Source organism: Tyto alba, unplaced genomic scaffold (assembly GCF_018691265.1).
Source record: "Tyto alba isolate M040663 unplaced genomic scaffold, T.alba_DEE_v4.0 Super-Scaffold_1000006, whole genome shotgun sequence".
Taxonomy (NCBI): Eukaryota; Metazoa; Chordata; class Aves; order Strigiformes; family Tytonidae; genus Tyto; species Tyto alba.
Genome location: NW_024881272.1, coordinates 16,331,944 through 16,871,746, shown reverse-complemented (window position 1 = coordinate 16,871,746; position 539,803 = coordinate 16,331,944). Strand labels below are relative to the sequence as shown.

Below are 539,803 nucleotides of genomic sequence, written 5' to 3'. Positions count from 1 at the left end.
CGATATCAACGAGTGTTTTTACTCTAGTGATGCCAAGATTGTGTATAAGATAGAAATCAGCTGCTGATTATATAAGAGCAGTGTTTGTCACTCACACTGTCAAAAGGTAAATGTGGCTTTATAATACCTTCTTACCTTCACCTTCACTTCTATGACAACTTGGAGCTTATTACATTCTAAGAATAACTCAGAAAAAGCTAAGACTGGTTACATGTGCTGAAGTGCCCAGGAATTCTGGACATACAATGAATGAAAATATGAGACTAATGAGGAGAATTAAAAACTACAGAGAAGAATAGGACTTCATCAAGATATTCAGTATAATGTATAGTAATTTATAAATAATTTCTTATTGATTATAATGTATAATAATTATACATTTTTATAGTTGAATATATAATAATTTATAAAAATACAATAAAGAATTTTATCCAATTTCTTTTCAAGGAAAGTCTGTGTTACTTGAGCAAATAATACAGCTTTTAACATTAAACAAAAGCTAAACATTAACTTATTGCAATGGTGCTGGACTTGCTTCTTAAGCAGCTGCACCCATGTTTTAACTTGAATGCTATCATAAGAGACTCTGTGGGAAATCCTCAGGGTTCACACACTCTCCTCACCACCATATTATATGCAGGGAGCCTCTGGCTAATGTTAATAATCACAAGACTTCTCTTTCCCACAGCAGCCTTACCAACTTCCAGTCTGCCTAGCATGGCTTCCTGGAATAGCGCTCTTATTCTTTGGATATGCCTAAGAAATATTCTATGATCCTGGACAGTACCATAGTTTTAATTTATTACAACACCAGTTGGAATGGAATGCCTTAGTATTTGTCAGTTGCCTTGGTTTTAAATTACTTTTAATAAGTGTATTTATACAATATACATTACAATGATTTAAAATAAAACCAACTACAGTTTCTAAAATAAAGTCTACAAAAATTTAGAGGTTTATCTGTCTTCATATTACCCAGCTATCAAGGTGCTTGCTCAGAGACCTGTCTGGGAGTCTGTTTTTATACAGAACCTACTTCCTTAAGCCTGTCTTTGTGGAAGAGAATGGAGATCTGAGGACACATCCAACCTTTAGACCTAAACTTTCCCTTGTGTTCCCTTCAGAGTGAGATTCTGTTTCCTTCTCCTGTAAATTTCTGTGAACTCTGATTTAGTCAGTGTGTTAACTTTAATTTTATCCTAATAGATTATTTCCTATCACATTCAAATTCTTAGAAATGCTAATGCTTCTAGTACATGAATAGGTGGATCCTTCTCTTACCCAGAAAGCAGACAAAGCCTGTTAAGGATTCCCTTGTGGCTTAACTTGTTATAAACAAATCATTAATCTATTTGAGGAAACAGACTCTTCCAGCCAGCAGGTTTCATTTCTAAGGCTGTATTTACATGGACACTTTAATCTTGCATAAATCCACTCTGCTGCAGAGGCAGATGGTGTCACCCTCTCTTGCTGTTGGTTCTTACCTTCTCCCTTGGGTTGGCATAATCATTTCTGTTGTTATATAAAGAACTAGATCAGTGATCTGAACTAAAAACTGACCTTAATTCTTTTTTCGTCTGAGTTAGGTTAGAGGCAGTCCAATTCCTTTCGTCAGTAGCTGGGATTTATGCCACAGTAAAGTGACTGTAACCACTGAAACTTTTGTCTTATTAAACATATTTCTATCAAAAATTTATCTGACTGTATAAAATAAATCAGATAAATTATACAAATGTATGTGACTGTTTTGTAGCTCTTGACTGAGATTAGATCCAACTATTATTAAACATTTAAAGATGCTGATTAATTCTGGGTACAGGTCTTTGCTTTGAGAGACACAATGTCTACTATTTTTTCTGGTGTATTGTTTAAAATTTAAAAATGTGCTAGAAAACATTACAGTTAATAGGTCTTAATAACGTAATATGTTTAGAGTAAATAGGTCTTCATAAATTCAGAATAGAAAGATTTATATATTACTGTCCTTTATATGTTACAGGACTGAGGAAACTCAAAAAATACTCTGCTCAGAATAAAAGATTTGAAGGTAGTCATTACGTCAGTAATGGTAAATTGTAAGGAAATGCTAAACAACAGCTCACATTTCTGTTCTCATTGTTTCAAAGTCTACAAAGATAACACAGTTCAGATTCAATCAACCAATAAAATTAAGTTTAATTTTTACATATTTGTCCTTTCAAGTCTATTTCCTCTATTAATTGCCTGGAGTTACAAGGTTCAGGAATTTTACTCAGGATTAATTGAGGTTGTATGTTAGAATGCATGGTCAGAGTACACTTGCTAGCATTAGTCTATTTCTGGCTTGGAAGTAATGTTATCATTTTCAGACAACTTATTTTTGCCTAATGATTTTTACAATGTACCCAGCTTTCAACATAGTTATTTTGCTCAATTATCCAGGCCATTTCCTTCTTCTAATTAGTGGCAAAATAAAGTTATAAACTATTATAAACTTCTGTTGACACTACTTGAAGTAGAATACTTGTTTGTTCTGTTTATCTTCTGCTCATGGTAGTCATCTGTTAAAAAACCCAAACATTTTTATAATCATGGACTTTCCCATAAAGAAAAGTAGTCTAGCTGGCATTTTCTTAATGTCCTACTGCCATTTTCCAAAACTTCTTACCCTGAATTAGCACTTCCACCTTTCTCCTTACTTTATAAGGTAGCTCACAGAGCTAGAAAACATTCAAGTTCCAGCCCACACTCTACCAGAAATCCTACTTAGGTCCTAAATACTGGATTCCTGTACTGAAGCTTGTAGATGCTGACATAAGAAGGTCAATGATGATAATGAGATGTCAGCAGAATTCAATTCAGAAAGAAGATGTTAATTTTTAACTCCTAAGGAAGTTTAGTTTTGGAACAAATTACCTAGCAGGGTAGTACATTTTGCAACACGTGGTGTACTTAATTAAGAGCTCTGACTTAAATGCAATGCAGAAAACAGCTGCAATGGTTTAATGCATTGCTACCCCCAGCTGTCCTGCCATCCCCTCTGCCGGAGGACATTTCCACAACAGAACTGTTTCAGTTCACAGTCTAGCATATTTGCTTTAATTGCCTGTGAATGTCAGTTCACACTAAAATGCTAGACGGTGAACCTCAGGCAGTGAGGTACAGATATGACCTGCCTTCTGCCAGCTATGGTATGGAGGAGTAAAATGGACAGAAGAGCAACTACAGATAACAGAGCTGTGATATGAAGCCCTTTCCTCTCTTGTCCTCTACTACTTATACCTACTCCCGTGCTGTTCTCTCTCTTCTGCCATGCAACTGTTTGTGTAGCTGAATGTTGAACTGTTTGCTGAACCCAAATTAAAAATAACCCAGAAAAAGAAAAAAGCCACATCAGTTCTCTGGCTCGATTCTGCAAGCCACTGTGGGCTGTCACATTCAGAAGTGCAGGAATAGATTGGCATTTGGAAGAAGCAGCAGAAACAGGAACTGATTAAAATGAGGTAAGAAGAAAAGCTCTTCAGATCTGTCCTAAAACTGATGTCTCCTTACAATATATACTCCAGCCCAGCGATATGTTGGGCAGAGTGAACGAATCACTGTGTTATGTAGGAATTTGAATGGAACTAATGATTCCTGCAGGCCTTAAATCATACATAAGTAAATCTGCTTCAGTTCACACGTTTTAATGAAGCTGAGAATCTGGCCCTGTATGAAGGAATTAGTAGGATGTACTGGTGTGCCTTATCAAACAGTCTTCATGATACTGGCAAAAATTAATCAAAACATAGTATTTTGTCTTACTTCTTTTGCTACATTCAAAACCTCTATATGTGAAATGCAGAAATTTTGTACTGAATTGTTAGAGGATTCTGACAGTACCCTGGAATAGCAGTAACAATTAGCAGAAAACTTTAGAAAATCATTAATTCCTTTTAGGAAACCTCAAATTGTAAGGATTATAAAGTTGTTAGGTCTAAATACTTTTTTTGTTCTTTTTGGTATTATCTTATTAAAGTTGGTAATTCTGAGGTAATTTGTAATATGTGAACTTTCTTAAAAAATTTATCACCCCTTAGGAAGGAAGCAGCAATGTATTGCTTAAATTCCAAGCTGTTAACCAGCTATATGTACAGTTGATCTACTTAAGTATTCACCATTGTTTTTTCTAGATAAAACAGTTTTCACTTTCCTTTAAATAACAAAGCACACAGCCAGACAGTCAAGTATATTCCTGGCACAGAGCAGATGCCTTTTTTGATCCCTAGAGTAGGCAGTCTATTGATTGTATATTAATTAATTCCTGTAGCCTACTTTATAGAAAGTACTGTGGGATTGTTGACAGAAAATATCCCAGTAGACGTAATGTATTAACTGAATTATTTTAAATTTGTCAACATCTAGATTTCTATAGTACTTAGTAGCAATTCCCACTGTAAACATAATTACTAGAATAAAGTAACAGTATTTTATGCCTAGAATGATTTTTTTTTTAAAAGAAGCAAAAATACTGGTTTAAGCGAAGTATGGAACTGCATTCACACACAACTTTTCTTATATTAAAAATACTCAAGCAGAATAAATTCAGTAGTCTAAAATATATTCTTTGAGTTCTCCATATATTAGTACACATTTCTGAACAACATGTTTTTGATCCATCTATACAAAATAATAAATGAATGACAACAGCTACTAGGATATGGCATTTCTAAAGGTGTTCTTTTCCCTAATTGTATGACAATAGGCAATTTGGAGCAGTAACAGTTTAAAACTCTTTAATTAAAAGATCAAGCTTATGTTAATATAGTATACAGTATTGTATATATCTATATGCTTCATTTAATTTTGGGGAGGTAGTCATAGATTGACTATATCATAGCAATATACTGTAAAAGTATCTTGTCAAATGAGGTTTATGCCTGGATCCTGCAAGGCTCTGCAAGCCTGGTTCTGTGCAGTGCTGCAGCTCTCCCTGACCAGTTCTGCCATATGCTTTTTCAGCAACACTGCAGTTCACAACAGAAGTTATTTTTCCCCTGCCCCCTCCCAGCTCATCTAATTTTTGCATCACAGTCATCTCTGCTCCCCTGGCCCCCCATCTAGATAAACTGTTTTGAGACAGTCTTATAACCTAGACCATCAATATTTTTCAATTATTTTTAATTAAAGGTTATTTTTAACCCAGATTGCTTCTGTGATGAAATTCACAGCATAGCAGAACAAAGTTTTTGCCTGCACTAAGGGTGTGTGGAAAGGAGGTTGTGGTGGGAACTTCTTAATCAAGCCCAACTGCTAAAGCAAATGCATTGTGGAACTGCAACTAAAGTAACTTTGTTATTTGACAAAGTGACATCTGTAATAATGTAGGCCTCAAAGACGTATTTTACAATTGCTCCATACAAATATACATCAGAAATCATGCTATCTGATTCCTTGTCTTTAATTTAAAAGAAACGAAGGCTGTATTTTATATAAAATTAAGTCTATTAAAAATAGCTATAATTTGTCTAAATATATAAAGAATAAACTATTGCAGTTAAAGCATTTATTAGCTCAAAAGAAACACACTGAAAATATATATTTTGTGATAAACTGATTATATTCAGTGCTGTTATGGTGAACAGTGCAACTGTTGTGCATGCCCCGAGTTCTCATTGTACGTAAGCTCAGAATCTTCTTTCCAGACCGAGCATTCAAATGACAACACCATCACACCCAGACACAAGCTGTAGCAGATAAAGCATTTTCTTTTGACCAAGCAGGCAATCAGAGCCTTACTGGATCGTTTATATTACAAAGTAGGTGCACAAAAGGAGATTTAATCCACAAACCCAGATTTCCAACCCACAAAACCAATCTGGGTTTGGGATTTGAGAGTATAGCTGCAAAAAATTTAGTAGTGGGTGAGGTAAACTGAACAGTTCTCTGAAGACAGAGAGTCTTTGTTAGACTTTTACACCTCTAGTAAGGGTTAACTGGTAGCTGGTCAATGCAGTCATTGTGTTTGACACAGGTAGTGTGATTTCTTTGAAAAGATTTCAGATGACTACAGATACTTATTTTCTATTTTGCCTAGATATCTACTAAATAACTTGTTATAATTTAGGTCAACTTTGATGTGATATTTGCAGAGTTTTCAGTCAAATTATTTTGTGACTGCATCTATATACACAAATAAACAGACTGTGTGCTGACATCCAATCTGACCTCCTTTTGCCTATGTTTTATCCCAGCTTCTTGTTTGCATCCTACAGCTGTCCACGTAAAAACTCTTCTGCGCAGTACTGTGTGAAGCTGGACTCATTTACACAACTGAGGATATAGGTTTATGTCCAGTTTTACTTCAAGTCAAACTCTAACCACAACTATTGTTCCCCATCAGAAACTGATGATTACAGTTTGTTTCACTTTAAAATCAGAACAAAGTGGAAACCACACAACTTTTCCATCTTTTTTTTTTCATCCTTTTTTTCCAGCCATCATGTATGACTCAAAGTGCATTCTAAACAAAAGAAAATTACATATTCAACTAGTGATCAATTAACACTAATTCACTGTTTCTGATTAAAAATGTTTTAAAATAAGACCTGGATTTACAGGTCTAACAAGTAAGAATGCCCTTTTCACCACAGGCTATCCACTGGTAATTAAATCACACCTGTAATCTGAAACAGCATTTTATCTTTACTAGTATGATTGCACTGTCACAGACGTTTTACATCCTAGAAGCTGCAGTAAATTAAAAAGTCCTTGGAGGCCATCGCTGCTTGACCTCTTGGTCTGCTGAATTCCAGGCAGGGCAAAAGAAAATCAGTTCTACTTTTAGCAGTCACCTGCATGCTAGTACAGTGCCTTGTTAATGCCTGCCTGCATTTCTTCCTATCCTTGGCAAGTACGGCTCTAGAATTGTTCCTACCTGAGAAATCTGAGACAGTGGTAAAGGTCCTGGGAGAGGCAAACTGACAAGAGACTGTTGTAATTTGAAGGAGAATTAAACTATAGCAGGGTGACTTCTGAATTATATAATCCTCTCACATACTTAGTATGCTTTCCCTTTTGTGCATTGTCTTCATAAATTGAATCCATTTTAGCTTTTTAGGGTGTTTTCATATAGGCAAACCCTTTGAATGTTCTCATCCTGAAGTTGTCTTTGCGTCTCCTTATGGCAGGTCTGGGTATTCCCCTTTGTGTTCCTCATGTGCAGGAAGATGGACTTTGATTTGCTCTTATGGAGCACAGTTGAGCCATCGGGACCCCTGTACTGCTGTCAGTGCCACCCAGGTTAGGAAAGCATGTGGTCAGGCTGAGGCCATCACAGGATGCTTTTCAGTATCAGTGAATTCGCAGGGCCAGCATGCCTACTCGGCAAACTTCTGCTTTTCTGACTCAGGAAGCAGCTCATTTGTCCTATAATCAGAAATATTTCAGTTGTCACTTCATGAGCTGCCCACAACCATGGAACATGCATTTGGCCATCTGAAAGAGAGATGGCAGTCCATGGGGTCAAACTGAATGTCAGTTTATGTTTCCCTGTTGGCATGTTGTAGATATTTTATTCCATAAAGGGAACAGAGGAGAATTAAGCCTTTTATCTTTGCATTTCCATTTGCTAAAATTAGTATTTTAATTGCCTCTTCTGCTACCTTGGTTATGTACCCCCTCCTCAATGTAAACGCACTGTCAGCTCCCAGGCTCATTAAGTTACTGCAAGCTGATCTGGCTGAAAATGAACCCATTTTTAAACATATATGTGTTATATACACATATATGCATTAAAGTAATGTTTTTCAGCTGGAGCAGTTCACTGATCTGCCACACCTGCGTGGCTCCTGGCATAGGGGACGGACAGCCACCACGGCAGATGATGTCAGCAGCCCCCCGAGCAGAAGTGAGAGCAACCTTAGATGGCAGCAGCTGTGGACAAGTTTGGCTGGGCCAGGGAATTGTACCCTCAGCTACAATTGCAGAGATGAGCCAGCCTCGCAGCCCCTCGCTGGGGCTCGCCTCCCCACCCTTACTGCTGCCCAGGCCTCCCCTGCCTATGTGAGGAGTAGTCTTAGGGGACTGAACCAGCAGAAAACGACTTACCACTGCTGAAGGTTTACTTAGTGCTGTGAAGCAGGTCACTGTAACTTTGGAGGAGCACCCAAGTGGGCTCACGGGGAGCCTGGAAGCATGTCGGGAGGGATGTAGTGAGTGGAACTGCCAGACCTCAGCTCACATGAGCTGCTTGGCAAAATTCACCCTTCCACCTGGCTGCAAAATCTAGGGCAGGGGACCACTCGGCCAGCTGTGCGCATGTGCCACACTCCCCTATTTCTCCCAAACCCATCTTTAAGTTTAGCTATCTGGTAACTACACCCATGTTACAACTTCAGATTGTACTACCTTAACTACATTAATCTAGTAGCAATATAACTCTTCTGTGTTGATAAGACCGATTTTTCCTACTGTTTTATTGACATAAGAATTTCACTAGTTTACTGAGGCACAATCTGGCTTACAGTATGCTTTTACAGCCTGATGATGTTGCAAGTGAATGTACTGTTGCTTTGGTTTTACATTGGTGTTTAACTAATGTTTTTAACTCATCACAAAAGCACATAACATGCAAAAAGAAAAAATATTGTCTGTTCTGTAAGCCCCAGAATTTAGGGATAGAGTCAGGACTGTATAGTGGGGATGTCAGTGCTGGTGTGAAGGATGTCAAAATAGAAAATGAATGACTGATGTAACAAGAATTTATTTTGATCCTGTTTCTGTATATTTTTTTTTAGCTGAATGCAGATAGCAACACTGTGTTAGAACAGAATCTGGTCTTTCAGGCTGAGATAACATGACATCATTGTTAAAAGATCCCAATATATGTTGGACAATAGCTATTACATTTGGATTAGCCAAAATAATTATACTTAGATTACACCTTTTACTTAAGCATATAAAAGTTCAGGGATGGTATCGCTACTTTGTAAGCAGAGGAAAAATGAAGTATGGAATTGATGACTTGGCTAGCGTGTTGGCCTGGGACCACTTATGATTCTTTCTGCACAGGCCTCTTGGACTGGCAGCAGCTACAGAAAGGGCTACTGCCTTATCTTCAGGCCCTGCAGCTGAATTTCCTGGACTGCAAACAGCTGTAGGTGTTAGCAGAATGCTGTCCTGCTGTACTGTTCAAAAGTATTTTGTCTTCATCTTTCTCAGATAAAGAGATGCTATTAGAAAAAAAAAAAAAAAAAAAAGAAAGAAAGAAAATAAGAGAAGTGAGGGACTTTCCATCTGAATGGGACTTGGCAAGTCTGCTGAAAGCTTGTGAGAAGGCCCATACTGCATTCCAGGTGGTGGGAGAGCAGAAGGAATGCTGTACTAATTCTCCCTCCGGCCAGAGTCAAGTCCAGAACAGATTTTTCACTGCAGATGAAACGGCAATATTCTGCCATGTAACTGTGTCCTGAGGGGCTGTTAAACATTTTTTTTTACTTCAGTTTAGCGTTAAGAGGTAAGTCTGGTCTGTACCGCTACAAAATTTAACCACACAAAAGCTGGAAATTCTGCTCTAGCAGACATTTTTACAGTCCACAAAGGAGCATAGATGCTGACAGACAAAACCTTGCCATAAAACCATATGATACCACAGTCTTCAAGAAGTTATGTTACAACCCATCATGATGTAAAATATTTGTGACTGTAATTAGTTTTGCAAATCTGCAGAACAGAGCTAAAGTGAATTAATAAAATACTTGCTTAGGCTTTAACTCTGAAATGCTGACTATGCATTTTAACTTTAGTCACCAGAGCTTCAGTAAATGCATTCAGATCTGTGCTTAGAGAGTAGGGGAAGGAATGCATCACACCTGTGCATGACTGAATTATCAGGGAGTTTGGGAACTGAAATCTCTTTCTGATCCAGGCAATTAACCAAAATTTCAAGTCTTGGCAGCTGTTTGTTTTCTGAAAGAAGATGATTATATGACCACAGCAGCAGAATGACAGTGCAGAGAGAGTAGTAAACCTCTCTTAAATTCCAGCCCTGAGCAATGAGCTCATATTTTTATGCACTGGTCTCACAAGAAAAAGACAGGAAGAAAGATTATTTGGGACTACACTTGCATACCATTCACAAAATTCCTACTAGCTAGAATAGTAATAAGCTGCAGTTCTCTCTCAGCTATTTTCTGGAGCTAAAATAATGCTACATATGGTCATAAGTCTTCAATACAGAAAACACAGTGTTACCAGTAAGAACAGAGTAACCCATACATAAGCACCCTCAGCAAGGCCAAACCTAGTCAAGCATTTACTTTTGCTCCTTTGGACCTCACTCACTCTCTGTCTTCAGGTACAAAAAAAGCATTGGTATAACTAAAATTGATGCGAGACACACACTCACAATAAAAGCCTTTCCCACTCTAGCTAGCATACTCAAAGATGTTGTAAATAATGTAGAAACACTATGTCTCAAGCTCTTACTATTTCAGTCCTTGAATATCTGCCTACTAGTTTTATTTTTTCCACTGTTACACATATGTGAACTGAGGGACTTCTTGTTTAGCCACTTCCAGCAAACAGAGAGATTTCAGACATGGCAGGGTATGAACTGCAAATTAGGAATAACTAAGGGCTTATTTTAGAATTATGTGAACATGTAATTGCTTGTAAGTTTTTGAATTGTGAACTATAGAGCACCTGAAGGACCATCTATCCACCTACCATAGACCACTCAGTCATATAAAATCCTGACTTATGGCTTGTAAGAAATTTAAGAAAGGTTAGACACCTGGAATAAAATTCTAAGTGAATCAAATATTAAGGACTTCTTAAGTTGCAGCTTGCTTGACATTTTTTTGAGCATCTGAAGTGTCTGTTATTAGATGCAGAGCTAATACTCATGGTTGTTTTGTTTTGGTTTTTTTTTTTTTTTTTTTTAAGGGTCTTTGGTGCTTTGAATAATAGTGCCAGGAAAGCATTTAAAGAACAGTTAGATTGCTAAATGTTACTTTTTAGAAAGTAAACAACCTTCTAATGGTTTTCAAGATTAAATGTGGCTTAGTTCAAAGGCTAATGAAGATTGTTATACAAACAGATCACATAGTAACCCACACAGTAACTGATGTTTAAGGCACATGTTGCAGAAGCACTTTAGAGACTTACAGTCAAAAATAGGACTGAAATACTTTCATAATATTCTACCTTCAAAAGTTACAAGCAGTGGATTGTTAAATATTAAGGAGGTAAGAATAAAGAAATAATTGCTTAGGATTAGTGGGGCAAGTATGTTGTTTTTCTATACACTGAATTAACAGAAAAAATAGTATTTGACTGGCTAAATTGGATCAACAATGACTACAATAGTGAACACATTTAAAAGGATATTTATGGTTCAAGATTCATCAAGCAAGATCCTGACATTTACAAGAAAATGGTGGAGTACAGGACAGTTTTTTTTCAGGATTTCCTGATCTCTGAGAAGGTAAAAAAGATGGGAATGGCAGTGCTTGTACTAGAAAAAAAAGTGTTTCTGTGTGAACACCAATATCTGGGTACCCTACAGCCAGTAATATTAATTTATTTTCCTCTGTATTGTTGATCTATGAGGATGAAAAATTATTCATATTTTTGTCTACCTAGAAAAATAAAGATGTCTTTTTAATTTTTTCAGTGCTATTTTTATATCTTTAGTATAAAGATAGAATAATTACTGTAATTTTATGATAACAATTGTTAGATAGTTATAAGACCATTAATACAAAAATATTTATATCTTTTAACATCACTTGCCTATTTTTTAAATTTTGAAATGAAAGATTATTTTCTGAGTTGAGTCATAATAAATGCAGCATATGTGCATTGCTTCATTAATTATTATGTTTATGTAAAAATAGATGCACCATATTTGTCTTGATTTAAGATAGGAAGACCTCAGGTGAGCTTCCTTGCTGTTCCCATGCTTAAACAATGCAGAGAAAATGGCCTGGGATCTAATTTTTCCTCCTTACTGAATTGTGGTCATGACAACCATCTGTACAAGGATAAGCTTTACAGTATTGTCTTGTTCAAGGGTATAATTTTGGCATTATGTTGTGTGATACAATAAGGTAATGGAAAATAATACTGCACAGCAGCTGGTGCTCTCATCTACATATATTGCTGACTTATACTTTTGTTTTTTGTGTGTTTTAGTTTGCTTGTTTAATATTTATGTGGCTATCATGGCAAGGAAAATATATAAATGTAACACCAGCCTTTTAAAAGTATGTTAACATTTGAGAGAAGGGCCATTGGCTAAGGGAAATGCCACTGTTTCTGACTCTTTAAATTTATCCATCTCTACTGGGTACCAGGGAATCTACATTTTGAATATGCAATTTGATTTTTCTCTGCTGTGCCAGCAAGGCAAGATACAGTTGTAAATACCCGAGATTTTGCTTTTGCATGTCTTTATAGCAAAAGCTTGCCTAACCATATGTGGACAAATCTAAACAGAAGTAAAGACAGTGCCGGGCTGTTATTTCTTAGCTCCTTTCTGAAATACATCTATTTATGAGATGACATGGAATAAAGCTGAACATATCTATTATTAAGCAGAATCTGACAGATAATCAAAGACTGTCTTTTTCCCTGAAACTTCTACATAAAAAAGCCCTTGCTGACATTGGAAGGAAAGTAATTTAATTTGACTTTGGCCACTGTGTGCTGCAAAGTACATATATAATATACCTGGAATTGAAAACACAACAGGAGAGATTTCTTATACTGTATGTTCGAATGCTTTTGAGGTACTAGTGGAAAAGAAACTAAGGCAGGAAAGTTCATTCTAATGTCATGACATACCATCTTGCCATATGTTAACAGAAGAAATATCTAGTTGGTTTACTACTAGCACTGAATAGAAAGCAGACAAAAATTCTAGCTTGCTCCAAATCAAATTAATCATATGTGCCTCATAGTATAGTAATGGCAACTGCTGAAAGAGTGTTTAAACCAGGTTTTTTACTACTGATTTTTTACTATTTACTATTGCTTTTTTAGTATTTACTATTTCTTTGCCCCATATATGTCAGCAATAAACAAGGATCTTCCTTCTGCTGCAAATATGGGTTTGCTGATTTGAGCATTTTAACTGAAAACTATTTGTAAAGGATCATGTGCATATTTCCAGTAAGATCCCCAACACAGTAATGATCTGGTCAGGTTGGGAAAAGGAACATTGAAAGTGACTTTTCTAGTACAAATTTCTCCTCCTAGAGTACACGTTGCTGAACTTAAGCTACCTGTGCCTACGTATACCTCAGCCATTTGATTTACTTGGTATAGCATATGGATCGGATGGGTCTGTCACTGCTCTAGAAAGGTGCTTCCTGTCAGATGGAGATTCAGTGACCTGCTAAACTGATTGAAAAAGAAGTTATAGTATGAGTTATTAGATTAAGGGGTGGGGGTGGGGGGGCAAGGTGTGTATGTAGGAGGTTTGGAATTTTTCTAGCTATCAGTAACAGCTAGCCTTAAAGGATACAGAGTTTAAAATGGTTTTATTTGGTGTTTGGCTATGGGCTCATGTTGTGCTTCTTGGATATTATGGGAGAAAGCTATTATGTGGAATCTAGCTTGTGGGAAAATACTGATACAGTCTGCTGTTTGTAGTAACAAAGCTAATGGTAGCAAGCTTTGGCAGGTACATTCCAGCGTAACTAGGGCAATCCCTGTGATAGCAAACTAATCAGTTTATCAAACCCTTATTTATCCTATATAATGTAGATATTCCCAGTTTCTTTTCATGCTGCCCTCAGGTAATGCTATTCTAGCAGCAACTCCTAGCTTTGTGACAAGTGGTGCTTTATGGATAGGATGGGGCCATGCAGCTCTGCAATTCTGCAGTGTGGTTATACAAACTGCTTTTGGGAACAATATTCTAAGGACAAGGAGGGTGGAGCTAGCATGTGTCTTGCTGGTCAGGAGCTTTTGTGTCAGGTTAGTAGCCTTTTTTTGGTGCTGGTGGTGAAACAAATGATTTGCGTTATAGGGGAGTGATTCTACTTTGACAGGTTTTGATTTAAGTAATTTCCAGCAGGACAAGGCTGAAAAGACCCACCAAGTATGACACTAGAAAGGTAAGTTGTGAGGGAGCAAATTATTGATGTGTAATCATGTTTTTTCTGTTGCTGATTAGAAAGTTTACGGCTTCTCACACTGTTATGATTAAAAAATAAAAACATGTGTGCAGGTGTACCTCAGATTGAGTGCATTTTTTTTTTCTCCTGCTGCTAACCCTTTGCCATTAGCACTAGCAGTACCTGACTGCTGTTCACAGTATGTGAAAATCTGTGAGGAGTGGCCAGCGGCCTTTGTCGTACAAGTTTGGTTTTTAGCAGCAGACCATCATGATTGATGAACATGGTCTAGTTAGTGCTTCCAGGGGAGAACTATCCCCTAAAACTTGTGTTTAAAACAACTGTGAGCAAGTGATTTTGATCAATACTGCTTTATTCTGATGTAACTAGGAGTTGCCCAGACTAAACTGCACTTGGGTGCTCTGCCCAGGCTTCCCTCCTTGTGCCCCTGCCAGGGGTGGCAACCTGATCCAGTGTCGGCGACTTACCCTGGGAGGGAAGGCGGCTTTGAGAACTTGGGCAGCATGAGCAGGACTGAGCCGGGAATCAGGAATTCACCCTCCAATCCACTGTTCCCCAAGCACCTTACACCAGTTGGTGAGATCTGATACAGTATTTGCATTTCACTATTTCCCAGAGGCCTGAACAGTGCTGAGTAATCGCTGGCACGGGGTTAGAGCAAGCTTTGTAATGCAGAAAAGCACCGTACAGAGGAATTGCTGCATTTAATGACAGGGACTACAGAGCATGGCCCAATGCTAGCCTAAGAAACTTTACACAGCACCAAGCTGGTCTCAGTGACATAAAGTGCAAAGCCTATTTCACTTCGCTAATACAGCTAATGATAAAAACAAAAACGGAGGTTTAGCTGGCCTCCTAAGATGCCAACACCCCATGCCTATCACTGCAGAGGCCCGCGGGGTGCAGCCCCCAGCCCCGTGCCCGCGGTCCCAACGCACTGGCCGCCGCAGCCTCCAGGACCCGGGCCGGGGGTGGCCCCGGCCTCGCCTCGCCGGCCACCCGGGCACGAAGCCGGGGTCCCCTCCTGCCCTCTCCGATCGTTCTAGATGCCGGGGCTGACCCCCGGCGAGGCAGGGAGCTACGCCGCGGCCCCGAGGCCGGGCGGGGGGACCCCCGGACGACGCCGGCCGGGCCCGAGCCGCCTCCCGCAGGTGCCGCGGCGGCGGGGAACAATGGGCGTCGGCGGCTGCGGCGGCGGCAGGCAGCCTCCAGCACTGCCGCAACGAGTCCCGGCCAGCGAGCAGGGATCGCTCCTCCGTCAAGCACGCCTAAAGTAGTCCCTCTTTGTTCACCAGCGGCGAAGTTTCGCCTTCACCTGTGTCCTTCCGCCACGGCGCTCGCCCTCCCCGCCCCCTGGCCCGGGAGCTGCCTGTCGGCGCGGGCGGGGCCGGCCGGGGCGGGGCCGAGGCCCTTTGTGCTCCCAGAATGCACCAGCTTCTCCTCCGCGGGAAACAAAAATGGCGAGGGGCTATGGTGGAGCCGGGCTGGCTGTGAAGCGGGTCTGACCCCACCCCCGCCGCTTTTCCTCCGCTGCGCCGCGGGGTCCGTGCTCGGGGGGGGTCCCACTGCGCACCCAGCGCCCGGCCGCGCTGGGGGGAGGCTCCTGAGTTCGCTGATTTCCCTGTATGAGGCGGTTGGCACCACTGGAGAGACCGAATGAGGTGAGGGGTGGGGGGGTGGGGGGGCGGGCCGGGGCGGGGGGGGGGGGAGGGGCGGCCGGGCCCCGCGCAGGGCGGGGAGGGGGTGGGGGGGCGGGCGCACCCCGCAGCTCGGGCCGCCGGTGCCGCATCCCACCCCCCCCGCCGCGGCCGCGCCACCCGCCGGGGAGGGGGTGCGAGGGGCCCCGCTCCGGCGCGGGGGGCCCCGGAGGCCTAGGGGGGAGGGGGAGGAAGCTCCCTCCGAGGCGGACGCTGGTAGGCGGAGAAGGGGTCAGCGGTGCTCGCCGGTGACCAAAACAAAGGGAGCGGAGGCGGTGGGCCGTCTGACGGGGTCCGCGGAGGTGCCGCAGCGGTGAGGTGGCGGTGAGGCTTGCGCCGGATGTATTTTTTATTTTTTCTTTCAAGGATATTGTCCGAGCAGGTTGTATTCGCTCGGGTGCGAAGAGAACAGCACAAAAGAGGTGGTGGTGTTCGCTGGTAACTTTGTTTTTGCTTTCTTTTTTTGTTTGTAACGCCTCAGCTCTTAGTTTCTGTCAAGCTAGATAATTTGTGTTTAGAAGGCTGTGTTTTTCTGAGTCCGCTCAAATATGGTAACTGTTGTTGGCTGAAAGGATGTGCAATAACGCGCTTTCTTTTCTTTTGGTATTTGAATTGTGTAGGAAAAAGAGGTTGATACTTTTGTTAGTCAAAGAGAACAATATGGCACTGTGTTGGATGCTCTGGACACTGCTATTAGTGTTGAACTACTAAGGGCTATCATCTGTCCATGAAGTATCTGCCTGCAATTTAAAGGAGAGGGCCTGCCTAATTAAATGAAAAGGCCTGCCAGGGAAGCAGCATAGTACTGTTTATTGAATTTCTGATAGTTAGGCCCTGCTTGTGACTTTAAAAGGCCAAACATAGTAATGGATAGTAGCATGACTTTCTCCCGACTTAGTGTAAGGGCAAGTGACCAGTGCTTTACATCTGAACTGTCAAAAGCATGGGATAACAAGAAAAGTTTCCCCTGTTTTCCTTTTAGTCTGTAATCAGGTTGCTGAAAGTTAACAAGTTAATGTTTGTCTCTTTTTTGAGAGCTTAAATTACAAGTAATTGGAAAGCAGTTGGGGTTAAAAGAAGAAAAAAAGCTTAGTTTCTATTGTATTAGAGAACAGGATAATTTCATAGTTTTTTAGTGGAAGGAAAATAAGGGAAAACAAAGACTGAAAATATGAAAGAAGGTGTGTGATGAAGTAGTGAAAGGGAGAAGAATCTCTGAAAGGAGCTGGTGAAATGTGGATCTGTATTGAAAGTATAATGTATTAATGTTTTTCCATGGTTAACTGTGATTTTTGTCAAATACAGATGTGTGGCTTCTCAACAAGTTGTCTTTTTTGCTCTGGGAGGAATTTTAAATCAGGTGTAGATGCTTCTGAAAAGTTGGCTTAATATGGCTGGTACATATTTTTTAAATAGGTGCAAGACACATGCATTGGTGGTTAGTATCAAGGCTGACCTTGGAGAGAGTTGTTTGTCCTTCTCTGCTTTATGAGATCAGCTAAAGTTTTAGAAGAGCGGCTGTAACAACTAAGTTGCAATTTATATCCCAGTAGAGTGAACTTCTATATTCCCTGGAGATAGATGTGAATGAATATAGTGTTAGAGGCACCTAAATTGCTTTAAAGCATATTTTGTGCTCCTCATGCTAGTTGAGGAGGAGAAAGCTTGGAGGGAAGAAACACATGTGACTAGAAGCCAATATGAATCTTTTCTTAGTTTGTGAATTGTTGGCACTTTTTGTGTGACCGATCTCTGAGTTTGCTGCAGAGTTGGTTTCACCTTCTTTACATGCCTTCCTTGCAGGAAATGGAGGCGAAGTGTGTCTTTGAGTAAAACACACCAGGAGAAGAATTATAAAACCACAGGTATTCCTGGAGGGTCCTTGGGCAGGGTAATACCTGTTACTGAAAGCACTAAAACTAGTTTAATTTATTCTTTGAATAATTTAGATTTCAAGCTGATGGTCTCTTTGTAAAAGGTATAATCTCTATGTATGAGTGAAATCAAGGGGCTTAGTTTTCTTTCAGAGAGCTAGTGATGAGAGCATACCTGATGAGCCTGGACATATTCCATTGACTAAATATCTTGGAGGATAATAATTTATTTATGTTTTAGATGGACTTATTTTTAATTACCTTCTGTGGAGTGCTTATGAAGGTTGCTGTTCTTGTAGACCAGCCTTAAAGAAGAAAGTTTTTATCTTTATAGGGTTTTGGTCATCTCTTCTTCCTCCCCTTCCCTCAGTGCATGTCAGCATGTTGTCTGTTATCGCTTCACTGCATGTTCCTACTATGCTCTTTTAGGTACATTGCTGGGCATCCTGTATTTGGATACTGTAGAAACAGAAAAGGCAGTTGCTGTGCTTAAGGAGGTGCTAAGTACACAATTAAGGGAAGTTGTGATCTGAAAAGGTGTGTTGTAACCTGATACCATTGTTCTCTCCCCGATATAACTTTCTGCCTCTTTTGTACAAACCCGTGATCAATCCCAAACAAATGGAGAGCCCTATCCTATTTCCTTACATACTAAATAAGTTATTGTGTTATGATCTTCTAAAGACTAATACTTTCACTTTGCGTATCAAATAGAATCAAAACATTTCTAGTTACTTATAATTTCTTGGGCGAGAATGTGAGCAATTAAAACCAAAACCACAAATTATTGTAGTATTCTGGACATGAGAATGTGCTTACCCTGGTGACTACCTCCTTTTAATAATGTGAATCAATCTTATTAAGGACGGTCATACTTCACAGGGTCAAAAGATGGCTTGGGTTAGAAGGGATCTTGGGAGTTCTCTAGTCCCACCCAGTGTAGCACCAGCCATGAGGCCAGATCAGGTGGCTTTAGCCACTCAGCCCTTGAAAGCCTCCGGTGATGGAGAGCACACAACCACCCTGGGCCCCTGTTCTACTGCTGAACTGTCCTCAAGGGAAGAAAAACACTTCCCCCCTGTACCCATTAGAATCTCTCTTATTTCAGCATATGCATGTCATCTCTTGTCCTCCTGTCATGTGCTACTGTGAAGAGACTAATTGCATCTCACTAATCTTCACATTGGACCTGGAAGGCTGCTGTTAGCCCTCCCTGAAGCCTTTTATTCTCCAGGCTGAACGAGCCTGGTTCCTGCAGCGTCCTCTCATGGGGCAAGTGCTCCAATCTTGCTGACAGGGAACAGCTAATATAGAGTGATTGCCCTGAAATCATTGATAGGACAGAGTTTTTCGGCCTTAGAAGATACTTGAACTTCCATCTATGATGGATTTATTAGGCATTGCTCTCTTGAGTGGCCTGTGAATTGGCTTCCTGCACATGTTTAAACAAACATGTGAACTTGACTTGCAGGCCCATGGGACTAGACAGGCTGCTTTTAAGAGCACCAGGGTAGCTGTGTGATGTTCTCATGGGGCTGTTCTTTACCATTATAGGTTGTGGAGAACAGGGGTAATCTATAATGATTAGAGAATGGCAAATGTTACACCTATCTTCAGAATGGGCCAAAAGTTCAGCCCAGGAAACTGCAGGCTGTTTAGCGTCACTTTGGTCTCTAGGAAAGTCATAGAGTAAGTCTTCCTGGAAGACATTTCTGGACATATGGGAAGGTGGTGACTAGGAACAGTCAGCATATACTTACCAAGGATACATCATGTCCTGACCAACCTGACCACCTTCTGTGTTAAAAATGGTAGGATATGTGGATGATGGGAGAGGAGTGGATGTCACTTATCTCGGCTTCAGCAAGGCTGAAGAAAGTGGCCGACGGCAACCTTATGAAATTCAGCAGAGGCAAAAGCCAAGACCTGCATCTGAAGAAAGAACCACAGGCTAAGACTGGCTGGGGATTACATTTGCAAGATGGGCTTGGGGGTCTGACAGACGGAAAGGAGAACATGAGCCAGCAGTGTGTCCTGTAAGGAAAGGCAAGTGGTATCCTGGGCTGAATTAACAGCAACGGAACCAGAAGATTGAGGGGAAGTGATTATTTCCTTCCACTCAGAACTCTTTAGACAGCATCTAGAATACTGTTTTGGTTCTCCCAGTGCAAGGAAGACATCAAACTAGACAAATTTGGTAGAAGGCCACCAAGACAGGGACTGGAGCACTTGCCCCATGAGAGGATGCTGCAGGAACCAGGCTCGTTCAGCCTGGAGAATAAAAGGCTTCAGGGAGGGCTAACAGCAGCCTTCCAGGTCCAATGTGAAGATTAGTGAGATGCAATTAGTCTCTTCACAGTAGCACATGACAGGAGGACAAGAGATGACATGCATATGCTGAAATAAGAGAGATTCTAATGGGTACGGGGGGAAGTGTTTTTCTTCCCCTTGAGGACAGTTCAGCAGTAGAACAGGGGCCCAGGGTGGTTGTGTGCTCTCCATCACCGGAGGCTTTCAAGGGCTGAGTGGCTAAAGCCACCTGATCTGGCCTCATGGCTGGTGCTACACTGGGTGGGACTAGAGAACTCCCAAGATCCCTTCTAACCTGAGTTATTCTATTATCCTGAATGGCTGTAAAATTGAAAATAGTTTTGGGAATGTATTTTTTATCCCCAACCAGTACTCTTCACTTTTCTAGGCTGAGGGATGCCTAGGTTAGAGTCCCTTTTTCCTTCTGTACAGTTGGTGATGTGGCTTAGGCTTTTGATTACACCAGAATACAAAATAGTGTAAAGATAAGGATCCCAAAGTGTATCTGGTAGTTCCTCTGTGACACAGCACGTTGGAAGCTCAAAATGCATTTGCCTACATGAAGTAGCATAAAAGGATAAGCTATAATCTATATTTGTGTTAGATCCTGTGCTTGAAAGAAATTCTTCGCAATTTACAAATAGTCTGCTTGTGTATAATTGGTACTGTTGCAACAAAGTTGTCATTATAAAAAGCAAAGTGAACTTTATGTTTTTGAATCAGATTGAGCCTAAGTTTGGGCCTGGCACGGGGCAGAGTAAGTATCCTGTTAAGTCTGTCTGTCGTCTTGGCCCCGCAGAATCTTTTTATTTGGTAGCAGCGGGAAGGGATGGTTGACAAAGTGAACAGATAATGTTTGCCAATGAGATCTCATAAATGGCAGACAAGCTGCAAGGAAGATGGGAAGAAATCTGCAGCTGGGATGCAACATCACTCCAGCTGCTAGCAGAGGTACTGGATCCCCTTGCAGGATAGCAGCTATGTTGAGAGCATGGCATGGGCTTGGTTATGCAGTGCTGGGTAAACCAGCTGAGACTGTCATGCTCAGAAAAGATTAATTTCCCTTTTCTCCTGCCTTCTGGCTGTGTTTGCTGCTTGCCTGGTTTGTCTAGTCACCAGACCTTTGTGAGGTGCTTTAATTTGTTCAAAATATCAGAAAATCAGTCCATATTAAGGCAAAGAAAACTGAATGGAAAGCTTATGGAGAAGTGAGCTTGTCATTCCAGGGCTGGTGGGAGGGGAGCAAGCTGCTGTATTGGATAAGCCATGTGAGAAACTGCCTTCAGTTTTGTGTGTTCTGAGCCTTTGCTAGACCTCCCCTCCTGTGCCCCATTCCCTGTGAGATGTTGACAGTCCTGTTATAAGGAGAACAGAACAGACGACTGTTTTACAGCCTTTCTTCATAGTTGAGTTTTCTTTAAAGTTTAATTGAAGTGTAGTTTGTCTGTAGCTTCAGACACAACAGTTGCGATTAATCAGCAGTACTGTCACACTTTCAGAATTTATAACTAGAGATAATCAGTTTAGTAAGTTCTCTCACTAGATCTTCCTCTCCTATGTGATACCGCATTTTGCAGTTTTGAAAGAGATCCTAAACCTATGTCCATTGACTTAATAGCATGCGCTGTCTGTGAGTTCTAGTCTGAATTCTCTTCTAAATCTGCTGGGCTCTCTAAACTCATCTTCCCTTCAGTGTGATTTGTATTTACTGGGAATAAATGAATTTTCTATAGGTCTCACTGGAGATTGTTTCAGTGGATGGAAATCTTGTTATGCTTTGGGCACTTAGTTGTTGAAATATAGTAACATTAAATTGGCTTCCAAAAACTCTCTGTATTCATAGGGTGGCTATCATCTGTTACTGTTGCAGTATTTGTGAATCACACAGCCTTTCTGGAAGAAATCTCCCGAAATTGCATGGATTGTCAATGAAACTGTCTGTAGTTCAGTCATGCTGTCTGGCATTGCCATTTGAAGGAGCTGGTGCCCCAAGTTGCTTGTTTGCATTTGTTCTGTTGTGCTGACAAACCATTCTGTGAACCATATCAGTGAACTGAGATGGCTGAAAAAGTAATTCTGTCAATGGAGTTTTTCTTAATAGGAGTTGTTTCACAGCAGTTGTTGCAACTGAAGGAGTACAGGAGTATGAATGACCTTAACCTGGCAGTTGAGGAAAAAGACATTTGGGAACAAGTGTTTGTTTTAATGCTCCAGCCTCTTCTGGATAAGGATTAGGCCTTCCAGGCTCTTTTTCCGTAACTTCTCCGCTGCTTCGTTCTATGGGATTGCTGTGGAGATACAGGAGTCAGAGGCACCACATGAACATTAAAATTTTCTAACCTCTAATAAAGAGGTTAGAAAGAGTTTCAAACAAGTCAAAACTAACATATATCTGATTTTGATTATTACAATGCTGTGCATAATAACTTGTCATGGTTCACAAATGGGACTGATTTAGGTAGTTTACCTTCAGAGGGAGTTTTCCATTTCTGTTGACAAAGAATGACAGCTATCTTCTGCTGCTGCTGCATATTATAAACTAATTCATTAAGTAGATGAATAGAAGGTCTTCTGTCAGTCTTGCCTGAGAATATCAATGCTTATGATCTAGAACCAAGGTGAAAAATTAATGAGCATTTTCAGTACTTTGGGATCAACTTCTCAATGAATGGTGAAAGTACACATCTACTTTGGAAGCATATTTTAACATGCAGACACATTTTACTGACTTCCCCCAGTAATTTCTGAAAGATTGTATAGGTGTGTGAGGACTTTGTATTTTATGTGCTTGAGTAAGAATACAGCCACAGCATAATCAGTATTGAGTAAAGGATGTAAAACCAGGGTGCGTTAGACATTTTGTATGACATGCAGTGTAGCTTAGTTGTGCAAGTTAAAGGAGATAATTTTTTTTTTTTTTTTTTTCTGAAAAACAAGACATTTGTTGGATATTTTGCAATGAGAAGTTCTTGGAAAGAAGTTTTTCAGATGATGGGGAAATTGTTACTTAAAGGTTACTAACTAATTTTGTTGGTGTGGTAGGGAGGTGCTATGGAGCTAACTTTAGAGAAGACTTGAAAGCAAGTTTCTAGAAAATGTGGAGCCTTTAAAGCAAAGCTGGCAAGCAATAAGTTAACTTCAGATAGCATTTTCACTTAATTTCCAACATAAATTTTACTGTAATGGTAGGTGTGACTTTTTGGTACTCCAGTGAAGAGAGTGCTGTGGCAGGACAGTTGAGAAAGTTGTTAACATTTTAGGCATGTAGTTTTTATGCTGGTCTGCACTGAATGTCTTGTGATTTCTTGTGCAGCGTTTCCAGAAGGCACTTCAGACACCTACTTCAAGTAACTTATGGCTCGGTAATTAAAGTCAGTTGGTTAAAGGAGCAGTTTTTCCCACTTAATCTCCATCAAAAACATTGAGGGAATGTCTCCCTGAAGAGGAACTTCTGATCTATGTGGAAAGTAACTGTTAAGCTAGTGTCAGCCTATTGTGATAGCTAACCTTATTTTCAGTCTATGTTAGATAAACCATAAACTGCCACAGCAGGAGCTACTTCATGAGCTGTGTAGTCATCACTACAGCGGTGATATCTCCCACAAAGAGAGCAATGTGGACAATGCAGGAATATCTGCACTATTGGCTCAGACCTTTACTTGTGTGTCAAGATCCTTCAGTCTAAAGTGGCTATTGTGAGTTCAGGCTCTTGTATAAGTCAATGTATACACTCATTTAAGTGCTTTGTGCAAGAAAATGATGCATGACACATTTTTGTTATAATTTGAATGGAGTTATGGGATGAACTTCTGTGCTTAAAAGAATGTTATATGCTTTTAAAGACTTTTTTTAGTATAAAACTCAGAAGTAGCTGTTGATTTTTTTTTTTTTTTTTTTTTAATGGGAATGTGTACTAGATGATGTATAAGAAACAAATTGTGTATTTTTGAGAATTCTATACAAGATCTTACACAGCTCTTCTTTTCAAGTACTGGAAAAGAAGAGCCAACATTCCTGTCTTCCAGCAGCTTTCTCTAGTCTCTTAAAATGGATGAAAATCTGGAAAGAAAATCTTTGGACCTTTAGAAGATAGTAGTCCTGTCAAAACACTTGTAAAACAGTTTAAAGGTACACTAGTGAATTTGGTTTAGGTGCTTCAAACTGCACACGACAACTTATTGACCTGTTTAATACGCTAAATCAAGTTCACAGATGTAATTTGAAGTATGTGAATAATTTAATACTTTGTAATGATGAGCCCTTTCCAAGAAAATAATTAGTGGCTGAGACCAGGTAATAGTTTCAGAATGATTTCTAGCCCATTTTGATCAAGCCTTGCCTAGTCTTGGAACATTGCTTGCTTTTTGCTAAGTTGGAAATGTGTGTAGTCAGAAAGGCTTGGGAAACTGATGAAGGTAAAACCGTTTTTTCTTCTTTTGACTGGCTGACTTCAGACATTTTTTTCTGAGCCTGTTTGGTACTTGAATCTGTAAATAGTTCTACAGATGCAAAGGAGAGAGTAGAAAGTGGTTGCAACAAGTGTTAAGGGCTGGGGGGCTGCTTCAGAGGCCCATGCAAACATTTAAGATACTGTACAAGGTATGGGACAAAATCTTGCAGTGATGTACAAAAGATGGTAAGTTTAAATAAGCAAATAATCTAAGGGTATGAGGTTATTCAGAATAATGTAGGAACTTTAGGACATCAAGCTACTGAGTGACTGGGTAATGAAGTCACAAATTCAATCTGGTGCAAACAGAAGTGGTACACAGGGGGAAGAGAAACAACAGTCGGGGAGTGGTTATAATGAGAATCTGCAGTTCCTAGTACTACTTTGAAATTTTTAACTCAATGCCTTATTGCAGTGTGGTGAGGGGTAGGGAGAGGAGTCTACAAACATTATTAGTTGGAAAGGAGCAAAGAATAAAAAAAATGTCCTGGCAGCCATGCTATTGGCCTGTTAGTGTAAACTGATTTTGAATGCTGTGTGCATCCTGTCCCGTTCATCAGAGGTTAGAGTAGAACTGGGGAAAAGCAGTGGTAACTTCAAACAGCTTTCATGTGAGAGGCAGCAGAAGTGGTAGGATACTTTATCTAGGAAGTATGCCTGGGTGGGTCTAAACATTGTTACTGGGGCATGAAGGGAGAAGATGGAAAATGACAGTTTAGTTTCCTGATGCAATGATGAAGGATGTCAAATGAAGTGACAAGGTACTAGTTGTGAAACAAGCCAAAAGTGCTGTTTTACAGATTCAACGAAACAGGTAGGAAAACTTGCAGAAGAAAATTCCATTAAGGACTTGAAGGAAAAAAAACCCCAAAAAACAACAACAAAACCCCCAAACAAACAACCAACACCCCCCCCAAAAAGCAAAAAAAACAACCAACCAACCAACCAACCAAAAAAAAAAAAAACAAACCAGAAAACGTTACTGCTTGAGATCTTTGGATCCACAGCCTGTAAGAGACCTAGAGAATATTCGGGAGAGGAGTGCTCTTTTATTTTTATTTTTTTTTTTTCCTGTTTCTATAGTCTTCCTTAGTCACTTGTCTGAATATTTTTGTATTTAGGGTCAGGCAGGACTTAAACTGGTGACCCAGTTGTGCGTGAGGATGCCAATTACTGGACTAGGTGGAACACTTGTCTGGCCCATTATAGCTGCTCTTACTGTCACGTCATTGTTTAGACTTATACCCATTATAAATATGCTTAAAACAGCTGTCTCATTTTCTTGTGTCTAACCTTCTTGGTTTCAACTGTTCAGTACAAAAAAATTACTTACTCTGTAGCCCGTTAACTTCTGTATTTCTGATGTTTTGAGCCATCAGAATTCCAGTTTTATTTTTGTATTGAATGTTAATAGTACACTTTTAGGGAGAAGGGATTCCCTTCTCTTTGAAACTTTAACTCTTTAAACATCTGAATAGTAATTTTCATCAAACTGTATAGGACACTGATTACTTTACTGGTTTTGTTGGTGCTTTGTAATTTAAAAACTTCTGATGCTGATAATGTACCTGAGCTATCTTGAATGAGGTGAAAATTTGTTCTTTCAATTGAGTCTATCTTATTTAACAATCTGATCTGTCCTTGTGTTTGCATCATTGTTAGGCGTACTTTTAGTTTCTAACAGGAAAATACATTGGGTTATGCAAGTGGTAACTTTGTTTTACAGTCTCAAATTCTGCCTGTTACTTAGGAAGATTATTCCTTGTGCATTATTTGATCCTAGTTTGTAATTTTCTGGTTTTTACTCCTTTACTTTGAGTGTAGTGTTTTATAGCTAGTCTGACATAAAAGCATATTCATACTTATATACACATATATAATTAGGCTACATATTGTGGAATTGTATGAGGACAAAATGATTATTGATTCAAATAATTTGTAATTTCGAGTTCCTTGTATAAAGAAAGGTGGCAAGATACTTCTGTTTTACTTTCCCTCATTCTTTTCCTGTCTCATTCTCGGAGAGAGGAAAACTTACTTTACGTTAGTAACTTAACATATAGAAATACTTCCTGTGCTGCAAACCTCTACAGCTATGCTTAGTGGCAAAGCATGATGCTGTGTTGGATGGTACCCGAGTTAGCACTATGTTAACTCAAGGTCTATACCCAACCTGGTTGGTTTCTATTTTTCCCTTCTATGTGGTATGGTTTTTTTACTGTTTTCATTCATTCTGAGTAATTAACTACTGCGTACCATGTTGACTACCACTCTTCCTACCAAGGCAATGTAGTTAGAATTGGCCTAGGACCATTTTAGCTTCCTTGGAAATTTAGAAAGCTGACAGTGACTAGAGTAACTAATGTTTTGCAGAAGTAATCCTGTATTTCTTGGTTTTGATGCACTCTTTGATGCTTCTTGTGACTTCATGAAGAGTCTCTGAGCTGGAAAGTTTGTGTTTCCTGATCCTCATTTACATTAGTTGATCTCGTAGAATATTTTTATTTATATAAATTTATCTCTTCCAAATTTTGTAGACTCTTACAGTATCAGAGGCACTGCTACTAAAGGTGCGTAAAGTCAGAAAACATGACCAGGTTTTTAGTTACCTGACGTTCTGGAGTTAGCTAAGTGACTTTTAGCTGTGAATAATATGAATATTTAAAATATATATTTTTTTAATTTAACGTAATTCTGGTTACCTTTTCTCTTGCTTCCATTTCTTTAGAGACTCTACAGCGGTGGGTAATTCACTGGTCCATAAGCGGTCTCCTTTACGTCGAAGCCATAAGACCTCAGCATCTCTGACCAAGCTGTCGTTACGTGATGGACAGAAAGCCAAAAAGCCACTGTGTAAATTTGAAGAAGGTCAGGATGTCCTAGCTAGATGGTCAGATGGCTTGTTTTATCTTGGAACTATCAAAAAGGTAAACAATTTTTTAACTTTACTGGAATCTTACAGTATCATGTGTTGGTCAAATATTACAGTATTGTTGTCTCATTTACTTAGTAGTAAATACATTGTTCTGTTCAGTCCTTTTACTCATGGTTTCCACTGTATTTTTGTTTTTCAGATAAACAAACTGAAACAGAACTGCTTCATTATATTTGAAGACAGTTCCAAATCCTGGGTTCTCTGGAAGGACATACAAACAGGCAAGAACTTCAGTGAAGTAGTAACTGTTTGGTATTTTATTTGTTTAGGTTACTCTATCTATTGAAATAAATAATTACGTTATATTCTTGTATCCTGAAGAGCAATATAGTTTAATGTGACACAGGATCATGAATTAGGCAAAATAAAACAACAAAAAAAAATCAAACAATTCTTTATCATTACAGTTATTTTTGTTTTTTTTTTTTTCCCCACATAACCATGTGCAGGGAGGGGAGAACACTTCTAAAAACAATCACATTTGAGTTTATTTGGATGGGTATAGAGTATAACACACTGTCTTAATAGAAATTTCCAGGCCCTAATTTACACCGAGTTTACGTCCTCCTATTGTTTACAGTTGAAACTTGATGTGGAAAGAAACCAAAGACTAGAAAATTCTAGGTTTCAATGGAGTTTTCACATTTAAAAGTAACACTATAGCTGTTGCACATGAGAAACAATTACAGATTTTTGAAATGTCATGTGATACAAAGCAATGTGGAATTATTAAGTGAGACATCTATTGTATATTAGCTTTGATTTTTCAGATACTTGGGGAGTAGCTAGTATCTTGATAATCTAATGCTAATGAAGCATGGATGACAATTTCTGTGACAGCTTCCTCATCATATAAAGTCAATGGAAATCTGATCTTGCTGGTTCTTGATGTTTAAGTTAAACATTTTATCTGATAATGGGAGAAGTTTTGTATTCATAATAGCAAAAAAGTAACTGATTTATTGCTGAGAAACTTGTAAAATACTGCTGTTGTGCTTCTGTATAATACTAGATTGTGATCTTTAATTTATTGTAACTATCAAACTGTAGTGTATGAGTGTGGTAACATGTAGATTAAGAAATTTGTACTTCAATCCAGATGATTACATGGATAATGTGGTATGATTTGAGATGTCGTTTTATTTCCAGTTCACAAGCTAACATTTTTTTTCCTTACCTCTACTGTTATTATGTGCTTTTGTATGCTTGCTGATAAGTATAAGAAGTGATAACATACTTCCTAGGAGTGTTAGAACTGAATATGAAAGCACCTTGGGCAGATTGGTCAAAAAAATATCCACCAAATTGTGCATATGTTAACATGAGAAGCAGCACAAACTGCTGTAAACACAAAGCATATCTATTAGTTGTCCAGTTATGATTTCTTTATACATATTTTTTAGCCTGCATTTACATTCTTTAGTTAATTAATTTTTATTGTTAATATTGAAGAGTCTATGGGCTGCGTAGTAAATAGGCAATATATAGCTTATAAATATCCGATATTCTATGATAAGCGATATAAATATTTGTAAGACATAGAGTCTGTACAAAATGTCTGAATTTATTTTCGTTAGGAAGTCAAGCTCTGTAACAGTATGTTTCTACAATACATGGATCTGTAACTGCAATGATGAAGAAAGCCATATGCATCATAACTGTTCCAACTGCAGATGTAATCAGGGAAAAAAAAAAAAATCACACTTTCATCTTTGTCTAGGAGCCACTGAAAGTGGGGAAATGGTCTGTACAATATGTCAGGAAGAGTATTCAGAAGCACCGAATGAAATGGTTATATGTGATAAATGTGGGCAAGGTAACTAATCTTTTTTTTTCCATTTACTGCATTTTAAAAGATGTTTTGATTTGTTTTATGAAACAGGATATTTGCCTGGCTATGACTGACTGCTCAGCTGATCTTAAATTTTATAGACCTTAGTGGCTATTAAAAGCTCAGTGAACAATGACAATCCATGTTAGTGGCTAACACGTGTTCTGTAAATAAAGTTTATTTTTTCTACTAAGAAAGTTTAAAATATAATTTAGAATGTTACCAATCTTTTTGATTAGATTTTTGGCACTTAATGACAGATAATGGTTCATAGTTGCATTAAGATTATATAAAGTTAATTATGTGTAAGCTTCTTTTGCCATTTTCATAACACTTTGGCTGATCACTTTTTATACAGGTTATCATCAGCTGTGTCACACACCAAATATTGATTCCAGCGTGATTGATTCTGATGATAAATGGCTCTGTCGACAGTGCGTTTTTGCAACAACAACAAAGGTATGTTTCCAGAAAAATATTTTGTAATACGTCCCATATTGCATGCGTAATCTGCTTTTGAAGTTGAAACAGAAAATAAAAGAAATAGTAATTTTTTCAGTTGTTCCTTTTTTAACTCTGTTCTGAATGTAAGTTTTATATGTTGGGAATGAATATTTATTTTAGAAATAGGTGACACCTGGCTTTCAATTTACTTTTAAATAAATATGCTATTAATAAAACACAAATATAAGTGAAAGTATTTTACCTGATTATAGACATATTTCTGTAACTTTAAAATTATTTCTGAAACTTTCAAATCCTTTACACTATTGTTTTTGTTAATCAATATATTTCTTATGGCCCAGAGAGGTGGTGCGCTTAAGAAAGGACCAAATGCCAAAGCACTGCAGGTCATGAAACAAACATTACCGTATAATGCAACAGATCTTGAGTGGGATGCAGGTCATAAAACCAACGTCCAGCAGTGTTACTGCTATTGTGGAGGACCTGGAGAGTAAGTAAACAGATAACATAAGAACTTTTCTCTGTAATGTAGCTGCAAAATTTGGCCCTGATGGTGTAGATGTTTATTTCTGAACTTGTTAGTTTCTACTTCTGTTGTGTGTAGGTATTAAACTTGGTGTGAAGTCGAATTTTGAATTGTATATATATTTTTGAAATGTCTCATGGGAAATACTTTTACTAATGGTTTTCCTTCTATCAGATATTTTGGTTTGTTTTAATTTTGTCATGTGACCATCAAAATCCGTTCTACAACAAACAAGAATATATTTTTTTTGCATTGCTACTGTTAATGTGTTGAGATGGGATGGAGTTGTTTGATCATTTCGCAATTCTAGGCAGTGTTTTTCTGATGTTAGTTCAGCTCTGTCAATCACAAACGTAAACATATCTAGAGATTAGTTTATTAAATTTTGTTGGAATAGACAGCTGTCTGATTCTACCATAACATCATAGCCTGGATTGCAATTATTGTCAGGGGAAAGACTTTTTTTCCTTTTATGGCATTACAGAGTCCTCTGCTGGTTCTTTCTTACAAGAAAGGCAAGAAGAGGACTTCTTAAGCAGGTAGAGATAAATACTCTGGTGTCTGCATGGATGAGTGAAAGAATAAAATAGCATTGAAGATTTGAAGTCAAGACAAGTCAAGATTCCCACGAAGAAGCGAAGCTTTTGAATTTATACTCACAGGACAGAGCTCTGGTTTGAGAATTTTGCAGACTTGGACAAACATCGCCTTCAATTTTGCATAGTTCCTTTTCTCAAGGGAGGAGCTGAAAAAGGAAAAGAAAAAAAGTTTAAACTATGAGGCTCATTTTGAGGATTCAGGTAGTTGAATCCTCAGAACAAATGTGACAATGTGGCTGTGTCATGCTTTGGAAAAAAACCAAGGAAGCTAACCTGGTATGTGAGAAGGAGCTTATGTGGAGTTACTGAGTTCTTATTATTGAGAATTAAAAGATGGTTGTCAGAGGAAACTAAATTTTTATTTTTTTCATTTAATAAGTTAACTCATTATTTTACTAGACTATCTTTTATTATTCTTAGTCACTCTTTTCTAGTAATGATTTATTATGGCACTACATGTTAGTGAAATACCTCTACAGCTGACTTTGTTTTATAAACTGAAAATCAGCTTGGTCAGAAGATGCTTGCTATTTAATTTAAATGTAATGAAGAACAACTTTCTGTAACTTTAACACATCTTGTTTTTCTTTCTGTTGGTGAAGCTGGTATCTAAAGATGTTGCAGTGCTGCAAATGTAAGCAGTGGTTTCATGAGGCTTGCGTGCAGTGCCTCCAAAAGCCAATGCTTTTTGGTGATAGGTAAGAAACTTAAGCTGTACTTTATGGTTGTCTTTATTTAAGATGGGGAGGGAATCTCATATGTGACTGAAAGCATCTGTAATACAAAAGTATTTTCCAAAACCAGGGTGAGTTTTATGTAGAAGATTATACAGAATAAAGCATCTGTTCAGGTGCCAGGAAAATACAGTTCTTGATCTCAGTTAATGAAGAGGAGAGCAGGGGTGGGAGGTGGTGGAGAGGTAACCAATGGATAGTTGAATTAAAACTGTTACTGGCTTCACTTTGTGTACCTATAGTGTACTCTAGTATACTATAAGGGCTGGCTGCTGGGAGTCTGAGAGCTTTAAAGCAGACCACTTCAGTGGGCCTGTGAGTTAGGAAGGGGCTCTCAAGTTCACGTTGTATATGTGACTAATTTATTGTATGCAACAGGCACCATGCTTCAAGGTAGGCTGTCAGTGTGTGTGCAGTAGTAGTTCCCTGTACTAACAAGTATAGGGAACTGGAGGAAGCTGGAAGAATACTGAGACTGAGGGGAACTCTGTACATCCTCTGTTCATGTGTGATGGGTCAGGACAAAAGGAAATGAAAAAGAGTACTTGTCTGTGCTTTCATTTTAAGAGGAATATGGAGCAGCTGGTGCAGATGAGAGAAAAAACTGGAGAGGGGGAATCAGAGTGTCTTATCTTACTGTAGTTTCTTTTGGCTGTTGGTTGTGCTGGAATGTTTATATGAAGGAATTGCGTTAGGACCCAGAAATGCATGGGTCCTTTAAATTCATGCTTACACTAGTTGTACAGGTTTCTGCGTTTGGGAGGACAGAGTGGGGACATTACAGAGCACCCTCACTGATGCAGTCACAGGTTAAGGGACTTGCTCAGGGAGTATGAAACAGTGGTACCAGGATAAAATTGAGGAGGTACCTTGTATCTGGCCTGGTAGGTAACAGCACAAATTGTGGAAGTTGATAAAAGGAGATGGAGGATGAAGGGACTCTGAAATATCGTATGGCTGGGTTACTAGACTGCTTAACTTCAATTTTTTCATAACTAGGGTGTTAAAACATTAAGAGAGTATGTGTACAGACACCCACCACCCAGACACATGTACATATACATATGTGTATATTTTTAGGTTTTATACGTTCATTTGCTCAGTTTGCAGTTCTGGACCGGAATACCTCAAACGTTTACCCTTGAGATGGTAAGTATGATTTTTTTTTTTTTTCTTTTTTTTTTTAAAAGGTGAGTTGAATACATGCTTTGCTTCTCTTTCTGGTATTTCGATTCTCCTTGCAAAAAAGGAAATTCACTTGCTGTCTTGTTGTTCCTGAGTTGTTCTTACTGCTTGTATTAATAAGGAGATTTTTTTTCTTCAATGATTATTCTTAAATGTAGAGATATATTGCAGCTGCGTGCTTGTGTGATTTATTCCTGGGATTGTTCAGTAAAGTAGCAAACAGCTACTCTCTGTACATGTGAAGATATCTGAGCAAAGTCTTTTTGGCAGGTTTAGAATCCTGCCATTAGATAAGCCAAATGTACTGAGTACTCGTGCATACCTCTTGACACGTTTTATAGTAGCTTCCTTGGTGAGAGTTAATGGTTAGTTGTAGCTTGAGATCTTTGAACTAATCCATATTAGAAATTATATCCACTTTAGTGGATATGTCTGTTAACAAACATATGGTGGAAATTACCTTGTTAAATGTTAATTTGTTAAAATACTTATATGATTTCAGAATTGAAACATTCAAGTATGAGTTCAGATTTATTTAAATGTTCCAAAGTTTAGACCAGTTTTGGAGTTTAAAAGAGCATCGTGACAATGACATGAGGCAGAGATGAGAGCAAGGTTCAAAGCAAGAGTCACTTGAGAAAGAGAAGTAGAGGGAGACTTCATAATGCTCCTTGGATTGAGTGTTTTAAGTTGTGCTTTGTGTTCCTCTAACTATATCATGCTAATACCTTTTACACTAAATAATTTCAAAGAAGAGCAATTGGATGAAAAATACTTTTTGCCCCCTCTATTTTTATTCATATATTTCTCAATTCTAGGGTAGATATAGCACATCTATGCCTTTACAACCTAAGTGTTATTCATAAGAAGAAATACTTTGATTCAGAGCTTGAACTCATGGCCTACATTAATGAAAACTGGGATAGATTGCATCCTGGTGAGGTAAGTAATTGAAATACTCTTTCCTGGTTTTCCTCACATTGCATACATATGTCCTGGAAGTTAGCAACCTATAAATGGGTTTATTCTGGATTTTAAATCCTTTATTACCTTAAAACCTGGTAATCCCAAATAATGTGGGATAATCTTTAATTTCATTGCAGAAATAGAATGCTTTTTAAATGATGTGTTTTTCTGAGCTGTAAAATTTCTCAAGTGATCCATGTAACTATTAGTTTATTTTTTGCATGGTAACTTTAATTATTTATTCTCTTGATTATGTTGCATATATGTATTCTATTTGTTTCATTTTGTAATTCTCATAGTTTGATGTTTTTACATGCACAGACCATAAAAACTAAATGTAGAATGGAATTTAGTGTGTATGGCATGTGAAGACATCTTCAAAGTCTCTAAGGTGTAACATGTAGCAAATAATGGTACACAAACATTTTCTCATTCTTCTTTCTTTCAAGCATGAGGGTGGTCAGTTCATGTCCAGATCTAAAGATTGTGTTGATACTTCTCCAGTCTGATTCTGCTACTTGTCAAGGCGTCTTGTTTTTAGTTCACTACTATATACTATATAGAGTATACTATAGCTGTTTGATTTACTAGGTGGTTATCTTAGCATTAAAGGAAATTGATTTCCCCAAGCAGACTGACCTCATGTTTAACTAGGAGGAGCAGTATAGATTTTTTGCATCCAACCTTACATGCAGAAACAAATTTTATGTGTAAATTCAAATTGGCATACTGCTAGTATTGAATGCACTTCTCTTTGTGCATGAAAATTGTTTAGGGTTTTGAAATTTTTTTTAATACAGGTGATATGTAACTGTTTTGAAATTTCCTTACCAAGAATACATCTTCTTTTATAGTTCTTTTCAGTAAATTCATACGTCTGTAATCCCATTTTTACTAGCGGACAAAATTTGAGCATCAAATTGGTATTCTTTGTTTAAATGAGTCACTTTTCATAAATAATGGAGAATAGTTTAACATTCATATGTTTAGACTATGAGTGTGAATAGTTCATTAGAAAGACAGGCAAACATTCAAACATTACTAAAAAATTAGTGTCATTATGAATAGACATCTTATTTACTTTGGGATGTATGGCATCTCTTTCTAAATCATATCAAGTCAGTAATTGTCATACTAGGTCTCAAGCTTTAATAAAAAAAGGCTGCACAAAACAATTCTCACACGATGTTTTCAATAGAATGAAATGTTATGTCTGTCTTACTGTGCAGTTAACAAATATGTAAGTGGTGTTTAATTTTGACTTTTGTTTCTCAGTATTGAGGGAAATGTAGAAGTTGATATTTGTTTATTTCACATAATACAATTTTCTTTAGATTTAACAATTTCATGTCAGAATGGCTGGTCAGAGCAGCTGTGGTGTGGATGAGGAGAGTGGAGCTATCTAGCTGCCATTGACTTGGAGCACATATGCTGTTTTGAAGAAGTTGAAAGGCTACAGTCTTCATTGTACTCTTCTTCCCCCCTTTCTGCTTTCAATCTACCTATGCTCAATCTATGTGAAAAACACAAAACTAAGGGGGAAGAAGGAGAGAGGAGATCCAAAATAAGGAAAGCCACCTCTTCAAGTAGTACTTTCAAGTACTTAATCAATATTTTTATACCTTTAAGGAAACTATTTTTCTTAATTTTGAAGACTACATCTTTGAAAGGGTAGACTTCGAATAAATGCATAAAAACTGTGTTGAGGAAATCTTCAACACTTTATTCTGAAAGGATTCTGAATGTCTCTCACTAAGTTGGGAGAAACCGTGTTTTGAAAAATTAGAGGCAAATGTATTTTACTGCTTTGATTAATCTGTTTTCCTTCTTAAACAGAATTTAGTCACAGAAAGAATAACATCTACAGTATAATGGGGTTAGGGTTTTTGTAATATTCTTAGCTTGCCACTGTTACAAATGACGCTTTGGTTTCTTTCTTTCGCTGCTTATAATTGAATAAGAGGAAGGTTTTTTAGCCAAAGGTAAGATAGTAAATGGTGGAAAAATCAGAACTCCTAGGCCAGTAATTTTTAGAATGTTATTTAGGATGTAATAAATATATGGCAGTTTTATATAGTGAAGTGCTGCAGAGTTGCAAGACGGCTGGATAGCAATGGATTGTACTGAATGCGTATGTTACAGATGTGTAAAAATAGTTGTTACTTTATTTGACTAAAATCGGTTCAATACCTCCCTTCACTTTAGTAGTCAGATAGACTTACTGTGTATCTTGCCCAAAATTATGTTAAAATGTTGTTTTTCATGAGTATATTTACTGATTTGTTTAGTTATTAGCTCACTTAAACTTTTCAGCAATTCTATCTGTCCTGTTTGGTCAGAATTGTATTCTTTAGAAAGTCTTTGAAGGTTGGCTGTTTTATTGAGCTGCAAATGTTGTACAGTTTGCTCTGTAGTATTCTTACTAATAGTTAAACTTATAAACTGTTTGTCAACTCTATAATTAAAGATACATTTACTGCAGAGCCAATTGCATATAAGTTCTGGAACATTTTGGCACGGCAACTGGAAATATGGTAGCTTCACTGGAATTTCAAAATAGCTGTCTAAATATAAAAATAAATAATCTTATTTTAAATTCTGTTATGTAAATGTTGTGTCCACTTCTTTATAGTCACCACCATACTTACTCTGCTTTGTCTCTAATTCATAAGTACGTAGTTCTTCAGAGAGAAGATTCCATGTTTTGGTAGCTTGATAGGAAATAGCTACTTCAGGCTTTGGTGCGAGAAGGGAGGTTAGACTGGGTCTTAGAAAAAGGGGCATGAAAATGGATGTACTTTTTTTTTTTTTTTTATTTAAACTCTAACTTCTCTGGGCCTCTTCCATTTTTCATATCATGTTGAGTAATGTTGGCAAAAATGGGAATTGGGTCCTGTGGCAGGATTTTGGTTAAAACGATCACCAATAAAATAACTAAGTTCTTGTATCAATACAGTGACCTTGTGCTTGCAATCTCAGTTAATTTGAGAGTATGTAATGCCACAGAAGAATTCCTGTTAGCAGTTTTGGGAGGGCAAGCTAGTATTATGTTGTTGAAGTGTACTAAATTTCTTTGAGATACTTTTCTTGCCCTTCTTGCAAATGAAACTCAAATATCTTGGCCTGAGCTTGATCTCGGCTTGAATTCTGTGAATGTAAATCACAGAATATATGGTATAATGATTAATATCCTTTGGGATTAGGTAATTTCCACAGCTAATACTTCATGAATGTACTTCACATCCAAATCTGTAGTTAGTGACTCAAAGTAACTGGAATATTTCTATTACTGAAGAATTTGACAGGTTAAATGATTTCTTAATACTTCACAGCTGGCAGATACACCAAAATCTGAAAGATACGAGCATGTACTGGAGGCATTAAATGATTACAAGACCATGTAAGTTATTGGTACTTTTTGTTTTAAATGTTGTTTGCCTATTTAATCTGATGTAGATTACAGCCTTCAGTCTAGTTGCTCAGTCTATCTGATAATCACTTTGGCTGCAGATAACATTTAAATTTTAAATACTATTTCTATTTCAAACTATAACGTTACATAACTATTTGAGTGGAACCTAGATTGTGAGAGAAAATTTATTTTAACTTCAATCCTCTTTCTACTTCACGTTCTGTATTTGAGAGTGAGGATTGTGTTAGGGGAAAGAGGGGAATAAAATAGCACTAGAATGAATATTGTGGTTTGCGTAGTTTTGTTTTGCATGTACAATTTTATTTTAAAAGTTGCTTTCCCTGGAGTCAGAATTTTAACAACTAAATTAAAATCATCTAGGTTTATGTCTGGAAAAGAAATAAAGAAAAAGAAGCATTTGTTTGGCTTGAGAATTCGTGTTCCTCCTGTGCCACCAAATGCTGCTTTAAAGGCTGAGAAAGAACCAGAAGGAACTTCCCATGAGTTTAAAATTAAAGGCAGAAAATCATCTAAACCAATCCCTGATGTGAGGTAAAACCACTGGGTTATTCAAGCAATGTTGTGGTAAATTGGGGCTACTTTGGGTGTGGTTTTGGTGCCTACAGAAAAGGCCTTTTTGTTGTAGAGTGTATTCTGTTAAAAAACTGTAAAGGTGGACTATTTGGGAGAATAAGGTGTTTGGATGAATGTAACTAGCATTCTGTCAGGATCTTTCTTAAAAAAAGGGCAAAACAAAACAAAAAAGCAATGGAAATCCCCCCCAAAAAAACAACAAACAACCCAACATGAAATTTAACAGTAAGAACAATAGAAAATATCCCAACTTTAGTGCCATTTGGGAGCTTTTATGCAATAATCTAACTAGAACGCTAAATAGGAAGTATGATGTGAAGTAAAACTTGTATTACTAAGTGTGCCATCTTTTTTGCCAAGTGGGATCATATAAATAAACATTTAACACTTGTTCATCTTTCTTCAACATTAGGGTATCCGTACTGTCACTAGAAAGACCTTGTATCTGTTTATATTATTCTAGAGGCAACAATATGTAGTTTTGTACATGACATTTTTGATTTACCAGAATGACCTCATTTAGCTCATTGTTTTAGCAATAGATATCTAATTGTGTATCCATTGCCAAAGGAAAAAATGTATTCAATTAAAATTATCTTCAGTAATACAGAACAAAATATAAATTTTCTTCTAGGGAATTAAGTAATGGTATAGAAAGAAAGGGGAAAAAAAAATCGGTAGGTCGTCCACCTGGTCCCTATACAAGAAAAATGATTCACAAAACTCCAGAGTCATCTCCTCTGGTAAGGTTTTGGATATTCTTCCTCCCCATTTTCTCCTCCCTTATTCCCTATAACTGGATTATAATTTTTAAGGAAAAATAACTAGTTAATCTCAATCATGATATTCCCCCACACACCCTCAAACAAAATTAATACAGCAATTAAAACCTAATTTGAAGTTTTTGCTTTTCTTTCTTTCTTTCCCCCGCTCCCTTAGGATAATGAACCAGTTCCAGTGATAGAGAACCCAGCCTTGGAATTACCTTGCACTGTTGGGTAAATGAAAAAAAATAAAGAACTCCACCTCTGTAAAACATTATAATACCATGTCATTTATCTGTTTGCTTCTGAAATGTCAGATCAGTTTATAATATAAGATTATTTTCATTACATGGCAACCCTGTTACCTTGCATATCAGGAAATCTGATGGAACTGCACATTCATCCAATACCTCAGATGTGGAATCCACAGGTGCTGCCAGTATGAAAGAAACTACCTCATCTAGCATTTCCAGACATTATAGGTAATTGCTCACTCATTCTATTTGCTACAAAGATTAAGATTTGCAATATATTTCTTTTAATAAAGTTTTCTGGAGGGGGGGCAGGAAACTATTGGTTCATCAGTACTTCACCTTCAGTAAATAGAAGCTGCAGGGATCCTACAAGAGATATCTTGCCAAAGCATGACATGTAATGTTCTAAATTAGGTTTCTTAAAACCTGAGGTTCTCTTATAGTTCCAGTTACTTCTGCAACTTTTGGCTAACTTGCATGAAATCTGATCCAGGTAGTTCCAAAGAAATTAGTCTAACAAGGTTCATGAAGATAGGTGCTTGGATGAAAGACCCAAACCTGCAACCCACATGTAGATTAAGGCACACGATTTTCTAATCACCTGTGGCCTAGTCATTGCCAGTGCTGTTTTGTTGAGATTTCTTTTTTTTAGATCACACTTTGGCAAAACAAAAGTAAAAGATAAGGTAGAAGGTTGACTTAAGTTATGAGGCAGCTGGAGTAGATGTGAAAGGAACGTAAGGATATTGTGGAACTAGTGAGAGAATAAACAGAGAAGAACTGAGGATGTTGTAATTCACTGGGATTTGGAGTAATGAGCAACTGAGACTCAGAGTAGAACTACAAATTGCATGGGGAAATATAAAGAAATAGGACAAAATAAAACTAGTCTTTATTAGTTCTGCTTACAAGGCACAGGGTGAGAGTTTTTTTGTGCTTGCTAACTACTGTTCTTTGTTGATCTAGAATACTTAGTTAAATTACATTTACTGAAAATAATTAAACTCCATAAACACTACCAGAGTTTAGCTTTCTACTAAAGGCCAGAAAAGAACTGATGTCTACCCTGAATTATTTTAGCAACATTTGTTTTTGTAGGTTTGTATATTCATGTTAAAGAATAGTAAGTATGCTGTGATTTTCTACAGCCAATAGAACATGAAAAATTTTTGTCACAGTGTCTTCATAAATAAATTATTAACTACAATCAACTTTTCTGCAAATAAGTTGTTATTTGAACTTTTCCCTTTCTCAAGTCCAGCAAACAGAAATTAGTTTCTTATTTAGGTACACAAATCCTCAATCTACTTACTTTGTCTCCTATCTTTCTGGTTCAATCTGTCAAGTGCTTTCATGAATCATTTTTGCATGCATTACTGCTACAAATAGCATGTCTTCAAAAACTCATGTTTAACTTCTGAAATTGATATACCTCAGGATTTAAGACACTGTTCTGTATTTCTGCCCTTTATTACGTTCTTTTTTTAATGTTGAAAAGATGCACTTTTTTCCTCAGTATGTTACCTAGAGTCTTAACATCAAAGTTTGCATATCATTTAATTTAGGACGTTATCAAACATGTTTTAGTATGTGCAAATTATAGATGTAGGTATTTACGTAAGGATTTATATCTTGAATGCTTTTAATTTTGGGATGATAGTTTATTCTTGGATAATGTCAGAAGCTTTTTTCATTACCAGACATAAACCTGTGTAAGTTCTGAATATACATATTTTTCTGGACACATATATCCTTTAGAAAATCATGTGTACTATAGACAGTGATGTGGAATAGATTTTGCAATATCTTGTTTCATAAATTAGAGTTTTAATTTATTGAGAAATTCAGTGAGAAAAAAAAAAAAACCTGCATAAATTAGTTTTTAATCTACAATCTTAACTAACATCAAGTCTCAAACTCTTTTATATTATAGCTTTTGTAATTGAGGCCTACCTGTGTGATAAAGCTGTATTTTTAATTTGCAAATTTAAGCACATTTAGTGCAGACTTCTGAAGACAGATTTTTTTTTTTTTTTAAAATGTTGAAGAATGAGATTAACCTGTATCAAAACAGTACTCTTATGCCTAGATTTGTTAATATCATTTATCTAATTTTCTGACATCTTGTTACACTAGTACAATTTTCCTTATGAAAATAGTCTGTGTTTTGCAAGTACCATATTTATAGCCATCTATCTGTAGGCAACAGTTATTTTCATCAGGGAAAAATAAAATAAAAGTTATAATACGAGTTGCATAGAAACAGTTGATGATAAAGCATAAATTTTGAATGAGTTTCTTGGAGTTAATGCTGGTTTTTCTTTTTTAATAGTTTATCTGACTCGAGAAAAAGGACTCGTACAGGAAGAACTTGGCCTGCTGCAATACCACATTTGAGAAGAAGAGGTCGCTTTCCACGAAAAGCACTCCAGACTCAAAATTCAGAAATTGTAAAAGATGATGAGAGCAAGGAAGATTACCAATATGATGAACTCAATACAGAGATACTTAACAACTTAGCAGATCAGGAGTTACAGCTCAATCATCTAAAGAACTCGATAACTAGCTATTTTGGCGCAGCAGGTAGAATAGCTTGTGGGGAGAAATACCGTGTTTTGGCTCGTCGGGTGACACTTGATGGAAAGGTGCAGTATCTTGTGGAGTGGGAAGGAGCAACTGCATCCTGACTGTAGGACTGAACATTATGTTCACTGCACTGTCATCTGTTAAATACAGTTCATAATGCAGAGCCACGAAAGAAACGTCTTTAAATGTGTTTCTAAAAACAAAACAAAACCAGTTTAGCCTTAATGTGTAATTGTTATCATTACAGCTCTTGTGATAAAGACTTATCTTTTTAAAATCTGATCTGAAACTTAAATTTTTTTAATCTGAACATTGTTAGATTGTTTTAGGTTGGGATATTTTGGGTTACAATTGCTTAAAAATGTGCATGGTGTTTAAAAAAAAAGACACTTTCTAGAGAACATTCCATGGATACAGTTATTGTGATTTAGAGAAAATACTATGTAGATAGCACAAATCTTTGAAAAATTTTGGTTTGTTTTCTTACCCAAATGTTTGCAGAAATGTATTTCTATTTCAATACTTTCTAGATTTCATAAGTGCAGTGTATATAATGCCTACTGAAGACTGTAAAATACTGAAGTTTTCTTGCAAAGTGTAAAAAAAAAAAAAAAAAAAAAAAAAAAAAAAGTAAAAAAGAAAAAAAAAAAAAAGAAAAAATATATTGAGCCTGTAAATTGCTCTGTGACCAGACTTCATTGTTGTCTTAATATATTCTTTGTGTGTGTGCGTGTGCGCGTGTGTGTGTATATATACATATGTGTATATTCACACACATACTTGTGCGTGTATATATATGTGTGATTGTGACCTATGCAATACAAATTATGGGATTGGGCAGCTTCTGAGAATACATCCCATAATTCTTTTTTCAGGAATAGTTGCCAGTATTTACACAGCAGCATTTCTTCTCAGGCTTATTGGGTGCTGTTGCTTTCTATGTACTAAGGAAAAGTGTCAAACCAGTGCGGTGTGTTCTGGCAATGGGTGCAGTCATAGACATTCATATGCTCTAGGTAATATATTCCATTATTTTCCATGTGAATTAACTGTTAAAAAGTCATACAGGATCTGAACATTTTGAAATTAACTCTACTAGAAATACCAATTTGAAAGTTATTGTGGCACACTGATTGTAAATTTTGTGTCCCAGTTATAAACTAAGTTGACAGAAGTCACACACAAGTCTCCTACATACCTGTAGAAACAGTCATATTTTGATAAATGTAGTATGAACGAAGTGTATTATTGCACAGGGTCAACAAACAGTTTGTTGCCATTTGAAGTATCATTACTGATTTTTATTACAACATTACCTCTTTTGTTTTTATAAAATGTACCAAGTTTTAAATTGATAAGTTTATTTTACTTGTTTAAAAAAAAAAAAAAAATCTCTTGCCAGTATTAGGTGATTTTTCTTTGTCTGCTACTTTTGAGGGGTTTTTAGCCAAAGAGTAAACAGAAGAACATTTTTTACTTTGGTGGTTATTTACTGTACTGTATAAGTTTAGTTTTCTTATATGCTTACAGTTTACCACCAAAATAAAATTATGTAACACTTAAAAATGACAGAGTGGTTTAAAGTGTACTGCCTGGGTTAATACTTATTTATTCCATTACTTGATTATTTGACTTTTTCTGCCTCATGTTTGAACATCCTGAAAAGGTGAATTCTTTATTTTTTTTTAATTATTATTCTTTTGTCACCTTATAGCCAAAGGAAGCAGAGAAAGCTTTTTATCTTGTGCTTGGTTTATGGCTGGCCGGGTAATACTAGCTTTATAAAAATGCTAATTAAATACTGCCACTTCTGTTTACCTTCACTAAAATGTGTGTGTTTTTCTCACACCCTCAGCTATTAATTTAATGTTGCCTTGCCTATAGCTGCAATATTTTGATAACACAGCAACTTCATGTTAATTTTTGAATGTTTATATCTTGGGATAATGCAAAATGTAAAGCCTTTGTAACCTTACTCACACCATCTGTATCTGTCTTTATTGTTTCAGTTTATTCAAGTCCTTTAATTCTAACTGAACACCAGCAGTATTTTTCATAAAGTTTCATTTAAAGATAAATATTGGAATGTACTTGGGGACTTCAGTAGGGGGAGGGAGAGAAAATATTTGTCAAACTTAAGCTGTCCATAAACTCAACTGTTGTGAATGTCGTCTCATTTTATTATGGTGGTTGACTTGACTCTGATGTTCAGTTTGTATTTTTGGAATTGCTTTTTTCTTAGAATTAAAAGACCAATATTAAATGTGTGTATTTTTTGAGAGAGAAGAATGAGTTTTGATTCTGTATTCTTGTGAAGTATATAGTTGGTGGCATTCTCCCATCCATTGTTTCTCTATAGCTTCCCTGTTACTGTCCTGGAGACACTTGCCCTGCACGTAGACACTAACTAGTGTTCCACCTATGCTTGAGGGATGCTTTGTTACAAGGTGTCATGTACTGGAAAAATGCTGCAATAGTGCTGCTGAAGATACAGCTAAAGTAGTAATTAAAGCACACCTACAAATGCCTTTTTCTCATTTTATGTGAATTTCATTGTATGTAGTGTAATGGAGTGTCTAAAAGAAAAATACAAATGTTGCTTGTACCTAACGATTTAATTTTGGTATGACTTGATTATTGTATGTATGCATGTGTGTAAATATATGTAATTCAACTTTGTTGTGGTCACTGGTTTAGAACAATTTATATGTGTATCAGATCTAATATTTTTCCATTATATATTGTATTACAGTAGTATTTAGGTAGATGAAGTATCTCTTGAGGCCATTCTAAAATTGCAGGCATCACATGAATAAGACAGCAAAGAAATAGCTGGTCAGAATTGTAAAATAATTGTCATAGCAAACTACTTGTCAAATCATTGTTCTCAACAAAAACTTCAAGAGCAATTTTGAATAAAAACAATGCTTTTCTATGCATAACAGGCATTTTGAGTGAGAGTACAAAGGAATTTTGAAAAATCTCTCAGCATGATATGTGAAGTTAAGGTCAATAGTTTGATTTAACATGAAGACAGAAATAAATCAAAAAAGGCCTTGAAGGTGAAGACAAGCAGTTTGTTGTCTAGGGAGTGGGGGGAAGATAAGTGGATAAATACAAGAATGGTCATGTGCTTGGAGCATCCTACTAAATTGATCTTTAGTGTTATATTTTGAAAGGAAATCTGTGAATTCAGATGGAACAAGGCTGGAGATGGAGCCATAGTCAGAACACAGTGGTAAGGATCAACCGGACAAGAGCATCACTTGTGTGCACAGAGGGAAGAGGAGGTATCTTGCAAATGCTATGCAGGTAACAGTTTCAGGCTTTTAAATTGTTACTTCTCTAGTTCCCCTACATCTGCCAGAATGAAAAGTAACACTGCAGCTAAGTTATGATGGAGGAAAATGATATTTTTTAGAACTGGAGAAAAGGGTTTAGGGTGGTGAGTTGCGTTCGGTTGATGCTGAACTTAAGTTGATGGCTGTATACGTGTGGAGGTGTCAGATCTACTGAGATCCTAGTTTGGTCAGAAAAACATAGTAATGCGTGAGGAAAAAAATCGAGTTGTCAACGTTTGTAGAAAAGTAGTTTGTTTTTTTTTTTTTTTTTTAATTTTAAGTTGGATTATGTATAGGTGAGGTATAAGGAAGAGACAGATGGAGGCAAAGAGGTAGTGAGCCTAAGAAGGGGAAGAATATAAGGTAGAACTAATAATTGATCAAGATGAAAACACGGAGTTCCTTGATTAGGCAAAGTGATGCTTTTTGTACAAAATCCATACTCAGAACTGTCCTTTCTGACAAACTGACTAGGGGGGCTAACTGGCTTGTTGCAGAAAAGTATGGATACGTAAATATGCATGTACTTACGTGTAGAAATACACAGGTTTGGGGAATACAATGAGAAACCACTTTAATGTATTGAATTACAAGATTAATTTATTATTTTTATGGAAGTCTTTTAGTAAGCATTTCTCATCCCACTTAGAAGTCTTTGGACTGAAAAAAAAAAAAAATCGCTAATTCAGTCCTTGCCTTCTTTCCTTCTATGCTTTTTCTTCTTTGCTTGTGGTAATGAGTCCAGGTACTGTAGGTGCTCCCCTGACCCATAGTCATTCAGGGGTAAGTGCTGAAGCTTTAGAATGGGAACTCCTATTTGTCTGGCCACTTGCTGCCTGAGCTTGCTTCCTTCCTCGCAGTCTTGTGGTGTCATCCTGTGGAAGAGAAGTGACTGGGAAGAATCATTTTTGGAGAGGCAGCTTAAGTGAGTAATGGCTGAAGCATGCTCAGGGCTTTGGAGGCAGGCTGGTGCGGTCTGGTTCTGCCCTTTTCCCTGCTCTGCAGAGAATGTAATCAGGAGTATTTAGCTGTTTTTGGAACTGTGATTGATTGAACAGTCAGAAGCTCTTTGTATGGACAGTCATGAGTATTTTTGACTCAACTTAATTGATTTTTACTACTCCCTGAAATCCTCCAGCATAATAGCAAAATTACCTTCATTAAATGGTTCATGCCAGGTCCTTTAATGTCTTGAAATAAAGATAGACTATAGATACATGCTTTTAGAACTTCTCTCTTGGCAACTCTGTGCCTTCCTTCCACACCTGTATTCCAGTTTGGCAGGCAGCAGATGGAGAGTTGAAGGATATCCTGTTGCCAGAAGCATGGTACACACTGAGGGAACAAAGGGACTTTGGAGCTTTTAGGGGTTCCAACTCTCATTAACTGTCCTCAATTATAGCAATTAATAGCATGAGAGAAGATCATGTTATTCAGATGCTTCTGTTAAAACATCAGCAGTGTAGGTGTTTACTACTTTTTTTTTTTTTTTTTCTGTACGTTGCTTATTTTACTACTATTTTATTGTCTTTATTTGTGATTAAAAATCAACAGTTACCTTAAGTAAATTCTTGGTTTTGAAAACAAAATCATACAGTAAGGCATGTAACTTTATTTGCTCTGCAATAATTTATGAATATGGTGCTTACTCATCTCTGTATGAGCATTTCTCGTGTATAAATACTGACTTTCTGTCATAGGGCACTACTGGAGCAGGGGGAAATCATGAAAAAGGAAGGGCTTAACGTAAGCCATTTCTCATCAGTAACTAAGAGTTGTGTGTCTTCTGTCTGCAGCAAAAGTTGGCAAGTTTTAAAATGAAACATTGTCAAAGAGAATGGTTCTTTGAAACAGGGGAAGGCATGGGAACTGTTACTTTTTAAATTGTATCAGATATAGCTCAATCTACTTAGTTCTATGCTGTCTTAATTACCTGTTGGGGATAATGAGTATTTAGGACAGATTGCTGTGTAAATATTTACTTTAAAAATACTCAGGGGAAAAAAGAAAAGTAATTGCTGTGGCTGGCTGAATAAAAATGAACAAGGTTGTGTTAGCACCATACCACATGGTCGTGGGCTTGGAGGGTAGTGCTGCAACCTGACAAATGAGCAAAGTTCAACAAGGAAGTTTACACTGTTGAGTATGTGAGATGCAGTGGACCTGTCCCAGTCTGAGGTAAGTGTTGTGCTGTACATAAGAGGAAATGAAGGCAGAAGGTATCAGAAGGTGTCATCTCTCATGGTGTGCAAGAGACCAGGAAAGGGAACTTCTCTGTGTATTTCTGACGTCTTTGTCCAAAATGGCTTTTGATAGTTTTTACTGTGCATGTACCTTTTCAAGGAACCACTGTTCCTACTATTAATTGCCCAATCTGGAAACATAATATTGTACCTTAGTATTTTATGATATCTATTTAATCGATTCAAAACACAGTACGCAAAGGAAGTTCCTGTTTCATTATTTGAACAATGTGGTTAGCAGGCTTCCGGACAGGCCAAGGTTTCTCAGTCTTATGAAGTGGTAAACAAGCTTGGGTTTGTCATGTGTATTACTCGATTAAGCTGAAAAAAATGCTTCAAAATTTTGACCTTTTAGTCATGGGATCTTGCATATTCTCTTCAGAAGAATGTAAAATTATTGCATAACTACTGATTTATATTATGGGATTCTTAATTGCTACACTTTGCTATTCTGCATATTCTCTTCAGAAGAATGTAAAATTATTGCATAACTACTGATTTATATTATGGGATTCTTAATTGCTACACTTTGCTATTCTGTGACACTATTTTCCTGTTTCTTTTTTCCCTAGGTGTTTAATATGTTGAATCTACCTAATCAGAAATGAAAATACTTACATTGTCAAATAAATTGTTTCTTTAGAGGAAGAAAATAGAAGAATTAATGGAAGCACTCAACAGATCATCAGATGATGTCAGTTGGTTTGCTGCTGAAAAATTCATTTACTCTTGTTAATTCTTCTCATAGTTTCATGTGACTTACTGTTGTTAATTGGACCTGCACAAACAGGCATGCAAGTTAGAACAATGTATCAAGACATTCTGTAAACCCTTTTTTGAAGAGTCAGTGAGGACAAATGGCCATTGGGTTACAGCAGTAAGGTGCTTTTTTTGAGTTCAAGTGTCAATTTGTTGCTCTTTCTGTGGTATCACAAGCTTACAAAATCCCATCATCACTTCCTTGGGATATTTCCTCTCACTTATTGAGGTGACAAACCTGGGACTTTAGTTACTAACAAGTAATACCTAGACAAATAGTTTTCCAGGCACAAGTGCTGATTTAATATCAAGCGATCTTGACTTAGGCTGGCCTGAGGGTCTGTCTCTTGCTTTGAACACAGAACTTTACTAGTCTCAGTAGTGTTACTGACCTCCACTACAATTTTGCACAAGACAGTACCTACTATTGTTACTGGAATTGCTCCTTACCTTATTGCCTGCATAACTGGAAGCTATCCTGTTCCGTGCATGTGTGGAATACAAGAATTAAAGTACAAATATTGAAGAAATAAAAAATGAAAAAATTAACTTGTACCTGACATGCATTGGATAACAGAAAATACATTTAATTTTGAAGTTCCAAAGATCAGAGGTTAGTATCATTCTGATCTGACACCTATCTAAATCTTAGGTAATTTGCATTGATAAAGTTGATTTTGGGTTACAGTGAATAACAACAACAGAATTTGAACACTGCATGAGGAAGAAATTAAAAAGCTACATTACTAAAAACAAGGTTCTTGTTAGCTTAGCACCCTTGATATTTTGCAGCATTCACAGGTAAAGCATTATTCCTTCATTACAAAATGAAGAACACACATGTTTGAAGTTCATTTATTGCAAATCAGTTTTGCATAATTTTATTCAACATCTTGAAGTCTTAAAACATGTAATTCTGAATAAAAAAATCCATTAAGAAAAAAATTTAGTTATATTCTCCTTCGTAAATTTTATACAATCAAAAGCAATCTACTTGTCAAAATCCCAATGAAACGTTATTTAGCTGCAAGTTTAAATGCCAGATCCTTCACCTATGATAAATATATTCCAGCTGCCACAGTCAAAGCACAGTTAAGTTCACAATTATTCCCTGTATTGTTTTCTGTAATGAACCTTGAATGGGGAGAAAGTAGTCAGAGCTCTTCGTTGCAAAATAGTAATTTCTTCCACATGAACTCTGCTGACAATTGTTGCATTATTTTTCTTCTAACAGAGACTGCTATTTGTAATCGGAGAAACTGCTGCAGTTCAGTCTTCTGTCTTGATCAGAGAACTCTGCATTCATTAGAGGCTTAAACTAATACACCATATTGTTTTGCCACTGGATGTATAACCACTGTCAGAGAGGCACAGCAGAGCAGCTGGGGAATGTAATCCCCCAAGGTGCCCTTGGAAAAATTGACTGAATTCGTGTTGGTCTGAGCTGAAATCTAGAATCTAGTAGCTTTGATTTAAGAGGTAGATGTCATGGTCACAGCTTCACAGAGCTGGTTCAGCGTTTTGAATATGGTTTGTAGCATCACACTCATAGTAATGTAAGGGAAGATGATTCTGCTCTTCTAGCAAAAGGGGCAGAGCCCTAAATCTTATCTGCCTGTCCTGAAGGGACCTGATCAAAACCTTGGAAGTTGACTTCAATGAGCTTTGGCTTATGCCCTCATGGAGATATTTAGTATATTGGTACTGGGAGATGTACAGGGAAATGGCATAAAGATATTTGCTATGCCAGCAGAAAGAGTTAATTTTTTCTAGGCATTGTCCTGATCATGGAAATAAACTTTCTAATTCCAGTCAGTTTAGAATAGAAAGCATCAGGTGGAAAAATATGCAGAACCCTCAAGGGAAGCAACCTTATTCTTGGCACAGCTTTGCAGAAAGAAACAGTAGGTCAACAGCCTTTGGAGCCCTCTTATAAGAAGTTCTGTAAGGAATAATACCTTTGCTTATAAAAACTATTTAGAAATATTATTGCTAGGTCCCATTGTTAAAGTTGAAGCTGAAGTACTGTTTCAATGTACTGTAGCCCTTGCTAGCATCTGCTTCATTTGAACAAAGTGTTTCTTCATGAATTTGTTGACCCTGTTTTATCTCCATAAAATACTTTTTGAACACAGAAAGTCTCACAATTGCAATTTTGCTTTTCATAGCCAAATGAGCCAACAGGCACAACCCTTTTTTTTTTAAGTAATTTTTAAGAAAGTGTTTTTTAAAACCACTTCTGACAAAATGTAGTTTAACACATTTATATAGGAAACTTCAGTGACTTGGCACATAGTAAAAGTGACTAACTTTGAACTATTTAAAAAAAGGTAATTGTCACATAGAAGAGGTTTTGGCAAAAATTCTCCAAACCCTCACTCCACTGTTAAAAGTCACTTCATGTAGAAATTACAAATTACTGATTTAAGGATAGCTTTGCCTTAGTTAAGTGATATTACAGATTCAGTTGATGCTAAAATTTGAAGCCTGAACTTACGGCTCATGTAATTCATGCCTTGTATAAATACCTATATATAGAAACACTGCTCATATGAACTGAGCGTACTTATACATCTAAAAGACGTGTGAGGGTAAGCAAGAAGGGAAAGTTTAGGTTAACAGCTTTGGTTTTTCATGCCTATGTAAGTCACCCTGTTTACAGCTACACTATTCCTAGATGTTGACAAAAACTAAATGGGCAAGTAAGAAATAAATGGACAAATGAGGGATTGTGAGACAACAAAAATTAATGTAACATTTTCACATACTGTGACAGACCCCCCTTTATTAGAGGGGAAAGAATGAGAGAAATGACTTACTGAAAATTATCTATTACATGAGGTTACAATAACCAAGAGTTTGCAAACCATATTTCAAGGGGTGCGTGCATTTGTTTGTATACCATATAGTCACTCGTCTCTTGAATCTCATGTAACAGCCAAAAAGGAAAAGGGGGTTGTACAACTACAGGACAAAGATATACAAACAGGAATTGCACTTATTTCTCCAATTCTTTTCAACACTGACTCAATTTCATATTGATGGTATCTTTTTAAAGTGTTGATGTTAGTCATCTGTATATAAAGAGTTCTCATTTTGTTCTTACAATGTTAGCTCAGTGTTTCTCTGTGATGCTATGCAACAAAAACTGAGGATTTTTAAAAACATGTAACTTTGAAAATAAGTGACAGTAACTACAAACTACCCCAGTGGGCCTCAATCCTGTAAACACTTAGGCACATGTAAATTCACTCAATGTTTAACAGGAACTAAACCAATGTTGAAGTTACCACTTAAATTTTATATGAATATGAAAAATATTACACTATCAACATTACTTTGCATATGCACCAAGCATCCCGTGCCCTATGCATGTTAGTCATTAACAAATGCTACAAGTACAAAAAAAAAAAAAATATTGTTAGTAGCATTTGCAAAAATGGAAGACCTTGGGGCAAGCCATTCTGTTTGTGTTAAAAAAACAAATAGACAAGACAACCACCACAAAACAATCAAAAAGCCCAACATGAATTGAAAGCCTGATGTCTACTGCCTGTTCAAAATAATCTATAAGGTCGTGTTTTCCTTTTTTTAATCTTTACTGTAGAAGTTTATTGCTCCTTCTCTCCCCTCATATCTGTTATGTTGGTATGATCATACTGAGTATTAAGTTCTACTTTTCCTCTTATCTTCAAAGAGACTTTTCAGCATGTAAACCTGAACAGCGGATACCACCACCATTACTCCCAAGTTGACCATGGACCAGAAGTTCACTCTGTCGAAGTTGCTTTCTTGTATATTGCGGTCACGAGCCTCAAATGCTCTCAGCAGGGTCTGAATCTGGACACTTTTGCTTAATCTGGATTTGACACTGTTGATGGATTCCTGGTATGTAACAAAAGAGTATTTTTAGAAGAACAGAGAACATCTGAATGTTTGCAACACATACAAAATATTAATACTGTATTACTACCTATAATTTAATTTCTTGCCAAGTATAAAATTAATTTCACTTTAAAATATATACCTCACTACAGAGTTTTCATTAATTTGTCTAGTATGTTTATTGTGTACCACCTAAAAAGGCTTAATTAACATAGCATTAACTTCCTATAATTATTTTTTTTGCCTTTTACAGGCTAGGGAGGTGAAAGAAATCAAACATAAAATCAGTTTTTCAATATTCAGTGTATCTTTGGGATCTGTTATTTCAGGTATTCAGACAAGTAAAAAGCAGTGATCTGTACAGAACTAGTCTCAAAACAAGTTACGTAGTAGCAGACAAATGTAGGGGGTTTTCTGCTGGATAATCAAGTTAAGGCATTTTTTAATGCAAACTATCATCAGGACTATAACTGTAGCAAAAGAAAATTTAGTACAGTAACATTAGATTCCCATCTTCTTATGCTTTCACTGTAGTGGCTATAAACTGCTCCTTCAGCTTTGATACTAAAGCAGAATTTTTACATGAAATCATGAGTAGGACAACTGGAGATCCTACAGAGGATACACAGTATGTCTCAGGGAACCAGATGTTGTTACATGAACATTCTGGCCATAACAGCGGCTGCAGATCCACTCCTTATTCTGTATTTACTAAGTACACACTTGGTCCTGTAATCTGTTAAAATTGTATCCACAACTTAATAGAAAGTCACAACCTAAAAGCTGATTTCTTTAAGTGTTTATTTATGTTCTTAATATAATTATGGAACCCTGAAGTAACTTCTAGTGAGAAAAGTAATGTGTACAGCAACAGGAGGCTATAAATTAAACAAAGTAAAAGTTAAACCTAGAAGTAACATCTTCTCTATGGACATTTTCTCTGTTGCATATTTAACAAATATTTCAAAAGAGCTATTTTATGATACGAAAGTTCATGTGTTACACAATAAAGAACATGAACACTGTAAGAGCTTTAAAAATAAGACAATTCCCCATTTTCCCCACCAAATATGTTGTTTATCTTTAAAAGTTAAACTACTTAAGTGTTTATGGAAGTCCTCACACAACTTGCAAGTAAAGTAACAACTTGACTAAGTAAACAATGGCCTCCAATACTGATGTTACCTTTACAAAAATCATCTACTTTGTAAGATCTGCAAGGCTCTCAAAGACAAGTTCTGCATTTCTTTTCCTTTTGGAAGAGGTGCCAGTATATACAGAAGTAGCTATCAAATCCATTCAAGTATTGCTTGTGATCAGTGAGGGAGGGATTTTCTTCACATTTTCTCCTATGAATTTTGTTTTTTTTCTAATTGTCTTGACTGCCAGTTTTAAAGATTTAGCCAGCTTTTCCATGTTTGGTTTTAACTATTTAAAAGTGTATTGTATACCTATAAAACATCTTAAACATTAAGTTTGTTTTTTTGTTTAAAATTATGGATTTTGTTTATTGCACTAAATGAAATACATACAGTTTAATTCTCTATATCAGTTCAGTGTTTGTGGATGTTGGTTTGGTTTTCTGGTGGTGTTTTTTTTTTTTTAAGACACCTACTGGCTGTGAGCAAACAAACCCTGGCTTACTGCATCCTACCAAGCACCAAGAACCAGTGGTACAGGAACACCAAACAATCCTCTGCTTCTAGAGTAATCTCAAGATTTAATGATCATGAAAGGAAATAAAAGGTTTGACTCAGCAGTAGTCTTCATCCTACATCAAAAAGGGTCAGCATAGAGCTCAAGGAAACATTACCCTTCATAGAACATCTGCAAAGGTGAACCTGCAGTGTAGTACAGATTAACTTCTATCCTGTTTATTAGTTTGAAAAGAGGAAATGATTTTTTGGGGGAGAAAAAACCTAATGGTATATAAATTATTGAAGACAGAAATATTGATCCCTATACTGCTTTAGGCATTTCTGCAAGGATGGAAGAAGAGGCTAACATGATACTTTGTTTTCAAACCTTGATAAACTGTTTTCAAACCTTGATACACTGATTCCAGCTACATCATTAGTATTAAGTAATACTTTAATACTATAAATAGTCATTTAATTGCTGCAGGTGAAAAATGTCCCATTTTGGCAGTAGGAAGAAAGGAAGCTGTATGGGGAAGACTGACTTTGAGAGCTAGGCTGATTAAGGGTCTGTTCTGAAAATATTCTTGAGCTTCTGTGTGGAAGCCAGAGATCCATAGCGTTAGGTTTCATGTATCAGCAAAAGCAATATAGGGAACTGAATTAGTTTCCAGGAGGATGCACCAGACCAAAGCAGAATGGCTAAATGACACTGAGGTTTTTTACAAATGTTCGTACACAGAAGAAAATTAAAAATCAAATACTAACCAGAATGTCTTCCAATTTCATATCTAGGAGATCTGTGCCTGTAATATATTTCTTCCAGTCTTCCTGATCTTGTCCATCTTCTCCCATATTATCCAGGATCAGTTCAAAGAAAATCACCTTTTCCGAAATGGTACTGAATGTGTTGTCGAAACAGAACATGTAATCCCCATCTTCTGTTTCTACCCTGTGAATATAAGCAAAATGTCATTGAATTAACTACAGTTTTTGTGCTGGTTCCCAAAAAGAGATTTTTCTGTAAGCAAACTTTCCTCTTTAAGACTGACAATCACTTAAAATGCTTTGTTGCTTTTTATACAAACATGAGAACGCTAAACACACATTAGATTGCACAGTCATAGTAAAACAATCCCACTGACTCTAAAGGTTCCAAATGATGAAAACAGCAGCTTGCTTTTATTTTCTGTTATTGGAATTTTGAGTCATTGTTAGTCATTACAAAAAAGCCATAATATGAGTGGAATTATTATAGTAAAATTACAATAATTACTACATATTTTGATAAATAGACTGAAATAATAGGGGACTTCTCAGGTTATTTATACAGCTGATAGGATCTTTTGATAGTAGATGTGAAGGCCTTTTTCAAATTCACAATAAATATTTTTTTTCACTGACCATTAACAGCTATCATTAAAACAAAAATATCCTTCACTTTCTGCTAAGATCCATGTAAAAAGCATTCAGTATTTATATATAAACAGGTAGTTAGTATTCTCAAACTGTCCTATTCAAAAGTCTTTTGTAATACTAAGGAACAAAAAGTACTCAACCTTTATTTTAGTTATATGTACTGAATGAAACCAAAACAGTACTTTATGTAACACTTCCAAGTTTGAAGACTTAAAACTTACGTGTGTACTCCATCTGATTTTCTTTCATCAAAAACTAGAGTTTCACCTTTTGGAGACAGTAGATGAAAATCAACATCTAGTCCTGCTCCATCTAGAACCTGTAAACAAACAAACAAAACAGTCCAACCAGAGGAATTCCTGTTTGCATTGCTGATGGCAACATTTTTAGATAAGGGAACTAACACACAAAGAATCTGGAAGTTGAATCTGTCCCTATGGTTTCACACCAACGTAATAGGAAACAGATTAAAAACCAGTGCAACACAAGGATTATTTTAGCCATTTCAAATTTTAAACTAAACATGATCTAATCATGCTAGGCTAGGCTTATACTCAACCTTTCCCTACTTGTTTTTAAGAATGCAAACAATTTTGTCAATAGGCAGGGTTAGACAACCTGTAAGAAAACCAACAGGTGGCTGAATGTAGCATTTCTATGCCAGACTTCATTGATGGGTAAGTACCAGTGCTAGTTTAGTGGTAGAAATTTTATAACAAAGGTCTGTCATTTTTATGTAAATACACATATATATTTGTGCAAGAATACAACCTATTCAGTGTCTGTCCTCTTCGCTGGGTGAAATAACGGTGTAGAAGGCAGGACTAGATTTCTTACGCAAATCAAAGCTGTACCACAGACCTTCTCACCTTTTCATGCAGATTTAAGGTCTGAATTCTCCCAGGGGACTCTCATTTCCCAAAGGTAGAAGGAATTGAAGGCATTTAGCTTCCTAAGCTCATAAGAAGTGCATACAGTATTACAAAGCTGTGCTCCTTTAACTTTATAACATGGTTACAGTTGTATCACCACATCTGTTGCATGGTATAAATTCTCTGTAGGGAAGGTATAAGGGGGCAGAGGGGGATCACTTTTTATGACATTAGTGAGGTCCATGCTAGGGGATTTTTTTGTTGCTTGTTTGCCAGTGAGCTATTTGAGTACAGCAGTCTGCTCCTGCTGAAATTGAGGGCAAAGTTTACACTGACTTAGTGACACTGGACACTTACCAAAAGGAGAAAAAGGCCAAGAAAAATAAGTCGCTAACAGCTGATCAAATTAAAAAACTTATGTAGTGATATATCTTAGGGTTGTGATACAATCTAAACACCTGGAACAAAACTTTGTATCAGCATGCTGTTTATTGCATTATGTCTTTGGAGAATGACTAGCATCCTACATTGAATATTCCTATGCTTTAACTACTAACAATTCAGGATAATTCAGTACAAAATAAATCTATTTCCAATGACAGATGGAGCTCCTTTTCTACACATTCAAGTATAAAGATGAATTGTTACTGGTAGCAGTAGTGCTGAGAAATTTATGCCTGAGTAAAAATAAATTTATTGCTATACACCTTTGTTCTCTCTAAAGTAATTTTTTTGTTTATGAGTAAAATAAAATCCTACTTTGTCAGTGCAAAATAAACTAATGTTTTGCTTAGGGCTCTGAACAAAGCTTAAACATCTCAATCTTTAATTCTTGTTCTGTTCTGCATCTAAAAATAATTATAAAATAATCAGGAATTTCAGCTTTGTATTTTTAGTTGGGAAAAAAGGGGGGCGGAAGTAAAGAGGGAGATCCCAGCCAATTCTGAGGCACAGTCGTAGGATGGGAAAATATTCACTGTAGCTTCCCTTACTGTGCCTGTTCTACCGAAAAAAGTCTTCATTTTCAGGAAAAAAAAAAGGCAGAGATCTTTCCCAGAGATATCTGGGGAACTCAACTCTTCTCAAGAAGGACATCAAGACCTTAATGTTAGTTTAGTTAAATAAGACTGGGTTTGAAAAACGTTCATAATTGAGATAAAAGGTGTTTCATATCAACACAAAGATAGACAAGGGTTTTATACATCAGCAACAATTTGGTTTACGCTTTAGAGCTGCTCTAGAAACTCACAGCCGTTAACTTTCTACATTTTTGCCGGTTTAAAAGATGGCAACTTGAAATCTTCTAAAATATATATATATATACTAGAACAATTCAAAAAAAGACATTAAACGGTGTCCAAAGATACAGCTTTTAACAGCGTGTAGCTGCAGCGTGTGGCAGTGCGGGCGCTGGGCAGGGCCGGCAGAGCCCAGCACCGCGCCGGGCCGCGGGCAGGGCGCGCACCACCGGCACCGGGACCGGCACCGGGATGCTGCTGGCTGCCCCGCCCCGCCCCGCCCTGCCCGCTCGCAGGGCCGCGGTGGCGGAGGGCGGCGAGGCGGCTCCAGCCGTGGCCCTGGGCGAGGCGGCGGGGAGGCAGCTCCGGGCAGCGGGGGCAGGCGGAGCCTCGCCCGGGTAAAAGGGAACCGTCAGCCCAAGCGCCCAACGACGGTAGCCGGATCCCCTCAAGGCTAACCCCGCGGGGAGGCCCCTCGCGGAGCGACCCCGCCGCCGCCCCGCCCGACCTGGTACTCCAGCTCCAGCGAGGCCTCTTTGCGCATGGGCTGGTAGAAGCACTCCTTGCGGCCGGCGGGAAGCGTGAAGGTGAAGTCGCTGTCCAGGGAGGGGCTGAAGGCGGCGGCGGCGGGCGGCGGTGACAGGAGCAGCGCGAAGCACCCGAGCGGCAGCAGCACCAACCGGCGCCACGGCGGCGGCGCCATCCCGGCAGCGCGCGGCGAGCCAGGGGGCGGGCCCGGCCCGGCCGCCGGGGAGGGGGCGTGACCGCCGTCAGCCCCGCCCCCTTTCCCATCCGCCCGCGCCGCTCCCCCAATCGCAGCCCGCGCAGCGCAGCTTTCCGCCCGCCCACAGTGCACTGCGGCGGGCCCGTGGTTAGCTCTGCCGGTCGGGCGCTCCCCGCTGGAGCGGCGGCGGCTGCGGGCGGTGCGCATGCGCCCTAGAGGCTACGCGAAGGCCGGGCCTCACGGCCCGCGGTGTTTGAAGCGGGGTGAGGGCCGCGGATCGCGCGGAGTGGGATTCCCCGAGGGGGCTCCGGGGTGTTGGGGTTAGTGTTACCAGCGCGCATCTTCTCGGGGCTGAGGGGCGTCCCCTTTTCGTCTCTCCTGTCCTCGCGGGGCGGGTGGCCCCGAAGGCGCTGAGGCAGGTGAGCGCCCGGTACCGCCGGCTCTCGGCCGGCCTGGGCGCTGGCGCGCCGGGGCCTTGGGACGCGGCCCCTCTGACGCCGGGCTCCCCGCGGGAGCCGTGGCCGGCGTTACGCAGCCGCGCTGGCGCTGGTCCCCGCGGCCTGGCCGCGTCGCCCCGGGTAGCCGCGGCTGCAGGCGGGCGGAGCGGCGCGAAGGCGGAGGAGTGTTCGCAGCCGGGCTGCTGCTGGCCAGCCCCGGCCTGCAAAGCCGGGCGGCGGAGGGACCCCTGTGTTGCCGGGGAAGGGCGGGCGGCGGCGGCGCCTTGCCCGGGAGCGTTGGTTTCTGCGACCTTTGTCTTTCAAAACGTCTCCAGCCCCGATATGCTAAGTCTTACTTGCTCTGGTGAGGCTTGCCCGCGGCCCTGCTCCCCACAGCTTCTGTCCTCTGTGCTGTCAGGTCCTCGCTGCTCTGATTTTTTTAATTTCGCTGGTCACTGGATAGCGAGGCAAGTTTAGTGTATTCCTTGTATATACACTGTTACTTTTGTAGACATTCTGCTAGTTGCATGGAACTTCTGAAGTAACTGAGATATGTCGTGTAAGAGGTTTTAGGCAACTAATGTATAGCAGGTTTTCCCAGTTTTCATAAGTGGCAGTTAATGAAGTTTCTCATACTTCATGAATACATACATAATTATTCTTCTCAAAAAAAAGAAATTATTTGTACAGAGTAATTTTTATCTAGGGAACATGGGAAGTTGTAGTGTGCAAAACATACATTTACATTTGAAAATTCAGTATTTCTTTTATTTTTTTTTTTCTATTTGCCTTATTTTGGTGACTTTAAAAGTATTTTGGCAAATAGTATTTTCATGCATTTACCAGTATTTTAATATTAAATATTATTTTAGCCATATGTGTGGTACCGGTGAAATACAGTATGTGGACTTGCCCTGAGAGTGCTGCTGCTGAAGACCTGTTTGCAAATTTACAGTCATTACAGAATCAGCTGAGGAGAACAGAAAAGCACCTACAAACTGTAGAGGAAGAGCTTTCCAGGTATGAGTGGGTTTGGGAATGAGAATAGCCTGTCTTTTCTAGTGTAAATCTGTTTTATTCAGTGTAATGGATTATTGCAAGTAGCTCCTTTTGTGCTTCTCTTTTGCTGTTTTTTATGAGCAACTTATAATAAAGATGGTGTATCAATTTTTTACTCTCCCTCCTAGCACTAATATAAGTGAACATTATGGCCGCTGCTTCGATGAGGCTATAGACTTCACCCTGGAACACCTTGTTCAGCCTAATTGCAACTCTCAAGGCTTTTCTAACTGTGAGAAGAATGCTGGTAAAACATCTTGCCAGGATTCTCAAAGAAAATCTCAAGTAAATATTGCACTTCATTACTTTCATTGTTGTCGTTTTTCTGTTCTTCATTATGTTTATGAGTATATTTTTTCCTTTTACGGCTTGGAGTTGATACACTCTAGCATAGGGCAATTACATCAGTGGAGCACTCTTAAATGTAATATTACTTAAATACATTTGTTCTGCAGAATTTCCACTGTGTATATATTGCTTACTTATGCATATATAAGTGTGTGTGTGTATATGTATATATATATAAAACTTTTTAAAATGTCTAGTCTTACTCAGTATCCACAACTTCTGATAAAACTGCGGAAGAAAATGGACGTCTTCAGGAGAAGGTGGATGCCCTTCATGAGCAAAATGCATCTTTGATTTCTCAGAACTACTACCTCAAGAGCAGAGTGGAAACAATGAACTTTGAATTGATGCAGTCAAAAACGAGAGTATGTATCCTTAGTATTTTCATCAAAAAGAAAATCAAAGCCCACACCCAAAGTCACCCCAGTGACTGGGACTTTTGAGTCTAATTCCAAGCACAATATGCTATTTTTTTGTCTTTAAAGTTTAAACATTAAATTTAGACAAAGTCTATCATTCTATCTTTTCATAATATTCAGCATTAATCTGGGAACAGAATGGTCTGGAATCTATTTCTCCATGAGCAAAACAACTGTAATTATGAGTTCTATCCATTTTCAGAAGTTTAGTCTAAAGCCATTAAGTTACAGAATGAGGAATACATTATGTAAGGAAATAGTTCAATCATGTATTTAGTACTGTACATTCATGTGTCTGAGCCACATTAAATTTCACGTGACTAATAATGGCACAGTAGTCATTTGTCTAAGAGAAGAAAAATGTTGCCCTTTCAGGTTGGATTAATATTGCTATTTTGAAAAAATGAAAGTGAGTTAGAAGGAAATTTTGTATCTAATAAATCATTCCTGCTTTAATATACACTTGTATGTACATTTTTTCAGGATGACTGTATTGTCATCTTTGGTTTATATGTAGCAGTAATAAAATAGCTATGCTTAATGCTTCTTGTTTGAGAAATGTTATCTCAAAGACAGTACAAATAAGTAGATAAACAAAATATTTGACTATCTGGCATGGAAAGAACAAATAGGGGAGTATCAAGTTTGGGGGAAGAGGAAGAGACAGGATCAACATATAAAGAAATCACTCTGCTAGACAGCATATCACACTGGAATGGTGCTAGGGAACTGAAAGGATGTTGAATCAGCAGAAAGGTAGAGGTCACTTTGTGTAGATGAACAAACATCTTCTGCAGTAAGGTTAAGAGCACTATGTCATTCAGTAAGCAGATTGTTCTTATGTGTGTCACCCAAAGGTATATATGCAAGTGTTAATGAAACCCCAAACATGTTTTTATTTCAGATTTCTTACCTTGAATCTACTTTAGGTACGCATTTAGTCTGTATTCCTAAGTTGAAAGAACAGATTGTAAACTTGGAGGCAGAAGTTTCAGCTCAAGATAAAATTGTGAGGTAATCAGTGTACTTTAAAATCAACATTTTATTGTGGTCTGCTTGCTAGTCTATTCTCTTTTTTGGGATGACGTTATTACTGGTATTGTGTGGGTCATGTCATCTGGGGCTTGAAACTTCCATTTTGGAGCCATATATAGGAGGGAGGTGTTTAGTTTTGAATGTACTTCCAGAAATGGAGAAAAAATAATAAAGGCTGGTAAAAGAAACTGGTTTATAATGTACACTAAACGTGAATGTGCTCTTATAACTGACTAGAGTGGTTGTATGCCACATGACTGCGTATCTTCTGTAGTAAATAAGCATATGTATTTTCAAACATGACTGTGCAGCATGTAGCATAAAGGATTTTCTTCATTAATATATTAATCAAGGCAAACGGCCAAATAAAGCTAATGTAAACAGTGTCCAGAGGCTGTCAGGAAAACATGCCTGGTTGTCAGTTTATCTTACAGCCTTATGCTATATAATGATCATTTAATATCGCAATAGTCTGTCTTCACAAAAGAGGTAAAAATACTTATATTCAGTTTAGGTTTTAATGTTGTTTCCCATGTCATATCTATTGCCAGAAAAAGTGATTTCTATGTTCAGATACCATGACCCTTGGCACTTGTGATGCCTACTGATGAGATGCCTACTGATGAGATGTAGACACCACTGCAGACATGTGTCTGGGGAGTCTGGAGGCTCTGGGTGTTCCAAAGCTCATTTTGAGAGCTGCAGCATGTTTGACTAGCGCTTCTCAAACATTGTGCAGAAAAGAACAACAAGAATCTCCTTTCTTTACAAAGAAGTTCCTATTTTTTAATTATGCTTTGTTTATTTCCTAGAGATACAGAAGATAAACTAGATCAAAGCCGGAAAACAGAAATGGAAAGAGAAAACATGTTGCAAAGATATAAAAAGGACTATAAAAATCTGAAAACAGAGTTAATTGAAAGAAGCAAGCAAGGAAAGAGGTGGCTAAGTAATTTTAATAAATTGAATACAGAATAGTAGTGCATAAGTGTTTTTTTCCATTGGCAGATGTTTATTTTGTGGAATCAAATTATTTCTCTTATTTAAAGATGTTATATTTTTTAAAAAATAGGGAAATTCTATGTCAAGATACTTATTATTTAAATGGGCACTTCTTAAATCTTGAAATTTGCTGATAGTTGCAGGCTGATACTGTATACTAGTAAGTATTTTATCACCTGCTTTTTCCCTTCAGAATAGATGTACTTTAGTGGAGAGCTGAAATGTGTCCATAACATACTTTTCCTGAGTTATTTTTGACTTTATCTTGCAAGAACCTCCAGCATATGCTCGGTGCGCAGTACTTAACAGTACTGAGTGCTGTATTTTTGGGGCTGGTGTGAGGAAAGTGATAGAAGCACAACTTAAACGAGAGAACATTTTTATGTTATCCTTAATCTTACCTGTCTATATGGTACTGTTGAAAAGGGTGCTGTATTTCCATCCCAAACCCCATTTCCTTTTCTTATTGACTCTTCTAGCCTAGTGGTTGTGTGGCTAGTGGTCAGGTTAGGTAATTTCTTTCAACTGTTGGAAGTTGCTATATACAATCCTGTCACCTCCAAGATGTAATTTTAAAGACATTAGAAGAATAAGTAAAAAGATTCCTACCTGTCCAATTCATTTAACTGCATTACTAGGGAGAAGAATTGACTGACCTAATGACTTAGAAAAGCATTTCTTGAGCCTTTGGAGTGCAAAATGCTTGTTTGGCTTGTCTGTCTACACATGAAGTTACCTCTAACCTTGCTACAGCTACACAGATGTGAATGCTGTGGGGCTTGCACTACTGGTGAAGAAGTGTGTTGATTTATGTTCACTGTCCATTCACAGCATGTGGGGTTGGAACTAGCTGTACTAAGTTACTAGTTGCAAATGTAAATGTTTTTGTGCTTTAGAAAAACTGAGCTTCTGCCATGTATTAAAGGCAACATGTGGTATTATGGTTAGTATTAACAACTATTACCATTTGCTGTTAATCAGTAATTACAACCACTTACTATTCTTCAGCCATGCAAATGGAAGTGCTTTAGACTAACACTACTTTGTTTGTTATTTTGAAATCCCTTTATCCACTTCTCTGAATATTTTTGCCATCTCCAAATGGGCAGTGGTCCTCAGATGGAGCAACAGAGATCTGAGGGTAGGCTATACCTTGATGAGGCACTTACCATGTTCCCACAGTTCCCTTCGTGGAAGAGAAACAAATGTTATTGAGCAGCAGTAATTCTTCTGTGCCTGTGTTGGGTGTCCTGAACAGACTGCATACCTGAGTTGTCCCGAGATTACTGTTCCAAATTCTTCCTTAGTGAGTGTAATGATAGGGGAGGGTAAGAGAGGGGCATGGCTGCAAAATAATAGAGCAAGATAGTAAGCAGTCTGGCTTGCTGCTGTGAACAGTTGCTCACCTGATATCCTCCCAGTCTCAGCTTCCTTTACTGTTATTGATGCCATCTCTCCAGTATCTTCCAGATAATTTATCCTTTGATCAATCCCTGTCAGTCTCATCCCAATTTCATCACAAGGGTTCCCTTCAGTATCAAAATCTTTTTGAGTTCCCCTTAAGTAGTTTGAATTTTAAAAAGTGCTGCTATCTTCTGATTCCTTATCATGCATGCTATCCCAGTCCCTGAAATTGGCTTTTACTGATAGGGACAGGAGGATGATTTGAATCAAACTCTTTTTGAAGGGGAATCAAAAGTGTTGATTTTTACATTTTTAGTCTTGGGATTTTGTTTATGTTAAACTGCAAACATGATGTTTAAAAATTAATTTATTCCTCAAGTGAAACTTTTTTCATCAAGGGCTTGGAAAGTTGGAAGAACAAAGGAAGTTACCTGGAACAATTAATTTAGTAGTTGTTTTTAGTAACTGGAGGAGATAATTACATAATGACTGAAATCTATGATTTTTTAAAATTGGTATGCTTTTTGCAGAGCAGAACAGCAAAGAGATGAAGCTTTGTTGAACGTGGAGGACCTGACAAGAGCTTTCAAAAAGTATAAAGAGAAAATAACTGAAAAATTAGAAAAGGTAAGAGCTTTTTTTTTTACTAGGTTTTGCGATGCTTTTTCCAGTAAGCTAGGCAGCAAACAGCAGAGGGTTCACCAGTGGGTCAGTTGTTTCTGCTTGTTGCTGGCAAAGTCCTAAGAGAGGTGGTAAAGGGTAAGTAACTACTTGTGGTGTTAACTTCCGTTATCCAGCTTTAAACTGTTTCCGCACAGTCTGGACAGTCTGCATCTTTGAGGTGTCCTAATACTGCTGCTGTTTTTTCTGTTGCTTGTCATCTGGGAATTTTACATTTTAAAAGTATACAATCCTTTTAAAAGAACTCTTTGACTTCATCTGTGTAACCTGTTCAATGAAACATAAGCTAGAGAGGAGCTAAGATGAAAATGAAGTTGTGTCCCAAAGTTCCAGTGGTCAAAATAGTTAATGCTTCTTGCCCTGTGGGATGAGGAAATATATGCCTGAGGCAGCTAGCTCTTGCAGAGAATTTTTATTTGATTAGATTTCCTTCCTTGTGGAAGGAGATTGCCAGCCACAAATATACCCTAAAATATTAAACCCAAAGAACATTACTTTTTTTCCCAAATGACAGAAAAATACCCCAAACTTCTTTGCTCCTCTCCTTTTCTTAGTAACAGTAAGCAATACAGTTATTTACAGGCTTACCAGAAAGAAAAAAAGGAACAAGATAGCCTTTATAGTATTTTTTTTAAAAAAGACTGTTGGCTGTGGAAATCAAGATTATTGCTGTACAATAACAAAAAAAAAATTGCTTTTTAAGGTGAAAGCTGAAGTAGTAGTCTTGGGAAAATGCTTAATTAATTGTGAAAAAGAAAAAAAGAAGTTGAATCAAGAATGTGTCAGCTACAGAAAGGATCTAGACATCCTAGAAGAGCAATTAAGGTAACTCAAAGGCTTTTAAAAATCACTGTAGTTATTTGAGAAGAAAGTTCATATTTCAACTGTAATGATGAATGTGCTGTTCAGTTCGCTTAGTTCAAACCAAATCAGGACCAGTGTCAGTGAACGCATAGGATCAGTATCAGCAACACAACAGGCAAAGCATAATACTAAACAGATAAAAAATGTTAGCATATACTTAAAAATTTCAAAAATCTTTTCTGTAACTAATCCTTAAAAACTCTAATCCCACACACTGCCACATATTCACAGTAACAAGCAACGTTCCACCAAGCCTTCTGGGAGCGTTGGTTCCCTTGGTCACACACTGCTTCTGTGGGAGATGTGGGTACTTGGGTTTTATGCATGCCTGTTCTGCTGCCTGCAGACTGCTAATGTACATGCCAATGAGAAAGCTCACTATGAGTTCACTTACACCACCAGGTAGGAGTCCCTCCTTGTGGCACACTGTATTGTCACTCCCTAGCTAGGATGAAGGATACTCTTGGCATCTGATAGCGAGGCTGCACTCAAGCCTGAACAGAGGTTGTGGTGCTGGCTGCAACTTCTGGAAGTGTCAAACCAGGTTTTGACTGCTACTTTCTTCCCACTCCAAGGTCTCTTCCTGCTGTTAGAAATTTTCATGCTCTGTGCATGTTTCTTTTCAAGCTGAGCCCCCCTTTGTTTCAGCAGTCTTTTGGTAATTCCCTTACCGCTTCAGTGAGGGAGGACAACCGTCAGCTGGTTGTCTTTAGTGTTATTAGGTTTGCACAAACACCTCAGTCAGTTTTGGATGTTCCATTCACATGTGCTGTCCATGCTTACATTCCTGTCTAACAATTGTTCTTTGGCCATTTAGGCAAGGATGGTCAGTGTGTGAGCACCCTTAAACTCGTTTGAGCCTCTTTAATACCTCTCTGATGATGATGGGGGTCTTTCCTCTAGACTGCCCCCCTTCGCTGCTACCTTGTACTGGGTTTGGTACTCCTCAGGACTTTGATGAGCTAATTTAGTTTGTTAAATAACAGGTACCTTAAAATAATCTGTGATGAGCTAAAAATGCAATTGTCTCACTGTACAGTCAGATATGAGGGGAGAGAATAAATATGACACTTCCCTCTGTTGTTAGTAACAGAATGCTAGACTAGCTCAGTCTTAAATTATCTTCATCCATTGTGATTTTTGGGTATCGTTATATAGTTATTTTCTCCTGTTCTTAAATTTCCTTGGCTTCAGCACAGTTAAGGCCACCTTGATCTATTTCCCACCAATGACTCTCCAGATAGTGTTTAAAACTTTACTAAGTTGTTTAAGGATGAGAAGTAGTTTATTCTGTTTCCTTGTTTGCCGATAATAGTTTGTGTATTGGTCTGTAGGAACAGTGAAAGCTTAGTAAAACAGTGAAAACTTTTCTGTCCTTTGTATAGAGCTAATCCCAGATTTTAAAAGGGAGGAAACTAGTAAAACAGTGTATTTATGGTGTTTTCTTCCAGTACTTGGGATACTGAAATTCCTCTTATGTTGAGCTATTCCTTTTAAATGGAGATACTTTTTTTAGGCAATTAAAGGAAGAGAATCATTGCACAAAAGGAGAAATTAAGGCTCTAGAGGCAAAGAATACTGAAATGTTATCAAGGCTGACTCAGTCTGATCAGAAGATCATTGAGCTTGAGAGTGAACTTTGTGAAAAAGAAATAATGCTTAAAGAGAAAAATGCTCTAATAAGTGAAAATGCAGAGCTGAGAGCACTTACTGTACAGCAACATAACAGCTTGAAATTATGCCATCAAAAAATTGAAGACTCAAGGGAAGAGCTTAACATACTAGAAACCATTATTTCCCAGTTGTCTCCAAGTACATCTGAAGAGGTACAGTAACTGATAAATCTAATACATTTAAAAATTCTATTATGTGTCTTAAGTCTAACTGACATTTCATGGAAATCCTGTGATGTTCCTGAGAAATCATCCTGAGTAAAATACCTTTTGTATAAAAACAATGTTTTGGTCAGTTGTGACCATAGATATTTGTTTGGAAGAGCCTTATAAATTGTTTTAGGGCCCTTTTTGGAAAATACTTCTATATTTTCTGAAAAAACTTGGGATTATTCTAGTAATTCAATGAAATATTCAGAACCCCTATGTAACTTGAGGGGAAGAAATGATCATAAATGCAGTTACCAAAATCTAAAAGGAAGCATGATGTGAGAAGTTCAAAACGTGGAATTACTGATGGTATCTCCTTTTATTTATTCACAGCAAAAATGTTCATGCTTTAGTATTTGTATGAAGATATCTAAAGGAATGGTCTCGGTTTCAGAGGGCCTTAATGACTATAATGTCTACTAATGTGAGACAAACCTGCAGTGCTCTGCAAGCACTTAAAATAATTTTAATAATCAAGTTATTCGCACTTTTAACTTTCTGTCATACCTTTCTTAAAATTTATATGCTATACCACATGAATTAATCATGCTATCAAACAATAAAAAAATCGATTTGGCATTGATCTTGATTTTCCCTTAACTTTTAGTTTAAATGGCACCACTTGAAACACCAGATATCCAGTTCCTCAACAAAAGAAGCTCTCCGTGAATCTTGTTGTGAATTGAATAAACCTTTGATTGCAGACCTAAGGTATAACTTTCCAGTTACTGAATTATGGCAAGAATAGGCAGGTAATAAGGTGGTATTAGAACCAGCATGTAGAAGGAATGTTAAATAATTGTCTCCTCCTTTGTAATAGCATTAAACTGGGAATGAAAGAAGCAGAAATTAACAAACCTCATGCAAACTTAACTATCTGTATTGGAGCTGAGCATCTTTCTAATAACAGTGAACAAGAAAATAGCAGGTTACATGGCCTGGAAACAGAGCCTGTCAAATTGATCAGAAGTCACGGAGGTAAGCTTACCAAAATAGTTGTGCAGTTCTGTCTGATTAATCCACAGAATAGGAATTTTTTTGTGGGTTATAAATTGTTTTTATAGTAATTTAAGATGTATCTCTGAGCTAACAGGTATGGTTTGGTTGAACAGGGAGCATCTTACCACCTTGGAATTCTGGAAATTGTTATGTCCTCCAGGCGCAATATTCTTCTTCCCTTTGCTAGTTATATTAATTTTTCAGCAATATGCAAGTTACAGCTTGTGTTGAAATAGAACCATGTATTTTTTTCTTTATGCAGGTTATGCTAAGGTCTCCATATCTTTGAATCTTTTCTCTGTATCCTGCTATTGAAGAGTTTCTGCAGTCGCTCCTGTGATTACTATTAGGACTGCTCCATGAAAGTACTTCAGGGCACCTATATAATGATGCTGTCTTCAGTGTCTTTTTTTGTTTGTTTGGGAAGGGGCTGGGTTTTTTTTCTTCAGTCACAGCTTTCACTTAGATTATGGGGGGAAAAAAAAAAAAAAAAAAAAAAAAAAACCAAACAAAACACAGTCTTGTTTCCGGATACTATGTGTGTTAGTTCGATATGCTGTCATTAAGTTACATTTCTCCTCTCTTTGTATGATTTCCTCTCTTTGTATGATTATTTGCTTGAGTGCTGATTTGTATGTTCTTTTATAAATTAATCTTATATTTATTTTTTCTACTTTGAGAGAGGGAAAAATGTCAACAGCTAGAACTTATCAGCAAACAATTTGAAAAGGAGAGGCAAAGATTCCAGAAACAGATAGAAGAGTTACACACTAAACTGACAGAAGCAGATGATGAGAATTCTTCTTTGAAGACCAGCATGGCTCAGAGAGCCAGTCAGTTCCAAATCATACAGGAAGACCTATTGAAGAAGGTTTCAAAAACTACTGGTTTAAAGAGAGAAGTAAGTTTTTGGCAGCCTTAAAAAAATGTCACTTTTTGTTTAGTTCAGTGATCAAAGATAGTTAGGACAATACTTATGGAAAAACTGCAATTGCCATAATAATATTAAAATCTGGCTTATTTAGGAAAAATTCGAAATAAACTTTTGAGCAAGCAGGAGAACTTGAAGGTAGCAGTCTTAATTTGTTTGTTGTAAGAAATCTCATTTTAAAGCTGATATAATTAGTGGGTGATACTACTACTATTTTTATTTGTTATGTGGAAAATAATCAGTCTTGTTATTTTGGAATGGTTGAATTAACGTGTGATCATAAACAATAGATGCTGAAGGAAGAGTTGTATTTTTTCCTCATTAAATGCTAGCACAGTTACCATACCAGAGATTAGCATCATCACCATAGAGTCACAAAAAAAAAAAAAAATAAAAAAAAAAAATTAAGCTTCATCTAGCTTTTCTTTGGTTGAATAAGTTGAAATGTTAATGTTCTGGTGCTGTGCCTGTAGAATTCCAGCATGATGGGATTTGCAGTATTTCCTAATAATGGCCATAAATGTTATAAAACTGTAATACCTAATTCACTCATATGGCACAGATAATTATAATGATCTGGATAAATTTGAGGTAAATTGTCCTGAATTCTTCACTACAAGTACTAAAGTTTAATAGAACATAAAAAAATAAGCAAATAATTAATTTTAAACTCTAGAAAATAGTAGTAGCTAAAATGGAATTGGTGTTAAGAAAGTGTACTCAAATACTTGAATAAACCCAAAACAGTTGTCTTCATGCTGTTTTGTGCCATATTTAATTTCAGATAACAAAGAAATCTTCTCAACTTTCTGCACTTGAGAAACAGTTGGAAGAAAAGACTATTGCTTATTCTGCTGCTGCAGCAAGAAACACTGAGTTGGAACAGGAACTCATGGTAAAATGTTCTTAGTGAGAAATTATATGTAAAAAGACATAAATGGAGATTAAAGTTTAATATAGAACAGAATTATTCCACATATTCAAAATGGATAGCCTTTCAGATCTGCTAAACAATCTGTGCAGTCTTTAGACAGTGCAGTTTCTAAAATCTGAATCTTACTTAAAATAAAACATCCTTTTTTTCCTGTTTTTGAACATGATAAGTTAGTAATGGGCATGTTACTTTTTCCTTGTGATATGTGCAGTGAAAAGCTGGTCCTATTGAAATCAATTGTAGCATTGCCATTTGTTCAGTGAAATACTTGTAGACCTGTGGAAAAAAAAGTCTTCTAAAGAGTAATAAGTGAAGATGATGATCTAACACTTGAAGCACTGTAGATTCTGGTCTGGGTATTGTTATACAAACTTGGTTTTGGGAAGAAGTCTAAGGTTGCTAGAAAATAAAACTACTTATGTGGTCCCTTTCAAATGGAAACCTGTATTTTAAGGACTACATCTATCCATGTGAACATAGGATTTTTTTTGTCTTTGTCAAAAGTTCTTTGCGCCAGTTGCTGTAATCTGTGCCAGTAGCTCACCTTGGCAGACACTTTGTCTCTGTGTAGTGGCTGTATTTAGTGGCATTCTATACCTATGCTGGAGGAGTGACATCCTTTGAGATGAAAAATGTTGTGCATAACTTCAGCATTTTCTGTGTTCTTTTATGAAATCTAGAACTTGATCATCAAACCAAACATGATTTAATGTCACAGCTAAATATTTTTACTAAGTCCTTTTTGTTGCTGCTTTTCCCAGGGGAAAAACAGACGCATTCATGAGTTGGAAACAACTAACAGTGAAGAACATAAGCAGATAATTTCTGCGTTTGAAAAATCAAAGTTGGTTCACCTTGAGCAGCACAAAGAGATGGAGAAACAGATTGAACTAGTAAGCCCTTCCTTGTGCTAGTATGTGTGAGTGATATACTCAGTAACTTTTTTCCTACGTTAAATTTCTTTATCTTTTTAGTACTTCTGAGGCAGATACCCAATTTAAAAGTTATATTAAAAAGTTGTATTTTCTCCCTGCATTTCCTGGTTTTAGTTCATTTTCCATATAACACTACACAATTTCACGATTGCTCTCTGAGATACGTATATGCTCTTTTCTGCTCAACTGAAGAGAAATAGGAATTTAGAAAGAATACTGTTGTTCTTTGCTCCAAACACCTAGCACAAAAACCAAACCAAAACAAGAACCAAACCCACCTTTTTTGCCTGCTGGGATTAAACCATGACAGCTTCTAACAATATTCTTTAGTTTGCTGAACCTCTGCCAGCCTGAGCCTTATGAGCATCTGTGTTCAGAGGGAGAACTGTGGGTAGGTTTTTCAGTATTTAGAGAAGAATTCTGTTGCATTGTGTGGTTAGAAATAGTCGTGGCTATTTCTAGCTGTTCAAGAAGCTTGTCATCTTTTACTAAAGGACGTATGCATGTCTAGCTGTCTTGGCTGATGACAGACAATTATGCTCTGCTATTTTTAAGACTGCAATACTGCTGATGGCAGGAATGTATTTACTTTTAATTCTTAAAGTGATGGGTGAATAGAACTGAAGGAAATATTTTGATGCACAAATTTTCTGGAAAAGCTTGTTAAAATAATAAACCATGGATTACTTATGGACAGCTTCAGACACAACTGGAGAAGAAACAGCAACAATTAATCAAACAAGAGAAAATCATATCTATTTTGCAACAAGATGTTATACATAAACAGCACCACATTGAATCATTGGATGGGCTGCTGATAGAAAGCAGAGAGGTAAGGTTTGCTCTTGACTTTGTTTAAATATAAACCAAATGAGTGACTAATAATGATGAAAAGCATATCCTTAAACATGGAAAAATGGGGGAAAATGAAAGATACTTATATTTTTGCTTTTTAATTGTTGTTTAAGTAATTGACTGAAACTAGTGTAGTTCCCAGCTACATATATTGTACAAATTTAATGATGTTTATTTTCTGTCTCAGCATTCTGTTTATGCCTCTGGTTTGCCCCTTGGGCTTCTTGCTCTAATTGAAGGAAAGAGATCTGGATAAATAACAACTGCATATATTCTGCACTAGGTGGAGAACCACTAATGTTATATTATGGCAAAGTTTTTTTCCTTCGAATAATTCCTGCTGTTGCAGAATATGAAGGAACACCTATCAGGAACTAAATTCACTGCAGAGTATGATGTACATAAATACAGTATAGAAGCAATTGTATTTTAAATACAGATATCTTTTTTTTTTTTCTGCCAATTCTTAGTATGAGTAATTAGTTAAATTACTGTTACTATATTTACATTTTGTTCTCATGAAAAAAAATATGTGTACAAACAGGAAATGGAAAATGAAAATGTCAAGAAAGATCAAGGATTGAAGATGCTGAAAAGTCAGTTAACAGAAGAAACATTCAAAGTTAGTAAACTCCTTGCAATTTTCAATTAATAGTTTTAAAGTTTGCAGTAATGGTGGATTTCCTTTTATCTTCTAGAAAAACTATATTGAGGCTGCTTTATAGAAATTTATCTCCCATAAATATTTCAGAAGTCATGAACCTGAAGTTTTTCATCTAAAAAAGAATAAATTAGAAGCATAGTGAAACCTGCACTAAGAGATTATGCAATGCATAGTTGTTTTGTAAAATTACTGTAGTTATAAATAGGGCAGATCTGTGCTTGTTTTACTTGTTTAGTAAAACATTGTTAAACAGAGATAATGTTACGTATTTTTTTCTCTGAATATGACATATAACATCATAGGTGTCTGAAATAGAATATTGGTTATGTTTTTAGCCATCTATACCTCTTCCTACTGTTTGCCTGATAAATATTTTTCTTGCAGCACTTGAAACAGTATTTTAATAAACCATTGCTATGAGGTGATTTACTGCAGTCAGGTTTCAAACTGTATTAAATCTTTAGGATATCACTAGGCGAATACACTGGGGACTAAAATGGTAGCATGCTCTTTATGAACTTGTGTTGGACCACTTTTCTAAGTGGCTTTGTGGTATTTGGGATGTTTTCCAGGGATTTAAAATTAAAAACCATTACCATTTCTCTTCACAAGTCTTTTGATCTGGGTAGGGAGAGGAGTATACAATCCAATATGGTTTAGAAAACTGGTAGCATTGAAATGATTAGCCACCCTGCAGCTAAATTCAGCACAGTGCTCATTGATGAGAAAAATCTTCTTAGCATTGAAACCAAACAGTTAAGAAAAGTTTAATTATTATGGTTTAAGACCTCTGGGGGTTTGTTCATTATAATTTTTATCTGTTTGATGTTATAAGACATTTACTAGAGATTACTCAAATCGAAATTAATAGTAAAAGAGTAAAATAGATTAGTAGTGTTGACATTGCCAAAATCTAGCTTTTCCTTTACCTTTTGGTAGAGCTCAGGCACTCTCTCAGTGCAGAAAGGAAAAAAAAACCAATGCTGTTTAATAGCATTCTGAGAGGAATTGTATTAGGATCTGAATGTTATTTTTGAAAAAGACTTGTCAGAATTCATATATGATTACTCCATATTTACTTACACAGTTCTGTATGTAATAAAACATGGTGGATTAATGGTTTGGGATTGGGCATACATTTGCTTTTAAATTCTAGCTACTGACAAATAGTAGAATATATTCTCATAACTGATAGTCTCATCTGATTTAAACACAGTCTAAAGTATTGTAATTTAATTTCACAAAAAATTTTAATTTCTGAATACTGTTTCAGTTTAAAAGTTTACCATAATCTTCCACACCTGTTTTAATACTCTTTAGATTAAAAATGTAGGTTTTCAGACACTTTGCACAAAGATGCTTTTTAACACTATTTTTTTAGACTAATTGAAACCATGTCATGCAATTTTAAGTAACCTGTTACATTCAACTAGGTGAGACAACTTGAGTCAGCACTAGATGTATGTAAGGAAGAAGTTGCACTATATTTGAGTCAATCACAAGAAAATAAGGAGATATTTGAAAATCAGCTTAAAAAAAGGTCTGAAGAGGTAATGTCTTGTTTTAACAACTTCTGTATTGCAGAGAATGCTTGTTTTGAATTATTTAATCTAAAAGTTTGTTTGAAATAAGAGACAAAACGTTTGCAGCAGGAATTGTGACTCGGATGTAATCTGTGACAAGACTATACATTATGTGAGGGTAAAGGGATAAATCATAACTAAGAAACACTCGATAAGCTTAGGGAAAAGAAGTACCAAGAGAAATGAGATGTTGAAAGAAGTAACAAAATCAGAATTAAGTGAAAGCATTATCTTGGAAAAAAATGGAGAGAGCACCATTGCAATATAAATTTAGGTACACATAATTGATTTTTGTTTCAAGTATCTTAATGGGAAAGAAGTCCTGGGCATCAGAAAATCGTTACTTCAGGCCCCTGAGTTTTATCGTACTTTCCACAAATACATGAAAGCAAGAAAGAATTAAGTTTAAATATTATTAGTATTAGCTTTTATTTGTGGGGATACCTAGCCACATGAATTAATTATTGTAGTAGGCTGTTCATGGCAGTGCTGCCCTACCTGCCAAGAGACAGGCTTTAGTCAGCTGGAGATGACTACATCCTGTACAGGAGTAACTGGATGGAAATCTATAGTCTGTGTTACACATAAACCTGTGATACTTATTGTTGCTTTCAAAGCCCTAAAATCTGTTTTTCTTATACTGCATAAGAGACTGGATGCTGTGTGAAACTCAACGGTAGCAAGTGGGTCTTTCCAACTGTGACCAGTGTTTTCATAAGTGGCAGAGTCACTACTTCCACTTTGGAGTGTGCAGTTAGTGATTTTTTTTTTTTTTTTTTTTTAAAAAACGTTTCTTTTTTTTTCCCCCAGAAGATTCTTGGCAGTCATCTCTGAGAAATCAGACCATTCAACGTGTGACAAGTTAGGCACTCAGAACTCCTGGTTTTTATTGTAATGACTACTGCCATAGAGGGAGGAAGAAATAAAGGGGAGGACTGAACAAAATCAGAAGGGGAAAACAGGGATTTTCTGAGAAATAGAGTGACAGAAAGAGAAGTGGTTCAGTAATTTCTAAAGTAAAATCTTTGTTATATATTTTATAATATTGGCCAGTTGAGGTATATTTTGAAAGCAATAAGTCAAAAATTGGGGCTGATAAGTTACTTATTTCTTTACTTTATAAAGCACAACTTGTTGATGAATTATGAGGTGTGTTATGTTGTGTCAAAACTGCAATGCAACGAAGTTCACAGCCAGAAGTTTTACTGAATCATAGGTGTGATTCTGTACTCATTAAGAGAATAGCTGATACAAGTGCAAATAAAAATGTTCTATTGTAATGGAAAATAAATATGTTTTCAGGTTCGTTACTTACAGAAAGAAATAAAAGTAAAAGATCAGAATATTCAGGACACAAGTGAACAAAATATTCTCCTACAACAAACTTTGCATCATCATCAGCAAATGTTACAGCAAGAAACTATTAGAAATGGGGAGCTGGAAGATAATCAAAATCAACTTGAGAAACAGGTACAGCGTGGTGAGAATTGTCTACATAAAAACAGATAATTGAATGCTTTTATATATGCTTTTGTAATACCTTTAACATCTGAATGCTTTGTTGATAACTGCGTTGATACTTGTTATTGCAGATGATAGTTGTTATTTTAGATATATCTAAATAAAACACTATATTTTAGATATATCTAAAAAAGTGTTGTTTTGTCTTAAATCAGGTTTGGTGCTATCAGAAACTCTAGCTAGCATCTAGAGTGGCAAAGTACTTGAAAAATCAAACTCTACACTGCAGTTAAGGAGAGGTGTATTGAAATTCAATCAGTTGAATCTTTTTATATTTACTAGAAACTATTTGTCTTTCAAATGTAACTGCAAAGTTCTAGTCTTAAATTGGATACAATTTTAGACTAAAGAAATCTGTTTTGTTAAAACTCTGTATGTGAGTTGCAAGACAAGGATGTGTGTTTCTTCGGTATGTAACTTAAAAATAGCAACAGTTTTTAAATACCATTATAAATAGGTATCAAATTTGGAACAAGAGCTTCAGAAGCGGAAAGCATATGCAGAAGATGAATTGAGAAAAGTAGAGGAGAAACTTTGCCTCACTGCTCAGGAAGCAGATTTAAACAGACAGAAGGTGGATGAACTTAATAGTACAATCAGGTAGGTTTAGAATAACTGAGGTATATTCTGCAGATAGACATATCAATAAGAAAGATTGCTGCCTGAAACAGTGTTCAGCCACATAGTCATACCGTTCAGTCTCTGTACGAGCACAGGCTGGAAATCCGAAGGGAAGCTTCTGTCTAGCAGAAGCAGGGGTTTGTGGAACAGTCTTCCAATGGAATTAATGTCTGTCCCAGCAACCTATTTAGCCTTGAGATGGTGTTTCATAATCCAGTTCAATTCATAAATACATAAAGTTGCTTGTGATTCCAGATAGTAGATTTTAGGAGAGCTTGGTAGTTATAAAGAATATGGTTATGACTGAGAAAAAAACCTGCTTAATGTGACTTTTTTTATTCCTAATTTATTCACAAATACCTGTTGTCTTAGGGCATGTAAGGACATACATATGTTGCTTTTGTTAGTACAAGGTTAATTTTGTTCTGGTTGCTTCTTCTATTTAGCCAAATGAAATTGGAGATGGATCAATACAAGAATGAACTTACTGGTATGGAAAAAGAAGTAGTGCAATTAAAACAAGATGATGAAAGCAAAGCAATGCGGATAAGTCGGTTGGATATTACTTTGGAAGAAGTACGATCAGAGCTCATTGAAAAGTCAAATAAGGGTAATTTTGCTATTTTGTTTCTTGAAGCTATTTTGCTTCCTTTTGTCATGCTGCTTCTCTATATGTATTAGACTACACATTTTTCCTTTTCCCCCTGTTTCATAATCAAGTACTTGAGAGTCAAAATATGATTTTTTTTTTAATGTGTTGGTTAATTCATAGTTCTAAAAAAAACCCCAAAAGCTAAAAAAACACAACCACCCTAACCAAACATTCCTCCATAACACCTAAAAATGCATATAATTTTTTTTAATGTCCCTTTGCAAATTCTCACTTCTGTGGGATGTACCTTTAGCCCAGGTGAAATGAATAAGTAGCTTTCCCTGTAAATCGTTAATGCAGATTCTTAACGTGGTAATCAAACAAGACATAACAGATTTAATAAAGGCATATGCTGTTCACACAAATTCAGTTCTCTAAAACGAACAGAAAACCCCACAAGAGAGTTGATAGAAATAAACTTTTCAACTCGTCCATTTAATTTTATTTTACCATTCTTTTAAATGGGAGGCTTACTAACAATTCTGCTTGCATTTTTCATAGCACTATTTATTCAGATACTATGTTGTCCCTGTACTTTTTCCTTGGCCAAATGTTTTTAGATATATCTGCATATTCCAAGTCAATTAGTCACTGTTTTTCTAGATTTTCCTAAAAATAGTGGTGCTGAAAATGGATTATGAGAACATGTGCTAGAAGGCAGTGGTGTTGCATTAAGATCCTGACTTAGTGATGATTAAATATTTTGTGTTTTGTGTTGTGTATGTAAATAGTGTATGATTTAGAAGATAAGCTGCTTCAGAGTGAGACCTACCACAGGGAAGCCTTACAGAAAATAGTAGAATTAGAATCTTCATTACAGAATGCCCATGGAGAATTAAAACTCACTTTAACACAGCTTCAAGAATTGCAAGATGCATTAGAGAATGCACAGTCTTCTCTGGAGGAGAAGCACGTTGTTATCATGGATCTAACAACTGAGCTCAGGTAAGCTGATATCTTTTCCATCACAAAAACTTACTTGTGCTAGTTTTTCCTTAGTAATAGCAAGTAGTTTGGATGGTGGTTTTTTATATTCTTAACAGCACTCTGTAATTTTTAGGTGGCTTGTGGCTGTAAGATGACTTGATACAGTAGGTCCTCAGCTCACTTTTACTTTCTGAAAATGCTGCTGCATTTTTGATTAGGGAATCGTGTTTTAAAATCTGCTAAAATTGTTTTCTGAAGCCCAAAGCCATGAAGTAACTTCAAGAGGAATTAATTTCTGTTACGGTAAAATTGTTCAGTATCCTTTCTGACCATAAATTAATGATACTTTCTTCTGCACTACTCTTTCTAAGAACACGTTGTCCTGATAACCAATTTAACTCAAATAATGGAGTTACTGGGAAATCTCCACCTGGAATATAGTTAACAGAATTATTCCATTTGGATTTGTTCCTTTGCAGTCACTTAATTGATTCATCTTTTAGAGTAATTTGGTTTTAAGTAATAGATCTCATGATTTGCAAGCTGACTACTTGAAGCTAAGCAACTGAATGTGCATTAAGCAATTAAACGTATGAGAATTCCAGGTACTGCAAGGGTGAAATTGAAGACAAAAACCAAGAACTCCTTGACATGAACCAAGCACTGAAAGAAAGGAATTGGGAACTGAAACAAAGAGCAGCTCAGGTCAGACGATTTTAATTATGTTACTGACAATTATCCCTGTTGTGTAGTAGATAAGTTATAAAAAGCCTGCTGGTTTTAATTGCCTTTAGATATTGTTCCAAACTGTACTGTTAATATAGCCACAGTGTCAACCTCAAAACCAGCTGTAGGCTACTGAAGCCTTATGGTACCAGGAAAATCAGCTTGTGCTCCCTGAAGAGACCGCAGATTACTGTTTTGATAGAACAGAAGCCTTGTGCAAACCTGTGCCATAATTATTCCTTAGTGATAAAGTTATAGGACAACTGTTGTCAGCCTGACGTTTGATAAAACAAAGGAAATACCTGCGCTGAAGTATGCTTGAAGATGATAGGTTCCTTCCTTGTTTGCACTGGAGCATATTTTATTAGCTCTAAAGTAGCCTCTGAACATTGAAACAGTATCTTCATTGCAAATAAATTTCTGTAGCTCATTTTAAATATGATAAATATTTTCAGTGTTTCGGTCTGGCTTCAGGATTTGATACCCATAATGGAAAAACTATTCTTCTGTCATTAATAATTAGCCTTCTAATAGCTACTTCCTACAGGAGTTACCAGCCTTTGTATCCAAGAGTATTTGAGGTTCAGAGAGAAGGAGGGGTGAAGATCAGGGGAAAAAAATCATCTGTTCAAGGAACTGATACTGTAAGGAGGCCAGACCTTCCACTATATTCGTGCTACAGTACCCTGCCAGCTGCTCTGGAAATTCATCAAAGCAATAAGATAGTTTTTTGCTTTGGCAAAATTTGACACTTCCTAACAAGATGGATTAGTATAATAAGCTACTCATTACATTCCGTTTAAAATGAGAACTAAGTTTGTATTCTGTGTATCTGAGGACCAAACATATTCAGTTAGGGACTTTTTCCCAACTTTCCCCTTCTCTCTGTTTGGCCCCTATTTTTTAAATGAGATAGCTAGGGTGCATTTTCATATTGACTAATTGAGGGACTGTTCATGAGGCTCCAAAGGATTAGTTGCATCCATTTTGCTGTCATATTTTGTAATACTGCTACTTAAAATTGGCATACTAGTTCAAAATAAAAAAATCTCCTTTTCTTCCTTTTTTACCTGTAGATTACACAGTTGGATATGACAGTTCGTGAACACAGGGGAGAAATGGAACAACAAATAATTCGATTGGAGTGCAATTTAGAGAAGTCAGAGTTAGAAATTAACGAATACAATAAACAGGTAATTCTTGTTTAAACTAAAAACCTAGTTTTCCTAACAAAGGGCAGCTAATGGTTTGAGAGAGTCTGATCCTAGCATGCAATAGCTGGCCAGGTTTAATCTAGAAGAGTAAAATTGGTAGCTTATTGTAGGGAGGGGGAAGGGAGTACTGGAATAATGTGCCAGCAAAAATATTGTGTTTGTCAATTAAAACTAAAAATTTTGCAGGGATATGCTAGTTTAAAAATGGAAATGTATTTTTTTGTTACTTGATATGATATAGTTCCCAAACTGTACTTTTAATGAAGGAAAATGTTGACAAAATACAAATAAAAAAAATATAAGGGAATCTGAAGTCAGAGGTAATACTGATGGTATTTGTGAGATGTTTTGGTTTTTTTAAAAATTGCAGTGATATCAGCAAAATATCAGTTCTGATACAATTGCATTTTCTGTTCAGATTGAGAGTTTAGAGAAGAAACTCCAGCATTCTAAAGATGAGCTTCGTGAAAAAGAGTTTGAATTACTCCAGAGAGATCAAGAAATAAATCAGTTGAAGAAAAAAATTGAAAGAAAATAACGCAGCCTAGAGCTCTTGAAAAGGTAAAGTGTACCTTGGATATACAACAAATCTTCAGTTTTTAATGCCATTACTGTAACTGCCTAGAAGGAACAATATGGTGTCTCTAGAATAAGTGTCATTACTTCTCTCCAGGTAATGGTATTTTATATCCTGGTGTTTCTGAGTCTTAATCCCCTAAAATTAATCCAGTTTAATGATTTACAAATTTAATGGCACTCAGAATTGTCTGCATTGTGGAGAAATTTGAATATTGATTAGTAATCTGATGTTCTGGCTATGGACATGATCTTCCTTGAAATGAAATGAAACAATATTTTGTATGATGAGAGCTTCTTATGACTTAGGTATCTATCTCCTGAAAATAATTCCATCAAAAGAGCACTGAGATCTAGCACGCTTGTAGGAATGAGAAGAGAGAATTTTTTTGGCAAAGTAAATAAGAGCATACAGATAGAATAGAGAAAATGACTAATTTTACTTTGAATTATACCAATCTTTGGTTTGGGGCACGAATCAGTCACTACAAGAACAAATACAATCTGAGATAAACAGTCTTTCTGCAGAAATAAATTAATTCAAAGATGCTTGCCAGCTAGAGGTAAACACCAAAACTGAAATGGTTTCTGCCATTTTGGTTATGCTGCATTTGTGTGTTATTTCTTTCCCTTGGTTAAGATATTGAAGAAGTCTGCTTTCTGTGTACTCACCAAAAGGATTTGATTGGTATTCTAGTTCATGGGGCCATCGCTGTGTCGCAGCTGAACATGAAGGTTCTTTGACTGCAAATTAATGCGATGGCAGCTCTTCTATCTTGATTTCTGTTAAAGGTTATTTATGACAGTTGAGAAGACGGTGCCTGCTGCTACCCTTCACACATCATTAATACATTTCCGACTTGTCCTAGGACTTTGGGAATGATTCTGAAGGAAAGGATTTATTAGCTAGCCCCTGTGCAAATGCCAACTGGACCCTTCCTTTTCAGAAAAATTGCCTTGTTATTACTTCTGCTAAGGAATACCAGGTAGGGGAAGGCCCAAGAATGATATAAGAAAGGCTTTGAATATAGACCTACTCCAGTCATTTAAAAAATGTGTATATTAACATGACGTAAGAAAATAATTTCTTCATTAATAAAACATTGCAGACTGACAGACCAATCTCCCACAGCAACTTTCTGTCCTAGTTCTAGAAACACAGAAACCTTATCAATCTGGGGAAAAGGAGTTCAGGGCGGGTGTGTGTGTTTTGCCCAGGGGTATAGTCTGTCTCATTGTTTTTCCCCTTAATACACTACCTTCCCTGCTTGCTTATTACAGGAAATATATTAGTTCAGGGAAGGAATTGTTAGATAGGATTGATTTCTGTCCTGGTCCACTCTGCCCTTTTGAGACTCATGAAATAACCAGGTCACAGATTTTTCAGTTGAATCGTTCTTTGTTCTTACTCTGTTTTAATCTGCAGTGAATATCTTGTAACAATACAACACTCTGCTACTCTTAGAATTTGTAAGTATTCCAAATAAAGAAACTGGAAATATCTTACTGAACAGTCAGAATAGCTTTTTAATTTTTCTGTGAAATTAATTACTTTTTAAAAAAAAAAAAGGCAGATTTGATTTACAGCAGATTAATCTTTTGTGGCCACAGTTCCTTACTAAAATGAGAAATAAAATTGTTTTAAATTAGGGAAGTGAATAAAAAATTTAATGCTTACGAAGATTGATTTATTTAAAAAAAAAAGTTTCATTTTTACAATGTTTTTGTAAAAGTATACATAGTATAATAATTAGAAGTTACTGTAATAATCTTTCAGTAGCTGTAAGCTTGTTATGTGCTACTTAGATGTCTGTGTACTCTATTTATAGCATTCTTCATAAAGAATAAGCATCTAGCTAAACATGATTAGATACAGCATAATCTCTTTTATGTTTATAAGTAACAGGAGCCATAATATAATGTGATGTTATGAAATATTAGTGGCTCTATGGCCTCTGTTGTGCCACAGTACTGGGTAACATAAACATAGCTGCTGTGTATCATATACTAGAGAGACCATTTTGTTGATCACCTGATACTCCTGTTTGTTTTTTTTCTATAAATGAACAGTCAAATTATTAGGTCCAACCCATAAGCCTGTATTTTAAAGCTAAAACTCTAGAAATTGTCAAAAAAATCCCCAAACAACCCCAAACATATACTGTGTTCAGCTGCATTTATTTCTGTATACTATAGAAAATTCAGAATACTTTACATTAATGTTGGTAAGATTTTCCTCACTTTGTATTGGTAGGAAACATAGGCTTTTTTCCTCTTGATACTTGATACCTTGATACTGTTGTTAGGGTTTTTACAAACACTAGCTTAATTGTTAGAAACTTAAGTTGTTAGGATCTTAAATACAATAATGTGGTTCAATGTGAAACCTTAAGCCTTACACAGAGGAGTTATTTCAAAAGGCAGTGCTCCTTTAAACTGTACACAATTCTTACATGGATTTATATGTGAAGATTTCTTCTCAACATATTCTGCATAATATTCTCTTACCTAACTGCTAGAACTTAACATATGTTGAAAAAATTGTAAATTATGCTCATTTTAAAAGCAAATGCACTTCAATTACAAGAACAGTGAACAAAAATGCATTAATAACTTCAGTCTCGGGGGCAAAATTTGAGAAAGATAACATGGCCTTGAGGCCTGCAGTTAGTTTTCTTGAATTTTTAAGATAAGACTTTATAACAAAAAGTAACAACTTGATATGGTAAATTGGTATGTCATGGTAAATGTGGTAAATATGGTATCTCATCACAGATACTTTGTTTCAGGGGCAGGAGCTGTGAAGAGTGGCATGTTGACCATTGGACAAGCAGCAACCCAGGAATGCTGTTGCTGGCATCATATTCGTGCATGCAAAGACAAAATTTTACCCTTGTATTTGTAAATAAGGAATGTGGTTATTTGTACTGACACAAATTACAACCTTTTTATTTTTCCAACTGTTTTTGAGATTATTGCCTTGATATAAAAACATCTTGATATATTTTTGAGAAATAAATCCCATTTTTTAAGTATCTTGAGTTACAGGAATTACTGCTGTTATTTTTTTTCCAAGGATTTGAAACAGTTTACTTGTGTTTCACATCTAACTTAACAATTTTTGTTTGGGAATACTTTATTTCCTTTTTTTTTGCTACATGTACAGTGTTGCAGACACAATGTCTTACTAAAATCGACCTGTTTATAAGATGTTTTTGGACACTGATTTGATCATAGACACTGGGAAAACCTGCTTGCTTTATTTGAAGCAGTGTCTTTCAGATGCAAAGGGGTGTGGGACAGGGCCATAAAGCTTAATTGTTTTTTCCTCCAAACCAAAATGCACACAAAAATTACCATTGATTAAAATGGCATCATAATTATGCCTTCTAAAACATACTTATTTGCAATTTTCAAAAATATTAAGCAATTTAGCTAGTACAAATGACTAGTGGCATCAGTTTCTAACACTTCTGTATTTACATAAGTGTCGGAAGCTGCCAATATGGTTATGAGGCCTAAATCTTAGTCTGATGAATGCAAAAATGATTTATGTGCATTAAGACGTGTGATTAGTGCTTCAGAAAATTAAGTAAAATGATTTGATATAAAGTAGAGAAACAGAATTGAATGTATTGCGATTTAAAGGGTAGGTCTAAGTTAATTGTTTTGTGTATTAAAAGTGTATCTTGGCCAGGAAATGTGTTTGCTGTGTTTCAGCCACTCTGCAGGTGGAAGTGCTAAACAACTTGGGTTGTAGGTCTTTCACTGTTTATGCAAACATGTTATAGAAATGCAACCGTTGTACTTTAAGTGGTTATACAAAACCAGGCATACATTTTTCTACTATTGTCAAGGTCAAGATACAGTCATCTAAAGTACTTCTGCACGTTCAGATTCTTTATTTTGTTATTATCAAAATAATGATGTGGCAAAAAAATACCGTTTACTTATGGAAATAAATGTATTGTGTGTGTTAAATCAAGCTATTTGTTTTCTACATAACAGTAAATGAAAAACATTGTATTTAGATTGACCAGTGTAATAATTGAAAAATATTAAACTACTTTAATTTTTTTTTTCCTCTCCTTAGGCAGATCAGTTTGCCTTCAGGATAGAAATCTGTGCATCAGATTTCAGACAGAATCTTTTAAAGCCAAGGTCCTTCAAACAAGGATTTCAAGTGGAAAATCTAACCAATCTGTAATTACAGTTGCATCACAACACTAGTGGAATTCCACTGATGTAGTGTTGCATAAAGCCTCGCTTGCTCCTCCTACATGCACTAAATATAAATGTGCATGAGCAGCAAAAGCAATTTGCCTAGTTTCTGAATCAGCTAAATAGCATTTGCACTAAAACTGTGTATCTGGATACTAAGTTCTCTAGTAAAACTGTGGGTCAAACTTGCTAAATAGGTAGAATCATAATTATGTTTTCTCTAACTTTAGATGCTGTCTTGCTATTTTGTTGCTTGCCACAGAAGTTAATGATTCCACTTGCTATACTGTTCAAGTGAATTTATTTGTTTTGGAAAGGAGGGACGTATTTTTTCCCTAACAATCTCAGTTAAATGTTTTTGTAGAGTCATACTTGTCTTGAGTTACTAACCAATTTATATCTATGCAAATCCTGAAACAGTGAGTCCATTCTTCTGACCTGCATTGCATTAACATGGGCTTATTGAATCTTGGAAAACATTTTTCTGTGTATAACGACATTGCAATTAGCTGAATGCTGGTAAGAAGGTTAATTGCTTATTAAGGTGATTCTTTTTCTGTCACTCAGGATGGGTTATAAATTTCACAGGAGACTGATTTCCTTTCTATATGTAGTATGCCTACAGTTACTGTATGTTAAACATGAATTGCATCAAATTGCTGGTCTAAATGTCCCTCTTTTAAATTTGGAGTTCATATGCAGAGTTGGTAGAGTATTTTCTCCAAAACTAAAACTGAGTCACACGTCCTGCTAGTTCTGATACTTTTTTTTCCTCAAAATTGTCAATTTTAGAATAGAAAGTGTTCAAAGAGATTTCAATGTTAGCAGGGATATAGTGAAGCTGATCTGTTCAATGTCTTCCTGGCTGTATTCCACTGCCAGTGTACTTGCTTTCTCTATTCTTGTTTGGGAACAGTGCCAAAAATAAATGTGAGGAATCTTGTCTAAACAACTTGTTTCTTTCCAAATCCACATCCCATTTTTCAATTTACTTTTTTCTGTAAAGCTTATTAAGTCTCACAAAAAGACATCAGGGAAGAAATCTGTTTTTCATTTGTTGCAAAAGAATGAGGAGGGTCCTGCAAGTGTAGGAAGTCTGAAGGATTTAGTAGGGGGATCCCATTTTGGGTGCAGTTGACTTTCCATAGATGTGAGTGGAGGACTTGATGCTACAGACTGATTGTAATTGTAGCAAAAAATGTAGTTTACAAATGTCTCATTTTAAAGATTAATCAAAATTTGTTTTAAATATAGTCCATGTTGATTATGCAGATTATAAACTCATGCAGGAGCATGTGCTTCTGTTTTTGTCTAGTTGGAGATTATCCCTTAATCATGCAGGGTCCAGGTATGCATTTTCAGATTTGTTGACTCAGGAAAGCTGGAGATAATATTAAAGGCCAGTGACATTATACTCTAGCTACATTTCAGTTGTTGCTCCTCTCAACAAGAACTTCTTGCTTGAACCACCCAGGGAAAAGAATGGCGAGAAGAAATGTCCTCATTACAGGTTGCTCCTCAGGAATTGGACTGGCATTAGCTGTAAAAATGGCAAATGATGAACAGAAAAGATTTAAAGGTAACAATGTATCTGTTCTTTATATTTAGAAAAATATTTTCTTCGAGGCAGTACTATTTTTTTTCACTGTGCTTTAAGAGGGGTTTGTATTTGGTTTGGTGACTTGTTTCTTCTTAGCTTCCCCCCTCCTACTGTCAAGAAAATACAATACAGTGAGAATACACTGCTTTCTGTAACTAGATGGTATTTCTGTACTTGTATTGAAGTGGAACAGCTACTTGAACTGTAAAGTTTACAAAAAAAAAGACAATAGTATAAAAACAAATAGGTGAAAATGTCTGTAGTATGCTATCTTGGATATACGCTCACAGTTGTAGTTAGCTTTGCTTCTGGCTCCTAAAACCTTTGTTGAATGAAACATACATGCCCGTTTCAGAACTGAATAAATTAATTTAGGAAAACAATTCTTAAATTTGCTATTTTTTCCTTAAAGCATGTTCCATTATTCCAACCCTGTGTAGGCATAAGAGGGTGAACAAGGGGGCTGGGATTTGTCTTTCTGCTGCAAAATGGAATATTTGCTATGATTGAAAATGTATGGGAAGGCAAATAGAGCAATCTCTGGTATTTCCATTTCTCACACTTATTTTCACAGTATTTTACTGCTAACTGACTGGCTGCAGAATCAGTTTTCTGGGTAATTAAGCCACAATAATGATAAAACTAATTTCTAATTTGAGAAGTAGCTTGCTAGAATAGACATTTTTGCAACCTAAGGAAGCATCTGTCTTCCAATTTCATTTAAAACTACGGTTGTTCTGCTAAATGTGCTGATGGTGATTTAAAAAAAAAAAAAAAAAAAGTATCTGGAATCCAAACTTAGGTTTTAGGTACCTAAATATTAAAGTTTTGGTGATAATATTATCTTCATGTACTGCATGCTCTTCATTGTGCATAGCAGTTTAATTATCCTTTTCAATTTCTTGAAGATTTCAGAACCAGACTCTGGGAAACCAGTGAGAGTATATAGTGAAAACAGATTCTTTCTACTTCAAGTATTTATCTGGGTTCTATCACTGATATTTAAGATACGAATGTAAAAGCAATATTGTTTAGTACATCTCACTAAGACTGTCACAAAAAAGGTTTTGTTTCTGATAACTGTTGCTTCTGGTGTGTTGCAGTATATGCCACAATGCGGAATCTGGCCAAGAAAGAGCCACTCGAGGAAGCTGTAGGTCGCAGGCTGGGCAAAACCCTTGAAATTAAACAACTGGATGTCTGTGATGAACAGTCTATTAAAACTTGTGTGAATAGTATCCCTGACAGAAGGATTGATGTCCTAGGCAAGTACAGGATGTGTATGCTATGAACAGACAACATTTTTCTATTTAACATAATCTCAGATACCCTGGAGAAGTTTTATTAGTGTATTTTTTTAAATGATCAAAGTAATAATAATTATATAGTGTATTCTGCTTAAGATTCTTAAGGCTTCATGCAGACATGAGTGGATGAAATCTCACCATGCTTTTTTGGAGTAGGGAAGCTCGTTTTCCCTGTTTACAAAGGAGAAACTTGATCACAGAAAAGTGTTTTGGATAAGATGTTACAGTTTTCAGTAAATGTGAAGAGAGAACTTTTGCCTCAGTTGGCATCTTAACATATAAACTTTTCTGCCCTATCGATGGAACTTAACCCTATTTACAATGAAGGCAACACCATTTGGTAATTAGCAAGTAAAAGAAAAAACACCTAGAAAGTAAGGGTACTTTCATTTTGGATTGAGAATTGTAATTGTACTTTACAGATTGTTCAATAAGTGTTTTCACACTATTTTGCTAAAAATAAATACTGACATCTTAGTAAGATGGAAATTGCTTACACCATCAACTATTAAATCTTCTCTAGTAGAAAATTATGGAGTTGCCTTCGTTTTGATTAATTATTAAAGCACTGCTTAACAACCACCTTCTGCAAAATGTATAATACTCTAATTAGACATACTACTTGTAGTGTAGAATGCCAGTTCTATCAATCGTTCCTCACTTGTAAATATCCAAGTGGCAAATAAAAATCAGTGGAAGTGTGTGTGGGTCTATTTGTTGTTGTTTGTTTGCATTTCATTGTTGTTGTTTTGGGGTTTTCTTGTTTGATTTTTCTTTAAGTGAATGTTAACAAAACAAAAAGCAGACCAAAATATGGCTTGGTCTATCACTTTTTAGAATTAATTGAAGCCTTCTGTTCATTTCTATGGGTACTGACTGGAGCCTCCAATTCTTAATATTGAATAATAAACAAATACAGGTAATTCTTGGCTCATTTTCCTGTAATCCTTTTATAGTTTAAAGAAAAAGGACTAATAAATTGGTTAAAACACAAAATATCAGTTAATTTACATTAGATAAAAAGCATAATATAACATATGGAAACATCAAGTGTATTTGCAAAGCTTTAGGAACAGAGTAATAATGTCTTTTAATCCTTCCTTTAAGGATTACTTAAGGATCATTTAATCCTTAATCCTCATTTTACTTTCAAGTGCTTTCCAGTAAAGATTACAAGTTAATGTTTATGGAGATTATTGCTCACTATTGTCTTCCATTTTATACAGTTAGCAATGCTGGAATGGGGCTCATTGGACCTATTGAGTGTCAGACCATAGATGAAATGAAAACCGTGATGGATACCAACTTCTTTGGACTGGTTCGACTCCTGAAGGAGATTTTGCCTGACATGAAGAGGAGAAAGAGCGGGCATATAGTTATAATAAGCAGTGTTATGGGAATACAAGGCAAAGTTGTTTGGCTTTGTTTGTTTGTTGTTTGTTTAAACTAAGAGTTCAGTAGTCAAAATCTAAAGCTTACCTTGTTTTATCTGAGGAAAGAAAACAAAGTAGGAGCTAGCATATATAACTGTTGCTCTTTGTAATGCTGAAGTTCCAACTATAAAAGTGCAGCACTAAGACTTGATGGGTTTTATGCATTTAGGTAGTATGTTACTACACAGCCACTCTCAAGACATTTTAACAACAAAACCTGCCGAGGTAATTTTTTTTAGAGTTTTAACCCAAACTCTAATTCTTTTTATTTTTCTTAAATTTTATTACTATATTTTTATTATTTGGAAAATGGGCCTTAGCATTCTTTTTCTCTTTCCTATCGGAAAAGATTATGCAGACAGGCAAACATGCTTACTACACTCTGCACAGTAACAGTGGAATAAAATCCAATCATGTCCTGGACAATTGTACCACCATTTCGTAAAGTTTCTCCTGTTATAAAACTCCACAGTATCTAATTTTAGCGATAGATAATGATGCTCCTGATCTTGTGTTCCATCTGGTCTAGCTGTATTTGTTTATATTATGGCAACAGTGGTATTGATCTTACCTGGATTATTCTGGTGAGCAAGGGTCCTAATTCAAACTGCAAAAGTTGTTATCGTTTAATATAATATTTACCATCCACCTAAATGGATTGATACCGTGCTTCTTCTAAATCCCTCAGATCCAAGCTGGATCTCATATCTCCTGCATTGCATTCAGCTTCTGTGTTCATCTACAGCCTATTAAAGTCTTGTTGATAAATAATGCAGATGGTATTGCAGACACTTTTTTATGTTAGACTACAAAATATTTAGTACCATCCAAAGAAATCACAGCATCAGCTAGGAGGAGGAAAAGCATTAGTCAAGCATCCTTTCCTAGAATGATCAATTTAGAGAACATACCAAGAAAAAACAGTGTTTAGATTCAGTATACACAAGGATTTTTCTAATATTTTCCCAGCAAGACTGTAGAAATTTTGGGGAAATACAAGAGTTTTAAAAACTAAACTATCAGTATGTTGAATACAATCACATTCTCATGATGGTTTGTTTGTACCACCAGGTATCTTATTTAATGATGTTTATGCTGCATCTAAGTTTGCTGTGGAAGGATTTTGTGAAAGTTTAGCTATACAAGCACTGAAGTTCAAACTGCAGTAAGTATTGATCCATTGATGTAAATTGTATTTTAGATAGCTCTGAATATATTCAGAGCTAGCAAACCAAATTTTAAAGCTTGCTGCTATCTAGGAGAAACAGACTGTGAGGTACCCATGGAAATTGTACATCACAAAAGGCATAGAAATGTCCACATTCTTCACACTACATAAGCAAGTAAGAAGACCCAGATGCTAAAATAAGCATGTTTTCTTGAACAGTTAAAGGCTGTTCAGCTTTGGATAAAATAGAGTTTATGTAACACTTCTGAAAACAGATTCTTGCACACAATATCATAGGAATAAAATAATAATATCAACCTGTAATATTTTCCTTCAGAAAGGATAACAGACTTAAGGAATTCACAGATAAAAGAAGTTTAGTGGCTCATCATAAAGAGAGAGCAAGTAAAAATCGATCAGAATGGGCAAGATACCTATAATAACAGGAGGTGGGAAGAAAGTGAGAAGGATGAGGTGTACTATTTCTTGACATTTATGGCTGTATTTAAGAGAATGGTCCTCTTCATTGTCTGTGGGACTTCGAGGTTTGATTTGTCACATGTATATTCACACTCATGTAATTCTGCTACTATTCTTTGTGTGAAGTCCAACAGTTGTTAAATATCCCCTGTATCTGTGTGTACCTAAGCATTTAGCCCTTGTGTTGTAGGAGAAGAGACGGCTGCTATCACGAATTTTCAGAGATAAAGTACCATCCAAACTGTGATTTTTGCATACTGCTCTGAAAAGTTTGGAGGGATTTAAAAAAAAATATTGTAGTGATACACAGGATATACCAGAATTCATAAGGTTTTAAGAGTGTAAGATACAGCAAAAAGGAGCTTAAAAAGAAGGAAGTAGAATGGGAAAAGTTCAAGGTCCAGTGTGAAGAGGGATGCAAGAGAAAAGGCTTTAATTCCAGCAGCAGCTGGAATTCTGTTGTTGAGGTCAGTAGCTTGATTTAGTTTGGAAGAAGAACCTGATCAGAACTCAAGTCAATCAAAGAGGTTGTATCCCAAAGAGTGTTTTGATAAGCGTAGTGGCTGGGAGTAATTACTGCCTGAGAAAAGAACTGGGAAAGTAACTTGCTATACTATGCTACTCTGCAGAATAAAATTTTCCAGATTTGGCAGCAGCCAAAATCCGTCCACCCACGGCAAAATACTCTATATTGTATTTTATTATTATAGTGTGGAGGGATCTTGAATTATGTAACACTGACAGCTTGACAAGGAAAATCCATGTTTGGGCAATTCCCTTATCTTTCAGCTACTTCTAGTATTATCATGGGAAAGCTATAAGGAAGAAATCTATGTGGAATTTTATCCAGAAAGTAATGAATTTTGTTATCATCTTTTAATGATCCTTTTAAATATTTGATAAATTCTTGTGGATAAATCATCCTTCGATTACACAGATATGAGACAGCAGGTAGTAACTGCACTAATTTCTACCATGAATTTCAGTTACCGCACTTCCCTGAAATTTAAGCTATGCAGATTTCTACACGTGGATGGGTAGGAACATAAGAGCAATAATGTGGTATGGATTGCCTTTACAAAATGTACTGTTTAATACTGCTTGCTAATATGTACTCACAGCGCAAGTCCTCAATATTTTTTGAGAAGGATAGAGGGGTGTATTTCCCATGGAGGATGGTCAATAACAAGTATATCTTTGCTTTTTGAACAGGTTAACTTTGATTGAACCAGGCCCAGTGATTACAGAGTTTGAAAGAAAAGTGTTTGAAGATGGAATGAAAATGGATCTTTCAGCCGCAGATAAAGAAACAGCTGACATGTTTACTAATATTTACCTTAAAAACTACAAACAAATTTTCCAGAGCCTGGGACAAAGTGCTGATGATGTTGCAGAGGTAATTCATCAACACTTCTCCATCTTATTTTTTCTCAAATTTTCTTTTCTTTGTAGTTTATGAATGCGCTGGTTGGTTGGTGGGATTTTTTGGTAGAAGCATTACATTTAATTAAGTGTAACTTATGCAATTTTAAATTATTTTGAAAAACTCAAGGATCTCAAGAGTTTTAAACAAAACCCTTTAGAATATTAAAAGAAAATTAATTTTTAAGTGTTGAAGACAACTTTGAATTATAATTTAAATACCACTGAGGTATTAGATGCACTTATACATTATCTGGTGAAGTCTGGACGTTCTGCAGTGTTACTATATGTCTACACAGGGTTCCCACCATCAGTTAAAGCCACTCTTCTCTGCATCTCACTAGGAATACCTCTGCTAGTGTGACAATTATTTCAGATGCTTGCTGCTAAGGAATCGCTTCAGTGTCAACTGAACATTCCCAGATCTTGCTACCAAGTGCACTGTTCTAATCCTATCCCAGTGAACTGTAAAAGAAAGGATCTACCTATTGTGGGCATATAGGCATAATTTTGGAGGACTATTCAGGAAACTTAAGTGTAAGGTGCTATCACCATGGTATAGATAAACAGAAGACTAAGAATAAATAAGTACTTGTTACAGACTTAAAAATATTTTAAGTAGTATTTCTGATGAAATACTAATAAAACAACATACAGGGTTTTACATAATTCTAGCGCTTTATTCTTCTACTTTTCTTCAGTTTAACTGAAAACTATGTTTTTACTTTATTTTGGTAAAGGTTCTTTAACAGTTCTGTTTCTCATTCTTGATAGCATACAGTAAAGATAATTCTTGCAGAAAATCCACCTTTTCGCCATCAGACCAATACCTTGTATACACCGATGACAACTCTGAAATATGCAGATCCAAATGGAGATCTACCCATTGATATATTCTACAAAATGGTTTTTCATCATGACAAAATCTTCAGTGCAAGTCTTAACTTTATCAAATTGCTAAGGTGGAGAAGTAGAAAGAGCTTTGACCTGGGAAAACCCTCACAATAAGTATGAGATGATATAGTGCAAACTGAAATTACTTGTAGCTACTGGTAACACAGTATGTTGTTGTTCTAATGCCTTTTTACAACTACAGAACAAAAGCATTCAGGATGTTTATTTGAGCTTAGCCAAGATATTCAGCTCAAAATGTTTATCTTCAACTTTACAGTTTGCAGAACATTGAAATTAACATTCTCTAATTACAGGTTTATTTTGTCTAGTGTTCATTTTTGAGACACCTGTTTTCATGGTAATGTGAACATTGACTAATACTTGCATATTCAGTATTAACTTGATTCTCTTCACTTATTAGAATACAGAGGTGTGTACTGTATGTAAATTATTTAGATTCTTAATATAATAAAAATATCGTATTTTAGTAGAATAGAATTAGTATAATAGTTCCTCCCAGTAGCATTCTCGGATCTGTTTACCACTAACCTAATAGAAAGTCTCATCAACCTTAAAATGTTGCAACTGGAATATTTTTCTCATATATCTGTTATAATATCCTGAATGGTTCCTTTATAGGCAGTGGTTGCTGGCATATCACATATAGTGGACAATAAAATACTTTTTAAAAGCATCTTCGACTACCTTCTTAGTTTTTGCAAAAATAACAAAATCTTATCAGTAAGAAGTAATTTAAATCCATTAAGTACCCTCAGTGCCTTGAGTGGTTTGAAGCTAAGCCCCAGGCTCTCCTTTTCCAAGTTTTTCTAATAAGTATGCGTTAAACCAGAATTCTAGCATGAGAAGATTTTTCCCTCTCTTTCTCTAAAAGTAGTCTTGCAAGACAGGTGGGACAAAGCTAGGGCCCTGGGTTTAAGTGCTGTTTCTGCATGGCTGCCTTGTTCTTCGATTTCCATCCTTGCCTCCGAGCTGCCCTGGGCTGAGATGAAGGCCCTGGGGCCTCCACACTGCAGGTTCTCAGCATGTTCCAGCAGCAGTCCTTTCACTCAGAAGAGCCCAGCTGGGTACACTGGGGATACAGGAATGGGCTTTCTCTTTCCCTCATTACTTTCTAAGCCTAAATCTAACTTCATGTTGGGAGTTGGAGTGGTCCAGTCCTGCCCTTCCCCGCGTCTCCTCAGAGGAGCCAAGCACCAGCCCCAGCAGAGGCAGCTCCTGCAGATACCAAGGGCTTCAGGTAATGCTGGGCTTGCTTTGCAGTCATGACTCATTGGGGGGTGCCCAAGGGCTGTGGCAGTGCAGGGACCTTCCTAGGACTGCAGGCAGGGGCGTGCTTGTAGGCCAGGGCCTGCTGGAGCCCTCATCTATGTTCCACATGTAACTCACACCTCCACAATCAAAAGCTGGTGCCTTGTCCCCTCCTGCTTCCCATCAGTGTGTGTATGGGGAAGAGGTGGGAATAGCAGGGAGGTTGCAAGAGGGAGGTCAGGGATTAAATGACAGGTTCTTGCTGGAGCTGGAAGGACCGTGGCCCCTTGCCCCTCTACACCCCGAAGTGCAGGAGAGAGCCTCAGTCACCCGCTGTTGAGGGCAAGGGTTCAGCCAAAGCGTAGGGCCTGCCAGCTGTAAGGGCTGCAGCAGGAGCCCCTCAGGGTCGCTCAGGTGTGGTTGTCCCTGGCCGGCAGCTGGGGGCTGGGCTGCTTTCCTGCGTGTTTTCCCTTCGCAGCACAAAGGAGCCAAGGGCAGGTCGGGCAGAGGCGCCAGCCCAGGGGCGGGAGGGCGGCAGGTACCTCGCCCCTGCCGCCCGCACGTGCACCGCCTCACGGGCCGCGCGCTGCCCGCGCTTCCGGCACTCCCCGGGTAGGCGTGATCGGGCGGCGGAAGCGTGTCCCGTCTTCCGGCGGAAGCAACGTCCCTCGCAGGTCGAGCCCATAGTCAGGCGGTTTCCGCCTCGCGGCCGCCCTCACCGCCGGGCCAGACGCCGCCGCCGCTGGGGAGGGAGGGAGCGGAGCCGTGCCGTGCCGCGCCGCGCCGCGCCGCGTGCGGGTGATTCAGCGGCTCGCCTTCTCTCAGGCTGTTCATAAGGCGGCGGCGCCGGCGCCCGGAGGATGTGGTGGAGGCGGCAGCGGCAGGCGCCGCGGCCGAGGGAGCCCTGAGCCCGAGCGGTGCGCCCCGTTGTCCCGGCAGCGGCCCCCGGCCCGCTCGTCCCCCGGCGGCGGCGCCGCCCCCTCCGCCGCGTCGCCTCCCGCGGCACCGCCCGCCTCTCGCCGGCGCCCCGCGCGCTGGAGCCCCGCGCGGGAGCGGAGGGGGAGCCCGTGAGCGCGGGAGCTGAGCGCCCCTCGGGGAGCGAGCGGCAGCCAGGATGGCCTCGTCGTCCGGCAACGACGACGACCTCACCATCCCCAGGGCTGCTATCAACAAGATGATCAAAGAAACGCTGCCCAACGTCCGCGTGGCGAACGATGCCCGGGAGCTGGTGGTCAACTGCTGCACTGAATTCATCCACCTCATCTCCTCCGAGGCCAACGAGATCTGCAACAAATCGGAGAAGAAAACCATCTCCCCAGAGCATGTCATACAAGGTAAGCTTCCGGAGGCCCTGTGCCTCTGCCTGCTATGCCACGGATCACGCAGGCTTTGAACCCCTCCTGTCCTCTTGCGACTTTTTTTCTCTGGGGTTTTGGGTAGCTATATGGAAGACAGAAGGTAAGGTTCTTTTAATGGTCTGGAGGAAAAGTATGTGCTGTCAGTGGCATCGCAACGGAAGGTTGTCTTTGTGTGCTCAGGGTGACTGTTGAGTGTGCTCAGGACCAGTTCTCATTTTGTGATTTAGAGAAGTCTGTGATGCTCTGAGTGAAGTCACCAAATCCATTCGTCATCTTCATACCTGTTAAACGAGATCTGCTTTTTCGAGTGGTTATGGAGATTTCTTTTACAGCATGTTTTAAGATCCTGAATTTATCAACTGTCATTCGAATTGGAGACTGACAAAAGATGTATGATTGAGTATGTGGGGCCCAGGCCTTAATCCAGAGTTGTCCTGTCAGGTTCCTGTAAGAAGTAAAATGTTTCTTTACAGTTATCTTTAGAGTCTGATTGTTTAACATTAAACATTTGTATCTGTTGTAGAAAGCACTTGAACATGACCTATGCCCTTGCATCTTTTTCTGCTGTTGACTTCCCCTTGCTTGACTAAAATGAGAATTTTTTCTCTTGGTCTCACTTGTTTTTCTTTAAATTCAACCACAATCAGGGAGTTTCCTTGCCTCATCTGTAAGTCTCCAACAGGCGTCTTTTGTCAGGAATCATTCACTTTGCTGCTTAAGCAGAGGTTGTTGATACCAGTGTCTGATGCAAACAAATTTGTAGTGGTAACAGTGAAAGAGTACTTTGCTGCCTATCAGCAATATTAACACTAACATTTGTAGTAGAGCTGCTTTCAGGACTGTGATGGTATCAAGTTCAAAAAACGTTGTGTTTTTTTTGGTAATGATTCTCTGTTTGAAAGAAAAAAAAATCTGATTCCTTTGGATTGTATCAGCTTGCTCACCAAAAGAGTTTCAAGTATTTGAGTGGATTATGAACAGCAAAAGAAAATATGTAGTGTATATGAGCTGTAATATTAAATAAAATACATGTAAATCTGGAAGGTTAGCAAAGCTACTCAATCACAGAAACTCAGGATGTTGAGAATAAAACTTGTGCTTGCATGTGGAAACATACTTTGGGTATGATGCTTATTAATACATGGTTAGTTTCTTCAAGTGACCACTAAAACGTTTGAGCTCAGTTCTTAACATAGGAATAGACATGATCTTTAAGGTTGAAGACAATAAAGAATTAATGTATGAAAGTTACTTTTTCGCCCAGTATTGATGGTCCTTAGAAAAAATTTCACCTATCGCTGCCCTAGGGTTAGTCTGGATTTTTTGGAAAACAAGTAGAAACTAAAATTTGTGTGTGTGTGTGTGTGTGTATCATCAGCAGGTGGTCCCAAACCAGGTATTTCCATGGGTTCTGTGTCTTTGTGTTACCATATGTTACAGTTAGGAAAAATTATTTTCAAATTTGATCTGTACTTTTTAGTCAAATATTGCTAAGGAAGACTTTGGAGATGCATCTGTTTTTATAATGCTCCAGAGATGGAAGGAGTTGTTCTTGGATTTTCTGCTGTTCTTATCGTTACAGAGGTGTATGTGTTACTAGCTTCTTCAGTCTGGTCAGGTGGCAGATGATCCCTCTGTGATGTATGAGGATATAGAGTGCTAGTTTTGATGTATCTATGCATGCTATTTCAGTGTTTTTATCCATCTCCATACATCCTAGGTATATGCTATTTTGCCTGCCTCTTAATGTAGCTCCATGACAACAATGGTAACAAATAAAGTAATTGAGATGCGTTTGTTATGGTCATCCAGATACCTTGTTCCTTTTGAATGCTTAAACCAGTTGGTTTAGAAGTAAAATGAGGCTACTGGCCATCGCATCACACGTGGTCCAGTCTAAACACAGGGTGCTGCCAAGAGGAATCTCTTTGCATCCTCCCTAGAGCTGGATCTAGCAATTGCTGATACAACTGACCCAGTGGCTTTTTGAGAATCTAGGGGGGGAGCAGAGTTTTCCTCAGGTGTATTTGCTGATTAGACTGTTCCTGTAGACAAGAAGTGACTAGGTTGGAGGCAAGGAGCAGAAAGGGTATTTCACTGGGAAGGAGGAAAGGGAAAGAGATACTCTGCAGTTGGTGACACCCTGTCATTGGACTGTATTAGAGGTAATGTGAAACAGCACCTTGTCACTGTACTTACATGTTTGGCAGCAGTGGTGCTCAAGACACTCCTTCTTTGCATTATTAAAACGATTGTGTGGCCATGTGCTGAGCTAGAACTCTTTTCTCTGTCACTGGGTTATGCATCAGATAGATGAAGTCTCTGCCATGTTTCATTGTGTGGTAGCACAAATGCTTGACTGGCACAGTGCTGTCAACAGCTTAGGGAAAGCTTCTTTCATCCCATGAGAGATCTGATTTGGTAGATGCACTCAGACTATGCCAAGCACTCACTACGAGCGATAAAACACAAAGCAGCTTCCCTGGAGAGTACCCAAAGACATCAAGGCTATGTAATAGTCATAAGTGGAGATAGTCTCTGTGTTTATTGGCGAATCCCACCATCAGGAACCCAGCTGTGAGTCTGAGACTCTAATAAGCAAATGAATATCCTTCCATCCTGAAACAGAAAATAGCCTCACTTGATAGCTATGTGAATTGTGACGAAGCAGGCTTTTTATGAGAAATTAAACTTCCCTTGAATTCTGAAAATGGTGACATGTTAAATCACTATTTTTATGAAGCTGATTACTTGGTCTACATTGAACTCTTGTGCAGTAAGGTTCGATGTGGATTGATGGCAAATCCTGGAGTTTCTTTTCATGGGCTGTTAGGATACTGAGAGTGTTTATGTTAGCATTTAATGTTAATAGACCCCAAACAACTGTTAATGTTTGAGATTTTACTTTGGAAGTTATTATTCTTTGAAAGGAGAATAAAAAGTTAAAAATCTCAGATATGAATGACCTGATTGTATAAAAACAAGTGTAGAACTAATTCTGCTTAACTGGTTAATCGGAGATCTGCACCTTCATGCAGCCTTTAGGAGTGGGAGGAAACTAGGGAAAAGACAGCTGTGATTTGGTGTCTGTAAATGAGAAGTTCCCTTCTCCCCACCCTTCATCCCCACTCCCCGACCTCCCCCCACCCCCCCCCAAAAAAAAAAAAGGGGGGGGGGGAGCAAAAAAAGAAGTTATGTGTATTTTGGCGAGATCACTCTAATTTCGGTAAGATACCGAATTTTCAGCAGTCTGGGTAGGCACGTAGATTTCACACTCAAGAAATAGAAAGACTGAGTTTTGGTGGGACAGTATCTCTACTAAAGTAGCAATCACTTGTCCCACATTTTAACATGGTGCTGGTCTAAAGGGATTCGTATTCCTTCTATGCATGTGTTCTGTAAAGCCTTGATGTATTTCAAGAAGATAGTAAATTTCTTCAGTTGTTTCACAGCCAGCAGAATTTTGATGCACTAGACCTACGATGCGTATATGTTTTTTCATAGCTTTATTGTGTTGAACAGTTGTACCAATTTGTCTTGGTTATATCACACATTTCTCTCTTTTTTTTTTTTTTTTTTTTTTCAGTGTACTGTATTCAATACGTAACGGTTAAGTTCTTTCCATTCATTTATTGTATTTTAAGGGCCATTTGAAGTTTCTGTAAAAACACATCTTGCTGTTGACTTCAGATTGGTCAGTTCATACTCTGATGCAGGAGATTGCCAACCCTGTCTCCTTGAGTACAATTTGGAAACTGAAAACTTACGGAATGACTTTGAGTTACTGTTTAGGTGTATGATACGATGCCATGCTGCTGTAATTATGGGTAGGAAAATGTTGCTTACAAAATCAGTGTTAGAATACAGTCTGAGTTAGTGTAACTAAGAGCTTGTTTATAACAAGTTGTTGATAGCAGTTGTGCTGTTTATTTTAGTGCCATTTTTTGAATCACTTGTGACGTGAGGTTGAAATAAAATGAAATAAAGGTTAAAACAACTATCCTTCCATAAAGAAAATTCTGATTTGTGTAAATACTGGAAGTGAACCAGGTGTTTTATTAAACTTGACTCATTTCTAGTATAGTTGCTATTTACGTAATATTTCTAGCATATTCTGTAACAGGTTCCACTTTGGGGTGTATGTATGTGTAGAGGCATATTGTAGTAAATGGTGAATCAGGAAACAGTGTGCCTTTTATCATGTTCTACCTGCGTTTTTATAATCCTTCCTGTTAATTTTGCATTCTTTAAAACGTTGCTATTGCAGAATATAGCTGTTTTCCAGATTGCTTTGGGTAGATAAAAGTGCAGGATTTTAGTTTCTGAGTAAGTTTTCATGTGGAGATAAATAAAAGGGTTTCTGTTGAGACACAAAACAATAAAAGAGCTCATATATAAATTTATATAAATCTTTATATGTGAATTATGCCTTTTTAGCTTCTTGGCACTTGAAATATGAATTTAGATATTAAAAGACAAAAGCTAAAATTTGTAAGTGTAAGGTAATAGTATTTCTACCTTAATAAAGGATCTGTGATCATTTTACATTGATTGCTTTTCCTCTGTTACAGATTGCTCATTTACCTTCTACTGAAGACTTGCAATAAAACTGGAAAGAGAATCCCTAGGAGATTAAAGGTTAACATTTCAGATAGGAAGGGCTTCTTAGTTGTATAAATTCTTCTTGATTCTGATATGCAGAATATGGGAGAAAGATGTCTTTTGAAGAATAATGACTGTCTCTAGCAAAATGTATCTGAAAGCCCTGAATCCTCTGCAAGTGCAGACTTCTCTGATTCTACTTGTCTAACCTTAATTTTTCTAGCCTGGAAATATGCACTCTTAAATGGCATAGGAGAATAGACAGGAAAAATAGCTGTCAGATCTTCTTATAAGCACAGATTTTCATCACCAGATGATAGAAAAGCAATAATACTTTTTACTTTTTTTTTTAATCTTTTCAATTAACAAATCAATACCTGTTATCAAAAGCTTTGTAGAAAATAAATGATGTTTTATTTCTTTCTTTCTAGCACTAGAAAGTTTGGGGTTTGGCTCCTATATCAGTGAAGTAAAAGAAGTCTTACAAGAATGCAAAACAGTAGCACTAAAGAGAAGAAAGGCCAGTTCACGCTTGGAGAACCTCGGCATTCCGGAAGAAGAGCTTCTAAGGCAGCAACAGGAATTATTTGCAAAAGTAAGTGAAGCAGTACTTGTACTGGTGAGGTTGGAATAATTAATGCTGCAGATCTAGTGCCACAAAAGCGTGTGCATACCTCAAGATAGTATCCCTTTCCTTATGAATTGCTGTGGCTTCTCAGATGCTATTGACCTTGGCCTGTTTGAATTGGGGAAAGTAAAGTCAACAGATAAGATGCTGCTACTTGTTACTTCTGTGATTTGACATATAGGACTTTGTATACAAGCAAATAGTGTACTCTTAAGTTTAAAAAGCATGGCTTTTTGCTTCTACTTAGGTATTTCCATTCTACTGTAGAGAATAGATTAAGAATTACTTGGCTGAGGAAATAAAGGAATGACAGCTGATGTTCTAGGAAATTACCAGTTTCGATGCATTAAAAAGTGAAAATATCTTTTCTGGTTTTGGCCATTCGTGCACAAATGTTATTTCTTAGGCTCTGAAAGAAACTTTTAATCGTTCCAGATTTCTAATTTGTCCTTTCTCAACTTCCTTTACTCTTGGCAAGACTCTGAGTGAATTAATGCATAAATTTTTAAAGAGGCAATTCAGTCATAGGAAAGTGTTTGCCTGCAAATACTGTGTGTGGGCACGCACATGTACACACATTCTCCATCATCCCAGCCTTTCCCCTCCCAGCTTTCCCAGATAATTTGTGAACATCTCCAAGTTTAAATGACTAAAAGCCATTTTTATTTATTTATTTTTCTACAACATCTTTCTCTCTACTAGTCTCTTATTTTGACAAGACCGCTGTTTTCTAAACTAAGTGGTGTGAAAATTATCTTGCATTTCTCTTTCCTCTTACCCAAGGGATGAATCTTATTTTCACAATTTGCTTACTTTAATTTCTTCTGGTGAACATGCTTATTCGGTTATATTGTTATCATGTCTGATTACTGTGACCTTCTCTGCCTTTCACTATACTTGTGTCTTGCTGAAACAAAAGTGTTGATTTTCATATTACAATATGCCAACTATTTTAATCTTAATTGGGTGATGAATTTTAAGGTATTTACAATTTCAGCATACCATGTAGCTATTGTCAGCATGCAGTGAACTAGTTCAGATAAATTCATGTGGGCCTAACTTTTCTTTGACTATACAAACATTAGAAATACCAATATGACTGCTTCTGGATTAAGGGTAAGATTTACAAATAATAGTCAGTTTAATACCTGTTTTTTATTTACTGTTTTGTTCAAATAGCTTAGCATGGTATACAAAACAAAAAAAGCAGCAAAAATAAGGTGTGTTAAGGGAGTACTAGCTCCTGAGTAACATTTAAAAAAAAAAAAAAAAAAACCAAAAAAAAAAAAACAAACCAAACTGCTGTAACCATGGCCACCTTATGTAAGCCACACTTCATCAAAAGAACGACCCTGTGAGGTATGTTCTTTTAAAATTCTATGATACTGTCTAAATTAAGGCAGTGCATGCACATTTGACAATATAGTATGAATGATTTTTTAAAATATTCTCTGGTAACATGGAAGAGCTTTGCTTAGATTCAAAGATGGCAGTCTCATTTTTCAAAAATACTTACTGTGATATGCTCTTGGAGGTACTGTAATTATTCTTATAAATAGTCGCACAAATGCATGTTTGTTTATTTGTGCTAATCATGTTAATATTCTGGAGCATGACACGCTGACTTCCTGCTCTAGCTTTAAAATACTTGCCTGTTAACGTTATGCATGTGTGACGTCTGTGGCTTGGATATTTGAAGTCAGAGGAATGGCTTATCCTGATGTTTGTGCATGTCTATTAAGTTTCTGTTCAAGACAAGGGCCTTAACAGGATTGGGATTTTTTTGAGGTTTCCTCACTGAAGTTTATCTGTGCAATAAAAGAGTTAAATTTACCAGATGCTTATAAGGCTTCTTAGTCAACACAACTCAGTAGAATTTTTCTGGTTTTCACTTTTTTTGAAATGGCTAAGTGATATCATTATAAATATGGCATTGAGGGTAGGCACTAACAAAATGATCCATCCAGTGTGAAGTGGTGAGCTTCTGGTTCCTGGTGTGTGCATGTGTATTACCTCATTGAGTGCACAGTAAACTTAATTGTAGGAGGGTCAGTGGAGAGCCCCGTTGTTATCTTGTGTGTGATAATTATTTATGCCTCTCTTATGTGTACAGATGCTGCTGTCTTTGTTTAAAACTTTACAATGTCTTAAATTGTTTTCCAACCCTTGTAACTTCACTACCACTCGAAGCTTGAAATACTGAAAAGTTTTCATTGAGAAGAGACTTATACTTCTGTAAAAGAGTTCTATTTCAATGCTAGAACAGACTGAGGAGTTGGGACACTTGTAATAAGGAAAAACTCCTATTTTTTCACTTTGCTAAGTAGATAAAGTGGTTTTGATCATTTTCCGAAGCATCATCTTTTGACATCATGAAGTCTGAAAAACTGTAGAATTTGTTGATGCTTTAGAAAAAAATAGGAGAATTCAGTGAGTGCAGTAGTGTTAGAAGGGAAGTCATTACAGTCTTAGTGATGTAAAAGTAGAAGAGTAAAGAAGACTGGAAATTTTTAATTTTAAGAACTTTTCCCTATTGTTCACACAAAATATAAATTGAAGATTTAACTACCACATTTAACTAACTTGACTGGTATACTTTTGAAATCAACAGCAGCTGCTGAAAAAACAAGTGAAAACCCTGAATAGAAAAATGAGAGGTCACCAGTTGAATTGCTTGAAATGTTTTGTTAGAAAGGACTGTAGCAAAGCCATCCTCAACCTGTGTAGCCAAATTTGAGAAGACCCTACATTGGTCTGTTTTCCAAAGATCGCTTATCAAAGTAAGATAATGGCTTTCTTTATGTTTTTGTAATAATATGTGCCTTTGTGGTACAATTGGATGATTTAATAATTGCAAGTTTTATTATTTGTAATCAACAAAGTAGGGCTGTTCTCATCTCTGAACTGTGATTAAATGTTAAGATCCCTTGAAATTGAAGCCAAACATTTCCATTGCTTTGCCTCACTTAATTTTTCGATTAGGACGTGGCTCAGCACAATCCTTACAATGGAAATTAAGTACAGTAGCTCCTGCTTCTTGTTTTTGTAACTGTAAATCCTCCAAAGGGTGACCTTTTCAGGGGAAGAGAGAATATAACTAAACGTCTTGGTACAAATAATTAAGGCAATTCTAGATGTGATTTTGTATGTACAATTAATAAAAATTATATAAAAGGAATCTGCAGGTGCAGGTAAAACTGTTTCTAAAGATAAGGTGCTCTAGAGATTATTCACAAGCTTTGTGGATATCCTTAACAATTAAATTCATGTCTTTAGGCTAGACAACAGCAAGCAGAACTGGCGCAGCAAGAATGGCTACAGATGCAACAAGCAGCTCAACAAGCACAGCTTGCTGCTGCCTCAGCCAGTGCATCCAATCAGGCAGGATCCTCTCAGGATGAAGATGATGAAGATGATATCTGAAATTCACCAGCTGAGTTTGTCTTTATTAAGAAATATTTTTTCCTGCACAATGAAAACAGTGAAATGAATGCTTACCTGTAAGTTTGTATGCATCATGGACTGGCAATTGGTATTCTAGGGGTGTCTGCTGTTGTGTGCTGTACATGTATAAACTGTCTTTTTTTGAACTCTTGAAGATTTAAGGTTCAGTATCATATCAACTTTGGATTTTTAATGGTGTATATGGAAATTTTAGATAGTGCGTCATTTATTTGATCAATAAACAGTGTTACAATAAACGAGTTTATAAAATATAGTGAGATTTATACAAAAAGCTCTAAATCCACATTTGCATTTCTTCCCTTTTAACTAAACTATAAAATCTTACTTAGAATTTTTAATTGTTTTTTGGGGGAGTGGTACAGTAGACATAATCTGTTAATGGGAAAAAAGCAGAGTTCAGCATAGTAGAGTCTGAATTCTTAGTTCTTTTTAAAATGAGGATGTATATGGCAATAAATATTATATATGCTCAAATACCACACTTGTTAAAATTTGAAAATGATACATTTTCACCAAGTTAGGAAAGGGTATGTTTAATAGGAGTTGTACAAATTCAGTCACTTTTTTGTATAGGGGTGAAAAAAAATAAACACATGGTTTTATTATGACATCCTTTGACAGTCTTAACTGAATATTTCACTTCGAAGACTGCCTGCTTTGAAGAACTAATTCTTATATTATTTCACTCCAGTTTAATGTTAACTGTTGTTGATGGTATTTCGTAGTCCAGATCTATTCATATTGTTGAAATATAAAGCTGGAAATTGATGAAACAAAATTGTTTTAGTTCCAATGACGTAACTGGGAATGATTAAGTATTCGAGCCTAAGAAGGCAAAAGCTGAAGCTAAGAGCATGCTTACCATGAAAGAGGGAATTTATTTAACCTTGATTAGTCATTGTTGTCAGCATAGTGCTAACATTCTCCAGACTAGATTGCCACTGGATTACTAAAATGCTTTGTTGAAAGATAGCATTTTCTTTGTTCAGATTGGTTCATAAGAAAGTCCAAGTTTTTGATAAACTATTCCCCAGGAGTAATCAGGAATACATGGAACAGAAATGACATAGTAGTCCTTTTGATAGTTGATTTGACAATTCTGTTGATTAATGGATGAGCAGCTGTTCTTTGTGTTGAAATAAAGCACAGTAGTGTCCATTGCTGAGTTTTAATGTGTTACTTGAAGTAATACTGGCATATCTTCTGGTACACTAATCTGAGCAGACTAGAAAAGCCACTTGCATGCTGCTGTAGGTGATCCCATAGCTCTCTAACATCGTGGATTGTTTTAGATCTTCAGCAAGTTGCTCTAGTTCAAATTCTTAAGGAGGGCTGCAGCAGTCTGTCTACATAAGGATACAAACAGAAAATTGTGTGCCTATTTTTGCATAAAGATCTGAACCAAGGTACAATTGACATATATTCAGATCTCGGTCACATAGTGACTTTTGATTTAAATTTGAGATACATTGTTGCATATTGAATAAATGTGAACACTTAAATGCATTAATGTTTAAGTTTAAAAAATAAAAACAAAACTAAAAACCTTTCACGGATACTATGTGAAAAATGTTAGGCAGGGTTTGACTGAGGAAGTGGTTTTCTGTAAAGGTTTAAGTACCAAAGGTAGAAAAATCTAGTCTAGTGATACAATGTTAATGTGCAGTGTTGGCTTTTCTAATTTGTACTGTAACACCTTCACACTTTCGATTTTAAATGAGTCTTTTCCTTTTAAATAATATTAGGTATATTTCCACACCTTTCTTTTCTGATGCAGAATTCAGGTTAACATTTTACTGCATCTGGTATGTATGGTGTAATATGTTTGGATCCTTGTGACCTTTCTTTTGGACATTCTTGTGCTTTTTCATATGCTGTATTCTTCAAGCAATAAAATTCTGATGTGTTTTTATAAAATTGCTTTTATATTTAATGAATAGTCTGTCGTCTTCTTTGCATTTATAAAGAAAAAAGTTAAGACTACTTAAAATCTGCTGTTATTTTAACCCACTGAATACTTCTTGTGACCAAAGTCTTTACAACTTGAGTGCTGTTGGATCCATTGCTGTTGACTGGGGTTGTTAATGCTTGCAAGCAATGTGTCTGGGCTTGACCTGCTCTCTTTTCTCTTAGCAATTGCATTTTGTGTATATGCATTTTTATAACCTGACCTTCTTAGCCTGAAAAATTGGACAAAACCCCTGTAGATCAGATATAACCTATTGAATACTTTCAGTTTAACAAAGTGAAAGACAATAGACAGAGGCAGGGGGCATAATGTATGTTAGTCTCCTGTTGAATTAATTTAATGTAGATAGTTTTGTTTAGAGACTAATTTACTTACTCAGCCATTCCACCTCAAGTATGAAAAGTAAACTCTGGTAGATGCAGGGGGGAATCTTCACTGATCTTTCAACAAACGTAAGAATTTATTACTTTCCTATTGTGCTTCCATGTGCTAGCTGTTCAGTGAAGACATGGGATTTCTGAATGTGTGGTACCACTGATTTTTTTGGTACACCAGATACATATAGTGTAAAGTTTGGTTAGTGAACTGTATTGTTACTTTGTCTCAGAAGAAACATGTATAAGGATATGTCTGTTTCTTAAATATTGAGTTGGTGAGATTATCTGTGGGTTTTACATAATTATTCTGACAGTCTGTTTCAGAGTGCTTTCACGAAGTGACTTTCTTGCAAAATCTTTTTTTTATGTTACTTTAATAAAATGTATGTGTGCATGACATTATGGATAATGAATATAGTTGTATTTACTACATTGATGTACTTACAAAGGAAGTGTCTTAAGGATTCTAAACATCCAGTACTTAAAATGGTATTTGAATTCCACTACTTACATGTGGCTAGTTGAGTTTGGTATTGAAACACTAGAAAGGAATTTCTGCAAGAATGGAAAAAGCCTCCGAAAACCACAATTCTAAATGGTGCTCTTCAGATTTTGTAAAAGTATCTCCATTAAGGAGGACTTTGTAATAATCGCTGTGTTGATCTTTTCTTAATTTTGAAACAATGCCAAATCAAGGGCATGAAGTGACTTAATGATTATTGTGGAACGGCAAAACCCTTACTCTGAAATGTATACCTCACTTTAGTCTCCCGGTGTTGAATTGCAATTTTGTGTAATCCATGCACAAAACAGTGTGGGAGGAGGAGTGTAATAGGAAAGGTTAAGCATGCTGTGGTTAAATTTACTTTTGTTATTACATTATTAATCTGTCTAAGGTGGAAAAGTTTTACTTTGCAGCTTATACAGTGGGATACTGGCCAGTGTGAAGATGGATTTTGCTTACAGATAAATTAGATAGTCCAGCTCTTTGATCCCTTGGACTTGGTAAAAGTCTATTTAATGAATGTGCCATCTGTGACTGGAATATGACAGGTATAATTTGGTGATGAAAAAGAGTGTCAGTGAGGTTTAATGTAGGCCAGTTAAGGTTTGCTGGCAATCGGGAATGATAGGTCCTTCTCAAAAGATGCTTGTGCTTAGTTTGAATATTTTACTTTTTCCTGATTGAAATGAGTGGGTTTCTTTTTGATTCCATGCAAAAGTAACTACAGAAATGAGTAATTTTGAGAACTTAATAATGGCACTGAAAGTAGTTACCCCAGTTCTTGGGTATGTGGTGCAACAAGTATGCTGGAGCTGTGCATTTCTAGAAAGAAACAGATCCAGTGAATGCTTAAATTGGAGCCTGTTCTTTTCTGTGCTACTGTGCCAGAATGCAACTGAGCCACTACGGGGCAGTGAAGGTTTTGCAGTAAAATGATTAGACAGTGAATCCAATTGGATATGCCAGAACCCATACATCAATCATTCATAAATCCAATAAGCGTGGCTTTTGCTGTGTGGATGAGTCTAGCACAAACTTGAATAACAGGGTAGAAATATGTATCTGATGATGCTCCTGCATATGTTGGGGAAGAGGACATTTAATTTTAATTATTCATGGCCTTGATTTATTGTCACATCAACTACAGGAATACAACATGAAAACTTTTATCGCTCAGCCTGAACCAAATGTTCAAGTAAGGATTGACAGTACTTGGTACAACCTGTTACCTTTTTCTTGAGTTTTAAATGTGAAGACCAGCTATAGTACAACCTGTTACCTTTTTCTTGAGTTTTAAATGTGAAGACCAGCTACGTATCTGGGATGAAGATTTGTAAGAGGTATATTAAATTATATAAAGATTATCTTTAATTTCAAGGCTGAATGTTCATGTGGTTAATTTTTGTATGCTTTAGAGATTTTTTTTTTTTTCTTGTTTCAAAGAAATTGATTTCTCCCCTTCCCCCTTAGCCCCCACCTAGGATAACTAATGTTGTTGGAGTAGTAGTATTGCATGGTATAACTTTGAATGATTTTCACACTAATTTCAGTAGGAATTAGCACAGTTTTGGTATTAGTTTAATACTGTTACTAGTCAGTAATCATAAACCTTTATATCTTCAAAGCATTGTACAACCATTAATTAGGCATAGGCAGTATTGCACTGTGCAGTGTAATAATGTCAGTATTTGAACAGTCCATGCTGTGGTTTGAAGTTAACACTTTCACATGCTACAGAACTAAAAGGTGGTGCACTCTGCAGAGGAAAAGATGTTACCTTTACGTCAGACTTCATGGAAGGGTGACTCATCTAGAGAGCAAGTAATTGGTAAAACAAACAGACTTGTTATAAAAGTCATTGTCAGAGATTAAAGCATTTATTTGTAATAGCACAGTGCTTGGGATTGCTGGTTATGGGCCAGGACTTGGTTTCATTAATGTTGTGTTCAAGTTTCATTCTGTCACCTACAGAGTGAAAACCACAGCTGAATTAGAACTCAGATTCATTGTCCTTTTTGATTCAGGTGTGAATTCGTTTTCTCACTTAAGCAGCAGTGTAACCCATGGAAGAGAACTAAATTTATCAGGGCAGTGTCAGTGTTAGTAATGAAAAAAAAATTGAAGTCTCCACCATCCCATCCTGCAGTAAAAGACACTTCACTTATAAAAATGTTAGAAAATCTGTATGATGAACAAATGTGAGCAACAAAGATTTTTTTCCTACTATAATGCAAACAGCTAACTGGTACAACTTCTCATGCATAGATAATTATTTTTCAGGCAGGTAAAATTAAAAGCTTAGTAGCTTCTTAAATATGCATTGACATACATATTCTCTGGTGTTATATATTCTATACCTGTGGTAATTTAATTGTCTGGGATTGCTGGGTAAGTTGAATGTAGCCAAACTCATTACTCTTATATTATGAGTAACTCGTTATTTTTTGTTTTCAGTATGTTCTAATGTTTTGACACTTGAACTAATTGTTTTAATTTTTACCAAAATTTTACAGTTTTTGAGATGCTTACAAAGCTGTTTTAGAAAATAGACTTCTAAATAAAATTTAAACAAAACTAAAGCTTTATAAACAATTGAAATTAATTTATCTTAATGTATCATTCAAATGACAGGGGCAATTTTTGACTGAATGTGAAAAAGGTATTTATTCTGTCTGCAGGATGTGAAAACATGGGACTAAACGGTCTGTCCCTTCTGTTAGTTATCTTTTCCAAAACGAGGACAAAAATGTTATTTTACGTATTTTAAAAGTGTTAGTTGATGTTCTGAGACAAAAATCACCACTCAAACTTTCAGGAAAATGAACTGATTTCCCCTCATAGTTTAAAAGGATCTAGGGCATGAATCACATAGTCCTGTGGGAAGGACTGTAGTAGCAGACAAGCCTGGAGGGAGAGGGCGTTTCATTGATGGCTTTAACTGTGGTTTTGCTTTAATCGTGAGAAAGAGATTGAAAATTGCCCTAAACTGAAATCTTTGGTGTTGACTGTGTTACAATAGCATATTTTAAAAGTTTCTCCTTCATGAATACAGAATAAAGCTTCTCTATGCTGAAATAAGTTTTTCATCTGTATATGTGTTCAGATATATTTTTGTAACCTGCCTCAGTGGTATACATATTTTAACTCAGAGAGGCAGTTTAATTCTCAGATTCAGTCAAATTTTTTACTTGGTGCTGAAAATAGTGCTTTTTTTTTTTTTTTTTTTAGTGTGGAAAAAAAGGTTGTAGGAAATAGTGACATAACTTATTTTTGTGAAATAGCTATTAAAGACACAAAGATGGTAGCAACACAACTGAACCCTCATGTTCTGTGTATTTCATTTTCAAAAATGTATCAGCTGAGGAGATCTGGACATAAGAATACCAAAGGTAGAGATAAATCTAAAGGGAAGAACCCTGGCTATTAGATGAGTGTGTGAGGAAGGGAAAAGAATAGTCTTAAGAAATTGTGTATATTCCCTTTGCATTTCACCTTGTCTCAAAGGGAAGAACATGCGAAGACAAAGGGGTGTGGGGGGAAAGACTCTCACGAGGATTCAGTTGGCTACTGGTTAGATTTGATCTGCCTTTTAAGTCCAAAGAGCAGGCAATGGTCTTCAAATTTAGTTAGAATTCCAAAAATGTTATTTCACAAAAATGAAATTCCTTCCTAAACAAGTGATTGTGGATTACTTTAAAATTTCTGCAATTAGTCTCTGATCAGAATCTCACTTGGAACAAATAAGAATGATAAATGGAATTGTAGCGATCATTATTCCTGTGAGAGGGAGATACAGAAAGGTAACTGATTTTCTTAGTGGGATATCTATTCTATGCACAGCACACTATGTTCTCATTCCCATTGTTGATTTATTTACTAGGTCCTATTCTTTTAAAGTGATTAATAGTGGGAGGGTCAGAGTTTTCTTTAATATGTGAATTGCTCTTGAGTTTCCTTCCAGACAGGTCTTTTGACAGGATTTTCATGGACCAATTAAATGTGGTATTATGTAATGTGGACATCAACTTCCTCATGAGAAAAGGAAGAACCACCACAGATGTAAAATAAGGCAAGGACACCGGAAATTAAACCACTGACCACTGAAATTAAGTCCCTCAAAGAGAAGTCAAGACCTGTAGTTTTATGGAAGGTACAGTAGTCAAAGGATCGTTGGCCTTCTCAGTTTCAAATTAATGTAACTCATACCTTATTCAATGAAATAGAATCACTGATCGCAGGAAAAACGCGTTGGTATTGTTACACTGCTTGTTCTTTCTCTTGCCAGCAGGCGGCTGTCAAGTTCAGAAAATGGGTTTCAGAAAATGGATGTGTTGAAACTACTGTTAACTGAACCTTACAGACTATGGTGATAACTGATGAACCAGTTTTAATTTAAAACTTCTTTAAGAGATTAACCAGTAACCTAGGATACTGATTATGTTCAAATGTTAAGGCAGATTTTGCACAACTGCATATTTATTTGTGCTTCGGATATAATTCAGTCAGATGACTGTAAACTATTTTAGCAAATCTGAAAATGGGTGGTGCTGATCCTTACCTACACATTCATACACTATCAATTTTTCTACAGGTTGAATTATTGACAGACTTCCTATCTTTCAATATTGATACAGTATGTCAGTCCTTACATTCTGCTTGGGAGATGCTAGTTAATTGATGCAGATAGTAGTTACTATTCAAGTCTTTGGTTATTATCTCAAAACTAATAGTCTTTATGCCTGTAGATAATGTGGTAATGAAAAATTTTACTATCAGAATTCACCATAGCTATACCTCACTGCATATTAGATACAGCTCAATGTTCTTTTAGTGTAAGGAAATGTGCATGGATGGGTTTGGTGGGAGAAGGGAGAAGACATGGGTTAGGTGATCTGGAGATAACAGAAATTAAGGTAGCAAAGCCCTGGCATTTATGGTTATGTTCTGATATAATTGTGATGGTACGTGCCATGAAACCAAATGTATTTATAGTATTCAGGCAGGTAATGCAAGCATTAAAGAGTTGAAAATCATATTTTGAGATCATGATTTATGGGCATTCCGTGATATTTTGTAATTGTCCAGCTTGGGATACAGTTGTATGTTGTCCAAAAGAAATGCTGAGTTATTATGTGATAGTTCTGCTTCACTGGAAAAAAGCAAATTCCTGTGAAAGAAGGGGCTGTTTGTACTTTGAATATTGCTAGTTGATGCTGATTGACACCACATTTCCTCTGCTACAATATGGCATGGAAAGATGTGCTCTTGGCTATAGTGCAGGCATAAGAGTGAATAGAGGATATTTCGTAAGAGCAGATGCAAGTTCTTATTTTCTTCCCATTTATAGCTGGTGTAAGTAGTGTCCTTGCAGTTATGTTATCCGATCACTGGTAGTGTCTGTTTTGCTTTCTGAGATGAGAGAAAAAGAAACACATTTCTTCTGCTTTCTTCTGCTATATAAAAAAGGGGGGGACAGTAAGTGCAGTTCTTCCCACAAAAATTCAGTCATGGGAGAAAAATTAGAATTAGGTCACTCTAAGCAGTGAGTGAGGCTGCACCAAGTGCAGTTTTCCTTTTTTCTTGAAGCAGGGGTGGTGTGGTCTAGCTAATATAGTTTCCTGCTAATTTTCTGCTTTTTTTTAAAAAAAAAAAAAAATCAGTACTCAGAGTAAAACTGTAAGTTTATTTTGCCTAATAGTTAGAATGGGAACCCAGTGTTAGTAAGCCTCTAGTCAGATGCACAGCTAGAAACTTTTTACATACTGCTGGTTACGGTTAAATAATCAGCCTCTGGGAGACAGTCTCTCGAGAACTCATCAGAAGTTGAAGTGTCAAGACACCTATTCTTTTGTCTTAAAGTATTTCCTGAGCTGTAAAGTAACGATTACCTACTCAGCACATGGAGGCATTATGAACATCAATATTTTTAAATATTAGTGCACTTAGAGTGCTGGTGATTTGGGAAAGACGTGTAAAGGGGGAGAGGGAGCTAAATTCTTTTGGCTTTGAAGCAGAAAGAGATAACACAGTTTTTTACAAGACTTCATTTTCTTTGTGGAGAAAAAATCCAATTTGAATATGACAAAGACACTTCTGGCTAGCAGAGAAAAAGATTAATGGCACCTCACACTGAGAGAGAGATATTTGGAAGTAATTTGTTTGGTCCTGCTGATTTTTGTGGCAATAGAAAGCTAAGCTGGTTCTCTCTTTAGAAAGTGTGCCCACAGGGAGTGCCAGACAGCTTTTCTGCCACTCCAAATTAATCATGCAAATTGTTGTTCTGCCAAGATAATATCCTTAGATACACTTGTAAACTCAAGTAGATTCTGTTGAGAAGTGAATGGAATTAACAAAATATGTAACTATTGCAATAATTGGAATGATGTGGATTCAGCCTAAAAATAAAACCAGGCAATTTTCTTTCAGAGCCTGCAATAATTAGTCAGTGATGGGGAAAAACAGCTAAATATGACAGTAAATTTTCTGAGCTAAAAATAAGTTGTCATCTTCCAGAAAATGCTAATGATTAACAAGGATACTAGAACAATGCAATTTATCATGAAGACTTTGCTGCATGTAAAATTTATTTAAATAAGTCTTTAATGTATTCTTGAGTGCCTTTAGTGAGACTTTTTTTTTTTCCCCCAAGACTGATGTTTTTAATGATGTGACTAGAAGAATAAAAATCTGTAGGGTATTATTTGTTTAATTACTTCTAGGCGTAGGGCCAGCTGCAATCTCTAATAACGGAAATACTGTCAAAATTCTAAATGATTAATTATAACATTTCCGGCAATATCCTGCAGAGATGCAGTAGACTCTTCCCCTCATCTTACAGCTACGTCACTTCACATCCTAAACTGCGAAACTGGAGGAGAGCATAGCTGAGTGTATATATATATATATATATATATATATATATAGGAATCTCCTAAAGTAAAAGTGTACTCGAGCAGGAAAAGGGGCTAATGATGACTGATAGCAGACTTCCGCGAAGCTGAAATGGTAAGTGTTACTGCTGCTAAGACTTCTGTTTTTAGTGAGTTAAAATTTGATTTGATCACATGGTCTTAATTAATATATTGTTTACAAATTCCAGGCTCTGTGATACCTTAAGTGCTTTTTGACTTTTAACTAACTTACAATCAATTACCTTTGTAGTTTACTGTTATAATGAACTATGTTCTCTTGACTGAAGAGGTGGCTCTTAGTTTAAGTAAAGGTGAAATGCGCATCTCCGAATACATACCTGATACATATATTTGCTTCTCTTTTTGGAAGAAGTACAAGTTGAAAGCAAACTAAAAATTAGAAACCAATCTTGAATCAGTTGTGCCCATATTTCAATTCGAACACTAATTAAGCCACTGAAGTCTGTTTCATAAGAAATAGGTTTCGCACTTGGACTTTTTGGAATCCTGTAAAATGAAAGCCGTATAAAAGGCATTATGATGGTTTTTATCCCATATCACACAGACTGTAAAAGCTTACACTGTTTTTTGTTTGTTTGTTTTCTTTTATGTTTTAAAATAATCTAATCTGGACATATTAAGAAATACTGCATTTCCAGGAATATCGTAAGCAATCATTCTTCCATTTCCCTGTAGTGTATATACATTGTCCAACTCTCCCCAGTCTGTTTCATTTACTTTACCTGAAGAAGCAATGGCTATCAGCAGGATCTCAAATAATTGTGAACTGTATTCTTTTGAGTCATATTTTGTGCTAATTCTCTAGGACTTTTTCTGTGTTGCACAATGAAGATCCAACGTCCGAGCTAGTTGTGAATGAACTGATACAGCTAAAGGGCTCGTCATGCTTCCGTGCAGAAACACTAGGTTGGGTCCCAGAACCAGTATGTTAATGTGTACAGCTTCTGGCCTAACCAGCCTTACTTCCCAAGTTTAATTGTTAACCTCTGAACATGAATAATTAGCCATACTACTGCACCAATGCTCTAATGCAACAATACAGTTTCCTATTCCGGTGCTAGCTTGATCAAAGCTTGTTCAGTAATATCTTTTGATTGTTCCTCATTATAGTGTACATGAGCTCTTAAAAGGTAGGTCTAGCCCACAGGCTGCTGTGATGACACCTAACTTATTTTACATAGTATTTCAGAGCAGTCTCTCAACCTGTTCTGGAGGTTGTGAAGTTACCCAGAATCTCTGCAAAGTTGTCCGGCTCCTGATGATTGCTTTACCCTAGGGCTTGTTAAGGTGTTTTCTGAAGAGAGCTGCGTGGAAAGAAGGAATCCTGTTTGTCCTGGGAAAACCTCTCATTAGCTAGAAGTAGGCTTTTTAAGCATTACTGAGAAGCTAAGTATTGTATTTATGTACCTATGATACAGGCTGCAGTTTCCTTCTAAAATGGCTAGAGATCACCAGAAAACATTCAATTTTGGTATGTTGCTCTGAACTGAAAACAAATCCTGACGTGTTGAGAATGTTGGCCTTGCACATTTTGCAGAAATGGGAGTAATCAGTTAATTCTTAAATTATAGGTAAGTAAAAGAACCTGAGGGTTCAGGTAGCAATCAACCAACCACAAATATAAATACATATATATATAAATATATATATATTACATATTGAAATTCTCTTGATGCACGTTTCATGCAGTGAAAGGCCAGTATTTCAGATTTGAGTGCCAAGTGCGTGTCTGACATCCAAAGCTTCTGGATCCATAGATCTAGAATTTAGGATCCATTTTCTAGTAGATTCGTTTTCAGTATTCCATCGGGGCTTCTGAGGTTGAAAATTTTAACTCAGAATTTTTTTTTTAGGGTTCATTTTTTAGATTTCTAAGCTGAAACAACTGGAAAAATTAGTTTTCCTGACATGATCAGAAAGTGAAAAATCTTGGCTCTCCTGAAGCCAGCAGCAAACCTCCAATCCACTTAAGGACTCTTAATTCAGGACTCTCACCTCCAGTGTTTAAAGGGTCAGCGTGCAATTGTTTCTCAAAATTAGGCTTTTTTTTTTTTTTTTTTAAGTGCCAGATCTGGCATCTAAAACCAAAGGTGCCCAGATTGTTGGGTGCACTTAAACTGTGGTTAGGATACAGAAGGATATGGATTAATGCATGATCAAAGATTTTGAAATCCTTCTTTCTAAAATTATTACATATGCAGCAAGTTATAGCATAGATATTCATCTATATGAGATATATTAAAAAGCATATAAAAGGAGCAAATTATTTTAATTTTTACTTAATTATGTTTTGAACGAGGTCATCCCATTATATCATCTAATTTTGGAGAATTGTGTAAAGGTGTGTGAGGAACTGGTAGCTAAGCAAAATGTTAATTGAAGTTTACAGCATTTAATGGAAATTATTTTTTTCCTAATCTTTAAAGGCATGTATGAAGAGTGAATTCAAATATATATTTATTTCTGCTTCAGTACTAGAATCCTCAATGTGTGTTCTGCTTGGTGAGTATTTTCCGTAATGCATGCCATCAGCAGACTGAGTTAATGTGCCAGAGTTCAACTGCAGTGGGCCCAGGTGTGGAATTTAATCTTCAGTCTGAAATTTGGGGGTTTGATGACCATTAGCTTGCTAAAACATACATGTAGGCCACCACAGCATGTAGCACACTCATTTTGTGGATCCCCACAGACCCAAATGCATTTCTTGTGTAATGTGACTAGTTTAAATATTTCACTCCAGAAATTACATTATTGAGCTGTGATCTCATCTTATTTTGATAAATTTTGATGTTAATATTATTCTAATAATTTAATATCCACCTAGAAGAACTTGTGTTTTCCTTTCATATGGAACAAGACAAAGTACAGATCAAGCACAATGCGAAGGAACATTACTTGAAAGGTGACTTGGAAATGAAAAAAATGATTAGTCATGTTTGTTTCATGATATAGAGTTAGGACAGCAGTATTTTCACTGAGGTTTTGTTGCAGCCTGCAAAAATTAGAGGAAAATGTAGAAATTGATGCTTTGAGACGGGAATTTGGTTGGCCTATGAAGCCTTTGCTATTAGTGGCTTCAACACAAATTTTGGTGGAAAAAACCAAAAATCATCTTTAGAAAAAGAGGGGTGTTAACTCCTTGTCAAATTGTTGAGGGAACTCCCTATGTTACAGTAATTCAATGATATGATTCATGGAACTATTCCATCAAAAATTAGTTTATTTTTCCTCAGACGTCAGCCTTGCCTTTCCTATCTTCTCAATTTATGATTTACTTACACACCTGTGGTGTTTAAAAAATCACCCCAGACACCCAGCTTTCCTTGATGATTTCTGCCTCTCGCCGCCGTGCCAGGTGCAGCGGGTGCGCTGCGGGCGGGGCCGCCGCCTCTCCCGGGCGTGACTCAGCGCTTCCCGGGGGAGGCGAGGAGGCCGCGCAGCCGGGCAGGATACAAAGACCCGCGGCCTCGTTGGCGCCTCCTGCCAAGAGCCCCTTCCTCCTCCTCCTCCTCCCCCTCCTCCTCGCGGAGTAACGACGCAACCGGCACCGGGAACCGCTTCGCAGCGTTACCCCCCTCCGTCCCACGCCCGTGGGGGGGGAGTCGCGGGGAGAGGCGGCCTCCCCGCCTCCCGTCCCCCCGCCGCCGCCTCAGCTGGGCCCGCCCTTCTCCCAGTCTCCTCCGCGGCTCCCCCCCTCCCTGCGCCAGGCGGAGCTGGAGCTGGGAGCGACGTCGTTCCTTGCCGCCGCCTCTCCCCGGTGACCGAGGGCACGGGCGCTCCCCGGTGGGACCCCTTCTCCAGCCGCTGCCCGACGCCTGGTCCCCGTCGCCGCCTCTGCCGGAGCCGGCCCTGCCTGGGAAGCAGCCATGAGCTGGGGCACGGAGCTGTGGGTGAGTCCCGGCTCGCCTCTCATTGTGTCTGGGATTCGCCGCCTTCCCTTGTCTGCACAGGCGGCGTCGCCGGGGAAAATGCGGAGGGGCTGGAGCGGAGGCCGCCGCCGAGGCGCTTTGTTCGGCGGGCACCGGGGCAGGGTGGTCGGGGAGGGGGGGGTTGGGGGGGGGGGGGTCACAGAGCGACGCTGGAAGCGGCGGGGGGAGGCGGTGTGAGCGCTGGGAAGGGGGCGGGGCGGCGGGTCGGGGAGCGCCTCGCCCGCGGTGCGGGAGCGCGCGCCGCCTCGCGCGGCTATGGCTCCTCTCACGGGGGTGGGGGTGGCACGCGCTGCCTCGCCCTCCGCCCCTTGCCCGGTAACGGTCACGGCAGGTCGGGCGCCTTTGTGTGCGCCCCCCGCCCGCCTGCGGGGTGCGAGGAGGCGGCGGCGGCGGCTGGCCTGGGGCGGAGTCCCGGCGCGGCTCGGGCAGCGGCCGCGGCCCGCAGCGGGCACCCTGTGGGCGGCGGGGCCGGGCGGTCGCGGGGCTGCTGCTCGCCCGAACCCCCCCGGTCTGCGCTGACGGGTAGCGCGGTTTGAGCTGTCGCCTCTGGTGGAAAGCAGTTATTGCATAGCTTTGTTTCGAAAGGCAATCCAGAACACTGGCTAATGCTGTTTTGTGTTTTATTTTTTTTTTTAAATATGAAAAATTTGCAGCAAGGAGACAAACAATGTCTGTGGGCCTGTGTGTTGCGTTTTATCGTTTCTTCAATCTCCGCGCTTCCTTCGAAGATTTTTTTTGTTTTGGTTTGGTTTTTTTTTGCTGTGCCGAGGGCAATAAAGAAGGGGCTCCTCCCGGGGAAATCTGCCGGAGTGAAGCACGGAGATGTCTGCTCGCAAGCACTTGTGGGATGTTTTATTTTCTCTTGTCGGGTTTCTTAGGTTGCTGCTATAACTGGAGTTGACGCTGATCGTGGGAAAGCTTAAGCGAAAAAAAAAAATTGTAGTAACAAGGAAGGTTCAACGTCCCCGTTTTAAATGCGGACTGCCCTTCGTTTATTTGTTTTTAAAGTCTGAAGCACAGACAATTGACGCTCAGTAAAAAAAAAAAAATTACAGAAAGCTAAACGTTACAGCTTGAAGTCTATTCAGGAACTCGTAGCTTGGACCAAGTGTTACACCTTTTTTTTTTTTTTTTTTTTTTTTTTTTTTTTTAATTTGAGTTAAATTCCTTTATCAGTAGTTTCTTGCACAAGGCTATTAGTCTCTAGAGGAGCAAATATCTGCTCGGCACTGAGACAACTGGCTGCCCGAGTGAGCTGGCCAGCCAAAGGCAGACTGTGGCATTGCAGTCAGAGGGTGTGGGTGGAGTATAGGAGTTGGGGCAGTGAAGCTCCTGCAAGCCACCTGAATGTCGTGTCTGGCTATGCAAAATGAAGATGTAGTAGCATTGTATCAAGTGTACTACGTGGAGAAGCCTGATTTAAAGATATTTAGGGGTTACTTTAGTGTTTTGTACAGTACTTTGTACTTAGATAGGATTTATAGTCATGATGAAATTCAGATAAAATACACTTGTGAAGTACTGACAACACTGCTGTAACAACTGAAATATAAAGCTGTTGTAATATTAACAGTAAAGAGTAAGTAGAAACCATGGTTTATATTTGCAGCACAAGTGTGTCTCTAGTTAATGCTTGTATATAGTTCAGAGGTTGTAGGTCAGTGTTTTGGAAGAGTGGGGTTTTGCGTTTCGGGAGAGCACTGAATTTTCTTCTGTAAGCACTGAAGTATGTATCACTTTAGAAAACAAAGTTTTAGCTTAGTCATCTCTGTTCATTTTGGCAGCCTCAATTTTATTTTCTTTGTTCAGCTTGTTAAGGTCTTATAGTCTATCCTGTATTCAGTTTTGTAAGAAAGTGTTTATCTTCCTTATGTGCTTAAGAAATGGATACAAAAAGGTGAATTTTGACCTCAGGCTTCCCTTTAATGCCAGGCATTTCATTCAGTGTCATGAAATTAGCTGAATTTTATCTAGACTTCCTGTATGTGTTTTTTTTTTTCCCCAAGTTACCAATTCTTATGTGTTAGTTTGAAGAAATAATGCCAGGGTTTTAAGCTAAATTTTTTACTGCACCGTACTTATTTCAGCAGAAATTAATACATTTTTTTGCTTGATATCAGGAGATACCTGTAACTCTACACTAATGAGGTAACTTTAGGCATAAAATGGTCTGTTTGTAACTATACAACTGGACTCTGACAATACAAGTTTTTAAATTAAAATGTACCTTTTAAATGGGTTATTTTTTTATGTTGAATCTAAGCGTACTTCAAAAAAATCTATTAGGGCTCTAAAGCAAACAGTTTTCTTAGTTGGAAAAATGCTCAGTGCTTCTCTTAGTGATTGAAAATATTGAATGTTTAATTGTTTTAAGAACTTCTGTTGGTCAAATAAAAATGATTTTTTTCAAGTCTGGCACAAAATTTAAGTTTACTATAGTTAGCTTAAATCTAGTTTAAAAACATAAGGAAGAACTGTATTTGTGGACCTTCAAAGACAGGGTTGTGAACAAGGAGTAAATAAACTATTAGATGTGTTCGTGTTCTCCTGTAGCTTTTCTTTCATCATCCCTGTTGCTAGCATCAGTGCAGCTCCAGAAGGCAGCCCAAGCCATGCTGTGTTTGTGTATGGCAGCAGGGCACTGCCAGCTCACGGTGTGAACAGCCTCCAGCTGCACAGCTGTTCTGCACAGGTTTTCTGGAGACCTAGTTGAGCCTAAAGCTCTGCCTCATTAGTGCTCGCACCTGTGGTCATAAAGGAGAATTTTTCAGGATTAAGACTGGTATCTAGATGATAGTTTTTCAGACCATTTCCAAATCTGTATGTAGGCTTTGCTGATTCATTGAGGCGAGCTTGATTATTTTTTGTATCAGGTGTTTTAATATCTTCTTAACCCTGCCATCTCGAATTGGATCTCTTGCTGATTATTGGTATTTTATGCTGATTCATGGTTCTGTTTTTTTTTTTTTTTTCCTGGAGTCTTATGCTTTATGCTATTTCTGATAAAGTAAAAAGTGTGCATGGATGAATTTAGAGACAAATAAAGAGCCAAAAGAAAAATCCGGAGATTAAGAAGGCAACTCATGTCTGGTATTTATGTGGTACTTATTTAATATGGCTGTTCTGGTATTGAAATGATGCATATGCTAATTAAATGGTTGTATCAGAAATATGACAAGGGAAAGGTTTTCTTTAATGGGCCAGTATTTTCTAATTCTTTACATTCTGTAGCTGCTATTTTTGTTTCTGGATTATGAGGTTTTTTCTTTTTTAAGCAGCTATTTTCATAAGTAGACTGACATTCTCTGAAGTGTGTGTGCATTGGCCAAGACATGTATGTCTTGAGTAGGCTGACGTAATTAGAGGCACTTTGTTTTTTTTTCAGTATGTCTTGGCTAAGCATGCTCCCTGTTGTTTCCTTTGATAGTGTTGTATGAAATAATGTGAATTAATAATTGTAAAATAAATGTTGATTCATCTAAGTTATTGTGTCATTAGAACTGTTTCATTCTGCATTTTCTACGATGTGTGAAATATGTTCCCCTTTTATGTTTTCCTTTTATCAGAACAGTTTTGATCAATTTTGAAAGTTTTATTCTCATCAGTGCATTTGTCTTTGTGGTCACACTGCAGCATATTCCTTATCATATGCCCACACAAAAACTGAGATACTTCAGTGAACTGCCTTGCATGCTAATACTCTCTTAATGGTTAGAATAGAGTAGTGAGAACTGGGAAGTCTAGTCTTCTGTAATCCAGTTGAAATTATATTTTCTGAGAACTTGACTGTTGTGTGCTGTATTTTCCTGTCTGTAATATGTAACTTTTTCCTAGATAGTATTTCTAAAGCAATAATCAACTGAGGAAAGGGGCTGCATAATTACAAAGTAGCCTTGCTGCACTTCATTAGTAATAGAAAATGGTTGCTGTTTATTTAGATAGATTTTTCAGAGTTTTACATTTTTTTAACACTTCTTTTTTCAAATGTAGCATGTTTATGTTCACCTCATGAGCAGTAAGAGCATTTACACATTGAAGTACTGGGCAGATTTGCATACTTGCTTTATAAACCTGACTTCTGTCCAACTGCACTGGAATATCCAAGGCAAGAATAGATGAATGGAACTAAAATTGTTTTTTTTTAGTAACTTTAAATATTTGGAAATAAAAATGATGGAATCTGGTATGCTAAAGAATCTACTCAGCACGAGCATCTGTTCAGCATTTATGTTTCTATACATCTGGAGTTCTTTTTGTGATGGGCATAAAATGTACAAGTAACATTAACATGGAATATTTAACAAAATGTACCTGGTTATTGTTGTCTTGTTTTTTTTGCAGGTGAATATGTAGTGCATTTGCTTTGATGCTAAAGACTTACTGAGCTTTGGAAACTGGAGGGTGGTTGATAATGAAGTTCTTGGCTTAATGAGTGGAAACAAGTGAAACTGTGATTGACACTCTGAAGTGGCTTCTTTGGAAATTAATTAAAGAGTTCTTGCTGTCTCTTTAAAAAAAAATCAGGGAGGATGTTTTTCAGCTTTTGATGCACGTTCTGCCTTTCCAACCTCTCTGAACCCCTTAATAGCAGTTGGCAGAAAAAGAGTTTGAATACCATGTCAGAACAGTTTCAGTCTGTAAAACCAGTCTAGCCATCTGTTTCTCACCTCTTGATAAATATTTAAAGCAGAAATTTTGCTGAGGGCTTTTGTGCTATGATTTCATGATTTAAAAAAAAAAAGGCTATAGAAGATTTAATGATACTATTGTTGTGAGCTCCTTAGGGCCAGAAGCACACCATCTTTTATAATTAAGAAACCACTGGCACTGTATTTTAGAAATGAGTTGTGTTGGACCAAAGAAAGATCAAAGTATATTTGGTGATGTGCTCTTTTTAATCTTTCCTTAAACAAAATTTATTCTGTGCGTGAATCCAAGTTGTGTTTACAAAAACATTAATTTTCAGTTGTATCAGGAGTTTTTCAAAAGCTGTTAAAATTTTTCTTATGCTCTTGATGCCTGTTTCAGACATCAGTCTTATTTTAAAATCATGTCTTCTCTTTTTGTAGATGGTGATAAATTATGTGGTGATGTTGTCTAATCTTAAAAGTTGCCAAGTTTAATTATGTGGAAAACATTCACAGAATGTAAATATGAAAAAGTCTTTTCCAAAGCAGTTTGAAACTGAGAAACCCTTCTCTACAATTAATATGACTGTGTGGTTATGTGGTCACTAGCATCATTAATACAACTAAATTGTTTTTTTTAAACAGTTACAGAAACACTGAAAGTAATTCTAAACATCAAGCTATATCCCATGTGGAAGATCTTCTGTTCTTTTGAATCTTAGTCTTTCATAAACTTATTTTCTGGTGTGCTAACATACACTGTGTTAAAGGCAGTGTTCTATTAAATACATAGATGTTTGTGAGATGAGATCTGGATGTTTTTTTCCCAGATGTCTCCTTCACCTTAATCCAGACTGCAAGCAGTACTCCGTATGGATTTTCTTTTTATTCAGTGTTCTTGTTGTTGTGGTCTGCAAAAGTGTGCAAGGAATGTGTCTTGTGGCTGAAGTATGAAATTGCAGAGTTTTCAGATGCATAGGATGGCCATATGTTTCCTCTGTCATACCGCATAAAATGCTTAACCTATACGAGGTTGTAGTCCTTCACAAGGAGTATTGTGCAGCTTGTCTCATCCTTGTGAAGACCTGTGAGATTTCCAAATAGAAAGTTATGTAAGGATCAATTACTTGATTATTGAATGTGTAGTTACTTCAGGCTTCAGATTGAAAACAATTTTATTGAGTTTTAGTTAGAAATAACATTTGTCTGTATTTTTCCAGCAGTTGTCTGGTTCATAAACATCTGACCTCTTTACTCGTTTTTCCAGGAAGAGGTGAGCCATTGTCTTGAGACTTTTAACAGTTTGGTTATGATGTTGAACATAATTTGAGAATGCATATGTGTTTGTGCCCTTGAGTATCTGTTGAGAAAGTGTTTTTTCAGTTTTGAAAACTGTTTTTCACCTGATATCTATTAAAATGACATCTGTTTTTATTTATTGCCCCATTTGTATATATACTTTGGAAATGTATATGCTCTTCAAGGAAGTTTGTACAAACATACATGACACTTTACTAATCTGGAAATGCTAAAAGCCGGAAAAGTATTTCTGTCCTTCTAGAAATGTATGTAGTATCCTTGTTCGTAGTACAAAATCTGCGAGTTGCCTATATCAAGATTCTAAATGCTGCAGCTGGCAGTTTGATTTTTGGAGTGAGAATAGCAGGAGCTTGTTTGAGATTGCAAGATCTTTTATTTCAATCAAGCAGGAGATTTATTTAAAGAGTCTATCTGTCAAAATAATGATCCTTTGGAACAGCAAATCCATCAAAACTTGGGATAGACAAAAGCACGAGTAGAGAAAAGTCTGTTGTCAATGTGTTCAGATTTCTGTTCTTGGTGAGGGTTGTCCAAGTAGATATGATTCATGCTTTCAACAGTTTGCAAGTAAATACTGGAAGACAGAAGGTTTGTGTTAATGGTTGTGTAGAGTTGTCACTAATTCTATAGACCCGCTGAAAGAAGTCTAAAATGTCTAAAAGTTAATTTGTTGTATTTAAATTAGTTTTTACACTGGATTGAGCTAGGTGAGACCCTCTACTATTAATACAGTAGTTAAATACTTTAGTCCTTACATGTGCAGAGCAATTTTTTAGCATGCTTGGTAAAGCTACTAATAGAGTAACACAGGTTTTTTTGGTGTTAAGTTTGGGTTTGGTTTTTTTTTTTTTGGTTTGGTTGGTTTGTGTTTTGTTGTTTGTTTTATGGAGGGAAAGTTCTTTAACACAATTCAGATTAAATTTTAATTGTTCATAGCACAGATGTGCATATTTTTTCAGCAGCATTCCCCAAAGTCCAGATATGTTCAGTTTTTTCCTTGTGTTGGTGAACAGGCTGTTCAGTGAAAGCTGAAATTCCAATCAGCTTGTTTCATTTTGTCTCTAGTGAGTTTATGTACCCCAGTCCCAGTGCTCTCTTGGCAGAAAACTTAGAGGTTTGTCTTCAGATGCATGTCACTGCTTCAGCTGGATGAGAGGAGAGAGGAAAAAAACCCTCACAGCTATACTAATGAAAACCTTCTGGTTTTCATTAAAATGTGGACCCTCTACGCTGAGTTTGTTTATGGAATTATCTGCAATAAATTTTTTAGTCTGAGTTGCTGGTTCTTCTCAACTGCAGGTTCTACTCTCTTAAGAGGAGAGTGGCAGCAGTATTGTGTTTCCTGCTAAGTGACAAGAACAAGAAAGGGCTTAATTTCAGGTGTACTTATTTTTTGTTACTTTCAGTCATTCTGAAATTTGAAATAGTTACATGTGAGATTCATGAATAACTTCTTGATTTTTTTTTTTTTCTTTAGTCAGAAGTGTGCTTCTGCTTTGTCATTTACAATAAAAAGGTCATTAGACTGCTAAAACTGCTTTCTGGTGTTGTGGTTTGTATGTTTGTATATAGTTTTGTTACTTTTTACATCTTTCAGGGAAGTTCAGTCTTACAGCAAGCTAAAAAGCTAATATTTCAAGACTTGAATTTTTCCTGGGTTTTACTGTGGAACTCTTGTGTGGTCTTGGGCAAGGAAACTTACTTTTAATCTGTTTTGGTTGTGTTGTAAAATTGGAATAAAGTTGTTTCGTTTTTGTTTTTTTTGTTTAATCAAATTAATATTGTAACAACACCTTCATTTGTAGAATAATTCAGCATTCTTTAATGCATAAGTGCAAAGCAATACAGTGTTTTAAAATGTTAAAAGCAAAATACAAAAAGCAACAAATTCTAATAACTTGTCCTGATTCTCTTTGATCAGACTACCTGAAGTACCTATGTAAAATTCTTCACTTGAATGGGTAGAAACTGCTGTGTACTAACAAGAAAGTTCACCATTCTATCATGTTATTTATTCATGTAACACTTACACTTAGAAAATGTTTGTTCAGGAGGCGGGTAACATGCAAATCACTTCTCATCGGCTGGTACATAAGAAATAGTACAACATGCTTTTTTATAGTTGCATGTTAAGTAAACTGTTTTTCAGCATTACGCAATGACATGACATCCACTTGATTTGAGTTCAGAGTGTTATTTAAGCACTGAAGAACTTATGAAATATTACAGCAATTGCACTGGATTGCTGAGAGGCAGTCTTACTTTTGGTACACATGGGGGAACCAGATGTTAGTGAAGGTGATGGAAAATGAGTGTGCCTTTTGGATCCTTACCTGCTTTGTAAATCCTCTGGAAAGACAGTACTTAATTGCTGGATTCTTTCTCATGATGGGTGCCCAACTCAAGTGGATGTGAAAAACGTCACTTTGCAAATTCTGGTTGGCAGAGTAGTCGAGGGGGGTTTTCTTTGAACGTGGGTATGCTTCTTGTACACTTTGTTCTTTTCCCAGATGCTTCATTTCTTTCGAAGAAGTTGAATAATGTTTTACTTTTCTAATAATACTTTCAAGGAACCATTTGCTCTAGTAGGCATAGGGTTTTCTTGTGGTTGTGAGTAGGAAAATAATTGATATGTATTGAACCCAAAACAATAACTGTGCTGCAATGTAGTTGGATTTCTCTGCAGCAGAGGAGTATTCTGGTGAAGGAAATTGTGATATTTCTAATGCCCAACACTGGTTTTCCATTTAGTAAGCGGCTAAATTGTTCCTGTTTTAGCTATCTATTGACATCTAATTGCCCTGCAATGTTCCCCCCTATTTATATGAAGTTAGTCATTATTAGAGACATGTTTAGGATGTTTGACTTCTGTAATCAATATATGGAGTGTATTTTATGCTTATACTTACTTAGTGCCTAGAATTGTTGGTCACCCAGTGGGCTTGTGTTGTGCTGCATTCTACACAAACATAAAGACCATCCCCTAATTCAGTTAACTTTCAGTTCCAGCAGAAGATTTACTGATCATGCCAAATTTACAGCTACACAAATTCCAATATTTATTCAGCATGATGGGCAATGATCTCAGCTGCAGTAGATTAACTGTTTCTTTTGGTAAGCCTTGCAAGCAAAGGGTAGCGGTGGGATGGACCTTTGCTGTGTTTGCAGGGGATTAGCGCATAAACAACCTAAGGGAACGCAGGAAATACTTTGTGAAATGTACAAGGGACTGTTGCAGTCTTATGAAAAGCAAACTGTAATCTTTTGGTATAATGAGGTAGTAGAGCTGAAATGAGCCAGCAGTGCCCTTGAAAGTGATGTTAAGCTAATGTTTGATGCAGTAGAGGAGGATGCAAAGAGACAGGGAGAGATATCACTCAAGAAACATATGTGGGTGAAATTATAGTCTCAATATCAGAGAATAAGATTTGCTGTAATTGGTAAATGAGATGGATGGAGAATGGATAAAGATTGCAGCTATTGGAATGGTTAGAAAGAGCCTGATTTAAAAAAAAAAAATATATATAAATTTTTAACAGGTCTTAGGATAGAACATAGATTTGACATTCAGGAAAGAACTCAAATGCTCAGGTGAAAGAAGAGTTAAAAGTTAAGACCGTAGTTTATGAAAAGTACAAAGTAGTAAAGTGCAGCAGCTGATAAGAGATGATATACATTATCTGCATTTCATTGAAACATGTTTTATCTTAGTTTTCTCTGAAAAGAAGTTCCAATTCATGATTAGTAAATGGAAAAGTGCATGAAAGTCCATCAATGAGGACTGATAAAACAATTCTGTTATGATGAGTCAAGTACAGGTTCCCTCATCCCCCTTAGATTTACCTTTATTTAGACCCTAATAGTGCAGATACTTGTCTATATATTTAATTTTACCAATATTTGTTTATTTTATGATCAAAAGTCTCACGGGATCAGTGAAACTCATTAATGTGCTTGAGAGTAAGTGTTGTATACCAGGAACTTTTAAGAGGTGGGTAATTGCAAAGCCGATTAAGTCTGCAGATACTCTAGTGATGCTGCAGTACTAATGCATTCTTCAGGATAATGTTACAGGACAGTCTTCTATTCTTCATTGTGCCTGGTCCCTCCACTGTGTTTCTGTGGTAAAGTGTGCAATATGTCCTGAGTTACCACTTCGCACCTAAGCTTCCTGGCTCTGCTTGTAGATTGTAGTTGCTGTGCTGCATTATTTAAGTCAGGAAAAATAACTGTTTTGTTATTTTCTTTAATTATTTAATAGGATCTCTTTTCAGGCTTATAAGCTTTGCTGTAAACTGGGATTTAGTAGAACAAGGATAAGAGGTTAGTACTTGGATTTATGAAAGGTAAAAGTTTTGCTCTTGTTATTTAGAAATAATCCAATTAATTAAAAGTTTTAATAATGATGGATTTCATTATCTGGGAAATTTGCTGGACAGTTGATGATGACATTTGAGACCTGTGCAATATGGTCGAGAAGGTGTTACAAATTCATTTGGAGGAGGGGAAGAAAAGGATGAACTTCCATTGAAAAGTTCTTTGGCATATTACAATAAAATGACAAAAAACAGACTGGAATATCTGGTTAGGTCATCTCTAAGAAGGCATGTTTAAATAGGAAAAATTAGTTTCTTGAAAATAAGTAGTAACTTATCAGGAAAATCCAAATGCCTGGGATTTTTCTCCTTCATAAGTGATGCGAGGGGAATGTAGACTGTACAGTGCCTTGCAATTTAAATAGGAATGTCACCATGTGAGGCAAGCCAAGCAATTTTGTGAAGTATCCTGACTCTTTGTCATGATACTCAAATATTTACTCCTGTAGCAAGAGGTGTGGTGCTCTGATTAAGTCTTTAGCTTGAGACTGAGGAAATAGGGACTGTATGTTATTTGTTTTGATTTATCTTGATTGCTTCTTTGTTTTGTTGCTGCAAGGCCTTTTGTGTTTCTTGTCACATTCTCATTTGTGCTGAAGTATTGCGTTCATATAACCTATATTTTTTAACTTATCTCCCTGAGTTTGAGGCTCTGTTAATGTTAAGTCGTTTTCTCCTGACTAATCCCTCTCTAATAACAAGAGTAAATTCTTTCCAAAATGGCTTTTTAAGAAACATTTTCACTTTGGTACTGGTGCCAGGGAGCGTAATGATTACCTTTTCAGGACTACTGTTGCAGTTCCTCAGTTGCTAGCCTAGCACTTGAGAGATCCAAGTGTGATACCCCATTTCAGCTTCATCTTCTGCATTCCTGAGAGGGAAGTAGTGAGGTAGAGTAGTTGTTTGTAACCAAGACGTTTCTACTGGAAGAAACATCCCATCAGTGGATTGGAATTGGAGTCTTGTAAAACCAAGAAGGTGCAAACAAAAACAGTGGCAGGCTGAGTGTACTAGCTGCTCATTGTGCTTGGATGGCTTGGCATCTGGAGACTTTCAGTTACTTTGGTTCTGAGGGGATGTCATTTAGTTTGGCTGAAATTTCAGTAGTTGAACTGAAGTAATTTTTTAGAGGTTTAAAATAAAGTCTTAAAGATTAAAGATGAGATGCCAGTGGTAGTTACACTTAGTGATTCTTGGAGAAAACATTTTTCCATGTTCTGTCTGGTTTGTACTGCAAGGCTGTAATTGTGGGCTCTGTAACGAATACATCTTGACATCATTTATGTAAAATGCATTGCAAATTTTGAGCAACTATGTAATCAACTGAAGGTGATAGTATGGAATGGCCAGCATTCATGCTTTTTTCAGTAATGAGATACAATGGAATATCAGTGCTTCAAACACAAGTTTCAACCTTGAGTTTTAATTCTGAAAGGAGAGCTATTGTTTCATCTTTATACAGACCTTAGGTGGGAGTACTGGTATTAATTTATCTATGCTGGATGCTGGGAAACTGAGAACAGTGAATTTCTAATACAAACCTTATACATAAATGTTTCTTGTGATCTTGATAGACTATTTGTAGTACTTTGTACTTAGCATTTGAAACTTTTATTATGCAGACATAATCAGACTGTAAGTCAAACCTGAATCTTTCAGGTTTCATGACTGTTTTTCTTAGGTTGCTGGAAAAGAGGCTTAATTTTTTGCTGAGTTCTGTTCATTTATGGGAAGAGGATCATGCTCCTCTGTCTCCAAGTTAATCTGACAGTTGAATGTTGCTTGTGATACTTTTAGGACTGGTTCCAGTTACTCTGTTAGGAAGACAGCATAGCTTTTCATAATGTCATTTCTTCCTATCCTTTCTTAGGTTGTTAATTCCTCTTAATACAATGTACTGTAGAACTTGTTAATAATTTCAGTGGATTTGTAGGCAACGTTTCAGAAATTAATTTCACCATATGTCTGTTGTGGAATACTTTCTCTACAGTTCTGGTTATATATTTTGTTTGTTAAACACTGAGAAATGATTGATGCATATTTTTAAACTTCTGTAAATTTTTGTCTTGTTATTGGTCACTATAATGAAATACAAAGGAAAGACAGAACATGTGCAGCCTTCATTTGTGCTAAAGCAATTAATGTAAAACAGTATTTCATATGGTGTAAAGAGGTTTTTGTTCTTTAAGCAAGATCGTGAGTTTTAAAGCATTTCTTCAAGAGCACTTTGCAGGTTTTTCATTTATTTCCAGTTGATTTAGGTTATTTCAAAGTAGTATAGTATGCAGTTTAACCTCACTGCAAGAAATATTTTTTTTTTGAGATGTTAGTATATTTTGTAGAGAGCTGATGAGGACACTTGACAAATCTAAATAAAAATCTGTATATTCCTGTCAGAATTAGAGGGTTTGAGGCTTTGTTTGAAGTTGGATCCTTTGTCTTTCAATACTCTCTCCTACTAAAGAAGCTAGTGCAATAGTAAGTTTATGCCAGGAAATGGCACCCTAATGTATCAAGCAATTTTTTGCCTTGAGATTCTGCTTTCCTTTTTCATGAAAGCAATTTCTTTTTATCTTCATTTGCTAGAAGTTTCTAACATTTTTCTTGCTTCATTTTTAGTTTGTTTAGACTATCTTCTTATGTTATTTTTATTCATAATCTTTTATCTCTTTAGAGTTACTCATTCAGTTGCTTCAACAGCATTAGTTTGTCTTCTGCTTAGTATTAACTTCTATGTTACGAGGAAAGTAGAATAAAGAGCTGGCATGGCAAGTTAGCAGTGGAGAAGTACCTGTTATGTAAAGTTATTTGCAAGGTCTTCTTTTGGGCTACAGCATACTTTGTGATGTGTGCAGTTTTCTTCTGGGCTTTGTGTGAGCTATGATTTATCATCTAATATGGTATAAAACATCTGCAACATTTTAAAAAGGTGTTACCAAAGACCTTCACATTAATATTTCAGCAGGCTTTCACGATCACTATTGCCATAGGAAGAACACTTTTCAGTAGGTGTCATTGCTTTTAACTTTTTTGAGTGGAAACTGGTAGATATGTTTTATATAGTGCTCAAATGTTCAGCTTACCGGTTTATCTTTTGGGTTTAAACCTTAAGGACAGTATATGAAAAAACATTTCCAGTAAAGCTGTATTTAATACTAGCTGACACAGAAGGTAGTATGGCTCATCCAATTACATTCATCTGGCTGGAAAAAGTTTACTGTTTCAGCTGCAAGTAGTTTATTTGAATTACATTTTGTATGCTGTTACCCTTCCTTAGTACTAGGAATCTTAACTTACATCTTCAGAAAAATATCTTCATTCGATATTTTCTGCATTATTTTATATACTTTATTTCACCTCAGTATTTGTGTATTAGTTGTGCACTTACACATATTGTGACTGAGTTTTATTGCTGTTCAATATTCTGGTGTAGTTACTGGGAATCTACTTGTTTCCATTTGAGTTCTTTACTTATTACATCCGGTTTATTGCAAAAAAGCTATTAGTAGTTTACTCATTACAGGTGTTGAAATGAATAGAGTTGTTTCTAAGATACACAGATTCAGAAGTCAGAGATGACTATGCAGGTGTGTTAAGTGTATTGTGTAATCTCTCCATTTGTTTATTGAAATGGAGAGAACTATTTTGCAGCGTGGTAAAAAAAAAATTAATTAAAATGTCAGTTTATTATTGAGTTTGGAATCCTTGATGTGAGATGTTTACAATACTCATGCGCAACAAAGTTCGGTATCGATCAAAACACTTCATATAGGCTTAGTTAAAAGTATGATTATTAAGATATCACTATATTGTATCTCAGCATGGTTTTAAAATGCAAGTAGAACAAATGAGACTAATGATGGTGACAACCACAAAGATGGATGCTGAGAAGCATGGCAGTTTAGAGAGCGTTAAATTATTTTTAAATTGCTTTCTTGTTACTAGTGACTGCTTCTATCAGCTGGATGATACATTTAATTGTTGTATGAATGATCTGGTTTGTGGAATGCTAGAGATTCGAGTACTTACTATGGATTTGTGGCACTATGTGGCATAAAAATTTTGGATTGTTTGTATGTAACAAAAACAAACCCAACAAACCCCCTCAACTTTAATTTTACTATTAGGAGTGCATTTTTAATTTTAACAGGTTGATATCAGATGAGTATTTCCAGCGTAATGAACTAACGAAAAATTGTAAGTATTAATGCCGGGGTCATCTCATATGAGTTGGTTCCTGCATAGATAATCTAATTTGTAATCGGTAAAACCTCAGTTTTCAATAAAACTCAGTTCAATATTACTTTCAGAGCTGAAAATAAATTTTATTACAGTATAGGCTTTATTTTTGCATTTTAAGAAATGCCAAGAACCTGTGTTTTATGCTGTTGTCATCAGAGTCACATCCATTTAAATTACTTTGGCTAAAATCTAGTTCTCTGCATGACTCCTTCAGATAGAAAGATCAAATTATAAGCAGTATTCTTTCTCTTCTGTTTTTCTCTCTGTATATAAATCTTTCTAGACTGTACAAGGTTATTTTCAATTCATAGAGAACTGAAGATGCTTCAGAGTAAAGAAACAGAAGAAATATATCATTCTGAAGTTAAAACTTTGCATTGAGGATTTAATTGCTAAAGAGATGTTTCAGGATATGGCTGACAGGTTAAGATAAAAATGTTCTTGACTGTTACTTGATGCAGTGTTGCTATCTTTGTTTCAGTTTATTAATTGTCTTTGAAGCTGGAAAATGGAGATACTTAATCTTGGTACAAAATACTAATTAATGTATCATAATCAGTTAAATATTTTGTTTATGCATTTTTATGATATGAAAACAAATTCTGCTGTCACAATAAACCTTAGGATTTTTTTTTTATGTGAGTTACCTTTTCTGTTCTTGTAGAAGTATAGTAATTTTGCTTATTCTTACCAAACATTTTAAAGCATCTGGGAAATAAATCCTTCATGTGACTGTTTTGTCATATAATATGTGATACAGAAGAACATTCAAAATTTAATCAATTTATTTTGATAAATGATCTTTGAGCATTTTAAATATTATTTAGTAGAGACTCATGGGGACTATAGGTACAAATAAAAAACATTTATGACAGTGTTCCCCTCCTTTGCGGTAATGCTATGGCACTGTCTTTGAATTATTTGCTTGCTTCCTCCTCAAATCACTCTTTACAGAAAAAAAGGGTGGCTGGGAGTGTCTTTAATTTCACATTATATGCTAAAGATGCATTGAATTCAGATACTGACACAGATAAGAAAATGACTAATTAAATTTTATGTATGTTATTTCTAAAAGATAAGCATGGTTTTACACATTGATATGTAATGATTTATGAAATTAAAAGAGAAATATTTATTAAAAAAGCACTTGCTTTTGCATTTTTTCTACCACAAAATCCTGATGTCGTTTGGCATGCTTTAATCACCGATTTGAAAATGTTTTTGCTAGGATGGAACTGTTAAGGCTTCCCAGGTATGAAACAGCAATTTTCAGTGAGTTTTTAATCAAGTTTATAATGTTAAAAAGTTGGAACTCCCGTATACTATCAGATGGTTTCAGTTTTATAGTCAATGTAGTAAGACAAGACAACAGTTTTATTCAGTGTAAAAGAAACACTTTTGTGGTTTTGTCATTGTTTCATGTTTTATCCAATACTTGAGGTGGTTTCTCAAAATTTATGTAGCGTTTTATGACAGTTCCTAGAGCATTGATTGTTTACTGAGATTTATTTCTTACTGTTTAATATTTTGCTATTTTAATTACCCGAGGACTTGGTGAAATGAGTACTTCATAAAGACGTGAATAGCATTTCATGTTGAGGAATGAAGTTACAAATAGTTGGGTTTTCCATATAGGACATTAAAAATGTGATGTAGCAATGACATAAAATACAGGAGGCGTTCTGTATCTTTAGGTGAGAAAAAGACCATTCCGCTTTCTTGTACCTGCAGGTGGATGTGTGGTAAGGAGTGTTTGTTCTATAGGGTTCTTTGGTTAGAACTGGATTTTGAAAGGGAAGTGATGTGGCTCATAGTGAGTTACTGTGCTGATCAGCAACTGAATTTTGAACTACATCGCCAGTATACTGTTGAGCACTTTTTTACTGTTTTGCTCTTTATTATTTCTGATTTGGTAACACTGAAAAGTCATTAGGAGAGAAACCTAATTATTGACTACAGTAGTGCTTTTTCTGTGGCTGTCATTAATAGAACAAGCTGTGTTGCATGGAGTACAGAATTAATGTAGTGCTTAAGATGTTGCTGTTAAATTGTTTTCCCAAAATATTTCTTGATTGGGCAGAGGGAACGTTCTCAGTATCTTCCTAATGAGTAAACAGTGAAGTTATGTCAGTAGGTTAAGTTGTGCAAAAGAGGTTTAAAGAAGGAATTAAAAGGAAAGTATTGGATACACAGGAAATGAAAAAAATTAGATTAGAAGATGATTAAAAAATGATCTTGAGAAATTGAGAGGGGAAAAAGTGGCGAAGATGCTTCTGTTTGTCACAGATGAAGTACCTAGAATTGATGTTTATCTATACCTTTCTGATCTCCACTGTATTTCAGTGTGAATGCCCTTGTATTTTTATTAGTTTAGCCAGGAAGGAAATAATTGCAGAAGGTAGTCTCCTGTTGACATAGCTTTTAATTTCTATATTGGCTGTTTGATTTGCTCTTCAAAACTGAATGGATGCAGTCTGGTGTCAGTATTGCCAGATGTGACCCAGTTATTCCATGTTTACTTCTGTGCTGAATGTCAGTACTATTTGTCTTCAGAAATATTTGCACTGATTATGCTATAGATTTGCTTGCTTTCAGTATTAAACTCCTACAGTGGTGTGGAATTTATTTATGGAGCCCATTGTCTTTTTAATACTGATGTAATTGCTATGCTGGATTACAGAAACAGTATGAAATTGAGCTGTTTTGAGTTTGGGCTTTGTATATGTTTTGGAGAGAATGAGAAACGTGGCTATGACAGTTTAAAAATGTGGTTTTTTTTTCTCAGTACACTGATGTTTATACTTGGCTTTTGTATATGCAACTTCAGTGTCCAAATATAGTGTAATAGGGTTTTTTACTGTTTTTAAAAATGTGACTTTTCTAATGGAAGTGCATATGCTTATGGTTAAATTATATCACTCTGTTTTCCTTGTAATTTAAGATATCTGGGAAGGAAAAAATACCTTGTTAACCTGGAAGGGGAATAGTATGTTTTTGTATTTGATCTTGCAAAGGAATAACATTTCTGCTAGGAAACAAAAAGTTTTATTAATAATTTTAATACTATTCTTACAATACCAGTTATGATTCTCAAGTCTGTGGTGAAATATGAGTCAGAAATATTAAGTCCTCATATATCTTAAAAAACTCTGAGATAAACTGTTACACAGCAGAATTGTGTTACATTTTAATGTTGAGTTATCTGAATCACACAACCTTGAAAAATTCTATTGTTTAGAAGAAGCCAGCAGTAACATCTGGTTTTAGTTTAAATTCTTTTTCACTTAATGTTACTATGAATTTTGCTTTAAAAGCAATGAGGGCAGTGGATTCCATTGTGAATAGAGGATGATTTTTGTGGATTTGGGTTTTGTCTGTATGTTGTTTTTTTGTTGTTGTTGTGTTTTGTTTGTTTGTTCTCACAGAGTGTTATCTTTATCTGAACTAATGTTTCAAAGAAGATGGTAAGGCTCCAATTTATTGCAATGTTGATTTCCTGTTAAGTATATGGATCTGGTTTTATAATCAAGTTTGAAAATTATTTACTCTTGTTTGCAAGATATTCATGAAGGGGAAAAGGTGTGTCTTGTATATTCTTCCTCTTGAACACTAAAATATTCACAGGTGATACTGAAAATGGAAGTTCACGTTAGAGTAGAAATTTTACAGAAAAATCCCCTAGTCGAGTGAGTTGACAAAACCAAACAGCATATGATTAATCACTTAACAAACAAGCCTTCCAGTTCCATAACTGTTTACATAACCAGTCCACAGTGATCTCTGATCTTCTGAAGTATTGAACAGTGTCTCCTCCCATATAAGGGCATGTGAGTGTGCTCACAACAGTGTGGTGATTAATTCTATCAATATTTGCAGCCTATCCTAAGCAACAGAAGGCTAATGATTCAGTTCAATAAATTTGCAGAGCTGGTCAGAATACCTGTGTATGTGTATCTTACTCCGAATGATTTGGAAGAGCAGGTATTTGTTGACAATCTATACTACAGCTGTACCTTTTGAGTACCAACAGCAACAAATGTAAGGTGTATGCCTTCACCTTAAATCAGTTTGATGGGAGATGATAATAGCTTTAGGAAATACCTGCTTATATTCCAGTTGCATTCACTTCATAGGAATAGAGAGAGTAGTTGAAAGTGCTTATCAGAACTATGCTAAGGAAGGAGATTGTGTCTGGATCTCTGTCAGTGTTTAAAGGTAAATGATTCGTGTTTACTGGAAGATCCAATATGTATTATTTCAGTACCAAGTTCATGTAGGTTTACTGGGTATTCTAATTAAATCCTGTTGTGAAGTGATCTAAAAGTTAACACCAGGATATGTTTGTTTTATTCCTGTGCTATAAGTTTTATTTTATGAGATAATAGTTTACTCCAATTACTGTTTAGAAATAGTGTCATGAAATATATTTTGTTTAAGGAACTGTTGACTGGAGTTTAATATTCTAAACAACTTGCACCTTTATTAAATACATATGAGGAAAGTTACAAGCGATGTACCTTGCTCTCCGTGTGTTGCAATGATGAAGTTCTGCTGCTGATACTCAGTGCTTGGATTCTGTATAGATGTTTTTATATTACATTTGTCCTAATTGTCAGAACGATAAACAATATGATTCAAACCGTAACAAACAGGGTTTTTTTGTCCTACTTATTCCACTGAGATAAGGCTTAAATGTGCGTCTTTAAGTGTGAAACAGATCAAATTGACTTGTTTGCATGGGATTTGTGCACCCTACTTGTTGAACACTTCATGGTTTTTAAGTCAGTTAAAATTAGTATCTTCATAATGGTCTGCTGAACAGATAAATAACAAGGAAGTGATATTTGGATGACAGGGAAGTTGATACTCTCCCCTCTTTTTTGCCTCCCCCAGCTGGAATAAAGTACTTCCTTGTTTTAAATTTGTATTGTTTACTATCACAGTTATTTTGGCTTTTTGGCAAATTCAGAGCTATGACTGTTATGACTGTGAACTGTAGTATAGTCTATAGTATAGACTCTAAGTTACATTCAAGCTAATAGTTGTTTTACTTATGTCACATTTCAATTCAGTAAAACTCACTGAACAGTGCAGTGTAAGCTCAGTTTCATGGTAGTGCAGCTGAACAAACTGTAATACAGCTTGCATAGAATTGTGCATGTACATGTAAGGGATGGAGATGTAATTTGATAACCAATGACTGTGTCCTGGAAAGCAGTGGATGCAGGCTTCTTGCAACAGAATGAGCAGCAAACATGGTGGAACTTGTTTTCTTCTGAATTTGTGATGTAGGTCATATAGATGATCTGTAATAATATTCCATTTTCAAAACCGTTAGCTTTCCCCTGTTGTTTCCTCTGTACCTCACCTTGTCATGATATCTTCAGGATAATATCCTTCCACTCTCAGGGGACCAGTTCACTTTGTAACATCAGTATCACTCCCTTCTTTTCTTGAGAGTACTGTTCTAAGTTCACTCTCATAGTGTATGGAGAGGAAAAAAAGCAGTTCATAATTTGCATGTTAGATGCTATGTCAGACTGGCCAGAGCAGAAACTTAACCCATATCTGAAGAAGTTGGCAGTAGGTAAGATCTCCTGTTTCTACAAGTTTTTAGAAAACACATCCTTTAGAATGCAAAAATAGGTTATCACACATACAAGAACTGGAGAGTTGTCAGGACTGCTTGCTTATTCAGTCTCCTGTGGATGCCTCTTTAATAATATTGTGGAAGTATCTATAATTTGTGGAGAGGCATTTAAAAGTTTTTGATAGTTCCACCAATGGATTGTTCAGCCATATAGTAAAATATTCACCTTGTACCTTGAGTGTCAGGCCATGTAATAATATTTTCCAACTGAATAATTGAATGATTTATGCAATTTTTTAAAAAATAAAAACCTTGCAGTATTGTTTTCCAAGCCAGATATTTTGTTCTTGCAGATTTTCTGCAGGCTAATGTTAGTCCTACAGTAAATGCGCTGATTTTCTACAGAACTTTTGCTTCACATGAGGCCTTTCATGGCTGTTGGTCATACAGCAAATTCAGTAATCTGCTGCTTCATGGATGTATAGCCCCTGCTGCTTTATATTCTGTGTTATTCCAATGTTGCTGTAAAGATGGGATTTTCTCCAGTTGTTTCTTACAATGAGCAACAGCATCTCTAAGCATTGTACAAACAGTAATATTTTTTTACTGTGATGTATTATATCACACTTACTTTATGGTTAAAGTCTTCCTGGCTCCTAGGACTAAAATCTGCTTGAGCTTCTGTCTGTTTACTAGCAGCATTCAACCACTCCCAGAAGACTCAGGAAGTGCCTGCTTTCTGGGTTGGCTATTAAGATTTGGTGTTTAGGGGAATGGACGTAATTATGTCCTTTGTATATACAAAGCAAGTGTAATGCTGACCCTGTGTTAACGTGGCAACTACTTTAATCCAATAATGCTTGAGAATGTATTTATATGATTTGTGATCTGCTGTTGTCTTGGACAGAGCTGTTTGAAAATGGTTTCATGTGTGTTAAAGTAGGAATTAAGCTTAAAGTAGAAAAAAGTGGGGAATTACTGTTTCAGAATTAAGCTTTAGTTCAAATGCAGATAGGACTCAAGTATTTTAAAGATCTCTATAAAAGCCATATGTGAAAAAAGTCTGTTTTTTTTTTTTTTTTCTTTTAAACAAATTTCCTCCCAATTAGAAGTTTAATGAGATTAAGGGGCTATCTGAAAGCAAAGTGAGTGGATTCTGATGCAGTTTTCAAAGTAGAATTTCCTGGTGTATATTTTATGTATGCTTGTATTCTACAAGCAGGGGTGTGTGGGTAGTGATACCTGTTTCACATACATGTGTGTGTGTGTTTATATTTTTCTCAAGTGGTGGTGGTAAGGAATTCCATTATGTTTGCTTGAGAAAGAGTATTTTACTTCCTTACTAACTTGTAGGTAAAGATATTAAAATAAAGCTGATACGTACCCACAGTCACCGATGAACCCTGTTTGTTGACAAGTGCAATGTGAAGAGGCTGTGATGGGTAGCAGAAAGAAAGGATGCCTCTAACGATGTTCTGTCTCTTACGCATTGTGTTGGTAGAACTTCCTGAGGAGGAGTAAGAGATGGTGCATTTAGGAAATCGCCTTCCCTGTGGAGTGAGGCAGGCAGTGAGCCTGCCGTGGGAAGGCAGAGTGGGAGTCCCCCAAGAGAAACAGAAGGCAGACCCACGGGTAAACTTGTGAAGAATTTAATTTTTCTGTACTTAAGTTTGCATCCTGATACAGTGAGGTAAATATACTGTTTTAGTTCATATGGATGTGCCCATCCATTAAATGTGTCTGTCACAGCTGTGGAGTTGTCAGCTGCCAAGTAAGATACCCCCACCTGCCAGACCTGACTTTTCATCAAAAGTTTCCGAAGCAGTTCCTTTGCTGCTGATCTGAGGAGTTCTTGAAAGAGAAAAGCAGATTTTGTATTTATTTCTCTTCCTCAATTGTGGCGCTCCATTTTTAGGTTCACTTTAGAAACCTGACTTGATGTTTATGTTACCTTACAGCATACCTAGTTTTCTTGCTGGTCAGTACTACTTTTGAGTTGTTTGCTCACTTTATCATGTGAACATCTCCCTAACGATGGAAACTGACTTAAAATCAAAGTTGACAGTGGTATTGCTTTTTAAGAACGTATAGAAGTTTAACAGGCAAGTGCAGTTTTGATACTGTGTTCATGCTATGAATTTATTAATTCTTTCTTCCTAGAGCATTTAAATTCCCCTTGTTTTCCTTTTGTGTATTAAGCACTTCAAGTCTGCATTTCTAGCAGTTTCTCACTTAAATATTTTCAAGCTGTGACATACAATTTACTGTTAACACCACTGTCTTTAACTTTTGCAAGCAAAATAGCTCCATATTCTGAAGGTCAGCCTACTAATTATTTTCAGAAGTTCTTTTTAGGAATTATTTTTCCTTTTCATGTCTCCAAAAAAACAGTAGATTTTCTTCATACTATCCTGCCTGTACACTCTATACTGAACATTTGTTTTAATGAAATTAAAATGTGAAGTACTGTTTAGTTTATGTATATGCACCTGTAAGGTTTTTTTTTTTCCCCATCTTGATCTCTAAGTGTCTCTGCTTTATTTTCAGTGTAGCTATGGCTTTTGATGTTGCAGCTCTGAACCTTCTAATTGATATTTGTCTTTTGGTCTGTAAAATTTTGCTCACAGCCACATTTTTTCCACTGTCTTAAACTTTAATACATAGATTGTTTTCAGAGATACAATTTGCAGGTTAGTCTGGAAGCTACAATCCAGAATTTGTAGAAAGCAGAAAAGCAAGCCACTTTCTATTTTGTTCTTGATACAGAAACAGCTCTTTGTTAGTTTTCAGATGTAAAACTTAACAGGATGTTTTAAAAAAAAATAAACTACTGTTTAGCTGGAAGTAGTTCTTGTCTGGTTGTTAGGAAGAAGCACATTGCAGTTGCAAGGAAAAAAAGAAACACCAGAAGACCGAAGTGATAGTTATAAAAGCCAGCAGGCAGAGAGAGAAGTGATAACCAGTTCAGTCAGTAAAATAGAAGAGATAATATCCTAGCATAGAAAATGAGGCAGGAATGCATGAAGATAAAAGTAAGAAACAAGAACAATTAGGTACTGAAGAGGTTTCAAAGATCAGAAAAACTGAAATATACTGTCAGAAGTAGATTAGTGTAGCATACTCTAATTACAGTACTATTTTATAATCTAATTTGTCCTGCAAACAAATAGGGATAGCTATACTGTACTGATAAATCCTCATTAATATATTTACGTCTGATTATGGTGCCTGTAATTTTTAATGTAGCACATCAAGTAGTTCTTTGCACAAACACTTTAAGATGTTTTGTTTGTTTGTTTTTGTTTTTGTGTTTTAAACAAACAAACAAAAACCCCCCAAACATACAAACAAAGTTTGTAGTCATCTCATTCATGTAAAATGTTGAATCATTTGAACTTAATTCAAGGCCTTGATCTTTATTAAAAAAAAAGAAAAAAACTGCAAAGCAAGCTGCATAATGTTTCATAGAAACACTTCAGATATTTCAGGAGAAGAGTTTGATAAAATCTTAATATGTGAAGTAGTCATTTTGTAATGTTTTGTAACTTAAAATATTTTTTGAATAGAGTCGGGTCTTTTTGTCTTCTACAGTACTGCTGATGCAGGAAGGAAGGACATTATGCAGAATTTACCCTATCATTTAAATTTATCCATAATTCCTGTTAATTTAAGAAACCCTCATGGGCTTTAATTGAGTAAACAAGAACTGCTGTGATCAACATTGAGTTATATAATCAGCCACATTTTCTCAGTTGGATTACTGTGAACTTGTAGTTGTGTGGTTAAGTGATGTGTTACTTTTCCCAAAGTGATGGTAAAATACAACATTTCTGTGCACAAATGCACCAGGGCTTTTCTGATGCCAAATGCTTTGCATTTTTTCCCTGAACAAGACCTGATTTCTGCTTTTCTGTGCCCTGAACACTTTCTCTGTCAAATCTCATTAGGGCATTGTATACATTTCCTTATACCAGACTGCATAAGTATTAAGAATTTAGAGAGCAAAATCTGGAATTAAGTTTTTAATCTCCCATTCACTGAATTGGAATTTTAGACTGACAAAGCTGTACAGCCTAGAGAACAAAGAGTTGGAGGAAAAAACCCAAAACTAATCTTGTGCCAGTGCTTCAGAAGGGCAAATAAGATAACTTGGGTAACTGCAGATTAAAATGGTGGTGAGATAAAAGTATGGAAATAATGATGTACAACTGAGTCAAAAGAGTAAAATGATGGTAGTATAATTAATGAGAAGAGTCCTGATTTCAAATAAAATGTTTTAGTTAATAAGGTGTTTTAAAGATATTGCAAATTTAATTAATTACAGTAATTAATTGAGATAGGTTGCTTAAACTTTTAAGTTTACATAGCTCTATGTTTAATATGATTCTTAAGGCTTTCAACTGTGTGGTCTGGAGATCAGCGAAATGGAGACTAATCAGCAATTCAATGCTCATGCAGTAAGCTACAGCTTATTGTAAAGGAATCATTTGATAAAATTGAAATTTTTTTAACAGAATTTGATACCACAATTCTAGCTTTTAATGCAAGCAGAAATGCTTTCCAAAGTTGATGAAAGATGGGAAATGAACCGTTTAAAAATCTCAGTGTGGTTTTAATGCTTTTTCTTTGAAACTCCCATAGAAAACAGTGTGTGGCCCAGCTATTGATAGCTTTAGGAAGGCTAAGGGTTTGGTATTTATGCTGTAGCATTCCCTCCATGCTCATCCCCCTGGATATGTCCTCCATGTTTTTATTGGTTCTTGAGGCGCGTTTGGAGGAAAAAACAGGTGTCCCTGAGAAGGGAGAGAGCAAATCTTGAATTTAACTCAGAAAAGGCTGTTTTGTCTTTGCAGATTTGATTCAGCTTGGCTCCATACTTTGATGCTTCAGCTGCTATTATCGTAAAGCTTCCTGGTAGCTGCAAAAACATGATAAGTTTAGAATGCTATACCTGAATATTTGTAACATTGATTTGTGGTTCCAGTAAATAATCTGGAAGTAGAATTTAGGGAGTTAACATTTATTTTGGAATAGTGTGTACTGACTTATTACAAACTTTTAGTGAAGTGTGAGATTTGTTTGTTTATAATGTAGAAACTTTGAACTACATTCCAGCTTTTGAGTGGGCGGTTTCTACTTAGGGCCACCATCCCTCAGCTGAGATTAATCAGTTTAATAATAGTCAGCTGCAGTTTTAATGAATTTTTTTTCAGAAATTGCCTGCTCAGCTGCTAAGAGGTATGGGGAGTTACTAGACAAACAGTAATATATATTTGCCTTGGAACATTGTTGATAACATACTTTGCTATCAAGGTAGTAGACAGCCAGATATTGTAGGATGTGCTCTTTTTTTTTTAATTGCTTTTTGATGATCTTTAATTAATGCAGTTTTCACATTTCTTCTAAAGGAACTAGCCAAATTAATACAATGATATATTTATTTTGAAATTTCAGGCTTAAATTTTATTCCAATTACTTGGTCCATTTTCTCCTCTGTACAGTATTGCCTGGGTTTTGGGAACTATTTTTTTTTTCCCAGTCAAGATATTGCTTGTCTTGGCTTATATCTCAGTGCATTAATTTGATTTCCTTTGTAGCAGTGGGGAAGACTTTCTGCTTGTGTTGCTGGATGAAAAGGGAACTTTTTGCTTAATCAAGGCCCAGAGCTCAAACATGGATGCTTCTGGGGAGAAGTTGAAAGGACCAGGAGTAAATTTGTGACTCGCTTCTAGAAGCCTTTCTGAAAGACCATTCCTTTTATTGATGTTGCCTTTATCTCTTGTTCATTTATCTCGGTGTCATTATTGATCAGACTGAGGTGATTGTTGTGACTGCAGGCTTCCATTCACTGGTTTATTATTTATAGGGAATTTGACATACTGTGGAGCTGGTGTGTTTGCTTAATATATTTTCTTTATTTGTTAATGGAGAGCTCTGTTCTACAGTGCATACGTGACTACAGAGAAATTAAGAGACAACAGTAGGTTCCAGTATAATCCAAGGAATCAGTGCTTATGTGAATGTCTATTATGGTGGTTTTATTTTTAATACAAAACTACAAATTATCTGTAGATTTTTTTTTTTTTTTAGGCATCCAACTTTGGTTATACATAAGCCAGTTTTCAAAAAATGCTTTGGTAATTCTTGAAAGTGTTGGGGTTTTTTATCCTCCATACTGTATGCTTCACTCTAAGATAGTACATAATATAATTGCTGACCAAAAAATGGCAGTGAACAGTCTTGACATGAAGCTGTCTTGCTCTTCAAAAATGTGGAAACATACTACTACTGGTTTTTCTTAATTCCAGTAAGTGTGGACTAATGGCCCACTAATTTAGGATTGCTGTTCCTTATCTAGGAGGTTGTTAATATATCCATGAATACTTTCATAGATGTCAGTAATGGTGGAGGAGCTGGACTAATGTAAAGATTTGCAGAGTGGTGAGGATAGCTAATGAGTTTTAATTTTTTTATTGTATGGGATTTACTCCATTGAGGTTGTTCTATGCATGTTCCTCATACAGGGAGGGAATGAATTTTTTCATCCCTTGAGGGGCTATGGGATAATCCTACAAAGCTTTGCACAGAGCATACTGTGTGTCAATGTATCAATGGATCAAATTGAAGGAGTTGAGGAAGGGAAGAGTTTTTGGCACTTACTTGATCAGTGATGAAATACTTTGAGTAAAGCATGAGGGGAGAATAGCATGTCAAATGTACTCACTTTTTTCCATTGCAGTTTCATGTTAGTAGCAGAGAAATAATTTTGAGCCGTAGAGTCCTTTTTTGTTTGAACAAAATATTTGGAAAGTCATCCTCTCTGGTTACATGTTTGGAAACATAAGTGATGTGGTGTTCCGTAATGCTAATGAAACTTTAGCAGCAAATGAGAGCTTTGTGGACTAGAGCCTAAGTAGGACAGCAAAGGCTTTGTTCTGCTGTGTGCTTAAGGAAGTCAGTTCTTCTTAATGGTATTGGATGTTGGCTCCATGCCAGAAGCACCTTTTGGAAACTTATTTTGGATGCCAGGTTGATGTTACCAGAGTAATTACAAAAATGAGTGGAATATAGAAAGGAAAGGCTTCTTGAGATTGATGACGTATTTTATGCAGATATGCAACAGTGGCTTGACCACTGCAACAGCATGATAATCATCTCCCTCTTTCCACACTCAAACAATGCATATGCAACTTTTCTAAAAACAATAGCAGGAAGGTCACTTTATTTGACAAGAGGTACTTAGTGTGGAAATGTCCAGTGGGTGTAAAGTGGGTGCATCAGAACAATATGCAATACAGGCCATGGTTTCCCAAATATATTAAAATCTTGTCTTTAGTCCCTTTTCTGTCTCTTGGCTGTTCTTACAGTTCTCTGGTGAAACAGATCAGGGAAAGTGGTTGTTTTCTTGGTGGAGGGAGTGATGCAGAGGCAGAAGCATGTGGCTGATAATGGAACAGGATGGGTACTTTTGGCTGGCAGGACTTGCATGCCATTGGATTGAAGTGTTCAAGGCACTAGCGGCCATGGTTGTTAGTCCATGGTGTAGGATATACTGAGACCTGCAAGGTAAGATTTGAGAGCAGCCTTAATCCCTCTATGTTCTTTTTCAGTATTCTTATTGGTTGTATATAGTTGTGTTGTCTTGGTATCTCTTTTAGTGAATACCTTCTCCTTGAGTCTTAAGTCCTGCAGCATTTTATGACATTTTTACATTTAACTTCCAAACATCCTAGTGCATGTTGAAATTGAACTTAAATTGCTAATACTAAAGTTGACATAATTAGGTCCAGGCAAGTTACTGAATCTGCAAGACACAGCTTCTGATAAATACCTGTCACAGTTTTTTGTGTAAGTTAAATAAACTTTGCCTTTAAATTCTTCCTTTAGCTTTTTTTCTTTTTCTACTTGTTGTTTTTTAAATTTACCGTGAAGTATAGTTTAATTCAGCATATACAGGACACAGACTTTGATGTTGCAGTTGCTTGTCGTTTTGGTTTACTGTTAAGTAACTGTTAAGAAAAATTTACTGTAAATGCTGCCATAAGCTGAAAATCCTTGATTTTTCCACTCTAGCAGATTTTCAGCATAGAATACAAATATGTTCTAGACTAAAAATATATATTATATATATTATTTGCTAGGCTGTATTTTGTACTTTTATTCATTCCTGTCTAACTCTGAACCCCATACTTATCCTTGTTTTTTGACTTTTCAATTTGTCCTAATTAGTGTATCCTCCACTTAGTGATCAGTACGGTATACAGTGAAAGATTGCTTTTGAAGTTGATTTAATGTATTAAAAAACCCCAACTTGTTTTGGAAGCTTGGTTTATTTTTGGCTGTTTCTCATCTTTGTTTTGTGCTTTTGCTTTGCTATAACTTTCTTAATGGCTAAGGACAGGTTTGATGTCTTTGGAATCCCTTGCTAGAGCTGATCATGAACTGTGTATATAGATTTGCTTCAATAAATGTATTTTCTCTGCAGGGTACACCCAACTTAGTTATGCAGCTGTAATTTATATTCTTTCAGTGCATAATCATAAGAGTGTAAGTAATTTTTTGTATCTAATGAAATTTCAGCTTCTTGTGTTTTGAAACTGCCAAACAGATACCTTCTGTGGAATGGTCTCTTATTTCAGTAGCACTGATCTTTGGTTATGTCTTCGTTATCTTGGTGGAAAAGATCCACTTTGAATTAAAGGATTGTCAGGGGGAAAAAAAAAAGACATTTGCATTGTGAAAGTGATTAAAGAATACGTACAACTTAAAATGCAAGTATTTACAGGTGTTTTTACAAAAAAAGACAGGCCTGTGCCTGTACTTACAGCTTACTGTCCTGATATATGACTGGTGTGTGTGTGTATATATATACACACACACACACACACAACTGATTTATGATGTGAATGGCTTCTATCCAAGTAGCTAGCATTTCCTCACAGCACAACTCATAAATAATGTGTCGTTTTTGGTGCTGCTGTGATTCTTAACTAATTCTGTGTATTTTTGTTTCCTTTTGTTTTTAAAGGATCAGTTTGATAACTTGGACAAGCATACGCAGTGGGGCATAGACTTCTTGGAAAAATATGCAAAATTTGTAAAAGAAAGGATAGAAATTGAGCAGAACTATGCAAAGCAACTGAGGTAAGGATTTTTTTCTTTTTCAAAGAATACTAACAGTTACTTAAAATCACTGTATCAGATGGTGGGCAGGTATGTAATGTTGTTATTAATGACCATTTTTAATTTACAGAGTAAGTTAGATCACTAGTTCTTTTCACGAGACAAGTTGTTCTTTATCAGTCCAAACCAGAAAATTATCTTTGGGTTTTCACTTGCTTGTTTTTATCTTCTTCCCTCCCTCTCCTACCATCCACCCTTCAAATGTTTGAACTAAAAAGGTGTAAGACTTAAATGTTAAGGTTCAAAACAAAACCACAGTAATATTTTTCCACTATCAGCATATTAGTTGCAAAGTACATTATCCATACCTACATTTTCATGTGTCTGTTCATCCAGCTTTGAGCCTCTGCTACTAATTAATTTCTCATGTTGAATTGTCAAGAGCTACACTACGTTGTGTTAAGAAATCTGATTGAAATCATTGAGTAGAACTTGAGAAAGCAGCAGATCTTCCTGTCCTTAAAGCACGCCCTTTCCGTAGCTGGTCTTGTCCCTTTGGGTGAGACTGTAACCCAACCGCCCTTTGTCTTACTTCTCGTTTACTTTCTGTTGGTGCCAAATGAAACATCTTTTAGGTCCAATAGGAATTTCCTCTCTGGGATCATATAAGAAGAGTAGCAGCAATGATATGACAGAGAAGCACATTCTTCAGAATAAAGTAGGATTGATTTTTATCAAAACGTACACACTGTGCTTGAGGAACAACAGGATTTAAAATTAATACATTCCTGTGAACTTGACCTTCACCATAATCTTTGCTGTCTTGAATTCCTGTGGGAATTTAGCTGAAACTGCTGCTGCCTCGCCCTTGTCAGACTGAAACCGATAGCAACTTCTCTGCTGTGGTGTCTTCCATCATCTCATCCTTGGCAAACTAGAGTGTCACCAGATACAGAGTTGAGGAATCCTTCCTCATAAATGCAGTAACGAGGCTACACCTGAGGGTATGGACTTTCTCTGTCAGGCCTGCTCACTTTCTTTTTGATTTATCAGTTTATTTTGATCTAGTTTTGTATATTCACCTAACATAATACTCCCTTACTTTACTGAAGGAATTTTTTTCTTAAAAGGAAGGAAATAAATCCCACTTTTCCAAAGCTGGCGTAGAAGAACTTCAGGAGGTAAAGGAAAGTTTGAAGCATGCACGGCACCAGTTCACAGCCCAGTTGTGATTTGTTTTCAGTTCTCTGTTTAAAAATGGAAATGTGTTTTATTTGCACGGGTCTATTCAGATTTTTTCCTTAAATAGTATGAACAAATTATATTTAAAGGTTCATTCCACAGCTAGCAAGATGAGAGACCACATTATTATTTCAGGATTTGACTAAAAATAGGAAATCTTCTATGTTCAATGTTTTACTCTTTTGAGTAGAACTATTGATTTTCCTAAAAGTGTTTTTCAAAAATGAAAGTTATGTTGAGTACCCTTTCTGTCAGATGACTGGACAGACTGTCCACCTGCAAGTAAATATGACAGTTTTGGGAAGCACAGGCCTTGCTGCACACAGATTGTACAGTGCATGGGTGCACTTCCTGCCTGCTGCCAATGAGGGTCTGGACAGCACACACATGAGAGAGTGATTTTCTGCCAGTAGACCAGTTCATGAAGCTACTCTTTGATATTCTTGCCTGTGTATTTCTTGGGGGAGAATTATTAGTAGTAAACTGTTGTGTGATAAAAAATTGATTTCAGCCATCATTGTTCTTGAGGACACTCACTGTTTTTTGCCATGTAAAACTGTCATGAGGCCCCAAGGGAGATGGAGATCAAACAAGATTTTTACCTCCAGAAGAGTTAGCTGTTCTTCAGCTTGCTTCTGAGAAGTTCTGAGAGAGAAGATCTTGGGGATGGACTATGGTTCTGGTGAATTTTAATGTTGGCAGCAGGTGGCTTGTGAGATAGATAGTAATATCTCTCATAGAAATTTCTAGTTTATCATTGTTTTTCCCGTTTGTAATAAAATACAGTCTGAAAAAGTGTTGAGTGTTCTCTTCATAATGAACTTCATAACTGAGGTTTATTATATGCCCCTGTTTAGTAGATGTATAAAAAGTATGGTGAGTGGTCACCTCTTGGTAGTTCTGTGACTCTCAGTACTTGGATGGGAGACCACGAAAAAATTTCATTGAGGGAGATAATGCTAGTGATGTATGGTGGTGGGTTTTTTCTGTCTTGGTTTCAGTGTGGACCGTGAACATTCTGTTGATTGATGTATCTTACTCTCATAGACTTAATCCCAAGGATGAAAATTTGAATGAATTTTTATAACAGATTTCACAAATTAGAGTCTGTGTCCTGGCAGAAATTCACATTCACTTTGTGTGTATCTTTGCATTGTGATTTTTTTTTTTTTTTTTTAATATACTGTCACAACTTAGTGATGAGACTTTCTCAGGTACAACAACTGTTTGGAGTCTTCTAGGAGTCAAGTGATGCATGTACAGCATACGAGGAACTGTTTGAACTCACTATATTCCTAACGTGTGCAGTTATTGCAGTTTATGGTTGCTGAGTAATTCCAGAAATTATAACTTGTGACAATGTTGTCCAAATGCTGGTTTTAGGTTGCAAGTCATTCCTTGATATTCTTACTTGTTAGGCAGTTCTCAACACTGAGAAAAAGTATAAGAAAAATTGAAACTATTGAGGAATCCTCAAGTGCCTGTGGACGAAAAAAAAAAAACTATCTAGAGAACTTGTCTTTGTCTGCAGTATACTTTGTTCTGAAAAAAAAAGCAACTATAATTTAATTTTTTTGAGATAGCTTAAATTAAAATGCTGGAGTTTGTGTAGCTTAGGTCTCAACTAATGTATTGTGGCACCCCAAGGATTGTGAAGGTTATTATAGGCTGTTACTGAATTACAGGGATGTGAATCAGGACAAACGTATTGCAATATACATTGTAGATTAACATATTTCATTTTAATTATATGACTACTTAGTTTGTTCTTATTTTATAATTGGAAAAAAATATACTTAGTATGTGTCAAATTACTGTGCTGTGATTGCAGTTGAATTCTCAGGTGCTGTTTTTGGTCAGCATTGTTGCTTAAAAGGTGAGGTTTAGGTCTGTTTTGTTTACTTCCACATCATTGCACACAAAATAATTCTGGAGGTTCACTCCCTTTTGTTCTGTCTGAAGCATTATGACACTTGAGAAGACAGGAGGAGTTCCTCTTCTTGTGATGTTAGGCAGTAATACAAGTTATACCTGCAGTTATAGATGAGACTACCATGCGGAATAAGATTTCTGAATTTTGTCAGCGTCTCTATTGTCAGTTTAAAGAAAACAATGATGATTGTTCTTGAACTACTTTACTTGTATGTTGTGATTTCTGGAGATGTCTTAATCTGAGCAAATGTATTTTTCATGTTTATTCTGCGTACTATTGTGTGTAAGTGGGGTTTTTTCAAAATATGATATGAATAGATGGCTATGTCTAGTTAAATTGAGTTACCACATTTTTATATGCAGAATCTTGGAAACATTATTTAAAATGGGTGTAAGCTCAAATGTCAAGTTGGGGACACAAGTTATCATCATAGGTGTTCATTTCTCAAATCTCCCCTCCTTTGCTTGGAGATGAGGATTTAGACTATTGATTATTATCCAAATATAGATGCGGCAGGTTTTTTTCATAGTGGTGTTTCTGCAAGCCAATGCATATAAGTTCTTAGTGGTTCCAAGGATATTCAGCTTGGTAAACTCAAATTTCGTGGTACAATTTCTTAAGATGCATTTCTTCACTTAAATTTTTTCTAATGACATCTTACTAAATACAGTTCATTGTCATTGTTCTCACCCAGTCCATAATATTGTTATGCAGTCACTGAAGCCGTTGGAATCCTATTGAAACTGTTACTTAGGGTATAAATATGAAATACCTTGAAGTACTTACTGCATTATTTTTTTAATTCACTTATGAAAGCAGACTGCAAAGTTTGTTCGCTGGCTTGTTTGTAATATGATGTAGAGGCCGTAGAAGTTTAGTGTAAGCAGATGCCACAGTACCTGAGCTGCTACCTTAATATGAATTTTACCATATTGATGCTGCTGCTCCCGTTCTTTTTGTTCTATATTAATTGACTGAAGAAAACTTAGTTTTGAGTTGATAAACACAATTTTTACCCAAATGTTTATAAAATTTTATGTAGATGCTTTATGTATATGACTATAAATAATTTTATTTTAACAACTGGTGTGCTTTTTGAAACTTCTGGCTAGGTGACTGAGGTGGTACTTCTCTTAAAAACTGGTAGTATAGTCCAAGCTGCTATCTCACCGATGTTGACCTGAAACCAATTTACATTGAGAAGAGAGTTTGGTAGAATTACAGGAGCAGCACAGTTGGATGTGGTTAGTCCTGTATGAAATCTGTTTCCTGATATCGGTAAGAACGAGTGTGGTAGAAGTAGTCTAAATTATATTTCCAGAGAGGATTAAAATGTCATCGATCTATACTGTTCTAAGGAAGTATAGAGCAAACCTCTCGCATATATTCATGGTTCCGTTCTGATGGTTTGCAATTACTTCTGCAGTTTTGTTTTAAACTAGTCCAGATCCATATTTGGAACCTGAGGATTAGACACACTTTTAGATAAAAATGCTAAAGAATGTTATGCCCCCTTAAAGTGTCAACTGGTTACTCTTTGAAGTAATGCTTCGCTCTTCGAATCCGCACTCATATTAGCTGCTTGTCAACATGCATTTTTTCAAAAATATACTTTCTCTGTTTTTTTGAAGTGTTGATGTTCACTTCTTGGAAAAGCCATTTATGCTTCATTGTTCACATGAACGTTGGCTTTTTCTTTCTACTTTAAATTATGCATTTGCTTGTCATTTCATTTTTATTGACTTTGATGATTGTATCTTGTACTGTTATTGAACCTTAAATCCTGATCACACTGTGTTTCAAGACTGCGTGTTCCTGTGATCCTAAGGTAGACAAGATTGACTAATGAAACTGACTTTTATTAGGAGAAAGGATTACATATTAATTTTGTCTTCCTAGAAATGGTAAACAGTTGTACTAAAAAATTGAAACAGAAATCAGCATGCTAGCAAATTATCTATATTTGTGGCCCTTTTTTCCTGCCACTTCAAAGTGTATGTATTTTAGTAAGTGGTTTCTTTTCTCATTTTTAACACCTTTGAAAATCTTCCCCTGAAAAGGCTCGTGTGTGGTTGCTTAGCTACAGCATTGTATGCTTGTTATGCATTTCACCTTCTGAAAAATAATAAGGTGAGTTTTAGGAGTTTCTCATTTGTTAATAAGCACTGGGGAGCAAAGCAGAAATGTAAAGGAGAATGAAATGTGGGAAGGTTATTTAGTAAAGAAGATTATTCTTTTTTTCCTTGGGTTTATGCGTTTTCCAATCAAAATGTCTGCATTTAATTCCTACCAAGTAGAATGTTACAACAGGCAGTGGATTCTAGTGATGGTGAAAAGAGATTCTTGTTTTAACTTCAGTGAGAAAGTTCTTGTAAAATTTGTGGATACTTTTTAATAAGTCAGTGGTTATTCTGTTTCTTAGTACATATTGGTGTAAAAAGGACTTGACTGTCTTCTCATGCTTATTCTTTCTGGTTGTAGTCTCTGCGGTATGGAAAGAGACAAAGGATCTAAGATTGCTATTTCCACGCCGACACCCTGCTCATATTTTGGTATATAATTCATGACTGAACATAGTCTCACTACTTGTACCCTTGTACCACAGAGATAATAGGACTTCCATATAAATTGATTTGAGAAATTGCACAAGTTTATTTTAAGTGAAAGCAGGATTAGCACCCTTGTTTTAATGATAATGTAGTTCATAGTTTGTACCAACCAAAGTTACACAGGAACAGAGTAGGAATAAGATACAAAGCATGCATGACAGTTTTTGTTTCATAGCATCTTCTCTTACTCCTCCTCTTGTTTTTTCTGTAGCATTGTGGGTGTAGATTGCTTTATATAGTCCACTTTGCTGCTTTGGGGGAAACTGTTTTGGGCTATATTAATAATTAGTTTAAGAAGTCAACGGCCAATTGTCTCAATTACTACTGGACAGACAAATGGAAGACTTCTATCCACAGGCCAATTAAACAAATATTAAAGCAGCTCTAAGTTTGCCTTACTATGTACTTAATTTCTTCTTTGGGTGGATTTGTAAAACAGTTTCGTTACAAAATATCATCCCTTTACACAATACAGAAGTTTGAATTAAGTCTATTTCATACCAGTTAAAGAGTAGAAGCATTCTCTGCATAATCCAGGTCCACTTGAACACACTTCAAGAAGTCTTCGCTGTCTCTTGAAGAAAATGATTCAGTTGTGTGCACTTGTTTTGTTGTACATTTTTTTTGTTCTTAAATGGAAGGTATGATTATTTAGAGATTTGCAGGGAATAAAATGCCAGTGTTGTGTTGCTTCTATTTGTGGGTGGTAAAGCAAATAACTGACATGCATTATTTTCTGCTAAGACGTTAATTCACATTTAAAAATATTACTTTGATAGTTGAGATGAGATACCCTAACAGACAGTCTGGTCCATGGTTTAAACATTACTAACAACATTTTGATGAAGTGGTTCTAATGTTTGGGAAATATGGGAATTTTTGTGAGGGTGGTATTGGTATTTAAATACTGGTCTATTTAATTTAAGTAGTAGATATCACTTTATATACTGTTTGCTGCTTTTACAAATACACAGCAACTGAGGTGTTTCAGTTCTTTTACCTCAAAAAGCACAAAGGTTAAAGGTAAGCAATTTGAGAAAAATCCTATGTTTTACCTATTTTTCTTTTGCATAAAAAAGGATTCTTCATTTCCTGTAAAATGACAGACTCTCACAGATAAAGGAAAAGAACTGTAATTTCAATTTTTCTTTTTCATGGAAAAAACTGACAATTTTGAAAACTGCTAGAATAAAAAAATGCAACCAATTGAAGATTTGAACACCCGGCTGCTAAAAATGAGAAGGAAATTATGGAATTTTATTTTTGCTTAAGACTGGCAACATGTATCCTTTAGAATGTCAAGAATTTTAAAATACCTCATTGCTGTCAGAAAAACAGCATTGTAAGTCAAGGCAGAATGCTTTGCTGGAAAAAATGTGTACTCAGAAGTTTAAAGCAAGGATTGACATACAGGAAGATAAGAATTTGAAAAAATCACTGGACATTTTCTCCTCTTATCTCTCCTGTCTGTAAAATTGTGTGGCTTCATTTCATGTTCATCACCGGCTTTGGGATGTTTGTAGCGATACATGTACCTGCAAATATTTTGCAGTTGTGTAAGCAGTGTATGCCTGTGGCATTTATGCTCTAGTGTAGAATATGTGATGTGGTTGGTTTGTTTCTTCAAGTGCTATTTCTGCATTGTATGGTAAGCAAATCAGTTCATATCACTGTTCTTGAAAATTGGACTGTGGAACTGTGTAAAGTGCTGGTCCCATGGATTGTCCTTTAGATACTTTCTTGGTTTCTAAAATCCTGATATTTACAACACTAGTGGTAGGGCAAAGTGTTAACATCTTTTCTGAAAAAAAGAGATGTTGCCTCTTCTCTTCTGGAAATATCCTTTCTGAAGATTTGGAGATGCTGTGGTTAAAACCTTTGACCAGAATGTACACTCAGAGCTTAATTCAGGCACGGAGCTTTGTGCTTATGGCTACAGCATACAGTCTGTGCTATCTGTATGTTACACAGTGATCATACATGTGCTTTTTTCTTGTCTGAAAGATTGTTTTGCATGTGTGAAAAGGATGTTAAATAGAGCACTCATTATTTTATGTCTAGTCATTGTGCAGTAGAGGTTTTAAAATACTTAAAATACATTGTTCTGGGTCAAAGTGACTTAAAACTTTGAAAATGCCATAGATTTCTGCCTTGTGTTATCTAAACAACCCTTAGAAGATGACAGGGAATAGATTTGTTTCTTGAAGTCATTTAAATAAATAGTTTGTTCTTGCAGTTTTCTATATGTATGTCTTCTCAAAAGAGACTCTAAAATGGCTTTTTTTTTTTGTTCTTCCTTAATAGAAATCTGGTTAAGAAGTACTGTCCTAAACGTTCACCCAAAGATGAGGAACCCAGGTAAAAATGTGCATTTCAAGTTCTGTGTATAAGAAACAAGGACTATGGTATGCTCTGTCCTTTTACAGATTTTTTTTTTTTTTTTTTTTTAATTTAAGATAAATTATTTAATATCCTAACACAACAAAAGAATTGTGCTTGGCTCGTATGGTTCTGCTGTAATTCTTAAGCATGAAACCCGAGTTTACTTCTGTTAGTATTTTAAAGTAGTGAACATGGCAGGTTTTACTTGCTCTGTGCCAAATCGACCTTTAGCTAGGTGAAAGTTTGAAAGCAGAAGTTTAGAATGCTATGTACAGTCTAGTATTATTTTTTTATAGAAAAGCAATTATGTGTCTTCAGGCTGGTTTTTTTTGCTTACTTTAGTAGAGTTTTTCAGTGTATATATATGGCACTGTAACTATACCTTTGTATACTGAGACTTGAGTGTATGCAAAACTGCCATATTTTTTGGCAGAAGAGCTCTTAAACTGCAGGCTTGCATTGACTCCGGAGACAAAATAAGTGAATGTCTATCTGTGGAGGAGCAATTTATGCTAAGCAACTTTATGATTATTTATCAGAGAGGTGCTTGCTTTGCTGTCCATGTCCGTAGTAATTTTAAAATTTATTTAGAAAAATACCATTCTTTTTTTCTTTAAGGATAACACTTACGAAGGAAAGAAAATGGGGAAGTTTCAGGTGGCAGCCAGAGCACATGCTGTGCAGAGTGCCTGAGAACTCACACTAGGGTTTCCTCTAGCTCTTTCAACTATGTAAAGATCCTGGACCACAGGGGATGGGATTTCTAGTGCTAGGGTGGCATGTGAACCTTTCTGGAATTCTCCAGAGCCAAGCCTATGGAGATGGCAGTATTCCACAGTTAAAAGAGAGAAAGATGTACATTTTAATGTGGTGCCTGTTTGTTTTGTTTTTCTTTCTTCCCTTCCACACACACTTTCTACCCTTTGCCCCTCCTCTTCCCCCCTTTTTAGTGCCAGCCATAGTGGCACCTTACTTCCAGCCAAGAGGTGGGCAGGCAAACAGGCAGCTGTCTCCAGAGCTGATAGCAAACTTGTATGATCTGTAGATCATCCATCGGGATGCATATGAGTGGTATGATTGGCATGTTCCACCCTCAAGACTACCAAGCACATCATCTCTGCAGCAAGTTCAGCCTCCGGGCCTAGGGACGTATGTATCCGTTCTAAAGCTCAGGCCTCTCAGTTGGCAGCTTAGGAGATACCACTATACTACAGGGCTTTCCAGGTAGTATTACTCTTCTTTCTTTTCCGTCCACAAAAATCCATATTCTTATAAAATGTATTTGAAGAGACATTGCAACATATAGTACATGCTAGGCTTAATGTAGGCTTTCCCAACTTGCATTTCTACTGTAATTCAGTTAGCATTAAGATAAGGTTTATTGTAAAATATGTGTGAATTATTTTTTTTATTTAATCAGGAGTACAGACTATACTAGAAGTCCATTTAAAAAAACTGTCTCACTTTTTGTGTATATATGTTTGTGCGTGTGTGCTTTCTGTCAGGTTTACTTCGTGTGTTGCCTTTTTTAACATCCTTAATGAGTTGAATGACTATGCAGGACAACGAGAAGTAGTTGCAGAAGAAATGGGACACAGAGTGTATGGAGAATTGATGAGATACTCTCATGATCTAAAAACTGAGAGAAAAATGGTAATTTCTATATTTTGATTTGACAGTAGGATATCAAAACAGATATGTCTTTTTAACAAATTGGTACATTTGTTTACCCAATTTATTGAATTTGGCAATAAGTAGGTTTTGTAAGACGTATTTATAAAGCGTACTTAAAGTTATTCTGTATTTTTATGTACTGATTTACTAGAGTTGTTAAACCTAAAAATTAAGATCTTGGGAGATAGTGCTCACTAGTAACTTTTTTGCTAGTGTAATTCTCATCCGTGGTACTGTTCTTACATGGTTAGTGATGTTTTCCAAAGAGAACTGGTAACTTGTGGGAGATACTGCACATCACAGTGTGTCTTCTAGAGCAGGGACTAACTAATGGTAGTGGTACTAAAAAGATATGTAAATTAAACTTTTTTGTGGTATTTTTAGCATCTTCAGGAAGGGCGAAAGGCTCAACAGTATCTGGACATGTGCTGGAAACAGATGGATAATGTGAGTTTGTGTTTTGTTTTGGTTTTTTTCCTGTCAAATTTATAATAATACAGTCTGTAAATGGAACTGTTGTCATCTGTCTTGCTTAGACTTTAATGTTTAGCTTTATTACTGAATGTCCAAATCAGACTTAGTAATGTTCAAAATACAGTTCAATGTATTTGTAGTACCTGGTTTAAAAACCATCTCCTGTAAACAGCTTCTGTGTATATGTTTGACTGAAGCCTTGGCTTTTGTCCAGCATAAAGGAATCTGGTTTTAACATGGGTACAGATTTCTTTGGTTGCTTCTCTGTGGGCTACTTTTTCTTTAGAGAGTAATTAATGACAGTTTATTTATATGAAGATGACATCTTAAGTCACTGTATTTGACTTGAATTTGAGGGCTTGTTAAAAGACATCTATTCAAGACTACCACTATAGACTATTATACTTTCAGGAGGTAGAATTACTTTTTAACAGAGAAATGCAGGAAGCTCATGTCTCTAGAACATATTATAAGATCCTTTTTCTTGAGAGACATGCTCTTAAAGATGAGAAAATATAAAATTCAACCAAGTGTGTTCAAGATGCATTCTGATATTCTGCTTGTTTTGTGTCTTAGAAATTTATTGTATCTTTGATCCAGATTATTGTGAAGAATACAAGAGAGGTGAATTTCTATTTTGTTGTTGTGGACCCAGATAAGCAATGTCTTACTTCAGTGTCACGTCAAAGAGTTTAAGTCATGGTCAGAGTATCAGAGTAGAAGTGGATGTGGTAGTTTTAGATGGTGTCACCCTTCACCAAGATAGTTCCCAGAGTTCACCTCAATCAAGTAAATGCCCTGTATTTACTTGAGTGCAAAGTCAGTCTTTTAAAGGCATACAGCCTTCAAGGGACACATCAACCTCAGTTGCTTGACTTTGCACTGAAGCAGGAGAGCAGTGCTCGCATAATCTCTGTTGTCAGTTTGTCTCTAGAGATACTCCATTCTTGAGCTGCAGCGGCTTTTCCTACAGCAGTTGTCTTGACAACAGCCAGATATATTGAATGTCAAGTACATTGAATGCTTCTGTCTGCTGCTTACGGCTACGCCAGTTGACGTAAATACTGATGATAATGGATGGATATGTTAGGATCTTGTAATGTAGATAAATTCTTCAGACTACCTTCAAAATAATTTAGTTGAATTTAATCAATTAAAATTGATCACTGAAGAAGGGAACTTGAAATTCATATTCATACAAGCCCAGGTTTAAGCTTTCTGACCCTTAACTTGTATTTAGGTTATTGAAGTCAGGCTAGAAAGTGGACTTGTCTGTTTATAATTAACTGTGGATCTTTGCAATAGGTTATTTTGTGTTTTGATTATCTGATATTTTATACCATAATTACAGTTGCTTCCTTGCTGGTACTTCAAGGAAATAAGTTTTAAATAGAAAAGTTGAAAATTTTTGGAGACTTGGTTGCTGTGAGAACAGTGTATTTACTTACAGGTACTTAGTGAATTTGAGATATTTAAATGGAAGCTGTCCTATTTAGAATTCAAAATTACTATACAAAACCAAAAGGAGATAGTAACTGTTGAAGCAGTAAGTTTGTGGCTTTTGTAGAGCAAAAAGAAATTTGAGAGAGAATGCAGAGAGGCAGAGAAGGCACAGCAAAGCTACGAAAGACTGGACAACGACACTAATGCGACAAAGGCTGATGTTGAGAAGGTAAGAGCAGTGCCATTTCTTTCTTCACTCTCTCTTTATTACAAAAAGTATTTTATTTGCATGTTTATCATCAGTACTGGAACAACATTATTTGAGTGTATAAAATATGCTTGTTTATTTTGTACAAAATCGAAGTTACAGCAAAATATAAGACAGCACAGAGAGGGAGTGTGCTTCATTAGCCTCAAGACAATGCTGTTGAGATGATGACAATCTTCCTTAAAGAGGCAGACTTACAGGTATTTGGTATCTTGCGGTACACGCGTTGTCACCTCTGTGCTTTTTAGGATGTGCATTTTAGTGCTGTGGCTAAGGGAGATGTAGTGATCATTGCTCTGTATATAACCAGTTAGGTCTGTAGACTGTCAGTATACATGAAGTCTCACATTCTATTTAGTTCAATTATAAGGATGTCAGTTTTGATGACTTGTGATTAGTATTTTTTGCATAGCTGATAAAATAAATTAAAATAATGCTGTATGTCATTGAAAAGCCCAAGACATGTTTGATCTGGTAATACTTTCCTACTAGGCCAAGCAACAGTTAAACCTGCGCACACATATGGCTGATGAAAACAAAAATGAATACGCTGCACAACTACAGAATTTTAATGGGGAACAGCACAAACACTACTACATTGTAATTCCTCAGATTTATAAGGTAAATTATTTAACACAGAAAGCATGTCTGATAATCTAAGGGAGAATTAGATTTTAAAATGTAAAACTTTATTTTGGGGATTTTAGTGGATAATTTTATCAAGGAATTAGCATAATCTTGATACAACCTGTGTTTTAGCATGAGACTTACAGTAATCGTGCTTAGAATTGTAATGAAAATATTCTGTTGCATCTTCTGTCAAGATTTTATATTTTATAGACTCTTTGTTTAAATATTGCTGAAGAGGTATGGCAAAATGAACACTTGAGACATTGGTGAGAGCAAACATTTAAAACAATCATCCTAATAAGGTTTGATTGCTAGTTCTTGGTATTTGTGCGTGTGAATGCTTTGCAGAGATGAAGGGAATCATATAGTTAATGGTGACTAGGTAGTTCAGTGTGTATCGTGTGCGGGTGTAAAATGGGTGGATCGGAGGCAGAAGTACTTCCCCCCACCCCAATTAGTCATTGCTTCATCAATATTGCATCTACATTTTGCATCTAAAAAGGGGATTTTTTGAGGTGCTTCATGTAATTATTAAGTTGTGGGGTTTTTTAAGATTCTTTCAAAAACAAAGAGACTTTGCAAAACTAGTGTAAAGTAAAGCAATTGGGGGATGTCAAGTGAGGGAGAGTTCAGAAATGTATTGGCACGTACTTTCAGCTGTTTGGGAGAATACTGTGACTGTAGAAACTGATTCAGAGACATGGAGTGAGGAAATGGAATATAAAAATACTGGCTTTATTTGAAAGCATGCCAACTTTAAGAATGCTTGGTATTTTCCAGAAGCACAAAGGAGTTCATATTTTAAAAAAAAATACTTCTTAGAAGGTGTAGGATTCACAGGACAAAATCACTTTGGCTTATTAAAGAATTTTCAACTTTTGTAATGGTTAAGCCGCACTACAGTATGTCTGACATTAGCACACTGATGGGGGAATTGCAGTCAAATCCCAGGGGGAACATTTCAGTCATCTCTGTTTGTAGCTTGGACCAGAGTTTTGGTTTATTGCTTTTATTTCTCTAGGGTTAAAATCCATTATCATTGTAAGATATTACTTCTGGTTTTTGAAATATCCAGTAAGAGCGGAAAGCGCTAGTCCTACTTTCTCTAGGGACCAACATTTTTATTTCCTTGCAGATATTTGGTTACTTGCTATGGGAAAACCTTGGGAGAGGGATTTAGCATGACTAGATTGTTGCTTTGAAATTGGATGCTGTTTGAGACAGCTGCCTTTGATAGAGTAGATACAGGAAAGATCCAACTTCTTATCCTGTTTTTGATAACCTGTTGATGTATGTACTACTGTTGTTTGTTTTCTTTGGGGTTTTTTTTTGGTTGGTTGGTTGCTTTTTTCCACCTCCAATTAGTGAAGGATCCAGAGCTATTATCTTAATAGTATTTCTCTTTAATTTGTTCTTTTTGTTGTGTTCCAGTAGACTTTTACTACAAATTTTATGTAATGGTATTCTTTTCTTTATTTTCTTGCACACTTCTAAAGGAAATGGTTTGTATTTCAAATCAGAGAGCATGTCTAAACAGCATATAATTTTAATATCACTATTTTTTCCTAGTTTTTAAAGAATTGGTATTTATTGAAAAGTATAAAAATAAAAGCAGGATGGAGATATTTATCACTAGAGAGAAATTATTTTGGAACTAGGAGAGAGTGAAGAGTGTAGAATTTCTTTATTGTTTTCATTTTTGCATGAAACAAATATTTTAAACTAAATAGGTGGCTGTAGACACTGTACACATGATTTAAAAAAAGAGTAAGGAAAAGAAAGTCTGGTCATTTACATCATTTTTAAAAATCAAAGAGTATCAACTCATCATAATTACTGTTCTGGGCATCTTAAGTTTATGTCTGAAAGGACTTGATTTTTTAACTTAATTAAGTTCTGTTTTGTTAAGCAAATAAAAGTACTGGGAAAGCACAGAAATTCTGTACCACACTGGTGACCACAGTAACTGCATATATCAGGATTGAGGGAAAAATACCTGCAAATAAAAGCCTTATTTTATCTTTGTTTTTACAGCAACTTCAAGAAATGGATGAAAGGAGGACTATTAAACTTAGTGAATGTTACAAAGGCTTTGCTGACTCTGAGCGCAAGGTTATTCCAATTATCTCTAAATGTTTAGAAGGGATGATCCTTGCAGCAAAATCAGTTGATGAACATAGAGTAAGTAGAATTGAGCAAATTTTTAAATGTGCACGACCAAGTGAACCGATAGGGAAGCTGTGGAGAGGGGAAGGATGAACTTACCCCATACACTTGTCTTTGTCGTCAGATATTTGTCTGCTTGAAAAGTGTTGTGACTTCGGTTTTAGTCTAAATGGTCATTTCCACTTTTGTTGTCTGTTCTCTTCCTGCTTTATTGCTTGCTTGTGATCTGAAGATCTTGGACACTTTCTCACTGTGTGGGGTTTTGGTTATCCTGAAACATCCTACAATACCAATGTGGTTGGTATTTTCTCCAGTATGTAGCATTAAAAGGTACAAAGGGTGTTCAGTTAACAAAGTATGATTCCATGTCCTGTTTGGTTGCAGCTGTTGGCACTCCTTTCTTATTCCTTCTAATACGAGTTCTTCCCTAATATATCTTACTACATCTAGTTTCTTAGTGTTATGTTCATTTCACTGCTAAGGTTGAAGGATTAGAAGGTGGAGTAGTAGTTTGGCCCTAAAGTAAGTCCTGTTTTAAATTTGTGATAACCCTTGGGGAGTATGTGCTGGATTCTGAATAGCAAGGTATGCTTTGATTTACACTGCTGAGAAAAAAGCCGTTAACTTGATCTATCCAAAAGTATGCATTTTGAGCTTCTCATCACTTTCCTATCTGTGTATCTCTGCAATTAAAGGGAAAATTTATGTACCAGTGTTTTTTTTTCTCTGGTTCTTGATGGGTTTGCTTGTTTTGCTTTTTAAACTCCTTAATGTCCTGTGTTTAGGACTCTCAACTAGTGATAGACTGCTTCAAATCCGGTTTTGAACCTCCTGGAGATTTTCCATTTGAAGATTACAGTCAGAATATTTACAGAACTATCTCTGACGGAACCATCAGTACACCAAAGCAGGAAGGAATGAGAATTGATTCAAAAACTACAGTGGGCAAGGCTAAAGGAAAGCTGTGGCTATTTGGAAAGAAGCCAAAGGTAACAAATAAGAAATTACTATTTGGAAAATTAAAATGTGAAGAACTAGAGTGCATGGAAGCAGCAATTTATTTATTTTAAAATAACCTTCTCCTTGCCTGCTATTGTCTTCTAAAATACGTGTAAGGAGATCTGAAGGTTTGAGTAGGGTTGGATACTTACGTATTAGAAATCAGGTTCTCACCGGGGGAAGTTTTACATTTTTTCTTCTAGTGATTTGTGTCTGGGAAGTTTTTCATAGTTACTCGATAAAAGTAGCTTCTCATTTCTGTAATGTTTCTAACTTTCCATAAAGACATTCTGCATTTGCATAGAAAAGGTGTTAATTGTGAATGTAAAAATAAGGGGAGGGGGAGTATGCTTTGGAATTGGGCAGACTTCAGATATCTCTTTTATACTACAATAAGCAACCCCCTTTTAAATGTCACTTTTTGTAGATGTTTATGTATAGGAGTGTTACATGGATTTCTATTATACCTGCTGCTAGTTTTGAAAACTTCTGAGGTCTGTCTGAAAACATTTAAATTTATAATACCTCATTGATAAAACATACTGTTGAAGCTCCTTACAGGTAAATGTTCCAAAAGAAAATATTACTATGAAATAGGTAAAAATACTCCTCTGCTCGAGAAAAAATTGAAAGTAGAGAAATCACTCCTTTCTTGTATTGTTGTATGAGTTTCAATTAACGCTTTCTGTGCAAGATGCCTTCATGGATCAACAAAAAAGGTTATCGATACATGTATTGGCTATATACATGAATAATGAAGCATATACATATGTAAATTTTACGGTAGGTCTTTTTTTAGTACTGGAGCATATCAGTGAGTCATTTCAGTGATTCCCACAAGTTTCTATGAGGTTATCGTAATGTTCCAAGTCAGTTTCTGCCATTTATTATAGGAAACTATTCTTAGAGCTTGTTAGTGGTAGGATTTATTTTCCACTTGAGAGTATTCCAAGAAGGGAGATCTTTACAGAAAGGAAAGATACAGCTGATTCTTTATTCCCTCCTCAGTATATTATGTCACTGCAGCCATGTGTTAAAATGAAAACTGATCTACTTTTTATGCAATATAATTAATGAGCAATAATAGTTTAAAGGCATTAATACATTATCGTATTTATTGCATTTGGCTGCAGAGATGGGTGAGATTCAGCCTGTCCTGAAATCAGATCATGATGAGAGGTTTGATGAGAAGACATCTTTCTGAGAATTTTGGGGAGGGAAACCATGAAATACGCATTGGTTTTCAGTCTGGACCTTGGCATTTCTTGTAGTAATAAGAAATTCCTTAACACGATGGCAGCTGAAGAAAGCTGACATGACCTTCCGTACACCTCCTGCTCCCCAGTTGCTTCACTTTGTATGCAGCACTCAAAGAGTCAGCCTTACTGTGTCCTGTGTGGGATCACAGATACACGTGTGTGTATATGTACTACACGCATGTCTTCCTTAAGGATCTGGAGGAAATGGAAGATTATGCCCCTTCTTTTCACCTATTTCCGGGGAGGATGGAAGGGTGTTCCACAAAACAGTAGCGGGGAGCAAAATACTTACCAGGAGATACTCCAAATACTATTTACAGGTTTTAAAATACATTCTTAAATTAGCTGATATAAAAATATGCTGATTTTTTGTAGCTGGAGTATTCATGGTGGCCTTTGGGCCTTCATTTAGCTGAAACTATGACTGGTCTTGACTTCTAGATACGCATTTACCTAATTTTGATGTTGTCAAAAGTATAAAAGTCTTTTGGAAAAGGAATGAGTTGTGCTGCAGAGTAAATGGTACAGAAAAATCAAACTGGGAAAAAGCAGCAGAGGTATGAGAGACAAAATGTGAGAGAAGCAATCTGAAAAAGGGGGAGGAAGAAAGTGGAGAAAGTTCTTGTGGTGGTATTGATGAAGATGCCACACAGCCGTTGTCAGTGCAGCTTGACTAGAGACTGAGTAGGCTTTTTGGTTTAGTCATTCTCCATACATATACTGAGTATTTCTATTTTAGCTTACCTGGTAGAGCACATCAAAATGTAGGAAGAAACAGTGAGCAGGAATGCACAAGCTTCCAGAATGGCTGGAACTAAAGGTGGGAAAAGCAGAACTTCCTGCTTTAAGAAAAGAGACAGGCAACTTCAGTATCTTGTTAGGATCTTGTGGAAGTGTTGAGTCTAAAGCTTTTTTGAATATTCCTTCGTTCTCTGCACCAACCTGTAACTCTGAAGTTTAATTCATTGCAGAAACCTTTTAAAACCAATACCGTTAGAGTGTAAATGCCTGGAACATTACAAGCTGTTTCTGTGTTGGATGGAAATTTTATTTTTGTAAGACAAAATTTTCATTTTAAAATCACTTTGAACATTTGGCTTATTTATTGCTTTCTTTATTTCCACATTAGCCACAATCCCCACCCCTAACCCCTACTAGTTTATACACATCCAGTACTCCTAATGGGTCCCAGTACCCCATATTCTCCATTGAACCAGTGCATTATTGCATGAGTGACATAAAAACAGGGAAGCCCAGAATTCCTTCTTTCAGAAGCCTCAAAAGAGGGGTAAGTTTGATAATGAGTTGAAATGCATGATGGGCTATGAACAGTGTGGTTGTGATGTGGCTTTTCTAATGCTCTTCACCCTCATTATAAGGCTTACTTTGTTAAAAGTAACAGTTCAGCGATAAGGTCACTTTTAGGATGCTTTGTCTCATACAAAACAGAAGTTACCAACAGGTTCTTTAAAAAAAAATAAAATACTCTTTATCATATTTCAAATACTTGTGCCTAAAAGAAAGGTGTTATAAAGAGGGTGCTCAGCATGTGTTTGATACCTTTCTTCATTGTTGTTCACATTCACAAATGTTTTCCTACCATCATGTGACATATTTTTGCAGTAATTTATCATTGGGTATAAAGTCACCACAAAAAACATCTGACAGATCAGACGTTGTCTCTGCTGACTTTTAATTGAATTAGTAGTAGTTGATTATGAGACGTTGAACTAAGAAGGGAGAAATTTCATTTCTTTTGTATGTCAAATGCTACAGCACATGGTGCTTGCAGATTTTGAAATCCTGATTTTTGAAACATTACAATTTTAATTAATTCTCTGATTAATAAATTGTTCTTGTTTGTCCAAGGTTCTTTTGGGTAAAATCATTGAAAAAAATACTACCAAATGCTACCTTCTGAGCTTTATTAATTCAGTTACTAATTTATAGTGGCATATTCTGCAAATAGAATTTGCTTGGAAGACAATGAAAGGGAAATGTTAAGTGGTTTCCTAGCAACATTTATAGTACTAGTGATAAATATACTGGCACTTTCCTGTTACGTCAGGGAAGCATAAGCTGCCCTGTTTATGTACGTTTTATGATATTTATTGATCCAAATAATGAGATAATTGGATGCATTTGATTATATATAATTCATGATTTTCTGATATTTGAAAACAGTACTGTCTTGCTGTCTCATGTACATCAAGAATGGTTCGCTACTGTTGACATAATGTGGAAATCAATTACAATAATGTTACGTTGCAGTAAAGTTATAATTTAGAGGCTCCCTTGCTGTCATTATGAAATACAGTGAGTTATACTTAAAACTCACTTTGCTTATCTTTAAGTCATGTTGTGGCATTTTATTTCAGGCCCCCAGATATCTTGGAAATACCCTTCCTACCACCACCCTTTTTTAGGAAATCCTTGTGGTCCTCTGAGTATTTATGGAGGACAGTTTATCCTTTCCCCTTCTGAGTCACTTATATCGTATTTCTTCTGGTCATGAAGGTAATGTTCCTTCTTTAGTACTCGGTGAGGAACTAACTGGATTAGATAGTTGTTGAAATGGCACAGGTCTTGACTACACCTCCTTTTTGTTGATCTTTAGAGATATTGACTCCTGACTTATAAATCAACACCTTGTAATGTTGGTAGTTCTAGAACCTCTTACTGAAGCAAAATATCATCTCCTAGCAACTACAGAATGCTAATGAAAAATGAAACCATATATTTATTTTGTTTATTCTTACAATTAATTGTTCGTGTTGTAAAATGGAATTAATATAGAATAGTATTCCATAAAAGTAGCAAGGATCTGTATAATATATCTTGACTCAGTGCTTAATAGTTGCTAGTACACGATGCTGTTTTCTAGTTTTGTTGTTGGAAAAGGATGTCCAAGTGGTATTGACATGCAGAACTACCACATGGTAATTCGCTTCTGCTCTACCGATGTTTATCCGTGAGTTGGCATATATGAGACAGTAAGCATACTGGCTGTTCTGTTTAATGTACCCTGAACAAGATTTCATTCAAGGCACTGGAGATCATAGAACGAGACTGCCCTCAATCTGTGCTTTTTCCGTTAGTTTTCCTGTTGTGATGTACAGCGAAAGCAAGCAAACAGTAGCTGTAGAATAGGTTGTTGGAAAAGGTCTCTAAGTGTAAACAAGTGTAACTTGCTTTATTAGTACTGCTGTTAGTGCTTATGCTAGTCTTGGCTCAATACCACTTGATATGTAAACAGCTGCATCATTAACAGCGATACGTAAACCTTACTTGTGTTTTCTTGGAAGACTTTTTCTAAAGGGAAGAAGTAGTTTAATCTGTAGCCATTTTAGGTCTTTGGACTTTATTGAGGGTTCTACCAAAGTATCCTTTGTGAAGGTGCTTTACTTTCCTCATTGCTTGAAGCTCCAATTTTGTGTGTGCCCCACTCAATAAATAGCCTTAACGCTTGCTGAGGGTCATAAATGATGTCAGAAATACACATCTTTTAAGTTGCTCGGCCTTTCTCTGGAAAGGGTTCTCCAAAGTCATTGACAGCATCGTAGCTCCTCAGAATCCTGTGAATGTTAAACCCAAGATACGACACCTGGCATCCCATGTTTCATTTGCTTCCTCTAAGGATAAAGTCTTTACTCTGCAAATACTTTTATTTGGACTATAACTCTTTCTAGGATATGACCCAAGTGCTGTTTTCAGAAAGTAAAATTACTGACTTCTAAGCTTCAGAAAAATTTTTGTTTATTGTAGTTGTACTGTGATAATAAAGTAAATGCATTGTAAAAATTACGTCTGTAAAAGTGATGGTAGTGGATTGTTAGCTATAACTAACAAGTTATTTTGCATATGGCTGACCAGTCCTTCATCATCATCCAATTCTGCTATTTTGTGCAATGTTGGCTGTGTGTTTGTTTCTTCTCCTACGATAGTTCTTTAGCATATTATTCAAAACACTAAAAATCAGAAGTAGCTAATGAAGTTGTGTGTTAGAATTTAATGAATTAAACTATCCGTTATCACCACGTAATTTTGTAATGCAGAAGTGATTTTCTGCCGATTGTATTTTTTTTTTCTTCTGCTCATAGTAAAATGTCTTTTTTTTGTAAATTAAAATTTTAATCCTTACGTAATATTTTAAAGATACGTTTCTAGGCATTAATCATTTTTTGTAACTGGTCGTTGCATGTGAGTAATTTCCCGTTTCTTTCTGTTTTCGAATGAACTGTGCAGTGGTCGGTGAAGATGGTAAGCCCGTGTGCTGATCTGTCTGCTGTACTTCTGCTAAGATAGCATGAAAGTAATCTTTTGAAAGTGTTTCCATATCATAACTGCTTTGAGTCAGGTGCTCAAATACATCTTCAGATTTTCCACTCATATACACAGTCTTAATCATCCATGCTTAATGTCAGATAATTAGACTTGTGATCTGGCTGCAACTAAATCAGTGACTTTGGAATTTTAGGGTTGACCAGTATTTCTGATGGAAATACTTGGTGGTTTCATTTTGTCAGGAAAATTGTTAAAGCAGCATAAAATAGGTATATTAAGAGATTACAAAACTTGTGTAAAGGAAAAATATTGAATACTGCAAAATTAACTCCTTTGAATTTAGCAAAAAAATTGCAGGGGAATGATCCTTTATGTCTAGGAATATTAGAAAGCTGTTACATTAAACGAAAACCACGTCTTGTATTGTTGTTTTGCAGTGTAAATCAGTAAAGATCCACAAAAAGACCTCTGTTCTTCTGATTATTGCTGTAGGATGCTCTGTTTTAACTGACTTGTAAGGAAAAATGATGTGGAAGAAGTGTTCGTCCTTTTGTTTCTTTGTAGTGTGTAAAAGCACCTGAAGGGATTTTAATTATTTTTTTCCTCCAGAAAGAAACACTTCTGCTTTTATTTTGGAAACATTGTATCTTGATTTCCATCCTTTTATGATGTTTTGCATTCCCTTCTTAGAAAGCATTGAGATTATGTTTTTACAAGTGCAAAAAAACCAATAATTTGAGGGGCAGGATCATCCTAAGAGATTGTATTAGAAGCTTGGCACCTGAGCCTAAGGCTGCTTGTGTCAAAATCTCAACAGTCAAGTTTATTCTTGACAAAAGAAATGCTGTCCAGTTCGGTTTGCCTCCATGGAGGTTTACTGTAATGCCACGAGGGTTTCTTGTGCTAAAACCAACTTTCTTAGGAAACTAGGACACAAATAATGGAACTTAACTTTCTGAAGCTGAGAGATGTACCATATTTCCTTCTTAACGAGGGGGGTAGAGTTTTAACAAACAACAAACTCTTAAGATATGTAAAAATTTTTTCCCATGCTCTTCACACCCAAGTCCTTCTGTCCTGTTCATAATCTTGGCACAAGTTTGCAAACGAACCTTTGCAGGTTTGGGCTCGTAACAATAGGTGGTCTTAGGTTATTATAGATTTTTTTTTTAATAATAATAATTTAAATAAAAAAGTTTGGAAAGTAAGAGACTTTTTCCCTCCCCAAAACAGTATTTTTTATAATGAAAAAGGTAACCTGGAGTATTTGAGCAAGTTTTAATTCAGATTAACAAATTTAAGTCAAAAGTTTGATGTTGCAAAGGCTTTTTCTGTGCTCCATGAACTAGTTTTACTCGAGGTAAAAATGCATCAGAACTTTGTAAGTTTTAATATATTTTCTAGCAAGATCACTGAATGTCCAGAAGGGAACTATAACAGTACTTTGGAGTGAAGATCCAAAACAGAGTATTTTTCTTCTGATAGCATCCAAATTGCCATAGAACACACAGTTCAGAGAAAGAATCAATTACATACATGTTATTACTATATAAACACCTGGGATTTTTGTTCTGACTGAAATTACTCTGTAGTAATTCATTTTGTCCTTTCTAAATTTGCTTTAAGTGCAGTGGATATAATAGGAGATATATGGCTCAGCTTTTCAGAGAAATAGTGAAGTCTACAAATTTTGCATTACATCTGTGAGCCAACTGTTACAGAAGGCAGAAAGAACCTTGAACGAATGACTACGATCTGGCAGCAAGAACGTGCATTTATTCTGTTGCGGTCCTCTGTAGAGCTGTGTGTCAAATAGAGTTTTTAAGGAGGTCCATCCTGCTTCCAGTGAACACTGTCCGTGTGTGGGTATGTCAGTTCAGCTGTCCTGATCCGTGTGTGCTACTTGTGTAATGGTATTTCTACTTGCAGGGCCCTGCACTGGAAGACTTCAGCCATCTGCCTCCAGAACAGAGACGCAAGAAACTGCAACAGAGAATCGATGAACTTAACAGAGAGCTACAGAAGGAAACAGACCAAAAGTGAATGCGCTTTTTGGAGTTTTGTCATCGTTCTCTCTGTTTCTTTTGAAGTCCTGTACCTAAGCCAGCGGTGCTCAGAAGCTAGGAGACAATATACTAGTCCAGGCTATTGCAAAGCATTTTTTTGTTCATGGTTTATTGTATGTAGGTTCTGTTAGCGTTGCTCCTTGGGCTTTACTGTAATACTTGTTTTCATCCTAACGTTTCACAGGAAACACTGGATCTGAAAGCGTGCACTAAAAAAAAAAGCAATCAGTGCATAGGTCTGTTGAGCAAGAGAGCTACAACTTAGTGCATTAAGAAAATAATATTATTCGTATATAGGAAAATATGTGTAACAAACAATACAGCATTGATACTAGATAGAGAACAGGCCACAGCTGGAGTCCTTGTGTGCCGGTGCACGACACGGGAAAGGAAGGCCAAGGGTTAAGATGACAGAATGGGAAAAGGATTTAGGCGTGGTGTGGGGAGCAGCAGTTCCTCATGTCTGTGCTTAGTATCTAATCATGGGTCAGGATCTCATAAACTATTACTTTAGCTTTGATCAGTCTTTACTGATGTATGCAGTTTTTGTAATTATTGTCGGGTTTTGTATGTTTTTAGAGATGCCCTCATCAAGATGAAGGATGTTTATGAAAAAAATCCCCAGATGGGTGATCCAGGCAGTTTGCAACCAAAATTAACTGAGACTATGAGCAACATGGACCGTCTTCGGATGGATATACACAAGAATGAGGTTGGAATCTAAAACAATTTCTTGGAAAATGTAAACGGGTGGTTAGTTGGTCTTATGGGTTATAAATATAGCACCCAGAAAAACTATTTGAAAGCACTCCTGATAGAGTTTTCTTGTGGGGTGCTATATTTTCAAGTATGTTCATCTACCTAGAATAAGGATGGTACATTATTAAAGATCTAAACTGTTTAGAAGAATTCCTTATTAATCACTTATTTGAAAATACATGTGATTAAGGCTTGCTTTCCTCCTTAAGACTAGTATGAGGAATAGGTTCATGCAAAATAATTGAGCCTTCACCCGTGAATGCAGTCTCTGGGTGGCTGTGTACTGACTGACAGGCCAGATGCAGTTAAGTGCATTTGTTAAATGGTAGTTGCTGGTTTAGAATCAAGTTTTCCTTGACACCAATATCTGTCTTTTTTCCCCCTAAGGCTTGGCTCTCTGAAGTTGAAGGTAAAGTAGCAGCCAGAAGCGACAGGCGGCACAGCAGTGATATCAACCACCTCGTAACACAGGGCAGAGAGAGGTCACTATATTCTGTCTCTACTGCTTTTATATCTTACGTGAGAATCTGTGCATCTCTTTGATAGTTAACGATAGGTGATGATTGTTACTTACCCTCTGAAAGTTGATGTCTTTCTAAAGGAAAATCTTGCTGGTTCTGAATCCTAAAGGTCACCTTGTGTTATTATAGTAATACTAAAAAGTAGTCTAATCGAAACACCCACCCATTAAATAGCAGTGCCTTTTAAAGCTATCTTATTCCATTGCATACAGCTCACCAGTTTTCCATGTTCTGTAGAGACAGGTGTGTCAAATTTATGTTTGTTTTAGTAGCAGAATTCAGTCCAAACCTTAGATGAGTATTTTCAGAAAATCACCCCCAGCAGTAACTACAAAAACTGCTAACAGGCATTCCCAGGGTCTGCCTCTGCCCTTTCTGTGATGCACCTGCGATGTTCTGAGGTGTAGAGCCAAGAGCTCTGAGAGTCCTCACGCTCAATCCTTGCGTTGTAGCCCTGAGGGGAGTTACACGGATGATGCCAACCAGGAAGTTCGCGGCCCACCCCAACAGCATGCACATCCCAGTGAGTTTGATGATGAGTTTGAAGATGACGATCCATTACCAGCTATAGGACATTGCAAGGCAATATATCCGTTCGATGGTAAGGTTAACATTGTGCACTATTATTCCTTGACTGTAGGGCATGGATGATGTTACAGAGAAGACAGGTAAAATGATTTAAAGTAAATTAACTGTATGAGCAACTAGTTGCTTATAAGATCTGTGGAAATATTTTATAAATCACTTTAATTCATGAGCAGTATTTCTGTGCTGTTTTAAGATAAATATTAGCACAGCTATTGGCAAATATTCATCTTTACAAATTGGATTAGGTTTTTGTCTGTAAGCCTGTTTGACCGTATGTTCTCTTGCACAGATTTTTGGTTCTTCCTGTTTATATATAATCTGGAAACTATGCCCTGGGAAAAAGATGATTTGAAATTCTGTCTGAACATTGAAACTTCTTTGCCTCTTGTACTTGCCAGGTCATAACGAAGGCACTCTAGCAATGAAAGAAGGGGAAATTCTGTACATTATTGAGGAGGACAAAGGAGATGGGTGGACCAGAGCTCGAAGACATAATGGAGAGGAAGGATATGTGCCAACATCATATATAGATGTAACGCTAGAGAAAAACAGCAAAGGTGCAGTAACCTATATCTAACAGTAAACTGGCAGCTTTCAGTTGTACATTCCAGGGAAAATAGTGGAAAAATAGTAAGTCACACAATTTCATGGAAAGCATTAGAATATCAGAAGCCAGCAATGGTTTGCAATGGGAGTTTGTTGTATTTTTTTTTTCAGAGATGACCACAATAAATTATGCATCTTACAGTGGTCTGCAATTTTCACCAATGTCTTCTGCTTTGTTTAGCTGATCTAGTGCTCCTGCTTTACAAAGTACTAAATCCAAATCAGCTATTAAACTGAAGACGACCAGGATTCTTGCTTGTCCTATAGAATACTTTTTTTTATAGAGAACTGAAAAATTACTTAAAGATCTCTTAATATTTACTGTTCCCACTTTTATGACTTAAAACTATATGCTTAAAAGAGGGTTTTTCCCTCTAATAACTAACTGAACTCAGTTACTGAAAATGATGAATTTCCTTCCTTAGCATATACTTGGCAGCTTTCACTTCTTAAACAGGAAAATGTTGTCTGATGCTGAAAGCTCAACAAAAATACTCAGGAAAAAACATTTTGACTAAGAAGGACAGAAAGTCCAGTGACCTGACTCCTTCCTTTTCAGTACTTGTGATGTAGAATGCTGTGTATTAGACACAACTTCATTGTTTTAACTCTAGTTAGAGTTAAAAAGAGACCCCATGTAATCTTGATGTCCTACTGAACTCTCTTTCTCCTCCTGAAAAGGGAATGATTTTATATTCTTAATCTGTGCCTGTAAGCGAAGTCTTTGAATTGCATTATGTTTAGTTTGAAATCAAGGTCTTAAATGTACAGTAATTGCCCTCACTGTTAAATCACTGAGGACTGGAAACTGCATTGCAATACTTGATTACTAGGAAAAAAACCCAAACAACCCCAAAATGCTGTGGCTCATATTTCTAATGAGAGTTTGTGGAATTAAGTACAAGGCTAGTACGAAGCCACTGAGAACGGCCTGTTAGAACTGAGCACGCTTCTCTGTCTGCTAAAGGCCTTCAGTAACTTTGTTCTTTTCTTTTTCCTCTTGGACTGCAGGTTCCTGAAGCGGGTTTCTGAGAAAATGGGCGAGATCTTGAAGGAGGTTACATGCAGCTGCTGGTGGGAGGGGGGTGGGGTGGGTGTACTAGACTGGGAGGCCCAAGGGGAAAAGCTAGTTGCATGAATGCATGCAGACATACATTTAGTCACTAACATCTTAGCATCTCCATACCTAGGTAAGGATGTATTACAAATTCTTCAATTTGTGCAGGAAAATAGACTTCCATTACCAGAGCAAAAAGGCTACTGCTCCTAAAACTGCTTTGTTTTCATTGTCCTTGGTTGTCTCAGATGCACAAACTATATTTTAGTTTGTGCTGTTTTGGTTATCTCAATTATACTCTTTTCCATCTCATTTTAGTGGTGGTAATTTAGAGCCATCTGTAGGTTATCAGTCCGCCTGTGCCACCTCCATGCTCACAGTTAACCTCCTCCTGCATGCCTAGGACAGTCAGGCATGTCTGCGTAACACTTTGCCATCATTGCTTGTCTTATTTTGTAACAAATCGTTTTCTTTAAAGATCTTCAGCACTAGAGTTTCATCCCAGTATCCATGTATGCTGCTATAACTATACCACTGCAACCATCATTACATTCCAGTTTTTGGCATAACTGATAAGAGACCATAATGTATTTGTGTTGATTTGGGGAAATAATACATCTCGGCTCTAGCGTACAATGCAGTCAAGATAAACTCCTAGAACTGTGGTCCATCTTCAGCACTTCAGTAACCTCCTGTGCACACTGAAAACCTGGAACACCACCAGAGAGATTCACCACTGCAAGATAACGACTGTTGTCAGAAGTCAACCACTTGCCATTCAAATGCTGCCTTAAACTAGAGTGCCTAAATCTGTTGTTTGCCAACACTACCACTTACAGTATCCCACAAAGGGCTTTGTGTCTCAGCTCTTTTCGCAGTGCTGCAGCCGCTGAGGTAGCCACGGTAGGTGTTTTCTAGAGCTCTACTTTACTGGATACATGGTGCACCATGAATTTTATACATTGAAACGTGTATCTCCTCATTTGACTTCAATATTTTTTTAGAATATTTTTATGGAAACTTATCTTTTAGTTTTTCACTATGAAGTTCCAATTTTAATTACTGCAGTGCTAGTCCATTTCCAGGTTATGCTTCATTGTATGGACCAGTTGAAATTTGAGTGATACTTCGTAATGATCTATGTGCACTTTTACTTGTAAACAATTGAAATTTGGATATGTTTATACGTGTAAATATAGTTGTCTGCAGTGCCCCTATTGCTTATGTTGTCTTGCCTCCCATTTGTGGTTCTATTAATAAATACGTCATATCTGATTTTACTAGGGTGATAAGAATTAGACTAGAGCTGTTGGGGGGAGGGATACTTGTATCAAAGCAAGCTTGTCAACCCAGCCACCTGCTGTTTGGGGAAATGAAATAATAATCAAAACATCCTGTTTTTCTGGGGTCTGAAGCAATATCTGGATGCAGCAGTGCTGGCTTCTTTTTAATTTCAGTGTTATTAGGAACTGTACTACCAGTAAAACTGAACCTGAGTGATTGGTGTAGAGGTTTTTTCCTTTTGTTATGTATACCACTATTACACAGCTTGACCTAGTGTATTATGGGGGCTATTAAACTCTAAAGTTTAGATTTTTGGAGCTTGTATACAGGGTTATTTATATAATAATGTGACATTACTCAATACTGACAAAACTACTTAGGTAGTTTTTTGGGTTTGGAGTTTTGGGGGGGTTTGTTGGGGGGTTTTTGGTTGGTTTTTCATTTTGTTTTGTTTTTTTAAAACTAGTGGGTTTTTTATTTTGAAGTTAGAGAAAAGGAGGAAATGTGATCTGTGTATTTTCTGCTAAAGGGCCTGTAGTTTGCCTGGCTTAACAGCCTTGCAGGTCAGTAATAACACTTCCTGGTAAAGGACTAAATGTTCCTTCCATGCTACTGTTTGTTTTTTAAAACCAGGATTTGCTTCCTTCGGAGGCAGGTTGCTTTCATGAGGGATAGTGCAACTTGTATGAGTGTTATTAAACATAGGAAAAACACATTTGTACTTGCACAGCTAGTTATAAATCACTTAATTCTAAAATTCTGAACGTGACTTGTCTTAAAGAATCTTACATTTTCCAGTAATTTTTAATCCTTTTTTGTGCACATGTTGATTTCCTAAATGTTAAATGCTTTGTTTAAAAATAGTGTTCTCTGTTGAGAATATTTTCATGGAATAAAAAAAAAATCTTTTCATGGTCTAAATCGCTAGCTTCCCCCTTTGTCTTCTGTTAAGATTGACAGGGAGATTTTCCAGCATGAGGTGTCTCACCACCTCTCCTTAGGGTGCTAGAACCTCTGCTCTCAGCGTAGATGGGGAGAACAGAAAATGCCCTTTGGGTGGGGGTTGTGTTGTTAGACTAGTCAAGTACTTTCAGATGCTGTAACTAACATCTCACGCCAGAACTAGGCTCAGTGACAACAAGCATATGCAGCTCTAACCATCGTTCTTGTCTCAGTATTTATACAACTCCTGAGGATAATGCTTATACACAAATTCTGTATGTGACAAAGTAGAATTTGCTGCTAAAGCACTCTTCATATAAAAACCATGCACACTGATTTCCTACGGAAAGTGCTAACAACTTATGCTTTGCCCCCTCATCCAAGGAAAAAAAAATACTACTTACCCAAGTGATTCACCTCAGTAAATGAAGCAAGCTCGATACATACGTACACCCACATTTACTCCTAGCTGAAAGCATTTTAATTATCTGCATTGTTTTTTCTTGCCATTTCATTATTCATTCCTGGCAGCATAGCTGTTTTTCATGCTTCAGCATAAGCCAAAGTACTACAGATGCTGTCTTGAAAAAAAGAAGTTGTCCCAACACACGTACAACTATTTCCTACTTTCATAGGTGCAGTGATATTTGAGCCTTCTGTTGTGGTCACAGGTACGAAATCATTTCTGCAACCTGCAGTTTCTGCAATTTGCAACTATGCAGATTATTTTGCATAAAGATACATTTTAATTCACACTTCTATGTACAGTGTTTTATATTCATTAAAGAAATACTATACAACAAATTATCTACCATGTCACATACTTAATCTATTGTTTTATTTACACTATTTGCTTCATTTTAGTATTAAGATGCCAATGCCTGCACTTCTAGGCATTATCAAAACATTGCGACTCTGTGGAAATAGAGGAAGCTGAAAAACTATCTTACAGAGATAACCTAAATTTAAAGGGATTATTAAATGACTCGGTGACATAGTAAATAAATAATTGGTGTAGAAATCAGTAGTTTTAAAACAAGTGTGCATTGTGCAGCTAAAAGTTCTAAACAAGAACTAAGCAAGACGTTTGCAGTATCCAACTGCCAAAAGAAAGCTAAGGTTATTTCAAGTATATCATTAAAACAGTGTTTACAGCGTCTTATATACTTAATTGTTCCACGTGTTTCACAGGAGGAGGTTCCAGTTTTCGGGAAAGTGCAGTTAAAATCTGGCTGAATTTCTCATATCTTTCATTTTGATTAACTTGTGCTCCTTTGCTGCCCCAAAGCAATCTCATTTGAAATTCTGTCTTGAAGATTTCACTCATCTCTTCATCTGGCTGGAAACCTAGTAAGAAGAATTCCACAGTATCACCATCAGGCAAATTTTTATTCAGAAGAAAGGGCTTTTAAATTGTATTCCCTCCAAACAAGATAAGCTTTAGTGTGCTGGGTTCCTTTGGCACAGTGATTTTAACAAGCTAGTAAAACAGTGAAAATCCTTTCCATCTGTGACATTCTAGTGGCACACAAAAGGCTCTAGGGCCACTGGGACAGACTACCCTTTGCTCAGTTACAATGGTCTAGAATTGTCATTATAGCCTGACCTTAAATACAATTACTGATGTACACATGCTGCCTGCAAAAATACTTTTCTCTCCCTTCCTTTAACTATGTAGCTTTCTGGCTGCAAGCAGTGAAGTGTTGCATCTCGCACTGCTGTAAAGGATCATCTTACCTTATGATGGGTGGTGTTTTATTCAAAAAAACATCAGAGTAGGAATTCTAAACTGTACAGAAGACCAGAAGTTATCCTTGGTCCTTACTGCACTTCTATTTAGTTGTTAGAAGGGTCAGCATATTAAATCACGAGAACTTTTGAGTGTGTTTAGCAAAAATGTATGCTCTGTTGCTTACTGGAGAACTAGAGTAATGAATAATTTACTGTCTACTTTTAAATAACAGTGATGATGTCCTTAGACTGATGTTCCTGCAGGACATTTGCTACTGTCTCAGCTCTCATGAAAGAAGGAAAGAATTCCTTGCACTGACTTTTAGTGACACTTGGGCAGAAACCACCTTCTTCAGACATGAGCCACAAATTCTGTTATTTCACAGCAGTTTGTGCTCCCTACCTTCCAGCATCCGTTCTGCAGTCAAGCTGTACATTTCTGCATTCTGCGCTATCTGACGAGCTGTGGCCAAGTGCTTCAGCATTATTTCGCAGCTTTGGTCACTGCTTTCCCACAGGTCCACGCCTTCAAAAACAACAGCCTGTCGTTCCATCAAGGTAATGAGAGGCATCAGCAGTGGCACTGTCACGTTGTTCTGTGGAGCACTGAGAGTCTCTGGGATAGAGAATAACAAACATCACATTGTCAGACATTACAAAACCTGCTAATTGAAGGAGGTATTGTAAATGCAGTATTTTTTTCAAAGTTGGAAACTACTGTTTGTCTTCCATCTTTCAAATTAACACCTTACCTCAAAACACCTGTCCTACCAGTTTCCAGTGAACTGGTTGGGGGAGAAGGCCAAGACAAATTAGTGTGGGAAAACTGTATTTGCTACAGGAGAAGGCTCTGGTGACTTACTAGACGGTGGCACAGAGATTTTAAACAGATTTAAAATCTGGGTCATTCCAATAAATTCTGTGGGGCTAGAGGCAAAGCAAATAAAAAGCAAAATCTGCCAGAAGTGAAGAGATCTTTTCCTGTCCTTGAGGCAAGATGATGCAGTGTTTCAGTTTCTGCTCCACACCGAGGGAGTGTGCGTTTGGGCAGAATGTTACGTTCAGCATGGCTACACGCATGCACGTACTGATGTTTGGCTGGCAGACTGTTTCTTCTATTTCAATGTCTTCTACTGCGTCACACAAGTTCGCATACAGTGCACAGCTATCAGAACCAGCAGCTGCCTCATCCCCTGCCACCAGTAGTGAGAGAGTTAAAAGGCTAAATAGAAACCAGTGTCACTCATACTCACTATTCCACTCTTCTTGTCCTTCATGCAGAGCTTTGCTAAATGGCTTCAGCTGTTTTTCATACATAATGGCAGTCTGGGTATAATGATGTCTTAGAGAGGTCCAGGTTTGTTCTAACCTAGTGACCTGTTCATACAAAATAGAGAATACTCATTATTGACTCTATAGCAATTCACAGGAAAAATGCCCTGCTAGTGACAAAGTTTCTGTTCTGATGATACCTCTAGTCTTGAAGAAATTGCATAACTTAAATAAACCAGCGAACAACTCCATGTTTTGGAACATAAAGGGAAGCAGATCTGTACCTGTGGCATTTCAAGTGCTTTCATAATGGCAGAAAATGCATACAAATCTCCCAGTGAGTCTTTCAGCTCCACTGCGACTTGGATGATCCTGTTTAATGTTGCTGCTCTATCTTCTAGATTTCCTGTACAACCCAGGATATCCACAGCTATTCCAATTGCCATGGTATTGTGCCTATAAGTGAAACAATTTACACTACTGGTTACAAATTATTAAATTAATAATACATTATGCTGTACATATGTTCAGAGAAGATCAATTCAAAGCTACATTTCAATATCTTGGTGTGTCCAGCAAACTTACCAACATTTTTGCTGGTAAGCAAGAGCAGTAATGCCATTATAGGTAATATATATACATTGGCTTTGAATTTTTGTTGTAATAAATATAAGCTATTACTATTATACAAAATTTTGCTCAAGCAATGAATGAATGAACGAACACTTTCAGGAAAATTGCCCCAATTCCCCTTGTCTTCCACACTCAAATCCTGGGACCTTCCCCCTAAATTTCAGCAGCCAAACTACTGAAATCTGAATTGGGGAGGCAGAAAAGCTACATCAGGGATAGAAGACCCTAATTGTTCTCCCCTTGTGCAGAGGTTTTACAGAAAGCTTTGCTGGTCATTTTTTACTCCTTTTCCCAGTTGCAGGAGACTACCACCACCTTCCATGTCTTTCACAAACACTTACAAGCTCAGCTAGAGTATACGTCCGCTGGACTTTAGTTTACCAGAGCTCTTGAAGGAGAGCTCAGGGTGTTCAGCAGCTCTCAGGACCCTGCTCTCAGTACAATTCCTCTTTCCCTGTATTACATGCATGGTGTTGCCCTATGACCTTAAGGAACTTCTCCCTCTGCAAAAAGAAGTTACATGCCATCTCATTAAAATACCTTCTGTACACAAGAATTCAGAAAATGTGCAGGAGAGCATTCTTTGAGGAAACATAGAGTACAATGTAGCAATGATCTGATCTTCTGGCCCCCTGCCCTGGAAATGAGTAACAGGAACATTTACCTTTCAATTAGGTCAAGGCGCAGTTGATGTCCGTAAGGCAAAGTAATCAGTTCAAGACCAGAGTTCACACCCATAATCCTCCTCATCTCTTCAGAAACATCTAGTATCCTCACCACCTGTCAAGTGCAAAAATTTGTGCATGAGTTTTGAAACTAACTTACTTCAAAAAATCCTTAGCCACGTAGAAGTCCTCCAGGTTACTGCAGGGCATACAGAGCTAAATCCACAGCATGCAACATTAGAATACAGTAATCCAAGAAAAACTTAACTTATGCACATTTAGTGCATTGCACAAGAAGACCAATAAAATCTTATTTTTTCATGATTCAGCCATCAGAAAACATGAGAGGTGTGACCAAAATACTTCACATGTCTGTTGCCCATTTCCAGAAGGAGATTCATACACAAACTCCTGGAAATAGGCTGCTCTCTTGGCCTGATCCTTGTCAGGGTGGCACTGCTCTTTGGCCTTGAAGATGTACACATTCGCTTCACCGCCTTCATTTCTAAAAAGATCACTGCTCAGAATGTTTTTGGGTTACACCACAGGCTCCTCATAAGGATTAATGAGTAAGAGGACTTTATGGAGGACACTGAGTGTTGAGTGCCTAATGAAGTCAGTGTGTGAAAGCTGACACCCCAAACAATTTGTCTCTGCCTTTTAAACATACAGTATTAGCTACCAGTTATATCAATAACAATTATATATGCTAATTACAAGCAAAACCACATTAATATGATAATGTGAGATTATCTGCTGTTTTAAGGCCTGTATGTTGACACATTTACAAACCAATCTGCCTGCTACTTCTGATACACCCATCAGCAGGCTCTCTTGGTTATGAAAAGATGAAAGCAATCTGGGCCACACAGCAAGCCTCACTGGTACACGATCTAGCACTGCAGAGAAACCTGTTTCACTTCTAGAGACGCAGAGTGATATGAAGCCCTGGGAGACACACTGATTGCTACTCCTTCACAAAAAGCCCTCTCAGGCATGCAAGTGTCAGATACTCACTCCCATCACTTACCATGTGGGCACTGCTTTCATTATTAGAAATGTCATTATTTAAAAGGCAAACTGAGCTACTGATGGCACGAGACCTACGAACTTCAGCCTTATCACAGATCTCAGTACAAAGCATTTATTCTGGCCCTGTTCACGTGCCAATCTCATTGTTTCATGTAGTTCTTACCAGCGCAGTAGTATGCGACAAGTTACCAATGAATGACAGTCAGTGCCTCTCAGCACTGTGAGATGAAGATAACATAGACTTCTTTGCGTGTCCCAGCTAGTTATTGTTCCTTCTCCAAAATCCAAAAAATTTCTCTCTCTAAAACACTCCAGTGACTCTTAATTAACTGTACAGGGTCCCGCACCTCCAAGCAGGCCAGTTTCCTTGGCCCCATTCCAAAGTTTATAGGATTTAAAATAAGGAGATGACTAATGAGCTAATTTAATACTATATATATATATATATATATATATATATTAAAACCCCCTTACTACTTCACTAAGGCATGCATATCCTATGTCTTCAAGCAACATACTCTTTAACAATATATTAAAAGACATTCTGGTTACTGTTCCTAGGTTGAAGGAGGAAAAGGTGATTTTTGAAACTAAAATGTTAGAGAATGCTGTTGCTGCTCTTGGAACTATAGTAAAGAAGCCACAATCTATCACTTCTGAAAAGACCAAGCAGTTGTGGAGCCAAGTTTTTCTGAGTCACTGTGTCTGCATGAAGCCTCACTTAGCAGCAGCCAACACTGCTACCGAGGAGAGGAACTGTGTTTGCTGTTGGCACGGTCCCAGCAGCTGGCAGGCACTCACACCCTCACCCCACTGCTGCTCTCCAGTGAACTGCCCCCTTCCCAGACCCACGGTGTGAATCAGTGCAGCAGCACTAGCAGAGTGCTACGGACACGCTGCTTCTGGAGCACCACCCCTCCCACTTCCTTCCTTGTCTGCAGTGGAGTTGCTCTCCACGTAGCTATGTGTGTTGCTTCTCAAGCTGCTCTTACAGCAACCAACCAACTAAAACCCAGCAAAGTCCATGACACTTGGTTCCTGCAGCTGCTCTGTGGCAGGTACAGCACTCAGTCACCCCAGAAAAGTGCAGATTCAACTGCAGTTGCATTTCTTTCATTACACAAAGTCATCAGCTCATAAGGACATGACCTGTATTTCCATCTTTCTGATCCAACAGCTGATCTCCAAGCCCTGTCAGCTGAACAAAGTCTACATTGTGAAAAATAGTTGTGTTTTTGCATCATTCTAAACAATTCCACTAGCAATACAGTTCTCTCATAGGAGAGAAACGCAAAAATCCTGATAGCTATCTTCCCACACCACCTACCCAGCTGCACGACAGAGACTCAGACAAAGATCAGAAGAGCAGCTAGTTGTAGAAGTTTAAATGAATTTTGTTCCACTGAACGTCTTCTGTTATGGCCAGCAGTATGACAACCAGGTAATGCCTGTCTACTGTTTGCCCTTGCAAGCTAACTAGCCATTTCCTGTCACGAGTAGTTCTTTCCACAATGGTTTACAGCATAGATAGCTGAAAGGCTGAATCACAGATATACAGCAACTGATAGGAGATTAAAAAGATGTATGGAGCACTGAGAATCTGAGTCTACAGTCAAGGATGGTGGGAGACCATTAGTCCAAAGAGCTTATAAACATTCTTGTTCTTCAACTGGGAAAAAAAAAAACCACAAACCAATACCCTAAAAATGCCTGCAAGCAAGTCAATACATTTATAAAATTATCTGCAAATCTACCCATTGATCTTTTCAAATCAGCTCCTTAAAAAGTCTGTACTTGCACAATATAAAATAAAATATTAAAAAATTATTTTACTTTTTTTTTTTTTTTCTTTTTACCTTGCAGTCCATTCTAAGAATATGCTGTGCAATAATCTTTGGCTGGTTGTTGGTGAAAAGCTCCTTAACTCTTCTTAACATTGACATTTCCAATGGCTTATTTTCAGGAGGAAGTAGTCTGGATTCAAAATCATTTGGTTTAAAACTAGACACCGTCTCAAGAACAGGTGCAGAGAAGATACTGTCTTCTTCAGCCATCTCAGTTGAAGCTTCTAAAGAATTTGCAGTGTTCATTGTAGGGTCATCTTCCAGGATCAAATAGTTTGTTTCGGAATTCCTGAAAGAGTGGGTTCCCCTCTCCTTTTGTGACAGATGTTCCACATAGCTGCTTTTCTGACACAAATGTTGTTTTGTTGCAGCAGGATCTCTGGCAGGGCTTAGTTCACAGTAGTGTCCTTCTGACCTATGGGAAACCGAAGGAGAATCTGGGGGCTTCATGAGGGGTGCTTTGCTGGGTTTTGGTGGGGGCTTTGGACAGAGCTGGCTGTCTGATCCTCTAAGAGCTTCCCCTACTTGTGACTCAGAGATGACTTTCTGAACAACTGTGGGGCTTAGAGAAGGTTCACTTCCTGTTCTAAACGCAGGAGAGCTTGGGCAGGAGTCTGCATCTCCTTCAGGTAATCGAGATGGGTGTCTTGAACCTGCAGGGGAAAATGGTACTTTAGAAGGCCAAAACATACACAGTTCCTGATGCCTGTCCCCGGGTTCATCTCTTAATGCCGTTTCCTAAGGAAAAATATTGTCAACTCATGTCAATTATTCGCTGACAAAAATGTATATGAAATCATATTTTGAGGAATGAGCTAGCCAACAAATTCCATTCACTTGCTGATCCTCCCAAAATCCCAAATACACAAAACAGCTGCACCATAATATTATTCTGTGGTAATGCTGACAGTAATTCCAGCCCCTGCTGTATACATAGGCTATACCGTCAGAGCTGGATAGTCTCTATGGCTTGGAATAGGAGGTTTCTTTGTAACCTGATCTAGGCTATAAAAACAGAAACTTCCAGCCACACCACATAAAAGATGAGTCATTTCTGAGAATGTCAAGTTTGAGATGAAAGAAAAGCTTCCCAAAGTCAAGCCTGAACCTGCAATAAGGTATGGAAGGAATGAATTTCAGGGATGCTAATCATTTTCCTAATCAGTAGCTGATTTGAAGAGTTGGAGAAACACACTCATGTACTTTGTATTTATGCCTCATCCTGTACTCACTGCATATGCAAATCTCAGCATCTACTGTAGGGCTGAACCCTGTATCAGATATTCCCGATCTGCAGTTCTCAGTGCATTTGCTGGTATCTACAGCAACTTGTCCAGTTGCATCATGTGGACTTTACTGCTGCTTTCAAGTTGGCTCTCAATTTATGCAGACAACAAAATCTGCAAATCACAGCCTATCACCACTCATAAGCAGCGTGATACCAGAACCTGCTCAGAGGGCCCTATGACAAAATGCACATCAGCACTCTTCAGGTTAACTGTTACAGTACCAACAGAAAAGTTTTTGCAGTCATGGAATAGAATAAGATAATCAGTTCAACTACAGATGGACAGAAACTTGTTTTATGAATGTCTGTCCATCCCACTGTTAAACACAGGAGCACACCCTTTCTATAAGAATACATCATACTATACAAATACTTAACATTATCTTTGTCTCAAGAAGTCTTTCCACAATAGGCACTATACATTTTAACAGCTACTGTATTCAAAATGACTAGCAGCCTTGGAAGTCAAATACTAGAATTTGTCCACATGGGAACAGATGCATCATTGCAAGCTTCCTCACACACTGTGTTAGCATGGAAACAATTGCTTAAACCTCTGAAGAATCTGAGAAAGAAAATGCCACAATTAACAACTGATCAAGTGTTGGTACACCTTGTAGCACAATGACAACAGATGTGGAACCAGACAGCAGCAAAAGGAATGAGGTGGGAAGAGAGAGACGGAAGTACAGAACTGAGCACAGAAGCCGTGATAGTCTTTTTCTCCTGGTGAGGAACACTACATCTGTACTCTTTACCCTGAGAAAAAGCACCAGGATTTCTGTGAAACACCACTTCTACTTAATAGACTTCTGTCAGAATTACACGAGTGAAACAAGTCAGTTCTTGTAAAGCACAAGTGAGGAAGGTAACAGTGTCAAAAAGGGTATCAATGCCAACTGTAGCTGCCATTTTTTTTGGTGTGGCACACATCTTTTGTGTGCCAAGGTACTCCAGTAGCTGGTGCACTGTAAATAAAAAACCTGTTCCAATGACTTAAAGAGCAAGTAGCATGCTAACACAGCTTATATTGGCCATTAGATATAACTGTATATACAGTACTCAGAACACTCAACAGCCTCACTTCGGTCTGGAGTGTGGCAGGCAACCTGGACACACACACAGTCTAAGTATGAAACATTTTACAAAACATACCTATTAGCAGATAGCTCTCTGACTGGTGAGCCTTTAAGGGGAACCTTTTCTCCAGAACATGATCCAAACTAGCTGGCTGGCTACCACTTTTTTCTTTGTTTCTAGGGTAAACAAAAATGCAAACACCACCATATCAATATATCCAACAGTCTTAACATACATACCTAATTGCCAGAATATATCATAACCAGTGCAAGGATCATTAGCTTTCCACTTGGTTGGTTTATAAGAATAAAAGGTACTTCATGCTGTTGTGGTAGCAATTACATGGGCTATAATATGTGTGACCCTGCAGCATTTGTGAGGGTATTTCTTCGAATGTTGAGACTTTTTAATGGAACATTTTATTTGGATGCTGAAATTAGGATCCATTATCCCACACTCGGTATTTTTATTGCAGAAGTCAAATACGGAAAGAAAGACTTCTCTGGAACAGCAGCATGATTTTATTTTAATCCTTTGTCTTACACTAGTCAAGATTGGCCAAGTCACTGAAGAACAAGTTGCACCACTGTTGTGTTTCCAGGGTCTACATTTGCCCTTGCTCTTTGGATTTTCCAATTTTTAGCAAAAAAAAAAAAAAAAAAAAAATCGTTTCTTAAAAACCAGCAAACCCTCATGCTTAGTCTTCCATCTAAAATCAGAGTGGTAAGTCACATCACCTACAGCAAGAGCTGGTAGAGTTACTTCATCTCCCTACATAAGGACAGCAAAATTAAAGTACCTCAGAAGATTTCCTCTGGGTATACTCTGCTCCAGGGATTGCATGCTGGATATACCAAGACTCAGCCTTTTTGCAGTTTCTGGTTTTCCTTCAGGAATACTTATCTCTTTTTGTCGGACTGGAGTTACACCATACTTTTCTTCTAGACACCTGAGAGGCACAGTCCTGTTGATAGGCTGAAAAATGATTGCTCCGCTCTGCTTTGATATTGGTGTGCGATTCCCAACATAGTATCTAACTAAGCCGGGGATACTGTCGAAACTTTCAAGTTCAAACTGATACTGAACACGGCAGTAAGCTTCATTGAGTCTTAGAACTGTTCTGTTGATTTTAAAATGCTGAGAAGTGTTTTTCCACTGACAGGTAAGAACAAAGTTCCCAGGACTGGAGAGAGAATCCCTAATCAGAAAATCTCCATCTCTCTGAACTAGGCCTTCAGCCACCTTTGAGGACAAAGAATTATACAAAAAATTACCGTCAGAATCAGAAAACAAATAGTCAAACAACACATTGCAACAAAATATTCTTAAACATATGACTTAATTTGGCTGCTCTGGGAGGACAGAAAAAGCCAGAAATGCAAAGCAAAGCATGAGGTGTGGTAGAAGAATGATGTCTCCAATTCTAAAATTAAGAGCTCATCCCACAGCTGAAATCTGGAGGGGCTTCTTTGAAAATGTCCAGCAGCCGGAAGCATGACCCACTTTTGCATATATATTTCTTCTAGTTTGCTAATAGAAAATAAGGCATGAAGGGAAAACAATGAAGCCATTACTACCTTTCATTATTACCTTAAGTGACAGAAGCTTTAATTTTTTGATTCTTTACGAGCGCTGTATAGTGCTAAGAATAGTCAGAGAAATCCAGCATTTCTGCTTTGAGTTAGTCCTTTCACGTGACAAACTACACCTCTAACAGTTGATCTTCAGTGCAGTGTATATGGCTGCTGAGCCTGCTCTGCTTTCTGAGGTGAAGGGCAGCCTGCAGCTCTGGCGAGAGCCGGTACTACTGCAAAGGAGGGAGGCCCGCAGGGGGAGCTCCCAGTGCTCTGGGAACATAAACTCCAATCCAACCACAACTTTAACATACTTTTTATTACATTTGTAATGATCAAAATTAAGTTATTGCATAGATTTTCCTGTCTGTTTGTTTTGGTTTTGTTTCTTCTTTTTCCCCTTCCCCAAAATTCCAAGTGCAAGAAAGAAAATAAACAAGAACATTTTAACTTTGGTTAAGAATACTGAAACAAATTAATGCCAGTGTGTGTGAACTAGATATGAGAACAGTATTCTCAGACAGAGCTTAAATTCAATTTCTGCCTTTATCCAAGGCACACAGATCCTGAAATATCTATATTTTCCACCAGTGTCTGCACTGAATCCTTCCTCAGCCTCCTTTTATGCCAGGCTATGATAAATACCATAGCTTGCACACAAATAAGATTGCTTCTACTAAATTAATGCAGATATCAGAGATGTGTTTAGTACTTTAGTGCAATTCTGCTTGTCTATAAAAAGCTCAAAACACATTTGGCAATGCAAAGACCACGTACCTGCCGAGGAATACGTCCATGGTACCAGGCATGGCTACGCAAATCTTCACTACTTAGCTGCAGTTCTTCCTCTAACTCCTTCTTCAGCTTTTCTGGGCTGTTGTCCATAACTTGCCTCTCCCTAGAGAACTGCAATAAAAGATTAAAAGCTTCAGCTGTGCCAAGTTTAGTGATTAACATTTTACCTGGGTTATAACTTCCATCACATGCTCTGCACTAGCCACTGGAATGCAGGTACTGCTTTTAGCAGGCTGGCTTGGCTTTGCTCTCTAGATTGTATTTGCAAAATCCAGCATTCACTGAGATAACGTGATTGTTATACACTGCATGGAACAAAGTGTTCTGTTTGTACACCAAGCTAATAATGACACACCTACAAAGTCACTTCTCTTACTTCCTCTTCCCAGTAAGAATTCTAATTATACCCCCCCCCCAAAATGGAGCTGGACCCAAATGCCCTGCTTCAATATTCTTCCTCCTGTTTAAACTTCCATTTTAAACTCAGATTCTTTTCCCCCCATCCCCTCGGAACCCATCTAATTAAGAACATTCCAAATGCATCAGGACAGGCTAACCTGGATATATGTAGCTGTTCAACATTTCTGTCGCACTAAAAGTTTGCCAACATAAATGTTCAACCTTAAAGGCCTTACTTCTAATGGTCATTAAATCTGCATGTCAAAGATGTTCCCTTCTTAAGGGAAAAAAACAGTGCTGCTAACAAAGTAAGGTGCAGTATCTCCTCTAGGGACTTGGCATGTAATCTTTCATAAGCACTCAGTGGAGGAAAGTTCTGTGGCCTTCCTTACATTCTACAAGGGCTGGGGACCCCAGCCCATCTTTACTGTTGCTGAAGAGTTTCAAAAGCCTAATGTACCCTCAAGAGAATCCGGTTCATCAGAGGGAACATGTTCTACATTCATCAAAAAATTAGAGTATACCTTCTCTTAAAAGAAAGTACATTTTAAAAAATAAAGAGGAAGAGAGGGGGAGAGAGGGTATATTCTCAGCTGGAGAGCAGACTAAAACGCAATATTTTGCTCCAGTGCATTATGAGGTTTTTTTCTTAGCTCTGGATATGAGCCAAAGCTCACAGGTTCCCTTCACTGACACACTGATGTAAATATTCAACACATGCATTATTTAAAAAAGAACGGGGGGAATGCTTGCCTACCAATCCTAGTCTTTCTGTGAACACTGCTCTCCATAGCATTTTCTTCCTCATATTGAACACTCACAGCACCTAACCATGGGAGCAGGTGGCACACATTTAGCACTTCTTTCAACAATCCTCCCTGCAATTTCAAGCAGACTGAATTACAACAGATTACTAGACAGCAGATTTTTGGTGGAACAATGCCAGAAGAGGCATCCTGCTGCCAAGAGTATTTAAACATGCTGGGAGCCCAGAGAAATTCTGGGCTAAATTTTCCTCTCTGCTTTCCTCAGAGAAAACTAAGACTTCTCTTAGACAAACACAAATGTGTGTAGTAGCTTATACAAGAAGGCAACAGAAAAAAACAATAAAGAACCACTTTTCACCTCAGTTTTGTTTCTGTGAACCATAACAGGGTGGTATTTATCCATACAAATGTGGTTCATAACAGACAATAATTTTCAAGAAAGAGCAAATCCTTTGTGCTTTTGTACAGTCAAGGTCTTTCACCAGCTCCACCCAAGGTTTAAAAGAAGAAAAGTCTGTGCAGGAACAAACCATGCCACAAAAAAAGGCCTTCACTGCAAGGGCTCTTTCATGAAGCCATGTACAGCATGAAGATACTAAGTTACTGGGTGTAGAAAGAGTCACAGAAGAACCTTGGTTCCCACCTCAAGTCCAAAAGCACATCAAAGTATCAAAACATAGTCAAGTAAGGCCAAAAATCCCCCCTCCACTTCAGACCTCTGAGACCTATCAGACTAACATAGCTAAAGAACTAGTGGCACATGCCGGCCACCCAACCCATTTCCCAACTCAAACAGCTGGGTGCCCACTTAAAGCTGACTGGTACTGATTCCAGAATTAAGTTAGCCATTTCACTGCCACATCTTACAGAATGATAGCAAGTATTATAGCATTTACATAAACAGAAGGTAGAGTGAAGAACACACAGAGAGCAGACTTTTCAAGAGCACCTTTACCCTGACTGCACAGAGAAGTGCTGGATAACTGTTAAAGTACCTGCTCCAATCTAAACAACAGCATTCAGTTTAATGGTATACAAATCTCTTACATTCATAGCTGTGTATTTGGCTAATCTGCTGAAAGGAACTACTGCATTAATGTGAATTCTACTTAAGTTTTTGAAAGATCCTTTTGACTGTACCGTACAAATTTTTACCATCATTCCAAAAGCATCTCACTATCTCAGTGGTAGGGCAAAGCTATTGTGTAAATGGAACAAACTATAGCATGCAAATGCAATAACTGAATTTGCTTAGGAGAGCTATATTCTTAGCCAACAAAAAGAGCTATAGATCTTTGCATATGGACTAATTTGTGTCAGTACAATGGATTAAATTATTTTAAAAAACAGAATGATCAAGCTGTAGATACAAACGAATTACAACTACAGCAGAGAAACCTAGAATTACTTCTGGTGGTTAAATGGATTTTTCACTACTAGAGAGAATGTAATGAGGCACCTATTGAACTTGAATTACATCTAACAACACAAGAAGCAAAACATTTAAGGAATCCAAACCAACTAAACTGTTAACATTTGTGATTATTGGTTTATTAAAAAATCCTCTCCACCATGGTCTACCACACTGAGCGTACTCTGATTGCCAGAGGTCAAATATCTCCTGAGATGAAGCAAACATGCTTAAATAACCCTTATGCAACTCTGAATTTAGTGGAAGAACTCCTGTGGCTAGCACAAATCTCAAAACACACAGCGGGGAAACTGCCTAGGTAAGCAATTTTCATAATGGCATGTCTTCCTAGACAGCTTTTTGTTGGCTGAGACTTACTTCTTATACTGCCTACATCCATTAAAGGAGAATTGTGTCCAATTAACTGTCTATAATTATACCAGCCTATGTCTTTCTATGATGAACACTATACTCAAGGCCTCTGTCCTGCAAGAATCTCTGCATTCACCGAACTTCACATCATACAAGTAAGGGCTCAAAAATCACTCCAGACACAGCCTGCACAAGCATGTTAGTCTGTAAATAAGGAAAAGTGTAAATTTAGAACAGAGTAATTAGCTATGTCAATGGGCTTTCTTTTAAAAGAAGAGGTGATCTATTCTACCCAACTAGATGCACCCTCATTTCCCAGTAGAACCCAAAGGTTAATTAACAGGCAGTAACGATATGCTGTAAATTTGCACTAACTTCATAGTGACAAACTCTCATCTAGTACTATGTCCTCAGTTTATGCCTTTGTCTAAGACACTTTGTTAGCTCATATCCAGTGACAGAAAGAAACCTGAATTTACATTTACAGCTTGATAGTGAAGTGGGTGGTAAAAAGAAATTTTAAAAAATCTAGTGCAAAAAGAAAAGACTTCCATATATTCTGCAATAAAACACAGTTGAAGTGACACAGGGAGGCTTCCAGTTTAAATTCTTTTAAGATTTCCAAACAGTAACAACCCTGTCAGAGATCCCTGGAATATAAAAGCAAATCAAGTCAGCAGAACTCTTTTCAAATACAGATGGTTTTCCTGGCGTACAAAGAACTCCCCATAAGTATGTGCTATCCAGAACTGTTTGTTCACAATTTAGTCACATTGTTTCCACTCCTGGTGCTATTTTAAGATATTCCTGCCATGCTGATGCTTTGTGAAGAGGTCTCTAGAAGAAAAATGCAAAACTATCTAGCAATACAGTACTATCAACCTCCAGCAAAACCCATCAATCCTACTTACAAACCCAGTGGAAAACCTAGAGAGCCAAGAGTTTAGAAGGGGGAAAAAGAATTCCAGTCAGTACAGTTATTTTAGTATTTTTAATAAAGGCCACACAAGTTTATTATATTTCACAAAGCATTTCTACTTCAGGGCCATTAAACTAAGAGCATAAACAATATTAATCCAGTGTTTCAAAAGCTGGAAGCTATCAAAGTTTAAGGAAGTAAAACCTCAAAATATGATCTTATGTAAGGTAAATTTTAAAAGGACTTGATCTACCACAATATGCTACACCTATGAAATCTGTGAACACATTTTAATGGGAATTTCTCACTTTAGATTAGAATAATTTTTAATTGTGCTGAATAGTCTACTATATTAGTTTGGTGGTAAACCAAATAGAAGTCACACAGTTATTTCTGTTGCCTACTGGCAGTGGATTCTTTTCCCAGTTCACATCTGCAATAACTCCAGTGAAGTGCACGTACCAATGAAACACCAAAATAGCCGAGAAGAGAATCGTACAGGTTTCTATATATATATACACCCACAGTCACATCTTAGGTTTTCTAGCTTTCATGGCTTACCTCAATTGTTATTAAATCCCCTCTAAGGTCATCAAGTAGGGATTTTTTGCTTGTTGCTTGTTTTTTCAAACTGCCCAAATTATGAGGGAAAAACTTTTTAGACATAGTTTATAAGTGGTCCAGAATCTGTCATTCTAGATCATCTCCTTCCATTCTGATAATGCAGAATTTTATACCACCTCTCTTTGTATCCTCCTGGCAAAGTATTATTTACTTAAAGCACAGCCAAGGACTGTTACAGGTACAGGACTAAAGGTGGCCACATTTCCATCCAATCTCAATTATTTCCTGGTGCTTTGCACAGCTCTGACAGCTGATATTTAAATTAGTCCAACAGGCAGCCTTGGAACCACCTGATTTCCTGCTGCTTTGAAGATTTCAAAAAAAAAAAAAAAAAAAAAAAAGAGAGAGATAATTATTAGGGATAAATGAGAACAGCTCTGTGTAAACTGAAGTGTGATCTGACTGAGGAAATAAGTCAGTACTTTCCCTAAACTTTTAATAAATGTATTGTACCTATCTAAACCAAATCTATTACTGCTTTCTCCCAAATCCATCTTTTCTCTACCACTGGAGGCCTGCTATGTTTGCTTAAGTGCACCATGAACTTTGAACTACAACTTTCTGACCCTGTAAAATCAGTAGGTCCTACAGAATCTCCAAATGAATGAGGAAAGATGGGAGATACTTTGGATTTAGCAAAAACTTAAATTTTGTGAGATTTACATAGCTTTTAACCAAGTGGATAATTTAACAGAAAGACCGATCAACAGAAAATGTGAAGGGGGATGCTGAGGCAGAGACAGGAAATACCAATGGGGAAGACAAAGACATGAAATGAGAAAGACACTAAAAGCATCTGGAAAAGTGAAAAATTAATGAAATTTTTCTATTCCCAAATCACTATAGAACAATCAATTTATTCATACAGAAAAGGAACATTTTATTGTCAAAGTTCCAATTCTGGATCAAGATACACTTCACTGGCTCCAGAGATTCCTTAAGTCTCTAACCCTGTGCTCATGTGATGCTGATCAGACTGCATGTCTCACACTATGAATACAAACATTTTAAAATATACAGTTACACAATTTATTTATTATTTACAGAGTACAGTGTATTTAATTTCACTCATAACTCTACTAATTGGTCACCAAAATCAATAGACTTTAACCAGGAATTTAAAAGAATACCCGTATGGAACCAGACTCTCCATCTTTTTTTGAAAGCATTCCTGTTGGTCCTTACCTTCTCCTGTACAAAAAAGTAGCATCACTGGCCCTGAACTTACAAAGTGACAACACATGGACAGAGTTATTTCTGAAATAGTTTTTTTGAGAAAGAACTAATGGGAAAAGGGGAGTTTCAAAATTCAGGAAACCAATTTATGATTAACTTGGATATTTTGAACTAGAACTGTGGCATTGTTCTTCACAGGCGCAGTTTTCTCTAATCTTCCAGAGTGCACAAAGTTCACACAGGACTATAACAAGTGCTATGTTAAATAAGGGGCGGTACCAAAACAGGTGATAAAAGTCTCTTTGCATAGATGACTTCCAACTTCCAGAGGATTTTACTTTTATTTTCTGGTAGCTTAATTTGTTGGTTGAGACATAGAACAAATAACATATAAACTTTCACCATGCCAAAGATACAGGAGAGAAATCTCAAACTACTCAAAGAGATTAATTAATACACGAGAATGGCAATTTTGAAGCCACTAGACTTCTGTCTGCTTGTTTAGGTAACAGGTGGCAACTTGTGAGGTTATTGATGAAAAGATAACAAATCACCTTAAAAACTTCCATCAAGACTGTGACGGCTCTTCAAAATCAAATAAACTCCATCATGTGCATGTTCTCAGTCTGCCACTATGAACATAACCTGCCTGACATTCACAAAAAAGCTGCCATTTTTTATTAACTAGTAAGTGAGATATGGGTTTGGGAGAAGGAAAATAAAAAAGGCTTTTAGTACCAAGTTCAGTGTAATGTTAACTGAAGGTAATGAAAAGATTTAATTCTAGTGGACTCTGCATCCACCTCCCACAACAACACTACACTGGTAACAATTCCTTAATTTTCTAGGTAACCACATTCAGAGATAGGAGGACAGTCTTGTTTCCAGAGTGTGGCTCCTGAGAAACCGTGAGTTTAGAGTTAGTCAAATCCTAGTCTCCTCACTCACTGACCCTGGGGACTCTGACTACCAAATCTAAAGGATTTTAGAAGTTTGGTAGGTTTTTTGTTTTAATCTGAGGAAAATGAAAGGTATTACCAAGAAGTTGAATGCATAAATATCTACTGGAGAATGTTCCCATTCCCATTGAACAGGAATCACTTACAGAGCACCAGTGGTCCCTGTGCTATCCATGTATTAATGATAGAGGGTATACTGCAGTAAAAGTTTGATAAACTGCGTAAAATTACCATGGAAAATTGAAAAAAGTTACATAGTGTAAGACTCATCAAAACTCAAACTCAGCATCAAGACAATGGAGAATCAAAGTTCAGGGAGCTATACAAAATTTCATATCATTTTTATAAGTCAGTCTTTTCCCCTTTTCCCATCTGGCCCTCTCCAACAACAACAAACCTAACATCAAAAAGGCAGAGCAGAGCCATAATGCTGGGTGGTGATGACTTGTAAACTCATGTTATCAAATCCAACTGCCTCCACATACATGCTGAAACTGGATACATGAAGCTCGAGGATGCCAGTGAAACAGATTTAGATCATCACATACTGAAGAAATATTAATTAAGATCTACTATCTATAAAAAGTGTTTGCAATTCATCCAAGATAAGAGATGGCACTTGCAATAAGTAGCTGCTTATAAAAGGCTTCTTACGCATGCTACATTCATAGCATTAGTACATTACCCAGTAATGAGCTAGATCAACGTGCTAGAGAAGGTTTAAAACTTGGCAGTCCTGATAATTTGAGTGGCTTTTCCCTTTTGCACACAGAGAATTAAGAATTAAAATACTTGAACTTCAAGGCCTTTCCTTCAGATCAGGACAACCATACTAGCTAGAACTAAAAAAACTGTTTTGTGACAAAGCTGATTTTATTAATTTAGACTTCTTCCTTTTCTAAGTCACTATTTATCCCTGATTTAGTCTTAACTTAATTCTTAACTTCCAAAAAATGCAAAAATTAAAGAACAATATTTTGGCTTGGAAGTGGCATAAGTCACAATTTAGAATTCTCTCTTCGCTTTCTTTTTTTTTTTTTTAACCACTAACAGGAACACCATGCCTTGAGGTTTTCCTTTATTTTCCTCAAATGTAAAAGTTGACCTTAACCGTAAACAGCTATTAAAACCAAATAAGATTGTTAAAGGTACCAACACATCATCACTAAAGAATGAGTTGATCCAAGTTCAGATCTTCTGCACTGATCCCTATATTTTCTATTAATGTATGGGAAAACAACCCAAACATCTGCTATTGAGATCCTAACTTCACACGCTAAAATTAAGTACAACAAAACATGAATGCTCAAGTGCTGTACTGTTTCCTGTGCTTTGATAGGATACAACAAGGCATCTCTGAGCTTGGCCACATACTGTTTTCAATTAAATCAGACAACATAATTACAATGAGTTTATCTCTGTGCAGCAGAAAGTCTGAATCTCTCAGAGGTAGCTGCAGACTTTCAGCATGCTTATTTATGGATCAATTTGGTATTTCATTACAATTGTATTTATTATAAAAACTAAGAGTTAATCTCATCTAATTATATAAACTGATTTTGCTTGAAATGGTATGTTTTCACAAATTAAGCAATACAACTTAGGCTCAGTTGTTCATACCATCCTAGGCACTTTGGCATTTCACAGAATGTACATCATTTGGCCCCAAAGTGTAGATCTTACTTGATTTGACCACCAGCTGTTTCTACACCTACAACTGCTTTCTCTTCAGCAAACACACCCGAATTTCCTACCATGAGAACTTCTTAAAATAGCAGTTTATCAGATTCAACTAATGCTAAATTTGCATGCTGGAACATATGCATTCAAATCTATTTTAAATGCTGCAAATCTCTTTAAATAGAACTTTATTTTTGAAATAGCCCAGCTGTAATTTGTTTCTACATAAAAGGTTTTATTTTTTAACCTCCATACAGCAAACACTATTAATGTTTCAGTTTCTCTAGAGACTATGGATTAGACTAAATGGAAAGTTGCCATGACAACATTGCCGTTATTTTAGGTATTAGAGATTCATGCCAAGTTAAACAAAGGGCATGCGTGGTCAAGACCAATGGTTTTATAACTGTTCTGACAGCCAACAATAAAACCCAATGTAATTTTTAAAGTTTTTGAACAGAAGTTAAGCCTTATGCTTAAAATTGGAATGAAAATTAATTACAGTATCAGGAGAGCATCTTTAGCTCTTTATTCTGATGATAACTTCTGACATTTGTCCCAGTGAGAAAGAGAAGACAGTCTGATTGGAGTCACTGTTTCAGTGGGCCCAAAAGACTGCACCCCACACCCCACTTTCAGAAATAGACAGCGAAAAGGCTAAATCACTGAAGGAGAGAGAAGGGGGCAGTTGTTCCCAACTTTTAAGCGCCTCCATCAAAGTCTGAAAGCCAACAGGCCAGAAGATAGCCTGGGAAGGTTTCCACATCCTTCCTCTTATGAGTGCTCCAGAAAATCTGTACATATTACACAATGACTTAAAGAACTGACACTTTGTTATTCAAAGAACAATTCAAACATAAATCTTAAATAAAAAGATTTAAAAGCTTAGGTGTAGCTCACATCCTCAAAAGTAGTTAAATACCTCACCTGATTACACTTCAATTTCAAGTCACTTAGACACTTCTCGAAGTGTGGATCAAAATGTTTATAAAGGCTTTTTCTTTTCATATAGTATATATAGTGCATTTTTGCATAAAGTGAAAGATGTCACTGCCCGTAGCAGGAGGATTGGAATAGATAATTTTTAAAGGTTCCTTCCAACCCAAACTATTCTATGAGTATATGATTTTATGTATTTTGTAATTTTATATGTTCTAAAATATATGGGCAAGTCCAAAATTGTCTGAAGTGTTTAAAACCAACTAAGCTCCTGAGCACAACTGCCTATGTTTTCAGCAAATAAGTAAAAAAGTTAGGGAACCAAGTGGTCTGGATCAGTTAAAAGTTAAATTCTGAAAGCTTAAAACTTTGCTAAAATTCTCTTCAGCAAGTTCCAAACCAGGACACTTTTAACTTAGTGCCTAAACATAAAGACAATCAGCTTCAGGATCATAAAACTGAAAGTTGTTTAAGCTTCTCTCTGAGACAATGGTGAATTCTAAAGATGTTCTTTAGAACAAAAACAGGCTGTACCTAATGATCATATAAAAACAAACACTTCTGAACAAACACTAAAAGCATTACTGACTAGCACACTGTGTATTTACTGTTACGGAAAAAGGGCACCTACCTTGACTCTGATAATAGACTTACGATGATAAAAGCAGCAAAGTGCTGCAAGCAGCATTTGAAAAACATTATAATCCTTCGGCATTTTCAGTTCTGCTGTTTGTGGTTCCTCAAGACTGAAGATAAACAGTCACTATTAGTAATTTTCAGAGGTTTAGCAAGCTCTTAGAGCTGCTACGCCACCCCCTACTCACGTATCAGTCTGGGATGCTTTCCACTGCTGAAGCTGATACTATCAATTCAGTGGCCACTGGCATGCTTGCTTCCAGCATGCCATACAGAGAGCGCCAGAATCCTCATGTGATCTGTTTCACTCACCAGTGAAATCCTAGCTCCTGTATCTTGGTATTCCCTGGCTCAGAGATGTACTTAAGCAACCAGCTCAAGGCAAACCTCTTCCTGATGAGATACAATACCTGACTGTCACTCTGTGCTGATAAAAGGCTTAATCAGTTGCTCCAGCTCAATCACACAATGTCTCTATCTGCATAATCAATAACATAAAACACATAAAAGAAAAAAACTAAGAGGAAAAGCAGTTGATTACTATTTGATGACTGTTACTCTTCCTACTCAAGAATTATATCCTTAGAGCTTAGGTAACTAAGGAAAATGAGAAATCTGTTTATTTTTAATTAGGAAGCTTCTGGCAAGCAGTCCTTAGAAAAAAATAGCAAGAAACCAAACACTGTCAGCATGGTCTGCATTAATGGTGCAACCAAGGTACCTTTAGCATTTAAAGCTAACAGTGGGCAGCTTTAGCCTGGTGAGCCACATGGGATTGTGCAAATCACTAGAGAAAGAAAGGACTGAATTCAAAAACACCTCTGATTTGGCAAAGTAAAAATAAACATTATAACAAAATAAAAGCAGCAGTTTTATTTATGCTTGTGATTCTATTCCCTTGGACAGCATAATCCATAGCTTAGTGACCAGTAAACAACTCATGAGTAAAGATTCTGTCCTACATACCTCAAGGCTGTCTCAAGAACAAAAGCAAAAAAGGCAAATAACTTCGCTGAATATAATAGCTCTTAGAGACAAAACCTCACCTCCATAGCAGCCCAATTAACAGACTTGGTGAAAGGAAACAAAATACACTGGGTTGAGGGGTACAAGAAAGCCTGTAACACTTAAAGAAGAGAAACTTTGAAGAGATCAGTCTTTTATACCAAAAAGTCCAGGAGTCACAGTTATTTCAGATCTCAGATTAGGAATAAATTAATCCTAAAGAGTGGTTAAAAGGAAGAGCTACTTGCCAGCAACAAATTTATTCCATAATTAGGAGGGCACATACAGTAAATGCTTATCGATGTCCTCAGGTATTACTTGCAAGGCAGTACTTCTCACCTAATAAGACAGTGCTTCCTTCCCACGTTGACTTAACAGTGTGAAGTGCCCTCAGTGCCTGCATCAAGCAATGGGACTTGGCACATAAACTAAGCAGCAGCACTGGGCAAAAGCAAGACATAACATGTGCACAGCTTTTCAAGACAAGTGGGATGGAGAGCCTATTCAAAAAGAAAAGGAAACCTCAATCCTGATAACAAGGAAATGTGATACGTAACATTCTCTTACCTGTTTGAGCACCTAAGGTTTGGAGGTATCTATCACCAAGTTAAGTACTAAAACCAGAATGTTCATAAAGCTAGTCAGACTACTTGGCCATGTGTAGGAGATGTTATGCCTGTGACTCTTTTGAGGAAAGGAAAATTCTTCAGAAATAAAAGAACAGACCATTAAATGTACCGAAAAGTGATTAGCCTCGCAAGAAAAAGGGTGAAAGATTGGCTCAGAAAAGAAACTAAAAATAATGACCTTGAAAATGGAGTCCTGCTATAGCTGGGGAAAGGAGATGCCTCTCTAAGTATTTTATGACAAACTCAGACAATAAATGAATAGTTAAAATACTGAGAATGTGAAAATATCCTCCCCTTTTCTCTCCACTCTGTGCTGCAGCATATTTTAATTTACTTTCAGTTCTTTTTCCACTTTGAGGAAATGCATAGGATTGCTTTAGCAGGCAGCCAGAGAAGAGAAGATTAAGATACACTGCAGAACTCCGAACACAAAAGCCTCAACTGTGATTTGTTGTGTTTAGTTTTCTAGTACTGTGGGAGGACATCTCCATCAAGAAGTGTATTTTTGAAGAATCTTCATCAAGGAATTCTTATAACAACACCCTAATCAAATTTACAGAAGGGGCAGGGGGGTGGGGAGAAATTACAAAAAGGGAAATGAAATTCAAGAATGTGTCAGTCAAAGCATTTTTGCTTCATAATGGTGATAAGAAAGTACAAGTATCATTACACAATACGCTAAGGTTTCATTTGGAATATCATTAACAGAAACTATCAAGTAATTCAAAACTGCAGCAGGTGACAAGAAGGACTATTAGGACGACTGATCTATTTTGGCAGCAGAAACCAACTGGGTTAGCAATGCAAAATAAGGTGAGCCACTGTTGCTCTGAAAAGAATCAGAAGTAAGTTCCAAAAAGGAGAGGAGTTCTTCATGGGGTAAAAAAAGAGATAAGAAGTATTATGATCTAACAATGACAAACCTACAGGGGAATTTAGACAAAGGTTCTCAATTATCACCAGAAATAAAAACCTCTAACTTTCAAAAAAACCTGAGGGTTGGAGTGCCAGTTCTAATATGGTTCAACACAAAGCACTTTATTAAACAAAAAAAAAAAAACCAAACCAAAAAACTCACCAAACCCAACAAAAAATCCCAAACAACAAAACAAAACCAAAACAAAACAAACACCCAAGTCCCCATAGCAGCATGATACCATACTCGTGACAATAGAGAGGATGCAGTATCCTTCTTGTACTGATGTTTACCTACTTTGTCAGGTTCTAGATTGCAAATCCAACTATTATTGTGGTTCACTAGCTAACACATGCATATTTCCCCAGGCCTCAATAACTTTTTGCATACATTAATGTATTACAGAATGACATTACTTTTGCAACTTCTTTTATCACTCGTTTACCCAGGGATACTTACTGGTATAGTTCCATTGGTCTAGTTTGAATGATACAATTATCAATATTGTTCCTTCCAGCAAACGAGTAAAAACACATAGGAGACAAAGAATGAAGTTTTTGCATATGAATCATCTTCCCAAACCTTTCCAACAGGACATAGATTCCCCCTCTAGTCTTTTCCCTACTGAGACCAAAGGGACATAATGGGTATATCTTCAACAGATTCCCTGGATTGTAGGCACTATCTCCCACCTTCAATGGGAATAGAACAGCTCAATCTGGAAAGTAAATTTGGTTTCGTACGTATTCAGTGTAGGCGTGTCCATTTTTCATTTGAAAGGCTTGTTACTAAGCAGCAGTGAAAAAAGTTTAAGTGTTACATTCACAGCTCAACATGAACAGCAGGGCATAAATTACAAATGGTAATTGCCAGTTCCTTGTTTCCTGTCTGTAATGGAGTAAGTAAAGAACCAAAAATTATGTATGCTGTGAGAATGCCAGAAATAATGAACCCTAAAAAATAATGCTGTACAATCTCATACTGCAGCTCCCGGCACTTTTTATCAACAGTATCACTGGCAGAAAAGAGGGAGCTTTATTTAAATAGTGAATCCAGTATGATTTTGTTTTTATTAAAGGTTAACATGACTTCTGTGTATATAGCTCAATTAATGGGTGACACATTCTTAAGAGTCAGAACCAGAACTTTTGCATGACACTGTGATGCAGCAGTATGAAAATTAAGATTACTGAAAGGAATCTCGAAGAGTATATGAGAAAGCTCTGGGTGAGTCCCTGCTCCATGATAGTTCCTGCACCGCTGGCTATCAGGGAGCTGTTTTCAGCCAGCACGATCGAGAACAACCTTCATGCTGTCCCAAATTACACTTCATACATAGGTAAGATTTTCACTTGTAAATATTGACTCAGGGAAAGAAAGGATGGTTTAGCCACATTTTCACTCTCCTGTCCTGTGACTTTTTGCTGTACTTTGGATTCTTAGACTCTACACATGAGAAATAAAACATCTGTTTCCTGTACTTTAGAAACATCAAACACAATCTTTCTAAGTCAATCTATTGATGTATTTCTAATGTTCTCCAGCATCAGCAGATCAACCATCAGCTTAATTTCCTTGTTTTCAAATATTCTTGCCAAGAATCTTAAAATATCCAATATTCCCTTCATCTGTTTCTAAAGATGGCTGGCTAGAGTAATTTTGATAACTAGGTTTATTAAGAAAGGATTTCTAAATTCATAGAATTCAAGGCCACATGAGTTTAAGGACACTTGATCATATATTCTGCGTTGAGTTCCTAACAGTCCATCAGGAAGAGAAATTAAGGTGTCTCTTCTGACTCCATCTGTGTTATTACAAAGCCTCTAGAGTTATTCAGGGTGTTTTCATGATCTATTTTAAATTACACTTACCTAGCACTGCATATCTGGACTGTTCCCCTGACAGACCTAAACTATATCCAGCTCCACTCACAGCACATTGCATATGCTGGAATTTGAAGCCTTCATGCTGAATAGTGAACACGCTCTGGGGGAATCCTCTTAGACTTGCTTTAATTGTACAGGTTACACAAGATAGAATGTAGGGATAATTTCTCTAGGGAAGGTTGGTTTCTTTTTCTTGCATCACAAAAAAAAATACATATATATTTGGCTTCAAAGTTTCAAGTGGCTTGAGTAAAGCACCCAAACTCCATAAAAATATAAACACTCAAAAACTCACAAGCAGTCTGAAGTTTTGAAAACAGTCTGCAGCACTACAAGAACTCATGTTGATGCAAGTGCTTATAATTCACACATATAATTATGATTTGTGATTTCATATTACAGAGAAATCATTTCAGACTAAATTAGATGAGGGAATTGGTGGCTTGCCACTGTTACTTTGTACTATATCAACAAATCATTTAGGCATTTAAATCAGCCTAACAATATTCTGTGAACTATGTGTAATGCTTTAGATTTCTCTCCACTAATTGAAAGTAAACAACCTAGGCAGAAAGCCAGCTATAAATGAAAGAAGGCATGGTGTACTGTACAAAGGTCAACAACATAAATCTGATTTGACACAGCATGCAGCCAATCCAGAGCATGCTGCTCACTGTCACTGCACTAATGATCTCATATGGAATATGGATATGTCCCGATTACACAGTGCATATGCACAATCTAACTAAGGTTGTGAGTGCCTGTGGCTATAAAACAGCACCTGTAAGGTTGTTAGAAAGTATGATATGAATAAAATTTTGAAAAAAACCCAAACCAAAACAAAAAGGCATGTAAAAAAGGTATTTAAATCTTCAGACTGAAACTTTCTTCATTTCATACATATGACTGCTCTCTATAACTAGTTATTTGTTCTTTTTAAAGTAAGAAGTAGTCAGGGAATGGGGGGACAACAACTGATAAATAAAATGCCCACAACCATTTAGTCTCAGTTCTTTGTCCATCAGACATGGCCCATTACCTCTAACAAAGTGCTGTGGGGGATGCCTCCAAATACAGGTAGTGCCAACTGTTTACAGCTGTACACTTTAAAAAGTGTAGAATAAATGGCAGAAAGGGGATGACAACACTGTTAGAAAGTGTTGCTTACTTTTATCTGTTCCTAACTCAACTGCATAAAGTCCCACCACCCGGCTCATCTCCTAACATTCCTGTGTCAGTTCTTAATAGAACTGACTCCTTCATGTCCTCTTCTATAACCTCACTTCCTGCAGGCTGTTGTTGGTGCAGCTTCTGATCATAAATCAATAGATAGAGCTGCAACTGTAATTACACTTGTTTGCATTGCACAGGCGTGGTATGGGAGCGGTCAGCATAATTTCTTCCTCCTCTCTATCACAGTTCCGTGAGGCGAAGTCAAAAATACGCTGCAGTTGTACAGCAACAGTCAGAAAACAGAATTTGCATCTATTTAGTTTTCAATGCTGCTTGAATAAATCTCTTTGAAAATCTGACTCATAAAAACCGAGATTGGGAGTTACAAGAAATAAGCGCCCAACTTGCTGATGAGCTTCCTATGAGGTCCTAACTTGCACTTTAGGACATCCAAACACCTTTGGGAAATCTCATCTTTTATAACTAAAACTTAAAAACTTTAAAGTCATCTGGAATAGGCCTGGTTTTCCTACTAGCCATCTTCCTATTAAGAAGCCACCTGCAGGTGTTATTGATCCTACCAAAAACTAGCATACATATTCTTGAGCTCCATCTACTGTTTGCCAACCCACATACAAACATGAAGAAATTTTGTAATGTCTCACCTATCTTTCCCTCAATTTATTCATTGGATTGGGAAAAAAAAAAAAAAATGGAAGAAAATACAAAAAGGCATGAATTTCCTTTTCACAATTTACAGGTCATATTTCTTCTCTTAGCTGCTGACTTAGCTGTCATTAGTCTAACTTTAGCTTTGCTGAATGGTGTACAAGAGATCTCTTGCATATAAAAAGAATCCATTAATGGAATCACTAACTTCAGATTTCTGTTTCTGAAAGCCTCTCCAGTCCTGTCAAAGTAAAGTGTTTGAGATTTACACCAATTCCAAATATAATTCCAAGATGAAAAAATTCTGTTAATTCACCACGGTAAGTGGAGGCATTTCAAAATCACCTATTTATCTAAAACTCCTGAACACCCTTAAAATACTTCCCTTTTCTACAAAGAGAGATTTTTTGTATGTATAGCACTTGAAAAGGCCTGTCTGCCTCCCACAGTTTTGCACAAATACACTTTGATGAAGCAAAATTATCAAGCTCACCTCAGCTCACATACAACATCATATACATACTTTCAACATTTTACTAACAGAAGGATTTGAGGGCATGTAGGCAAACGACCTCCGGGTATTCTAGACAGCCAACAAAACATTGTTCTCCCTCATGTGTGTAGATGCTTAGTTCCTAATAGTATCCAACATAAAAAAATTGCAGACAAAGCTGCACATTAATAGCGCACTAATACTCCTTCTGCTGACCTCTTCACAGGCCAAACTGTATCCAAACAGTATGTCTCCAAAAAGAGGCAAGATGTACAGACATGCTCAATATACAAGTCTTACTCTAATTATTACCTAGATGCACAGCTCCAAGAGATTAGGAGCTTTACTTTTACAGGCCTTATCAGTAAGAGTGCCCCAAATGATTATTAATAACCTGCCTTCCACACACTATATACTTACTCCCCCTTGTGGTTCATATGCTTATATACATTTAAGAATCAACTTCAGTAAGGCATTGCTATGAAGGAGATAAATAGAAATATTTTCATGTTCCAGTCTGCTTCTGCTATTAGTTCATCTTCAAAATTATGAAAATGGATCCAACAACATCAAGTAATTATAATTTTTCAGACATAATTCCTGGTGGAACAATACTGAAAGCCTCAAATTAATAGAAAAATAAGTGTTCCACACACGAGACACAGCTCAGCAACAGTTAAGAAAAGAACAGCACAAAAGTTGGTAGACTGTAGTCAGATCTCTGCTGTTATTAACAGTTTAAATATCTCACATGAAAAGGAGTAAAATTCTGTGTGGCACTCGTAACTTTTTAAAATGTGTATCTATATCTATATATATAAATATAAAAGCCTACTATAAGGTGTAAGAATTCCAGCTGACACCATCACATAGACAGAAGGATATCTTCTCTTTGTGTCAACTGACGCAAATATTTGTACAGAAATTAAAAACAGAAAGAAAACCAAACTAACTTTATCAGTAGCTTAAATTTTATGCACTTTACTGCTCTAGTCTCCACTCAAGTCTTCAGATCCTTTTCATTATGCATGGGGTTGCTCTCATTAGGATAGATAAAATGTTCACTGCAGATAAGGTAGAAAAAATTAGGCATGGCAATATTATAATTCAGTACTTTTCTTTCTTCCCCACAGGTACCACTTTTGTGGGAAATTACGTGTTCTTTTCTGGTAAATGAGGCAATTCAGTGTCTACTGCAATCTATCTAATGGATCAGATCCAGGATTACATCTTGCCTTCATTCAGCACAGAAAAGCACTGTTTGTCAGACGTGATCAGCCACATCAACAGTCACTGTATCTGACAGAAGATGGAGTAACTCTGGTTCACAACAAAAAAGGACCACAAATCAAGGTGAACCAGACAATGTCTTAAATGCAAAAATCACCCTTTTTTTCTCCTTTGAAAAGTCAATGCATGTCACCACTTAATAGTATTTCCTTTCACTGACACTGTGATTTTGACTTGGAGATATTGTCAATAGCAACATAAAACTGTCAGCATTTGAGAGCCACAGGCATTAATATTTTGGAGAAAAAGGGTAATTCATTTAAATCCAAGTTTCACAAGATCACTAGAGACAAAATAAGACTATTTCTTTGTATGTCAAAACTTCTAGCCTGTGTTTCAGATTCAGACCTTTCAAGCTTATACTTCTCATCTGTGAATAAGGCTTGATAGTAGTTACTGATCATCTAACAAAACTTTGAAAAGATCAACTAAGTATCTGTTGTCACTAGTATTACCACTGGTGCCAAGAAAATTAATGCAAAGTAATTTTATAGACAGTTTTCAACTCAAAGCTCAGTGCCATCAGTGGCTTTTGATGACTCCAGATCAGATATAATTTAGGAGTGAATGAGGGCTAATACAACAAGTAGAATACAGACATTAACAGTATCAAATTCACAACAGGACAGATGTAAGATTAACCCTTAGCAGTCAAATAGATATAATGCATGCTGCTCTAATAATTATCAACACTTTAGATTTACCAAAGCATACTTACCATTATGAAAGATGTTCTATAAGCAAAATACTCTAAACTCCATTTCACCATGAGAAGTGAATGCAAGAGACACAGCTAAAAAACTTCACAATAAAGGCCACAATAATTAGAAAGCCACTATCCACTTGACTGAATACATATGAGGATTATCATTCACAAAGAATCCTTCCTCCTCACAGTATGGTTAAAAAACCACAACAAAACACCAACAAAAAACAAAAAAAACACACACCCCCCCCCAAAAAAAAAACAACCAAACAAACAACCCACCCCCAAAAAAAAACAAAACAGCATAAAAACAACCCACAAAACCCCCCCAGATCTTAGAGCTAATCAGGTCATTCAGGAATTGGGTGCTGGGAAAGAACAAAAAGCCCCAAACAGTAACAGGCTAACTTGGGAATCTCTCTACCAGGAAAACACGAACTAGGGCAGTAGACTGAAAAGTGCATTGTCTTGCAGAGCTGTAGAATCATACTTCCTGCGTATTTACTGGAAACACCAGTTAGATTTTATTCATCACTCTCCATCCAAAAGATTACGGAACTGCTGACTCACCCATCTTTTCAGAGACTACCTTGCTGGTCAAACAAAATTCAACTTGAGAAAATACTGAAACTTGGGTGTAAGATGCCATCATTAATTATGGATAACTGTATTCTATCAAATAAAACAAGTTTTCATAAACATCAAATAAATAGAGCAAGATTTTTGTAATTATTTTAGGGGAATTAACTACTTGAAAGCTGCTGAATTTCAACTACATATGTAACTCCTTAAGTGTTTTTTTAAATTTTCCTGGGCTGCTAAAAGCTTTTAAGAATAACTATCATACAAACTTAAAGAAACAGTTGCCTCTTCTAAGTAGATAAAGGGCTCATGTTGTAACAAACAAGCCTTGTATAACAGTAGAGGAAAAAATTCTACTACCTGAAACTTGACTACGACCAGAGCAGAATTAAACGTGCAAGACAAGATGATTTGTCCAACCTACTGCAACAGCCAAAACTTACCCCACTAGAAAATTAAATCAAGGTAACAAAAGAAGACAGATGGATATTAAAAAAACAAACAAACAAACAAAACAAATCCAAACCCAACAACAAAAAAAATCACCTGTATGTGTAAAAAAGATGATTTACATCACATTTTAGGAAAAACTTCTCCACTGTAACAATGAAAAGACCGTTAGACTAATTTAGCTGGGGAGGTGGAACTGATTACCTTGGGAAGCTACAGAATCTCTTTTGCTGGAGGTTTTGAACAAATAAGAACATCTATTCTAACAATCTCAGTGACACCCCAACTAAAAAATGTCTCAAGTTCCCTCTTCTATAGCTTCTCAAGTTCCATATTTCTATAACTTCATGGTGGGGAGAGGGGGAATATTACCCCCCCCCATTCTGTGTCTCTCGAAAAGAAAGCAATCAATTTCCAACAGTCAGGCTGCAGACTTTTTATTACTATGAAAGTTACAATGAAATTATTATGAAAAATATGATTTTAAGAGTCATTACTTGATTAAAAAAATATACACTTACAGTGGTTTTCTTCCAGCAGAGGGCAGCGTATGACTAGCAACTGCCCATCAAGCCTCAAATCTGAAAGTTTTCATTGTGAGACAAATAAATATATATTTAACATTAGATTAGCTCTAACAGGATCTTATCTTTCTGAATTATACGGCTTGTATACAAGAGGAAACTTCTGTGGGTGATGTCTGTGAAGCTTCAGATCCTACTAAGTAGAGATACATGGAAAAAAGGTAAATATCTCTGGCTGAAACATCACTGACACCAATTGAGTTGGATGACAAATACATAATGACAGAGATGTGTGAAGTCAAAATCAGTTGTATGGGCGTACTCCTTATCTCCTCAACAAAATACATTCCATCTGATAATTCCACCTTCTGTGATGCTGTTGCCCTTGCTGCAGTTGCAAAAAGGGAAAAAAAAAAAAAAAAGCTAGAGATTCAAAATGAAGCTCCTGATCATGTGGTGCCGAGTGTCAGGCATTCCTCCCAGCTCAGATACTTAACTTATAACACTGTCAGACAGTACCGAAACCCAACAAACTTTCTGCTCACAAGTCACAACTTGAACCTCAACAGGCAAGTCTCCACAGGAGAATGATACACAGCAGCTCATGAACAGGTACACACTGTAGTTTGCAACTTTTCCAGTGGGGTGGGGATTTCTCTAATACATTTTCATGTCTAAAAAAGGCTCCTCGCAGTAAAATTTCAGTGTCAATAGGAAGAATTCCTCTGCAAACTGTAACTACTTGTCATGCTGATAGATTTTTTTCCTAAACTTTCCCAATCATACACACACAGATACAGACCTTGCTTTTGATAGTATTCTTACCATAGTATCTTCTTGGCACAGCCAAGAATGACAAAAGTCAATCACCCACACATATATTTGATTGGTATCCACAATATTATGAATTTGTGCAATTAACTATAGAAACTGTGCATCAATAAACCTCATCACCTGATCAAAGTTCCCTGAAGTTGAATTAAACCCACAAAGTATCATCTTATCTTGCAAAGGTACAGATAATGATCAACACGTTGTAATGTCATCAGAATTTTATTTTCAGTTATGCTCACAAAAGCTGCCATAACTGACAATAATTTCTATGACAGTTTGCTTTCTAACAAGATCGAGGAGTAAAAATAGGGAAAAAATTAACACTATGGGGCTAAGACAAACAAGAATTCTTCAGTAGAACTTCACAAGGGAGTAAATGTTTTTCTGCAGCTGTAATTTGCTTAGACCAGTGTCAGTTTTTTCAAGTCTGAATCTAAATATAAACTTCCCTCATGACCGTGCTGAGCAGACAGTCATAATTTTTTTATTTTTTCCACTAATGGATTAAAATAAACCTCCAAAACCTCAGGCCATAGTAATACTCATGAACTCATCACTGATAAGTATTTCTGTAATTAATAGCACTATTTCCATAGGAAGTGCTCAAAAGGTTTCCATGAAAGAAGGAGATAAATCTGTTTTTCTTTCTTTCCACCCTGATACATCCTTAATGATTACAGCACAGACATCTATTACAAGATTCTAAAGTATTTATAGCGAATAGGAATGGGACAGAATTCACATGAGTTTGATCAAAACGACTCACAAGAAGCTCTCTGACACACTCAAATCTGCCAGCACTTGATCCTTTCTCCCCTGCAGGAGTCTGTTCTGTGGATGTGCAGACTCAGGGTGTGGGAAGAACCTGCTGAGACTACCAATGGTTCTATTATTTAGCTCATAAAACTTGTAAAAATCTCACAGAATGTACAACGTGCTATTGTGTTCGTAAATCTCTTTCATGACTTGGTTAGCAGCCTGACTCAAAGCAGTCTGGCCTGTTTTTACTTCTATCATAAAAGGGTTTTCTGAAAGAGCCATTTAACTGTGACCATGGTTTCAGCAACACTATGAAGACAAAGGAAGGGTTGAGGCCATACAGGCACTTCAGTACTCAGACTTCAGCAAATCAGTACTTGGGTTTTTTCCCTCAGAACTTGCTTTTGTATAATTAGCTCTCTTTATATAGTGAATGAACTAATACATCAATATTCAAGATGCAGGAAACTGCCATTTGTGAGCTGTAATTTAGATTCAAGTATTAGAAACCATAGCACATCTATAGAGAGCATTGTCGAATACAATGCCTTCAGAGGACTGATTTTATAATTAGTGTTTTCTGCCTTGTATCTTGAACAGAATAAAACGCAAGAAAAAACAATTTATTTTGCCTTTCCTCTTGTCTAGTGTATTTCTAAATACAAAGAATTACTTATATTACTTTTAGTCACCAGATTCTAGCAAGGTAAGTTTTATATAGAAAGCAAATTGATACACTCAGTTTCCAAGTTTACCATCATCTTTCTGCCCTGTACAGCAATGCCTGCTTGTAGTCACTACAGCCACAACAAACACTATATTCTTTTCACTGTGAAACAGAGCATACTGACTAAAAAAAATAACTGTGTTACTTTTCCTCAAGTCTGAATGAATTCTATGCATTCTATCTGCAGTAGAGTACAGTTCTGAAGAGATGTTGATCACTCTCCAGCAGGAGCACATTCTGAACAAGTATTACGTTATCTTTCTTATGGGACTCACATGAAACTTAAGTAGCATGCTTGCAACACTGCAAAAACTGTGCTAATTTTCAACTGTGAAGCTGCAGGATCAGCTTTGTGCCCAGCTTCTATTTTTAAAATTACTTCCTAGATATAGCTAGTTTAAAACTAGCTGCTTGTCTCTTGAAGTTGAAGGAGACTAGGTATGCTGCACAGCCCGATAAGGAGAATCAGTTATGAGGATGGCACATATTTGATCATACTGAATCTTCCAAAACAGCTGACTACAATTAGTATGTCAGGGAGCAGCAAAAGTGGAGCTGCTCCCTAAGGCAACATGATCTGGGAGCACACGGTGGGCAACACACTCACCAACAAGGTGCAGTCCCACAGCACCAAGATGCAAGCAAGCTGAGTAGGGTGATTATAAGACAGGTCCAGTGAGCCTCAGGCAAGACAGGGTAACAGGCCAGGTCCAAGGTCCATCAAGGGCTTCTCACACAGCACTTCAGGAAGAGGGCTAGGAGCAGGCACACCTAAGACACAGCTCAGGCAGGGTCTGAAGGCCCCTGTCTGGGCTTAAGTGGAGCCCTTGCTCAGTGGGTGTGAGTGGAGGTCCTAAGTGAGGCTGCTCAGGACATTTAAGGCCAGTTAGTGCCCTCAGGGCCATGACAGTACATTTTGCTTGGGACTGTAACTCTTGGGTAGCATGGCCAGCAGCCAGACTACCCCTAATACAGCTGAAATTTATGCCATGTACTACTTTCAAGATAATGCCATTTTTTGCAAGGCAAATTAATCCATAGTCTCTCTTCTCTTTAGTCTGAACAGCAAGTTGAGAGAAATAAAAATCGGTATCAAGACTTTGGTTACAATTAGCTTGCTCTATTTTTAGTTTTGATGTATGCTTAATACTCAAGTTCATATGTGTTTTCAGTCAGTCAATGAACAAGTCTCTGTCTAGAGACAATACTAACTATATTTTCCTGTGCATCAAAAATAAGAAATTGTCTCTCAGAACTTTGGCATCCTGAATCAGCAAAATAGGATTCCTGAAAGTGCTCTTGCTATTTTCTCCCTCTTCTCTTACTATCTCTTCTTCAGTTAAAGGTATTTCTTTCATCACTTAAGCAACACCTCTCAAAGCCTACCCAACTGGCACCAACCCTGCTTGCTCAAACTAAATACACACACATGATATATCAGACTTTTGCAAATGGCAATGTTGGTACAAGCATAGTCAGATGCTACAGAAATCTATCCTTTCAGCTTTGTAACTTGAGTAGATTAGTGTTCTGCAGTTTATACCTGACTTAACACTGCCATCCTAATTTTATCAAGGAGCAGGAAAATTTATAAACATAATAGTTACCATGAGGTAAGTTATAGAAGACAATGAACACATACTTGCTGAAACTTAAGCCAAAGGGGGTTCCAAGATCCCATGGTTACGAATTCAGGTGCATCTTTTACAGTCACAGTAAACTGATAAATTATTGATGAGAGTCCTTTATTTGGCATTAATGATAATTTTTTGTGTAATAATACATTTCTGGAATCAGTTTTGTTAGTAACCTGGACTGTTACAGCCAAAAAATCTTTTGGGGGGCTATATTTATTAGAAAGCAATTTCTGTGTATTTTTCAAAGTTGTAGTTTAAGACTTCTTGTCTAGAATTTCTGTTATAATACCATTGAACTGGGGACCAAACTCATAGTGCACTAAAAGTAGGAATATAGACAGGAAAAACTGAAAGAAGAAGAGAAGGGGATGGCAACCTAAAGAAGGGGAAGATATTCTCCCTCCTGTGTCTCTTTTCCCCAGGGTTTCCTCCCCAACATCAAAGTTTTAATAACTAAGCTTAGAACCACTGCTATTGACAAGAGTCCAAGACAAGCTTCTACTAGAAAAGCTGAAAAGATCAGAAACCACATTTATAATACAGAACTTGCTGCAACAAGACAAGACACACATATTGATGAATTGGCACATGATACCACTGCCTTCTACTTGGCCATATTATTAAAACTGTAAAAACATACTCTGTACAGCATAGGGCAGGATACACAGTAAATTAAATAGAGCAATTAACATGTCCACCACTTTGTTGCCTTTGGCATCCCCTCTTCTACAATACTTTTCAGAAGGCTCTTGGCCTTCTCTGTCTCTGCTACTTTACCAGAGCACAACTTCAGGCTGGGATTGAGGCCAGAGAACTTGCAACACTGAGCTAACTGTTCAGAGCGGAATTCCAGCACCAGTCCTCAGAGTCATTTGGCAGCCCCTTTTCCATGGACCTTCACATTCTGCTCTTCCCCTTCTCTTCTTCCAAACCCTAAGCAGAAAGTCCAGCAGAGGACCCCTCCACACTTTCCGGCAAATTCATTCTTGGTACTTTCCTTTGACAGTCCCCTCTCAACACTGCATTACATTCTTCTAGTTTACTTCTTTGATCAACCTGAACCCTAGTCTGGGCACCTCTCTGCTTCCTTCAACTACAAACACTCACAGAGGGAACTGCAGCAGCAGAACCCAGTTGCCTAGCTCTCCTCAGTCTCTTCCTCACATGAACTCTAACCTGAAGCAGAAATTCAGGTGTCTGAAAAATTCAGGCTATCCACATATATAGCCACAGAAATATCCTACCTTCAAGGATAACCTGTGTTTATCAGACACTTCTCAGAAGATTATGGTCTTCCAAAAGACAGGGAACAAAATCCAACAATTAAAGCTGCCCATTGTTGAGAGACATGACAGAAGACAGATTCTTTCAAGGTTCTGAGAAATAATACTCACTTAAATGAAACATGTTGAAAGGTACTAATTCAGTGAAAATTGCAGCACTGCAAGAGACTTTCAGTACAGAATCACTTCCTTAACACTTCTTCCAATGTTTCTATATTGCTAATCCCAGGCTGATTTTCGAATAAAATTTATGAATTTATTTACTCTAAGAAAATACACATTTTTAATATGTGTGTGTGGTGTGGTTTTTTTTTTTTTCAGCACTGATCTTGTACAAAAGGAACAGAATTTACAGTTTTGCCAGTATTCTGGTTACTTTTTGGACCACAAGTGAATTTTTATCTAACTTTAGTAAATATATTGCAAAAAACACAAACCTAAATGTGACATTTTTGTAATTTTTTCAGATGTGTTCCTTTGCTTCCCCAGAAATACATAAGCAAGAAATACTGATTATTTTAACAAAGGCAAGATTGTAGGTAGTTACCATGTAACAGAAAAGAGGTCCCAATATAAAAATGCAACCTACCCCCAAAGCACAACACCAAGTATTTCACTGAATCATGCAGAAAACAGTCTGACATATATAATTATTTTTTTTTTCTGTAGCAAAAGATAGACAGAAACACTATTTATCTACAAATGGCTGGAAATGCTCTGGCAGCACTGGTTATACACCAAATAAAGTATTCTGAGGGTAAGAAATGGTACCTTACCTTAACATATTCCAAAGTAGGGTCCAGAACATTCTGATCTCTGTAACAAAAAGGGGCAAGGAGGAAGAAAAGACACAAAAACAAACAAACAAAAAAAAAGAAGGTGAGTCCAAATATAATCTCACACTGAAGAGATGTGTTCATATGAGCAATAGGCTACTATATCATGTTAAAATCCTCATTAAAAACTATGTGTTATAGCTACGCTATAACTAATAGCTATAGCTTAGTTTAGATAAAACTTAGCTTAGGCCTATGCTATCTAACAAATATATAAATAATTGTTTTTTTCTAGAAGGTCAGGTAGTGTAGCCACTAGTAATTAATTTGGGAAATAAAGTTAACTATACAGTTTTAAGCAAACCAAAATCAATCTTGAAATTTCATCAGATGGGTGAATATAGTTATATACTATCTAAAACACCTGAAATACAGCTTTCCCAATGGCTTCTAAATTTATGTCTTTGCTTATATGTTTTCCCATTTAAGCTACTGCTACTGATAGTACTGAGAGGGCATTACTAACACAAGAAAAATGAAAGTAAAACATTCACTTTTTATACAAACAAAACAAAGAATTCATAGATCTGCAACAGTAGAATGTTTTATTTTACATCTGGACAAATAAACATGGTTCTCACACTCTTTTTAAAAGTCCTCAAAATTATAATTTCAACATTATAATTACTTGAAAACCAGATAATCAAGTCATTGCCCTATTTTAAAAAGAAAAGATCTCTTTGCAGGTATTCAATACATACAGAGGGCAAAGGTAACAGAAGCCTAAGTGAAGAGCCCTGTGATCAGTTACAACACTCTACATAAAAAGAAATAGATTTTCAAAGGTTTTTGTATGCTTGTCTATGTATGAGAACTAGCAGCTTGCAGTACATGACTGGATGCTTTCTGCAGAACCTGGAATGACATGCATGGTGCTGCCTTAAATACAAACACGTAACAGGCACAGTGAAAACCCTGCAAATTTACAGAGGGATCAGGAGCTTTCTATAGTGATCAAGTTAGCCACACAGACAACACACACCCCACTGTTTGGTGGAAGTTGCTACAATGATGTAACATTGGAAACCTAATAAACAGCTTCAGATGTGTAGAAATTGGGTTATACTTCAATCAACCAACCCAGAATACAGCCTCTGAATTCCCTGTGTTGTTTTGAATGTAATTGTGTATCACCTGAAACTAAATTACTATTTTATGCTAAATTTTCAAATCTGGTTGCCTAACAGTTTTTAATCCAGAACACCTAGACAGAGGCAAAAGAGAGCACTCCCACTTCCTAGCCCTGCCCATAAATGATGGTCATCAGCTGTTCAGTCTGTATCATGGGTTACTGTTTCACATTATCCGAATATTTATCGAGGGTCAAGTTCCATTCCCATCTCAGTTTACAAAAATAACAACAACAATGCTGCCAAGTTCAATGGAAATAGAATTTGAACCATTTGAAACCTTTTCCTAGCCAATATACAAAGAAGGGGCAGCTCAGTAACTGTATGCACATAAACTACGAACAAGCATACTAGAGAAAGCATGAGTGAAGTACAGGGGAAAAATAAAAAGGAAGTTTCTAAACAGGAAAAAAGTTTTCTTTCTCAACACTTTGTAATTTGACAAGAAAAAAAACCCCATTCTTAATCAAGTTCGACTAAGTCATTAAGCATGGCTGAACATTCAAATGATCTGCAGGAAACTGTGCCAGTACCAAAATGCTTCTGAAAAACTTTGCAGTTTAATTCTTCGCTTGCCTGTGGAATCTTTCAGGACAAAGGGTCTACCAGCACTGCATATGCACCACATTCCAAAAGGCAAACCTGAACAATAAGGATAACAACTCGTTTACTCACTCACTTCTACAGTAAGCATGTTTTGTTATGGCCTGAATTTACAAATTCCACTACTGCAGACTAGCCTTGCTACAGACAGACTCCACTGTTCCCACCATCAGGTATAAGACAAAATATCTTTAGGACAGATGAAGCCAAAGCAAAATGAAAGAGGTAGAAAAGCTTTAAGACAAAACAGTCTATTTAGTGCTATATAAAGCAGGAAAATCAGAAGAGAGGGTTAAGAAGTGACCTACATTTCCTTCACCATCCACATGACAGAAGGGCTTTGAAAATTTTGGCTTCAGGAAAGGGATGGTGTAACACATTTCTTCACAAGTACTATAATCTTTAATCTGGTAGGCTGTTCTGCAACAAAACGTAGGAAACCCTGCAATGCACCACAACCACGGGTTGTACATAAAGATTTTTATGTTATAGCTCTATTCACTTCAGATACTTTTCTCCTACCAGATATACCCCTCTCTCCCCATCTTTCCTTGCTGTCTAAGTCTTCACCTTTGTGGAAAATTTTTATTTCAAGGAATGATAACTTCCACTGATGTGCAGTAACTAACAATAAAGATTAACTACTGCATTTTCCTGTCATTCAATTCCACCATAATACTGCCACATTATACACAGAAAAACAGATTAAGCAGTTAGTCCAAATAACTAGATTACAAAACTAATTTCTGAATCTCAGCTTTCTGTTAGCAATGATGATGTGCTCCTTTATAGGTTTCCTTTACTGGGAGCATGTGGCATAATGTCAAGAAAATAAGAAAAACATAAAGCACTTATTTTCCTTTCCATTTTCCTTCGCGAGGAACCTTAATAAAAACAGTGAACCCACATTCTCACTTCTTGTATTAGATGATCTGCAGAAAAAAATTAATACTTTCAGGTAACTATCAGATCAGATGAAAGGTATTTGCAGGCTGTTGTTTCTCAAATTGATTCAACTGAAGGTTTGTTTGAATAACACTAAATTCTTCATCTTTCATCACATTTTATTACATTTCAAGTAATTCCAATGTTTATCTTCATAGTAAGCTTGACTTTACAGCTGTATTCATCTGCATCTGTTTACCTACAACACATATGTATTAGTCTGCACATAAGTCAACCATTACTGTGTAAACTGTAGGTTCAAAGATTAGGTTTTATTACACATTTTGGCTTTCTAATAATCAGACAAGCCCTACTTCCATTCAGATAAAAAGCACATTTAATGCAGAAAGGTGTCACCTGGAATAGAGAAGTTTTCAGAACACCTCAAGGTGACATGCTGGGTAAAGGCTGCAGTAGGACACAGAGTATTGACTTCATGCTCTTTTCATACTCATTCTGTCACAGAAAGAAATTTAAGAAAGGGATGCAAACACAATCCCACATCCATTTCAGGTATTCACATTGCTGCCAGACTCTATCAGTTCATTTCATGACAAAACAAAATCCCTTTCCAGCATTTTTTTACTAAAAAAAAAAAAAAAAAAAAAAAAAAAAAGCAGCACCTGACTTGATACATGTAATTAAGCCAGTCTCCTGAGTAGTGTAAAACCTCTGTTGACCCTCTTCCACATTCACAAGGTCTCTGTGGAAACTGTAGTAGCACAAACACTCCTCCAGTAATAATTCATCACTAAAAGAAAGCAGTTAGTCATCAAAATCTTAACCTTCACCATTGGGAAGCTGTCCTAGCCAGAAACACATTCTTTCTAGAACAACCCTACTGACATCTGACAACACCTTTCTCTCTGCTGGCTGATCTTGCAGACATAGAACCCTTTAATCTCTCTCTACTAGTCATTGGAAACTCAATTTCCTTTCAGTCCAGATACAAAATTCTTATTAGAATTATGGGGGTTTTTTGCATGTATGGGTTTCTTATTGATATTGCCAAGAAAATATACAGAGCTTGGAAGGCAGGCATGGAGCTCCAGCAACCCTAAAAAAAGATGAAGACAACAAAACAACAGAAAATGTGGAGCTGCTCCTTTGTTTACTTCTTCTCCCCCTAAAACAAAATCTGCTGCAATAATGAAAGGTTTGGTATCATACTGGTTGGAAGTGACAGTCTGAGCAAGTACTGATACCTCTGAACACTGAGAACCAGCGTAACTTCTCAGAGAACAGGAATTATCATTTTATGTAGACTTCCTCAAGAAACAGCTAAAGGTGACTGAGATGAGAAAAGAGAATGGAATTTAGATGTTACTGGATGCTATTCTTTCACTTCCCAACACCTCTAAATGACAGCCAAATGTGTGGGAAGAATTAAAAAAAAAAAAAAAAAAAAAGCCTTTTGAAGTTATCAACATCAGCTGTCACCAGCTAAAAGGAAGAAAAAAATTCCTGTAAGCAACCTGAATCGTGCGTCTGGTATGACAAACTAAAAACTGCCATACTGCCAACTTCAAATTCTGCATTGATTTGAAGACAATAAGCAGACAAACATGAAAATCTGGTAAAGAAAATACTGAAATCTGAGTAACTGGTCACTGTTTTAAAAATATTTGATTAAATTGTTACGTACTTATAATCAATGCTACAACTGAAAAGCCAAATCCTGGAGCTCAACCCCAACACAATTCAGTTCAGTGGGTGCAGGAGAATATCCAGAATCTCAGTAACTCAGAAACAGCCAGCCTTTTTTTTCAGACTCTGAGGTTTGTCCAATAGTTGTCTGTAACACTGCTTCAATAAAGAACCTTTAAGCAGATATCCTGTAATCTTTATCTGTCGATTCTACAAAAACCTCCACCTTTGTACGAACAATTGTACACTACCTCCTCCCATCATTGTTGCTGTAAAGAATCCTGCAACATACAGACCTTGACAGACTAAGACGTATTAAGCAGCTGCTTTCTTCAGGCCTTTGGCATCCTCACAGACATATCAGCCACAATTATAAATTAGGTTTAACAACACGTAAGCATAAACACAACAGTTCTATCAGAAATCCCAAATCTTCATCATTATTCAACTGTCACATAGATGCTCTTACAGTGATGGAAACTGCTGAATGGCCCTGAAGCAGCTTTGTGCTACTCCACACTTTTATAAATGTATTTGTGGGAAAAACATAAGGATACATTGCCAGTACTTGATGTATGAAAGTATGTGTTTATTTTAACGTGACCTTTGTTGGAGACATTTTCAAAAGTGTCTCCTTTCTACTACATTGAAAGAGTGATCCCGAGAAGAACAATCTTCTCAATAGTGCCAAGGCCAACAGTGCCAATGCCAAATCAGAGCGAAGACAATACAGGCTCAAAGGGAGCCTGAGAAACTGAAAATGTACCAACCTGTTGCATGGCTGCTTATACAGGCAGAACTGCTATAAAGAAACCAGATGGGATCAAATGCCTTCTTCAAGCTGTGTCTTTGAAATCCCTCCATCTATGTAGATTTAAGAAATACACTACTACTTAAGTATGAAGGTGCAAGTTTAAGCATGCTAGATATACTGTGTTTAAGTATATGTACTGCAGACTGACATTATTTGTATTGTAAACCAGAGTAAAAGATCCAGTGATTTTATCCTCCAGCAGCTTCTGCTTCACTCACACACTCCTACTACATTCCTAAGGCCATTCCACCCTTCTGTCTACAGCTGCACAACACCATGGATATGACTCATTCAAACACCAGTGGAAACAAGTGCAAACTGCTATGACTAACCCTGTAATGACCTGCAGTTCACACAAGAACAGTAGGGACTCTTGGGTAATTAAAAACTCAAGAAAAGATACAATGTACTTTTTTCTGAATTAAATGTAATCTCAACTCATTCATGAGTGTTCAGAATGACACTCAAATGGTACAGCCATTTACTTTTACCACTTCAATCTTCTGCATTCCCCAACTTGCTCCATTTTACCTATCACAACACAAAAATCCACCCCATTTTTTCTACCTTTTCCAAACCAATTTCTACTTTTGCACTACATACATTGCTGGTCTCTATAGCCTGTTCAAAAGTTCAGACTAGGCAACTCCTTTCTTCCTCTTTTATTCTCTATAACATTTAGGAGTCCCAGAGCCAAAACTCTTGTTCTTCAAAGCCCTTCTTAAATCTTCTACTCCCAAGACTGTTAGAATGTTGTAGAAGTAGTGGTTGGGTAGCAAGACTATTGTTTATCCAAAATGGTCACTGTTTCTACAAACTTCTTTATATGTGTACTGTTGTCTGTCGACTTAAACCTTCAGCTGGCAGCTCTTTACAGTCAGTGCTTTAGTTGTAGTTATTCAGAATTCAGCTCTGCCAATTTTTAAGTGTTCAAAAATAATTTAACCTTACAAAATTAATATGCACATTCCCTAAAGACTGAAACATTCTCAGTAAAATCACAGACTCCAATTCATCTGAAATTCATGTAAATCTACATACAGTTTTTCTCAAAGCATGGCTGTCACCTGCTGAAGTGTCTTTCAGGAATGTGTATTTGAACTGAAGCATAGGAAAGTTGATCCTCTGCTTCAGTATTGAATAAGATGATGGTGGGATTAAGAACTGTCCTCCCTGTCTATTCCCTTACCCCAATTTAAGAAGCTCATTACATCAAATGTCTCTCTACATTGGATATTAAGAGTAAGCATTAGGAATATATTCCCTTATGTGACATTTAACTATGCTGGGGATATTCTACTCAATTTCACTGATTTCCTGCTAACTAACAGAAATTTACAACCTCATATCACTCATCTCCCCATCTCCCATCATCAAAATAGATTGTCATTTGACAAGTTTGCACTGGTGAGTTGCAACAAGCTCAGAACACAACTCCAAGAACACACAACCTTAGCACATAAAAGTGACAAAAAGTGGGCACAGAAATACTGTTCCTTTATTGAATATAGTCAGCAAATGTTAGGGATACTTGATTTTAATCTAATCTGTTCTAAGTGAACTGGTTTCTACAGTACCTGAAATTCTTTAAACGCAGAAGTGTCAAATTATGTTATTACCAGAACAGACATGAAAAATCTGCTGTCTCTATACTTGTTTTCTGCTACAGAATACAAAGACTGAAAATACCTTTAAAAAGAACAAATTGTGAAGTGTATCAAAGCAGTTCTAAGGTATTGAGAAGGATAGCAAGGGCATATGGAAGAAGAGGAGCTGTGAAGAATTAACTGTAGCTTCTATAATACTTTCAGAGTCCAGCAGATATCTCACAACCTATCATAAAAATACGTGTCAGACTATAGCATAGGAGAAAGTGCAGTGCACTATGATCTTTTGCTAACAAACACTTCTTACTGAAAGGAAGAAGTACAGCTACAAATGATAGTTTCACCCAGAAGGTGACAGATTAACAGGTATCTTGCAGCATATAGGCAGTTGATAAAACTTTTGATATAGAAATGGTCTATCATAATCTAAAAACATAAGGACAGTTGTCCTAGTACAGTATTGCCACGGTCTCTTCTGATTTATTGTGTTTTTAAAAAGAAGGCCTCTCATACGATTGCTGCCCTAAGAAAAGTGTTTACTAGATGTAAACACCTAAGTGCAGGTGAGAAAAAATGTATTTTAAAATTGTAGTTGTCTTTTTACTATGCACTTTCTACCGGTCTTCATTCAGGGACTCAAAAGAAAATAGTCACATTCACCTGCCAAATTGTTGGTTGTTAGCCACAGGTACCAACATACTGTTGTTATGCTCTGCAGTAGTCATGGAAAGTGGATCTTTAAAGTATGAAAGGTGCAGAAAGGAAAATAAGCAGTCACGTGGACAGGAAGCAAGCTGAGGAAGCAATGTAGCACTTGCTACAGGTGAAAAGGGTGCTCCATAACCTTTACAAAAGGGACCAGGAAACAGCAGAACTATGAGAGGAACTTTTGGTATGATGAAAGAAGTAATTAAAAAAACTTTCTACTACATACAGGGTCCTCTGCCCAAAGAAAAAAACATCCTGGAAAGACAGAAGATTTCAGGAAGTTTTTGAAAAATAACACACACTCATTTTGGTTGGGGCTTTGAGACATTTGGGATAAAGTTTACCTGGCAAGTCCTTCATTAACAATAAGATTCTGATCCCACAATTAATTTCCAACAGTAATACAAGTGTGCTCATCCCATATGGCACTTCAGTTCCTCTGCTCAGAAGCTGAAGGACAGAGGTTTAATTGATCTCCAATACTGGAGAGATGGTTTCTATTTTTGGGACATTTTGTCCCATTCCCCTCATCTCCCTCCCCCAAGATTCCACATGGACAAGTTTTTGATAATTGTCACCTGTAGCCAGGTTTCCAAAATCCCCATAAAAAGCACGAAGTGAAGCTTTAGTTCTGCAGGTCTAGATCAAGCAAGCCTGTACAGCATCAAATGGGAACAAAAGGGCCAAGTGTTGAATAGAACTTCACAACAGATGAACCTGACCCAAACACTGGACAGAAGGGCTGGAAAGGCAGACAAGCCAAAACAGAAATGACACTCAAAAGTTAAAGAATAAGAGGATTTCGTACTGAATGTCAGTAGAGAACATTAGATAGTCTCTACTTATACAACACCACATTCCTTCTACTGCAAACATTTTTAGTGGGTAGCTCTGCTCCACCTCTGAGATGGAACAGGTAGATTTGCAGGTGTGTACGTGAACAGGACACATTAAGAGAAAGAATGGGAAAATCCGGGACAAAAAGCATGAAGCTTTGGCAACATCTAAGAAATCCTTCCTTTTGAAAAACTATTTATGTATGCATAGAAGAAGACAGTGATATATTCAATAGCCTTAAATTCACCCTACTTCTCTTACTCCTAATAAAAAACACAACCACAAACTCAGTCTGGTTCAGACCTTTTGGAAAACAAAACTAATACCAAGGGGAAGTTTCAGGCGTTACATCAAAACCCATAACTATTTTTACTTCAAAAATTCTGTGGTTGTATAAAAATTTCTTCCCCACCTTACCCTAAAATTTAAAGGGAATCAAAGGTATTGATTTCTTCCTGTTAAATTTTACAAGTATTTTCATACCTGAAGAACCACACTGCATTCTATAAGCCAAACAAACAGTATTATTCACTTTTCTCCACATAGGAAACATGTAAAATACTTATTTTATGTGATATATTCAAACCTTGACTTGATAAAATTTTATTTTTATTTTAATTTTCAAAGTGCACCTAACTATCTGCTGTAAGTGCACACATAGTATTCATATAAAAAAGTAACACATACTCAAAACTCAAATTATCCAACAAATAACATTTTCAAAATCACTAGCTAGAACAAAATAAATGCTGTCTAAATACCTGACCCACCCCATTCTCAGAACCCAAAGAAAACCAGAATTTGCAGCATCTGGAGAGCAAAACAGGCTGCAAATTCTGACAAGGAAGAAGCAAATCCCCATGTAGTGTGCTCCTCACCAAGTACGGCCTTGCCAGCTCTTTTCCCTTATAAATCAACTGTTAATTCAAGAATTTCAGCAGGTCTCATCTATAGAGGTAATACCACTAAGAGGAAAGGAAAAGTTTCAAGAACCCAGAATCCAGCCATTGATGGCTTTATTCCTCAAGACTAACACCTTTAGAACTTGCCAATGTCCTGCCCTCCAAGGACAAGGTCTTGCAGAGGACAGTGAGCCTGCTTAACTTCATGCTGATGAAGTTACCCTATTCACGTCAGTGGTACTAATCAAGATTAAAATTGAACATAGTTTATTTTTTTCCTGGACAGCTATGTAAAATGAGACAAGTACGCAAGTCTCACACAGCTAAACATGCAGAGCCTTCAAGATCAGTATTTTTGAAGAGTACAGAACATCCTAAATGACCAGATAAACTAATCTACTCCAGAATAACTCTGCTGAAGCAACAGAAAGTTTGATGCTAGATAGCACTTTATCTGAAATAATGGGGGAAAAGCTGACACAGCAAAACAAGAGGGAAAAAAAGAATCTGCTGACCAGTACTCAAACCAAGAGACTGAAGTCTAGCTAAATATGCAGTTGGACACACCCATCATACTTTTAGAACTACAGAAAGTAATTGTATTCTTAGTGTCTGTAAGTAGATATTTAGGGCTGGTCTATAAAATACATTTTAGTTTACAGGTTATTTGCCACATCTTGATCTTTTTTAACAGGATTCAGTGAGCATTGGAAGACATCAGAGGTACTGGTTTCTCCATTTCCTCTGTGAAAGAATCAAGCTAACCATAACTTGCCCTCCTACCCCTCCCCATAGCCACCAGATTCAATTTTTCTTTTTTTGACATGCCTGAACCTTGACAAAAAGTTGGATATTAGCAGTTCATGACTGAGACTCTGATAGAGTAAAAATAAGCTGCTATATCTTATCTATCTACAAAAAGGAATAGTTTGTAGCCACATCAATAAAGACAGAAGTAATGTTTTAGCTACAATCACATTCAGGACTTCCAGTATAACCAGGAATTTACAGGTCTTGAAAACACAAAATCAAGGCATAAGAAAAGAAGAAAAGATTAAAATTACAGCTCTATAGTTACAACTCGATGCTTCTAAATATATAGACAGTTAAAAATAAAGTTTTAAAAATGGGGGGGGGGGGGGCAGAAAAGATAATTCTGAGCAGCTGGTAGGTAAAAACCTTTCATGAACAGTGATAAAACAAAGCATTCAGGGCATTATACATAATTTAGATAAATCCACAAAGTATTTTGATTCCAAGCCAGTTTGAACAGTACAGCCCTACTGTTTATGAGTACTTCTGAAATGTCAGTATAGACAAAGAATGGAATTCGAACAAAAAATTGTCTTTGTTAAGTGTGAACAGATGAAATGGCTACTGGAAAGACAGTTAGTAAACAGGAATTAAACCAGCATATATTCACAAACATCCTGTATAATGGGAAACAGCCAATGTAAATTAATGTCAACTTTATTTGAAGGCTTTTATTAGCATGAAAACTTAAGAGTGATCATTTCTGGCAGATGGTGTGCTTCAACACTTGTTAGGGTAAGGCTCAGCAGAGAGAAGATGCAAATGCATGACTACAGTTTCTCCTAAAACACCCAAAGCTTCACTCTTTGAAGAGTACCATACTACACTTACAGGGCAAGAACAAAATTAACTCATCTTTCTTTCCATCAAATGCTAAATTTCTCATACGCATACTTTTATCAGTCATTCATCTTTTCTAAGAAGTCTGAGTTGAACACACATGAAACACTAAGGCCTTTAAATAGGCATGTTACTCTACAAACTGCATCAAAATATTAATAGTCTTATTAATAAGAAACTGCATCTAGCTTTGACTTTACTATTGTGTCAGATTATCCATCCTGAAATTTGTATTAAATTCCTTCAAAGCACCATGAAAAACAAACAAAAAATCCAAACAAAACAAACAAACAGGGGAAAAAAAAATAACAAAGAAACAAACACGACAATGTCAACTTTGTGCAAATTTGGATCCTATTTCTGGCCCCCTGACAGTTTACAATTTCACACCAGAGCTGTTATTAAACTGAATTTCACCTAGTTTTGTTGTAAAGTCTGTTTGTTTCAACAGGAATACAGGCTGGGGGGTTTTCCTATTACTTTGCAGGCAACAGAGGAATTTGACTGTTGAGAGAGGAGTATACTTTTTTTCTTTCCTTTGCCATGCTTTAAAAACTGATTGTGAAGATCACATCTTTATTAGCCTGATTCTCTAAAAACAGTGTTGAAACTATCATACCACTTGCATTAATTCTCTCCCCATAAAACAACTTTATAATTAATGACCTGTTTGACAGTGGGGTATCAAAAATATATTTCTTTCTCACAATTTCAATAAATAAGTGGCTAGAAGCAGCAGGAGGAATTACTTCCTCCATGACAACTTGCTAAGAGGAAGACTGTGGCATGAGGTTCAAAATTTATTAGAGAATCCACATACAAAGAAACTATGAATATCCTAACCACAGAAAAAGTCTTTGTTGACTTTTATTCTATACCAAATACTAAAGAATACATGCAACAGCACCAATAACCATGGAATGGATTTCTGTGTGTCTTGTAAGTACCAATTTAAAGACAAAACCCCAACTGGAAGAAAAACCTTCAGAATATGTCTTACGTTTCTCTTGTTTCCTCCTTCCCTGGTACATTCACTGGCTTACCAATAATGGGTAGTATATATGCAGCCCTATTGAAATTCAAACAACACATAAGCCTTTTATGAGAAACATGTCTTTTGGAATCAGACTGTTAGATTTATGAAACTATTTGTTAGGTATTTTTTTTTTTATTAGGAAGTTTAGGAACACAGAATACTACAGCTGTCAGCTGCCAGACAATCCAAGAAGCAATTACTTGTTTTGCTATCTCTTGTGATCGCACTGCCTCATGAAATGGAGCACACAGTATCAATACTTAAATCTACTTTTGCTTTAGCATATTTGCAAAAGATTCTTTGCCAAAATCTTTGTTCCATTCCATCTTCTTAATAACCCTCAGAAACTCCTTGCATCTCTACAATGAGTAAGTAGTTAAGTATGTTGGTATCAGAGCCAGTTCCAGACCCACAGAGACAACTACTACCTTAACCCAAGACTACATGGGTGCTGGTGACACCCAACTGAAATGGTGTATAATGTCAAAATTGGTCTTTGACAGCTGCCTTCATCAGTACATTCAAACTTGCTGTGATAGTGCTAGTTATGCATTGCTTTTAAGTCTTGTTTGTATGAGGGATATTTGGCTGCATTAATGAACAAGCATGAAATGCCACAAGTCTATTAAACTTGAGTATCAGTCAGGGTGAACCATAATCATCCAAGTGCACAGGTAATTCCAAGTGACACAATGTCTTCTGTTAATCCAGTGTAAATTCAAGTTTGTGCTTTTAACAACATGGGGCTATGACTCATCATCTTTCTGATTTTGGGTCAAATGAAGGTATGACAAGTCTTTCTAACAGGGAGTGCAGACTTGCAATGTGCTTGGTCACAGAAAAATTGGAGTTTGACATTTCCAATATTTATTTACTGAAATTAAATATGCCTTGTAAGATCTACAGAGAGTCTAAAATTATGCAGATAATTGAGCTAGCATTACTTGTGAAAAATAGGAAAGTACTGGAGGCAGGGGGAAGAACCACTTACCTTTCCCAAAACACTACAATAGGGAAACAAGAATTGTTCTACTTCCCTGGAACGGATAATAGTCAAGATAGCTGCACAAGACCATGAGGATCAGTACAGTGAAATGAAGCATCAGATACAGCAAATACAGCCAGTACTCCTTGCCTCAGTAAGAAGAGCAATAAAGATGTTTGGGCTGACCCTCTTCTTCATCCACACAAGTGTGAAACTTTAAAAAGAGCTTGGAAATTCTGGGCTTCCTGATGGCAGCCACAAGACACAGGCCAAAAAAAGACTACATGTTTGAGCAACAGGTATGTATTTGAACAATTTTTCTTTTAAATAAACATATCATCATATAAGGTAAAGCTAATTCAACAAAGGTAACCCATGTACCAGGTGTCAAAGGGAAATTCCAACTGTACTGTATTATCTGATGTTGACAGCTGAACCTAAATAAAGAACATTACACACAAGCACCTTTACAGTTTTACAGGCTGTGTAAAAGTAAGCGAAGAACTTTCAAGAGAAAATTTTTATTTTAGCCAATAAAACTAACTTCCAAGAGCTTTTGAAAGCTCAGCTGCTTCTAACTTTGGCCATTTAATTTCTTCCAAGAGACACTAAAAATCAAATATAGGCTTTCTCAAAAAAGAAAACTTTCTTTCCCTTGAACTAACTAGCACAGGCATACATTCCCAAGCCAAACAGAAAAGAACACAACCTTAGTGTATTGAAAGTTGACAAAATAATTTATCCAAGTTTTCAGAAGTCACTATGAGGTCTGAAGAGACTTCATGTCTGGTGTGTTTTGTTGTTTGCTTTTTTTCCCCTGAAACTGCATGAATTGGTTACTGCAACATTAGAAGAGTGCTTTTGTACATCAGAATTGTATTCTTCCATGTTAATCCAGAAGATCTAGAAATTCCATAAAGACATACTATTTCTGGTCATATAGATGTAAAATTCCTAACAGAATATAATCCTACAAATAAATTACTATACATACACTTCATCTTGACGGCAGAGTAATGCAATTAGGTAGCTGTAGGGTAGGACAGGAAAAACGTGTCTGGAAATCAGAAGAGGTCCATTAGGGAATAACACAATTCATTATCTTTTTCCTATTTTCCTCACTTTGGTTTATTTTCTGTTCCACAAAATAATGTATTGCGTATTTATATAATTAAATATTATAATACTCAAATTATTGAAAGTGTTATCATAGTTCTGCTTTTTAAATTAGAATTAATCAAACAGACTGTGACATGTCTGAGTCGCAGTTCAGTATAACAGGATCCACGTGGACATGAACACTGTAATCCTAATGACTATTAGTTCTGGTTCACTAACATCAAATACAGCACTTGGGTTGGACAATGCATCACAAAAAAAGTTCAGTTAAAATGTGCGTTCACACTTTAAATTTTTGTACACAGCATTATAGCAATGAAAGACTGATTTATTCCTGAATGAGAATATCCATGTAACATTATGCTATTTCACAAGTTTCTAGACTGAAATAAAAATATTACAGGGCATTTTTGACAAAACTCTGATAAGGTGACATGAACTTCCCTATACAGTTAGTCCCAACTAATGTTGACATGAGTGTAAGCATTAGAATATATACCTTAGCATATATGGCAGAATGTTTACCACAGGAAAATCAGATTTACTCTCTCCATTTTCTCTTAAGTATATTAATGAAAAGTGCAGTGTCATCCCAAGAAGACTCAAGAAGCGATATATTTGCTAACTGTCAAGTTGGTAGTGTATTCTGCTCTAATGCAACTGGGCTGTCAGGTCATCAAGCAGAACGTATAAAGATCCATTGTAAAAATCAAAGAAAGCAAAAGTTACAAGTTGTTACAATAGCATTCCACGTGTCTTTTAGCAAATTGGATCAAACACAGAAACAGCACTTGCTGCTATGACTCAAAAGTCAGAAATTCTATTAACAGACTGCACTAACAACATCCTCTGAATCTCTTATTATTCCAAAAGCATTATGTTTTAATCCTGAGCAGGCAGAACTTCTTGAATTTTTCCTCTCAAGCATTCTGTTTGTACTCATATTGCTTGTGCAAAAGTGTTCTTCACAGGACAAGGAAAGTTATCAGTTACAAGTATAAATATATTTAATATGAAGGCTTTGGTCCCTCAAGAAAATAAAACATCTCTTGCAAATCGTGTTTAGCAACTGCTCTTGAGAAGGAAGACACAGTATAAAACCATGGTATACCATGGTGTATAGCACCTTATTTTTTTTTATGGCAGCAGCCCTGGCTGCTTGCATTCTCTAGAAGTATGCAAATCAAAAAAGCAAATTAGGTTAAGAAGCCAGTTCATGTAAGCAGGTACATCTCAGACATCAGTGACAGAGGAATACTAAACACACTGAGGCCCTTTCTTCATTCAAAGTGAATGGGGTACAGAGAAGAAAGACTTATTTTCAAGTGAGAAGAAAGCTTGATCCAGTGTGCCGCAAGCAGAAGGCATACAAAAACAACTCTACATACCTAGCCTCACATAATTAGAAGTGTCCTTCCCTCACAGGATTTGAGAACAAGACATATTATGGTGATGGACACAGCAAGACTATAAAGCCTAATTCAGAAGCTGTCAGTCAGTTATCTTTTCTCAACCTTTAACTGTCACCCAAGCAACCTAAAACTCTCTCATCTTTGTGCCTTTAACTGATCCACTGCATTACATTAAATATTTCTTGTTAGCTGGAAATTTTTTCCCATTTTATAGACCTCAATATCAGAACAAAAAATAACATTTACAAAATTAATTACTTCTTTGTAAGCAATGAAATATCAGTAAAGATAACAGATTCCCAACAGAAACGCTAGCTATGAGAGTATAATTCTTTCTCAAGAGTCATGGATATTATAACCAGGAAGTCAGACAAGAATAATAAACAAGGATGATTTGCCGTTAACTCAGTGTACTTTGGGTTCCACTGAGTCTTCAGAAAACAGCTCACACGTAGCTCTAGGTTGGAGACAGCTGGCACACCACTCTAATTTTTCTCAGCACTCCACCCATATAAGCACTGAATCCAAATCAAAACCAAGTTTGAACAGTTTGATTTCTTGGTTAAAACTGCTCTGTTAGAACAATGCAAAGGGTCATTTCAAAGCAATTCAGTGACTTTTAAAAGTTTCCTCCATGGAAGTAGGACATGCAATGCTATACCTTCTAAACATTCAGAGGTAAGACCTAGCCCTTAAAAATTATTTTAAAAAACTACACAGATGTCAAAAGCAAGACTGAAAATCCAAATCACCAGATCCCACAGAAAGAGGAGTATAGAAGGACACGTTAAACAGTCATGAGTATTTAACAGCCCATATACTGACTGATCTTATTGCAAAAGGAAAATTATTTCGAAGCCTGAGCTATTCAGTAAGTCAAAAAAAAAGAAATTCTAAGAATTCCTGAAATCTATGCATCAGATTCACTCCTCCGCCTCCCCACCCCACACATTTCACAGCACTTTTCATCTAGCTTCTTCCATCAAGTCCTAAATTGAGTACTAGGGAGAAAATTCAACCTCTGTTAGAATGCAGAGTTATAATAAACAGCTGCACCTAATCACTAGGCATTTAGAGGACTAGAAAAACACGTATTAATTATTATGCAACAAACATATAACTTAAGGTTTTACAAGGTACCTGGCATGGTGTTTGCTGCTCTTCCCATTTTGTGGAGGGTACTCTTCTATAACATCCTGTACAAAAGGTGGTTGCTGCCAGTGTGTTCTGGTGTATGGCAATGTTCCCATGTGGCTAAACATATCACAAGACCTAGTGGGAACTGACCCCTTCTTCTTCCTGGGGAGAGTGCCATGGATAGAGATGTCTTGAAAGGAGTTTGAGCGATGCTCAGTTGGTGAAGGTTTAGTGGTCAAAAGGTCCATGGAAGAAGCTAATGAGAACTGGTGGTTCACTGGGCCATTTCTGGGAAGACTTGAAAATTTTCCTGCAGCTATCATTTTTGGATCTGGAAAAACAAAACCAAGATTTATTATAGCGCATCAATTAACGGAAGTTAAATAGCATGACTAACAAAGGCACCTAGAACTGAACTTCTGCTTTGCTTTGGGGCAGTCAGATACCTCAAGATGTAGCCTGCATTACAATCCAGTCATGTTGTTCCCAACTGCTTGTCAAGCACACATGAATATTAACTTTTATACATGGGAAGAGTCACAACAGAAAACAATCAATCTGGACACACATGGAAAAGCAGGCTCTGAGCAATCCCCCATTTTTATCCATAAAGTTCCTCTTTTTTGCTCCCTCACATCCTCCAAAGACTTAGACATCAGCTTTAGAACCATTAACAAAAAGCAAAGTTTTATGAACATTTTGATAAAAAATAAAGGACATTCTACAGCTTCATTTGGAAGAACATGTTTCTAAAAGCAATAGTTGGCACACTGTGAGGGGAAAACTGTTTCTGAAAAGTCTTACTCAAGTGATAAATCCATCAGAGAGCTGGTCACATATTTCTAACAGGCTGTAAACTAAAGAGCTCTACCCAAGAGATAAGGGCAGGAGCAGATTACTGGAATTCTCTTCTTCAGCATGCACAGCCTACTGGCTCAAATTGTTGTTGACATTGGGGATTTGCATAGCTGTCAGTCTCCTGTACAATCAATTATAGCCTGCCATACAGTACAGGTTTTTCTGTTATGAGCAAAAAGCTTTATGAGACAAACACTTCAGGCACATTAGCAGATTGCTGTTCTATTCTTCAAAAAATGCTGCCTTGTGCTCAACTTTATAGTGTTATATTACAGAATACAGGGTGCCTTATCCTATCCAGTTATATTAACCTGCAAAAGCCACTCTATGGAACATACACACAGATCTAAAGGTCAATCAGTCCTACATTATTTAACACAGGTGGTAGTCAACCAGGTGCTTCCTATAAAAAGTGGAGAAGTGACAGGAGCAGCAGAGATTGATATGAAATCAGAAAGCAGAAGAGCTTTTGGAAATAACAGTTATTGACAGGGAGAATCTGTTCTGACCTTGGCCAGGTTTCATGCTGAAAAATAAGAGTAGCACACTCAAGGCCCAGCAGGCTTGAAGTCAGCTGCTTACAGCTGCACAAGAATTACTAGGGTTCAGGGGAACGCACAGGTGTTGCAAGGAAAATAGAGCTGCCTCTATAGTCCTGCTGCTCCTTCTCCAGCCTCAGCATCACAGGTACTATCAAAGTGTTGCTGCACTGAAGCTACTGTTACTTCTACACAGGGGTTATCGTAACAGGCTTAGTTTTACGGTAACACTAAAGCTGATCTCAAATTTATGAAAAAATTCTGCTATTTCCTGTCAGCTGCATTGCAGAGATTCACAGGCTGAATAAGGTTTCCAGACTTCAACAACAAATCCTTTCCCATTTCTCCCTTACTAAAGACCATCAGTAAATACTCATTAATTACAGATGATAAATAATATTTAGATATTTGATTTTTTTTTTTTAATCTTCAATTTGCCATGGTTCTGTCTGATGACAGCTACTATGTACTAAAGTAGAATAGCTTCTGGAAATAACCCTTCTGCCCAGAAAGAATCTGTTTGACTTTGGTCAGGTTTCTTGTTGAAAAGAGCAGGAAATAGTTGAGAAGTTAGTTAGAACTGACATTTTTAGTCACAGAGATCCAAATAGAATTTGAAATCCTAAAGAAACCAAACCACATTCTCACAAAAAATCTGCCATAAAATTATCATACAGGCCCTTGATGTGAAATACTAAATCACCTCTCCATTTATCATATGGTTTGACAAATTTTCTGCTCACTAGTATTAAAAGTAACACATTATTTCCAAAATTATAAAAAACTGTTGCAAAGTTGGTTTTGCATTACAACTGTTCTAAACAAAACAAGTGGACCAGAGATAGGAATATCTAAATTGCAAACGCTTACCATAAAGATACAACCTCCTATAGCTAAAGCAAAGTGACGGAGCTTATTTCCAGTAAATTGAGCTTTAGAGAAAAATTATAAAAATCACCTCAAACAAGGGGGGAAGGGGAATCTTAGAAATCACACAATCATTTGAAAACTCAACTTTATGTCTTTATTGTACTAAGGCAACAAATACCATTTGAAGAGTCTGAAAAACTGGAGGCTAGCTTGTTATTCTCCTTTTGAGGGCTGCTGAGATTCTGTACTTAACAATCATACTTCCTTTTTGGTTTATGAAAAACACCTCCAAACCTCTGAATTCTGACTATTTAAGTGCAGTTTATCCAGTCAGAGAGATTTTCCTTAGGCTTTCCTGCAAGATTACCACCACTAGGCTGAAATGGAACATACGACATTTCATGTAAATGGGTATCAAAACCATGTAGGTGTAAATATAACCAATTAAAGCTTCGGTTTAACAGTTGGTACTAAGTGAATCCACAATAGGTTTACAATGACAGTAACTGTCAACCACTTCGTGTATGAGGATCCATGAAAGAAAGCTGGTAATTCCCTCTCCTAACCAAATCACATGATAATTATAGCAATCCAGTAGGCTCCCAATCCAACAGTCTAAGAATTTTCAACAGTCAAACAACGACCCTCTGAAATATAGCATTTTCTATTTAATCTCTCATCCTAAGAAGCCCTTCTTAAGAAAGAAAACCAAACTCCCTCAGTTACATCCTAATCATTGCACCTTCTAAGCCACTCTCAGCAACATCCCATGATTTACAAATTCAATACCCAATCCTCAAATTCATATCTCAGTTTTGTCTTGAGGAATCAAGTTAGAGTTCCAAAGTTAGTACACAATACCTACATTCAAGAACTTGCAAGACACGTAGCCACAATTATGTGTGTACAGAAACTCTGATAATATTTCAAGCAATACTCCCTGCAAAAACCCTCCAAAAAAAAACCCAAAAGAAATCCAAAACCCCAAAACAATGGGTCTGCTAACTTCTACCCATTAATTTATCTACTTGCCTATGTGCTGCTGTACATTTACATAAATGTAAACCAAGAACTACAATGATTAGCTCAGTAACAAAAGTCCTGCCAAACTACCCATATATTTTTCTCATATTGGATGTAAACACAACAAGGAGAGATCCTCTTCAACTGAAGACCCTGGAATGTTTCAAATACTTTAGCATATGATTCAAATAATGTTTGACTTTACCAGATACAGAAATCCTGAAAACTTTACTCCCTAAGAGACTGTGCTTTGAACATCTGCCATCACACAATCAACAATGAAAATGGTAGAAATTACAGCAGACCGATAGCCCAAAGGGAACTGAAATCTAATTGTACACATTCCTATTTGTCAAAATGCAGTATCTAACAAAACGGAACACTCTGGAAGTCATCCAAGTTTCCCCTAACTAAATGCAAACAAGATTGACTCATGCCAATACAATGTTAAAAATGCTAGATGAATTTGTATTCATATATAGAGTAGAATTTTGCTTTCTTCAGTCCATAATTTGGGAAAGTATACAGAAATGGAATTGGCAGGAGTCAGACTGTGAATTCAGAGAACTGGAGGACATGAAAGGTTTCCAGGTAACTTCTGGAATGTTCTAGTTGGTTATGAATGAGGCTGAAGGAACACAAATGAAGAAGTCTTTAAAATCCACATCGCATTTAGGAAAGAAGTATGAGATTGGACATAGAATAAAACACATATCTGGTGGACAAGATCAAACATGCACCAAGCTCTAATCTGATGGGGTGTATACCTCTTCACATCATTGCTCAAAACAAAAAAAAAAGAACCATGAGCAATGAAACAACCTTCACTTCCCCAAAACAACATAAAAATATCCTTCTACTCATGCCCTCTTGGCTTTGAGATGCAAATACAAACTTTCTGGCACGGCTTGTATTCGTGAAAATTTTCTGATGTTCACACAGTCTCAATAAGTGTTTTGATGGTTCATTCAACCTGGTAGAGGTACAAGAATAAGTGCCCCTTCCATACCACAACATAACACAACTAGTGTCAATGGCTGCTGCTTTGATGTTTTAATACATGGGAGGAGGGGGAAGTGAGGGAAAAGGAAATCTCCGGTTCAGCCTCAGAGATTCATGAATGGCATAACAGAGTCCAAGGCTCTATATGATCATGCTAATGGAAACCTCACAAAAGGAAATAAAAAAGCAATTTCAGAGTTTCAAATCAGACTCTCAAGCTATAGCAAAACTCTGAGTTACATTTAAACCAGTTTTGGACATTAAAAGCTTCATATTTCTCTCAGTCTTACTGATCTTCAGTGCAGGCGATTCTCCCTGTTAGATCAAAGTCTCTGAAGTCTATACCTGGTGTTATCATATCACCAATGCTACAATACTTTACTCAAAGTCTTACCATGTCTTTATCGCTATATATACTATGAAGTTAAGAGGGCTTGAAAATGGTTTAATACATCCAACTGAAGAACAACTGCCTTATGGTCTCAGATATTTACAAGATGATGTCAACTTCTGTGAAAACCCTACGTACTTTTGACATGGCAAACCTCCTTACAACCTCCTCCCACCTATCTGCCCTCCCTCCCTCAAAACCAGTAACAACCAATTACAATGAGTGAGAGATATATTACTCTTTTCTCCCTGCTAAGTTACTTCGCACATTTGCATTCACTATACAGAAGCACATGGGAAATAATGAAAGTGATCAACCTTAATGAAGAAAGTCAAGTTCACGACAAAAAACAGATCAATTTCCTCAGATTTCGTTTTTGTGGAGTAAGAAAATAAATTAGGGAAATAGAAGAAGCATGACTGAAAAACCACTAAAGTTAACATATCATAGGAAGAAATAGTTAAAACTATAGGCCCTATAAACTCAAAGTGGATTTCATGTTAACTGTCTCATTAGAAGCAATGTAGTTGACTTCATTAGTATAACAAGAGTATTCCTGCTCCCAAAATGCCTCAGAAGCAGCTTTCTACAACCTGTGTTTTCTTTTTAAAAAAACAAACAAACAAAAAAAACCAAGATAAACTGATGCAGTAGCTGCTATAGCAAACAGATCACAGGACTTTGAGAAGAACATTAAGGTTCAAGAACCTATAACCTCTTATGATATAGAGAAATAGATTGAGAAAGCATATGCAATACTTCAAAGGCTTTAAGCTACTCTCAGAAAAAACATGAGTCTGTCAAACATCAAAAACTCCCCACAAGATTACAGCCAGGTCAGTGCGTCCAAAGGGTCTTAAAGTGCTATCAAAATGTTCATGTTCTCTCTCTCTCCTTACAGGTCATACAATTTCCAGCACCCATATATCCTTGCACTGTACTCTAACAATTTATTTTAAATGTTATTTTTAACTATTATTCTCTGGCAACGGAAGGCGCACGGGCCAGGATAAAATTATCTTTGAAATTTCTGTTTTGAGATGAGAGAAACAGATAAATTCCACACTTCTCTTCATGAGTTTTCTCATGTAGAATGCCCTGATATCTACCAGAAACTCCAACAAAAACTGATCATTGAAGACAATTCGGTAATAAGTAGAGACCTCCTCATTTGGCATATACTATGACATTATCTCAGAAATTTTAGTGCCCAATCAGTTAGTTCAGTGATCCTGAATGGTATGAAGCCTTGACTTGAAATAAACATTCTCTCCCCATTTTGCTGGCAAAAATAGAGGACTTCACCAAGGTTACAGTCAGATCTAAGAGTTTTTCAGCAAATGCTTCAAAACACAAGCTTTTGTTCCTCCTCTAGTATAGGAAGTCATTTATTATTTTGCCCGTTCCTCTGTTCCCACATTACTGAAAAAAAACCACGAAACAACCCACTCTAACTGAAAATGAAGTAATTATAAAAATCCTTTTCAGCAGTAAGTATGCACTTAAACATTTTGAACTAACAACCAATTTATAGAAATTAAAAATTTGGACAGAAAGAAGCAATTTTATATATGCTTCTCTTTAACAAAGGACACAGCATTTCCTCTCAGTGAAGTATCTCGGTATCTCCAGTACTCTTATGTTTTATATTTAAAGACTATTTAATAGATTTACACGGGATCCATTCCTACAAAACCTAAGCACTGGATCAAACGCCTCAGTAGTTACTGCTACAGCATTTCTGGTAGTCCACAAGCCATCCGCCGCCAGGGTCGGGGCTCGCCCTGCTCCTCCGTTCCCTCCTCCGAGACGGAGGGACAGAGGGACACACACACACAGCTTTTCACTCTCTGTCCGAGTGGACAGTGCTGTCCTTACAGTTACCAGTCCAGCCTGATCACTGCTGCTTCTTTCCAAGCTTTCTGGAGATTAGTTGGAGGTTTTGTCCCGACCATGCGATCTCCTGGCAGCGAGTCCCGTCCAGGTCCCTCGGGGCTGCGGAACCCCGCGGGCAGCCGGGCAGGAGGATGGGGTGGCCGGAGGCCGGCCCCGCAACACCAGCGGGCCGGAGCACTTCCAGTTAATTCAATGAGACAGAAATTCTCGGGAGAGCCCGAGGTACGACCGAGCCGCGGTAGGAGCCGGCGCGTACACTTGCACCAGCCTGCCCTAAAGAAGCGCAGTTCGCGATAACTACCCTAAGGGTGACTCAGCGGGAGCCTCCTAAGAGCGCTTTATCGCCCGGGCCTCCGAAGTACAGACCTGGTTCCGTGGCTCCGCCGTTTCCACCCCAGCAAACGAGCGCGACTCCCGGGCGCCACTCACCTGTGAGCGTGGGGAGGTGGCGCCGGGCCGGCCCCCGCAGCCCCGCCGCGTGCAGCCGCTCCGCCGCGTGCAGCCGCCCCGCCGCGCTCCGCGGCGCGCAGCCAGCGCCCAGCCGGGATTTACGGCTCTCCAAGCAACCACACCCCGCCGCGGGCCGAGCGCGGCACGGCAGCCGGGTGCGGGCAGTGACCTCTCCCTGCCCTGTTCCGTGCATTTAAGAATTTGACTTCCATAATTTCGTCGCCCAAATTAGCATTACTGCGAAATTTAACAGTTTGCTAAATCCACCCTGTTCACGCACAATCCAGAGCCTAGTACATACTTTACACACACGATTTACTTCCATTAGCAGACTTCTCCCTCGTCCCACCATGTTACATGAAGTTGTGCAACAGGTTGGTGGGATAAAACGCATTTTCAAAAACGCAGAGTCAAATAGGTGTAAAGGATCGAGAGCTATTGACAAAACAGATGGCTTAGTTAACCTCCTTTTGTAAAGCATACCCTTTAAAACAATCATTTTTAACAAATTACCTTCAGCTGTACCACTGACTCAGCCAAAGGGCTTTTGCTTAAATAGAAATCAAGGTACACTCAGTGGACTTTTAAAGCACTGTCTAGATCCAATTTTTCTTTAACTTTGTATTTGTCTCTTTCTTGTTGGCTCGGTCTTTCAGGCTGCCTGGCCAACATTTCTCTGTTTTTGCTGCAGCTATTCCTGTTGCCCAAAGCAATTTTGGTAACACTGTTCTTTCCCTCTCGTCAGAACCCACAAGCCAACATTCTACAAACCTCTTCACAGCTATCCATCCCATCGGCATCAGCTTTGCAGAGGCAAATATTTCTCTCTATGACATTAAATATCTCATCCCTACTGGGTGTATTGTTCTTCTGTTTTGGGAGATCCTCCTCACGCACTATTTAATTCCACTCTAATGTTCAATCCTTTCACTCACTTTCTCCATTTTTACCAGGACTAGCTTTAATAAACTGCTTCTGATGTATCTACTTCAGAGTCTGACTGCATGATGTTGCTGAAGTTGTGGTCCTAAACCATCTAAATTATAAATGTCATTAAGGAGCAGATTATTCATCTTCCAGGGCTGCTATGTATTATCAAGCCAATCACCAAAAGTAAATGAAACTATGGTATTTTCACTCTAAACAAATTAAACTACATCCAGTAGTGACAGCAGCAGGATTAAAATTCCCTATGGTGACTTACCATAGTGACATCTCCAGTTAATGGGTAGAACCAAGACATCTACCTCTTTGTAGTTTGGGGTTTTATGCATTGTCCAGAACACTGAATTTTGCAATCTGAGCTATTTAAAATATCTTACAGCAAAATTAATTTTTTAGAACTTGAAACAAATCAAGACTGAAAGAGAACTGGACCTTCCTTTGAAGTATAGCTAGAGCTTCAGAAACATTTTGTTCATCCAGATAAGATTCTTTAGCCATCATCTATGTTGCAGAAGTAAGTATTGGGAGAGGAAAGTTCTTGTGAAAGTCTGGGAATTTTCATAGAAATTAGTTGAATCTTTGCATAAGAAAGCTCAAGTAAGTCCAAGTTTAGTATAAAATCAGAAAGAAAAAAAAAATAAAGGCAGAGAGCACAGAAATATGCAGTAAAGGAAGGAAATGAGAAAGAAGATTATAAAACTAAATTTATCTAATATAGCGAGGTAAAAGAAGCTCACAGTGGCATTTCTGACTGGTGCACTCCTTCCCATAGCAATATCACTTTGGTTGCTTAAGGCAGGCAGTAGGAAAGCATTGTCACTGTTGGTATTGCCACACACCTTTTACAATAACAACTTCCAAAACAGAAGAGGTGAGGTAAATGTGAAAGACAACAGTTTCCAAAAGGATTCATTCACTGGTTCTAGGACATAAGTCACCACTTGTGGCATGCTAACAATCACAGACTTATACACTCGCATAACTTTCTCACCCCAAATTACAGAAAGTTATAGCATCATACTGACACAGATCTAAATTCAAGCCAATTTCACATAAAATGAGGCCTAAACACACAACAAAATCTCATTCTAATATTTTTTCAATTAAGTTTTTCCCCAAAGGCAATGACACCTGAGCTACTGATGAACAAGGAAAGCTAGCAAATCTTGAACAGCTGATGGAACTCTGCTTTTGTCATTGCCGGTTGTGCAAACCCAGGTAAATATTGAGGACAGAGAGGTACCAGAAACATTTCAGGCACATGGACAGATTCCAGAAATTCACTGCCACAGGTAACAATCTATGGTGATTTCCTGTAGGATATTTCAGGCACAACCTTTCTTCAAAATATACCTGGGGGAGGGAGAAGAGCAGGAGGAGGAGAAAGGAACCAAAAAACAATAGACTGGGACCCCATCTTGGACACCAAAATGTCTCACTAATACTTCCTGTGCAAGAAAAATGGAATTATAGTGAGAGTACAGAAAAAGGAGTTGAGATACCTGAATTACACTTTCAGTTCTAGCATTCTGACCTACTTACTTGTTACTTTTTGTAACACAGATCAGAGTGATAGATATTTTTCACAGAAAAGACTGTATAGTACTTTATCAGCTTATCAATGGAAGATGCTACAGAAGTGCATGCTATTATTTTCCTCACTGCATAATGGAAAACGTCTTGCTTCTCTATCTAAACGATACTTTCCACAGTTCAGGTAAAAAACATCTAAAATCATGCCAAAACCTCAGATCAGTTAGCACATAAAATGGTCTCCATTGGTTGATTCTAAAAACTCAGGAAATTTTCAGGCACTGTAATTCCATAGGAAGTAGTGTCATGCTTCATTGTCATGTTTTATGAATAAGAACCAGAAAAGAAGTAGTAATTTCCTGAGTAACATGACTTCGTGCTAAGTAATGGGACTAGTAGCTGGGCAGCACTGCATAAACTATGATTACTCTTGCATGAGTCATTACATCCTTTTCCTAGCAGTATTATTCTGTCTTCAGATGATATTGAAAATGGGTCTTTGTCTTCATATATGACAATTTACACAACCCATCATTGGACATATTTGATGCAAAGAGAATTTGCCTGCAAGCTCTAAGAATGAAGAATTCACAAGACTGACTACACTAGCTACGTTACTTGTTAGTTACTTTGAATTAAGATAGATTAGATTCCTCATTGCAAACTTCCTTCTAGGGAAGGCTGAGAAACCAGCAGTGTGGGGCCACTGCTGGCCCACACATCACTCGCTGCTGTAGCCTTTTATGGTCAACCTTGACTTCTGCTTTCTGAAGGAAGGGAGTATGTACAGGTGCATTTTTCCACCTAGTGCAAAGACACCTATACAAGCAGCCATCTAAACAGATAAATGAGGAGGAATGTAACTGGGACCTAGGTCCCAAGACCTGTGATGCTGTAGCTTTTGTACCTTAATTGCACCAGGAGTTGGGTACTTGCCAGTTTTTGAGAGACCATTTTCAAAACGTGGCTTACGGTAACAAAAGAAATAATGGAACAAAACAAGAGGATTCATTGGAACTTTTCCATTTGACCTTAAACTTCAGAATTCCAGACTTCATAAAATAACCAGGAGAAAATACATCTACTCTCAAAGCACTGCTGTGCAGCTGCAATAGTAAAATGCAGAAGTAACTACACAAGATGAGGACATGGTATGTATGGATTGCTCACACTGCAGTTCTTGTAGATTCCCTGATAAACAAAAGTCAAAGCAAGTTTCTGCTGTAGACTTTTCTTAGAAGAGAAAGGACCCAAACAAAACGCTACATTCCCTCAACTCCCACGGATGCCACATAGTAAAAAAGTAACGGTCAGCATAACTGTTGGCTAGGAAATCAAGTTTATGTGCTGGCAATTTTCAAATTAATCAAAGATATATCAGTCTTATATCTGACAATACAAAGTGAAAATGCTCCAGTACTTGAAATCTAACAATATTTAGCTAGAAAACTATGAGTTATGGCAACTGTGCTTCCTAAGGACCTCCCCCTGCCCCCCAGCTGCCAACTGAAACAGCCAAGTTTAGTCAGCAGCTATCCAGACCTCCATAACAAAGATACCAACATCCAGTCTTACTATTTGGTCTGTCTTAGATCTGGCGACAAAAGGTTGTTCAGAAACTCCCAAAGAGGTATCTGTTATGAGTCAGTCAAGAAGCCTCATGATCCCTAGCCTCAGAAAAGTTTGCAAGCAGAAATGTCCCATAGCTGATCATCCTGAAAATAATGCTGTTGTGAAGCAGGAGAGTTTGAGGAGTTATATAAACCTTAGCTCATTCAGTGACAAACCGAAGCATGAACATGTTCTGGCTTGCTGGAGTTTCTGGCTATAGCACATTTCATTTTTGCAGACCTAAAAGAGTACAAATTGGGTACATGTAATACCATAGGTCTGATCTTCATTTACTACTGGCAGGAAGCTATGTTTCTGACAAATCAGTATTTTCCAGTAGGAATCAGTTTACTGTTAGACTCCTCTAATCCGCACCTCACTATTTTAAGTCTTAAGTTAGAAAGAAACTGAAACTTTTGGAAGTCTTTGGAAAAAAATTATCACTGTAGCTATCAGAAATTCTCAGAACTACAGAATTCCATGTGTTTCGAGTCAGCTAGTGTCAACCTCTGCTAGAATCAAATAAACTAAGTGCAGCCCTTGTCAACAGAATAAAATGGAATATCATCTTTAACAAAAAAAACAACTACTAATTAAAAAAAATAGTAAAAATAAATTATTACACTTATTCTGTGGTAATAACATGTTGTGTTCTTCCCCTCCACCTTTAACTTGGTATTGAAAATCATGTCAACTTGTGCTGACACAGATCAGAAATACCTCTTTCAGAAGTTTGAAATACATGGGTAAAACTTCACTAAAAAGTTTTCTTTTGTTAACCAGTTTGGTAAATGACATATTAAGCTGGAAGACAACACCAGAAAGAAGCTAGATGAGGTTTTATGGGTTCCTTTTTACCAGGGGTTCTATTTTCCTCTCTCTGCTTCTAGCAGTGGAAGAACTGTTACTATGGAGCTAAGATTTCCTTGTAAGCTTGTTTTTCCATGTTTTGGTAAAAAGTTTAAAATACAAGAGAATTAACAGCCTCTCTTTGCATGTGACAAATATCAGGGAGTTTTTCCATTTAGAAAATAACTGCTGTAGAGACAAGGATAAACAAAAGGCCAGAAAGCGGCAATAAATTAATTTGGAACTTTCAACAAATGAAATGGTACAGTCAGAGGTGTGTATTTACAACTTTGTAATAGCATCCACATTTCTGACTTCCTCAGACAGAAATGACAAAAACCTTCAAATCCTTTTATCTCTCAGCGAGAGCAAAATAAAACAGACAGGTAGCAATACCACCTCTAACTATTACGCAGATTGAAGCGTTCAAAGCAGCCTCCTCTCCATCTACTGGCAAAGCTACCAGAATACTTTAGCACTAGTCTGGAATCTGCCAGGTTGATACTACATACCACTGCTCCAAAGTACTCTGTGTTTGTAATGTTTCAAAGAGAAGCAAAAAAATCTGAATGAGTAAGAGGGTTTTATCTGAGTGTGACAAAGCCAAGATATTTGGGTTTGACAAGGCAAAAGGAGCCATGGCTTTATGCCAATTGTTTCAGCCATCTAATAAAAACATATGAGGGAGTTCCTCAGTTATTTTACACCTTCTTTAAAGATGGGCTTGTCTCTATTTACATTGTCCCAGGCACAAGCAAGGATCTGTACTGCTTGCTCATCTTCCTTCCTAATAGCACACATCACCCGCCTTCTACATAATGAGAACATAAGGAGAAGACCCACATGGCAAGAAAGCACTTCATATTTAACTTTACACTGCTGCAGCAGGGCAAGAAATACAACATTTGCAGAAATAGTTATTTAAGAATTTAAATGTAAAAATCTCTTTTCCCCACCAAAAGCAGGAACTTATGGAATATTAATTACATTTAATCTAATTCAGGTTTTGCCTATTATTTTATATTCACCCACAATAAATTACGCCAACGCATATATTCTATTTAAATCCATTAAGGCTGGCCTCCTTTGCATGACAAAATTATAAAACATCTAAATATATATCCTATTGAAACTGCAATCTCTCTGTATAAGAAAACTCGTACAAGACAAAAAGTAAATATTCTTTATACATTTAACCTCTTGAAGGAAAACACTCTAAGATGTTCATGAAATCACATTAAGCCATAAAATGTTATTAATCAGAATTCATCTCAGTAAAAGAAGGTACTGGAAAAACAAAGCTGTAGCTCTTAGAACACCTGATAAAAAAACACTTCTTGTCACTCAGCTTTCTATATCTTTCCACTCATAACTCAACCAATGACATATATAAGAGTACAGCATGAATGCTTACAAATGTACATAAACATTTTAATAGCCAAAAGATAAAAGCTTTAAAAAATAATTCTATATTTAAGTTCATTATTATAAGGGAATCAAGAACTATCTTCCATGTCTGGCAATATCCAAGGTATAGTTTTATTATAACAAAATAGACATTTGCATTTATATATTTACATTACCCTTTCTGTAGATAATATTTCTACCACACTGAAGGAGCTAGTCCCATCATGGTAGGATTCCTCAATATATCTGAAGCATGATTTATTCTTTTACTATAGGTCATAAGATATCATAATAAAACGACACTCCTAAAGACTGTAGCACAATATGGTAACATGATTAAATATCACTGTCCCAATCTCACTTAACATCAAACCCTATTTTAGTTGTATTAGGGGATACTGAGAAAACCATGGTTCCTTCCTGGAGCACTACTCTATAAGCACTGGGCTACAGCTTTCGGGATGTCTGTCTTGAACTACTGACTGTTACAGGACACTGGCTAGGCCTCATGCTGTAGGAAGAAAGACCTTTTTGTGTACTACAAGAGTCAGATTACACTTAATTTGTCATCAGTTTCTCTCATACCAGAAGAAGCCACTTCTAGAAGAGGATATGTAATTTCCTGGCTTCTTTGCAATGTCAAACAAACATTTCTAAGACTACAAAAAGGTGCGAGATAGACACTGAGAACACTCCTATAGGCGCAGCCCATATTTTGCTTTAGAAGTGGTTTAAGTACCTGAATTTTGGATGCATCTTGATTCCATACTGGGACAAGCCCAGGCAAGATGCAGGCCCCACCCTCTGACTCTACAATTTCCCTGGAACAAAAACCAAAATGTACATCTGAAAGGAGTCACAGCATGCTGTGAATACAGGAATGGATACTGGCCTAGATGGCAGGACACCAAGATCCAGAATGTGCTGCAGTTCACATCAAAAGATGAGTCAAGATACAGGCAAAAGGACTGCAGAAAGAGTATTTATGGCTCTTCACATTCACACCTTTTTGAAACTTCATTTTTGTTAGGTTAAATGGTTGCAGGCTGAGAAAATATTCTGGGAAAGCATGAAGATGGGTTGGTATGTTCTTCCATGTTTCACTTGACATCTACTTTGACACCACCTGATACAAGAGCCCGGACTTGTACAACTATGAGTTTGACTCAGTCCACAGACATGTGGTCTGTTCATTACACAGTGATAGGAAGTATGTTCAGAACTGGCAAGAATTTTGCACTTAAGAAGAAAGCTTGCAGAAACTGGAAACAATTATTCCACCTGTCCACTTTGATTTGCAGGGAAATATATTGATAACCCCTAAACAGATATCTGAGTTAATCAGGATTTAGAGAAGAGGAAATAAACACTTTCAAAATTTGGAAGGCTGCACTCAAAAGAAGAGATTAAATGTTCCACACTAATTGCAGTTGTAGCTTTTAGGCCTAAATTCATTCCACCAGCTGTTAGCACTTGCTGAGTCATCTGCCAGGAAGTCAGTCATCCTGAGGTATCTCTACAGTCAACAAAAAAATACAGACACCTACATAAGGTAATTCAAATTTGAAGTGGACTGAACTATCTGCTGAATTTATTTGTCTCTTTCTAATACTTACAGGGCACACAGAGTGACTTGCCTCCTAATAAAACACCTTCAGTTGTGGTTTCACTTTAGGCAGTGGGGTTGTTTCAGCCACCAGGGCCCCACCTCTGCTGTCTCTTCCTTGGCCATTCATACTTGTACAAGTGTTTGTGCAGCTGAGCAGCTAACTGGCATGGGGAGTGGCATAGATGAACATGAGGGGATAAAAAAAGGGATTTCAGCCAGGTAAATTTCCCCGTGGGTTCACCATGCAGCTGCAGGACAGGTTTACTGACAACAAAAGGAATGATACAGGGATGGGAAAAAACAGCTAAAGGGAAGCTGAAGAGGGCAGACTGCTTAGGTTGGTATTTTGGAACCTCAGCTTCAATTAAGGACAAGAGTCCATGGCACAGCACCCTTTCAGTTTTCTAATACTGATCAAAAATATGACAGCCCCATTATTCAAAGCACTGATTCACTGTAAAATCAATTCTGCCAAAGTGGTTTAATGATTCTGAAGGATTCTTTTCCTGCTGATTAGCTAATGCTACCCACGTCAAACCAGTCATTCTAATCACTTCCCTACCATTGGCTGGCATAAAGATAGCATAAAAGCATAAAGTTAGTGAACTTTGTATTGTGTACTTCATCTAATTCAACAATTATGTGATCATGTGCACAAATTTGATCCAGGTCAAATGTGTTGCTGGGCATTATGTCAATGCACAGATCTTGGTATTAATTACTGCGTAAACACAGCCCAAGTAGCTAGACGGGATGAATCCAAATTTTAGTGTATTGAGACATGTTCTGTTCGAAGTAGTTTCAGAACCAGATAACATTTTAGAAAACAGAAAATGTTTTGACAAAATTTTCCAAAACTTAACGTCACTGTACAAAGAAATGCTTAGTCCTATGAAATTAACCTTGTGAAAATGCTTACATATTAAAGTGACTTATCACATCAAGCACTGTCTGCAAACCGTTGAACCAGCAGCAAATACAATGCTGCTATTTAAAGCTCAAAATAACAGCAAACAGAATAACATAGCCTTTGCTTTGTACTGGTAAGCACATTAGTAGGACATTAGTATTTATTTAACAGAATGGAAGATCTTTAAAAAATGTTTTTTCCAGTGTCTGACTTCAGTACAGTTCCGTGCTAGAAAACAATCATTTCAGTGTAACTGATTAGGCACTTCGCTCCTAGACACAGCACTGTCAAAAACAGACACAAAACAAAACCATGTCGTAATAGGCTGGAGAATAGATAACAACCATTAGTCCTTACAGTGAAAATAAACCAGCCTGCACTCACTCATGACTGACTGAACCTATTTGTTTCGCAACCTTCCCAGAATTCTTTAATACAATAGGCAAAGCTATCTAGGATGTAAATAGCCTGGTGCAAACAGAACATCTCAGAGAGAAATTCGGCTCTATTTTTTCAAGTATGTAATTCAATTGTACACTTAAATTATTTCCAGTAGCCAAAACCAGAAAGTGAGCAAAAACTTTGCTGACCAAAATAATGCCCATAAAAATATGAACCACCACTACTTTTACTAGAACTGAGTTTAAAGAATTCTAGCACTTAACTGCCAAAAAAAAAGAAACAAATGGCATCATGCTGTCACCTTGCAAGGTATGTCTGAAGGTCAAAAAAATATACACACTTCAGATTGGAGATAAATTGTTTGACTCAAATTCAAATTCACTGAAATCACCAGCAGTACAGCAAGGTTAGATTTAGCTCAATGTAACTGAAGCTGAAAAAACACGAGATGTAGCTAAATTGATGGAATTTAGATCATTCCAATGAGTCGACTGAAATGTTATATATCTATAAATCAATTCACCATGTGAATGAGTTTGAATAGTCCTTTCCTCTGAAAAAAAAAATGTTACATTGAGAACTGCAATATATTCCTCACTCCAATTAACTGAAAAAGTTACAAAATGCAGTCCCAATGCCACATGAAAATAGATTCTAATTGAAATACATCTAGTTTCACTGTAGTAATCAACTATAATAGTCTCCTAATCTGCTCACACTAGAAGTTACAAAAATATCATATTTATATTCATATAAATAGCAGTGATCTTTATAATTACTTGTACCTGGTTACTTTAACTGTTCTCAAAATATTCTATACAGTAAGTTATAGTTGAGTAACATCTCACCCTATTCTTCCACTCAGAACAGAATGTCTTATAGGGTTTGTTCCAACCCTCACAAACTTGAAATTAATTTTTATACTGAACTGATAAAAGCATCACAAAAGCAACAGACGATGTCTTAATGCATAGCAAAATCCCAAATGGAAAAGGTGGGTCAGAATTGCCTGCATAAGCACTCTTCCTTGCTTATCACTAAGGATAAGGCAGCATGTACACAAAATAGCTTGGTTTTGAGCTTTTGATATGATCTTTCCAAGCAAGGAAGACATTTACGACAGTGTTCTGTCCATTATGGTCCATTAACATTACTGTATCTTATTAAGCTGAAGACTGCGAGAGCAATGAAAGTGAAATGAAAGTGAAGCCTTTTCTAAATGACAACTAAACACTGCCAAAAGATTAATGTTTAGCTATTCTTACTCTTCTCTACATAAAGTACCCCTCTGATCTGTATTCAGAGCAGTATCCCAGGCTGAATCAGAGTATTAGTGTATCACCTCTTTGTGTCAGAAAAGCTTGGGTTGCCTTAACTCATTCTCATAGTCTTCAGGAGACAACATGGAAATCTTGCCTCTCCTTTTTTCTATCTCCTGAAGCAGGAGAATATTGGAAATTATGTGTTTGGTGGACTTGATTTTCAATTCCCATTTTTCTAAGATCGACTTCCATAAAATGGAGTAAGTCCTGTAGCAAATGCCAGAGTAAGGAATATACTACACGTATTAGTCCAGGAGAATTCAAATGTATTTCTGACAGGTTTGCTGTTTCTGATACCATAAACTACGTAACACCAAACGTAAGTATATTTATGCATAATATGAAGCCCCTTTGTCATGATAAAGTATGTCATTGAAAGGATGAAGAATTTTTCTTTTAGAACATTGATTCTTTGTTTCTAAATTTTTTCTCTTTGAATAAAATACAATAAAATAATAATAAATAAAAAACAAACAAAAAAACAAGAAAAAAACACACACACAAAAAAAAAAACAACAACAAAAGGGCTAGTATGCCAGTTGTACATAAGTGAATGAAGGAAGATAAATCTCCAGGCATAATAATATTGGAAAGGAAGACTTTGGATAATTAAGAGGATATTCACTGAAATTAATAGATAACATAGGTTGAGACACTGTTTTGAAGAACATGAATTTCCAGATAATGCATTTGGGTAATCAAACCTGAACTGTTCTCTTTTATTCCCCCCTTTCTCTCCACAAAATCATGACTATTTTATTTTCAAAATAAGCTGCTGCATAACTCAAGGGATTATGTATAAGTCAGTACAAAATTTCAATTTGATCTTGATTTATAAGTATGTGCAAAATTACATTTGATGATGGCATGTCAGAGCAAAAACACATATCTAAAACTGAAAATTTATGATCAAATGTATTTATTTTTATTCTTACTGTTCTGTATTTTCACTGTAAATCAGATAAAGAAAAATCCATAGTACGTACTCCATTCTGTTACTGACAAGTCATATTATGAAAAGTGGCCTTTTCTAATAGAGATTTGACAGGTCAGGCCTAGGACCCTAAAATACAAAATCACATTGTTTAACTCTGTAAATAACATAAATGACACAGAATTGCTACTGTGAGCCATTGTTTTTGAAATTGTCATTCAAAAGATCTTTCTTTCAAACTAAAACCACTGCAAAAGCATCGCATTATTTGATTTAGACTGAGTAGTCCTCTAATTGCTGAAAGCGTCAATATTTTATATCACTATCTGTAACTGTTTCAAAATGTGTTAGGAAAATTTAGATGTGCCTGAAAATGTCGTATTTCTCAAATACTACCTCATACATAACTACTGACATGAAAGAAGGGAGTTGAATAATGATTACCATTACTTCATCCCTTTCTAGGTTTACCCAAATGCAAAAATTTGGATTAATAATGCTTTCTACTGAAACGTGAATTCAGCTTTGGCAATGGTGACAGAGGCTCCCTCTGCTTCTCTCAAAAAACCCTAACACTCTCCCCCCAAAAGCCCAAAATCATCGTCCAAGAAAAACCACACACAAAGAAGTACAAAAGTACAAGTGCAAATGCCTGCTCTTCAAACTTCAGCAAAAAGCTGGTAAGAACACAAAAAGGGTTGGTGTTAACTCCAGTACTGAACAGCATATTCTCAGGGTAACACAGTGGGAGCTTTTATAGACACATTTTGGGGTGGGTTTTTTTAGTAGCTTTAAAGAACTTGCTGCATTTTGCAGCAGACAACACATGTGGAAATTTTGTCAGGAAGAACAGCGTCCTGCCTTGAAGTATTCTTTTTTCATTCAAGATCATAAGCACTTTCTGGTATGGCTTAAGAACTGGCTAGAGCAGTTCACTGAAACCCAAGAACTCTGTCTTCTACTGCCATGAATTTACTACTTAGCTAAGAACAATTTAATTCAAGAAACTGCCTTACTGTCCTGAGCAAAATGGATATAATCATACCTTCTACTGCAGAGATAAAAACCCCACTGTAAATAGTTATTAGTAATTATTTTTAAAAGTTGAAGACATCAAAGGCAATTACTTAGACTTTCAAGAACTTAGAAGCTCGGTTCAACATGGTTCTTAAGCATATACCTAGTATTAATCAAGCTAGTAAGTATGTGAAGTAAGGGTAAATCAGGCGTTTTGTCAAAGTTCTGTTTCAGGACAGTACTCAGTTTGGCTGAGGAACTCAGAAATGATGTAATGCTTGTAGTCTATAGATACTGCAGAACTGAAATTCTGACTCATTGTCTTGAACTTAAAAGTCCATTGTATCCAGAACTATGCACTAAGCCTATTTTTAAGTTCTGCACTCCAGCAGAACTATCTTTGCTGCAGGATTTTTTTTTTTTTGGTTGACTGTCAAAACAGCTGTCCCATGTTTCTGTATTACTGTCTCTGTGTTACAATAGTAGTGAATCACATAACAACATTTTCCAACATGCTACTAAGTTTTATTGACTGAGTTCATTTGGGAAAGTATAAAATGCTGTCCTTTTCCTAGTTGTGACAAATTCTACTTATATTTAAAATCCTTTTATTTTTATTTTGCTTGGATTATGGAATTACCATGACACTTACTAAGAACTCTGGTATACAAGCAGCACATGTGACACGGAAGCAAATTTTAAATAAACTTTAGTGCCACTTCATGAAACTTTGATTAGTGAAAAAAAAAAAAAAAAATTTAAGAAACTTGTTTAAAAGAGAATCCAAGGATTTTTGAGTAGATGAGAATATTCAGTTGTATTTTTTACATTTATTTTAGGAATACAGCAAGACAGAATCAAAATATGTCAAAGCAGCATTTAATCGATGATATAGTATGCAATAAATTTGTACATGGATGATAAAAACTGAAACCACAAAACGGACAATAGAGAGTAAATTTGACTGAGACCTGTGGGAAAAGGGCTTCCAAACATTTTTTAAATAAATTTCTAGGGATCTCCAAGATGACAGATGTAAGGTCCTTCTGTAATGTGCTCTTTGCTCAATAGAGAAGATTATGCTTAAGACACATAGTATCCATTTACCTGTAAACAATTTCATTCAACAATTGGCATGTACATTTGTATTTTATCTAGTTCTGAATTTTAAGAAAGAAACTTATTTGTTCACTTTCACAGAATAAAAGTTAGCTAAGTGTTCTTGCTCTGGTGAACATGCCCATTTGTTACAATCTGAGTCATCCAAGACTAATATAGTAAAATACTCATTTTATCTAGCTCACCAGTGACTATTTCTCAGTGAGTTTTAGTACGCAGTTACAGAAGATACTGGTTTTATTTTCCCCTTTCTTAGGACAAAAGCAATCTATCAGCCTTTAGTTTTTTTGCTCCAATATCATATCACAGAACATTAATCACTGGCATTGTATCATCTTGCTTGACACTTTCTCAAGAATTTTATTGAAAAAGCCAATTCTTACCTCTATGGCATCACACTGTTCAAAGAGCATGCAATATCCTGATAGACCAAGCTGAGTCAGACAGTTAGAAATGGGTAGATACTTCATTGCCTATTCCCTCACCTCACAATGCCTTCAACTCTGGAAAAACAAAACCAAAATGTCATTACAAATACTATTGCTTAGGAATATTAAATGACTGAACAACTCAGAACTCATTCAATAGCATGGAAGTTCTACCATCATGGCCAAAGAGATTAATACTTTCTTGGCTGCTTAGTAACAAGCAGTTACCTATGCATTAGGATTATTACATTTAATTAATTGTTTCACTGTAATCCTCAGAGAAACAGGAAGTGTTGAAGACTATATTTTGTTTAGCTCTCACAGCTGATTTAATCTTTTAGAAGATGAATCAGAGTCACTCAATACTGTAGTACCAATTTTAAAAATACTCAGCCTTTGTACTCAAAGAGAAAGTTCCTCAATATGTTCGTTCAGTGACAAAGCCATTCTTCTTACATGTGTAACACTTAAGAATAAATGTATAAAATGAGTAGGAATAGTAAAAGGAGCAGCGTTATCTGTAGGAACATGGAAGAAGTGAACGAAGCTGTATATTCTGTTAGTAAAAATTAGAAAGATTCTGTGGTAGGTGTTTGACCAAGATGTGAACATAGCTAAAGTCAACCTGTTATGGAATATTTCTACGACAAAATCAACTTAGAGATTGATACATTTTGGTCTCCATCATGATGCCATCTGAATTTGAGAAATCTGTGCATAAAAATACTTTTTTGTTACTTTCTAACAATTGCAAAAATGAAATTAAAAGATATACATTAAGATGGACATGACAGACACATAAAATATTCTCCCAACATCACTGTTCTATGTAAGCAGTTATACAAGATCTACATGAACAAATACTAAAGCTTCCAAAGAACTGCTGAGTTCGTGAAGAGATTGCTATTTGCAAGTTTGAGCATATCCTAAATAAATTCACAGATGCCCAATTCAAAACCTGTAACCTGTGACCTGAACATTTCCTATTAGAGCACTAATGCCAGGAGCCGGAAATGCTCATGTTCAGACATGTAGTGTCTTTAATCATACATTTTTGATACATTTTTTTTATTTTAATATTTTCCTCTTGTCTATACTTCAGGAAAAGTACTTGCTCATTAGCTCTGTATAAATCAACTCAAATTATGACCTTCCAGACACAAATCACTTGTTCCAACACATCTGTGTACTCTGAACACGTGACAGGAAGCTGCCCAAAAGCTGACACATTATGGTCAGAAAAGAGCCAGTGTTGCTTTCTGTCAGATAAAGTTGTTTAGCATTTTTATAATTCTCAGAACACTAGAAAAGTGTTGAAACTTTTATTTTTCTTTTTTTAAAATACAAATCGCAAAACCAAAAATACTGTCCTGCAGAAAGGTAGGCCACAACAGCATTATTACCTGTGTTAAAGTAGAATACATTCTTAAAAATACTTTAAAAGCATTTAAATTAGAAAAAGTACCTTTAGTAAGATACCTAATGTTTTGAACTGGACATTGTTTTGGCAGACACTATGAATTTTGCCTCAGTGGTGAACCTGGGAAACATGTCAAAATGCTTACACTTCAGAGACGCACACACCATTACACTGTGGAAGTTATAATCATGGGATTTGTCACTTTGTGATTTACTAAAGAACAAACCTGATAATTTGCAAATCACGTTGCGAAAATCCCTCTATCCTCCACTGGAATACTCCACTATATTATTTGCTTTATTGCAGGCTTTTTTATTATTGTGAAAATACTGCAGGCTATGGATGACAAGCATACATCTAAAGAATGCTGGTATTACAATAACTAAGAGCATCTTGTGGAGTAACATCGATCAGAAAAATCTCAACATTTAATAGACACACCACAAAAGAATTTATTTGAGGAATGTTAAAGCCACAGAGAGCATTCTTATGTGAGGTGAGGACAAGCCCAGTCACTGAAATCTTTCATTTATTGGCTTGCTTTCAACAGGTACTTTCAGATTGCAAGATGGTCAGCATGAAAGGCATATGATTTTCAGAGAGATAAAAGGAAAACACAGCTAGTTGGTTAGGACATTGGTAAAACCATGGACGAATAGCTCTTTTCTGGTTCATATATTTCTAATTCAGACACAGACTTTAATTTTGTTGTCCTAAAGGAACTTGTTTTCAAACCTGTTCAACAACTTCACTAGGAATATATTTTTTAAGAGTATAGATTTTCTATTTCATTTTGAATATTTGGCTTCCCTGCTAGCGCATGACAATTACAAAATATCTACAAGAATCAGTGGGGAGTCACCATACTTATCATTCCGGAACATTCTGCACTAAGCATGAAAGGAATTCCACAGAGCAACATTCTCTTTAAACAATATAGTGATAAACAGTGGCTATCTAATCTTACTTGGCCAGCTGCATTTGTTCTGTTATTAATTTATATCAAGTTTTAAAAAAACAAAACAAACAAAAAACCCCCACTAATAACCCCCCCACCTCCAAGCCCCCATACAAAAGGAAATTCAAGTGCAAGCAGAAAATAACAACCTTATATGATGAGATACAAAGAGATACAAGATGCATTGCTTTCAAATGTGCTGCATTTACACCTCTGAATGTGATTATTTTATGACATAGTTTTGTGCTGTTAAGTCTTTTTTGACACATCCATAGATTTTTCCCTACTGTTTCTTCTTTCCTCTTACACAATATCCCAGAACTATCAAAATATTCTGCTGCTGATGTTGGCTTATAATACTCCAGACACAAGCTAAGTGATATGTAGTTACAGATTCTTAATTCACAGCTGTGATTTCATCAAATTAGCTTCACTGTAATTTTTTCAGAGCCGTTACGTGTGTATTACAAAGACACCAAGGCTGAGTATCTCCAAATCACTGTGTAGATACAGTAAGTATTCCATGCCCAACAATTCATCCTCCGTTTTCAGTCTCCCTTGGGGTCTCAGGCTGTAATATGTCAAGGAGAAAGCAATATATCATGGTGTAATCCTGTCCCCTCCAAAATTCCTCAGGTGAGTCAGCAGTGACAGCAATTTCATCTCATCTGGAAAGTAATTTCTCTTACTGTGCCTCTCCTACTTTGGTAAAATTTACTTGTACTGTACTTCCAAATTAAGACTAGCCTCCTGCTCTAACACAACCATTTACCAGGAAAAAATGATTTATTGGACATGTGCATGAGTTTTCTTAAGGATTTTAATCATTCGAACTTGCCATGCCTTCCTAACTAGCTCTCTTGCATCAAGGGCCCATCAGTTTTGTTTTCAGATGTACTCAGACTTGCTTTCATTTTCAGATGCACCTTTATTTTCCTCTGGCATCAGGGAAATCAACAAAGTCTCTAAATTACAGCCTCAATAAACCCGACCTTCCCATACAACATTCTGTACACCTCAGGTCCTGTATTGTGGCACTAATAACACTGACCAAAGGTCTGCTCTCTTTGCTGATCACATCTTAACTATTCATGCTTAAGCAAGCAATTCAGATACGTATTTCTTGAATGTTCTATGGCAATGCACGTTTGAATGGCAGAAAGTTTCTGCCATTGGAGTGTCAGTTTCTGAAGGCAGTAGAATGAAAAACTAGAAAAGCTGGAAGTGATCATCATGTTTGTGATGCCATCCCTCAGAGATTTTACCAGCTTAATACAAAAGAACTTCCTTTTGCAGCCCGGGCCATAATTCTATTTCTCCTCTTCCTTCTTTAAACAATTTGCCAAGTGTAAAGCATGTTCAGTACAGTTTAAGATGGTAAATCTGTGTATTTTGGAAAAATCTCAGAAGCTGACTGTTCTGTAAAAGCAATACTAAATGTAGAGTGGGAGAGTCAAAAGACGCCAGTCAATGACCCAAAGCTTTTTTCATCTCTATGGCAGTGATAACATCTCAGTAAGAAAAGTAACCACCTTCTCCAGAATTTGTTAATACAGTAATGGTAAACTGCCATAATTTCTTCGATATTGTTCTAGCCTACTGCCTTAAATAATTTTTTTCTAGTTAAGAATTAAGCATGGTTCTTCTAGTCTAATAACACTATAGGGTGGTAATGTGTTGATCAAAACCAGTATATTATAAAACCATCCCCATCTTTTCTGCTAGCCAAAAGGGAAAGGCATCTGTAAGACAGGGCAAGAGACAGAAGCAGCAGAAATACCTGAAAAGCAATCCATCAGCAGAATCAAAGCATCAGACACTGATCAAATACTGTCACTGCACACTCGACTGTCCAGAAAAAGCACTTCTTGGGCCAAGGACTGTGGCTGAAAGGACTGAGAAACTAAAGAAACTCCTTCTCCCTACTGTGTCAGTCCTCTTGTATTCACAGAAACAGAGCCTGGTACATTGCATATAAACTGGATGACATAAAAGATAAGCTACCACTTTATTTTTCTTCAGATAGGAACAATATGCAAACCCTTAAAGTTCTTGTTAACTCTGCAAGAAAAGGAATAATGGGCAACAAATACCCCTCATGTAATAATTACTACAATCAGATTCCATCTCTAGACTTCCATCAAAAAACATCTTAAAAGGGAAGAATTACCTACATCAGAAAATGTCATAGATGAGTATGTGACCTCTGTAAAAAATACATACAAAGGGGATCAAGGGTGGAGAGGGAAAAAGAAAGCATAAGAATACAATGTAAAAAAAGGTTAATTTTCTTACAACAGTGATAGTTTAACAAAATAAAACCAAGAAAAGTGATCAAAGTAGTACTTCTGATAAATTCCTGTTGTAACACGTAGAAATAAGATAAGAAAGAAGATAAGAAATAAGGAAAATAATGGAAAAAAAATGCAGATGATCCAATTATTTTACTTAAGACAACATAAAGATATGCAATTTAAGTTCAGAAAACCTGTGGCCTAGTAAAGTGAAGTAAATACTTATTTCTCTTGGAAACTAATTACATCCATACAGTCTGAACCTAAATTATTAATGTCTTCTGCATTTTATGAAACAGATGTGACATAAAATTATTCTCTGTAACATGCAAGCATGCACAGTTAAAACACTAGTAAAAGAGCCAAGGTGCTATCACAGTACTGGAAAAGGAGAAAATATGAGGTCAAGCTATTTCCATAAGGCAGTATGTGAATGCAGTGGAACAGCCAACTGAATAGATCTCTGAAAAAATTTGGAAACATACATATCGGGGGTGAAGCGGGAAAGGGGAGTGGGGGTGGCGGGGAGGGAGCATGAGCAGGCATTCAGTAAGCTTGACCACAAAAAGAACATAAGGAATGTACTTAGTTGACTCCTTTCTAGTGTTGGTCATACTACAGAAAGGAAAAGACATGCAGTCTTACAATTAAAATATCTAGTTGTCAAAAAGCATAGGTAATAGTAATTAGCAATTTCTAAAATATCAGTCAAACCATGTATCTGATGTACTTACTTTCTTAATTATTATACTGTGCTGGGAGAGATTAACTGAACAGAAGAAAGAAAACTAAAAGGACAGATTACTGAACATTAACCTTCAATGCAAATGTTATCGGCTAGAACTAGCAAGGTGTTATCTACAGTTAGCTTTATTATAAAAATATAATTTTTTCATAAATAGTATCACACAGCTGAATTTACCATCATTAGATTTATACTTTTTTACAGTGTGTTATTTTGATTGGTGGTCATTTTTACTGAAACACAGAAGAAAACATGGACAATTTCTCCTTTAGATAACCAATTTAAAATGGATTCAAAGACTGACATTCCTTTGTAATGAGTCACATTGCCTATTTAAAATAAATGCATTTGTACATATGGAGAATGCAAACAAATACTCACTGAAGTTTTAAGTAATCTGAGGTAAATTGATAGAGTCAAAGCAACTGGTATCCTAAATATTACCTGCCTAAATAAATAAATTAGACAACTCCAAAGGCATTATGCATTTGCACAGAGCACACCATGCTGCAGGCAGTGTACAGTAATGGCTGACAAACTGTTAAACTACTGTGAAGTTGTACATCACATTCTCAAAAAATTTAGAAATCTATCTGCATTTTAAATTTTGCCTTCGTCTGTGCTGTAGAGGCAAATAAAGATTTTTTTTTTTATTTTTTATTTTTTTTTTACTTCGGCAGATAAATCAAAAAACTTCAGTAATAACATATGTTTTAGATCAAACCAAAACAAATTGTCCAAGGTCTCTGGCTAACTGATATTAATTTTTTATTTGTGTTTAATCCTATTTCTCCTTTTTTTTCTTCTACCCAGACCTTATTAAAATTCATTGAATTTAGACTCTGGAATACAGCAAAATCTCATAAACTAGCATAAACTGGTATTTACTTGTACTGTCCACATAGAATACGGAAATTTGTTGTCCACAGACATGGAAATATATTGTCTGTGACAAATGTGCACTTAATATATTGTAAAAGAAGAATTTTCATATAGTTCTAGCAAGCATTTAGCTACCGTGCTTTCAAGAAATGTGAATAGAAGCCATCAAAATGAATAGAGAAAAAATGTATTCGTATTCCAATAGATTGTCTAAACACTGCTTTGCTTTTCTCTGTCAAATTCATTTGACTACATCCATTAGTCTTCAGTTGCTTTCAGCTGTGGTTGCATGTCTGGTGGCAGCATTGCTGAAGCCAGTTTATGTAGCTACCATTTACTACTAGCTTCCAGCTCAAGGTGCTTGTTTCTCCCTTGCACTGATTTCTTTGCAGTGCCAGCACTAGCATTTGCTTGACCATTCAGTGAAGGGGATCAGAGACTTGATCTGTCAAAGAGAGGGACCCAAAGAAAGGGGTTGTTATTTCAAGTCAAATCAGCTCTCTTATTTCCTTCACTGTACGGCCACAGAAAAACTTGTGCTGGCACAAAACAAGCAACGATGAGAAACTGGTCAAACAACAAAAGTGTGAATCCGAGACATTACATATCTCGAATTCTGCTGCAGGTTATGGATTCCTTTGCCATCCAGATCACAGCCTGCATGCAAACATACAGCCTTTTAATCCATCTTGGACTGTGAAATAAAGCAAACAAGGCACAGACTTTCTTATTTCTGCCAACTGTGTTGTGGAAACAATTACAGCAGAGGGATGGGGAAGACAATTGGGGAGTGGAAGCACTGTAAGTCACTGTAGCTGTCTGATTCAGTGCAAAAATCAAGGGCCTTAGACAAGAAAAATAGTAAAACTGCACAGAAAACTTCAGTTCTGGTTTGTGATAAGTAATCTGTTTTCTTTAGCTCTAGAACAATCTGAAAGTCTTTTAAACACACCAAATTCATACGTGTCCTAAGCAGTCCCCTTCTCTTAATTGAAGGACAGGCTTGATTAGGGTCTCTGTCTCTTTATCCCACAGGAATCTATGCAGAAGCTGTATTGCTAAAAAACTACCAAAACACACATTTTACTAGAATCATATTTCATGATTTGATGAAGAGATGAGTACTGGAAACAGTATGAGAAACAAACTAAAACTTGTTTTGTTGCAAGTGTACCCACTGTCTTGCAACACCTGAGTGGCAAACAGATCAAAGGAAGCACTTAAATCCAAGCAGTAACTGCTTTACATTGAATTTAAACTGTAAACACAAGTATGTGCCATTATAACTTCTAACACAGCATATTTTAAATCATAATCAGTATTTGCAACATGTTAAACAAAAAAACAACATAAAATCCTGACTGCATACATGAGATTTAACTTTTTCCCCTCTTGCCTCTTTCTTGGACTTTCTAGACATCCTGGCATTTAATTTCAAGCTTTTCCCTTAACTGTGGCTATTTAAACATAACTTGAGAATTTCAGAGTTTCAGATTATCACAGGATTCTATGGAAAACATGAAATTAAAAATAAATTGTGATCTCTAGCAAATTGATTCAATTTTTGCCCTAAATACAAATGACAAACATAAGTTTGCTTGTAAGATATCACAAGCTGCAAGTTTCCTTTCATGTTTATATTGATATCAATTAGCAGTAAGTACAACAAGCCAGTCAGATATAGGTGAATTTTATTGATACTTCATATTGTAACTATAAGCAATTGCATTTTCCATCAAATGAATTAAATAATTAAAGCACAAGTCTGATACTCTGATACTGTTACAGCATAAGTATATGATGACAACTCCTCCTAGTGGAAGCACATCTGACAGCAAAATTCAGAAAAATACAGATTTCCTAGGTATAATACCAGGCTTTTGCTGGTATCAGCTAGCTCTGCATATTTTCTACCCTCTTTACTGATTTAAACTAGATTCATCCAACTTTTCAGTACTATAGAAATACATCTATGGGCTTTTAAAGGAAGATGAAAATCACTTCACTTTAAAGTTTGCTGTTATAATGCCATAACACGGTTTATTTATACACATAAATGAGAATCAGGTTTCAAATAAATTTAAAGCAATCTTTTACTGCAGGACTATGTCTCAGCACTATCTTGTAAAACTTTGGGTGAGACAGATGTGATGTAAAGTAACTTACATGTATCATGAACAATGAAGCTCTGCTGATGTACTGGTTCTGGGAGCGCAGCCCGCACAGCCCTCTGGCTCCTTTTTGTTTCCTCTTTCACTCACACTTTACATCAACTGTGCCAGGAATTATTTCCATGTGAATGAATCCCCTACATTTATCTGAATAGACTACTCTGTTCAACTAATTCCATCTCCAAGGGCTCAAACTGTCACAGACATTACACATGCTGTTTGGCCTGAACCTAGAGGAGTGGTTTTTACAATAATAGCTCAGCAGACAGAGTTAGTAGGAATATGCAGTATCACACAATGTACTGAGCAGACTACCAATACTCTCATTCATTTATTTTAATCTCTGATTTGCTTCATGTCTCCTTGTTCAAATCATTGTTTTAAGCTATCATAATAAAAATATTTTTGGTAAAATTTTGAAAAATTGTTGTGAAAAACTTAAGGATACTGAATTATTTGAAAAGAAATCATTAGCATAACTATTGTTGCCAGGCTAGGCACTCAAGTGACACTTCTAACCTGGATTTTTTGGTCAGTTCAACATCTAGCAAATCTATTACAGTCTACAGAGAAACAAACAAAATATTACTCAATTTATATATGCTGTTCTGGCTAAAGTTTACGTCTACAAAATACCAATTGAGACTTAAATACATACTGACTCAGCAACTCAGTAACCACACAGCAGATTGTCATTCACACCTAATTAAAGAGTGTGCCTTAACACCTACTCAAACTATAGTGTCAGAATAATTCAGTTATATGGAATATATCTATTTGGTTTTCTCCTTGTGATACGGTTCTGTTTTCCAGACATTTCACAAATACCACAAACACTGAGTTACTTCATCCTTATGTCAGACTTCAAACCAGGTATTTTCAGGTGGTAGGTAGCTAATATTTATCACCAGTAGCTTACAAGAAACAAATAAGACAGTAGCTCATCGCTATTTATGCACTGCATATGGAAGGCACAGACGAACTACCCTTCATCTACCATCCATAAAGGAAGTGCAACTTCCTCCATAATCTCAACATATTTTTAATTATTAAGCAGAAGATCTAAACCAGAAGAAGCAGTTTTTCATACAGTCTTATTCAATGGGAACATACTGTCACAGATGTTCTGGGTAGCAAAAGTATAAATGAGTTTAAAAGACAGTATGTACAGAGAAAAAAAACCAACAAAATCAAAAACTATTTAAAACAAAGACACAGAAACAACTAAAATCTCTGAAAATCCTTACACGATTAACTGCCAATAGCTCTGGTAATATCCTGGGGTTACAAGTATCCCTGTATACTTACTTTCTTACAACACTTTTATAGGCATAACCTTGTCCTATGAAGAGACTGATACACTTTTGGTCTGATTTCATGCAGATGTTCTTGCATTTCACTTGGAGTGCAGATCTGGCACACACCTGCTCTACTAGTGCAAATTAGTTCAAAGAATTTTGGAAGTGTCACTTTGCTCTTGCAGACTTTAACAAGACTTGATCTAGCATATTGTCAATTCCCTAACTCTATGCCCAGATTAGTTATTGTCCATCCTCCCACAACTGGCCTGAAGTTAACATGAATAGTGTACTGTGTATACTTATTGACTGACAGAAATGGTAAATGTTCATGCTTGATGCAGGTCAGATTTGCCTTGCCAGGTGATCTGAGAGCAATCAAGAGATTAAGTATTAACAAATCTAGCATCTCACCAGAAAAGACAAGTACAAATCTTCAAATTCATTCAGTACACATAATTTAGCAGATATTTTGAAGACTAGGGCTAATTGTAACAGTAATTCTGTGACACAGACTCTAGGCAAACAAATAAATAGAACTAAGATCATCAAGCACTTTAACAGAAAGTGTTGATCACTACAGCCTAGTCAGTCTTTCCTCTTTCTGTATGTTTGTGTGGTCTTTTGTAGCCAGATGGGACTTCATTCTACCTGCACCTGAAGCCAATCACAAGCAGCATAAGCATTAGTACAATGCTGAACTTAAGCCAGTGTGCACTGTTGAAAAGACTCTACAGCTGCTTCTCAGCTTGAACAGCCAGAGCCTATAATGTACTGAACAGTAACAGACTGTAAATGCATATGCCATATAATCAGAAATCTGGTTAAAGCTAGCATGCTAAGCTCTCAGTGGGGAGAGAGGATCAAGAAAAAATGAAATTAGTTATGATTGCAATTTTGCTACAGACTAATCCAATTTAAAACATTCTAGTCCTGCTCCTTGCAATTCCTTAGCCATATCAACCCAGAAGTTACTTACCTTCATTGCACCAAATTTACTGTTTGTGTGATCAAACTCTAAACTGGACATGTGAAATGGTCCTCTTCTACAAAAGAGAACAACTGGCCCCCCCCGCAGAGTGTGCATTTATAAAAAATGTGCAGATTCAAGACCACTCAAATAAAGAGCCTGTCTCAAGTTCTTTAACTACTAGTCACTATTGCAATAGGTTTCTGAAATGTTTTATCATAGAATAGATTTGCCTTCACCTCTTTTGCCCTTCAGAATGGGAAGGAAATAGTAAACCTGCAATATTTTTTTAAATAATGCTGCTCATACAGAACTCCTGAATCAGGCCCCATAATTTTTTGTTTAATAACAATATGCTTTTTATTTGCCTTCTAGTGCTTGAACCTTTATGGTAAATTTAGGTCTTTCTTTCAAATTGTTCTACAAATAATATAACTTTTTTAAAAAGGCTGAGATATTCACAGGACAAATTAACCCTAGGAATTGAGTGCTAATCAACCAAATTAGACTCCTGATTGGAATCAAACTGGCAGCAGGCAGCACTAATAAAAACAAAACAGAACTCAGGTGTGTGTTTCCTAAATTACGACAAATGGACAAACACATGCTCTCTGCATCATTACACCCTTACGTTGCAATATAACAAAAGGAAGTACTGTACTGGCACTCTTTACATATGCCAGAGCTAAATCAACATTTTTAGCTTAAGGCACTGAATAAAGGTGGTATGAGCAAACCCACCTGATTTTGTATTGAAATGGATTAGAACAAAAGTCTCAGTTTATCTGAATTTTGTTTTTCCTTTTCTGCCACAGTTTAGTAGTCTTTGGCCTCGCTACTCTGCAACCTACTTTTGCTCTCACACACATGTATTACTGCTTGGCTGCCCTAGACTTCTGCACTGTGTAGTTAACAACTGGAAGAGACTGAGAGGGAGGAGTGAGAAGCAAACTGCAAAACCATGCCTGGTACATTTCCCTAGCCATTTATCCACTCATTTTTGTTGACTTTTATTTTACAATTTCAAGCACAATCCCTAATGTAAACTACTATTTATTGAAATAATGGATTAAGAGGAAAAGCTACTAGACAAAATACTTCATATTGATTACTTGGATTATAACTGTTATAGTTATGAACTGAATCTGATAAAACTAACAAACAGGATCCCGGTGACAAAATACACTTAATGATAAGATCTAAGAGAACAAGAAAAACACATTCATGATAAGCCATGGTGCTTTCATTTACCACAAAATGCTTATTTTGTAACTTTTTACAGTAAATTACTTTGAAATAAAAATATTTCTTCCTTATAAAGCAAAGCTAACTAATATAATCACAAATCGTATTTTGTTAGAAAAAAATCCTGGTATTATTACTAAAGCAAGTGAATGGCAAAAACAACTACTGCTTAAGATGCCTGGTTACCTAGCAAAGATAATGGAGTGATAAGAACTGTTTACGTGTTTAGAGCAGAACATAACACACTAGCTGCTACCTCCAAATATACTTCATAAAGCTGCATAATAAGCAATAACAGAAATAACTCTGAATCAAAAAATAATTTAGTTGTAAATTCAACCCCCTCAGAAAGCAAAAGAACTTGCTGATTTGTTTTTTTAATCAACTTATAATTACACAGGAAAAGGAATGCATTTCTTAAAGATGATCAGTAATCATAAAATCATTTCTGTTGGAAAAGACCTTTAAGATTATCAAGTCCAAATAAGCAGATTTATTAAAATAAACTATTGTATTCAGTGACAATGATCTATAGACCACTCTGCACAAAGTACGAACAAGTGTAATTTTAACCTAAATTCTATTTTAATTTTAGATTGATGTTCTCCTCTCTCTTCTAAACTGAATGTTCTTGCTTACATAATATTTAGGGTTAGAACTCACAAGACTAGGTAACTTGCAATGAAACAGATATCAATAAAAAAAAATAATTCTGAGTATCATGAAAACTTGTGCTAGAAATGGCAACCGTTCAGAAGCTGCTTTACAGGGAGCTCAGCCATAAAGGGCAGTATGGGTCATAATCTCATCAACTTTTTTAGTAAATCAATCTGCCCTTAAGAGTCAGACAGATCCTTTACTGACTAAATTATAGCATCTAATTGTATGTGCAAAAAGCAGTATCTTATTTTCTACTAGATCCTAGAACCCAAAGAGCTAACTAGCTGAAATGTTAAGATACTTAGGTTCTAGAAAACATTGGTGGTGAGTCAGGAATTTCTTTCAGTCATCTGAGTTTACCCACAAAAATCCTACCAGTAGTGTTTTGTGACACAGAGCAAGTCTGATAAACAAAGAACTATTTCCTTTACCTTTGAAGATATGGTAAAGGTAGTGTCAGGATTCCTAGAGCCAGATAAAAACACCACAGGTAGATAACACAAAATGCTGAGCCAGTCTAAACTTGCGATGCCAATTCAAATTTGTTCAAAGTATTTTTGATTAATTTTGTGGTAGAAAACTTCATGCTTTACCAAGTCTGTCTACACAACAGTTTTACTGGTCTTTCTGCAGATAGCCAAAAGGATTTATTTCCAGTCCCTGTTCCCCTCCTACTCCTTGATGCAGTGCTACTGCATTCAAACCATGAACCACCTTTAAACAAAGGCTAGATTCTATTAATTTCTCAGTCATCACTACTGAGCTTTCCTTACCTGCTGACTTCTGTATGTGGCATTCCTCATAACAAGCTTCCATCAACGCTGTGGTGTGCACTGAGCCTCTTCATCAGAAGGCTCTCCAGCCTTGCCTCACCATATTATGTAGCCATCTGCTGCAATAACACAGCACCAGCTCAGAGACAGGACAATCCATACTGCTGCCCTATAGGACAGCATCAAGTAGAACTTCAGTTCTCAGGAGTGACTTAGAGGAACTCAGCTGCAATTCAGAGCAAAGCTTATTGCTTCAGCCAAGCCCTGAATTTACACCAACATCTGAACACCTGTTGAGTGACACAAGTGTATCTTTAATTGCATTAAAATCCCAACACACTGCAGGTGAAACACTGGGCTTCTACCTGAAGTATTGCTTTGCCTTTGATTGTGCCATGTCTATAATTTTGCAATTACCAGATAAACTGCTCATCACAAATTTTATGCTGTACGCAGTACAACCTCAAATGAGTGCTTCAGTGCTTTTGAGCACTGAAGTTTATCTCATCAAACTTTTCCTCTGGTATCTCTCTGAAGCTTTAGTATTCTCATTGGAAGAGTAAAAGGTGGCAGGAACAGCTCATTTACAACTCTGTGCAGTAGTAACAGCAGCTCTCTTTTGATATATTTTCCTTCATTTATACTCCATCTAGTTCAAAGATATTCTAAGTGTTTACAATACAATAGTAAATCTGCATGCAAATGTAACAGAGACCTGTACATCGGCAGTCATACTCCACAAAATGAAAGTAAACCAGAACCTAGCTCATCTCCTGTCCTGGAGGCCTTGTTAAATAGACAGTCTTTCAAAATGAGCATATTTAGGCTGTGGGGGAGGGTCTGTTCTCTGTTGGAACAAGAGGGTAAGCAAGTTTCAAGACTGACAGCATTGTATTATAAAGCCTGAAGTTTATTAGCACACAAGTATGCATGTTAATCTTAAAAGTCACACTAACATTAGCTGATACATCCACAAATCTGATGAAAGTAGTACACCGGTCTGTAACACAGTAGTCGTTCTAAGTGTGTAGTTGTGAAAGGACTATTAAAGTCTCACAAGTATATTAAACTACAATATAAATAAATATCTCCGTAAGATACTTAACATTATAAGGAAATTTTCTGCTCTCAGTTCTAATGACATGGCTGGGCATGGGTGTACATACAGACCTTTGCACAGAAAGACAGTGAACACCAGTCAAGAACGCTGCACTTGAGGATTTCTGCTTCCTAACTGTAAGGAAAATCACTCTGAAAGCTCTTCTTCCCTTCACTGAAATGTTAGAGATTATTGATGGTTCCCAGACTTCACGGACAGAGTAATGTGAGAAGTTTCCTAAGCTGTTTTTGCTAATTCTGATATTTTTAAATTTTATTGCACTGAAGTCATCCTCTCTCTCTAGGTATACCTAAACAACTCTGGTTTATCCCTCTCCTCAAACCATCTTGTCCTTTTACTTTTCACTTTCCCCCTTACAAATTCATAGACTCCTCCACTTCTAGAGAATTCTTTCTAAAAGTATTTTCAAAAAGTAGGAAATAAACTCCATATTAATAAGAAAGGGACAGAGAGAAAAATGTGAGATGCAGTAGAGGAAGAAAAGCAGAAGCTACAACCAGCCAGATGAAAAGACATCAACAAAATTTTAAGCTGAAGTTAGTAAAGAGAATAGAGAACTAGAATCTAGCACAGACCGAAACAAAGATCTGAAACCCTTCAGTAAAGCATGAATAGAGAAAAAACTGACACACCAGAATAACTAGAATTTTCCTTGTGTTTTTCTTTTCTCTTTCTTTCCCCCACCATTACATAAGCAATAGTGTAGTTTTATTAGCGGAAGAGCCTGTAAACATGCTAATTGCTCTAGAAGTAGATCAACACTTTGCTAGATAATAGGTTTCCATTTTTTTTAAATAAACATTTTTTCTCCTCATTGTTAAAAAAATCCCATAATTTAATTACATCTGGTATGCCATCTTTTGTCTGAATCCCTGTAAAGTGATGCCTTCTGCAAGGCAGTAGTTTTATTAGCTTTATTTTGTCAGGTCTTAAGAGAAAGTTAACAGCAGAGGTGTGGGACTTTTTAACAAATCATTAATATTCTGAATAGTGATGTAAGGTAAGAAAGAGACATGGAAGTAACTGCTGAAATACAACTGAGGTTCAGACAAGCAAATGGATCATAGGTTTAAAAGTAACAGATCAGTCTAAAACATATCAACCCACTACTTGACAATGAAATTTAGGGTTAAAAATCTCCCCATTTTTCATCTTTTAACTGTGTAATGAAACATCAGTTTCTGTCACTTTTTCCTGGTTATATTACGTCCACTGTGTCACAAAGCTTCCAATGGATTTTTACCACTTAGCATTTTCCAGAATGACGAGCTATTCCATTTTACAATGGCTTTAAGTAAATGGCTTAAGGTCCTTTGCCAATGCAATAAAGAAGCAGCAAGCTCAGAAAAAAGCTCAATCCATAAGCGGATTTTGAGTTTTGTTAGTTGTTTAGAGATAACAGTAAAACGATCAGACTTGATTTCTAAAGAAGAAATCACAAATATATCAGTCCATAACACTGCTAAAAGACAGGCAACAGAGATGCCAGTGGGAATTAGGGATTCTAGAGTAGGGATCGCTATTTCTAAAAATAATTTTGGTAGTTAGTATCTAAATATTTATTATTCAAAAGTTCAAAATCCTAAATGTGTCTCATGCTGGAGAAAAAAGGTACTGCTACAAAGACCAACAGAGAAGATATCTGATAGAATGGAACATTCAGTTACCATTTTAGAGAACTGATGCAGTTATTCCATGACCACTGTTACAGCCCTGCTTACAAGTTGACTGTCAGGCTTTCCACACATTCTTCTGTGCCAACTTTGTTGATGCTCCTTAACTCTTCTTCTTAGATTGAGACAATTACCTCAACTGTCAGTCAGTGATGTAAGGTATAGAGATGCCCCAGCCAGTTCATATATTCCATAGAATCATAGTGATATTCTGGGGAACTTTAATGAAAAAAAAAATCCAAACTTTATGGAAAGTAATAGTAGGTTTTCTTTAAAGTTACTAACAACAATTTACTCTAATAACATCAATTAATAAGGTTACCAACTATACAGATTATAGCCTTGCCATTTATTGGATAATTAATTCAATGAAAATAATTTTTAAAATAATTTATCCTGTTCTCCCAAAAACTACATCTAAAAACTACATTCTGTCAGAACAGGGTTATATTATTTTATTAGAAAGCTATCCAGACCTAACAAATTAATAAAGACAAGGCAATTCTTGACATAATCCAGTTAAAGATAATTGCACAAAAGATCATTCTTTACTACAAAAAATGTCTCATGTATTTCCACTAAAGAATGTTTGAGTTTGTTCCTTAGTCCATTACCAAAATATGCACCAGATTAGATTTTTACCCATATTTCTGGATCTGCAAAATGAACTTCACATACAAATCATTATACTTGTACTGTAGATACACAGTTTAAATCAGAACCTATGTGCAATTTCAACAGTCACACTGAAATTAGCCCCTTTTGGGTCTACTGATAAATGAAAATGAATAATTTTACAGGAAAGCCTTTTAATAATTCTGCATAAACTCTTATCAATGTTTCTTATATGCAGTGAACAAAAAAGTCATGATATATTCCAATGAAATTCCTATTTCCTTGATTTGGAAATCCAGACAGTTATATTTGATAACAGTATTTTTCTTCTTAAATGGTATCTGCTTGCATACAAAGTGAGTCCTTTTTTAAAAAAAGAAAAATAACCTACAAAAACCCCACCCCCCAGAAACAAAACAAAACAACCCACAACTCTTTTCAGTCTACTATACTTTTTGTATCAGTATTATGATAATCGATCAGATAGCCCTAACTTCAACAGTTTGAGACAAGGACAATACAAAGAGAGACCAACCAAACTGAAAAAAGGACAGTGTATGGAGGAATTGAAATTAAATTATTAAAAAATACGTATCTTTTTTCTCATTCTAAATTACAAAATTTATGATGATGGAGAGCTTCAAAAGCACAACCATACAATATTCAGTACATGTTAGCTATTGTTCAAAACCACTCAACTTTTGCTGACTCTCCAAAACTACCACTATGTTCTATAGTTGAAAAAATATTCATGCAAGAGGGAGCTGCTATAGCAAGCCCAATGATGAGGAGATTAGAATTGAAAGTGAGAGCACTGGATGTTCTTTTCTGGCAAGATAGTTCAAATCCCAACTGAGACAGCCAGATAAATAAGCCAGAGGGCTTTCATTCATCCTCCAGCAAACAACACACCACAAAAGATCCATACATTATGCCAGAAAAATACTCAGCAAGAATGAAAAGCCTTGAAAATAGAAATTCTTGACTCATAGTCTAGTTGAAGGTCACTGCTCTAACACTGCGAAGTTCACTTGGATTTGCATTTCATATATTGATATGTAAAGGAATTTCTCAGTTGTTTATGAACTTTTATTTCCTGCAAATGATCCAATGATGGAGACAAATACTAATCTTTTTGATTTCACAGCTTGGTGGAAGGGGACTAAAAGAAGCGCTTCACATTACTGAAGGAGCTCCTGAGAATATATAGACAAACATTTTTCTAATTTCTGTTAAATTAAAAAATAAAGTGTATAAAGGAAAGCAGTCATATTTAAAGTTTCCAGTTTCCACACCAGAACTTCCCTATAAATTAATAAGCCTACATCCAACTTGCTAGTTCAGATCCTGCTTAATAGCTTCAGAAAATCCCGTTAGCTAGTTAAACACGGTAAACTGATGTTTACTGATTTGCTAACCCTATCTTTATTTTAAAATAAACCTATGCTACATTGATTTTTTTTAATTCCATGATGCTTGAATCAAATGAGATTAGACACAGTTAAAGCAGCACTAATCTTATGACACTAATTCAATGACACTAATCCAACAAATAAAGTGACAGGCCTTTAATTAAAAATATACAGAAAAGACTCCAACAGCGACTAGATTATTTTCCTGTCTTTCAGAAATCCTTTTATATGAGAAAAAGAGTTCTTAGCCTGGCATCTAGTTATAATTCCAATCATACAATCCACTGCAAAGGATTATGCAATCCTTGCACAATTTGGATATGTAATTTACTGCATGAACCAATAATGCACTTAGATACATATCCTCAGTGCAGCAAGTCAGGTAGATAAGTGTTTCAACATTGATACTGGTGATTGCAATCAGCTGCTGGGGCAGAAAAAAAATATGGCCATGAAATTAATGGTTGCTTCCAGGAATTTTAGCTTTAGCAGTATATTATTTGAACTCAGTTTATTGCTGAGTGTGACCAAAGAGAAAGCCACAATGAAGCATTTGCTTCTTTATGAGCACTTGATCAAATCCACATGCACACAGAGGACATTCACTGATCCGGTCTACCTTATGATTGCAAACTGCTGAACAATTTTCCTTGACTCTGATCTGACAAATACTGTCAGAGAGTATTCTTTAGGCAGACAGATGTATTTTCCCCTAGCTGGTTGATGAACTAAAACCAACTTTAGAAATACACTGCAGTTCTTCAGCATTAGGGACTATATGGTATGGTATTCTTTATCTTTTGAACATAAAAACTAGAAATATACGTCATTCAGTCTGAATACATTATAATCCAGGGAACAAAGGCACAAGATCTCATTGCTTCAAGTCAAATTTCTAAACTCATAAAATGCAAGTGCCTCTAGCAACTGTACGTCCATTTTGGTTCCCCTTGTGTTGAAGCACGCTAGCTGCACAACTTTTGAGGAAATGAGCTGGAAGAGAGGAACACGGGTGGATCCTAAAAGCTTCAATTCAGACAAAAATATCACATAAATAAAGGAACTGTAAAATTACTCACACCGTGAGGTCTCACCTAAGAATGATTAACGTATTTCAGAGTTATTACTGACTTCTTCCTCTGCTAAGAGCATGGCATATAGAAATAGAAAGCACAGCTTCTGACCCCTGCATATAGAGCTAAAGCCAGAACAAGCAAGACAAGTACATGACATATATTGCTGCTTTAGCTAAGTGAAGTTTATTTGCATATTTGAAAACCTTTCTTTGATAGTGCCAGCCACTAGTGAGAGGAACGTGTTGCTGTCATTATACGGAAATCTCGAACCAGGCGCATTATGGTATTATAGTATCATGGTGGTGAACATGCAAACAATAAAATGCTCAGAGAAATCAAAACAGCAATGTTTAGAAAAGGTGTATTATGTATATAACACTATTTTAATGGGAACTTGTGGATATCATACTGCATTTCAGCACCCTCTGGTGTTGATTGGTGCCCAGAGTTAAAATGCTGAGAAAAAATCCACTCTGTAGCATTACTAACTGTGGAGATAATCCTGATGTAACTAAAGAACAATATCCTATTATTCTAAAGCACAAAATTGGTGCTCCAAAAATAAGAAATATACAGAAGCACTAGAACCCAATCCATGTAACAATAGCAAGAAACTTTTGTCTGAATATCTGAGAAAATCCTTGTATTTTTGATACAAAGATTTACTACTTAAATACCTCTTTGCTTAAAGTGAGAGATCATTAAAAGATTCTTTGGTTTTGGTTATGTATTTGCTAAAAATAAGGCCATTATTACTGCAACATTAAAATGAAAACTTCTTTAGTATGGCTTACTGTATCATCCCTTACAAAGAAGTTGATGCCTCTGCCATGACTGCAACATTTTTCTAAGAGTAGAAACAAGTACAATCATGTGAAATGAGCTCTAAGCACTACTGCTGTAAAAGTGGGAAAGCAGACAGTACACTGACTGGGTTTTACAGCTGCTGTTTTCATAAGCCTTTTAAACCATACTCCAAAAGTATTAGATCACAGACATTTACATGCAAACTTGTCTACATTGCATGTTTCAAATATTTTCAATCCCCCTGTGTCTTTCTCAAAACAATCATTGCATCTTTTAGTTTGATAGTAAAGTTGACATAAAACTACCAATTACAAAACAAAAATGTATTCAACATATTCCTGTATTTTTCCTCAAGATTCTCCCTTATCTTTTCAAAGGCAGCTGAAAAGATATGTTAAAATAAGATTATTTTCATCTTCCAAATAATTGATTGATAAATTGCCAAAAAATATATAAACCCAATTCAGATGTCTGAAAAAAATAAAATTGCCCTGAACGTTATACAACATGAGAAGATTCCCTGTATTACTTGCAAATAGTTAACCCACCATTTTTATGAAAAATGTAGACCTCGTAAAATCTTATTATAAACATTTCTCTCTCAAAATATTACATTATTACAAAGAAAATTTTTATCTTATTCTTTGTGGATTTGAGGATACCCCTTACAATTATATAACCACATTTCTTTTAATTCTAAGTTTTAAAAACCAGTACTAGCATACTGAGGAATAACTGCCACAATTAAGATTCAAGATTAAGATCTTTCAAAATTTTAAACCCACAAAGTTGGTTTGGAAACATCTGCTAGCACACCTAATTATTTGTTATTAACCATTGAGCACTGTTCATAATCATAAGACAGTACTGATCAATAAATATACATACAACAGTTCTTACCATACAAGGAGGTTTTTGTGGTCTATTATGTACTCTTAAAATGCAAAAGCTTCTTTGCAAAAGACACACCTTGAGAAGTCCTATGCCCAATCAGCAGTTGGACCTGCCTAGGAGACAGCAATGAATCACAGTGACGATAACAGCAGTGAGGGTTTGGTTTGTTGTTTTTTTTTCCATAAATCAAGGAAAAGCTTTATAGTGTGTTGAGTGAACTTTTTCACACCTTATTTCTAATTTATTATTACTTTTCTACTAGGTGAAAAATTTGCCAGTCATCTGCTAATGAACCATTATGAAATACGGAAGTTCCTGCTTTCAGCTGAGAGTTTCAGGCTATTCCTTAAAAAAATATTTTTTACAAAAAATTTCTTCAAAAAAAGGTTTACTTATGAACTGGAAGAAAAACACCAAAAAAGCCCCCCAAAAGCCCCCAAACAACAATAAAATTTACATGTTTACATCAATGTGAAACTATGCACAAGTTCAAAATACCCTCCACCATTCCAAAACTCAACAGATTAACAGGAGAGCTAAACTTATCTACTCCAGGTATCATACTGTATTTTATCACGTAGAATTATTATTCAATTAAGGAAGCCACTTAGGAGTTTCAGTTCAGATTATTCCCCACTCATCTTGGCTGTATATCTGTCCTGAAAACATTTATGCTCTCAAGACCTAGATGTATAATTGCATCACTTTGCAATTACTTATCCAAGTGATTTTTTGATTCCTAACCAGAAGACCACTGTACTGAAGAGTCAGTGATCCGCATACCAGGCGCAGGCCAGTGCTGCACAGCATGTACAGCTTGGCTGTCAGCCCTGGGCTGTGCTCCACATTTCCCTTGGCTTCAGGACAAACTGAGCCAGCTAGCTAGCTGTAACAGAGAAGCCTGCAGGCAGGTCCCCCTTGGTATTGGTGATTACATCACCCGTGTGTCCCTGTCTTCATCTGAAAATGCAGCAAACAGTTCTCAAAGTGAACTGACTTTCTGTTCGACAGTAGAAATGAGAATTAGAATTGTTTTAAGAAAATCCCGTAAGAGCTCAAAAGACCAAAATGTCCAATGACCTTTCCATGGACAGGATCTGCCTGGCATGCTGGGCTCCAATTTGAGAGGTGTTTGATACCACACAACTCAGCATCTGGAAGGGCATGAAATTATCAACACTATCCTTTTTCTTTACAGTGTTAGCTCCAATAAATGGTATTCTGAGCAATACTTTACAGTCTTAGTGTCTTCCTGACTGCGGCTATAACGAACCAGTATCTTCTGGTGCAAAACAACAGGTCACTAGATTGTTTTTAGGTATAGCCCCAAGGAAGAGAGGTATGATGTCAGGAATATTAAAATTGATGAGTTGAAAACTGATTTTATCATTTATGGAAATATATTAACGTTAAGCTACATATGGCTTGCAGGTATAAATTCCCCATGCCGGATGTACATCACACAAGCTCTACCAGCATAGAGATTACAAAACAGTATGAATTTCTGATTTTAGAAAGAAGCAAACTAGTACAGGCTGTCGGGGACTGATTTCATCATGTTCGACATGGATTAGCTTCACACTCATCCCAACCTCTCCTGCTGCACTACAGGAGTGAAGACCCTGAAAAAAACATCTCAAACCAACGCCAACTCCCTACCAAAGTTTTATTAGCAACATTAACATTACTCTCTTTCTGCACAGCCCAGGTCTTTATGTTTCTCCTCAGCCCCTTTCACTGTATTCTCCTATCTTCTAATGATTCCAAAGTACTCTGCCAGGTTCTGCTATTCCATTTTAACTCACTATGAATGTTACTTGTCCAGCCTGCCTAGAGATACAATTTCTCACAATTCCACCAAATGTCATTTCAGTCTTTTCTCATTCTGATTAGTAACATAAAACATACAACTTTCTCTAGTAGATATCTGTATTGCTGAGAAATATGATGCAAAGCTCTCAGTTAAAAAATGCAAGGTCCCTATGTAAATAATACCAGTTATATAACAATTAATATCAAATACAAAAATTAAGAGGCCATGTTCTCACTCTTGCACATACAATAGAATACCTTGTTGTCACAACACTAAGAAAAGCAAGCAATAATTTTGTAGTAAGCTTACTGAATAAAGGTTACCTGTATCAAAATCTGATTGAAATGTCCCTGCGTCTCTCATCTGGCTATAAATGTCTACCCAAATCTCCTTGTAATTTTAGGTGGAGGCTGTGATGGTGTTTGTTTCATCTACTTCAGACTATTTTTCTGAATTCCACACCCTACTGCTTGCAAACTTGAATATTTACAAAATTAACTACAGTCATGTATTGCAATAATAGTAATAATATTTGCATCATTTCCATGGAGGGTGATGGCAAAAAATAAGAGATCTTGTTGTCAGTGACTGCTATGATTTCCAGATATCATTGATTTTGGAAGCTGCTTGTTTTGCTTTGCTGCAGAAATGACTGGTACCTCTTTCTAATTCGAATAAACCAAGATAAACTACTATAAATGTATATCACAATTCTGAACACAGGAAATTAATTTTCTGGGCTGTTAGGTCAATACTTACTGCGTGTCAGCATTTTGGAAATAAAGTAAAGCCCCCTAAAAGAACAAAGGACATTACTTCAGTGCTAGAAATGAGGAAAATCTACTGCTGATTTGGAGTGGCAGAGCTAACTCTGCACATTCATCACAAAGATGCCTTTGTGTCTGCACAGAAGAGTCTTTGATGTGCAGCTTTTTGTTTCTTCATACTGTAACTTCTGCAGGGTGATAAGTTGCATTAACTTCAATGACTGGTTTTATGAGACAAAAATTAGAAGGAAGAATACGGAACAACGATTAAACAAGGATAAACTATGAAAATCACTTGCTAGTTCCATGTTCCTCCTCTATGGTTGTTAAAACAGAGCAAAAAATTTTACTGATAGATTATATAAGTGCAGAATCTGAGTTCAGTCTTTTGCTTTTAAGCTAACTGCTAAATTGCAACATGGCATTCACTTATATAATATCTAAATGACTTCCAAAACAAGTTTACTGTGTTTATAGATACAAAGCTTTTTTTTTTTTTTTTTTTTACTTTTGTCAGTATCGAAGCACCGATCAAACTACAATATTCTATACTATACCAGTACACAATGCAGCTGCCTATTTACATAGCCATTCCAACACAGATTCCTGAGAGTAAATTCTAATTTAATTGGAGTATAGGGAACTTTGTTGTTTTCACTCTTCTCAGATACATCTATCATCTTCAATATATGATAAATTAAGTCTTGCAACTGTAATACAAATCAGCCAGATTTCAAGTTGCCTAGTACAAGATGGTATATCTGGCTCAAATAATAAGCATAATATAGTGTAACCAGCAACAAATTTGGCAGATCTACAGCTCTAAAAATATTAGTCAAACTACTTTCTATAATCACCTTCATTATGTAATTTTCTAAACAGATAATAAGAATAAAAAGCATAGAGTAGAACTCTAAACAGGCAACTTGGAACTGACCTGCCCCTGCGAATAACCGGCAGATGTATTTGACCAAGTCACTTAACCATGAGTCAGTCTACCTACAGCTGGAATTCTGCAATCTATCTTGTTTTACAAAACCATTTTAAATCATTAAATTGAATTTTAGAAAGTTAAGAATTACTAAGAAATTTGCAATCAAAGTATACATTCCAGGTAACTGCTGTGCTATTTCTAATGTTCATAATCCCAATGACATTTTAGTTGTCATTGCAATTATGAACTGTGCACAAACTTCTTCGTGCACAAACAGCTGTGCACAAACTTTGGGTTCCTTCTGTTTGCATCCCATACTGCAAGCATGTATGTACGGGCACTTAAGACAGGCCCCCAGCTGTGCTGCATTCACAGAGGAAGAGTAATGTCCTCCCCCATCATAAGGACACCTCTTCACTGATCCCATATCATCACTTCTTTTTAGATTATAACCCTTCCCCAGGGTGTATTCTCTTCTATCCAAGCCTCTTCTGCTCACTGAAAGGACTGACGAGACACGTGGGCCCTTGTAACCTTCATCCTTAGCCCCAGAGCTTCACAGTCCCTCCTGATATGTCCTTGGTGCTGATGCAGAGGTACAGCAAAGGGCAAAAGTCTAAGGACCAGACAAGCCTTGACAGGCTCTCTGCAGTATCCTAGATTCAAGCCCCAGCACTTGGCAAACATCCCAAAACATCACATCAGGGTAGCAGATAGGTGCTTCTATTCCCTACAGATGGCAGGCTCCAATGCCTGTGAGCTGTTTTTCACTCTTCTTGTTCATGTTTGGTTCAGGCTCAGCAGGCTCCGATGCATTCCTCAATGGTCCTTGTTCATCCTCACCTCTTCCCACGGCACTGCACTTGTTCTGCAACTGCAGCCCTGCAGGCAGAGAAGGACCTTTCTCTTCTGTTGCCAGAAATAACAAGGCTCCAGACCTCTCCAACTTGGGACTGATTTCCTGTTGATCTGTTCTTTCTTCCCTGATGGTACGAGGCCTGCTCACCTCCTCTCACAGCTCCTTTTCCTCAGTCAGCTCCTTAGCCACAGCCCATCTCCCACAACGTTGCCACCTCACCCCCATGCCCAGGGACACTACACACCTGGACACTCCCTGAATGGTCCCTCTGAGTAACACTGTCAATTTTGGTATGGCTCTTAATAGGAATTATTCTATGTGAGAAAATTAATTCCTGTCATTTGGTCACTCAATGTCATATTTGCTTATGCTAGATCTCAAAAGCTGATGTCCTATGGTATGTGTCCTGTATGGGATCAAGGTACCAGGTAAAAGAATTTGGGAACCTACCAAATAACAGTGAGCACAACTACCTTGTTTATAATAATGCCATTGAAGGAATACAGAAGTTTCCAATTTTCCCAGCAAACCCAGATCCATTTTATCAGTATTCACTACCATGGAACAACTTCGGGGGTTTTGTTTGTTTGTTTGTTTGTTTTTAATACATCCCACATGGACCTAAGAGGATGGCCGAATGTTTGGGAGCAGAAATCTGTTTGATTTCACTCTTCTGTTGGGAGTTTTACACTTAATATATATACTCTTCAGTATGATAACAGCTGTTGTTACAGAATGTTTGATCACTGCACACCTTGTGGCTCTAGAAACTGAAGATGCGATAGAAAATCAACAAGATATGTTATTTTGTCATAAAAATACATATTCACATAACAAGATTTCATAATTAATTATTTTGGAAATAAAGAAAAAAAGGAAGGCATGACCTTTTCATATGAAGAGGTGCTTGTGTTCTTTATATTCAGGTCACGGCAACAACTAGAACTAAGCATTTGGCTGGCAGCCTTTAATTTAATTCTGTTAAAGTGAATTTCCTCGCATTTTCATCAGAGAGGAATTTACAGCAGACTGCAACCCGAACAGAATCAAAATCACAACTTCTCCATCTGCCTATTGTTACCAATAATCCACATAGCACATAATATTCTCTTTCAAAAACAAAAAAAAAACAACAACAAAAAAAAAAAAAAAAAAAAAAAAAAAAACAAAAAACAAACCCAAACCTGACATACAAAAATGTTATTTTTGAAAAACATGTATAATATAGTAAACACATTTTACCCGATATATGAAAATCTCTTCTAATCCATGGAGAAAATAGCTAGCAGTAATACAACTGTAAATTCTAAACAAGAATTTTTGACAGTGTTGTGGATAATAATTTATAAACTTTGAAAATTGTATTTCATAGTTAAGTCATATGGTGTACATCACTCACTTGTGAATCTGAAACCCTTTTGTTCCTATTTACTCTACTTCCAAAGTATCAAAAAGGTATACCGCTCCTTTTCCCTGAAGTATCACCCCGTCTTTACACTGACCTCAGACCCATTTCAGCTTCCTACCACTCATCAGATCCATATCTAGCCTATGTATAACCTCCAGGGTCTCTGTTTGCCTGTGACACAGGATTCAATCTACTCCTGTGCATCTCTGATCTACACTCTAGTATCAATTATATCAGAAAAGAAAATCTGAAGTCTTCTCTGACTGCTTATTATAAAAATAGTTTCAGATTTCTACCTGTATAAAAGAGAATGTTCATTTTCAGAAGTAAATCTGAAGTTTCTGTAACTCTAGTAAAATGGGATGGGCTTTGTTTCTCACTTGGCAGATAGCATGCAGGGACGCAAGAGGCCTAAGACAGTAGTGATGCCCCATTAGCCACATCCTCCAGTTCAAAGGAGCTGGAGTATCCACAGATAACGCTTTTGTAGTACAGGTGCTTCATCATCTTCCCTGTCCACTGTGTATGTGAAGCATGAGTTGCTGAGCATCTTCTCTGCACAATCGTGCCTGTGCAGGGTCAAGTGCTCTGTCATACTCCCTTCACACTTGCCAAGTGGAAGTAAAAGAGTGAGAAATATTAAGAATATCAGCATAGAGCTGGAAGGTTATGGGTACTGACTGAAGAGTTAGTCAATTCCATTGAAATATTATGGAGCTAAAGTTCTGCAGAACACCGAGTTGGATATCACTCTCACTTTAACTACAGGAAAATGTGAATGGCTTGCCAAGCCATGCTGCAATGCCAAGACAAATACAGGGTTAGAATTTGGGAATTCCTGGCACCTAGTCCATTACCTCATATTGCACACTGACTGTAGCTACAAAAATCAAATTCATAAACTGTGATACAGTTCCATTAAGTGAATATTCAAGTAGATAAAACAAATTTACAAATAAACCTTTACAATCCACATTTGTTGGTTCTAAAAATTCACAGCAGGATAATTTTGCTGAAAATATCCAGTACAGTAAAATAAACATACGTCTGAAACAGATTTTGTAAAAATTTGTCACGGGAGGGAGGATAAGAACATATATATAATTCTGGGCTAGATTCCCAGCCTGTGTAGTATTTGTAATTAAAAGACTGACAAAAGGACATGGTTTTTAAATAGTATTGTTTCTGCAATTAGATCACAGTCAGTATTCACATGGTATGCTGAGTCAGTAACTCATATTCATAACTGAGCAAAAAGCAAAATTTAATCAAGGATAAGAGTTTTTCATCCTTTTAGAATATGCTTGGCAAGCTCTTTCCAGAAATGGCACTGACTACATACAACCAACCTTAGGGACACACTACCCAATGATGATCCAAACAGTTAATAGGACACTCTGACCCCACAATAATTTTTAGCTGTCAAGAAAAACAGTCCAAACAGTACTACTGCCACACTGGATAATTTAAGAAGAGCAATAAATCCTTCAAAATATTAAATACTTCAAAATATTAAAGTATCCCTTAGCAAAGGGACAAGAGTCTGCAGCCATTTTTCTTCCTATCTTTATTAGTGGAGGTCCAAATCAATGCAGATTAAAAGCTATTTTCCCCTGTAAGAAAGGTAATGACAACACTTAAAGCCTGGATTTATTAACCAGGGACATCTTCAAAGGAAAGGTTAGCAAAAATCACCTACATTTTCTCTGTTAAAGTGAGCATTGTGCCAGCTCCATCCATTACAAAAAGCAAGGCACTCAGGGCCAAATTATAGTCTTACTAACATTGATATAGCCTTGAAATAACTCCACTGTCTTGGTTTTGTTAGTTCAGATGCCGAATGATTCAAACGAAAGCACAAGTTAACCCAGTGTTTTTACTTACAAAACATTCCTGCTATCTGCACTGTACCAGATGACTGCACTGCACCACTGCTTAAACACTGCACATAATTCCCGGAGCATGTGGGTGAGGAGAGAAAACAAATATGGCATTTAAACAGTTCAGGAGAAGGTAAGGATATTTTTAGATTGTATCAGGTTCATTATCTTTTAATTGTTATGTTCAAATTGTTGCTTTTGATCTGCATACTTGATGATGAGCAGAATGTATGAATTACTAATTTCAAACTACTATAACCTTAACATGCATGCTAGAGAAATATTTGTTTTCTAAGTAAACTTTGGTAGAGACATCATAATCTTGATCAGTGTCTCAAGTTTATCTGGATAATACAACTATTTTATTCTTACAAAATGAAAAACCAAATAACTGAGCTGAGGAAGCAGTTGACTAAACAGGCTACAGAACTCTGCCACCCAATAGCATTGAGTAAACCCATACAAAGGAGAAAGGAAACTTGTTGAAAAGCAGCTAAACCACCTGGGTAGATTCTGTTAGATATCTTTTGCCATTCAAGTTTGATATATGGAAAGTGACAAACAAAATAAGGTACATAATAAGAAAGCATTTCCAGAGGAAGTTTCATCTCACAATTTTAAAGTTACCTTGCAAATGACTAACTTGCACAACAACATGTGGAATAAGAAAGCACCTCCTGTCTATATTTTACAGAAGAAAATGGAGCAGACTGCCTACAGTCACACAGCACGGTAGTTGCACTGCTGGAGTAAGAGCCCAGAAGTTCTTACTTTAAATTAAACCACTAGACCACAGATACATACTTTTTCTTCTGAGTTGCACAGGAGGAGCTGAGCTATAGTGTCATCTGAAAAGCTTTAAAGGAACAACTTGTCTGTGTAAATATTTGTTGGCTTGACACCAATTTTAAAAAATAAAAGCCCAGATGGGTACACCTAGATTTCAAAATGTAAGCCAAGAACAAAACTTCGCACTGTCAACTTTGTCTTTGATAATTATTAACTTAAGAATGTAGTCTTTAAGACTGATTTGGCATTTAAGGTAAACTGAGGTGTATTCCCCATAAATGTGAAGATTAACGTGAGAGAAAAATAGGTGTTGCTTATCACTTTGCTCTAAAAATTACAAATAACATAAAAAGAGACTACATAAAATTTCATAATACCAAAGAGACAACCTGAAGATAAAGAACAAAGGGTTACAGAAAAAATAAGGTGAATATAATCACATGTATAGGATTTCACAAAAGGAGAAAGGAGAGCTGCAACAGAAACAGAAATACTAACAGAGAGGCCAAAGATCAAGGGTAGCTGTAGTTAAGAAAATGAATTCAAAATGCATCACAGATGAGTACTCTGCACAGAAAACAACTTGAGGAAAGTAGACAAAAGGACACTGAAAAGAGCTGCATGAGAAAACGTTTGAGAAATAAGAAATTGGGCTTATTACCAAACCTGAAATGTTAATAAAAAGGAAAAGAACATCTTTTCTGGGTAACATAGACAGGCTTTCTTTTGGCATCAGAAATACACAAAAAGTTTTGCTTCTGGAACCCAGTAGAATACAAGATGAATGAAATGCATAAGCATGTAGCCCCACTGAAAGATTCTAGTAGCTAATTCTGTGTTAAGCTACAGAACACAGAAAATTTCAAAGTAAAAAAGGCCTACCAATAAAGAGATAATTCTGCAAAGCAAATTCCCACTGGAAAACAGGAACAAAATTATGAAAAATACTAATAAAATGTGATTCTAAGAATAACAAAAAGGGGGCTTTTAAAGAATAGCTTTATCTAGTGAAAGGGAGGCATCAATTTGGATATTTTTGAAATATGTTTGACTTGATTGCATTTCTGAAAAATTTATACCCTCTGATGAAAAACCAGATCAAATTAACAACAGAAAATGTTGAAGCTGTCTTGAGATAGACTCCCATCTCTCTGACAGTCAGGTGTACTCCACTTTTGGAAAGAGGCATTAGCTGGGACTCCTCCAAATGTCCTGTTGCAATGCTCAGAGAGATTCCACATGACTCTGTATAGGTTTGGCACTAATAGGGAGCACACTTGAATTACTGTTTGTCAAGCATTTGCCACTTCAATCCTACAGAAAAAAAAAAATTAAAAATCTGTATGTGTGATTGCTGAAATTGATTTCTGGAAGTACTGAGGTCTGCAAGTTGATAATGCTCCATTTATTCTCAGTGAAAACAGTCAATAACAATATCACAAAAGATGTCAATGGGAATTAAGGATGTAAAGTATCTTGTAGTCATGGTTTTCATCTTTGTGTGATATGAAGAAAGCACTTTTGATCATGACTGCAATAATCTGCATTTATTAAAAAACGTTCCTTTAACCATCAATCTGTACCATTGCAGTGAATGGCCTCCAAATGTACATATTCAGAAAGCAGGAAAAACATGGGGAAAATCCCTCACAATAAAAGAGTCACTGTACACACCTGGTTTTATGTATTTTGCTTTCTGCATAAAACAATAAATATAGAAATAAAATAATAATAACAACATAGAAATAAATAATAAATCAGTAAGAAATTAATAACAAATGTGTGGTACATAAATACAAATATGAATTATGAAAATATAATTTTGCATTTATTCCAAATGAAGATATTAGAAGGAGTTTGAGCAAATAAGAATGAATTGGAAGTGATACCATTCTAGCCAGTTCCTAGGCTCTTCACGAATTGCATCATCACAGAAAACAATGACCAAGATCCATGGACTGAACACTGGGTATTTAAAAATTACTATTAAAAATTCCTTATGCAACATGAGAAAAGGGGTGCAAACTTTTCCATCAAAAGACTGTACTAATCTGTTAAGAGAGCTATACAGAATTAATATTGTCTGTAGAATTAATGTTGTAGCCCCTTGTAGGAGTAATCTGGCATGATTGCTCATGTCGCCCCATCTCCTCAAGCCACTGGGAATTACTCCTACCTACCCAAATATACTTGAGAGAACAGAACATATTTTAGTCCAACAACAGCCATAAATAAGGAAGAGGTTCTTAACAGCAGTCTTCCTGTTGTTAGCCTGACAAAGAAGGATAATTCTCCAATGCCCTGACAGTCACATGGAGATTACAGCCCCCACTGAGGAAAAGGCAGAGATGCAGAAGCATCTACAACATGAAGTATTTATCTTCATGTTAAGAGAATAAATAAAAAGACCCCAAATTGTAAATTACCAGAAGAAACACTCTCTGAAAGAGTTGTTTTCAGTATCCTCAGTCCCTGTGCATCCCAGCATTTCACTCTACTACAAAGAGTACTTTCTCCCACTGCACTACACAGATGAAGCATTATAGCAGTAGGGTTGTAATAATCCCCACTTCAGGAGAGAGCAAGAAAAGAACCTGAAATGTACAGACTGTGCAAGGGTCCCATTTAGCTAATCTGTACGTGACAGCCTCTTTGTCTGCAGCCTTCTATGACCTCTTGATGTCAACAAGTATATTTACTATAAAGGTTCTTAGGAAAAGATTACGGTACACTCGTCCAACATCTGTGGAAACTCTGTAAATTTGGAAATTGCCTTTTTAATAAATTAACTGAAGCTTAAATCTTACCAAAATTAATTGGATAACACTTTTTTTTCTTCATAATGACAGAAGTTAATGCTGAAACCCAAGCTGTAATAAGTTTCTCATAGAACACTTTGATTTCATAATCAATTTCTAGATTTTTTTTTGAATGAATGAATGCAAGAGTGCTATAAGACAGTGCTATTTTTGGCCCACCATTGATGCACTTGCTGTCTTGTGTCAAGGTATTCCTACCTCAGTTTCTTCTACTATTTAAAATTAGCAAAATAGTATCTAGCTGAGTTCAATGAAAATTTTCTAAGCACCAGTAACTAAACCAGCACAGCTCTATACTCCAAGAAACTTCTACTCCCTGAAACAGAGCATAAAGTTGAAGAGGAGCTAAGATGAAAACCAGCTTACAATAGAAGTGTACTTCAGCCGGTCCAGAAGGGGGAAAGTCCAAAGGATCGATCCAGGTCCAGGCGCCAGCAAAGGTTAACCTGATCCGTTGTTTTTGCCTAACATAACACATTTCCTTAGTACATGAACTGAGAGCTGTCCTGTTTCTCATGCAGCAGCTCCATCTGCTGAACCAGTACTACGTTTACAGAATAAAAAATTAAACTGACTTTAATTTGAAATATCTCTGCAAAATTTTCAAACGCTTGCCCATTCAGTCCTCCTGCATGAATGGAACCAACAGCCAGCCTTTACCTACCCGTGTAAACCAACTAACTAAAACGAAAATATAACAGGAAAAAACAATCATATGTGATTATCAGGATTCTTCACTCATACAGCTTCAGAACTAGACTTCTCGCAGCAAACTCTGATTCTTCACTATCTGCAGTTGTTTAGTGCTGTGCTGCCCAAAGGTACCATGTTACCAACTCACACTAGTGATGTACTGCCACTCACTTCACCCCACAACAAATGTGCCCAGGTATTCAGGCACTACAAGATGTCTATGGCGATTCTTAGTTACTTAGGAGTGGGGGGTTTTTTGAGTTGCACAGACATAAATTTAAGCTTATCATTCTGAAGATGAACTAATTTCTTAAAAAAAGAGTTCTGTTTCTTTTATGCAGTGCAGGGCCCTGAGAACTCAAACTTTCCACAATTTGCATTCATTTACCAGGAGCACTATGAAGAGTTCTGTCAGTAACAGAGCAGTTGTGGCAAAACCATATGGACCCAGAGCTTGTAAATTCAATCAGACCAGCTCTGAACCTCGTGGCACTCAGTGATTCTTGATCTGTTTACAACTGCTCTGGCTCCACAAGGGTTTGTTAGCTTGGGCGATATACCTCCAATATGATACATGCTGTAACTACTGAACCCTTCCAGTAACCCCTGTTTCTGGGCAGCATTGCAGAAACTATTTAATCATCAGCCAGCTCATGAGCTGTGGCTCACTGCTGGCCACAGGCGCACCAGCTGACACCATGGCAATCACGGGGCGTACTACTAGTGTGCCTTCATCACCGGAGTCATCTTGGTTATTCATTACACTCAGTATCTCAGCCCTTGATCCAGTGGCTAGTGGAATGTGTATCCTAATCAGCTTATTTTACATCGGTCTGATTAGCTTCCTGGTTCTTCACGTTTTAGGGCGCACTTATTTTCACGTTTTTCTCCAATCCTATGGATACTGATGCTTTTAAATTATTAGGAAGTGAAACACGAGATTCTCACAAAATCGTTTTACTGCACAACCTAGGCCATGGCACTACAGAGCAGATATCCTTCCAGCCCTGCCTGCTCCAGACCCAGCTCACCCTCCTGAGCCCTGCAGCGCAACCTGGTGCCTGGCAGCCCCGCACCCCCTCCCTGAGCCCAGCAGGGCGGGCAGCAGGAGAGCCCAGCCAGGGAGTCCCACCAGCAGCAGAAACCCATAGGTCTCACCTGGGCTTAGAATTCAGTTTTGGGGAGGGTTAAAGAAAGAATAACCTCATAGTCTTGTCTTTTGGGGTTTCTAATACGCCTACTCTTGATTTAAAAAAATAACATCAAAGACTTCAGACCATAACTACAGCTTAAATACTACTTACACCTTTTAAGGGAAAAATCTTGTTTTACCAAATCCACTGGGGGTTTTACTGTGATTTTAGAACATATACAGTCCAGTCATTGATCCTTTTAATGGATTTAGTAAAAGGCATTCACAGTATTTGGAACAATGATCCACATACTGGAATGTGTTCACTCATACTGAAAATATTGTCACATAATAGAATATTATTTCCCTAGTTTATTTTTTTGTTCTTTGCATTTACAAGGAGTTTTGTAACATCTCCAAAATATTCTCCGTTACTCATTTCCAGGTGTGACTCCCACATCCTATTTCTCTACCTGTCAACAGACAGTAAGTTGCTGCAGTGTCTAGCAGAGATTGCGTGAACACATTTTTACTGGTCACCTATTCCTTGTCTTTCAGATTCCCACACAGTATTTTTGTCTCATGTGGCACTTGAAAGCCAGCAAAACACTGCAGTGCATGGGATGCCCAGTAAACATCAGCAGTTTTCTAGGTTTCTTTAATTCAGATGCTGTTGTTCAAAAACAAAACCAAAACCCCTGTATTTAGACTGTCTCTAAAAACCTACAATGCTGGAAATAACCAATGTTAAAGTAACTTGTTTCCAAGTAACTTTGGAACTAACCCAGTGTAGTTTCCATATCCTTCATGCTATGACTGAAAGGTGTTTTGTTTTGTTTTTTTTTATTTGTTTGATATGTTCACATTTACTCCAGAAGTGGACTGCTGTTAAAAGCACATTATAAGTGATTGCAATATGATAAATGTTCATATTCGTTAAAGCAAAATCATTTGGTCCAATTCATCAATGTAAAGACCTCCTTATGCAAATACAGGCATGCTTGGAGGAACAGTTCCCCAATATAAGGCAATTGCTGAATATAATTATATTCCTCCAAACTTAAGGATTAATATTGAAAACGCCCAAGTGGTATGACGACAAACATTTTATATTGTTTACTAATGACCTTAACGTCAGTCTGTCACAAGAAATAACGATGCAGTCCTACAGCGAGCGCCTAACAGCGAGCTATGGGCTCCACCCGGCACCCAGCCATGGGCAGCGCTCAAGCGGCACGTAGATATGCGTTTATACAGCGACTTATAAAACTAAGCCTACTCATACTGATTTAAAAAAAAAAATAATAGAAGAAAAGAAAGCGAGAAGACAACGAAAAAAGGCAAAGCACGGCTAGCTAACGCGCGAGGCGGAGCGCAGCGGCGCCGGCCAGGCAGCTGCGCGCAGGCTCTCCAGGCGGTGCGCAAGCGCTCCAACAGGTGGCTCCGTGGCGCAATGGATAGCGCATTGGACTTCTAGAGGGTGAAGGGATTCAAAGGTTCCGGGTTCGAGTCCCGGCGGAGTCGTGGTTTCTCTTTTTTCCATATTTATCTTTTTTCTCTTTCTTCCCACCCTCCCCTCCCGCCTGAAATCATCCTACCCCACTCTCCCGTCCCTTACCTCAAGGCCGGAGCAATCCGGTGGGCCGACCTGGCGCTTCCCGGCGGTCGCCACCCACCGGCGAGGCTCCGTGGGCCCGCCTCCCGGCCTGCCTGGCGAGGAGCGGGGAAGGCTGGGAGCGGGCGGGGACAACGGCCCCGTCCTCCACCGAGCGGCGCCGCGACCCGGCCGGCTCCGCTCGAGCCCCCGCCAGGCCCCGGCGACGTGAAGGTAGTTGCCTCGCCGTGGGGCGGCGGCGAGCGGGGCCGCGGGCCGCCGGCCCCCGGGGCAGTGGGAGGAGGGCGGGCTCTCCCTCAGGCGCCGGCCGCGCGCGGCGGGGCAGCGCCGGGGCGCGCGGGCAGCAACCGCCGGCCGCGCGCGGCGGGGGCCGGGAGCGAGCGCGCGCAGCTCGCGTTTTGAAAACGCGCAAGTAAAAAAAAAAAGCAGCAAGCGAACCCCTGCGACAGCGACAGCAACTGCCTGGCAAATCGGACAGCGCCTGCAAAGCAGCCTGTTGGTGCTGGCGTGCTTCCGGGGCAGGCTTCGTAAAGGAATTCTGCTTGAAAAACAAGACTCGGGCTCCTGCAGGCCCTTCAGCGATGCTCCGCGACACGTTTCCGGTTATTTTCAAGCAACACAACAAGCCCACAAAATGCAGCAGACAGAACTGAAGCATTTAACACTTAATGCCATGTTTTCTTCCTAATTTACACATACCTGTAGATAGAAGAGGAAGAGCCATTTTAAAAATCGCAATCAAAATTGAGCAGTAAAACAGCAGCACTGAACAAACCTTGATTTTGCTCAGGATGGAACAAATTATATATTCACCTGATCATTATTTTATTCAGTATGGGGGGGTTTTTTGATAAACTATTAGTAATCTTGCATGTGTGACTACAGCCTTTTTCAAACTGTAATAATTACTTCAGTAAAGGAAAAAATCCACCTAAGTAAAAAATGAAACACACCATCAGGAACGTCAGCTATCACTGTTTTACAGCACAGTAACCCGCTCAATGCCATCTAGTTATAAAATTTATATAGACCTTTACAGAAACATCAAACTTTCTCAGAATTTGCAGATAAACAGCAAAACCAACACCTCTACATTAACCCCATAAAAAAACTAAACCATATGACAGAAGACAGTGTTCCTCCTCGTTCAGTCACTTCCAGCAATGCATTTCAGCCCAATTACTTCTACTCTCTGTATTTAAGGATAGCTTCATAAAATTTGCTTAGTTCCTAGTGAAAAAAATTTGAAGGCAGAAGCTTTGATGTATACATGCTTGCATGTTGCAAGCAATATTTACATAACCTATACTCTAAAAATGCAGGTTAATTATGGGCTACAGTTCAAAAGAAAATGAAAAAATAGCAGGTTCAAGGAACAGGGCATTTCCTAGGGGAAAGCACATAGACAGCTCTCCTGTGATACTGGCTGTGTAACAGATTCTAGCATGAACCCAAGTGGAAAACTATAGGGACACAATTCCACAAAATATGGTATGAAGAGGATTTTGAGGAATATGTTGCACAGACAATACAGTATTTCAGAACGCATTAAGAGAATCAGGAGAAAAAAATTCAAGGATCATAGCAAGCAATATAAATTGGACAGATGCTGCTTGCTACAAATTTATGGAGTAACTGAAAAAGAAAGCAATGTGAAAGCAAAGAGGCAGTCCAACAATCAGTAATAACCCTTCTATCTTACTGGATATGAAGACCACCTTTTTTTGCCTTGAGGAGTCAACCAGACAGGCAGTCTCCATCCTTGCAGGTTTTCAAGACCTGACTGTACAAAGCCCTGAGCAACCTGGTGTAACCCTGCTCTGAGCAGGACGCTGGACAGGACAAGCTCTCATGGTCCCTTCCAACCTGCGTTATGGCAGGATTCCAAATCTCTGTAAGACTTACCTAGGTAGGCTCCTGTGATAAAGACAGGACTTTATAAAAATTAAGAGATTAAAAATAGTTTTAATATATGGAAAAAAGCAATGATAAGAAGACACCTTCAGTTTTAAGGAGACTAAGTTGATTGCAGAGAGATTAAAGACCCCCAAAGAAGGAACAATTAGTAAGTGTGAACAATAAGAACATGACAGAGAAAACTGAGAACTATTTTACTTCTGTTCCTAAACTAGCCATGCCTACTAAGTGGCACTGCATCAGCAACACCTCGGCCACTGTCAGCCTAATCCCTTTTCATTATAGTCTTTTGGCTGTGACATTAGGAGCGTTGTACAACCATAGTCTCTGCCCCAAGGGCAAGAAGAAAATACTGGCAAAATCAAGGGGAGTGTAAAAAAACAGGAGAAAGGAATTATTACTGTCCTTACAAAACATTCCAGTGACATCCAAACCAGGTGCACAGATAAAAAAAAAAAAAAAAAAAAAAACAAACAACACAACACAGTACCTACTACCCTTTAATCCTGGGGAAATTTCTTGTTAATAAAGGCAGGATTACAAATTAGCACAAACATTTCTGACAGCCAGTAAAAGAAAATATTACTTGCAATTGATAGGCAAAGTTTCTCAAATTATGATAGTGTTTCACAAATTTTTTTTTACGTATTTGAGTATTTTCAGAGAAACGTGATAATCCGGTAAAATGAGGCAATCACATGGTACATTTTGTTTTTACTCTCTCCCCATCAACCCCCTAAACCTTAGGTCAATTTCAATCAAATTTAATTGAGAGGTAGAGGAATTCAGAACACCACCTGCCTGTGCTTTTATGAAAATTGGTGTTTAAGAAAACGTACACTAGCTAGTGCCTTAACTAAAAGAGGCTGAAGCACAAGCTCAGGCAGTGGCTGCCTGGCGAGGTGGCAAACACAACCTGCAAGTGCCCCCCTGTGGCCCAGCAAACGCTGTTCAGTACAGCTCACCTCTTGTGCACACAGAGGAACAGGGGCACTTGCTGAGCACAGAGCGTGACAAACAGAAGACACTGGAAAAATCAAAGAAAGGGAAAGATACGGAACGTTAAACAAATCCCTCACTAGCTATGTTGTATGTGAAGTAACTTCTGTAAGTAGTTAGAGCAGCCTAAGAATAGACAGTGGAGTTGTTGCTTGCTGACTAACACCAAAGCTCGCATTTCTCTTTTGGAGTTGTACGTTGCTCTTCCAAAGTTGCACTTGAACATCTCAGGATGCAACAGAATGACAATTACTGTGGTGCTTTGTTTTCTTTCCTCAGTGTTCAGTATTATTTTTTTTGTGTTTTTATATCTCATCTAGAGAACAAGACATCACAGTTGTTTTTACTGTCTTTGTTATCATTTACAGAGAAGCAAGCTATTAGCATACATATAATTGTATTAGAATAGCATCTGCATGTTAGCTGAGACCTGGGGACAGATTCTACTTGTATGTGTTTACTACATCCCAATTAATTCACTTTACTTTGCACACTACTCATGTCCATGCAGTTAAGACTTTTTAAGGAATCTAGATTCCCATCTGTCTCTGGTAGCAAAATATTATGGCCAATGTCATAATAATATAAAAAACCCCAAAGGATCAGGGAAAAATTCTTTCCAGCTTCAGCTGGTAATCAATATATACCATGATGCTCATTTCGTGTTAGCTATTTCCAGCACAAATAGCTAATCCTTAACAAAACACCACTTCTCAACAGTAGAAAATTGCATGGTTAAACATTGGTCAAGACCATACTTCTTGTTTAAGATACAGAACTTATAAAATTCAATGTTCATATGACAAGAAAACACCACCACTGGTCCTCTGATAATCACTTGTAAATCTTTCTCACCTAAACCACCTGAAACAATGTAGAGACAGTGTTATTTCTGCTATTATCTGTCTTGTCTGTTACCTAAGGGCAGTAACTGAGTTACACTATTTGTAAGAGCCATGTAATAGCCAGGTCATTAAAAACCAACCTAACAGCACAACAGTTCTGACAATCACAAAAGGTTATGAACCATAACTAAAGGAGAACCGAGCCAATGCCACCTCTGGTTCTATAATGGCAGCAGAGGCCTTCCAAACTCACTCTATTCATTCACCTGAAGAACTATTCCAAGTCAGCTACCAGACCACAATCTGCACACTATATCCTAGATAATGGACCCCACTATCAAATTATTTTCAGAAGGATCATTAGACAGTTAAAAAATGATATAACAAAAGCAACATATGACATTAAAATTTTACGTAAATACATATTTACACTATTAATTAAACAATATATAATCTATATTATTTGTATTTAATTATAAATATTTTTTATATTTTTATAAATATGTGTCTATATAGATATATCTATATCTATCTATCTATATGTGTATACACTTAAGTCCAAGACATTCTCAATCCTATTATGGTCAGTACTGAAATAAACCCTTCACAACCAAACTATTTCTCAACACCTATTACAGAAATGGCCAGCAGCACATCTGACAAGACATGGAAAAATTTGTTCTGGCACATAAAGGGTGCCAAGGCAAATGACACATATAACTTTAAACTGCATTTCCTAATTCATTGATGTAAAGACTGATGCCTTAAAAGACCACAATCCATGAAGTTGGATTTTGTGCTCAGATTTAACAATATGCTTTCCTATCATTATCTTTTTACATGAGCATTAATTTTTAAAATCTAAATTAAATTTAGATACGTGATAATAAAGCCCCCTACCAAATTCTCACTGCAAGAATTTCTCTAAACCTCAATTTGCATGACCTACACCTACAATCTAAAAAAAAAAAAGAAAAAAACACCACAAGCAAAGCATTCTGTAAAAAGTTTTATAACAAGTAAGTTGTTCCAGCTTGTTATTTTTCTTCAAGTCTTAATTGTGAAATTTCTTCTTCTTCCGATTCCTCTTCCCTGCTGCAAAAGCTGCTTTTTCACTCATGATCTCCTGATACTTCTTTTTATTATATCTGAACAAAATAGATAATTTACTTTTAAGCATGGTAAACCAAAGTTCAAGAAAAGATAACATGGAAATTACGCATATAATTTTCCAAGCTGAGTTCTCTCATGTTTTCTGAGTCAGTTTTCTTTAACTTGATACACTTATGTGTAGGTAGAGGGAAATCAACACTTGGATGAATGATAAATGCAAGTAAATTTGATTGAAGAATCATTAATTTCGGCATAACCAGGGGGTTCTTCATTGCATATGCAATCACATTTTGGACAGTTTGCTAAAACACTGCTACTGCTCATAGTGGGATGACTCATCTATGACAATACTATGGACAAATTATACCTGTTTTTATACTACCTTCTTGGCAAACTCAAGATAACCAACCTTATTCTACTCAAGGTTGAAAACTGAGATGAGATTAACACTAAACAATGAAAAGGATACACTCACTGGATACAAGTTGCTAGCTTCTCTAATACAGATTCTTATATACCTGTACTAATTACCACAACGGATCAATAACACTGAGCAGTAACCAGACTTAATTGCAACACTGAAACCTGACAAATGTCTGCACTAATGCTACAGTATCTGGTTAAAGCCCTTAATTAGCCACAACATAAATTAGCTGATCAAATTTCAAAGACATTAATTTTTGAAAGTAGCTTCTAATAAATACTTCATAAAAATCAGGTCAAGCCAGAAAACTAGTTAAAAAATAGCTATACTAACCTGCTTTCCCAACATTAATATTTAATTTATAAGCCTGAGAACATTAACCTTATAATCCCAAATCATGTACTACTTCCAAAAACCCACGTCATTATGTGAAAAAAGAAGTACAGATTAGCATCATGTAATAACCAGTATCGAAATGGATCAACTAAGGGATCTACTCCAGAAATTGTCAGTTAGACAGGCATTAATTAATCCAATCATATTCTTCAAGTAAGACTTATAGTGCAATTTTGATTCCTACAACATGTCAGACAGATATGCTTATAAAATGAAATCATATCAACTTCATAGAATTACAGTCTGCATTTTTCTATCAATTATGCCAAGAAAAATTAATAGGTCCTTAAAAAAAAACAAAAAAAAGTGCATGCATAGGCACGTATCGCTCATTGAGAACCCTTGGTTTTTGGCGTAAGCCTGTGCAGACACTTATTTTAGAAATGAACCAGAATAGGGCTGATATGTTATCTCTTCAACACTAACATTATTTTAAGACTGGCTGCTAATTGTGATGACCTGATTTGGACAAAACCCTTTTATGAAGATAAATGTGCTGTCTCAGCCTAATTATCCTGTCCCTTGGATCTTCCCAAAGGCAGTACTGCTGAAGGGATAAAACAGACTAAAATGTTTTCTTTGAAGTATAAAACAAACATATAAACTGAATAAAAACAATCAAAAAGTTATATAGTTAAAAATATTCCTCTCTTACATAGGATATCAGAATTACAAAACTGTTTTTAAATACCTTCTGAACTCAGAATCTGCAAGCAGCTCTTCAACAATCGTTCTCTTCCTTTGTTTCTTAGGGATTCGGCTATGGTAAAAGTCTATGGGAGAATCAACTACAGTTCCAACCTAGGAAACAGAAATGAAAACATTCTTACTGTACGGCAAGATGTTGATTATTATGACCTTTTTTTTTTTTTTAATCCTCAGTGACAAGTGTAAAGACACCTACAAAGAAGAGCAGAATGGTATCTTAAGTGCAAAATACTAAAAATTTAAGCAACATTTTGTATGCAGAGTCACTTTTTGTCTCATTATTTACTGCACAGAGGAGGGCCTGAGCTTTAAGACTCTACAGTCTTCAACACTGGACTCCTGCATCAGTGTTTGCATTTATAAAAGAAATAAGTTCTTAACTTTTAAACATTTTCCAAAGGGAAAGGAAACCCTTATGACTATGTCAACTCCTTCCTGTCTCTGTCATTGTGGTGGTTTTGCTAGATGGCTAGCAGTTAATCCAGCTCTAATACAAGGCCTTAATCCTGGAATGCATCACATTTTTTCCAACCAGCATGCGAGTCAGTTCTGATGATTCAGGTTATTAGCAGAGATACATGGAGTATGTTTCACATAGTGAAAACAGACCTGCACAAATCTCATTATATGGAACACTTCCATCTGTTTTTTTCTATACCCAGAAACTTCAAAACGACCCACCCTTCAGAGTGAAGCTGTAATATTTTGAGAAATGAAAACAATTTCCTTCAAGCATGCTAACTATTCAAACAGGTGTTAAGTCAATATAAGCCTATTTCTGTAGCCTCTGCAGTAATGATTTCCTTTAGGCAAGCCGCTTCAAAGCTGAGAGCTATAGCAGCAAAAATTTTGGCTGATCACAAAGCTAACTGTCTCCATTCAAACTGTATTAGGTAGTAAGAAAATAAATGCTAATTGTTTAAAAAGACTAATACTTTAAAAAAAGCAGTGAAAATCTAGTCCACTGAGGGTTCAGTATACAGAATCAATCAGGTGTTTGTTCACTACTATGAGATCAGCTGAAATTAAAAAACCCCAGCATATACACATACATAATATAGAGTTAAGCAGTTGTGAACTGCTACAAATTAATCAAAATACTTTAATTATTAAGCGATGGAATTAAATCAACACAGACGCTAGCTACAAAATAGGCAGCAAATAAGAACAGCTGTTCAAAACTTCAGCAATACAATGCCACCTTCTGCTGCTTCCTTACCTGGAAGTATTTGGGTAGACCATCTCTATCATTTTTCTTGTAAAAATGCTTAGGGTCCAACGAAGCTCTCATCTTCAAAACTTTAAGATCATTTTTCAGTTCACTTGTGATTTCAGGTGCTTTCATACCAAACCAACCATCACCTGTTGTCTTCTCTCGCTCTGCCTAGGATACAATACCAAGAGTAATAAATTTGCATTGAGCAAATAGGACAGGATAGAGCAGGGAACTCTCCCCTCCAAAAGATGGATAAAGCATTTAGAACTTAACTCTGTACCTTTAAAAAGTATATTTTATAACACTTATAGTAAGAAGGTCATCAGCACTGTATTAATGACAGATTTGTACCATCCATCTGAGCACATTATCTTTCACTTCACTGTCATGGTGACTAAAAGGATGGTTTTTCACAGGATGGCTCAAGAGAACACTCAATTGCAGTTCATCACTCCACTTCCAGTGAGGCCTGTATATGCACACCGTCCCAGCACAGGGCATTCTACCAAAGCTTGTTTTGTTATTTGAGGCCTTATCAGCTCTTCACTTACCCTGCGCTGTTTCTTTAGCTGGTGAAGTGATTCCCTGAAGGGTGGGACACATTCCTTTTTTTCAAAATCTGGAGTTATTATACTCTTCTGCAAGAGCTGTAAGAATTTTTCACGTTAGACAATCATCTCACTGATACAAATTTTACTGCTTAACCATAATTACAGAACCCACTAAAGGAATCATGCACAAACAAAGCAAGCATTATAATACAATACTTGAGGTTCTTTGACGCACAATGAAAGTAGTGGGGATCTTTAAAATAGAACCCTGGCCAACAAAAGAGCAGCTAGCTAGCTCTGGAAGATGAAGTGAGATAGCAAATGCTCTAGAATAAAGAGGGCTACCATGGATGAACCTAACAAAACAGTCTCAACAAAAATAATACATTCCCTTTATCTCAAAGGGTGCTTTTGAATAAAACTGCTAATTCTGTATTAGGAAGAGTATAGACCTTTACTGAAATTCATTCTTGCTATGGACTAAATATCTTATTAGCAGACATTCAGCTCATGTATGATTAGGCAAAAATAAAGGCATAATTAACTTTGGTTTATTTTACAAGATAATGCTGGTATTTCCACTGCTTTTCAGTTTCTGAAGTGTCATATATATTTAAATTCTTACCACTAAAACCAAATGTAAATCTACACTTTAGCCAAAAAGAATGGAAGTTCTTAGCAAACCATAGAACAGGATATTTCTTTAAAAACAATTAAAACAACCTTATTAAATTAACATCTGCATTACTGTAGTCATAGGTAACTGCATAATTGGAAACACATTACCTGGTCCTTCTTTTTCTCCTTCAGCTGATTAATTACACTTGATCTAGGCTTCTGTTTTTTTGCATCAAAACTAATATATAAACCTCCAAGCTTCTTTATATTCAAACCAGTGTCTATGCTGCTGGAAAGATGTAAGCTGAAAGAGAAATAATGAATGATTAGAATACTGTAACAAGCATGCAGCTAAACCTTCTACAGTCCTCCGAGAAAGATAATCACAAAAGTCTTTTTCCTCTTCTTCTTCCCACTTAGGTTGTTCTGCCATACAGGCTGGGGGATGAGTGGATTGAGAGTTGCCCTGTAGAGAAGGACTTGGAAGTGTTCGTAGATAGAAAACTGATTGTGAGCCAACAATGTGCATTCACTGCCCAGAAAGCCAACCATGTCCTGGGCTGCATCAAGAGAAGTGTGACCAGCAGGTCAAGGGAGGGGATTCTCCCCCTCTGCTCTGGTGAGACCCCCCCTGCAGTGCTGTGTCCATCTCTGGGGCCCCCAACATCAGAAGGACATGGACCTGCTCAAGTGGGTCCAGAGAAGGCCACGAAGATGATCAGGGGGCTGGAGCAACGCCCTTGTGAGGGCAGGCTGAGGGAGTTGGGGGTGTTCAGCCTGGAGAAGAGAAGGCTGCAGGGAGACCTTATAGGGGACTTCCAGTACTTAAAGGGGGTACAGGAAAGGTGGGGAGGGACTCTTGATCAGGGAGTGTAGGGATAAAATATGGGATAATGTTTTTTAACTGAAAGAGAGCATATTCAGATTAGATATAAGGAAGAAATTCTTCCCTGCGAGGGCAGTGAGACCCTGGCACAGGCTGCCCAGAGCAGCTGTGGCTGCCCCCTCCCTGGCAGGGTTCAAGGCCAGGTTGGACGGGGCTTGGGGCAACCTGGTCTGGTGGAAGGTGTCCCTGCCCATGGCAGGGGGGTTGGAACTAGATGATCTTTAAGGACCCTTCCAACCCAAACCATTCTATGATTCTAATGATTTTAAATCTCCGTATCTAGAATACATACATAGATAATTTAGAGGTGGCAGAAGATGAGAGGGAAAAAAAATCATGCCATTATATGAAGCGAGAGTTAAAGAACAATACCTGTGGAATCATTTGCACAAATCTTTCATATTAACTCTAAAGTTGTACTCTTATTAAAAGATATTACTAACATCTATAAAACGGAACTCTTATTTAATTTGCTTAACCTTGCCAAAAGAGCTCATGACCAACACCCTTCTATACACTGAGAAACCTACTAGCTGAAGAGAAATAAAAAACCCACAAAAGTGCAAACATATGGGTGGTAAAAATACTGTCAACTCTTAGTAAAAAGTATGAAGCTAGAACTCATCATAGCAATGTTTAAATCCTTGTCTGTGTACCAGTAGTATGAATAACATTATTAAACATGTTAAAACTCTTAGGGACTATATTTGTATTTTATAATCTGTGCAACTCCACTTTCCATGTGAATATTACTTATGTGATGAGACTACGCCCTCATTTATTCCATATCATTTAGCACTTAATACACATATCGTGTGCATATGCTTGAACGAAATGTAGCTTCTTTAGTTACTGCCAGAAAGATACTTACATGTCAATCTTGGTTTTCAACAACTCCTCATCTTCATCTTTCTCATCTTGATCTATCAATTCCTCTTCAGCTTCTTCCAGATCTGACAATTCTTTACCTTTTTCACTTCCTTCATGTTTACTTTCAGCATCACTATCTTGGTCTACCTGATCCAGATAATACTTTTGGCTGGAACTCATGCCAGGCTTAGTATCAATTACAAAAAGCCCTTCAGCATGCAGTGAACTGTTTGCTAAAGATTTGTTGAGGGAAGGAGTCCTCTCATCTGCCTCTTTGTAACACTGATTCTCTCCAACTGTATCTGTGTCCACCACATCACTATTTTCAGATTCATCATTTTCATCTTTGCTCATAAACGATTCAACAGAATTGTTGCCACTGCCTGATCTTCCACGGCTGTGGGACACAGATTCAGCATATTCTCCTGTTTGGTCTTCACCACTGTCCACACCAATTTCTAGCACCCTGCATCTACCAATGCTATCAGTTCTTTGTGCAACAGCTATGCCCTTTTGCGGGCTGCTCACTGTGCTAGCTTGCTCACCCTTTCTTAATTTATCAGCATGGGTGAAAGACTGCTGTGCATCTGCCTCAGCATCTGCTCTTTTGCATTCTGGAATTTTTTTACTTTCATTTGGTGTTATTTCCCCTTGGGATTCTAAAAATTGCTTGGGACCCATGCAATCAGTCAAAGAAAGAACCATACGCTCTAATTTCTCCTCCCTCACAAATATTTTACGGTGTTCTTGTATTTGGCCACATGTTTTCTCTGAATCATCTACCCCAATAGATTGTGTATTTTTTATTGCTTTTTTTCCAGGTGATTCAGTGTCACTTTGTTTCATTTTTGTAAGACTGATGTGTGTCACATCATTCAAAACCTCTTCCTTCACGTCTTCACTCCTGGTTGTATTGGCAGATTTGGAAGAACATTTGCTTTTAGGTGAACTGGGTTCTTTATTATCTTCATTGTCAGATAAAGCGTCTTCTGTGTCAGAGACAAGTTCTGCAGCAGGTTTAGAATCAGAAATTATTATTGGCTCAGACTTAATGTTGTCTTCAATTAAATTCTTATCTTCTGAAACAATTCTGCTTCCCTTCCCAGTCTGCTTAGTATCTTCTGCCTGTGATTTCATTTGCAGGGTCCTGGTAATTCGTTTTGTAGTGATCAACGGTTCCATACGAGAACTTAAGCAGCATGACTGTGCATCAGAAACATCTTCACTCTGGGTTTCATGAACTGTATCTGGTGGCAGTTTCTTTTTGCTTTGCCTGCTTCTTGTAGTTCTGGTAACATTAGGCATCTGTACACCAGAAACAGTAGAGGAACAAGACTCAGCTTCAGAGACATCATCTTCATCCACAGTACTGCATAACTTATTTAGAAAAGCTATCTTGTCATGTCTTCTTTTGTCAGTAGAATCCAACTGATAAGGAACTACAATTTGTCGTCTTCTTGTTACTCTTACAAACAAAGGTGTCTGAAGACCAGATACACCTGAGCAGCTTGATTCTGTTTCTGACACATCCCCATCAGCTTGTGGCTCAGCAACTGATTGTGCTGAATGAATAGCTGTGCTCTCCTTTACAGTAATTTGCGTCTCTAAGCTATCACTAACATCTAACTTTGTTTCTGCAAGTTCCACCTCTTCAGACTGAGATTCCTGAATTACCTCTGGCTTATGAATTAATTTACTTCTTCTTCTAGTCATCCTCATGAACACAGAAGTATTAATTTCAGATGACCTCTAGAAAAGGAGTAAAAAAAAGTGTGCTATTGACAAATAAAATAACACCATAAAAAGGCTGCTATACAAATCGACTCAAGCTGGCAACATATTACATGTCACTGTGTAGCCCTATCTATGTGGAAAAAGTATTAACAAACCATCCTTTGCTTATTTGTTTGTCTACTGTCTTTTGGTCAGGGCAGAAGAAACACACATATCCATTAAGAAATACAAACAAACACATTAAGGAAGACGAACAAGTATCTTCTAATTTAAAAAATTCTGACAAACTGTAATGGGAAGCAAATCTAGAAGTGATGTTCAGAAACATTCAAAGATTTGCTCAACTATAAACCACTGAAGCCTAGCAACTGGCAGAATGTGCTCCAAAATGGTTTCCATAACCAATTTTAGCAGTTTTAGGAAGAGACTGGCCTCACAGCAACCGCAGCACCAGGTATAATCTGATTCTTTAACAATGCCTGGAAATTATCCGGAAGGCAATTCAAAATTTTGGAAAGAAAAAATACTCTGCCACAGCAAGATCTTCCCAAACCACAGAATCATGTTGGATCAACATAAACCATGCTACTGAAACGATCAGCATTACCGCCAGCGTTTGCGTGTCTAGTGGAAAAAGCCACAGAGAACTGCTAAAATAACTGCAGAAAATAAAGGAAAAGAACACAAAACCAACGAAACCCGTAACCTTTAACTGGCCACTAACATTAAACGCTTTAAGAACCCAGACAGCCCGCAGGCCGGCCCAGGTCCCGCCGCAGCAGGCGGGCGTGCTGCTGCTGCCGCCGCCGCCACCGGGGCCCCCGTGGCGAGGCCGCGCGTGTATGCGTGGGCGTGTGCGAAGATGGCTGCCGCAGCGCCTCGGCCACCCCGCACGGCGCCCGGCGGCCCGCGCCCCGCGCTCCCGGCTTCCCTCACCTCCGCCGCCTCGGGCCCAGGGCTGCCGGTGCCCGCCCGGGCCCGGGCCCGCTGCTCCCTGCGCCGCGCCGCCGCGTGCCTAGTGGCCACCATCTTGTCAGCTGCGCCGCCCCCGCCCCTTCCGGCGGGGCCCGGCTGCTGCGGCCCGGCGGGGCGGAGGGCAGCGGCGTTCCGGCCGGGGGGCGGGGCCCCGCCGCACTTGCTGCCTCGGCCGGCCGGCCCCAAGAAGCGCGCGGTCCCGCGGAGGGGCGGGGCTCTGGAGGCGGTAGGTGATGAAACCCCGGGGTGTTGGGCGATACGCAGGGCTCTTTTATGACCAAGCGGCAAATACTGTTATTGAGATTATGGGAAGTCAGAGAAAGCTCAGATTAAAAACCTACAAGAATTTCCAATTTTAATTCCAACTTTCAAGTTTCTTATGAAAGGAAATGCCACCTCTCCCACTTTGATGCAAAACAAATGAATGAGATAACCCGACAAAATATTACAGTTGGTGACTCTAGAAAAATTATCGTCTTCAAATTATGTCATCTTAAAGAGTACTTTACTACATCAAGCAAACTGTTTACAGGAAGGAAATAAATAATTATCCCATTAGAGCAGCCTATACATTGTTTTAGCACAATTCTTGTTTTGTAGCATTTCAATTTATAAAACTGAGCACACGCATTCGAGTGTAATACAGTACAGAATGTCAACAGCCTTAGAATTTACAGCTAGTGGTTAATCAGCAGCAGCACACAACTCAGCTGGTAGGGAAGCTTAAAATGAAACTTATGCAATTTTGAAACTGATACACACTGACCCAACAATTAAAAAAAAGACTACATTTTGATTAGAAGGAAAAAAATCCAACTTTTATTGATGCATTACTAGTTCCAGTTCCCCATCTCATTTATCAAAATAACTGAAAAAGTCCAGGTGCATTTCCCAGTATTTGCCACCTACAGACAAGGTAGTTGAGGACTCAAAAGGTATCTTGAAAGTTTTTCATCTTTAAACTTAGTGGAATGGATTACATGCTAGACACAACCTACAGGCATTCAAATTCCACTTAGCTGCCTATATGACAGAATTTGAAAGATGCTGGTGGAAATTCATTTCCTTACAGTCCAAGTCTCTAAATATGTACAACTAAGAGTAATACTAGTATGAAGTCCTGATCCTGCCTGAAATCAAAAGGAAAATGAGTAATTTAGACACTCAGTATAAAGTTCCTGCTAAACTACATGTCAAGCTTTTGCTATCTATTCTCAGTTAAAGGCCAAGAAAATGAAAAGGCCTTTTTGATAGAAAGACTACACTAAACCAGACGCCTTGCCTTAGCTGCAGCAATTTCTCTAGGACTCAAAAGCCAGTGTGCTAAGCTACTGCCAAATAGAAAGATACCTAACTTCAAGCTAACCCTTGCTTGCATCATTTCTGAATGGCACTCAAACAACGAAGTCTCCTAGGCAACTCCAAGGAAGTCATCCATTTTACACAACCCTACAGCGAACAGCTTCAACACTTACTATCTGTTCTGACTTGGCTGATTCTGATTGCGTAGTTCACAAGTATCAAAAAACCAAGCCACAGTTGAGAAGACAGGCACAATTCAATATCTGATCAACACATTTTTTAATCACTTGTTTTCAATTCTTATCTTAAACATTCACACAAGAATACATTTTCTATTTCAAAGAGTAAAAATGTGCCTGTGCAAACACTAAACAATGCATATTGAGGCACAAAGAAGCCAGAAGGAATTCAAGTAACAGTCCAAAAGTAATTTGGAAGATGTATTTTTCCCTAAATCAGAGGTCTTTTACACTATATTAAAAATAATCCAATTTTCCCATACACACAAATTAAACAGCTGACTTGCCTATATATACATACCAAGTAACAAGATACCAGTTTAATTTTTTGGGGTAATTTTTCATAGAAGATGACAGTTTTCTGCAAAAACTAGTCCTTGAATGTTTGAAATCTATGTACCTACCAGATAAGTAACTATTATTTAAGAGAAAATAATTTTTTAAAAAATATATGTTTCTCTCTACTACCTAATGGCAGCTAAAATACAATGATAATTTTACAGTGAGCTGGTCATAAAAATAAAAATATTTTAAACTGTTTCTCCAGAGATAATTTCAATTAAAAACAAATGCAAAATATTTACTATTTTAAATGAACTGGTCAATATGTTAAGGAAGAGAAGTAGTGTTAGAACACTGCAGACAATGCTGCTGACATCACACTCAATAATTACAACTTTTGGTCTTTGTTACAAATGCTGTAGATGTGTTTCCATGAAAAAAAGCCATGTTCCCCCATCCCCAAGAAATTAAATCAGTAAGCCATTAAAGAAAAAAAAAAAAAGTGTTTTAAGAGGCATTTCTTTTAGCTTGAATGATATAGCCTTTGGACTTGATAATTCCTCTGCTTTTAACAATGACTGAATACCGGAGAAGCCATAAAGGAATCCACTCATGTGCTTTCGTGTTCTGGATGCTTTCCTGAAGAACTTCTTGGAAACTTGCTTCACAAAGTAATTCTGAAGTTAAAAAGGGATATTCATGCTTTAAATAATGTCACGTAAACAGCTGCAAAAAGCAACACTTAGTAAGAGAAGCCTTTTCCTACAGCCAGAAACCTCAGGCAGTGCTAGATACTCCACAGATCCACTCTTCCAGAACACACACAGGATAAAAGCAGGTGAATATTACAGAAGAAATCTTCAGGACGCTTTTTCTGTGACATTGAGTATTTCTCACAAAACTAATTAACTGAGTTTTCTCAGTTTCTCATATCAAATGGAGTTGATCAGTAGAGCCACTAGCAGGAAAAAATGAAAATTAAGTTTGACAAGCTAGCTAGACAAACCAAAGGTGAGTAAAGCATAAAGCTGAAATCAGCAAAGTACTGAGCATTCTCAGTTACCTCTGCAGTCACTGGAAACTCAACATTTATAAAATCTCCCATAACAGGGCTCATAGCCACAAGCCTAGAAAGCATTATGGAAAATGAGCTTAAATGCCACAAAGCAGAAAAGGAAGGCAAGTACAAATCCACCTAGTTTCCTCTGGAAAGTCAGTCAAGGAAACAATCACTTTGATGAGGAGTGTTCCCAAAAGCTACTCTTAATACTCTTCAGCTGACCATTACAGAAAAGCGAAGCTTCACAAACAGTGCATGAGGGAATCACTACTTGTTTTGTTTTCTATCCAAATCCTCTTCTCCTTTATTTCATGACTCTCGATAGAGAGTATTTATTAAATTGCAAGTTGCGCTTTGGACTTCACAGGACACAAGTTGTTGGATTGAATGGCAAATCATCTTGTATGCTGCCAAAGCAGAACTGATACATGCTCATGCACTGACAAAATTAATTAGTTGTAACAGTGGTATGATAAAACATGTACTTCATAAATAGCGTTTCATATAATTTTTTTCTTTGGGGGTGGGGAGGGGGTCATAAGGAGGAATGTAGGGAATTAATTAACTAAATATTGTTTAAGATTTCTCACTCACAATTCCAGCAAGATACTTGTCATTATAGTTAAGAAGGTTGGATGATGTTTGACAGAAACTAATATAATATCTCAGAATATACTAGGGAGCCGGCAACTCAGAGTTCTAGAGTTTAAAGGAAAGCCTCCAAGTCCTTCAATCTTTTAGTAAATGAATCACTGTACAAAACAACTACAGAACTTACACCAACTCTTTTTGTAATAATGTTATTTTAAGAAGTCACTACTTTGAAAGAATCTTGCTTAAAGCATAATAATTTTAAATGTTTAACGCTATCAAACTACTAAAAAAAAAAAATCAACTATCAATATTTCTACACAAGCTATTTCACAGACAAGTTCTGGGCAAATGGACTTGCATTTGTTATTTACTGGCCTTCAGCAATACAACTTTAATTTCATTCTATGTTTTGTGGAAATAAGCTATTTTTTGAACACATGTAGTACAAATTTTTCAGTAGTTTGTGCTTCTATTTACTTTATTTTCTCTGATTAAAACCATTTCAAGAAACTATCCAAGGCTGGAACACTGCCTTTTCCCCCCCTTTCTTGAAGCAAAAGCAAGAATTTAATAGAAATATTTTACAGAGGAGAAACTTTTAGAATCCTGTGTTCAGGATTCAAATGTAATGACTCTCAAAATTCAGGGAAAGATTATTCCTGATTATGTATGGAATAAATGCATTTAGAATTCATCTGTTAACTTATCTGGCAAAGCCTTACCTTTCGGGTCATTGTGAGTTAACAGCTGTATGTCAAACTGTTTTGCAAATGCTGTGAGATCAGGTGGCATCACACAACAGGAAGCTAGGTTCACCTGATTACTACTTGGTTTCACCTGAAAGTAACAGAATACTTTTATAAGAAAAAAAATATTAACATACTTATTTTAGTGATTGCCCCCAAGCCCTCTATTACAACAGAAATTTTGCTTTGAACAATTTGACTTTGACTGTTGTTTTCAGGTCTGAACGAGGCTAATTAATTCTGCATGATGCTGAACAGCCAACTCCTGCATCTGCAATTTCCTGCAGCAGAGAGCCCAAAACAAGAATAGGATCTAAATTCACATGCTGCCACAGCAAGATGAATACTAACCCATTCCGGCTTCCCATCTGCTGTGCTCCCTAAACAGCAGCATTCCCCCCTCCCCCCCCACCCCCCAGTAGTAAGAACTTTGTGGGGCATTAGTTGGAAAACTACTTCAAATAAAAAAATCCAAATACGCTTTTGTTAAAGATACATCATTTACAGTCTTCTATGCCATCAGATAAGTGCCTAAATCAGATTAAGTTAAAAGGGACACTTCCACTAACTTTTTATCTGCTCATCACAAACTGCATTCACGAGCACCAGGCACACGGTCATTACTCCCTTCAGTATACACAGAACAGGGAGGAGCACCAATCTGGACTCTCAGCAGCACCTCTTACACTGATACAGTATGTTCACAAACCACAAAAGAAATGTTGTTAAGAGCAGCACTCAGAGAACTAATATAGAAAAAGCAATTCCACAATCTTACCTGAGCATGTGCACATACTGGTAGAGACCTCCATCACTCAAATGTTAAGAGGCAGTTAGTCACACTAGACAATAAAATATTGTGCCGCTGCATTCATTTCCTCTTTAAATTTAAGCTTAGCATTCAAACAACATTCTTCCAAGGGGAAATCCCTCCATTCATAACACAGCTTAAAGTGAAAACAGCTATGTTTTCAGTCACTGGAATAAATCTGAATGTTTAAGAATACTATTTTTACTCCTTCTTAAATACAAAAGCATTCCAAACTCAAACCTTCAGTACTTCAGAGAACCTGCTACTGAACAGACCCTGTGGTTTCCAGCCTTTGCTGGTCTGTATGTAAGAACACTGAACAAGTGATAGCCACACTTTGAGCCTCCCCCACCTTAAGCAATACTGTGACTATCCATAAGATGCTGAAAATAATAGGGCTAATGATTATTTTGTATATAAACACATTTATAACAGAAGTTTATAACAATGTAGCAGCCAACAAATCAAGAGTTACTCTGTCCTAGACATGATACAAGTAGGAAGTTTATGCTCACCTGTGCCCACAGGTACAGCTGCTCTAACAATGTTTTATCTAGGTCAGAGGTACCTATGGCAACAATCTTTTTGTTTTGAACTAGATTTTCAAGTTCTTGCCAATAAGGTTGCAAATACTCCAAGGAGAGGCTAGTTCCATCTTCAATGGGAGGTGGGGCAATAATGACTGAGTCTAACTGAGGAACTCCAAGGGCAGAGCATGCTGAGGAAAAAAAACAGAGACAGTGCAACATCTTTTGAGACATATGGACATAAGCAGCATGACTCTTCAAATTCAGCAAAAAGCACACCTCCTGTTTCTCTCTGCTAGCTTGCCATTCACCCTTGGAAGCTCTGAGAGTATCAGCAGTCAAGGATTGTAACACAATGTTTTTAGTAAACAATCAAACATACAGCTGAAGGCCACGTTTCAGTTGTAGGTCTTGGGGCAGGGCGAGGGGGAAACCACAACAAGAATCCCATCACCAAACAAAAGCACTCAGCTTTTTTCTCCTTTTCAATGTTTAAACTATATTTTTCTCTGAAGACAGTAGTGGCATACACAATTCTTGATTCCTTCACTCTCCATTTCTTTCAAAATTTGTAACTTTCACTCTGAACAAGTACAGTACTCAAGTACAGGGCAAGGACTAGGAGAACTATTTGATTCATGTGAAGAGTTAGACAAAAAGCACACTGAATATGGAGATTTAAATTGCCAAAGAGAAGTGGCAAGTCTTGGAGAATCACCAAGCTTTAGGAAAGATGCAAGTCAAACACCTCTTCTGCACAGCAAAAGAGTAAGACTAAGAATCTAAATAAAATATTTTCTTCTTCTGGAGGAGTCTATCAATCTATTTTTAACAAATGGTACTACAACTTATAATAAAGAGGCTATTAACTGGGATATCAACAGAAAAGAATAACTGACACTTCATTCTTTGGTTACTCCTTATGCTCAAAAATCTTCCAAAGTGGTAAAGTTCAGTGCTGCTCACAATTACTGCTATGTTAGGCTAACAAAACTGTATGTACCAATACAGCCATTGTACTGTATTTTCAATAAGGTTTACCTATTTCATCAGCTGCTTGCAGTATTGTTTTATTTCTAAATAATCTCTGAAATACTGCACAGTTAGTAGCAAAGTTCATCATGTTAAAAACAACTAGTAAGAACTATTGTATCACTGTTACTAAAACATCACATGCTATTCACTTTTTAACAGGCTTTGTGTGAGAGAATAAAAACTTGCTCCTGCTTGCAGCAAGGAATCAGATTTCAGTGTGTGGACCCAAGGTTGCAGTGGTCCGCATTTAATAAGTTTACTGACTGAACTAACATTTAAGGAGACATGATTACCTAAGTCTTTCTTAATAGGAAACCAGGATGTACTTGTGACCGTCACTAAGTACACCTCTGTCATGATTTAAACCCATCTGGCAGCCAAATACCACACAGCCATTCACTTAGACTCCCTCACCTGGGAGATGGGGGAAAGCATTGGGGGGTAAAGGTAAGGAAACTCACAGGTTGACATAGAAACAGTTTAATAAGTGAAATAAAAATAATAGAAAATACAAACAGGCAATGTACAACGTGATTGCTCACCACCCACCAACCGATACCCAGACCATTCCCAACTAGTGATCCCAGAGAATCCAAGATCCCGAAAGCGTAATTCCAGAAGTGAGAGCCCCTGCTTCCCAGCCGACCCTCCCCTAGGTACTGAGCATGACATTACATGATATGGAATATTTCACTGGCCAACTTGAGTCTGTTGCTCTCTCCCAGCTTCTTGTACACCTGCATACTAGTAGCAGGGAAGTTAAAAAGTCCTTGATTTCTTAGCAACAACTGAAAATGTCAGTGTATTATTAACATTCTTCTCATACCAAATCCCATACTGAATCCAAAGCACAGAACTATTCAAGCTACTAAGAAGATACACTAACTCTATCCCAGTTGAAACTAGGACATCCTTTTAGATGGAAAAGCTTCTGATTTTATTTCTAAATGCTAAAGTAAAAAAGAAACCCTACCAGAATTTTGAGTTTCACACTTACCCAGGTCAACTGCATCTCTGATCGATGAAGAGTTTGATCCAACGATGAAAAGTTTTGCTATTTTCAAAGAAACTGGAATCAACAACTAAACAAGCCAGCTGTTATTAAGTATGTAGCTATTTACTTTTGCTGCATCCACTACTTATGAGTCCTTGGGTAAAGGGTTCTTAGAATATATACCAGTTACTTCAAAAATTGGAAGAAAACAACCTTCTGAAAGGTGACTGCCCAATAAAGACACTGTTTGCTTACATTTCAAAGTTGTTGCACAGTCTCAGAACAAGACATCATCCAGTTAGATGATCTAGAAAGCTGTAAAGCTAGGACTTAAGCATCAAGACAGTAAGCAATAACTGTAACAGCCTGTATAAAACCCCCAAATGTAATAGTACAAACAGATCTCTTCACAACTTACTGAGACTCAAAAAATACTAGCGTTAGTTTGGACTGCCTCCAAGTTCATCATATTCAACCTGGAAAAATTATGCAAATAAATATGCTTCCAATGCTATTTCTTAACTGCAGTATTAGCTGTAATATTTTGCTTCAGAAAAGTCAAATATATACAAAATACATTTAAAATGTCTTGAGGGGACATACGTTAAACTAGAGAACTGCCAAGCTGCTTTAAAATCTGGAAGATTAAGACAAGTTTTTCTTAGCCAACTTCTAGACTACCCAAAGTACGACAGTGTGCATTGATGTCATCTGACTTTGCAATTACAAAAAACGGTAGAAAAAAATATAAATATATGAACATCCTATTAGTGACTGCCTATGAAACCTTTTCATGCCACTGGATTTTTGACTAGGTTCTTACCCGATACTTTCAATTCATCTCTTTCTTCAGGATTTATTTTTTCGATAGCTTGAGCGACAGTACATTCCAGAACTTCTGGTATTTCCTGTAGGAAGTACATGAGATTTAGGAACAACTCATCAAGAAGAGACAACAAGCTCCTGAAGAATGTTTTTAATTAATTTAAAAAAAAAAAAAAAAAAGCCTTACAGCAATTAGAAACAAAAATAGTATAAAAATGCAACGACAAAGAAAGCAACCCAATGGTTCTTGATCTCTGAGGGGAGGTCAGGAAAATGAAGCTATATGAAAGGCCCTATATGCCCCTAATATAAAAAAATATAAAATACTGATAAGGATTATTAGATTAAGATTTCGTAGCTTTCTGATTTTCTGATGTGAACAGATCATAGCTCCAATACAAACTGCTTTGCCTCACGTTCAGCTGAAAAAACCCACTATCAGAATTAGGGGTATTGGGTGGGAACATCTTTGCATAAAAGTATTTTGTAATTTCAGTGAAGCCTATGAAAAGTCTACAGTGAAAAGGCTGTAAAATACAGATTTAAAACAGTAATTTTGAAACTACGAATTAAGAAAGTTTCAGAAATTTCACTCTCTGACCTCATTTAAAACTAGGCTGACATCTCACTTCAGCTGACACAAGGTCACTTGAAGTCTTTACCTATATGAGTTTTTGTATCATACGCACAGCCTACCCACCCCGCCTCCAACCATGCACTCTTTAGTAATTTTTGCTACTCTACCAAAAAAACCCTCAAGCGTGTCTTCAAGTTACTCCATACAGTCAGCATCTTAAACAAAAGTTAGCTTTCCTTTTTCTTAATTACGAGAAACCACTATAATTCATAAAAGATTTTGGAATTATGCAGTTAACAAGTTCTGACAGTAAAACCTAGCTTACACTAAATAATTAACTTCGAATGGCTCACTACATCTCAGAGACAAACGTTTATTTATATTCTCTCTTCAACAATCATTAGATCTTCTACAAATCATGCAGCGACAACTGCCTCATTACGCTCCAGTGTGGAATGCAGCAATGTGCAGTTGACCATTACACAAGAACTGGTAACCAAACCCAAAGAAATGGTCAGGTTAAGTTTTTCAGTCGTTTGTGGGGATTTTTAAATGAAACACGCTAATATGGCACAGAGCAAATAATGTATTTAGTGGGAACTTACTACTACATTGCTGAATTTCAGAAGCAATAGTGAAAGAGGAGCAGGTAAATACACCAAAACCTTGATGTCAAATGCCTGTAAATGTGGCTTTAAGAATTATGTGGAAGTCTTCAGCTCTTAAGGGAAAAATTGCCACTTCTGCGTCTTCAGAAATATTTGAGACAACCAAGGTTATGCTTCAGAGTTCTCCAAACAGAATGATCTTCAGTTATCTGGTTTATCATCTCTATAGTTTAGATAGTTGTCCACTGAGTTATTACAAGCATGCTAGCAAACTTCTAACATACACAGATTTTTTTTGTGTGTGTGATTGCCCCAAGAATTAACTTGTAATCTTATAGACTGGGACTTTTATTTTGCTAAGAATTGTCTTATTTGCCATGATCAGGATTCTCTTTAGCATTTCTTAACTTCTCCAAATTGACTAAATATTAAAAAAAAAGGGGGGGGGTGTATGTTGAGAAATATTCTTTAGAGATATCTGAAACTGCAGATACCTTTACAGAAATGTAATTAATTTATATTTTAAAGAGGCATAACCAACTACGTATTTCTCTGTTTTCACGTGTAATGTGGATAACGTGCTTAACAACTCTCCTACCTGATTTAGGTCTTGTCCAATCTTTGAGCTCCATTCAGTCAGTGTTTTCTGAATGCAGTCCCGCACCTACAAAATATTTTTTCATATTGAAGTGTAAGTATGTTACAGCTGCACAGAAATACAATGGTTCACAGGCGTGTAGGACAGACTGAGCAGGTGAACTAATGACACCACTCCTTCAACCACAGAAGATTCTTCCTTTATACCTTCCATCTGAAACTTGTTCAAACTAGTTTACTTACATATTTTCCTCTCCTCTTTCACAAAGAGTTTTAGCAGTAACACAAGTACCGTACTTTATCTATTTCTCAAACCAATGCCATCTTTAAATGAAAGAACAATACTAAGCAAGCAAGAAATAGGAGGTGGGGTGGTTTCCTTTCTTTTGCATAGATTCTCAAGTTACAATGTAGTCAAATAATGTTGTTAGAAATGAGACTTGACAGTCAATCACTAAATACTCAATATATTAAATACTTCCAAGATGCATCTAACCCTTTTCATCTACTGCCTACCTATTTCACGGTGCCAACCCACTAATGCTTTTAAGTCCTTCATTACTGAAGGGGGAACGTTCAGGTCCTACCCCACGCTTGCCTTTTTCTTGAATCCACAGATGCAAAATAAACTTCACTAGGACTTTGATCATGGAATTCTTGAACATGGTAAGGCATAACTGTTAAGTCTAAAGCAGCTAATTAACTCCATTTTGTACCGCTGCTTCAGCTGTACCAATGCCCTGGTTTTCCTCTGAATCATCTCAGGAGTTGTTAACCCTCAGGCTAGGTAAACATACTACCTGCTACAGGCAGAAGCACTTCTGCTGCTTTACTTCACCTATAGCAATATATTTTATAACTATGTGGATACCTACTTTTTGTACCATTAAATAGAAATTTCCTGTGACACCTAAAAATAATTCAGAGAGCTCATAACACCATGCACAAACTAAAAGCCAACCACTCCCCACTAAAACAGCATATCACAAAGCTTAAGACATAATACAGTAATAATACTTTGTGAGCACAAACTCTGGACATTATTTCCCAGTCATTTAAAATTACATGAAAAAAATAACTGAGTCAAAAGGCAAGAAATTACTTCCCCCCCCCCCCATCCCCAGCTATCCACAATGCTGAAACTCTTTAGCCTATTTTGATGCAACTTATAATGTTATTTTTCTTTTCTGAAGCAAAGTGAGACAGTGCTGAGTATGTATATTCTATATATTGCTTTTTTTGCAACTGGCACACTTTGTATTTCTACTGCAGTTAGTATGCACAAACCTGTATCTCCAAAGCAAACCATTCCCCTGCCCTCAACACGTGAAAAGCACAGTGCATTTGACCACTTCGACCAGTGTTTCCAAATACAATTACATCCCCAAACTCCTAACATTAGGGTGCAGAGTTTGCAAAATTTTAGCTTACGTTCTGCCCCTGAGAACTATACACACACTAACTACACCAAATAGGAGAATTGAAAGCCAATTTATTCCTGATAATTAATATCAATTATTTGCCTTTGGAGTTCCAGCAATTCTGGAAAGCAGGCAGCCTTATGTTTAAATGCAGATTTCGCTGTAAACAAATTAAATACTTTAACTGATTAGTTATGCACACTGACCACTCTTTATTTAACAATCCTTCAGTAACTACTCACACAAGGGTGCCCATTGCTACAGAATCTAGTCCTATCTCACACAGATCACAGTGTTGTGATAAGCAGCAAGGCCAAGTAAGTCATTACCATGTGACTACTAAAAAGTATGATTAATTCTTCCTTCTCATTACATCATCCTCCCAGTCACCTTTCTTAGCATTTGTGCAGGACTAACTTGCAATTACGCACCTTACCTATTACCAATAGTGCCACTACATTGCAATATCCAGCCAAACCCATAGCTGTTCTGATTATTAAATGGCCCTTTTCAGATTATTGTATTGTGATGAGACAGCAAATACAGGGGTTCTGAAGCTCATCACCACAGGACCTCCAGACATTTTATCAGGATTATTCTAAGTGTTGACACATACTGCTAAAAGTAATGAAGTGGTGATTAAAAAGTTTTCACCTTTTTAACAAAGAACAACAACAATGCCCTTGAAAGAGAACGGCAACTACTAAGTTTTCTGAGACCTGTCATCATCAAGAAATTAAACTAGTTTCAGGTTAGAAAAGTTTTCATCATTTGCAATACAAGCTCACATCTCTGCAGATCTTTCTCTTGCTAAAAAAGTATCAGGGTTCCCCTCTGCCGTTACAGACAGCACTTAAGCTTGTAAGCGTTTTAATTCTTCACTCCCCAAGAACCGAAACACAGACTGTTTCGTTGTTCTTCCGACCTCCCCCGAAAGAGCCGCTAACACAGCGAACTTCTTCCGGGGGCGCCGGGGGCCAAGGCGGCGGAGCGCCCCGCGCCGCTGCTGCTGGGGGGCCGGGGCCGGCTGCCGTCCGGAAGCACCAGGACACGTAAAACAGACGTTTTGGGGGAAATTTTTTTGTTGTTTGTTTGGTTTGGTTTTTTTTTTTTAAAAAGGCCTGTTTCGCCTTTCCGCACGCGCGCGGCACGCGTGGCAGGGCTGCCTCCCGCGGGCACCGCCGGGGCGTCCGTGAGGGCAATTAAGCCCCTTCCCCCTCGATGGCGGGCACCAGAAAAACAAACCCTACTCCGGGTAACGCTTCAACGTTGTTCGGTCGTCCCCGCACCCGGCGGCGGCGGCGGGCAGCGAGTACCCAGCGCTCCCCCGGCCGCCGCCCGGCCCCCCCCCCCGGCCCCCCGCCGCGCAGGCGCCCGCCGCCGCCCGGCCCCCGCCTCAGGGCGAGCCCCAAGGGGAGGCGCCGGCCCCACCACGCTCACCTCCTCGCCGGGGGTGGCCGGGCACTTCTTGCGCAGGCAGCCCCAGCTGAGGAGGTTGCCGGTCTGCAGAGTGAGGGTGGCCGCCTGCTCCAGCAGCGCGCGGGCGCTCTCCGTCCCCATGGGGAAGCCTGGTGCAGCTGCGGCTACCGGGCTCCTCGCGGCACCAGGCAGCGCCGCGCCGTGACTCAGCACAAACACCGGCCGCGCGAGGCTGGGGGGGTGGTGGTGGCGGCGACGGCGGGGGGGGGGTGTGGGAAAGGGTGCGGGGGTGGGGTGGAGTGGGGGGGCGCTTTGTAACCGTCCCCGGTCACATGGCACGAGGACAATGGGCGGCTGGGCGGGCCGAGCGCGGGAAGGGGCGCCCCCGGCGGGCAGCGCGCACCCCGCCAGCGCCGCCTCGCGCTCCCGGCGCGCGCTTGCGCCCCGCCCCGCCCTGCCCCGCTCCTCCTGACGGGGAGGCGGCTGCGCTCACCGGGCAGCGACCCTTGCCCTGGACGCGCGGCCGCGGCACGCGGGGCGGGGCCTGACCCGAGGGGGGCGGGGCCCGGCGGGGGTGGGTGGGGCGAGCCGGTGGCGCGCCCGCTGTAATCCCGTTGCAAACGCTATTTAGCGGCTCTGCGGGCGCAGCAAAATTAATGAAACCATCTGAATTTTAGTCATGAGTCTGTTAAGTAACACAGCCCTTGGTAGGCACCGAGATAAAAGGCCCAGAACAGGAAACCAAATGGTTATTTAGTTTGGATCTGTTTACATTTTGATGAAACTTAATGTCTGTGTATTACTGCAGTTTTACACCAGGTGATTTCAGTGAAGACAAATCGGGTGAAATTTGAAAGATTACAGTTTGGGGAATATTTTAAGACCAGGTGATTTCTGGAAAGCCACACTTTGAACGTTTTCCATATTAGAGACTAAAGGTGTGAGGAGCTGCTTTTTTTTTTTTTTTCACTTTTTTCCTTTTTTTTTTTTTTTTTTTTAACTACAGTTAAAGGGAACAGTAAGTTACAAATTGTAATTTTGCTGTCAGCACGAGAATTTCCGTTGTGTTTCTAACAGATTTTCCTTCCCCAGGCTGCATGTTGCGCTAATATTGAGAACCAATTTGCATAACTTCTGTCAGTCTGAAGCACTGCCTGATCATTTTCTGGTACAGAAGGTTAGTTTAAATGTTCTTTATATTTGTGTTCTCATTACTTTTCCATATTGGATTATTTTCATGTATTTGACACATTGTCCTCATTGTATGAATACAGAGCCTCTGGAAGTAAGACACTGAAAGAGACGTCAGCTTATTTGGAAAAGCAGTAATTTTGTTTTCTTTTTCTTTTAAAATCCAGGAGGTCTAACCTGGCCCAAAGGTTAACCACCCGGACTCGACACCGGCTTGGGAAGGAGCGTTCACCTCCATACACCTTCACAGGTTTGCCCATATTTACAGTCGTACTGAATTCTGTCCTGCTGGGCCTTTTTTATTGGCCTTCCGGCTTTCTAGTAGAGGCCTTTCCTTTTGATTAAGTGTATTCATTGATATTTCATTTAAGTAGCTTTGACTGTTATAATTCTATGGAAGCAGGTTAAATTTGGGGATTGCAGAATGTTTTCAAACAGTGCATAGCATAAATCTGCCTGTTGGAAATTTATGGCAGTGAAAAAGCAATATTCTTTTCTAGCATTGTAGAATTGGCTGATATTTAATTACCTTAGCTCAAGAAAAAGGGTATCACATAATGAAGACTGGTTTGAGGAGAAGCAGTATCAGCCTCTGTACTGCTTTATGCCACGCATTTGATTCTCAGCGGCGGCAGGGGAAGAAGTGATCTCAGCAGAGTTGTGTTGTCAGTCCAGTTACCCCTGAAACATGAGGTAAACTATCAGAGGAGAAAAGGAAGATGTTTTCTAGCTTGCGGTCAGTTGTATTTTTTCAGGTTAACTTATGAAGCTGCTTCAGATCTGCAAAAAAAAAAATGAAACGTGATTTATTTCCCGCAGTAATTCTGTAACGTTCGAAGAAAGGAGAAAAAAAAAAAAAAAAAAACACCAAAACCAACCCAATTACCCTTCTGACTGAAATGCCACCGACTCGTCACTCGGGGCGGTGGGTGAGCGTTCCTCTCCCCACTCGGCCGGGCGCACCGGGCGCTGCAGCCCTGGGCCGGGCGGGGGCCCGGCGGGTCCCGCACCGCTGCGGGCTGCGCGGGGTCCGGCACCGGCGGGGCGGGGGCCGGGGAGCCGCCCCCCCCGGCCCGGCGCGGCCCCGGGAGCCCCCCCGCGGGGGCCGTGCGCCGCCTGATTGGCCGCAGCGCGGGGGCCCCCGGGGACGGTGCCGCGGCGGCGGGAGGCGGCGGGAGGCGGCCGCAGGATGGGCGGCAGAGCCGGCTTCTTCGAGGTGGGTGCGGGCGGCGCCGGGGGCGGGGGGCGAGCCCCGGGTCGCGGCAGGCGCCTCTCGCTTCCCCCCCCCCCCTCCCCATCTGCATTGAAGCACCGGGGAGCCGGAGCCGGCCGCTCCCGGGTCTGCCGAAGCGAGTGAGCGCCGCTGGAGCCGGGCGGGGGGAGCCGGGGGGGACACGCCGCTCGCCGGGGTCTCCTCGGGGCGAGGGGGCAGAAGCGGCTCCTGTCCGCTCCGTCCTTCCCTTCCCCGCGCACCTTCCCTTCGCCGCCCCGGTGGTCCTCGGAGGTGGCCCCGCAGAGGGAGGGACGAAGCCGGGGGGAGGTCCCCGGGCTCCAGGAGGGCTCTCGGCGATCCGCGGAGGCGCCGATCAATGTCTCCGGATCCTCCCGAGGGCAGCGCCGTGGTCAGCCGGCCGCGGTGGGTCTGGCAGCGCATCCCAGCCGTAAGGAAAGAGCGAGAGCGAGGAATGTTCTCGGCACCTTCTGTCCCCAACTTCTTGGAAGACCCCGTCGCCAGCCGCCGTGCACCTCACCGACAGCCGTCCCGCTGAGATTTCCGGCCCGGGGCGGCTCGGCTCGGCGCGGCTCGGCTCGGCTCGGCGGCACGGAGCCGGCGAGAGGGGAGCTGGTGCCCTGGCCGGGAGGACGGCTCCCAGCCCGGCTCCCAGCCCCGCAGCGCGCACCGGCCCGGGGAGCAGCGAGGGAGGGCGGTGCCGGCGCCCCCCCCCCCCCCCCCCCCCCCCCCCTGCTCACACGGTGCGTTTCGGTCTTGCGTGGGAAATGAGAAACAACCGGAGTTTAGTCCAGTCAACTCCTTGTGTGTACAAGAAAGTGCAGAGTAACATGCAGCTGGGGAGCGTGAAGAGGAACGTATCTCATCAACTTATAAACAGCCACACTGACTTTTTTGCTAGAATTAGTTAGGCTGGCTAATACAAAAATTCTCAAGAGCGGTTTATATTACAAACACAGGGCAGTATAAGCTGAACGGCAGCAATCCTGAAGGTGTTTCTGCAGGGTTACTACACTTCAGTTTCTCCAGCACAACTCTCCTAAAAAGGAACACATTTCTCCCCCCCCCCCCCCCCCCCCCCTGCAAAATACAAACTAGTTGTTGTTATAACATTAACAGAATCCAACACAATCTGAAAAGCAGCTGCCCCTATAATTGCCTACCATGACCTAAGTGTTCAGATTTTGCTTTTCAAAGCTATAAAAGTGTTCTGGACATCACAAACAATTCAGCAAAATGAGCTATCTCTAGTTCTTGAGGGTGTGAGGGAGGTACCTGCACCCTGCCTTTTCCTCTGCAGTGTTGACTTCCCTGGTTTTTAGGAAAAACAACTAAGCTTTTCACTGTTTTCTGTACTTCTATCAGTGTCCCAAACTCTTGTGAGATCCAAACACAGGAGCAGGCACATGTTAATTACCCCCCTGAATGTCTTCGGTCGGTGTCTGGTCTGTAGGTTTGCTCTTCTGCCTTAGCCACACTGAACTTCTGAATAGCACTTGTTACTAGAAGACATCAAAAGCACAGACATCATTACTGTTACCCGATTTTGCAGATAGGGAAACACATGACAGTGGAATGACCCACTCCATCTTGCTAAGCAGAACAATAGCAGCAGATATAGGTCTTTTTGAGTCCTAAATCAAGATCCTGTGTCTAAGCAACACTAATCCAAGCTCAGAATGCCTCATGAATTTACATGTCAGCCTTGTATGTCTTAGTCCTTTTCTCTCTACAACAGATAACGGGTGGAAACAGATTTGCCTAGCTCATCCAGTGTGTGTCTGAGCTGACTCAGGGTGTAGGATGTGGACAAAGACAGCCTGGGTAGCACTGAGCAGTGCTGTTGTACATCACTTTCCGAGCTGTTCTCCCCACTGATTTGCTTTCTTTTATAAATTCCTTGAATTTGAATTCTGAACTGCATTTTTCCACCATGCATTCAAAACTGAGCTGCCAAAAGAGAGAAGGTAAATGTCTCAGCTGTCCCAGTGCTTCCTGGGGTGTGTGTGGGGTGGATGGCGAATCTCTGTTGGTGTTACAAACATCAGTGTTCCCTGTTAGAGGTACTGTATAGCTCTGTACTTTTCCCTGTACATTCCTAAACCATTTACCCTTTATTGCTCTTCTATGGTACTTCCTTATAAGAACCACAGAGCACTTTACAGTCACTGACCGTCGCTGTCTGAATTTTTTAGAATATGACTATGTTACAAGTTTAGCAGAAGTTTATTGATGGAATGCTTATTCCTGTTTTGTTGAGTTTGTGCATTTGATCATGCTTAGCACACAATCAATTTCATAAGTTCCTGAGTATGTAGGAAGATCCTCTCCCTTATGCATGAATAAAATTACTCTTTGGTGAATGGACCTACAAAGAGATGGTCAAGAACATCAGACTGACTGTGAGTGCTGAGACACTGGCTGTTAATTCCCATCCTTTTCTTTATGAGAGTATTTCGCTGCTACAGTCAGAAACACTTAAAAATAGGCAACATTGTATTAAAGTGACCATTAAGTCAGTGAAAGGCAGATTCAGCTTTGGAAGTACCTTTACCTCCTTATTTTGAATTGGCTGTGTTCACACTTAGTACCAAGAATTACGAGCAACCACCTAATTAAGCCAAAGTGATTTCCTCTACTTATGAGATGTCTGTATTAGAACTGATATGCAAAGTCAGGTCCCTGTACTCCTCGGCCTGTGTCTCAATGGCTGCTTCTACCTTTCCTCTTCTGTAATAATGCTAGAATAGGTCTTGTTTACTTCAGGTGTTGGTATGTTTCTAATTTCACCTCAGGTTTTTTATCACTAATAGCTCGGGGGAAACTTAGCAAGAACAACTACATTTTAAAGAAATATGTGCATACCTGAAAGTACTGCACCTAATAATTTGAGGAGATTTGCCTCTGAAAATGTAGAGATTTATGATACTTATATATAGATAATTAATATTCTCGAGGAGTGCTCATTTCTCCAAATTGATTAGAGAACAACTCTTCTGACCTATTTTAGATATGTTTCAGAGCTTAGGATACAGTTTATCCTAAAAGTGCCTACTTTTCTCCTTTCTGTACAAAGGATGTCTGTGTGACATGCTCAGATGCAGAAGTGTGTAGTAGAGAGCTCTGAAGTTAGGCTAATGAATTCTACCCTTTCTTTCTACTTGACAGGTTCAGGTCTTCAAAAGCATTTCCTATAAAGAAAATAGTGTGGCGTTCTGAATTCCTAGAGGAAGGATACTTGAACAAGTACACTCATACTGTAGAAAATTAGTATTACAAGAGCCACCGTTGCACTTCTGCTTCTTTAAGTGGTTTGGATGGGAAGAGCCTTTTGTGAGCTGTGATAACCAAAAATGTTTTGGACTCTTCACGTCCTGAGGATAGATTGAACTGACATATGCAGTGCAGTCTAAAAGCAATAATGTACTGGCCCCCCTTGCTGGCATTTAAAGCTTCTCCCCCTTTTGACTGTGATGAAAACCCTCTGAATGCAAGGGGGGGATGGCCACTGCCTAGCTAGCATTGCTGGGATGTCACAGCTCTTGTTACAAAGGTTTCTCCCACTCAGAGCTATGCTGTCTAAAGCCTTGTCAAGTAAGAGCACTGAGAGCAAGTGCCAAAAGCAGGACTGCAGAGGATTTTAAGATTCTGTATTCTCCAGGAGCTGCTTGAGCAAGACAAGGCCACATATGAGATATCTGAATGTTCTTTTAAAGGGACACTGCTGAAAATTGCCCTGCTATTTGGAGACACCTGCTCTGTTTTCACAAGTAACACGTAAGATTATTATCACAGAAAGAGATGAGAAGATAGGGAAAAACATCCTCCCTCTCTCTTTCCTCACCACCTCTCCACACACTTTCCAGCACTTTCTATAGTCAGTTATGCTGCTTCATTTAAAAGACAGGAATTTGTCCTTTTTCTCTACAGAGCTTGAAGGAGAAACTTAATTTTATATAGGAATATATGATAGTAAAACATTGCTTGACAGGAAATACCTGGAGCTACTCAGAATTTGAAGGCTACATTTGAAATCAAAAGTCTTATTTTAGAAAAAATAATAGACTTCTTTGAAGTATATTTTTAAAAAATGATACAAATCTTGTGAGTTCACCCATCAGTATAAGGGCTCCAGACTTCCCAGGGCTTCCTGCCCTATCAAAACACAGCAGATCCATCCTTGATACCTCTAGGTAAAAAAAAAAAAAAAAGGAAAAAAAAAATATCTCTTCACTCACTTCAATTCCATGTCAAAAACATACACTGAAGGTATATTTTGACATCCATAAACCAAATGACCCATGAAGAGTAATAATGGGACTATAGATACTGAAGTTCAACATTGTAAATTCCAGTGCCGATGCAAAGAAATTATTGGGCTTTCACAAAGAATTTATAAACCTACCTGAATATTGTCATTGTAGAAAATAATCGCCATAAACCAGAGAACCGAGGCAATGAATATTCTCTGTTGCCCATGGAAAAGGCTACGCAGTTGTGTTGAAAACCCTGGATGTCTACTTAGTATTGACTCAAAGTTGGCTTAGATTCTCAGATGGAGGCACTCCAATCCGCTTCACAGTGACAGGGATACTCAGTGAGTGATGTGACTCTTCAGTATGCCTGGGAAGCTGGCAACGTGAGGCTGTGTTAGCCAGTGTAAGTAAATACCCACTGGGTCAGCATTAACTGGTGCAGGTTCCTTTCCCATCTTGTGTATCCTCCTGGAAGATGTCATGCTAGTAAAAGCTGGAAGGCTTTCATGAGCCGGAATTTGCTGTGAAAGCACAAACCTCTAACAGCTTTTCTATTTCGTGAAAAATAAACCAGCGTCCCACTTCAAGGGAATACACCTTCCTTTTCTTTACTGACCATTCTTACACCAACTTTTTTTATCCCCTGTCAATTATATAACTGGATTTGTCTTTCTGAAGGACAAACATTTGCCTTAGTTCTTCTTTGGGAATTCCTCATGCAGCATGTGGCTAAGCTGTGGAACTCCCTGCCTCAGGACACTGTGCTTTCAAAAAGTTTACACAGGTTTAAAAGGCAAGTGGATAAACTAATTGAAGAAAAATCAGTGAAAAGCTATTAAATACAAAGGCAGCACTTCTGGTGCAGGAAAATCACAATTTCTGTGTCTGTCTCGTCTCCTCCCCTCCCCCCCAGTCACTACATTCTTGTCCTGTTTCATTACTTTTTCTGTCACCTGCTGTTGGCTGTATCAGAAAGAAAGATACCATTCTAGATGGATTCTTAGTCTCATCCTCTGCAACAGTTTGTACATTCCTGTGCAAGGGAAGTTTTGGACTGCAAGTCAGCTGTAGCAGCAGCAGCAACACAAACATCATTTTCAGTGTGTGTACACTTACAGTAATTTCCCTTTGGCTTATGTCTATTGACTTTAAGAAAGTTATTCTTGATATGCTCTGGAGTGAGATCACACTAAGGCATGCTTACTTCCTTCAGGAACAACACAGCTTATCAGAAAAGTCTAAGGAGACAGAGAAAATTACTAATTACATAGGAAAAATAAAATATTTAGAAAGATTTAATTAGGACTGTGGTAACTGTTGGATTTTTTTAGTGTTAAATTCAAGGAACCTTATTGATGTTAGCACTCTAATAGTTCAGGAAGAATTCATTCTGCATTATTCTTTCTTGGGCTGGTTGATTCCTAGACTGTAAAATAAGTAATTTTTTTACTGAGTAATTTCAAAAGAAATCAATACAATATATGCTTATGTCAGTGATCACAAAATCTCACTCAGCTAGAGTTTACTGAATCTGCTGAGTACAAATGGCTGCAAATAAAACTTCCAAGATGCACTGACATGATAAGTTTGTCAGTATTTCCATAATAGTTACATCATTTTTGAAGATCTGTTGATCCTTAAACATTTGATATGGCTTTAAACTGCAGGAATTTGATCGACTAGATTTTTGTAATCCTACTGCAGGGACACTGCACCTTAAAAATTCTTTTTTAAACACTGTTTGCTCAACTGGTTTTCCCCTATGAATAAACTTTTTCCCCTTTTATTTTCCCCTTTTATTTTCTGAGTAAAAGTTTAACATTTGAATGTACTTTTCCCTGTTTATATCATATATTGATTATTCTTGGACCTCAACCTGTTTTAAACAATAATAATCAAGAATTTTTCTGTTTTTAAAAACACTATCAATCTTTAATCCTTATGTACTAGAACAAATTTGTCTTCTAAACATTGAAGATATATATTTGTAGTCACTTGCAGAAGAGTTTTAACATAGCTATCTTGCACAAATCTGCCTATTGATTAAGCCCTAGTTGAAGTAGTTTTAGAGAGGCCATAATTTAAAATGCCTTTAAAAATTCACCAAATAAGTGGACTGTAAGTCATACTGCACTAGTGCAGGCCAACAGTCAGTGTCCTATTGTGCTAAATGCTTTGAAAACACATATAAATTAAAGTTCTCTGAGCCAAACAATTTAAGTTTGAAAGGGATGATACCCATCAGTAACTGTTCCAAGAACAGATTGCTGGGTATCTGAAAACTGTTGCCAACCAATACATTAACTGACTTGGTGCTGCGCCTGAAGACTGGAAACACAGTGTTCAGGGCTAGTGGGTTCATGTGATTGGCCATTATGTTCAGAAAAGATAACACTTCTTGCCTTGGATCAGGCTTTTGTGTCCCTTAAGCAGGGAACATTTAAATACTGGGGGATATTCTGATACAGCTAAGAGGCATGATAATTAGAGGAAACAGTCACCTTGTTTTCACTCTGTTGCACAACTTTCTACAGGCTGAAGTGGAATCTAAAGCTGTGTTCCTGTGTCCATCTTTCTGAAAAGGGAAAGAATGTTTGATATTTGCTTAGATCTTTAAAGTATCTGAAATGTTTGGAGTTCAGGAGTGGGTGTCCAAAAAAAAAAAAAAAATTGAATAGTTTAGGTTGCAAGGGACTTCTGGAAGTCATGTAGTCCAACTCCTGCTCGAAGCAGATACAACTAGATCAAATTACATTGGGTCTTGTCCAGTCCAGTTTTAAATACCTCTAAGAATGGAGATTCCACATCCTCTCTAGGCAACTTGTTCCAGTGTTTAAACAAGCTCACAGTGAAAAAATTTCCTTGTATCTGATTGGATTTTCCCATTTTGCAACTCGTGTCCATTGCCTCTCACCATTATCATGGTGCCCCTTCAAGAAGAGTCTGGATCTGTCATCTCTATAGGGTGCCTTTAGGTATTTGAAGAAATGGGCCAGTACAGGCAGGTACATCAGTTTGACACTTCAAAGAGACAGGCTGGAATAGAGTCAAATAATAGTATAGAAGATTTTGGATGATTTGTTTGTTTGTTTTCCACACCAATTCCAGAGGTTCACAGAAGTACCTAAATATCTGTACAGCCACTCCCATGAAAACCACAGAGCAAAAGATGTTCTGTAATTTTCAGTCTGGCCTTGTGCATAATGAGAATAACCCAATTAAAAGAGCGTAGGTGGCAGAAAGATATCCAAACCATTCTGTAATTGGCCTGAAGAAGATTTCTGTAATACAGGCACTCAAGGCCATAGACTAAAACTGCCCCTGGGGGATTCTGATCCAATATGTATATGCAGGGAGTGGGTATGGAATGGGAAGGAGACTGCTAAAGCTGTGGGACCTGCTGCAGTCTGTAGGGCAGCCCAGTGGTATTCACTGTCATAAGAGCTTTGAGATACACCAAAGGTTTCAGTAATACTTGTAGCAACTTGGCATCAGAAGGGGCACAAAATGTTTTACAGCCCCCACAGTATGTGTTCTGTGGACTGCAAGAGTCAGAATGCTGTATTTCAAGAATAGTCCTCTGGGAAGGGAATCCACTTAATTTGCTTTCCAGTGGACACGTCCCACAAACAGAGACATTAAAACTAGAAATTTGTGTTATTTCAAATATAAAAAACGAAGGGGAAACATACAATATCCCAATAATCTGTCACACATTCGTTACATATCACAAAGGAGGAAAAGTGCTTACCTCCCTTGATGTCCCACTGAGGGCTTACAATGCACAAGTAGAAAACATGACTGCATTGGTATTCCTTGTGGAGATCAGATTTGATATTTCTGGCTGGAGCTGAAGGGCTCCATTGCTGCACCAGTAGAGAAAGAACGATCTGGGACAAATAAAAGAAGGAAATAAGATACTTTAACCAAGTGATCTCTTCAAAGCAACCCTATTAGAAAGATGCTGGACTGTGACTCCTATTTTTAGTAAGGAATCATATTTAAAGTCTTGTGTTAATCTATCCTCTTGGCCAGTTAATACCAAACATAATTAATGCTGGATGTTTATTTAAAACAAGAACAACAAGCTCTTTTGGTACTAAGTAATGATAGTCCCCGGCATTTAGTGTGACAGGTAAGCTTTGAGCTTTCACTCTTAGCTATATCACAAAGCAACATTACAAAGTGTTTGATGGGAACAAATGAAATTAAACACCAACACTGTATTTTAGGTTTTGCTAGCCTTCTGCAACTGGACTTTGAAGTGTCTGGGGACTTTTCTGCTTGTCTGTTGATTAAAATCATAACCTTTTGCCAAAGTGCCATTTGATCACAGAAATAAACTGCTCTTTCCTTTTCAGAGCTGTAGCTAAACCACTGCTTGGGATATAAAATGCTAATATGTAGTTACTAGTACAGGTGACCTGAGATGCAAGAGTAATGCTGAGTATTCCTATAAAAACCTCTTAAGGATTTGTGAAGTCCAGATTTTTAGCTGCATCTGTTCATTATGTCCGCCCTTGTTTTCCACTCTCTTTACAATTAAATTATTCTGGGAACAATGCACATTAATCTTCAAGCTGTATGTACTCAGAATATTTGCTTACATGCACATATATGCACATTAAATTTTTTTCTTGAACTGTCTTTCTAGTTTTACAAATCATAAAAATTCTGTTCTTTAATGATTCCTGTGAAACTTCCCTATCTATCTCTTATTTGCTCCTTTTGCTCTAGCATAAGAAAATACCCCAGATCAATGTGCTTTGATCAATAAGTTAGCTGCTTCTGAATATATCCAAGAAGATAATTTATTTGGCAAGAATATTTTTTTTTTGTTTGCAAGTTGAGAGCTTTGAGAACCTGGCTATGTTTAAAGCTGCCTCTTGAGCACATCAGAATTGTTTTTAACACACTCCACAGACCATAAAAAAATGGTGTCTCACTCTGAATGATGATTGTGAATTTCTGAACCAACTAAGAGTTTAGAGATTATCCAATAATTAGTAATTATCATTTTGTGTCCTATCAGGTGGAAATCCTTGATTGGAAGACAAAGAAACTGCTGTGCTTCCTAGATAAGGTAAAATAAAAATCTGTTTAAAATGCTAGGTGACTATTCAAAAATTACTAACTTTTCTTAAGTAAACTTAGGTTTATGAAGGGTATTTTATCTCCTGATAGCCTTTCTTTGGCCAGTGAAGAGGCAGTAATTATGCACACTTCATACTGACTACAGAGTATTTCAAGCCCTTCCCAGAAGGAGCTTTTTGGCAAAGAGCACAACTTCAGCTGCTTCACTAAGATGGTGCCAGTTATGCCTTACTCACTCATAAGCCATCAAACTGTCACTGCTGTTGTAGTAACTCTTGATCACTGCTAGAGAAGCTGCCTCTGAAACAGATGCCACAAATTATCTTCCCTTTTTTCTGTAAGAAGTACTTTGAATCATCCATACTGATCCTAGCCATCTGTAAGAAGGTTATACTGTTACACTGTTTGAGTGACATATCTACTTGTATAGTCTTACACCTAGTAGTTGTCTTTCAAAATATCCATCTTACATATACAATATTTTTTGTTGCCTAGGTGGAACCAAATGCCACAATTAGGGAGATCAGGTTGATGTTCCATAAATTATGTGAGTATAACTTTTTGCAGCAGTTCACGTCACATCAGAATATTCAGTATATCAATAGGAGAAAATTACATAATTTGAAACATGTGGTGTATACACACATAATGCTAAGTAACCTGCACGTGAATGTGACCACAGTGAGATTTCAGTATCATTTTTTTATACTATCCTCATACCCCTTTATATTTTTTCTGCTGCATAATTTCTCACAGATATTCATGTTGAATAAACATTCCTAAAAATCTTTAACTAAATCTTATCTTGTTGTATTGCATTCATTATAATAGTGGATAACCCAAATCAAACATTGTATATCACACAACTCTGTATGGTCTTACAGATCCTCGGTGGTATCCAGCAAGGCAGTCGATAAAACTTGATCCAAGTAAGTATTTGTGAGGACTAGAGTAACAAAGCTCTGAGCAGAGGCCTGGCATAAGAAGTATACTTTGCATGGGTGTTAGCTCTTAAGAATGAGTTTCCAGCTAGGTTAATTAGCATTATGAAGGCTGAAGAGAATTCAGAACAAATTTAATTCTTTGAAGGTACCGAACAGAATTCCACCTGTGTGCCTGGTGCTTGGTAATTAACTCAGGAGTCTGCACATTGTTCCAATGCACTTTCTAACTACTGAGCACTTCTGCTTTCAGACAGGAAGCACAAAACCTAGATACTAATTTCCCTTAGCTGCAGTGACATGATCTCCACAGTGATGCTCAGCTGGGAGTACTAAAAAGGGCTATGAGTTAGAGCTATCAATTCACATAATCCTCTGCTCTCAGGTAGGAATTACAGTTCTTTTGAAGTAACATAATGCAAAACACATTGCCGTGGATGTAGGATTTGCTCACAAAGCTGATGCCAGCTGGCTTCATTAATGCAGTTGTAGGTATTGCTACTAGAAGCCTCTTAGTACATGGCCTGGGAGCACAAAAGAAAGTCTAATTGCCAAACTGTGTTAATTCATCTTAGTATTCAGTATAAAATGTAGCACTTTCTTATTCTGCCTTCGTTAAGCATAATTTTATTTAAACAGTCCCTTAAAACTACGCTGGTGAAGATTCGATCACTGTATAGGATCTGTCCATGGAAAACAGGCCTATCTTATTTCCTTCTTCAGTGATCTACCTTGTCAGAATCCTCCATGGACTTGTGTTATGGGACTTGCCATGCGAAAATGCTGGCCTTCTGGAGATCCCTCAAAATCTAGACATTAAAAGCTGGAGTACTAGCTCAAGTCCTGTGGAATCACCTCCTAGCTGGTTGGTTAGGAATAAAGGAGGCAATGAAAACCTCTGTAGAAGAGCCTTCCATTCTCAGCTTATCCTAGCTTCTGTTTGTCTGATGATGAGCAATGAGAAGAGAGGAAGAGAGAGGAGAGAGATGGAGGTGCAGCTGACTAGGAAGTCAGTGAGCTATGTTAAAGGGCAGTGACCCATCAGCAAATTCTGCTGCAGCAGTGATGAAGCAAGTCTAGTAGACTAGGCAGGCACATAGGATTGAGAATTCTCCTAACTGTCTTGGTGTGAATAGAGGATCCAGGATTATATGTGATTGCAGGGATAAATCAAAATTAAGTAGAAATACTCTTAGTTTGTTTACTGAAATTCTAATAAACCCACGTCACGTCAAAGAATCTCACAGATTGGTTAAAGCACAATATAAAGCTAATATGCTACCAAAGTTGACTTGAATTTTGCTGAGATGTAATTACTTCTTTCCTTCTCAGAAGGAAAGTCCCTGAGGGATGAGGAAATCCTGCAGCACCTCCCTGTTGGCACAACTGCTACCTTATACTTTAAAGATTTAGGGCCACAGATAGGATGGACTACGGTGAGCTATGCTTCAAGTCTGAGCCATTTTAATGGCTATTTTTCCATAATTAATCCTTACATCATTTTTTGTCTCCAATATTTCTGCATGATGCCTGCTCTGACAGTGGATGCAGGCAATGAATCCTCATTGCTTCAGTTCATTTAATCAGGGGAAAGCAGTAACAGGATATTCTGAATGCCTGGTTCCCTGGGAGAGCAGTAGCAGAAAACTTGCTGCAGGGTAGGTTCACTCTACTGAACTAAGGTGCAGGTTGTCAAATGAATTTAGGTGTCTACTGCAAAAGCACTAGGAACTAGGTGTCTAAATGCCTTTGGGGATCTGCTTCACAGAGCCTGTGTAACTCTCCTGACAAAGTTCAGGATTATACTCCTATGAGTTTGTCCTGCAAAGCAATGTGTGAGCAGCTTCACATGTCAGTAATCAAAGTAACTTCAGCAGGAAAATGCATGAAAGTAAGATCAGTTAGCTGTCTGCATGTGGCTGCATCCTAGGATGCTAGTGGCAGGCTAAAGACAGCTGATAATTTCTGCAATATTAGTAGCCATCCACAAAGACCTCGCATATTTACTGTCCTAGCTCAAATGCAAATTCCATCACAACTCGCTCAGCCCACCACACAGCACGGCTGTTTATTCAGCGAGGTGACCAATAACCCTTCCAGTTCTTCAGAAGCACCATGATGCACATATTACATTAGTTCTAATGAAACAACACAGCACAAAGGGAAAAGTACTCGGTAATTTAAAGGCACACTTACCACTTAGCTATGAGACATTAATAAAATCTTGTGCTAATGACAAATAGCAAAGACAACATTCATAGGAGGTGAAATAAAAAAAGTCTAATGTTCTGCAAGACTGAATCTTCACATTAATACTTTGGATGCAAAGCTAATAAATCAGGCAGCTGTTATACAACCCAGAAAACAGTAAGACAGGCAAAACTTCTAATGGCCATGTAGACTCCAAGACACACATGCATTAATGTATACCAAAATGTCACAGTGCAGAGTAACACCAGACTTCTGTCATTTCATAATCTTTCCTTTACATTCTGCTCTCCCTGCCCTTCAAGCTACTTCATTCAAATATAAGCCAAGAAATACTTCAGTCTTACCAAATAAAAAAGACAAACTTCTCATCAATAATCAAATCTGATCTTCAACAGAGAAAATGCTGATTGCTACAGAAGTCGATAACACAACTTTTCTGAGTGTCAGAATAACTGTAAATATATTAGAAGGCAGGGTTTTTTTCTTTTGTTTTGTTTTTGACAGAAATATAATCAATTTCCTTTCTTTCTCCATAAATGAGGTATTGACCTACCTTCCTCACTCACAGAATTGTGGAAAATTCAACTGTTAATGTTTGGTTCAAAGTTAACTTTAATTTAAAGTGATGTTCCTAAGAAATACACACCTATCTGAAATCAAATCAAGTTAGATGAGAGATTCTTTGGTTTCCTTTTTTTTTTTTTTCTTCCTTTTTTTTTCTTCTTTGTGTTGAAATTAAAGATTGTTTGAACATAGAATGAACTAATTGTTTCCCAGGACATCTGCCATGCTAACTGTTCATACAGATGGGGTCACCTGTGAACACTTACAAGCTGTGTTTCCAGTTTAAACAAAATTAATTCATTAGAAACAAAGCTCCTAATTTTAAGATAAATTCTTCACCAAATTTCATTTTAACCCAAAATAAAACAGCAGTTTTTGAGGGCAAGAGGAGGGTGTGAGCTGCAGAAACGTAACATGCATGCATATTCATCATGATCTCTGGGCTGCCATGATTACCTTTTCATACCCATACTGTGTCAGCTGCACTGGCAATGGCTGTTTGTATGTAACTGAGGAAAATGCATTGCAAAACATTTACATGCATGCCTACCACCTTCATAGCCCAAGCCCAAACCTTCTATTCCCTCCCTGCCTCTCTAAATCCCATCTTGAGTCAGTGGAGGTGTTTATCCCACTACATTAGTTATCACAAAGAAGCCAAAGCAAAACCACCATCTAATTCAGCTGTCTAATTATTTTCTCTCTTTTTGCAGGTATTTTTGATAGAATATACAGGTCCATTGTTCATCTATTTTCTGTTTTATTTCCGCATGCCTTTTGTCTATGGACTGGATGAGAGGTTTGCATCAAGCCCGCATCCAGTAGTTAAGTAAGTTTGTTTGCAGGCTTGAGCAGTATTTCTTGTTAGCATTATAGTCTTATTCCAAATGTCTTGCCACACTTGTTTTTTTAAGCACTCTTAAATGCTTTTGTCTTGCTGTTTCTAGCTTGGCATGTATCTGCCATTCTTTCCACTACATCAAAAGGTTGATTGAAACAGTATTTGTTCATCGGTTCTCCCATGGGACTATGCCACTGAGGAATATTGTGAAGGTAAATTGTGTCAGAATCTATCCATAGCCCCCCTTACAAATCCAACTTAGCCAACCTATGCTCTGCCTCTGCAGCACAGATTTTTTGGTGTGGCTTTTGTAGTAATGCACAACAAATCTCACCCATAAATCTGTAGTTCTTTCAAAAGACTTCTTATTGTCGCTATTGTATACCCACATGTTGCCATACTGTTATTCATGTTATAGTGATCTCATTACTCTTAGCATTTTAAGCCTTCAGCATACCCTTCCTTTTCACTCAGCTAGCCCCTTGGGTCTGAAGATTTTAGTAACAATGTTAACTTTTAAGGTAGCACAGGCACAGGCAGGCATAATATTGGGACGGTTGCTTTTTTTAAAAAAAAATTTCTACTTTTTGTAACAGTTATTTTACATATTCTTTGCCCCTCACCTTCTCTTTGCTGTTGATCAATTGTAGTTTACCTTTGATCCAGTGCAAAGCAGCTTGATTGTTCTGAATTTTCTTCTGGAGGAGCACTCCCTTATGTTACCGGTGCGGTGGTGGTGTAGGGCAGCTGTTGAGATGCAGACCCCTATTTTGTAGATATCTGCAAAGTAGTACAGTGGACTGCATGGTCATGTATGGGCAGTAGTTATTTTACAAATGTTTGCAACAGAGTACATGCTGGTATTCAAAAATAGACTTTATACTCAGGAAGACAGGAGATTATAATCTACAACTGGAAAAGCATATTGTATAGTATCAGCATTTGAGTATTTAACATTTGGTATTTAGACATTCCCTTGGAATTTGCATTATGGCAGTGATACTCCCAGCAGCTGAAGCTCTACCTGTGGCTAACTCTGTACAGCTGTGCAGTGGCTCTGGTAGTTCTGGCAATAGCTTCATGCTTTCCAAATGGAAGGAGCTTCTGTAGTTAAGCAGTGGCCCTCAGAAAGAATCCTTCTGAGCCACTTACTGTGTTTTCTGCAGCAGAAGAGTGTGGGGGTTGTTAAAAAGCTAGCAGATCTCTTAAAAACTTGCTCTTGATCCAATAGTAGCCAATGCATGCTAAACAGCAGATAAATGAGCAACTTTACCTTGAAAAAGAATCTGTACAGTGTGATAAATCTTAATTTCCTCACTGCCATCTCTGACAACTACTCATTCCTTTCAGACCATACAAACTGTTGTTGCTAAAACCGACATTCATACCAGTCATTCTGGTCACTTCTACTCTTCCATCTTCTCAGGTTTGTGGTACCTACTTTCATCTGTAAAGTTGCTCACAGTTCTTCTTCTACCTGCTTAGCAGTGCTTGGGTTTGATTTGCTTTTATAATTTCATTGACTTTGGTGGTGTTACTCCAAAATTGTGCCAGTGAGAAAATATCACATACTTTTCCTTTTTTTTCTGTCACATACAGATGGTAGACAAAACTTCTTTAAGTGTTTGATCACATACATAGCAGATATAGATAGATTATTTCCTAAGCACAGTGGAAAGCTACCTTTAACAAGAGACAATTCAGTCTCAAGAAGCAGAGATCTGAGACAGGAATTGATAATATTTTTGATTTTCATCCTTTGTTTCCCAAATAGAATTAGGAATAAATGGTGCTGTAAAATGCAGCAGGGGTTCACCAAAAGCAGTTCATGCTATATACTAACATAGTATAATTCTGTCTAAGGTACATTATTTTTCTAGGCAATGGAAAGGTAGAATTCCTGATTTATCTGGACTTGGTAAACAACCGGCTTAAGGTGAATAAGATAAGCATTAATACAAAAATTGTGTAGTGATAAAGGAACTAACTTAAGGAAAAATGATCATGGCTGTGCCAGAAAAGGATCTGTCAGACCTTTAATAATAGGGAGGTACCAGTGGAATTCATCACAGATTAGTCTTAAGACTGGTTTTACTGAACATTTTAATAGGAAAAAAAGGATATTGTTGCTTTCTATAAAATCATCTGGAGAAAAGAAAACACTACACCTAAAGAAATACCATTTAAGCCACAAGACAATATGAGACAAACAGAAGGGTACATGATGGTCATGAATAAACATAGGCAGGGCATTAAGAAATAGTTTTCATCCTCATAGGGATCATCATTTGGAGTAGAGGAAACAAAAATCCTAACCAGAACTTTGTAAACTTAAGAATAATTTATTTAGGGGATCCCTGCAATATCTGAACTTGATCCACAAAGCAGTTTTATAAGAGATTGTTGTAAAACTTTATCATTCACCTGGAATATGAAAGATACACAGAAACAATTTCTTTCTTTCATGTGAGTTTATGAAGTCTGCATGTACTCTGCTGTTCCAATCTGAACCTCACTGGAGGCTTTTGTATGAGCTATAAGGCTTCTACTGGCAGCTGGGCATTTGTAGCATTACTGCTAAGGACCTTAGCGGTGGCAGACTCCACTCATCTTAAAGCTCCTTTTCTTATAACCGAGGAATACTCTTGCAGTAAATCATGTTCTTTGGATGAACAGTACTTGTTCAGTTTAATTACAGCATGTATAGTTGGGAGCTGAGTCATGATCATTTATTTATTTAATGTTACTTTACTGAAATCCATTGCCATATGATCTATCCTGTGCCAAGCCCCAAAATCAAGGAAGGGTTTTTCATAAAATGCCGTTCCAAGATTACAAGAAATTGTTTCTGCCTAAGTCTGTAGAGCAGTCAGTAAATTGTAGGTGATGGTGGAAGAAACTAGTGTTGGTGAGGAAGCAGTAGTTTATGGATAGACCACTAACTAGATTGTTAGACTGATTGGAGTCATTCTTTGGGCTCTGCTGCTTTTCATGGGGAAAGGGAAATCATCACAGGGAAGTTACTTAATCTCTCTGCCCTTTTATCCTACCTGATCTGTAATTATTGGTTAATAATTTGCTCTTTCCCATCAGTTATATATTAATATATAATCTCAGAGCAAGGACATACTATGTGTTTGTATTACAGCATACCCAAAGGGTGTCCATTTTCTCTGAGGTTTCTGGACACTCCAGTGGTTCAATTAACTCTGAAAAGAAAGTGGATATGCAACAGAATGTTTGATACAAGTGCTTGCAGCAGATGAGCCCTCACCAGCATTTTCAGAAAACCACACTGTCAGACACTGCAGTCAGCTAAAAAAGTTAAACCAGTCAGGACAGGAGAGAATGCAGCCTTGGACAAGAATTTTGGCTGCACTAGTGGGAAAGCAAAACTGTGAAGGAAAAAGCAGAAGGACCTAGAAATGTCTAAGGTATGTGAACCTATTGGAAAGCCAAGAAAAAAGTATCACCAGAAAGAGTAAGAATATAAGTGTTTTACTCAAGAGTGAAAACAGGAGGGAAGGAAAAGAAGAGGAGAAGCGGTGAAAGGAAGATAAAAAGCTCAGTTTTGATCTTGCTGATGTCCAGGTGATAACCAACATGCTCTGAAACATTAAAAACTGAGGCACTAGGTTTAATAAAGGAAGGAATCTCGACTGATGAGAGGCAAATTTGGGACTTGTCGACAAGGGTTAAAGTTTATCTGCAAGAGAATGATGCATAGAGGTAAGAGCATAGAGGAAGAAGAGGAATGGGCCAAGAAAAGTTTTCCCTCCTAGCTACAGATATATAAGGAGGGAGAAGATAATGTGTCACCAAGATACCGAAGAAACAGTGAGTGTCAGAATAAAAACCACAAGAGGCAGGGCCAGGAAATCCAAATAAGAGACTGTAACTGTAAGTAGTTTTTTTCATGAATGAAGCCTGTGAACAAGCTCTGAATTTGGTCAGGAATGTGTCAGTACAACCACTAGTGACAGCTATGTTGTGAAAGTTTAGAGAATAGAAGCTGGATCACAGAAAGCCAAGGACAGCAGCAGAAGGGACAAACGAAAGATATCACAGTGAAAGGGCAGAGGAAAGCATCAAGCATGATGACCTTAGCAGCAAAAGTTAAAGCATGTGAAAGAAAGAAAACTGATGGGGTGAAGGAGAAGAGGAAGGGCAAGAGATTGGGCAATACAAAGTAATAAGCAGGGAAGAGAACACTGTACTTAAATTTGGTTTTACAAAGTGTCAGGGGTTAGGAAAACAAGTCTCTCTTTTTTTAGATAGCCTGTATGGCACTTCATCTTTGGCCAACTGGCTTGCCAGACAAGATAAATTTGTTTTCAATAGCATGTTCATACTTTCTAAAACTGTTTATAAACTTAACAGCTCCCAGATATTTGAGAGGAAATCTTTATGAACACTACTTCCTTCCTGGTGTCTCTTCCCACATTACCACACTTAGTATTGTCATTTTTTGTATTATCAGCAACTTGAAGGATCAGCCCAATTGATTGTTATCAGTGGTCCTTGCAGTGAATATTAGCCTAGAGGATTGTACTAAAACAAAGAAAAATTCCCTGTTTTTCAGAACTGCTTGTATTACTGGGGTTTTGCAGCTTGGCTTGCTTATTACATCAATCATCCTCTTTACACTCCTCCTTGTAAGTAGCATAACATCCCTCAATATGATTTAAGTACTTATGGTTTTGTATATTAGTACTAATCACATGTAAACTTTTTTTTATAGCTTATGGGAAAAAACAGATAAATTTTGCTGTGATCATGTTTCTGGTAGGTCTTTTGCTCTTTTTATAAAATGCTAAAACATGTTGTTTAAGTGGAGGAGTGAGTAGTATAAACAGATACTTGAACACTTGGGACATACTACTAAAGCTGACCACTTGCACTCCGAACAGGTACATCTGCGTTTTTAATGTGATCTTGTACACAAGGGAAGATTTTGATCCAGTATTCATTCAGAAACTGGGATTTTTATCTGCTGGGATGACCTCTCATAATCTTTAAAAGAATCCTGGAACTACTTTGTGACACTATGTTTAAAAGCCAGTGAGTTTGTTTTGTGAACTGTTTACTGAGTGTTAAGAATCACAACAGGTCATAAAACTTGGAGAACTGGCCAACTAGGAAAGTATGTTGCTGATAATTTCCAGGGATAGAAGTTCATTTTCCTGGGCTTCAGAAATTTTTTACAGCTTTCCTTAAGGAGCAAATTTCTTCAGTCAGTGTCCATTAATTCTCACAGTTCCTAGGAACTTTTCATACATGCAGAACCGATGTTAGTGTAGCCAACAAAGATGTACCCATTTTTCTTGTATGAGTAACTTGTTCAGAACATCAGCTGTTCACTTGCTTTGGGAAACTAATCGTCAGTGATTGCAAGATTTTACAGCAGTTTCCCGGTATGGAAATCCTGTGAGTTAATAATCTATTCCCATTTGATAGAGAGACTAGGTAACTGAGCTGGGAATAAAACTCAGGAGCTCTGACTACCAGTCATCTGCTTTAATAGTTATGCTTTGCAGACGCTGGAGACTGTCTGTAATCATATGAGTGGGACATTTCAATATACTTTCTACATAATTGATTGGGGAAGCATTATTTAAAACCAGTGGATGAAGCTGGGTCAATTATATTTCATGACTCATAAATTATACTCTAGAGAAGAAAACTTAGAGCCCAACGCATATCCTTGGGATTTTAATAACTTCTGAGAAACCAAAACTACCCAAATCAATATTCTAGGTGTTTTTAAAGACATAAGAAAAACTAAAATATAAAGCAAGGATCTCCTGGACTTACTTTTATCCCCTTTGGTTTACTGCCTTTAGATCTCATGGGGATTTTATAAGTAGTGTATTTGATCTTTTGGACACTGAGTCCACATTTGCTGACAAATATTACAAATATATGAACTCATGTTTGAACAAAGACATTCCTCCTCCTATTAGAGAGCAATCTTGGTTAAGTATATTTATTATGGTACATTAACTCCCATTTTCTAACCTTGTTTATAATAGATTGGTTTCCTTTTTTTTTTAAAAAAAAAAAAAAAGAAGTATCCCAGGCAATAACAAAAGGAAGAAGAGTAAATAGAAGGGAAGCACAGTTTTAATTCTGTTATGCTTTTTCTTGCAGCTGTGTGAAGCTGGAAATTTTTCCATTCATGTTGCACTCAGTGACCTCCGGAGAAATGGTAAAAATCACATTATAATTTTGCACTTTTGCACAGCCATGCAGCACTTCTACAGTTATGCTACCTCATGAAAGACCTGATCCTGGAGGGCATTGATACCTGCCCAGCTGACTGCTGTGGGCCCACAGCTTGCTCAGCACTGTAAAGATTCAGTGCTAGCGGAGATCAGACAGTGCAAGGAACCCAGCAACAGACTGTTTAACAGCACTTACCTAACTTTAATTTTTATTGGTTAGGACCAGATTGTGTTGGGGACAGCAATTATATTAGTTACACTGGCAGTACTAAAGGAAACAGTGCTAGTATAAGCTATGCTTTGGTGAGAAAGGGAAAGTAATTTCACTGGCTTGTACAGGGGGCACAAGATCTCTGTGCAGGCCAGGGTTCCTTGGGCATGAGCCAAACATCTTACAGCTGTCAACTATGACTGCAAAAACCCCATTCTGTGACAATCTGAGAAAACCCTTAACTTCTAAATCTAAAACTTGAAGTACCTTTTACAGGAGTGAGTGTGATCAAAGGCATATGTAGGTGACTTTCTAATGCCCAGAACACTTTCCCACAGTTATCCCAGTCCTTCTTGGGGGTCCAGAGGACATCCTGTTTTCCCACATCCTGCTTGTCCCTCTGACAGTGATGAGACACAGGAGTAGGCAGATTTGGGTTGTTTATATAGGAAACAATATATTTAGGAGTGTGAATATTTTGTGATTTGTTTTCTAATCTATAGGATCCAAAACCCGTAAGATCCCATATCCAACAAAGAATCCTTTCACATGGCTGTTTTTCTTTGTATCTTGCCCTAACTATACATATGAGGTATGTATTTTCAAACAAGATGTTAAGATTTTAGTTTTGCTGAATATATTTTCATTTCTTTTGGAATGTTAAACATGGAAGAAACCTTGGAAGCACTTCAGCTCAATACATTTCCCCTCCTCCCTTGAACCCCATGAAAGCAGATTGCAGACAGGAACTTGTCTGTTCTTCCCCTCCTCCCTTGAGGCAGTACTTGCAGGGCTAGCCTTAAACAGACAACTCACACCCTGGGCCTGTGCTTCAGTCTGGCTGCTAGACAAGACAGATACACTTTAAAGCAGTGCAAATTTTGCCAACAGGAAGAGGGAGAATGCCACTGAATGTGTGTTGCAATGAGAGGGATGGGGGCATCTGGTGGGTTTATAATAGAAGAGAGCCCAGGAATCACAGTATGGAGGAAGACAGTGGGCAGATGAATAGAAGATATTGTGGTAAATAGGGAAATAGACAAATAGAAGGTATTGTAGTAGAAAGCCCAGGTCTTCTTTGCCATTTTCTTAAGTTATACATTTGCTTGTGTTGGTGGTGACTGCTTTAGAAGCTTGAATCGGTTTATCACTTCATATTCCTTAATCAGGAGCCAAACTCCTGACTCAGTTCAGAAGTAGGTAAAACTAGTGCAACTCGGTGTAAAATTCACTCTTGCACAGAAGGACAGCACCAGGTTTTAACTTCAGTGGAGATTAGCAGATGTTAATGAGAACAGCATTTGGCCTCAGACTTTAGAAAGTTACCATTCCTAGCATTGAAGGAGGTGTGACAAACACAAATTAGGCAGCGAAAGAGGAAGGACACTCTATTGTAATGCTTAAAATTTTGTCATGATAATGGCTATGGAAGCAAACACAAAGGTTTTGTTTGTGATAATAAGGCACTGTTTACCTTTTTGGCTAAAGGTTATTAACACTAGAAATTGATTTGGCTGACCTTGGCTTTTTTATTTACCTATACTAGGACAAGGTTGGTTTTGATCAATAAAGACATAAATGCAAATGCTGTCACCAGAAATATTTTAAATTTCCTTGGCCAAAACAGGTGGGGACGTGGATCAGTTTCACTATCATGACTCAGTGTGTTCCAGGTGAGTAATGTTTTGGTATTGCACCCTGAAGTGATGTCAGCAACAAGAGTGTGTTTTCAATCTGATAATGAAACATATCTTTTTCTCCCTTCCTTCCAGTGGGGCTGTTCACCTTGCTTTGCTTCATTCAGATGACAATCTGGGCAAAAGATAAACACTGCACCTACCTACGAGAATTCAAGGATTACCCAAGTCTTCGAATGCCAATTATTCCCTTTTTGTTGTAAGAAAAGTAGTTTGATTTGAATATTGCACAGAACTTTGAGAAGAAAAAGCTCATAGACCTCCTGCCAAATAAGTGAATTAATTTAAAGGATTTTGGTGCATGTTGAATCTCCACTGCTGAGGGGAATTTTATGCAATTGAAAACTACACTTCCTTACATCAAGAATTCTCAACTCAGAAGCACCTTCCAAAAATAGGGCTTCATTGCACAGCTGGTAGTCAAAAGCCCCTACAGTTCAGTGTAACCTGATTGACTTAGATTTTCCTGTACTAGTCTATTTAGATTGATGGATCAGAGATACTGAGAAGACTGCTGAAAAGCAGCTCCAAATTTAGCAGTGGCATTCTGCAAGACATAAGTACATTGGAATGAGGACATACCAGCTAACTACTAGAGAGCTCAGCTCAGCCAGCACAGCCAGCTGGCCTGAAGACAGTTCCATGATCTGCCTTCTTTGACATGAAGAAGAGAGTGTGCTGCCTGGAGGCAGGTGCTTTGTAACAAACAACATTACCAAAGAATATGAATGGATCCTGTAATAAAGAAATAGGCAATATCTCAAATGCCTGATTTGGGTCTGAGCCCTAATTTGCCAGGAGAATCTGAAGTAAAAAGTATTTGTAGTATTTATGGATGTAGCATCCTGCACTGTTGGGTTTTTACTTTGGTTGTTTTGGTTTTTTGTTTTGTTTGGGTTTTTTTGTTTGTTTTTGTTTTTGTTTTTTTAAGTCTTCTTCATTAGTAAACTGCATACTAGTAAATAACGTTCAGAAGATCTGATCTATGCTATAACTTTGATATCTGGCCTGTTTTCATATAACAAGTCCTTATGATACTAAAGGACCTTTTACCTAGCATTTTATGTCAGTATTCTCTGAATAATTTTTAATACACTTTGTAAACACATGAAGTCACTACGAGTCCTCGGAATGCTAGCTCCCTTCCTATTTTCAGAGCCAGGGAAAAAAATCAGCTACATTTTGGACTTCCTGTGTTTTCTTTTTCACAAGATGTTCAGTGGGACTTAGTTGGATTTTGTGCAAATCTAGTAAAAAAAGACTATTGCAATCTATCTGAATGACATTTTAAAGAAGCTATTTTAGAATATGAAGAGAATGCGTAGATACTGTTTTGTTTCATGATTAATTTATTTATCTATAATGGATGTATAGAAAGATTTTTGCAACTATTTGTAAGGGTGAAATATGCAATAAATTCTAGACTATATTTTGAAATCAGTTGAAATAATTATGGCAAAAGAAGACTACAGCTGGTTGCTGAAGTTTTGTAATATTTTGTACAGTAAAAAGGAAGAATGTCCTTACATTAAAAAGAAAAAAAAATTACATCAATTGAAGAAAAAAAACCTAACAAAGCAAAAATACATGACCCAGATTTTATTTCTGTATAACATATCTTAGAGAAGATTTCTTAGAAATGGTTAGATCTGGTGGTTAACTGAAGCAATACATCATTGTGAATTTGTTTTTTTCCACTAGTTTAACTGTGAACCAGAGAAAAGAGGTAAATGTCAAATGAGTTCCCTACACTGAATACAGTGTAGAGTACAAGCAGGTTGAAATTTTCCTTCTAAGCACATAGAAAGCACATACCCTATTCATACTTTATACCCACCTAAGGTCCATTCACAGGAAAGAAGAAAAAATTGATCTTGTTCAGTAACAAAGATATCTTTCCAGGCCTCCATGAGAAAATAAAACTTTTGGCAGATTTGGACATCTTCTCTTACCTTTTAATCTCCATTTTGACATTCTGCTTCTATCTGAGAAACTTTAAGATGAGTATGAGATAAATTTAATTAAGTGTTTTTTGTTGGTTTTTTTTTTTTTTTTTTTTTTTTTAAGCAAGTTTCTTGCCTGGATCTGAGATCTGAATTAATTCTTCCCATTCTTGTTGAGACAACTGTCTGTTTTCACTGGCAGCCTGGTGAGACAGTGAAGCAGTCTCCCAGCACTTGCCCCATCAGCCAGCACTGATGTTCTGACTTTGGTAGTCCTGTGCATTCAGGATGGCAGGAATACACTTCTGAGCTGGGCAATGCTCTCTGCCTTGGGACCTGTGTGCTGACTGGTAGCAGATGACTTAAGAGTTAAACAAGAAAAACCTACCAGCCTGAAAGGAGCAGATAGAGAAACTGTTGACCTGTAAAGAGCACTGAAGGCAGGGAGGAATGCAACTTCTCTTCTTGTATCTTATAATGAACTTTATGTTAGAGGAAGATTCTGTCAAAGGCAAGGACCTGCCTTTCCTTTGACTGTCAGCATGTAGTGCTCCTGGTAGAGCAGTAGAAGTTGGGCTGATGCTAGGCCTGTTGCTGTTGTGAGCACAGTGCTCAGAAAGGTGCAAAAAAAATCAGTATAATACTGAGTGTGGGAACCTTTGTTTCACCCTTGTACTGCTCTGGTATGGCACATCTTTGTGCACACTCAAAGCACTAGTGACTGTAGGAACAGTCTATGCAACTGCCTGCTGGTGCAAAGCAGGGGACACCTTTGCTTCTCGTCTAGCTCCAGCTGCACGGGGATGCAAAGGAATTTCCTCATCTTCCATCTGCTGTTTAGCAAAGTTCACAAAAACCTGTGTGAGGAAAGCAGAAAATGTTACCATTTCATCAACTGAGATGAGTTAGTGAAATGTCTCTCTACATTTGCATCCTCTTGTCCTCTCTGCAGGGAAGAGACAGAAAGGGGAATCCGTAGACCTGAACTGAGACACTGTGTATCAGCAGGGATCATTAATTCCTCTTTATTTTGATAAACTTTTTTGCAACTTCCTTCCTTTGGCTGCACTTACTTGTAACCCAAATCCTATTTCTTCTTGGGCAGGACATGGGTTCACCAAGGTTTGCATGGCTTGCACAACGTAAGTTTGGTTGTGATGGGAAAGAGAAGACAGAATATTTGAGTAGGAAGCTGTAAGACAGCCAGGAAAGTCTCTCTAGCATTTCCATCAGACAGCTTTGCGTATGTGGACCCTCAGCTACTTAGGGAAGCAAGCAGATGGTGCTAATGCCCTCCAGCAAGTGGGTGTTGCCAGCAGTCCCAGTGGACTTTCCAGATTTTGTGTGTCTAATCACTCCAGTATAAAAGTGCATGCCAGAAACATATAAACATTTCACTAGATATCACAGTATCTCTGACACAACACAGTCCAAATCTCTTATTTCAAGTAAAATGTTATTGCCAGTTCAGCAAGACGCATTCTGAAGAGCTGACCTTGCTCAGACTGCTGCTCCTGAAGGAATGGGTTGTGTTAATTCTGTCAACTGGGAAACATCTTACTGGCTTTCAAGTGGCACCTATTTACACAGGGAATTAGTTACAGATTTCATATCTGATCCACCCTCCTTGATGAGGGGTCTGGGAATTTTCTCTAGAAAGAGGTGTGAGGTAATTCTCTGCTCTCAACAGTTTGTTTCTTCAGTTGTTTAGATACATCCCTATTGCACTGCCTAATTCTTGCCAGACAGGCTCTTTATTTTTTACTCACCTGATCTAAAGTTGTTTGAGACACAGAATATTCTTCAATATGCAAATTTTCCTTGTTGGAGATTATTAACTGGAAAATCTTAGCCAGAGAAGAGGAGCAAATCTGATACTGTAGCATGTTGTAGTGTTTCTCTCTCTGTAAACTCCCTGGGAAGTTCATATGTATGAATTGTTCAGCAGGAGTAGGATCTGGAGGCAGCCCAGACTTTGGAGCTTTGATTTTCAGAGTGACAATGTAGCCATCTCCGAACCTGGGAAGCACATGTGGATTTGGGAATTGGATGAAGAGATGGTTTCATTATTCAGGAAGGAAATTAATTTTCTGCAGCTATGAAAACATTAATGGTATCTGAAAGATAATGCATAAAATCTAGCTTTGTAGGAAGCTCTGTATTTGCCCTGCAGAAGCGGTGTGTAGCATAACAGAGGTGAAATGAGATCAGCTCAAATCATCTCGGCTACCACAGAGTTGCACCCAGAAATGGATCTGTTTAAACAACAGATCTTCACTTTGGATTGCTGTATTACGAATGGTACGTCACATACACTAAGCTTTCTCACTAAAAAACATCATAAAAATATTCTACTTACTTGTATTTTAGCTGCTGAATTGTGCCCAGGCATTTGAAGGTACCTTTTACCATTATGGCTAAACGAGTACAGAGGGCTTCACATTCTTCCATACTTTCAAAATAGAGAACAGATATTTGAGATAAAAGCCAGCAGATGAACTTCAGCTGCTCTGGGATTCTGAAATCTAACTTTTTTTACCTGTGTGAGGTTAGAACCACAGCTCGTCCATCTCTGAGCACGCCGACAATGGAGTCCCACAGAAGGCGCCGGGACTGAGGGTCCATTCCAGTAGTAGGTTCATCCTGTAAAGGAAATGTTAAGACAATCATAATCAGAGAAACAGATAAGAAAATCTATTTAGAATCAACTCATGGTATGTTTGGGCCTTAACATATAGCTGCTTCCCTGGTGAAATCTGTGCCCTGAGAAAGCATATGCACCTTGAGAAGCATATGAGTGAACGGGTACTAATGTACTTCTTGGCATAAAGCAGTAAGGAAACAAGTATAAGAAACTGCAGGTAGGAATATAATGCTGCCTGTGCAGGGCACAGCTACAGGGAAGGGAATGCAGTGACCATTACAACAAAGGCAGTCCCTAGACTAGGATCTTAGCTATCAAAAAAGTAAGCATTTGTGATGCCCCATCATAAAAACATTTAGGACCCAAAATAGAAATAAATGGAAGGAGGCTCCTGCAGTAGCAATTACACAAAATTGTGTCAAGTTTGGCTCCCATGTTTTGATGGACATTAGAGATGTAGGTCCAGATGTCCAGATGTACTGGAGAAACAAAGAAAATAATCTTATAATACTAGCTTTAAGCAAGAGATGGATACTTCAAATAAAATCTTCCTTTTCTGGGGCAACAACTCTTGTAAGAGGAAGGTAAGGTCTCCCCAAGTAACCTTTTTACTTTCATAAAGATATAGGACACATTTCTCAACCCAATAAGCTATCGAGGTCACCTTGATTTATACCAGCTAAGGATCTGGTCCTGCATAAATCAGTTAAGCCAGTCAGTAATTAAAGAAAAATTTAAAATATTGGGGAAAAAAAATTTCATTTAATATTTTGTCTTAATAAATTATGAGAAAACATTTTATCTAGCTGTTTACTAGATACAGGCAGAATAAATGTAAAGGCATATTATATGGCAAAAGGAACCATGCTATTAAAATGTTTCTTTTTAGCCTACAAATTAAGGTGGTACAGTATAATCTAAATAAACAATTATGGTAGTAAATGCATTTAGAATTTCTGTAGAGATATGCAGTTATCTAATAATTTATGTTATTTGATGGGAATTGCATTTCAGCATTTGTATAGTTTAGTCTAAATTTGTATAATTTATTCCAAAGAGATTAAAGGCTGCAAAAGGGTAGCTATCTTCCTCTGTTCTGCTGGATAAAGCAGCAAGGTACATGTCATTATATTCTGACAAGAAAAGGCAGACCGAAACCATACATGGATTTAAATTCAGACTTGTCTGGATTATAGATTTTATCTCAAACCATTCTTTGTTGAAGATCTTTCTTTCATAATCACTTGGGGTTCATTGGAAGCATCATTATGCATACCAGTGCAGCCCTGAAAGTAATGAAGTCAAAATTGCATTCAAGTCGATGTAAGTTGAGGTCAGAAAGGAGCTTGCAAGGACTGTCATAAACATCCTTGTACCTCTTTAGCATGTAGTTATGTGGGAAATTCTATTGAACTGTCACAGCTATGTTACCATGACACTTACTAGCAAGATGAGTGGTGGGCAGCCTATCAGTGCAATGGCAGTGGAGAGCTTGCGCTTGTTGCCACCACTGTAGGTACCAGCCAGGTGGTCTGCATACATGGGAAGTCCCAGCTTCTGGATGCCCCATTCAGCAACCTAGGAGAAAGACCATCTTTTTCACACAGCAGCTAGTGCATAACAGACAGGATTGCTGATACATCCGTCTTCTGGCAGAGACGTGGTAATCCCCTGGGTTTTAGCGCATTCATTTTAGAACTGGAGCAGGGGAGGCCAAAGAATTTATGATGATGAGGGGAATTCTAACTACTCGAGGGAAAGCCATAAACCAGCCTTAGCTGTAGACTTCCTATCTGTGCAAGAGTATGAATTCTTTTCTTATGGAATCTTATTAATTTTTTCTTTCTTATACATAAACAACGTTAAAGACAAGAACAAAACAGCAACCAGTGCAGTTTTGAGTCACAGCAATTGCATCTTCAGCCTTCCACAATTGGCGCCACAGTTTTGCAAGTACCATTAATGCCTAAGAACCTGTGTTTGATAGTACAGTCTTGTAATTAATTGTCCAAATGAGAGGAACCACTCCCAGGACTTCAACACACAGAATGGCAAGCCCATTTTGGAAATTTTGGCCCTTGGCATGTTGTGAACACAGTTAATCATCACAAATATTCACTGTGACTATGTATACGTTGAGAGCAAGAATGCTTTACCCTCTCGATTTCCTCTGCTGGAACCCCCCGCAAGCGTGCATATAAGTAGAGATGTTCTCGTCCTGTGAGCAGGTCGTCAATGGCATCAAACTGAGGGCAGTATCCCATGTTTTGATGGACATTAGAAATGTGGGTCAATATACTGGAGAAACAAAGAAAAGAAATCTTAGATCCTAATACTAGCTTTAAGACAGAGATGGACAGTTTGAATAAAAACTTTCTTTTCTGAAGCAACAACACTTATAAGAGGAGAATGAATTCTTCCTGATACCACATCCTACTGAAATATCTGTCTGTACAAAATATCAAGGAATATATTGTCATCTAAGGCAGCTCAGTCCTGGTTAAGAGCGTAAACCCATTTCCCCTCACCCATTTTCCTGTTTAAGGGTAGGCTAACTTAATGAGAAGTTCTTTGAACAGCCACTCAGATCTTATGTTTTGCAAATGGTGTTTATTTCTAGAGGAAAAAAAAAAAATCAGTCAATCTCAGAACGGAATCACTGGAAACAGACAGGCAAGACACAAGGCTAACACTATGGTGGTGGTGGTAGTAGAAGTACAGAATCACAGAATGGTTGAGGTTGGAAGGAGCCTCTGGAGGTGATCTTGTCCACTCACCCTGCTTAAGCAGGGTGACCTAGAGCAAGTTAGCCCAGCACCATGTCCTGGCAACAAAATAGCTATTATTCAAATCACATCAATAGACAAAGAATCAAATCCCAACTACACTTAACGAAACATGACACTGAACCTGGAACTAAACTAACAGAAGCAAATACCAGATTACACTTTATTAATTTATGACATGCCAGCACTGTGCAAACAAAGATGCTAGAAAGAGCCGCAGAAAAGTCACAAAGCTCAGACCAGAGTACCCTGTTGGGCTGGTTATCTTATGTTTACAAGCTCTTGCCATTAGGTCAGATTGCCTCATTCCACTGTTAGCATTATTATAACTTACTCACAGATTTTACAACAGAGTGTTAAAAGTATAAAGTGCCAGTGTGCGTTAGCTGTGGTCTCTCTCAGTGCCATAAAACTGGAAAAGAGCTGCTGGGTCTCTGAGACTATGATCTGGGCAGTTCTACCCAGACTGTCACAGGTGTTTTTTTAAGGTACTTACCTATTTCCAGCCACGACAGCATCTCCAGATGTCACATCAGTATCTCCAGTCAGCATTTTGAATGTTGTTGTTTTGCCAGCACCATTCACGCCCAAAAGACCAAAGCACTAAATTATAAAATTTATCACATTCTTTAGTATTTCCAAGATGCAAATCAGCAGGGGCATGAAATCTGAACTGATACATGGAATATAATCTAGTGTTATTGAACAACCTACCTCTCCAGGACGGATGCCAACACAGAGTCTGTCCACAGCAGGCTTGTGTCTACCTGCATAAATCTAAATTGACAGGAAAAAAAAAAAAAAAAAAAGAAAAATAAAAAGAAAAAAATCCTATTTCAAGACATCTACAGCAAAGAAAATCTTCTGATTTTTTTTTATTTTAATGCTATTGGGATGAGGCAACTTTAGAACCAAGACAGAAGTAAATAAAAAAATAAAGAGGAAGCATTCTACAAAGTCAGACATTTATTTACATTAAATAAATTTGTAATGACCCCCTCAAAATACCCATTTTCCTGCATGCAGCCTTTTACTTCATATTTTTAGCACTAGGAGACAGACCTGATGCTTTGCTGGAACAAAGTATCTCTGACATATCAAACCAAAGTGGAACAATACAGAAAGATAGTCTGAAGAAAGACACTCCAGTTCTCTATTCATGAGATCCTAGCTGTGTGTGTAATCTTTCTATTTCTGCAGCTCAAGCCTGCATGCATTCTGGTAGCATAACTCAGATACCTTCAATGCCTGGAAAGAAGATACATTAGCAGTAACTGTAGCCCTCAATATGAAAGCAACCAAATGGTTAACATGAGATTGAAACTCATGGGAAAAACAGCATTGTAGAAGAAAAGGCTAGTAGTAGAAATAGACACTCAATAGGTAACAGTCATGTCAGATGATGTGAGGTAAAAAAATCCCTTAAAGGCAGGAAGGGTTGGACTGTGCTTGCTGGACTTTGCTGTGGTTTGATTTCTAATCAAAGGAAATAGTCTTGACTTCTAAAATGTTTGTTATTTTCTAAGGCATATTGATTTTGAAAACAATACCACCTGATTCCACAGCTGAAATACATTCTGAAAGACTAAACTTGCATTAGATTAATTTGTTTAATTCTCAAAATATTACCTTGGTCAGTTCTTGTACTTCTAAAATATCTGTTTTGTTCCCTCCATTCATAATTCTTTTTCTTTCTTCTGCAACATCCTCATCTTCACCAATAATTGGTGACATTGCAGTCTCAGCAAACCTGGAAAAACCCAGGAGATTGATTGCAGAAACAGTGAGTTGCCCTGGGTGCAGTTAGAATAACAATGTGAAACAATGACTAATCAATTTCCAAAAATGTGCCCGGTGGCAGCCATGAGATTGAAACTTCACAATGTGACATTGGATGGAGCATTTTTGCTGTTGGGAGAATCCCTGACCTTTCAAAGTTAATCTCTAAATACTAAAAAGGGAGGAAATGGCTTGGCTCAAAAGACCATGCCTTGGTCAGCCACTGATATGACATAATCGGCCCCTCAGCCACAGCTTTTGCTATTTGGCTGCTCTTCAGTAGCTAGCGATAGTCCTACAGATCTTTTGAGGACACCTCCCTGTAAAACAATTTTTTTATAATTGTACCGATTAGTACTCTTGCTGGCAATCTCGAACAGGAGTGAATGACCCACACACACCTGGAAGGTAGCTGCTTTCACTGAGATAGAGGCTCATCTGTAAAGCAGAGAGGGGAAGCTTACACAGTGTTCAGGCTGCAACTGTACTGTGCAATGGACTAGAATTCCTGTCCTGGGATGTCAAGCTAGTACCTCATGCCAGTACTTATGACACTACAAACTTTCCAAGTAATTTTACAACCTCACTATTATAGTGCCTTAATCTAAAAAAGTTTACATTAAAGTCTTAATTAAATTAATTTCTTTAATAATATATCCTTAAATAATGTTAAGATAATGCATATTTGTAAATGCTTTCTTGAACCAGGATATCAATAAATTAAGATGAAATCAGGTAAGTAAACAGGAAAAAAATAGCTGACAAATTCAGAGAAAAAGAAAGAAAAAAGAAAAAAGACGGACATGGAGAATAAAAAAAGACACTCACACCATTAAAAAAGGAACATTCATACAAGTTTTCAGACATACCATCTTGTGGAGAACAAATGGTGCTGCATAAGGAGATTCAGAATGAAGAATGCAACCCCTTGAACAGCCATGGCAACCAGGTTCTTCCCAACAAAGTCCCACTGAAAAGGATTGGAAACATGCTCCTCACCTTTGAAGAAAGAACACCAGAAAGCAAGGTGAAATACCAGTGAAAAAAAACAATGCTCCCCAGAACAAAAGGCATAATCATAATGGTTTAGGATGAAAATGTGTACTTCATCTGATCATGATCAGGCAATGTCTTCATTTTCCAGTGTCTTACAAAGATTCTTAAAAAAATACACTCCAAGCTCAGCTGCTGCATGGGAGTAAAAATTAATATAAGCTCTCTGAATTTGGATATCATAACATGAAATTTGCATGGATTACGTGAAAGACAAATTTTCTGAATAAAAATAGGTGAGTACTGCAATATGACTATTCTTTTAATAAGAAGTTGTCTGATACCAGACAGCCATATCCCAAGAGAATGCATTTGAAGAACAGCAGCCACTTTAAGCATTAACATGAGAGCTGCACAAGTATTAAAATAAAATGAAATAATATATCCTCCTGTAATGATCTAAGGACTTCAGAACAAATGATAAAATGACACCAGAGTCTGGCACTGAACAAATGGGTTCACTTCCAATACAGATTACTGGTTGGGCCATAGACTTCTGGCAGCCCTATCACAAGCTGTGATTCCTTCAGGGAAGTTGAACTTTCATATTCCTCATCCACCTGATGATGTGAAAGGGAAGAATTTCAGAAACAGCCACTAATTTTCCAAGATAACACTTCAACCATCTCATCCAAGGTCAGGACATGTGACCTGATATAGCTTGTTGCTTATTGGCTTTACTTACCAAACCTAGCATATACATCTGTTACAGCTTGGTTCATGGCCAAGTCAATGAGTCCACGGCCCAGACAAAAATGTGGGAAGACCATCAGCACATTTTTCAATGTTTTATTAAACTTCAGCAAAGACTAAGAAACAGAAACAACATAATAAGCAGTTGAAAACAGACTTCTTTAAGAAAACATAGCACTATGAGTGAAAAGTTCTTTGTCATATCAGAGAATTGTGATGTTCTGTGTTCTTACAACAGAGAAAACAGTATTTATTGAGTTATACCCAAAGCGTCTGCAACCTAAATGCTGCACAGCAGAATGCTGGCATACACTGCACCAGATAAGGTGCTTGTGAAAAACTGTCGATGGGGAGAGAAATTAATCTTCATAATGAAGTATTTCTCTATCAGAGGTAACATGTAATTCTTATGTTAGCTATTATAAACAGCAACTGTGAGCAACAAGAAAGAGTGGTATTTTACTGTCATAACATCTTTATTTATAGCTGGAATATTTCCATAATCAGGACTGCCACAATATTGAGGAGTGACAGTGTCTGGGCATAACTATGCAGCAAATTTTGGTGCAATGTGGAGATACCCAAACCAGTGTAAGTACTGGTAGCAGTCTAGCTGGACCAACACTGAATCCAGAGAAGGGCAATTTTCTGTCTGGAGACACAGTGTCTACAATGGAGCCATATTCCCAAAGGTAACAATACTGGTCTCCTCTCCCACAGGCTGAATGGCACTAGTAGATTGAACCCTGTGCTATCAAGAAGTATGGCTGAGCATGCAGGAACACAAGGGACAGAAAGTATTGTAAAGTTGGCTCTTGAAACCATAAACTTCAACAAGATCTGTTTCTCCTTCCTGGCAAACAACAATGCTTGATCAGCACATGGTGTTTGAAAATGCACTCCCAGTAATGATAGCTAATTGGATTGCTGTCAGGTGTAGAAAGGGTGTCAGTGGCCAGTGTCAGGAACTGTAGAGGTGATAGTAGTAGTGCATACAAGCCAACAGTGTTTTATAAACTGATCTCTTAACCTAAGATCTAATTTTAGCACTCACTGTATTCTGTCTACTCTTGTACTTTCTGTCACCTTCCTGGTGGTGTCAAACCATTTTTGGGCAGTTATCAAAATTCTACTGTAAGCAAAACATCTCTGACACAATAACCAGCAGGAGTAAGTTTCCTTATTTAGTGATGACTCCATGATTTTCTAGCAGCTACATCTTCCTGTACAACCTGAGCTGCAGAAGCAAGCACGAAGTACCACGCTCCTCCCTCCCCAACTGCGAAAGTGTACAGGAGTTTGCTCACAGGGATGAAAAACATTCAATGTCATTCCTTATGTATGTGTAGTCCAAGATATCAGTTGCCCTGAGTCACTTCTCTGGGTTATTCTGCCTACCTGTCCCTGCAGTTACTCTGCAAGTTCCCCACTCATTTACTTCCAAAAAAATTGGCAAGGTAGAGAAAGACAGTTACTGTGAGAAATGGTTATGTGTGGACAACTTTTACACAGCTCTTCAAAACCAGGTGTCAACAAAAACATCACTTACCGGGTTATTTTCAAATAAGTCCAGGATGAATGTAATGGCACTGCTGTTGATCCCCACAAAGAGATTAATACAAGACAATGCAACATAAGCAGTGCTAGGGACACTGAAGAAAGAAGCAGCAGGGTACATCATAGGAATTACTGCCCATCTGCATGCAGAAGACAGAAAAACTATGATAACAGCTCTTCAGTATTCTCGTGTCATTTGACTTAATGAAAACACAAAGTTGAGTTTCTCATCTCAAGTGTCATGAAATGGTGTTACCAGCTAGAGATGCCACTACAGTGTTCTTCCCGTGGTCACTACATAAAATTTTTTTTCTGCTTAGTCTTTTTTGCTGTTAGAATGCAGGGCAATAGAAACCACTAAAAATGAGAAAACTTGATGCTAGCCAGGTTATTAGCACCTCTGGTATCCTTGTACATATCACTGGATTGTGCACCAGGAGGTGGAGACAAAGAAATATTAAATAAAGTAAATATCATGTACTGCTTTGCTAGATACTCCTGAGTCTTTGGAACTGTCCAAAGAAATCAGAAACTCTAAATTTTTATGTTATTTTCTAACTCATCTACCATTGATTTTTCTACTCCTGATTTGGAGCTTCCTGGGACATAGCAAATGCACATTCAGCAGCACAAGAGGAATATTCCTCTGGAATAAATTTACAGTGCTTAGCAACAATCTGTCTGACTAGGAAGAATTCAGCAACAACCACCTGAATTGCTTAACAGGACAATACACACATGGTCAGAAAGAACCATCCTAAGTTTCCCATTGTGACTCCAGCTGGACGCCAGGGCTAATATATGTCTCTATGAATTTACCTTCTATTCTGTTTCTTATTTTGAGTAGCAAATTATAAAATTATTATTGAAGTGTCTGCCATGTGATTATATTTTTTCTGAAAATTTCATCTTGGTAGATACTTTAAAATATGCAAAGACATTTTAAATGTCCATCCACACAGTCATGAATTACTATATTTTAACAAATTACACAGAGCCACAGACAACTTATTAAAGATACCACTATTGCACTTTAAAAGATATAATGAAAAATTAAAGTGAATTAACATTCTGATCACATTTTTAAACATTGGGTACTTTACAGAGGTTAAATGATGATAATGCATTTTCTCAGGATTTTCATTCAAAGAACACAAAAACTTCAGAAAATTAAGGGTCATCTGCCCAGGAAAGCACTGTTCCCTCTTAGTCTTAATTTGTGATATACATAGGAGTACATGAAAAACTTAATTTCTCTCTCTAACTCTAGAAATAGATCTGGTCAATCATTTTGCCTGGACTACATCAGCTGCAGGGCTCTCAGGAATATGATTTTATAAATAAAAATGTATGATCACTAATTAAATGAAAGTGAATCTCAGTCAGCCTTATAAAATGCTATTTTGCCAATACAAATGCCCATCTGAAGCCAAAAAAATGTGTTGAAGACTCAGTACTTTTTGCCCTTGGGTGAAACGCTGAAAGATATTTTAGTATTGAAAGTCAATGAAGTAGATGAGCAATCACTAAATTCCTACACAATGTACATATCAGGAAGAGGTAAACTGAACAAATATATTTTCCTGTAAGGATTACATTTAATGCTTAAAAACGTAAGACAGTAACAAAAAAAATCTCCTTTACATCATGTGACCAAGAAGTGTGTAAACATCCTGGAGTAGGGACAGAATCCAATTCTAACCTGTATTGTACCTACTCAGTTGTATTCTTTAAAGCTGGATTTTGCTAAGTATTGAGTTCAATAACATGAAATCATTTCCATGTGAAATACAGGGCCCCACATACAGGAATAACCTTGAACACTCACCCATAAAGAAGCAGCAAGGCAACAAGCACTGGGAGGTTAGTCAGAGAAGTGTATGCTTTCTTGTTGAATCCAATGAATATAGCCACCACCAGTCCAGCACTCAGTGCATAATTCACCTGCCACATCACAGGGTAAAGATCAGTGTGTAAGACCTGAGAAGGTCTGAAAACATATACAGATCCTACACATTATTCCACAAGGATTTGGTATTGAGGAACACCAGAATTTATGATCTAGACCAGTCACACTCAAGCTTTTGGATCAATGGATCCATGGCAGTACTCAACATTTTTCTGAGACATCTTTTATCAGACTGTTCATCAAAAACACAACATATATTGTTGTTTTTTTGATTGTGGTTTGGGAGCCAATTATTTCATGGTCCTGCTGGCAGGCTGCCCACAGGAAGAGGCTGTGGGTATGCAAGGGAAGTGCAGTTTCTGGTGATGCAAAGGCTGCGTAGGAGTGAAAAAGTAATTTACTTGAGCCATGTTCCTGGGAGGAGGCTAAAGTGAGTATGGTTGGCCACTCCTCAGTTTCTCTGTTCAGTATTAGCAGAGCTAGTCTACTGCAACGCATGGAGCTCCCCATGCAGAATGGATGGTGGAGTTTCACAGAACTGCTAACACCAAATAATACCTTTTGCATCATGCTGTCAGGGGCCACGGCCAAGAATTCCTGTCAAGGAAGTGGCTGGGAGGCTGTCAGCGACCAGTAGGGGACAGGAACTCAGAGACCTGCTTCTTTTCTCTCATTTACTAAACCAATTCTTTACACTCTCCTGAAAGAGCACCTTCCAAAGCCCAGAAAGTTTGGGAGGTTAATTTTTTTTTTTTTTTTTCAATTCTATGTGCGTGCTTTTCTTATTGCTTAAGCCTTGGCTGCTATCTTTGTTGAGAAGGCATGGCTAGAATACAAGCCTCCTGCTGTGCCTCAACCAGGCAAATAAATTGTTCCTTTGTGATGAAGTGGCCTGAGGAATAATGGGAGGGTAGCTGAGACCTGTGTAAGCAAGCCTGGGCCTGTGGTCTAAATCCTTTTGGAACAACATAGTGAATGTGCTCCAGTGACCTAAACAAATACATCTGTGTCATTTTAGACACCCTAGAGTATTTTGTCTGTCCTCCAGCTACTGTTCCAGCAGTCTGTGGATCTCCCCCACTGAGATTTCTTGAATATCTTCAAACACATTATGGTTCTTCTAGAGGGCAGGAGTGACTAACATCAGGCAACTGGGGCTTCCCCTGCTATGCTAAATTGCAATGTATATTGCTAAATTATACATTCAGTTGTAAGGTCTTGAAACCCTAAGATTACAACAATTTCTGCTTCTTTAGTTGAATAATAAGTTGTGCTCCTGACAGTTAAAAGATCAGATCCTTAGCATGCTCTGAGAAACACTTAATAAATCAATGTTTTGCAATGCTCAATCGACTTCACACGATTCACTGATTAGTCCCCAGTTCATGCAAACCCAGGAATAATTGCAGGCTATGAAATCAGACCAGCAGTTACTCACTATGTCCCACATGAAGTTAGTTAGCCAGTAGATCATCGGGCTCACACCACTGACAAACTGTAGATGCCTGGCTTTTGTTACACGTTCTTGAATCAGGTATAAAACAAAACTGGCTGGTATAAAGGACATGGCAAAAATCACACAGATGGCAACAACAGCATCCACCGAAGTGGTCAGCCTAAAACAGAACACAAGGGACTGTAAACAAGGGAATGGATGCAACAGAACACTATATTAGCATTCGAGGAATCTGGAGGGAATTTTACCATCTGAAAGTAGCAAGGTTATTTTGTAAGTATAAGACATTTCCAATTTCAAAATGTGCTAGTGTATTTTCCCAAGCTGTGTTGGGGACTATAGCTAACAAATATGGATGATGGTGGCACCATTCCCTGATTTTTCACTTGCATTCATTCTCTGAAACAGTTCAACTTCTATATATTCTTCCACTTTGACAGCCTTTCCTGTATGGTGTGTCTCAAACTAGACATTAAGGCACAATAGCCGAAGTACTTTGGGAGCTAGGAAAAGCAGGACTCAAAGAGGCAAGCTGCAGACAGTGAGATGAAGTGCAGATTTTGCCTCCGTGCTAAGGCAGAAGTTTTCAGTTTCCCTGAATTCTGAACTTAATAGGAGACGTGAGTGGGAAGTCATGTCTTCTTAGGGGTGTCTTTTTCAAGAAATTATGGCTTTTAGATTCTGGAATACACCAACCCTATTACCTGCCATTGAAAATCTATCTGTGTGCTGTCTTTGGCACCAAGACAGAGGTTATTGAATACTGCCTACCTGTAATCAATTAAGGACAATTTCTGATTATGATCTCTGTCTTATTTCATAAGTAGATCTACTGGCTTTGGAGCATGAACAAAGACTTCAGAATCTTTGTGCTTGGGAATCAACAGAAACATGTAATCCCATATAACCAATGGTCATAGCTCCTACGTGGGATGGGAACGAACTCTATAGGAATATAATGAGACAGAAAAGAAGAGATTGCCTATCTAATTCTGGATTAGAATAAAACTTCAGGGAAAGGCCTCCATCTTCTGTCAAATAAACTATTTCTCCTCAGAGTGTGTGTACAGTGGGTGGAGTAAACTGCAAGGAGAGGGAGGGGTAAAAGGCAGCAGCAGAGCACAGGCAGACTTACACAGTGACTTCTGAGAGTTGCTCCTTAGTGAGGTTCAGAGGATGGTTTATAGCAGTGATCCCATATTCCTCTGGGGCTTGGCCAGTCCGCAGGTTAGCTCTAAGGATTGCATTATTGGCTACATTAAGGAAACTAACCATAGCATGCCAGCCTTTATTGTTAAACCACACCTAAAAGGGTCAGAAAGCATAGATCCATTTAAGAAGCCTTCACTACTAACTCTGAGCTGCACGAGAAAACTTGTCTGACTTCTATCTACTTTGGTGGGCATTGTCTGCAGAGAAGAATCCAGCACCAGGAATTTATAGCTCCTAGGCACAGTCCAGCAGGAGGAGCTCACATACTATGCTTTTAAAAGGGTTGGACAACTGCTGCCGAGGGCTTTTATAGAAGTACATTTTGAAATTCAGCAGGATGTGTCCTACTCAGAAGTATTTAGGACAGCAAAACGTACTAAGAACATGTTTAAAAAAAATATTGCATTAGAATAACTTTGCATTAACACTGTATCACATACTACTTATAATAAGGATAGCATTTCAGCTGCTCTTGCATCTGAGAATGCCACTAACAATATTCTCACAATTTGAAGTCTATGTCAAGAAAGACTGAGTTAGCAGACTACTTTCAGCAAATACCTTAATATTATCTTCTGTTTCCATGTATTTAAGGAAATTAGAAATTTCTTTAGCAGCAGCCTGTGAAATATATCCCTAAAATAAAAAAGAAAAGGCTAAAGATCAGCTGTCTGAGTGAAATTCAGTGCTGCAGGTTTTCAGCTCTGTAACAGTTCTTTAGTAAGGGGACCAAAAAAAAAAAAAAAAAAAAAAGTCTTGCTTACTCCTGTCACATTCATCATTCGGCCAAGATCACTTAAAAAATTGACTACTTGATCTCCAGAAACATGAAGGACTGGGAGCCTTCCTCCTATAGAAATTCCTCCATATCTGGCAAAGAGAAAAGTATCATCAGTCACTTGATCCACAGACCTAAAACTCTGTACATTGATGAAATACTAAATAGCCACTTAATTTAAGTTTGTTTTACCTTAATTACATGATGTATAGAAATCAATCTCAGCTCTTTTTCTAACAAGTTGTATTAGGTCTTTATAGGGCTTACAAATAATATAAGTTCTATCAGTTTCTGAGGTTCATGCCAGAATCCTGAGAAAATTATTAGTTAGACAGAAGATTTGGAGAAAACAGTTATTTATACAGTGCAAAAATCTTTAAATCAAGATCATAACTGTTATGTATAATCAAGATATAACTGTTTGGACAGCATGGAGGACTGAGCATGACATGAACCTCAGTTAAAATTTCAGTTGCCCTGAGAGGAGCAGGTATTCACCAATGCTGGTGCCAGCCAGTACTCCATAATGATAAATACTATTGCACAAAATGAATCAAAGTCTAATCCTATTGAAAGTACTGTTTGCACATGAACAAGCAGATATTCTGTAAAGGAAGCCAGTCATCCAGCTGCTACCTTTGAAGTGAATTCCTACTGCTGATGAAAAACTAAATAAGTATGTTCTCCAGGCTAATCAGTCATCTTTCTAAGCTTAGTATCTGTAGTGTAGAGAACACACTGGGGGTTAGCTGATGCCTCTACATAAGCGTGGAGTACTAGTGGAATCTGTTTTATAACTACTGCACATTTTCAGAACAGGGATGAGGAGCTGTGGTTGTTTACTTCTGTATTTCACAGGTTTGTATCTAGGTTTCATCTTACACACAAAGGTAAGATTTTTTGGAGAGTTCATATTTTTCTGTTGTACTTTGCAAGAGCTGTGTCAGAACACTATTGCTGTGTAGTTCAGTACTGTAACTTTCCACCACTCAGGTCCCATTAGTCTGACTCTTATAGAAAATAAAACTGTGATAGTTCCATTGTGTGCTCCGGCCTTTATCCTTGTGGGGGTAGTCCAAACAAATATAACCCCTTGTCTTTCTAAAACCCTTGCTGACCCCCAACCTATTTCCCACTGAAGCCATCTCTTTGTTCTACATTATCTGCCACAATTCCCCTTGTCCATTCAGAGAAACATCGTGAAGCTCTGTGGTTAAACAGAAATTCATTGTTCCTTTATTTACCACCATAATCTGTGAATTGGTTTCTTACCTTTGCTCATTGACCCAGTATTTGCTCTTCAAGCTGAAACACACAAAGAGAATCCTGTCTCTTAATGCACTGAACGAGTCAATGGTATTGTCAGGCTTAAATGGAAATTAAAGGTAAATTCCTATGCTTTGCAGAACCCATTTCCCCTAGACAGCTTTTTTTTTTTTTTTCTTCTTTGCTTTGCTTTCTTTTTTAATTATTGCTGATTACTTTGAGTTGTGGGGTTGTCAGGACTTCTGGTATTCCCTGCCGTGGGTTTTCATTGTTTTGTTTTGTTTTGTTTTCTGACATGATTCATCTCCATCTCATATAGAGATAAGGAAGCCTTCTAAAGAAACACATACTGGCTCTATCCTAAATCCATAATAAATGGATTTAAAAAGATGTAGCTAACGCAACTAACACATGTGCTAAGAGGAATCAGTCAAAGTCAGACAGCACATAGCTAATGTAATGAGAATTGCAAGAATTCTGCCGGGAATTGAAAAGGTAGCAAGGCCTGAATCGGAAATACAGGCCGTGGACAGTGCACAGCTAATTACCATGCGCAACAGTTAGGCAAGCTGAGGCCCTTTCAGTAGCACAGATGGATCCATGTTAACACTGTCCTTTGGCTCTTTAGCACTTCTGGGAAGCAAAAGATAATTAACTCAGGCAGATGGTCATTAACTCCCCTGAAATAAGCATCTCCCACTCTTACATCAGGAGTACCGACATGATGCTCAAGTCTACACAATACTGTGGCAAATCAAGTGCTATGTTATTATTAAATGAGAATTTCACAGCCAGGTACAAAATACTGCATATGAAAAACAAAGAGAGATTCATCCTTACCTCTCTTTTAATAAAATGGGATATGTCTTGACCAGAAAATCTGAAATATTTCTGTGGGTCAGATCTTGAAGAATTTCTGTGCTGTGCTGCACTCTCTGGAAAGAAAAGAAAACCAAATTAATCGCAATAAACTTTACAGTCTCTAAAGCTATTAAGTAAGTGTTTGTCAGGGGAACAGCAAAAGTATCTTTGGTCTGGAGGAATTGCTCAGGTTCACAGTATCACTAAAATGAGAGTGGGTCATTCACTTTCTAGCCCAAACATCCTTACTTTACTAAGATTTCAGAAGAAATCATGAAATAGCAGAAGTTGGCAATGCTTGTCACAAAACAGCTGCCCTTCACTTTGAAACCTGGCCCAAGTTATTTGCAGCAAAGGCCAGGGCTGATCAAGGCTTTTTCTTCACTCTGAAAGAAGGAAGCTTTTGAAATAAATTGAGGTCCCAGTGAAGATAAGGTAGTTTTCTATGATTTAGCAAGTTGAAGTAAAAATTAATACAAAAACTTCACCTTCACTAACATGTTAGATACTTTGAATGAAAATTACTATTTTTTTAAATGAAAATGATGCCACATGCCCCCTTTGTGAGTCTTTGCCAATACAGGGTTGCTGTAAAACGCAAAACCTCAAACTTGCGGAGTTTATCCCAAGGTAGAATACACTTAAAAAGGTTCCTGGGCAGTTTCAGAGGGCAAAGCAACCTGAAATGACCTAATAAAGTCATAGAAACCAAGTCTAATGAACTTTCCAGAAGTTTCTACGTTTGTCCACAGAGAGGCAGTACCGGATGACACAGAAGATGCATTACAGCTGCCTAGCTGATCCTTGAGAACACACAGAAAAGTCTGGTAGCATCCCATAGTGCCTTCATTGGATGAGCTGTCTATGCTCAGACATACTTCACAATTATTTATACTATGTTTCTCCCCTGAAGACTCAAATGTGAACTGTTTCTTCCTGACAAGTTATACAAAACTATCATATCCTTAAAAATTATCAGGATAATATAATAAACACATTTCCTTTAGAAGACTAGAATCTCCACAAAGAAACTAAAAAATTAATTTTGCATCCTACTTGGATTTGAAGTTTTAGACTAAATTTCCCTCTGAAATCCACTAGCATGCAATTAGCAAAATTAAATGTTGGCTGTCTGTTGGACAGGGTTTATCTGGAAAACAGAAAGAACTTGGGATGCTGTGAATAAGGTCAGAATCTACCCTCTATTAATTTATTCTTTTGCTCCACAGACAGGAATTTTACAGATATTTAAAACAACTTCGCATTGTTGTATTGTAAATAGTGATAGAGAAACCAAAGCAAGCTGAATCAATATTTTTAAGAGATCATGTCCTAATTTGGATTCAGAAATTGATTAAGTTTGTGACATTAGTGTTAAAACTAGCATTATTTTAGTCATTTGGCTAATGTGTGCAGCCTGGCAAACAAGAATATTAAAGCTGAATGGTGTGCATGGTGAGACATTAAATTAGTGAGCTATTACTCTGAAAGTGGCTGCAGTCTGTTTTCTTTAACTTGTTAGAAAAACATTTAGAAAATGTAAGTACTAACAGGTTATAATTTTCCTTTGCTCTTCAAAAGAGCAAGTACATTTTATAAAGGGAACTACTAAGATTATTCATTGATAGGAACATGTGGGAATGCAGTTCTCTTCTCTATACAGCATCAGTGGTTATTAAATTACTCATCTTCATGCACATGCATACAAATATTCGTTTTGCTGTCTTAGAGCTTCCTTTCTCAAAATGGAATCAAAAGATACGTAAAAAAAAAATATTTGGGGTTGACTCAACATTAATTTTTCCATTTTAACGAGATGACTCCACTCCACATTTTTCAAAATCATGACATTTTTTTCTTTCTTTCTTTCCTTCCTTCCTTTAAAGAAAGGCAATCTTCCAAAGAGAATTGTTCTTTGAGGAAAAAAAAATAAAGATTTTTTAAAATTATTTGATAAATTGTTAAATTTTTTGTGATTTTTGTCTATATGAGAAGTTTGAAATTTAGATGAAAATAGTAGTCAGATTTCATTTAAATGTGCAAGCTTTTCTAATACCTCTGAAGCTGACTTCCAAATTCCAGCAATTCTTGCTCCCTTAAAAAAATATACTCAATTCCTTCTGTATATATAGGCATGGCAAGGTACTTACACACTAATCCCTTTTCCAGCACTTGCCATGAAACTTTTCTACAAAGATTTATGGCACAAGGACACAACCTGTGGTGGTGGGAGGCCTCCTGCGCCTGCAGGGCATTCTGGAAGCATAGTGAGCTTCTTGTGAGTGCTGCACTTGCAGGAGGGTGAAGGATTCTCAGGGCTCCACTTTTGGCTCAGCAGGACACTGCTTAGGTTAGGATGAACAGCAGGTGTGTTCCAGGCAGTTGGCATACTATTGCATGGATAGTTCCTGTGTAGAGGAACAGACTCTTTAAGCTGTGCAGAGGTACAGTTCATGACAGCTCACAACATCACAATGCTCTCAGCAGACATTCTCCTCTCAGCCCTTACCCTGTGAGTTATGAATAATAAGAACATTTTAGAATACTTGGTAAACATGAATAAATATAATCTCCCCTGACATCTCTGCCAAGTAGTTTACTGTCTTCAGCTTGCAGATAGGACACTGAAGGAACAAAGGAATTGTGTTTGACCCATTAGTACAAACGGAATCTGCAGTGGACATATCTTTGCGAAGAAACTATCCTTTTCCTTTCTCATGCAATATCTCTTCTGTATTTTTTAAAGCTTCCTCTTCATTCCTCCTGGGCCAGGCAGAGGAGAGGAGGGGAAAGATAAAGGAAAGGACAGCCAGAAGAATCAAGTTGCTAGATATTACAACTTGGAGAAAGACGGGAGAAAAGGAAGAAATGGCAGTGTAGCACGCCAGTGACGAATGCCTCCAAAGGTGAACTTACAGGCAGGGTAAGTGGGTAGGACAACATTAAAGTAAAAGCTCTACTAATATTGTCCTCAGTTCCGAGTAAGAATAGCTTAAAATCACAGAGACAATCTGAACAATTGCTGAAGCTATTGCTTCCTAACACACCAGTGGGAATGGAAGGAACTGAGGGGACTCCCACATGGCAAGTGCCAGGGAAGCTGTGAAGGTCTGGGTCTGAACCCACTGGCCTACTGTGCTGGCTTTGGCTGGGATAGAGTTAGTTTCCTTCACAGTAGCTAGTAGGGGACTATGTTTTGGATTTGTGCTGAAAACAGTTTTGATAATACAGGATGTTTCAGTTATTGTGGAGCAGTGCTTACACAGCATCAAGTCCTTTTCTGCTTCTAACACCTCCTCACCAGTGAAGTGGGCTGGGGGTGCACAAGAAGTTGGGAGAGGACATAGATGGGACAGCTGACCTCAACTGACTAAAAGGATATTCCATAGTTTATGACATTATGTTCAGCGTATAAAGCGGGGGGAAAGAGAAGGAAGAGGGGATGTTTGGAGTGATGGCATTTGTCTTCCCAAGTAACTGTTAGATGTGATGAAGCCATGCTGTACTGGGGATGGCTGAGTGCCTGCCCACCCATGGGAAGTGGTGAATGAATTTCTTATTTTGCTTTGCTTGTGTGTGCAGCTTTTGCTTTACCTATTTCACTGACCTTATCTCAATCCACGAGTTTTCTTGCTTTTAGCCTTCTGACCTCACTGCGGGGAAGTCAGTGAGCAGCTCTGTGGTGCTTAGTTGCTGGCTGGGGTTAAACCATGACACCTACTAACATAAGCTTCAAGGTTGCTTAATTCTTAATACAAGGCTACGTGGGCTGGTTTCCAGCTAGTCACATTGAGCACTGTGAATCATTCTTAATCCAGTGGCATTGTTGTCTTGCTGTTTGTTTGTTACTTTCGACACAATATTAGACATTATTGCCAACAATATATCTGAAGTATTGGCTCTAGTCAAAAGACAACCCAATTAATTCTTGTTTCACTACTCAAGTTCCACTAGTAATACCCTGCTAGAATCTCATTCAAGAGAGATTAGCTAGCAACTTACGGAAGAGGCCGATTCTTCATGCAGCGATTTCCAAATCCTGGTTTATTCAAGAAAGCATCAGTGAGGGAGACCATCTGCTCACTGCCAGGACGCTCATTGCTAAGGGAATAAGACAGGACTTTCTCTATAATTTTTTTTTTTCAAACTGTTGTACTGAAATACATATAGTAATCGGTGAAGGACAGCCATATGGCAGAACCAACCAACCACCCCCTTCCAAATACCGATAATTCAATTATTTAACTTATTTATGCAAAACCTCAGAACCTTCCAAGATGGTTAACAGGCTAAAGCAATGGTCCTTTTCTCCTAATATTAAAGTATGACTTCTGACATAGTCCTATAGCAGTGTTCTCCAAAGGCTTGAATCCACATTTCTACCCTCTCAGCCCTGTCACACTCAGTAATCAGAAGATGAAAAACATATTCTGCATTTTCTCTTGCCAAGGCCAAAGAGACAATGCTGCTAATAGTAAAGTTCCGCAGCGAACAACCTAATAACAATAGACTACAGAAGATTGCTAGTGCCATGTGTTACACCAGTATGAATATCAAACTCTGCTTCACATACTATCGTGTGTAAATGAAATTAAAGTTTCATGTGAATTTTCAGTATGAAACTAAAGGAAAATACTTCAAAATTATTGCCTTCAGTTTTGTTACTTTCTGCTAGTTGCAATCTAGCCTTTGACTTAAACGTTTAGAAGTTTCCTCTGCATTGCACATGTTTTGACTTGGTGCGATTTCAGCTTTGGAATATGTGGAAGTGAAGGTTGAGCAAGCGTTCATGAGAGCACAGAGGAATTGTGCACTGACCTGGAAAGAACTGAAACTTTGGTGAAGAATGAAAGGAAAAAAATTCAGACCCAGGCAAAGGATGCTGTGTGGGGAGAAACTGCTAAACAGCAGCATTAACAAAACCCAAGTCTCCACTTTCATCTGTTTCCATAACTTTGCCCAAATACTGTACTAACTATAAATAAATCTACTGCAGGCCAGCATATGGGCTTGCACCTCATTGTCCTCTAAGATTATGAATATAGTGGTGGTCCAACAGCATATCAGAAAGTCGGCTGTCTTACTGTCCTGGATCTCCTGTAAGGCAGGGTATGTAACAAGTGGTGAGGTAATTAACTTACATAGGAAGAGAGTACCAATGACAGCAAGGTATTTGAAAGACTATTGGTTAGACATACTAGCAGCTGTATTCTCTACTTGTACCAATTCCATGCTATTTTAAATCTGCTGATCCCAATGGAGTTAATCCTTTTTTATATCACATAGAGTGAGGAAAGCCAGTAAGACAGAGCCCCATGATCCTAAACATCTAAGAAGAAGAAGGTATATCTATAACAGATGTATTTTTACTCTGTGATTCCTCTTACCTGAAGAAAATAAACTGTTGTCCATAAATCCAGGGGTGTAAGGTTAAGGCAGGATACTCTCCAAATGGAGGAATAATGACTGTAAGTGTTAAAGACAGCAACACAAAACTAGCAGGGAGAATAATCTGCAGGAAACATGAAAACATCACACTAGGTTATTAGATGTATGTAGAGTGATGCTGCACACACCTCATAATACTGAAGGTGTGTACATAACAAGCAGGAGCACACAGATGAGATCTGGTTTAGCTCCTGAACACTAACAATTTAATTTTCAATGCTTTCAGCTAAGATTCTGGTTGTCACAGAACTGCATTACATCAAAAATAAAATGCTGCGCTAGTAGGGATTGAATCATGAACTTGGTGTGGGTGATAGACTCTAGCCCGAAAGAAACAGAACAAGAGGCAGAAGAGTTGGAATCATAATTAGAACAGTTAGGGACTCTGTTATCCATTTGCAGCACCTCTGCTGCTTTGCATAGAGGCATTGCTGGGAAAGACAGTATTGCCAATGTTGTGGGAAAGAGTCAAGAACGGCTGAAGTCAGTCAGTACCTGGGCTAGGAAGTCCTTGTGGCTGCGGGAAGCATGGTGGAACCGTTTGATGAGCAGTGCTTTTATCTGCTGATATACAAGCTGAAAACCTTTATACTGTCGGGACCCTTTGCCTTCATTTTGATCTCCAGCTATGCCTACTGGCATTCGAGAAGTGTCATTAATGTAAAGTGTGGCTTTTTCAGCTGGTTTGCTCTCAGTAGAAGTTTTGCCAAGAGTAGAACAATTTTCTTGAGTGTCTCCTAGGTTAAGATGAAAAGGGGCAGAGGAGATACTTTGTCCTCCATACGCAAAGGTAGCACAAACATTTTTAATGAGCTGCAGATTTTACCAACTGTATGTATCACATTACCTGATTGATTTAATTACAACTGTTGCACTGTGGCTGTATCTAGTGGCATCATATAGGTTAATCCTCCTCCTACTCAACAGGATGAACAAGTTCATCATGTATGTAGTTTATGGACTAATGGCTAGTAAAGTACTTTTTATAAAACTACTAAAACCATTGACATCTGGGGGCTTGACACTCAATTTTATTTACATAGTTTAGAACCTCATCCAGTCTAAATAAAAGTCTTTCTGCTGACTTCATCTTGTTTATCAGATATCATGTCAGGCCCTAAAACCAGATATTTGCTGACCAAATTTCTTTTGGCCAGAAGACCATACAAAGAGTGCGAGTTCTGAGGCTCCTCTTTACTTGGTGTTTAGAATACAGAACAGTCCCCAGAAAAGTTTATTAAATACCGAATCATGGATCTATACCTGCTTTTTGCATTCCAGAGTCAGCTTCTGCTGTAACCTTTAGGAAAACCTGCCATAGACAAATACACCTCCTGGTTAGGAATAGAACAGGTACAATAACCTGACCTCTGGAACACTATACATCATCCTTTAATGTAACAGAAATAAAGTTAGATACCTTTTCAGTACTCCTGCTTATTGTACAATCAGAGGTCTCTTATGAAATATCTCAGAAAAAGAAAGGAACAAACTAAGATACAAAGACAGACAGATTTCAGGCTAATGAGTCATGCTCCACAAGGCTAACATGAAGTAAGGCTTGGATCCTTTCTCTATGCCTATCCCAAAGACTTTCTGAGTGTGCCACAGCATATGTGACTGGGTTTTCAATGGGATATTAGGAATTAGTAAGATTACATGTTTAAGAACATGAACTGTCTCAGAAAACATTTTGGGGACTGATGGTAAGATCAGCAGGTATTGTAATCTGTTTGTTACCTCTTCAAGTGGTGTGTCTGAAACTCCAAAACTGTTGAGTCCCAGATCATCCAATGTTTCCTCCAATTCTCTGAAGAGACTGGCATAAGATCGTTGTTTAAAGTGTTTATTGGGCAAAAGGTAAACAAGTTCCTGACCAATGCTTTCAATTAATTTTGCTTCTGGGATATGATGATGAATTACTTCTGCTAGTTCATCCAGATCTCCTGTGAAAAGTCAAAACATTGTGCAAAGAATGAATATTTAACCATGCTAAGGAAGATTTCAAAAGCTGTTGTTTGCATTGTACAAAAAGGGACTGCTCTATTACATAACTCACTGATATCTCAGTTAATTCTGTACTAGACTGGGATATGTTGCTCATTATGCTGTGGAACTATATAGCAGGAAAAAAATTCAGGTCTGTTAATAAAGCACAGCAAATCTACAGGAATATATACTTAAGTTCTTCTCATACAGAAAAGCCAGAATGACTTTTTCTGAGAAAATCAGTTTCCTTTGCTCCAGATATGCTTCAATTTTCATTAACAAATTACACATTTTGGTGCAGAGTTGTTCACAACTGTCTATACTTATAAAGCACACAAACTTCCAGTTCATCATCTGTACTTGAGACCACATATACATCAAAAAGAGGCAATGGTAAGAAAAAACACAAAGAAACCTTATCAAATTCATGTTACAATACAATACAGATGTTAGACACAAGTACTGAAGAAGTGGGCCTCAGCAGCATTGATCTGTAAAATGAGATTACAGCATAACAGGAGACACAGCTATGTGCTGGAATGCTGAACCACCCCATGTCTTACCATCCAGTTCCTGCTCTGGAGCTTCTTCTTTGTCCTTGTGTGCACAGCTGGAGCAGGGGCAGGAGCATTGAGATCCACAGCTACAAAATGACTAGCATGGACAAGCAACAGATACAAAGATGAAAGAGCTTCAAATATGGACAAAACATGACATAAGGGTTGTCAGCTTCTGAACAGCTTGAGTAAGTCAAAAATATGTCATATCTGGAGCATCTTGAACATATTACAGTGAAAGTCATCTGAGGACAGGACTAAGCAATGCAGAAAACATAAATCTACCTGTACAAAGCATATCTGTCAGTTCTAAATTACATGCAAAATACCTGGGGAAATGTGATCAGCAGTGGCCATGAGTATACAGATCATGTTGTTACTAAGCCTGGGAGCACTACTAACAGCTGAAAGAATCCAGATCCCTACTTCTCAAGCTGTGCAAGGCTGGCTTAGCTGTGGATAAATGGAGACTCTTCCTGTGTCTGAGGCTAGTTACTAGACTATATCATGTTTACAACCAGTGTTCTGCAAAAGCAAGCATCAGAAAGACCTGTATATAGACAAAGGCAACTTCATTGGTAAAAGTTTAGACATACTTAACTGATGAGAGTGAATTATAGACCACCAAGGGCTTCATTTCCATCTATTATTTTCACCTGTCTGGCTGAATATACATTTATAAAGCCAGATAAGATTTTTACAGAGACATTCACATATCCATATAGCTTAATGAGGTGTGATCAAATCTTCTAATTTCTTTCTTCATTTTGAAGTCAGTTTTGTACACAGCCTCAAGCAGCACTTAACTGCTTTCTACCCTGGTGCAGTACCTGAATATGTCTTAAGTATTTTTCAAATTACGTGTGCAGGGAGGGAGCTACATACTTACTGCAGCCCTTCTAATTCTGGTGTTTTTCATCTTGCGAACAAGAGTGAGATAGAAGCCAGACCCAAAGCAGTTCTTTAGGAATACAGGAGAGCCTGAGCAGAAGAGTTTCCCTTGGGATATGATGGCTACTCTGTCTCCAAGGATGTCTGCCTCATCCATGTGATGGGTTGAGAGGATGATGGTTCTGCCTAGAAGGAACAAGAAGGAATGTTCAAAGGCATGGACTCTCTCTGGAACTCTGAACTGTGCTTAGTGTTTTGGCAATTGATGCAGGGTTTTCTCTGTACCAGAGCCAGGTCCCAGGTTTGCCACATTCATTGGTATCTGTTCAAAGAATTTTGCTTGCTTGTATTCATATCCCACTACTCATGATAGTTTACACAGCAGGCACATACTGCATCTATGACAGGTTTTAAAAACCAAACCAAACCCACCAAAAAAATCCCCCAATTTCCATTCTCAAACCTGTTACCTGAGCGATACTTCAGCAGAAGATCCCAGATAGATCGCCTGGAATATGGATCAACTCCAGAAGTGGGCTCATCCAAGACTATCACTTTTGCTTCACCCACAAAAGCAATGGCAACAGACAGTTTCCTTTGCATTCCACCTACCAGAGGACAAACACATCCAGGAGTCTGAGATGGGTTACATAAGTGGCAGGGCTGTAATTAACAGTGTTTTTCAAGTGTGGGGACAAACTGATACAAGTGAAACAAAACCCATCCTCAGACAAATATTTCTGCACAGTTAAATGAATAGTCACATTTTCCTTCTGAAGTTCAGAACAGCTTGTTCAAAAAATACTGTTTTTTTAATATATTTTTATTCTATGCGTTCCATTTTCTGCTTGTTGCCAGAAACAAAAGCAGAAAGATAGGAGATTTTAATGTTTACATGTGAAACTAGCTAACTTTTATAGTTGTAATCAGGAAAAAGTAGTATAAGAACACCTGGTTCTATATTCAAAGCAGCTTTTCAACCTGAAAGTGAAATGTGTTCAAATACACTAAGTGCATTTATACCTGTAGGAAGAAAGACATTCCTACCAAATAGTACATTTCTATTATTGTATACATGCCTATACATTAGATGTGTAATACAGTATTACAGGGTACTGATGCAAGCAGTGGAGCAGTATGATAGAATACTTTTTCATTTGCCTTGAAATAATAGAACATTGTATTTTGTTGGTTTTTTTTTTCTTACATTGACAGATTTTTTTTTTTGTAATATATACTCATTTAAAAATAACAGGTTTAAGTATATTTGAATTTGTTGTATGTTTATAAGAAACAGAAGCTCTACGGACAGAATGTGCCACGTTTACTATTTGTGCAGTCCCACCTACTCTTTGCGAGTAAAGACCTCCCCACTGCACAGTGATGTGTCAGAATATGCCCTCAGACATGTAATTCAAACAATAATTGTCCAAAGACAAAGAAAAGGCAGCAGAAAAAATATTTTAGAACAATCCTGTGGGCACCTGACAAATTTTGAGCCTCTTCATTCCTTTTATGGGTGAGGCCCATATCTTCTAGCATTGTTTCCAGCTCTCGCTCAGCTTCATGCCTGGATCTCCCTTTCAGTTGAGAATAAAACAGGATGTGCTCTGCTACAGTAAGGCTGTGAAATTAGACAGAAAGGCACCAAGGCAATTTAAACGAATAACCACATATTTTTTTCCCAAGCAGCAAGAAATTCACTCTAGCTCTATCTTGCTAAAGGAAGACAGGCTGCTTTATCCTAAATCTGGATCACAGATCTTCTTTGGGATCAACACACTTCACTCAGGTGTCATAAGCTCTCTCTCTGCCTTTTCAAAGCAGAACCTTCTACTAAAGGAACAGGTATAGGAGGCATCAAGCCATCCATTTACAGGAATAAAATGGGAGCTAACGTGAGTAGCTGCATAAAGAAAGAGAGTCAGCTGTGAGATGAACACAAACTGATGGCAGTGAAATTGGAAATCACCGGAGAAGGTAGCAAATGGTTGGACGGTAGTGCAAAATGGGCATAAAAATATACTGCTACTGCACTGTCAACTCAGATTATTATGCTTTAGGAGGCCTGAATTACAGTTCATGAATCTCCAGACTGAACTCCTGCTAACCCACACTGCAACAGAAAACACCAACACCAAGAGCACTGTCATTTTCCTTGGAAACTTTGTTTCCAGCTAAATGATGCAGGAGATTTCTACTGATGAAAGACAACACCTGCCCTATGTGAGTGTCAAGAGCTGGACAAGTGTCTCTGAGATACAGCTATTGCGAGCACAGTAAGAGAAACAACACAGGCTTTGGGGATGTGTCAAGCATACAGGCTGGGACACTTATTCTTAAGGCTAGTATGGGATGATACTTACTGGTTGAATAAAATGTTGTACTGAGGGCACATGCCTAATCTGTGCCGAATGGAGTCCATGTGAACCTGAATATCCAGGCCGCCAATCAGCACAGTTCCAGAGGTGGGTGGGAAGAGGCCTGTCAGTATCGACCTGGGAAAATAAAATGAAGAAATTCCCACTCAGGTATCTTTCTGTGACAGGTTGGAAGATGCACTGCGTGATTCCACTAGATGGAGCACGACAACCTCTTACTATGGGCCTTGATGAAACAACTCTGGTAAAAAGCATACATATAAATACCCTTGCCGTACTACAGTGAAAATCTTGCAGATCTGCTAACATAATTTTCAATATACCTGCCTGTATGGTTCTAGCCTGCATTTAAAAACTGGTTTAGTCAGCTACTCTGTTTCAGAGTAGTTTGTTCAGCATGTTACATCACCCCTATGTACAAATGGGTCTAAAATTAAGCTCACTAGGACCAAGATAGAGAATAATGGTTTGAGGTCTCCAGCCACATTGACTCATACCCTACATCCAGGGTGGAACCTGTTACTAGATTTGGATTAGTAATGGATATTTCAGTTCCAAAAATTTCAAAGTAATAGAAATCTTTGGTTTTATCAGAATAGAAAAATAAATTTATAAAGCATTTCAGCAGATTAGAATGCTTTTATTTTTGGTTAAACATATTTCTTGCGGAACAATTTAAAAAAAAATAAAAGGGAATTTCAAGTGCATTTGAGATAAAAGTATTTTTAAATTAAAAAAACCTAAAGTGCTCTGATGGGAAAAATCATAATAAAACACTTGAGTTCTTTCAACATTTGGTGAACTTGTCACAGACCCATGAAATGTTTTGTTCAGCTATTAATCTTTTTTTGCCAAATAAAATTCTGTATAAAGAATATGAAACATTCCTAAAGTCCAGCTTCCTGAGACGCTAGCATTTTAGAACTAGAAGAACATTTTAATCTGGACAAGGATCTTGCATATATGTAACCATGTTCTCTAAATTTTTGCCTATATTTTATACTCCTTTGCACATAGACCAAAAAATGGGACTGAATTCAAGCCAGTTAGACAGAGAAACCAAGAACATGTGGAGTGTGGTGGCTTTCAAATCTTCAGCTCTTTCAGCCAGAAGATCTTTCTGCCTCTGCACCTATCAGGAGTTTGGCTATGGGAAATGAATTCCGAGGGAAAGAATTGCTTCCTTCTCTCTAGACTTTCACTTGTTTGTGTCATGCATTGCCTCCCTCCTAGGGCTTTAGCTAAGCCAGGATATCTTCTCCTTGCCTGGGGGCAGCATTTCCCTGTTGGGAAAAAGCTTAACGTTGTGCATCAAGCTAGCTGCAGGGGTGGTAGAGAGACAGGGAAGAGTGAAAATAGAAGACTGCTCTTCAGGACAGAGCAATAGAGCACTGCCCTGGATTTGCTGCTTCTAAAATACAGACTTACATGGTGGTTGTCTTTCCAGCTCCATTGTGACCAAGGAAAGCTGTGATCTGGCCCTCATAAAAAGTAATACTCATCCCATCTATTGCTGGCTTGGTCCTGTTTGCAAAAATCTTCACCAGGTTCTGAATGCATACTCCTGGAATCAATCCTGTTGGCTCAGGCTCAAAGAAGGTATTGACTTGAAAGGCAAGAAATCAAGAATGAAAAAAGAATAGGAACACATGTTTTAATCCCAGTTCTGATGACACATCGATAAGTGCAGAAGCAAAAGCACATACCCAGTAAAACACAGCATCATGTGGGAGAGCCAGATCCTCCCGTCACACCAGTACCCAACTGAGGCAAGATTTTTAAGTGCAGTGCAATTTATTTAGAATCACCTACATATCAGTGACAGAAGTGAAGCCAGAATTGTAATGGTCTGGTGAGAGGTAACTCAGTGGATGAGGTGAAGCTGAACACGTTTTCTTTTTTCATTGTATAGCAAGATTATTTGGGATGGTTGTCTGTAGATACTTAGATAGGTTGAGAGATTACAACAAACAGCAGGTTGCCTTTCTAGCCAGGCTGAAATCTTCCATTCAAATCATCTGCCCAGCTGTGCATTCTTTTATCATGATGCTTTTAAAAACCCACAACATTTGCCTTTAATCCTGGTAGGTGAAATTTACCCCCTTGCTGAGGCTGGCTCAAGACTTAGGCAGTACCTAACATGAGCACTACATGGGATGGCTTTCTCTCAGGATTAAAAATGCATTATTGTAAATAGCACTATCAAGATATTTTATTGCATCAGCTTCTAGACAAAACAAACTTCCTTTGAAGTAAATTAAGCCCTTGGGCAATGTGAATTATGGGAGTTGAGAAATTTAAACTAAAGACCCTGTCCACATTTGTTTACACAGAATGCTCAAGGCTTTGTAGGGAGGCTTGTTTTGCAATTGCAGTTTACTTAAACTGCTCACTACCCAGCAGGCCTGTGTGGAGGGCAGCCAATGCCATCTGCGTGAAACCAGCCCCACCTCCATGAGTGACTTGTATGACTGTCATTATAAACAATACTCAAGAAAAAGTCTCAAATTCATTGTACAGGAGAGTGCTGTGTATACTACAGAGCAGCTGAAATAATTAATCCAGAATGGATAGCTTTATTTTAGATAAAATTGTTTATGACAATCTTTTATTTTGCTTTGTGAAGGAATCCAGGTTTCCTTTTACCTTACTGGGCCAAATCCAAACATCCTTGTATTTACAGAAGTTCACATGGAGTGTGGATAGTTATCCATATACTGGCAATTGAGGTACCATCCTTGGTTTTATATGTATCATGAACTCAATTCATATTTGCCTGTAAGACTCAATGACGAGTTCTGAGGCAAATTCTCTGATGATCTCCCTCAGTATCTGCTTTGCATCACCTGAAGGACACCAGTGGAGGATTGATTTCCCTTTTTTTGTGATTCATGTTTCTCCATTCTGATCCTATTCCCTCAGTGCAATTTCTGGCCATTTAGGTCTTTCTTCAGAGGTGGCAGCACTTGCAGGTGATGTGGATGGGGCTTTGGTGGAAGCTCTGCTTAAAATGTATCAAGTAATTAGGACAGATTTTTAGTGTGTCTGTCCTGCTCTGCTAACCTGTGCTAGTATTGGATCGCACTTAGAGTTAAGCCATTAGAACCACTCTCCATTTCCCATCCCATTACTCTTATATGAGGCACTAACTCTCACATGAAGCCACTTTGGAAACTGTCCTTGAGCCATACCAGGTCTGCTCTTGGCTTCTCCATGTGTCTCCCAGTTCCTGTGTGGCTGGCTGAAAGGGAAGGCAGGCTTTTTTATGCAGTGACAAGCAAAGCCTGTCCTCTGTGATTATGAAGCAACTGGAACCTGGGAGCTAACGAGTACGGCACCACAAAGATAAGGCAGTACAAGAAGATGGGCTGAAATAACCTTTGCCCTCTGCCTGTCTTTCTCTTTTGAAGTCCTGTCCTGTTTCCATTCACCCTGGATGCATGTTTTCAGTGCCTACGTGAGGAGCTCTGATGAACCCACTTTTATCTCTAGCTTTTCAAGAGTCAGAGTTGGCTCAGAGCTGTCTGTAGCAGTTACTTTTGCTACAGAATCTACATGCATTCCTCTGAACATCACATACAGAAAACTCCTCTGGCTCCCCACAAAAGAAGCCATTGGGACTTTAAAACAAGGCAGGTCATTCAAGAATTCTTAGGTGGTGGCTAATGTCAGCATCAGAAAAGGCTGCAGACAGACACACAGAGCACTTTAGATAAAACTCTTTGAAACCAGCCTTTCCCTAGAGATCCAAGACCCACTAAAGTTAGGCAAAAAAAAAAAAAAAAAAAAAAGGAAAGCTAGGGGAGTTAGGGGGAAGAACATTCCTCCCAGCATAAGTATTTTTATTGAAGTCATGGCTCTGTTTAATTCTAAGAAGTAAACGTATGTGTCTCTGAGGCTTCCCTCAGCATGAACATTAAATTGAAGCATGAACACCAGGACATAGAAACAGCCTGTATTTGCATGATAAAAAAAAAAGTTACAGAGTTCTTCTGGAAGTCAGCTCTTGTATGTGTAGTGGCTAAAATATTCTAAGGGATTGTGAATGTAGAGGAATCAGTAAGAGGGTAGCTGGGAGAGTGCCTCTCCACAGCTTAGCTCTGGCAGTTGCATGGTATCCACTGTAGCCTAGTGGGGCTCTTGTAGTTTGACTCCAATCATTGCTACATCAATTTTGTTATCAAGTACAACAAGTATACTATCTCAGTAGTTAGGTTGCTCTCTCCTTACCATTAATTTCATCTTTGTCCTGGACATCTGTCTTGGGCTTCCCCTGCTCACTGGGTTCTTTTTCTCGTTTGTGTTTACACTGTTTGATTTGACCATCCGCATCCCCCTGGTTGGCACTCTTTTCTTCTGGCTTTTCAGGTTCTTCAGATTTCTTTGTTCTGCTTTCATTTTTATCCCCTTCCACAGTCTTCTGATTCACACAGCCTTCTGACTCTGGACTTTTTTCTATAGAAACCAAAAGTAGCCAACATTTAATTAACCAAAATTTAATTTCCTCTTATCTCTAGAGGTGCTTTGAAGAAAAAGAGGAAGTCCTAAGCCTTGAGCTCTCCAAAAGCAATCATCAACAGTGCTTTATTCAGGTTAGGAACACAGGACTCAAAGCCAAGACTCAAGCTTTCTCACAACCTTTAGTTTGGGTACTAAGAAATCATGGGTCTGCCTTATATTGGAAATACATTAAAGAACACACAGAATTTACGAGGCACTAAGATAACCAGAAAATGCATTTAATTTCTACTAAAGTTACGCTTAAACTAAATAAATAGAAAATGTTAAAAATCTTGTAGGTAACTGTAAGTAATCTGAGATAATCAAAGGAGGTCTGGTGCAGGATATGCCCAAGTTCCACAGAAAGTCAATGAGGTGTAGGGGCTGACATCTTATCTGGGCCTTTGGAAATTTCCCATTCACCTATAAGCATGCTTCACGTCCTTCTTTGGCTCTTTCCTCCTCCTTCCTATACAGTCAGATTCTAATCTGATGGGCAGCATTTGCAAAGCCAGAGCAGGTAACAGAGTCCATAATATCTAGACAAGCCTCTATCATTCTGAACACCCTCATAGCAAATTTAAAGGAAAACCTGTTCATTCCTTCAGAGTGCACCATAAGGCAAAACGTCTTAAAAAAACCCCCAATGTTATTACCTCTTCTTTTCTAATCAAAACATGTGAGCAGTGGATGTATTATCAGCATGTTCACAGAAAGGATTAACTCCCTTCTGTTTATAGGTATCACCTTGAAATGAGACCACCTTGTCAGTAGCCTGTCTGAGCTGATAAATGATAAGGATGGTAATGAGAAGACTGAAGAAGTTATTTCTTCATCTGCCATTTTGATTCATTTCACTGTTACCTTGTAAATTTAAGACAGATTTCAAAACACCACTTCCAGCAAGCCTCTATTTCAGACATTAATAATCATTTTGCATTAATTCCTATTTTGATACATCACCTACATGTTGTTATTAATTACTCCAGTATCAATGCACAGAAAAAAAATCCACAAAAGCAGGACTTTTGCACTCATTCAAGTTGGTCCTATGGTGGCATAAATTTTAATCTTGCTTACAAACCCAAAGTAAACAGACTTAAATTAGTGTCAAGCTAGATAGAAAAGAATCAGGTTTAGAAAGTTGGGCAAACATCAATGTAAATAAGATCAACACTGCATTTCGACTCATTTTACAACTGAGAACTCCTTGAATGTATCAAAAGATGTTGGTTAGAGAGTGGAGGTTTGATGTTGCTTGTTAATCCATGCTTTAAAAGCTCTCAGGTGGAACAGTGACTCACCTCTAATAACTCTAATAATAGCAGGCCACTCCCAAGTTCAAAGGCACCTGCTGAGATTCCCAGTGTATGGCTGTCTCTAATCTTTGCAGCAGCTCAGGTAATGGAAATGTTACATAGTCACCTCTAAATGGATCAGTGGTTTTGAAGTTATTTCTAAAGTTTTAAAAAAACTCACCTTCAGAAGTTCCTGTTTTCTCAGCTTTTGGGTTTCTAGAGCCGAGCCAGTAAGATTCCTGCACAGGGAAATACCAAGGCTGTGGTAGACCATAGTCCCCTAAACCAAAAGTAAGTAGGTAAAGTGTAATTCATAAGCACATTCCTCAGTAGGCACAAATTCATCTAGGCAAAGTCTGAGCTATAATTATAAACACTTGCAGTCCTAGTGTTGCATATCAGAAGGTCAAACCATCCACCAAGTACCTGACAGAACAGATTTTGTTTGCAGATTTTTTTTTTTTTCCTTTTGGACAGGAGTAAAGTATCCAGAAAATATATGACCTAATCGGCCTTAACTTTTTCTTAAGTAGATTGTGGTTTTATTACAGAATGAAGCTACTCCTTACATGAGGTCAATCTGAATCCTCACCAACCAGGCAACAGCTCCCAGGGAACACCCTGACTGCTTAAGATGTGATCCCAGCCTGCCTCAGGGATTTTCTTTTATGGCCAACTATAACACTTAAGGGCTGACATGAGTGAAAAGCTCATTATATTTGCACTTATTACCCTGGGCCTGGATTCACAAGTAGCAATGAGGAAAGGGACTCTGGCTGTTATTTCAGCACACAGCCTCGCAGGAAAAGTGACAACAGAGTAATCCTTCTCTTAAGCAGAAATGGGCTTTTTTGGTCACAAGTTAATTCTGTTTTGAAAAGATAAAGTACAATAACATTATCAGTTCTTGTCAGGCCAGACCAGAGTTAGTGCAAATCAATACTGCTTTCCTGGATCATAATGATTTACAGAATGCAGGGATTTGAGCTGCTATGTTTAAAACTGGCATCTTAGTGAACCCAGATGTTACTGGCCTTGTGCTACTTATTCAAAATAAGCAAAGGACATTTGTGATACTCTCTGGAAGATGGTCAGTTTTTCTATATTGAAAACCATGAAAGCATCTTCTTATTTCTGACTTAACAAAAATACCCTGTATTTCAGGCCACCACTTGTACTCCCATTAATGCACACAAAAGCTCTGTCTGCATCCATAAGCAGTTTGCCTTGCACTTGTTCTGGACTGGATTATACCCCCTTGAAGCTGGTGGCTAAATCAACTGCTTCTCATTCAGGATGAATGCAAAACCCAAGTGAAATCCATTATGGAGCAGAATGCTCAAATTGCAAAAGGACCAGTGTGCCAATGGGTGGTTGGCTGCAGAGAAAACTTGAGCAGGAGTTGAACCATATGGCTCATGGGATTATCCAGGTAACTCATATAGTAAACTCAAAGATGACAGCATTGATTTGGTAGGTCTGCATTTGTGTGAGAGAAATGCTATGAGAAATTCCACAGAAATAGAGGAGCAGAAAGCCAAGGAGACACTCAGAGCAAATATTGGGAGGAACTGAAGCCAATGAATAGAAGCCCTGAAAGGTGTTACTTTTGTGTAAAGTGCTGGTTGAAAAAAAACAGGTTGGATCTATGAGCAAATAAACTCCTGTTTAATTCCTGCTGTGTTGATGGTAAAAGTACGTTGTTCATTCTTTTTTAAATAAACAGAGTTGCAACATTGACTTCTCTAAAGAGAAACTTTCAGGAAAGTTATTACAAATTAGCTTTGAAAATAAGTATGTTAAAATTGCGTAAAACTTATTTGCAAGGACAAAATTCTTAAAAACTGAAAAGGCATTAATTTGATGTAGCATAGCTCACTTTGGTAAGGATGCAAACAAAGAAGACTTAAGGTCATATTTTACTTTCTAAGCAAAATATCCTCAGACACATCTAAAACCATTTAACAAATCCTTACTTCTTCTTGATTTGGATTAACCTAAGTGATGTGTGCAGACAAGCACCATCTTACCTTATCCATCATGAATTTTCCTTCATAGCTAGAAAAGCTGCAAGACCTTAAATTCTGAGTAACCACTCAGGAAAAGAAAAAAAAAAAAAAACAAACTGAAAAAAGATAGCCATCTGCCTAGAAACACATTCTGAAACTGCAGTCCCCGTGTGGGAGTAATAAATAATGAAAAGAAAGCTCACTTGCTTGTACAGCATAAGAGTCTGCATTTATTATATTGTAACAATATTCAATAAGAAGCAAGATAACCATTTAAGCTACTACTAGGACAAACCATTTTCTCACAAAGTTCCCAAACTTCATAATTGCTAACAAAGAAAGTCCTCTTGTGAACTTGCACTGGAACCAGGATTCTCATTTAGATATAAAATAAATCCATACAGGAACTTTCACAGCTGCCTAGGACACAGTATATGTCTCAGGAAATAGTTCCATCCTTTAAGAATCAGTTGGCTTAATGTGGCCATAGTATACATGTGAACTAGAATTCCTATTTTTATATTTTAAAAAATTTAAAAAATTCTCGCTAGAAATGTTTGACACTTCTCAAAAGAAAAATATGTACACAAATTCACTTTTAACAGATTATATTTTTGTAGATTTGTTTCCTATTTAAATTTTAGAACAGGACCAGAAATTGCATCCTCTTTCTCACTGTTTCCTCCTTTTCAGGACTAAAATAGGAGAAAGGAAAAAGGCTAAGTGGAAACCAGTGGTGCTATACTGGATAAGACTCATGGTCTACAATGTCCACTACCCTTTTTCTGACAGAAATACTCAGAGACTGATTGGACTAACACACTTTACAACAAATACCACTACATTTTATGAATAAGAAATTGACATACCTGGAAAAACATTATCAAGATACCAAGAAAGTATTCCATAGAGAAAAGCATCAAAAAGCATCATTTTAATGGAAAAAAGAAAATTATATTCGTCTCCTTCCAAGGGACTGGTACTGATGTTATCCCACTGTAGGCCAAGACCTTGTTCTTCATAGCGTGATAAGTATTCTGTACCGAAACCAAAAGCTACTTGAGAAAGCAAACTCTAGAATAAAGAAAAAATGAGATTCAACTCAGCAGAAGGACATTTTGTAAAGCAAGCACAAAACCCCTGACCTTTAGGGAGTGGACTTCAAAACTTGACAATGCCTAACAAATGATGAGGGAAAAACAGTTTCACTTTTATATTGGACTGTAATGTTTAATCCTCTGAATGGCTGCAATTCTCAGCAGTATTTAGCCCTGACAGACTGAACTGAACCTTGGCTGTACTTACTTTCACTACTAGTCAACCTTCACAGCTTGTTTTTTTCCATTAATGTCTCTGTTCAGAAAATACTATGGATGCATCTAGAAGTTTGCAGTGTACACCTTTGCCTATCTTGGAGAAACAAAATCTTTCCTGGGTGTATAGGGCAGGGCCAATACAAGTAACAAGACAGAAAGTACACCAGATGCTCAGGATAAGGAAAACCACAACCATCTCCTCCCCTGGTGTGTCTGCTATGTGGTTCTCACACAACAAACTACTAAACCAGTATAGTATCCAAACATCCTCTTCAATGTTGCATTACAAAAACAGAGCAGGAAGTGATATGGTGCTGTTTCATGGGATATGTAGTTCAGCCAGGAATTCCAGACCTTAGGAAAATGAAGGAACAAGAGGGATCCCAACAACTCGCAGTAAGGCATTACCATAGTGTGGCTAAGTAAAAAATGTTTTGTTTCCAGCAATACACTTGTTGTTCAATTACCTTACTTGTCCTTAAAATTTTTTATTTTTTCTTCAGGCCCCCTACACATGCATACCGTGACCCTTGTAATCTGTGTGCTAAACTTTGAACAATAAATGTAAGACCAAACGTATCAGGAACAGAGAAGAATATTCATGGTTTCCAGCCAGCAAATACCCTTTCACACAGATGCCTCCTCCTTCACTTTAGGGTGAGAAGAGACTTGTCTTTATGCTTAGGCTGTGTGCTAGACTCAAGATTTCTTCCCAAATCAGAACCTGTCAGTTCTGACTTAATGACAGTATCAGGTTTTGTACTTTATTGCTTTAACTGGTAGAACTAAAAATGGTATATACTACACCTGTATAGTACATCGGTTAAGAAGGCTGATTCATAGCTGTATTTACAGTTACAGCTTTTAAAGTGTTTTGTTTGCTTCCCTTTTTCATTAGATTTCCTAGTGCAAGGGAAGAAGACAGTACTTCTCTTTTACCTAGGTTGCTAGAATATTCAGCAAAGATGGGGAGACTGGATTCAAACACCTGCTCCCCTTCCTGATTCACTGGGCAACAGAAAAATCAGTCTGAATGATTCTGTAAGTTCCCAGTTCCATTTAAAAAAACAATGAGAAGTTTCCAGCTCTACTGAATTGTTATGTATCTTACCTACAATGGAGGAGAATCAACAAGGAAGCACTGCATAGAGAATGTCTAGAAATTCTTAAATGGAAGGTATTTCTAAGAGCTTAGTCACTTGGGTTCAAATTCTACCTCTATGTTCAGGTAAAGGAGGAATGTGAACCTGAGATCTTCTAATCCTTAGATACGACCCTGTTAACTACATTATAGCACAAGGAAAAAAACTGTCCCCATTCTGTGAATTGCCTTTGTATTTATTAAACATACCAGAAATTAAATTTGCTTTGACTTATAAGGATGTTCTCAAAATGTTTTGAACATTATGCTAATTTCCTAGCATTCAAAAAGTAAAATAAATTCTACTGAATTTTCTAAAAGCCGTGAAAACCTCTCTTGGTCACTAGGCCTGCTAAAGACTTATTCACTTGCAATCCCTAATTATTTGAGAGCAATTCAGAGGTCTCCCTCTCTAAATTAAAAAAAAGCAGAGGCAGAGGTGTGCAATACTTTGTTACTCACATATACACAGTGAGAATGGGGGCTAAAATTTGAACCCCAAGATACCATATAATCAGTGAAAGGCTTACTGCTAGGATCTTCAGAGTAACAGTCATGCGGTCTTGCCAGACAAAGCAGAAAATGTGGGGCAGGTACAGGGTGAAGTAGATGACTCCACTGCAGGCAGCTGCCAGATTTGCTTTGGAGAAGAAGGTGCTGAACAAGAAACACTGCATTATGGTGGCTGTGGTGAATGTTAGTAGGAATAGAAAGAAGAGAAGTGGACTGCTATAATGTAGTACTTGTCCACACTGTAAGCAAAAGGAAAACAGAAAAATTTAGAAAAGGTCAGAAGTGCCATTGATATGTAATGTGCAATGAGTAATAAGCCAGTCTTTCTTAACTAATACAACTTCTAACTCTCCCAGCATTAATGTTTCAACACCTGAGGTCATTACAATAACAAATCCTTCATCTAACCTTATCCTTGCTCCTGAATTGTGACTTCGGGTGAGTACAACAGGCTGTGGAGTTCATATTCACATATGATGACTGAAATAAGATCGTAAGTGATTGAAAACAGACATTCTATCCCTGTCTTAATAAGCAAATGATTCCAAGCAAGACGTGCCTGCTTGGAAATTCATACCTTTTAAATAAAACCATATCTGAACTAAAAAGAATAAAATATACAGAGCAGTCAGCTTCATGTCTTGCTTTGTGGGGGATCTCACAATAAATCTTACTGGTAGACTTTTATCTTTCTGTCTCTGCCAAGTGCTGATACTGCCATGAGGTCTGCTTGGAAGCATGTGCCTGCTGGATGCTGCGATCAGAACAGGCCACCAAGCATTCACATCTCCCTATGAATGGCTCCTATTCCTATTCAGCAGCAAACTGGTACCAGCAGTGCAAAGACAACAGTGAGTTTGAGAGTGGCAATCCTCACCATGATCAGTGCTGTGAGAAGGAACGTGCTCACAGCCGTCATGACGAAGCTGTCTAGGAACCAAGTGCACCAAATCACCCCATTAGTTATACCCCTGTTCTTCATAGCCTCTTTCAGACGCATTTCCTTCTCCAGCACTATACTCTTCACAGTCATGGAAACTGAATATATCCAAGCCAGCACCATGAAGATGGGAAAGGCGCGGTTTAAGGTAATCATGAAGCTACCAAAGCAAGAAGGGAGAAATGCAACTTAATTTAGATAAAACAAAAGAATATTGAGATGAAAAGCAAAAATGAAAAGGGAGTGGGGAAGAATGCATTTATTAAACACGATACTGGCAATTCTCAGTCTAAACATCAATAACACGTTGTTAGTGAACTTCACAAGCAATCTAAATATTAATGAACTAACGGTTGCTGCACTCCCATGAGACAGATAAATATTATTTCTATTTTACAAAGAGGTTCTAAGGGTTACTGAAGGCTACAAAAGATGTAGTGGCTCATGAATATACATCTCTCTTCACAGTGAATTGCCATAATGCTTTTACTATGATGTACAAAAAATATTTTAAGACATATGCAAATGTTAACAGTTTGGGAGTGTCACTGCCTTTTTATTCTCCTAAGATTCACTGATGAAAGAATTAAACAAATAAAGCATTAAAAGCATCAGATGCTGCCAGAAAGGCTGCTGAAATTCATACCAGCCATGGCTCGGGGAATGCATCGGGATTGTCTCACATAGTACCACTTCCAAAATGACAATGCTGGGACAGGCTGCTGTGGGTAGCCCTTCATGTGCTGTGATGAAGGCGTGCTCCCTTCTTCCATCCCTCCCCCCAGACCCTACAGCTGCTCAGTCCTGGCAGGTGCTCTTTGGTGAAGCACTGCCCCAAGTGTGCTGTCAGGGTGAGAAAGGGATTTGGGGGTGAAAAAGCTGAAAACTGTTTCTGTGAATTTGAGATCGCAACTTTTCAATGAAATTACCCTGAAAACCAAATGGACTTGGTTCTTTAAAGGCTAAAAGTTTAGATCTGCTAAAAAAAAAGTAGCAAAAACCCCCTTCAGCTTCCTAAATCTCAGCCCTATAAGACTACATTTTTGCCATATGCTGTCATAGCTACTCCGTTGTCAAAACAAATGGAATATGTTCACTTTTTCACCAAAAATTCCTGAAAAGCAATCTGACCTGCTGAAAGAAAGCCATGCTTTTGTGGAATGGCCCAAGGTACACTGGGTTTTGCCTGTTTGTAGACACATGTAACCCAGCCCTAGGCCACGAATAGCACAACATCCATGTTCAGCATGAGGATGTGCTTGTTTCACTTCAGCAGGCTCTCTGCAGAGGCCATCACTAGGCTCGGATATCTGTCCTGAACCATGCGTGGCTACTTCAGGCTTCAGAGAACTTCAGTGCAGATGGGGTTTCTGCCTCTGCAGTATTCTCAGTGGAGAGGAAATAAACAGCAGGTTGCCAGGGTGACATTTTGTCAGACTAACAGGTAATGACTGATGGGAATGACAGGTCAAATTATGTGACAGCAATCTGCCGTCATCTGAAGTACTAGCATTTGCCTGCACAGAGCACACTGATAGAACTAGGAAATGATTTTCTATAGTGCTTTTTAGTGCTTTTTTTTTTTTTTTTTTTTGAGTGTACATCAAGATAGTTGCAGGAACACAGATTGCTGCCTTGGAACAGGCACACTGTGAACAGGGAAGAGGCACTGCTTCATAAAATCTGGAGCACATGTGCTGGTTCAGGCCGTATCAATGGGGGTCACAGCATCCACAGCCCCTCTGCCTCCATGTAGCCATGAAATCTCCACACCCAGAAGCACAGTCTCTTTTTTTGTTACGGAGCAACAAACCACCTGTCTCTCCTTTAGCTGCTTTATTCTGCTTTTCATCAGGGAAAGAAACTCCTGGTGCCTGCAATAACGAACTGCAGCCACAGTCCTGAAATCTTTTTCTAGATTCATACATGAATTAAGACAAAAAGCAGTCAATCTGTGTAAAAACCATGGGCAGGAATTAGGGAGAAGGTTAGAGAACACCAGGTTATTGTTGAAAACTAGCGTCCACAAGGGAAGGAAAAGGGCTTTGTTAACAGAAACCAATGCCATATATCCAGTTTGATTGCAGATACTAGTAATGTAGTTATAAATGGATTCCTGTTTAGGTATGTGGTTAGGACTTTGGAAAGAGTTTCAAGAGCCTAAATTGTCTTGAGGTTCTGCAAGGCCTGTAGATGTCTTCAAGGACCTAAAACTACAGCCTTGGGTATTGGTATATCTAGATACGATATGATTAAATCTAGTGTTAGGGTTTGGTAATATACTTGAAGAGACTAGGTTGTTTGATTCTTCAGGACTCACAGAGATAGCAAGAGAGCTATCTCTTGGGACAAGCATTTTCTGTTCAATTCAGAAACCTTTCTTTAGGAAATCATTCCTTGGATATCAAGAAAGTTGGGGTTTAGAGATGTAATTAGGGAAAAGAAGCTTACTACACTTCAATGGATTCTGCACAGTTAACCGAAGGATCCAGTGTTTGTTCTGACACGGGCCAATGCTTTGTGTTCAGTTTTGCTACAGGCACTGGTCACATGCTATAGCATAAGGCTTAGTTTTAGTTAGATAAAAACTTTTTAAAAGATTACATTTTTGCTGGGTCCTGTGTAAACACAGGGGTAGTTCCAAGGCTGACATTGTTAGGGATCAAAGCATTATAGTCAAGGTCCCCTGTCGACAGTGGATTCTCGTCTATAAACTATGTGAAGGTTTAGGTTAGGTTAATTATTATTGCCTGAAAAAGTAGGCCCAAAAATCCCCAGATTATTTTTTGGATTTTGCGTGATATGCAAAATTAGAAGAAAACTGATATTTTGAAGGGACCAGTGTTTCGTCTTCATTTTAGATCTGGACACTGGTTTTCTGGATGCAACAAAGGCCAGGATTGGGATTAGGGGTAGAATCTTGGTAAAGGTGGCTTTTAGAGCTTGAGTTATGACAGGGTAAGGTAAATAACAAATTCATTGTTACGTCTCAGTTGTTGCTTTTGCATATATTCCTTAGGACTAGGGTTAGAAATGGTGTTTGAGAGTCTTAAAGCACCCAGCAATCCAAGTATTCATCAGAATTAAGACAAACTGCTTTTACTCACACATCATCCACAAAACACGGATATGGCATTTGCTGCAGGTAAATTCCTAATGGCACTTCAGCGTTGGTCTGGGTCTTTATAATCCCATGCTCAATCATGTCTTGGAGATATGCAAAGCCTCCCCAGATATAACGTAAATCATCCACAGGATCAGCTCTTGGACCTGGATCCCAGTACCTCAAAAGAAAATTAACATGGAAATTACTTGGGTAAACAGTGGCTTTAGGGGAGGGGCAGGGGGGAAATAAATAATCTTAGGTACTGAAATTGTAGGGGCACTGTGTGGAGTTGTCTTTTCTAGATTTTGGTCTGTCATACCACATCGCTTGAGAAAGTATATGACCTGGAAAGTTCTTTTGTTTCCTTTAATTTTCTCTGCACTGACACAGAATAGCAATTCTAGCCAAAAATGTTGTCCTGGTTTCAGCTGGGATAGAGCCAATATTATTTTTTTTATGTCTTAGTAGCTAGAACAGTGCTGTACTTTGGATTCAGTATGGGATTTGGTATGAGAAGAATGTTGATAATGCACTGATGTTTTATGTTGTTGCTAAGAAATCAAGGACTTTTCAGCTTCCCATGTCCTGCTAGTGTGCAGGTCGTACACAAGAAGCTTGGTGGGAGTAGAGCCAAAGCAATGGTCCCAAACTGGCCAACCGAATATTCCATGTCATATAACCTCATGATCAGTATAGAGATGAAGGTTGATCAGGAAGCTCACTCTCACTTCAGTTCTCTGGAATCCCTAGCTGGGCTTGGGCTGGGCATCAATAGGCAGGGTAGTAAGCAATCACATTGTGCATTACTCATTTGCATTTTCTATTATTACTTTTATTATCATAATTATTATTTTATTTTTATTTTATTTCAATTATTAAATTGTTTTTATCTCAACCTATAAACCTCCTTAACTTTACCCCTCCATGTTCCCCAGGATGGGGGAGGGTGAGAGAGCGGCTGCATGGTATTTCGCTGCCGGCCAGGTTTAAACCATGACAAATGCACAGAAATTAACTATGTAGCAGAGTAAATGTTCTAGAATAGAAATATCTGTGTTTGGAATACAGTATCCTTGGAGATTAAACTGGAACTGGTAGATTGGAACCACCAGACACCATCATATTCTTCTCTGTTGACAATCCTGAAATATTACTTCTGCTATCCCTTTAAGTGAGTCCATTTGAGGGGGACTTGAGGAGGAATAGCAGAAAAGTTTTGCTGTTCAGGTGGAGGAGAGCTGGGTGTCAATCCATATAGGACTTCTTTGTCTGCCTGTCAGTGATGGAGCCAAATAAAAACTTAAGCAGGTTACTGAATAGATTCTGAGCAGAGCCATTCCATCTGCCATGTACCCATGTGCTGACCCACCACCTGGCCTAACTGTCAGAAGAGCGATACCACTTGTGTCAGTACCTGGTAACTGGAGACAGATTCTGTACTGCATTAGATACTAACTATTGGTGAATACAGTTGGATTTCATGTGTGTATCCAGTGCAGACTCAAATGTTCTTATGTCTCTCATATTCATCTTATGGCAGGCAAGAACTGAGAAAGAACCATCACTTACCTGTCTTTGATTTTATTTGTTTTCTCCACTGCATCTATGTCCATCCGGATCTTGTACTTCACATGTCGTGGAAGACTGCTGGTTGTAGGCTCCATGTCTGGAAAAACCACACCTGCCCAGAATTTGTTTTCCTCCAGCAGATGAAGGGCTTGATGAGTCAGTTGAGCTTCATCAAGATAACCTTCAAATTTATCCAAGGTCAAGCACTATGAATAATCACAAAGAGAAAAATTACATGGGAATAAACTACTAAGAGGTATGCATTAAAGCAAACATCAGTGATTGAAAACAGAAAAGGGAGGTAGGTTCATCTGAAGTAACTGCTATTTGCAGCTTTAAAAGCTTATATTGAAACTATTAAAAGTTGATTCTCTCCTCCTTCCTGAAAACTTCCCCATTCTTAGTCTAATTCTTATGACAAATTCAAAACACACAGCATTATCAATACAAGCTCAGAAACATCATTCTCCCTAAAAAGAACTGTAAACTTCAGATTCAGAATTGCTGTGGTCAACGTGAGTAGATGGAATAATTTTGAAAGCAGCTTATTCCTGATATCGAAGGATCACTTCCTTCAAGCTCAAGAAATGTCCATCCTGATAAGTAAGAAATCAAGCAAGGGTGTCCATGAAAGCAGGAGCTGCAGTTGCAATTTAAGTATGACAGGGAAAATTTAGATGTACCTGCACAAAACATACAGCCAGCACTACATTCAGCCAAAGCCTATGGTGCCATGTTTACTAGATAGAATGAAATAATTTTTAAAAATATATTTAAGACACTGTAATCATCCAACCATGGAAATGTGAACTCTGTCACTTGGACAATACTTGGAGTGTTCCCTCAAAAAGGCAAATCTCTGAATTGGAAGGGCTAAAGCTGCAGCAAAGACGAGGTCCCAACATCAGGGTCTGTTTCCACATTCTGCATCTAGGAGATAAAATCAATTCAGCTATAAAATAAATCTGGCTGTGAGAACTCCTTAGCAGTCCAGTCGAATCAAAACACTATCCTTTTTCAAGTTTTGAAACTTCTTTTTTTTCAGCCTAGGAAGTGCCTGAGTGAACACCAGGGAGCTAAAGGATGACTGATCCATAAGAAAAGCACATTAGCCACAGACTTCAGCTGAAAAGAACTTTGTTAAGGGAAGCGCTGGGAAAGTCAGAGCATAAATTTGAATCTTAAAGTCTCTTAGGTATTTAGACATTTATTCCTATTTAATGACAGTCAATTAGTCAGTTGATCTTAATGATAATATTGTGTCCCTACTGAATCCTGAGATGTGATTAGCCTGTTGGCTTAAGTTAACATGCTACCTCAATAATAAAACATAGTTTACCTTTCACAGTAAACTGTGTTCTTCCTTAGCCTCTGTCATTATTGTGAAATAAATTATTATCACTCCATATACAAGACACCAAATCATCAAAATCTAAGCCCTTTACATCCCCCCATCTAACTCCTACTTAACAGGCACTGTAAGTCAAAAAGATTGTGAACACTACAAACTTGATTATTAGTTATCTGTAAAATTACAGACATGTTTGCATATTTAGCTTCTGCCCTTCAGAATTGGCAAGACGTTACCAGAGAGTACAAGTATTCAACCCTCTGATGGACTGGGAAGATACTTAATTGAATTACCTTGCTTCATAATATTCCAGGATGCTAACTTTGTTTGATCTTATCTTCTTGATCACCTCTTGCAGGTCAATAACCAAAAACTACTCCACATCAAAGTGCTCATACAGGCAACTTGTTATTTAACGGGAAGGTATCTTAAAGACTCCTTTATTTAACATTTCCCTGGGATAAATCGCTTCCTTTAAAATTTGAAGTATCACAGTTTAATGGGACCTATATGAAAATATATTTTTAACCAGCAGCAAAATAACAGTGCTTAGATTGATAACTTCATTATTTTGTAGCTCTACTCTTCCCGGTGTTTTGCAAATGTTCACTCTCTTGGTTTGCTTTACAAAATTAAACTAAAGAATTTCGTATCAGAAAGCAAAATAAGGAAGAAAAACTTTCTGGTTTGTATGTCAGAAGAGATATTGGACTGATAGCTCAGGTTGTATTAATTTTCTGGGGATACGTTTATCCCACATAGTTAACTAATTTACTGGAACTCAACTTACTTCTTTCCAAAATGTCAGTGTTTCCACAGCAAAGTCCTGTTGTGGAACTGTCTGTGCAGTGCCTGGAGGACTATTTGCTATTTCTCTGTTATAAGGAATTATTTTCAAGGTACTTGTTGCAGCTGCACAAGAACTCATGTAGTTCTCCAGGGGAACCTGTGGGAATAGCACTGGCAAAGTACTGACAGACAACTGATCTGTCTAGATTTTCACTGCAAAATAGACAGTGTCTGGATTGGGCTAAGGAGCAGTATAAGCTCTCACACAGGGGTCCAGTCAAGGAAGTAGCAAGTGTTCGAAACAGAAAACAAAAATGCTTATAGATCTTCTGCATGAGTAGAATGAAACCAAAGCTTGTATAAGAACACAGGCTAAAACACCAGTTTTACTGTAATTCACACAACTGGAAAGTGAAAACAGATTTTATATTGCAATCTACTAGCCAAAAGCTAGATTTTCTTTCTCTTAACATTAACTGCATTCAAAACAAAGGCTGTATGCTCTACCTAGGCTTTTTCTCAGTGAATTGCAACACAGCTTGTGCCTTCATAAACCTCACTATATCAAAATTAATTCATCAGCCACTTGGGGAAATTTATTTCAGATCTTCACCCAGTAATTATTTAACAATTTAAAATGGTCCAATGAAGATAGGAAAACCAAAATTAAAATACTAAGAACAGGTTTGGAAGAAAAAAACAGAAAATAAAGAGGTGACTAGGTTGCTCTCACAAACAGTTTGGCTGTTCTGTGGCCTAAGGTAGTCAAAAGAAAGAACAGGAAATTCTTGTGGTGGTGAGGATGAGCTACCACTGCATAATTTGTGGGATTCTCAGCTGCACGACAGTTTGCAGCAGAGATCTGGAGTCTCCAAAGATAGTTGCTGGCAGCAGGCCTCTCCTTATTGCATACTATGGTAAGGAGCAGTGTGTCTGAAAGGGAGCTATTTGTTCTCATTGTACTTGTCACAGTGTGAAAACATTCTCAAATGCTAACAATTCAGTGTAAACAGCAGACTTAAAAGAATAAGCTCATTACAAAGAACTTTAGGACACAAAGACCTATTACCAGGTACAGTAAATGCCATGATTCTGTGGATGTTCCAGCACTGGCCTGCGGCAAGCAATGTATTTCATTCAGCTTGAGTATGAAATAATTCTGCTAACATGATGCAGAAGGATCATCAGAGCTTTGTGCAAAAGCTTTATTGTTCCCTCTGCAATAGCTATAGGAAGGCAAATAAACTCATAGTTCCTGCCTTCCTGCTGGGCAGGAATGGTCTTTTAGACAGAACTGGAGTGGAATTAGGAGAGCTAGAATTGGTTCTGTTGCCTGCAACTAGTATCGATTTTCTCTGTGAGCTCAAGGCTCTGCTTTTTTAGCCATTAAATAATAACTAAACATTTACTTTTCTTCCAGAGATGCTTGTAAAATGTAATTCATCTCTATAAAGACCCTGGTCCTCATGACAGATGCTGTTTAGTTCCCAAGTATTAATATTACTGCCAACAGCAATAGTTTTTTTAAACTCTGATGTAATCTGCAACATTGCAGGCTCCACTAGTTTTGCCTGGGCTCATAAATTTACAAAGAAGAGTTGGCATTTCATTTATCTAATTTAGGTATCCACCCTTCTCAGGTCCAGTTCCAAACACCTTTTTCTTTTTTTTTTTTTACCTGCAGTCAAAAATATACAGGATAAAAAAAAAGACAAAAACCAAACAAACCAAAACCTAAACCACTCCTGGTGTCAGCTACCTAGCTCTGGGAAGGAATGGATGCAGCAGTTTGCCCAGCCCTCTAAAGAAACTATAACTTTATTTGTACTGGATTTAGGCTGAGTCTGATGAACTCATCAGTAAGTTAGATTGCCCATACCAGAGTAACCTTTTACTCAAATGATCTTTCAAAGTATTTTTACAGTGGCTTGATATTTTCATCTACATCTGTAACTTTTTTATTTACGTAATGAAACTTCACCTCACTTTCTGCACTGTGGCTCTCAAAAAGCCTCAGAGAGCTCCACTGAAAACACCCCCTAGAGAAAGGGAGTACAAATTCCAATAGAGAGAGAGAGAGACATCTTGTCAGAAGTGGCTACAGAACAAGTGGAAACTCCCTCATTGATTTCAAAGGAATTTTGATCAGGTGTTTGAAAGCCTGAAGGGGGACTTACCAAAGAACTACTGGCTTCTCTGGTCCTAGTCTTGCTGAAATTAGTGGCCTGGCAGTTATTCGTACTTACAAAAAAAAGTTTCCTTGAGGTTTTGCATTCACTTTCTGCCTCTCAGCATCAAAGTGTGTTCAGACATTCAACCAACATTTTGAATATAGCATTTGGGAATCATCAAGTTGAAGGTTTTTTTCATAATATTAAGTATTCATGTTCTCATACTGCTGTATTATTTTAAAAACATACTTTTAATATTGAGATTAAATTTGATACAAATGAAGATGACTTATGATTTTAATCTTCTTGTCTGTTGCCACAGACCCCAAGTACTTCCTACCTTGTTTTAAGATATTGTCTACAAGTATTCCCAGCACTGGGAGGGTTGACCTTACCTCCAGATACTGACTGAGCAAATGCAGAGCGTGGTCTGCAGCACTGAAGATGTTCCGCCAGTCAAAGTCTGCCATTCCCTCTTCCCGGCTCCCTGGAGACCCATTGTGGAGAAAGTTGATGATGTGTTCAGCGGTTAAGCCTTCAGCACCCAGTTGGCTGTTTAAGAAGTCCCTCACTGTAGGGTGCTTCAGAATGTCCTGAGGAAACACATCAGGACAGCTTCATTACAATGATCCCCTCCACATTACTTGTTTAGCTAGAAAGGTTTCAGTTTCCATAGCTGCTTCTCAGCTATAAAGTAGTACAAAAGAGTATCCTAAGGAATTAATTTCATAAATGTTCAATTGCATAGTTGAACTGGAGGTGAGACTTGGAGAATGGATGAAAATAAATTTATACTTAACTACTTACCGCCTTGTTTCTTTATAAGCAAGAGGATAAATGTAATAAATGTCTAATCTAATATAGAAGAGTGTGGAAAAAAAAAATGTTTTCTCCAGTATGAACTCCTTTTTAAACTTTAACTACAGATATTACTTGCAACCGATCAAAGTCAGATCTAAGAGATCTGGAAATAAACTCAATAAAAACATGGTCCTATTGCCTTCTTTGCCTACACAGAAGGCAAGAAAATCACGTTGTCTCTTCTTGAAGGACATTTCCGAAAGACAGGTGAACAGCAATTGCTGCCTTTATTAAGAAGTCATTAGCCAGATTCTAGAGAGTGTCCAGATCTGACATTTTGTCACAGAGACTCTATAATGCATGAAAGACTAGCCTTCAAACCAAGTCCAGTAGCCAGTCCAACAGCCTTAAAGGCCACAGACTCCTTGCTGCAAAGGCTGTGCTTCCAGCCAAACCTTTCAAATAAATTCTCTTCTCCCTTAGTAAAAATAAAGGACAGTGAGAGAATGTTCTTACTGAGGACCACTGCTAAGTTTTAACATACACGAATCATATTCATTTGCAGGCTGTTTTGAAAGAAGTACCACAGCTGAGGTGCTACTTCTTCCCAAGCCTTGGTCAACAGTCTGAGGCGTTCAAGTTCCTCAAAAGTGGAGTTTGCCTGAGGAATAAAACAGCAGAAAAGAGTGTTAGAAAGCTAAGGAGACAAACAAACAGAATTTATGATCCAGTCATTCAGTGACAGTGAAATCTGTAACTTACAAATGTTGTAGCTTTTACCTTCAATACTTAATAAACTTGTTAAAATAGCAAAAATGTTAATAATCTTCAGAAAAATAATTTGTAAAATCCAACGGGAATCAAAGTTACGTAGGATAAATTTTTGTTGTATATATAATAGAAAAAAGTGCACATTAACTCCAGTTAACTTCAATTCCTTTAAATACTCAGGTTTTAGAATGATTTCTTCCTCTCTTCCTCTTGACTATTTACCTCCATTAAGAACTAAAAAGAAAGATGATGATGTGGGTAGATGAATAAATGGGGGGCAGTTAAAGATGACAGATACTCTCATCATTAAGATACTAGTTAAGATTTGAAATGTTGGGCTGCTGTAAATCTGATGTTTTGCTGTGTAAACTACAAGCAGCAGTTTTTCTGTGCCTTGAATAGATGTTGCAAGTGAATTGCTGGTTATGAGGTGGCCAACAGCTAGGTGATATGCAACCTTGATTTAACTGCTCAGATTCATTTCACCCAACTTCAGACACTTAGCTGAGAAGACCAGGGCCCATCCTGTTTTCATGAAGTGAAAATTATTTATGATTTCAACATATATAATCTGAGCTGGAAAAAAGCATTTAGTATTGACCAAGATGGGATGACTCAGTGAAGATCTGTCTCCTGTTTTTTAAATTAAGAGTAACTGTCCCTCCTCTGATGACCATCAGAACAAATGGAGTTCTGAGAAGAAAATCTGACTGGGTTGAGGTAGCTGGGTCACTGTTTTTCAAAAGATGTTTCTTAGGATGCAAGTTTTTAGAAATATACATTTTTGTATTTCAAAACTTCTTACATTTTTTAGGATTTGCCGTACAGAAGGTGAATCAGGAGCAAAGAGAATTTTTCCCATCAGCAGCGGCTTTACAGCAGTCCAGGCTATTTTGGTTAAAGGGTTTGATTCCAAGTTCTGGATCAATGCATTACAAAAGGGTGCTGAAAACAGAAAGACAGACAGTATTATGTAACTCTACTCACATTCTAGCATACAAAATGTTCAGGAGGGCTTTTCACTGGTAACATGGACAGCTCAAGGCGTTTTGAATCTGAATGCATCAAGCACATTCTGCAATGTAGAAGTACAACATCTGAATAGATGGAAAAGAGTATTAAGTAGATATTGGAGTTGTAGAGTAGAAACCATGGAAACTGGAAGAGCAAATATAAATGTAGCCATTTGAAAGTTGCTGTTATTTATAAGGTATTTAAAATGAAAGGAAACTAGACAGCTCAGATCTCACTGAACAATTTTGAGCTCTAAGTGCTTTTCTCCTATTGATTTAGCTTCTTTGTATTGTAGCTGATACTAACATGAAGCTTTTTTTTTTCTTCTGTTAGTGGCTAAATCTTATATAGTATAAACTACTGGACTGGAGATCCAGCAGGCTTGGTTGTTGAACTCTGAAACAGTTCAGAACTAGATCCTACATTAATTTAAAACTAAACATTTTAATGTAAATATTTCTAACTTATTCCTGCACTATGAAGTACTTAGTTTACTTGGATAGCATCCAACTATTTTGTTTCCTGGCTGAAAGAATGGAGTACTGGGCTTTTTACAAGTCTTCTGAAGGTTCAAACACAAGTAGAGCCAAGTATCAACACGAACAGTGACAGGTAGGAGTCTCTCTATAGACAAAGTGCTCATCATGCACTCATGGCTCAGAAAACAGCCACCATGTATCAAATTGAGTATTACTTAAAAGGAGAGATTTTAAAATTCCTGTGCTCCAGGTCATCAAGTTGAAAGACTTTAAAAAAAAATTATCTTGGAGAAAAGTAATTCCAGAATGCAGCACTGTATCTTCCTGAATCTTCTTCAGAAGCATCTAGTTCTTCCTGATATCAGTAACATGTATTAGAAGATAAGACAGAGGGACTGTCTTAATTATGATGATGGATGCCTTCATGTTGAAAGCAAATGCATATTTCTGTCAATTCTCAACTCCTGAGCTTCTCTGCTTACAGTTACAAAGTAAGTATAAAGTAAAATCATTTCACCTGTCTCTAATTTCCTGAATCAACTGCTTAAAAATGTTATTTTGTAAAAGCAACAATGGTGTTCTAACATAAGTTGTACCTGTCTACAGTCTCTGTAATGGTTTGGTGGAAAAACTTACTGGTTGTATTATCATAAAGATAACTGGATGTCTTTCTTGTTGAGTCAATCCCCAGGAAAGCTTTGTAGTTATTATCTTCATACCAGTTGAAGGAAAGCACTCTGGATCCACCTCCTTCTGGGTAGCCACAGAAAATATCAGACAGGGAGGTCACCAAGTGGCTTAAGGATTCTGGCCTTCCATCTTGTACAAATGGTTGCAGAACTGTCAAAAGGTCCTGAACACTTGGCTTCTTGGCTAGCTGCAGTAAAACAAGACTTTGTTAATTTCAACCCTCTAAGGAGACAAGTATCTGGTGAGGTCTCAGTTGTGCTCAGACTGGTAAAGTACGGATGCAGTCAGAACCTCATCCTTTTATCTCCTCTGTGCTGGTCACATGCACCATTTTCAGTTCTTGTTCTCTCATGTCTTTTCTGAGGAAAAGAATATGCTTCTTAATTGCCAATACTTCTCTCTATATGTATTTGTAATGAGAGAAGAATGAATTTCTAAGGAATCACCTCTTGCCAAACAAGTCTCTTTTCTTTCTGATAAAGCAGGTAACTGTAACAAAAAGAACAAAGGAAGAGGAGTACTATGTGTTACCCAGAAAAGTGATGTCATCTGTTATTAGACCACTTACCTTTTGCACTGCTTGGGAGAGATTCAACATCACCTTTCTCCAGGCCTTCAGGTCAGCACCTGCTGAGTTTCTGTCTAACACAGTAGGAAGCTGTGAATACATCATAAATACAGATTAATTCTTTACAGTTTCTATGTGAAAACAACTATTATGGTGAGAGAAGAAAATCCAAATGGCATTTCTTTAGCTCAAATGCTTTGAAGTATTTGGTACAGTGAGTCTTGTAAGGCTGTCTTTTGGGGCCACAAACACAGTACCAATGTGCAGACCCACACAGCAGTCTGTGTAAGTGTTCTTACTAATATGAGGCCAAAACAGTCAGAAGACACTGAAAATGTAGCTTGGGATTTCTTCTGCTTCGCACCATGCCAAAAGGTGCAAAAATGGAGGAGGAATGCAGGAACTAGGATTTCTGAGAAGCTGCTCCTCACAGAGGCTATTTTAGGCTATTCTTCCAGTGAGATGTACAGCCTCTTGGTAACTTCTGAGTTTAGCAAAGGTTGTGATACAGAAGCCTCCATTTGCTGTGGAGGTAAACAACTGGTAGTACTTTACACTTGAAAGATTTCCTGATTCTGGAGACAGAATCCTGGTCCTCACTGTCTGTCATATCTGACAGAAATCATTACTTCTCCAGGCTCCTGCAGACTGGCCAAATGGCCTTTCCAGCATAAGTTAACACTTTAGGTATCACTGCCTTCTTAAGAAACAGGTGACACCATGGCATGCCGTCACATACCACTTTGCTTACATCACTGCATCCTTTCATGTCAGCTGTTTAAAGAATCATATGTGCACTTAGAGTCAGCACTCTTGAGGATTTATCAGGCATTTATTTCTTCTGGTATTACAATAAAATACGAAGCTGGACTCTTAGATAGCTAGACTGTAATATTTATGAAAGAAGCCCCTAAAAAGACTTCCCCAAAACCATGTAGCTCTATATCCTGATGATTCCCTGACATTCCTTTCAGTCAGTAGGTGGTTAAGAAAGCAGAAGACAGCTGCACTGTGTAGGTACCTGGCAAGAAACCATAAAGGCAAGAGTTTTTATGGAAAGCTTGTGTTAGCATGTTCTGATCTGTCAGCTGCAGTTCAGGCAGGAAGTATACACACACAGTGCTTCAAAATACACTTTTCCTTTGTTCCCTAAGGGGAATCAGCCTCTGCAAAGATTATACAGGATTCTTGGAGCACTTGCCTTAACCTGGCCTTTTTGAAATTGTGAGAAACAGGTATTGTAAACAATCTGAAGCAAACCAGAGAAAAGCCTGGGATAAATATGAAATTAATAACCTCCTTCTTGTAGACAGAGAAAAAGAAAAGAGAAATAGGGGTAAATTACATGTTTGCTCCTAAATATTATTTCTTGCAGGAGGCATCCAGTATGAATCAGTTCTTAACAGAAATGTCCTAAAATGACAGAATTTTTACTCAGCTAGTTCATGTTCTCCAGAAGCACACATAAGACAGGATCAGCAGACATTATATACAGACTACACTCTCATCTGACCCAAATATCAGAGCATACAGTTGGGAATATTTACTGACCCTAAGCACAGAGGAGGATGAAAGCTTTCCCCAAAATACCCAATTATTTTCATATTCACTAGAATATGAATATCACTAACCAAACAAGGAGCTCTGCAAAACCAAATTCTGGTATGTGGTTGGTATACAACTGTAGCCTGAAGATCATGAAGTACAAAGTGACTGACAGTGTAAGAGTGCAGAAAATAACCTGTGTCTTGAATACACAGGTATTTCTAATGTAGAAGTTTTAAAACTAACGCAGAATTTTTAAAAGTCTAATGAAGATTCATTCTGCATATGTAACTGAGTGTAGATTTACATTGATTACAGATCAAGTGCATACAGTGATACCGATCAAAGCGGGTGTTTCACCAACATATGTCTATGCTTGGTGAAGAACTGCTTATCTCCACCCAAAATTGCAATAAGGTATTAAAATAATTTCATTTTCATTTATTTACAAGGTTTAAAGAACTTCAAAAGAAGCTTAAACAGGCAGGTTCAAAATCAGCAGTGCTCCATAAAGAGGCTCATTTTCCTTGCTGTGGCTGAGCCAGACAGACAGTAAAGGAAGGGTCTTGTTTTTCTGTCTCTGCTTTGCTATCAAAATGTGAGTTGCTTTAATTTCTGGCAAAACACCCTAGAGGGTATACATGAGCCCACGAAGGATCTGAGGGTATGTTTATGCACATACATACCTGAATATGTTGGTCACAAATTCAATAAAATACATTAATTTCAAAGTGGTGGTGCAGCACATTGTAAAAATAACTGTGGCAAGGAGTGCTTATGCACAGTCTAGCTTTCAGGAGTAATTGAGACAGATTTTGATTCAAAAGTCCCCCTACTTCTGCCTTGGAAAAAAAACCCAGAAATATATTAAAATTATTATTTAGCAGCTATAAAGATGGGAGTGTGGGAAAACTTCTACCAACTTGAGATCTTGTGCTAAGCATCTTTTCTGCAGCTGGGTGCACACTGAAACCCACTTGGAATCAGGGTATGGGTACCCTTCCAACACGCAGACTTCCAATACTCAGGGTAAGTCCTGGCAGACATCTTGCAGTAGCAGACCAGACTATAATCCTACATCTGAACACCCGGTCTTTTACAACTCCAGATTTTGGATTCAGGTTTATGTTCCTATTTGCCATGTGAGTCTATCTTTGTGTAAACACAGAAAACTCCTTTGTCAAATCTCATCTTTCTATTTTATTTAATACAGCAGGAAAATCATGATATGCTAGCAACTTCATTTTAAAGCTGGGCAGTGGAGTGTGCATATTCACATGAAGTCCTTAGATGCTGAAAACCTCTCTTAGAAGTACTGTAGCATTTTCTCTGCTACTTTCAACAAGCATCAGATATATGAAAATATCTGAGTATATTTTTAGAAATGGTAAATACCAACTTTCAAAAAACTGACCACAGATTCTTATCAGGATTGGCAAAAGTACATGGACACAATGAGTGACTGTCAATGCTACAATAATCAAACAGTAATTTGGCTAGTGTGTCAATTAAAGCTTCTGTTGCCCTCTGTTCCAAGGCCAAAACAACTCAAAGCTGAAGAAAATCCATGTTAAATTAATCATGATGTTACACTGCTGTGGCAGAAAAGTCTGACCAATACTTTCTATGCAACTTCAGCAGCTGCTCATATATCCTGCCTGCTGTGTACAGCAAACGGACAATGTGGTGGTCTCATGACATTAAGTTACAAGGTAAAAAACTGCAAATTAAATTCATTGTTGAACAAATGCAAAGTCATGATCATGGGGAAAAGAAAAATGAAAGACGTATATGCAGTGATGGGCTCTAAGTTTGCTATCATGAGGAAGGAGACCTTAGAGTCTTTATGAATAGCTCTCTGAAAGCACCAGCTCAGTGTGCAGAATACAAATGGAGTATTAGAAAAATATTAGGAGAAAAACAGAGAACAAAAGAAAGAAAATTCCCACCAATATGCCTTTTTATATATGTAAGCAAATATATATTCATATTATTACTTTTAAATATATAATAAATTCTAAATCATAACATACATGATATATATATAATGGGATAATATCTCTATACTGATCCAAGGTTGCAGATGTGGTTGGTTTATGGCAAGAAGGTCACAGTAGAAACAGGAACAGCACAAAGAACGACAATGAAAATGAACAGAGATAAAGAAAAGGTTCTATAGAAAGAGTGATGAAAGCCAGTACAACTTGTTTGGGGTTTTTTGTTTGTTTGTTTTGTTTGGGGTTTTCATTTGTTTGTTTTTGTTTTTTTAAAAAGGCTCATACTGCTATCCCAACTCAAGCTGCATCGGGGCTTTGACTTCAGTGTAAAATTCTGTTATGCTGGATGGAGCAAAGACAGGATGGACTGTAGGGGGTATTTTCAGAACCCTCAGTAAAGTCCCTGTAGGTCTTGCCATACAGACTGGAAAGACCACGTAATAGTTCCACACACACTCTGAGTTTAAAATCACATTTGAATCTTTTAGTTCTGTTGTACTGGGAATTTCATCTGTTTCATCCCAAAGCATACTCAGAACGGTCTAGTGTCCTGCTGATGGTAGGTTAACAATTACACATCCATAACCTTACATTTGCAGGGGTAAATAAACAAAGGCCACTTGGAACATTGGTGATGCATTACAAAGAAAATTTTTGAAGGGCAATGAAATATCAGCCAAAAAAATGACAACATAAGGCAGGGTGACTGTGCTAATACTTACCAGCTGAAATAGCTTAAAGAAATCAATGTTTGCATACAAGGCATCTTCTACTCTCTGCAGGCTCTCCTGGGACAAGGCACACATGGCCTTGCGCACAGAAGAGAGACCTCTTCGGCTGCTGAAGATAATAAAGCGGTCCAGGAGCATCTCACTGCAAGCAATGTCCTTCAGAGTCAAGCTAGGGACACCATAGGCAAACTGCAACCAAAAACAATGTTTCATTCACAGCTGTGGAACCTTCATATTGCTCAGGAACAATTAACAATTTATTGGAAGTAGACACCTTGATATCAGCCCCTGTCAACATTTTCATGCATGGCAGAAGGATGTGGTCAGCTGAAGCATCAACTCTTGAACCACCTTCACTTGATGTTATGCTAGATCACCTTGACTTCAGTTACATTATTCCTCTTCTCATTAGTGAGTCATTTTGTCATTGCAAAAGTTCTTGTAAATCTTATTTCCTTTCTCTCTGTCATCTAAGCACAACTGATGCCATTTCACCCATCCCTGTGATTCAGGAGGGAGAGCTACAGCTTGCTTGAAAGTATTTCTGCAGGACCAATGGACTGTGCCACATTACCTTTTGTGTTTAGGCTAGTTATATTTTTCTTGTCAGTTGCTCTAAGAGAAAAAGGCCAGTTCTATTAATTCTCAAGCTTGATTTCCCTCAGTATTTTATTTCAGTTATGACTATTCCAACCCAAAGCTTCCCCACAGCCATTATTCACTGTCACTGTGCACCGGCATACAGCCAGGATTTACAAGCCATTTTACATTAAATCACACCTATCTACTGACTACCACTTCTAATATAAACATGGAACAGAAAAAAACAATTATTATCTTCAGTGTTCAACCACTGGGAACAGATTAGTTTATAGTTAAACCAATGTTAATGCAAAGTAACTCCATAGAAATAAGGAGATTTACCTGGAATTCACATTGTTGTAATGGAATACTCTTGGTAGTCTATGATTCAGTTCTACTCACTTTATACTGGGCAGAATACATGGCAATATAATAAAAAGTAGCACTTGAAATTGTTTATAAGCGAATGTTCCCATCCTCTGTCCATCTCCTTTCACAGTACAAATTCTAAGGAAAAAAGCTCACAACACTGTGATGACTGCAGATGCCTACTGTGTTTGTGACAAACACAGACTTTCAGACAAGCATGAACTCTGCACTGACACAATATCATTAGACTAAATGAAGTTAGTAAGACACACAGAAAGAGAAAGCATCAAAATGTGTACCAAATGCAATTTTCTTTAGAAAGATCGTATGCTGAGCATTCCAGTCTTTACAACATTTGGATCAAAACAAACACACCGCACCTATACCAGGTCAGACATAGGTGCACATTTATTTCCTATCTAAGAAAATTAACAAGGCCATGTAAGATTTTTAATATATCAAAATTTTATATCTGCAAATCTCCTATAGTTAACAGTTGAGACTTATTTGGTGGTGCCTGTAAAGAGAAATATTTAAAAACCCAGATAAATGAGAAAAAAACCTGAATTTAGTTGCTGTGGGGAGTGGATTCAAGCTTGAGGAATTATTCATTAAGTGCTTCAGATGTCAGAGGCTACCAACAGAACTGCAAGTGTGGCTGTGGAAAGTCAACATCCAGAATAGGAAAGACAGAGGAAGAGAGGCCTAGTACAACATTGTATTTTGTCTATCATGACTGCCATGACTTTCAGCTTATGGAGCTGCAGTTTACAAAAAAAGCACCTGAATTAGGCACAGATTGTGTATTGGAATTATGATGCAAAAAAGGAATGTGAATTTTTAGTAAAAGTATCTGAGAGGTACTGTCATCATCATCACTGCACCTGTACCCATATAAAGGCATTGTTAACACAAGTTGGACATTGTGGAGAGAGGCAGAATGCAAAAGAGGCAATGCAAAAAACCTTCAAAACCAAAAACCCTCACCATCCCTCAAACTGGAACATTTGAATTGGATTTAACTGACTTTATGTCAGTGAAAGAATTTGCTTATTTGCTCAGTCACTTATGTCCTGGGGACGTGTGTGAAAAGAACAGCATTTGTTAACCACATATGCCTGATCTGGCATGGTCCTCATCATCCAGTGTGAACTGCAATGAAACTGAGCTGCACAGGGAGGCAGCCTGGGAACTTTGTTTTGACATGTGAAACGAGGAAACTGTGACATTAACATAATTGAGAAGGATTAAACACAGAAAAAAAAAAAAAAAAAAAAAGAAGAGAGGTTATTTACAAACTGTAACTGCATTTCAAGAATGTTCATGAACAGATGGGATTAGAAAAACATTAAACCTCCGCCCTTCCAAATTTTCCAGTACAGTGGGCTGTTGCCAATCTTTCCTGAACTACTTATTGTGTTTAAACATCAGTCTCTTATCCTTATCTTAGAATGACTCAAAAAAGCAGGCCTTCAGAGGAAAACTTCAATCCTTTTTTTTTTTTTTTTCCCTTAAAATCAATGTGTCACTGTTTGGCCAAAGCTGGGAAGATGAAGTCCAAATTATTTTTTCAGATAGTTGGCTGTTTGATCAGGTTTAGCTTTCAGCTCAGTGTGTCATTTCCTGCACTCCCAGGGACCTAGATCTGCAGCCAGCTGCTGGGAACGGTCAGGATCTTGTAAACAAGTTGCTTGCAGGTTGATCAGCTCTGTGCCATCAGAGCCAGGGGGAAAGGGTGTACAGCAATACATAAGCCAACAGAGGGCTGGCATGAAGAACTGGAGATGAACTATCATGGGTTGAGGTTTAAGATGACCACAGATTAGGCTCTAGTCATGGCTCTGCAACTTCTACCTGAACCAACCATAAATCCAGCCTGAGGAACTTGCTTATCAAGAAGGTCTATAGGAATTAAGCAATTTACCTCCCATAGGAGATCCAGCATTCAATTCCTATTGAAAATAACTCTTTTGTGGTCTTTTGAAAATTATGAGATTAGTTTTTCCTGTATCAGCTGCTCTTGGAGGAAGTCATCATAGCACTTGCTTCCCTCATAGCTGTAAATCAGCTTGTATGAGCTGATCTTGTATCCCTGTCATTACTGCTAACAAGAAAATTTAATGGAGGACAGCAAAAGTGGTATTTAACATCAGGTCTCCTCCAGCTTTCTCTCTAGCTGATGTTCAGGTTTCATTAATTTCCAGCATAATATGAACTACACCTCTTTCTCCATCTACAGAAAATACAGCAGAAAGACACCATGTTCCATCAGGTTTCAATCATACTTGCAGCAGTGGTGTTGAAAACTTCAGTCCTGCAGGCAGAGTTTTTAACAGTAGATGAATGAATGCCACTGGGGAGCTAACAGAGACTAACATAGCAGCACACAGTTCTCCTGGCACAGCAGATCTCTGATGAAGATGTTAGGGACAAAAAGGGAAAGAGAAACCCAGCAGGATATCTGTATATATTCTTCTTGTCATGAGCAGCAAGGAAGCAAATTTTCACCATCTCAGCTGATACAGAGGTGTGAAAGTAAGTAGGATGTATCAATTGACAATGGCTTTGGTATGGTCCTGTGGTACTGCTTCATGATAAAGCAAGGCGAGGGGAGGGTTTTCCCTGGTGCTAATCAGGAATGCAGCAGATAAGTAATCTGGCTACTAGTCACACCAGCTGGAACCTGTGGTGCACAAAAGGAACTGCATGCAAGTTCATTAATGCCCTCCCTCTTTCTGGCCACACACAGTTCCAGCATTTGTGTTTTATGTGGCAGTGAAAAAGAGGAATTGTGTCCTTCAGCCTCAATTATTCACTTGCTTCCACCCACACACTGACGCAGTGTAGAAATTGTTCCAGAGTTCTGATTCAGCAACATTCATTCATTAATACAGCATTCCTCCCAGAGCTCCCAGCCACCAATACGTGCAGAGTCAGAGGCAGCCTGGACTTGGTCAAACACACTCCCCTGCTTAGATGCTTCAGGAGGAATTTGACCTGCAGTTTCACTCTGAATTTTCTGAGCAGATGTATTACTCAATTAGAAGCTAAGAAAGTGGGTCTACTTCTTCACTCCCACCTATTCATGTGAGACAATGTCATAAAGCCACAATATTACTCTGCTGACAATAGGGCAGAGAATTTAAATGTTAAATTAAGAACCTCAAATAGTTGTCTGCTGCTGTTCATCAGGACTGCTGTCTCAAAAGGATGCACAGCTGCCTTACGCTTTTGAGCCAAGTCTTTAATAATGGGAGCAAATGCATTACTTGGCAGTATCGTTTCTTGGTGATTGTTATTTGGGAGCAACTACACCATTGAAGCAAATTTCTGTATTTAATGCATATTCAAAACGTTTTTTTAAAGACAAAACAAACACCTATTCCTCTAGATTCACAAAAAAAACAAAGGGAGAAGTACAAACAACCTAGAAGGCAGCAGGTATTCTGCACACAAGGCCCTCACTGAGGCTATTTTGCATATACAGCTCAAGAGATTGTATTCCACACAACAGCTCAGTAGCTACTACACTCTACTCACCTGCTCAGGGCGCACTTGAGCATTAAGCAGCTGGAAAACAACAGTATCTGGGAGACCAGCATGTTCTAGCAAGTAGGAAGTGAGGGTCTGCCCATCTTTCAAAATGTCTAGAATTCGTATTCCTCTTCCTGGATGAAGAAAGGAGCGCAGAGATCAGGAGATACCAAACAAAGGAAGTTAAAGAACAGCCCATACCCTGGCTTAAACCTGCAAAAAGTATGTACTTTGGTTCATTTACTTAGAAGTGACTAATGGGGTCCGAAACTATTTTTGAAATTCAAAATAATTGTAATCCTTTGCTGGAGAATGATCATCAAAAAATGCTGAGTGTTCTGACTGCACGTCTGATCTCTAAGATGTTTCAGACTAGAACTTCAGCAGTGGGAGTATTGAAAGCATTCCTGACTGCATTTGAAAGTCTCTGTTTTTTTTTCTGAAGTAATGCTTTATTTTAAATGTTCAGATTCAAGTGTGCTAATGTTGTTAGCGTTCCTTCTTCTGGGTCTTGTATAAGTAACTTTACCCAACCCTTTACATTACACTAATTTATCACTTGCTGTTGATTAATCTTAGCTAGTTAATCTTATTCTATAATATTGCAAAAATGGACCCTTGAAAATCTTTCATGAGAAGAAACTAATTTTTCTTGAAGAAGCATAAATTTTTTGTAGCTTAATAGTCATATTAAACTATATTAACAACTATTAAATGAAAAACTGACAAACCTTCAAATAAACCAATGAGACTAACCAATTTTAAATTTAACACATGTGAGAGGCCACCATATTTCCCTATTCCCATCTATAGCAATATTCAAAATACTGCTGCTCTTAAAGTCAAACATTGCCAACATTTTGTAACTTGTCCCTGTTACAAATCAATATCAGTGTGAATTCTGCCTCAGTATGCTCCAAGTGAAAGCTTGGAAAGTGAATATTGCTCATGTCCATTGAATACTAAGCCCTTTATTAAAGGTAGTTCACATAGCATCACCAGACTAGTAAAGAATGCTTGAAAAGCACTAGTGCTTCCAGTCTTTAGAAGGGGTAACTGAAACTGATAAAAGCAGCACGTATCATACTGACATGGGGTAGGTAGCTTTAGACATTTCCATATAAAGATGCACAAATTTGCTGCTGTCTCCATTCTGTGAATTAAGTAGAATCTTATCAGAGTTTGACAACTAACTTCACAATTCCATCTGCAATAAGGATATTCTGTCCTAGGGCTACAGGGGCTGAGCAGAACTTCAATTGCTCCTCCATGCATTTGTTCAAGTTTGCAGTTATAACAATATTCTGTCAAGACTGTTACTTACAGGCAATAGTAGTAAGCTACACACACAGAGAACTTAAATAGTCAATTCTGTTGTACCTTTTTTTTGTATGGAAAAAAGGGGGCAATTCCCATTTTATTAGTCTAGCTCCAGAACTGATTTTGCTGAATTCGTTACTTTGTTTTATGAAACAGGAGATTCCAAACATTTTTTTTTGTTTTCTTCAATAAAACACATTTAAAAACCCCAAAGATTTTGAAAAACCATTAACATTGTATTTCACAGGAGTGGGGAGGAATGTACTCTATTTTCCAGCTGCTGAGTAAAGTTGATACAGGATGCAAAGGCAACTTCCCAGACCATAGGGTGTGGTCCCTTAGCAATATGTTGCAAATCCATGGTATGTGGTGCTTTTCCTCACCTCCAAATGGGAGGGGTTTGTTTCTGTAACTGTGTACAAACCACAGCTCAGATTATACTCAAGTTCTCATTGGTTGCATTCTCAGGCATTTTGATTGTCTCACTGTTATTTACAATGAGAACGTCCCTTTTTTACTTCTAGTTAGAACTCTGATAAGATAGTAGAGCATGTGTATCAGATGGTTTACAGGCATCTTATTTAAAATATATGGAGAGTGACTTTTTGACTTTAGTAGGAATATTATTCTTGTGACAAAGGACTTGAGAATGGGACAGATCAATTCTCAAAGCCAGTCCATTTTTGTGCCTTTAGTTTTAGGAGTATCTTTTAAAATTCTGTACTTAAAGCCCAAATATTAAAAAGTTATTATTAGTCCATTTCCTATTTTTCCCCAGGACTTGTGTTTTGAGTTTGGCAGGTTGTTTGAAGTAAAAATTAAGGGAGTCATATAATTTGCAATCCTGTTTATAAGAAATATGCAGTGCCTTCTCTCTCTAAACACACCATCAAAACAAGAAGAAAGTGTTTCCTTTTTCACCTTTCCAAACCTATTTCAGCTAGCATTGGAAACAAAGTATCTTTAAACTCTTCTCTGAGTTATGCTCCTACTATACATTCAGGCATATTCCCAGCTTTCCATTCCTCTACATGTTGCAGTGACGCCTTTCTTACTGCTTCTGCCTCTACTGTAATAATAATTAAATGAAATCTCTTCATCCACGTTTTACTTTGGGTGATGAGATACGCATGTTTTTGTGTTTTGAGCTTTGTCTATCTTCTTTTAAGGAAGATGATTGTAGAATGGAGATGATTGCCCCTCTCAAATAAAATGTGTTTGTTACAACACTAGACAAGTATTAACTTACTCTGTTTACTGTTAGAGAGGGTAACAGCCACATGTGAAATACATTATAATGTTGTCAGTCTGCCGAGTAACTACTAGTCAGCTCTCAGAAGGAAAAATTCAGTAGTCTAAAGGATACAGTCAAAACAATTACCTGCAATTCTTTCAGGATTAGTTCTCATTGTTTCCATAAACTGAGTCATAACGACCAGTTCTTCCCAGATTCTGCCAAGGTCACGGATTTCAGGGGCTTCCAGTAAGAGCTCCTGAGCATCTTTATATACTCTTGCAAGGCTGAAAGAAGAAATAGTGAACCAACAATAATTTAAGACTGATGACTCTTGAGAACTTTTCACAAAAAAAAAAAAAATAAAAAATGAAGTTGACTTCCTCTGTGTTAGGGATGAGGGAAAAAGAAATTATTCTGTCCACAGTATTAAAACTCAAAGCTGAGAGCTGAGTTTTGTGGTGACAACAGAGTAGTCTTCAGTGGTGTGGGATTCAGTTAGATTTGAAAGTCCACAAAAGGTTTAAGGGTGCTACTGGTGTTGCAGAAGATTGGTCTCTCATACACTTTCTTCATTAGCCACGCTGATCCTGCTGGGGAGGCAGAACCTTCCCCTGGCAGCATTCACCTCACTGCTATGGTGCAAATCTGCTCTGGTTCTGGCCCAGGCTCAGCTTTAGCAGCTGGATGGGGCACTCTGGGCACATGCATCCCTGCTCAGCCAGGGAAGTGACATGGAATCACTCAGACACAGAACCCTGCTCCCTCTCCCACCCCAGTCCCCTTGAATGTAAGGGTGGCGTTTAAGTCCCTTCAAAACATTTATTCTAGGAGAGGCAGGAAAACAGGAGTGACAAACTGTCACAGGCAGCTGTTCACCTGCTGGTTGTGGGTTAGAACATGCAGTTCAAGCAAGGATGCAATTAGGTCCTGTGTTTCTAAACAAGTAGAAAAAAATTCTTATTAGCATCGGGGGAGGCCACTACATTTCTTTAAGTGTTATGGTTTTCCATACATGGAATGGTATATCTCAGTCCTCATAACTTATTTTAGCTTACAGGAAACAACAAACAGGAAGGAATAAATTCTTTCAGAAAACACAATGTATTTGCTTCCTCTGTAATGCACTGAATTTACTGTGACTCACAAAGGGACAGTTTGCTGTGTAATAAGCAACCTAGGAAAGCCAGAATGTATAGAAAACAGAACCCCCTAGCTTCACTGTGTGACTGTACCCCACAAAAAAAGTCCAGCTGACTATTTTAAATCCTGTTCACTAGGAACAAAAGGTCAAATGCCAAGTTAACTCCAAGCTACCGACTTTCATGTGACTGGAGCTTTAATGACCTTGACATTGTTAGCTCATGAATTCTAATCATTGGATGCTCCAAAGTATACTATTTGCAAAGGGAGATTCGGAGCACTTTTTACAGCTATTCTAACAGGTTTTTACTCTATGGGTCTTTGTCTGCTATGCTGTCTTTCATGACTCAGCTATAACAAACAACGCAATAAAGCACTCCCACAACTCTTTTTCACTAACAGTCCAGAAATCTCCCATCCTCCTATTTCATTAATAAGCTTAGTATCCAAAGATTACTATGCTGATTAAAGTCTCAGAAGTAGATAGCCAAAACAGGTGCTACATCAGAAGTGGCAGTGCAGGTTTTCCTTTGCAGCTACTTCATCAGAGCCCTCATTCAAAAGTGACATCTGAAGTGATGAGAGAAGAAAGCTTAGGGGTTTCTTACTCTTATATCAAAAATATTTGTCTTGAGACATTCACTAAGCAGTAGGCAATAGAAAGGATGGATTTTATTAAGTGAACAGGTGTTCCCTAGAGACTAGTACAACTCTTTCTCAAGAAGGCCCAAACCTACCATCATGAGCTCTGTTTCAACTCTGCTGACGTTGCTGAAATGAAACTGAATAGCTAGAATTGAAAATTTTTGTCTTTCAGTATTTGCACCCTGGTGTCTTCTTAAACGCTCACTTTTCCTTTTTCATTCATACCACAGAACAATTCTTGAAAATATCCCTCAGTGCTCCGACGGACCTTCTAAGCAGGCTCAACAGGTGCCAAGAACAGGCTATCTGCAGTTGCCCAGCAGGCCTGTGTTACTGCAACCTAGTCTCACACACATAGCTCTGCTTACATGGAATTATTGTAGTTGGACACAACACCTGGACCCTCTCCATTGGTCGGGCTGCGGAAACAAGGGTTGTTCATGTTACAGAAGATGCCATGTAACCATGGCAGTGTTCCTGCAGATGGCATTGCCTTGTTTGGGAAGTGACCTGGAGTATGGAAATGCAAATGACAAATGATTACATGCTTTTTCTAACACAGCCTGTGTGACTCTAAATAGCATGACAGGTTGGCTCACTACAGAAGGAACACAATAGAAATCATATAGGTTTCTCTTTTACTAAGCAAAAAAGTCACCGATAGAAGCAATATAGCTATTTCCAACTGAAAAAAATTTCTTAGCTATCTTTAATAAAAATAAAAAAAAGTAGTAAGGCAGTAGTTACTCAATAACAGAATGACAGAAATCTACAACCTGACAGAGCCTTGATACCTCAGGTAAGGCTGATCACAAAGCATCTCAGGAAAACTAGAGGTCGTTTTTTTTTTTTCTCCTCACTGGTAATTCTTACAATACATGGCTATAAGTAACTAAACTACTTGAAGTAAAGTCTGTTCTTTTGCCACTGAAGAATAATACTCAGCAAACAGGTCTCAGTATCTCTGTCTGAAAAATTCTAGCCATTATCTAGCACAAGTCAGAGCATTAAAACATCTTAAATATTCTTACATTCATGTTGGCGATATAGTGGATTAGCTTTCCTCAGCCAGACAAGGGCAAGAAATAATGACAGAGGCCATACAAGCTCCACCAGAAAACGAAGCTGGAAGAAATAAAAAAAAAAAAAAGATGAAAAAAAGCCATACCAAACCAACCAACAGATGAACATGTATAGTCATGAATTGACTAGAAGGCTGAGGCCCCTTCTCACAGCAGCAAGGTCCAGTGCAGCATGTGCCCATGGTTATCCTGTGCCTGTTTCACCATTTGGAAAGGACACCCAGACAACAAGGATTTCATCAGAGCCCCATGAAGCATCACAATGAACTCAGTGGCTTCCCCACCTCTTCTAAAGAGCTGTTTAAGCATCCTGACTGAGGTAAAAAGAGGCAGCAGGTAGTACTAAACTGCCTGATAGACCAGATATAAGTGTATACAGTTTTTATATAAAGTGGATGACTCTATGACAGTACAAGAAAAAAGGATTAGATGCAAAAGAGAAAGTGTGGGGGCTTTTTTATCCACACTTCCCCAATGCTGGGCTCATTAGTAGGCTGTCAGTGCACTGTGCTTACCCAAAGGTAAAATACATTAGCATAAATTTAAAATCTTTTATCTTTACTTTTGCTTCTTTTTGTCATCATTCATTTCAACATTAATAATTTTCTAATACAGATAGAAATATATACATTAATATCAGACACCTTCCTCAGTAACATAGAAGAGCCCATCAAAGGCCACTTATTGCTCAGATCTTTCAACACAGTTAGAACAGTCACCACCTCCCAGTCATGACAGAAAATCAAGGGCACTGTTTTACCACAGAGCAACATCCTGCCTGGTTTTCAGTCTGTTTCCTCCACTCCTGTTTCAGTTTGTTTTACTGCCTCTGTGTGTTTTGGCAGAGGTTTGAAACTACATCCCTTTGATCCTTTGCCACCAGCTTTGGGCTCTGAGGACCAGCTATGGGATTTTTGTGTCCAGCCATGTGGCACCTCTTTTCTCCTCCATACAAGAGCCAGGACAAACTCTCTCCAGAACCAGGGTTGTAACACATGCACAGGAAAGCTGTCCCTGTCTCATTTCCTTTGCCCCTGCCTCTCCAACTAGGCACAAAATATGTAACAATAATGCGTACAGCAGCAGAGCCACAAAAGATGGGTCAAGTGCGAATGTGGTTTTTTTCCAAACTGAGCCATGCAGGGAAAAAGATACTCAACAGCATAATTAAGAGCAGGTTTCTGGAGCTGCCCTGTTTTTTTCCACTATAACTTTGTCTAATGGCTTTAGTTAAGCACAGCTTCTGCTTACAGTGAAAGGGTAGAAAGCAACCAAGAACTAGGCATCCATTTCCTATTTCACTCTTCTTCTCTTGAAGCTTTTTAAAAATAGAACAACAACAAAACACCACCACCACGGAAGTTATGCATGCTTGATATTTTTAAAGCCAGACAAAACCTTACCAGTAGCAAAGGGCAGATGACACAGTTATTAGAGAAGGAAATCTGCCATTGTACAGCTCTTCTTGACAGATGTTGTGCACAGCTCAGAATACAGTGTTACAGACCCTTCCCAGCAGGGGTCCACAAGGTCTCATTAACACCCATTGCCCTCCATCTTATAAGACATTTGGAACAAGCACTACACACCCATAAACTCAGAGGGTTGAGAACTGGAGAGACTCCTTGGTTGTTATCTTTGCTGCAGTTTATCTGGGTTATTGCTCAGATGTCGAGTCTTACTTCATTTCCAAGAAACACAAAATCCTCAGACTTGAATTCAATAATTCCTTTCTGTCTGAGCTAACTAGTTTGGAAGGGATTGAAGGCTAAAGCAGAAAGGAAGCTTGGTTTCAAGCTGGTACACAATGTGTCATGTGATAAGGATGGACCAAGTACTGTTAGTTCTCTGATTCTTTCCTGTGATCCTTTTCCTGAGGATGCACAAGTGTCTCAGAACTCACTTGAAGGATCAGAGAGCACCCCATAAGTCTGCAGAACCACAAAGTAAACAGACAGAAATCCCAGCAACGTGCATGGAGAAAGGTAATACCCAGACAGAGCTGTAATAAACCAAGCACAGTGACAAGCTTAAATTGGCTGTGGATCAGCTGTCAATACTGTAGTGAAGTCTTTCCTCTTGTGAATTAGATTAGACTAAATTATGAACCTGAGTAGAAGATTGCCTATGCCTCCATTTATGATACTGCATAATGGTTAACAAAAAACAGGCTGATTTTCCCCAAACACATTTTATAGATACTTTTGACATTGTAGATTTTTGTTTTCTCTGTTTCTCTGTGTGGACAAATAAATAGGTAGGTTTATATACTTAGAAAAGGAAATAATTTTTACTGACTCTGTTGTAAAATCTTTTACTCTGAGGGGAGAAAATATTCCTCTGTTGTGGATTAAATCATTGTGCTTACAAGCTAGGAATGATCATCACAGAAGGGGATCTCTGGTAATACCAGGAAATACCAAGTTAGCATTTTTTTAAATTCTATGGGAAAAAATAAACAAAGAAAAAAGAGAATTCCTGAAACCCAAGCAGGCACTTTGGGTCACACATCTGAGCAGATTTGCCCAAATAAAATAATATTTCATAGACTGAAAATACTGAATTACATAAAGAACCATTTGCTCAAAATTAAAAAACAGTGGCTTCCAATTCTCTCAGTATACACATCTGAAGATCAGAAAGATAGGGATTTTCTGTTTGTTTGCTTGTATGTTTTTTTTTCTCTGAACTTGAGAACCAAACTACTACAGGTCCTTGACAATCAGTAACTGAAGTCCAGCTTCCAAAAGACAACCTTGTATTTTGTGTAATTTAGCTCAAGTATGGATTGGTGACTTGCATACTGTATTAAATCATGGGCTGGCAATGTTATATGCATCAGCTCTTAACGGCAATGTAGACTGTGGGAGAGAGTCTGCTGGGAAGCTATGAAAGAAAGTACATTCAATTTGTCTGTGAAGAAAATCAGATAATCCTTTGATCCTGGAAATTTCATCACGAGTCATTGCTAATGACTAAAATCAGGTCAGCATAGGTAAGCATTTCAATGCATCCCATGGTTCAGTTTGACCCTATTGTTGTCGTCTTATGGCAAAACTGTTTGCATGGCTGTTATAGCCTCATAGATGCCCTAATGTGCTTTTAGAGTTATTTTTAGTTTAAAACAGGTAGTCTATCTCTATAGGACCTCAAAGGGAACTTCCTTTGCTGGACAGAAGTAGTTGTAGTATGTCAAATGATCAAGACACTAGTTTTAAGTTTTGTTAAGAAAATTTAGCTGAAAGGAAAAAAGAAGAAAAAAGAGCAACAGTGAAATAAGGTGGAAAGCAATAAATACATTTGCTCTAAGACAAAGTATCATAAAATCTAAGAGGATTTGAAAGGTTTTTAAATACTTCTCTGATTTTTACTTTACTTATGTCATTCAGCCATATTAAAAAAGATAAATTCTGTGTGAACATTAGGGCCCTAACTGGATTCATGTCTAAGAGCAGCTGGATGTGAGGAAGAAAACGAAAATTAGAAATCAAACTTCCTTGAACTGAATGGTGCCTATGACGTTTTCTAACAGCAGATCTTTTCATGTGAAAATACAAAAATATTACTACCCACAACTCTTCTCCTCATACACAATACCATTTGTCAAAGAAAACCCCAATACAGGTATTCTACTCTTAGTCTGTAAAGAGCAGCTTTGTAAACTGTACCAGACAAGATCCCAGACAGCAGGCCCATACAAAGATGATGTTTGATTCTTTGAGGAATTCATGATTTTTACCTGCCGATAAATGTACCAGTCACTGCATCCTGTGGAGTGCATGGTCCCAATCTGAAATCCAAAGACTAATACTTCACCTTTTGTCTTTTCCGGAGGATCCAGTTCTTCCAGAGTAGAAGTCTGATATGCCTAAAGAAGCTCATTCTTCTGCATCAACACTTCTGGTTAACCTGTGGCAAAGGATGCACTGCCATTTCTCAGCTGAAACAGACTTTACAGCAAAATAACAGCTTTCTGTTCTTATTTTAAGATTATATTATCATAGAGATTGGTTCCTTTCATTGTCTGCAGCGTTTAATTTTGCACTTGATATACTATCATACATGAAAAATTATGGTTTTCCTTTGTTTGAAGGCTGTTTCCTCTGACACATTTATCAACATCAAAAAGCTACAGAGAGGAAAAGCATCTATTTCAAATGAAAAAAAAATCATTAACATTGAATCCAGCTATTAACTTGGACTTGCAAGCAATTAAAGCAGTTAACTGTTGCATCATTTATCATTTGTGCTTTCAAACTATTTTTCCAAGAAAAGATGGATTTACAACTGGACATTAGTTTGTATAAAACTGTTTAGTTATTATGATAAAAACAGATCAGGTTTTCCATTCAGACACTATAAATGCATATTGATTAACACAGCCTGGAATGGATTTTTGTAAAGGCAAAACCATTTTGTTGCCATTTTATTAAAGAATACAAGATCTCATATTTTTATGTTTTTAAATTCAGCAACTCCACCTACATTTTAGTAGTAATACAAAAGAATTTAAACCATTGTATGCTCTGTTTTCTAGGTTCATGACTCATTTTAATCACTATGAACTTTAGCCTTCAAAAGGAAAAAAAAAAATGACATATTAATCTAAACACCAGATACAGGGACCTGTTAAAAAAACAAAACAAAAAAAAACATTTGAATTTGTTACCTGTATCAACTAGTTACTTTATAGCTGGCTGATAGGAAGTAAACAATTGAAGAGTAGTTTCTTCATGAATCATTAGAAACTGGGAGAGGGTGGAAAAGCAAATGCAAGTTAGGTAATGGAGAGCACTTCCTAATTATAAGAATGGTGAAGCAGTAGAGCATGGGAGGGCTGTGGGGTTGCCATTGCTGGAGATTACTCAAGCCTCTATCAAGAATTACACAGGTAAAACTGCTCATGGATTAGATGATTTGTTGAGACTGTCTTGCCTCTATTCTTCTAGCATTTTGTTTCTGGAAAATCTACTAAGTGAAGGAGATTTTGTCTGATTTTAAGAAACAAGGTTGGGAAAACATGTCAGAATATTTTGGCCTAACATGTCAACAAAGCATTAGTTAAAAGTATTTGTTAAAAATCAGTAATAATTATTTGACTGTTTCAGAAAATAATCTCAGGTCCACAGTTTATGAACTGAAAATTAATTTAGACCTCAACCAGGGAGGAGGTGGCCAGCACTGGGAAAGGGCTGCCACCAGCCCTGACTAACCCTGCTGGAAATGGATCCTAAAAATTGCACAGATCTCTTCTGACATACTGGGCATAGAAGAGACTGGAGCAGGATATTTAAGGCCAAACTTAGCTAGAACTGTCTGGGTTGCTTATGGGGGATCAAATTACAAAATAACAATTCTGCAGAAAGAATATCCATGCAAAACCAATGATGGCAAAACCTGGTACATTTTTCATATTTTGTAGGTCAACAGTTTCATGCAATTTTCTATGTTACTCCATCAACTGTAATTGTACTTCTTGTGGTGATCCATAACTTAAGTGCTGTAAGTACAACAGCCTTCCATAAAATCAACCCACAGCTTGATGACTTTGCCCAATACTGTAAACTGAAAAAAGGTCTAAATACTATAGACAATTCTGGGATCTTAAGCAAGCATCATGTCATGCAAAGGAATACCAGTTTTGCTTTGGGAGACCTAGCTTCACACTGATGGGATATGAAGCCTGTTTCAACTCATTACAGGAAGAAACATTATTGAAGTCTTGACACTGAAACCAAAGAACTGAATAAAGACGAATAAGACGTTCTGTATCAAATTGGTTAATTGCTAGTCCTTCCAGAGTTTGCCACACTGTATTTGTGCAAAAAGACCGCCAACTATGTACTATCTGGCCAATTTTGCAAGCTTGAGTGTCAGAATACAGAAATTTCTTTTTCACAGAGATGACAGTAGGAAACCAATCTATTTGATTGCTGAGTGTACTCAACAGACATAATAGGCTAAATTTAGACACTAACATTAAAAATTTGTTCTCCTTCACCAAGTAACTGAAAAGAAGCACATGTGGCTCTTTTTCAGACATTTACCTAGTCCAGGGCACTTCTGAGCAATTAAGCTGTTGGAAGGGTTTAGAACCCAGGAATAAAATCGGCTGAGCAGCATCAAGGCAAGATAATACTTTCGCAGTTTCACCAGTGGCAGCAGGTCCTGCAGGTAAAGAGGCTGATGTCTCATAAGAACATTCTGACATAGAAAGCTGTCCTATAATTTGGTTGCAAGCAGCTCCCAGCAGTTACCAACTTGCAGCTGCCGTTAGTGTGGCATGTCTGCTGCTCCTCAGGAGTTTCCAGCAAGGTTCTCTTTACAGAGTTGCCAGCTATGGGCAGATGGCTTTCTGACACTCTTGCATAACCCAGGGGTCTCCAACCTGCCGCTATTCTGAGGAATGAATCCTGCAGCTGAACAAATGAGGAAAAGCCAGCTTTGTTGCAACTCCTCTCATCTTCCTCTAAACCCCAGGTGGACACTGCAATCTTTCTACAACAGCTGTGAAAGGAAATTCAAGCCTTCATGTCAAGGCCATAAAATCTGTAGTCTGACAATGGCCTGGCCTCTCCTCTTCCTCCTGGCTCTTTACTGAGCCATCCATCATTAAGAGTTTCTGTCTCAATAAGAGATTTCCTAGTAGTATTGAGAGTTTTGGTGAGAGGTTTAGGAACATGATCTATGTATGACATACCTACACCACCCTGTAACTTCTACTATTAACAAGAACATTTGTAGTGCAAAACCATAAATGGGATTAGGATTGACAGATAAAATGGCTGTTTTCATTTGCCCTGGAAAGTCTAGCTGTTTTTCTGAGACTAAAAATATTAGTAGTAAAGAAGCCAAAACCAATAACCTTGGGGGAAAAGAGGGCAGTAAGCAGGGTTATCCAGATTGTGGTGTTTGCTATTTAACCTTTAAGGGTTTTTTGCATTAAAGCTTGCTAGCTACATTAGTTGATAGTGATGGAGAGAGATTTTCCTTGTAAGAGTAGTAACTCAATGAGAGTCAACCTAATTAACATGCCAAAGGAATTGCTCTTTAAGAAAGCAACTACTAGATTGATTACCAAGATTAAGATTCTGCTAAATGAGTTAGAATTTAGAAGTACTTTTTCTTTTGGCCTAAACCAAACTATTTCCTTTATGGCATTAATACATGAAGTGCAATCAACATATAAATCTTAAAGAAAGATTCTGTTCTGATCGTCAGACATGCTTCCAAATCACCTCTACTTTTAGGATGATCAAGAACACATTTATATTTCTCTAGACTGCTTTGTTTATAAAACATTCATGAGGACCTAAAGGGAAAGAATCTTGCTTTCCTAAATGGAACAGCTTCACAGAATATGAGTGTTAAAATGTATTAAGGTTGTACTACTTAGAAATCTGAATTAGAAAGGTGAACATGAGACAAAAGCACAGAAGAACTTCAATAATGCAATCAGAAGACACTGGACTGATCAGCCTCAGGTTCTGTGGCAGCACAGAAAAATAAGGAATAATTAATTTCCAATTCTGAAATATCCTTTCCTAGCTCGTCATTACTCAGACTTACATAGAATTGTGTAGTTAAGATTCAAGCTCTACTAATTTAAGTAGAGCAAAACACTATAATAAAATAATAGAGTAGGACTGTGATAAAAATAGTACCTAGCAGTAATGTGTTGAGCACTCCACTCAGGCCCAGGAGGTACATCAACTTCTGGAGTGATTAGTCACGGTGGAGATCTATCTTCATTCTTTAACAGCAGCACCCTGCTCACAAAATCAGTGCTGGCTTGAGACAGCTGCAATTAGAAACAGCACAAGCACTAAAAGAAATGCAGTTTCAAAAAAAGCAGAGTTTATGAACATAGATATTAACCCCTTCCTAAAACCAGGAAAAGCCCCACTCGTGTATGAACTGTTCATTCAGTTTTTCATTAAGAAGCCAATGCAAATTATGATTGTTACTATTTAGAAAGGCACATGCTTGGTGCCTGAAGACAACAAGCTCAAGGGATTTGACTTATACCCATGGCATATGAAAATCTGTGTTTTGTTAATTTTCCTTTTGCAGGAACTGTTTTTCTTTCCAGGGGGCTGACTGTAAGGGCCAACAAAAATAACTTGGTTCTACCACCGGCATACTATTGAAGTGTGGGAAGATTCTTTCAAAGCCCCAACTCAAGAAAATAAAACCCAGTACTTTTTTACTTTTTTCTTTTTTCCTAGCAGTTCATACATGGAAGAATGATTTGCTGCATACTTTCAGAAAGAAGATTCATATATATTGTTGACAGAAGTCAAGAAAGTGAAATAATTGGTTACATCAGTCATTACCACTATCTTTAATACAGTATAATAAATCTAAATACTGATTTTAAATCAGTATAAATAAATTTAATTTTTACATTTAGAAAAAAAAACAAACTAATTTCTCCAAGTTCAATCATATCTTACAACTTCCAGGACAACATGAGGAAAAAAAAAGTTAAAAATATCTTTAAAGAATGAAGTAATAAATAAAGGCCTTCACTCTTTTTCTGACTTTTGCATTTCAATGGGGAAATATGGTGACAGCTTATATCATCTATCCTTCTTGCTTGATGGTACATATTCTAGTATTACGTCTAGAATCACAAAAAGGTGTCTGGGTTAGGAATTAAGTTAACCATTTATTTCACAGCTGATAGTACAGGAGGCTGAGGACAGTCATGCAGTAAATCAGATATGTCTACATTTTACTTTATGCGAGGTAACAGTGAGACCTAGAAATGAGGTAAGTAAATTAGAATTATGTAGAGTCAGGTTTCATGTTTTCACTGGCTGCCAACAACAAACAATCTTCCCTGACTTTATCCTGGAGGTTCAGTAGAGTATTCCCAGCCTCCAGACTGTCAACAACAGTTAGCAAAGGGTCCTCCTACCCTGCTTACACTATATCAATTACACCTTATTATCAAAAGCTATCCAGTATTTCTCTCAACTGACTATTTCTTTAAGCCTCTGTCTTCTGAATTTAATCATTGTCTACAATGTTCCTGCTTTTTCTGAGGAGCCTGAGCCCCAGGGGTACTGACATCACAGCCTTCCTCATTTCCATCAGGTTAAGAACAGTGCAACATGTCCATTAATTCTCAAATGCTTGATTATTACCATGACAAATAAGTAACTTTACCCTTGATAACTTTATTAGCAGATTCCTTCAACTGTATGTTTGCTTATATAGCTTTAGAGAAGGCAGAAGTCTTTCCCATTACTTCAAAAGTTAGTTCATGGGATTTTCGATACTTTCTAAGTGCCACTTGTTTCATGAAAGTGGCACAAGTGTTTTTTTCTATGGGAGACAATGTTTTAGGGACAGGGAATTTCTTCTAGACTTTCTAGACAAATCAGAACTGAAGTAACTGGAGAAGATGATATTTTTTCAACCCAATCATTTTCACAAATTATTCTGACAAAAGTAATGTGATTGCTGTTGCTATACTTCCCTTGTGAAAGGCCCGGGAAGTTTATTCTTGTAACATCAGTGTGTGCAGAAATATGGATAGTTCAGTACCTTTCTTCATGGGCCATCGCTCTCTTGAGAACAGTGAGACACAAAAGTAACTGTTTCACAACACCACATGAGGAAAAAAAAAATTCATTCTCATCTGATCTTTGAATCTTTATTTTCTAGTCAGCAAGCTGCAAGCTCACACAGAAATACATACCGCTAAAAGAACATGACCTTGTGTGTGTTCAGACTCAGACCTTCAGAGATGGATTCAGAGAGCTCTTCAACTAATATTTACTAGATCAAGTTATGTATTAATATTAAATGACTCATTTCACGTCTCCCACATAAATTACCCCCAAGTATTATGGTCAGATCCAAAAGCAAAAAAGCACTGAGTAAACACTGAATTCTTTACAGATTTTCATCTGTAAGCGTTGAAAGAAACAGCAATGCAGCAAAATCTCCCACCAGTGCTCATGCTGAGCAATAGCTCTGTATAAACATTATTGCAACTTCCCTCACTGCCTCACTGTGACTGTTCTTCCAAGCCAGCCTTCATTATTTAAAAATTTATAAAAGGATGTGGCAGTGTTTGCCTGCTTCTTTCTCCTTCACAGGGCTTTGGAGAGACCTTTGAGATTCCTCCACAAAACTTAATTTCACTGAATTTAGCAATCGATAGGCTTACACCAGACCATGCTGCAGCTCTGACAGCAGAGTGCTGCATTCAGCACACTGCTTCTTTCCCAGTGCCATCTTAAGACCTTCAAAGCCTCTGCACAGATTGGCCACCTAAACCACTGCCTTTAGCCTGGCTTCCTTCACAAAGGATGACATGGCAACCTCCTCTTTTACAAGTGGCTTTGATCTAATTGCTGTTGGACATATGTTCATATCACAGCTGAGACTCACCCTGCTACAATCTTGACAGAGCAACAAAGGTCTTTATAAAGCCACAGGGGGAAGTCCTCTCTGATTAATGGCAGTGCAAAACAGAGAAACCAGTGCTGCTGCTCAGCTGTAGACTGTGTTTAAGCACTACGACTATGTCTGCAGCAATCAGACAATTTAATAGTTTTATTCAGCAAAGAAACATTTTAACCCTGAGATTCTAAGCCAAGTTATTTTAAGAAAATGGATCCTTTTTTTGCTGCCTGCATGTATACGGAGACAGCTCTAAAAGATTAAACTAATCTCTCCTAATTAGATTTTTTTACATCACAAGTGGATGATGGTAGGACATATTTGTTTTCTATGTTCAACTATATCAGCTGTGCCTGTCACCCATTTTTGCTTTGTAAAGCGTGGGATCTTTGAAAGTAAACAGAGAAAGCTTATGTGGGGCCTATCATTTCACACAGGAGGGGAAAATACAGTTCATCTTATGGAGCACACTGTACAATTTCTCTGGTAGCTCTATCCACAGTTGTCACTATCACTTAGGGATTTCTTAATGATCTGCAGTTTGTTGGCAGCAACAGCAAAAAAGGAGGCATTCCGTTTATGTATTAGAACATAATGAAAGCAATCAGTGGAAACAGAGATATAGTTAGTTCTTTCATTAAGCCTACAATCTGATAATGTAAAAGTTCCCTGCGATGTACTTCATGAACACCTACATGTAATACATAGGGTCATATGGTATGTGCATTCTGTTATCCCTCCACCTACATATGCCATAGTTTTAGCAGCTATTTTACATACCAGCATTGTATCAGTTTTATTTCCAAGCTTATTCCTCACTTCTGACTACAAAGGCAAATCTGGTTAAATGGTTTGTCCAGCAAATTATAAAAACACCCCTAGTAAACTCTCCAGAAACACAAACAAATTTTTCTCTAAAATAAATAGAATTTTAAAATTACCTGAAAATATAGCTTTGAAAATAGGTACACTTGTATACTGCGTGTGCTCATAAGCCAATATTCAGGAATAATGCTTTCCAGCATCCATTTTCTTAACTGGTGAGATGTTCTTTCTTATGCATGTAGAAGACCATGTCCCTAGACACAGCCTCACTAGAAAGCTAACACAATTAATGCTAACACAGGTCTGCCCAAACTGTAGGAGTGTGCATATATAAATGTATCTGTGTGTGTGTGTGTAGAGAAAACTACATGTACGCAGGCTGGGGTTTTCTGAATTAAGTTAAGTTTTGCACCCAGCTGTCTTAAACTGCTGGGGAAAAATCCAAGCTGAAGGTTTGAAATTTTTTTCTAACGTGTTTCAGAGGCCCTGTCCATGATATTGGTGAGGAGTGACCTGAAGGACAAGAATGGGAAGTTCTGGTGAGCTTGGTTCAAATGATATTTCTTGGATATGGCTGCTAGTAAAAAAATTATAGAAAGGAGATGAAAAGTGAAGAAATGAGTTGCACTATTTGAATAGATAGCAATGAACAAGCTGTAAAGAAGTGCACAGAAACTGGTGGAAGCTGTATTATTCACAAGGTTGCTGATATAACGGTTCAAGAGGACTGCTGACAAAATCAGAGAGTAAGAAAATGCCCAGTGAAACTTCTGTTTGAAAGGTGTATTTCTAAGAACCAGAACCAGAATCACTCCTCCACCCATCACAATGTGGCATTTTAAACAGATCCTGTCCATGTGCAAATCACCTCAATCTGTGGTTGAACAAGCACAAGGCAATCCCAGCGCAAACTCAGAAGGCACTTTTTCTATCTGGCATAATCCAGTTTACTTCACATACACGCTCGTCTGTCATCCAGCAGCATCAGGGTTGAGGAGCGAAGATTTTCCTAGCATTCACTTTCCTCAAGCATTTTACATTTTGGAGGATTTATGATGCCTTTTTTTTCTACCTGTGGGTAGAAACCCTTTTCAAAGATCCCGTGCATCTCTGAATTAGAAACAGAACTCCCCTTCCTCTCCAAAGATAAATGGGCATGCAGATAGAACATTTTATTCAGAAAAGCTTGTTTCCAAAGCATCCTCCTGTGGAACTTATTTCCATGTTCTCATGTTTATATAAAACAGCATTATTTGCAAATATCACCCTCCTACCCCCCAACCCCCACCCCACCCCTGAACTTTGCTAGCAGAAAGTTAAAATTATTTGTCCCATTTCCCCAACATACTAAGTCTATGTGTACATTCACAAGTGAGATGGCACAGTAAGAACAGATCTATAGTGAAACTAAATGCTGAGAGCCCAGCACCATAATACTGCATGTCTGGGGGTTACTTCAGATTAACTCCAGTCTGGCCTCTTGGACCGAATGTGCACTAGCAGCTGCAGCACATCAGGTACTTTGCTGGGGCACATGTTCCAGTTTAGTCTCATCCAAAAAGAAGAAAGTTTTCTGAGATCACTCTGTATCATAAACCACAGTTGTAAATAGGAGTCACTTAAGAAGTACAAACATGCTCTGAACTAAGTTAGCAATGTTAGCATATGCACACTAACTACCTTCAGAGAGCCTTTCGTGTCAGCTTTCAGATGAACACAATTAGGCCTCTACTATGTTACAGAAGCTAAAGAATTAATGGATTTGCATGCAAAACAAGCAATAAAAAACTGGAAAACTTACCACAAAAGCTTACCTTATGTGTGAGCAGTGCTGTGCTATGCAAAAGAGAAAGGCTTCTGAAGGAATGTTCAGCTTGGCTGCAAAGAAACACGTATCTTAGATGCATTTAGCACTTGCTGAATAACACCGCTCCATTCTAAGGAGATTGTTTTAATCCCCTGCTTGATACAGAACAACTCAATCTGCAAGTGTAAGGACTTCTGAATAAAAAAATCCTCCCAAATATCCAGTATCATCACCACAAGCACAGTCAAGTCTGTACTAGGAGGCTGATATTTCTGAAGGTGTTTCTTCAAATCCGAACAAACCCTGTATTTGAAAAGATGGTCTCAGAAGGGTAGTTCCGATAGAATTAGGGGCCCTGTTAAACAAACAGCTGTCAGGTCTAATTAGGTCAGGCACTTATGAAAGTCAGTACTTTGCCAAAGCTTTAAGAAGGATGAGGCAGTACATTATGAGTTCAGAAAACCCAATTACCAAGAAAATCTGACACGGAAAGGCAGACAGCAGGGTGCTTACACTTTGAATGGCCCAGAGCACTGTCACCTGGGGCAGGTGAGTGGGATTACTGCAATTCAGTTGGGTGATGCCATTTCAAACACAAGATTTAGGGAAATCTGCATCAGAACCGAAAAAAACAATAGGGACCATTAGTAACATTTCCACTCAAAAAGAAAGCCGGAGTCTTTTCGACTAGGCTTAAGGCGCTGCTGCCGCGGCCCGTCACGTCCCGCCTTCGCCGCGGCCTCTGCCCCAGGGCTCTGCCCCGCGCTGGCCGGCAGCGGCCGCCGCGCCGGGGCCTGCTTAGGCGCGCTTCCTCACACGGAGGGGAAGGCCTCAGCATGCCAGCCCGAACCAAACGCGTCCTTGACGTCAAAGGTGCAAACATTCACAAAAATTCACCAATTAAAAAGTGACACACCGGCTCTTTAAACCACTGCCTCCCAGCACCCCCCTCCACAGGCTGCCCCTCCCGCGGTCCGGCAGGAAGCTTCTGGAAGAACCCCCCAGCCGCCCCTGTGGTGTCACCACCCTGGGTAGCAGGGTGACAACTCTCAAATAAGATTCAGAGGTTTTCATTTCAGAAAAAGTGCACTTGCCACTTCACTTGCATTGCATAAAAAGAGTCAAAGACATTATAAAGCAGACACTTAATTCATCTTTCAAAAGTGATTATTTCATAAAATACAGTTTTATGGAGACACTTACTCATCCACATACACCAGCATGCAGAAGGGCGCTGCACCCTCCCGGCGGAGCCTATCAGTAGCTGCCTGGCTCTGGGAAACACTGAACAAAGTCCTGAAGCACATTTACAACAGTAGAAACCTTTCACACTAGCAAAACATGGAAGCAGATGGTACATAAAAAGCAGTATGGTAACAATCTGTAGTAACTGGTATTATGACTTGGTTAAGAAATGTTCTTCTGTTTCTTCACAGATTAGTATACGCTGTCATAATTGTCCACCTCAACAGCCTACTCTGGGGGGTACCGGAGACCCTCCAGCCAACTAGACAAAGAGTTTTTGTTATAATTTCTTAAGACACCATCCTATTCAGTGCTAGACATACGCTAAAACACTTAAGAATATAGAGAGACAGTAGATTTAATGGTAGTTCACAAATTAATTTTCCATCTTTTGGCCCTGATCTATGCTGGTCAGCACCATCCTTTTCGCAGCTGAGCTAAGAGGTTCTGCTACTATACCTGAAATGCTTCATTAACACTATTTCTGCTCATTAGCCAGTTGTGTGGGGTTCTTCTCTTCATTCTCAAAGTGGAACAAACTCCCATCTACGTCAGGAAGCCTTTATCCCTCCTCTTATTTTATTATGCCACTCAATACCAGTACCAGTGCGGATAAATAGCAGCATCTGGCATCTTCAGCTTTTCTATACCATGAGGTAGCTCCCCAGAGAAACAGCTCCTAGCATGGCTAGAATCATCAAGTGGTAGCATGGCCTTTACCAAGAGTACAAGCCATGCTTCCATGGAAATGTGACAAGCAATCAGAATCAGCACTGCAAGTTTAGCATCTTTTGTTCTGGAAAACAAAATCAGATTACATCCACAGGATGCAACATGGAATTTTATTTGGCATATTTTGTGAAGAAGGGCAAAGGGAATAGAGGAGGAAAGTCCAGCATACTTTATGCTGTAAAAACAGAAAAGTGATTCTTTGTTTTTCCTGTCCCTTGAGAGTCCTCTTGGTTCTTATAACGGTAGAAAGTACCATGCTAAAATACCTGTACTCTACAGTATGGGAGAAAGGGTCAAAATAACTGTAATCTCATGAAGGAAAGTGTGCCATCCCCCGGTCCCAGAAGACAGATGCAGCAGAGTACTACACTATTGCAAAGGCCAAATGTCTGTATTTTAATAAGTTAGAAGAAATCCAGATATAGAAGCCATAGAGTCACTGAAATGTTAACAAGTTAATATATTTTAAAGCAAATATAACACAGTGTACACATAAAAACCATTTAATACAAAGGTGAAAACCATTAGATGCACCCACCCACTAATGCAGATTTTTGGTTATTTTCAGCTCTTTCACTGAAACTTGGAAACAATGCTATTCATTTCAGTTACACCAGGTTAAGTGGTGAAACTGATCTACAGCAAGCAAATCAGCGCCTTTTCATTCACTTGGGAAAGACAGCACCACTGCAACTGGTAGTCTCTCCAGAAGGGCATCCAAACAAAACAGGCTGTGTACGTTTTCCCCACTCGCTAAACTATACAAGAAACCAGATGTGGATTGATTGCTGCTTCTGAATAGTAAAGCTCAGTAAGTGCATCCTTGCTGTACAAAAAAAAAAAAAAAAAAAGTGACAGTATAGAAAACTGGCAACAGATAACCATGTCTGCCTAAAATATACACATATGATACATAATTATGGGCCATGCTGGCCACTATGTAAATCTATTCAGGAGCAAAGCTTTAATTGCACAGATTAGAAAACTGAACAAATGCTTTTACAGAGCAAAGCACAAGCTTTGGTTTAGGCTTAGACAGAGAACATTAAACTTTCCATTTTTATTATAACATCTATTATGAAAAATGGCTCCTTTCACTGCTACATGCAATAGTTGTTTCTCTATGAGTAAGCACTCCATTCCATACAATGAAATGAAGCTCAGTGTCTTATTCAATGAACCCATTAGCTGTATCTAGGCTGGGAATGCATTAAATCTTTATGAAAAGCTACTGAATTACAAAACATTTGACATATTTCCTTCACGATTCCCCAGCCCTCCCCCCCATTTTTAAAATGCTGCATATATAAAAATAACTCCAATATGGCACAAAAGTGGGATTCTCAAGGGAAGGCAAAGGATAAAGGGGCAAAGGGAAGCCTCCACTGGCAACATCAACAATTTGTATACAGTCCAATAGGAATTTGCACCCTATACAAAATGAGCTTCCCTGTGTTCCAGTTCTTGAATCCTTTTTGGTCTCAGTCTCTGGTAAGTAGGCTTCAGATCTGCAGGTTGAATATCCTCTAAGCTAGTTTTTTGTTCATTTGTGTTTTGTTCAGGATCACCTGATGGAAGTGCAGAGCTCCTAGCCAGTTTCACAGCACTGTCCTGGTGAAGCACAGAGCTAGCACTGGTTGCCGCACAAGCTTTAGCCAAAGAACCCTCTTCATTTTGTTTTGATTTGTTAGAGGGTGGTTTATAAAATGTTCCTGGGGGTGGTTGCAATGTTCTTGGTGCCCTGAAGGCAGCAAGAGGATTGGCATCAGCTCCATTCCCTTCTGTTGCTGTCCTTCCTGATCTGACAGAAACAGAATATGGCTTACTAGGAAGAATGGCATTAGCTGAATTGTTACCAATGCTGCATGATGAAGATAAGGCACCTGCAGTTCCACTCTCAAGTGCTCGGTTCTCCTGGGGCACATTAGTCACAATCATTGCTGTCCTTGCTGTGATATCATACTGTTTATATTGCTTGTCCCAACTTTTTCGCAGCATCTGGGTGTCATAACAAGGAAGTCTGCAGCAGGTATTAACAGCAGGGAGTGCCTTCACCTCTGAAACTTCTTCAATAGTAGGGCTCCTGCCAAGCTTCTCTGCAATTACTGCTCCTGCATTTCGTGAATTTCTTTCATTCAAAACACATGGAGGAAGTATTCTGTCTACAGGTAGGCTCACAGGACGAGTAGCTGGTTTTGTCCTTGGAACCCGCAATGGAACTTTGGTAATCTGACGGTTAGGTTTTGCAGGAAATAAATTAAATTTACAGCTGTCTTCACCTAGAGAAACATATGAATCACTGTCCCTCTCTGGAGCTGGACTCACAGCATCACCTAGAAACACACAAATAGATGTGACTGGATTTTTGCACCAAATATGAAGAGAAGTCAGCAACTTTTGTCAATACAATATGGACTTTGTTCATGATCCCTGGACAGTTGGTATTTTAACAGGATAATCATTTTTAGGTATACCTTGTATACATACTAGGAGTACCCTACTCTAACCAAGTGTTTGTATTTCAGTAGCAGTAAAACACATACTGTACAGATGTAACCAAGGAAAACACTAAGGCGAAAACAGGCAAAGAGACTTTGCACTACTTTTTTTTTTTTTTTTTTTTTTGGCTGGTTCTTTCCAATCCCTGAATATTTTAAGTTTTAATAGGTTTCAGAATGTTGCACTGTTAATGTAGATGACATGACTGAACTGGCAACACCAGCTGCAAATCAGTATAATTAAAAGGAATCATGTATAGTTACTCCTAAATAAAGTTGGTGAAATCATACGCACATTAAAACAAACCACAGAGAAAAATTAATCTTATAGAAGAGTTATAGTTAGGTTAGCAAACCTGTCTTTTTTGGAACAGAAGTATTAATATCCAAGATGCTGGTAGCTGATGATTCTGTCAGAGAATTAATCTTCCCAGAGACTTCTGGTTTAGTTCCAGTGAGTGGCAATGATACACATTCTGGGGGAAAACAATGGTCAAAACATGTTAATTGCTGGATATTGGCTTGCAGCATCGCAGTGAATTTCAGAAATCCACAGTCACAGCATTTTTTTTTTAAGGGAAAAAACAAAACACTATGGTCTTCTCTTACCAAATACTTTCAGCACCGATTCCATAAATGCAGGTTTCTTGAAAGCTTTTAGAAAGATTTAATTCTTTGTTCCTCTTACAAAGATAAACAGTGTATCAAGCAGTGATAAGCAGGTTTTATCACTTGCTTCTGTCTAAACTGTAGAGATGCATGCATTATAATCTAATGCATCCATGACTGCTTATTCACCCACACCAAGACTTAACAGAAGTGCACTAACCAGTCACAGATGTCTCTACTTGTTCTTTTGTATTCTTGCTATTGTTTGATTCCAAAACCAATGCAGCTGTTTCTGAAGCTCTGATTTCACTTGGAGCTATCAGAATACCCTGTTAACAAAAGTCAAAGCAAAAGTAAATGAAAACTCAAGAGGAAAGACACTGTTTAAAAAAAACATCCACGAATATTTACTAGAAATGAGCTCTGGAATGCTGCAGCATTTGACACAGAAGTTAAGATGGCACAAGTAACACTGGCAGAAGAAGAAAAGTCACTCACTTCCTTTACAGCAACAAATGACTTCCTCTGCTGCTGTGGCTCCCTCTCTTCTGCTGATAAAGCAACTCTGACTGTAATGGCTGTTTCTTCAGACTGAGGTGTACTCAGAATTGGTTTCAATGAAATGTCAAATATCTTTTCATAGTATGTTATGAGCAGTTCCACTACCCGGGCCTGATAAGGGTAATCCACAAGTGACGACAAAGAAACTGTAGCATCTGTTTGACGTGGCCTGATCAGAGTTGGACCAAATATTATGCCAAGGTTGCTGGCTGACATTTTATTCTCATCAGACTGTTCTGTAACCCTGCATAAAGAGGGGAAAAAAAAAAACAAAAAAAAAACAAAAGCCACAAACCCCAAGAGTTAGAGGGTTTTACTACTTCAGAAATATTTTAGATACTAAAATATTATGTTTGGAGTGGCTTAAAGACAATAAACTGAAGGTGGGTTTTGGTAGGCAGGCAGAATCTTCACTGCAGACTGCATTTAACAGCAGCTTGGACTAAGTGCTTTCCACACAAGGTGTTTTTATGTCTATTTGTTTAATTTTATTTGGGGCTATTTGGCGTGTTTGTGGTTGGGGAAAAGAACATGTCTCATTCTCAGTAATAATATGGCAGTGGCTCCGTATTACCCATTTTTATTGGTAGTGATCAGCTTGGCACATCCTCATCACACGTCATACAATCCAGCATTTGGAAGACAAGGAATTGAAATGTAACTGGAGAATTGTTATTAACAGACATGATACAAGTTTCAGTTTTCTGTTAATAGCCACCAAATCACTGCCCTATCTGGGTCATATGCTGATTTAAATCATACCTAGGTCCCTGAAGCTGCCACTAGTTACTACTTGCTGACTCCAATGCTAGCAGAGAATCAAGAATAATGGAGCTTAGCTCTTTCCCTCCTTTGCATTTCATATTCTTCTCACCTAAGAATTCATTATATTGGAAAAAGAAACAGCAACAGAATAATATCTTCCAACATGTATGTGACAACTTCCTTTACAGTCATCAAGAGGGTACAAGAGTTTCATAGTACGCAGCATGTAACAGTTTATTTTTCAACATCAGTTTGCATTTAAAGTCTTTTCTCACCTGTGGAGGTGTCCAATAAGGTACTGAAGAGTGTTATAGTTTGGTACAGGCAGTTGTTTCAGAAGATCTTTAATTTTAATGATGATCCTATTTAGTTCAATACAGATTGACTGTCTTTTCTTTGATTTGGGGCTAGCTTGTTTAGTGTCTGATTCCTCATTAACATTCTGGCTTTCTTTTGCAAGTCCAATGAACTCATTGTAAAGACGAAACAAAATCAAGGGTTCTGGAAGCTGAAGAAATAAGAACATTTCAGAAAAATACTCAAGTCTGAATTTTAACTTCTTTGTTTCCTTCTTGCTTTTCTTCAATTTTGTCTGGTTTAGCATCTTTTCTTAGACGATGACATTGTTTAATCCTTGTTCATTAGCTCAAAGCACAACTTGTCAAGTCCAATCCCAGGTAAAAAAAACCACTCCTCCCTATACCTTTCTCCAGAAATCTTTTGCTAGCCCTTTCCTGCAATAGCTGCAAGACTGAGCATTTATTAATACAGGTATGGATTTCGAGGAAGTGATTGCTATGAGGGAGGGTGCTACACTGCATGTGCACAACTATCATGATAATACAGCAGTTACTTTATCAAAGACTGGAAAAATACATATTACATGTGGTATTAAGTTTGGTCCATATTGAGTTTTTTTTAAATTGGGTTTTAGACCACATAACATTAATTTTCAATTGTGATTTATGTATTCCCTCGGTTTGAAAATTAATATTAATAGTCATTAAAAAAAAAAAAAAAAAGACAAAACCCTCAAAGCTGACCTTGCTATTTGCATTGCTCCAGCTTAGATAAAAGCAAAAAATAGGAAGACTAGGTAAAACTAAAAATAATTAATAGATAAAACTCAAAATAGTTTTGGTAATTAGTCTCAAATAGGGTTTAACTTAGGATTCTGTCTAAAACTGTCTTAACTGCATGTTTCTAGCACTGTTCCTGCATTGAGAATGAGCAGGTTTACCTAAAACTCACACCAACAGATAAACTAACAAAGGATGTAATAAAACGAGAAGAAAACATGTTATTTGACTTTTTTTTTTCTTTATGAACCCTATACAAAGTACAGCACAGTGCCTTAAACTGGTACCCAAGTATATACGCTACCTTTTTACTTGAATATGTAGGCAGAATACATCTTTGTTATTTCTCAAAAGCACTTAACTTAATGGTGATGATCATAGGATTGGAATGCTCATCTCTGACAGCCAGTGTAAGGAAGCAGGCAGGACCATGCAGCTAAGGATTATTTCTTTCAGGGTTAACAATTTTTCATAGTGACTCAGTAATTTCACTGGGCAACATCCCAGCCTCATTTTTTCAGATACATACTGAAAGTGTTTTGGAAAATTCAATCATGAAGCTTCAGATCTCCATTTTGAAAGAAAAAGATAGATAATACCTTCGTAATAAGCACGTTATCATGACCATTATTATGGTCATGTTTGACAAGTGTTTCATGAAATGAGTCTTTCATTAAATTGTTGTTAGCATATGTTAACAACAATATATTAGCATCTGTCTGCATTAGGAGGCAAAAATATGGGAATGCTTTAAACTTTATGTAAGACAGGGAAATTCAGTAACTGGAAAGATTTTAGAAATTAAAGCTCCACTACAAGTAGATAATGAAAGCTTGTTCTGCATATGGTACTGATATTTAAAGAGACTTTATGCCCATGTGGATTACAGATTGTTATACCAGCATCTTTCCCTGCCCCTGTCACAGGCTCCATGTGAAAATAAAGCAGCCTACTGCAAATATGCAAGGCACTCAATCTTCTGCTGCGGGACTGTTGAAAGAGACTTTTTCCTCTTGTACTGAAGAAATATACTACACTGCTTTGGTTTTCCATCTGACCTCTCAAGTACATACCTGGCGGAGATACAGCTTGAGAACATTGCTGATATCGTGTGCATAGAGTTCTGAGAGCTCGACCAAATCTTTTCCATTTTCAAAAGCCTGACAAAGCTTTTCAACTCTTGATTTGGCTCCATTCACACGATAGATGCCCTGAAATTAAGAGTCCAGCACAACTCTATTTTTATTTGAAAAGCGAGTGTAAAACAGATGATATCAACAGTACTACAGCATTAACATCTTAAGAGATTTTATTTTTTAAAAATGATCATTTGCATTTAAGTTTTATAAGCAAATTTGAACTTACCTTGACATTCAGCGCTCTACTTTCAATTTCTGATGTACACTTTTTTATGATGAAAGGAATGCCATCGGGAACATTTTTAGCAGCTTGGGCAAATTCCACTCCAAACAAGTGAAGCCTTCCATGAAGTTTTTTGTGCCCACATTGAATAGCTAAAGTCTCTAAACATTTTTTATGGCATGCAAGTGAACACTACAGAGGAAAGAAAAAAGAGCACATGGTTTGATACCATCCGATACGATAAGAAGTATTTCTGCTGTTTGTCACCCTAATATGTGAGCAAAGGGAAAGATTTATTAGTCTGTTGTGCTTTTGCTTTGAGTTCACAATGATTCTATGAGCCATAAAGTCTGTACTTTTTATACGGAAAAATAATGCAAGTTTCCAAAACTCCTGACTTGACATAAATCCCAAGCAGCAGTTTAAACAACTTTTCAACTTACCTCCTCACATTCAGCTCCATGAAATACCACTAAGCTGTCACATTCTCTGCATTTAGATGGAGCTCTCAGCTTCCGCAGTTTGTGTGTTTGTGCTGCTTTGGACATACTAGCGTTTCTAAAAGGTCCCGGAGAATTTGCGGTTTCAGATGTCAGATCATTTAAACCTGGAGAGAATTGCTCTGTTACAGTCATTCTAATATCTACTATAGGGATAGGATATTTATTCTGATTATTTGGAACAGTGCTGCAGAACACAGAATTCTGTAAGTAATAACAACCACTGAAGTAATCAAAAACATCTTAATCACAAGGAAGAAATCACCATGTTAAAGTTTAAATAACAGACAAATAGAACTATGACAATCTTACATAAAAGTGGAATCAAGCAATTAGTTCTGCACTTTTAAGTATTTCAGTTTTCTCTTGTATTAATGGCATATGAAAATATTAGGACGTTTAATTCCAACTGCTCTGCAGTTCAGGCAACTATTCATGGAAGTTTCATTCTATTTATTTCAAAATCCTGTACTAGAGGATGAAAGATGACATTATGCTTTTGGCCTGTAATGTTTCTGAAATACTTGAAAAAGAATACTTTGAACCAGGGAAGAATTAAACACACACACAGCAGAACCCATATAAAATACAAAAGCATCACCGATTCTCAATCTCCTACGATAACATCAAAATATTTTCTAAAACAGAATAGCAACTGGTGCTTTTTGCAGCCAATTTTTTTCAAGCAGCTTACTTAAAATGCTATCAACAGCTCTGTGAACCAAAATCCTGTTTTACAAATAAAAACTTTTCATTAACAGTTAATTGCCCAGAAATCTTCTTAAAAACTCAAATATTGATTCAACAATACCACTCCAGGTGAAAGTTTGCATTCATTAACATGCTGACATGCTTTAAATCTGGATCTAAATTATTGTTAACCACACGCTCACTCCCAGAAGGCAAAGTATACATTTAGGAAATAAGGACTAACTGAAGAATTTCCTAAAGGCTTTACTGAACAAGTGCCACAAGTATATCAGAATTAGTTTGTAAGTACCGCAGACATCCTGTAGAACTATTTCTGATAATCCAGTTATTCAGGTTTCAGTACCTGTGGCAACATTGTCTTTTTTCAGTCAAAATTAATTTGAAAATTAGAAATGGTCTGGTCAAATCTGGGACAGACGTTACCAAACTTGTCTATCAAAGTTGAAAAGGGTAAAATCTCATTTATTACCCTAAACATATAGATCCACTTTATTCCCGTTTGCCAATTACCAACTCTCTGTATCTGTGCATTTCACTTCAAAGTTTAAAAGTGATCTTGCATATCTCAGTGCCATACAGTTAACTTAAGAAGCAAATTTCTGGAGGGAATGGTTAGTGGATCATTTATGTTTACCTCAGGAGGCTGAAGACAGTAAAAGTGTTCAAAGACTGCCCATATAGTTCATCTAAACGTATGAAAACAATTCTGCACCACTGCATTAAAATGTCATGAACAGTACTGTTCAGCTCTCAACCTCAAGTGGATGCACACTGTATTGAAAAACTTTGCTGTTGGTAATCACAGCCTTGCTAAATGTACTTTTCTTAGGCACATTAAAAAGAAAAGCCACACTTTACAAGAAAAAAGCATCTTCTGGGGACTTCAGGTATGGAAACAACATTACCACAGTCTGAAGGAGATGGTGGCTCTCTTTCATCAAGATCATCTGCAGATGACATAGTACCAGTAGAAGGTGTTCGGGGAAGTCGTCTTTTAAAATCCCCTAGCAGATGAGAAAAATTTTCAGGAAGCTGTAAAGTATCAGTTCCACCCAACTGCTCATTCTCAGTATAAGCTCTGCCCAACACTTGCTCAACTAACAATGATGTCTTCATTAATGTAAAACAGTCCAAAGAAAAAGACTTCAAGTTAGTATAGCAGTGAGTGTAGCTGTACCTGGGCTAGCAGATGGAGAATCCATGGATCGTGACTCGCTGCTTCCCCCTGCACTTTCAGAATCACTGCACATTCCTCCACTCTGGTTACCAACTGACCATGATCTGAATGGTGGTGGCCCTCGCACTGCTTTTGAAAAGAAAATCCGCAAATTCCAAATGTCAAGGACAAAATTACATTCTTTTATTTTTATTTAAAGACTATGATTATACTCAAAATAGGAAAGTATTGTAAAATATACATAAACATACAATATAGTGAAAAAAACCCACAGCATATACTCCTGTAAAAACTTCAGGATGTAAGAAAATTAATTTCAGAAACTTGACACTTGTGTTTTTGCAGAAGAACTGAAATCAACGTAGTATTTACAATAACAATGAATTTTAAATTGCTGAAGTTAACTGAAATAGTTTAGTACACTGAGCTCGACAGTACTTGCTGTTTGAATTGCCTCTCACCTTTCTTGTCAAAGAATCTAGGTATATACCCCATAGAGGCAGTTTTCCATTTGTCCTTACACTCAAGTACTTAACTGTTTTTATAGGCTTTGAACTTCAGAATACATTTTAACCCTGTCAGTGCTACATTTCTGACAGTGAGACATCAGGCACCTCTTTTTTTTAGGTATTTTTATTTAGAGACTGAACTCCAGATGAAATACAGAAGAACTACCTTGGATATCTGTGCTGCTGGAAGATCTCTTCTCTCCAATCTTTTGTGAACGATGATAAACTGGGCTTCCCACATCATCCAATGTCTGAACAGGAAAATCTCCTGAGCACTGAGATAAGTTACCATGTGACGTATGGACACTGTTGGTTGACTGCTTATTAAGAACCCTTCAGAAAGGAGAAAGTAATTTGAAGAGTGAATAAAACAATTAAATGAAAAGCAATGTGCTTTGTTTTGTGTTTTTTTTTTTTTTTTTAAATTCCTGGGTGCTAAAAATGCTTCATTTAGTTGCTATTCATGAACACACATATTTGACATGTAATTATTAAAGACCAAATTAAAAAAAAAAAGAAAAATAAAGAAAAAAGGTGACAATTAATTTTTTATTAAATATTTGCTATTTCCCAGTGTTCCCTCCTCCCCTCCTCCCCAGTAAATCAGCTTTTCCACATCTCTGCAAGGTAATATGACCATTATTTTGCAGACTTAGAAAAAACTTCAAATCTGTTCATCTAAATATCAGAATAATTCAGAGGCTACTGCATCCTGTCATCCTATTTCTATGCTTTTCTCCCAAAGATTCTCTGCCCAGCCAAGAGGACCATTTACCTATAAACGTATAGGCATTAAAATGCTGTGCTTTTTCAAAAGCACAGAAAATATGTTGAAGCTGCCAGAGAACTTACAGTCAGCCCACTGTGAAAATCTGCTCTCAAGATAAGGACAGAAAACTCTTAACTGTAATTAATGTAAAATGCTGAGGCACACTGTGGACTAAATGACCTGCTAGCCAAGTTTAGCAGTCAGGAACCTGTTTCTTAATCAGTTCTACCCTATCCAGCTCAAGGAAATAAAGAGTTAAGATCATTAAAATGTGCATTTGTCCAAGCTACTGTCCCTTAAATAAATGCAGACCTAAACAATAGAAGTGATCACTTCAAGTACATGAGGAATTGCCAGGCCATGCGAAAGAGAACAAAAGGTGGGGAAAGCGTAGGAGAAAAAACAGACTCCCATAAATCTTAGGCAGTAAAGAGCACACAGAGTTTGAAATTTCATGCTCATCAGTTTCTCAGGGAGCTGCATAGTTAAATCCCTCTAAGTCCAAGTTTATGAGTATAGCCTAAATTAGTCTTAAAAGACAGGAAATTTACAGACAAGAACTAAGAAGCTCAGCTTTAACTTTGAATTTCCTGGCTTTTGTTGGTAGAAGTCTGACTCAAGGGTTAGGTTTTTTGTATTTAGTTTCCTTTTGAAAGACGATGATGACGACACTTTCCTGTAGAACTGTGAAACACACAGATTGGCATGGATATTCTGGTGCTTTAGCGCCAAGATGACGACTTTTTAACAAATTAAAGGTGGAAAAAAGCATTTGGCATTCTGACACAAGGAATTGCCTTTTTGTCTTGTAGTCTTTACTTCCACATTAACTGTATCTTTAATATATTAACTGTAAAAACTACCATTTCACACGTTGGAAAAAAGATATTAAGTTGTAACATAGGGACATGTGGACTCTCAACTTTTTTTAGTCACATAGCATGAGACAGAAATCAAGAAACACTTTATGCCAAAAATTTGCGAAACATAAACAATATGAAAGAAGGTATTGTAGCAGCAAGGCCTGCATAAAAAGAAGGCTACCTCCTCAGACTTTCTAAACTGATTATCAAATACTACTGCCACACCACTCTCCAGAGTTTATATTTTTCATATTAAACAGTGTCTACATGAACAAGTCAATTCTTGAACAACTGTCAATGTTTTAGCAAGTTCTATTACACAAAATGACATCCTGCTTTGGAAATTCAAATCAGGTTTTAATGTCAACATTATATATAATTTACCAAAAGATGAGTCAAAGAAAGAGAGAATGGTAAAGCATGGTAAAACACCGGGATTCATTTAATTCCTCCAGTAACGTTGTTTTATTGTTAAAGACATGCGCCTAGCATTTAATTCTAAGCCAAGCAAATACCACCTGTAGTTTGGGACCTACCCATCAACTTGGGAACTCTGGGTTTCAAAAGAACCTGATTCAATAGGAACACCTTCCTTTGGCAAACTTTTCACAAACTCTGAATACTGCTGACCAGGGTCATAGAGTTTAGCACTCTCACAGAGGGACTGGCAGTTAACTGGAAGAGATACAACCTGAGCGTGCTGCAGCTGGAACAGGTTAACTGTTGCCTGTTGGGAGAAAAACATTTCCATATTTATAGATAATTTACTAAATATTTCACTTGCATTTTGCTCAACCCAAATTAATATCCCAACAGAAAATTATTTAAACAATAAGACTAGAAAAATTATAGAAAATAAGAACATTTGTAGTGATGGGCTTTGTGCAAGATTCTTGAAGGTCAACTGCAAAAACTTAATCTGTAGTATAGGTACTAGTATTCCTCTTGTCTCTAGGTTATTGAATCCTCCAGGTAGCAAAGGCAATTCCAATGGCTTCCCCCTTTGGGTTGATCAAGGCAAACAGTATGTTTTTTTGCTACCAAAACCGCATTTCTCATGCTCTGGAGGGAATTTTAGTCACCACTACAGTGAGGAAGTAGTTGCAGTTCTAAACCCAGATGAGCTCCGTATCACCTTGAGACAAGAAATGGAAAAAAATCCTTGTCCCAACAGAACAGATTAGCTGAATACTTCCTTTGTTAAATTACATAAAGCTTGTAAATTATTTTATCACAAGGCAGAGACCAGGGAAGGGAACACTGTATGGCTGCCGCTTCAGGGTTGCAAAGTAGTTTGCAATTTAGATATACTTGAACTGACAAGTTTCTCTAAGCTTTCTACTGGTCTCATGGGTTGGGTTTTGGGTTGCTTGAGGAGGGGTGTGTGTGTGTGTGTGTGTTTAGTTTTTTTTTATTTTCCCTCCCCACCCCCCACCCCAGCATTACATTGTCTTTGTCTCATCTAAAAAAAGTACATCTACTGATTTAATGCACTCTTAAAGATTTTTTTTAAAAACTGTGTATGTAGATACACTGTTTTGACAACCCTTTGCTTATTGTGCAAATAAGCATTACATGTAGCATTAAATGAATTCATTAACTTAGTAACAATGGATCCTGTAGTAATTGAGACTGCCATCAGGATTAGCAAGCTCCATGCTGCAGCGTGTTCATGTCCATTCTGTGCCTGAGCCAAACATATTTGCTAATGCACTAATGAAAATAATGAGAATGGGAGCTATACTCTTAACCAACAAAATGACACTACTGCCAGCAATAGTCTTAGAGCGATTTTACAACGATTGTGTAGTCAGAGTTCTTGCAAGGAAACAGCTCAAAAAACCCCCAAAACATTCACAACATGTATAACACCCTCCCCCCCTTTTTTTAAAATAACCTCCTAACAGAAAAAGACCACCGCAAACATTAAAAGTTTTACTTCTTCTATTGGCTTGACCTCTGTCCTTTAAGAACTTCGTTTTAAGCAGTTAATACTATGTGGGGCTTTCTCATGCTCTTAACAGTATTTCTATACCTGTGCCAAACATATTTTTAAAAGCATGCTTACAGCTTTAAGAGTAAGATCACACTGGTAAATAAGCTCCCGGAGCTGTGTTAGGACATCACTTTTAAAGTTCTCCAAATCATTTCTTTTTTCTTCAACCTCTACCATGCTCGCTTTATAGTGTTCATTGGCCTCTTCAGCCTAAAGAAAACACAAGTATAAAGGGTTGATGGACTACAGGCCTTGATACTAGAAACAAGGAAAAAAACCACACAAGATGCTTGTAATTGGAGATTCCCATTTAGGATAAAAGCCTGACAGTGCATAGCATGATTAAAATTAAGAATTGTGAACACAACACTTGCTCAAATGCTCCCATTGGGAAAGCATAAGCAAAACCAGTAGTGTAGGCTTAGCTTTAAAAGCAAGGAACAAAACCTCTTACTTTTTGAAGAGCTTCCTCTTCTAGCCTTCTTTTTTTTTCCAGTTGCTTACTGAAATCTTTCACAAAGCTTCCACTTGAGCCAAGATGTTCCTCCTCAGCACGAGCAGTGCAGGATTTTGCCTTTTCATACTCATCTTGACGTTGTGTATATAGCAACTTTGCTTTTCTTAGAGCAGCTTCCAGCTCTTGCTGCAGAATGCAACAAAAGAAAAAAGCAAAATAATAAATTACTTTAATTTTCCAGTTACTTAATGTGATGTTTAAAGCAGCTGTATACTGCAGTTCAAACTACACAGTCATAGCAAGATAACCTCTTACAAACACAAGTATGTCATGAACCTGACTGGTACACATACTACATCCCATAAGCCCTATGTGAATTTAAGTGCATAATAGCCTAGTTTGAAAGTTGCATCCTTTTGAAGAATTTAAGACTGAACACTGTTAGATATGAAAGAAATACCAACCATTTTTTTCTGTTCTCGCTGCCAAAGCTCCTTGATATCTTTCCTTTGTCTATCCAACTCATTTTTCCTTCCAAGAAGAGGCTAGATAGGAGACATTAATAGAGTACATGTAAAAGGCTTGTAAACTGCAAGTTTATTCTTTGAATAATCTGTGCTGTTACAAAACTTTTTAAAAACCTAAACAATATCTTTGTCTTTTTCTTTAAGCTTACCTGCACAAATTTGTTTGACTGGAGAGCAGCAGCTGTTTGTTGCCAAAGTTGATTATTCTCAATATCATTTTGAAAAGCATTAATGAATATTGATTGGAATGGCATATAATCCTAAAATTACACACAACAAAACATTAATGTTCTAGGTAAGGGAGAGGTAATAATGTCTGTATAATTGAACTAGATTTTCAATTACATATAGTAAGGTATTTATATGTGTGTGGAAGATAGCGTTATGTATGAATGTAGAAAATTACTAATTTCTCAGCTGTTTCATTTTACTAGGAAAACAGAAAAGTCTACAAATCCAAATCACAAAAGCATACAATATATTAGACAAAAAAGCATATTGTGAAAATTAGGCTATCCTGCATTTTCAACAAAAATAAATTTATACATCCTAATTTCCATAGGAGACCGGAAGACGCAAAATACAGCAGATCATTTAACCAGTGATTTACAGTATAAATCAATTCTGTATCAACTTAAAAATCCATTCCTCAACATCCCTGAAGTTTCACTTTTAGGAAAGGCATCCAATACATATTTAAGACTTTAAAATAAAGCCCCTAAGATATACTCACCTGGTGTCCAACAAGAGCTTTAGCAGTTTCAGCCATTTTTGCTAAGTTTTTCGCACACTCCACTTCTGTTAAAAAAAATTCACAAGTTACTGTTTAGCATGTACCACATACTAAACACTTTTTACATTCTTCCTCTAACAGACAGGCTACAGAGGGGACCACCTTCACTTTGTTACAAGCCTTTAATTATAGGAAATTCACGATAGTTCTGTCCATTTCAGCAGAACAGCTACTAATTTAGAAATCACATTATTGACAGTCTGCAGCACAGAGGCCCAACAACAGATTTAATTTCATCATGACAAAGCTGATTAAATGCCAGAAAGAGACACTCACCCAAGCTAAGCTTTTTTTCTACCCATGCGACTACATCCTTGGTATACTTTGACCATGCTTTAGCATAGGACAGAGCCGATTCAATTCCACTGTCATTTCTCAGGAGCATGCTATCAACTTCCTCTGCTCGAAGATGTCCTGAAAATAAAGCATTGAACACAAAGAAGTGAATTTTAGACATGACCACACACTGAGAGCAAAGCCAGTATTAGCCAACTGTGAATGCTTAAGCAGCTCTGATCTTGAGCAGGTCTTTAATGCTAGTTGATTCTAAACAGGAATGACAGAGGTTTTAGAATAAATTAGAGGGTCATAGTATTTTATCTGGAGTAGTCATATGGTCAGCATAACTTTCTTAATGAAAGTGACTGAACAAAACACCAATCATATGATGACATACAGAAGTGCTTCTGACCTTGGTTCTTCCCCCCCACCCCTCGAAAAGCAACCCAGGATGGTTATTCACAAAAGCATAAAACTTCTGTAATAGCAAATTTTTTACAGTGAAGTTTTAATGGCAGCATAGGTGTAAAAAAGTGTCCAAGCAACTTATTAACAACATTTTAAAAGGTGAAAACACAGATACAGAAAGGTTTTTATTAATGTTAATGACCTACCTTGAATATCATCCCTTTCATGCAGTGAACCCCCAGACTCCACAGAAAGATTCTCAAAAGACTGGTGTGCAAGAAACAAAACATTACATTAGCAAAGAAAAGCTCTCACTAGAACTAACTAGAACTTTCTTTTTTTGCAGATAAAAAAATGTTGTACTGTAACCACCTCTCATCTATGGCACAATACCTTCTTCAAAGGTCCCATAGCTGTCGACTGAGACATAATAAATAGCAAGAAACCATTAAATCAACAATCTTTCAAGGCTCTGATGAAAGGGTTAAATATAAACCTGGTTTGTTAAACAATTACATGACCTCCAGCTTTTCTTAGATCCCTACCTATCTTTTAAAAAGCATTTCATACAGACCCATCTACAAGCCGGTTAAAATCCTGTATTTCTTTGCCAAGGGAATGAAGTGACTAGTAACACTTGCTAATGAAGCCCTAACAATCACTACAACCTGACAGAATTTCATCCAATAATAGAAGGAATTTAGCAGAAGATTTCATCCCTACTTTTGTCCTCACCACATTTTGCTACCCCTTTAATTGTATAAGTTGAGCTACTTACAGGACTGTGCTGTAAATCAGGCCACTAAACAAGTTTAAATGAATGAAAAGTTTACCTAGTAACAACCACCTCCTTTTTAAAAAAAAAAAAAACAAAAAAAAAAACCAAACAAACACAAACCCCAAAACCCAACATAACCCTACATCATTTTAAATGAACTACTCTTAAAAACTCTGAAGCAGTGAGTGGGCAGAAGCCAAAGGCTGAGAAATAGCTGCAAAGTGGCCTTAAACTTTAGAAGAACAGCTTGTTTCCATTTTAGACTTTGGTACTGTTTTATTTTCAGACTTAAAGCTAAAATGGAGCACATGAACAATGATGCAAGTAGTTATTTTTTGTTTGGTTGTTTCTTTAAATGTAAATGGGAACTGATCATAAATCACACAAAAATCCCTCATTTACTTCACAGCAAAACCAGCTTTTCCATATACCAAAACATGCAAGGCATTCACCATCAGTTACATTGACTAGAATCAAACTACAATCTAAAGAACAGCTCCATTCATAAGAAACTGGAATACAATTGCTGTCTAATAATTAAAGTGAGTTTCAGTAAAATGCAAGGGCTACTTTCAGAAATCCATTTAAAGCTGTCTATCAACCAAACAGTAAAAAAAAAAAATAATCTGACTTTAGAGATGGCTCAATATTCAGTTGCACAGAAAGCCTGAACATTCCTAGATTTAGTTCTGATTTGTGTATAAAATATTACTGTCTTCAGGTAGATTTTCAAGTGGCATACACTTGTTAGGGAAGAACAAAGAAAAAAAAAAAATCCATACATTATATTAGTTCAGAAGGCAATTTTAAGTTCTGGTGCTAAAAACTACTTCCCATTTTCTGAGACCTAAGTAATTTCAGTCCTGAGAAATGTTCACTCATTTACAGTAACTTGGGCACACAGTCTAGTTAGGGCAGCTAATCAATGCTCATTCATCCATTCACATTCACACCACTGCAAATATTTAATACCATGTTTTAAAAGCAAGCACATGGACAACTATTTTTACTTATGTCCTACAACTTATTATCAGAACTTGACCCGTACAGTTTGCCCCCTCAAGCATCCAATGACTCATCCCAGTGAGCTGAGCAAGAATATTAAAAAAAAATAACCCTGACTTCTAAGCAGATTTCACTTCTCAACTTTAAACAGTCTCTTCTGCCTTTTTTTCCCATTACCCAAGAACTCTCACCCTGACAGAGGCAAATCTCTGCATGCATTTTGAAAATGTTATCCTTCTCCTTTATTATGCTCTCAGATCTACATAGCATTGAATAGCATTCAAACAGCTTGTTGAGTAATGAAAGTTCAGACATGCCTGTCTCGTCTCTTCCAATGTATTCTAAAGCTCTTCTGTTTTTAATTAAAGAAATATCTTTGCTTCCACCTTGTACTTCTGGTTGTACTACAGGGGCTAAAATGAGAACAATTACATTTGCTAAGAGGGGGTATACATATCACTTAACTTAAGCTTCCAAGTGGAATGCCCGAACTAAAGAATGTAGACTCCCCTGCAGTCAAGAGAAGCAAGATCAGCCCCCTGTCTCCCCACCCACCCCCCCTTAGAGCAATCCTCAACAGCTTAGTTAGGGAGGTGCCCAGCTTAACAGGCAATTAAAATCTTTCTCCTTAATTAACCCTCAAAGCATTTACATGTTAAATTCTACCAAAATGTTATTCTCTAATCTTTTTAAGATACAGCTAGCTGCTATGTTCAACCACTGAATGTACACATCTACAGGAATGAAAAATTAATACAGCTACTTAAATATTTTGCATTTAACTCCTCCTAACACTCAACTCCTAGTTGGCTTCCAAATTGCTCTCTAAATTGCAAATCAAAGTGAAATGCTTCATCTGTTAAATGTGTATTTATTTGCCTGAATGAAAATGCACTTAAATTTACCACATATTTCCAAGTGATTGAACCATATTATCCTACCTGCTCCAAATTTATAAATGGTCCCTTCCACATTAGGAAAAGCAAGTGACACTACAAAAAAAAGTGCTCTGAAATACAAGCTGGTGACTTCAGCAGCATCTAGAGTAGAATTCCTTCTTCATTTTGCTATACTCTAATTTCCCCTTGGCCTTCCCCCACCTCTACGTTCAGTAGAGTGATCTTCTAGCCAAGCATTCACTTCACAATAGACTATATGGGACCATCTTGTTCCACAAGAACACATTTTTACATTGCAAAGCCATTACAAGATTAAAAGGTTGGCAACTTCAGCACCTTCCTCCTGCTGGTGAAATGACTGGCAGAATAGTACTTGCTCAAATCATCTCATTTAGGTTATATGAGATGCTGGCTTCTATGCTATTTTATTTCATAGTTTTTATCAGCAGCCTTATCTACTGATTCTAAGTCTGCTGGAACCAGTTGTACAAGTAGCCTCCTTCCTCTCCATGGTGTTTGCGAAGATGAGTTTTGTAGCAGCTACAGATGTAGAACTTCTGTGATCATTCATGTTTCTCTCATGTGTACTATCAGAGTGAAAATTTAAAAAGACTACTTCTCAGCTGTAGCTGTCCAGCATTGCTATGACCGAGCCTGTGTGAAGGAATGCTAAGCCTTAAGTACATTTCAATGAAGCATTTAAAAAACCACCACAATTACAATTTTTAACCTTTCTACGACTTAGCTTATCATACACACAATTATCAAGTCTATTTTCCTTGCATGTAAATTAATTTGACTTGATTTACTTGAAAGTCTGCTTCTAGATACACAAAAATTCTGAACAGAATTTGGTACTGAGCATTTTTTAATCTCACCTTCAAAGTGTTTAAAGGGGAGTTTAAAACACTAATGTTTTTCTTTGACTGCCTATAAGTTGACAGCACTATTTCAGTTCTCTTAGTGAATTATTGTTGAAACAGCTACAGCACAAATTGGGCTCTGGAAGAAGAAAAGGTTTTTCTGTAATGAATATCAGCCTTTAAAAGCCAAAAAGAGGTCATTAAACCTTTAGTGTCTAAGTCTATCAGGTCTATTCTAACTACTCCAACATGCAAATCATTCAAGTATCTTACTTCTAAATATTTAATTCTTTTTCACTTAAGCAATCTAAAAGTCTCAAATACCATTACAGCAGGTTATCATTTACATATTTGAGTACTAGCTCCATTGAGTCATCTCTGGCACTTAGAACTGATAATACATTCAAGTATCTGTGACCTTGAACGCATCTTTTTTATGGGTTTATTCTTGTTTTAAGACTCAGAAGACTCCAAGTACCCCAGCTCCATGATGCACAGTTTCAGTGGAAATGTAAGTCTCCTTTAAAAGATACCATTCCACACTCCAAGAGAACATGTTTTTAGCCTACCCGACTTCTCCGAGATACAGGAAGTCCCAATGACGAGCCATTGTCTACATCTCCCATAAGGAAGTCTGAAACACTGCCAAAAAAACAAAGAATTGTGTTATTTCATTACCTCACCAAGCAATTTCAGATCACTGAGAACCAAAATTCAGATAGTTTTTCTTATATCCTTTAAAAGTTCTGCAAACATTTTTAGAAGTAGTCTTGTATTCCCTGCAATTTCTATACCATTGTTTTCCCTGTTATTAAAAAGGTGCCAAACACCCAATGAAAGCAGTAAAATTGTTCCTCATTTGGTTAATTTAAATTAGTTTATCAGTTAATATTTGTCCAAAAGAAAACTAAAGTTTTTATTGCTGTTGTTTAGTCTTAATTTGATTTAGCTCCACAGAGATCTTTAAAAACTCCTTCTGGATTCCAACTTACACGTTTCCAAAGGTGAATGCCAATGTTTCAATAGAAGAAAATATTTCACTAAAGAGTTCTCTCTTGTTTTCTTCGTTAACTTCTTTGAAGTTCACCGCTTAGGAAACAAATGAAAACCAAAGGGTGAGAGGTGGGGTCAATCAAGCACATTTACTAGGCCTAAAGACAAATTGTATACACAGTCTCCTACAGAACATGCAACATTATACTTTTCTGAATAGTTGAAAAAACACAGGTTTTTAAAGAAGATTAGCAAGAAAGTAAACACTAAAGGAAATAAATTAACACAATCCAGATGCTTCCTACAATGAAATCAGATTACTCTCTCACTTCCTATATCTTCCCACTTAAGAAGCAGCTTTGTGTGGGAACATGATGCTAATGTGAGCGCAGAACAGTCATTTACTGGGAAGAGTGAAATTGCGCAGCAGCAGCAACACCACAAAGCAGCTCACAAATGCAGTCAAATATTTGAAAACCTGTATCTTTTTGGGGTAGAAGTTTCAGAATACAGAACAGGAACAGTAGTTTATGGGGGTGTCCCCACCCCTGCAACTGTAGGCAATCCTGTATATTGATCAAGAACACAGGATTTCTGGCTTGAGTACAGACAAACAGAAAGCTATCAAAAGGTTGTGTCCATCCAAACCCTGCTAATTCTTAGCTACATAGTCTAGCAAAAGCCTTTCAGTTTGGCCTGTTAAAAATGGGGAAGAAACTCAGTATAACTATCATTGTTCCAAAATAGGAAGAGTAGGGTTCCTGGACAAACTAGATGGTTTAAACTGGTGATCGAGACAGGTATTTAGTCACTCAGTGCCAAGCCTTTAACATGGTTCTGTGACAAGCTGGAATCATGAGACAAAAATGATTCATCCACAGTTTCTATTAGCAACTACTGGACAAGGGAGAAGAGGGAGAAAGGAGAAGACAAAGCACAACCATTTTTGTTTGTTTCCAACTTAACTCCTTAATCACTGGTGACTGGGAGTTTTTTTTGTAGAGGAGTTACATACACTCCTCTGAGCCAAAGCTGAGCCCTCTGGATGAAAGTCTTCCCAATTTTACATTGCAATAAGTGACAATTTCACACTAGTTTTTATTTTCAAAAAGTGTATATTTTTTAAGCAATGCAATATTCTTAATTATCTAGATGCCTAAATTACACTTATGCTCATCTGTTTCAGAGATACTACAATGACACACATACACCTATTCACCCCTATTCATCATTTTTTGCAAGACCTGTGACAATGTTAATTTATGTATCCTCCTTAGATTACAAGTACAAATATAGAAATAATGGAGTGCAATGATTTCTAGAAGTAGCAAAAATTAAATCACATTAAAATGTTGCCCATTCTACACACATTTTCTTAGCAAATTAAAGGAACAGACTTTAATCTTTAAAAGTATTCAAACTTCCTGCCAGGTGCCTAAACACTAATGGGTAACAAACAAAGAAAGTACAGTAATCTACTCCCCCATTAGACTTCCTTTGTGAAAGGAAAAGTTTTTAACCAGTGAATTAACACAGTTGAATCCATTCTGTTTTACACATCATGCCAATAGGCCTGATCAACATTTTAATAAGTATTTCTATACAAAGCTATTACAGAAAACAAGCATTCTTCTCATGGGCTATTTTCACAATTACTTGCAGATCTAGAAGAATGTGTTGTAATAAGCCTACAGAAAAAAAATCGTCACATATTACAAAAACATTAATAGTCTCTGTTGCCACAGTTCACTGCTAAATTAAGGCTTCTCCTACCTCTCTAATTCTTCTACAGTTCGTAATTACATAAAAAATTACTCTGGCACCTTTGTTTGAAATGAGACTCAATAAAGCTCCACAGATGATAATTTTTTTTACAAACTTTGTAAATAGCAGTGGATTTCTTTATTTTTTTAAGTTAAAGTTAGTTGAAAACATCAGCTTTTCAGAGATAACGCTGCTTATAAATCTAAACTTTGCATTCCAAATCATTACACCACAACAGTTACTACAAAATCTATTGATTACCAGCCACTATTGACTGGAAAAATCATTCGAGTGCTGGCATGAAACACATACTGTTTCAAAATTAAAAGGTACCAACAAAAACTGTCTATACATTCAAAGCACTTACCACTGAAACATTCGTATATCCATTAGCTGCAATGTCTTCAGAGAAAGAGCACTTCTTTCACTTCGCTAACGAGACATTACTGTAGATAGCCTCTCCCTAAAGAAATGCCGTCTGTTACACTCTGCCTTCCTGTTCCAGGAAGAGTTTTGTTACGCTTTACACTTTATGTACCAGAGAAATCCTTTCTTTTCAGGATCCATCACAGATGGAATAACCAATCTCAACTTTTTCAGATTTACAACTTCTCCCAAAAAAGGTAAGTCCAAGCTCTTAATAATTCAGTGGAATACAAACAGCTTTCCTCTAGCTTACTACCACTGGAATGCTGATGTACTTAACATCAACTTTAAACCATGCACCCTCTTTCCCCAGGACATCCTGACTGCACACAATAGCTACTGACAACAATGAACTATAGTAATCTTTCCAGGTCTGGAAATGACAGCTATCTATCTATAGTTCTACAGATTTCAAAGCCAGCTTACAACTTAACAACACTTTTAAGTAAGACTTCAGATGTCACATAATGAACTTTAAAAAATCGTGTAACAATACATTAAAATCTGGAATCCAGCACCTGAAATGCAAGCCTAGCTTGCAGTAAAGTGGATCTATATTTCCAAAGCTAGCATAGCTGTCTTCAAACTGAGGTGGGTTTGGCAAGCTCATCAAAATGCTGCAAGACACTGCGAAGTTTCAACTCTTGGGTTATGCCATCAAAAGCTTTCTTAATCAAGCACAGAGCAGGCTGGAGAACCAGCAACAGCCATGGAAATTTTGGAAGCTGGAATCCCAGAAGCTGAAGCAGTGCCTGAGGACATCTGAGCAATGCTGCTGAAACTACAAAGAAGATGCTGGCAGCTGTCAAGACCAAAGGGCAACCAGAGACCTTAAAAGATGATGCTTAGACAGCTCACAGCAACAACAGCACAGAAGCTCCTGCCATGCTCTCTTGTACCCTTCCAGTCAAATCAAGACAGCACAGCCCAGGAAACCCAGGGGACACAGCCATGCCAGAGACTGCAGGAGTTTCCTTGCTTCCTCTTTCTTGCTCTCCCTAGACACATGCAGGACTGGCAGCAGCAAAGCTACCTTGCCAGGTGCCTGCAGATCCTGGACAAGCCTAAACTACACCAGCCTACAGAATGTACTCTTTGCAGGTCAATTTTCTCGTACCTAATAGACAGATATGGTAATACCATCATCTATTTCCTTAGACAGGAAAACATCTTCAATCTGTATTTACTAGCTGACTTAAGCAGCAAGCAACTGTCTGACTTGTTGGAACTAAATGCCTTTGCTACCACTTTTCTGTCCTTAAACTTCCAACAATACTTTCAATAACCTTTCAGAACTATTTAAAAAACACAAACAATGCCAAAACAAACAAAAAAATATACCTGAACAACCAAGACCAAAAAACCCTCCCTCTCCCAGAATGAGGACTTGTAATATTTCTTATTATTATCTCTCATCTTTAAAAACATGCGTAAAAAACCAGTGGGAAGAACCAGAGCAAAGAGCAGTAATATGCAGACTGTAAAGAGGCAGAAGAGTGTTCTTGGGATTTTACAAGAGAGGATCAGCAGGCTGTCCAGGACCCACTGTTCTACTTTTAGTTCTCTGTGCCATATAATTTTACCAGCCTGTACTTACTACCAAGCTTGGCAGCCTCCCCAACTTTAGCTGCATGACAAGTTTGAGGAACTGTCTCCTACTCCTTCTGGAATAAATTTTACTCTGAATTTACATCACAGATACACCAACAAAATTGAAATGACTTCACCTTGCTAGAGATATTTAACTTCGATGCAGAACTATTAGAAAAAAAACATGCCTAAACAGGTAATTTCTATAAGACGTGCAATTTTTCAGCTTTACCAGGAACCAGTGTTTATTTTAGTGATTCAGTTAAGTCAAAAGGGACAATTTAGAGCAAAGGAACAGTATAAACTTGAATTCAGCATGAGATCAGGAGAACCATATACGCTGGGGCCACCAACTATTTAAAGAAACTGAGTGGGAAAACAACAACTATGAGTATGATGGTGTGCCAGACTGGGAAGTGACTTCCAGAAACAGGAGTCTAAACAGGTTCCAGGCAAGATGCTACAATAAGTCTCAATTCTTCCAGATCAAGTGAGGTATCATTTAAAAGACACTTCACAAAGCGCTCAAGTAAGTATGTACAAGTAGTAGAGTCCAAGCAAAGAGCCTCAGTGAACCATGTCATATTCAGGATATAAACACGGAAAGCAAGTTGTTGTGTTTCTTCCCCCCCTCTCTATGTTTTCCTGCAACTTCAGTCTAAAATGGTAGAAGTAAGTCTGACATTATCTGTTCTGCCAAACATTCTCTGTAGCAAGATTAAGATAACATGCTATAGCTAGTTTTTCCTTCAATCTGTCCAAAAAGAAAAGCATTAGACATCCAAAGCTGAACTACAAGCACATTCATATTGTACAAGAAGGACCTAAGCAGTGGCCAAGAGGCTTGAAGGAGGGGCACAGGCACTCAAATTTTTGCTAGCATTCAAAATATTCCCACTTGCAGTAATGTAAAGGGGGTGGTCTGTCTGCACTGAACATTACATTTAAATCACAGTGCAACTTGTCATACTTATAAGAATACTTCACAAACCAGAGTCAGTGACAGTCACTGGTTCCAAAGTTACTGTAACTGATTTCATTAAGAGCAAAGGCAGTCATTTGTTGAAATAACCATTTACCTTTATATGAAGTTCCAAATACAAACTAGATTTGAAACCCTGGCATTATGCAAAGTTCAAAAAGGTCTGTTAGAACCTAAACCAGTTATGCTTCTATTTCTGAAAGGCAGAAAAAAAAAAAAAGGGAAAATAAATAATAATAAAAAAAAAATCACATGTAAATCCCAGCTTGTTTCTATTTCATCCTTTACTAAATAAATATCAGAAATTTTCCATGCCAGGTTAATCTTCTTCCTAGTCATAAATCTGACTACAAGAGTACTTCCATGTCTTTTTATAGTTCTGTCCTCCAATGACAAGAAACAGATTAGTCAGATGAATTTATTTCATAATGTCACATGACAGAGGAAAAAGGATACCGGTTCTGTCCTACCAGCTTCTCACATTCTTGTAGCTTCCTGTTTATTAAAAAGTTACGTTACTTCTAGTGAAAAAAACACAGCTGAAAACCTGTGAATGCATGTGTTACTGACAGGCCACTGTAAGCAAACTTGAGGTCTGATATGCTTATGAATTCACCACAACATGCTGTATTTTTACTTCAGCTTCCTCAGTTCCAGCAGTTATACATTTCAGTTTTAATACAAATAGAGCAGTATGATCCTCACACAAAAAACAGCTGTAAAAAACAAACAGGTGCTAAAGACAAACTGCCTTCACATTTGCCACAGGTTATGCTGGGGGGAGAGGTAGTCTGTTTTCATACAGCAAAGGTTTTGCTGTTCACAGAGAATTAGGACCGAAGTACGGGTCAGAAAGAGCTGAAGCTCTGTAACTCCCTGTGCAGACTTGAGGAATACAATACATGGCTGACAGGCCTTACTAAAGTCTTCATAACAAAGTACTTGTTTGTATCAAAGGGTACAAATAATGAGGCAGGACTGATTAAGACCACCCTCTTCAGTGTGATCTGGAGCTCCCTTTCCTTGCAATTAACTTGGGAACCCTGCAAGACCAGGTCATACTATACTGGATCACAGGAACGATGGTTTGCCACAGAGCAAGTTTGTGTTTGCTTCAGCCAAAGAACAACCAGATAGTTTATGCGAGCCTCTCCGTTCTAGGTCCAGAATGTATGCTGCTTATGAGACAGATTAATAACTCAGTCAGAAATTAGTGAGAATGCTATGAACAGAAACTGCATGCCATAATTTTTTATTCCATCAGAAAACACTTTTTATCTATTTATTCAAGCTGGAAGAACACATTTGTATCAGATCAGCACTGTGCACTAATATCATCGTTGTACTTTGGATCCTGTAGCTGGAGTCCTAAAGCTAGATTTTTCAGTACTGTTAAACCACTGCCAAAGAGAAAATTATTCACAGAGTAATGTAACCAAGAAGGGGGAAAAAAAAAATGTCAAAACTTGAGCTCATTTCCAGCTCAAGGATAAAGAGAGTTACCACAACAAAATCAACTCCTTTCATGCCTTTTTTTCCATTGAGAGGTTTCTCATCATACAAGATCATATTTAAGGTAGTTCAAGTGAGTTATGGCTGAACACAGACTTTTCAGACATACCTAAAGCATCGTCTTAGAATTTGACCCACTTGAACACATTTGACAGAAAACTGGGAGACATGACTGTACTGCTTTTGTTTGAAGTGGCATTCTTGCAACAATAGTGAGTGGACTTACTTTCAAAGTTCTGTAATTATACAATGTGCACCGTGCTTTCCTAACAGTGTTTTTCCTTTCCATATAGCAAATAATGCTAACCCTCCATGACTGTAGCTCCTCATAAACTCAATATATTAACAGTGAGTGAACTCTATGATGCAGTGTTAGTAGTTAGTCTATCCCAAGTGCAAGCATTTTAATTACATGAACTAAGATCTGTTTAGGGTGGGAAAAAGCTAAAGAATATTTGTGAATATCTGTATTGCCAAAGAAGAGGCTTAGTACTAAAGTATTTGTTCTGCTCACTACCAAGAGAAGTGAACAAATCCTAAAATAAGTCATCCAACTAGGCAGAAACAGATGCACATAAGAAAATGTATGAAACACCAGTGCATCAGCCCAGGGTTCGGTGCTCTTGAAACAGTATGATTGAACAGTGTGCACCAAGAAGAGAAAAAAATATGTACGGCATCAAATTCAGAAGGCTGCACGTACTCTGGAGGAATGGATTATGTAATTCAACAGAAGTGCTTAATTCACTACTTCACAAGTAGAAGAGTAGGAGGAAGAATACATAAATCTAGATCTGGAAAACTGGCTCATCACTAGAAGCATAGAAAACGACCTAGGACTTAGGGACGTTAAATCAAACACTAAAATTCACAAAAAAGCCAACATAATTAGAGAATCAAATCAACAGTGTTACCATGTGAGACAGGAAAGTGATTCTGCTTTGTAATGGTAAACTTGGACACTATAGACAGTGATCAACTACAGGCATTGCATATCAAGAACCATATTGATAAGCTGCAGTCCAGTGAGGATAGATATTATTGCAATAGTTTTTGGAAATATGATTTAGCAAAGGTTGATGTAATTTGATTTAATTGCATACTTTAATCCAGTTCTCCTCACCATTTCTTAAAGACAGTGCAGCTGAACATTGTCCTGTCTCCACTGAAGTTAGGGGAGAGTAGAAGACACACAGTAATCTTACCATAGCACTTAAGCATGGAAACAACTTGCCTAAGGTGGATATAGAATTACATTCAGTAAACATTTAACCTGTTCTCACATGTAAATATCTAATTACCGTTGTACATGTGTACTTGACTCTTCCCAAGATCAACAAGACAAACACCAACCTCTCAGAGATACCCTCTGCATTTCTACTGCTGCATACAATTCTCTAAAGCAAGTTCAGAAATTGCAGAGTTACAATCCTGTGATCCTTTCAAATACAAGGGATAGATCTATAAGAAACTTTACATGTAGCAGGAAGAGAATGCCAAGTGGGCTGGTAGTACCTGCCAAGATCAAACAAACTGGCAAAACTATCTATCAATAGAAGGAATTTGTAAGATGCTTGGAAGAATGCAAGGTATAGGTATCAGGCAGCTAAACATGTTAGCATTTTAATTGATATTACTACTTTACTGAATCAGCACTGTATGTTCAGACATACTAAGATAATTAGGAAACAGTGAAAAACCCCAAAACAAGGAGAAAAACTAAATTATGCATTCGAAGGGAGATACTCCACATGATTTAACACAAGCAAGAGATAGAGATTTTTCCCTACTCAAAGCATTCTCCATGCCACAGTAATATTCTAGAGTAGGGAAAGCTGCAGTCAAAGGCTACACTGATAAGAAACAGCTATGGTTTATGAGGCTGGAGCAATTGTGTACTTCACCATTTGCATCTGTCTGACACGTAGAGAACTGCAGCAGCAAGGCCAACAGTAGAAAGTACTACTGTATATGCCTGCAAGGCTTTTTTTGTTGCTGTTGACATCTTTACCATGCTTATGATCTGTTTGTGGAATTGATAGGCCATTCAGATTTGGATTACTCATTTAGATATTTCTTCACTTGATATAAATACAACACCGTCCCTACAGATTCACAGAATTGAGCAAAAGATTTCTGGCAAATCTCCAAGTAGATAAATGTGAGGTTTATTATTCTGTGATAGAGGTAAAGAAAAATCTCAAGATCAAAGACTTGTGCTTTTGGAACTTGGTGTGGGTTTGCAGCTAGCTCCCTATAAGCGGAATTATATTACATAAACAGGAGAACAAGCTATTTAATATTATTTTTCACTTAGAGAAAGTATTTTCAAACAAGCGTTAAGGTATTACTCTTAAAAAAAACCCCAAAACACTGTTTCTTCTGGATACATAGCATCCTAACTCCAAGCCAGAATCAATCAAGTCACTAATTACAATTTTCCAAGAATATGAAAGATAGTAATGCCTTACCTTTTACTTTCGCAATAACTGTTCCTGCAGCACTAAGGATATCAACTGAGTTTAGAGTCTGGTGTTTGTTTATCACTGCTTTTAAAACACGTAGCAACTCCCCTAGACGTTCGTGTACTACCTGATGCAGGCCATCTTGATTTTCTGAAAAAAGTAAAAGGAGAAAATACATTACAGAAATAAGACTGTAAAAGACAACTAAAAGAAGAAACAGTGAATTAACACCCAATCACATTACAAACCACTTTGATGGTATTCAGCTGCGCTACAGTCTAAACCATACAGAAGCTGGACCTGCTTAGAACAAAGCAATTGTTAAAAAAAAGGTTATACTAGCATTTGCCAACAGTTTACTTGGAATGTTGTATGCCATTTACATAGAAACTCATTTCTCCCAAGAAATCAAGCAGATGTGCTTGAAAAAAAAAAAAAGAAAATAAAAAGGATTCTACACCAATACCCTAAGGTTTCTAGATTAAACCATCTTCTGTTTCTCATGTCATTTCATCAACCACCATTTTGATAATTACATATATTCAAAAAAAAGAGTAGCAACAAAAGCAGATGTGGATTGCTCATTAGATATTTCTTCACCTGAGTCAAATTTAACACCATTTCTGTATATTCATAGAATTAAACAAAGATTTTTGGCAGAAGTTGGCTAGCTTTTAACTTAAATATCAGTCAAACCTTAAGCTTCTTTATTATATAAACCTAGATCTACACAGGTCTGTCTTTCAGCATGTCAGTCCTGATAAAGAAGTTGAACACCTAAATTATTTTGAGAATTAGGCCTAATCAGAAAAATTCTCAATAAGCACACATATAGGACAACGGTTTTTCCAGCATATGCCTCTTGCTATGTGCCCCTAAATCCCACCTCCCTCTGCCCAACTTTTTAAAAAAATAGTTCTTGTTGCATACGTGGCACAGGTTAAACCACAGTCTCTTCCGTTCTGTTACAGAAGAGCTGCTGGTGCACGGAATTAAAGTTTCACATGCACTAGAGTGCTGCATTGCAAGTTGTGGTAAAAAGCTTTCAAATTCAGGCAAGTCTAGCTTATGAAAAAGAAAAAGAGGATCTAATACAAGCTGACTCACTTCCCCACTGAGCAAAAAGGAATGGCAATTCTGTGTTCTCTGTGTCCATGATAATGAACAGGTCAATACAGACAATTACAATACAGTGCAAATTGATCCAGTGCTACTCAAAGAGAACAGTTTCAATTCTGAGTCATTTTGTTCTGGCTACAAGACATTATATTTAGGCTAGAGGCACCTAAATTTTTCTGAGGAATCAATGAAGCACAACATGACACATAAGTACAGTATATCACTACTGTCAGGTGGGGGCCTACATACAAATTACACGTGATTGTATCAAGTGCAAAAGCAAGCCTTCTAAGGACCACTGTGCTTCAGGCTTTATCTCCCTAAATGTCAAGTAACAGGAGAATTTTTTCAACTCAGACTAGCTTATACACAGTCAAAGGTAAAACCTTGAGTCAGGAAGTGGACTAAGGCAGAAACTGTATCTACCATTCACTGGCAATTTGTGTGTTTTTTCCTGCTGGAGGGGAGTAGGAAGCTCTGTCTGTAACAGGACACACAGAAGTCTAGGAAAACCCATCTTACACAGCACTAAATTAAGACAGCTCTACGTAATTTATTAAACATAGTTGTGGCTTTATCTTCATTTACAACTATACATAATGGTTTTTAACTGAGGACTCAAACAGAGCAAAAGCAAAATAACGTCAAGAAGCTGGTACTAAATGTGGCTATGACTAAGTACACACACATTAGTAGGAGCGGTAGTTTATGACAAACACACATTGATTAAAGGCATACTATAGCTCAGAGTTTGGAACTTAATGGGTAAAGTAGCCCAGGCTTAAAGCAGTTTCCATGCAAGCAACAGTAGTGGAAGCTGGGACCTTGGATAAGAAATGATTTACATGGGATATGAAAGAATATTAGAAAATCACAAAAGGCACAGAAATAGTGGATAGAATCAATTGCTTACCAATGTCTTTCAGTGAAATATAACGTACCTCATATGACTAAACACAGCAAGCAGGAGCCAGATGGAAAACAGAAAAGGGAGATTCTTCATCTAAGAGACCTGTGGAATTTCTTGCCAAAACACAAAATTGGCACAAGGAGTTTACATGGAGACAAAGAGATTCTGGACAGGTTCTTCTAAGTTTCCCCGTGGGTTACTAATGAGACAATAAATGCTTTGCCAAGTCAGGCCATGAGTCCATCTAGCTTCTGACTTCCTTACATAGCAGTGGGTGATGCAGTTTAGGAGACAAGACTGGCTGCTTTGTGCAGTCCAGTCCTGCAGCATCCACAACTGCTGCACCACAGTTGTTCCTATGCACTTCAGTAACTGATTACAGACCTGCTGTCTTTAAATTCATTTAATTCCTTTTGAATTTGCCCCCACAACTTCTTCTCACTCTACTTCACTCCTCAGTCTACTGAACTACTAAGCATTGCACTAAAACAAGCAATGTAACCTGCAACAGCTCAAGAACAATTTATCATTTTTACTTTTCTCTAGCTATTCACTTTTGGCAGTCATTGGAGCTCAGACACTGAGTCAGACAGCTTTAGTGTGAAGCCAGCATGGCCATTGCCACCTTCTAACACTTAGAAAAATTCTATAGATGTCAAAATGAAACCAGATAATTTTAATGGTCCCTTCAGGCTTTAATCCATCAAAGCCTCAATTGTATTCCACCAGTGCAAGAATAAATGCTGCTGGGAGTACTGGGCAGCTCCACGCAAAGGCAATGCAGAAAAGGAAAGACAGCAGCTGTACTGATGCTCCCAAACCCAGAGAAGATCAGACAACACAGAAAATATATCTGAAACTTATAGTAACATGTTATTTTCAGGAAATATGATATTAGATAGGTAAAAGGAATTCCAGTTTGTTCATTAAGAAACACATCTGGTGTATAGACTTAAATTTTGAAATAGGTAAGGAGGAGGTAGTCTGTGGAGACCATGTCTTATCTCTTCTTACAACCCTCCAGAGGCAGACAAATATTCCACAATCCTTCATTGGGACTAATGATTTATATTGGCAAGACTGGAACAGATAGGCTTTTATGAAGGCATTTGAGGCTATATGCCACAAATCTTCCCCATCAGCTGTCTGTCTATCCAGAATATATGCAGTCCTCACAAGAAGGGCATGAATATTGTGGTCAACTGACTAGAGATGGTCTGCACAAGTGCACCATTTGACCAGACCTGCATCTCTTGCCTAGCCAAGATGAAGGTGTCCCTGTCCCCTGATGCACAGATATCCACTTGTGGCTGGAGATAAAAGAGTTCCTAATCATGTGATCAGGAATACCCATGCACATACCCCATAACGAGGTCCTTTCAGTGACATGGTGAATGGACTTTTGGACCCCTAAACAAGTAGGGGAGGGGAAACAATGCAGGAAAGCAGCCAAGCCAATCTATAGATAACTCCTGGTTTGAGAGTCCTCAGGGAGGAATCCATCACAGGCATACGACAAACTGCATGAATTATTCTGGGGGGTTCAGTGTGACCCACAACTACAGGCTTGCCATTATAGGATAAAACAGCCTCTTGAGGTTTCTTACAGGTTAGGTAAAGGCAAAAAAAAAAAAAAAATCCAGAAGACTAATTAAAGCATATCTGATCCCAAAATGTAGTTTCTTAGTATTAAGATATGATAGTATCTTACCAGACCAACAGAGTTGGGGGGAAAAGCAAAGTAAGTGGGAGGGGGAAGAGAGAGAGAAAAACAAAACAAAACAAAACCCTTAAGGGTCACAAGCCTCTTCAAGTCTGCAACAGAAGCAGTAAGCTTCAAAGGGAAATGCAACTTGAAAACAACTGCTGAGTTGAATCAGATGTTTATCATAACATCCCGGAGAACACTATCACTGAAATAATGCATTCAAGCATGAGATTAGTTATTTGTACTCTAAAAAGCAAAGGTCTGGCTACACCCAACTGAGATTTCTTTGTATTCCATCACTGTATTATTTGTTTACAAAATATCTGAAACATTGTTTCTGTGCCTCCAGATGACAAAAGGTCTGAGACACAAGTAGTGCTTGGGGAGGGGTGGAGGCAGAATCCATCAGGAACCACAACTACACTGCATTCAGCAACTGATGCTCACCAAGCAGACACTAAAACAGAGATTTCCTGTTCAGGACAGATTTATAAACCTCAGATAGTAAAACATAAATATGCCAGATTAACAGAAACACAGTTTTAGTACCAAGGAGTCCAAAAATGGCTAAGAGACCAAAATAATGGTAGTGCAAATACTGCTTCAGTGAAAACAATGCATGAGGAAATGTGTCTCCAACAAGTTCCCACAGCAATTCAATCTGACTTAAGCAGTGATAAAAATTAGTATTTACTTTCAGTTTTTCTTCTGTCCCTTGTCTTACTGCACACATTCATTTATCTACATGAAGTCAAACAGGAAATTCCTCCATCAGTGGATGCTATATCAGTTTTAAAGTATTTCTCAAGTTTAATAACACAAATTGCAATACTACAGAAGACCAGATAGTACTCAGGACCAGAGGACTGCAACTGCTGGTGATCCCGCAGGCACAGCGGACCTCTCTGGGCATTTGAGTTCAGCTGTTTGCTTAAGTGATTACAGTTTGCTGGAATCTCCTGAAAGAATCCGTCAGCCCTCTATCCTCTTAAAAGAAAAACAACAAAACCTCAAGAAACAGAGATCTTAAAACTGGGGAGGAAAAAAAATACAAAGGCTTGGAGAGAACTTAGTAGCCTATCTGCAAATCTTCTTCCATTGGGTTTTAAATTGTCATTTACATTAGCTGAAAAAAAGCTCTTCCAAAATGTAAAGGTAATCATACAAAAGCATACTCTGTAGGAGAAGTGGAAAAAGAAGAAAAGGGTGAGAAACTGTGTATTCAAAGCTGACAAAACTAATGCACAAGGATAATACAACAAAGCAGCTGGGAAGCCTGTCAATGTTAGCCAAGCCATCTCAATAGCACAGTGTTGTCATTAGCATCCCACTCCTCGATGATTTGGGTCACTACATTTTATAAGCACTCATCCATCTTTAATATAAAAGCAGCATAAACTACCTATTTTCTAAGTTTAGGTATTTCTTGACAGGAAGCCTTTGTTTAGTAAATATTGGCAAGCAATAATGGCCTTACAGCTAAGGATTCTGTTTATGCAAAACAAAATAAAATTTGCTCATCAAACTTGTTGGCGCCAGTCAACCTCCCTGCCAAGTCAGGGCTGGTCACACAATACAGGCAGTTGGGAAAGGCAATGCTGTGTCAGTTGGCTGGTATTCTTTTGTCTGACCTGATTTATTGTTGGCCCAAACATTTCTGAAACTGTTTATTTCAACAAATGTTTGTCAGGACCAAGTTTAAATACTCACTAACATACAGTTTTTCTCCTCCATGGCCACCTCATAGCCAATACTGATGTTCAGATCCTTATGGAAGATGCACACACCATCCTGCTTACCACTTCACCTAGAACATTAATGTTTTCTGACAGCAGCAGACTCTCCCTCTACTACGCAATTTCCACCAGTCATAAGAGAAGGGGAACCACTAATGCAGCTATTGTTTTGCTGTGGCTAAAAGTTTGTTTAGAACTTAAGTTGGTCAGACTGATGAAAAGGAAAGATAGGGTAGTGATCTAGATAAACCAACTAAAAAGTAACATATCCATTAAAAATTCTTGCAGTCAGATTACATAGGAGACTTTCAAAGCAAATATTCTAGTTCACACCATGTAATAAAACCCTGCTTTCCATAAGAAGTTTTTTACAAGTAGAAAGATGTGATTATTTACTTCATGCATTCAATAGCTTTCAAAAATATGACACAGTGAAAGATACTATCAGTGTGGAACAACCTGCCATGCATACTCTACAGCCACAAGCGTATATACGTAGACCAGTCTTTTGACTATGGGGGGTGGGGGGAATATATACATACATAACCTCATCTCACTTGTGAAAAAATATTACTATAAAATCTTACTATAAACAAGGTAACTTGATTTTTGCACAAATAGTTTCTCCATCTACCCTCACGAACATGATTAAACGCCTTGTCCTTAGCGTCTACCATGAACTAACTCACTCACTCTGTGGATGTTACCACTAGTTTAAGATGATGAAAAAATGCAACTAGATGAGAACACTTAAATACCAGTTGTGTACAAAGCCACTGGGCCATAGCCCGTGGCAAAAACTAACCAACCCCCTCCTAGGCCTAGCCCCCACTTTGAGAACTCCCTTTGTAAATTGCTGCTTTCCTGGGATCAGTTGAAGAGAGTGCACTTCAGCTCCCCTTTTACTTCCACTGAAATATAGGACCCTCAATTCTGGTTTTAAGTAACACTTCGTATCTTCCATATAAATCCCAAATCTCCATCAGAAGAAAGGGAGAAGCTAGACAGAACAATCTTGCAGAGTGGTGGCAAGAACAAGCACACAAACTGGGAACCAATTTTCCCAATATCTGAATATCTGGATCCAGAACTTTTTATTAAATTTTCACCTTATGGAATGCAAACAGTCAGCTCCTCATCTCTTTTGATCTTGGAAGGATTCAGAAGAAATAAGTTCGAGTAACCAACATTTCAATCTGCAAGACCAATATCTTGGCTAAAAGACTGTCAACTCTTATTTACCAACACCTCTTTTTTGGCATTAAGGTAAACTATATCCTGTTCCCATTAAGTTACACAGAAGGATTACATGGTATCAGTAATTATGCCACATCGGGCAGGGAAAAAAAAAACAAAACAAAACAAAGTCAGCATCAGAAGGAAGCTGATCCAAAGTAAAACAACTTTAATCTAAAATCACATTACTATCACCTTCATTGACGTCTGTATTGTGTACTAGGAAGCTGTCAGCACTCAGTTCTGAACCTGATCCAAACTATGAGACTTCGCATTGAGCATCACAGAGTAGGCAAAACAATCATACAACAATGAACTGTGTGGAAATCACCTAATTCCTACATCTGCACTTTGGGAAAGAGTCCCAGATTAACCCACCATTTTATTTTTGCCCTCCTCCCCCACATCAGCCTCATTCTAACATGATTAACAGCCTGCTGTATTTGTCTGATTTGACAGAGGCCACTATCACACTCAAAACACAAGCACTAATCAAACACACAGTGAAACAAGTTTTACACTCTGGTTTGACCATGGTAAAGTCGACCTAGTTGACCTATGTCAATGCTATCTAGTCTAGTCTCAAGGAAGCTTTAGGAAGACAATGAATATATGGGCTAGCTATGATTTTTGTCAATTGTACAGCTATGAAATAAACAAAACTTTTTTCCTGTAATGGTGGCGTAGATACTTTATTTGTTTGTGGCCACAGTTCAGCAGTCTTAGCGATCATATTTCTCCCTTTATTTGACTGTATAAACATGCTGGTGTAAGAAATGAAACATTTTAATTCCCTGAAAAAAAAAAACTCAGAGATTTTCTGGAAGGATTTATCCTTGTAAAATCTCTAGTAAGGTTGGAAGCTGCCAAAGGCACTAGTCAAGTCGCATTTCAACTCTGTGTTACGATGCAGAATTAGAAGCTACCTACACATCCCTATGTCAAGAAACATCATATGTGAAGCTTTCAAAGTAGCAAGATAGCCAGTCCTAGCTTTTTTGTTAATCAGTATCATGGCAACCCTTGTTGTCATGGCATCATTAAAAGACACTACACCAAATTCATACAGCCTTTGGCAACATGTGCCCCAGAATTCACTGCAACCAGTGTTTTAATCACATAATATTGCAGCAAAAGCGACAATTTATGAAAAAAAAAAAAAAAGTTAAGCAATTATTTCAATTAAGAAAATCTAAGAACGTGTAAAGTTTGATTAGGAATGAGAAAAGAAAGTCATAAAAACAGTAACCCAAACCCCTGCATTTGACATAAAAGGTGAAGTTTGGGAGTTTTTTTTTTTGAGAATAATAATATACAGATCCAATTCAGTGCAAACGCATGGAAATTTCCTGCAAATAGCTTACTGAATACAGTATATGCAAAGTAGCAAAGCTTGATTTCATTTATTACATGCAGATAATGTTTTTGGTAATACAAGAAATTATTTAACCTTTGGCAAGTCAGTTGCCTATTTACTGCTAAACTACTAAATTTGATCTTAAAATTAGGTTGTACAAATTTATGTTAAAATTAAAAAGCACCTGGTATTTATAGTTTTTTCATATTTTTAAGGGTGGAAGTTCTCTCTTGACTTTATGAAATAAAGAGGGTGCAAGTGCAGGCTTGCAACTTTTGCAGAAAAATTGCTCTTGGATAAAACACAAAACTATCCCCCATTAGTCCAGCCTTCCAGATCAGATTTCCACCGTGATGAGATTTTGTTGTATACCACAAACATCCAAACAGCTGTTTCAGATCTGTCATTTCCTATCAGAGATTGGCCAAAATATATCAGTCTATCCATTGAGATTCAACCGTTAACCATGCTGACCAACCTGTGATGTGACCTTAAACTGTGGTGGGTTTTGTTTGTTTGTGTTGGGGTTTTTTTGTTGTTGTTGTTGTTTATTTGGATTTTGTTTTGGTTTAAACTGGGTTGACATTCCGACCCCTTTTTAATTATGGACCAGTTGCATACTTCTGAAAAGTCAAAGGTTATGTAAGAAGTCCTTCTGGCCCATGTAAATGGAGCAAACCAAGACTAGAATAATTTTCAGAAATTGAAGTTTTAAATATCAGGGTGTCTTAAAAAAATCCTTTCAAAAAATAAAGAAAATAGAAGGTGTACATACAAAATACATCAGAATAATCAAAATCTTATAATTCTGCTTACACTGAAAGCAGTTAGATATTTTCATTATGTTGGTTTGCCAACTGACTACACTGGTAGCAGTTAAATATTTTCATTATGTTGGTTTGCCAACTGACATCAGCAAAATAGTTGTTACTTCACATTCATTTCACATTTAAATTCATAGATGAATTCCCCATTTCTGTATATGGGGAAGCCTTTCAGAAAAAAACTACCACAATGCAGCTTTTCATTAATCTATTTCAATATGCTGTACGCTACATTCCTTCAATTTTGTATTCTACTAGCCTTAAGATTCCAGTCAACTAACCTAGATGTGTTCAGCCATGCAGTTTAATCTTTAGAATACATTAATCTTTTATTAACACAAAATTTAAAGACCAGAAACAAGTAATGAAAATTACTGGAGTTTCCTTATTTACCTGTTTCTGACAAATGAGTGAACACAATACGTGGCCACTTTAGCCACTGTTCATATAATTTCCCTGAGTCTTCCAGGAGTTTAAGAATAAAATTAGGTGAGGATGATGCTTCAGCACTTTCAGAACACATCTGACATTAGAACTGTAAATTGTCAAGTGGATGTAGATTACATTCTTTATTATGAATACATTTACAACAAGACTGATGAGTCACATTTCACCAGAATGTCATGTCCATCAGGACTAGTAAATATACTTTTAGTAGTATGCTATGTATTTCTTATTCAAGGGCATTTCACAAAAATTTAGTAAAGTAGTCCCTGGATTGTCAAGTGGAAGACACCATTAAAATAAAATGAGAAAACTTCTACACTTTAAGCAGCTAAGTTCCTTGCATATTGCTTCAAGTTCTGAAAATTTATGAAGAAATACTCACTCAACTTCCACAACACAAATTTCTGAAAAAAGAACATGCTGGAAAAGGAAAGACTATCCCCAGAAAATTGATCATAGCATATCAAACTGGTACACAGAAGAAATAGTATGAAAGTGTTGGTTTATTCATTCAAAAGAAAATAAATTTAACCTTTGCTAACCCAAATCAAGAGGTTGTAAAAAAAAAAAAATACTTAACCTTTAACTCCTTTTACTTCAGTCTAAAATAATATTTGTTCTACATGGCTGCTCCTTCCACTTCTGGCCTAAGTCACCGATTGAGTGAAGAAGCTCTTTTATTGCTGCCAGCCCACCTAGTTTTCAAACAAACACACAAAACCAGGATTACGAGATTATATGGTGTTAAACAAGAGGTGCATTACTTTGTGCACTTCTTTTAAAGGATCTTTTAAACACAATTATGGTGTGCTACAGGATGTGACAGTATTCCATTTCTGTTTTGTTGATTAAAAGAAAAAAACTTATGCAAAATCTACTTAGATTTTAAGTGGGATTCAAATCACTGAAGTAGCAGCCAGTACCATTAGTTGTTTAGAAAACTGGTGAACGTAAAGGATTAATTATTTCAAGTTCCAGCACTGAACTCCTGCTGAAATAACCACCCAAGAGAGTAAAGTCTGACTACATAACTTGCACAGGTGACAAAAAGAAATGAGACATTTGAATGCTCAAGAGGAAATACTTTTAAAATCTTCCCACTTCCTACATTCAGGGACAATCCCCTCTACAATATAACATTCTCATATCAGATATTTCACATCAAAACTTCTCTGATGATTTTGTATGAAGAGAAAACACTACAACACTGATGCCACAGCAGTAACTGATGTCACACTGGTACCTGCACACACCAAAAGACAGCCATAACCCACTGCACAGCTCACCACACATTTTTAATTGAATAGTATTTCTTCACAAATACCTTGCAATAGAAAGGTGAAAAAGACAAACCGCAGAATCTGCTTGCTTTATGGTTCTGGATTTGCACAGCTGTTTCCCCCATGTATTACCGAAGTTGTCATTCTAGCTAGTCAATGCTAAAAGTAGTAGTAAAAGCTACAGAATTTTAAAATTATATAGAAACAGGCAGAACTTGGTCAACTACATATTTGAGTAGTAGCCCCATGCATTTAATTTTTCATCCAATGGTATGCAGAATTTGATGTTGTACAACAAGCTTCTCTCATTATTAGGAATCCAATGTATTTATACACTCCAGGCCTATTGTTTTCTTTCCAAACTAAGTTCTTAGCCACCTCTCTAAAATCTCATGTCTAGTCATCAGCCAAAACCAGCTACAATTAGAAAGAGTTCTCCATTCCTTGCTGAATTTGTTTGCTTGTTCTTAACACAAAGGCTTAAGCATGAATACCAGGGAACAGCTGATTTGACCACTCTGCAGTTTTAATCCTACTGTTAATTTCCCCTTCTTCACCACTGACATGAACTGCTTATCATGATCACTTTTGAAGGGCCTTCACAAACCGTCTTCACTCAACTATCACAATTCATGTATGCTACAAAGCTTTCAGGTAAACAATTTGCACCTTACCAAATGAAGCACAAAACATGTAGGACTATCCATCCAAAAAGGTGCCTCCAACTGCTCTTCTGCTGGCAGTAGTTAACCTACTTGCACACTGAGACCACAGGCCATTTTGTTGGCAAGTACCATTTTGTTTCACTGCACCCTCCAGTTTAGTGATTCCAGTAAACATTTTTTCCCACTTGTTGTCAGCATTTAAGAACTTCTGGGCAGACTTTTTAGGTCCGTAGTTGTAGCATCTAGAACAAAGGACCTTATATAGCCTACATAGGATAAATGAATGGAAAAAAATAATCCCCATTAAAAAAAAAAAAAAAAACCACACCAAATAAAACACACAAAATAACATAAACATCCTACTAAATAATCTATTCATATCACTATCAGCACTCAAATAGCAATAGGAATTTGTGAAGACCGAGCAGTCTTTAAGCTAATGCTTCAGGCAGGGTTTCCCTGCCCATAACCATTTCAGCAACAACTGATCTTACAAATAGAGCTAAGAGTATGGTATAGCCCACAAGTAGAACATCAACTGAGGTGTTAAATTTGTTCACAGAGCCCTAAACTGATCACACCTGCATGAACTGAAAAAATTTCAATAAAATGCTCAGAGAAGAGCACCCTTTGGAAATCCTGTGCTACAAAACTGAAATTTGGCCCAAAATCCTAAAGATGTCAAAACCTCTTTCTGAAAAGGCATGGGGTGAGAGAAAGGACACACTTGTGCTTTAACTCCACTGTACAAATAATACTTCCTGCAAATCATTGATCTATAATCCTGCAATTCATCTTGATCAAAGACATTATTTTCAATGCATCATAGCTGAAACTTCTTCACCAGGCTCTCCACATCTTCCAGATTCCTAAAACTAGAAAAGGATTAATACATTACATGAGTTAGAAGAAACACTTTATTTTTTCCAAAATAAGTGTTTCTTTTCCTTTAGAATTCACAGTATGCATAGCAACATACGTAATACCATGGTTGTTCTATGTCTCATAGATAAGTAGTACTAACAGAACTTTCAGAAATGTAATGAACTGCTGCAACACCCACCTGAAAGCCCTGAACCCAAGTTAAATACAGCACAGAGAACCAAGACATTTGAAAAAGGGCAACATGCTGTGTTATTACAATAGCTCTTTGGAACTGATTAAGTCATCAGAATTTGAACCTTAAGCTTCCTTATTTCTCCCATACATTCTCCAATACCCATTACATTAAAAAATAAGAGTGCGTATGTTATTTCACATACAGACATGCAAGAAAGTGAGACCAAAGTCCCAGCATTCATTCTCTGATCATCATTCTAGACCAAGGAAACCAGAGCATTTTAATTGCTGCTTCACAAGGAAAAGGACTATGCAACTGAGTGCCCTAGCCCCAGAAATAAGTCTTGTAAGTTCCTTTAAAAGCTTTTAATTGCTCCCTGCATTAGATACATTTTCATTGCCATTTGAAATGTAAACAACAATAATCGGGCTTTCATTGTTACTTCACATTTAAGCAGCAACTGGATTTGCTCAAATATCTGAGGTGGTTTAGTCATGACACAGAACACAACTCTGAAGAGGCAGAGTTTGGTAAGTCAAGTTTCACCTTAAATTGACCAATTCTCCAAAATAAAGATAATCAAAATTGGCAAATAAGAATTCATACATATTTTAAAAAATTAGCCCAAGAAAGTACCTTCAAACAGTAAACAAGGAAAAAAAACGGTAAAAAGGAAAAATCCTTTGTTCTGCTAAATCACGTCTACAAAAAAATTCCTCAAGTCCTGTGTTTTTCAGTTACACGGTTCTGTAACAAATGTCATTCATATGAAAGTTTAACCCAAGCATAACTATTTTCTACAGCCTTGCATGAGTCACCTCAATCTTCTATAAAAAGGGGCATTTTAGAGAGATAAAGCAATGACCCCCCATAAAATCCCTACTTTCCTTAAAAAAGGGAAACAGCTACCTATGAAGATCAAGGTCCAGGCTCTATATCAAAACTCCTACCCTGCCATGCAGTTCTAATACCAATCCATTAATTAGACATTAGATCTAACACAACCAAACCACTGCAACTGTCAGATTAAATGAACACTTTCTTGGAATTAAGAAACAAGTCAGCTTCAGTTCTGTGATCTAGCTATGTAAGTAGCAAGAATAAACATTCCCAATGAAACTGGTGGAAAAGTAATGATTTAGTCTATGAAATCTTCACTGAAGTCAAGATCATTAAGATTACAGTCACAACCCCTAACTCCACCCTGGTAGGCATACAAAAATTACTTGTACTGATGTTCTTGTTTTATGTTGTAACTTTGATAAATTGATGCAGCAATGAAATGAGAAAATGAAATATTTTTATGGATACACTATAATACATTTTACCAAGAGTAGGAAAATAACTTAGGGCAAGGGTTTTTTATTTTGTTTTTAAACACAAAAGCTCCGTGTACACAGGAATTGCTGTTAAGAACACAAGACTTCATACACTGGATATGGATCAAACCTTATCTTTCAGATGTTGGGGCAGAGTTATTTGAGAGATCCAAGTTTCTGTGTCCAAGTCTTCCCTTGTTTCTTCAGCTGCAAACTATATTAGAAAAATTTGTTGTTGAACGTCCTAACTTTACATTTACATTCAAAAAAGAAAATCAGACTATTAATTCTCTTCCTCACTACTCACCTTTCATTTTGCTAATCTTGTAATTTCAGTTTCATTAGTTGCTGTGATGGAAAGGGACGGTAATTCTAATTAACAAACTAGCTAAGGCTCTTTAAGTGTTTTGAGATTCTTTTGTACATCAGAAATGCAAAAAAGAGAAAGAATGGAGTTTTGCCTTGTATTACATTTTTTGCACTTCAAAAGCAACATAAAAATGGAAAACGCTCGTGCTCTCTTCTAAATAGGTCAGAGTTTTCCTGAAGAGCAATATGCTAATTATTTAAGTCAACAAAAATATCCGGACTGCACATAGGGGTTGGTTTTACATTTTAAACACTTACAGGCCTTCAAGACACACAGCCACCCGTCCTGACTGCTGATCTTAGACACTATAGCAACAAGTGAACATTTGTTCTGAAGGAATGCGGAGTATGCAACTGGGGGAGGGGTAGTACTATCAGCCACAAACTTATCTGCCCGTCCACTAAGTTATTATTTAACTTCAATCTTCCCTGAAACCGAAGAAACAGTATTTACTATCCAACATTAGCAACCTGCATTTAACAGACAGCTTACACTTTGACTGTGAAGAACAGAGTTTTGCTTGAACTGAATTTCAAGAGGAGGCTGGTGTTTTTCCTCCACTTGTTAAGAGTACTGGAAACAGCAGAATTGTTCCGTGAGTGCAGATTAATTAAGCAGTATTCTAATATTGCAAATCTGCAAAGCAAAAGAAAATAGCCAGCTCCTTTGGCTCTGGTCACAGCGTCTGAAAGTCCACGACTCCTTAACAAAAGCCTTCTAGATGGCAGACTTGTAGACAAAAAGAAGCTTGGGCAAAACGGGCTGTGGAATGATCTGGAGTAAAATGGAGAGAGAGGTGGAAAGTTCTCTCTCACTATTGGCTTTGGGTTCTTAGCAGTAATTTTATGTGTTAAAAAAGTTTAAGGAAGTATTTACCTTGTTCTTATCGCTGTTTACATCCTTTATATCTCTCAGTCTGAAAAACTATTTCACATTTGTCAAAGAACAGTTTCAATTTCAGATTGACAGAACTAATATTTAGAAGTGACTACTATTTGGAGATATGCAAAAGGGTGTACTAAGGAATTTCAGAAAGACTGGAAGTACATACATCCTTGCATATAAGAAGCCGGTTTTAGGAAGGCAAGTTGAAAAGATGACTGTCAAATTCAAATATGCCAAAAGCTCAGAGGTAAGAAGGCTGATTAGTTTGCCATCTACAAAGGGCATTTTCTGCTTTCTTTCCTCCTTCCTCCCCCTTGCCGCCAACTCCCACCCCCCTTTCATACACCCCTGTCAGACTTAGCATTCAATAGAGGAGACAAAAGAGCTGGTACAGATTTAGCAGTGTATGCTGTAATACCAGGATGGAGTGCCACGCCAACTCTGCCTGGACCCTCAGAGCCTTGTTCCATCTTAACCTCTGGCCACTTGTTCCTTTGCCAGCCACCTTCTGGTACTCAGTACAGCCTTACAATCAGCTCATGGAACTGATCTGGCTGAAAACTAGTTTCTTTCTTCCTAGGACTAGTTTTCAGGCAGAGCTGCCCCAGAACTGGTTTGCTATGCAGTCACTAGAGAACTACTACCAGTGCCAGAAGTGGTGAGATCATAGCAGCTCACACTTGAGTTTCTTCCTTAAGCTGCTGTGGAAGTACACTATTAGCATGGTTTAAAACACAGCCCTAAACATAACAAGCTTTATATAAGAAACCAACAATTTTTGAACCATTTTGTAGATTTTCAACAGTTACAGAACTGTACCATTAATACAGCTGTTTGTGGGGAAGAAAAACCTGTAATTTCTGCAGGAGCACCTTCAGAAGTTACTCCTTCCAGCTGTGTTACACCTGCCCCAGTCTGGAATAGTCCTGGCTTCCCTGCTACTGTGGCTCTCAAGGTCACTTCTGCCAACTCTGCTGTGGGGACAATAACAGTCAAAGCAGCAAATACAAATTGTCAGAATTCACCTCTTAAAATCTTATTTGCTTCAGCATGAGGATGGCTATTATTACAGGCTAACACATTTAAAACATGCAGCGAGCTCCTTGTGGACAAAGTCTGAGTAGAACTACGAAAGTACGAAAAAGGTCATATTTTAATAATGAGTTACAGAATATATTCTTCAGATACTACAAGTATAAAACACCTCAGTAGATCCTGGAAATGATTAACATTAAAATTCTACTTCAGACTATTTGTCAACATCCTCAAATGTTGTGGTTCCTGTAATGGGATTTATTGTCTACTAGACACTTTGTTTTTCCCTTTTTTTTTTGTGCTACATAGAAGAAGAAAAACAATGTGCTACACTTTACATTAATTCTTCTGCCTCTTCTCAAGGATTCTTGAAGGTCATTTAATCAATTCACAAGCAGATTGTTTACTCATTTGATAATATCTATGTTCTCACAGTCCACGAAAGTCAGCTGCCCTGACAGCATTTTACCTTCCCTTCTCCCATAAAGATTTTTTTGGTTTGTTTTTTTTTGGGGGGGGGTTTGGGTTTTCTTTTTTTTAGACACAAAATTGTATCAAACAGAAAACCAGCACCATCTTCCACAAAAGTTAAAGAAATCAGTCCAACTTCCCTCAAAACAAACAAACAAAAAACCCCCATAACCCTGAACATTCCTTCTAGAGACTGTTTATGAAAGGTAAACACTTTATCAGATTCTTGTTTAGAGCAGTTTGCCCACCTACCAAGCATTCATACTATGAGATGTCATTAGACAGGTAAATACATCCAGTTAAAGGTGTATCAAAGACAGCACCTTTCATTGAGAAACATCAAAATTGGAATAAAGAACAAACAGCAAAATTACACCTAGTATTATAAATTATCATAATTTCAATCTGTAATCTTCACTGGAATTGCTAATGAACTTCAGATTTCCCTAGCAAACATGACAAACTGACTTTCAAAACTACTGCTTCAGAAAAAGGATATTAACGTTTTACACTGTAAGAAAATAAATAAAAATCAAATCCTAAAAATACTACAGTGCCTTAATCGTACTAAAAATATGGATGGTACCAAGCAAGCACACATTATCAAGCCTGGAAGGGCTGAAGAGAAATCATTCATCTTTGACCCTCAGGCACTACATTTGGTAGACAGCTTCTGGCTTTTAGTGTAGCATGTGATTAATACCAATCTCGACGGTGCTAAAACAAGGTTTTGAATTCACTAGAGATTACAAGTTCCTTATTTTGAGGAAACTATTTAACTTGACACACCTTTAAAATTGGCCGACTGGGCTGAGTATCTTATCCTTCAAAAATAAGGACCTGACAGGTTTCAAGTTAGGTAGCATTCCTGATCCTTTTGAAAGCATTGGTGCTACTATAAAGAGGATGCAGACATTCCTGTCCAAGCCATCCAGCTTCACCAGTATTTTCACCCTGCTTCACTTAAAAAAAATCTTAAACTCTAAGAAAACAGACAGCAAAATCTGATCCTCAAAGAGAAATCTGTAATGGAAGCTTTTATCTTACTATTCTGTTTTCTAAGATATCTAGAAAAAGGAGCATATTAACATTTTAGAATGAGTTACAATTCACATTAGTCAAAGATAGAATGAACTTAAGGAAAAAAGTTTTTGCTTATGGAAAGAATGCAGAACTACCCACATGAAGCACACAGTATCACACTTTGAAGATTACTTCAAAGTTTGTGATAAAGCAAACAATAATTCCAAAATATATTCTGAAGTACAGTCAATAAGATTATATATTAATTATTCCTGCACTTTTAAACCACATGCAAATTTTACCCTTATAGCTATTCATAATGAAACACAGCATTTCCCACAGTCCCAAGGGTAGACCTTACTGTATGAAACATACATTCCTTAAAAAAAAAAATAAATAGCAGGTGTCACAAAACTAGCAGCTAATTATCTTCAGACTAGGGAAACAGGAATGTTTCCCCCCATCTCTGTTGTGATGTAAGTAAAAGCTATTTACTCTTTAAAAGCGAAACACTTAGTGAAATATATTCTAATTAGGAACTCAGACTCTGTCCTAAATATTCTTTTGTGTGGTCCTTTTAAACCTGAGTAAAAGAATCTCATTTGAGCAAAGACCACACAGGGGCATCATTTGCTTAAAGCAACAGTGGAATTTATTACATGCAGTAACAGCACAGACTGTAGTGTCACGAATCTCATACATTAATACCTCTTCTTAAATAGATTCTCAACTTTGCATATCTACACAATAAACAATACTATTTTGAACTGATAAATTCACTAACAGAAGTTTGTAAGAGATAGGTCCTGCACGTTCTGTCCCAAAAAGTGGCTTACATGTTTTCTATACAACGTCTGTGATGTATAGGCATCCTTATACTTTGAAAAGACTGGACAGTAAATAGTAGTTAGCCCATATCTCCTATTCTCCAAAAGAACATATTATGCATGTAGAAGTCACCCAGCCTCAAAATTCAACAGCATTTACTTGCAGACGCATTAAAATCATGTTCTGGGACAAGAATAAACCTTTTCAAATTACAGGATTTACCCTAAACATACATCAAACACTTCTAGTTCTTAACTATTTTCAGTACTGCGGTCAGGTTGTTAAGCCCTCAGCAGGTCTCCATGGGAGGCAAACAATTTCTCTGTTCCTAAAACATTTTCTACCATGGCAAGTTACTTCTGTTCTTGAGTGCCACTACCTCTGATGATCACAGATAGCCCCAACCTTTAGATTGTACCTCACTGTATGTCCTACACTTTAAAAAGGGGAGTGCAAATTGAAGGCAAAAATTAGGTTCTCACACTCTCAACCCATAGCTGAAAAGTTAGCGTTGAAACTCAAAATACAAAAAGAAAACTCACCAGCTTTCAAGCCATTATGCCTTAACAGTTTGTACTTTGGATGTACATTAAAACTGAAAGAACAACTAAAGCTGGAGTACATCAAGAATACAGAATGCCATCAATGAAAATGAAAACTCAAATGAGTCTTAAGAATAGCACAAATTGCAGGTAATGATCTGAGTCTGCTAGGCATTAATTCAGCATATACTCTCAAGTTTGGCCTTCCAGGCAGCCATTTCTTCAGAAATGTTTTCATTTTCTTATCAGAAAGGAAAGAAGACTGGTTTATTTTGAGTCTCCTCAATGTATTTCAATTATCTCTGACCTCATAAAGTACAAATGCTACAATTGAAGACTACCTTTCAGTTCAAACACAAAGACATGATGACAGTATAACTATCCTTGCTAATATATGACACAATCTTGCTCATCTGGAGATTTAACTGAAGACTGGACCAAGAGACTGATGTACTAACCATTTGTGCAGTTCAACTACTACAGGTTCAGCCTGTCATCAAGTAGAATTAAATAAAAAAATTATTGTGAAACAGTGCTGGATTCATGGACCTCAATTAAAAAAAAATGCCCAGACCTCTTCTTTAATGAAGACATTGGGAAAGTATCTTGATGCTATGCCTCAAGATGGATTGCTAATAACAGATCATTAAATCCAGTGAGTACAATTCAAAAAGGAATTTAAAAAAGACAGCAAGAACTGAAGTGTATTGAACGTATGGTACTTCACTCAGCACAAGAGGCAACTGCAGCTCCCTCATGTCCAAACAGTTGATAAAGTTTTCAACTCTATAGTTATATTCAGAAACATTTTTGTTTGTGGGTTTGGGGTGGTTTTTTTGGGGAGGTGGTGGAGGTGTTTTGTTTTTTTATGTGAAGTATCATTAAGAAACAAGTTTGCTACTTGGTGCCAGCAAGGAAATTCCAAGTTTCTTAGCTTTCAGTTTATACAACAAACATTGTTGGGTGAGAGTCTGAAAAGAATCCAAGTAAGTTACAACACTGGGTTTACCTTTGTTGAAAAGTAATATACAAAATTCATTCAGCATTATGACAATGAGACTACTGTAAGAAATTAAGTTATATTAGCATAACTAATGCAAAGAGAAATCTACAGAAAATTTCAGTTATATAACACCCTCCCCTTAAAAGAGATCTCAGTTTATTCTTCATGCTATATATTGGTACCGTACAAAACACAGTAGCAGTCTATAATCCAAAGGCAGTTTTCATCCAAGACAGTATCACTACATCAGAAAAATGTTAAGTGAACCATGGGTAAATAATTGCTAGGCTCTTCCAAGGCAGCTCAGATAACACAAGCAGGGAATACAACCATCTGTTGGTAGGACATCAGGGCATGCACCCGCTGGAACGAGCCTGCCCACCGATGCAGGCCCCAGCAGTGGAACGGCTGGCCCTGCCAAACAGGGAGCCACATGGTCAAGGGTTAAGTTACTGCGCACAGGAAGTTTTTAGACACATCTGCCAAAGTGGCAATACTATGACTAAGAGTAGATGTAGAAGCTGACTGAGGAAATAGTGGCTAGAGGCTGAAAGACCTACAGCACACTCTAGGATCGCTTACCAGGCAAATACAAGAGCTCACTGATGCAACCCTGTTGGACCACTTACATTTGCCACTTCTGAACTGCTTGAAGATGCATGTAGCATACGCACACCAAAATAATTTTTTTTTCCTGTAGCTAGTAGCAGAAATTATTTTTAGTTCTTATGTCATAAACTTCAGCACAAAGTTTTACGATTCAACTAAATCTACATCAGGTCAATAGATTAATGGTGTCCAAAAAGGAATAAATTAATTTCCTATCCCTGCAATTGATTCCACCTTGGAATAATTCATGTAATTAATTTCAGGACAGTGTTAAGCTGCATACATGATGAGCCAGAATTTTATGTATAAGAAGTCTGTTCAGTCACCTTAGTAAGTTTTTGTTAACGTTTGGACAGACAGCTATAAACATTTCCAAAGATAAAGATGGAAAAATGCAATCCAAACTATGCAGCTTTCAAGAGGTTGTCTCCAGCCAGCAGTAAGCAAGCCCAATATTACAGAGCTCACTATATTATGATATTTTGGGGATACAGGTCAAAAAGAACACTCAACTACTGAAAATAAAGAACTTTCCTTTATAAATTAACAATTCTTTAAATGGACAACACGGTTTCACAAATTAATTCCACAATGTAGTATAAAACAAGAGGACAAGTCCTGTATTCCATGTAAGATTTTTGGATCTTCTGAGTCCAAAATTTTGAACCAAACATTAAACTAACAATTGCTGCTTAGCAACTGGAACATTTCAATATTTTGATAGTCCTTTCCTACAGGATGCCCATTTCAGTGCCAGTAGGCACCAGACACCCAATCTCACAAATAACACCACTCATCCTGTGTGCTCAGCAAAAAAACTGTGGACACAAACTGATCCCTAGACTTAAATTACTGCTCTGTTAAGATCTGTTCACACCTTTTGACAGACCTATTTCAGCTGTGTGCAAACTCACTTGAAACACAGTTGACTGCAAATGCTCAGGACATCTTATACAAAACCGCTCTGGATGTCATTTCAGCTATTAACATGATAACATTTCTGTAGAAGTTAGATAAAAGCTTTCCTGCTGATGATCAAAAAAGGACTAATACTTCCCTAAAGGAATGGGAGAACACAATAATGCACACACCTCATAAGCAAGAAAATTTAAAGTTTCCACCTGCTGGCAGAAGATGGTAAATACTTACCATGTAGAGAAAGAAAGTGCAAAGAGTTACATTCTACTTTAAAACTCAAACTACTATATGAGACTTCCAAACCCAACCCAAAACAGCCTAGAAAACTGATACATCAGCAAAATATTAACAGAATTATTTGGAATTACAAAACACATTCAGGTGGTTAAAAACTGATCAGTTGATGGTCTCACTAACTTTTAGCATCAGCCTGGACAGCCTGCTAAAAAACTATTTTCCCTTGTTATGATTATGAAACAGATTGCACCGGGTTCTGGTGAGGAAATACAGAACCTAAACTAACAACCACCATTTCCCATAATCATCATGCTGGGGGAGGGGATGGGGGAGGAAGGGAAGGTAAACGGGGAAGTTAAAGAACAAGGGAGAATAACCACAGTAAAGACCAGTTAAAAACATATGAATGGAGTTGTGAGCATTTCAAAAAAATCTAAGAATTAAGAACAACTGACAAACCTTCTGAAAGAATAGCTTCCTTCAAATACAGTAGCACATCTGCAAATTTTCTGACATCATTCACCAGTTGCATGATGTATTCTGGATCCACAACAGGATTATCATAGCAGTCAGAGTTGGAGCTAATGCTGCTCAGAGAGCTGCTCTTGGTGCTGCGCCCCATTCCCCAATTTCCTGAATTAGAGATGGTGAAGAAGTTGGAGGTAGACAGTCGGGCTAATCCCAAACCACGCTTGTTACTTCCACCGTTCTGTCGCAACATCCCAGCAGCCACTGTGCTTATGGAGCTCTCGCAGTTAACACTCAGTGTTGCTTAGTGTCCATCTGACAAGCCAAAGATGAAATCCTTAAAAATTGAGGTGGAAAGGAGGTGGAGAAGGAAAAATGCTGATTAATATAGAAATATATGTGAAGTAATATTTTTGTACTGACAAGACCTAAAACTTTCAAGATGATACTCCTTTACTTACAATGTTTAACTGAATTATTATAAATGGTTTTGAGTGTTTGAAGTTATTTTAATTTGTACAGCAGATACAACATTGCATAAAAATCAATGGTATGCAGAAATTATTTCGGAAGCTAATTCTGATCCATTTTATTTTGTGAGAAAAATTTCTTCCCTGAATATTTATTCTGGAAACCTTAAGAATCAAGTTCTTTACCATGAAGTGTTACTACAACTGAACACAACTGCAAAAACACTTGATGGGATACAGACCATGAGCAACATCCCCCCCTCTTGCATCAACCACCAAGCTGTATTCAGCATCCTGTTTCTTAAGATAATAGGCAGCCTTGATCTGATAGGATGAATTCTCTTTGTGTAGATTGTGCCAAGCAAGAAACTGTGGCCTATCATAGTCCGCCTCAGAAAGGAAAACATCCTGAAAGAAGTGGGTTTTTCAGCCTGCTATCTTTTAATATGAAAAGCAATCAGAAGGAAAGACCTAGAAAAGTGATTTCAAATATTTTAGCATCAAAGTTTATCTGCAAATCTCAGTGCAGTTATCTTGAAGGGTGTTGCTCACTGCTTTAGTACACCTTAAAAGCTCCACTATAAAAATGCTCAAATTTGGGGGAGATTATGTTAGTATAACTAACTACCTGCATTCCTTTCCTTTAGGAAAAACAGAATGCTACTGCAAATTTCCCCATGTCAGGTTAAGTGATTCATTTCAAAGCAGCAAACTCCAGGTGGCGGAATCAGGTATGGTTCCAGCAGCTCACACAATGCCTGCTGTTATTCTCTCAAGACCAGGAGAAATTCTCAATGTTTACGCTATATAGTAAACACTTCAGGGAAAAAAACACCAAATTGGAACGTGACAGCTAAAAAGTTAACAAGGGTTGCAGACATATCTGCAGTAAAAGTTATTATGATCTAAAAATGCAGGTTGAAATGGGTTATCCTGCATATGTTTATACTTGGTTAGAGCCACTGAAGAAGTAGCACCTTTAACAGTTTAAACATTCCCACTATGTATTTCAACAGGCGTTATTCTAATGCACTTCAATTATTTTTCCATTATTTCTGCTTTATTTCTCTTTACAATGTAAAAATATCAGAGGAAATGTGGTCAAAGCAGTTGGTTTTGTAATTAATCTGGCAGGCCTGCCAGGGAGCGTGCTCTTGGGGGGAGGGGGAAGAAAACTTCAGAATTTAACACAAATTAACTGCTCTAATTTCTGTTTACTGCTTAAAGTTGGTAGCTATAAGAGCACACATGAGATTATACAAGTATTGCAGATAATTAAGCAATTCCAAACACCTCAAGTAGATTGAAGTGAGGTTTACATTAAACATGATGTTTAAGCAAGTTTCTTCTGTTCCCACACATAATTCTCATGGCTACAAAGCTACTTTGCGATTCCACCTTACAATTACGGAAAAAAAAGCCACATAACCTTCTCCCTTTTAAAGAAGTGTGATATCTATTTATATCGAGACAGAGATTTTCATATTATTTAAAAGACATGCCTCTTTTAAGTCTGGCCAGCTTCAGAGTCAACTTTAAGTAGCATGATGTGTTAGACCTGTTCCTGTAGCAAGTCCAGGTTTTGAAACTGTTATTTTAGAGATATGTTGCCTTTTTTTTTTTTTCCCAGACAAACAACGAGTAGTACAATAATACCACCACTTTGAAAATTATAAAAGAGATGACAATGTGTTTCTGAATGGGAAAAACTTGACATTTTCGCTGTAAAGTAGCAGCAGAACCAAAACGGAACAGTTCAGTACAACAGTCACCTTTTCCTCGTAAATATTAGCCCTTAACGTCTGCTCCTCCTGCATTACAACGCAGATGGGGAAAAGTTTCCCTCACAAAACACATGCCTTTCATTATTGAGAAGTGTTTCATATTTCTTCAGGAGACTCGGGCTTTGAAAACGAAAAGCGTCCACCAGCTTTTCTATAAACGCCTCCAGATTCCTCTGGTTAAGAGCGAGCCATTGCCAGTCCCAACGGAAAAAGTAAAAAAAAAAAAAAAAAAAAAAAAACCAAAGCGCCAGATATTTCAGAAATTTGCTCTCCCAGCACAATTTTCCCAGTAAGGAGTAGAAAAAGAAAGAAAGAAAGAAAAAAAAAAAAAAAGAAAACGGAAAAAAAGAGAGAAGACGCTCCCAGAGGGGCCACGTCGCTCGGCCGCCGCCAGCCCCCCGGGCGCGCGCAGGGCCGCCCCCGTGCCCCGGGAGGGGGTCGGCGGCCCGTCCCGCCCCGCCCCCGCCAGACCGCGCGTCCTCCGCGGCCAGGGATTTCCCCGCAGCCGCCTGGCCGCGGGGGAAGCGGCAGCGCGGCAGGTAGCGGGGAGAAGCCGCCGGGAGACCGCGTGAGGTGCGGGGCAGGGCAGAGGCGGGCCCTCGGCCCCCGCACGGTATCGCTCCGGGGAGCCGCCGGGCGAGGAGGTGGGCTCGGAGGGGCGGCACCCGCACCGGGAACGCGGCGAGAGCGGCAGAGGGGCGCCGGGCCCCTACAGCCACCCCTGCTCCCTCAGTCACTCGCCGCCGCGCTCACTCGCGGCTCCTCCCGGCGACGGCGACCCCTCCCCACCCCTCCTCCGTCCCCCTTCCCACCGCGGCGCGTCCCCCCTACCCCGGCGGCGGCCCCTTACCGGAGAGCGGCGGCCAAGCACGGGCAGCAGCCGGGCCGCCGCGGGCCCTGCGCACTCGCGCCCCGCTTCCCATGGAGCGCCCTCCCCACAGCGCGGCCCTCGCCGCCGCCGCCGCAGCAGCCGCCCCCGGGCTGAGCCGCCGCTCCCGGCCCCGCCCCCCCCTCACGCCCGCGCCTCGCCGTTGGCCGGCCGCGCCATGCGGGGGCGTGGCCCCGCGCGTGCCCCGCCCTCCCCCCCCGCCACCGCCCCGCCCAAATCGGAGAGACTCGGGGAGGGAGCAGCGGCGGTCCCGCCGCATCGCACCCTGCGGCAGAGCCCGCGCCCGAGGAGAGCGAGGGCACGGCGGCCGGGGCTCACGGGGGTGCGCAGAGCGAGGTCCAGGAGCGAGGAAAAGTCCAAATTCAGACCACGTCGCGTTTAGCAAACAGCATTGACTTTTAAGTCATTTGCCCAACACGGAACAAAAACACTGCGCGCAAAGGGGAGAATACCTCTCTCCCACTCAACATCCCACGCTTATCTACTCCCGTATCCAGCGCGTGATTCATTGTGCAGCTTCCAGCATTGTTGTGAGCGAGTAAGATGGGTGTGTGCGCGCACACACACACACTCTTCCCTTTCTACTACTCTCAGCTCGCTTTGATTTCTGGATGAGCTTTGTTGGCTGCTTAGGGCAAAATCTAACCGATAACAAACTCAAAATGTAACAATGTCTGACTATACCCCCAGGATGGAAGTGGATTCAGCTACCTGGACAGCCCAAATTCTGGCATAATCTAGCTTCTGAGTTCAGTTCCATGTGCACATATATGAACATTTTCATGGTTAAGAAAAAGTTGGAAAAGCAGAAATTTGCAGCATCACACAGAAACTCAAATAGTTCCCAGCAGCATCAGGACCTTTGGACCTCTGTACAGACTTTTATTACGTCAGGTCACAGTGACTGATGGCAGCAGTAGTTTTCCATCTTCTACAGGCAGGGACTACAAATTCACACTTTATTCTTCGCTAACAATAGCCTTTTAAATTCAGTGATCTTGGATCCAATGCTCAAGCTCTGGAATGGGACATACTTTTGATAACATAACAAAGCCCACAGCATCCAATTCTTAGCCCAGTTAGTTCCTTAACCCCAGCAGTTTCCGATTTTACATCTTGAAATTCCCCACCCTTGCTCCAGTCTCCTTCCCTAGCCACTCCAGCACACCACCCATTCAGGATTTTGTGTCGGAGCACCAACCTTCACCTTCGTCTATCCTTCCTCTCCATATATGCCATAATTTCTTCTATTGGAAGAATTTTATTCCATTTCTAATGGAATTTATAAAGCCTGAAACTAAGCCATCAAACCAAAACAAGTTGTAACATTACTTATCTCTAGTGTCATTATTAAAAACTTTACTTTAAAAAGCTACTAAATAAATTATGAATTAAGTTTAGAAATCCAGTAAATGGTTATAAATTCTTCAAGTCTTCTAAGTATGGAGAAAAGTAAACAAAGAAAACAATGTCCTGAGCTTCAGAAAGATTTTGATCATTCAGGTGATTGATCCAGCAGATGTCAAAATCAGGCCAGAGTAAACAATTGTAAACTAATTCAATGTGAAAGCAAGGAACTACGGTAGGGAATGTGAGTTAAATAGTACAATCAACAATCACATCATCATAAAAGGTATTAAAGGTTTATTGGGAGAAAAGTCATTGAAACCATTAGATAAGTGCCCAATAGCAATAAAAAAGATAAACAAGAAATTCCACCTATACTTATCAATAGATAGAATACAAAGCAATGGATACTATTTGGTCTGCCAAACCTTTGTCAGAAAGAAAAGCATATAGCTCCAGCAGACTGTCTTCCTTACAGACATTCTTTTTGAAAGCAGAAGTGGCTTTATCTTGCCATAATTGCACCATTCCCAGGCACATTTGAGAAAATACAAGGAAGAATAAACTCAGCTGTTCCAAATACATACCCAGCTCTAGTGCTTTCACTGTTTCTGAAGCAGACATAAAATTTGTTATGCTTCAGCCCCTCCATGCTTTAGTCTCTCTCTCATCTTGGCTCCCTCATAGGCAAACCTGCATCCATACAAGAATTCAGCAGAATTTTTTTGGTGAATGGTTTATTTGCAAAAATAAAATCGGTTTCAGAGATCAAACTGGAAGTGACAAAAAATAGAAATACTAGGATTACATGTTTTTATGCTTCTGAAATATTTTGTTTCAAGCACTTTTGATTTAAAAAAAAAGAAGTATTCTACGTTGTGGGAGGCCTAGCTTCAAACATCTTTTGAAAAAAAGGTTTTGAGCCCACATCTGCCATGTTACATGAATGTTAAATGAAGTTTTGGGTTTTCCTCCAAGTAAAACAACAAACAGTTGTCCTTTTTCATTTTAGTTGTTCAGAGATTTTTTCCTTCTCATTTTTAGTTTGACTGCCAAATTGAATACAGAACCTTCTGCATTCCCCCTGAATTAAGACTACCACAAAACAGCTGCAACCGTGTCCCCGACTGTACAGTGTTGATTACCTCCTACATGGACTTGAAAAATATTACATGAAAGATAAATGAAAATAACAGATCTACCTTCAAGAACATACAGCGTGCATAGAAGGCGAGGTGTACATCACAGCTTGCAACTTTTGCTGCAGTAGATAACTGGAGGGAGGATTAAGGGTCTGCCAACTGCTGTGTGCTGGCCATCACTTGCTAGTCTACAGGGCTAATGCCCCTTTTTAGCCAAGTGTAACCTACAACATCACTAACACAGGCTTCAGGGAAGCAACATAAGTAGAACAGGTGAAAGCGTTTTTGAAGTCACCTTTTTTCTGCACTTCAACTATCATAGTTTGCTTGGAATGAACAATCAGTTATTAGGCAAATAGTGAAGTCCAGGTCAATAAAAACAGTAGTCTCAACAATGTGTTCTTCAAGAATAGACACCAAAATCAAATTTGTTTTCATTAAAAATGCTGAATTTTCCTGTGAGCAGCCACTGAAATCTCTAACTCATTAAAAGCCACTTGTGTGATTCTTTTGGCAGCCTTTTTTTTTTCTTGATAGAGCATGTGTACACAGTGAAATAAAAGCTATAGCACATCTAATTTTACAAAAAAACAAAACAAAACAAAACAAAAACCCAAAACAAAACAAAACCCCCCAACCCAAAACAAAACAAAAAAAAAGGGCAAAAACCCCATCTATGAAGTAAACTCCAAGTGCTTGCTTCTCTCTTCTCAGTGTTGAACAGTACTTTACTCACACGAAAGTGCCTTTGAAATCCAAGGAAAAGTTGCTCTACACCACAGCTTCCAATCACTGTTAAGAGAAGAAACATTTCTCGGTAGCAGCATTAACGTAACTAGAACTGAGAAAGTGATATTTGTTAAGCAATTGGTTTCAAAATACTGTCTCTATACTATGTATCTGCAGAAGTGCCAAATATCCTAGACTAGTTGGAAGACATAAATTATGAGTATATAGCTGACTGTGAGCAATGAAGAGTTCAGTACAGAGCTGGGTATTTGTTACTATTGTTAATTGCCAAGTCAGCAAGGGAAGCAAGAGCTGAGAAGGGAACCCAATTCTAGCCACACACTGAACATCACTATAAATCATTTTAAACAAATTACTTAAAGAGGTAACTTGGTAGAAGCTTCCACCTTCTGCTTACATTCCAGCAATAATTCTGCTCTCAAGAATTATTTCCATAAACCTTTTATTTCCAAGATTCTTCTATACAGGCTCCTGCAAAAGGCCAACATCATTTGTATATCAGAAAACAGTTTGAGACTCAGCTCCTGTTAAAGGAAATAATGTGACATTTTTGGTAAAAGAAAACCTTGCCCAGAGCTACATTTTAAGTTTTAATGAACAGTCAATGAAGAACAGCAAGAAATCAAAGCTGAAAATGATTTGTATAAAGTCTGAGAAAACTCAGAAAATTGTTCACCCAGCCACATTGCATCTACTTCTGGTTTATAAAAGAATTTATATTTTCTCTTGTGAGAACTCCATTTTGGCTGTAATAAAAGCCACCCACCTATCTGAGAACCCATCAAGATATCCAGATTCATACGCGCTTCCTAGAACATCCTACATTTCAGCCCATGCACCAAATGCCCTTAGGGGAGCTACGTGGGTGAAACTGCAGCAGCCATTATGCACTGGAATGAATCTGCCGGGCCAACTGATAGAGAACAGAAGCATCCCATCTCCTGCAGTCATGTGTCTCACACAGGGATCAGCCATTTCTTTCTTCTCAGTGCTGATCTGCAAGGTAGACCACAAAACACTTCAAAAAATGAGCAAGGGAAATGAAATTCATAGATTTAGCAGGTATTAAACCCCATGTTTTTTGCTTAATGGCTCATTACAATTCACTTCTAAAATAATCCCTCCATGCTTTTTAACAGGATGAACCAGGCCTCTCTTCTACAGGAGATAATCACTTAATCACCCCTCCCCCTGCTAATAGTCCTCTTCTCCACTAATTTCTCCTCTATTTATTTCACAATTATTGCCTGTTTTTTCTCTCAGATGATTTAGCTGATATTTAACCTAATGCAGAGCAGTTATTCTCAAACATGATGCCCCAAAACTTGTTGGCTTTTTCTTTTCCGTTTGTTGTGGTTTAACCCCAGCTGGCAATTAAGCACCGTGCAGGCACTTGCTCATTCCTCCCCCCTTCAGTGGAATGGAGAGGAGATTCATAATAAAAAAGTAAAACTTGTGGGTTGAGATAAGCACAGCTTAATTACTAAAATAATAATAGTAATGAAAATGAATATATCAAAAAGAGAGAGAGAAATAAAACCCAAGAAAAGAAAAGCGATGTAAAATGCAATTGCTCACCACCCACTGACCAATGCCCAGACACTCCCTGAGCAGCCGATTTCCCCCTCCTAGCCACCTCCCCCCAGTTTATATACTGAGCATGACGTCCTGTGGTATATCCCTTGGGCTAGTTCGGGTCAGCTGTCCTGGCTGTGCTCCCTCCCAGCTTCTTGGGCACCTGTTCGCTGGCAGAGCATGGGAAACTGAAAAATCCTTAACTTTGGATAAGCATTACTTAGCAACAACTAAAACATCAGTGTATTATCAACATTATTCTCACACAAATCTAAAACACAGCACTGTACCAGCTACAAGGAAGAAAATGAACTCTCTCCCAGACAAAACCAGGACACAGTTATATCAACTGATCTAATGTAAAACTCTCCCTGGTCTTTCCTCTTTTTACATAACATCCTGCCTTGCTCAGGATGAGCTACATGCCATCATAAACTATTCCCGAAAAATGATGCAAGGCTGGAAGCGTGATGTGAGAAATGCAACTGGACATAGAACAACTCCATTTGCTAATCCTCCAGGGGAAAGGATCACCGCTGGCATCAGCAGTACCCCGTTTCCTAACTTTTAACAAGCTGTTTCTTAAAAAACTTCCACTTTAGCTAGCCATTGCTAAGGAGGACAGTGGGTGGTGAGGAATGAGAGGAAAGACAGCATGAAGGAAACAACTTCCAGAACCTTCACAGCTTGCCAAATGCGCTATTAACCAACAGTAATTACAGTGACCTGCTGCTCTGGGAGCCAGGAGGCCTGAAGCTAACCACCCTGGCTCAGTTAGCCCCACCTGCCATACCGGTACCAGCTGGATTTAAGGGAGAGAAAGCCCAACAATTAAGGGTTAGCAGAGAAACAGCCTGTTTCCACAGGGAACAGGAGGTTTGGCAGGGAAGTGCTTGTAGGTGGTATCTTGCTAAAGGCTGTCGGCCCGGCTGTTGGTTTCATGTGTTCTGGGTAGCTGGGTTACTGCCTGTCAGCTGGGAGAGAGAGGTGGTAAGCAAAGCTGTTGGGGCTGGATTTGCCTTGCAGGAGAAGGGGGTTGCAGTGTAGCTTCTGTTGACTTTGTGTTTTGAATTAAGGGTTGGAAGTAGATTATAAAATATAGAGACAGTGTTACCCAGTTTCTGCAGGTCCTCAGGATGCGGGGTGCTGTGGGGCTCCTGCTGTCCCTGGGTTTCTCTCTCATTGCTGTAGCGTGTGCCAATGTCTTTTTGCTAAGTGCTGACCACTGCTGCTCTCAGTTGTAAAGCAAAAATTAATTTATATATTCTTGATAGTTTTTAGTAACTTAAGTGTTTGATAAATCAGATGGAGGGGGAAAAAAATAAATGTGTGGTTAGAAACTTTTCCTTCCCCCTGTTTGCATAAGCACTAACACAATGGTAAGTCGATTCAAGTGTAGCAAATAAACCCCCTAATCCTCCACAGTTTCATAGTTATTGTTTGAGAAAAATGGAGTGGAAGTTAGACGTATTTCTTTGCCAGAGAGAACAGTGTACTTCAGGTTAGGAGAGCAGGTAAGGTTCTTAAGTAACAATCAAATACGCTACATGCGATTAAGTGGTTTCTGCTTTGAGATCTATGCTTTTGCTTCTTTCTTTCTTCTTCTATGATGTTGTGGTGTGATTGTCCAAATCTAGTCCTGACAAAATGATCCAGGTTAGAAGAACCCCTATGGTTAAAGGTCTTATAGTTCACTGGGATCACTTTGCCAAGAGAGAGAGTAAGGCTTGCCTCAGTGCTGGCAAACCCAGGCATAATAGTTTGTGGCAGGGTAGGGAGCTGCAACCTCACAAGCTGCTGTAGGTGAAGCTGGAATAGATCTTCTCAATGTGGCTTAGGGTTTTCTGTGCTAGTCTCACAGACTCTATTTGGCTTCCATATGCAGTTTTGTTGCCAGGGATCATATTTTTATGTTGGAGCCTAGAAAAATAAAAGAGAGACTGCTAAAGATCAGCACCGTTGATACCTTGGCTGTTATACAGTTTGTGCAGGAAGAAACTGTTTCATATTCAGTTTTTATGCCAATATATCTTCTTCAGATACAACGATGTATGTTTTCTGTTTGTTTTTTTCCCACCCCAGGAGGGAAAAAAAAAAAAAAGTTAGACCAAAACCATTCCTAGCTGCTTGCAATTATATAAGCAAAAAAACCTGCCTTATACTGCACCCATAACAAGGTATGATATTGCCAGTATAGGTATCCTCATCAGAGTGTACGTGAACCTTGTTTAATGGGTGTAGTTAAAGAATAAAGATGGCTGATACCGGCTAGCAAGGACAATTGGGCTAATCATGGTGAATTTGAAGCATAGTGACTATGTGTGCTGTTATAACAGCTTATCTGAACTGTGGTTAGGGGACTGCTCAGATACAGGGGAGTGAAAGGTATGAACCGCGTTCTTCTGTGCATGATTAATGGCCGGTATTTGGTACTTCAGAGCCAAAAGAACTGAAAAATACAGCTTATTTTCACCATTACAGAGCAAGGCATACTTTACCCTTACTATAGCTCAGATAATTAAGCTCTATGCTAAAATAGATCTGATGATTCTGCTTTCTAACTACAGAAGGAGCAACTGACCATAATATTACCACTGCTAGGAAAACATAATCTAGCTATAATGTATGGCTGATCTGAAGTTTTACTGAACTTAATATGCTAGTCACATTACCTGAGGAAGTATTTTTTGTACAAGGAGCCTGTTCAGCAGTTCTCATCCTGGACTTTATAACCTGAATAACTGAGTCAAGTTTTTTCTAACACCATCTTACCAAATTAAGCATTACAGTCTGTCTTATTGTTCAGCAGTCTTAATCACCTCTATTAATTTAGGCCTTTAAAATGACACCCCACTTTATTGAACTAGTGAACACTAGTGAACATATATGCTGGAGGGTATAATACTGTTTAATGAAGTTACTAAAGTGATTACAATGTATTTATAGGTTCTGGAAGTATAGTGCTATTGTCCATCTCTTTCAGTGCTGGTGAATTCTGATCAATCTCCTGAGGCAATATTGTCTTGAGGACTCTCTAGCATGTAACTAGATTAGCAACAAAGGTGAGTCTCAGGAGAGGGCTCTACTCCGTCCTGCAACAGTTGACATGATTTGTTGGTGGTGTTTCTCATCTAAAAAAAATCTGTTCGCTTCTGTCAATGGTAATTATGAATGCCTCTTGATCATGAATATGAGCTTCAGACAAAGCTTCTGGGAGAGGACTTGCTAGCCTGAGCTTTTCTACCCACCACTATTTCATTTCTTTCAACGTATTGGATCTTCACTCAAGTGATGTAGTTAAAATAGAGGAAAGAAACATCCGTCATGCCATTGGGAGACATGTCCATGTGGACAGGTCTGGTACAAATAAATGCAAGTAGAAAATATAGGGGTGTGGGCCCTTTAAGGGCAAGAACGTTACTAAAGGCGTCTTAAATATCTTTGAGTATGCTAATCCCTGAACTACTGTACAAAAGCTTCAGTAAAAATAGTGAACTCTATTCAGTTTCTGATGAAATGGTTGTAGATGCCTGGTCCCAAGGGACAATTCCTGAGTGCATCTCAGCTGTGAAGCTTCCTGCAGCTTATGTGTAGCACCTGAGTTTCTGAAGGGGATTCCCGACTGACCTTAATGGCTCGTTGCTCAGGGCACAGGTTGCTCAGGTGTCCTCTAATGAGACTCCTAAATCTTCCTATTCACAGTACAGGAAGTGTAGGTATCCAGTACAGGATTCCCTGCGGGCCACAGGCTGGGACACTGAGTGTTACAGCCCATCAGTCTCTCACTGGACTTGGCCCAGAAGTTGCTAATGCAACATCAACAGTGGTTTGTTTTGTTTTGTTTTGTTTTCCTGTTTTTGCTTTAAATAGTAATGATGAATCTGATTATTTGTAGGACAGCAGATGCTATGGTAATACAAGATTCAAATAACAGATGTGAGAACAGACTCTGGCCTTGGTTTAAATGACACATGTTATTTATTATTATTTAACTTCTTGTGCAATGGAAGCCAGGTTTTCTGCTCTTTGAGAAACTCTTTACTGAATAATACATATAAAATCAGGACATTATTTTATGCACATATATATATATATATCTGAGAAAATGAAATTGCTGTATCTAATAGAGCAGTACATCTTTTGAAATATGATACTGATCACAGAAGGATTAAGTGATATGCTAATAGAACTGATCTGTTTCTGTCATCTCACCTAGGTAAAATAACTCAACATGATACTTACAGTTAAAGGTCAATAAAGGAAGTGTGTAAAGCTCTGTTACTTTTGGTTATGTATATGGCATACAAATACAGAGTACAGTTAACTGCACTGAAAACCACAGTATTTTAACAATTTTATTCTGACAAAAGCCATAAATGGCTTGTACTTACTGATAGCTATTAAAAATTAGTTGAGTTTCAGTAAATACAAATCTGTAAATTTAATGAGATATCCGAATTATATATAAATAGAAAACTGCAGTATTAAATAAAAATAAATAACCCAAGGCCAGCTTGTTTATGTCCAAGTTATTACTGGCTCATTGGAATCTTAGCAGTATGGAACTATGTTTGATAACGGCATGAATGAGAAATCAAAGTTGACAGGTTTGCAAATCTAGTGAATGGAAAAGCCACTGATGTTGCCTGAGCTATGGCAGAATGCCCTCAGACTGGAGACCTGCCTTGGCTTTCTCCTGTGAACTAACTTGTCTTGGTAGGAATGCGTGGGGATTCCCTGTGAGCACGCCAGCGTGCCCCATGACTCAGAAGGATGGTGGTCCGCGCTTATAATGGGATGCCTCTGTGAGGAGACTTAGACCACATGCCAGGTCAAGATGACTGCAGGTGGAGTCTTCTTGCTTTGGCAGACAGGGCTGGTAACTGCTCTGGGAAGAGCAGTCTGAGTAGCTACAAGCCTATGGAGAGGCAAATTCCATTCTCCTAGAACCAGAAGCCTTTACTGAGGGCAGGCCACAAACCTGGGCTGGTTCCTTCCTTGCCACCCTGATACTGTTTTGCGGAGCGGCTTCGGAGACCATCCTCTTCAGATTGACAGCCTCAAATTCAGGATTTAGCCATGAAACAGCATACAAGCAATCTTCTTTAGTGTAGGAATGCGACTCCAGTGTCGATGGAGCATTTGCCTTCTAATGTCAGTAACTTCTTCCAACCAATAGAAAAATCTCTGAGACGGGCTTGGCTGCCAAACATTACAGGCTTTGAAGTCTGCTGGCAGGTAAAAGTTGTATGTCGGTGACCTACAAAAACATCAAAAGGTATGTCAGGGAATGCTGTTGCAAGGGCTGGAAGCTGAAAATCTAAAAGAAAATCCTCAAAGATAACACTAACGGACTTCAAAGGTAGGAGATATGGAGAAAATCAAACAGATATGTCAAAATCAGACAGAGAAACAGAAATTTTTTCTGCCTTGAGTAGAAGTTGGAAAGGAAATAAAATGGGGAAATATGTACTGCTTTTTATGGTCACGTGTACATATAATGTGTAAACAACTGCTATCTTGTCTTCAAAGTGTACATATCAGTATGCTCAGAATATAAATATATACAGTTAATGCCTCAAAAAGAGACTAATAATTGATATCCATATTTTTCTTTTTACTCACATATCTAAAGGTGCTGTGTAATCCTTTTTTTTTTTTTTTTTAATAACATAGTTGTCACAGTGTAGTGGATATGTAATAGTGAAAGATACCATCATTAAAGATCAGGTCCTTCACATAACCTGCCAGAATCCAAATGTGGGACCTAAAAGACTCAAAGTGAAGGCATTAATGTAGGAAACTTACCCAGCTATGGATTAATCTCAATAGTATTAGACTTTTTATAATCTCTGGTACTTCATCTCTTAAGGAAGGATTTTTTTATCAGTAAAAACATAACATGAAAATATAGAATTTATGTATAAAGAGCTTTGGAACAGGAAATAGGTAATGCTTCAAAGTAAGAATGACCAGGCTGGGTAAAACCAAGAATCCAGTAAGAGCAGTATCCTGCTTCTTATAATAGTCATGAACGGATGCTTAAGAAAGATATGAAAAACTGGACAGGAATACATAAAACTTTCCTCAAGATTCCAGCCACTTGCAGCTGGGCCAAGCATGATTTCTCTATATCTAGTCATTCTCAGTGAATTCCTCTCCCATGAACTTGTGTAGTCCTCTCCTGAAACTAAACTTTTAGCAAATGCAGCATCCTGTAGCAGGGAGTTCCCAGCTTTACAAACAGACATTGTAAAGAATTATTTTCTTTTTTTTTTTTTTTTTTTTTTTTAATTTTGACATCTGAGAGTCATAGCTAGTGTACTGAGATTCAGACTGGGTTTCTGAATCTGGTTCCTGACACTGTTCTGTGGAGACAGGCTCTATCAGAACAAGCTGCAGGAACGGGTCCTCCATCAAGGCCATTGTGCAATGAGTGAAACAAATCAGAAAGGAGAAGGAAATAGCAGCATCTGATCCTGAACATCAAAATGACCATGTGAAGAGATTTTCAAAATGGATTATAGCACATTTGTGCGTGCTCTCTGTGGTTTACCGTGGTGCCAGAGTGCATAGGGCTATAGTGAAAATTCCATTGATAATTTTTTTTTCCTTTTTGTGAAGTTCTGTTTTCAATTTTCAGTGTGTAGCAGTGTTACCAAATATGGGAGAATCTGCTACCACCCTGGACTTGTATTGGTGCCTATGCACTGGGAATGCATAACAGCAATGGATTCCTTTTTTTAATATATATATATGGTAAGCACTGATTCCCTGTAGCCTACAGTGCAGACAGAGTAGTTTACAGGCAGATGGTTGGGTAGATCAGATTTTTCCTGAAAAAAAGAAACTGTGAAAAGGAATGCTGTTGAAAATATCAAATACAGTAAGAAGGGTTAAGCTGTTCAAATCACCTGCTTCAGATGCAACGTAAAATCTTTTTTTTTTATTTTTTTTTTCCTCCCCTCCAGGAGGAAAATAAACAGTTCCCTTGTCCCTAGGGTGGTAGCAAGCCCTAACAAGGAAAAGCAGGACACATTCCTTCCTTCCTTCCTTTATAACTAGTCACTGAATTGCTCCCAACACATTCCAGATCTGGTAGGATAGCTTAATTATCTTCACCTGGAGGCCATTGCCTGAATTCCTGTCAGTTAATATAACACCTATGGAGTGAGGCACCACGATTTCTTCCTGATGAAAGTGGGTTATGCACCCAGCCCCATGGTCATGAGCAGTTTCATAGGTTCATTTGCATATGAGGATTTATGAGTTTCCTGGGTGTAACTGCCTATAAAATGTTGAGTCTGTAAGTGTCATCAAACATAATTCTTCCCTAAAGACTTAAAGCAGATATATGAAAGATGAAGAACTGTTTATTGTAATAAGTTGTAGTTATGAGTGAAATTTTTTAATTGCTTCCTTTACAATGAAAGGTCAGTATAGAAAAGGGAATGCTGCTGGTTTGCTTTCACTGGTGGTGAAATAGGGAAATTTCTGTAACAATTCATGATCAGGTGTGCAGTGCTATTCTGTAAGGCAGCTGAAATTTTGCAAAGCTCATCAGACAATAATTCTTATCACATAATGTTATCAACCAGTACTCTGTCTGGGTCATAATTCCCCATTTCTGTAGTTACAGATATCATTCGCGAAGAATGTCAAGAGGAGTCCCAAGATTCAAATCCTAAATCAGTAGTAAACCAGCAAGTTTATATGTTTTTTCCAAACAAGTAGCTAGACAATTAGACTAGAAAAATAAAAATATTTAAGCATATGGACTCAAAGGAATTTGTCATGTACTTGTTCTATCCCTACCATCAGATATGAAGTATTTTGTAATAAGCTTTGAAACCTCACTTGTGTTGCCTGATTCTGTTCCAAGTGAAGCCAAATGTTAATGTTGTTACAGATAAAGCTTCTGGAGTAGCACTGAAAACAGTTGCTTCCTAGAAAACATTTTGACAGTTTGGTGAGGCATCAGGGAGTTCTACTACACAAAATCTTATCACAATATTGCATAGATAGCCAGAGTAAGTTTCAACACAGACCAGTGATGGCTCTTTGTTCATGTCCAATGTAGAAATGAAAATACAGTAAGTAAAACCAGGAGGCCTCTAAGGCTTGAAAATCATGGTAAACATGACTCTAAAAGAAGTAAAAATGTTCAAGACCGCAACCAGGATGATAAGCAACAGAGTGAGAATATTAACAAATGTATTTTTATCCAAGTTTACTGATTTATAAATTTTATTGAGTGGAATAATGATTTAGTGTTAAGAATTCTGACAACAAAATGAGAGAGTTACGTCAATGGGAGACAAGTACAGAGGGGAATGACAAAAAAGTTTCTGAATAATGAAAGGCATCTGTTCTATCAGTGCTATCCTGACATACCCCTAAATTAATCTAAGCTAAACTAGACTGAAAGCTTATGTAAAACAGCGCTTTGGATTCCCACGGATAAAGAAACAACTATTGCTTTTTGAAATCTGCACATAGTTATCATATGTTACATATTCTTGTATATATCCTGTATCAACAAGTTTGTATTTTGGGTTGTATTCAGAGATACTAAATTATAGCTTTCAGTCCTGTAGCTGCTTGTGATCAATTTCAAAATAAACTTGAGAGACAGGGTGTCTTAAACAGGCACAGGGCTGCTACTAGAGTGAAATTAATGGTGTAATTTTCTTCTTAAACTCAAAAGGTTAAGTTCTGTGGCAAACAACCAAAAGCATCAGACAATGTTAGTCACTTTTATTCTACAGATCACTCTCTGGATACTCACATCAACTATCTCAGTTATACAGGCATTCTTAGGAACTTTTTTCTTCTTTATGTAAAGACCTTTAACATATCACAGGAAAGGAATGGGATACCTGTTTCTCACGTCTTGTACAGATATGCTGCTTCTCTTCTCCCACAACTACCAAAACATTAGCCAAAGCAGACCAACTTAGACTGGTTTAATTACTACGACAGCAGAAGGAATATGTTCATTAAATACAGCTTTGGTAAATTAAACAAAAAATTAAGAGATGTGTATATTATTAGCTCTGCAGTTGCACTACTAATATTATTTCTGAACAATCTGTTTTACAGATATTCCATAAAATCAAAGTTATGAACCTAAAGAGGGCTATGCTGTTTCAGCAGCGGTAAGCCCCTGCTGTACAGATATTCTGTAGTTAGTCCACAGTCACCTCTTATACATACATGAGATTTGGGAATGAAGATGAGATGAATACAGATCAAGAAAATAACAAACCTAACTGAATGACTTAAATTATTTGTCAAGATTACAGCAAATACAGATATTGCCTGCCATTAAGCGTATAATACTTGCGTGAATCATTTCCTTTAGAATTTGCTTTTTTATAACGTTAATGTAAGTGGCAGCCGAGTGATTTACATACCCAACCTTCTGGCACCATCCTGTGGCACACTGGGTAACTGCGTGGCTCTCAACTGCTCCTCAGTTGCTCTCAACTGGCTGTGACGCTTCCACGGTGAGTGGCCACACTCTAACGGTGGTGGAGCAGAGGATAGTTTAGAGCTTTAGTTTTCTGTCCCCTTCTGTGGCTAAGTATTAGTTTTCTGTCCCCTTCTGTGGCTAAGTATCACACTGGCTACCCTAGCAAAGTTTTACAGTATCCATGGGAAAGTGGTTTGAAGGGATGATAGTTTTCCCTACTATCCTAAAATGGATTCAAGTAAGACTCCTCAACCCATGGCTAGTATGGTTAATACAGATAAAATATAGAATTGGGAGTTATGTGTTTGAAGAAGAAAAACTCAGATTGCATGGACTGAAAATCATCATCCCAAAATCTTGAAACAAACTAGAGTAAGAAAACTGTGGGATAAATATATAAAATCAGTGTGGTAATATGATTAGAGAACAGGAAATACAGTATCTGACTGTATAAAGGAGGGAGACGACAAGTGATTCATGTCTGAAAGGTCCCTGAATTTGACTTGAGTTGTCTGCAATAATTTAAAGCAAATGGTGAAGCAGTGAATAATCAGATGTAAAACCAGACAAGATGGTATTGAACTTAGCTGTTTTGGTTTTGTGGTTTTTTTTTTTGTTTTTTTGTTTTTTAAAAAACAAACACCTAGATTTTATAGGCAATGTGACACACTTTATCCAAGTGAATATTAATAAAACACATAATATGGTGCCACTCAAATTTATTAATGAAGCTGGCAAAATTAATACTTTTTAAAAGGATGATAATACAGGCAAGGAAATAGCTAAAAGTGGTAAGAAACTCAATGATTTTTGAACAGCGAATCCAGCAAGAAAAAAGCTATTAGATTTTAATATAGGTATTAGTGACCTGGCACAAATACTACCAGTGCTCTGTTGACAAAAAAATTAGAAGGTATCATTAATATTATGCAGAAAAAACTGGTTGATCCCAAGAAATGGATGCATGAAACAAAATGAAATTCTACAATCAAACTATAACATCATCTTTCTGAACAATATTAACAAAGAATCCTCTACAAGGAGAACACAGTATTTGAAAATAGCAAAACAGGTTGATCTAGTTTATATAGGATGATGACAAGTGTGATAGAACTGTAAAAATGTAAGGATTTACTAACCACCTGAGGTAGTACTTCCTGCAGAAATAGGACTTACACTGATAAGACTTGAAAATGGAATATACAAGTGCATCAGTATGCAGAGAAGACACACATCACCAGCATGTGCAGAAATGAGTACTGTGGTGACCAACGGAAGAAAAACAAAGGCTGAATGAGATGAGATGTGATTACTGTATATAAATATGTTAACCAGGTAAACACCAAGGAAGGAGATCTGTTAAAGTGAAAGGGCAATGATGATGAAGAACAAACCAGTATAAACTGTCAATTTATAAATTAAGATTAGAAATTAGGAGAAAGATCCTAACCTGGAGGAGTGAGTTTCTAGAACAGACTTCTGATTGGAACATGGGAACAAAATCTTCAATAGTGAATCTATTCACTATTGAAAAGAAACGAGGTGATACAGTGCCTCCAATAACAAGAACTGGACTAGATTCACGTCTCTTCCAGGTCTATGTTCTTCTTACACTGTTATTCTGAAGATAAATTAATTGCGCCTTTTTGCAAACATGATCCTAGAATGTGAATGTATTATCTTTCCACTATTTGTGTTTTAGCCCCCAACTGACCAGAAAACTTCTGGGGAGAAACCCAGACACATTCAGCATGATATCATGCATAGCACCACTGTCTCCAGTGTTAATCTTAAGCAAACTGTCTTTCAGGAAATGTTGAGTCTTCCGTAAGCTGTCAGCCCAGTCTTACCTGTGGTGGATCAGATACTTCCCAGATGATCCTATCAACTAAAGACTGGTTGGATGTGTTAATTTATTAGAGACAGGTAGGAAGAAGCAGAATGATACCTTCCAAAGGTAAGAATGTAGTTAAATAAGATATCTGTACTGGAATGGCCATACAGTGAATGGTCACAAGCATATTGAAATTTCTGGTTTTATGGCATAGGTTGATTGAGAGTTCTGTGCTACTACTCGGTTCTTGTTTGCATTAATATTGCCTTGGAAAAGCAAACAAACAAACAAAACCCACAACCAAACTGAGCATGTAAAGAGCTAGTTTGGTTTCCCGACCCAAGAATTCACTACCATGTATACAGTAATTTTGAGTTTTTCAGAACACTGTTTTTATTAATTAGTAGCTGGGAGGAAAACTAGAGCTATTGTGTTTTGGTTGGGTGTTACTCAAAGTATTTCTTGGTGTTGGAGGAGACTATGTAGCTTTAAAGCAAATCTTAGAGCACCTGAATCCTTATTTTTACATTTGGTCTACTTCTCTATTAGTTCTCTTGCAATTTGTTGCTACTTTATTTTAGTTTGGTGATGGAATTCTACAAATTTCAAGAGCATGACTGAAAATTTCCTCAAAATGTTAGCACTACGCTCAGTGTGGGATTGCATTTTTCATTCAAAAAGATGATGAATCTAGAATTTTTAGAGAACCTTGAAGTTAGTTTGGATTATTATCCTAAAGTTTGGAAGATGAGTTCAATTTCATTGAACTGGTGAGGTACTGCTTATGTGACCACAACTGAACTGAATAAACATGGTGTCTAAGACTTGCTACTGTGAATGGGAGGATGCTCTATCCACCTCTAGAACTTCTAAGGAATGACAATCATTACTTTAAATTACATTTGTAGGAACCTTCTCCCTTTTCTCTTTCCTCCTTCCCTAGACTTTTCTTGCTTGTTTTAACCTTTTCTTCTAATATTTTAATTACTACTTTGCTTCCTTCCTTCATCCAAGGTAGGAGTCAGTGCTCTGCCTTCCCCAAGATTCGACATTATTCAGGCATGTAATCTTTTCCTATCAGATATTCTTTTCCCAGCAGTAGAGAGAGTACAGGCTATGGTTGTGCTACATTGCTATACAAGCCTTCTTTCCATTAAGCACAAAAGCTTCAGATCTTCCTTACTGAGATGATCTTGGAAAAAGTAGCGACATAGGTTTCTTAAGATGTAAAGGTCCCTTTGTAATTGGAACAATTGCTTTAAGCTGTGAGACGGCACAGAAGATGAGCCTGTTGAACATTCATTTGAGAAACAGCAATTTCAGTGGTGCCTGGAATAAACTCTGCAAAATGTGCCTGCGAGAACCACTCAGTACTTGGGCGTCTTGATCTCTTGCTTGCCTTTAGAAATTTTATTCATCCTCCTCTTCTGCAGGACTACAGGGCTTCTTGGACTAAAAGGTATTTCAACAATACAGTGCAGACAACATAACTGCTCTCCTTCTCATTTACCCTTGTAGTCATATGAGTCAAGTCCTATGATTGACAATTTCAAATTACAAAAATATATATAATAAACTTAGATTAGGGCACAGGTGTTTTTGAAGGTCACATGCACGGCACAACTAAATTCTGGAAAAATATTAGGAGGATTAAGTTTGTATTTCGTTTTGCTTAGTTACCATATGCAACTATTAAATATTTGGTCCACACTTAGTATTTGGTATCTGCTGCCTGTTTATCCTATTCCCATCAAGTTAGTGTGAGATAAACTAGCGTGTGAACATTCACTGCATTAATTAAGATGTGATAATAACATGGAAACATGTCTTTACTTGTGGTAAAAACTCACTCTCATCTTATTTCAGATAACAGGGCAACTGGCAGTTGACATTTGACTTGGAATGATGTAATTTGGATGACTATTTACTTAATAGTTAAACCATGTATCTTCTATTTATATATTCTGCATTAAGATGGACTGTGTGGGTTCAGTCTTGCTGAGCTGGAGCAAATAATGCTGCCCTACCTTATAAACTGTGCCCTATCTGGCAGGCAGAGACGATGAGCTTTCAACTGTGGCTTCGGGTGTAGCTCTATGTAGGAAGGAACAGAATTTTCTCACGTTGGCTAGAGACATACAACTTCATGCCTTAAGGACGAAAAGTAGTAAGATTTTTTTTTTCCCCTTCTGCTAGAATGGGATAAAACTTCACTATTTATTTTTTTCCTATGAAACAGAGATTCATTTACTTTCTGTATCAAAAAAGGAAAAAGTGTATATATCTATCTGCATATTTATATACACACAGGCACATGTGTATATTTACATACCTACAGAAACTGTCACCATTTTTTTCTAAAACATGTAAAACATCGGCCTATGTAGCATGAGGGCAACTGTCCTCCTGGTATCACATTTGGACAGTTATTTACATTATATTCCCTGATGAACTGAGTTTCAAATCTTAATTTCCAGTGGACATGAGCTATACGAGAAAGCACTGTAAGCAGTATCCTTCCATGCTGAACAAGTTAAAAGATGTTTATCTGCATGCATTGTCTTGCATACTAGAAACCGAAATATATTCTCCTAGGGATCTGGCTTTAAATGTACTATTTATTAGTAATATCACAAACTATTAGCAGTAGGAAGATGTGATATTAATAAATTAGTAGCAAAAATTTTCAGTAGCAGATATTAAACTGAAAGAGGGTAGATTTAGATTAGATATAAGGAAGAAATTCTTTCCAGTGAGGGTGGTGAGACCCTGGCCCAGGCTGCCCAGAGCAGCTGTGGCTGCCCCCTCCCTGGCAGGGTTCAAGGCCAGGTTGGACGGAGCTTGGGGCAACCTGGTCTGGTGGAAGGTGTCCCTGCCCATGGCAGGGGGGTTGGAACTAGGAGATCTTTAAGGACCCTTCCAACCCAAACCATTCTAGGATTAGTAGCGATATGTAATATTAGTAAGTAGTAGTAATGGTAATAGCATGTAGTAGTAACATCCTTTCTTAAAAAAAAAAAAAAAAAAAAAAAAAAAAAGTGGAACACCAGCAGTCTCTTTCTATGTACATTCATGGACAGGAGCTTCGTATTTCTTTAAAACTTTACTATTTTCTTCACATTCTTCAGGGGTCTACTTTCTGTCTCCTGCTCTGCTGTTATTGATCCTGTGCTTATTTAATAAAAGACTACTTGTTTCATGTTTCTGAATTTTACTCATTAAATGAAACATTTTGTTATTTATTCAACAATTTATTAGGAACTTATCTTTTCCTGCTTGTTCCATGCAACTAAGAGGTTTACTATGTTAATAACCTTGTTTCCCTGGCCTTTTTCATTCTTCTCATTCCATACTATCTTTGCTGAAGACCATCTGAGTAACCCTGTTTTTTTATGATTCTGTGATCATCAATCAACACTTAGATCTAAAGACTCTCTTGGTTTCATCAAATTTAAAGATTCACCACTTCTGCACAGTTCCACTGCATTCTCTATTTTCTTATCACTAGACAAGTATCAGTCATGAATGAATTGCACCTTCCTCATTATTTTCTACTCTGTTACCAGTGCATTTCTTTTCAAAACTGTGAGTAAATTCAAATGCTTTGAGAGAGAAAGAAGGCAACTAGATCCTATCTACTGGAAGATTTTTGGATCCAAAGATCACAGATCTAAACCAACATCTCAATTATGACAACTACTGGAAATCAGTACATGCACTAGTAAAACACCTTTTTGCAGAAAATGTTGCTAAGTAAAGCAGCTGGATTCTGTATGTGAGTCTTCTGGAATAGTCCCAAATAAGTCTGCCACAAAAGTGATCTAAAACTGCCCAAGAAACTCGAATTAAGGCTGTATCAGGATGCAACCTCTAATTATATGGCTTCATGTGTTTTTACCTTAGTATTGCCGCCTCATTCAGTGAGTAGACAGTTATTTAGTATTAATTTGTAATATTAAATGAATTTGTAATCAGTATCTAGCCCTAGACTTTAATCAACACCACCAAAATTTGATGAAAAAATAAAAAATATATTATTAAATACTAAGTATTTTTAAAAATACTATGTTTAAAGAAAGCTCCACCTAACTGCAACCACTTAGTAGCACAGAACACTTCCGCAAATATCCTTCTGACATATCTCATCATAAATATTCTGAAATGCAATTATAGGCCAACTTTGAATGTGTTAGATAACCTACCCTGGGGCAGCATCCTACAGTGATTCTGTGACAGAGTTAAAGTAGTAGTTCATATCATCTTATCAGCATTTACCTGCCTTAGCCACAGAACTGTCATTTTTCTTCCCATTATCACCTGCCTCATACACTGTGTCTCAAAATTTTTGTAATATATAGCAGAGCAGGCCCATAGGCAACAGCCTACTTACCTATACAATCTTAATCCGGTACAGGTTCATGCAAGAAAGGAACTGGGGTTGTTTAGCATGGAGAAAAGGAGGCTGAGGGGAGACCTTATCACTCTCTACAGCTAGCTGAAAGGAGACTGTAGTGAGATGGGTGTTAGTCTCCCAAGTAACAAGTGACAGGCTAAGAGGGAACAGCCTCAAGTTGTGCCAGGGGAGGATTAGATTGGATATTAGGAAAGATTAGTTCACCAAAAGGGTTATCAAGCACTGGAACAGGCTGCCCAGGGAAGTGGTTGAGCCACCATTCCTGGAGGTATGTAAAAGATGCGTAGATGTGGCACTTACGGACATGGTTTTGTGGTGGACTTGGCAGTGTTAGGTTCACAGTTGGACTCGATGGTCATAAAGGTCTTTTCCAACCTAAATAATGCTATGATTCTAAGAACTGCATTTGAATCTCTGTCAAATGATTCTCCTACCATGTTTCCTCCATCTCTTCCACTGTAAATTGCTAGCTTGGGTACGACAGGCTCCTCGTCCTGCCAGTGCCATGTCACACCTTCTCATTAAAGCTGCCTTCTTGCAATCATTTTCTTCTCCAATCAATTAGCCCTAAATCCCTCCTTTGTTTTGCTCAGTAGCTCTGTCACCCTTCTGTTTTGCAACACACATCCAGTCTGCTTTTCTTGCCTAATCATTTAATTCCCTTCCGATACCAGAATCACTGTTCAGTCTGTCTAATCTCCTTGCTCAGCTGGTCTCTAGGCCCTTCTTCCACTGGCTGGCTGACCCAAGGTGGCTCAGCTTCCTTTCCTTAATACTATCTCGCTAAGACGTTCCAGTTTCTGTAGCCTTTTTTCACTGATTTCCTGTCAAGCCATTTATTTCTCTTCCACCCTCAGTCTTGACTCATCCTAATGCATTCCTTTCATCCCTTATCTAGTTTTATTCTTCTGCATTCAGATCAGTGGGATCATTCTTAAAGCCAAAACCTGTTACCTATGCTCAGTCCCCATGTCTAGCTGCATTTTGGTATAAAAGACCCATTACAAGAAAAGCCATTGAGCTTGCATAGTACTTGATCAACAGCTGACTGCTTAGTCTTTATGGAGGAAGACTGCAGAGACCTGGATAATATGATCTGTAAGGAAACTGATGGTGCATGGTTGCTTTACAGGGTGATGGAGTTCATTTAGCTTCAGGAGCTGTGAGGAACCTGAACATATCAAATAATGAAACCTCCAGCCCTGTTGGTAGCCCAAAGCCAAGAATTCTTATGGAAGGCATACAAATCTATTTTTCAGTAGTCGATAATTCAGCGGTGTGAAGGAACAAGTGGAAAACTTATACAATAATGCTACATGGGCATAATATATGACCTGTTACTAGTGTGTAAGAGCAGACCATTAGGGTCCTAGAATATTCAATGTCTCTAACATGGTTAATCAGAAGGGCTGCTATAATAACTATCAACTTGTGAAACAATGGGTGGAGATAGGACTTCAATTTTAGAAACCCACTAAAAGTTACCACATTGCTCCTCCACCTTCTATCTTTCTCCAGCTGGTAAGTGTGTAGCAAAACAGTAACTAAGTGATAATAAATGCAAAATATTGCATACAGAGGAGAAATTCTAATGCTACTTCTTCAAAAATTGATCTGAACTATATTGTCTCAAAACAATGATTAAGAAGTACTGTACTTGCCAAGGATAGGAGTTTAATGTGTAGGAAGTACTAAACACTACATAGTTTAAAAGTCCCTGCAGTGAGAGAAAGTAGGAGACAGTAGTTTCCAGGAATATGCCAACTGGGAGAAAAGTTCTGCAGAATCTAAAAATTGGTCCCTTGCTACTAATCTTTCGTGGTGCGTAGCTAAGCAAATATATCTGCACACAGAATGTATTAAATTTCTTCTTGTTTTATTAGCATCCTTTCAACATTACCAGTGTTAAACACAAATTATATTTTGTTTAAATAATACATCATCATAACATATATTTGTGGCCATAGCTCCTGGAAGACAGAAAAATGGTGTTAGCAGACAGAAAGATGATGAAGTTACTATGGTTTAAACCTAATGTTTGATACCTCTTGACCAAATATGAAAGGTATATGATTCCTTTTAGATCAGTTATAACAATTCAAGCTTCATCACCTGGGATAGGGAGGAACCATAGCATAAACAGTGATGACTCAGCTTTTCAGACATTTTGTATCTTTCATATAAGCTAGTCTCTGCCACTTTCAAGTCTGCATTGCAAAGCATGGTGATAAAGCACAATGACCTAAAAGCTTGTTACATTTTCTTAATATATATTGAAAGTAATTTATTCTTCCATTGCTTCATTCTCAGAAATAATTGGACCACATTGGCATGACAACTTTTGTTAAATAAATTAATATCCAAGCTGAGGCAGAAAATTTCTGACAACTTTCAATTTGCATCATTATAAACCAGCAAAGATATAAATCAGAAAAGATATGAAGAGCTGAAAAGCACTACTTATAAGGGAATTGTGGGGCAATCTCGATAAAAGAATTACAGCTCTACCTAAGAAACACAAATAAGTTGTAAACCTATTTGAAATGCCTTTGGTTTATATTACTGAATTCAGATATCAAGACTGACACCTTGACGAATGCGTTTTCAATAAAATGTTCCTTAAAAACTTCCTTCAGGTTTCTCACTTTTTGATGAAAAAAGGAACAGTTTTTTTATCAAAGCATTATTCTAAGTATGATAGAAAGTCAACATCTGTGACTTCTGTTCTTCTATTTTATGTATCTAATGAAACACAAACCAATACAATATTTGAGATAAGCTATAAATAAATGTTGAGCAGTGAAATACCTTGGCTTTCAGATCACCAAAAGGTGTCAAGATCAAACTGAGTTGTGATTCACTTCCTGAAAAAAATGAACTAGTTAAACAGGAACATTTAGTTTCAGTTACCATTTTTCTACCCACTCACCCAGTCCAAACAAGGTAGGCAAGTGAAGCACAAAATGCTAACTGACACTGACTGTTAGGAAATGCAGAGTACTGCATTTTGGAGGAAAAAATCTAATTTTGTATTTATTTCACATAGACTGTCCAATGATATTGACTTGCAAAAGGAATGTCAACATTCTAAGACTAATATGGACAGCTCAGTCAAAGACATCTTTCTGTAAAACAGTCAAAACAAGAAACCAACTTACAGGAAAGCAAATGAAAACAGTAAGTAAAATAAAATGGAAATCTTAGTACAAATCAGTGCTCTGCTCTTATCTGAAATACCAGGTGCATTTTCTGGACCAGCAGAATTTGAGTAATTAAAGTAATTAATGACAAGAAAGATCAGAATGGATGTCAAACACCATACTTCAGAACTAAGTCAGTGTGTAAATGTTTGAAATAGAGTAAGATTCACTATGAAAGCAGATGTGTGGAGTCTATACTGTCTCTTAGATTATCTGATACTATTCATGTACAGACGAGACTAGGTAATTTCTGAGTCTGCTATAATAATTGTAATTCTTATGTACCTTTGCATTTTCACCCGAACTTTTAGAGATGTCCTTGTAAAAAATGATCTGTCGTCTTATCTTTTGGAAAGGTATGAGGTATCACGGTCATGTTAAAAAAAAAAAACAAACAGGCATTTAGAGCAAAAAATATGGTCAGAAATGAAGGAAATGCAGAAAGCAGACTTGTGTGTAGCAATTAAACTCTTGTGGTTTATGGCATCAATTAAAAAAGATGAACACATGTACTCTTATGCCCATACAGTGGGAAGTAAGGCAGTAATGGCACAAAAAGTCTAAGCATCAATATATTTAAAAGCCAATGCTCTGCACATCCTAAGATCTCTAAGCATTTTTTTTTTCTATATACCCCTTATCTTCTCTCCACATTATTCTGAAATTTTACTTTCTGCTCAGAAAGACTACCTTCTCACATCTTAAGTTCCTGTAACATCCTGGTCATCTCAGGGGCATACAGGAGGTGGGTAAGAAAAGGGGAAGAACCAGAAGAGAAAACAGCAGGTACAAAGAAATGGAAGCATGTCATCTTTCTCTGTTCTGCAGATCAAAGAAAACTGATGTCCATTTCAATTTCACCCTGTAGGCCACACTCTGAAGAACAAACCCATGTTATAATCAGCATTTGTTTGGGGGAGGTCAAGCTTTACGGGTTTTGAGTGGCTGATACCATATTCACACCACTTCACCCACTCTGGAGTTTCAAGTTACATGAAGTGACTAAACATATAACAATTCCATTTGGTTGATACTAGCTGTATTGATGAGGCTGTCATTGGGAACAGTCATATACACACATATATGAACTGATACACAATTAAATGTAGTTCAACTTCAGATGTGTAATTTCCTTCTGTTAAAAAATAAGCAACAAACTAATACTCTAGTATAGTGCTTCAGTAGAGTGACAAAACCTTATCACTTAACACTGATGACTGCATTAACTGAGCAGTTCATTAATTTCCCTGCAAACCATGCCAAATTCTACAACTAAGAGATATACTTGAGATAACACAGATTTCACAAGAGACGACATCAACCCCTGGAACTGTCTTTGCTCCACTAGTTGTTAAGTTTTCAAATATCATGGTACTTAACATTAAACAAGTGAACAATCTTGCTGAATTTATATGGACTTCAAAATTAAGCAAGTGCAAATATACAGAATGGAGACCAGCATTATACAAATTACCTTTGAATTTAACTAACATAGATGGTACAGTTTGCATGTTACACCTTAATTTACATAAATTAATCTTTCTTTCACTACCTTTCACAACATTTGTAAATTGCTCTCCATGATATTAATATATGTCACATTGGACCTACAATAAACAACATGACTCTTTATTTAATTATTAGATGATATGTTGTTCTCAGAATATAGTTGGGCGTTGTATGCCAAGTGCCAACAGCAAATAATACAGGTTCTTCCTGTTCTGAGAGAAAGCAAATCAGAGCCTCTTCTTATTTGTTAACCTAGACTCCATTTTAAAAAAAAAAAAAAAAAAAAGTATTCATATAGCTATTAGTGGGACAAAATATTCACTCCATAACAATTTCTTATATTCCTGACTTTGACTCACTCCTTAAAACTCAACTGGATAAAATCAAGATTGACTGAGGACATTATGTGACAATCTGAACTGTTTAGCAATTATATTACTGCTTTTTATTAAGTAGATTGTGCGTTGTTTTTTTTATTTTTTAATTGTGAAATTGAAGAATTGCTTAGGCAGATACTACTGCTTAACACTTCAGACATGGGGCCATAGCCTACCTACCAATGGTGTTATGAGGTCTCCTGATGTTCATTATAGGGCTTTAGGTCTTTAATAGTAAATACAGGTTTTTCTTCCTACAGGCTTCAGTCTTTCAGAGTGCACTTTCTAGTTTAAATAGCTTGCTTTCTGTGGATGGTCTTACATAGCTATTAAGAAGTTTGAGCCATACCATGGGCCGTGTTAAAAGCACAGCTGTCAGTTTGATCTTGCTCCTTCAGAGAAACTACACAGACTATTATTAATACAGGTGATAGGCGTGGTACTCTGTTTTCTTCCAAGCTACCTTTCCCCCTCTAGGTTTTACATTTGAATTAATATTACTGCTATTTGCTACCTTGGAAAACTCTCACAGTTGACTTGTACCAAGACTACCAAGAAAACAAAACGGCTGCAACGTATAAAGTATTGAAATGCTGCAGATCTCAAATTGCAGAACAAAGAAAGAGCTTTTGTCACAAAAGCATTTTATCAGTGTGGGTGATTTTATCAAGGATATGCTTAGCCATGATTGTTGTTGGAACTGATGAAATAATGGATCAATAAAAACTTCATGTTTTGAACTAAGTGCCCATTTATCAATAATGCTAACAAAATTATTCTGAAAAAAAAGCAGCGTTCAAAAGTGGAGGCAATAGAAGAAACAGTGGAGGACTGGATGCATGAGGCAAGTTTCTCAGAGGATGATAGGTGTATGTGAAATTATTTAAGAAAAGTTAGAAGAGAAATAAAATACGTAATAGGATGTGGTACTGGCCAACTTCAAAAAGTGGGGTAAGGACACTGCAGAAGACAAACATTGCAGGAGGCAAGTCATACAGTCGGGCAAACAACAAAGGTCAGCATGGCCAAAACTGATGGACATTGTATGTAAACAAAGTTAGGCTATATTAGATAGCTAGTTCTGTGGAAGGGTACAACCAACTTAAGTTTAAGAAGGGAAGACGCCTTGTAAAGAAATGTGTAGCAATATCGTAGCACTCGATCTCTGCACAGATATTGAGATTAAAAGTAGCAGCAAAACTCTAAAGATTCAGTAAACCTGAAAAATTGTAGAAATTTTCATTTTTGTAATGATTTGAATATGTTTACTTTGACGAAGAAACTACCTCTTCTTAGTTTCTCACATTTACCTACTGCTAAAGTAAGATTTAAAAAAAAGTTATTTTTACAAACATTCATTGCGTAGAACAAGATGAATTAATTAATGCTATGTGATTCTGCTGTATATTTTCATGAGGATCAGAAATACTTTCAAGAGTTTATTATTTTTTTTCCCCAAACACCAACATTCAGCAGATATTTTCAAGCAGGGAGATCACTGATTTGTCCAAGGTCACAGAACAAGTGCCAGAGAACTAGATTCGGTAGTCCTGACTCTATTACTCTACAAAATGTGAACAATTTGATGTTTTCAGACTCCAGCTTTTACGTCAAAACATAAACTTGTCCCAAAATGCCTGATACCAATGACAGGGAGAAGGAGCAAGAAAGAAAAGTATGTGTGGTGATTCACAATGAAGAAAGAGAGATTACTTTTCATCAAACTGCAGATTCAGCCCTGCTACTCCAGGCAGACATATTTGAAAGAAACAGGAATATTCGACAAATGGACTGACATATGCACACACTTTTATACTATAATAACAAAAGCACATCAGCCAAAGGTATTAAAATATTTTTAAAAGCCTCTATGAAAACCTTTTTAAGACTAAAAATAGATACATTGATTCCAGCTGCATTTTGGCCTGCATTTAAGTTTGATCAGAGAAACTGTTTTGTCATCATAGTGTTAAACATTGGACCAATACAGACTTCATATATATAACTGACCAGTTCCTGTACAGCCACTTCATATACACCATTAGGTGTCTTTCTGAGGGATATGACCATAGGGGAAGATCCAGTGTAAATACAGTTATGCTGGCATGAGTGTTTTTGCTAGTATATCTCAACTGGTGTATCTTGAGGAAAATTTTTCACAATGAGAACAATCAGCTGCTGGAATAATCTCCTCAGGGAAGTGGTGGATTCCCCAACACTGTAGACTTTTAAGATTCAGCTGGACAGGGAGTGGGGCCATATTGTCAAGACTGTGCTTTTGCTAAGAAAGGTCCCTAAGCTCCCTTCCAACCTAGAATCATATTCTATGACTTGGCAAACTATTATTAAGTCTGCTGGAAAAAGCACCTGTGCAAGTATAACTGGTTTTGTAGAAGCCTGGTTGGTATCTCCAAGTCAACCTGGTGTGGCTCTGTCTGTGATAGAGACTGTTTTCCTGCACTTACACTGGTGATACCTCATTCCACCCTCTGCAAGTCAATCTTGGCAGCTCCTCTCCCGGCCCTAAAAAAAACCAGACAGCATGGCAAAACTTACATCAAAGTCTCTGTTGAAGGTTTACTCCGTATCGTCTCCCTATGTGCATGGCATTCACAATTCACACGCTGCACACCTGCACAAAGGCCCCCGTGAAGGCGAGCGGCCCCAGCCTCACGCGATAGGAGGAACCGAGCCGAGGACGCTTCAGAAAACCGAGGCGCCGGCCCGGCGGCAGGCCTGGCCGCACTGGCGCAGGACGAAACGCCCCTTTTTCCTTTCCGTTCCCTTCCGTTCCTTTGGCCCGCCGCGGGGGCGCGCCCCCGGGCGCGGGGCAAGGCGCGCAAATTGCCGCCGCCGCCGCCGTTGCCCAACCCGCGCGCGCTCCGCTCCCGTGGCAGTGGAGAGGCCGGGCGGGCCCCGCCCCCCTCCCAGCATTCCCCGCGCCCGCTCGGCTCGGCTCGGCTCGGCTCGGCTGGGCTCGGCGGCCGTACTCGCGCCATGGCCGCCTACAGCAAGTACCTCACCGTGCGCCACTCCGCCATCGCCGGGGCCGCCGTCGCCTGCGCCCTCCTCTGCCTGCTGAACAAGCGGCGGGCGGCAGCCCAGCAGGGGTGAGCGGGGAGGGCCGGGCCTGGGCTGCGCGGAGCTGGGAGGGGCGCCGGGGTCCAGTCGCGGTGCGAGCGCTGGGAGACCGGGGCAAGCCAGGGCTAGCCGAGCCGAGCTGTGCCGGGGCTGTGGTCGCCTTCACCGGCTCTCGGCCTGACGGAGGGGCAGCCCGCGTCCCTGCTGTTGCGGGACGCTGCTGTCGGCTCCCTCGTCCCGGGGCGACGGCTCTTGCGAAGAGGGGTCAGGCAGCCTCCCCCTCCCGCCTGCCTGAGGGGCCGCCGATGGCCGCCCCTGCGAGTATCCAGCCACCGCCACCTTATTACTCAAATTACATTCGTTTTCTCCGTTTTCCCGACTGTGAGCTACCACTAGCAAGTAGTTGACTTCTGGGGATGTCCTAGGATGCCCTGTGTGCATCGGCAAGTAATGGGCCCCAGCTGTTGTTTTAGTGCTGCCGTGTGTCAGTAAGGTTCACGGGTAACCATTCCAAAGAGGTGGTGTCTGGTTGTTGCTTTTGAGGATGGCTTACAGGCATACGTGTGCTAGGGTGGGTATTTGTTAAATCTCCTCTGAAGCACTTGGGTACCATAAAGTGTGGCAGATGAAGACTATGCCTCAGACTCAATCTTTCCGCGATTTTAACGTATTTGTGGCTGTAAATTGCTGACCACATGCTAAAGACCCAGTATGTTACAGTAGTACAGTTAGATACTGTGTAGTAGCTGCAGACATATCCTGGTGCTAGATCTTGACGGTAAATGGACTTACTCAACAGACTTAAGCAATAACATACCTGCCATTAAGCAACAATCCAGTTTTTTTTTTACTTAATTCCTTCCATACACATGATATCTTTAAGAGCTTCATGAAGTCAGGTAACTCTCATATAACATGTCAGAAATTGATATGCTGCTGAGAGTTCATGCATTTGCTACTGTACATAGTTTGTGTGAGAGAAAGCAACAAGATCCCAAACTGTTGCAGAGAGTTACGCTTCTATCAAACTTGTAGGAAGGGATGATATTTTTTTTGGTAGCTCTGTTTAATTTGGTGAAATACCACTGTAAAAAAGGAGAAAAGCTATATAGAAGGGCATAAAAAAGGTGAGTTGTGAGAGTTACTGACACTGTAGTGCAAGATTTTTACGCTTAATATATGATAATGGTGTTTGTAAGAAAGAATAGGCCATGCAGATGTTCTGGGAGCATCTGCATTTTAATTCGGATCAAGAGTATTCCATTAAAGTGACTCTCCCCATTGTCCATGTTTACCTTGCTCTGCCTTTATTAAGGAGTGACCTTGGAGCACACGAACTAGATTACATTCAGATTGGAATACATCTTCAAATGTAGATGCAAGTCCAGCATAGTTTTGAAGTGCATTTAGTATATTCCCACTACATGTAGCATTCAGTTGACAGGAGCAGGCTAGATCTCGGGCAGAATAATCTACCTATCCCTGAAATAAATATAATGTGGGTCCCGGTTTGTCCCCATAAACTATTTTGCTTGCAGATCTCCTGATGTTGATCTGCAGGACTTGACAATGGCAGTGCATTTATTAGCTTGAGAGTCAATATAATGAAAGTGAGGGTTGGCCTTAACGTTGAAGACAATGGTTGGAATGTGTCCTTCCGGTATGAATCTTTGATTTTGCTAGGTATAGCGTTAAAAATGTGAAGCATTCATATGTATTTGGTGGACCAAACACTACTACAAGATTAGTGAGGATTGGAAAGTGGAGATAACTTATGAATTATGTTCCAGCTAGTTCAACAGTTGGATGGAGTTTTGAGAGCCTGACCTGACCTGTCCCTTTTCCTCTGTCTGTGCTACAGTCTTTCTGATACCTCTTCCTTTACTTCTGTCATTTTCTCTCATGGCCTTTTGTATTCTCACATCTATTAGAAATGCAGTTGCTAAAATAAGTATCATGCTTGCAAACTTGATTGTTCTGCTTGCACCTGTGTGTTGCTTTATGCTTTTGAGTCCCTCCACAGCTTAGGTTAGGTCTTAATTACTACTGGTATGGTATTATGTCCATAGATTCCAAACTCCAACATCCCAACGTTCAGTTGTTTCGGTAATAGCTGTGCTACTGCTTGAATACTTATTTTTGAGGATGGTTTTTTCCTGCTAGTCTTCGTTCTTTTGTCTGTGTTTCCCTGTGAGGCAGACCTTCTCAGAAGCCTTACAGAACGCTACCTATCAAGATTAGCAATAGGTAAGCTACATTGCCTATACCACTAGCCTAGTCAAAAGCATCCAGTTATTACAATCGCTTCATCCTCCTTTAATCTTATTAGTTCATGTATCATTCATTTCTTAATGCTTCATTGCTAATGTAAATTATAGCATACTTTTGGAAAGGATTGTCATTGTGCCAAATCTTTACATATTCCAGCATACTTGTGCTGATACATGAAGCTGACATATAATAACAAGTGGTAAATCTTTGTGCAGTAATGATAAAAATCTCCAGGGCCTAGTGTCCCCTCTAATTTCTATGGTGAATTTTTCTCTGCCTGCTTGGGAAGAAGTTGAGAGGCTATGACTGTCCTAAATTTGTTTACTTATTACTAGAGAGAAGCTGTTCACTTGGCAACCTAGATAACCCAGAAGAGGATTAATAGTGTATCTGTTGCTTGAGGTTAACTGAGTAAAGTATGTGTGGAGCAGTAGTGATTTAGTTTTATATGTATTAATTCCTTTGTATATAATGCCTGAAAAAATCGTGTCATATTAGTGTGAGATGAATCTCAGCTTCTTGAATTCTGGGAGGTGAAATTCTAGTTTTGAGCTTCCCTAGGGCAAAGGTGAATTTGCTGACTTGAATATAAACAGCAAAACACTGGCCTTAACATTCAAGTGAACCATGGAAGTGTTCTAGTGCAACTGTAAACTTTACCTGCAAACTTTACATTCCTTCCTCACATAGTTTATTTAAGAGTATGCGTACTTTATGTTCAAAATAAGATATGTTATTAGAGAATGTTTTCCTGGAATAACTGTTTTCTGATTTGTGTGCTTTTTTTTAAGTTTTGCTGGAATGTCAGCAATACTTCAGTGTCACTGCTGACCAAAGTTGAAAGGTAAAATAACATACCAGTTTTTAGCAAATCAAATGTGTTTGAATGTGTAACAAAAAAGTTATCTTACACAGACTTTTCATATTGTGTGTGTTAATTTTGATACAGGATAATCAGTTATAGAAGTGATAGCAGGAAGTAACGTGGAGGCAACTTTCACCTACTTTTCTGCTGCCAGACAATAGGGGCAAGGTCCAGCACAGCTCATATCAAGGAGTAATGAATGAATAATTAAGCTGTGTATGTTATGCTAACCTACCTTAGTAGGTCAAAGATCACTTAATTACTGAGAACTGGATTAGTCACAGATGTTCTTCTGTAAGAGCTATTACATCACTCATCAGTTTTGCAGAACTGAGAGGTGGCATCACTTCAGTTCACAATATATTTTAACCATCACTTTCTAAAATTCTCCAAGATAGAAAGAAATAGAACTGCTTGCTTTTAATAACTTGTTAGTGTTCCATGTTACTTCCTTGGAGTAAAGCATGGAAAGAAAAATAGACTGTTTGAGTTGTTCTCAAAAAGTCTGATTCATCATAAGAGCTTCATTTCTTCTTGTGAGGAGGAAAGTTGTTATATGTAAAGGCAATTATGACTTCAGTTGCAGTGTTTGGGTTTTTTAGAATCACAACAAGTTGTCATGTTTGAGGAAGTACACTATCCTGGGTATATGATACAGGAAAAACCAATCATGACTTTAATCCATCATGAGCTATTCCTACAAACAGAAGTGACTCCAGCATTGATGATCAGTGTCTTGACAGTTGAAAATGTTGCTTCCATTTAGGGAAATGACTCATAAAATCTGTTTTAAAGACCAGTGGTTCTATTTTCTCCACTATTGAGTATTTGAGAAAGATTTGTAGAGTGTAAGAATGGAGGAAAACCAGTAGAAGTCAGGTCAGTATTCGTTGTACTTTGCCCACTGTCAGTTAAAATCAAGAAAAAAGTTTAATGCCCAAGACTTTGTCACTGAGCAAGGTCTGAAAAGACTGATTTGTGGAATGGATTCCCTCCCCGCCCCCAGCAATAACATGTATTGAAATAAAACTTTGAACTAATCTTCACTGTTTTCCTAAATGATGTTTTGTGCTGTAACACAAGTACTGTCTGGTTGTGTGCAAACACAAATGTTTCCCTTTTAACAGCTGCTGTTACTAAGGTATAGCAGTTTGTTGCTGTGAATTACTAGTGTAATTGAACACAAATGATCTCAACCTTACTGGCAATGTGAGTGGGGACTGTAGTTCATGTTTGTGCCATATTAAAAAAAAATGGCCAAAACTGTTGGAGGGATGAGCTCTTATTCACCCCCCTGCGCCCCAACCTTCACACTTGTGCTTTGGTTCACCTAAACATTGGAGTTCTTCAAAAACACTAAACCCCTGTTAAATATAAACACTCAAAAAGATGGTAAATGCTGAAATAGGGTTATACAGTCTTGGATTGTAAAAGGGAAAAAAGCCCATAATGTACAATATGTAAAATAAAATGAAGTTATATGTTATCTTTCATCCACAAAAATCTAGTCCCATGTCTGTGTTATGAACTTTGTCTTGAATATTAAACATTACTGCTTCAAACAAGAAGCAGCAGAGTATTTGTTTAAGGTTTGATTGGGTCAGAAATAAAACCTTAAGAGGTGTAACATAGAGGAGCTGGATATTGCCCATTATTCCTCTAGGGAAATTCTTTCCTGAAGTTCCATGTAGTTTAAAATAAAGTACTTACACAAGTGGAGGATGAACTTGGATTACTTACAAAAACTACAAAGTAGCTTTCTGCTGGAAGAAGGGACTGAGGGGTAAGAGAAAGTAAATAGGGTTAAGAGTTTGCAATGCAAGATCAGCAAAAGGGAATAAACAGAATGGAGTTAATAGGAAGGAATTTGTAATATATGGAAAGGTAACAAAGTATTTTAGAATCAGCCCCAGACACACTGGCCTTTCCTGTCACCCAGCTGTGTCTGTTAGAATCCAAGATGATGCTAGGGTATGGACATTTAATTTTGTATAAACTGAACTTCTGAAACCCAAGTGTTTGGCATCCTTCTTGTGAAGAAAAAAAATGCATCAGGCAAGAGCAATGTATATTTGGGCTTCAGAGGTTAGATATGCCTGAAGCAGGGGGAAAAGCTCATTTGAGTTGAGAGAGGTCAACAGAGTTGTTGACATAGTGTGTATCAAATAAGGTTTTACACAGTTCATCTTGGGTGACACAAGACCTATGTACTTGCCTGTCATTGGCTTCTTGGTCTTTTTCTTCTGACAGAGTGGAAGTAGATATTCTGCTTATGTCATCACTGGACTGCCCGTGAACCTATGGTTTGGCAGTGACTGATACAAGTATGATCAGAAGTGGTAGACACACGTTCAAATGTTTGGATGAGCTTTCAGATGTAACACAGAAGTGTAAACATAGCAAGTGGTAGTTGTAACTTGAAGCAAGTCATGCATTTTTATTCAGTTTTTGTATGTTTAGGATGTTAATCTGTTTTATTAGTTTGCCTCAGTTCTTTAGGTTCTGAAGGTGTTTGGGTAAGCCTTGCTAGTGTACTTTACATGAAGGGAGTCCCCCACAACTGTTTGATAAGGAGGGTGAAATTATATTGCTGCAGGTTAATGGACTATTTCTGTGTATGTAAAAGCTTTAAAAGGAACATGTGCCACTTTGAAAAGGTGAAAGATGTTTAAAAATAAAAAAAAGTAAAAACACCAAAATGTCTATGCAACTGCATTAAAGTAGGTTTATCCTGAATGTGACTGTTCAGTCTGTTGCGTGCTGTATGTGAGCTAGCATTTAAAAAAACAGAACATACAGATGGAATTATTAGAAAATGCATCTGAAAATTTAATCTTGTAGAAAAACCTGCCTCTGGCTCAGAAAACCTGTCTTCAGCTGGAGGGTATGGAGACAGGGGAAACCAGATGACTCAGCCTTACTCCTAGCTTTCAGACTACCTTTGTTTTGGGCCTGGGTAGTTAATTAGTGGTTTCTCTCTTATTAAGCTGTATAACATGATTGCTGTCTAAGCCAAGATCTAGTGTAAGCATGTGTAATAGTGTGAAACTATTTTCTTTTTCACTTTGCAGGGAACTAGCTAGAAGTCTCTTTCCACTGTTATCCATGAGGGAGAGCTACAGCCACAGCTCAGGCGAGAGGACAAGCTTATGGAAAAACAAATAGCTCTAAGGTTTTTCTTTACACATTACTTTGTTATTGAATTGCAGACTTTTACTGAAATTTAGAATTTCCTCTACAACAGTTCTTTGTTGCCGCCTTCTCAAGTGCTTGTGGAAACTTCTTGAGCTTGAGCAATTCAGAGCCCCTGCTTGCAGTGGGATAGCTGTCTGTGACCTTCTCAGAGCTCTCTTCTTGGTTGCCTGAATACACTCCCTTCATTATTTTGGTTATGCTGCAACTAGCCACCAATATAGAGCCAAGAAAACTGAGCTCTTGGTTTCTGTGTGTGCTCAGGGTGTACTGTGTAAATGGGCATGCTTTTGGACTGTGCCCAGGCTTCTGAGTAAGGTTGCTGCCCTTGACCTGAAATAACTGTGCTGTTGCTCTCTATTCCTCTGTGTGGGATTTGCAATATGAAGTTATGTTTACCAATGAGTGTGCTATGAGTTACACTATGCAGTTCTCCTTATACCTGTTATTTCTTCACACTGTAACAAAGTATGCCGCTGAATTCCTTCATTAGTCATTTGAATTGTATTCTGTCTTTACAATGTCTCAGTAGTTTCTTGACTGCAAAACAAACCTGAAAATTGCACAAACAATGGTGAACTATTACAAAATCATTTATCTTGTGTGGGTGTTTTTTTAAGCTATGAGAATTGCCCAGTGCCATTATTCTAGAATGTAAGATCTGCAAAATACAAATACAAAGGTTGCTTAGAGGTAACAAGTCTTTGAAAAGCTCCACTTAACCCTAAAGAAGGTATTCTTCCTTTTGATTGCATTGAGCAGAAGCTAGTCATCCTACTCTACAGAAGGAAGGTAACATGACCTGAAATTTGTCGCTTTTTTGCAGTGAAGCACAACATAACATTTTCAAACCCTTATTTTCTTGTCACCTGTCATTAAGCTGGAAGTCTTGCTTATCTCTCTCTTCATCTGCAATTCCCTGTTACGCTTAGCTTGGTGTAGATTGCTTCCACTGAACTTTGTTCTGGAAGCAGACAGGTATTTCTAGAGACAGTAATCTTTAACATTTTTCTGTTTGCTAGTAAATACCACAGAACTAGACTAGTATTCCTGAGACCTCTCAGTAACTAAAATAGAGGGCCTCTTGAAGACTTTTTCCAGTTCCTTGAATCACTTTCTAATTTGTTAATCGTGAGACTAATCCTTTTTGAGTAATCACCATTGCTACATGTTTCCTTAGAGAGAGTAGCTTCACTGGTATGGAAATAGAGTTAAACCCAAAGACTGAGTGCTGTGACCAACACTTACTTGGAAACTCAGATTGCGTGGTATTATCATGAAGTTTTCTGCCTCTCCCCTGTGCTGCGCTGCTGCCCTTGAAGTAGGATCAGCTGCCAAATGCCCATACAGAGTCCTGAAACACTTTAATAGTTTCTTCAAAACATCTTGTTGGTTTTGGCTGATCATGTTTCTCGATGTTGGGGAATGGTGTTTTGTTGTATTCCCAACTGTCTATTGGGTAAGTACTTGCCTATTTGCTTATCTTTAGTGACTTGCTATTCAGTTACCATGCATGGATGAATGAAAAGTTTGGTGCAGTTGGGTCATCCCAGTACTGCGGATACCTTTCTTCACTTGCTGCGTGTATGTTTGCTGTAAAAGCTTTGTGCAGTTACATAATGAGTAGCAGCCTACATCTGAGACGCTGCTTTTCCTGAAACTTCTTCAGGTGATACATGTCTCATTATATCTTTAGGCTGTTCATGTTTCTTTTAATTTTCTTTTAAAAAAAAAAAAAATTAGGATAGAAGGCACCTCAGGAGGTCACATAATCCAAGTGTCTGCTCAAAGCAGGATCTGAATTCAGACCAGGTTGTTGAGGTCTTTGTGCATTTAGACCTTGAAAACATCCAATGACAGATTCCAGTCTTTGGACAACCTGTTGCAATGCTCTGTTACTGTAATAGTGATTTTCTAATTTTATTTTTTTTTCCCTTTACATCCAGTTAGAACCTCCCCAGTTCCATTCATCTGTTGTCTCTTTCTTCTGTGGTGGGCCCAGGTGAAGAGTCTGGCTCTGTCTCCTCAGTGGCAATGGAATGCTGCTATTTGGTTCTCCCAATGCTGCTTTTTCTCCCAGACAATCAAGCCCTTTTCTCTCAGCTTCTCCTTATAGGGCTAGGGTTCCATCCTCTTGACCACTGTGATGGCCCTTTGCTGAACCTGCTCAAGTTTGAGTTTTGGTGTTTTTTTTATACTGGGGGTCCAAAACTCATCATAGTACTCCCCATAATAAATGGTAACCTTGGTAAGGAGTGTCAAAGACACAGCTGTAATTAGAAGTGGCTTTTCATGTACGCCTATTGTAGTCACTGAAATGTTAGTTTTGAGTCTGACTTTAAACACCATGAACATAGAGGAGGATCATTTTGAAAGAATGCTTTGTTTTGTTTAGCATAAAGGTAGCAGTCAGAGGAAACACCATGAAAATTGGTGTAGATTAAACTCATGCTAATCTATATATTTTGTTACCATAGATAGTCACATGAAGCAGATGAAAGTTGTGGGGGTTTAATTTTTTTTTTTTTTTTATTGTACTAAGTCTTTATGGAAACTCCTTCTCCCTATCTCCAATATAGAGGAAGATTTTTACAAAATCGTTTTATTTGGGTATTCTGGAAGTTCATTTCATAGACATATCATCTGAATCAAAAGTACTTTGTTTTTCATTCTACATTATTTTTTCTTGGCTTTGTGATCAGTGTTGCTGCAGAGGGGTTGCTACATCAACCATGGTGATCTGTGGATGAAGTTTTGCTTCTGAAAGCAGAATTTGACTTACTGATTGCTTTAAAATTTAAGCCTTAGACTGTGGAATTTTGCAGAAAAACTTGACTAGTGTAGCAGTAATACCTGCTGAGTAGAGGCCGAGAGATGTATATAATTAAGATTTTTAATGTAAAAATTGTAAAGAAACTGTGCAGAAACTTTCTAAGTGTTGTTTCATCTTGGAATATTCTGTGTTCCTATCCTTATCCAAAATTATTCCTATCCAAATCAATAAATTTGTCTCAGTGTTAGAAATATTTTAGTACCATAACTTTTCTTATCTTTTTTCTATATATTGTTTAGGTGACCCTTTTCAAAACCCCCACCATCACTACCCCTCCTTGCCTGTGAGGGTGTGAAGGAAGCTCAAAAGTGGGAGTCTTCCCATCATCTGCTTGCTAGTTAATTAAGTCTGTTATTTTGTTACTATATTGGTAGGTCTTTTTTCCTAACTCCCTGGCAGTAAAGGTAGTTTGAGTCAAATAAGAATCTTCCATGTGGAAAAACTGAAATGTAAGCAGACATCGGAGATGAGTTATCGTAAGTTAAGTAATTTTGCTACACAACTGTATTCTATTGGCATAGTAAGAGCTTGGAAGAAAGCTAGCTTTTATATTTCTACTTTTTTTTTTATTATTTCAGGGAAATAAGTTAGAGCAGTTCGATATAAAAGTCTTTGTATAGTTTTGAGTAAATGTTACTGTATTAATTTGTACTCAACTCATGCTTTCAGAATACTCTCTTCACATGTAAACTGTCATGTTCAGTTTAAAATCACTTTATTATTTTTAAGCTGCAGTTAAGCTTTCATAAATTCAAAAATGTAGTAATTTACTTTCCTGGATAAGACTGTTTTACGATGTCTGCCATACTTTTTTCTTTTTCTTGCCATAAAGTTATCTTTTGAATATTTGTTCCTGTAGTTTTATTTTGTCACTGTAACTTTCTTTTTTTGGTCACCTAAAGCAAGGTCCTGTATTCTCTTAGTATCTGTAATATAACTGTTGAATTATTTTTGATAAAATCTAATGCCTCAAGGGAACTGATGACTGGAAGTAAAAAAGCAACCCAAGTCCAGGGATGGGAAGGAGAAAAATCTTGGAACTTTCTGATATATAAGCAAAAGAGGAGAAATGAATAGTGAACAGTCACTGCACAGTTCTGACTTTGAGGTAGAGAGGAACAGAAGTATGTTCCCTACAGGGCACGTTTCAGATCACTGCTGAATCTAGTGCTACTCCCATTCAAACTCTCTGGAAGTTGTTTTGACTTTGGGATCTTTCATTGTCCCAGCCAGTCCAGCTTCAGCCTCAATACACACACTTGGGGAAGGGTTTCATTGTGAGTACCTTGTAGAAGTGAGAGTTACTACACCAAAGTTCAAAAGTAGAGCTCTTCTGCAATTTGATAGTAGCTGCCTGGATTGTAGTAGCATTGATTGAATAAGCATGTGATGAATTGTACTAACCTGAGCTGTATCACAGCTGTTACCCATCCACATCAAGTCAAGCATCAGTAGCACTTGAGCTTCATGGCACTCCTGTGATAATAAAGAGCACAGTTTAACGCAAACTGGAATGTGATATGTGTGGATAGGGTAATCACTGAAGCTAACATTGCAGTAAAAGGCAGCCTTATGTTTCTATTCCAAGCAATCCTTACACTGTGCTGCTCAATGATGGCCCCTATACCAGAGAATTTATTTGTCCTGAAGAATTTGGACAGCACGTAGCACTTGCGTTCCTTCACCAATAAGGCTGTGATGCTCCAGCATGAAGTAAATGAGGGGTCTGGAATAAGAGAAAGCTTGAATCTATTCCAAATGTTAGAGCTCTCTGCTGTAACCAGATAGTCTTGTTGTATTCTTGCTGAGTAATTGAGGGTGTTATTTAGTCTTTAAATGCAATGAGAATGCAACCACAATTCTCACAAAAAAGTTCTACAGTAGTATAATGGAGTCAGGAGTAGTGCCAGTACGTATCAGACTGAAAAAATAAGACTCTTGAGAAGGTAAAGTTCTGCAGTAGTCAGCCTGTGGAAGTTTTTTATTCCAGGCAGAACTATGGCACAGTCTTTTGTTGCAAATAAAATGGTTCTACTTTTAAAATATGATGGTTTATTTTTATTTTTTTTTTAATAGCAAGAACAAATGATTTGGACACTAGGTAGCCACATTTATTTTTTTGCTTCTAGATAATCCATACTTAATATATAAGACTATTTCCTTTCTTATTGAAATATTAGTCTTGTTTTGAGCTTGCACTAATTTTTTTTTAGAAAAAGAGAACAAAACACTTAGGGTTTTTTCTTCATTAGATTTTGAATTTACAAATACTTAATTTTTATCTTAAACTTTATAAATATAAATTCTAATTAAATGTGAGTTTGCAATTAAATAGAAAGTTGCTATTTCTGAACAGTCCTTTCCCTTTAATGGATAATCAGTTTCAGCTGCTGAATTTCTCTCAATGGCTACTGTAGGAAATAATGTGTGAATACATGCATCAAAGGTATTCAACTGCCAGAATAATTCTGTGCCTCATCTTAATATATTAATATTTTAATGTATTCACTTCTGATCCTTTTCAAGCTGAAATAGTTGAGTATTATGAGTGTTGTGACTTCAAACATTGGCAGGCCTTGAAGCAACAAAGCTAGGAATTATTATAGCATATCTGGAAGAGCAGCCTACTTTCATTTTGCATTATGGCAAGTCATGAGTCATCTAGGTCAATACCCACACAGTCTGATAACAATTTATTCACACCTAAGTATACTGTTTTTCTGCTAATCCCAAGCCAGATGTGATTGGACTGGTCCATGCTCAAGGACACTTTTTAAAAAATAGGTCAGTCTTTTGTACTTTGAAACATTACAAGATACATTGAGAAGCTTCTTGTACCAGCAATACATTGCTCCTATGACACCAGAATGTAGTCTCTAACTGGATTGTTTCTTAGACTCTGCACACTGTTACTATTTCTGTAGACATAATTCCATCATGTCCAGATTAAATGTTATATCTCTAAATGTTATATCTTTTTTGAACTGTTAATAAGTTATTTCTCCCCCAATCTGCCCTCTGCTGCCCTTCATGTTCTTTGTTTGGTCTTTTGCACTAGTAGTCTTACAAGATTTTTATCTTCTTCTCTCAGACTTCCATCTCACCATTACTTGTAATTAAGTTCTTGTTAAACTGGCATCTCTCCCGTCTCACTTTCATGATCTCCTCCTTCCCTTCTTTCCTAATATTGCTCTGAGACATTGCCTCTTCCTTCCGTAATAATTAAGTTATTTCTCTTCACAGGTCAGTGAAATTCATAGATCTTTCTAAACATCATGAATTAAAATAGGCATGGTTTCATCCTACATATTTCCTTTGCAGATCTTAAAAGCATAGTTGTGAAACGATGCTGTTGATAAAGTCATGGGGTTGTGTGGTAGTCTGCAGCTGTTTTGATGTTGTAGGCAGAAGGAGCTGTGCCTTTCATAGGTTCTGCTTACCTGTAATTTCCTAGGTGCTGTCTCAAAAGTGTATGTAAGGCAGGCTGCTCTCAGTGTTTTAGTATGGTGACTGGGAAATGGTAGGTTAAAATTTAACATGGTTAGTGGTCCCTTTTAAACTACATAAATGCATAAACGCTCCCAACAGCTTCTTGTGCTTATGTGATGCTTGAATGTTCAGAAAGGAAGACAGACAAACTAGAACTGTCTTATGTCAGCTTCACTTTCTTACAAGGAGAGGAAGAAGAGCATTGCACTTTTGAATGTTTGTTTAGCACTAGTTGATAAATACTTCTCTAACTGTTCTGTAAAATGCAGGGGAAGGGAAAATGACAGAATGAAAACTAGCTCCCCTTCCCAATGCATGCCTTTGCAGGAACTTGGTTTCACAGGATCTTTTTTTCCCCTGCAGCTCATGTTTATGAACAAATAATATTTATATATAGTAAAATGTGTTATTTGGAAGTCAACTATAATGCAAACGAAATCTGTTTGGTTTATGTAGATAGTGTGAAACATCAAAGTTCGGTTGCTTGGATTGCTGCATCTGCTTTCATGTAGTTTTCATATGTGGTCAGTGGAACCATGTAGCCATGCTTGCAAAGTATGTGTGAGAAACATAGAAACACTAAGAATTCATGATGGTGAAGCCAAGGCAAAGCAAAACTCAAAGATGAAAGAGGGACACTTAGTTTGCCTACATGAAACTGAATGCTGTAAGGAGTAAGGTTTCATTGAAATTGTATAAAAACAGCGCATAAGTTTGATGTGAAAAGTAGCCTTGCTGTGAAGAAACTGTACTGCTTTGAAAGAAAGAGATAGAGATAAAATCCTAAGCCGTCCTTTTTGTTTCTTCTGTGTAGAGATCAAGACAAAGAAATGTGTGTTAATAACAAGTAAAATACTCTTATTTTTCCCTCTACAGTAAAAGAAGTGGAAAACAAGCATTGCAGAACAATGAGGTAATTCTTTCTTCATGTAATATCTTTTTAATAATTTTAAATAATAGTGGTGGGGTTTTTTAAGTCCCATAATTGTAATTTTATTTTGGACAAAATGATGGCTATGGTGCAGATATTGTTTGAATGATACTTCCAGACTTGCACTGGTGAGGCAAATGGAAGAATCAGGTTAATCACGTGTGGCTGAAGTTTGACTGCATAATGATATGTGCTTGAGGTGTACCATGTGCTTTTTCATCTCTTTGTGCCTCATGAATGTTTAAGGACTGGTGGTGTAAGTTTGGCTGTATGCATAGCAACAAACAGCTGCATTTAGATTTGGTATGACTTGTATTTGCTTTTTATTTAAAAGAAAAAAGTATGGAATAAGATGTTTGAGTCTGGCAACTTCTGAAAAGTACTTCAAACTTCAGGGAAATGCCAAACCTCCTACCAGATCTTTTGTGTATCTGTCAATTCATTTATTTGAAAAGGTTATATTATATGGCTTTAAGTCATTTTTTTGTTTCATGTTCAAATAAAATATGACAGTTAGCCTAAAGGGTAGAGCCCCTGATTAGAAATACTGGGTCATTTGGTGGTATGAATAGATAACTATTCCACATACTTCCATTTTTTCTGAAAACTTAAGACTTGTACTGGATGAATATAAAGGTATATATGCAAGCATCATGTTAGCTTCTAGCCAGGCCTTGACTGCACTATCTGCCACAAACACTTACATTTTGCATGGCTATACCTATTTGTAAAAATTGTAACTAGCCTTCTGTTATTCCTGCCTATCTTGGATATAATTATACTGAATGAGGAATTAACAGTCTTAAGGAAAAAAACCTCTGGGAAAGAAGATATTGGTATTAATCTAAGTCCAGCACAGAGTAGGAGCAGGGAAGAGATGAATAGAGAGGAAGAATAGGTTGAGCTCAGACATCAAGTATGTTTAGTCAGGTACTTCTGGAAATTTCGCACATCAGACATTTTGCTTGTCATTTCCATTACAGAAAAGCAATAATGTGTGGGGTCATGCTTCATTAGGCCTGGTCAGTAGTCTTTAGTTCTTGGGATTGCTTGGATTTATGTGTAAATAATTAAAATATTTTTATCATCTACCATACAGCATCCTATCTGGCTAGAATTTTTAACTGTGGTTTGCATTCTCATAGTTTTTTGCAAAGGGCAGTACTACAGTTGACTTCATCCCATGAAAAAGGGGTGTAGGCTTATTCACGGAGCATTCAGAGTAAATCTGTTTGCTGGGTGCAGAGCTTGCACTTGTTGCCCATCATGTTGCATATGTAAACATTAAGTGAGGAGATGAAGTTGGGTTCTTTGTGCAAGTTTCTGTGGTTTAATCATCCTTGGAAATAAAAAGAAAAGAGTGCTCGATAGGATTGTCTGAGACAATTAATGGTGAGTCACAGACTACTTTCTTTGTCTTCCCTACCCTGTCTCCTTAGTTTTTTCTTTCAGGTTTCCTGTCCAAGTATGTTGTAGTATTATTATAGGCATTGAAAACCTATGCTTCACATGAGTCTTGGGTAGCAAAGATAACAGGATTAGGTTGATCAGACAGGACTTGTTTTAAGTATGCATGTATGCCCTTTTAGTCTGTTTTCGGGACTGAATCCTTATGTCAAACTGTAAAAGGGCAGAAAGAAAAGATATCTGGACCGTTAACTTTTTAACAAGTATTCAGGTTAGTGAGGACAGAAGATAGTGTTATAAGGAATAAACCAATCTAACTGACCCAAATAAAAGGTGTTTGGTTATAGGATGTTTTTTTAAGTCTGGTGGATTTAACTCATTAGGAGTGTGTTGCACTGTTTTTCAGAAGTAAAGGAATAACATATTCTGGTTTCACTTTAAGCAAGTTTGGGCTGTACAGTCAAGCTTAAACCATTGATGGTTTGGACAAATGATGGAAGGCATCTTTAAAAACACTGGCTGATGGTGTCTTCTAGAAACAAGCAAATGTTAAGAGATGGCAGATTGCATTATAATTTGTAACTGGATGTTTTAATACTGTGGTCTGCATTGTTTGTGTATCACTTAATGTAGATTTGAAATAGATATTTTGTATCATGGCAGCTAATTCCTATTGCAATTTGATTTAATAGCTTAGTTCTCTTGCTTAGGATTTCTGTTAGATGTGAGGGCATATGCTCCCAATTGTTAAATTTCATTTAACTTGTGTAAGCAAGTCTTAAATTGGAGGGAAATATTGCAAATGCTGCAGAAAGTAGATAGCTGTAAATAACTTGGATAGGGAAAATATCACATCAACTTTTAAATAATACATTACCGGAAAAATACCACTCTTGTTTTACATGTTCTATATGCAGCAGAAAGAGGGAAAGAAGGAGCGAGCAGTGGTGGACAGAGTGTTTATTGCAAGAATATGTAGAATCCTGAAAATAATGGTTCCTAGAACACTTTGTAAAGAGGTAAGCATTGCCTTCAGTAACAAGCAGAAGTGAGTGGTTTTTTTGAGTCAAGTTTTCTTTTGTAATTATATCAGAATTTAAATAGAAGCATATACTTTGCTTGAATAGTACTAAATTGTACTAAATGTTTTCAAATAGCAACATACTAATATAAAAATCTACATGTATGTTCAGTTGTTAGATCACTAAAAAGTCGTATTCTGGTTTCAATTACAAGATAAACGATTTACTGTCAGCTAATAGCTACTGTCTGTAGCATATCTTTTAAAGGGTGTCCAGGTTTTGCTTGATTTGATGCAAGGTAGTATGCTTCTCTGTGCAAATGCTTTTTATCTTTAAGTAGAATGATGTTCAACCATAAATTTGCTTTTGTAACGTATCTAGGCCAACACTTATTAGAAAATGAATTTGTCAAATAGTCTGTTAGCATCATTTCAGGAAAGATGTGCAGACTAGAATTTAACAAGATAAAATTGTTTGCCTCAGCATCTTTCTCACGCTTTCCAGAACACTAACATTTTTTTAAAAGATGACTAGTTGAGCTCAGAACTTAAGCGATGAACTGTAATATAGTAGAACTTCAACATGCACCAGGCACAAGAGCAATGAATTCCAGTGTACAGAATGTAGAGCAAGCGTGACAGCTGACAGCCAGCTAGCCTGAATGAACAGGGACCTTTGATAGCTCGTTTACAAAAAGGAAGTACGTGGAAGGTAGAAGCATGGATCAGAGTGCCTCTGAGAGTGCTGACAGAGCTGGCCTCCTTTACCTTCAAAAGGTCATTCATGTCCATCAGAAGAGGTTACTGAAAATCCCCCAAAACCCAAACATTACTCCCATCTTCAAAAACAAGTATGGTGGAAGCTACAGGCTCATCAGCCTCACAATATTCCTAGTAAGGCTGTGAGGAAAATCGTGGAAACTAACTCAGGCCACATGAAGGACAAAAAGGTGATTGCAACAACCAGCCTGGATTTAGGAATGGCAGATCACACCTTACTGACCTGATTGCTTCCAGTGATGAGATGACTGGCTGTGTGGATGAAGAGAGAACAGAGGTGTTGAATACTTCGATTTTAGCAAGGCCTTGAGACCAAGGTCTCCCCTAGAACGCTGATAGCCAAACTGAATTGGCTGGATGAGTAGACAATGAGGTGGGTGGAAAACTGGCTGAACTGTTGGGCTTAAAGGTTTCTGATCAATGACACAAGATCTGACTGGTTACTAGGGGCTGTGTTTTGAGTGGGGAGTTGGAGTGGGTGACCTTCAGAGGTCCTTTGCAACCTGTATGACCCTATGCTTACGGCAGAAAGATGTCTTAGGATATCAGTAACTTCTTTATCCCTGCAATGCTCTGTCTTATAGGATGTGTCCAGTATATGTGTCAACCCAACATAGCTGTTTAAAAGACAAACTTTCTACATAAAAATGTAATAAGTATTTTATTAAAAGTATTGTATGCTAACGTGTTTCCTGCAACATAAGCAAATACTAGATTAGCTGGGGGCAGCAGGGTAATACTTTTCCGCTAGATATGGTTGGACCACTTACTAGAAAAAAGTGAATTTTGTCCATTGTTTAACTGTTACACTTCTATTTTTGTACTAGACAGGTTATTTGCTGCTTATTGCTGTGATGCTTGTAGTCCGCACATATTGTGATATTTGGATGATTCAAAATGGAACAGTCATTGAAAGGTATCTATGAACTTGTTACTTTTAAACATTCTTTCTTGCATTTAACAGGGTAAGTAGTCTGTCGGAACACATTCAGATATTTTATAGCTTGCTTATTTATACAAAACAGTTGGAAAACCAATTTAGTTGCAATTTGGGGTGGGGAAATTCCTATTTTTATTTCTTTTTAACCAAAATTTTCTTATTAAATGATTTTTAATTCTTTTGGTCACATTTTGTACACTGAAGACTTCAATTCTTATGTTGATCTGAACATCCAAGAGCGCACTTCAGAATAGTGGCATAGTGGTTCTATGTCATAGACTCAGACATCTTGCTTGGATATTAGGACTGTTACTTCTTCCTACTGAGCTGTTTGCTCTTTAGATTGGTAAACACAATGCTTTCAGTCTTACTGTTTTAGAAAGCATTTTCTAGACCTCTGATTATTCTTGTTGCTAATTGAAGCAAGTCAGAATTGGTCTTGAAGTGTGAATTCAAAATGATACTGTATTTCAGGAAAGACTTTCAGTGCCTTGTAGAATGGAAGGACTGCTTCGTTTTTCTCTTGTGAGAATCTATGAAAGCAAAGAAGGAACGGAACTGGTATCCTGTGACCATGAAGTTCTGAGCTCTTAATGCAGGCAGTTACTGCAGGAGCAGAAGGGAGATAATTGCTTAGTTGGTCACTTACCACTTACGGAGGTCTGCCGTACTTAATTCTACAGATGATACTACAGATTTCCAAGATTCTTTTTTCTCTGTGTGGTCCACTGAGAATTTATCCACTTAAGGTGTGCTAGTTTTATACTTCCTTGTTTCTCTTGTAACTAACTCTTAGCTGATGGTCATTTACAGTGCTATCATTGGCCGCAGCAGAAAAGATTTCAAGAAATACTTGTTCAACTTCATCGCTGCAATGCCTGCTGTAAGTGCTTCTCTTATGCCGGCCTTTTAGTAGAACATATTTTAAATGTAAATTAAGAGTATGGGGAAGAGATCTCAAATGAATGTCTTAAACCCCATGGAAATTAATTGTTTTATGTGCAGGTCTGTATTAAGATGCATTTCATTTTCCGTCTCTAGTGTGTGCTTGGTCAGCATGTTTCCTTACTGATTGCGACTATTTTTTCTAACAGATATGTTTAGGTTTTCAGGTTAGTTTTGTTGATGGCACATTAAGCTATCAGTCTCCCTTTAACTTTCCTTCACCTTGTCAAGGTCTCTGACCTGTACCAGATAGAAATAATTGGTATTACCTAATAGACAATGTAGCTGGTTTACAGTAGATTTAAAACCAAATTGATCAGTTTAAGATAGTGGTTGTCAGATGGTGGCTCTTTTCTACAGCTTATCAGAAGAGTTGAAAATATGCTGTATGAACATAGTTTTATATAAAATTTTTTGACGTGGTGAGATCCACTGGGAATGGAAGTTTTCTAAAATGTAGATTCAAAAGCTAACCAATGGTCCTGCAGACACTGTATGGTTGGTCTTTGGCATGTTAATAATATTATTGACTTCAAGCAGAGAATTCACCTGTTCAAAAGTGTTTGCACAATTCATGCTGCAAACTGAACTAAGTATATTAAATCTTGTTAGCTAAATATTGAAACACTGTCTCTTATTTTAGATCTCTTTAGTGAATAACTTCCTGAAGTATGGTCTAAATGAATTGAAACTTTGCTTCCGAGTAAGACTTACCAGATACCTCTATGAGGAGTACCTTAAGTAAGTAACACCTTGTTAATGTCTAAAGGTTTTAAAAACTAAATCAATTAAAATCAAACCAAATCATTTTAAGTACAGAGTAAGATGGTAGCAAGGTGTTTAATAGGTTAGGTATGCTGTTTAGGAAAGGCTTTTGGTTGTAATTAGCTTGCAGTTAAGGATGAGTGGCTTATCCATGCTTGTATATGGTTATGGGCGCAGCAGAAGCATGCTGGGCCCCTAACCCAGAGGTCCATGGATTGAAACCATCCTCTGCTACCAAAAATCCTACCACTCACTCAAACTCAGGACAATGGCACAGATGCAAAGTTGGCTCAGTTGGGGAAAAAAAGAAAAGGCACTGTACTGCTTCCATTACTAGGTCAGCTTCCAAATTACTTCAGTTGCTTTCATATAGTGCTAATACACCTGCAGGCTGAATTGGATGCGTGAACTTCAGTAGCTGCTTATGTCGTTCTGCATTGAATTTTGGTTGTCAAGTGTGCTGATGCAGAGTTCATGAGCATTTTCTAATGCTAAGTGGAGCAGCAGTGCATAGAGGAGCATGACCCTGAGCTTCAACTATAAGATACCCTGGAGCCTAAACAGTTCTGTAGGATTTAACGTGGATCTGGTCAGCCAGAAGTGCAAGCTATGTTAACTCCAAACAGTCACTTAATGTTTGTACTACTTTCCATCTCAGTTTTATGAAGCAGAGGGGTTCCAGTTGTTTGAGATCCCACGTAATGAATTTTTCTTCTGCCACTTCACTACTGTTTCAGAGCTTATACGTACTACAAAATGGGAAATCTGGACAACAGAATAGCTAATCCAGATCAACTCCTTACACAGGATGTGGAAAAATTCTGTAACAGTGTAGTGGACCTGTACTCGAACCTTAGCAAGGTAAGTATTTTCAGAGAGAACTTTGAGTAATAGCTGTGGACATGTCAGATGTGGTGTCAGAGCTCAAAACAATTGCTTGCATGTATATTGGTATTGCTTAGAGTATGGTGCTAAAAAAAAATTGTTTATGATAGTGTATTGTTTCACATTCTCTGGTTTCCATGATCTCTGCGAAAGCACTGTTTATGGGTTGTTATAATTTGTACTAAATTTTCTTTTAAAGAACTTATCACATTATTCTGCAGTTGAACACTGATGAGTACAATTTCTCAGCTAGTTTTCAGAAGAAAACCAATGGCTGGCGTTTAGTTACATACATATGAACATTATTTTGGGTAGGGAGGTGTGGTTGAATAAGCAGTTCCCTTAGTTTCTGGTATAAATTTTAGGGGGATTAGGTAATGAAGTAAAATACTGTTGAAATTTTTAGACTAAATTTTTTTCATGCTGTGTTGTTCATACAAGCAGAAGTATAAAGCAAAATACAAGTTGATGTGTTCAGAAACTTCTGGCTACAAAACCTGTAGTTCAGCTGCTTTAGCTTTGAGAGAGTGTATGGAACAGGATGCTTGCAAATCGGAATATTGCTGCTATCAGTTGCATAGCCAACTATACGGCATTATCCTTCTGCTCACAATTTCTTCAGTTAGATAATCACGGGGTCTAGTCCAACTTTGCTTAGTGAGCAGTGTGTTATTGCAGACATAAAATGAAGTAGTACTTTTTTTATACACTGTGTACTTCATCTGAAGATCATGATGCTTTTATGTTCAATTATTGAGTGAATGTTTTCAGGAAAATGTCATGTGGTTGAGATTACTTTTGATTTAACATTTAGTCTATACAGTAGGTTAATCAGTAATGTGCTTTTTAATGCAGATCTATAACTGTTCTTGGGGTGGTTTGTGGTTTCTGGACCATTTTATATTTGTTTTATGTTGGTGTTCTAATGCTTTTTTTCTGTGCTTCTCTTACAGCCCTTCTTGGACATAGTTTTGTATATCTTCAAGCTAACAAGTGCAATAGGAGCTCAGGTAAATTGAGTGGGTTTTTTAGCATTATAAACAATTTTTTTTCCCTTCTTTGATTATAGCTTTGTACCTGTTTGGAGTCTGAGGAAAACTCCAGACATCAGTTATGGATTCAGCCATTATTTAAAGGGGTATACTGAAAATATGCTTTTTTACTTAATGTTTTGTATGCTTTAGTGCTCTCTATCTCGAGGCAAACAGAATAAAAAACAGAATTTGCAGGCACTAGATCAACAATTTGATGAAACAAGGAAGTCTTTATTTTCTTCTAGCATTTACTTGGGAATCCCATTTAGTACAGTACCCTTCTAGCTGCTTATATGTTACATGACTTCCATTTAAGGGAGAAAGTAAGTTTTCTGTTTCTTTGCAGCTGCTATAAAGGAGAGCCGTTCCATGCATTGAGCTGTATGACCATGATATTCCCCCTTAGTAAACTGAATAATTTTGGAAATAATTCTTCAGCTTAGTAAAATGATGCATTATCAGAAATATTCAGGGTTTGATAAGAAGCAGCTCTGGGGTGCATGATACAGATTTTGTCAAAACAGACTGTAGTAAGGCTTAGCTGAACCTAGGTAATGTTTCCAGTCTCAGATGTCTTTGCATTGCTCTCTGTACAACTTACTTATTACAGGCAGTTTATGCCAAATTCAGTTTATGCCTTTGTTTTTATGCCATGCCACACTTCAGTAATATTTAAGCAAGCTGTTTGGGAGCCCTGGTCAATTGAAGCTTAGGATCCAGAAGAATGAGATATCCCAGCCAGGACTTCTTGAGAGAATCGGGAAATGTTTTGGAGATGTATGGATCAAAGAAGTGAAGGCCATTGAAATATTGACTGCTTTGACAATGTAGCAAATACAGAAAAAAAGAAGTAGGTAGAAATGAAGGAGAAGAAATGAGAAAGGACCAGGAAATTATTAATGAAATAAGCTAGGACAGTAGAACATGTTGATCACACTGGGTGATGATAAAAACCTCAGTAGAAGGCCAGGGTGGGAAGGGCATCTGGAAACAGGGAATTAGCAAAACTAGTAAAATGTTTTTTACAATACAAAAGAAAGGGACATGATGGGAATTGCAAGAGTAATTGAATTGGTAACAGACACAAGGGAGGTGAGAATCAAGGGTTTAAGGCTTTCTATCCATTTGGGATACAGATGTTGCAATTTGAGACCATATGGGTGGTAACCTTTTATTCTGTTTTGATATTCACAGGGTCCAGCTAGCATGATGGCATACTTGATTATTTCGGGGTTTTTCCTCACACGTTTAAGGAGACCAATTGGCAAGATGACTATTATAGAACAAAAATATGAAGGGGAGTACAGATACGTCAACTCACGGCTTATTACAAACAGGTATAAATTTACTTGGATGGCAAGATATAAGTGACAAAGTGATACGATGTGTAAGTGGAATCTGTATGTTAAAATATATTTGGAATGTCTGAGCAAAGTGTTTGCATCTTTATGCAGATTAATATTAAATATTTCATATGTGCATTATATTCCTAATTCGAAAGACAAACTGTAGCTGGGGTATAATAAGCAATAAGCTTACTGTTGTGAAATGGTACAAACTCTTATTTCATAAGGTAACTTAAAGATTTATATTCCCATGTTTTATGGCTGACTCTTTCAAAGACTGACTTTAAGAAAATGTAGTTGCATTCTTTGTGGATATATTGCTTTTTTCTTTTTAGTGAAGAAATTGCTTTTTATAATGGAAACTTGAGAGAAAAACAGACTATTCACAAAACCTTCCGTAAACTGGTAAGACTTCTTTTACCTTTTAAAATATTTTAAGCAAAACTGTTTAATTTTATCATGGTGGTTTTTGACCTATATTAATACATAAATTGAATTATAGTGGCTACAGTTTATGCTGCTGCAGTCATTAGTTTTAAAAATAAATTAGTAGGCTATAAGCAGAATACAAGTTTCTGACAAAATGGTCTTCCTCTTGCCACTTACCTCCTTTTCACCCACTGCAATTACTATTCTCTCACTGCTTAGTTTTGAGTGTAGGTTGTTTTGATCTAGAGGGCAAGTCTTTGCCAGCAGAGGCATTTGCACAGTGCTTTTCGGTTACAGGTGTGTTGAGTTATCTGTGACTTACTGAAGATCAACAGTGTTTGGAATCAAATGTCTGTAAAATAACAAAAGATAGTAAAACAGGTGCTGATATAGTTTGACCTTTTTTCTTCTGTAACTTACCAGGTGGAACACTTGCATAATTTCATCCTGTTCCGGTTCTCTATGGGTTTCATTGATACCATCATTGCCAAATGTAAGTCCTTGTCCAGTGCTGATGGAGTGCTATAAATAACAAAGTGCTAAATTTTCTACATGCGAATTCTCTTTTTTTTATTATTGCCACAATTAATGTGTAGCTTAATATTTACTCTTAAACTGCAGACCTTGCCACTGTGGTTGGTTACCTGGTTGTTAGTCGTCCATTTTTGAACCTGGCTGATCCTCGTCATCAGAACAGTACTCATGCAGAACTTTTGGAGGTAAATATAACAGAATTAAAATAATTTCCTGAATTTAAATTTTGTTAGTCCACATAAAGAAACTTTCTTCTACTCTAGGATTACTACCAAAGTGGAAGAATGTTACTGAGAATGTCTCAAGCTTTGGGCAGAATAGTCCTAGCAGGCCGTGAAATGACGAGATTGGCTGGGTAAGCTTAATAGTAGTTGTATAAAATTAGTCTTTCTTAAAGTGATATTGCTGTTTCTCATTTCATTTTTAAAAACTGACTGTAGAATTAAAATGAGCTTATCTGCTTTGTTCACTGCAGCACCCTAAAAATGTATAAATTAACATTTTATGCTGAAAACATATCTAAAGATGTGCTAATTATGTCCACTAGTAGATTCATATCCGAATAGTAGCAGCATACAGTTTGAATGTTCAATTGAAAAGACACTGTCAGATGCTCGTAATTCAATTATGTATTGATTATTTAACTGTTCTTTTTATGTCTTAATGAGAAAAGGTATCAAAGATTGGTCTATTACAGGAAAAGGTTCTTGTAAATATTGTGAATATTGGACAGCTTCAGTGGAACTTAAAAATGTAAAGATTCTGCTTCTATGCTGGGTTGAATAACTTTGTCATTTTGACAGTTTAACAGAGTACTCACTAGAGTTTCTGTGATGGATTTCTGAAACTTCTGAGGAGAATTACTTTATAGGCTTGTTTGTTTCTTTTTTCTTTTAGTTTCACAGCTCGAATTACAGAATTAATGCAGGTTCTGAAGGACTTGAATAGTGGCAAATATCAGCGTACTATGATATCCCAAGAAAAAGGTAGATGTGACATAATATGCAGTATGTGCATCTCTGTGTGCTGTTCCAGTCTCTAATACTTTTTTCTTAATTTAAGATGCGGATAAAAAGCAAGCTTTGCCTTTGATACCTGGATCTGGGGAAATTATCAACACCGATAACCTTATCAAGTATGTTTACAAAGCTCCCACAACTTAAATACTTTTAACATAGTCTGGCTTTTAGGTGTTTCCCTCTACCACTATTAATAGAGGTTCTAATACACATCATTACAATATGCAGTTCCTGTTGTACTATGGTGTATTTACAAATAATTCCACCTTACTCCCACTTAGCATTTCTATTCTCTAAGTCAATCCTTGTCCTCTCACGTTAGCAGAAGACATAATATGCTGTCTGGACTTAGCCTTTTTGGTAACACTTCCTGCTGTCCTTTGGAATATGACTTCCCAGACCATTTTGTTAAGACTTTATCAAATTTCTTCTTAGAAATATGTTGGTTACAGAGTTTACTCCATGATACAGTTCAGCTGTAAAAATCAGGAGCAAGTCTGTATCCAGATTCAAAATATTTGCTTGTATTTCTGTATGCTTGGGCAGTTCATTGATGTACTCAAGTAGCAATCAGTTCTTCAGTTCTTTGCAGTCTGAGGAACAGAGTATTGACATAGTAGTACTACTTAGCATAAAGTAAAGCCAGTTAAGAGATTAAATAGCCTCAATCTGGTCAATGTGGAAAGTAGGTAGTGGAGTAGAGGGGAAAGGGGGGAGGAAGAAAGGAAGGAGATGATAGAGCTATATTTATTATTTTAGTTTTAAAAAACACAACTGAAACAAAACAAAAGCAAGAGAGGTGAGCAGAGAAGTCATTCATTGTGTATCCTAGAATTAATGGAATACACTTCTATGAGCAGATTTAAAATTGTGTCCTTAAACGTAGGTTTATATCCACAAGATGGTTTGGAGACCAAAGGCTTAGAAGGAATCAGAAAACAGATATGAAGGGAAAAAAAAAATCTGTAGATGTTTGCTAAATGCTAAGGTACCACTTTTAGTTCAAGAACTTCCTTAGCTGGAAACTGGGACAGTGTACTGAATGAAGTACTGCTGAAATCTTGCCCTGTTCCTTAAATCTCCGAGTAAGCTGCTTTTAAGCAACTGCTCTTTCTGCTCTTTTTTTTTTTCTCCTTTTTTTTTTTTTTTCAAATACTGCAATACAAATAGGTTTGATCATGTTCCGTTGGTGACACCTAATGGAGATGTTTTAATTCAAGACCTTAACTTTGAGGTAAGTTTTTTAATAACATAGAAAACAATATTCATATATAATTTTAAAGTGAATACGATCATTTCAGAAGTTACCTGATTTATTAAAAAAAAGTTCAAACAGAAATGGAGAGGTACTTATATGGTGTGCTTAAATCTGAACAAAATTGATCGTTGTTAGCTTATTGCCCCTTTTTTAAAAAACCAAAACAACTGTTTTCCCCAAAAATGTTTTTATTGTTACAAGTGTATTTTCCTCTAGCTGCAATTGGTGCTCAGCTAGTTGGGAAAAAAAAAAATTATTGGTGGAAATTACTCACTGTAATGTCAGAAAGTACTGTGTACAAGCCTACAAGGATGCCAGCTTGTCTTACTGTTTATAAGAAGCTTTCAACAATACTTTATCACTACCCTTTTGATGTGTTGGCTTTGCTTTTTTAGGTTCGATCAGGTGCAAATGTTCTGATTTGTGGGCCAAATGGGTGTGGGAAGAGCTCACTTTTTCGTGTTCTTGGTGAGGTAAGGGAACTTTTTAAAATAAATGGGGGAGAATACAAAGGACTGTTGTAATTGGACTTTTTTGGTCAAGTTTAAACCTTTTTCTTGTTGCAGTTGTGGCCTTTGTTTGGTGGGCGTTTAACAAAACCTGTAAGAGGAAAGTTATTCTATGTTCCCCAGGTGAGGCAAGTTTCTTTAATTGACAATTGTGTTCTCTTTCTTCCTGCTTGGTCTATGTTTAGAAAGGTCTGACATACCTTCTTGTTTCTAAATGTCTCAGAGACCATATATGACTCTTGGAACGCTCAGAGATCAAGTTATATATCCAGATACTTTAGAAGATCAGAGAAAGAAAGGGATTTCTGACCAGGTAATAATGAGCTCATTAACACCTTGTTTTGCTTAAAATGAGTAATACTTCAGATTTAAAAATACTGAAACTGCTATTAAAAACATTGCATTTAGTTTGTTTTTATTATTTATCAGGTTTGATAGCACACCAGTATAAGCATATGACCCTTTATAAACCTTTTACAAGAATTTCCTTGTTAAATTAATTTAAGCTCTGTTTGTCTTTCCTGTTTCAATAAAAGGTGCTGAAGGAATACTTGGATAATGTTCAGCTGGGTCAAATCTTGGAACGTGAAGGAGGCTGGGATAGTGTTCAAGACTGGATGGATGTACTCAGCGGGGGAGAAAAACAGAGAATGGCAGTATGTCTCAAAAGCATAAATATTTAACAAATACAGGACATAGGTAGAAAATATAGTTGCATTGTAAGCAGCTTTTGTTTACTAAGGATTAATACTGAGAAAACAACCTAAAATAGTGTTTATTGCACTCAAAAATTTAATAGGAAATGTTGACCTTTTACCATGCATTGCACTTTGATTCTATAGACAGAAGTTCTAAAATAATGTTTTTTCCAAAAAAATATAAAGATAATATGCAGCTTTCAGATTTTCGGGCTTCAGTGGTTGTCAACTTAAATGAAATTCACTTGTCACAGTAAATTTTTGGACACTAACTCTTAGTTTAACTTCTAACACTGCATTATTGGTTGTAGTTCTGTATCCACAGCAGCTTTTTTGTTTGCATTCCAGATGGCAAGGTTATTCTATCATAAGCCTCAGTTTGCAATTCTGGATGAGTGCACTAGTGCAGTTAGCGTTGATGTGGAAGGCTACATTTACAGCCACTGCCGAAAGGTAAGTTCTTTGTTTCTAGAATTATATCTCTGTATGTTAAGAGGAAGCTTAAAATGATACTAGGTGCATTCTTCGTTATGCCTAGTGCAGATTAAAAATAAAAATAATAATAAAAAAGCTTAGAAAGGCATGCAAGGACCCTTTATACACACTAGAATTGTTTTGTAGTCTTAGGACAATTCAGATATAGAGGCGCCACGTGTACATCAGACAACTCTTACTAACTGCTAAGTAACCTTACTTTTCCAGATAAACTCTTAGGATGTCAAGTGAAGATCAAATAATCTAAAATTTTATAATTTTTTGTTGTTAGAGAGGTTTCTTGTGGCCAGGATAACAGAATTGAAAGGCTGAAAATTAATATTTCCATCTATTTTGAGATAAAAGTCGTCAAGCACTCTAGGAGAACATGATCATGTTAAATACAGGGTTTTTTTTTTTCCTTTCCCTCTTACACTTACCATTTCAGATTCTACATAGTGCCATGTGAAATATCAGTAAGATTCAATTTCACGCCCCTAGCCTGGGAAAGAATGGGCTTGAAATGTTAGTTACTGAGTAGCAGTGTTCTCAGAATGGTGATGGAGCAAAGCTGTGCATCCACTTAAATATGTGCTTGAAACTTTAAGTGGGAACTTACGGAGCCTTTTGTAGTAGTAAACTGACACTAAATGAGGACTCTGTAGAAGAATGGGCATTATTTCTTGAACTAATTTTACCACATTAATATCAGTACCCTGACATTTTTCCAAGTCTGTTTTGCATATACTTGTTTTTCTGTTAACTTGAATGTTCATTTGTACTTTTGTTTTAGAGTTACTGTTGCCAAGTGGCTAATGCATGTTACTGGAAAATAGATTCCTGGTTAAGCTGTCCTTGCAGAAAGAAAAAATGCTACCCTGTTTTATCATCAGAGCCATTTTGCCCTTTAATTGGTGTTACTGTTAGGGATGCATAATTAACTGAGTTGCAGTGAAACAAAGGAAAATTATTCACCTTTAAGTTGTCACTTTAAATTTATAATTCATTATTAGCTTTTATGGTTTTGGGTTTTTTTTGTTGTTAAAGTAGACTTCTGTTAATCACCAGGTTTGTTGTTTTACCTGCCTCCCACCTTATTTCCTTTTGCCCAATTCATTTTATGTTTTGCCAGATCATTGGGAGCAAAAGAATGGTGAAATCTATTAAAAAAGATAAATCTCTCCTGCTTTTTTTTTTTAACTGCAAAATCTTGTATTAAGGCTCCATATGTATACTGTTAATAATAGAGTTTGGAAGTTTGTGTTTATGAATTTAAGCTCTTCAGCTGATACCATGCTGAAAAGCAAATAACACCTAACTTATGAGAAAAAGTAACTGTTTCATTGTGTGTATTTTCTTCATGTAGGTTGGCATCACTCTCTTCACCGTCTCCCACAGAAAGTCACTCTGGAAACATCATGATGTATGTAATCTTTGCATTTGCTAAGGATATCTGTAGCTGGTAGGGGTTTTGTTGTTTGACTCTATTAAATTGGCTTTATGATACAAGATGTTCTCATTTTACATCCTAGTAGGTCACGTTCTATCTCTTTTTAAAAATGTTTTACTTTCATAATCCAGTTGCACTATTTGAAACATTCTTATGCTGCTATTTATAAAGGGGAAAGTAATAAAAAATCCTTCAATGTATCTGTAAAAGCCTCAAAAATATGAAAGGTTTACTAGATACTTAAGTCTTCTTTCTTAGCCTCAGAATAAACCCTTGAACTAGAATCCAGTAAACATTGTGGAGTTTTTGCTTTCAAGATACCTAATATATCTCCACATTTTAAAAAAAGTTCATCTCTAATACATGGTGTTCTTTTCTTCCAAACTAAAATTTTACTATTGTTACTACTTTTTATGCAGACGAACTTTATGTGTGGGGAAAAATACTGAAATAATATACAGGGATGAATGTGTACCTCAACTATATTGTCACAAACTCCAAGATAGCAGTGTTAACCTTAGGTGTGACCATTAGCAGACTGATGGATGACATGAAAATAAATCAGTTTAAGTTTTTTTTTTCCAGAGGCAATTGAATTTAATGAAACATGAGGTGGGGGAAGCTTACCTTCTGGCTAGCTGAGTTAAAAATTTTGCATCAAAAATACTTCAAAGTATAATTTAATTAGGCATTTATAGACCTAGTAACTTTTAGGTGTTTGATAATATATGTTCTTTTCTTTCAGTTTTACTTGCATATGGATGGCAGAGGAAACTATGATTTCAAGAAAATAACTGAAGACACAGTTGAATTTGGATCTTAATGTCATGAACTGAACTGCTACAGAGACTGATGATTACAGGAAGTGTGTAGAATGGCAGACATTGTACACTAAAACTACTCAGCTTGTTTTTTAAACCAATTAACTAGGATAACCCAAAACAAGCTGTTAAGCGTTTACTATTATGTAGGATATTGCTAATTGTGTATATGTTGGTTTAATTATTGATATGTACTAAGAATGTCCTTATTCTTGTGGTTTAAAAACCTGCCTAAATTAAATTGGGCTTAAATCAGTGTAACCTGATTCATCTTGGGATGCAAACCATTTGAAATCAGCTGATTTGACTTTTGTAGACCTTCTTTCCCTTTAGTGAAAAGCCCTATTAAAATTAGGGTTGCTACCTCTCTTGTTCCTGCAAAGCAGTCTTGGATTTTTGCTCTGTTCTATGCATATTTCTGAGTTATGTCACACGGTGCAGGACATTCTTCCATCTTCAGATCTGTGCCCTGTCAAAAGAAAGAGCCTTTTCCTTGACCAGGCCTTGTGATGTAGCCAGTATGCCCTTGCTCATAAAGTATGGACTGAACTTGAAAGACAGAACTAATTCCTTCTGCTGAAAAGATTAAGCTTGTTCTTTGCTGGGTTTTGGATTCTCTTTAACATCTGTCTGTCCATGCAATTCTCTCTGCTGCTCAGCAATCCCATTCTTTTCCAGTTTAGCAAGAACTTCATCCATCCCCCACTCCAGCTGCTCTTTTACTGTCAGAGAAATACTATAGTGATGAAGAGTTGAGAGGAGGTTGAGGGAGGAAAGGACTGACCAAAAAAACCCAAAAGGGACAAGACAAGTGATGTTCCTTGTATCAGTCAGTCTTGTTGCATATGTTCAGTTCTGAAGAAATGAACTCCCATAAGTAGAAAGAGAGAAAAGAATGTGAGTCCAGGCATTCTTCTTTTGAAATCAGAAGGGGTTAGAATGGACTCAGAAATGTTAATCTGTGAAATAGCAAACTGTTGTTGGTCCTGTGTGTGTTCAGTTCTGTAACTTTTGTTGCTTTTTCCAAGTTCCTCCTTTTCTCCCTCTTCAAAAAATCAAATTCTCCTCATTGCTTTACCTGCCCTTCAGATCTGAGTTTTAAAGTGATAATGGTACTTCCTGTTTGGTATTCTAGGCTGTGAAGCCTAAAATGATGCTTTCAGTCTTCATATTTATTCTCTTATTTGTCATGAGGTTTCTTGATTTCTGATAAAGATTATTCTGTTGTCTAAGGGTCTCTAGCCGTGCTGGTTTTCTTGTTCCAGCTGCCAAATCCCCTTGCAGAAACCAAACTCTTTAAATAGTTGACTGTAACCGTTTTTTCCATACAAATGATTACTGTGGTTGCTGTGTGACTTTGACAGACATAAGTGCAGCAAGGTGATTGTTGTGATCAGGGAATAGGAAGGTATAATTCAAACTGAATCGTTGTTTAGACTTTAAAACAAAAATTTACAATACCTGTTGTACAGTGAAGGTCTAGTAGTTTTTTGGTGTTCCATATAAGATACAGTTTAGGAATGCACTACATGAAGGCACGCATATAATATGCAATAAATCGGTTCTGTGCATCTTTTATCAAGGGTTTAGATTAAAAACAGAACCAACTTTTTCTAAAATGGGTATGTACTTGGATGCACTGCTGTCTGATAATTTTTACCCAATTTGATTAGCATCATCTTTCACGTTGAAATTGCTACCTGTTAATATTTTTCCTTTTATCATAGTTCTTGTCCATACCTGATAGTACTACTATTCTTTCATAGTACTCAAAGGCAAACAGGTATCCTGATATAAGAATCTAGTCACCACGATAGATTCATAGTATAATGCATCAATGAAAATCAAAAAAACCTCTCTGAAGTGTAGTGTATTCAAAAGAATAAGGTACCAGAATAGATTTTTGTGCTTTGTCCACAAGAAGGCAAATAGATATCTCATTTTACTAATATTTTTTTTTCTGTTCATTCAGATTCTCACATCAGCTCTAATGTAGCAGGTAGCAGCATGCTGTATGTGAGGTGGTAGTCTCTTTTTAATGGTAACCATGAAAGTGGGGATGCCAGATAGTTTGTTGTGGGTTTGTTTTTGGTTTTGTTTTTTGTTAAAGTTGTCAGCACAAATGCGACTTCTGATCTTGGAAGGGATGTTTTAGTAGCATTTTAGAGAGACAAAAAAAAAAAAAATCTCTAAACCAAGAAAGTTGCTATTATCCTTGTGACTAGGGCGGACTTTGGAGTGGAGTAGTGAACCTGGCATACTTTAATGTACTTTAAACACTGACAAGCAAAACCACACACAGCAAACTTATGTAGCAGCCCAGCAGCCAATCCCAAGGTACTGTACAATTCAATTGGTTAATGACAGAATTTTGTATAATCTCAGATTTATTTTAAAAACTAAAAAAAAAACCTAAGAAATTAAAAATCCAGCTCCATAGCCAAGGAGAAATACGTTTGCCTTTAGATGCCATGAAGTTCACTGAAACTGCGGATGCTGGTATCTTCTTAGGGCCAGGACTTAGTGTTTCTAAATATGCTGTAAGGAAAGAAAAATATTCTTTGGCGCTTGATTGTAAGAGAGGCTTTTAAAGAAAGTATAAAGAAGAATGATGTTTTAGAATGGTATTCTTAAAAGGCCTTACATTGAAGTATTTTGAGATAGGCTTGGTCTAATGAAAGATTGTAAAAAAAAAATCTAATGAAAACGATCCCAGTCTCAGTTCTGTTGCAGAATTGCACTGTGATACTGTATTTTAGCTGTTAGGTCTTTTTAATAGCACAAGTTGGAAGTGTGTAAATTGCAATTCTGAACTATCTTAGTAAGACAAAATACTGATGAATATTTCCAGTGTCAAACTGTTGGTGCTTTGAAGATGGTACTGGTAATAGTCAGATGGCTGCATTTCGACAGTGGTGGGAAACGTTCCTGTATGTAAATACTGTAAAGTGCTTTGGAGGGGGAAGTGGCGCTATATAAATGTAAGACATTAAGTGCCTCTGAAATAATAATAAATCTAAATATAAAATAATACCTAGGCTTTTTATGTTTCTTAATGGTGTGATTAGGAATGTTGTAACAATACAGTGAATGCATATTTGATACTCCAAGTTACTTAGTGAGATGACTGACTTGTGTTCAGGTTATACAGCCTGTAGTGATGTCTGAATCTCACCCTGGAATCGGTGAGACGATGCCATCCAGTTGTAGGCTTAGCAAAAAACATGAGCTCAGTACTTGAAGATACATACTTAGACCAGTTGGATTATAGGTTTATTAATGTTTTAAGTCTGCATTGATTCTGAGCTCTCCTCTCTTTCCTTTGTCCCCTGGACACTACTTTTCCCTTCAAGTTCATTGATTTTTAGAAGGGTGCGGGCCTGAATAAGGTTAACATAATATCAGTACTTACTGT

At 37.7% G+C, this 539,803-nt stretch overlaps 13 protein-coding genes, 1 long non-coding RNA gene and 1 other non-coding gene across 31 annotated transcripts; 8 read left to right on the top strand and 7 right to left on the bottom strand.

Annotated features, from left to right (window-relative positions):
• The first annotated feature begins 15,528 nt into the window (after positions 1-15,528).
• On the top strand, positions 15,529-44,226 carry MTF2 (metal response element binding transcription factor 2). Of its 2 annotated transcripts, none has more exons than XM_033000643.2 (15): positions 15,529-15,766; positions 27,165-27,363; positions 27,511-27,592; positions 29,092-29,187; positions 29,561-29,661; positions 30,009-30,157; positions 31,395-31,490; positions 32,607-32,675; positions 33,530-33,653; positions 37,010-37,077; positions 37,471-37,641; positions 38,318-38,426; positions 38,623-38,681; positions 38,825-38,929; positions 41,034-44,226. In XM_033000643.2, the coding sequence occupies exons 1-15, from the start codon at positions 15,762-15,764 to the stop codon at positions 41,386-41,388; spliced, it is 1,788 nt and encodes a 595-aa protein (XP_032856534.1). In that variant the 5' UTR covers positions 15,529-15,761; the 3' UTR covers positions 41,389-44,226. The 2 variants fall into 2 exon arrangements, with proteins under 2 accessions (XP_032856534.1, XP_032856535.1); XM_033000644.2 differs by lacking the exon at positions 15,529-15,766 and adding an exon at positions 16,036-16,126.
• Positions 44,227-48,495: 4,269 nt separating this feature from the next.
• Positions 48,496-57,456, bottom strand: TMED5 (transmembrane p24 trafficking protein 5). Its single transcript, XM_033000750.2, has 4 exons — positions 57,190-57,456; positions 54,793-54,890; positions 53,921-54,104; positions 48,496-51,515 (listed from the first exon to the last, which is right to left on the bottom strand). Exons 1-4 carry the CDS (start codon positions 57,382-57,384, stop codon positions 51,297-51,299), a joined length of 696 nt encoding a protein of 231 aa, XP_032856641.2. The 5' UTR covers positions 57,385-57,456; the 3' UTR covers positions 48,496-51,296.
• Positions 57,457-57,542: 86 nt separating this feature from the next.
• CCDC18 (coiled-coil domain containing 18) lies at positions 57,543-84,565 on the top strand. Of its 5 annotated transcripts, XR_006166429.1 has the most exons (26): positions 57,543-57,725; positions 58,715-58,862; positions 59,030-59,186; positions 59,447-59,614; positions 60,573-60,682; positions 61,516-61,644; positions 63,640-63,736; positions 64,494-64,615; positions 66,171-66,480; positions 67,145-67,248; positions 67,358-67,515; positions 68,217-68,437; positions 69,252-69,362; positions 70,163-70,294; positions 71,034-71,168; positions 71,736-71,813; positions 73,289-73,405; positions 74,741-74,908; positions 75,417-75,559; positions 76,027-76,190; positions 76,964-77,177; positions 77,765-77,864; positions 78,962-79,078; positions 79,518-79,660; positions 80,545-80,661; positions 82,465-84,565. XR_006166429.1 is itself a non-coding variant. In XM_042803249.1 (25 exons), exons 1-24 carry the CDS (start codon positions 57,611-57,613, stop codon positions 79,635-79,637), a joined length of 3,438 nt encoding a protein of 1,145 aa, XP_042659183.1. In that variant the 5' UTR covers positions 57,543-57,610; the 3' UTR covers positions 79,638-79,660; positions 82,465-84,565. The 5 variants fall into 5 exon arrangements, 4 of the variants coding, with proteins under 4 accessions (XP_042659183.1, XP_042659202.1, XP_042659196.1 ...); XM_042803249.1 differs by lacking the exon at positions 80,545-80,661; XM_042803270.1 differs by lacking the exons at positions 57,543-57,725; positions 58,715-58,862; positions 80,545-80,661 and having other exon boundaries at positions 59,121-59,186; positions 59,457-59,614.
• A 755-nt stretch (positions 84,566-85,320) lies between these two features.
• LOC104367951 (retinol dehydrogenase 8) lies at positions 85,321-92,894 on the top strand. Its single transcript, XM_009975182.2, has 6 exons — positions 85,321-85,475; positions 86,600-86,761; positions 88,030-88,209; positions 89,308-89,401; positions 91,097-91,280; positions 92,081-92,894. Exons 1-6 carry the CDS (start codon positions 85,379-85,381, stop codon positions 92,312-92,314), a joined length of 951 nt encoding a protein of 316 aa, XP_009973484.1. The 5' UTR covers positions 85,321-85,378; the 3' UTR covers positions 92,315-92,894.
• Positions 92,895-94,130: 1,236 nt separating this feature from the next.
• Positions 94,131-105,439, top strand: DR1 (down-regulator of transcription 1). The gene is made up of 3 exons (XM_033000719.2): positions 94,131-94,803; positions 99,861-100,024; positions 103,334-105,439. Exons 1-3 carry the CDS (start codon positions 94,584-94,586, stop codon positions 103,478-103,480), a joined length of 531 nt encoding a protein of 176 aa, XP_032856610.1. The 5' UTR covers positions 94,131-94,583; the 3' UTR covers positions 103,481-105,439.
• An 11,321-nt stretch (positions 105,440-116,760) lies between these two features.
• On the top strand, positions 116,761-174,692 carry FNBP1L (formin binding protein 1 like). Of its 3 annotated transcripts, XM_042786357.1 has the most exons (17): positions 116,763-117,195; positions 146,419-146,534; positions 154,602-154,655; positions 156,185-156,332; positions 156,738-156,800; positions 158,395-158,499; positions 159,031-159,159; positions 161,203-161,349; positions 162,120-162,323; positions 164,722-164,880; positions 167,838-167,852; positions 169,806-169,915; positions 170,522-170,654; positions 171,089-171,183; positions 171,675-171,823; positions 172,209-172,367; positions 173,428-174,692. In XM_042786357.1, exons 1-17 carry the CDS (start codon positions 117,172-117,174, stop codon positions 173,433-173,435), a joined length of 1,818 nt encoding a protein of 605 aa, XP_042642291.1. In that variant the 5' UTR covers positions 116,763-117,171; the 3' UTR covers positions 173,436-174,692. The 3 variants fall into 3 exon arrangements, with proteins under 3 accessions (XP_042642290.1, XP_042642291.1, XP_042642292.1); XM_042786356.1 differs by having other exon boundaries at positions 116,761-117,195; positions 172,209-174,692; XM_042786358.1 differs by lacking the exons at positions 164,722-164,880; positions 167,838-167,852 and having other exon boundaries at positions 116,771-117,195; positions 172,209-174,692.
• Positions 174,693-175,180: 488 nt separating this feature from the next.
• BCAR3 (BCAR3 adaptor protein, NSP family member) lies at positions 175,181-287,550 on the bottom strand. 6 transcript variants are annotated; one of them, XM_042786354.1, is made up of 13 exons: positions 287,270-287,550; positions 251,500-251,619; positions 230,433-230,760; positions 213,835-213,874; positions 187,596-187,724; positions 186,044-186,486; positions 185,320-185,420; positions 182,889-183,529; positions 180,000-180,115; positions 178,987-179,158; positions 178,684-178,807; positions 177,834-178,046; positions 175,181-177,046 (listed from the first exon to the last, which is right to left on the bottom strand). In XM_042786354.1, the coding sequence occupies exons 3-13, from the start codon at positions 230,750-230,752 to the stop codon at positions 176,859-176,861; spliced, it is 2,487 nt and encodes an 828-aa protein (XP_042642288.1). In that variant the 5' UTR covers positions 230,753-230,760; positions 251,500-251,619; positions 287,270-287,550; the 3' UTR covers positions 175,181-176,858. The 6 variants fall into 6 exon arrangements, with proteins under 6 accessions (XP_042642288.1, XP_032856806.1, XP_042642289.1 ...); XM_033000915.2 differs by lacking the exon at positions 287,270-287,550 and adding an exon at positions 260,010-260,024; XM_042786355.1 differs by lacking the exon at positions 251,500-251,619.
• Positions 287,091-287,175, top strand: TRNAR-UCU. Its single transcript is given in 2 exon segments — positions 287,091-287,127; positions 287,140-287,175. It is a non-coding gene; the product is annotated as a tRNA-Arg (tRNA).
• Positions 287,551-289,670: 2,120 nt separating the features above from the next.
• On the bottom strand, positions 289,671-300,657 carry DNTTIP2 (deoxynucleotidyltransferase terminal interacting protein 2). The gene is made up of 7 exons (XM_042783845.1): positions 300,480-300,657; positions 297,811-299,558; positions 296,222-296,357; positions 295,436-295,531; positions 294,888-295,052; positions 293,652-293,761; positions 289,671-292,175 (listed from the first exon to the last, which is right to left on the bottom strand). The coding sequence occupies exons 1-7, from the start codon at positions 300,570-300,572 to the stop codon at positions 292,082-292,084; spliced, it is 2,442 nt and encodes an 813-aa protein (XP_042639779.1). The 5' UTR covers positions 300,573-300,657; the 3' UTR covers positions 289,671-292,081.
• Positions 300,658-301,314: 657 nt separating this feature from the next.
• Positions 301,315-313,909, bottom strand: GCLM (glutamate-cysteine ligase modifier subunit). 2 transcript variants are annotated; one of them, XM_042806800.1, is made up of 7 exons: positions 313,577-313,900; positions 310,717-310,782; positions 308,932-309,016; positions 308,112-308,168; positions 306,068-306,270; positions 304,718-304,832; positions 301,315-303,018 (listed from the first exon to the last, which is right to left on the bottom strand). In XM_042806800.1, the coding sequence occupies exons 1-7, from the start codon at positions 313,694-313,696 to the stop codon at positions 302,849-302,851; spliced, it is 816 nt and encodes a 271-aa protein (XP_042662734.1). In that variant the 5' UTR covers positions 313,697-313,900; the 3' UTR covers positions 301,315-302,848. The 2 variants fall into 2 exon arrangements, with proteins under 2 accessions (XP_042662734.1, XP_042662742.1); XM_042806808.1 differs by lacking the exon at positions 301,315-303,018 and adding an exon at positions 303,025-303,299 and having other exon boundaries at positions 313,577-313,909.
• A 1,007-nt stretch (positions 313,910-314,916) lies between these two features.
• TECR (trans-2,3-enoyl-CoA reductase) lies at positions 314,917-338,781 on the top strand. Of its 2 annotated transcripts, none has more exons than XM_033000405.2 (13): positions 314,917-314,996; positions 325,266-325,316; positions 325,823-325,874; positions 326,212-326,256; positions 327,601-327,704; positions 329,757-329,872; positions 329,958-330,096; positions 334,467-334,539; positions 334,626-334,669; positions 336,035-336,092; positions 336,823-336,911; positions 337,947-337,992; positions 338,092-338,781. In XM_033000405.2, the coding sequence occupies exons 3-13, from the start codon at positions 325,859-325,861 to the stop codon at positions 338,217-338,219; spliced, it is 858 nt and encodes a 285-aa protein (XP_032856296.1). In that variant the 5' UTR covers positions 314,917-314,996; positions 325,266-325,316; positions 325,823-325,858; the 3' UTR covers positions 338,220-338,781. The 2 variants fall into 2 exon arrangements, with proteins under 2 accessions (XP_032856296.1, XP_032856295.2); XM_033000404.2 differs by lacking the exon at positions 314,917-314,996 and adding an exon at positions 315,640-315,962 and having other exon boundaries at positions 329,991-330,096.
• Positions 338,782-340,005: 1,224 nt separating this feature from the next.
• ABCA4 (ATP binding cassette subfamily A member 4) lies at positions 340,006-421,674 on the bottom strand. The gene is made up of 51 exons (XM_033000400.2): positions 421,486-421,674; positions 416,092-416,228; positions 412,244-412,336; positions 408,377-408,470; positions 407,714-407,855; positions 405,705-405,844; positions 403,010-403,137; positions 398,510-398,707; positions 394,246-394,335; positions 393,624-393,864; positions 392,300-392,439; positions 391,268-391,384; positions 390,318-390,515; positions 385,612-385,817; positions 384,044-384,220; positions 380,874-381,096; positions 380,014-380,235; positions 377,896-378,100; positions 375,199-375,297; positions 373,450-373,674; positions 370,648-370,825; positions 369,205-369,336; positions 368,323-368,462; positions 367,309-367,446; positions 366,837-367,024; positions 365,954-366,044; positions 365,142-365,347; positions 364,665-364,713; positions 363,897-364,138; positions 363,341-363,465; positions 361,956-362,054; positions 360,172-360,361; positions 357,933-358,027; positions 357,099-357,131; positions 355,813-355,918; positions 355,610-355,684; positions 354,972-355,141; positions 353,819-353,996; positions 352,300-352,415; positions 350,464-350,611; positions 348,907-349,030; positions 348,038-348,167; positions 347,019-347,139; positions 346,104-346,166; positions 345,886-345,992; positions 344,760-344,901; positions 344,047-344,181; positions 342,499-342,602; positions 342,319-342,411; positions 341,729-341,978; positions 340,006-340,816 (listed from the first exon to the last, which is right to left on the bottom strand). The coding sequence occupies exons 3-51, from the start codon at positions 412,307-412,309 to the stop codon at positions 340,694-340,696; spliced, it is 7,002 nt and encodes a 2,333-aa protein (XP_032856291.2). The 5' UTR covers positions 412,310-412,336; positions 416,092-416,228; positions 421,486-421,674; the 3' UTR covers positions 340,006-340,693.
• Positions 421,675-422,633: 959 nt separating this feature from the next.
• ARHGAP29 (Rho GTPase activating protein 29) lies at positions 422,634-477,863 on the bottom strand. 3 transcript variants are annotated; one of them, XM_042806770.1, is made up of 24 exons: positions 477,750-477,863; positions 474,637-474,982; positions 452,602-452,745; positions 443,856-443,952; positions 443,433-443,505; positions 439,525-439,585; positions 438,908-439,045; positions 438,572-438,636; positions 437,988-438,098; positions 437,776-437,856; positions 437,309-437,497; positions 436,927-437,064; positions 435,395-435,585; positions 433,393-433,559; positions 432,718-432,846; positions 432,446-432,544; positions 430,773-430,936; positions 430,333-430,521; positions 430,041-430,178; positions 428,164-428,396; positions 427,061-427,367; positions 426,783-426,891; positions 426,310-426,429; positions 422,634-425,788 (listed from the first exon to the last, which is right to left on the bottom strand). In XM_042806770.1, the coding sequence occupies exons 2-24, from the start codon at positions 474,896-474,898 to the stop codon at positions 424,887-424,889; spliced, it is 4,107 nt and encodes a 1,368-aa protein (XP_042662704.1). In that variant the 5' UTR covers positions 474,899-474,982; positions 477,750-477,863; the 3' UTR covers positions 422,634-424,886. The 3 variants fall into 3 exon arrangements, with proteins under 3 accessions (XP_042662704.1, XP_042662708.1, XP_042662716.1); XM_042806774.1 differs by having other exon boundaries at positions 432,449-432,544; XM_042806782.1 differs by lacking the exon at positions 474,637-474,982 and having other exon boundaries at positions 477,750-477,852.
• A 3,589-nt stretch (positions 477,864-481,452) lies between these two features.
• On the bottom strand, positions 481,453-506,310 carry LOC122152450. Its single transcript, XR_006164579.1, has 4 exons — positions 505,968-506,310; positions 487,584-487,862; positions 483,717-484,522; positions 481,453-482,023 (listed from the first exon to the last, which is right to left on the bottom strand). It is a non-coding gene; the product is annotated as an uncharacterized LOC122152450 (long non-coding RNA).
• A 32-nt stretch (positions 506,311-506,342) lies between these two features.
• ABCD3 (ATP binding cassette subfamily D member 3) lies at positions 506,343-539,419 on the top strand. Its single transcript, XM_033000855.2, has 23 exons — positions 506,343-506,521; positions 520,019-520,055; positions 522,398-522,499; positions 524,109-524,197; positions 525,035-525,104; positions 525,810-525,907; positions 526,669-526,792; positions 527,770-527,826; positions 529,045-529,187; positions 529,532-529,601; positions 530,049-530,118; positions 530,247-530,344; positions 530,423-530,514; positions 531,057-531,145; positions 531,222-531,294; positions 532,349-532,412; positions 532,832-532,909; positions 533,003-533,068; positions 533,169-533,258; positions 533,482-533,601; positions 533,992-534,096; positions 535,484-535,540; positions 536,313-539,419. The coding sequence occupies exons 1-23, from the start codon at positions 506,409-506,411 to the stop codon at positions 536,388-536,390; spliced, it is 1,983 nt and encodes a 660-aa protein (XP_032856746.2). The 5' UTR covers positions 506,343-506,408; the 3' UTR covers positions 536,391-539,419.
• Positions 539,420-539,803: the final 384 nt, after the last annotated feature.

Excerpts from the sequence above, each read along its gene's own strand:
- GCLM (XM_042806800.1), bottom strand. The coding sequence starts at position 313,696 with ATGGGGACGGAGAGCGCCCGCGCGCTGCTGGAGCAGGCGGCCACCCTC. Across the intron at positions 309,017-310,716 it reads TTGGACAAGACCTAAATCAG|GAAATACCAGAAGTTCTGGA; the intron begins GTAGGAGAGTTG and ends TACTTCCTACAG. Across the intron at positions 304,833-306,067 it reads AGCTGTACCTGTGGGCACAG|GTGAAACCAAGTAGTAATCA; the intron begins GTGAGCATAAAC and ends TGTTACTTTCAG.
- FNBP1L (XM_042786356.1), top strand. The coding sequence starts at position 117,172 with ATGAGCTGGGGCACGGAGCTGTGG. Across the intron at positions 162,324-164,721 it reads TATTTGGAAAGAAGCCAAAG|CCACAATCCCCACCCCTAAC; the intron begins GTAACAAATAAG and ends TTTCCACATTAG. Across the intron at positions 169,916-170,521 it reads CAGAAGGAAACAGACCAAAA|AGATGCCCTCATCAAGATGA; the intron begins GTGAATGCGCTT and ends GTATGTTTTTAG.
- TMED5 (XM_033000750.2), bottom strand. The coding sequence starts at position 57,384 with ATGGCGCCGCCGCCGTGGCGCCGGTTGGTGCTGCTGCCGCTCGGGTGC. Across the intron at positions 54,105-54,792 it reads AAATCAGATGGAGTACACAC|GGTAGAAACAGAAGATGGGG; the intron begins GTAAGTTTTAAG and ends TTATATTCACAG. Across the intron at positions 51,516-53,920 it reads TGAAATTGGAAGACATTCTG|GAATCCATCAACAGTGTCAA; the intron begins GTTAGTATTTGA and ends GTTACATACCAG.
- DNTTIP2 (XM_042783845.1), bottom strand. The coding sequence starts at position 300,572 with ATGGTGGCCACTAGGCACGCGGCGGCGCGGCGCAGGGAGCAGCGGGCC. Across the intron at positions 299,559-300,479 it reads CTGGGCCCGAGGCGGCGGAG|AGGTCATCTGAAATTAATAC; the intron begins GTGAGGGAAGCC and ends CTCCTTTTCTAG. Across the intron at positions 292,176-293,651 it reads GCAGATTCTGAGTTCAGAAG|ATATAATAAAAAGAAGTATC; the intron begins GTATTTAAAAAC and ends TATTTTGTTCAG.
- ABCD3 (XM_033000855.2), top strand. The coding sequence starts at position 506,409 with ATGGCCGCCTACAGCAAGTACCTCACCGTGCGCCACTCCGCCATCGCC. Across the intron at positions 525,105-525,809 it reads TCATCGCTGCAATGCCTGCT|ATCTCTTTAGTGAATAACTT; the intron begins GTAAGTGCTTCT and ends CTCTTATTTTAG. Across the intron at positions 533,259-533,481 it reads AGAAAGGGATTTCTGACCAG|GTGCTGAAGGAATACTTGGA; the intron begins GTAATAATGAGC and ends TTTCAATAAAAG.
- ARHGAP29 (XM_042806770.1), bottom strand. The coding sequence starts at position 474,898 with ATGTTGCGACAGAACGGTGGAAGTAACAAGCGTGGTTTGGGATTAGCC. Across the intron at positions 433,560-435,394 it reads CAGAGTTCCCAAGTTGATGG|GGTTCTTAATAAGCAGTCAA; the intron begins GTAGGTCCCAAA and ends TCCTTTCTGAAG. Across the intron at positions 426,430-426,782 it reads AGTAGAGACATCTGTGACTG|AATGTGTATCATTGCCACTC; the intron begins GTTAGTGCACTT and ends GTTTTCCCCCAG.
- CCDC18 (XM_042803249.1), top strand. The coding sequence starts at position 57,611 with ATGCGCCCTAGAGGCTACGCGAAGGCCGGGCCTCACGGCCCGCGGTGT. Across the intron at positions 60,683-61,515 it reads GCTCAAGATAAAATTGTGAG|AGATACAGAAGATAAACTAG; the intron begins GTAATCAGTGTA and ends TTTATTTCCTAG. Across the intron at positions 71,814-73,288 it reads TAACAGAAGAAACATTCAAA|GTGAGACAACTTGAGTCAGC; the intron begins GTTAGTAAACTC and ends ACATTCAACTAG.
- DR1 (XM_033000719.2), top strand. The coding sequence starts at position 94,584 with ATGGCCTCGTCGTCCGGCAACGACGACGACCTCACCATCCCCAGGGCT. Across the intron at positions 94,804-99,860 it reads CCCAGAGCATGTCATACAAG|CACTAGAAAGTTTGGGGTTT; the intron begins GTAAGCTTCCGG and ends CTTTCTTTCTAG. Across the intron at positions 100,025-103,333 it reads AACAGGAATTATTTGCAAAA|GCTAGACAACAGCAAGCAGA; the intron begins GTAAGTGAAGCA and ends TCATGTCTTTAG.
- ABCA4 (XM_033000400.2), bottom strand. The coding sequence starts at position 412,309 with ATGAGCTTCTTTAGGCATATCAGACTTCTACTCTGGAAGAACTGGATC. Across the intron at positions 370,826-373,449 it reads GGACAAAGATGAAATTAATG|TCAATACCTTCTTTGAGCCT; the intron begins GTAAGGAGAGAG and ends TTGCCTTTCAAG. Across the intron at positions 340,817-341,728 it reads CTCAAACAACTTTAGATCAG|GTTTTTGTGAACTTTGCTAA; the intron begins GTGAGTAAAAAA and ends TTCCTCACACAG.
- LOC104367951 (XM_009975182.2), top strand. The coding sequence starts at position 85,379 with ATGGCGAGAAGAAATGTCCTCATTACAGGTTGCTCCTCAGGAATTGGA. Across the intron at positions 89,402-91,096 it reads GCACTGAAGTTCAAACTGCA|GTTAACTTTGATTGAACCAG; the intron begins GTAAGTATTGAT and ends CTTTTTGAACAG. Across the intron at positions 91,281-92,080 it reads GTGCTGATGATGTTGCAGAG|CATACAGTAAAGATAATTCT; the intron begins GTAATTCATCAA and ends CATTCTTGATAG.
- TECR (XM_033000404.2), top strand. The coding sequence starts at position 315,936 with ATGGGCGGCAGAGCCGGCTTCTTCGAG. Across the intron at positions 330,097-334,466 it reads CACTGAGGAATATTGTGAAG|AACTGCTTGTATTACTGGGG; the intron begins GTAAATTGTGTC and ends CCTGTTTTTCAG. Across the intron at positions 337,993-338,091 it reads CATGACTCAGTGTGTTCCAG|TGGGGCTGTTCACCTTGCTT; the intron begins GTGAGTAATGTT and ends CCTTCCTTCCAG.
- MTF2 (XM_033000643.2), top strand. Across the intron at positions 29,662-30,008 it reads TTTTTGCAACAACAACAAAG|AGAGGTGGTGCGCTTAAGAA; the intron begins GTATGTTTCCAG and ends CTTATGGCCCAG. Across the intron at positions 37,078-37,470 it reads TTAAATGATTACAAGACCAT|GTTTATGTCTGGAAAAGAAA; the intron begins GTAAGTTATTGG and ends AAAATCATCTAG.
- BCAR3 (XM_042786354.1), bottom strand. The coding sequence starts at position 230,752 with ATGATAGCTGCAGGAAAATTTTCAAGTCTTCCCAGAAATGGCCCAGTG. Across the intron at positions 186,487-187,595 it reads ATGGACGTATTCCTCGGCAG|GTGGCTGAAGGCCTAGTTCA; the intron begins GTACGTGGTCTT and ends TTGTCCTCAAAG. Across the intron at positions 178,047-178,683 it reads AGGACAAGAAGAGTGGAATA|AGACTCTCAGTGCTCCACAG; the intron begins GTGAGTATGAGT and ends TCTCTATCCCAG.